The following is a 576,716-nucleotide window of genomic DNA, read 5'->3' as shown; positions in this document are numbered from 1 at the left end:
TTTAGAGCTTGTTTATGGAAAAAAGTTTTTTTCTGTATTTCAATGTTGCAACTTGCTGAAAACTGTCCACAATGGTAATTTCATCTCAAATAGACAGCACAGCAAAAATTGGACATCCAGAGTGCATCAAACATGATTTAGAGCTTGTTTATGGAAAAAAGTTTTTCTGTATTTCAATGTTGCAACTTGCTGAAAACTGTCCACAATGGTAATTTCATCTCAAATAGACAGCACAGCAAAAATTGGACATCCAGAGTGCATCAAACATGATTTAGAGCTTGTTTATGGAAAAAGTTTTTTCTGTATTTCAATGTTGCAACTTGCTGAAAACTGTCCACAATGGTAATTTCATCTCAAATAGACAGCACAGCAAAAATTGGACATCCAGAGTGCATCAAACATGATTTAGAGCTTGTTTATGGAAAAAGTTTTTTCTGTATTTCAATGTTGCAACTTGCTGAAAACTGTCCACAATGTTAATTTCATCTCAAATAGACAGCACAGCAAAAATTGGACATCCAGAGTGCATCAAACATGATTTAGAGCTTGTTTATGGAAGAAGAAAAAATCTGTATTTCAATGTTGCAACTTGCTGAAAACTGTCCACAATGTTAATTTCATCTCAAATAGACAGCACAGCAAAAATTGGACATCCAGAGTGCATCAAACATGATTTAGAGCTTGTTTATGGAAAAAAGTTTTTCTGTATTTCAATGTTGCAACTTGCTGAAAACTGTCCACAATGGTAATTTCATCTCAAATAGACAGCACAGCAAAAATTGGACATCCAGAGTGCATCAAACATGATTTAGAGCTTGTTTATGGAAAAAAAAAATTTCTGTATTTCAATGTTGCAACTTGCTGAAAACTGTCCACAATGTTAATTTCATCTCAAATAGACAGCACAGCAAAAATTGGACATCCAGAGTGCATCAAAACATGATTTAGAGCTTGTTTATGGAAAAGTGCATATTTCTGCATTTCAATGTTGCAACTTGCTGAAAATTGTCAATCTTGTTCATATTGTCTCGAATAAACCTAACACATGTTCTTTTTTATCCAGAGTGCAGCAAACATGATTTTGAGCTTTGTTTATGGAAAAGTGCTTATTTCTGCATTTCAATGTTGCAATTTGCTGAAAACTGTCCACGGTGTTAATTTTAACTCGAATAGACAGCACAGCAAAAATTGGACAACCAGAGTGCATCAAACATGATTTAGAGCTTGTTTATGGAAAAAAAAGTTATTTCTGTATGTTGCAACTTGCTGAAAATTGTCCACCTTGTTCATATTGTCTCGATTAAACAGCACAACAAAAATTGGACATCCAGAGTGCATCAAACATTATTTACAGCTTGTTTATGAGAAAAAAAAAAATTCTGAATGTTGCAACTTGCTGAAAATTTTGCACAATGTTCATTTAATCTCAAACAGACAGCACAGCAAAAATTGGACATCCAGAGTGCATCAAAACATGATTTAGAGCTTGTTTATTGAAAAGTGCTTATTTCTTAATTTCAATGTTGCAACTTGCTGAAAATTGTCCACCTTGTTCATATTGTCTCGAATAAACAGCACAGCAACAATTGGACATCCAGAGTGCATCAAACATGATTTAGAGCTTGTTTATGGATTAAAAAAAAGTTATTTCTGTATGTTGCAACTTGCTGAAAACTGTGCACAATGTTAATTTCATCTCAAACAGACAGCACAGCAAAAATTGGACATCCAGAGTCCATCAAACATGATTTAGAGCTTGTTTATGGAAAAGTGCTTATTTCTGCATTTCAATGTTGCAACTTGCTGAAAATGGTCAACCTTGTTCATATTGTCGCGAATAAACAGCACAGCAACAATTGGACATCCAGAGTGCATCAAACATGATTTAGAGCTTGTTTATGGAAAAGTGCTTATTTCTGCATTTCAATGTTGCAACTTGCTGAAAATTATCCACCTTGTTCATATTGTCTCGAATAAACAGCACAGCAACAATTGGACATCCAGAGTGCATCAAAACATGATTTAGAGCTTGTTTATGGAAAAGTGCTTATTTCTGCATTTCAATGTTGCAACTTGCTGAAAACTGTCCACGGTGTTAATTTCAACTCGAATAGACAGCACAGCAAAAATTGGACAACCAGAGTGCATCAAACATGATTTAGAGCTTGTTTATGGAAAAGTACTTATTTCTGCATTTCAATATTGCAACTTGCTGAAAATTGTCCACCTTGTTCATAGACACAACAAAGGCCTTAAATATGTCCACAATCTTCTCGGCCACATGTCATTAGTACACCTCACCTCAGTTCATATAACAATACACAATTTGCAAGCAACCTCCCTTTTAACTAAAATGTCCACCCAAATACCTCTGGCAGGGCAATAATAGTCCCGCTCTAATGAACTTCAATGGGAAGTTCATTTGAAAAATAGAGAGTCTGTTGCAGGGTAAAGCACTGGAACGATATAGGGAAGAGAAAGAGAGAGAGAAAAAGAGAGATCTTAGCTGTGGTCTTCAGTGCCGGTGTACTGTCTGACTGTCCGATGGTTTGTTGGTTTGTATGTTAAAGCTTCGCAACAATGTTGCTACTAATCCATGCGATCCATAACAGGCGGGGTCCCAAACGAAAACAACCACGACCTAGAGCGATCACACCGATGATTGAGTTAAATACTTTATAAACTTTTATAAACACGTGCTGAAAACAAAACTTCTGCAGCACAGCACACACAATCAAACTGTCGCGCCACCCAAGAGCCCCTCCCCAAAGAGCTGAACGAGCTCTCTTTATCTCCTCCTTCCTTACTGCTCATGCGCTTTTAAAGTGGCAGCGCACGGTGAAGGCTCCGTGCAGATTTCGCCACACTCCTCCCCCCATGAAAAAACAACACCTGTAGAAACAGAGAGGATGCAGGCTTTGACAGGTTCATGTTCCTGCTACACAAAACCAGGGAAGTCCTCATCATCAGAGTCCTCCACGAAGAGGTCCTGCAGGTGTTGCGTTTGCTCTTCTGCCGTAGGGTAGCAGGGCTCTAGGTCAACAACATGCACCGTCCTGACATCTTCCCCAGTGTCCTCCAAACAGACCAAGTAGTTCACTGGTCCCAGCTACTGCACTACACGGTATGGACCTTTCCATCTCGAAGCTAGCTTGGCAGTGAACTTCTTAGACGGCTTTGACAGATGATGTGAACGTACCCAGACTCGAGACTTGGGTGGGAAAAACACGTGTTTGTCATAGTTTCTCAGCTGTCGTTGTTTGGCTTTGGTTTTGCTGGCCTCCACTCTGGCTAGCATGGTGTGGTGGTGTTGTACGGCATCAAACGCTGGGCAGTCAGGTGAAACATTGGAACTTTGCAAGACTCTGTCCATCGGACCTTTTATAGTGGTCGGCGGGAGTGACCCCAGAAGTCTCCTGCACGGCAGAGTTCAGTGCAAAGAAAAATTCAGGGAGATGCTGATCCCACCTTGTGTGCTGATCCCCCACGAATGAAGCAATCATCCCCTTCAGGGTTCGGTTTACCCTCCCGGTCAGGTTGGTCTGAGGATGGTAGGCTGTGGTCAGCTTGGCAATTACACCCCAGTAGGTACAGAGCTCTTTGTATATTCCTGATATGAACACAATCTTCTTTGCGGAGGGGAGACAACTCCACCCAGTGTGTTTAGTAGTCCACTATCACCAATAAAAATTCATTCAGTGTCTCCCGGCTGGAGGAAAAGGTCCCATGAGGTCAATTCCCAACATTTAATTTGGATGGTTCACCACGGTCTGCTGCATTTTCCCGGCAGGTCTGCCAATGTCTGGTTTGTATTTCCGGCAGACTGCTGTACAAACTTCCGGGTATCAACCCACATGCCTGGACAGTAAACCACCTCTTGTAGTCTTCGATAAGTTTTAAAAACCCCAAGATGGCCACTCATGGGATTGGCATGATAAACTTGGATTATCTGGTCACTCAATATAGAGGGAATGAAGACGCGATATTGGGTGCTGTGTATTCCATCTCCTCTTGGAGTTTTTCGATACACTTTATCCTGAATTATGCTATACTTATCATTGAAGCGACTCTTGGAGTCTTCTTCAGACAGACTCTTGCGGATAGCCATGACGGCAGCGTCCTTCTGCTGTGCTCTCCATACACTCTCATCATCCAGAGGAAAGGAAAATCATCCAGACATTTAGCGGTAGTATAAGTGCTGCACAAGGGAGGACAAACATTGGCAGTCTGTAATCCGAGAAAGGGCATCTGGTACAATGTTCAGTTTTCCTTTGCGATACTCAATGATGAAGTCAAAGTTCTGCAGTCTGATAGACCAGCAAATAAGACAGCTGTTGGTCTTGCCTGATGCCAGAACCCACTGCAGAGCAGCGTGGTCTGTGACAACGGTGAAGATCTTTGCCTCCAAGTAGTAGCTCCATTTCTCCAAAGCCCAGACCACAGCGAGGCACTCCTTTTCAGTCGTTGAATAATTCCTCTCGGTGGCATTGGAATTTCACACCTTTCTTCTTAAGGTGGTTGAGGGGTTTGGCGACCTTTGAGAAGTCAGGCACAAACCAGTGGTACCATCCAGCCATACCCAGAAACCGCTGAACAGCCTTGAGGGATGTGGGAATTGGGAATTCCTGCAATGGCTACAACTTTGGCTGTAACTGCATGGATACCTTCAGCATTAACCACATGCCCAAGGAACTTGAGTTCTGGCAGACAGAAACGACACTTTTTCAAGTTCAAGGTCAACCCTGCAGCCTTTATGGCTTGCAGATGATCCGCGACAGAAGAGGAGTAGATAATGATGTCATCCAGATACACAAGACAATTTCTACCCCTCAGATCTCCCAGGACAATCTCCATCAACCTTTGGAAGGTTGCTGGAGCATTCTTCAAACCAAAGGCATGACTTTGAAGGAGTACAAACCAGCAGGGGTGACAAAGGCAGTCTTGTCCTGACTAGCGGGATCCATTGACACCTGCCAATAGCCACTGTTCAGATCCAGATTACTAAAGATGGATGCTACTGCCAGAGATTCCAGTATGTCATTTGTGTTTGGTAGAGGGTAGGCATCGCTTTCGGCTTCCTGTAGTCCACACAGACTCGATATTCACCATCTTTCTTAGGAATCAGGACAACCGGAGAAGCCCATCTGGAAAAAGAAGGTTCCACAATTCCATTCTCCAACATGCTTTTGAGCTGTTCATTGAGAATTGCCAGTTTGGTGGGGGACAGCCTGTAGGGACGTTGCTTAATGGGGACCTCATGCCGGGTATAGATTTTGTGTTTGAGGACAGTTGTACGGCCGAGTGGAAGAGTACAGACCTCACTGTTCATGTCCAACATCTGGGAGAGCTGCCACCTTTCATCAGACAGACATGCCTGTTCCACCGCTTGTTTGATGTAGAAATCAGCATCAGGCTTGCCTTTGCTCTTGGATAGAAGGGGGCAGACATGCCTGTTCCACTGCTCGTCCTCTTTTAGCACCAGACACAGCCTCATTCAATTCAAGGTTGTTCACCGTATCCACTGGGCAGGGGCCAAACTTGGAAGAATATTCTCTGATTTTGATCTTACCTGTGTCAGATGTAAAGTGGAACCAGCCACACTGTTGCATATGTTTTGGGGCTGTCATAAACGGTCAGGTTTCTGGGAATTAATATTTAAATGTTTCTCTGATATATATGACACTGTTATAGATCCGTCTCCCCTTAAAGCCCTTTTTGGAGTACTGCCCATGGGTACCCCCCCTATCAAGAATCCAGTCGGACACTGTTGCTTATACAACTCTTTTAGCTAGACGGCTAATACTACAGAACTGGAAGATGGCAGCTCCCCCATCTTATAAATATTGGGTGAGGGATGTATTGTGCTCTCTGAAACTAGAAAAAAATTCAATTAAATTCACGTGGGAACCCCAAACTGTTGGTACGGTGGTAATCAGCGTGATAGTTGGGTTCTCAGACTTCCCTGGTGGAACATGTTTTTGTCTTTATCTCTTTATATTTTCTCTGTCTCTGACTTGACCTTGTACGGACTCTGCATAATGTAGCAGGCTCCAGCCTGAAATCAGTGCATTACCAGGTTGAAATGGATGCGGCTGAGAATAGTCAGAGTGCAGCCGATAGGAGGGTTCGGACATCGTGATGGTCAGTCCACTGAAGAACAGGAAGTCTAGGCCAATGACTACAGCAAATGCAAGGCTTGAATCTGCAGGAAGAAAGGTTAATAGTCTCACCATGCAGTTGTATTATTATACTAATCCAGCCCAAGGGGGTGGTAAGTTATCCATTGGCCAAGTACAATGGTCCCTCCTCCCATGTTCGTAGCTCCTCATCGGGTAATGCCATGTTCTGCCACATGGCCTCTTGCATCAGGGTGTTAGATGCCCCTGTGTCGATTATGGCCTTCCCTCTCCAGTCAGAGGAACCAATAGTTGTTGCGGAATAGGAATAAGACCGCTAGCTGTGCTGTCTAAAGGCTTCATGGTAGGCATTAAGGCTGACCCGATAGTCTGCAAGCCACCACGCCTGTCTAGACTTTCTTTCTTCTGTCCTTTCTGACCTTTTCCTGAATCCTGACGCTGGACCTAGAGTGGGCAAGAATCTGGAGGATGTTGGATGTTACACCTCCAACACATAACTGGAGTTTTGTCCTGGATCTTGGGTACAAACATCTGAGACGGTTTAGCCCCAGGAGAGTTATGGTTATACTGGGATGAGGGAACAGGGTTTTTAGTTTGGAGGTGGTGCTTCCAGTCCTTTTCAAACTGAGTCAGGATTTGAACAGATGTGATAAATTAGGTTTGGTTAATCGAACAAGAATTATTTACAATTCATTTGAAGTCGCTACGAATTGGCAGGTTGAGCGCTTGATGATGACGTCACTAGCGAGGCACTTTTGTCACCAGGGACTGGAGATAACGGAGCAAATCGTATGGCTGTTAGTGTGTGTATCGAGGTTTCGAGTAACTTTTCAGAAGTTGATATAAATTGCAAAATACATTTTTAACAGTAATTTGAGAGTTGCCAGGATGTCAGGAAAGATGCTAAAAATGATCAGCTGATACCTAGGTAGGCATCAAGGTTTGTGGCGTTGGTTTGGGTTGAACCATGTTAGAGAGGGAGACTGGATGTATGATTCGTAAAACAACCTCTGCTGCACATCTGTCTGATGAGCCTCCACACATTCACTGAGTTTGCGAATGGCATTCTCCTGCATTGTCAAACTATGATTGGTGTGTGTCCATTGATGTTCCATTTGTCCAGTGATCACAGAGACACCTCTCCCAGTCTCTCTGGACAGGGTAACCGGAAGGGTTTGAGGAGAGGGTAATGGGGGAGATGTTATAGGTGAGCCAGAAGCCTGGGGATTAGGGTCAGTGCTATCCAAATCCATTAGTTCATTGAGTCCTTCCACAATGAAAGAATCCCAAACATGATTTCCATCAGGTGTGTCCACATTGACACAGTATGGGGTTCCAACAAAAGACATGATTCAACCTTGTGTGGATGGTGTCGTGAGTGTTTCTCTTCAAGTCCCTATTTGGGCGCCAATTCTGTAGCGGTATTTATTAGAGAGGGGTAAAGAAAGATTTTGTTTGGGCGCCAGGCAGGTATTAACTATGCCGAAAGGAAAAGAGTAGAATAGAGAGAGTACCACTACCAGACCCACACACATCAGCAGAAGAGACTGCCTAGAGTGTAGCCTGTTTACCAGATAGCCAGTGGAGAGAAAAGAGAATAGACACCATATAATACTCACATCACAGCACAGGGGTAACCACAACAATATTTATTTTTTTATTAGGCAAGTCCGTTAAGAACAAATTCTTATTTTCAATGATGGCCTAGGAACAGTGGGTTAATTGCCTGCTCAGGGGAACAAAGACAGATTAGTACATTGTCAGCTCGGGGATTTGAACTTGCAACATTCCGGTTATTAGTCCAACACTCTAACCACTAGGCTACCCTGCCGCCCCAATACCTCACACAATAATACTAATACTAATAATGGCAGAGCAATTTAACAGCAACTTCATACAAGAACGAACCCAGTCATCAACAGATGATTTACAATCATCTGTATTATCTTCCAGTGGATGAGTGCAGAGGGTATGAATGTGTGTGTGGGGGGGGTTCATAGACACAACAAAGGCCTTAAACATGTCCACAATCTTCTCGGCCACATGTAATTAGTACACCTCACCTCAATACAGTTCATATAACAATACACAACTTGCAAGCAACCTCCCTTTTAACTAAAATGTCCACCCAAATACTTCTGGCAGGGCAATAATAGTCCCGCTCTAATGAACTTCAATGGGAAGTTCATTTGAAAAATAGAGAGTCTGTTGCAGGGTAAAGCACTGGAACGATATAGGGAAGAGAAAGAGAGAGAGAAAAAGAGAGATCTTAGCTTGTGGTCTTCAGTGCCGGTGTACTGTCTGACTGTCCGATGGTTTGTTGGTTTGTATGTTAAAGCTTCGCAATAATGTTGCTACTAATCCATGCGATCCATAACAGGCGTGGTCCCAAACGAAAACAACCACGACCTAGAGCGATCACACCGATGATTGAGTTAAATACTTTATAAACTACACGCGCTGAAAACAAAACTTCTGCAGCACAGCACACACAATGCAACATTGAAATACAGAAATAAACATTTTCCCATAAATAACGTCTAAATCATGTTTCATGAGTAAAATAGTTTGCTGAACTGTTTAAACTAGGTGATAGGAACACTGTGGACAATTTTCAGCCATCTGCAACATTGAAATACAGAAATAAACACTTTTCCATAAACAAGGTCTAAATCATGTTTGTTGTACTCTGTAAGTACATTTTTTTTTGCAGTACTGTTAAAACTAGATGATAGGAACACTGTGGACAATTTTCAGCAAGTTGCAACACTGAAATAAAGAAAGAAACACTTTTCCATTAATGGAATCCCCCCCATGTTTTTCGAAGCAGTTCCTTAAAACCTTTTGAAATATGGGGCACTATTTTCATTTTTTGGAAAAAATAACGTTCCCAAAGTAAACGGGCTATTTTGTCAGGACAAGATGCTAGAATATGCATATAATTGACAGTTTAGGATAGAAAACACTCTAAAGTTTCCAAAACTGTAAAAATATTGTCTGTGAGTATAACAGAACTGATATTGCAGGCGAAAGCCTGAGAAAAATACAATCAGAAAGTGACTCATGTTTTGAAAGCTCTTCGTTCCGATGCGTCCCTATTGAGCAGTGAATGGGCTATCAACCAGATTCCTTTTTTTGACGTAGTGTCACGCCTTTATGTTGAAGAATGAGCGTAAACGACTGCATTGCCCTCCGGCTGAGGGCTCTCAGAGTAATTTTTGCGTAATAGACAGAGGTAGCTATATTTCCTCCCGGTCTTACTGAAGATACAGCTGTCCCGGTTGATATATTATTGAATAGATATTTGAAAAACACCTTGAGGATTGATTATAAACAATGTTTGCAATGTTTCTGTCGATATTATGGAGCTAATTTGGAATATTTTTCGGCGTTGTCGTGACTGCAATTTCCGGTCTAATTCTCAGCAAAACGTGAAGAACTAACGGAGTTATTTCGGCTACAAAAATAATATTTTTGGAAAAAAGGAACATTTGCTATCTAACTGGGAGTCTCATGAGTGAAAACATCCGAAGCTCATCAAAGGTAAATGATTTAATTTGATTGCTTTTCTGATTTTCGTGACCAGGTTGCCTGCTGCTAGCTAGGCATAATGCTATGCTAGGCTATCGATAAACTTACACAAATGCTTGTCTTGCTTTGGCTGTAAAGCATAATTTCAAAATCTGAGATGACAGGGTGATTAACAAAAGGCTAACACTGACAGTAGCTCTTAGTCATGATAGGGGGAGATACTCTGAAGAGCTTGGGTTTCAGATGTTTTCGGAAGATGTGCAGGGACACAACTGTTCTAGCTTCAAGGGGCAGCTGGTTCCACCATCTAAAAAAAACATCCATTCAAAATATTTTCTGTATGTGTGCATTGTATAGCATTGGGGCATTGGGGTGGCAGCGTAGCCTAGTGGTTAGTGCATTGGACTAGTAACCAAAAGGTTGCATGATCTAATCCCCAAGCTGACAAGGTACAAATCTGTCATTCTGCCCTTGAACCAAGGCAGGCAGTTAACCCACTGTTCCTAGGCCGTCATTGAAAATAAGAATGTGTTTATAACTGACTTGCCTAGTTCAATAAAGATAAAATAAATAACATTCTGACTATGTTTCTGTGTCTCCCCAGGCCCACACCTGCTTTGTATGGAGCAGCACGGACACACAGAATGTTTCTTCTCTCCTCCTATTGATTTTTCGGGGGCCTTCTGAACATTTACATGAACAAAAGAGACATTACAAGCCTTTTCTAATGATTTTGTCCTCCATGCATTAGAGGTCAGGAGACAGGGGGAGGATGTGAGGAGGTAGATAAGTCAACTATGGGGGGAATCAGAGATAGAAATGGCCCTCAGTGATTCCTCAGTGTCTCCGAAGCTGTTATTGACAACTCTGGATCAGATGGGTATTGTGTTAGGCTAAGGAAGGGGATGTGCAAAGTGCTAGATCAGCTTTTTTTTATAGCTTGATGCTCTTTGGGAAAAAATTGATTATCATAGCTGTATACAGTGGTTAAACTGTATTCAGGGACATGTTGATTGTTGTATTCGGAAATCAACAGATTGGCACTTAAATACTGCAGTAATGATTCCACTGGTATATTTGCTAGGAAATAATGTTGTATCAATTGTGTTAGTTTTGGTAACATTATCAATAACAACTTGGAGATGTTTGTTTTAATCAAGCTCAAAGCAACAGTCATTCATGTGTTATTACAGTATTATTATCATTTAAGTAATTTTGAAATTCTCTGTAATTCTGAGTGCTACCACTAACATAACAATCTAAGGATGCCCTCCTGTGATGCATTTCAGTGCAAGAAATCCCAATAATTCTGTGGCCATACAATACCTGTCTGGAAAGCATGTGGTCAGTTGAGAACAAATTCTCAACAACAACCTGACCAAGGCAATAAAACAGACCCAGAAGACACACTTACATACGTTCAGACAAAACATATTCAGAAAATAACTGTCACGGTACTCTGACAACAGTTTCTATCTAGCTTATAGGCCATTGCCCCTAGACAGTAGTACCTATACTGTACAACTGCAGACACTCTAGTAACACACATGAATGTACAATATGTACAAGACAATGGCCACTGCCCAATGATGCTACAGACAGTTTCAGCCCTCTCCAGTTACTGGTGAAGTACAACCCCAGTCTTTAATGTGTTAGCCAGCGGCACATTGGAGAGGGAGAGCTTAGTATTGAATGGAACTTGCAGGAAATGGGGGGGGCGGAAAACTGATACACTGGTTTACATGATTCCAGCACCATGGATCAGTGCATTGAGTGGGAGATATATATTGAGGAGAGATAGTCTGTGTATTAATGGCTATGGCCATATGCTGGAATGGGAGAGTAGTGAGTCATCCAGGCTGATCCCAATTGATGGGGCCTGGAGGTGTAGCAGGGAGTGTTGCTAGTTTACTTCAACAAGTTAAAATGTAATATATTTATTCATTTTCTACCAGACCTTGGTTCAAAAAGGGCTTGTACGCTTTCAAATACTTACAGATACTTACAAATACTTTAGTTACTTTGAAGGTGACTTCAACTATTGGAATACAGATCTCAGAAAGTTAATACTTTTCAAAACTATTTAAATACAGATTTGAGAAAGCAACTACTTTCAACAAATATTTGAAAACAGATCTCAGGAAGTGACTACTTTTCTGAAACTATTGGATTGGTTACCTAAACTATTGGAAGGGCTGTATCTGGAACTGTATGTTGATGATAGAAATATAATTAATAGCATACACAACCTCCTATACTATTCCAATCTATTTGACAGCCATATTGGATCTACACAATTACATTTCTATTTAACATTTTGTAAATGTCCATGCTCCTGAATATGCATTGCCCCAGGTTGACATAATCAAGTCAAACCAGTTAACCAATTATAACTTGTCCAGATAAGTATAAATAAGATGTGATGCTCAACTACTGTATGACTCTTTCAACATGCTACTGAAAAGGTTGAAAGCTTCAATATATTTTATGATACCTGAAAATACTGCAGAGTAATTCAAAACCATTTACAAACATTGCAAACAGCAAGTTGGATGCTTAGCAAATGCAACTTGCTTTGTCCATCTGAAGGTAAATGTTCTTGTTTCAAACACACACTACACCATCTTTAAAGGGATAGTTTACTTATAACAGAAACTAACATGATTTTCCACCTACCTTGGCTGTAGTTGATTCAAGAAGGCAGTTTGGGATATTTAGTTAACTTTCACAACTTAATAGCCATATTTTCTTACTGTTTGGATTCTCAGAAGCACTTAACATTTAAACTGCTCTTGTGCCTCTGTAATAAAAGTGTAATTACTTTTGGAGCAACATTTAGCATTTGCTTTGGCACGCCAAGAAATTTGATAGAATGTTGAAAATAATTGCATTGATTTTCCATAAAAAGCTACTGCTTTGGACCTCCTACTGTTTGTAGTACAGTATTCCTTAGGCCTACAGTATGTGAAGATAATGTGTCTTGGGTATAATTTTAAATGTTGAGTGTGGCTAGGATGCTCAAGTGCTCTCTCCCGCCAATTCGTGCACATTCATTGTTTCATAACTTCACTGTGTGAATGGTTTGCCCTTTGATAGACACTAACTATCAATTCCCCATATCCATATCCACTCAAAAGTTTTAGAACACCTACTCATTCAAGGGTTTTTCTTTATTTTTACTATTTTCTACAATGTGAATAATAGTGAAGACATCAAAACTATGAAATAACACATATGGAATCATGTAGTAACCAAAAAATGATTAGACATATGAAAATATATTTGAGATTTGAGATTCTTCAAATAGCCACTCTTTGCCTTGATGACAGCTTTGCACACTCTTGGCATTCTCTCAACCAGCTTCATGAGGTAGTCACCTGGAATCCATTTCAATTAACAGGTGTGCCTTCTTAAAAGTTCATTTGTGGAATTTATTTCCTTCTTAATGCGTTTGAGCCAATCAGTTGTGTTGTGACAAGGTAGGGGGTATTCAGAAAATAGCCCTATTTGATGAAAGACCAAGTCCATATTATGGCAAGAACAGCTCAAATAAGCAAAGAGAAACGACAGTCCATCATTACTTTAAGACATGAAGGTCATTATTAAATCTCCAAACTGTTTCCCAAAACCATTGTTATCAACGCTGCACTTGAAAACGCTCGTAATCTAACGCCTGCCTCAGATCACTCATAGAAGAGCTAAGTGCATCGTTAGATGCTTTTTTGACCTCCCTCATCACTTTATACACAGAAGATCTCTGCTAAACATAGAATCTGATGGTTTATTCCATAAAAATAGAATCAGGGGGGACTGTGGCAAGAATTTGGCATTTTAGCCCACATAACTGCCTGCGCCTCCAACTTACACCCCCCCTCCCAGCACCATCCCCACCACCACCACCACCACCACCACCCAAGCTGGCCGCCAACCCATCCCCACACATAGACACTACACCCTGACCCTACTGTGATGTATATCATGTGTAATATGGGGATGCAAACTCAAAATGGAATGCATTTCAACTCTATGGGGCGGCAGGGTAGCCTAGTGGTTAGAGCGTTGGACTAGTAACAAGAAGGTTGTGAGTTCAAACCCCCGAGCTGACAAGGTACAAATCTGTCATTCTGCCCCTGAACAGGCAGTTAACCCACTGTTCCGAGGCCGTCATTGAAAATAAAAATTTGTTCTTAACTGACTTGCCTGGTTAAATAAAGGTAAAATAAAAATATCTGACATGGTGCAGGTGTCTTTTTTTTGGGAGGGGGGGGCAATATCCATGTGTGTGAGGTGTATACTTTTGTTTCAAAGTAGATTTGTTTAAGACTACCAAGAAGCACTCTGTGTGACCTTGATTTAGCCCACTGCAGTAGAAGTTAAATAATTAACCAGCTCGTGTTTTAAAAAATTACAATGTGTAAAAACACACTGGAGTACAACTCTCCACAATAACTGTGCCTCTGCTCCAGCCATTTTGTTTGCCTGCTTGTTGTGCTGTCTTATCTTCTGTCTCAGCATCTTCTCTGATGTCACTCTGTGCTTCTTTTGTTCTCTTCTCTGTCTGCCTGTCTGCTTAAAGGTGCAATAATCAGAAATTGCTCCGCCATTTTCTGGTTTCTAAAAGTCTAATAGTTCGCCTGATTTCAGTTTATTTGACAAAACAAGCATTCATTGTGTAGAGAATCATTGTACCACCTAAACCATTGTGAAATATATTGTATTTTCAGTAGCTTGAAGCTGGTGTACAAAACCGAAAGTAAAAGACGCAAAAACTAAATTTAAGAATGAGAAGTATAGAAAGTGTGCACATAGAACGTGCACATAGATATGTCATAGATGTCGTAGATATGTCATAGATATGTCGTAGATACTGCTTATTAGACTTACTTTCAATGAGAATGACAGTGAAAGATCTATACTTCACATTTCTATGTGAATTTGGTCGGGTCCCAACAAAAAGTCACATATTATAGCTTTAAGCCTCATACGTTATAAAAGCCAAGCTAACAATTTAGGCTATATTGCAAATTAGGGCCTGTCATGTGTTCCCATGAATCAACACCTGCCCTAAACTGTTAATTACAGGGCTATTACAGGGCTCCAGACTAACTTTTACAGTTGGTGGCACCAACCCAAATCACGAGTAATCATCTTATAAAGTAATTCATAGTGCTTTATTAAGAAGTGTAATTCATAGACTACTGAGGTACTCAGGAAAAAAGTTGTTTTATCTAACACATCCGAGCAGGAATGCATGACTCAAGATGTTTTGTGCAACCTTATTCAGAGATGGTCATGAATTTTGAACATTTTTCATCCAAAAATTAAAATAGCGCCCCCTATATCCAAGAAGTTAACTAGGCTAATTAAAAATAAACTAACCACTGCTAGTAGCCATGTATTCATCCAACAGTAAATGTAATGTCATAAAATAAAAAATATGAAAGTTTAGGCCTATAGGCTGGTTGAGAAGAAAAAATTGAGAAGAAAAAATATATATACCTACAGAAAGCTCAAGTTGAAACTTTTATTAGTCCTATGTAAAGGATACACATGGTATACACTGTCCAACGAAATGCTTACTTGCAGGTTCCTTTTCGGCAATGCAACATAAGAAATCAGTAAAATGTTCTACATTTTAGCATATGTATTTTTTATATACTTTTTTTATTTAACCTTTATTTAACCAGGTAAAACCCATTGAGGTTAAAAACCTATTTTCCGAAGGCGACCTGGCATGAAGGCAAAACAGGGAAATAGCAGCGTGTCATAAAATATTACATAAAAAATACAAAATACACACAAAAGACAATGTGTCACAAGTTACAGATACAATTGAAGATTAGAAACAACTGCAGTTATCACAAACAGTGTTGTCAATCAGAGTCTTAATATACATTATACATAATCAGCTCATTGTTATGGGTGTATCAAAATGAATGTTACTAGAAAACAGGTTAAACAAACGCAAATACAGCTACTTTGCTGTTATTCTGTCTGCACTGTTTGACGTGACTGTAAGTTAGCCGTACTTGGCTAGCTAGCAGGCAAGGGATGAGAACAGCCAGTGTGGCAGTGGAACATAGATACAGAACAAAAAGACTTAACGAACCGATAGAACGAACGACCAGCCGGCTTGGGTAGCAACCTTAGATTTGTGTCGGGACTATATCTCGTGGAAGGATGAAATAGTATGAATAAATTCACCAAATTAACGTTTTTTTAAGAAAATATGTCAATCATTATTTGAATATGTTGGTAACCTGTATAAAAGTGATAATGCTCTCGAAGCATTAGATTCATTTGAACTTTTAGATTTGTATAATTTTAATTTAGCATTAGATATAATTTAGATAAACCACATGGCAATGATTTAGAAATACATGAAATGCATATGAAAATCATAACTGGCACGCAGATCAGTAGTAATGGAAGAATAAATAGTAAATTGGCACTCCACATAAAAACGTTTGCCGACCCCTGGTGTAGCCTATAGCCTATTACCGGCAACTTCAGTAGTATAACGGCAGAATCTGCCAGCAGCAGTGGGAGGAGGAGGATCGGGTTGGGAACAGGTTTTTTCTTCTGGTTAATTTGATCTCTGGCTGACTATGTGTCTTAATTATGTGTGTCTTATCTTGTGTGTCTTAATTATTTAATAAAACAGTGTCCTTAAAGCATCAGATGAGCTGATTTTTTTTAAATACACGTTTTAAAATTTAGACCAAACAATTGGTTGTAGAACAGACGACTCTCGGCTGACCAAGATTTTTTTTAGTCGGGGGAAGCCCTAATTAAATTCTAGGCTACAGGCTATATTAAGATTCATATCTAAGAGCCTTCCAAACCATGTGCTTATTGTCATATATTTACACTAATTCAACTAACTGTTGTAGATTTTTGGTTCAAATATTGTGCAGCCATCAAAAAAAACAACGTTTTCAAATAACTTGCATATATTCAAATAGCTGAGAGGTATTCAAAATACTTTCAAACATGATTTGTTTTTCTGAGACCTCTATCTTAATATAAATAAAATCGTTGCCTTTTAATTGAAACTCTATATAAAGTACATTCGACTAACTTGAGTATTTGAAAAGTTGGTATTTTGAAATAAACAACAAAATACAACTATTATCCACCCAGGTCTGATGGAAATTACAATATTTAGAAGCCTTCTTAATTGTGAATCCGTTCAATCTGGTACTCCAGGCAGGCTCAATCGGATGCTTTGTATTTAGAAACAAACAAACACTAGGATATTTCTTAAACCAGGTCTCTCTCGCTCTCACTCCTGATATACAGAAGTTCAAAATCATCAAGGATTGTACGCAGATGGCAGACTGTTACACAGTCCATTGTGGTTCTCCTTTGTGCAAGCAAGCAGGACACACCATGTGTTGTCCAATACATTCAGCTGAGACATTGAAGCCAATCAAAGGTATACATTTCCTGGGCTTAAACACAGGCCCATTGAATTCTAGGAAATGCATTCTAGGAATCAATGGAAATAACAACATCCTGTTTGTGTGTTAGTGTTTGCCCTTGGAATGTTGTCACACTCTTAGCTGCACGATAAACAGGTGAACTGCAAAACAAGTGAAGGGAAGTGCAAAGTAAGAGCGAGGAATTCACTGAATGACACCATCCACTCGACAACTAGTCTCGGAGAAGAACAAGTTTGGGACACTATGCCTATTAAAAGACAAGACAATGCTCAAACTACGACTCATCGTCAAGCACAGTTATCCCAACCATAGCATTGACTCCTAACTACTAACAGTGCATCATGTCAGTCTGACCATTGATGCCGTGACACTGTCCAAAGCATCTTGGTTGCCACAGCAGTTGCTGCAATTTGGCCTGCAATCTGATACAGATCATTTGACAGAAAGAGAGAGAGACTGAGCAAAGAGAGAGGCAGAGAGAGAAGGAGAGAGGCAGAGAGAGAGAGAGCTGAGCAGAAGAGTGAAGATCAATGGAGCCAGACTTCCTCTAATGATTCAATTTAACTCTCCGTATAAAGCAAGGCAACACACTGACTATCCCCTACTGCCTTCATTTCTGTCCTTCTTTCCATCCTTCTGCCCATTGCCGAATGCTTAGTGATAACATCTCCCACACAGAGTCGTATTGATAATAGTAGTGTATGTGAATTCGGAATGGACGTTACATACTGTGGTTAAAACAGACAGATCCCTGATTGTGCGACACTTTACTTAAAGCCTACTGGTTATAATGCATTGTAAGACTTGTATGAACCCCTTATATTGTCCCCCCGATTCATCTACACAGGCGCATCAATTATTTATAGAGGCCGTTGTTATTTGTGCTGTTCATCAGACTCAGATCGAAGCCACTGTAATATGGGGCATATATGAGCCCCTCTGCCCCTGGTCCGGTCCCTGTGCTGTTCTGCCATGATAAACTGTGCCCGCTTAATGGGCATATTAATGAGCATACTGGGTTTCCACTTTCCACACACATCCTGGGCGAAGTTATTGTACCCTGGTGAGTAGATACAGGCTGTGCTATACAAGCCTGGCAAATTGCAATAACACATATGTTGACTTGCACTCAATAGGTCATGAAAAGTGGATACATAATTTAACTATTCAGTTTTGTTATTGTTTTATGTATCCAGGAAATGGTGTACTTTGCACAAATGTTTAGGCATATCAAGCACCTTTTTGGGGACAATCTGGGATTCAAACAACAACAAAACGGTCGAGCTAAATTCATGAGTCATTTATAAGTTATATTCTTCAAGAATCAATCGCTACATGTCATTAATTTAAAAGTTCAAAAATGGACGTACCAATCACAGATTTCCCCTTTAATGATGCTCTCGATTGTGCATCTGTAGAAGTTTGTGAGTGCTTTTGGTGACAAGCTGAATTTCTTCAGCCTCCTGAGGTTGAAGAGGCGCTGCTGCGCCTTCTTCACGATGCTGTCTGTGTGGGTGGACCAATTCAGTTTGTCTGTGATGTGTACGCAGAGGAACTTAAAACTTACTACCCTCTCCACTACTGTTCCATCGATGTGGATAGGGGGGTGTTCCCTCTGCTGTTTCCTGAAGTCCACAATAATCTCCTTAGTTTTGTTGACGTTGAGTGTGAGGTTATTTTCCTGACACCACACTCCGAGGGCCCTCACCTCCTCCCTGTAGGCCGTCTCGTCGTTGTTGGTAATCAAGCCTACCACTGTTGTGTCGTCCGCAAACTTGATGATTGAGTTGGCCACGCAGTCGTGGGTGAACAGGGAGTACAGGAGAGGGCTCAGAACGCACCCTTGTGGGGCCCCAGTGTTGAGGATCAGCGGGGTGGAGATGTTGTTACCTACCCTAACCACCTGGGGGCGGCCCGTCAGGAAGTCCAGTACCCAGTTGCACAGGGCGGGGTCGAGACCCAGGGTCTTGAGCTTGATGACGAGTTGAGGGAACTATGGTGTTAAATGCTGAGCTGTAGTCGATGAACAGGTATTCCTCTTGTCCAGATGGGTTAGGGCAGTGTGCAGTGTGGTTGAGATTGGATCGTCTGTGGACCTATTTGGGCGGTAAGCAAATTGGAGTGGGTCTAGGGTGTCAGGTAGGATGGAGGTGATATGGTCCTTGACTAGTCTCTCAAAGCACTTCATGATGACAGAAAGTGAGTGCTACGGGGCGGTAGTCGTTTAGCTCAGTTATCTTAGCTTTCTTGGGAACAGGAACAATGGTGGCCCTCTTTGAAGCACGTGGGACAGCAAACGGATAGGGATTGATTGAATATGTCCGTAAACACGCCAGCCAGCTGGTCAGCGCATGCTCTGAGGGCGTGGCTGGGGATGCCGTCTGGGCCTGCAGCCTTGCGAGGGTTAACACGTTTAAATGTTTTACTCACCTCGGCTGCAGTGAAGGAGAGTCAAAGCACTTCATGATGACGGAAGTGAGTAGTCGTTTAGCTCAGTTATCTTAGCTTTCTTGGGAACAGGAACAATGGTGGCCCTCTTGAAGCATGTGGGAACAGTAGACTGGGATAGGGACTGATTGAATATGTCCGTAAACACGCCAGCCAGCTGGTCTGCGCATGCTCTGAGGGCACGGCTGGGGATGCCGTCTGGGCCTGCAGCCCTGCGAGGGTTAACACTTTTAAATGTTTTGGTTGCGGGCCGTGTCAGTGGCACTGTATTGTCCTCAAAGCGGGCAAAAAAGTTATTTAGTCTGCCTGGGAGCAAGGCATCCTGGTCCGTGACTGGGATGGTTTTCTTTTTGTAATCCGTGATTGACTGTAGACCCTGCCACATACCTCTTGTGTCTGAGCCGTTGAATTGCGATTCTACTTTGTCTCTATACTGACGCTTAGCTTGTTTGATTGCCTTGCGGAGGGAATAGCTACACTGTTTGTCCATGTTTCCGGTCACCTTGCCCTGATTAAAAGCAGTGGTTCGCGCTTTCAGTTTCACCCGAATGCTGCCATCAATCCACGGTTTCTGGTTTGGGAATGTTTTAATCGTTGATGTGGGAACGACATCTTCAAAGCACGTTCTAATGAACTCGCTCACCGAATCAGCGTATTCGTCAATGTTGTTGTTTGACGCAATACGAAACATATCCCAGTCCACGTGATGGAAGCAGTCTTGGAGCGTGGAATCAGATTGGTCGGACCAGCGTTGAACAGACCTCAGCGTGGGAGCTTCTTGTTTTAGCTTTTGTCTGTAGGCAGGGAGCAACAAAATGGAGTCGTGGTCAGCTTTTCCGAAAGGAGGGCGGGGGAGGGCCTTATATGCGTCGCGGAAGTTAGAATAGCAATGATCCAAGGTTTTGCCAGCCCTGGTTGCGCAATCGATATGCTGATACAATTTAGGGAGTCTTGTTTTCAGATTAGCCTTGTTAAAATCCCCAGCTACAATGAATGCAGCCTCAGGATATATGGATTCCAGTTTGCAAATAGTCAAATAAAGTTCGTTCTGAGCCATCGATGTGTCTGCTTGGGGGGGAATATATACGGCTGTGATTATAATCGAAGAGAATTCCCTTGGTAGATAATGCGGTCGACATTTGATTGTGAGGAATTCTAAATCAGGTGAACAGAAGGACTTGAGTTCCTGTATGTTGCTGTGACCACACCACGTCTCGTTAACCATAAAGTTACCACAAAGATGTTTGTTTCTGTCGGCGCGATGCGTGGAGAAACCAGCTGGCTGCACAGTCTCCGATAGCGTCTCTCCAGTGAGCCATGTTTCCGTGAAGCAAAGAACGTTACAGTCCCTGATGTCCCTCTGGAATGCAGGGTCCTTTGCTGTTGTTCTGGGATTGATTTGCACTTTTCGCAAAAAAATACGATAATCTCTAGGAGACAGAACGTGTCTCTGTCCTGAGCAGTATGACGGCTGCATGGTCCCTTGGTGTTTATACTTGCGTACTATTGTTTGAACAGATGAACGTGGTACCTTCAGGCATTTGGAAATTGCTCTCAAGGATGAACCAGACTTGTGGAGGTCTACAATTTTTTTTTCTGAGGTCTTGGCTGATATCTTTTGATTTTCCCATGATGTCAAGCAAAGAGGCACTGAGTTTGAAGGTAGGCCTTGAAATACATCCCCAGGTACACCACCAATTGACTCAAATTACATCATTTAGCCTATCAGAAGCTTCTAAAGCCATGACATCGTTTTCTGGAATTTTCCAAGCTGTTTAAAGGCACAGTGAACTTAGTGTATGTAAACTTCTGACCCAGTGGAATTGTGATACAGTGCATTATAAGTGAAATAATTTGTCTGTAAACAATTGTTGTGTCATGCACAAAGTAGATGTCCTAACCGACTTGCCAAAACTATAGTTTGTTAACTTCTTGCGGCGAGCCATCCCGGATCCGGTATCTTGACTACAGCCTCAAGCTCATTACCATAACGCAAAATGCAAAAATATTCTTAGAAATATTTAACCTCCACACATTAACAAGTCCAATAGCTCAAATGAAAGATAAACACCTTGTTCATCTACCCAGCAAGTCAGATTTCTAAAATGTTTTACGGCGAAAACATAGCACATATTTATGTCAAACCACCACCAAAGACACAGCTAATATGAATAGCCATGTTGAACAAAATATGCAATCAACAAAAGCAGGATTAAAAGAAAAATAATTCACTAACCCTTTGAAAATCTTCATCAGATGACAGTAATAGGACATATTACACAGTACATTTATGTTTTTTTTCAATAATATGCCATTTATATCCATAAATCTCTGTTTACAATGACAACATTTTCAAAAAATGTTACTCAAATGTCCGGAGAAATGATGATAGCTCCGACAGATAACGTCAGATAACAAGCAATACACATCATAAACTTTGACTAAATATACATGTTCTACATATAGTTACAAAGATACACTTCTTAATGCAACCGCTGTGTTACATTTATTTTTAACGTTACAGAATTTGTTCACTAGGCTATAATATGAGACGGCGCTCAGATATTAGCAGATATGTCTCCTCTACGTTTGGAGTCCACAGAAACCCAAAATAACCACATAAATATTCCCTTACCTTTGATGTTCTTCGATCAGAAGACGTGGAAGGAGTCGTACTTACCCAATACATCGTTTGGTTTCAAGTTGTGTGTCTCTGTATTAGCATATGCTAACAGCTTCAGCTGAAATGCACCCAAAATGACTTCTGGTCCCGCACTTTTGCGAATCAAAACTTCAAAATTACATATTATATGTCGACTAAACTGGTCAAACTAAGTGCAGAATCAAGGTTTAGGATGTTTTAAACGTGTAAAACAATGATCAGCTCGAACAGACAAACCGACATCAATTGGTGAAACCTGGAACAGAAGAGAGCTCCAATTCAGACGCGCGCATGAAAGTGCATGTATTTTCACGTGACCCGAACGTTTTAGCCCGCCAAAGGAGGAGGGCGCGTGCGATTCTCACAATGAACGCCCCATTGAAAGTAGACATCGCGCTGAAGACATAGAAACTGTTCCCACATCCGTAGCTGGTTGGGAAGGGTGGGGGCGATGACGTCAAAGTTGGCCCAACTTTTCTGTTGACAAGAGAGAGTTTGGGAGAATGGCTGCCCTGAGAGTTATGCTTTACATACAGACATAATTTGAACGGTTTTAGAAGCTTTAGAGTGTTTTCTATTCAATAATTATTATTATATGCATATATTAGCAATTTTGGACAGATTTTCTTTCTGTTTACTATGGGCACGCCCTTCCTCCAAAGGGGGCAGTAATTTTAACAATACATTTGTGGAGTGGTTAAAAAACAAGTTTTAATGACTCCAAGCTAAGTATATGTAAACTTCTGACTTCAACTGTAGTTAATGTCCTCATGGTCTCCGGTCCGTGTACTAGAGAATCAAGCCAAACATTTTGATAAAATTACTTTCAGGTCTCTATTCAATCCCATTGCGGATGTCCAGCTTTACAGCGTGACTGAAATTGAACGGTAATGTTCCCACTTTAGCGGAGACTGCATTCACGGTAAATGTCGGCTCAATTGGAAATTACCTTCACATTTCTATTGCAGAATCCGTAACACTTCAGGGTAAAAGATTGAATCCTTAACTAAGTATTTTTCATGTTTTTTTTTTTCATGAGACATGGCAGACCTTTTGAGACTGCTGAAGAATTGTGACACAGACATCTTATTAAGAACAGAGAGAGAGACATTCTCGAATTCCTTGACGGTGATATTCTATTATGTTCTTTGCTTCCTGTTTTATTCACAGGGTCTTCCCGCTCTACCTCATACTCCATTTGTGTTGTGTTCTCTACCAACTTTTACCTTGAGAGGGCTTGTGTGTCTGTGTATGCGTGTGTGTGTGTGCACGCGCATGTATGTGTGTGTATGTGAGTGAAGATGAAGTGAAATGGTTCATTTCAAGTAGTGTGTGGTTCACGCATGCAACACCGGTAGTGCCGCACCCCCCACACACACTATTGACCGGATTCTATTGATGGAAGTCAATACAGGCGACTAAAAGCCTTTCCATGAGTGGGGGCAGGGTCTTAACCAGGGCTTGAGTTTTAGTGAGGTCCAGAAGCCCCCCCCCATTATTTGGCGAACAGCAAAAACAAGCAAACTGAGGTTCACTCAACTCAGTTCAAGCTACAAATGCATAGCATATGAACTATACACTGAGTGTATAACACATTAGGAACACCTGCTCTTTCCATGACATCTGGGTAAATCCAGATGGGTAAATGGGTAAATCCAGATGAAAGCTATGATCCCTTATTAAATCCACTTCAATCAGTCTAGATGAAGAGGAGGAGATGGTTTAAAGAAGGTTTTTCAGCCTTGAGACAATTGAGATATGGACTGTGTGATTTTTTTTAGGGGGGGTGCAACTCAATATTAGGAACGTGTTCCTAATGTTTTGTACACTCAGTATCTAATTGTAATGTTATACAAATGATTCACACCAGCAACAAAATTAACTTTATTGTTTGCATTTTGGTTGCATTTTAATGTAGACCTATAAGGAAGATGGGGCATGTGGAGATGTTCATATTGAAACATATCTTATTTTTTATAGTTCCTACTTGTTTGATTAGATGAGAACAGATTTTCTTAGTGGGCCCCAACCCCAAGTTTGGGAGCCACTGTCCTAACCTCTCTTTTGCTGTCTCCTCTTCTTCCTCCTGCATGCATTGCACTCTGTCAGCATCGTCTCTTGTTGCCTACTTAGGCCGACTGCGAGCTGGGGTAGTTCATTTCACGTCTCAGGCCCTCGGCCTGTGCCGCAAGAGAGAGGAGTTAGTCGTTTGAGAGAGTTGTAAATGTGCTGCTAAAAAGGCAAATCTGGGAGACTGTTTATGATTCCACTCGTTCGCAAAGAGGCAGGTACGATTAGAACTGTCCGATCAAGAAAGAATATAGCCTCAGCGTTCTGAGCTTTGATCAACACTGGGGGCAATATTTAGATTTAAAAACATTTTTTATAATAAAACATTCTAACCTCATTTTCATTATCTTCATCATAATACCAATGTCTACATACTGTATGTGAAAATGGCGCATTTCTACGTTTTGTAGAAAACAATATAAAGTTAAAAGGTTATATCATCAATAATGACATTAAAAGTTCAAACTTTTTTTTTTTAAGTGATTTTCAAAAACGATTAGATTTTCAGTGACATGGGGAGCAACTAGAAACTCATTACAGGATTTGAAAATCAGTTTTTCTTATTTTTAATCTTACCCTGTGATGTCACAGAGAAGCCTTTTTTAGGACCTTGTCTTTTTAAGCACATGCACGCTGTTTTCACATACCTAAACACTGGTTTGGTGCTGAAGTTAACGAATATGAGGTTGAAAAGTGGCGGAATTCTCTTTAAGGTTGTATGAGTGTGGTAAAGGTTGTACGAGTGCGGTTATTTGTGTTTGAGTGCGGTAAAGAGTGTGCAAATTTCTGGTGTCGCTGTGAATGCTATTGAATGCCATGAAGGCCTACCTTTAACTTGACAAAAGCCAGGCATCCTATTGATTGAACCAACTGCTGTGAAAAGACTACCGGGGAATAGCATCATATTCAATAGACTTCCTGAAATGGGACAAAAAGGATGAGTGTGTCCTGGCCATATAAGGGGGACACAAGAGGGAAGGAATGGAGTCATCCTAGTAATTCATGAATCATCACACAAATCATTTGACTCAGGAACAAACTACTAACTGGTTCGATTTCTCATTTGCTCTGTTGGTGGTCGATAAAGCCTATGCCCCAGTGCCTAATTAATTGAACATTTTGTACGAGATGTATTACTCTATTTGGACTTTATGGTGACACTCATCAAATATTAAATTGCTGTTTCATAGGAGTAGTTGTCAGGACCCGGTTACGATCCCAGGTCTCCGGTGTGAGAAACAGTCACTTAGCAAACTGAGCCACGAATAGTCGGCAGAACCCAGAAGATGAGGCAGACACAGCAGTACTTGAGACGGTGTTTTAATAAAGTAAAAGGAAAGTTCTTCAGGCAAAAATATAAATCCACAACGTCAAAAGTAATTCCAAGAGAACAAAGGTAATCTTCCAAGTCAAAAAGGTAAATCCACAAGGTGGTAGGTACAGCAGAAAAAAGCCTCAAAAGATAATCAAAAAATAAATAAACAAGAACAAAAACAGAGTACCACAAGAGAGTCCAACTGGCGCAACAAATGTTCACAGCATCACTGGGGCTGGGTGCTAACATTCAAACAGAGAGCAAAGAACTAAGGAAAACTAAGGGTTTAAATACAATCAAGGGAAACGAGGCACAGGTGCAAATAATAACGGGGAACAAGGGAAAACAAAAGGGTCAAACAGCACAATGGGGGCATCTAGTGACCAAAACCGGAACAACCCTGGCCAAATCCTGACAAGTAGTAGTGTCGCTAAATTACCTGAAGTTTTATAAACTGACTGATTTTCTTTATCTCTCTCACACACACGGACACACACACGCTAAATCCAATTAGATCTCATTGGAACATTGAGTATTTTGGATAAATGTAATGGTCTCACTTAAATGAATAATACATACAGTCAAGATGTCATCATCTGCTTAATTAGGCAAGACATGTTAAACATGGACATGACATCAGCTCATTAATGACAACAAAGGAGGGGCACTTAGGGTGCATTCGTAAATTCACTCGGGCGATTTATTCCAATTTCAGAGCACAGAATAACTGATGAATTTATGAACGCTCAACACCTGTTGAATATGGCAGGTGTCAGTAAAGGTTGGCAAAGAAGTGTAATTAAATTGTTGCCAGCAGCACAGTTACAGTCACCAGCGCTCTGGATAACATGAAAACAGCCTAACCAGCAAAATAAGAGTGATGTGTTCTATCATTTGTGTCTGGAAGTAGCTAGCAAGGTAGCTTTTTTCATTTAACTAGGAACAAATTCGTATTTACAATGACAGGAACAGTTCCTTGTTCAGAAGCAGAACAACAATTTTTAATATTGTCAGTTCAGGGATTTGATCTAGCAACCTTTTGATTATTTTTTATTTTATTTTATTTCACCTTTATTTAACCAGGTAGGCTAGTTGAGAACAAGTTCTCATTTGTAACTGCGACCTTGCCAAGATACAGCATAGCAGTGTGAACAGACAACACAGAGTTACACATGGAGTAAACAATTAACAAGTGAATAACACAGTAGAAAAAAAGGGGAGTCTATATACAATGTGTGCAAAGGGCATGAGGAGGTAGGCGAATAATTACAATTTTGCAGATTAACACTGGAGTGATAAATGATCAGATGGTCATGTACAGGTAGAGATATTGGTGTGCAAAAGAGCAGAAAAGTAAATAAATAAAAACAGTATGGGGATGAGGTAGGTGAAAATAGGTGGGCTATTTACCAATAGACTATGTACAGCTGCAGCAATCGGTTAGCTGCTCAGATAGCTGATGCTTGAAGTTGGTGAGGGAGGTAAAAGTCTCCAACTTTTTGCAATTCGTTCCAGTCACAGGCAGCAGAGTACTGGAACGAAAGGCGGCCAAATGAGGTTTTGGCTTTAGGGATGATCAGTGAGATACACCTGCTGGAGCGCGTGCTACGGATGGGTGTTGCCATCGTGACCAGTGAACTGAGATAAGGCGGAGCTTTACCTAGCATGGACTTGTAGATGACCTAGAGCCAGTGGGTCTGGCGACGAATATGTAGCGAGGGCCAGCCGACTAGAGCATACAAGTCGCAGTGGTGGGTGGTATAAGGTGCTTTAGTGACAAAACGGATGGCACTGTGATAAACTGCATCCAGTTTGCTGAGTAGAGTGTTGGAAGCCATTTTGTAGATGACATCGCCGAAGTCGAGGATCGGTAGGATAGTCAGTTTTACTAGGGTAAGCTTGGCGGCGTGAGTGAAGGAGGCTTTGTTGCGGAATAGAAAGCCGACTCTTGATTTGATTTTCGATTGGAGATGTTTGATATGCGTCTGGAAGGAGAGTTTGCAGTCTAGCCAGACACCTAGGTACTTATAGATGTCCACATATTCAAGGTCGGAACCATCCAGGGTGGTGATGCTAGTCGGGCATGCGGGTGCAGGCAGCGATCGGTTGAAAAGCATGCATTTGGTTTTACTAGCGTTTAAGAGCAGTTGGAGGCCACGGAAGGAGTGTTGTATGGCATTGAAGATAGCACAGTGTCCAATGACGGGCCGAAAGTATATAGAATGGTGTCGTCTGCGTAGAGGTGGATCAGGGAATCGCCCGCAGCAAGAGCAACATCATTGATATATACAGAGAAAAGAGTCGGCCCGAGAATTGAACCCTGTGGCACCCCCATGGAGACTGCCAGAGGACCGGACAGCATGCCCTCCGATTTGACACACTGAACTCTGTCTGCAAAGTAATTGGTGAACCAGGCAAGGCAGTCATCCGAAAAACCGAGGCTACTGAGTCTGCCGATAAGAATATGGTGATTGACAGAGTCGAAAGCCTTGGCAAGGCCGATGAAGACGGCTGCACAGTACTGTCTTTTATCGATGGCGGTTATGATATCGTTTAGTACCTTGAGTGTGGCTGAGGTGCACCCGTGACCAGCTCGGAAACCAGATTGCACAGCGGAGAAGGTACGGTGGGATTCGAGATGGTCAGTGACCTGTTTGTTGACTTGGCTTTCGAAGACCTTAGATAGGCAGGGCAGGATGGATATAGGTCTGAAACCGTTTGGGTCCAGGGTGTCTCCCCTTTTGAAGAGGGGGATGACTGCGGTAGCTTTCAAATCCTTGGGGATCTCAGACGATATGAAAGAGAGGTTGAACAGGCTGGTAATAGGGGCTGCGACAATGGCGGCGGATAGTTTCAGAAATAGAGGGTCCAGATTGTCAAGCCCAGCTGATTTGTACGGGTCCAGGTTTTGCAGCTCTTTCAGAACATCTGCTATCTGGATTTGGGTAAAGGAGAACCTGGAGAGGCTTGGGCAAGGAGCTGCGGGGGGGGCGGAGCTGTTGGCCGAGGTTGGAGTAGCCAGACGGAAGGCATGGCCAGCCGTTGAGAAATGCTTATTGAAGTTTTCGATAATCATGGATTTATCGGTGGTGACCGTGTTATCTAGCCTCAGTGCAGTGGGCAGCTGGGAGGAGGTGCTCTTGTTCTCCATGGACTTCACAGTGTCCCAGAACTTTTTGGAGTTGGAGCTACAGGATGCAAACTTCTGCCTGAAGAAGCTGGCCTTAGCTTTCCTGACTGACTGCGTGTAGGGTTCCTGACTTCCCTGAACAGTTGCATATCGCGGGGACTATTCGATGCTATTGCAGTCCGCCACAAGATGTTTTTGTGCTGGTCGAGGGCAGTCAGGTCTGGGGTGAACCAAGGGCTGTATCTGTTCTTAGTTCTGCATTTTTTGAACGGAGCATGCTTATCTAAAATGGTGAGGAAGTTACTTTTAAAGAATGACCAGGCATCCTCAACTGACGGGATGAGGTCAATGTCCTTCCAGGATACCCGGGCCAGGTCGATTAGAAAGGCCTGCTCACAGAAGTGTTTTAGGGAGCGTTTGACAGTGATGAGGGGTGGTCGTTTGACTGCGGCTCCGTAGCGGATACAGGCAATGAGGCAGTGATCGCTGAGATCCTGGTTGAAGACAGCGGAGGTGTATTTGGAGGGCCAGTTGGTCAGGATGACGTCTATGAGGGTGCCCTTGTTTACAGAGTTAGGGTTGTACCTGGTGGGTTCCTTGATGATTTGTGTGAGATTGAGGGCATCTAGCTTAGATTGTAGGACTGCCGGGGTAAGCATATCCCAGTTTAGGTCACCTAACAGAACAAACTCTGAAGCTAGATGGGGGCGATCAATTCACAAATGGTGTCCAGGGCACAGCTGGGAGCTGAGGGGGTCGGTAGCAGGCGGCAACAGTGAGAGACTTATTTCTGGAGAGAGTAATTTTCTAAATTAGTAGTTCGAACTGTTTGGGTATGGACCTGGAAAGTATGACATTACTTTGCAGGCTATCTCTGCAGTAGACTGCAACTCCTCCCCCTTTGGCAGTTCTATCTTGACAGAAGATGTTATAGTTGGGTATGGAAATCTCTGAATTTTTGGTGGCCTTCCTGAGCCAGGATTCAGACACGGCAAGGACATCTGGGTTAGCAGAGTGTGCTAAAGCAGTGAGTAAAACAAACTTAGGGAGGAGGCTTCTGATGTTGACATGCATGAAACCAAGGCTTTTTCGATCACAGAAGTCAACAAATGAGGGTGCCTGGGGACATGCAGGGCCTGGGTTTACCTCCACATCACCCGCGGAACAGAGAAGGAGTAGTATGAGGGTGCGGCTTAAGGCTATCAAAACTGGTCGCCTAGAGCGTTGGGGACAGAGAATAAGAGGGGCAGGTTTCTGGGCATGGTAGAATATATTCAGGGCATAATGCGCAGACAGGGGTATGGTGGGGTGCGGGTACAGTGGAGGTAAGCCCAGGCACTGGGTGATGATGAGAGAGGTTGTATCTCTGGACATGCTGGTTGTAATGGGTGAGGTCACCGCATGTGTGGGAGGTGGGACAAAAGGAGGTATCAGGGGTATGAAGAGTGGAACTAGGGGCTCCATTGTGAACTAAAACAATGATAACTAACCTGAACAACAGTATACAAGGCATATTGACATTTGAGAGAGACATACAGCGAGGCATACAGTAATCACAGGTGTTGAATTGGGAAAGCTAGCTAAAACAGTAGGTGAGACAACAACAGCTAATCAGCTAGCACAACAACAGCAGGTAAAATGGCGTTGACTAGGCAACGGGGCCGACAGATAAAACAAACACGCAGAATGGAGTACCGTGATTAATGGACAGTCCAGCGTGCATCAGTTATGTAGCCAAGAGATCAGTGTCCAGGGGGCAGCGGTGGATGGGGCAGGGAAGCTGGACTGGCGAGTGTTATCCAGGTTAAAAAAACTAACAATGACTAAATAGCTTGTAGCTAGTTAGCTGGTTAGCTTCTGGAGGTTCTTGAGTGTGTTCTAAAAATTAAAAATAATAGCGATTCCGTATCACATTGGGTGAGGCAGGTTTCCGGAAGGTATAAACAAATAAAAAATCGAAAAGAGATAGAAAGTAAATATGGGTCCAGTGAGTGTTTGGGACGCGGCGATTCAGACGGTTAGCAGGCCTGTGCTAACAAGCTAACAGTTCGTAGGCTGGGACTAGACAAGGTAGCAGTTAGCGGACCGGAGCTAAACAAGAATTAGCAAGCAAGGAGATAGCAAGGGCTAGAGAGTTATCCTTTGGGGGACGTCGCGATGGGGTGAGTCTGTTTATTCCTCTTCATGCGGTGACATCGATAGACCGGTCGTGGGCCCGGGTATTGTAGCCCAGGTGTATGCTACAGTGGTAGCACAGGTGCTCTGGCCGGGCTAGCTTCAAGCTAAGTGGGTGGAAACGCTAGCCAGGAGTAATCATCCGGGGTTGCGGTTTAGCTAGATAGCTAGTTGTGAAGATCCAGCTGAAAAATGTTCCGTTTGCGGTGGGAATCCGGGGATGAAAAATAAATAGGTCCGTTATGCTCTGGTTAGAGTCGCGTTGTTCGAACTGGCGAGAGCTTTCCGAGCTAAAGGTTAGCTGATGACCGGTTAGCTGAAGACCGCTAGCATAGCTGGTGGTTAGCTGGCTAGCTTCAGTTGAGGGGTTCCGGTTCCGAAGTAAATATAAATACTTTAGGAAAAATAGCTACATTGGGTGAGGCGGGTTGCAGGAGAGTATTTGGAAGCTTAGGTTTAGCAAAATGTTTTTAAAGAGATATGCGAAGAAAAATATGTAAAAACGAAAAAGAAACGATATATACAAGGGACACGACACGACAGGACGACTTACTGCTACGCCATCTTGGATGACTGGCCAACACTATAACCACTAGGCTACCTGCCGATCAAATGCTTGACTGCCGTTGTGAGGTCAGAACGCTCAGAGCACTCGGATCAACCCAAGTCCTTGGCCAGAGTGTCCAGTGTGCACTCTGAACACTTCAAGAGCGAAACGCTCTGAATTTACAAGACAATCTCAGAACACTCTGAATTTACAAACGCCCAAGCGCTCTCTGACACTCCAGTATGAATTTACAAATACACCCTTAATTATTGGGTGGCAGGTAGCCTAGTGGTAGAGCGTTGGGTCAGTAACCGAAACGTTGTTATATCGAATCCCCGAGCTGACAAGGTAAAAATCTGTTGTTCTGCCCCTGAACAAGGCAGTTAACCTACTGTTCCCTGGTAGGCTGTCATTGTAAATAAGAATTTGTTCTTAACTGACTTTCCTAAAAGAGATTAGTCCCTTCAAATGCTTCTTTTGATATCTGATACCACAGGTTTTCTAGAGACAATTAGTGGGGAAACTGTGAATGGCATATGGAATACATAGCCTTCCTGCAGTGCCAGATGGACAGTTTTGGGACTTTTCTATTGGTTCCATTGCGAGAGGTAAATTCAATCAAAGTATTTATAATGTTTTCAAATAGTATTTGAACCCATGTATGTGTAGAATCACAGTCAAAATAACCTGTGTTTTTACTTGGAGCAACTTGAAGATACCCTGGAAGCAGACAAACCTGACGGAAGACTCATATTGATTATCCAATCAATAAATCATGTGCTCGATGCGATCTAAAAGCCAGGCCGTTTCCTCTCTAACAAGGTTGAATGGATTAACAGACAGAGGCTATTAATTGTCACCTAATTATATCGAGGAGGTTGTTAATGTGTGGGGAGGCCTACCATCAGGTGGCATTGAGAACAATAATAATATAGGCTACAGTTATTTCTTTAAAAGTACAATTATTGCAATAAAGCAAAGGTGGGGATGGATAAATTAAACCAATATCACATTCATAGACACAGCTAGTCTATATGGACGCAAGGGATGACAGTCAATGTAAAGACAATAATAGCTACATTGTTTTTACTGATGACCACACAAATAGGCCTATAAACAATGGAGTAGGTTAAGTAAGCCTAATATTTTGGGTTACAATAGGATAAGAGACAGTTGTGATTAGCTCATGAGGCATTTATAAGTTATATTCTTCAAGATTCAATGGGAGCCATCATGACCATTGAACAGATTCCCAGATCCCTTATTGCACCTTTAAATATATTAAATGGCATAATAGATGGGGAGCTGACAATGTCACGAAAACAATGTGTGCACTTCCATGGGGCAGAAGTCAGCATGTTGTTGTGATTCTGGATGACCAGATTGCTAGCAAGAATGAAGGCTAAATGACTAGTTTCAGCTCGTTTCATCTTGTTTTTGATACCATGTCTTGTTTGTAGGTGTTTTGACTGATTTCATGTCAATGCTGATATGGTTAGAATTCGCTAGCTTGATAACCAACAACTGTAACGATGTATTTGAGAGACAATAAGTGCTCATTGAGCAAATGTTTTATCACGTAAATCTTGGTGGGGCAAACTCACCCAAATGGTTTTTAGATGCATCCCAGCAAAGCCAGTACACAACACTAAACATTTATTTTATTCTCCCCAATTGGTAGTTACAGTCTTGTCTCATCGCTGCAACTCCAGTACGGACTCGGGAGAGGCGAAGGTCGAGCGCTGTGCGTCCTCCGAAACACAACCCAACCAAGCCTCACTGCTTCTTGACACAATGCTCACTTTTCCTGGAAGCCAGCAGCACCAATGTGTCAGAGGAAACACCGTACACCTGGCTACCGTGTCAGTGTGCACTGCGCCTGGCCCACCACAGGAGTCGCTAGTGCGCAATGGGACAAGGTCATCCCTGCCAGCCAAACCCTCCCCTAACCCGAACGACACTGGGCCACTTGTGCGCCGCCCCATGTGTCTTGCGGTCGCAAACCCAGAATCTCTAGTGGCACAGCTATGACTGTGATGCAGTACCTTAGACCACTGCGCCACTCGGGAGGCCCTAAACAAAACATTAATTGCACTATAACGGCGACAAGCAGTGCCCACAAACGTTTAGAGCCTACACAAAGCCGTCCCAACAGCAGAGCTTTCATTCCAGCACAATGGAGTGAATCCTTACCACCACTACACCTGGCTATCAACGGAGCCTTGTCTGGCAGCGAAACAGTTCATTCAGCCTCGTTTACTGCCTTTTAAAAAAAACATAGCTGATATGGCTGCCCATATCTCTCTGGCATATTACATCATTTATTTAGCAGCATATAATACATTTTTTTAAACTTTTGGACCTTGTTGTCTGCGGCGGTCCTTATTGGCAAATTTTGTCACCAAAGAAAAAGATTTACAATTCCGAGTTGGATGACCATTCAAAACATATTTTCCCAGTCTGACTTCCCAGTTGCAATGCTTGCGGTTAGCCACTGTCACCGATTCCTTCCAAACAACTCATTGTTGAATTTGCGATTTCCAACTTGTTGTGTAATGTTTATGTCCAATGACCGATGAGCACCGGTATGTTTTATTTATATTTTCTCTTTATTATTTGTCTTCATATGACAAAGATTTAAAAGGATTTGCCTGTAGACTTGATTCACGATGATGATTGCTAGCTAAGATTGTGAAAGTAAGACATTGACATGCTCAGTCCAATCAAAGCTACTGTACATAATGTGATTTGACTTAATTTCTGTGGCCAATATCCTTGAGCCTTTTGGGGTGTTTAGCCTTACTTTTAAGGACAGAAGCTAGGCGCTTGCGCAATGTCCCCATAAGTGACAGAATACTGAGCCAATCACGGAGAAATGCTCCTATTTTCTGCTGGCCCGCCCTACCACCACAGAAAGCACTGGCTGAAACACCTGCATTTTGGAGCTGCATTACTCAAGAAAACAAAAAAGAGACCATGGTTGTTTGCGGTTTTATTAACTCAATTATATGTGGGTTTTTTTTTTACATTGTTTGAAAACTGACATGTATTAATGCCAAAATAACATGCAAGCCCCCCAATTTGTATTTATTTATATATATATATATATATATATAGATATATATTTTAAAAAATTGCTCTGACCTACCTGTCCTGAATGACGGGTCACCACTCTGCACACAGACTCTGTTTGCTGAAATAAATAGGCTAGATGAATACAATTCTAGGCAAAATTATATCCCAAAAATATATAATCAGAGGTGTGAAATATACTGTAGGTCTATCATGATAGTTTTAATAAAACAATTAGGCCTAGTCTTTTGGTTGTGAGACCTTACGCTTTGCGCTGTAGCCATTACATGCCTGCGAGGCTACTGAGGAAAGGATGCAGCATTCTCACTCACACATCCATCCCCAACAAATGAGGAAACGATCAAAGAGCGAGGAACTAGTTTACACACTGGAGATGAGGTCTGGACAGAGGACCGAACGCTCGTTCCTCATCTCCAAATGTTGAGATTATAATATAAATTGGAAACGTTTATGTTGACTCTCTAAAACGACTTTGAAAGGTAAGACAGTCTCTAGACAAACGTAATCAACAGTTAAACAATTTAGAAGATTCGGGGGGAAAAAAGGTGTAGGCTACTCGCTATTGAAATTTCTGTAAAAATATATTAAATTAGGTTTTAATTAGGCTACTGTTTTGTGTCTATATCTCTTTTCAGAAAAAAAGACTTTGGTATGTACGGATGCATATTTAAACATTGTAGAACTGTATAGTAAGTGTACTTTTATATAATTGGTTGGATATCATTCTGTGGGGCACTCTCAAACTTCATGAATTGTCTTGCCTCTGAAATTACACTGCCTTTGTCCAGTCCTCCTACATGCCTGGACATGTTTTAGTGAGAAGGCAAGCAGTCTATAACAATACCAATAGTAGGTTTATTTGAGGTTCTGCCCTTCTTATAAACTGTTTTATTAGGATTAAAGATGGCTGTTGGTAAATCATTATACAATTTGCGCATATATTTCTAACATTAAACACATTTGTACATTATAAATAAGACCTGTACAACAGGCTTTATATAATTAAGGGGTTAATAAATTATGTAATAATGTGTATAAGTAGTTTATAAAGATAATTCATTGATTTCTGTTTGTCCTAAACCAGTGATATGAGCTTTTTTACTGAAACTCTCCATGTCAGAGGTCAGCCTACTAATAAAGGAAGTCCACAATTGGGGATAAAATCGATTTTTTTTTTTTAAATAACACAGTTCACTAATGGGTTTCTCCATTAGGCTACAGCACCAGTTTGTCATGACTCACCAGTGATTATGTTAATGAACGCTTTAGTGTTGTTTTTTGGGGACTGTATTTCCATATAGCTAGGGCTGACACTGAGGACTTGTGAAGAGCAGATTTAACCTCTACGGGATGTTTGAGCTAATGTGCGCAAATGTGATTAGCATGATGTTGTTAGTAACACGAATGTTTCCCTGGACATAGGGAATATGGGCAGGAAGCTTAAATTCTTGTTAATCTAACTGCACTTTCCAATTTACAGTATTACAGTGAAAAAATACCATGCTATTGTTTGAGAAGAGTGCACAACAACAAAAAACTAACATTTTTATTTAACTAGGCAAGTCAGTTAAGAACAAATTCTTATTTACAATGACAGCCTAGGAACTGCCTTGTTCAGGGGCAGAATGACAGATTTTTTTTACCTTGTTGGCTTGGGGATTCGATCTAGCAAAGTTTTTGTTCCTTGCCCAACACTAACCACTAGGCTACCAGCCACCCCAGTTATCATGTCAACTGGTTTGATACATTCACCTCTGAAGGTAAATATTGTACTTACATTCAGTAATCTTGCTCTGATTTCTCATCCTGGGGGGCCCAGAGATAAAATGTAGCATAGTTATGTTTGATAAAAATCTATTTTTATATTCAAATGTTGTAACTGGGTTCTACAGTTTTAACCCCTGCTGTCCCCCCCATCTAGATGTGTAAAGGTTTGTGTCGTTTCTGCAGGGAAGCACATTTTCCATCATTTATGACATCCCTGGGAGTGTGTAAACTTAAATGTTTTATTACCATATATATTGTGTATGTTCTCTATAGTTATGTACTTGAAAATGTATCAACATTTTGAACAGTGATTCAAAATGCAATGGTTCATTGGATCAGTCTAAAACTTTGCACATAGACTGCTGTCATCTGGTGGCCAAAATCTAAATTGCGCTTAGACTCCGAAGTGATATAATGGCCTTGCTCTTGTATTTCAAAGATTATAATTGAAAAAAATAATAATTTTAAAGCATGCTTTTTTCTTTGTATTATCTTTCACCAGATCTATTGTGTTATATTCTCCTAAATTAATTTCACATTTCTACAAACTTCAAAGTGTTTCCTTTCAAATGGTATCTTCTTGAATATGCATTTCCTTGCTTCAGGTCCTGAGCTACAGGCTGTGAGATTTGGGTATGTCATTTTAGGCGAAAATTGAAAAAAAGGGTTTGATCCAAGGTTTTAACAACCTCTGCATCATTAGGACAGTTCTTTGTGAGAAGGTGCTAACAATGGAAGTTGTTAACTCATGTTCACAGTTAGCCATTGCTATGTAAATGAAAGCTGAAAAGTACCAGTGGCCTGGGCTTGGTCCCAAGTTAGAGTAGGTCATCCGGGGCCATCACCCGAGAGACACAGGTTCTGGACCTGTGTAGATGGAAACAGAAAAGTCTGAACTTTTTGGGTAAAACACTGGGCTAAGTTCTCAATGGAAATACGCCATACCAGTATTAGCCCACTGGGCAAAAACTGGTTGAATCAACTTTGTTTCCATGTCATTTAAACAAAAACGTTATATGTGATGATGTTGAATCAACATGGAAAAATGATTGGATTTGCAAAAAGTCATCAACGTATGGGAATTTAGCCTTCTTTTAACCCAACTTTTAAACTAAATCCAATGAAAAGGTGACATATTTAGTTGATTTCGTGTTGGATTCACGTTTGTTGATAACTCAACCAAAATTAAATCAAAACTAGACGATTAAATTGCATCTGTGCCCAGTGGGAGCCTAGTATTAGCCTATTAGTATTAGCCTACCTGTGTGTGGAAGCTTTGCTAAAACTAACATGATATGCCATCTACTCGTACTATTTGACATTTTATTTCAAAGCTTTTGTTGATAACAATCCCATTGATTTATCTGTGATATAGTTACTTAATCCAAATATTTACATGTTTATCTCTGTCCATTGATGCAGCACAGAGCTGTATAAAGAGGAGGGAGGACCATGCCTGAGAAGAAATCCTGGAGTTCAGACAGCCGTCCCAAATGTGGCATCCGCAGCTGGAGTGTAGACAGCTACGTGTGGAGCAGCAAGAAACGCTCCCGGAGTTCCCGGAAAACCCCCGGCCTTTGGGGTCCGGAGGGGGAGGGACCGATAGATGAGCAGGGGGTGCGTTCCACCTCGTGTCCGTGGCGACGGCGAGAGAGGAAGTGTAGCTGCACCGTCTTAGGGGAAATCGACACGGACATCCCCTGTCGAAAAGCCCTTTCTCGACGCTCCCTCCGGCAGAAGTTCCAGGATGCGGTGGGTCAGTGTTTCCCTCTCCGCAATGGCCACCATCACCACCACGGCCACTCAACAGGGTCCTCCAGGGGGGCTTTCTCTGTGCTCCTCTGGTCCAAGCGCAAGATCCACATCTCGGAGCTCATGCAGGACAAGTGTCCCTTCTCACCCAAGTCGGAGCTGGCTCACTGCTGGCACCTCATCAAGAAGCACGCCAGCCACCCCAGCACCACCGTGGGCCTAGAGACTGCCCAAGCTGCTCAGGCTTCCCAGGCTGCCAGCAAAGAACAATTCCCTTCCACATCCTCGTCTCCGGCTTCGATGCCTCTTTCCTGGGAGGGCATTTGCTCAAGTAGGCCCCTGAGCCTTGAGGACTGGGACCCGTCCTGTCCACAAGGTGGAGCAGCCCATGGTGACAGCCATACCGACTACATCCTTGTCCCGGACCTCCTCCAGATCAACAACAGCCCGTGTTACTGGGGCGTGCTTGACCGCTTCGAAGCCGAGGAGCTCCTGGAGGGCCAGCCAGAGGGCACCTTCCTCCTGCGCGACTCGGCCCAGGACGAATTCCTCTTCTCAGTCAGCTTCCGCCGCTACAGCCGTTCCCTCCATGCACGCATTGAGCAGAACGGCAAGCGCTTCAGCTTCGACGGACGCGACCCGTGCATGTACCGGGACCCGAGTGTCACGGGCCTGCTCCGGAACTACAGCGACCCGGCCACATGCCTTTTCTTCGAGCCCCTCCTTGCTCTCCCCCTGCCCCGGACTTTCCCCTTCACCCTGCAACACCTGTGCCGCGCCGTGATCTGTAGCTGCACTACGTACCAGGGCATTGATATCCTTCCACTTCCCTATCAGCTCAGGTACTATCTTAGACAGTACCACTACAAGTGCAATGGGGCTTGTGCAGTGTAGAAAAATTATAATTACCTACTATCATTATTGTCCCATAGGTTACTACTCTTCCATATTGACAATGATTTATCAGTTTTCAGAGACCTGTGAAGATCCTTCCTGCAGTCGCAAGATGGGTGCTTTGTAGACTTTTTTATTTCCTTGTGGGACACACAAGAGACTTGAATGGGTGGGGGAGGGAGAGTGAGATGATTTGAATGAATGTCAGAGTGAATGATTGCATTATTACAGACAAATGGACAAATGTAACATCCCAATACAATAATCATTGCCTCCCCTACTGCCTTCTTACAGTAACTTAATGAGCGATAACACTCAGAAACACTTTTAGTATGTACATTTACACATTTAATGCAATATGGGAGGACAGTTTAAAAGTGGTTACATGGCCGTGCAACACATAGTCCTTGTTTTTATACAGAACTTTTTTGGATTTTCAGTCTTGTAACTAGAGGATGCAGAGGGCTGCAGTCTTATCTGAGGCCACAAGATGGCAATATAAATGCACTATTCACACCCATGGTATGTTTACAGATGCATTACAAGTGGGTTTGTCTTGGTTGCCACAACATTTCATTGTTTTTTTCAGTCCCAGAAAAGTACATACAGTGCCTTCAGAAAGTATTCATACCCCTTGACTTTTTCTGCATTTTGTTGTGTTACAAAGTGGGATTAAAATGGATTTAATTGTCAACGATCTACCTGAAATAATCTGGAATGTCAAATGGAAGAGAAATTATATATATTACCGTTCAAAAGTTTGGGGTCACTTAGAAATGTCCTTGTCTTTGAAAGAAAAGCTCATTTTTTGTCCATTAAAATAACATCAAATTGATCAGAAATACAGTGTAGACACTGTTAATGTTGTAAATGACTATTGTAGCTGGAAACAGCTGATTTTTAATGGAATATCTACATAGGCGTACAGAGGCCCATCATCAGCAACCATCACTCCTGTTGTGTTAGCTAATCCACGTTTATCATTTTAAAAGGCTAATTGATCATTAGAAAACCCTTTTGCAATTATGTTAGCACAGCTGAAAACTGTTGTCTGATTAAAGAAGCAATAAAAACTGGCCTTCTTTAGACTAGTTGAGTATTTGGAGCATCAGCATTTGTGGGTTCGATTACAGGCTCAAACTTTCTTCTCAAACTCGTCAGTCTATTCTTGTTCTGAGAAATTAAGGCTATTCTTCAACTGGCAGCTTCATTAAATATAGTGCCAGCAAAACACCAGTCTCAACGTTAACATGCTGGCCTTCTAAGCAGAGTTGCAAAGAAAAAGCCATATCTCAGACTGGCCAATAAAAATAAAAGATTAAGATTGGCAAAAGATTACAGACACTGGACAGAGGAAGATTGGAAAAAAAGTGTTATGGAGAGACAAATCTAAGTTTGAGGTGTTCGGATCACAAAGAAGAACATTTGTGAGGAGCAGAAAAAATGAAAAGATGCTGGAGGAGTGCTTGAAGCCATCTGTCAAGCATGGTGGAGGCAATGTGATGGTCTGGGGGTGCTTTGGTGGTGGTAAAGTGGGAGATTTGGACTTGAAGAATGAAAGCTGTCACACCATTTTGCAACGCCATGCCATACCCTGTGGACGGCGCTTAATTGGAGCCAATTTCCTCCTACAACAGAACAATGACCCAAAGCACAGCTCCAAACTATGCAAGAACTATTTAGGGAAGAAGCAGTCAGCTGGTATTCTGTCTATAATGGAGTGGCCAGCACAGTCACCGGATCTCAACCCTAATTGAGCTGTTGTGGGAGCAGCTTGACCGTATGGTACGTAAGAAGTGCACATCAAGCCAATCCAATTTGTGGGAGTTGCTTCAGGAAGCATGGGGTGAAATCTCTTCAGATTACCTCAACAAATTGACAACTAGAATGCCAAAGGTCTGCAAGGCTGTAATTCCTGCAAATGGAGGATTCTTTGACGAGAGCTAGGACACAATTATTATTTCAATTAAAAATCATTATTTATAACCTTGGCAACATCTTGACTATATGTCCTATTCATTTTGCAACTCATTTCATGTATGTTTTCATGGAAAACAGGACATTTCTAAGTGACCCCAAACTTTTGAACGGTAGTGTGTATATATTTTTATTAATGGGAAATAAAACACTATATCTTGATTAGATAAGTATTCACCCTCTGAGTCAATATATGTTAGAATCACCTTTGGCAGCGATTACAGCTGTGAGTCTTTCTGGGTAAATCTCTAAGAGCTTTGAACACCTTGATTGTACAATATTTGCCAATTAACTTTTAAAACATTCATCAAGCTCTGTCAAGTAGGTTGTTGATCATTGCTAGACAGACATTTTCAAGTCTTGCCATAGATTTCCAAGCCAATATAGGTCAAAACTGTAATCAGGCCACTCAGAAGCAACTCCAGTGTATAGCCTTGTGTTTTAGGTTATTGTCCTGCTGAAAGTTGAATTTGTCTCCCAAGTGTCTGTTGGAAAGCACACTGAACCAGGATTTCCTCTAGCCACTACAACACAACACTAAACAAAACATGAATACATTTTAAATAAAAAACAATTCTCCTCAATTTCGTGGTATCCAATTGGTAGTGACAGTCTTGTCTCATCGCTTCAACTCCTGCACGGACTCGGGAAAGGCGAAAGCCGAGAGCCGTGCGTCCTCTGACACACAACCCAACCAAGCCACAATGCTTCTTGACACAATGCCCACTTTAACCCGGAAGCCAACCGCACCAATGGGTCGGAGGAAACTCCGTACACCTGGCGACCGTGTCTACGTGCACTGCACCTGGGCCACCACAGGAGTCGCTAGAGAACGATGGGACAATGACATCCCTGCAGGCCAAACCCTTCGCTAATCTGAACGATGCTGGGCCAATTGTGCGCCGCCCCATGGGTCTCCCGGTTGCGGCTGGCTGCGACAGAGCCTGGACTCGAATCCAGAATCTCTAGTGGCACAGCTAGCACTGTGATGCAGTGCCTTAGACCACTGCACCGCTCGGGAGGCCTTTAAATGTATTTTTATCCTAAAAAACTCCCCTAGTCCTTGCCGATGACAAGCATACCCTTAACATGATGCAGCCACCACCATTCTTGAAATATAAAGATTGGTATGCAGCGATGTTTTGTGTTAGATTTGCTCCAAATGGAATGCTTTGTATTCAGGACAAAAAGTGTATTTCTTTGCCGAATGTTTTACTGTTTTACTTTAGTGCCTTATTGCAAACAGGATACATGTTTTGGAATATTTTTTATTCTGTACAGGCTTCCTTCTTTTCACGCTGTCATTTATGTTAGTATTGTGGAGTAACTTCAATGTTGCTGATCCATCCTCAGTTATCTCCTGCCACAACCATTCAACTCTGTAACTGTTTTAAAGTCACCATTGGCCTCATAGTGAAATCCCTGAGGGGTTTACTTTCTCTCCAGCAACTGAGTTAGAAAGGAGGCCTGTATCTTTGGATGGTGTATTGATACCCCATCCAATGTGTAATTAATAACTTCCCCATGCTCAAAGGTATATTCAATGTCTGCTTTTTAAACAGGATGGGTGTCCCCTCAATGGGAAGGTTAAGCTAACGTAGACTAATGTGATTACCATGAGGCTTTACGTAACATGAAAAGTTCCTAGGACATAGACATATCTGAAATGGGCAGAAAGCTTAAATTCTTGTTAATCTAACTGCACTGTCCAATTTACAGTAGCAATTACAGTGAAAGAATATCATGCTATTGTTTGAGGAGAGTGCACAATTATGAACTGAAAATGTATGAATAAACCATTAAGGCACATTTGGGCAGTCTTGATACAATATTTTGAACAGATATGCAATGGTTCATTGGATCAGTCTAAAACTTTGCACATACACTCCTGCTATCTATGGGCCAGCATCTAAATTGTCCTCGGGCTGGAATACTACATTATGGCCTTTCTCTTGCATTTCAAAGATGATGCTATAAAAAAAGCATGTTTTTTTCTTTGTATTATCTTTTACCATATCTAATGTGTTATATTCTCCTACATTAATTTCACATTTACACAAACTTCAAAGTGTTTTCTTTCAAATTGTATCAAGAGTATGCATATCCTTGCTTCAGGTCCTGAGCTACAGGCAGTTAGATTTGGGTATGTAATTTTAGGCGAAAATTGATCCATTTACCAATAAGTGCCCTTCTTTGAGAGGCATTGGAATACCTCCTTGGTCTTTGTGGTTGAATCCGTGTGTGAAATGTGCTACTCGACTAAGGGACTGTACAGATAATTTCATGTGTAGGGTACAAAGATAATGTCCAATAATGTTTGTATCATGTTTTGTGCTGCTATCATGTTGTGTTGTTACCATGTTGTTGTCATGTTGTGTTGCTACCATGCTGTGTTGTCATGTGTTGCTGCCTTGCTATGTTGTTGTCTTTAGGTCTCTCTTTATGTAGTGTTGTGTTGTCTCTCTTGTCATGATGTGTGTTTTGTCCTATATTTATATGTTTTTTTTTTATATATATTTTTATCCCAGCCCCCTTCCCCGCAGGAGGTCTTTTGCCTTTTGGTAGGCCGTCATTGTAAATAAGAATTTGTCCTTAACTGACTTGCCTAGTTAAACAAAGGTTTAAAAAAATAAAAATAATAATAATAATAATTAGGTAGTCATTAAAAAATAATGTTAAACACTATTATTGCACAAAGAATCCATGCAACTTATTATGCAACTTATGCAACTTATTACTTATTATTTTACTCCCAAACTTATTTAACCTTGCCATTACAAAAGGGTTGAATACTTATTGACTCAAGACATTTGAGCTTTTCATTTAAAAAAACAACATAATTCCACTTCGACATTATGGGGTATTGTGTGTAGATCAGTGGCACACAATCTCAAGATAACCCATTTCAAATTCAGGCTGTAACACAACAAAATGTGGAAAAAGTCAAGGGGTGTGAATACTTTCTGATGGCACTGTAAAATGGATACTGTTTCATGTTAGCACTTTTTAGAGAGGCCAGATACCTCATTATTCTGATATATTGAATTATGGTCTTCTTAATATTGTTTCCTCAAAATGCTCAAATTTTCAACCACCCAAACAACTTTTAAAATAATAATAATAATAATTCCAATTTCCCTACATGGATACTATATTCTACTTCCAAACACAACCAATAAATGCTCCATTGTCAAACCTCTTTTCTGTGACATTATTTTCTATGTAGAACAGATGGTCAAGAAATATATAATATCTTATTTTTGACTGACTATCTTTGTTTTCTAATCGAGAACCTGTTATCGCATCAGCAAAGCACATATCCTTGCTCTACTAGAAAAGCACTTCTCACATTATACTTAACCATGCCCTTACCACTGCTCAGTAAAATAACTTAATAGTATGGTAATATTTGCCTTTCAAATGTGGGAAAAAAATTCAAAGTGCTCTCTGCAAAGAGCACCTTTGAATGTTATTGCTTTCCAAAAAGTGGGAGAGATAAGAAATAGAAGGCACTTTCTTCCTCTCTATGCAAGACTAATTCAGATTTTGAAATCGTTTGTTAATTTACAAGTAATTTATTTTACACACTCTTAATTATTGCCATTTGGCGATAAGATTGATCCTCACCACCTTCTCAAAATGCATTGGAGAAGAAAGTGCGAGGGGAGGGACCCAATATGGTTGAAAAATAGGTGAGTAGATAGGATGCGAGAAATCATGGAAAGACACATTGAAATTCAGTCAGGGGCAGTGTCCCTATTCTCCTCCCTTATCCATAAGCACAATTCCCATCGTGGATTTAACAATGGTGGAAGCTCCCCCCGGCAATGATAACACCAATCCATGCTTTTAAACCTGAGCATTTTCCTTCCTCTTCAGCAACTGAGTTAGGAAGGACACCTGTATATTTGTAGTGACTGGGTGTATTGGTACACCATCTAAAGTGTAATTAATTATAGCACCATGCTCAAAGGGACATAAGTGTCTACTTTTTAAAATGTTTTAACCATCTACCAATAGAAAATCATGGAAAGACACATTTAAATTCAGTCATGGGCAGCGTTCCTATTCTCCTCCCTTATCCATAAGCACAATTCCCATCATGGATTTAACAATGGCAAAAGCTCCCCCCCCCGGCAATGATAACACCAATCCATTGCTTTTAAACCTGTGACGGGAAGTATGCAAGTGCACACTTTGGGTGAAGTGTGGAGAATCGTGATGCAGACCATGTGTCTAGATGATGGGGAAAATAAATACGGTTTCTCAATGGGCAGAGGCAGGAGCCATACTTTTATTGATCTTCCCATATCACAGAAATTAAATATGAATGTGTCTCAGATTATCCAGTTATCATTGCAGTCAGACCCCATCCAGAGTTTAACATTGTAACACTGTATTAAGGTATCTTATTATATACAGAATTCATTAAATCACAGACGATTCTGTGATGGGATTGTATATGTCTTTGGTTTTAGCTCATTTATAGTAATCAGTCAACATGGGCACACACACAAGCAAGCACACACATTGCACAGGTTACTCACACACAGACACCCACACACATAACTCACAAGCACACAGGCACACACACACAGGCTTTATTGGAGACTATTGGATTTCATTGCAGTAATATTTAGACACAGCTGTCTGCAGCAGCCTATTTCCTGTTGTGCTTATGAAATTACTCCAGCGAGACACCTCTCAGCCAATAGAAAGTATACCAAGATCAGATTGTCTGGGCCACATGGGTTTGTAAAGAGATGACAGGTACTCACCAGTGGAGGCTGCTGAGGGGAGGATAGCTCATAATAATGTCTGGAACTGCGCCAATTGAATGGCATCAAACCATGGGGTTGATGTATTTGATAAGTTCCACTCATTCTGCTCCAGCCATTACCACGAGCCAGTCTTCCCCAATTAAGGTGCTGTGGTCCTGTGGTACTTACATATTGTTGTTTGATACAAATTTTATTTCGTTGCCCAGTCTTGTGTATACAATACTTTTTTTTGTATCATTTTAACTCTTAACAATGATGTGAATAAACATACAACTCTTTGAAAACGAATGCAAGGAGCTTAGACTATACTGGGAGTTAGATTGAGAGGTTGAATTAGTTTTGAGCAGAAGGAAATTATCGATGACTTGATTGGAATTCATTTATCATTTATATTTGAAAAGATACAAAGCCGCATATCTACTGCATAGCTAGCTGCCGCCTGCCTACATGACAAAGTTAGGATGATAGATTTTTGCTGGCGCTCGTCTTTTTTGGGCACATGGGAGGAGCAAAGGAGAAGTCGAGGGAGTGGTGACGCTTGACGTCGCGGGCGGGAATCCTGAAGCTCTTTTGGGTTCCTCGTTTTCAACAGCGCGGGAGTTTCTGCCATCACAGAAAGAGGATTCTACAGTAAGTTTGGTTTTATGATCCCTGTTTCACTCATCTCCTGCAACATGATATATTCAAAGAGACGATTTCAAACGTTTGGAATGATTACGTGGTTTTGTCATGTGGTTTTTAGCCAGTTAGCTATTTTGAACTGTTATTCTGCCCCGGTTAGCTGACGCTAGCTAGTTATGTGGTTCAAAGATCCTCGCACATATAACACACAGGAATACATTTTCAAAGAAAGTGAATTGCACACTTAAAAAAGTAGTAAACTAACTAGATAACTTGACTAAGTCATAGATAGTCAAATGCAGTGTTCGTTATTAAATAAGATGAATGATACTGTAGCTGTGTTATTGATCCCCACGGGGAAATTTGATTGCACTTGCAATAGTAGTTAATAGTAGTTAATCAAACGGGTACCAAGGCAGCCAATAACCTTAGCGACACGACAGTGGACAACAATAAAATAAGTAGACAACAATAAAATAAACAGCACATCAATACTGTTTAGTTAAGTGGCACTCGAGAAGAAGAATTCAGTATTTTAGCTAGTTCATGTGTATGTACAACATAAATGGGAACATGCCACTTCCACATTTGCATCACCTCTCATTCTCTGATAATGCTATCATTTCAGTAGAGCAATGCCCTGTGAAAGGAAACCAATGCGCTACGGCCACTCGGAGGGACACACTGATGTTTGCTTCGATGACGCTGGAAAGTAAGTATAACTGAAGCAGCCATGACAGCTGGAACATATTCACTACCAGCGTTACCTCCCGTCCATAAAGTGGCAGCTGAACATGTCTCATCTGATATTTTGGTTAAAAGACTTGTCAAAAAACATGAAATTAAGCAATATATCACATTACTTATTACTTATACATGTTTTGTTTAAAAAAAACATTAAGCATGGTCATCAGGCCAAAAAGTATTTTGGCTGGTAAAAATCTGAGTGGCTGGTAGATTTTTCCATCTACTTGTACCTGCCACAGTGGCTGGTTGACCAAAACGTAAATGTTAGGGCCTGGTCATCAAATGTAATATACACAACTGAAATATTTGTTTAAAGTAATGTGAATGGATTATGATCAATAAGTGATGAGCACTAATGGCAGTCACTACCATCATGGGACTTTTATTTATTGTTTTATGCTGTGTTAGAGCGTTCAACCCATCATGCATAGTGCATTTAATGTTTAATGTTAAAAGAATAATCAAACCCATTATTTTTTAATAATCGAACTGACCTTAAAAAGCGCTAATCTCTCAGCACTAATAAATATAGTCCAGGTAGTAATATAAGTATAGAGGCAGTCGCTGAAATTATTCTTGCCTGACATTCTCAGGTATATAGTCACTTGTGGAAGTGATGGGGATGTGAGAATATGGGAGAGTCTGGATGACGACGATCCCAAGTCCATCAACGTGGGGGAGAAGGTCTATTCTTTAGCCTTGAAGGTGAGTCTCATACCAGTCTGCCATTGCCAAAGTTACCAATGTGTTTCACAGCAAATATGCAATAAGCCTACTCAATGTGGTTGCCAATGAGGTACTCCTGAGACATGGCTGTAGGCTCTTAGACCCTACAACCACTTAGAGTCTACAACCATATTGCAGGTGGTTGATGTCAATTCTATAACACTTCTTATTTTATTATCTTCCTGGGGTCCACAAGAAACACAACATGACGAGTAAGAACACACTTATACACCATTTAGACAAGGACAGTCACAGAAATGTAAAATGTAACAATATACAAACAATACAACAAAAATAATACAAACTATGTGTTTGTGTGTCCCCTCAATGTCCCTGCTGTACCATGAGATGTTTAATCTGTTTTTTTAAAGATCATTTTGCTGTTTGCTTGAGTAATTTGAGATGGGAGTTCCATGCAATCATGGCTAGGGCTGTGGCGGTCCTGAAATTTTGTCAGCCAGTAATTGACGTTATTTAACATTAACATAAGCATGTTTAGCATCTCCTGCCTTCCACGCATAGTCTACAAGCCACTGATGCAGAACTGTGAACATCTACATTTTAAAAAGTCGAATAAATCCATTTAATATAGCTTACACCATCACAGTAAATCCATAATTTAATTTAGACGGGTCTAAAGAAACATGATATGAAGTAAATGTAGTCCATTTCAGAGGAACAGAAAAGCATACTCTGCTTTACTCTACTCTCACTAGATGAGCCAAGTAAAGCCTCCCCGGCCAAACCCAGAAGGCACAGGGCCAATTGTGCGCCGCCCTATGGGACTCCCGGTCACGGCCGGTTGTGAGACAGCCTGGGATCGAACCCAGTTCTGTAGTGACGCCTCAAGCACTGCGATGCTTGAGTTGCTGCGCCACTCGGGAGGCCCTGCGGAATTTAAAAATATATATTTTATAGTATGAAGAATACAATTGAACACCGCTTCATAAATATTCTGTTTTGACCGTTTAACAAAGAAACTGGTCCTCCTATATTCTTAATTTAGAGTTATTTATGCAATGTGATACAAACGTTGGGCTATATGTTTAGATTTTTTATACATTCTAAAGCTGCATGATGGGACTCTAATGATTTTTAAAAAGCTTCAAGCTGCACACACTTCATCACGCTCTCATTCACAATTTGACAAGCACTTGATAATATTCTCACCAGGCCTCAATTTTCCATGCGGCATCCCCCTTGTGTGGCCGTAATGCCCCCTAAAAAATCCATGCCTTTTGCGGCCAAAGTGGCCGTTGTGCCCTAGGGCTGAATATAATAATTATAATTGCCGTGCTCCGAAGCACATCTCACTCACTCTCAGATGTAGCCAATGTCCGTCACATGATCGATCGAGTCCTTCTCACAGGCATTTTAGTTAAGAAGTAGGCTACAAGTGAAGGAAGAGACACATTGGGACACAACTGTGTGCATCCCTCTAATCGAATTCCGATGCGCATATTAAAGATGACAGAACTGTCCAGAACTGCCTACTTTTCTTCAGCCAACAAGATGAGTAGGCCTAATGAACAGTGAAAGCACTATCCTATGTTATCAAAATGGGCTAGGCTACATGAGGTCTGCGACTATGATTTGAAGTTGCAAAAAAAGGCATGTGCTGTTTCTTCCCTTACTGCACAAGCTGGGCATCATTCACAAGTGATAGGCTAATACTGTCACCTATAAGACTGTTATTCATTTAATGTTTAATTTACATATACTAAATAATATGTGGTGAAATTAGTTTTGATTTAGAATGGACCATTATCATGCACCTGTCTCAGAACAGTGGTATGGGGAAAAAATACACGTCATCTATGCACTGAAATAGCGAATTGAGGACGCTTTTCCCGTGGATAATTTTCATGCCATTCTGGTAGGCTATACTCCTGTTGTAGGCCTAGCCTATAGAAAGCTGATGGGATCCTTGCTCTCATATATTTCCCCTCTATCACTCCAGTGCTTTACACACACCCATTCATATCCCCTGCACTCCTCTCCTGGGAGGTAATACAGATTATTGCAAATCCCCTAATGTTGATGACCTGAGTTCTTTCTTGTCAATTGTTTCTATGAAGTTGCCATTAAATTGCTCTGCCATTATTATTGTACGAGGTATTATTGGTGGGGTTACCCCTGTCCTGTGACGTGTGTGTTATATGGTGTGTCTTATCTTTTCTCTCCTCTGGCAAACCGGCTACACTCTAAGCAGTCTCTTTTGCCGATGTGTGTGTCTGGTAGTGGTACTCCACCTAGCCTACTCTTTTCAATTTCGGCAGGGTTAATACCTGCCTGGTGCCCCAATTTTTAAAAATGTATATTTACCCCTCTAATAATACCGCTACAATCCTCTTTAAGCTTTACAGGAATATGGCTCTGAACGTATACAGCAACACCTCCCCATAGACATTCCTGTTTTTTCTGTAGATGTTAATCCTTCTATTGCTACTGATGTATCATCAAAGGAATTATCTAAGTGAGTTTCAGAGATGGCCGGTAATATGAATGTTATCCGATGTTAGCAAGTTATTGATTTCATGACCCTTGTTTCTAAGGTTACATACTTAGTCAAGTTGTACATACATTATGATAATATTCAAACAGTGCTATTGCTTGATATATCCGCTCCCCCGTTACAAATCTAGGTTTATTTGTCATATTCATGGCATACTAACTTTGTCTTTTCTTCCCATAATATATAGAATGGGAAGCTGGTCACAGCAGCCTCCAACAACACAGTACAAATCCACACGTTCCCTGAGGGTGACCCAGATGGCATCCTCACCCGCTTTACCACCAACGCCACCCACATCACCTACAACAGCAGCGGCTCCAGAGTCGCTGCCGGATCTAGGTACTGTAGACGGACACCCATAGAAATAGAATGACTTAGAATAAAATGTCATTTCTGTGTTACCACCCTGATGTGCAGAGCTCAGAGCAAATTGCTAGAAGCTGAACAAATTATATTCTGAATGCCATTATCCTCCTCAGTTCGGCAATGCAGATATCTACGTTTATTTCCTTGTCATAAAAATGTGTTTCTGGTTTGATGGTTATACTAATGATCCCAATATAGTTATTGTGCCAGATCATAGATTAGATTAACAATCAAGCGTTTTGGGGGATTTGGAAGGACATTGGACTTCTAGTGGGATAATTCCAGTTTAAGAATCAATGGGCAGGGTTTTGAATATAGGATCTTTACACTGTAGAATGACTGCTTGAACACAGCGTGCGCGGATGACTTTTGACCAAATAGTCACGAAACAGCATTCAATTCCTTTCTGATTAGTCTAGACTGTAAGTCAATTGCTGTTTGCTGTTACGCATTGATTCCCTAAACAGGTGTATCACAGAAATGAAGACTCTGACCATATCTCTGGATTGATTAGGCCATTTTCACGTGGCTAATATCCGTTTGAATATTGACTTGATCAACACCGGCATCTGAGGCCTGTTGAGGGTTACAGATGTAGGATCTTAATTTGAGCCAATTTGCTACAGCAGAAAAATTTGAATTATTATGTGGAATATCGTTAATGGACATTTTTGTAGGGGATGATCAATCAAGTCTGAAATTTTAAGGTGAAAATGATATACTTTAGAAGCGTTTTTAAGCCTTGAGTACATTACAAGTTTGCATTTCCTGCTGTGCAATAGGGTGATCAAATGAAGATATGGCATCTGTATGACATCCACCACTGATTTGAGGAAATTAGTTTCTTGCGTCTATTTCCTTCTGCAGATCTAACTGATCTAGATATGTAATACTGTAGGTGTCTGATACAAAGTAAAAGTTGGAAGCAGAGCACTTACTACTCAATTGATTGTTTGCATGATTTATTCATTCATTCCTTAATTCATTCCTTCAATCATTTTATTTCCACACTCATTCATTCACTCACTCACTCCCCAGAGATTAGATTTTTCCTGACTAAACAAGAATTCTTGCTTTAACTTCTTGCGTCGAGCCATCCCAGATCCGGTATCGTGACTACAGCCTCAAGCTCATTACCATAACGCAACGTTAACTATTCATGAAAATCGCAAATGAAATGAAATGAATCTATTTGCTCTCAAGCTTAGCCTTTTGTTAACAACACTGTCATCTCAGATTTTCAAAATATGCTTCTCAACTATTGCAAAACAAGCATTTGTGTAACAGTATTGATGGCTAACGTACCATTTAGCATTAGCATTCAGCATGCAACATTTTCCACAAAAACCATAAAAGCATTCAAATAAAATCATTTACCTTTGAAGAACTTCAGATGTTTTCAATGAGGAGACTCTGTTAGATAGCAAATGTTCCGTTTTTACAAAAAATATTATTTGTGTCGACTAATCGCTCCATTTTGTTCATCGCGTTTGGGTAAGGAAAAAAAATAAATAATAAGTCATTAAAACGCGAACCTTTTTCCAAATTAACTCCATAATATCGACAGAAACATGGCAAACGATGTTTAGAATCAATCCTCAAGGTGTTTTTCACATATCTATCGACGATAAAATCCATCGTGGCAGTTTACTTTCAATTCTGAAGAAATGGAACGCGCATGGACCTACAGATTACGCACACAGGACACCGGGCGGGACACCAGGTAAATGTAGTCTCTTATGGTCAATCTTCCAATGATATGCCTACAAACACGTCACAATGCTGCAGACACCTCGGGGAATAGACAGAAAGCGCGGGCTCATTCCTGGCGCATTCACAGCCATATAAGGAGACATTGGAACACAGCGCCTTCAGAATCCGGGGCATTTCCTGTATGAAACTTCATCTTGGTTTCGCCTGTTGCATTAGTTCTGGGGCACGCACAGATAATATCTTTGCAGTTTTGGAGACGTCAGAGTTGTGTCTTTCCAAGGCTGTCAATTCCATGCATAGTCGAGCATCTTTTCGTGACAAAATATTGCGCTTAAAACGGGCACGTCTTTTTATCCAATAATGACACAGCGCCCCCATGGGTTCAACAGGTTAATGAAATGATCCATTTTATATCATTAAATCGGACATACCCGTAGCCCAAACAATGATTTTCTTTGATTCTTCTGATCGTGTGTGTGCGCCTCCCTCAGTGACTTCATGGTGAAGGTAGTGGAGATGTACGACAGCAGTCAGCAGAAGACCCTGCGGGGACACACTGCACCCATCCTCAGTGTCACCTTTGACCCCAAGGATGAGTTCCTGGTAGGAATCATCTACAACGTTACCCTTACCACCACTAATTTTACAGGTTTTGACATGATACTAATTTGCTAGATACTGTTATTGTGCATTGGGAATAGACTAGAATGCTTTATTCATACAAGAAAAAAGTATTTGTCAAACCTTTCTCGTCTCAGGCCTCTGCTAGTTGTGATGGATCTGTAGCTGTGTGGAAGATTGAGGAACAGGTAACAAGCAATCACCCCACCTCATATTCTACTCTTCTGTTTAGCTCATTGTCATTGAAATCCTTGGGCGGGCTGCCTAAGGGTTTTTTCCGGATGCCTACCTCCAAACAGTGTAAGAAAATATATGTATACAGTACCAATCAAATGTTTGGACACACCTACTCATTCAAGGGTTTTATTTATTTGTACTATTTTCTACATTGTAGAATAATAGTGAAGACATCAACACTATGAAATAACACATATGGAATCATGTAGTAACTAAAATAGTTTAAAAAAATATATATATATTTTATATTTTTTGATTCTTCAAAGTAGCCACCCTTTGCATTGATGACAGCTTTGCACAGTCTTGGCATTCTCTCGACCAGCTTCACCTAGAATGCTTTTCCAACCGTCTTGAATGAGTTCCCACATATGCTGATCTCTTGTTTGCTACTTTTCCTTCACTCTGCAGTCCAACTCATCCCAAACCCTTTCAATTGGGGAGGTCGGGTCGTCTTACGCAGCACTCCATTACTCTCCTTCTTTGTCAAATAGCCCTTACACAGCCTGGAGGTGTGTTGGGTCATTGTCTTGTTGAAAAACAAGTGTTAGTCCTACTAAGTGCAAACCAGATGGGATGGTTTATCTCTGCAGAATGCTGTGGTAGCCATGCTGGTTAAGTCTGCCTTGAATTCTAAATAAATCACAGACCGTGTCACCAGCAAAGCACCATCACACCACCTCCACCATGCATCACATGCGGCGATCATCCGTTCATCTACTCTGCATCTCACAAAGACACAGCGGTTAAAACCAAAAATGTCAAATTTGGACTCATCAGACCAAATGACAGATTTCCACTGATCTAATGTCCATTGCTAGTGTTTCTTGTCCCAAGCAAGTCTCATCTTCTTATTGGTGTCCTTTAGTCGTGTTTTTTTTTTGCAGCAATTGGACCATGAAGGCCTGATTCACGCAGTCTCCTCTGAACAGTTGATGTTGAGATGTGTGTTACTTGAACTCTGAAGCATTTATTTGGGCTGCAATTTCTGAGGCTGGTAATTCTAATGAACTTCTCCTCTGCAACAGAGTAACTCTGGGTCTTCCTTTCCTGTGGTGGTCCTCATGAGAGCCAATTTCATCATAGCGCTTGATGGTTTTTGCAACTGCACTTGAAGAAACTTTCAAAGTCTTAAAGTAGTGATGGACTTTTGTTTCTCTTAGGTTATTTGAGCTATTCTTGCCATAATATGGACTTGGTTTTTTACCAAATAGCACCATCTTATGTATACCACCCATACCTTGTCACAACATAACTTATTGGCTCAAACGCATTAAGAATGAAGAAATTCCACAAATGAACAAGGCAAACCTGTTACTTGAAATGCATTCCAGGTGACTACCTCATGAAACTGGTTGAGAGAATTCTAAGAGTGGGCAAAGCTGTCATCAAGGCAAAGGGTGGCTACTGTGAAGAGTCTCGACTATAAAATATATTGTTTCTGCTCTTGCTCTATCAACTGCCATTTGAAAGCATATTTAAAAAATGATATCTGGGTCGTTTAACACTAAAGTGTTTTGCAATGTTAAATGAAAATGTTTCTTTCTTATTGGATAAGTCCAGGTAGTCCCTCTCCAGTTTCAGTCAGTTTTCTTGCCTAATGAACGTGTTATTGCATTAGAGCAGTGTTTCTCAAACTCTGTCCTGGGGTTCCTTCTGGGTGCACGTTTTGGTTTTTGCCCTAGCGCTACACACATTATTCAAATAATCAACTTATCAAGCTATGGTTATTTGAATCCGCTGTTTAATGCTAGAGGAAAAACCAAAACCCGGGGGAGTTTGGGAAACCCTGCATTAGAGTGATCTGAGAAACTCTGCTTTGGATTCATTCAGACTCAGGTGACCAGCTGGCCGCTGCTGCAGAAGTCCAATGATGTCATCAATGCCAAGTCCCTGTGCCGACTGGCCTGGCAGCCCAAGGCCGCTAAGGTACTAACTCACTTACCTCTACTTTTAGGTTATAGACTTAAAAAGAAAAATGCTATTGCAACCTCTTTCAATAAGGAATTGAGACCCAAAGCTCAAGAGAAGTTGCAAGTGTGTATCACCAAGGATACAGTCAGCTGAGTGCATACATTTAGAAAGTTCACAACACATTTTATACTCTTGTATGCGTCACCTCCCCAGCTATACATTTTATGACACCAATGAGTTTCCCTCCTTTCCCATGTGCAATGGCCATGGTCCTCTTGTTTAGCTAGATGTCAGAATCACACCCCGACCATCCTTGGCCTGACCCTTCTATCTGATCCTAGGCAATTTCCTCTTATCTGATTATGTCAATCTTTCTAAATTAGCATACACACAGTTTCAAGTGCATCTGCTCTCTCTGTTCAGTGCGCTCTTTTCTTAGCAGTGGTCTCAGTTTGGCAGATGCGTGAGGATAAGATGCCCGTGTGCTTCAAGGTTTACCTGATCTTTTTTTCTGCAGTTTACTTGAAGATCACACACAGTTTCAAGTGCATCTGCTCTCTCTGTTCAGTGCGCTCTTTTCTTAGCAGTGGTCTCAGTTTGGCAGATGCGTGAGGATAAGATGCCCGTGTGCTTCAAGGTTTACCTGAAGTTTCTCACACACAATTTTCATTTATTTTATTTTACCTTTATTTAACTAGGCAAATCAGTTAAGAAAAAAAATAATATTATTTTCAATGACGGCCTAGGAACAGTGGGTTAACTGCCTGTTCAGGGGCAGAACGACAGATTTGTACCTTGTCAGCACGGGGGTTTGAACTTGCAACCTTCCGGTTACTAGTCCAACACTAACCACTAGGCTACCCTGTAAGCACTGTCGTTCAAGGCACTGACTTGTTATTCCCACTCGCCATCACTCACCGCTGTCATGAATTGGACTCATGCTAGTCACAAGTTCTGACTGAACTCAATTGTCATGAAACGCATATACATCGATGAGTTTCTCTTCCATACAAACTTATAACAATGTGTGCCCACAATGTATTTTGTGTGGAGAAGTGCTTAGTAATGAGTCTCAACGAACAAATTAATAAATTTGACAAACATCCACAGCATGATGGTAAACCCAGGGAGTTCTTTCAAAACAGGGCAGAATGCTTCAGGAAACAGTGCTCCGACAGTGGAAAAGTCAGCTAGCAAGGAATTGTGATTTTATAACAGATGATGATAAGCAGAAATAAGGGAGTACTAACTAACTCTCATTATAGTAGATGTGAGTTTCTCTTTCAAACAATCCCCTTGCCTTGTAATGTTACACAGCTAATAGCTAACATTCGCCAAGCAAGCTAGCTACTGATAGTGCAACCCTAGTAACAGTACAGATGAAGATGAAAAATGAACAGGCCTACTGTACATCTTACTGTATAAATTGTTGAAAACTTGTCTAGGTTGGAACTGTTGCTGTTTAAAATACAATAATAATTTTCATTCTTAACTGGAATAAACGGATTGAAGCAAGATGCTTTTTGAGGCGAACACACTCGCACAGTCCTGGGTTGCTCATCTACAGCAGGAAGCGGTCTCCTGCCTGACTGAGAAAGCAGTAGATGTTCTGGTCCAGTTTGGCACCACATACCTATGTGAGTCAGGGCTCTCAACTCTGACATACTTTAAAAAAACAGGAACTGTTTCTGTACAAGGCTGAGCTTGACCTCAGTGTTGCACTGTCCAAAACTGAGCCCAGAATAGACATGCTCTCATTAGAACTGTGTGTGTGTTTTCTGGTCTACATATGTGTGATGTGATCAATCACTTTATTCCAGTTCAGAATAAAAAAATATGTATTATATTTTAAACTTCTTATGGCTGCTGTCCCTGTACAGGGATCAACATCAGCGGAAATTTCAGAGTGACAACTAATAGTACTCGATACAACTCAAACTTTCATTAAAACACGCATGCAGGGTACTCAATTAAAGCTACGTTTTTTGCAGTCTGTCAATGAGTACGGTTACATGCACACAATGCGGTTATTGTGGATATAATAGATTAATATATTAGTTTTTACATGCTTTGTAAGAATAACTATTTCCCCTATATTCCTAATTACATGGACACATCTGAAATCATGCTACCTGATGGAACTCTCCAATCAAATAAATGTTCTACCGTGATATTTTTGGGAAGCATATTTGAGTTTGGTCATATAAAGTTTATGCAACAGTTCCAACATAGACTTTCAACAATTTCTACAGTAAGATGTACAGTAGGCCTGATCATTTTTCATCTGTACTGTTACTTAGGATTGCCCTATCAAGAAGCCTGTGTGTTCTGTTATTTATCTGTGTGATGTGATCAATCTGTTTATTCCTGTTCAGAATGTAAATGATTTATTGTATTTTAACAGCAACAGTTCCAACCTAGACCGGTAATGACAGGGTTTTTAATGGGGGAAAATACACATTTATATGGATATTTAATTTCATTGTTATTTGTTTTTGTCTATGCTGCATTTGTTTTAGGCATAAGGGCAATGAAAATGTACTGATATTTATGTGTAGTTGCATATTTTTCTAAGCTTGGATCTCAGGAAAACACAGAATTTCTCAGTTGGGTCCCAGGCTGAAAAGGTTTAAGAACCCCTGCTTTAAGGTGACCTATAGTTTTCACCTGTTCAGTACCTCTCATGTATTCAGTACCTCTTTTATGCACCATTATTATTTTTTCAGTTTAGTCTCATCGAGATGGGATATATTTTTCAAGACCGATCCTGATCCACTTAGTGACACTTAATCCATTATGTCAGTGCGTCCAGTGGTTTCCATAGTGTGTGTGTGTGTGTCTAGCTTCTGGCCGTTCCCGTGGAGACAACGGTGCAGCTGTACCAGAGAGACTCCTGGGCCCAGGTGGGCACACTCTCCGATGACCTTGGCACACAGGTGAGGTCAATGGGTAAAGTGGACACTTGGGGGGCATGTTCAGTAAGGTTACAAAAGGGTTTGAAACGGAAAACAAAATTAAGCGTTCTTCATGGATGGCCTACTCTGTTTCACAATGTTTTCTCCTCTACCTATTAAACAACACCATGCACGGCTCCACTGTAAGCCTGGGCGATATGGGCAAAAAATCATACGCAGCTTGTATTTATAGGCGATTCACAATATATCTAGATTTTGAAAACATGTATATTTTTCTAAATAAGCTTTGTTGTACAATTTCAAAGGTCAAATAAACTTCATTTCAAATGGACAGCAATGATCTAATGAATTCAGGGCTTGGGAAATGACATGTTTTTTGCAGTCTGTCAATGAGTAAGGTTACATGCACACAATGCGGTTATTGTGGATATAATAGATTAATATATTAGTTTGATCAATTTTTACATGCTTTGTAAGAATAACTATTTCCCCTATATTCCTAATTACATGGACACATCTGAAATCATGCTACCTGATGGAACTCACCAATCAAATAAATGTTGTACCGTGATATTTTTGGGAAGCATATTTGAGTTTGGTCATATAAAGTTTATGTAAAACTTACTTCTAAGACTCATGCATTCAGTTATTCCTAACTCACTTCACTCGGGCTATAGAGGGAGTTTCGCTCGGCTGGTGCTAGCACATGTGCAGACCAAATACACAGCTGGAATGACGATTTGGGTTTTTACATGTGCTAATAATTTGAAAGATTACTCAGAAAACCAGGTGTTTTAATCGGTGTGTGCTTGATTCGATTTGAAAAAACCTGACCCAACTATTCTCCTGCTCCTGCTGGCGTTTTGCAGATTCTGCCACTATTCTCCTGAAGTTGCCGGTAATAGGCTACACGAGGAGTCGGCAAACTTTCTCATGTGGAATGGCAATTTATCTTACCATTTCTACGTACCAATCTGTATGCCAGTTATGGTTTTCATATGCAAATATTAGTGAAACAGTTTCATGTCTTCGTATCTCAAAATCATTGTCATGTGGTTAATCAACTTCTATTTCCATTGCCAACTATGTAAAAATAGCCTACATAAAGCCAACAAATAAAAACATTGCAGTTTGCAGGTAGAAAATATAAAAATAAATATCCTATAAATCACATTGGCTACACATGGCCTGTCTGCAATGAACTTGAAACATTGTATAAACTATTTAACTTGGGTCTGGCCCAAAGCTTGTCCCTAGCCAACTACCAACATTGTATAAATTATTCTAGGCTCTGTTTCCTTAGCCAGTGAGCTCGGGACAGACCCAGTTGTAGTCTATTTGTGCAAGGGATGAGAAGCAGTGCTTGACTTGGGCACTACTCACCGGAGCCGAGTTCCGGCACCTCAAATGTTCTGCTTGAGCTCCTGTTCTTATAGAATATTAGCTAAAAAGTATTGTGGAGCTCCTGGACCTAAATATAAACAGTAGCAGCACCCAAAATGGGTACCGGAGCCTATTTCAGTCCAAGTCCAGCACTGATAAGAAGTAATCAGGTAGGCCTATTTCATTACGTTTCAATTGGATCAGAGCATGACATCTTTCCCTCTCACGCAGACTGGTTATCGAAAGGCAGAGGAGCTGGAAAGATTGATTAAATATATTGAGGAAGTATTGTAATTCTCAATGGATGTAAAAACAGACTTTGTTTGCTTTCTGTTTGAGGGGAAGAAAACATTACTTTCAGTAGCTCCACAGGTCATTAATGGTGGTGCCTTAAGCCAATCAGAAATACTATCAGATCCCCATATGGGCACATTTATATGCCTACATTTGTGCGCAGGCCAGGTAGCCTCTAGGCCTACTTCTATGCGTGTCCTTACTCAACATTGCCAGGAGCGCTCCAAACAAAAGACGGATGACTAAATTTACAAAACTCGTAAACTGAATGGTTGTGCACTCTGCAAACAATGTGTCCTGTCTGACATTGAGGGGAGACTGGAATAATAATATTGAATGCATTCAAATAAATTACAGTAACCAAACAGACTAGGAATTACTGGTAAATGTATTACAGGTGATATATGTAATGGGGAATTGATATACACTAACAATCAAACGCAAACAATTCACACAATTGTTATGAAACAATGAATGTGCATTCTGGAGAGGAAAATGCATTGTGCGTCTGGGCGCTTGGTCAATCCGACGTCTGCATTGGCACAGCATGTACAACCCACGCCTACATTCATCAAATCACGTCAATATGGAGCTATACAGAGCCTTCTGCATTGTTACAAAATTTGGGAGGCGCATGGTGTTGCGATACGGAGCTCGATTTGGCCTCTGCATGCCTCTGGAGGCTCTGCGATTGCTTCACGCCCTCCATATGGAGACGTCTACCACATTTTCCAATCAAGCATGAATTGGTTTTTAGTCTAGCCTTCCGCAATGGATTAGTTCACTGAGATGGGCGCAAATATATACTCTGTGTGTGTACAGTACCAGTCAAAAGTTTGGACACACCTACTCATTCAAGGGTTTTTCATTATTTTGACTATTTTCTACATTGTAGAATAATAGTGAGGACATCAAAACGATGAAATAACACATGGAAACATGCAGTAACCAAAAAAGTGTTTAAAAAATTGAATTATATTTAAATATTTGAGGTTCTTCGAAGTAGCCACCCTTTGCCTGACAGCTTTACACAGTCTTGGCATTCTCTCAACCAGTTTCATGAGGTAGTCACTTGGAATGCTTTACCAACAGTCTTGAAGGAGTTCCCACATATGCTGAGCACTTGTTGGCTGCTTTTCCAAACCATCTCAATTTGGTTTAGGTCGGGGGATTGTGGAGGCCTGGTCATCTGATGCAGCACTCATCACTCTCCTTCTTGGTCAAATAGCCCTTACACAGCCTGGAGGTGTGTTTTGCGTCATTGACCTGTTGAAAAACAAATGATTCTCCCACTAAGCGCAAACCAGATGGGATGGCATATCGCTGTAGAAACACTGACAGTGTCACCAGCAAAGCACCATCACACTTCCATGCTTCACAGTGGGAAACACACATTCGGAGATCACCCGTTCACCTTCTCTGTGTCTCACAAAGACACGGCGGTAGGAACCAATAATCTTCAATTTGGACTCATTAGACCAAAAGACCGATTTCCACCGGTCTAATGTCCATTGCTCATGTTTCTTGGCCCAAGCAAGTCCAACCCCTACCTTGTCACAACACAACTGATTGGCTCAAACCTACGAAGGAGGAAATAACTTCCACAAATTAACTTTTAACAAGGCACACCTGTTTGTTGAGAGAATGCCAAGTGTGCAAAGCAAAGGGTAGCTACTTTGAAGAATCTCAACTATAAAATATATTTTGACTTAACACTTTTTTTTGGTTACTACATGATTCCATATGTGTTATTTCAGTTTTTGTCTTCCCTATTGTTCTACAATGTAGAAAATAGTTTTTTATTTTTTATTAAGAAAAACCCTTGAATGAGTAGGTGCGTCCAAACTTTTGTGTCTGTTACTGCTCGACTAAAACAACGTCGGTCGACCAACAGCCTAACGCCAAACAATCGGCCAGTCGACTAATTAGGGTTAGCCCTACACTCCACAAACCTACAGGAACACCATAACCTGAAACATTGATTTTTAACTTAATGCAAGTTTGGCATGAAACATATTATAGGTTTGTTCATCCGTAGCACTAATTGAACTGTAACTTTATTTCACAGCAGTTATTGGAAACTGATGTGTTATTTCATTAGAAAAGCATTGCATGCCCTATAAACCACCTCACCCACACTTCACTTGGTATACATTGGTAACGATATGGAAAATGGTCTGTTGCTCCCATTTAAAAGGGTGGTTTTCCATCTTTAATGAGTCATTTTCTCCATTCCTTGCTCCTTCCACCAGGCAATAAATGTTGTGGCATGGTCGCCCTGTGGGAAGTTCTTGGCTGCAGGGAGCATCGGAGGTTTGCTGACGGTCTGGGACGTGGAGAGCAAGCTGTGTGTGGAAAGGTATGAGACAGAATCACACTGAAACTCCTAGAAAGCAATATTCGATTCGCTCAATTGATTTAATTTAATATTTCACACGGACTGACTACTTGCTTTGGTTGAAGCATTTGAGTGGAACTGTGCAGAGCTGGGTTCAAGATAAGTTCAATAGTGTTTTTTATTTTTCAAATACTTGATTGGGTTCGACTGATCTTGCCTGGCACAATGGAATAACCCAAATTTGCATTTCTAATTGTGACTAATTTTGGTGCCGACTAACCGGTCAACAAACGGTTAACTTTTTCCAAACCGTAATATTACATCTATGCATGCATACAAGGAAAGGACATTTTTCATTAAGAGTTTAAAGCGGAACTGACAGTGACTTATACTAAGTAAAAATAGAAATGCAACATGTAACGTGTTGGTCCCATGTCCCTGAAATGTTAAATTTTTGTGTACACATTTGTTTACAGTGCATTTGGAAAGTGTTCAGACCCCCTGATTTCCCCCCCCCCCCCACGTTTTGCTACGTTACAGCCTTATTCTAAAGTGGATAAAATAGTTTTTCCCCCTCATCAATCTACACACAATACCCCATAATGACAAAGCAAAACAGGTTTTTAGACATTTTTGCAAAGGTATTAACTAAAAAAAACATCACATTTACATAAATATTCAGACAATTTACTCAGTACTTTAAGCACCTTTGGCAGCAATTACAGCTTCAAGTCTTCTTGGGTATGACGCTGCAAGCTTGGCACACCTGTATTTAGGAAGTTTCTCACATTCTTCTCTGCAGATCCTCTCAAGCTCTGTCAGGTTGGATGGGGAGAATCGCTGGACAGCTATTTTCAGGTCTCTCCAGAGATGTTTGATCGAGTTCAAGTCCCGGTTCTAGCTGGGACACTCAAGGACATTCAGAGACTTTTTTCCCGAAGCCACTCCTGCATTGTCTTGGCTCTGTGCTTAGGGTTGTTGCCCTGTTGGAAAGTGAACCTTTGCCCCAGTCTGAGGTCCTGCGCGCTCTGGAGCAGCTTTTCAACAATAATCTCTCTCTACTTTGCTCCATTTGTCTTTCCCTCGATCCTGACTAGTCTCCCAGTCCCTGCTGCTGAAAAATATCCCCACAGCATGATGCTTCCACCACCATGCTTCACTGTAGGGATGGTGGCAGGTTTCTTCCAGATGTGACGCTTGGCATTTATGCCAAATAGTTACATCTTGGTTTCATCAGACCAGAGAATCCTGTTTCTCGTGGGCTGAGAGTCTTTAGGTGCCGTTTGGCAAACTCCAAGTGGGCTGTTGTGCCTTTTACTGAGGAGTGGCTTCCATCTGGCCACAGTACCATAAATGCCTGATTGGTGGAGTGCTGCAGAGATGGTTGTCCTTATGGAAGGTTTTCCCTTCTCCACAGAGGAACTCTGGAGCTCTGTCAGTGTGACCATCAGGTTTTTGGTCACATTCCTGACCAAGGCCCTTAATATCGAGAAGCTGATTAAACAGCGTGATCTTTACACAGGTGCACCTTGTGCTGGGGACAATAAAAGGCCACTCTAAGAAGTGCAGTTTTGTCACACAACACAATGCCACAGATGTCTCAGGTTTTGAGGGAGTGTGCAATTGACATGCTGACTGCAGGAATGTCCACCAGAGCTGTTGCCAGAGATTTGAATGTTAATTTCTCTTCCAACGTCATGTTAGAGAATTTGGCAGTACATCACAACCGCAGACCACATGTAATCACGCCAGCCCAGGACCTCCACATCTGGCTTCTTAACCTGCGGGATCGTCTGAGACCAGCTACCCGGACAGCTGATGAAACTGAGGAGAATTTCTGTCTGTAATAAAGCTTTTTTTGTGGGGAAAAACTCATTCTGATTGGCTGGGCCTGGCTCCCCAGTATGTGGTATAAATGAGTCAACAGTTGAGTCATCTACTTTATGAAATTACAGTCTGATGCGCTCCCATCTTTGAATTCAACTTCAATTGCGCTGCTTTCGTGTGTGCCGTTTACAGCGTGCAGCAGAGGGAAAGTGTACAGACAAATGCCACAGTTCAAACTATGCTACTAAAATGTTGCAGTCTGGCTTTGGTTTTTTAAAGTGTGCAAATGAACAACCAAAAAAAAAACTGCGACAAAACACCATGCAAAGAAGAAACATGTAGGCCTATTACAGCAACGTTTTGCAGTAGCCTAGGCTGGCTGCTCAACTACAATACATTTTGAGCAGTGGAGGCTGCTGAGGGGAGAATTGCCCATAATAAAGCTGGAATGGTATCGAAAACATGGTTTTCATGTGAGCCATGCAATGCAAAATATGTTTAAATGTTACAACAACCTATTTGGAGTTATAAAATTACTTTTTGATTATGGTAGAAGCATATTATACAGACCTGCAAATATTATCTGCTTTTGTTTTAATATGTTAATTCTATATACAGCATCCTGTGGGCATTATAAAGGGCCATATTTTTTGTAATTAAACAATGGCCTGTTTGGGCTGTAGTTTCATGTTTTTTCCTAGGCTCACGAATTCATTGTGCTTTTTCTATATGGCCTGTGCGCTGATTTGAGTTTGACCCATGGGCTAGCATATCTATTTATGTAGCTATTTATTTAGCAAGCTAAAAAACACGGAAGTCTTGTCGTTGGAGGAGTGGGTGAGTGACTTCCCCTCCTATCGTTTTTCGGTGGCTACAGCTAGAGATGCAGTTGTCATTGAATTTTATTGCTAGCAAGAAATGTGACTCAATTTGCTAGCTAGCTATGCTGAACTTGAACAACTGTTATCCACAGTTAGCATATCTCATAGTTGTCAATCAAATGTATTTGGCATCGATCAAATGGGTGGGCCGTCAAGTTCCCGTTACAGTTGTCCAAACGGGCAATCTGCAGAAGACGAGCGGGCTACTATTCCCCATCGTTTATCAGTGCAATTCTGACGGCCAACTAGCCCGGAAAGTTTTGAAAGGGTTTATCTAATGTTCCCTTCTGTTCACCGGTCTGCATAGACTCCGGTCCTGGACAAGATGTTTTATTTACTGCAATGTCTTATTAATTGTCCAAACGCACGGCCACTTTCCCAATTTTTATATTGCTCTGGAATTTTCACAAATGCCTTGCTATATGATGTTCTCAAATAGTCTGTGAATTTATGGGAACATGAAAATGACCATCTATCTAAGTGCTCACTTGTCAGATACTGTGATTCTTCCAGGGGGTAAATAAGAAGATATTTTAATAAGATTTCATGTTGCTAAAACTCTGGTCCACTTTAAAAGGCTTGCTATTGTAGCATGTTTCTATCATCTTACAGTCAAAAGGTTATAGCCAATTATTGAACATTCTCCTGTAATAAAGCAGCTATTGTTGCACAATGGGCAATGACTGGCCTTGTAAAAGCACGTTTCACTCCAGTACCAGCTTTTTGAAGAGGTGCTCTTGTGCTGCCTGATCTGTGATGGGCTATTCCACTCCTCAAACTACGTTCTCTGTATGCTGTGCGCGTCTGATAAGATACATGACGACTAACAAAAATACACAAGTGCAAATTATTTATAGACCGATAAGCATTATCGGTCAAATGTATTTTCCTATTTAAAGGTTAACCGTTAACATCCCTAGTACCAATCGCTCTCCCACCCACACCACACATCTGACACTCCAGGTAGAACTAAATCCGATGCTCAAGTATTTGAAAGTTGAATCCACTGACATGGATTTTTTTGTCCATTTGGTAGGCAGACGCATGAGAAGGGCTACACCGTGTGTGGACTAGTCTGGCATCCCTCGGGCGGTCAAATAGCCTACACCGACACAGAGGGCTGTCTTGGCGTGCTGGATGGGCTCTCCTCTTCTTCCTCCACTACGGCTTCCTCCACTACGACCAAGGTGAGTCTCTGGTCTTACATGGAGGCTTCTCTATCCCACCCAAATGTGCCACTGTTAACTCACTTCTAACCAATATTGGGATCGGTACACTTTAACACTGTCTGTTTGTTTGCCGAATTGACCCCAAACATGGTCTTCTTGGACCCGTTCATGTTCTGCTCGATCTACTTAGTCTACAGAGCTAGGGTCAACGTTGATGCTATTATTATTTGCCATGTTTCTTTGCTTCGTTCACCTCTATTTTAATAGAGATCTTGAGGTCCATTCCACAGTTCTATGTTATTTTTAAACCGTGATTGAACCAGGTTAGTAAGTCATTGAGAACAGGTTGTCTTTCCCAATAACATGCTGACTTTGGGAGTGAGGTTTATTCTACTCTAGCAGGCTCCAGCCAGCTACGATGACCTTTTCGACGACGATGACGACAGACCCATGGACGAGGGTATCAGCGAGGGCGCACGTTCACCCGCCAAGAACCCCGGGGACGATGACGATGACGACGACCTCATACCTGCGACGGGGCGAGCACGGAACAGGAGTGCCTTCCTCGACGACGAGAACTCACTAGGTGAGAAAGCGATGTCCATCGTACATAGCTGATCAAAGTATCATAGCTGGCTCGTCTTCTATAACAGCAATTCTTTGAGCTGATAAATACACCTCCGGGTTTCATTTAGATAAAACCAAACACTGCAGTAAACCATGCATGGCTACAGTATTTCATTCATTAAATATTCTCTTCAGATATGTGGCCCTTTCCAAGACTCTGTCTTGCAAGGGGTTTGCCTCTTCATGAACTCCCAACTGGTGTGCTAATTCCAGTGTCGACCCACTCTTCGCCTGTCTTGGAATACCTGATTGTCAAATGCCGACCCTTCTACTTCCCAAGGGAGTTTTCAGCTGTTATTGTGACTGCTGTATACATTCCACCTCAGGACAATAAAAATAACAAGCTGGCGCTTAACAAACTGTACAAGGCTATAAACAAGCAGGAAACCCTATACCCGGAGGCTACCTTTCTGGTTGCTGGCGATTTTAATTTGATGCCCAACTTCCATCAACACATCTCCAATGCCACTAGGGGTGATAGTCCTAGACCACTGCTAGTCTACCCACAAGCAAGCATACAAGGCCCTCCCTCGTTCGCCATTTGGTAAATCAGATCATGACTCCGTACTCTTGCTTCCTGTTTACAAGCAGAAGCTGAAACAGAAAGTACCTACGATTCGCTCTGTTGAGAAATGGTCACCAGAATCAGAGGGTATGCTACAGGACTGCTTTGCTATGTTTCACCTCCATCACCGGCTTCATTCGAAAAAATGCATCGGCGAAGTTGTACCCATGGTGAGGGTTCGCGCCTTTCCCATTCAAAAGCCCTAGATTAACACTGAGGTTGGCGCTAAACTAAAGGGCAGGGCTACCGCACACAGAGCACCCTGATGCTACGATCGTAGACAGGAATAAGTACAAGAAGGCCTGCTATGACCTCCACAGTCGTCGTCAAATGAGCAAAAGGACAATATAGGAATAAGGTGGAATCATATTACACAGGCTCCGACACCCACCGCATGTGGCAGGGGCTCCAGTCCATTACAGATTACAAAGGAAGACCCAACTGTGCTCTGCCCAACGATTTATTTGTATTTATTTATTTAACCCGGAATGGCTCATTGAGCGTCCTGGCCAAGATGGGCAGCACCAAGTCATTACACAATTAGACGGACATGAAAAACTACAAGTAATCTAGTTAAAAACCTAGAAATCGCAGAAGTATAACAACAACATAAAACAGCAAATTAAAAAACATTGACAGGTCAAGGAATCAGCCTCAAAATCCTTTGTCAATGAGTTTAGTTCTTCAAGTTGAAAACTATTTTGTATGACGTTTCAAGCCGATGGTGCAGAGTACATAAAGCCCTTTTACCAAATTCATTTAGGACGAGTATCCACCACATTAAAATGGTAGTAAACACAAAATGGCTTTGTAAATGAATGTATACCAGTGACTGAGCCTACGAGTGACTAGAGAAGGCCAGCCAGCCCTGGTATATAAAGTGCAGTGGAGCGTAAGGGTTTTACATTTTTAAATAATCTCAATGCGCCATGGTAAAGGGTGTCAATTGTTCTCAAATATCACCATAGTCTAGTATAGGCATAAATGTAGCTGATACTAGCCTCCTGGCTTCAAAAGGAAAAACAGGCCTTATTCCTAAAATAATATCCCTACTTCAGCTTAAATTTGTTTGTAATTTGTTGAATATGCAATTACATATTCAAATTCATATACATATACATATACAAATATACATATACAAATTCAACAATTACGTCATCAATTAAAATTCAAAGATATTTATGAGGTTACAGCCTCAATCTCATTGCCCTGACCGGTAGTAATAGGTGAAAGGTATTTTTCTTGCTTTAGAAAACACCATTTCGCTTTTTGAGGATAAGCTTCAATTGACACAAGGTATGTTGAACAGTACAAAAAGCAGTTTGCAAGTTCTGAAAAGCTTTTGTGAGAGACGAGGCACAACAATAAATAACAGTATCATCAGCATAAAAGGAAGGTTGCGTATTTTGCCAATTTGTCTAAATGATTTATATAAATAGTGAATAAGAGAGGACCAAGTACAAAGCCCAGGGGCACAGCATTAGACAGACAATTTAACAGAGATAAGCCCATCAAATTGAGTGCACTATCAGACAGATAGTTAGCAAACCATGCAACTGCATGCTCAGAAAGACCTATGCTTGACAATCTGCCTCAGTATAGCGTGATCAACTGTATCAAAAGTCTTAGAGATCAATAAAAAGTGAGACACAGTGCCTCTCTGTGGTGGTTAATTACTTTACTATCAAATGAGGAGAGACAAACATATCACAAGTCAGTCATATTTCAACTAAATCTTTATTCACTTATTAATAATCGATTGAGTGATGGCAGGTCGACGAATGATGATTCGTTAAGAGCCCCAAGACAAAGGTATTTTTATAGCAAAGATACACCCCCTTCAGTCTACACGACGAACAACAGATGTATGGAATGGGTCACAAGGTTAAGATTTGTATGAAAGATGCTTATAATTCAACCGTATCTGTCTTAATTTTTTTTCTCATTGTGTAGAAACCAGAGTCTGGCCCTGAGCCAACTCTCCCTGGTACCATATAGAACAGAAACATTAAAAACCTGTTATGGCAAGGTGTTCCCCATCAATCTACCCATCATGTCCGATTTTTAAAATGTTTTACAGCGAAAACACAACATATATTCATGTTAGACCACCACCAAAAGAAAAACACAGCCATTTTTTCCAGCCAAAGATAGTCACAAAAGCTCAATTAGAGATAAAATGAATCACTAACCTTTTGATAATCTTCATCAGATGACACTCATATGACATGTTACCGTAATTTCCGGACTATAAGCCGCTACTTTATTCCCACACTTTGAACCTCGTGGTTTATACAATGACGCGGCTAATTTATGGATTTTTCCCGCTTTCACAAGATTCATGCCGCCAAAAAACTGAGCACCGTCACATAATGTGACGTAAATCGAGCGCGCTCAAACTCCCCATCATTCTGATTACGGTAGTAATTTGTCACCCTCATCATTACAAGACCATGGTGCTTGCCTACGGAGCTGTGAGGGGAACGGCACCTCAGTACCTCCAGGCTCTGATCAGGCCCTACACCCAAACAAGGGCACTGCGTTCATCCACCTCTGGCCTGCTCGCCTCCCTACCACTGAGGAAGTACAGTTCCCGCGCAGCCCAGTCAAAACTGTTCGCTGCTCTGGCCCCCCAATGGTGGAACAAACTCCCTCACGACGCCAGGACAGCGGAGTCAATCACCACCTTCCGGAGACACCTGAAACCCCACCTCTTTCAGGAATACCTAGGATAGGATAAAGTAATCCTTCTCACCCCCCCCTTAAAAGATTTAGATGCACTATTGTAAAGTGGCTGTTCCACTGGATGTCTTAAGGTGAACGCACCAATTTGTAAGTCGCTCTGGATAAGAGCGTCTGCTAAATGACTTAAATGTAAATGTAAATCATGGCAAAGACACGGAGAAATGCATATGGTGCAGCTTTCAAGTTGAAGGCGATAAGTCTGGCTGTTGGAAAAGGAAATAGAGCTGCTGCATGGGAGCTTGGCCTTAATGAGTCGATGATAAGACGTTGGAAACAGCAGCGTGAGGAACTGACTCAGTGCAGAAAGACAACAAAAGCTTTCAGAGGGAAGAAAAGCAGATGGCCCAAAGTATTTGCAGCCACTCGACATCAGTGTAAATCGTGCATTTAAGGTGGCGCTCCTTGTTCAGTGGGAGGCTTGGATGACAAGTGGGGAGAAATCCTTCACTAAAACGCAGGTGAAGAGCATCTTATGGTCAAGTCTGCCAGTGGGTCCTGACAGCGTGGAGCATTGTCAAAAAATCCACTATCATCAACGGGTTTCGAAAGGCTGGACTGCTGCGTGTTGAAGGGGCAGCATGAGCTCAGCGGGGTATTTCCCTCCGGATGAAAGTGACGAGAGCGACAATCAAAACGATCCAACATCGGATGAAGCAATTCTGAGGCTATTCAACTCCGACACCGAAGGAGATGACTTCAGTGGTTTCAGTGCACAGGAGGAGGAAGATTACTGATGACCGATGACTTTCTTGGTAGGCTACTGTTTTAATTTTTGTTACAAGCCGTGTTTCGTTAAAGCCTATTTATTTTTGTTACAAGCCGTGTTTCGTTTAAAGGCTGTGTAAAGTTCATTTGTTTCAATGTACCGGTAGGCACCTGCGGCTTATAGACATGTGCGGCTTATTTATGTACAAAATACTTATTCTTTAATAATTCAGTGGGTGCGGTTTATATTCAGGTGCGCTTAATAGTCCAGCAATTACGGTACACAATACATTCATGTTTTGTTCGATAATATGCATATTTATATCCACAAATCTCGGTTTACATTGACGCCATGTTCAGAAATGCCTCCAAAATATCCAGAGGAATTATAGGTAGCTTCGCCAGATCAGAAATACTCATCATAAACTTTGACGAAAGATACATGTTCTACATATAATTAAAGATACACTGGTTCTTAATGCAACCGCTGTGTCAGATTTTTTTAAAAACGTTACGAAAAAAGCCTACCATGCAATAATCTGAGACGGCGCTCAGACGTAAATATATTTCTCCGCCATGTTGGAGTCAAAAGAAATACGAAATTACATCATAAATATTCCCTTACATATTTGATGATCTTGCACTGCATTCTGATAAAAGGAGTCCTAGTTCCACAATAAATCGTTGTTTTGTTCCATAATGTCCAATACTAGTGTCCAATTAGCTGCATTTGCTAGCTTTTTCAGCTCACGTGCCCAAAAGCTGACGCTGGTCCAGGCAAACTCGGACGAAAACTTCAAAAAGATATATTCCAGGTCGAATAAACTGGTCAAACTAAGTAGAGAATCCATCTTCAGGATGTTATTTTCATATATATCCAATAACGTTCCAACCGGATCATACTTTTTCATCTGCAGCCAAATGGAATGATGGTGACATCAACAGACATGCGCCACAGGGAAATTGTATTCTGCCTGGACAGTGATTCATTCCCCTCCCATTCGGTCAAAGTTCACACCAGAGGCTCCATTCCACGTTCTACTGAATGAGGACATCCAGTGGAAGGCAGATCCATATCTTATTTGGAAGGGAAGGGGCGATGACGTCAAATTTGACCCACATTCAGAATTTCACTTCCTGTTTGGAAGATTGCCTGGCCTATGAGTTCTGTTATACTCAGACATAAATTCAAACAGTTTTAGAAACTTCAGAGTATTTTCTATCCAATAGTAATAATAATATGCATATATTAGCAATCTAGGACAGAGTAGGATGCAGTTCACTATGGGCACACAATTCATCTAAAGTGAAAGTACTGCCCCCTATCCCCAACAAGTTTTAACTCATGCTCTGGAATGTGGTATCACCCAAAGACATCATAAATCTCCGAGGTCCGCTTTCAGTTCACACAGACACAATAGAGTTATAAGAACCCTCTGTTGAAGCTGTTGAACAGCTTCTATTCCCAAGCAATATGACTGATAAATAGTTAACAAAATAGCTACACATACAGAGTTTACTTCGTATCTTCATTGACCTTTTATTTCAATATTTGCACTCTATTCTCTTGTCTCTATTCACACTCACATGTCCCTACACTTTCACACACACTGTCAATCCAACACACACAGTCACTCCATCATTTGCTCACTCACACATAATATGCACATTTATACTGGCTCTACACTTTCGCACACCCGCTCACATGCAAGCTGCTGCTAATCTGTTTATTTTATATCCTTTTGCCTAGTCCCCTTAACCCTATACATATCTACCTCATCAGTCCAGTATCACCGCACATGCAAATATGGTATTGGAACTGAATTTAAATATTTCCTGTATATAGTGCTCTTACTTACTTTATGTATTTCATATTTCTTATGTTTTTTTTCTAGTAATACATTGTTATTTCATTGTTGGGTTTTGAGTTGGCAAGAAAGGCAGATTCACTGTACTTGTGCATGTGACATTGAAACTATCCCATGAGGGCTTTGCCATAGAATTTAAAGGTGGAATCCGCATTAGTGGAAATGTTACCACTGTTCGCTCCCAGCCCTTTTGTTGACAAAACGGAGTTGAGCAGCAGGGAAATAATATTGCAGTACATATTCTGTTCTAATGCAGTCCAATGATGTCTTAGGGTGAAGGAAAGGTGTTTGTTGTTTGCATTAACTTATTTTTTGTTGTTGTAATATCCTAAACGGACGTGGCAGTTTCACCATTAAGGATTCCAGCTTTAATTGTGGGAATGTCACTGAGAAACAATACATCACATCAATTTTACTAAAGTAGTCTTGAATCTTATTAACAAGTACATTAATTTCTCTTTCCTTGTCATCCTAATTCAAGACTGGGATCACTTAAACATTTGAGCATCACTGACCTGTATTGCATGTGTTCCCATTTACCACAGACACAGGCTCGCTCAAACAGGGGCTGGATAAGTTTGTTGATGACGATGACGCGGGCAGCGCCGTAGTACCCCCCGCTGCCGTGGCTGCTCCCCTCCGGCCCGTCTATGACGGGCCAATGCCCACCCCACCACAGAAGGCTTTCCAGCCAGGCTCCACCCCGGCACACCTCATGCACCGCTTCATGGTGAGAGCCAGCCCACACAACTCAGACTTTACTCTTGCCTGAAAGGTTTATATTAATGATGTTCCAGGTTATATTATTTTTAAAGTTGATGGTTTTGTATAAATATAGGAAATAATAAGTTTCATGAATTTTCTAGAGACCTCAAAAACAGTCTAAGTGAGTTATCCACAAAGATAATTTATTCTGTACTCCCTTCGGTCAGATGTGGAACTCTGTGGGAATTGTGCGCGGCTACAATGACGACCAGGACAACGCCATTGATGTGGAGTTCCACGACACAGCCGTGCACCATGCAATGCACCTCACCAACTCCCTGGGCCACACCGTGGCAGACCTCTCCCAGGAGGCCGTGCTGCTTGCCTGCCCCGGCACCGACGAGCTCGCCAGGTAGACCACATATCTATAGGCCGCTACACACTTCAAACAGACAGATCATCTTTTTCACATGTATTTCCACATACTTTTGTGTGGCTTTTAGAACGGACTGCATACGACATTCTGTTTGCGTGAAGTTTTTAATGGCCTTAACTGGGACATTTAGATATTAGCTATTCATGTTTCTGGGGATATTTTCCCACAAAAGCCTTGTCTGAGTTTTATTAGCCAAACTGGTTCTCGACCAACTTTGCATCTTGAAGGACTAAAAAGGGAAATCAATTTCGATATTCCCAAGTCTCTCGTGAAAGACCCCTTCGTATTGGCACCACAATCTAGCGAAGACACTGAAATTGATTACCCATTTTTTTTCAAACGGAACCTAAGCCGCTTCACTGTATCTCCCCTCCCTTCTTCCCCTCCACAGTAAGCTCCAGTGCCTTCACTTCTCATCGTGGGACACCAACAAGGAGTGGATGGTGGATCTGCCCAAGGGGGAGGATGTGCAGGCCCTATGCCTGGGCCAGGGCTGGGTGGCGGCTGCCACCAGTGCCCTCATGCTGCGCCTCTTCTCCATCGGAGGGGTGCAGAGGGAGCTGTTCAGCCTGCCTGGACCCGTGGTCTGCATTGCTGGGCATGGGGAGCAACTGCTCGTTGTCTACCACCGAGGTAGGACACGTGTGCATGTGTGCTGTCACACACAGACGGACCTACACACATACTAATGCACAGAGAAAACAAGCATCAGATGCTAAACAGCGTCCCAATCCTCTTAGAAGCATAATGACTGTATGATGGGCAATATAGCTCTAGAAGGCGTATCTAACCGCTATTGTGTTTGTCTGTCCTCAGGCACAGGGTTTGATGGAGAACAGGCCCTAGGGGTCCAGCTGCTGCAGTTTGGACAGAAGAGGCGGCAGGTCATCCACGGGGAGCCCCTCCCCCTCTCCCGCAAATCTCACCTTTCATGGTTAGGCTTCACAGCCGAGGGTGAGTCCGGCCACACCTCCTCTCAAATGCTAGCTGCTGTTGGGCTGTGTTCAGTAGACACCAAACGGGAAACTCTTTGAAAAGTGATGTGCAAAAGATTGTAGAATGAAGTTGACTCTGTACATTGACCTAAGATCAGTTTGGCGTTTTCCACACTGATGGTTAAGGTAAGGATTAGGGCTTAATATTTTCCCAGAAGTCTACACATTTTCCTTCCCGAGAAAATTACAACAATATCCCGGTATTCCTGTTCAAACCAGAAATGCTTTTAAAAGCAAAGAATACCAGCAAAGAAAATCGGACATAATTACACCACTGTAAATGGAGAAATATGGACAGGAATCTGGTTTATGGTTTCTTGTTGTATTTGTCACAATTTAATCAACTCAAAGTTCTGTCAAAGTCAACACATAATTTGTTGATGTAGCCTAGTTTAAACGTAGACCTACAATATTATGAGGTTATTAGCCTACAGCCTATTGAAAATTACATTTGTTTTAGCTTACCTTTGGCTGAAAGAAGTCAGACCTTTTCTCTCCCCTTGCACCTGGCTATCGGGGAATTCGGAAGGTTGTGGCTGTTTTTACTGCTTAATGTGGTGACTTTGTCACGGGGAACATATCCGATTCTCCGCTTAACAAACCGACAAGCAAATAGGCCTAGTAGCGGAGATATAGCACCATGGATAGCACCGCGGTTGATCAAGTCCCGGGGAATCTGGTGAGTCAAGCCTGTGCCCTCCTTTTTATTATTTTCCCATGATGTTTCAAATGTCTATTTCCTCAAGCGTGTCTGGACACAAAGTACCAGCCATTTTGTTAACAGCGAGTAGCTGCAGCTTACATTTTGAGCCTCTGCCAGTTCCACGAAGATAGTTTGGAGATTTGTGAATGTGACATGGAGATTGCCTACAGTAACTGTGTTGAGAGCACGCGTGTAGCCTATATGATGGTCAGCAATGCAGTTTATAGAAGTCATGCAAGTAAGTTTTCTACTTTCCGTTGGGTCGGCAAAATATGGTAGGTGGCTGACGTTGTGATGACTGGTCTAATGTAGGCTTTGAATATAGCCAGAATGTATATGTCTGGTTCATGCATGCAGCTATTCACACATGCATATTTTGTATTTTTGCGTCCGTTTTTTTAATGATTGGTAGGTTACTTCGGTTTTATAGAGGATCATCAAATTAATATGAGCAGCTAAGAAATAGAAGAACACTTATTTCACTCCACTCATCAACCACTTTTTGAGGAGCATGCTCTCGCTGTGCGACAGGTGACGTTTTGCCCAAACTCTGTATGCCATGGGCTCTCCAACCCTGAACCAACAGCATGGCCTAGGGCTAAACGTTCTCTCCCAGAGTCATGGATAGACATTTTGGAACGTAGCATAAGGTAACCAGTCCATCCAGTATGCATAATAATACAGTCAACCATCAAAGGCTATACCAATTATCTATCATAGACATCATAAATCAGTTTCGTTTTGTTTTTCTACCATGCATAATATGCGGTAGTCTATGTACTGTATAACAGCTCAACCATAATTTTAATTCAGATAATTTTTTCGGGCTTGGGCTCATAAGCCTATGTGTATGCATACTGTAAGCTCTAATATGCATATGGGTATTTTGAATTAATCATCACCTTAGAAAGCTGTCCATTTCATTGTGTTAGGCTTTGAAACATCTACAATGACCATGTTCTACACTCCGTTTCAACCTGCTGTTGAACTGAGTCGTTTGCAAGTTTGGTATTACCAAAGACGAAACATGTCTATGACTGCCGGTGTGGCGGTAATACAATCACCGCAACAGCCCTAGGCACAGATCTAGGATCAGCCTGCTCTCCCCAGACCTTAACCATCAGTGTACAGAGCCATCTTCATTCTAACAATCTCTTGCACATCACTTATTCATCACTTGTTTTCCAGGAACCCCATGCTTCATTGACTCTGAGGGTGTGGTGCGCCTGCTAAACCGCTCCTTGGGAAACATGTGGACACCTGTGTGTAACACCAGAGATAACTGCAAGGGCAAGTCAGACCACTACTGGGTGGTGGGAGTGCATGAGAACCCCCAGCAGCTCAGGTAAAGTGGTTGTTTCTCTTTGCATATTTGAGCTGTTCTTGCTATATAATATGGAATTGGTCTTTTACCAAATAGGGGTATCTTCTGTATACCACCCCTAACTTGTGACAGCACAACTGATTGGCTCAAAGGCATTAATAAGGAAAGACATTCCACAAATAAACTTTTAACAAGACACACCTGTTAATTGAAATGCATTCCAGGTGACTACCTCATGCAGCTGGTTGAGACAATGCCAAGAGTGCAAAGCTGTCATTAAGGCAAAGGGTGGCTACTTTGAAGTATATATATTTTGATTTGTTTAGCACATTTTTGGTTACTACGTAATCCCATATGTGTTTTATAGTTTTGATGTCTTCACTATTATTCTACAATGTAGAAAACAATACAAATAAAGAAAAACCCTTGAATGAGTAGGTGTGTCCAAACTTGACTAGTAATTGTACGTGTGCCAGGGGCAGCACCTTAGACTGGTAGACCACCCTAGGACACATTGTTTTCTTTTCTACCTGGTAGCTAATTAATAAAGGTATGTCACTGATTGCCCTGATGAGATGGAGAGAGAATGAAAAACAGCAGGACTCTGGCCCTTAAAGACCCGGTAATAGAAAATTAAGAGGTTGTGTAAATACTATAATTAATCCATCTCTTCATCTTCTTTCCTCCAGGTGTATCCCATGTAAAGGGTCCCGGTATCCCCCCACGTTGCCCAGGCCTGCTGTGGCCGTCCTTCCCTTCAAGCTACCCCTCTGTCAGACCACCACAGAGAAGGGCCAGATGGAGGTCAGTAAGGCTAAGGGCCCGATGGAGGTCAGTAAAGGCCAACATATACAGTCCATGCTATGCTATGCTATTCCAGTCAGCTCAGCCTTTGGAGAGACACTGCCTACCTAGAGCTTTATAGTTGATCTATTGGGTTGCTTGAGCTACCATTGCAGCTATTTAGAACCTGCAAATAGCCTTTCAACAGAAATGTCCTTGAATATCTCTTTGATATATGACCCTGTATACATACACATGTGGGTAACAAAATAAAGGAAATGCCAACGTAGTGTCTTATTGGGTGTTGGGCCACCAGAACTAGTTCAATGCGCCTTGGTATAGATTCTACAAGTGTCTGGAACTCTATTGGAGGGATGCGACACCATTCTTACTTGTGAAATTCTATCATATTGTGTGTTGTTGATGGTGGTGGAAAACGCTGTCTCAGGCGCCACTCCAGAATCTCCCATAAGTGTTCTATTGGGGTGAGATCTGGTTACTGAGATGGCCAAGGCATATTGTTTACATTGTTTTCGTGCTCATCAAACCATTCCTTACCCTGTGGATGGGGGCTTTGTCATCCTGGAAGAGACCACTCCAATCAGGATAAAAATGATTCACCATAGGTTGAAGTTGATCACTCAGAATGTGTATTTATTGGTGTTTACCTTGCCCACTTAAGGGGTTGAGTGGACCTAAACCATGCCAGGGAAATGCAACCCACACCATAAGAGCCGCCAGAAACTTCATTTACTCAAGTGTTTCCTTTATTTTGGTAGGTACCTGTACATAGCCCCACTCACTGTCTCTGTCCCTCTCTCTCCTTCCAGGAGCAGTACTGGCGCTCGGTGCTCCTCCACAACCACTACGGCTTCCTGTCGTCCAGCGGCTATGAGATTGACGAGGAAGGCCAGAGCCAAGCCCAGAAAGAACAGCAGGAGCTGCTCATGAAGATGTTTGCCGTGAGTACAGTAGCAGCAACTCATGGGTCCACCGAGCCTGGAAACCCTCCTTAGATCCACAGCCTAGTTTGGGATTAGAATTTGGAATTGTTTACATTGGATATCTCATAAACCTTTCCAGAGCAACATAATTTTTATTTATTTTGTTGGGACTTTGGGGTGTTTGGGTCAGCACAAAATTACAGGCATATTCACAGGAAAGGATTATTGAAAATACTTTTCCTCAGCATTGGGTCCTCACATCAAAATAAGTCCTACACACAGGTGTGATGTGAGACATAGTGATAAAGGTTCCAAATTAAAACCAACATTTTGGAATGCATACCAAATGTATGTGTTACCTTAGTTAATACAGTAATTTAACCAAGGTATTTTACTATGATTAGTTATCCATACATTGGGTGTTTCAATCTGCAGCTGTCGTGTAAGCTGGAGAGGGAGTTCCGCTCCGTGGAGCTGGCCGAGCTGATGACCCAGAACGTAGTGACCCTGGCCATCCGCTACGCCTCGCGGTCCCGCCGCATGGCCCTGGCCCAGCGCCTCAGCGATCTGGCCCTGGAGAAGGCCAATCAGCTGCAGGGGGAGGAGCCCCAGGAGGAGGAAGAGGAGGAGCCACTCCAGTATACCAGACGGAACACTGGGTAAGTACATTTGTGTTGGTTTGTGTTATTGTATGTTTGAAAACATACATACCATATGTTGGTGATTGTCACAATGAAAATGACAAAATAACATGGTTGATAGAAGAAGTGATCATAAATCGAAATAATTGTTGGTTTTAAGATGTTGGGATGCGTTGGTTGAAACTGGCTTAGCAGTGTGTGAGGGTTGGTATCCTTGTTTGAACATAGGAACCAATACATTTAAGTGTGTACCTGGGCATGACCAACTGGTCATGTTCAGTAGGGCAAACTGTAGCGAAACGGAAAATGACCATCTGTTCTTATTGGGGAAATTCGTATAGAAACTCAGTTTCACTTTGTTTAAAAATGTTTTCTCCCAACTGAACACTGCCCTAATAATTTGCATGAAGCACCAAAAATCTGTTCTGAGACTAATTTGTATGAGTTGAGATCAAATTCTGTGGAGATAATTCCTAATGTTGGGATTCATGATAATATCTGTTTGTTATTCCAGGTACAGCCAGAGCAGCAGTGAGATGGGTGCAGATCGCCAACACCTCAGCCACAGACAAGCACAGGAGGAAGAGGTGGATGAAGAGCAGGGTCAGGAAGAACATATGGATGAAGGGGATGTAGCAGAGAGCAAAAGACAAGGTAAGTCGAGGGAATCCCTCTCCATTTCCTCTCCCATCTCCTGCATGTCAAAACAATCAACATCCTTCACAGTTTCTTCCATTTGCAGACCTGCCAACCTGCATGCAATTTGAGGTCAAAGTACACGGTATGAAAAACTACCTCAAAATACGCAAAGAATAGGCTTCTAGTTGACACATTGTGGTTTTTGACTCAACTGTCTGAAGTTGAAGCTGAGCCAATCAGAGGACAAAAAATCTCTAGCTCCCGCTCACTCCACGTAGTCGTAGTACTGTTTTCCTCCATCAAGCTGGTTTGCAGTGCACCACTTTGTCTGTTAACAACACCGATGTGAGGAAAATGGAGAACAAACTGTTTGCCAAATACATTTTCCAAAATTGTATGTGTTAAGCACAACCACTATTTCCTAGTTGTCTCCTTAGCTAAGGCATCATTACTACGACGGTAGTTAGGTACAACGTTTGGTCAACTATAACCAAGCAAGAACGCAACGGTAGTAGTCGCGAGTGCATTGATAGGAAACATTTGAGGTGGATGCCTGGATGGAAACAGACATGGCAAAGAGAGTTGTCCCGCTAATACAGTCCTTCACAGAAGGTTATGTTAGACTGTTAAAGATTAGGCATCGGATGAGGACTCTATTGCATTGACAGGCACGAGTGATAAAAGACGTTGCCGTGTGTGCACATTTGGTCATGTTCTTTGCTAGTTAGTAAGTTATTATGTCAAGTTTCCGGTCAGCGATGGGGGAGTGATTGCTTGCTACAAGAGCAGAAAACGTGTAGGCATACATTTCTAGACCTCTTTGAAAAGTGAGTCAGGTAAAGAGCTTTTTTAAAAGGGGCAGTGTTGTATTTTGAGACAGGCTTGAATAAGCTAAGAAGCCAATCGGCAGAGGGTACCATACATTTTTGTCTGATTCTTTGTAATAATAATGGTATGGGAATAAAAAATGTGGTTTCTTGCATCAAACAATACAACATTTTCAGTCACCTCTTGTCAGAAGGACAAGTGACTAAACAGGTTATATCAGGGCTGCATTCCTGCGGATGCCTGTGAGACCTGCGGTTCCCAACAGGGATCATTGCGGTGCGGTCTGCATTTTTCCTGCTGCAAGGTGGGAACGGGCAGTCACGCAGACACCTTTCAGATTCAAATATTTTAACTGTCCTGCACATTATTTGGAAACGGTCATCTTTCTGCTTTGTTCGCGTCAGGCTACCTATTGTATTAAAAGCACATCTTTGTCGCATTATTCACACACACACTCAGAAATCTGCTGCTTCAAATTCAGTATCCCACCTCTCCTCTCCTAGTTAGCACCTTTCCAAGGAAATTAACTTAAATATGATTAAACTATAGTTTTTTTAGTGTCTTTAAATAAATATTGATAATGGAAAGAAGTGGAGGCCGCTCAACCAATGTGAGTCGAGGTATAATCAAAAAATGAGAGGAAAGGAAAAGGCACAACGCGCACACAGGCTACCATGGTGAGCGAGCATTGCGGCCTTTCATTTATAAAAATATTTTTTAAATGATTGATTGCCCGTTTACTTGTCTCTGCATGCAAATTGTCCTCCTAAAAGGTAGGCTATTTCCTATATGTAGCTCAAGAGAAAGTGCAAGTGTTCGCTTTCATCATTCTTGCTGCTTCAAATTGTTGCCACACGTGCGAGATCAGGTGTACGTGTGGTCTCAATTAAATAGAGTAGGCTATAGCCTATGCGTGTGTGGAGAAGCACAGGGCAGTATTATTTCCAAGGAAATGTTCTTCCTAGATATGATTTAGGCTATAGTTTACTACATTGTCAAGAAATAAATATTGATCACCCATATTTGTCTTGTCTAAATATTATTATAATAAAAATGTTTACCCCTTATTTTACCAGGTAAGTTGACTGAGAACACATTCTCATTTGCAGCAATGACCCGGGGGATAGTTACATGGGAGATGAGGGTGGATAAATGAGCCAATTCTAAACTTAAAGGTAGGCTCTAAAACGTAACTCAGGAGAAAGTGTAAGTCTCTCCAACTCTGCTCTCTTTAAACTACATCTAGCATATTGGCTGATATAGCCCAGGAATACCGATAGCCTAATATAATGGGCCATATGAGAATCTCTGGTAATTGAACCTATTTCTTAGGTTATTATTACGCATTTTGAGTTGCGTCACATATGTGTAAAATGCGGTATGAAAAGCTGCGCTTGCGGGTGGAATGAGGAAATCGGTCCATCGCAGACCTCTACCCTGCAGTATCAAGCCCTGCATAATGTTTTCAGAAGTCTCATGGAATGTAGACCTACATTGAACACCACACATGGGCTGCTATTGTAGGCAGTGTCTTGGCTATAATAGCTATTTTATTTGTTTTTGGACTAAGGATTACACACGTGTACATTTTAAACATATATTTCTAGTTAGCTACTGAAGAGCAGCCAATTACCAAGTACCCACAGCAGTCTATAGCCTACCATTTCTACTGAGTCAGTGTTTGGCCAACAGCATTATTAGGCAAAAAAAAGGTGCATTTGTGAGATTTTTTATTTATTTATTTTATTTAACCAGGAAGAGCTCATTGAGGTTTGAAATCTCTTTTTCAAGAGCGTCCTAGCCAAGATAGGCAGCACCAAGTCATTACAAAATTACAGACAAACAACATTTAAATCTACAAGTAATCTAATAAAAAAACAGAATTCACAAGAGTATAACAAAATCATAAAACAGCTAATTAAAAACATTGAAAAGTCAGGGAATCAGTCTCAAGATCATTCATCAGTGATTTAAAAATACCAATCGGGTTCTCCCAGTTTAAAAGTATTTTGCAAGGCACACCAAGATGATGGCGCAGAGTACATAAAGCCCTTTTACCAAATTCAGTTCAGACATTTGGAACAGCTAGCAGGATAAAGTCCAGCGAACGAAGAGTACCCACCACATTTCTGAACAATAAAAATGCCCAAATAAAAAGGTAGTAAACCCAAAATGGCTTTGTAAATAAAAGTATACCAGTGACTGAGCCTACGAGTGACTAGAGAAGGCCAGCCAACCCTGGTATACAAAGTGCAGTAGTGCGTAAGGATTTTGCAGTTTAAAATAAATCTCAAAGCGCCATGGTAAAGGGTGTCAATTGATCTCAAACACTGAGCGAAAGCATTCATATATAAAATATCCCCTTAGTCTAGTAAAGGCAGAAATGTAGCTGATTTACTAGCCTCATTCTGGCTTCAAAAAGAAAAACAGGTCTTATTCCTAAAATAAAATCCCAATTTCAGCTTCAAATCTTTTGTAAGTTGTTGAATGTGCAACTTAAAAGAGAGGCCGTCATCAATTAAAATGCCAAGATATATTTATGAGGTTACAGTCTCAATCTCATTGCCCTGACAGGTAGTAATAGGAGAAAGGTTCAGAGGTCTATTTCTTGATTTAGAAAACACCATTAGTTTAGTTTTGTCAGTATTGAGGATAAGCTTCAATTGACACAAGGTATAGCAGTCTGCAAGTTCTGGAAAACTTTTGTAAGGGACGAGGCACAACAGTAAATAACAGTATCATCAGCATAAAAATGAGCAGTGTGGGTGTCGCACATGTTCTGTCATGGGGTCCAGTGGTGCCGCACTGAAGTGGTAGTCATAAAAAAATATCAAGGTTCGCAGGTCTGCATTGCGTTTTTAAACACTATTTAAGGCAGTAAACTTCAGGCTTGTTTACATAGAGTTTATGTGCATTGTTGTATAAAAATCTCTGACTTTGTCTTTACCCTGTAGGTCTAAATCCCTTCGCTAAAGGGACTGCTGCATCACCTGAGAAACCTTCTCCCAGACCTGGTGAGCACACACATTCATGGAATGCCATTCTGTTCTCCTGGATACACTAGTCAATGGTCCACTGCCATCCTTATGAATCTAAAATCAAGTGTTCCCAATGGGTACATAAACACATAGTTGTATGCTACACACACTCAAGTCTGTTGCACCCCATCTAGACACTTTTCAGTTTAAATGTTGGGGCTTCCAGGAAGTCCCTTTGGGGTGCCCTGAACCTTGCCTAAGACAGAACCTAAGGGAAGCGCTTGTTAACACCAAGAATATACTTGGCAATGACTGTTGTTATACGTGACATTATCACACGTTGTTAAACATTATCCTTCTTTCCTTCCTTACAGTAACCAAAGAAGGACGTGTGAACCCTTTCAAGGTAAGTCACTTGTGCTTTTGGGGCGGGTTAAACCAATATCGAGAGAGACCCCTTACTAGAAAGGAAGTGTCATTTTCTTGCTTAAAAGTATCTATTGAATGTGTTAAATACATAACATGTGACCCATCATACTTGGGTTTTGACCTCAGGTGAGCAGCGGGTTAGGGAGGTCTGGTTCGGCGGTGGGTCAGAACAGGGTGACAAACGTCCTGGACAGCATGATGTCGTCCAGCAAGAAGCCCACTGCTCTGCAGAGCAGCTCCGGCTCCATGGGGACACTGAACAAAACACCTTTCCTTAAGCCTCTGGCTCCCAGACCCAAGACCAAGGTACAACACAATAGTCAGATAGAAGCTTAAGAAATGTTAGGAGAGTGAGTGATCAAATACCACCAACCTTTTGGTTGTGTGGGAATAAATGGATCTGAATCTGAATAAATGGATCTGAGTATTACAGCGTTTACATGTTTGACAGTGTTGACATAAGCATTACGGTGCAATGCATTGGACTGCTGGTGACTTAAACACGCTGTTGTCTTCTGCAGACCCAGTCTACACTGCTGCACATGAACGCTCCCAAAGCAGCCAATAAGAAAGCAGCGGAGGAGCGGGAGCCGGCAGTGTGTAGGCTGAAACAGACCGAGGCACCGCCTCAAGCCTCACCAGCAGAAAATGTTGAGAATAAGAAGTGAGTAATGAGTGCTGTTCAAAATCACAATCCCTGGAGAAGATGTATGCAAATTATAACTGGGGGAAAAGGTCTTCCCATTTATTATTCATTATTAATCAGTGGGGCAGTTGCACTCCTTGAATTATTTTTGCTATATTGAAGAGTGTTGAAAATATGGGGTGAGTGGGCCAGATTTGAACTAATGCCCTCTGGCTTACATGTGTCCAGCGGCTGGAACCGCTGGAACCACACAGGCCACCTTCATTCCATTCTAAATGGAGCGATGGTGCTCCGTTTGCGTCGCGCTCTATGTAGTTCGAGGTACTTTTGTGCGTAGAGTGTATTAAGCCCATAACGGAAACTGGTGCAGAGTGAATGAGAGTAGGTGTACGACAATTAATGTAAGGTGTGTATGTCAGGCACAAGTCGGGTTTCCAGTTGTGGCTGGAGGATAATAGGAGGATCATCCTGGCTGACAACCCCGATCTGGAGGAGACGGATGTCATCAAGGAGGCCATTGGCCGCTTCAGGACCCTGTCTGCAGACGACCGGCTGGTAAGACACCTTACACACCTTGTGTGTGTGTGCTTCCTTAATTAACACGTGGTGCTATGACACTTTTGTCTGTGAGAGAGATTATTTATCTACTTGATTAATGTGGTGTATTCAAATGACCTGGTTCTAATCAAATGTTCAGTAACATCTACTCTGCGCGCGCACAAGAAAATGCCTCCAGACTCATTGTGACCCAAAACACACTTGAAAATGTATGAATGAAAATACACCCAAATCTTTGGTGACATTCTGTTTTTGTGCTTAATATTCAATATTTGATCTCAAATCGAAATTGCTGGAGTATAGAGCCCATCTTTTTTTTTACTGCCCAAATACTTAACAAGCGCACTCTAAAAGTGATGAAGCATCTTTATCCCACAAGAAAGACCCCTTATTCCCATGTGACAAGGCAGAAATGCCCCTTTAGATACTTCTTATTTATCAAACACATACAGTTAATCCAAAATCCCCCTGTATCTATTGAAGACTCCTCTCATCTCCCCCCCACACACACACACTTTTGCCCTCAATTCGTGGGGCATGGACTCTACATGGTGTCGAAAGCGTTCCACAGGAAGGCTGGCCCATGTTGACTCCAATGGCCCACTGGTATGTCAAGTTTGCTGGATGTCCTTTTGGTGGTGACCATTATTGATACACACGGGAAACTGTTGCACGTGAAAAACCCAGCAGCGTTGCAGTTCCTGACATACTAATTCCGGTGCGCCTGGCACCTACTACCATTCCACGTTCAAAGCCACTTAAATCTTTTGTCTTGCCCATTCACTCTGAATAGCACACATACCCAATCCATGTCTCAATTGTCTCTGCCCCTTCATCTACACCACGTGTCAAACTCATTCCATGGAGGGCCGAGTCTCTGCGGGTTTTTGTTCGACCCTTGTACTTGATTGTTGAATTAAGTTCACTAATTAGTAAGGAACTCCTCTCACTTGGTTGTCTAAGTTGAAAGGAAATTCCCAAAACATTGCTAGAAGGCTGGAAGCTGCTTAACCGGCTCACTAGTGGCGCAGCGGTCTAAGGCACATCACTACAGACCCTGTTTCGAGACATGGTTCTGTATCACAACCGGCCGTGATCGGGAGTCCCATAGGGCGGTGCACAATTGGCCCAGCGTCGTCTGGGTTAGGGGAGGGTTTGGTCGGCGTAGGCCTTCATTGTAAATAAGAATTTGTTCTTAACTGACGTGCCTAGTTATATTTAAAATAAAAACCTGTACAACACAAGTAAAATTTTTACTGTAGCATGTACAGTATTGAGATTCCTCAAATACAATTTAAATATTTTTCCAAAAGACCATGCCATTAAATAAAGCCCCTCCATTAACGCGTTGGAATGAGTGATAATTACCATTCCCAGGCTAACGCTCCCTTAACCCCAGGCTATATACAGACTTATGCCCATCTGTGTTGGTGTGGGCTTATACATACACACATACACAACAACACTATTCACTGTGGCGTATCCATCATATATTCCACAAGATTGGTCAATATATTTAGTCTGTTGCGACATATGTCAAATGGAATGGGATTCCAATGGTAACCAAAGTGTTGAAAGCATATGAAACAGTGCTAGAAGGCAGACACTGCATGCTGCAAACAAACTGCTCCTCAATCTGCTGGCTTGGAACCGAATACCTAAATGGTCGTGGACTACAGGAAAAGGAGGGCCGAACAGGCACCTATTATCATCGACGGGGCTGTAGTGGAGCGGGTCGAGAGTTTTAAGCTCCTTTGTGTCCACATCACGAGCAAACTATCATTGTCCAAACACACCAAGACAATCGTGAAGAGGAGACTGAAAAGATTGGCATGGATCCCCAAATCCTCAAAGTTATACAGCTGCACCATCGAGAACATCCTGACCGGTTGCATCACTGCCTGGTATGGCAACTGCTCTGCATCTGACGTAAGGTGCTACAGAGGGTAGTGCTTCCTGCCATCCAGGACCTAAGCTATAAGCCACCCCCAAGCCATAAATAAGACTGCTGAACAATTAATCAAATGGCCACCGGACTATTTACATTGACCCTTGCATTTGTTTTGTACACTGCTGCTACTCGCTGTTTATTATCTATGCATAGTCACTTCACCCCTACCTACATGTACAAATTACCTTGACTAACCTGTACCCCTGCACATTGTCTCGGTACCCCCTGTATATAGCCTCATTTCATTGTTACTTTTTATTATTTTTTACTTTAGCTTGTTTGGTAAATATTTTCTTAACTCTTCTTGAACTGCACTGTTGGTTAAAGGGCTTGTAAACTAAGCATTTCACAGTAAGGTCTAAACCTGTTGTATTCGGCATGTGACAAATAAAGTTTTATTTGGTTTTGCGACCTCACTATGCGAGGTCTTGGTTCAAATGTAATTCACTAGGATATATTTTGTGGTAGATCTGACTGGCTTTTGCTCAGTTTTGTGCTCAATTTGTACTCTGACCTGCACACCTGCCCTCTCCTCTCTAAAAGACAGACAGGTTTTCAATATAATCAAATTTGAAGGGTCACTGTCATGGTTGGACATATTTAGGCAGGTGCTTGGACACCTGTAGCCATCCCGACCTCCCCTCGCCCCCCGTGCACATATCAAGCCCTATTTTAAACCCCAGTCTATTCTATAGTACTATTACTTGCCTTTTACCTTTGTGATAGAGTAACCTGCAAAAACACACACTGCATCTGTATCTGTGTTCCCCTGTGTTGAGGACCTGCTCGTGACCCTGCACACACCAAGCCACTCAGCGGAGGGAGTGGATGACACTCCACATAGCCTAAAGGAGGGGAAAAGGGGATCAGAGAGAGATGGAGGCTTTATATGCCTGTTGCTTGGAAACCCAGTGTGTCTGTGGGTAGTGGGCACAGTGTATTGATCTTATGGTAATGATTCCTAAAGGGTGTGTGTTGGTGTGTATGGTTGTAAATTAGCCAGTAAATATACTGCAGGCGACTGGGGGCACATTTAAGGCTTGTATTTACTATTCAGTGAGTCGGGTGTGAAGAATAGGAGTGGGAGGTTGTGAGAACGCGGAGAGTGGGCCCTGCCCGCCGCCACGCGCTCCGCTTCATGACTCATCACGGCTCCATTTACTTCTAGGGCTGCGTTTCAAATGGCACCCTATTCCCTATATAGTGCACACTGCGCTCTGTTCAAAAGTATTACACTATATAGGGAATTAGGGTGCCATTTGGGATGCTACCCAGGCCTTTTGTCTCTTCCCAGAGAGAAACACAAGGAGAAAAGGCTGCCGGGCTGCTGAACAAGAAGTGTCCCCGTCTGCCAGTAGTGATTACACATAACAGGATGCAATTTAAAACTGCATGGCTGAGTTGGGGACCATGTGTGTGTTCGTGTGCTTTGTTGTCAAGCTGTGTATGATACAAATGTCACATTTGAATTTGGTTTGCAATTGAATTCCAATTGAAGACTCTTGTGAAGAGAAATATTGACTATTACTATTATGATTTTCTCTCTTCTTTTTTGTTCAGACCTGGACAGAGCGGGCAAAAGGACAGTCTGGAGACGCGGCGGATATGAAAAAACGAAAGCGAGGAGAAGAGCGCAGGGGAGACAAGAACGGACAGAGTGAGGCAGACGAGACTAGACAGAGTGAGGCAGACGAGACCAGTGCCAAAAAGAAAAAGCCCTTAGACACCTCAGCCAAGCTCTCAGCATTTGCCTTCAACAAAAATTAAACATAAGATCACATCATGGACTGATTTTTTTATATATATTTGTTTATATATACATATACATTTTGCTCCATATGTCTGTTTACTTAGGGTTATAGGTCACAACTAAATATATAATGCTCATTTGTGGATTGGTGCTGATTGTGAGACCTTTTTTGTATAACATTTCATCAGAATATGTAGTCTGTCTCATAGGTTTCCAGTTTCATTAGCACTGTTTGGTATGCTCGTGATGCAGACCTTTCGATTAATAATTTATTTTCCGATATGTAACTAGGAGTTAGAGGAATTTCATAGATGGCATCAAAGCGAAATATCCTGAGCACTTGAAATAGCTGTGACAAATATAGAACACGAAGAGAGCAACTGATAAGGGCACACGTAAATGGTTATTCTGTTCAGCATCTCAATTTAGGTTTTTCCTGTTTACCAATTTCCTCTTAGCTTGTATTGTTTTTAAAACAATATAGTATATTTACTTTTTTTTTTATTGTACTGTATCCAACTATTGAATAAAAATAAATGTTTTCCATCCAGTCTTTTTATTTTTCTCGTTTTTTTAAATAACTTTTTATAGAAGAACATACAAATAAGCACAACTGTAGCACAATTTGGTCTGCTACTCTATCTGTTTTATTAAGGAAACTGACACCTGTTTAAAAATACCGTAACACATTTTTTTTAACATGTTGAGACTGAATAGACCTATAACAATCACTAGTTGTGATTGTGAATATAACGGTAACAATTTACTTGAAGGGGGTAGACATAAGGCATTTGTAAAACAAGTCAAAACAGACCTTGGAGTGTTGCAGTGTCATTAATAACCTTCATAACACATTCAACATCACTGATAATGAGTTGAAGTTATTTATTCATTGTAGGCTACAACAGATGTGTTACCCTGTCTTTTGTTAGAGTGCAATAGCTGAATTGTGGTAGCCTGTGATTCACTGGGATTTCCTAACTTTTAATTTTTTATGAAAAACTATTGAGGAAAAACACTGAAATTTAGAAGTGGTGTAAAGTACTTAAGTAAAAATACTTAAAAGTACTGAAGTTGTTTTTTGGGGTAACTGCTACTTTACTACATTCCTAAAGAAAATATGTACTTTTTACTACAAACATTTTCCCTGACAACCCAAAGCACTGGTTACATTTTGAATGCTTAGCGGGACAGGAAAAATGTCCAATTCACACACTTTATCAAGAGAACGTCCCTGGTCATCTCTACTGCCTCTGATACGGTGTACTCACTAAAAACAAAATGTTTTGTTTTTAAATGATGTTGGAGTGTGTCCTTGGCTATCCATGAATAAAAAACAAGAACATGGTGCCATCTGGGTTGCTTAATAAGGATATGAAATAATTTATACTTTTACTTTTGATACTTAAGTATATTTAAAACCAAATACTTTCAGACTTTTACTTCAGTAGTTTTCTATTAAGGCCACATGGTGGCATATTACGTAGTAAATTCACTGAATAGTGCATATCCTCCAACTGTTGCATATTCGGATCCATACAGAATTTGAGTGTTCTGGATTGCCTGACGACTCAAACTGAATTCTCCACTGCTTTTTCATTTGCTACATACTTCAGACTGATTGGTGACAGATGTTCATGCGAATATTCTAAATTCTGCATAAAAACATGTTTTTCCATCAGAGATGTTTTTACATCAAATTGACTTGTTGCGGATAAAAGGCTGTGCAGGATGACTTAGTGCACATAAAAATACCTTTAGTGGTTAAATTCCCATGTACTGAATATAAAATACAAGTTAAACATCTCACGAAAAATTTTGTTATACAGGGAGTGTGCACACTGGTATTGGCAGGTGCGCTCCAGCCAACAGCTCACAGATACAGTGTGGATATAGCCTAAAGGAGATTATGGACAAAAGCGGTAGATTATTTTTATTTGTCAAATGAAAGCCAAGCATTGACGAACATGTCACCAGAATAAGACCCTCGATATTTATTGGAAAGGAGCATCAAGCTCATCACCTTGCACTTTCACCACCCTGTGAAGTTCATAATTTATTTAATCTGTAGCCTAATAAACTGTATGCTCTCTTGACAAGTCATAGTGGGAGGACCACACAAAACATGACTCCCATGTTTACTTTGTTGTTATACACATATTTGCTCATAAAAGCGTTTCCACCACATTTCTCGCATAATTAATTTTTACTGCCACAAAAAGATCACCTTGTCAACATTTGGAAAGTTTACTGACAAATGTTCTGTTAACATCAGGCCTTTCATTACATTTTGTTTTATCTGACATGTACTTTGCTAGCATAAAAAGGTTGGATGGAAATCTTGTTAGGAGACTGCCATAATTGAAGTGGTTTATGGTGACCTCAAAATGAGAGGCGTTGGCCAAAACAGTCATCAGTGATTGGATCATCCCTAACCAATCAGAGTACCAAAGCCAATGACGAATTTTCAAAACGCCCAACCCATTGGTTTCTGAGACCAATCAGACGGTCTAGAATACATTTTCATTCTCAAAACCATCAGGGGGGTACTCAGAGCCAGACTCATTCCAGAGAAGAAACTAACATCCGTGGGCGTGGCGTAGCATTTGGCCGGAGAAAGGAGTTTGGGTAAGACAGGCAATGTTCTCCATTGGCTTACATACAACTGACAGAACGTGACGTACACAAAATGCTCGACCAATAGAAATGCACGAGGATTATATTGCATATAAAGCCATGGGGTACCAACGTCTGAGAGTGAGTGCTTCATGTACTTTGATGCATTCAGGTGACGGCAGTGTACTCTGCAGGTGGGGCGTTCAAAAACAAAGCTGCGTCCATTAAGCGAAAAACACTGGAAAGCGCATCCTCTATTAGTGAAAAGACCTTACGTCAATTCTGAACTATGGAGCGCTCAAAACAGTGTCACGATAATGAATCGGACAGTAAACCGACTACGAACGAAAGATCTATTAATGGACACTTGGTAAAAAAAGACAACCAGATCTTGGTAGGCCTAGCTCAAGGGACGGGGACGACCGGTGAGTCGAGTTCGCACACAAGGTCCTCGGTGGTAGAGGGCTGGAAGCATGAGCGCACCCGAAGTATGGAAGACAACGAGATCAACTTGCCTTGTCTTGCGGCTGCCTACACCACTATTCTCCGGGGGCTCGGGGAGGACCCGCAAAGACAGGGACTTCTAAAAACTCCGTGGAGAGCCGCGACTGCCATGCAGTTCTTCACCAAGGGCTACCAGGAGAAAATCATAGGTGAGTCAGCCGGAATGTCCCTTTCCCCAAGTTGTCAACACTTTCCTATGTTGTGACCTTAAAACTAAACATTTTAATTTACCTGAAATATAGACATTTAAATGTGATTTACTTAGGCTACTGAACTCCAATCAAGAAATCTGTTTTGGAAGGAGAAATATGCAATTTATTATGCTGATATAACTGTTATTTTTATATATATATATATTTACTGTACCAGTCAAAAGTTTGGACACACCTACTCATTCAAGGGTGTTTCTTTATTTTTACTCTTTTATACATTGTAGAATAATAGTGAAGACATCAACACTATGAAATAACACATGGAATCATGTAGTAACCAACAAAGTGTTAAACAAATCAAAATATATTTGAGATTCTTCAGTGGCCACCCTTTGCCTTGATGACAACTTTGCACACACTTGGCATTCTCTCAACCAGCTTCACCTGGAATGCTTTTTCAACAGTCTTGAAGGAGTTCCCACATATGCTGAGCACTTTTTGGCTGCTTTTCCTTCACTTTGCGGTCCAATTAATCCCAAACCATCTCAATTGGGTTGTGGTCGGGAGATTGTGGAGGCCAGGTAATCTGATGCGGCACTCAATTACTCATCTTCTTGATCAAGTATCCCTTACACAGCCCGGAAGTGTGTTGGGTCGTTGTTGAAAAACAAATGATAGTCCCACTAAGCGCAAACCAGATGGGCAAAAACCCTTGAATGAGTAGGTGTCCAAACTTTTGATTGATACTGTATGTAATACACACTTCTTACATCTGTAGTCTATGGTCAGGTGTTTCAGAAGATGCTTAACTTAACTCAATTAACTTGATTGTTTTTTTGTAAAACAATGTTCAGTATAAGAGCTACAGATTATTATTTAGAGCTGTGCAGTACAACATTTGAAATCATTATTGGCACTGGAGACAGGCTTCTCTCAAATGACCATAGTATGTGATTTAGAGCAGTTGAGTACAAAATAGTACATCAAGAAAGAAGGATGCACAATGCACTATGTTCAGCGTACATTCATAGACAAGTAACCCTACAATAAATGTTGTTTCTAATATTCTCTGTTTATGCACTTTCCCTCATTTGTCTGTGAAACCCCTCTTTCTACACAATACCGCTATTTCTGTCCATCCTTAGGAAACAGTTACCTTGCATATCCAGGCTCAACAAGTCCCCTGGTCAAGGATGACCAGGGGACTTGTTGAGCCTGGATATGCAAGGTAACTGTTATTGGTTCTGTTCTCCACGGTTGGGACTGTTTTAGTGGTGGAGCTGGGGAGCTGCCCTTCGCAGTATTATTAACTCCGCCCTCCTCCCACCAAAAACCCATCTGGAGTTGGTTTCGCGTGGAGCACTTTGAGGTTCCACGCGGAGAGAATGTGTTAGTGACACTCATCCTCTCTAGCTGAAAAACATGCATCTTGGATAACTTGAGAATGCTTGGACCCTGTCTGGTTTATATGGACTCAATGCTCTTTTCCCACTGTTTGAGGTGTTGTGGGAGTGGTATGGAAACGTGAGGGGCCAACCCTAACAGTAAATCCAGCAAAAAGTGAAGCGTCACGATGAGTCACGGATGTGTGTTCAGGAGCACTGAAGCAAGTAGTATTCTCTCCCTTTTTGGATTAGCTCTTATTCTGCACCACCACATTGTTTAAATGTGTAATGTCATTGAATTTAAGATTTTTGAAGAGCTGACTAACTTCTATGGCCAGTTTCACAAACCCAGACTAAGCCTGGATGAAAAACAAAGGAGAATCTCAAAGAAGAATATTCATTCCAAGTTCTTTTTAGTCCAGGAATAGGTTTAATCAGATTGCGGAAAACCGCAATAGGTGTCATATTCGCCTTGTCACAGTGAGCCAGTGGATATATGGATATACACTACAAAAGTATGTGGACACCCCCTTCAAATGAGTGAATTTGGCTTTTTCACCCATACCCGTTGCTGACAGGTGTGTGCAACACTCACTACCAAGTTCCAAACTGCCTCTGGATGCAACGTCAGCACACTAACTGTTCGTCGGGAGCTTCATGAAATGGGTTGAGCAGTGGAGACATGTTCTCTGGAGTGATGAATCACACTTCACCATCTGGTAGTCCGACGGACAAATCTGGGTTTGGCGGATGTCAGGAGAAGGCTACCTGCCCCAATGCATAGTGCCAACTGTAAAATTTGGTGGAGGAGAAATAATGGTCTGGGGCTGTTTTTCATGGTTCGGGCTAGGCCCCTTAGTTCCTGTGACGGGAAATATTAACGCCACAGCATACAATGACATTCTAGATGATTCTGTGCTTCCAACTTTGTGGCAACAGTTGGAGGGGAAGGCCCTTTCCGTTTCAGCATTACAATGCCCCCATGCACAAAGTGAGGTCCATACAGAAATGGTTTGTCGAGATCGGTGTGGAAGAACTTGACTGGCCTGCACAGAGCCCTGACCTCAACCCCATCGAACACCTTTGGGTTGAATGGGCCTGGCTCGCTGTCGGCGTTCCAAATCACCCAACATCAGTGCCCGACCTCACTAATGTTCTTGTGGCTGAATGAAAGCAAGTCCTCGCAGCAATGTTCCAACATCTAGTGGAAAGCCTTCCCAGAAGAGTGGAAGCTGTTATAGCAGCAAAGGGGGGACCAACTCCATATTAATGCCCATGATTTTGGAATGACATGTTCGACGAGCAGGTGTCCACATACTTTTGTGTGAGTGTGAGACTGTGTGGTTGCTTGCACATGCCATGTGTGTTTTGTGTGTGTGTGCGCATGTGTGTGCGCATGTGTGTGTCTGTTTGTGTGAGCAAATAAGTGACTCGTTTTATGAGTGCCCAGGGCGTACAGGATGTCAGTGTGAATAATGCAGAGCTGAACTGGTAGGTCTTACTTTTATAGGGTCTTCTAACTCCAACAGTGGACAGTCTCTTTCACTCACACACACACTTAGTTTCCACACATTCTCACTTATTCACAGAATTTCCACTAAAATCCCTCGATGCTGACCCAGACTTTGTCATTTCTGTTAATAAAAATAATGACTCGTGTTTGTTGCGCAAGACGGGTTCGTAGTGGAAAGAAATCTAGCCCTATGAGGCTCATTGTCCTTATTATTTTAATATAGTGTATTATAACATTTTGTTCATAGGGCATTATGACTAGGCTGTATAATTCCTTATCTAGTTGCTTATTAAGTGCTTATCTAGATGTTTATGAGCAGTTATTAGCACCTATGTCATGCATTATTATATATTTTGCAATAAATGCATTATGAAGTGGGTTCATGTTACTTCTCATTTATGCATTATGCTATGTGCTTATTATGCATTAGGAAGAAGGTATTCATAGGAAGAGATGCCATTCATGTTTAATGTATGATGCTATCAACACATGAGATTCCAAGAAAAACCTGAATGGCATATCCTTCATAGCTGCATTTGAAGGCAGTAAGCAAAATGCATATGTCCCGTTCGAGCGACTCACTTTTGTCAAGTCGTTGACCATCGTTGGTTACCGCCTTTCAAAGTGCTTTATAGGTATAAATTTGTCAGACTTGCAGTTTTTGATGAAGTCTCCTTCGGGTTGGTGCAGTTGCTTCTCACCAAGTGCACCATGCAGCCGTCACCTGCATTGTGGGATGCACTATTTGTCAACCAATCATTAAGGTGTTTCTTTCTCATTTAGGTGTTGATGCGAAGGGGCAGGGGGAGGACAGCACTGCTACAGGGGATTGAGAGAAGGGTAGTGAGGGAGGAAGGGAGAGAGAAAAAGGGAGATGGGGATAGAAAGCAGGTTGGCCACCAGCGCTTGACATCCTGACAATTTGTAATGTAGCCATAGTGACTGTGTGTGGTTTTTGTCTGAGATGAGTTGATGCTGATTTGATTTCCTGTTCTTTTGCTGTGGCCCAGTCACGTGTGTGTGTGTGGGGGGGGGGGTGTAGGGAACCAGACTGGTGAGGGGCAACTGCTCTCTGAACATCTGCTGCCCTTAGGTTGGTGAGATGAACTGGGGACGGTGCTCGATTTCATCAGTAGAGCTTTACCAAAATAACACATGGGAGGGAGACATTTGGCGTACTGCTTGAGTGGAAAACCCAAATAGTAGCACTGTTCCTTTAAGCACGGTCAAATATTATCATTAATGGACAGAACAATGTTCTTAATGACTTTATTCTAACCTACTGAACGTGTCAGAGAGCAGTGAATCTATGAAAGACTGTTACCTCCAATTGTCAATAAAGAAATCATAATATTCTAACAGTGATGTGAAATCAGCATTTGTTCATTTTGTTTTTTAACCAGTCTAGTGAAACTGCACTTGATATTCTAATAATTCTTATCCTATACATCAGCCATACTCAACTGATGGACCGGGGTCCAGATCCGGACCCAGAGCAGGGTCAGTACAGACTGCGGGTCCCAAAATAATAATTAAAAAATAAAATGTAAAAAAATATATATATTCGTTTTATTAGGAATTCAGTCAAATCTCATTTAATTTGTCACATGCGCCGAATACAACGGGTGTAGACTTTACTATGAAATGCTTGCTTACGAGCCCTTCCCATGGATGCAAAAGCAAGGTTTTTAATTTCCTGGCAGCCTATCTACTGAGGTTGGGTTGGAGTGGGAGGTAAAGTTACCATGGTAACATGGTGAGTGAGCAGAGGGTCTGACTTGTTGCTTTAGGGTCCTGCCTTGTTGTGGTTTTGCAGCTTGTCTGTGATTATTACAAAAATAAAAATAGTAACACGAGGAATAATGTACACAAGAATGAAGCTATATACAGGGAGTATCAGTACCAGATCAATGTATGAAGTAGATATGTACATGAAGGCAGGGTAAAGTGACTAGGCAGGATTGATGATGATGATGATGATATAATAATAAATAAACTGAGTAGCAGCGTGTGTGTGTCGGGTATTTTGGGTGAAAGTGTCAGCGTGGCGTGTGTGTCTATACACACTGTATATAGTCTTGTGAGTGGACATAGGGTCCGTGCAAGATGGGGTCAATGCAGATAGTCCGGCTAACCATCTAATGAACTATTTAGCAGTCCTATGGCTATTTAGCAGTCCTATGGCTATTTAGCAGTCTTATGGCTTGGGGGTAAAAGCTGTCTCGGAGCATGTTGGTCCGAGAGCCGAATGCTACTGTCCGGGAAACGGTACCAGAGCGAGTACCAGAGTGAGTTTGGGTGGCTGGAGTCTTTGGCAATTTTTCGGGCCTTCCTCTGACACCACCAGATATAGAGGTCCTTGGTGGCAGGGAGCTTGGCCCCCGTGATGTATTGGGTTGTCCGCAACACCCTCTGTAGCGCTTTGCGGTCGAGGGTGGTGCATTTGCCATACCAAGCAATGATTCAGCCAGTCAAGATGCTCTCGATGGTGCAGCTGTAGAACTTTTCTTTCAGCCTCCTGAGGGAGAAGACTATGTGGGGGTGTGTGGACTATTTTTAAGTCCTTAGTGATGTGGACTTTCTCATAGTAATTGTGTACCCCTGCTATACATTAACATTTAGTTAATTTAGCAGATGCTCTCATCCAATCAGCATATAGGCCTTGTCTGACTTATCAAACACTATGGCCTATGGTGAAACTACTGTTGTTGTTTAGTTTAGCTAGTGATCTCATCGCCATAGCGCCCAAACCGGCTGCTGCTTGTACAGACAAGTGGCAAAACCACATCAACAAGGCAGGACCCTAGAGCAACAAGTCAGACAGTCCACTCACTCACCATGTTACCATGGAAACTTACCTCCCATTCCAACCCAACCTCTGTAGATAGGCGGCCAGGAAATTAAAAACCTCCGTCAGGGAGAAGGGAGAGCGCATCGTCACAAACAGATAAAAACCCATGGATTTATTTGAACAATGATATGAGCTCCGCTAGGAGAGAAAATGAAATAAAATGACAAACAGGAAGAGCGGTAGGGCTATATGGGAGTCGAGATATAATTACAATGTTTGCCAGATAAAAACAGCAGGCTTATGGAATGGAGGTAGAGTGAATGATTAGGTTGCCGAGGGCTGTCTGGTCTCGTCTGTTGCGCGTCTTGTTAAGTGTCTCGGAGCTGTATGGCGTCGACTCGATGGGCCTTGCATTCATCCGTCTCACTCACTTTTTCTCTTTGCTTCCGCAGACGTGCTGAATGACGCAATCTTTGACGAGGACCACGACGAGATGGTGATCGTAAAGGACATTGACATGTTCTCCATGTGCGAGCACCACCTGGTGCCCATCTTTGGAAGGGTAACCTATTTGCACCCCAGACCCACACCAGTCCATGATGCACAATCTCCAATTATGGGGCATTTCTTCTAGGTTGGATCCTGCAATGAATCAACACAATAAAAATAAGGGTTTATACACATGTTTAACTCAGCGAAAGTGCTTCTCAGACAATCTTGTTCACAACAAGGAGTAGGCCTACTTTCTATATTACCTTGGCTTGCATGGTTGATTTTTATAAATTTTTGTGTGCGAGGTTAAGTTGTAGGCCTAATTCTGTGGCTGAGGTGATGCCACAATTTGAAATAAAATGAATAGGCTACTGTACTCTCACGCCTAATACCCCACTGCTAAACACCCCAAATAAGTGCCCCATGTAGAAACATCCTCAGGGGCACTGATAAGGCCTTTGTCCACTGAGCCTGTAATTGAGCCCAGCTGTGATTAAACTACTGGTAAGAAAAAATGGCAACCGGCACTGACCAAAGTGGCATTCCAAATGGCACCCTATTCCCTGTATAATACACTGTTTGTACTATATTGGCAATAGGATGCCATTTTGGAACACATCCCAAATTAACTGAAATCCTGTCAGTGGGGCTTCAAGTGAGACACGGTTGCCTTTGTAAAGTCTCCTGTTTTGACATTTTAGTACTGTAGACCTAGCATCCTCCCCTCTATTCTCCCCTCATCTTACCCCTCAGGTGTATGCCATTTTAGACCAAAGAGGGAGGCCATTGATCCGTTCATATCCTTTTCATGGTGCAAATGTGCCGTGATGATAGCGGTAGCAAGTGTTATCCACTCTCTCTCTGGACACACACACACGGGTCGTTTTTGTGGTGTGTGTTTGTTTGTCAGCGGCTGGCTGTCAGAAGGCCACATTACTCCCGTCCACCTAATTTCCCCGCTGATAGCTCCCTGTTGTCATCACAAGTGCTAGTCGCCTCTTATCAACACACTTATATATTTCCCCGCGCATCTATCTGAGCCGATCGCTGAGCGCTAATAATGACTCACCGATTTCTCCCCGGGAGCTCAGATCTAGATTAAAAATATTTTTTTAGCGCGTCCAGTCAGTCGTCTTTTAACGCTTTTAGTGTCTCTTATCACCTAACAACAAGGTGGTATTTGTTTTCATTGAGCTATGCTGTTAGGCCTACTTTTACACCACATACCTTTGAAAAACCATGATGCCCATATCTGATCCCAACTTTTAATCAAACGTGAATCCCTTTTTTTCAAAGTGAAGATTTTTCTTCATTTTTTACATTCACCCTGTTCAGAAATGCATTTTATCACCACCTAGCAAAAAGAGAGGGAGAAAAGAGTAGGAGGGGAAATCCTTGCATTCATGCCCTTTCTCTCTCTGCCTGTTTCAGCACATTGCTGCTGACATTTGAGTGGAGGGTGGGTGGGGAATGGGTGGAGGGAGGGGGTATTTAGCCTTCCAGTCATATGCAGTAGCAGGCTCACCAGCTGGATGGGGAGGAGAGTCGAGCTCAATCCTCTTCAGGGCTTTCATCTGCTGCTTATTTATCCATGGTGCAGACGTGACTCCCTTACCTCCCCTTCACTTCTCCGATGGCCTTTAGATAAATGTTGCCTTTTGACTTTGCTTCTTATGATTCTTATCTTTCCCACGCAGCAGCCCATCAAGGTGGAAAGCAAATGTTCAGCTTGCCTTCATCACGTGATGAGAACTTGTTGAGGAGAAATGTGTTCGCTCACTGAGCTAATGCCTAGGCTTTAGCTCAGCGGGCTAACAGTCTTCTTATACACAGAAGACATGGGGTGGAATCCATTGAGTCATATCCAGCCCACTTCAAACACTGAGATATACTGTACATATCATGCCAGTTGGGTCTGTTTGTCAGTGCAGAATTTGGGACAACATGATTTACTGTCTGTTGTTGTGAATATGCTATAATGCGGAAGTTGGCCATCATTAATGGAAGAATTGGTCTCTCTTCTCTCCCCCAGGTCCATATAGGCTACCTCCCCAATAAGAGGGTGCTGGGTCTCAGCAAGCTGGCCAGGTAAGTGTATGGAAAGTGTAATAGTGTATTTGCTATTGTGATATTAAATCAAATGTAATGGATGTCGCAAAAAGCTACTTAATTTTTCAATTGCAGTAAAAATTATTTTGAACAAAGGGGATAGTGTACTGAGACTTTCGACTTTAACAGCCTTCTTCAGTGTGGATATCGTTAGCTATTGATGTTCTTGCCGGTATACCAGGGAACCGCACCAAGGTATGGAATTCCTATGACAAAAAATCCTAACAGTAGGGTTGGATATTGGGAAATTGGAGGGATCGGGATTACCTAGACTCAATCCATGTGTGCAGTATCATGTACAAATATGTAATCTGTTCCTAGACAGTCCTTCAGGCAATACAGTACAATATGGTCACCTATTAGATAATAGGAACTACAACACTGTGATGAACTAAGAGGCTGACTCATGTTGTAGCCCAGAGAGCTGGACCTGGGTTTAGTGGGTTAGCTATACATTAGCTTCTACAGTGTAGCGTTCGTGTAGCATAGCAGTAGTGTTTGCTGTGAGGCTATTTAAGTGGAGAGGCCATTCAGGGTGGAACCTTAAGCTGATTAGGAGTGTGTATGTGACGAGAGGATTCTGATCCCATCTGACCCAATACCTGAGGCTTAGCCCCTTTCACTAATACATACTCTTACTTCCCTTCCCCACCCATGTGGTCATGGTGTCTATGCTACACGCAGCTACGCAGGCACACACGCTGATACACCAGTGCTCACCATACAAAACACAATACCAGCAATACTTTTATTTTTGAAAGAGTAACTTTTATTTTGGAGAGTACACTTCAGGTAATGGCACTGGCATGTATAGCGGTAAACTGTTTTACGGGCTCCTGACCAAAAATATTGTGCTAATCTTAACTTTTTTTTGTACATAATGTTTCCGCCATTGTTTACTATGACCGAAAAGAGCTTCTGGACTTCAGAAATGTGATCACTAACCTCTGATTTGGATGAAGAATTCTACTAATCCCAGACACTCGAAAGAGGAAAAGACGTTCCATATAGAGGCCGACGTGGGGGCACTCTGATGAAAGCAGAGAGTGAATAAACCACCCCTACCGTCTGTTCTATCTGCGAATCACTGTAGAACAAACTAGACGAGCTCTGTTCAAAAGTATCCTATCAACGGGACCTGAAGAACTGTGGCTGAACGAGGACATGGTTATTATAAAGCTAGCTAGTTTTTCTATGCATCGGCAAGACAGAACGGCAACTCAAGGGTGGGTGGGGTGTCTTTTTATTTAAAATTTTAAAAAAATTGTGATATCCAATTGAGTTCCAATTACAAACTTGTCTCATCACTGCAACTCCCCCAACGGTCCATTAACAAAAGCTGGTTCGCGATCTCTAATATCAAGGAGTTATAACTCATGATTAGCTGTAGACCATACTATTTACCCAGAGTTTATTTATATTTTTCGTAGCTGTCTATTTACCACCACAAACCGATGCTAAGCACTAAGACCGCACTCAACGAGCTTATATAGGGCCATAAGTCAACAAGAAAATGCTCATCCAGAGGCAGCGCTCCTAGTTGCCGGTTATTTTAATGCAGGAAAACTCAAATCCATTTGACTTCATTTCTACCATGTCACCTGTGCAACTAGAGGGGGAAAAAACTCCAGATCACCTTTACTCTACAAACAGAGACTCATACAAAACTCATCCTCCATTTGACCCTAACTCTTATCATCCTGATTCCTGCTTACAAGCAAAAACCCAAAAAGGCAGTACCAGTGACACGCTCAATTTGGAAGTGATCTGATTAGGTGAATGCTAAGTTTCAGGACTGTTTTGCTTGCACAGACTGGAATATGCACTGGGATTCATCCGATGGCATTGAGAAGTGCGCCACATCAGTCACTGGCTACATTAATAAGTGCATCGACGATGTCGTCTCCACAATGACGATACGTACATACCCCAACCAGAAGCCATGGATTTCAGGCAACATCCGCCATGAGCTATAGGCTAGAGCTGCCGCTTTCAAGGAGTGGGACACGGACGCTTATAAGAAATCCCACTATCATACTATACCTGACACTCGTCTGATGTGGCAGGGCTTGCAAACTATCACGGATTACTAAGGGAAACCCAGCCATGCGCTTCCCAATGACACACGCCTGACGAGCTAAATGCCTTCTATGCTCGCTTTGAGGCAAGCAACACTGAACCATGCGTGAGCGCACCACCTGTTACGGACGACTGTGTGATCACACTCACCGCAGCCGACGTGAGTAAGACTTTTAAACAGGTTAACATTCTCAAGGCTGCAGACGGATTACCAGGACGCGTACTCGGAGCATGCACTGATCAGTTGGCAAGTGGCTAAACTGACATTTTCAACCCCCAGTCTGTAATACCTACATGTTTCAAGCAGACCACCATAGTGCCTGTGCCCAAGAACGCCAAGGTAACCTGTCTAAACTAATCACCCCATAGCATTATTGCCCCATACCATTAAATACTTTGAAAGGCTGGTCATGGATCACATCAGCAAATGCATCCAATACCAATTTCTGAAAATGTTAAATAGTGAAACATTAAAGTTATCTTTTTTAGATAAATGATTTGGGGACGTGAATATGTTAGTATAATTTTATTAAAACACACTGTTTTGCAATGAAGGTCTACAGTACTTTCTGCGTGTAGCCGGAGGACAGCTCGTTTCTGTCCTGCTCTGGGTAGATTGACTTCAATACAAAACCTTAGGAGGCTCATGGTTCTCACTCCATTCCATAAACTTACACAGTAATTATGACAACTTCCAGAGGACGTTCTCCAACCTATCAGAACTCTTGCAGCATGAACATGACAAGTTGTCCACCCTATCAAAGGCCTACCCCGGTCAAACCCTCCCCTTCTATCATGGGTGATGCTGGGCCAATTGTGAGCCACCCTATGGGTCTCCCGATCACAGCCGGTTGTGTTACAGCCCAGGATCGAACCAGGGTCTGTAGTGACACCTCTAGCACCGCAATGCAGTGCCTTAGATTACTGCGCCACTCTGGAGTCATAACCATGTTATAACAGCTGACAACTTGTCATAACCTGTCATAATATGGTCATACCACTCATAACCCATATTTATCCCTGTTATGACATTTTGCGTGATTGTATGGCTGGTTATGACGCATACATAAGTGTCAAAACCCACATTTATTCAAATATTTTTTTGCCCTGCCAAGAAGTTTCCTTTCGTTTCTTAAATCCTTTGTTATATTCTGCATTTTTTTAAATAACTTTTAGAAAATACACTTTATGACACTGTCATGAAGCATTATGACCATCCTGTGTCACTTTACTTGGACTAAGAAAATGCACTTTATGACACTGTCAAGAAGCATTATGACCATCATTATATAAGCCAGATAGGCCTATCACCTACATACCCTCTTTTTGACTGATATAAGGGCGTCTTGTCCTGCTGCTGAAATCCGCTCCTGCATTCATCCCAGTCATCGGCAACAGAGCATTAGGGTACAGTAGGTGCATGTCTGACATCAATGTGTGCGCAATTGCAATTACTTTCGGAGTACGACAGTAAAAGACAAACAAAACTTCAGAACGGGAAGCAATAGAAATAGCGCTCATAGAACAGCTCTACCCCTTTTTAGACTTGCTTTCAATGATAATGACAGATCTATACTGGGCAAAAATATAAATGCAACATGTAAAGTGTTGGTCCCATGTTTCATGAGTTGAAATAAACGATCCCAGAAATGTTCCATACGCACAAAAAGCTTATTTCTCTAATTTTGTGCACAAATATGTTTACATCCCTGTTATTTCTACTTGGCCAAGATTATCCATCCACCTGACAGGTGTGATATATCAAGAAGCTGATTAAACAGCGTGATAATGCTGGGGATAATAAAAGGCCTCTCTAAAATGTACTGTTTTGTCACACAACACAATGCCACAGATGTTTTGAGGGAGTGTGCAATTGTCATGCTGACTGCAGGAATGTACATCAGAGCTGTTGCCAAGGAATTACATGTTAATTTCTCTACCATAAATCGCCTCAAACATAGTTTTAGAGAATTTGGCAGTACGTCCAATGGGCCTCACAACCGTAGACCATGTCAGTTCCGGTTTCACCTAAGGGATTGTCTAAAACCAGCCACCTGGTCAGCTGATGAAACTGTGGGTTTACACAAACTTTCAGAAACCGTCTCCGGGAAGGTAATCTGCATGCTTGTCCTCACCAGCGTCTTGACCTGACTGAAGTTTAGCGTCGTAACCAACTTCAATGAGCACTGGCACGCTGGAGAAGTGTGCTCTTCACGGATTAAGCCCAGTTTCAACTGTACCGGCAGATGTGGCGTCATGCAGGCGAGGGGTTTGCTGATGTCAATGCTGTGAACAGAGTGCCCCATGGTGGAGTTATGGCAGGCAGAGCATCCTTCGATGTCGGCTCTTCCTATCATTGTGAAGCAGAATTCACCAAGCGTTGGATTGTTCACCCACTAATAGGGAACGTGAGCTGTGTTTAGACCGTCGTGAGACAGGTTAGTTTTACCCTACTGATGATGTGTTGTTGCAAGCTACGGACAACGAACACAATTGCATTTTATCGATGGCAATTTGAATGCACAGAGAAACCGTGTCGAGATCCTGAGTCCCATTGTCGTGCCATTCATCCGCCGTCATCTGTACACAATTCCTGGAAGCTAAAAATGCCCCAGTTCTTCCATGGCCTGCATACTCATCAGACATGTCGACCATTGAGCATATTTTGGGATGCTCTGGATTGACGTGTACGACAGCGTGTTCCAGTTCCTGCCAATATCCAGCAACTTTGCATAGCCATTGAAGAGAAGTGGGACAACATTTCAAGGGACACAATCGACAGCCTGATCAACTCTATTGTGAAGGAGATGTCGCGCTGCATGAGCCAAATGGTGGTCACACCAGATACTGACTGGTTTTCTCATCCACGCCCCTACTTTATTTTTTAAGTATCTGTGACCATCTGATGCATATGTTTATTTCCAGTAATGTGAAATCCATAGATTAGGGCCTAATAAATATATTTCAATTGACCTTTTTATATGTACTAAGTAATTTAGCGTTAATATTTTTGTTCAGTGAATAACACACACTTCTATGTGAATTTGGTTGTCGCCCAAAAAGTTATATTGCAGCTTTAATGTTACTTAGCTAGCGAATGCAGCTATCTAGTTTCACTTGCTCAAACAGATAGGGATGCTATGTTAGCTAGCTACCTATGACTATCCAACACTGGAACTCTTCCAAGTCGAGGTAAGCTTTTGGTTTTATTAATTTATAGCAACCCGGGCTCGCCAGTGTAACTGTTGCTGTACACTATACTGCATGATTGTAGCGGGTTTACTAACACGTTAGTTCTAGTAAATACAGTTAAAGTCGGAAGTTTACATACACCTTAGCTAAATATATTTAAACTCAGTTTCACAAATCCCTTTTTTTAATCCCAGTAAAAATTCCCTGTTTTAGGTCAGTTAGGATCACCACTTTATTTTAAGAATGTGAAATGTCAGAATAATTGTAGAGAGAATGATTTATTTCAGCTTTAATTTATTTCTTCACATTCCCAGTGGGTCAGAAGTTTACATACACAGTCAATTAGTATTTGGTAGCATTGCCTTTAAATGGTTTAATTTGGGTCAAACGTTTCGGGTAGCCTTCCACAAGCTTCCACAAGCTTGGGTGAATTTTGGCCCATTCTTCCTGACAGAGCTGGTGTAAACTGAGTCAATTTGTAGGCCTCCTTTCTCGCACATGCTTTTTCAGTTCTGCCCACAAATCTTCTATGGGATTGAGGTCAGGGCTTTGTGATGGCCACTCCAATACCTTGACTTTGTTGTCCTTAAGCCATTTTCCCCCAACTTTGGAAGTATGCTTGGGGTCATTGTCCATTTGGAAGACCCATTTGCGACCAAGCTTTAACTTCCTGACTGATGTCTTGAGATATTGCCTCCAATATATCCACGTAATTTTCCGCCTCATGATGCCATCTATTTTGTGAAGTGCACCAGCCCCTCTTGCAGCAAAGCACCCCCACAACATGATGTGGCCACCCCAGTGCTTCACGGTTGGGGTGGTGTTCTTCGGCTTGGAAGCCTCCCCCTTTTTTCTTCCAAACATAATGATGTCCATTATGGCCAAACAGTTCTATTTTTGTATCATCAGACCAGAGGACAGTTCTCCAAAAAGTACAATCTCTGTCCCCATGTGCAGTTGCAAACTGTAGTCTGGCTTTTTTTTATGGCGGTTTTGGAGCAGTGGCTTCTTCCTTGCTGAGAGGCCTTTTCAGGTTATGTCGATATAGGACTCGTTTTAGTGTGGATATAGATACTTTTGCACCTGTTTCCTCCAGCATGTTCACAAGGTCCTTTGCTGTTGTTCTTGGATTGATTTGCAATTTTCACACCAAAGTACGTTCATATCTCTAGAAGACAGAACGCGTCTCCTTCCTGAGCGGTATGACAGCTGCGTGGTCCCATGGTGTTTATACTTGCGAAATTGCTCCCGAGGATGAACCAGACTTGTGGAGGTCTACAATTTATTTTCTGAGGTGTTGGCTGATTTCTTTTTGATTTTCCCATGATTTTCCCAGGCCTTGAAATAAATCCACAGGTACACCTCCAATTGACTCAAATTATGTCAATCAGAAGCTTCTAAAGCCATAACATATTTTTCTGGAATTTTCCAAGCTGTTTAAAGGCACAGTCAATTTAGTGTATGTAAATTTCTGGCCCACTGAAAAATGAGTTTTAATGACTCCAACCTAAGTATATGTAAACTTCTGACTTAAACTGTATATTTACTATGATGTTAGCTAATATGGTGAACTATTTAGTGGTTTGGCTTGGATTATTATTATTATTTTTTGCCTGGTCACAGACTAGCGAATAGATGTGAGAAGGAATTATACGACGAGCAAAGTGATCATACTGTTTGTATGTGGCAGCTATTAAAATAGACTATTAGGGGTGTATTCATTCTGCTAATTCTTTTGAAAAACGTTTCTTAAAATGAAGCAAACGGAACGAAACGGGGATAAACACAACTGAATTTTCATCTGTTTGGACTAATGATTACACCCTAGATCAGCTAAATGCAGGTGAGTTTGCATTATTGAATATGTCGTTGTATGTCACCTTGATCACTAAAAGATTTTCTCTTTTGTTGTAAACTTTCATATGTAAGCTAGGTTGTAGCAACCTCATGATGGGTATAGGGAAAATTCAAGTATCATGTAGAAACCTAAACCTATCGCTGTATGAATGGAATATGAATCAGTCATCCAATATTCTGTAATAGAAATAAGGCCAGGTAAAAACATACTGTATATTTTTTTAAATGTTAGGGCCTTAGCTTAGGTGTTAGAAAGGCCCAAAAAATGGTCAGACTCCAGCCACCCAAGCCACAGACTGTTCTTTCTGCTACCGCATGGCAAGCAATACCAATGCACCAAGTATGGAACCAACAGGACCCTGAACCGTTTCTACCCCCAAGCCATAAGACTTCTAAACAAGACTGCTAAATACCTAAACAAATGGCTCCCTGGACTACCTGCATTGACTCTTTTTTTTTTGCACGAACTCTCTTTTGCACTTGATTCTATTCCAGACATTACAATGAGTCCATCCTCCTATAGTTCTCCCCACCAGCCTCCACTGACTCTCACATACTTACACTGACACCCAAACACCTACACTACCGTTCAGAAGTTTGGGGTCACTTAGAAATGTCCTTGTTTTTTAAAGAAAAGCAAAAAATGTTTGCCCATTTTTAAAATAACATCAAATTGATCAGAAATACATTGTTAATGTTGTAAATGACTATAAATTCTTGTTCTGAGAAATTAAGGCTATTCCATATTGCCAAGCAACTGAAGATCTCGTACAACGCTGTGTACTACTCCTTTCACAGAACAGCGCAAATTGGCTCTAACCAGAATAGAATGAGGAGTGGGAGGCCCCGGTTCACAACTGAGCAAGAGGACAAGTACATTACTGTGTCTAGTTTGAGAAACAGACGCCTCACAAGTCCTCAACTGGCAGTTTCATTAAATAGTACCCGCAAAACACCAGTCTCAACGTCAACAGTGAAAAGGCAACTGCGGGATGCTGGCCTTTTGCACATTAACCCTCTGAATGGCAAGCATGCATGCATACATACATACATGCATACCATGTCTCAAGGCTTAAAAATCCGTCTTTAACCTGTCTCCTCCCTTTCATCTGCACTGTTTGAAGTAGATTTAAACAAGTGGCATCAATAAGGGATCATAGCTTTCATCTGGTCAGTCTGGAATGGAAAGATTACGTGTTCCTAATGTTTTGTACACTCAGTGTATAGCCATGTTATTCACTGTATTTATTCCTCGTGTGGCTATATTTTTACAAAAAAAAATATAACTCTGCATTGTTGGATATGGACCTGCAAGAAAGCATGTCACTGTTAGTCTACACCTGTTGTCTACGAAGCATGTGACATATACAATTTTATAAGAATTGAGCTCTGAAAGGCGTTGCACCCAAAATGTGCTTCATTGAGATGGATGCAACAGTTTTATCCCTTCATATCGATGCATCTGCCAATTTGAAAGTCTTCGTAATCCTCTTGTTCTGTGGCATTTTGCTGAGCCAAGTGATGGAACTGCAGGGATAGGAGAGGTCATGTTTGTAAAAGAGCATTGGGTCAAAGGGGAAGGTATGTCAGGCTATGATGAGGCTAGCGTGATCCACTGCTCTGCTACTCAGATTGACTCACTGGAGGTTGGAACTTGCAACTGGTTGTCAGTGTGACTGGCACAGAATACCACACACTCCTTGAAAATCACCAGAATTTGATCTCTCAGCAGGAAATTAAAACTTGTCTATTCAAGGTTTCTAAAGTTTTTAATTTCTACTTTCGACTTGATTTCCTCATGCGAAAAATGTATCAACCACTACAATTTAAAATATATATATAATTCACATTTCCTGCTGTAGTAAACTGGCTAAAATTAAGTTCCTACATCTGTATGCACAGTGGCTTCAGAAAGTATTCACACCCCTTGACTTATTCCACATTTTGTTGTTACAGCCTGAATTTAACATTTATTACATTTAGTAAAAAGTAAAATAAATACAAAATTACATTAATTAAAAATGAAAAGCTGAAACGTCTTGAGTCAACTATTTAACCCCTTTGTTAGGGCAAGCCTAAATAAGTTCAGGAGTAAAAATGTGCTTAACAAGTCACATTTATTTTAACCTTTTAAAAGGCAAGTCAGTTAAGAACAAATTCTTATTTACAATGACGGCGTATCCCTGCCAAACCCAGGCGACGCTGGGCCAATTGTCCGCCACCCTATGGGACTCCCAATCACGGCCGGATGTAATACAGCCGATACATAATAAATTGCTTGGATTGACGCTGTGTGAATAATAGTGTTTAACATGATATTGGAATAACTACCTAATCTCTGTTCCCCACACATACAGTTATCTGTAAGGTCCCTCAGTTGATCAGTGAATTTCAAACACACATTTAACCTCAAAGACCAGGGAGATTTTCCAATGCCTCACAAATAAGGGCACCTATTTAGTAGATACAAAAATAAATAATGAATAGCAGACATTGAATATCCCTTTGAGCATGAGGATGTTATCAATTACACTTTGGATGGGGTATCAAAACACCTAGTCACTACAAAGACACAGGCGTCTTTCCTAACTCCGTTGCCGTAGAGGAAGATAGCTGTATAACAGTATTGCTTCCATTTATCTCCTCGCCCCTACCTGGGCACAAACCAGGGACCCTCTGCACACAACAACAGACACCCACTGTTACCTAATTGCTCCACAAAAGCAGCAGCCCTTGCAGAGCAAGGGAAACAACTACTTCAATGTCTCAGAGTGAGTGACGTCACCGATTGAAATGTTACTAGCGCGCACCCCGCTAACTAGCCAGCCATTTCACACCAGTTACTCACCCTCCTTTTCCGCAGAAACCAGTGATCCGGGTCAACAGCATCAATGTAACAGTTTTGCTTCCGTCCCTCTCCTCGCCCCGAACCAGCACACATAGACAATAAGTCACACTCAAAGCACCATTACCCATCGCGCCACAAAAGTTTCCCTTGGCTTGGCAACTACTTCAAGGTCTCAGCAAGTGACGTCACCGATTTGAAACGCTACTAGCGCGCACCTCACTTACTAGCTAGCCATTTCACACTGGTTTTCAACCGCTCAAGGATTTCACCATGAGGCCAATGGTGACTTTGAAACAGTTACAGCGTTTTAATGGCTGTGATGGGAGAACTGAGGATGCATCAACAACATTGTAGTTACTCCACAATGCTAACCTAATTGACAATGACAAGAAAGAAGCCTGGACATAATGCAAATAGGACACGTTTTGGAATATTTGTAACAAGGCACTAAAGAAATAGTGCAAAAAAATTGGCCAAGCAATTAACTTTTTGTCCTGAATACAAAGTGTTATGTTTGGGGCAAATCCAATATAGCACATTACGGAGTTCCACTCTCCATATTTTCAAGCATAGTGGTGGTTGCATCATGTTATGCATATGCTTGTAATCTTTAAGGACTAGGGAGTTTTTCAGGATAAAAAAGAAATGGAATGGAGCTAAAACCTGGTTGTGTCTGCTTTCCACCAAACACTGGAAGATGAATGAATCTTTCAGCAGGACAATAACCTAAAACACAAGGCCAAACCTACACTGGAGTTGCTTACCAAGAAGACGGTGAACATTACGTAGTGGCCAAATTAGTTTTGAATTAAATCTATGACAAAATCTGAAAAATGGTTGTCTATCAATGATCAACAACCAATGTGACAGAGCTTGAATAATTTTGAAAAGGATCATGGGCAAATGTTGCACTATCCAGGTGTGGGAAGTTCTTAGACATAAAGACACAGCTGTAATCACTGCCAAAGGTGCCTCTACAAAGTATTGACTCAGGGGTGTGAATACTTATGAGATATTTCTATGTTATTTCTAATACATTTGCGAAAACAAATCTACAAACATGTTTTCACTTGGTCATTATGGGGTATTGTGTGTGTGTAGATGGTTGAGGGGGATGTATTTATCCATATAAAAAAATGCATTTATCCATTTTGAATTCAGGCTGTAACACAATATGTGGAATAAGTCAATGGGTGTGAATACTTTCTGAAGGCAAAGTTGGCTTTTTTAAACCAAAGACTCATTGCAGAAGGTACACAATAAAAATAACACTTTTTTTTTTACCCAATATTCATATTAAATCACAACATTTATTATGGGTCCTGAAGAAACACTGTAGCAGATAAATTCCTATTACTGAAAGATTTCCCAGTGTATTGTGTATGCAAAAATTGGATGGATTTGATTGAGTCTGTTCTTTAAACAAACAAATTACAACAGCTCTTAGAAACTTCACCCTGTCCAAACCAATACAAATCAACCTATTTGAGTGACACTGTAAAGTGTGACCTCTGTTGTGAAGAGATGTCTATTTCTAGTTTCCACTCTGTCCCTGAAGAATGTGTAATCCCTCTTTGACAATGTAAGCCTATTTGCCTCACTGTAAATCTTACCACTTGGGTGTTCTCATGTAATGAAAGTTTTTTCCCAATGCCTTTTCCCCTAATCTCTCCCCAGGATTGTTGAAATCTACAGCCGTCGACTGCAAGGTATTTCCAGACATATAACAATCAATTTATACTTTCGAGAGTTGATGGACAATAAAGTGAACTAGAGTTTTTATTCTGTCTCAAAGACAATATTTGTGTAATTTTTTTTTAGGACTTGTCATTCGTGTATTCTTACACTGTAAATACCACAGTAACAACTTATTAATTGCATTCAAATTCAAATCGTGCATTATTTTTATTCCCACATTGTCCTTTTTCGAGATGGTCAGTTGGTTGACAGCCTGGTAAGTGTTGTTACTTAGAACAAACAGTAACCTGCCATGAACCTGCCATGTCATGGTCGATCATGTCAGATATCGTGTTTGACTTTGCTCTCTGACTTGGACCGTGTTTATCTGTCTGTTCTCTTTCAGTTCAAGAGCGGTTGACCAAACAAATTGCTGTGGCGATCACTGAAGCTCTGCAGCCTGCCGGGGTGGGCGTCGTCATTGAGGCAACGTATGTCTCTTTCTCTCTTTTCCCTCACCACTGATATTAAAAGCCCCATACATTAAAGATGCACTATGGAAAAATGTGGCTTGAATGTTAGCTGTATGGTGTATACACATTCATATGAACAAATCCTTAGTTTTAGGAAAACAAATATGCCCTTTCTCTTCCCAATGAGGTAGTTTCTGGGCAATATCTGTCAAGTCTATCCACAGAGGCAAAAGTACCTTATTGCCAATGCAATAATGTCAGTCAAAACACAAACACACATAATTGAAACCAAATATATTGTGCAAGGTCATATCTGGACAATCTTCAATGCGTCACTAACAGGACATTTCTCATACACCCACATCTAATAACTACAGCTAAAAGAAAAAGTGTTTTAACCCTTTGAAATTACCTGGATTTCTGCATAAATTGGTTATCAAATTTGATCGGATCTAAGTCACAACAATAGACCAACAGTGTGCTTAAACTAATAACACACACATTATTGTATTTCATTCAGTGTAGGTTGGAAAAAGTATGTGAACCCCTAGGCTAATAACTTCTCCAAAAGCTAATTGGAGTCAGGAGTCAACTAACCTTATTTCCCTCACCAACTTTAAACATCAACTATCTGAGCAGCTAACCGATCGCTGCAGCTGTACATAGTCCATCTGTAAATAGCCCACCTAATCTATCTACCTCATCCCCATACTGTTTTTATTTTATCTACTTTTATGCTATTTTGCACACCAGTATCTCTACTTGCCCATCATCATCTGCTCATTTATCACTCCAGTGTCAATCTGCTAAATTGTAACTATTCGCTCCTATGGCCTATTATTGCCTACCTCCTCATGCCTTTTGCACACACTGTATATAGACTTTCTTTTTTCTACTGTGTCATTGATTTGTTTGTGTTATTGGCTTGTTTATTGCTTACTCCATGTGTAACTCTGTGTTGTTGTCTGTGTCACACTGCTTTGCTTTCTTGGCCAGGTCACAGTTGCAAATGAGAACTTGTTCTCAACTATCCTACCTGGTTGAATAAAGGTGGAAAAAAAGAAAAGAAAAACCTGGAGTCCAATCAATGAGATGAGATTGGAGATGTTGGTTAGAGCTGCTTTGCCCTATAGAAAACACTCACAACATTTGAGTTTGCTATTCACAGGAAGCATTGCCTGATGTGAACCATGCCTTGAACAAAAGAGATCACAGAAGACCTAAGATGTATTATTGTTGACTTGCATAAAGCAAGAAAGCGTGTTACAAAAGTATCTCTAAAAGCCTTGATGTTCATCTGTCCACGGTAAGACAAATTGTCTAAAAATTGAGAAAGTTCAGCACTGTTGCTACTCTCCCTAGGAGTAGCCGTTCTCTGTGGACAGATTAAACTAAAGTTGCATTGTTTGGAAGGAACACACAACACTGTGTGGAGAAAATCCAGGTATTTCCAAAGGGTTCACATACTTTTTCTTGCCACTGTATAACACCAATGTATAATGATGCATTTTGTCTCTCCTCCATTCTTCCTGCATAGTCACATGTGCATGGTGATGAGGGGGGTGCAGAAGATGAACAGCAAGACTGTGACCAGCACCATGCTGGGGGTGTTCCGGGAGGACCCCAAGACACGGGACGAGTTCCTCACCCTCATCAGGAGCTGAGAGGGACAACCAGCCCACAAACCTGCTGCACAGCCCAACTCGGATCCACTCTCCCTGTCGCCTGGTTGGAGCAGCAGCCGGCACACAGCAATTTCTGTACAAAGCCTAGAGTCCGGGCTTGGTGGGTGTGTGTGCGTTGTGTGTGTGTGTTTTATTCCTCCACCCCCTTCCAAATCATCATATGGTCACATGACATAGCCATGTATGTATTACTTAATGCTGTCTGCCAGGTGGCAGGCTTAACCTAAAAAACACTAATCATTGAGCCAGTGTTTTTATGGTTGCTTAATTTTGTCCTTTATTTTTTTATTTACTTTTAATAAGATTGAACTACCAATTACAGTAAAGATACTTACACCTACATAGGAACATCCTAATATTAAAAACAATTGATCAATCTTCCTTTTTACTTTTATCCTGATATATTTTTGCAATATATTTTTATCCATGTAAGCTAGGACCATAGGGTTTTATTCCAAAACTGACATATCTGTAAAGTGGAAGCATTATAGATTCCGCTATATAAATTAAGGTAATTTTGCGTTTGAGCCGACATACACTGAGTGTAAAAAACAACTTTAAGAACTGCTTTTTCCACGACAGACTGACCCGGTGAATCCAGTTAAGATATGATCCCTTATCGATGTCACTTGTTAAATCTACTTCAATCAGTGTAGATGAAGGGAAGAAGACAATAAATAATTATTTTTAAGCCTTGAGACAATTGAGAATGTGTGCCATTCAGACATTGAATGGGCAAGACAAGATTTAAGTGCCTTTGAACAGGGTATGGCAGTAGGTGCCAGGCACACCGGTTTTGTTGTGTCAAGAACGGCAACGCTGCTGGGCTTTTCACGCTCGACAGTTCTAAGAATGGTCCACCACCCAAAGGACATCCAGACAACTTGACACAACTGTGGGAAGCATTGGAGTCAACATGGGCCAGCATCCCTGTGGAATGCTTTCGACACCTTGTAGAGTCCATGCCCTGACGAATTAAGGCTGTTCTGAGGGAGGGGGGTGCACTCAACTCAACTCGCTCTGCTTGTGCTCACTGCTCATTGACTGTCTGTATTGTAATTGTTTTTAAAAACCTGCCCAGGGACTGCGGTTGAAAATTAGCCAGTTGGCTAAAACCGGCACTTTTACAGAAACGTTGATCAATGTGCACTGTCCCATAAAAATAAACTCAAACTCAATAGGAAGGTGTTCTTAATTTTTTTTACACTCATTGTATGCATTGTTTACCGTGAATGTCGTCTCCGCTAAAGCAGGAACATTGCCTTTAAATGTAAATTTATGGATTACTATAATCATATGTATTTAACCTTGCCTTATACCAAACCTATTCAAGTGTGGTAAGTGCCCTTTTCACATGGCATCATATTCCCGCTCAAGCCAAATGCTTCAAACCCATTCGTCAAACAATTAACTCTTAGGTCTCTGTCAGCCTATCAGAAGGACCAGTCCCGGTGTACTGTACTTGTCATTAACTAATACACAAAGGGGGAGCAACATACACTCATACAAATTTGGTAGCTACTGCTCCAGGTACTGTATACTGCACCCTTCAACTTCAGGAAACCAACAATGATGGGTTAATGAACATGTTAACTGGAGTTCAAATTATGTGATGTAATGTTGCTGTTAGTTTTGATTGGAAACTTTGGTCACAGACAAATACAACAAAGGTGTAGTTACAATGACTAACTGGATAGTGCAATGAAGGATGATTTAGTTGTCAGAGGCTGGCCTAATATGGACACTGTACATTATTCGCCAATAGTCACACTATTGTAGGTATCACAATAGCGCAAAAGGTACAGATTGACAAATGTGGCTCTCTCTGTATCCCCCAAGTGTGCATTTCAGAATTCAGTATTGGGCACCACTAGCTTCGTATCTGTAAGTCGTGTAGGTCTGTGTGCGTTTTTAATTTTGTGTGTTATCTAGAAGTGTATTTTCTAAAATTGTTGAGGGCCAGCCCAGTATATATTCCGCTGACCTCTATCTTGAGAAGCCTTACTTTTTTGGGGGAGGAGAATTCACTTCCACCCGATGAATTCGAAGAGACTAGAGGTAGGAGTCTCACCTCTTGGTAAAGGAACACATCACCTCTGTTAACCTTATAATGTCAACTATGAATATATCTATGTATGTCAGTGTATAAATGTTGCAGATTTCTATTAGACTTTTTAAGTGTCAAAATATGCTGCATTTGAGTACAGTACAATGCTCTTTGCAATGTCACGTATACTGTATGTTGCATTTGCATATCTGTGAGTGCATTCTCTAATATTAGGCTATTCTCTCTTCAGCAGGGATATTAAAATATAGTAACATTTGAAAAATGTTCAGTAGCTAGGTTTCCATCCAATTGGCGAAATATTTTTATGTGAATATTCAAAAATCACAGCAGAGATGTTTCCAAGAAATTTACTTGTAGATTAAAAAAAAATAAAAAGCTGTGCGTGATGACCGTGCACATGAAAATAACTTTGGCGTTTAAATTCCCATTGCATTTGTAACTCTCTACTGATGGTTTTGTCACAAACTGTTGCGTTAATAACCAATATGCGCCTTCTGGTTTTGGCGCATGCTCCAGTGATGCTAGATTGAGCAATTTACCAGACTACCCTGGCAACTTTCTTTCCCAACCAGCACTTAACACATTTAGCTACCTTTAAAAATGTATTTGGAACTTTTGAAAAGTGACTCAAACGCTAAAATGCACGCATTTTCCCTCTAAATGACACAAAAACGATTTTCTCTGTCACACACTTAGTCACAACACACATGCCTGGCTGCAAAAGTGCAGCAGATGCTCAGCTCGTGCACAGGCAGCAGCAGCAATTTCAGCAAATTGCAAATCATTGTTGGCCGACTGCAGCAGCAGTGTAGTACGGGTTCGACGAGCCAAACCCAATTAATATAGTTGGTCACGAATGTTTGATCTTGAACAGAACTTACAACATCAATCAACATGTCTCAATCAAAATTGTACAGCCAGAAGTACAGAAAATAGTCGGACTCTGTAACTGAACAAATCATATTTTTTTGCCGAGATGGCCAGTCAATTTGAGTAACGTTTTTGCGTATTCTACGTAATGACGCAGTTTTACGTTCACGCAATGACTACACAACGTCATTTAGCAACAAATCAACCTGCCTCTAGCCAATTTACCCTGAAATTTAGTTGGCAACACTGGCATGCTCTCCGGTCTAGAAGAGTTCGCTGACAACGTGGACAGGGTAGGTTATATGATGCAATATGGATAAGAGCAATAGCATTTTTATTTGTTAATTGGCAGACAAGTTTTGTTCATGTAGCCAGCATTCAAATAAAACTCTTGATGGGCATGTGCATGAAGCACATCATTGTCCATCCCATCACAACCGTCATGAAAGTTCATCAAAACGATTTAATCTGCCTATAAACTCAAATGTTTTTCCATGTCGTAGTACACCAGATGTCATCGCATGTCTCAAGTTTACTTCGATATGGTTTAAAAAAATAAATATTTGCACATAAAGGCTTTCCACCGCATTTGTCGCATAATAATTTTTTTTATCGACAAAATGATCCCACCATGAACAATTTTTCGACATTAATACCGATACTTTCCATCACACCTGTTGTTATTTTCATACAGTATGACTTTACTCTCAAACGGTGGATGGAAACGTTACGATAAATAGGAATAGTAGCAAGCGGTATAGTTATATATTTATTGGAAATATATAATACTCTGAAATGAATAGGTTTTAACCAATCTGATTTGGCCATTGGGGTTGTATCTGTCAGGGGTGGGTGAAGGTGCGTGCTAGTCAGACAGCTCCTACATTGTCTCTGTGGTCTTCTTTAGGAGGACCTGTTCTTTGGGCTCCTTCTCCACTGTCATTTAGGTTACACTTCTTACTGTGGTCATTTGAAAGTGTTTTAAATAAAATTAAATGTGTAAGACCTATGAACCTGGCTATTGTGCTCTTCTTTGTAAAAGCCTGTTTATACCTGGCACTAACATATGTCCTGTTCTACTTTCTGATTGTGCCCACAGTTAAAGTGTAGATTATTTAAAATACCTGATTGATCGCAGAATGTTGGCACCATATACCAGCATACGACTGGGAAAGACTGGGAAAAATCCGCTTGAACGCACTGCCACCTGGTAATTACTAGCGGTAAACTTGTCTATCATCCCCATGCTTACTTGCCCCTCTAAATTGTCAACAAAAAGAAAGCAGATGGCAGCAGCTTCAGCAGTTGTGGAACAAAATACAAATTATTGATACAAAATTTATTCTGTTCATCTTCCTTTTGATTTAAGGAAAGCAGCTCTGGATATGGGCAAAAGAGCAAAACAATCATTTGCCTTCTTATGACCTCCATGTTTGATGGTATTTCCCAGTTCAAAACAACTTCACAACTGGTAATTAACACCTTCCCGCTTGGTTATGAACCTAGTATTAAGGACACCCAGATCTGCATTTGTCATTTAGCAGACACTCTTATCCAGAGTGACTTAGTGCATTCATCTTAAAATAGTTAGGTGGAACAACCACATATCACAGTAAGTACATTTTCCTCAAAATAGCTATCAAAGTCAGAGTTAGTAAGGGGAAAACCCCCCCCAAAAAACAGAGTGTTAGGCATTATTTATTTAGGGAGGGGCCAGGGTGAGAAGGGGGTGCTGTGGGATTATTTCAGATGCTTTCAGATGATGGGCAAGGGACTCTGCTGTCCTAGCTTCAGGGGGAAGCTGGTGACAGGACAGAGAAGAGCTTGGACTGGGCTGAGCGGGAGCTGCCAAGAGACCAGAGGTGGCAGAACAGAGTGGGTGTTGTCCAGGGTCAAGCCAAGGTTCTTTGTACTCTGGGAGGGGGACACTGGAATTGTCAATAATGATGGAGAGGTCTTTGAGCGGGCAGGCCTTGCCCTGGCGGAAGAGCAGCTCCGTCTTTTTAATTTATTTTTTATTTTACCTTTATTTAACTAGGCAAGTCAGTTAAGAACAAATTCTTATTTTCAATGACGGTCTAGGAACAGTGGGTTAACTGCCTGTTCAGGGGCAGAACGACAGATTTGTACCTTGTCAGCTCGGGGGTTTGAACTTGCAACTTTCCGGTTACTAGTCCAACACTCTAACCACTAGGCTACCCTGCCGCCCCATCTTGTCGAGGCTGAGTTTGAGGTGGTGGGCCGACATCCAAACTGAGATATCTGCCAGGCAAGCAGAGATGCGTGTCGCCACATGGGTGTCAGAATGGGGGAAGGAGAGAAGTAGTTGAGTCTCATCCGCATAGCAATCATGAGAGAGACCTGGTGGGGATATGACTGAGCAGAGTAGCTTTGTGTATAGAGAGAAGGGCCTAGAAACGAGCCCTGGGGGACACCAGTTGTGAGTACAGTACGTGGTGCAGACACAGATCCTCTCTACAATGCCTGGCAGGAGCGGCCTGCCAGGTAGGATGCAATCCAAGAGTGCAGAGGCTGAGACGCCCAGCCCTGAGAGGGTGGAGAGGAGAATCTGACGGTTCACAGTGGTGAAGGAAGCAGATAGATCTAGGAGGATGAGAACAGACGAGAGAGTCAGCTTTGGCAGTGTGGAGAGTCTCCGTGACACAGAGAAAATAAAATGGGGGTTGACAACTTTCTTTTAGCTGGTTTTGTGAAACAAGGCGGTACCCTCCTTGACTGGAGCCTGCCTCTTGGCAACAGGTTTTATGAAAGTGCTTCAGTTCCTCTGATTGGTGTGCTTTTTGGAGGAGTAGCCAGTAGAATCATCTCCTGCTATTGTGTGGCCTCCCAGAATACAAGACATGACCCTTTCATTGGAATTTTTTAAAACTTTTTTTATCCACAGACAAAGTTTTTCTTTAATACATTTTTTGTCTGTGGTTATAATAAAGATGTCAAGCATTTGAACACAGACCCCACAAAACAAAGCATTCAGTCGATTCATTCAGTATCTTTCGCTCACTCACTCGCAGCGCTCCCATTCTGAATAGACAGCAACCACAATCTCTCATAGACAAAAATGAAAATACATACATTTACACAAGAGATCCATAGATCCATTTAGAACAGATGAGCATCCACACTTCCTCTCACAAGCCAGACCCAAACCCTGCCCGAGGCAAGTAGCTACAGGAACACAGAACCTGAGACAGGCTTTTGGCATGGCGTCAGGGCCCGAATTAAAAAAGTAACTCTGGGATCAGGTCCCCCCCCTGTCCATATAATTTTAATCATTATGATCTAGAAGGCATGTAAAAAGCACGACTACTCAGACTCTTTGTAAATACTGGCCCAGTTCTAAATGGCTGGCTCTACAGAGAGACTGATCTATGTAGTGTACAGTGGACCTCAGGTCTCTCTGAATGTCAGCCCTCATGTGTTACTGAACTGTGGGCATAGTGACCATACAATCCCTTGATACTGTATAACACACACATACAGCTGAGAGGCAGTCATCCTCCGATGCCTGAACAAAGGAAGAAAAACTACAGCCTTCTTTTGATTGGGCCATGCCAAGTCGCAGCATTTCTGGTACATTTGAGAATAAGTATTTTACAGTTACAACAAGACACACGTGCAAACACACACAAAACATATACATCTGTTTGTTGTACAGACAGGTATAATTCCTAACTTCATATCAGCATTGAAAAGTACCTACAGAAACAAAAAAAATACACTGACAACACGAGGCCAGAAAGAAGTGTTCCATATTGTTTTTGTCTACAACGTGACGCCAAAAGATACATTTTAAAATGTCCTAGAGGACCTAGTGTGCAGTTTGGAGGATGCCACCATTTTGACTGTCAACATTTACATTTTGGGTAAATGTCGAGTAAAAAAAAAGGCACTGCCATTTGTTATTTTAAATATGACTTCCCAGCCTCGTGCATTTCTATAATATAAATTAACTTTTTTTGGGGAGCTTTTGAGTTTTTTCTTAAACATAGGATAATATTTTTTCAAATATATTTGTAAGCCTGCAGTCAATACAGGACATCGGCTCTTTGATAACAAAAACAAAACAAACAGAGCACAGTAAAGCTGTAGAACTTTTGTTACAGTATGGATGCCTTCGAGTTTACAAAAAAAAAAGAAGAAAAAAAAAGAGTCTCGCCATCGAATAATGATGCGATATTTGACTAATGTGCAGAGTGTCTATGACCAACAAAAATTTCAGTAAAAAAACCCCATTAAATAATAATATATTTGGAATATCAAGGTTATCATCTAACTGTTAATACTGCAGTGTGTACAGAGGATCTCTCTCATCCCAGCCTCATCGGGGTTGGAGGCGCTTTGGAAAATACAAATAAAACCCCCTTTTTTTTGTGTTACATAAGGTGAACAGCTTCCGGAGGAGTCAAAGTCCGATCTACTCGTCATCTGGCTACTTCACACACGCAGTTGCAGTAATATATCAATGACATTCACAGCTCTTCTGTTTACTCCCTCTGCTCCATCGCTCACTACATACTGTAGTGTACACTACATTCACACACACAACCTCATGGGCAGTAGTGAGTGTGTATGTCCCACCCTAGAATGTGCTACCCTCTGCCCTGCAGTTGTTGCCAGTCTTTTGGATAGGCTACATATCTTAGCCATCCACTGTGATGTCATCACTAGCCATGCAGATGGTGGTTAGCTTGGTAAGCACTGGTTACCCATTCCCAAAGGGCTATCCCTGCACCTCCGATGCTCATAGCCGAAGTGGACCAAAGTAGTAAAGGGCCTTATGCCACAGAAATAACCCCAGATGACTCTCCATCTCAGTCTATCAAGGGTTACCGTGGCCTGTTCTATTTGGCAATATTTCAAAAGGGTCGTCGCCCCCTATCCTGTTTGTTCTGCTGGTGGCCACGTTCAGACATTTGGCCAACCAGGATAACAAGCGTTCCCAAACAGTCAGTCAGAAGAAAAAAAACGAATCCAAACAAGACACAGAGTGTCTCTCTACTCCACTATTAAATATAAAAATGTGCGATTATACTGTAGTTCAAAACAAAAATAACTATGTTAATATTTGAGATGTACTTATGGTCACCAGCCATAGCAAGTTAATACATGTGGTACTTTAAATAATACATCTAAATGAATACAATAAATCACCTCTGCAACAATAGAAAAAAAATAATAAATAATTTGAATCTGCTAATAGTATCAATTTATGTGGCAGTGGCAAGTGGATCTAACTACCATGTACTGTATATACACTGATGCATGTTGCATCAGTATACCAATACTGTAATGCTGCCACTAAACCAAACCGTGCCAAAGAGTCCATGCCAATTCATGCTTTATTGAATTTTCTTGTCACCGTCCCATTTAAGGCCATGCGTTTTTAGTGAGCACACTTCCTGAAGCAGTGATATTTGACTGACTATGAAACATTACTACAAGCATCAATGACATTTTGACAATAACAGGTTAAAGGTTTGACTGGGGTCAACCCTACTTTATGACAAGATGGCTCAGTCTGAGAGCTTAAGTTCAATGCGCACTTGGGAGTGGGCTGTAGTTAGTTTGGCAGAGGAAGGGGTGTTCTCGTTCTCCATCGCCGAGCAACGGTGCATTTGGCATGAAGCTGGTTTCATCTCACTACAAGTTCACCTCCACAATAAGTCAAGTCCCTTTTTCTGAACTACAAAACTCTTAACCTTTCCTCTCCAAACCACTTGCCTCTCCCCACTGATGAACGTTTATTGCACATACTTGCCATTTCTATTACTGCACCTATTGGCATTGTTATTGATGGATTAGCTGTAGTAAAAATATCACAACACCAAGTGCAGAACAAGAAAACGAGACACACAAGAATTCAAAAATAAACTAACCCAAAAAGTTGCGCAAAAACCCTCACAAAACACCACACCAAATCAGGATGCCCATTCAGGCACAATACATTAGCGTGATCTTCCATGCACAAAACACCCACTTACAGGATGACAGTGGCTAATAACAACAGAGCCTAATTCAGCTTTAAAGAGCTTATTTTACCATGAACCTACCTTTATAGCATGTCATGCAGACAACAATGAACCAAGGGTTAGGGTTAAGACAAAAAAACGAACAAGAAATTGAAGTATAAAAAGCCTAATTCCATGAACCTACCTAACTGCATTTTGCCACTAGGTGGAGTTAAGTACTAAAAAGAGAGTATTCTTGGGAATTTAAACTAGTTTTAAACCCTTCATGGGTTGGTGTTTCTATGCTGCTTGAGGAAAAGGAAACTTCCTCAGCAACCTTCTCGTTTATATCCGCCAAAGCTACTTCCTGATTCTCCTGTCCTCTGTGTACATCTTTTCTCCTTGATTCAAAACATCTTTGACCATCTCTTACTTCCTAGTAAAATGAGAGCATATAGCATACAACGCTATAGTACCTACCCTGGACTGAAAACACACATGTAATCCTCATTCTATTTCACAATGAGACACATTGAAAATACTACTGACCCACACTGACTAGCCCTAATTAGAGAATAGGTCACACAACATTGTGCACCTGTTAAAGAAACCTCACTCCCAAATCCAGACACAGCCCAAGCAAATTAACAGCATAAACTTTCAATGCATAGTCTGCAGGGACAAAGATTAAAGAATTCTAAAAGATTATATACATTGGCCTGTCTATAACATTTACCCAGAACTTCACCACAACGCTACTACTACACAATTTCTGTTGTTTCAAATCAAAGTCCCTGCCTCTGACATGGATCCATCATCACTAACGTCCTCTTCTCCTTCTAAATCACTTGGCACAGACCATCCTGTGTCTCCCCACTTTTATTTCCCCTCCTCCCATCTCTTCTCATTTCTCTGTTTTTCCTTCTACACACTTCCACTTCATCCCTCTCTCCTTTTAGCGTTTTCATATTCACACAGCTTGGCTGCTGGTAAGCGAAAGAAAGAAACAAAAAGCAAAAAAAACTATGATAATGTTGGATGTAAACTATGATAGCTACTGTGGGACGTTAGTCTATTAAGCGACTAGTACGGTAGTATGCTACTACTTTCCCAAAATGTATTTAAAAAAATAAAATATAAGAGATAACATTCATAGCTGAAATGTATAAATGTTTCGGTACCATAGTAGCATCTTATGTAAACAATACATACATGTAAAAATGCTTTTTTTCTGTCACCTATACAGAAGCATAGGGCTCTTTTGAAAAACTTCCTCCCTAAAACTCTCCCAAACAGTGAGATGAATGCCGAGGCTTCTCTCACAATGTGTCCCACTTTGATTATTTACTTACTTGTCTTGTGTTTGTTTTTGACTCAGTGAGACGTCATATGGCACGACCGGTAGAAATGCTGACTGGTGCGAACTGGTGTGGGAACTCCCTTACTGGTCTGGGGACTGGGGGCGGAGAAGGAAAGTCTACAGTCTTGACTCTTATAGCATGATATACTACAGTACCTATAATGCACAACTCCCCCTTCAACTGGGTCCAGGGTCTGCCAATCGGTTGTTGGCCGATGCTGACCCCCAGCGCTGCTATATCTCCCCCAGCTCAACAGAGGGCACTCCTCCGGCACTGTTGTGGGTAGTTATAACGGGTGGGGAAAGGAGTCTGCACTGCATTTCTCATCCATCACTGAAGCCCAGGTACTTATGAGTGTGCTGGGGGCGTAGCCGTGTTTTGTTGTGATGGTAACATGCCAATGTGCTACTGCGTTAGCCGTTTGTTAGCAGTTTTTGCAGATTGGCTCGCCGTGGCATAATTTGCAGCCCAGCAACCACCCCGGTTGACCTCTCTCATTGGCTGTGGTGTGTGTGTGTGTGTGTGTGTGTGTGTGGGACCAGATGTCCCCGGGTCTCCTTCAGGTCCTACTCTCAGATGGTGGATGTGCGGTCAACTCCATCTAGACACACAGGAGGGAGGGACATAGGACAAACCATCAGATAGGAATAACTGGACAAATACAGACAGAATGTTTCAAAACAAAAAACTGTTGCATCTGGCCTAGCTGGACAAACAAAGAGGACCTGGGTTATGTCCTAAATTACACCCTATTCCCTACATAGTGCACTACCTTTGACCGGAGCCCTATGGACTTAGGTGTCTTTGGACCTTAGAAACAAGCTATATAAATCCTATGTATTGTTATTTTGGTAATTTGTATTTTATTGCAAAAGCAGCAGCTACTCTTCCTGGGGTCCACACAAAACATGAAACATAATACATAATATCAACAGACAAAAACACCAAGGACAGAACTACAAACATTTTTTTTTAAGGCACAAACTATCTAGGTCAAATAATAGGGGAGAGGCGTTGTGCCACGAGGTGTTGCTTTATCTGTTTTTTGAAACAAGGTTTGCCGTTTATTTGAGCAAAATGAGATGGAAGGAAGTTCCATGCAATAAGGGCTCTATATAATACTGTACGCTTTCTTGACTATATTCTGGATTTGGGGACTGTGTGGTGGGATAGGTGTGTGTCAGAACTGCGTAAGTTGACTATACAAACTATTTGGGATTTAATGTCTCTTATAAAAATAAGTGATGCAGTCTGTCTCTCCTCAACTCTTAGCCAAGAGAGACAGGCATGCATATTTATATCAGTCCTCTGATTACAATGAAGAGCAGTACGTGCTGTTCTGGGCCAGCTGCAGCTTTTAACTAGGTCTTTCCTTGCAGCACTGGACCACACGACTAAAACTAGAGCCCGCAGAACTTGCTTTTTGGAGTGTGGTGTCAAAAAAGCAGAGCATCTCTTTATTTTGGGGCGGCAAATGGTTAGAGCGTTGGACTAGTAACCGAAAGGGTGCAAGTTCGAATCCCCGAGCTGACAAGGTACAAATCTGTCGTTCTGCCCCTGAACAGGCAGTTAACCCACTGTTCCTAGGCCGTCATTGAAAATAAGAATTTGTTCTTAACTGACTTGTCTAGTAAAATAAAGGTAATATATATACCATCCTCAGTAAGCTTTCCATCGAAGTTGTCAATGCCAGGTTTGTCAGTATTGATCGATAAATCATTTTCCCACCTCTCCCACACGGACTTTACAAAATTCAAACTTGCAAAATGCTTTTATTTCATCAGTTGTATGTTTATTGTTGGCATTTCCTGCCTAAGTTTGCCCACTTTGCCAATGAAGTAATCATTAAAATAAGTGGCAACATCAAATGGTTGTGTGATGAATAAGCAATCTGATTCGATGAAAGAGTGAGTTGAATTTGTCTTTCTGCCCATAATTCCATTTAAACTACTCAAGTTTTCCATAATTCTTTATATCATTGATCTTGGCTTCATAATACAGTTTATTCTTGTTTTTGTTGAGTTTAGTCACATCATTTCTCAATTTGCAGTAAGTAAGCCAGTCAGATGTGCAGCCAGACATATTAGCCACTCCTTTTGCCCCATCTCTTTCAACAATACAATTGTTAAATTCCTCATCAATCCATGAAGCCTGAACAGGTTTAACAGTCAGTTTCTTAATATGTGCATGTTTAACAATAATTGGAAGAAGCAATTTCATAAATCCATCAAGTGCAGCATCTGGATGCTCCTCATTAAACACATCAGACCAACACCCTTTTTTAACATCATCCACATAAGAGTCACTGCAAAATCTTTTGTATGATCTCTTATACACTATTTTAGGCCCAGCTATTGGAACTTTGGCTTTCCTGGATATAGCCACTACGGATACAGCTTTAGAACATAGTTCTACAGTATTAGTAAAAATGTGATCGATACATGTGGACGATCTTGTTCCTGTAGTGTTTGTAAACATCCTGGTAGGTTGATTAATAACCTGAACCAGATTACAGGCACTGGTTACAGTGAGAAGCTTTCTCTTGAGCGGACATCTTGATGAAAACCAGTCAATATTCCGGTCCCCAAGAAAGCAGACCTCTCTGTTTACATCACATTCACTTATCAAGCATTTCACACAAACTCCGCAAAAAAATAAATATCCTCGCACTGTCAACTGCATTTATTTTCAGCAAACTTAAAATGTGTAAATATTTGTATGAACATAACAAGATTCTACAACAGACATAAACTGAACAAGTTCCACAGACATGTGACTAACAGAAATGGAATAATGTGTCCCTGAACAAAGAGGGGGTCAAAATCAAAGTAACAGTCAGTATCTGATGTGGCCACCAGCTGCATTAAGTACTGCAGTGCATCTCCTCCTCCAGATTTGCCAGTTCTTGCTGTGAGATGTTACCCCACTCTTCCACCAAGGCACCTGCAAGTTCCTGCAGGAAGGGTACCACATGAGGGAGGAGGATGTCTTCCTGTAACGCACAGTGCTGAGATTGCCAGCAATGACAACAAGCTCAGTCCGATGATGCTGTGCCACACTGCCCCAGACCATGACAGACCCTCCACCCCCAAATCAATCCCGCTCCAGAGTACAGGCCTCGGTGTAACGCTCATTCCTTCGAAGATAAACGCAAATCCGACTATCACCCCTGGTGAGACAATACTACGACTCGTCAGCGAAGAGCACTTTTTGCCAGTCCTGTCTGGCCCTGTGATGGTGGATTTGTGCCCATAGGCGACACACTTGCCGCTGAGCACTGATGGAGGGATTGTGCATTCCTGGTGTAACTCGGGCAGTTGTTGTTGTCATCCTGTACCTGTCCTGCAGGTGTGATGCTCGGATGTACAGATCCTGTGCAGGTGTTGTTACACATGGTCTGCCAATACGAGGACGATCAGCTGTCCATCCTGTCTCCCTGTAGCGCTGTCTAAGGCATCTCACATTACAGACATTGCAATTTATTGCCCTGGCCACATCTACAGTCCTCATGCCTCCTTGCAGCATGACCAAGGCACGTTCATGCAGATGAGCAGGGACCCTGGGAATCTTTCCTTTCCTTCAGTGAGTAGAAAGGCCTCTTTAGTGTCATAAGTTTTCAGAACTATGACCATAATTGTGTACCGTCTGTAAGCTGTTAAGTGTCTTAACGACCGTTCCACAGGTGCAAGTTCATTAATTGTTTATGGTTCATTGAACAAGAATGGGAAACAGAGTTTAACCCTTTACAATGAAGACCTGCAAAGTTATTGATTTTTACAAATTATCTTTGAAAGACAGGGTCCTGAAAAAGGGATGTTTCTTTTTTTGCTGAGTTTATTATTTAGATACTGACTTATCACTTGGTGGCCTATAGCAACTCCACAAAAGAAAAGGCTTTAGATATGCCAAGTGAACCTGCAACCACAACACTTCAATAACACTTGACATAAGATATTCTCTAAGTATGACAGGGATATGGCTCTGAATATATACAGCAACACCTCCCCATAAGCATTTATGTGTCTCTTCTATCGATGTTATATCCTTGTATTGCACTGCTGTATCATCAAATGAATTATCTACGCGAGTCTCAGAAAAGGCGAATATATGTTATCTGATGTTAGCAAGTTATTGATTTCATGGACCTTATTTCTAAGGCTACATATTATTATGGGCTATTTTCAGCCCTTTCTTGGGTAGCTTAGAGATAGACATCATTCTGAAGAGCAAACGCACAAAAAAAAAATTCTACATTCAGCAGTCCATTAATCAATTGGTGTGTGTCCTGCAGGGTTGAAGCTACAAACTCATAGGCTTGGCTCTCTCATCCCATCCAGGCTTCTGGGAGGGAGGGTGGACAATGAGCCTGTCCTATGGACCAGGGTGCATTACATACAACAATTTACTATTATTGGAGTTCCTGTGTGTAGTCGAGGGTCTTATGACATTCCAAATGGAACCCTATTCCCTAGAGCTCTATCGGCACTGGTCAAAAGTAGTGGACTATAACTGGAATAGGGTTCCATAAGAGAGTTATGTAGGCCCATGTTAACAATGCACTTACCCCCTGTGGCACTTTCGGAGATCTGGAGGCAATTAGCGATATGCTAATAGTGCCACCTTTCCCTGTCATAGGCTTGATGAAATGTTCACCATAATGGATATCCAATCCTTTCAGATCTACAGAACTGCCTAACAGGGTAACGTCTGGAAGCATGTCAATATTAGGGAAATGACTTGGCAGCTTTCTGTCAAATTGGTTAAAAGAAAAGAGAGTTTGGTCATTTTTAGAGCTGACAGATTTCTATTGGACAGTATTTACTCGATTTGTAAATAAGGGCACGGGGTTATTCCATTCACAATGAGTACTTTGGTTCTAATTTATATTCTGTGGATTCAGTATGTTATAGAGAGAGAGAGAGAAAGGAGGGGCAGAGGGTTACAGTAGAGAGGAAGGGTCCAGTCTGGGACTGGCAATCCTCAGCTAACCACCTCTGCTCTGGGCCTATGTGTGTGTCCACTTACACAAAGCGGTGCTTGTCCATCCTAGCTCTGCGCCGAGCACTGAGGGCCACTGTCTCTGCCTCTGTGCTGGCGAGGCCGGGGAGAGAGAAAACAGCCCCTTTATTTAAAACTAAACTCCACTTCACATGGGAATGGTTACTGCGATTATCCATCTCCCTTCCTCTCCTGTCCACTCCACCCTTCTATCCTCGTGTGGATTAATTGTGGAGACACACCCTGGCTACAGCCAAACATGGGCTCAAATACTATTTGAAATATTTCAAATACTTTGAGCAATTGCTTTAGCCTTCCTGGAGGGCCTGTTCCATTGCAGGTTCAAGCAAGCACAGCTAAAGCATTTGAAATGATTTTGAATAATATATGAACCCAGGTCTGGCTACAGGCAAGCCATCATCTTTGGGGAGTTGAGACTCTGGATGTATTCACTGTATGTTGCTGGCTTCATTAGTATTACGGTTACATTCTGACAAGACATATGAATGTTCCCGAATGTTTTTTTAAACGCATGTTTTTTTCCCTTTGTATTATATTTGACCAGATCTAATGTGTTATATTATCCTACATTAATTTACATTTCCACAAACTTCAAAGTGTTCCTTTTCAAATGGTATCAAGAATATGCATATACTTGCTTCAGGGCCTGAGCTACAGGCAGTTCGATTTGGGTATGTCATTTTAGGCAAAAATTGAAAAGAGGTTGAACAGTTTCTGGGTAGAGGGAATTCCAAATGTTGACACTCCTTTTGTCTGTTTGTTTGTGCGTGTATAGAGGGAATTCCAAAGTTGACACCTTTTGTCTGTTTATTTGCGCATGTATACACTGATTATATAAAACATTAAGAACACCTGCTCTTTCTATGACATAGGCTGACCAGGTGAATCCAGGTAAAAGGTATGATCCCTTATTGATGTCATTTGTTAAATCCACTTCAATCAGTGTAGATGAAGGGAAGCAGACAGGTCAAATAAGGATTTTTAAGCCTTGAGACAAGGATCGTGTATGTGTGCCATTCAGAGGGTGAATGGGCAAGACAAAAGACTTAAGTGCCTTTGAACAAGGTATGGTAGTAGGTGCCAGGCGCGTTTGTAACAAGAACTGCACCGCTGCTGGATTTTTCATGCTCGACAGTTTACCGTATGTATCAAGAATTATCCACCACCCAAAGGACATCCAGCCAACTTGACAACTGTGGGAAGCATTGGCCTCAAAATGAACCAACATCCCTGTGGAATGCTTTTGACACCTTGTAGAGTCCATGCCCCGACGAATTAAGGCTGTTCTGAGGGCAAAGGGTGCGTGTGTGTGAGAGTGAGAGAGAGAGCGTGCGTACAAGTTTCTTTCTGTGCATGTGCGCACGTGTGAATAAACCAGGTGGTACATCAGATACAGTACTGTGTGCATGTGTGTATTGACTAAGAAGTCCAGTATTAACTGGTGTGTGTGAATTCGTATGTGTGTGTTCATGGATGGTTGTGGTGCTCCTACCTCCCAGGGCATGCTCTGTCATACTCAAACACAGAGACTCCAGCCGGTTGTTGATGTCTGGTTCCGTCACTGGCACTTGGAGATCTGGAGAACACCACCACAATGTTACAACAACATACACACAACCAACTACCCGGAGAACAACACTGCAAAATTACAACAACGTACACACAACTAACTACGAGGAGAGCTCTGCAACATGACATCAACGTACACACAATCAACTACCTGGAGAACACCACCACAATGTCACAACAACATACACACAACCAACTACCAGGACAGCACTGCAACATAACGTACCCACAACCAACTACCTGGAGACCAACACCACAATGTTATAACAACGTACACACAACTAACTACCAGGACAGCACTGCGACATTACAATGTATCCACAACCAACTACCTGGAGAACACCACCAATGTTACAACATACCCTCAACCACTGTGAAAGCTCAGCTAAAATAAAAAGCTAAACAAACAACTGAAAGAGTATGATAAATGTGTGTATACCCATACATAAAAAGGCCAGGTAAAGACCCCCAGAACGTTCCAACATCAACATAACCACTGTGAAAATAGCTCAAAGACTTTACAATCAAAATAATGATGCATTTTTTCACAGTCCTCTACAAACCACAAAATACCACATCAGAGTCTACTATTCCCATTGAGCACGAAAAAGAGTTGAAATGAAGTTCATCAAAATGTCTCGATCCCAATACTTTAACCTTTCCTAACACCACCACACCGAAATGGCAGCAGACAAAGGAATTAATTATCATGGGCTCCAAATCACAGTTTTGTGCGGGGCGGGCATCGTAACAATGACCTCCATTCAACCACACCGCGTGTGCCGTGCTTAATCTGATTACACTACACCGCCAATTAACCAACTGTCTACACATTACACCCCTTAAATACAATACCCAGTCATTTGGGTTACTCAAATTGGGGTGGTTTGTTGCGCATGTGTGAGTGAGGTGTGTGTACTTCAAGTTCAAAGTCACCCGTTCCGCCACAAGGGGGACCCATAAACTCACCCACCCCCCCCAAAGAAAAACTTTGTCTGAGACAAGTTGCTAACTTGTTAGCCTAGCAGCCCCCTCAGCTCAGTTGTGAGCTCCTTAGCTAGCTATCACGATGGGATATCTAGGCCATCGGTTAGCCTTAAGCTGCTCCTGCCTGCCTTAAGTGGAGTCAACGCAGCCCGGGCGGCTGTGAAAATCCCTTGTGGGTAGAGAGAAGAGCCGAGTTATGCACTTGCCGTCGCACTGGCTGGACAGACAGAACAGTCAGCCACTGGCTATTTTTAGGCCTCAAATCCTGGCCCCTCCACACACACTCCCCTTACTTCATCCCATCATTCTCCCTGTATAGTCTCTGTTTTAATCAATCATTTAATCTGTCTAGCGTCAGTTTGAGAAATAGGGGAGAGAGAGAGAGACAGAGATTGAGAGAGGGCGAGTCCAGGCCTAGCTTTCCAGGCAGCTACATACTCTGGCCAGGCTCCAACTCCAGCCACCCCCGAGTGCATGTGCAGTGTGTATGACTCTGCAGAGCTGTAGAAGGGAGGGAGAGAACGAAGGAGGGAAAGAGAGAAAGGGTGCCAGGGCTGCTCAGCCACCCAGCACAAAGAGGCTCATTGTAACAGTCCACTGACTCTTCCCTCATTCCCTTCCTCACATACGGCTGCATTCCCTCTTTCCCCCTGAAACCGCCCTCCCTCCTCCTTCCTCTCCATTCTAAAAAAGGGGGAATACTCTTTGGTTCCCTATGAAAGACAGGCCGGAGGAGGAAATCCCCGCTGTCACATTGATGTCCAGTTTATCCCGCGGCTACGGCTGAAAATAGAATTAAGGATCCAGCCATTACAGAGCAGAACATTGGACTTGAATGGGATCTTTACCTCAGGCTGTTGTCCTGCATTGGTATGCAGATGAGAGCAGTGTGTGTAATGCCCTGTGGCATTACAGCATCTGTCTCCAGGCTAACACTGAGGAAGGTAGCACTGAGGATGTTAGGCTGCTGAGAGCTTATAAAAGATTGAGAGATGTCAATATAAAAGGAGAGAGAGAGGGAAAAGAAAAAAAGAGGAGGCAGAGAGAAAGAGAGGCTAAGATAAAGAGAGGAACAGAAAGATAGAAAGGACTACCTTGTACAGTAGAGTAATGTGTGATAAAGTGTGTGTGCGCAGGTGTATGTATCGTGTAACCGAGTGTGTGTGATTTCTTACCAGACTGCTGAAACATGACCATGGTGTGTGGCGTGGTGTGGACAGGCAAGGAGCGGGTCCTCTGCACTGAGCTGTGGGTTCGGCTGGGCATGCTATTACTGCCTCCGGGGTTGGCAAACCATAAACCCTGTTGAACAAACTGATAGTCACACAGACAGCCACAACAGACTGATAGCCCTATGAGCACAAGACGTTTAAAAGACGTTGTGCTTGGTTGAAAATACTTATTTTTTTGTTGAAAAGATGTTGAAACCACGACTTTTCAAAGTTTTGTGCTCACTAGGAGGCTAGAGGTCATATATCTTTGAATCATTAGACCATCTAAACTGGCACAATTCCAAAAATGGGTGCAACAAATCTAACCACTAACAGACAATGTTGGGAAATATATTAATGTCCCTATGACGGCAAAATAATATAATGATATACAGTTCTGCACATTGTTGGCGATACTTGAAATACCCACCCCCCACCTTGGCCCCCTCAAATTGCAGTTTGAGACCCCTACATTAGACAAACTACTGAGAGCACCTCACTCAATAAGTACAATTTAATTTATATTTAAAAATGACATTTCACAATACTTCAGCATGACTTATAGGCCAATAGTCCAACCTTTTGGTTTACAATTTCAATCATGAGCAATATACATTTTGGTTACACTCTGATCAAAATGGACTCACATTAATTTCCGCAAAATTGTATTAATTAGGACTATCACATAACTAAATACACACATGGGGGTGGCTTTATAAAAGTGTGTAAAAACTAGGGGAGGGCACACCAGGTGTTTTCACTCTAGCCTAGAACTACTGAGCCATTATAAAGTCAACATTTTCTTGTTCTCCCCATCTCCTCCCCTATATTTTTCTCTCCCCCCGTTTAACCTCAAACTACTGACACTTTAGCCGTGCGGATACCTCTCTGTAACCTGCCTATTATACATTCAACCTTCTCTTTCTCTCTCCCTCTACTCCCCTCCACCACTCACCACTCTCTCTCTCTCCCCACTCCCTCTCTGTCTCGCTGTCCCCCTTTCCCGGCCCTCCCATACAGAGAGCCAGGGAAAAACAGGAAATGCCTGTGCACTGTTCTCACTGCCTCTGACTAGCTCACTTGCTCTCTCTCCTTCTCCTCCCTTTCCCCTCTGCTCTCAGTCACCCCTCCCCCTACACCACCACCACCGCCCTAACAATGACTCACCCCGGTCTCTCTCCCCCCTCCTCCCCTTCCTACCTCCTTTTAATACGCACATTCCATACTTTTTGATTTAGTCCCAAAAATGGTCGGATGGAGAAAGTGTGTGGACTGTGGAGGAAGCGGTTTGGAATTTCCTCCCATTTTAAGGATGCATAAAGAAATGCAGAATGGGAGCATAGCAGATGTGTGCCAGGTTATCCCTGCTGTGGAGTGGAGAACTGTTCCAATGAGCACTAGTGATGTAGGGTCTGTGGAATGCGGGATCCGCCTACAAGTTCCAGCCACTTCACCCGACACGCCACTGACGCTGCCTTTCTTTCCCTCCGCTGTTGTTGCGTTTTCCCCCTTATGGTTGTATTTGTTTCTATGACTGTCTTTACAACTATGTAATTCACAGGGAATGATAGTTCGGGACAGATCTGAAAGAGGGTATTGTTAGGAGTTTGATTATTTCTCTGTGTGATGATTCCAGAATCCAGACACTTGACCAAGTAGTGGTTTTCTCCCTTTTTCCTTTCTCCCGCTGTATATAGGCATATACGCAGCACCTCTTCAGTATGAGAATACAATAACGTTGTTGTTTCTGCATGTAGGTCCCCTTTGTATCAGTACCCTTTATATCACTACCCATTTTCCACTACTGTAGTGAACCAAATTGTGATTGAAGCTGATAGGGATGTCCTCCCATTAAAAAGGTAGGCTTACTCAGCAATATAACATAACCTTAAAAATCCTTTCAGATCTAAATGAATGGCCAAAATCTGGAAATGTGAGGTTAACTCAGACTTTAGACACTACACATTAATGTTAATCGGACACTTGTGAAAATATTTGAGTTGAGGACGCCGATGTGGGCAGATGCTAGGGGCTAAGATAAGGTTAGATCGGGCGTCCTCATATACCGTCCCTGCCTAAAAGGGAGACTCTGCAATGTAACATCACAAAAGAAGAACTATACATCAATTGCATAGGCTAGGGGTAGTGGCTAAGTGCCTAGGAGAAGTTTACAGTCAGAAGTGTCCCCACCTGTCGTCCCTGCTTGAGACCGGTGGAGGTGCTGCTGGCGCTGCGCGGCGTGGGTCCCAGGAGGCCGGCGGTGCCCAGCAGGCCAAGCCTGGCGCCGGGCAAGCTCCGTGAGGGCATCTGGAACTGGCGCAGGCTCCGGCGGGCCGACATGCTACTGCTGCCCCCCACGCAGCCCGCCGTGGGGAGAGAGTTGGACTGGCCGAAGCCCCGGCTACTGCTGCTGCTGCACGGAGAGAGAAATAGCACTTGGATCATCTTTTTCTTTTTAAGAAATAAAAAGGAGGTAAAGCACTTTGTGACAACTGCTAGTTTAAAAGGGGCTTTATAAAATACATTTGATTGACTGAGGAGATGGGAAAGTTGGAGAAAGCGTGGTTGCAGGGGATGCAGGGAACCCTGATCTCCGGAGTGGAGTTGTATATGAGTCAAGAACAGGGGGAGTAATTGCCACTCGAGAACAGGCTCTGTAGCTACATTATTTGACCTTTTAAACATTTAGCCGAGGAAGTCGTTGAGTACAACTTGGTGGTGGTGATAATAATAAGTGTTGGTAATAAAAAGTGACGCTGAAAACAGACAAACATCCAGAATGATTAAATCCAGATAGAGAGGAAAAAAAGGAGTCAGATGTGGGTGAGACATAACAGATGGTGTCAAGAGCAGGAGGAGAGGTTAGTCCGTCTCTGTGTATTTATATATATATATATATACAGTGGGGCAAAAAAGTATTTAGTCAGCGACCAATTGTGCAAGTTCTCCCACTTAAAAAGATGAGAGAGGCCTGTAATTTTCATCATAGGTACACTTCAACTATGACAGACAAAATGAGAAGAAAAAAAATCCAGAAAATCACATTGTATGATTTTTTATGAATTTATTTGCAAATTATGGTGGAAATAAGTATTTGGTCACCTACAAACAAGCAAGATTTCTGGCTCTCACAGACCTGTAACTTCTTCTTTAAGAGGCTCCTCTGTCCTCCACTCGTTACCTGTATTAATGGCACCTGTTTTAACTTGTTATCAGTATAAAAGACACCTGTCCACAACCTCAAACAGTCACACTCCACTATGGTCAAGACCAAAGATCTGTCAAAGGACCTGCACCAGGCTGGGAAGACTGAATCTGCAATAAGTAAGCAGCTTGGTTTGAAGAAATCAACTGTGGGAGCAATTATTAGGAAATGGAAGACATACAAGACCACTGATAATCTCCCTCGATCTGGGGCTCCACGCAAGATCTCACTCCATGGGGTCAAAATGATCACAAGAACGGTGAGCAAAAATCCCAGAACCACACGGGGGGACCTAGTGAATGACCTGCAGAGAGCTGGGACCAAAGTAACAAAGTCTACCATCAAAAACACCCTTTCGCCAGGGACTCAAATCCTGCAGTGCCAGACGTGTCCCCCTGCTTAAGCCAGTACATGTCCAGGCCCGTCTGAAGTTTGCTAGAGAGCATTTGGATGATCGAGAAGAAGATTGGGAGAATGTCATATGATCAGATGAAACCAAAATATAACTTTTTGGTAAAAACTCAACTCGTCGTGTTTGGAGGACAAAGAATGCTGAGTTGCATCCAAAAAACACCATATCTACTGTGAAGCATGGGGGTGGAAACATCATGCTTTGGGGCTGTTTTTCTGCAAAGGGACCAGGAAGACTGATCCGTGTAAAGGAAAGAATGAATGGGGCCATGTATCTTGAGATTTTGAGTGAAAACCTCCTTCCATCAGCAAGGGCATTGAAGATGAAACGTGGCTGGGTCTTTCAGCATGACAATGATCCCAAATACACCACCCGGGCAACGAAGGAGTGGCTTCGTAAGAAGCATTTCAAGGTCCTGGAGTGGCCTAGCCAGTCTCCAGATCTCAACCCCATAGACAATCTTTGGAGGAAGTTGAAAGTCCGTGTTGCCCAGCAACAGTCCCAAAACATCACTGCTCTAGAGGAGATCTGCATGGAGGAATGGGCCAAAATACCAGCAACAGTGTGTGAAAACCTTGTGAAGACTTACAGAAAACTTTTGACCTCTGTCATTGCCAACAAAGGGTATATAACAAAGTATTGAGGTAAACTTTTGTTATTGACCAAATACGTATTTTCCACCAACATTTGCAAATAAATTCATTAAAAATCCTACAGTGTGATTTTCTAGATTTTTTTCTCATTTTGTCTGTCATAGTTGAAGTGTACCTATGATGAAAATTACAGTGAGAGAACTTGCTGACTAAATATTTTTTTGCCCCACTGTATATATATCATTATACAGTGGCAAGAAAAAGTATGTGAACCCTTTGGAATTACCTGGATTTCTGCATCAATCAAAGTCACAACAATAGACAAACACAGTCTGCTTAAACTAATAACACACAAACAATCATATGTTTTCATGACTGTATTAAACACACAGTGTAAACATTCACAGTGCAGGCTGGAAAAAGTATGTGAATCCTTGGATTTATAACTGGTTGACCCTCCTTTGGTAGCAATAACATTTTAAAAAAAAGATCTGCACAATGGTCAGGAGGAATTTTGGACAATTCCTCTTTACAAAACTGTTTAAGTTCCGCAATATTCATGGGATGTCTGGTGTGAACCACTCAAGGTCATGCCACAGCATCTCAAATCGGGTTTAGGTCAGGACTCTGACTGGGCCACTCCAGAAGGCATATTTTCTTATTTTGAATCGATTATTTTGTTGATTTACTTTTGTATTTTGGGTCGTTGTCCTGTTGCATCATACAACTTCTGTTAAGCTTCAATTGGAGGACAGAGAGCCTTACATTCTCCTGGAAAATGTTTTAATAAACATGGGAATTCATTTTTCTGTCGATGATAGCAAGCTACTTTACTTTACAGTTTGGGAGGAGGTTTTGATGTTGGTGTGCTGTGCCTTTTTTCTCCACACATAGTGTTGTGTTCCTTCCAAACAACTCAACTGTAGTTTAATCTGTCCACAGAATATTTTGCCAGTAGCGCTGTGGAACATCCTGGTGCTCTTTTGCAAACTTCATACGTGCAGCAATGTTTTTTTATTGACAGCAGTTGCTTCTTCTGTTCCCATGAACAGCATTCTAGTTTAGTGTTTTATGTATCGTAGACTTGTCAACAGAGATGCTAGCATGTTCCAGAGATTTCTGTAAGTCTTTAGCTGACACTCTAGGATTCTTCTTAACCTCATTGAACATTCTGCGCTGTGGTCTTTCAGGCATCTTCGTAGGACAACCACTCCTAGGGAGAGTAGCAACAGTGCTGAACTTTCTCCATTTATAGACCATTTGTCTTACCGTAGACTGATGAACATCAAGGCTTTTCGAGACAATTCTGTAACCCTTTCCAGCTTTATGTAAGTCAACAATTCTTCTGAGATCTCTTTTGTTCGGGGGCATGATTCACATCATGCAATGCTTCTTGTGAATAGAAAACTCAAATTATACGAGTGTTTTTTAATAGGGCAGGGCAGCTCTAACCAACAACTCAAATCTCGTCTCATTGATTGGAATCCAGGTTAGGTATCTCCTGACTCCAATTAGCTTTTGGAGAAGTCATTAGCCTAGGGGTTCACATACTTTTTCCAACCTACACTATGAATGTTTAAATGATGCATTCAATATAGACAAGAAATATTTGAAAACCAATTTATGCAGGAATCCAGGTAATTCCAAAGGGTTCACATACTTTTTTTGTATATACACTACCGTTCAAAAGTGAAGAGGAGACTCCGGGATGCTGGCTCTCTAAGCAGAGTTTCTCTGTCCAGTGTCTGTGTACTTTTACCCATCTTAATCTTTTCTTTTTATTGGCCAGTCTGAGATATGGCTTTTTCTTTGCAACTCTGCCTAGAAGGCCAGCATCCCAGAGTCTCCCCTTCACTGTTGAGCCTGGTGTTTTTGCGGGTACTATTTAATGAAGCTGCCAGTCTCAAACTAGACACTCCAATGTACTTGTCCTCTTGCTCAGTTGTGCACCGGGGCCTCCCACTCCTCTTTCTATTCTGGTTAGAGCCCATTTGTGCTGTTCTGTGAAGGGAGTAGTACACAGCATTGTACCAGATCTTCAGTTTCTTGGCAATTTCTCACATAGAATAGCCTTAATTTCTCAGAACAAGAATAGAGTGACGAGTTTCAGAAGAAAGTTATTTGTTTCTGGCCATTTTGAGCCTGTAATCGAACTCATAAATGCTTATGCTCCAGATACTCAACTAGTATCTGCTTTTTTAAAAATCAGGACGACAGTTTTCAGCTGTGCTAACATAATTGCAAAAGGGTTTTCTAATGATCAATTAGCCTGTTAAAATGATAAACTTGGATTAGCTAACACAACGTGCCATTTGGAACACAGGAGTGCCGGTTGCTGATAATGGCCTCTGTATGCCGGTGTAGATATTCCATAAAGGAATCTGCTGTTTCCAGCTACAATCGTCATTTACAACATTAACAATGTATTTCTGATCAATTTTATGTTCTTTTAATGGACAAAAAAAGGTGGTTTTCTTTCAAAAACAATGACCCTAAACTTTTGAACGGTAGTGTATACATATCTCTGTCTATGTGTATCCATTTGTGTGTGTGTGTGTGTGTGTGTGTTGGGATCTAATCTACCTCCTCTGCGCCCGGTAGCCCGCCATGTCCAGGAGAGTCTTCCTGGGAAACGAGCGGAACAGCTTCTGCACCTGCTGTTTCCATGACAACAGCCGCTTCTTCTGTGTCTCAGTGAACGCCTGAGGCAGGAGTGGGGAAAGGAGAGGTTGCAGGGCCAAAGAATAGGAGAAAGACCATGACTTAGGGTTTTGCAGTTCAGCTTTGTTAGTTTATTTTGATTTTTTATGGCCCCACTACACTAGAAATATACTGAACAAAAATATAAACGCAACATGTAGTGTTTGTCCCATGAGCCGAAATAAAACATCCCAGAAATTCTCCATATACACAATACGTTTATTTCTTTAAAATAGAGCACAAATTTGTTACAACCCTGTTAATGAGTATTTCTCCTTTGCCAAGATAATCCATCCACCTGACAGGTGTGGAATATCAAGAAGTTGATTAAACAGCATGATCATTACACAGTACAAACGACATATGGTGACAATAAAAGGCCACTCTAAAATGTGCAGTTTTGTCACACAACACAATGCCACAGATGTCTCAAGTTGAGGGAGCATGCAATGGGGATGCTGATTGCAGGAATGTACACCACAGCTGTTGCCAGAGATTTGAATGTTCATTTCTCTACCATAAGTTGTTTTAGAGAATTTGACAGTACGTCCAACCCGGCCTCATAACCACAGGCCATGTGTAACCATTATTTTTTTATATATTTTTTTACCTTTATTTAACTAGGCAAGTCAGTTAAGAACAGATTCTTATTTTCAATGACGGCCTAGGAACAGTGGGTTAACTGCCTGTTCAGGGGCAGAACGACAGATTTGTACCTTGTCAGCTCGGTGGTTTGAACTTGCAACCTTCTGGTTACTAGTCCAATGCTCTAACCACTAGGCTACCATGCCAACCCAGGACCTCCACATCCAGCTTCTTCACCTGCGGGATCGTATGAGACCAGTCACTCGGACAGCTGATGAAACTGAAGAGTATTTCTGTCTGTAATAAAGCCCTTTTGTGGAGAAAAACACATTCTGATTGTCTGGGCTTGCTCCCGGCGCCCAAGTGGGTGGGTCTATCCCCTCCCAGGCCCACCCATGGCTCTGCCCTTGCCCAGTCATGTGAAATCCATAGATTAGGGCCTAATGAATTTATTTCAATTGACTAATTTCCTTATATGAACTGTAACACAGTAAAAGCGTTGAAATGGCTGCATGTTGCATTTACATTTTTGTTCAGTATACCTTTGTATTTTTTACAATTTCCAATATCCAGCTTTCACACTTGAGCTGATACAGAATGTAATATATGTCTAAAATACTGTGAGGTTATGAACACACACACACAAAAGGCAGAGTCAGTTTCCCCTTGAAATGTAGATGACAACTGCTGCTCTAATGTGAAACATTCACCCATTATAGGTCTGAAGAACTGTATTAAGAAAAGTATTCTCTCTCTCTCTGTCTGTGTGTGTACCTCATGCAGAAGGCACTTGTCAATGAGCTGCATATAGGAGCTGATGTTCTCTTCATCTGGCCTGGACACCAGGAGCTGTGTGCAAACTGGAGAGAGAGGACAGAGAGAAGGGGGAAGGGGAGAACGAAAAAAGAGAGGAGAGAGAGAAGAGGGTAGAAAAAGAAAGAAAAAGAGAGCGGGTGAATTACTTTCCCCAAAGCAGGGGGATTTAAGGACACAGGGTTTGAGCAAGGGGAAACGTGGCCACACTGATTTCCATATTCCATATTTCTCCCAAAATGTCCACTGTTTGTTCAGTACATAGCACTGAGGTGGTTAGGGAGAGGAAGGGAAGACTATGGGAAGTCAAGAAACCAAAACACCCACATACTAGAATTAAGCAATTAGGCCCGATGGTATGGTATATGGCCAATATACAACGGCTAAGGGCTGTCTTACAATTGTTTATTTTAGTATGTTTTTCATTAATCTGTTTTTGATAGTCAAATAAAATGTTGCATGTCCACATTCAGTTAAGTTAAATCGCTTTCAGTCTCCTAATGCCCAAAAACAAGTAAACGCAAAAATCCTTATGAAGTTGTGTTTTGTATCATCATCATGAAACCTTTCCAGAAGTCAACACAGGCTTCCTATTAGGCAAAATTATAATATTTGGGACCATATGGTGGACTAATGAAAAATATGAAAATGGTTTTGAAGTTAAATAGTGACCACATTGTGACACCAGGTGTTTGGTTTCTTTCTGTGCAGTCTATCACACAAATGTAACGTGCGAGTGACAACGTTACGACAACTTAACTTCTTGTGCTTCTACACCTGCATTGCTTGCTGTTTGGGGTTTTAGGCTGGGTTTCTGTACAGCACTTTGAGATATCAGCTGATGTACGAAGGGCTATATAAATACATTTGATTTGATTTGACTTCCCAATCTATGGGACTAGATCCTCTACCTTTGCCCATGACGCGAGTGAACTGGCCGGGGATGTCCCCCTCGGCGATGAGGGTAGCCCCTGTCTCCCCTTCCCCTCCTCCAGGGGCCAGGTGAGAGCCCGGGGCGGTGCTGCTCTTCCCCTCAAGGCTCAACAGGGGTTGCTGTGTGGTCGAGGAGGGCAACGACTCGTCGCTGGCCACAGCCTTGATGGGCGTCAGGATCATCTGGTGGAGCTCGGCAAGAGGGGCGCGCAGGTTACTCCCTTCCAACACGTCCTGGGAAAGGAGAGAGAAAATTAAAGGGAAAGAGAATGTGAGAGAGAAAAGGAAGGAGGAGGAAACAAAGTGATAGAAGGAGAGAGAATTAAGGAATGGGAGCAAGAGAGGGAAGGTCACAAAGGGGTACAGTAAAGATGAAGTGAAAGAGAGGAGAGCAGGGGAGGAGGAGATATAGCAGAGATAAGGGAGAAAGGAAATTAGTCAGCATGATCTATAATTTTATTTTATTTATTTATTTTTATTTCACCTTTATTTAACCAGGTAGGCAAGTTGAGAACAAGTTCTCATTTACAATTGCGACCTGGCCAAGATAAAGCAAAGCAGTTCGACACATACAACGACACAGAGTTACACATGGAGTAAAACAAAACAAACATACAGTATAAACAAGTCTATATACGATGTGAGCAAATGAGGTGAGATAAGAGGTAAAGGCAAAAAAAGGCCATGGTGGCAAAGTAAATACAATATAGCAAGTAAAACACTGGAATGGTAGATTTTCAGTGGAAGAATGTGCAAAGTAGAAATAGAAATAATGGGGTGCAAAGGAGCTAAATTAATTAATTAATTAAATACAGTAGGGAAAGAGGTAGTTGTTTGGGCTAAATTATAGATGGGCTATGTACAGGTGCAGTAATCTGTGAGCTGCTCTGACAGTTGGTGCTTAAAGCTAGTGAGGGAGATAAGTGTTTCCAGTTTCAGAGATTTTTGTAGTTCGTTCCAGTCATTGGCAGCAGAGAACTGGAAGGAGAGGCGGCCAAAGAAAGAATTGGTTTTGGGGGTGACTAGAGAGATATACCTGCTGGAGCGTGTGCTACAGGTGGGAGATGCTATGGTGACCAGCGAGCTGAGATAAGGGGGGACTTTACCTAGCAGGGTATTGTAGATGACATGGAGGCAGTGGGTTTGGCGACGAGTATGAAGCGAGGGCCAGCCAACGAGAGCGTACAGGTCGCAATGGTGGGTAGTATATGGGGCTTTGGTGACAAAACGGATTGACGGATAGACTGCATCCAATTTGTTGAGTAGGGTATTGGAGGCTATTTTGTAAATGACATCGCCAAAGTCGAGGATTGGTAGGATGGTCAGTTTTACAAGGGTATGTTTGGCAGCATGAGTGAAGGATGCTTTGTTGTGAAATAGGAAGCAAATTCTAGATTTAACTTTGGATTGGAGATGTTTGATATGGGTCTGGAAGGAGAGTTTACAGTCTAACCAGACACCTAAGTATTTGTAGTTGTCCACGTATTCTAAGTCAGAGCCGTCCAGAGTAGTGATGTTGGACGGGCGGGCAGGTGCAGGTAGCGATCGGTTGAAGAGTATGCATTTAGTTTTACTTGTATTTAAGAGCAATTGGAGGCCACGGAAGGAGAGTTGTATGCCATTGAAGCTTGCCTGGAGGGTTGTTAACACAGTGTCCAAAGAAGGGCCAGAAGTATACAGAATGGTGTTGTCTGCGTAGAGGTGGATCAGAGACTCACCAGCAGCAAGAGGGACTTCATTGATGTATACAGAGAAGAGAGTCGGTCCAAGAATTGAACCCTGTGGCACCCCCATAGAGACTGCCAGAGGTCCGGACAGCAGACCCTCCGATTTGACACACTGAACTCTATCAGAGAAGTAGTTGGTGAACCAGGCGAGGCAATCATTTGAGAAACCAAGGCTGTCGAGTCTGCCGATGAGGATGTGGTGATTGACAGAGTCGAAAGCCTTGGCCAGATCAATGAATACGGCTGCACAGTAATGTTTCTTATCGATGGCGGTTAAGATATCGTTTAGGATCTTGAGCGTGGCTGAGGTGCACCCATGACCAGCTCTGAAACCAGATTGCATAGCAGAGAAGGTATGGTGAGATTCGAAATGGTCGGTAATCTGTTTGTTGACTTGGCTTTCGAAGACCTTAGAAAGGCATGGTAGGATAGATATAGGTCTGTAGCAGTCTGGGTCAAGAGTGTCCCCCCCTTTGAAGAGGGGGATGACCGCAGCTGCTTTCCAATCTTTGGGAATCTCAGACGACACGAAAGAGAAGTTGAACAGGCTAGTAATAGGGGTGGCAACAATTTCGGCAGATAATTTTTAGAAAGAAAGGGTCCAGATTGTCTAGCCCGGCTGATTTGTAGGGGTCCAGATTTTGCAGCTCTTTCAGAACATCAGCTGAACGGATTTGGGAGAAGGAGAAATGGGGAAGGCTTGGGCGAGTTGCTGTGGGGTGTGCAGTGCTGTTGACCGAGGTAGGAGTAGCCAGGTGGAAAGCATGGCCAGCCGTAGAAAAATGCTTATTGAAATTCTCAATTATGGTGGATTTATCAGTGGTGACAGTGTTTCCTATCTTCAGTGCAGTGGGCAGCTGGGAGGAGGTGTTCTTATTCTCCATGGACTTTACAGTGTCCCAGAACTTTTTTTGAGTTAGTGTTGCAGGAAGCAAATTTCTGCTTGAAAAGGCTAGCCTTGAAAAGGCTATATAATCGTTTCTAGCTTCCCTGAACAGCTGCATATCACGGGGGCTGTTCGATGCTAATGCAGAACGCCATAGGATGTTTTTGTGTTGGTTAAGGGCTGTCAGGTCTGGGGAGAACCAAGGGCTATATCTGTTCCTGGTTCTAAATTTCTTGAATGGGGCATGTTTATTTAAGATGGTTAGAAAGGCATTTAAAAAACATATCCAGGCATCCTCTACTGACGGGATGAATGAGATCAATATCCTTCCAGGATACCCCGGCCAGGTCGATTAGAAAGGCCTGCTCGCTGAAGTGTTTCAGGGAGCGTTTGACAGTGATGAGTGGAGGTTGTTTGACCGCTGACCCATTACGGATGCAGGCAATGAGGCAGTGATCGCTGAGATCTTGGTTGAAGACAGCAGAGGTGTATTTAGAGGGCAAGTTGGTTAGGATGATATCTATCAGTTCACATATGGTGTCCAGAGCACAGCTGGGGGCAGAGGGTGGTCTGTAGCAGGCGGCAACGGTGAGAGACTTGTTTTTAGAGAGGTGGGTTTTTAAAAGTAGAAGTTCAAATTGTTTGGGTACAGACCTGGATAGTAGGACAGAACTCTGCAGGCTATCTTTGCAGTAGATTGCAACACCGCCCCCTTTGGCAGTTCTATCTTGTCTGAAAATGTTGTAGTTTGGGATTAAAATTTCAGAAATGTTGGTGGTCTTCCTAAACCAGGATTCAGACACAGCTAGAACATCCGGGTTGGCAGAGTGTGCTAAAGCAGTGAATAGAACAAACTTAGGGAGGAGGCTTCTAATGTTAACATGCATGAAACCAAGGCTATTACGGTTACAGAAGTCATCAAAAGAGAGCGCCTGGGGAATAGGAGTGGAGCTAGGCACTGCAGGGCCTGGATTCACCTCTACATCGCCAGAGTAACAGAGGAGGAGTAGGATAAGGGTACGGCTAAAAGCAATAAGAATTGGTGGTCTAGAACGTCTGGAACAGAGAATAAAAGGAGGTTTCTGGGGGCGATAAAATAGCTTCACGGTATAATGTACAGACAAAGGTATGGTAGGATGTGAATACAGTGGAGGTAAACCTAGGTATTGAGTGATGAAGAGAGAGATATTGTCTCTAGAAACATCATTGAAACCAGTAGATGTTATCGCATGTGTGGGTGGTGGAACTAATAGTTTGGATAAGGTATAGTGAGCAGGACTAGAGGCTCTACAGTGAAATAAGCCAATAAACACTAACCAGAACAGCAATGGACAAGGCATATTGACATTAAGGAGAGGCATGCTTAGTCGAGTGATCAAAAGGGTCCAGTGAGTAGAGAGGTTGGTTGGGGTCACGGCGATTTAGACAGCTAGTCAGGCCATCGGTAGCAAGCTAGCATAGGATGGAGGTCTGTTATTAGCCACCTCGTGCGTTCCGTCGGTAGATTAGTGGGGTTCTGTGTGGTAGAGGGCATTAATCCAAATCACACAACAAAAAAACAATCGATATAGTTATAGAGGCCCAAGAAAAAAAAGAATAAAAATAAATAAATTGTCCGATAGGTCTATGCAGATAGCAGCCGATAAGACAGCTAACAGTTAGCGGACCGCAGATGGGCGTTCAGGTAACGTCGCGACGGAGGAGCCAGCCGGATAACTCCTTAGGGTAGATAACGTCGGTAGTCCAGTTGTGAAGGCCCGGTGGGGCTCCGTGTTGGCAGTAAAACGGGTCCGGATAGGTGATTGTAGCCCAGGAGTGATTGATGGAACTCTTCAACTGGCTAGCTCCGGAATAATTGATATTTGCTCCGGAATCGACGAAAGCCGACAGTCACACGGATAGCAGCTAGCTAGCTGCGAGATCCAGGTATGAAATGTCCAGAGTTAGCGTTTGAAATCCAGGGACATGGAGAGAAAAATAGGTCCGGTATGTTCCGTTCCGAGCCGCGCCATACAAAACTGGCAATAGACTTTCGAGCTAAAGGATAGCTGATGACCACAAGCCGTGGTTAGCTGAATACTAACGATTAGCCAGTAAAGAAGCTAACTAGCTTCTGATTAGCTTCCTGCTAGCTTCTGGCTAGCTTCTATGGAAGATTACAGATTTGAGGTAAATATTTTTTTATTTTTTTTTTATAAATATAAATTGGTGGGGCGGGTTGCAGGAGAGTGTTTTGAAGATGAGTTTATGGAAAATAAAAATATATATAAAAAGGTATGTGAAAAAAGTTGTAAATATATATACGGGATACGACAAGACGAGGACAAAAGACGTCTGAACTGCTATGCCATCTTGGAACGATATGATATAATGAAGGTGCTTCTTTAACATCAAAGAGACATATGGTACCAAACATTTTCCGGACCGTTACAGTAAGGGAAACAAATACTCATAGCCCAGAGGAGGATCATTCTAGAAGTCTCCGTCAGTCCTTTCTACAACAGCGGCTGTCAGGTGGCGGGATATTTTGGATATGAAAGGGAGGAAACGCTCTCCGACCTCATCAGCAAAAATACACACATTTCACTTACTATCCTGTCCGTTCTGCTTGCATCCCAAATGAAATCCTATTCCCTATATAGTGCACTACTTTTGACAAATTTTGACTCTGGTCAAAAGTAGTTCACTATAGGGAATAGGGTGCCATTTGGATGCATCCTCTGTGTCCCCTGTCCAGTACTGCTGCTGGTAGTCAAATCCATATCTGAGCCCTTAACATGAGTGGCAAGCAAGCGCATAAAAACTTTAAATACCAAGCAACAGGTGTCTTGTTTCACCCCCAAACCATACAAATGTAGCGCAGAAGCACATTTTTGAATGAAGAGCCCCTGGTGAAAAGGTCAGGCTTGAATTTAGAAGGCCCTATAAGAGAAGACACCCCGCTGGGACCTTGACAGCCATTGTCCGAGACCCTTATAGAGACAGGGCTCAGACGTCATCTCAAATCAAATGAAATTTTATTAGACACATACACATGGTTAGCAGATGTTAATGCGAGTGTAGCGAAATGCTTGTGCTTCTAGTTCCGACAATGCAGCAATAACCAACGAGTAATCTAGCTAACAATTCCAAAACTACTACCTTATACACACAAGTGTAAAGGGATAAAGAATATGTACATAAAGATATATGAATGAGTGATGGTACAGAGCGGCATAGGCAAGATGCAGTAGATGATATCGAGTACAGTATATACATATGAGATGAGTATGTAAACAAAGTGGCATAGTTTAAAGTGGCTAGTGATGCATGCATTACATAAAGATGCAGTAGATGATATAGAGTACAGTATATACGTATACATATGAGATAAATAATGTAGGGTATGTAAACATTATATTAAGTAGCATTGTTTAAAGTGGCTAGTGATATATTTTACATCAATTCCCATCAATTCCCATTATTAAAGTGGCTGGAGTTGTGTCAGTGTGTTGGCAGCAGCCACTCAATGTTAGTGGTGGCTGTTTAACAGTCTGATGGCCTTGAGATAGAAGCTGTTTTTCAGTCTCTCGGTCCCAGCTTTGATGCACCTGTACTGACCTCGCCTTCTGGATGATAGCGGGGTGAACAGGCAGTGGCTCGGGTGGTTGTTGTCCTTGATTATCTTTATGGCCTTCCTGTGACATCAGGTGGTGTAGGTGTCCTGGAGGGCAGGTAGTTTGCCCCCGGTGATGCGTTGTGCAGACCTCACTACCCTCTGGAGAGCCTTACGGTTGTGGGCGGAGCAGGTGCCGTACCAGGCGGTGATAAGCCGGACAGGATGCTCTTGATTGTGCATCTGTAGAAGTTTGTGAGTGCTTTTGGTGACAAGCCAAATTTCTTCAGCCTCCTGAGGTTGAAGAGGCACTGCTTGGCTTTTTCACGATGCTGTCTGTGTGGGTGGACCAATTCAGTTAGTCTGTGATGTGTACGCCGAGGAACTTAAAACTTACTACCCTCTCCACTACTGTTCATCGATGTGGATAGGGTGGTGTTCCCTCTGCTGTTTCCTGAAGTCCACAATCATCTCCTTAGTTTTGTTGACGTTGAGTGTGAGGTTATTTTCCTGACACCACACTCCGAGGGCCCTCACCTCCTCCCTGTAGGCCGTCTCGTCGTTGTTGGTAATCAAGCCTACCACTGTTGTGTCGTCCGCAAACTTGATGATTGAGTTGGAGGCGTGCGTGGCCACGCAGTCGTGGGTGAACAGGGAGTACAGGAGAGGGCTCAGAACACACCCTTGTGGGGCCCCACTGTTGAGGATCAGCGGGGTGGAGATGTTGTTACCTACCCTCACCACCTGGGGGCGGCCCGTCAGGAAGTCCAGTACCCAGTTGCACAGGGCGGGGTCGAGACCCAGGGTCTCGAGCTTGATGACGAGGAGAGGGAACTATGGTGTTAAATGCTGAGCTGTAGTCGATGAACAGCATTCTCACATAGGTATTCCTCTTGTCCAGATGGGTTAGGGCAGTGTGGTTGAGATTGCATCGTCTGTGGACCTATTTGGGCGGTAAGCAAATTGGAGTGGGTCTAGGGTGTCAGGTAGGGTGGAGGTGATATGGTCCTTGACTAATCTCTCAAAGTGAGTGCTACGGGGCGGTAGTCGTTTAGCTCAGTTACCTTAGCTTTCTTGGGAACAGGAACAATGGTGGCCCTCTTGAAGCATGTGGGAACAGCAGACGGATAGGGATTGATTGAATATGTCCGTAAACACACCAGCCAGCTGGTCTGCACATGCTCTGAGGGCGCGGCTGGGGATGCCGTCTGGGCCTGCAGCCCTGCGAGGGTTAACACTTTTAAATGTTTTGGTTGCGGGCCGTGTCAGTGGCACTGTATTGTCCTCAAAGCGGGCAAAAAAGTTATTTAGTCTGCCTGGGAGCAAGGCATCCTGGTCCGTGACTGGGCTGGTTTTCTTTTTGTAATCCGTGATTGACTGTAGACCCTGCCACATACCTCTTGTGTCTGAGCCGTTGAATTGCGATTCTACTTTGTCTCTATACTGACGCTTAGCTTGTTTGATTGCCTTGCGGAGGGAATAGCTACACTGTTTGTATTCGGTCATGTTTCCGGTCACCTTGCCCTGATTAAAAGCAGTGGTTCGCGCTTTCAGTTTCACGCGAATGCTGCCATCAATCCACGGTTTCTGGTTTGGGAATGTTTTAATCGTTGCTGTGGGAACGACATCTTCAACGCACGTTCTAATGAACTCGCTCACCGAATCAGCGTATTCGTCAATGTTGTTGTTTGACGCAATACGAAACATATCCCAGTCCACGTGATGGAAGCAGTCTTGGAGCGTGGAATCAGATTGGTCGGACCAGCGTTGAACAGACCTCAGCGTGGGAGCTTCTTGTTTTAGCTTTTGTCTGTAGGCAGGGAGCAACAAAATGGAGTCGTGGTCAGCTTTTCTGAAAGGAGGGCGGGAGAGGGCCTTATATGCGTCGCGGAAGTTAGAATAGCAATGATCCAAGGTTTTGCCAGCCCTGGTTGCGCAATCGATATGCTGATACAATTTAGGGAGTCTTGTTTTCAGATTAGCCTTGTTAAAATCCCCAGCTACAATGAATGCAGCCTCAGGATATATGGATTCCAGTTTGCAAATAGTCAAATAAAGTTTGTTCAGAGCCATCGATGTGTCTGCTTGGGGGGGAATATATACGGCTGTGATTATAATCGAAGAGAATTCCCTTGGTAGATAATGCGGTCGACATTTGATTGTGAGGAATTCTAAATCAGGTGAACAGAAGGACTTTGAGTTCCTGTATGTTGTTGTGACCACACCACGTCTCGTTAACCATAAAGCATACGCCCCCGCCCCTCTTCTTACAAGAAAGATGTTTGTTTCTGTCAGCGCGATGCGTGGAGAAACCAGCTGGCTGCACCGACTCCGATAGAGTCTCTCGAGTGAGCCATGTTTCCGTGAAGCAAAGAACGTTACAGTCCCTGATGTCCCTCTGGAATGCTACCCTTGCTCGGATTTCATCAACCTTGTTGTCAAGAGACTGGACATTGGCGAGTAGTATGCTAGGGAGTGGCGCACGATGTGCCCGTCTCCGGAGCATGACCAGAAGACCGCTTCGTTTGCCTCTTTTACGACGTCGTTGTTTTGGGTCGCAGGTTGGGATCCAGTCAGTTGTCCTGGGTGGAAGGCAGAACACAGGATCCGCTCCGGGAAAGTCATATTCTTGGTCGTACTGATGGTGAGTTGACGCTGCTCTTATATTCAGTAGTTCTTCTCGACTGTATGTAATGAAACCTAAGATGACCTGGGGTACCAATGTAAGAAATAACACGTAAAAAAACAAAAAACTGCATAGTTTCCTAGGAACGCGAAGCGAGGCGGCCATCTCTGTCGGCGCCGGAAGTTAATCCTGGATAAGTGGACTCTCTCTAGTCGAAAAAGTGTATTTTCTCTACCTGTGTCCTCTTCATCTGTACTGATCTAAAATAACTGACAGGTGAGCAAGCCATCAAATGAAGAGCTACCGTGGCTGTGTCTAAAAACATTACTAGCAGTGTAATCTTTGCTTCCTCCAGCCTCGTTTCCTCAATTATTTTACCTCCCTCTCGAAGAGAAATGGAAGGATCCAAGGTCTCTCACTTGGCCCTCTTCCTCATGACTAGACAGCTAGTCAGGTTTTCAGACATACTGTATTGTTTTTACCTGTTAAGTCTTTTCCACTCAGCACAGACGAAGAGAGGAAAAAGAAAAAAAGAGCAACTGCTCAAACTTCAGTTGACCGATCCTTTAGACAGGAAGTGAAACGCTGACCCCAATTGTCTGCCTATTTCACTCAGGCCCAATCCCAAATTGACCCTGACTGTCACAGATCTGAGAGGATTTGACATGTGTAAGCAATATGGTAATATTGCTCACTTAACCATATTACTTATACCTATCAAATGTTCTTAGATTTCAATAAGTGCATAGGGAGAAGGTTTCAGGGGTTGATTTGGGATTGGGCCTCACTTAGCAAAACATTGTAGAAGCTTCGTGACAACTTACTCAACCTAAGAAGTTGACAGCTTGCACCACTGACCTTCTCTAGGCAGCGCAGCATGTTCTGGCGCTCCTTCAGTTTGTGGATGCTGATGACTATCTTGTGGCGCGCCCCTTTGGTGACATTCTGCAGAAAATGAATATAATTTCACTCTTTCAACATTCCTTCACCACAAACACACACCAACGACAAGTTAAAGAAATACATAATGATTAATTAATCAACGTGTTCAACTGAACATTTCTGAATCACTTTACTTAAAGCCTCCCATTAAAAAAAGAATACTACTTTATAACTTGTTATAAGCATGAATGAGCCTTTATAATATCCTGTTACAACTCTTACAATACCGGTTCTTGTCTATCAGCTCTTTGAGGAAGACGACAAAAGTACAGTACTAGAAACTGGAGACACTTTCACTACCGTAACAATTCCTTAAAATTGCCTTTATGCTCCTAGTAAGTTTCCTTAGGTATTCCTTGTTGCTACTGACCTGTGATTCCAGCTGTTGTTCGGTCAGTGACATCATCTCGTCGTACGTCATGGTGGAGAATAGAGCCGCATACTTGTGGAGACGGAGGCTTTTCAGCCAGGCCGGCACATCTGTAGGCACACACATCAGACAAATGTCTTAGGCACAGCTGTAGTAAGTCAATGTAACGACACTGATATGAGTGTCCTTTCTCCTCAGATGTCGGTCGCTAGCTAAGGAGTTTTGGTTCTATCGTTTGCTTTGTATGTTATGTGGTGAGTGTGAATGTCAATTACCTTAGAAGTATTTTATTTTACTGCTTTAAATCACATTTCATTGTCACAGCATAATGTATTGGTAACACAGTACTTTAACGGTGTACGTCACACTTAGATGCAAACACCAGGCTCTAAACAAAGCCTAAAATGGCCTTTCTTTCTACTAGAAAAGGGCAAAAACATTGACCCCAAGCAAAGGCAAACAATACCAGAAACCTCCACTGTTAGCTGGTTGTACCATTCATGCTCGTGTTTACAAAGTTTCGGAGTAGGAGTGCTGATATAGGAGCAGTTTTGCCTTTTAGACTGTAATGAATAAGAGTATATGGATTAGATCGGCACTCCTAGTCAGAGATACAGTCTGTATAGGAGCCCAGATGCTTAGGACTGCTTATGCAAACTTGTGCATATTGGTAATGGTTCAAGGTTATACGGGGTACACTAGGAACCAGATGTCACTGTATCTGTGTCCTGAGACTGCGCATGCAACAGGGTCTTATAGAAAGCCACCCTATATAGGAAACACCAGAGACCGATAAGAGCATGTACGCTCCTGTCCTGACAGTACTCTGTCGTCGCTAGTCAAGCCATATTGGAGCCCTTAACATGAGCGGTGGTGGCGCATAACAACTTAAAATACCAAGCAACGGGGGTCTTGTTTCCTATTGCCCCATTCACTCAAGTGCTTGCACAGACAAGATGCGGGGGCCAACCAAATCAACCAATCAATACTTGGCCCAGAAGTCACCAGGTACAGTATTCGTACCGAACCGTTAGGTATGGGGACCTTGGTTCAGTCTGCACTGTGAACCCGAATGAATACATTTTAAAAAAGGAACAAAATGAAAAACACTAGGTCTATAGGCTATGCCTACGCTGCATTGTAGGCCTATGGTTGTTGAGTAAATCTGAACTGAATTTTTTTTCTTCAGAATATTCCATTAAAACAACTAGAGCCAATGCTCACGTTGTAATCAAAGTTCAAATCTGAATTGGCACATTTCAAACTGTCCATTTGTGAGGTGCAGCAGGGAACTTAGTTCTGTCCAATGGCGATTGGTGGGTTTGATAAAACAGAATTCGATGAGAGTTGTGAGAGTGGCGACATACGTTAACAGTATGTCGCCACGCTCAACGAGAATTATTTTTGCAGTTGCCAACACCTGTACAAAACATTAGGAACAACTTCCTAAAATTGAGTTGCCCCTTGCCCTCAGAACAGCCATGCACTCCACAAGGTGTTGAAAGTGTTCCACAGGGACGCTGGCCCATGTTGACTCCATTGCTTCCCACAGTTGTGTCAAGTTGGCTGGATGTCCTTTGGGTGGTGGACCATTCTTGATTCACACGGGAAACTGTTGAGCGTGAAAACCCCAGCAGCATTGCAGTTCTTGACACACTCAAACCGGTGCGCACCTACTACCAAGTACAAAAATGTATCCACTCATTACTGCAAGTCGCTCTGGATAAGCTAAATAACTAAAATGTAAATCCCCCTTTCAAAAGACAAGTCTTTTGTCTTGCCCATTCATACTCTGAATGATAATAGTCTCAAGGCAATTCCTTCTTTAACCGGTCTCCTGGATGGATTTAACAAGCGACATCAATACAGAATGCAGGTGAAAGTTATGTCCTGGAAAGAGATTTTGAACACTCCGTGTATGTTGACACATTTACGCCGACGTCACCCCAGTATACAAGAGCAAGACAGAAACGCAAAGAAACAACACAACAACGTCTCCCCTCTACATTCAAGCAACCCTTCTGACCGGTCTAAAGAAATTACAAGAGCAGGCTATGTAGGCTATGTTTATATATTTTTGTATCTGAAATGAGAATAGGGTGATTCCGCACCTCGTGAAAGTGATCGAGCCATGTTATGAACTTTACTCTTGCATCCATTTCAGCAAACAAGTAGTACCCACTTTATATAAGCAGGCCAAAGCTTTCAATTAATTGTTGCGCTTTTTTTATTTATTTTTATTTATTTCACCTTTATTTAACCAGGTAGGCGAGTTGAGAACAAGTTCTCATTTGCAACTGCGACCTGGCCAAGATAAAGCATAGCAATGTGAACAGACAACACAGAGTTACACATGGAGTAAACAATTAACAAGTCAATAACACAGTAGAAAAAAAAGGGGGAGTCTATATACAATGTGTGCAAAAGGCATGAGGAGGTAGGTGAATAATTACAATTTTGTAGATTAACACTGGAGTGATAAATGATCAGATGGTCATGTACAGGTAGAGATATTGGTGTGCAAAAGAGCAGAAAAGTAAATGAATAAAAACAGTATAAAAACAGTATGGGAATGAGGTAGGTGAAAATGGGTGGGCTATTTACCAATAGACTATGTACAGCTGCAGCGATCGGTTAGCTGCTCAGATAGCTGATGTTTGAAGTTGGTGAGGGAGATAAAAGTCTCCAACTTCAGCGATTTTTGCAGTTCGTTCCAGTCACAGGCAGCAGAGTACTGGAACGAAAGGCGGCCAAATGAGGTGTTGGCTTTAGGGATGATCAGTGAGATACACCTGCTGGAGCGCGTGCTACGGATGGGTGTTGCCATCATGACCAGTGAACTGAGATAAGGCGGAGCTTTACCTAGCATGGACTTGTAGATGCCCTGGAGCCAGTGGGTCTGGCGACGAATATGTAGCGAGGGCCAGCCGACTAGAGCATACAAGTCGCAGTGGTGGGTGGTATATGGTGCTTTAGTGACAAAACGGATGGCACTGTGATAGCAAACTGGATGCAGTCTGAGTAGAGTGTTGGAAGCCATTTTGTAGATGACATCGCAGAAGTCGAGGATCGGTAGGATAGTCAGTTTTACTAGGGTAAGCTTGGCGGCGTGAGTGAAGGAGGCTTTGTTGCGGAATAGAAAGCCGACTCTTGATTTGATTTTCGATTGGAGATGTTTGATATGAGTCTGGAAGGAGACTTTGCAGTCTAGCCAGACACCTAGGTACTTATAAATGTCCACATATTCAAGGTCAGAACCATCCAGGGTGGTGATGCTAGTCGGGCATGCGGGTGCAGGCAGCGATCGGTTGAAAAGCATGCATTTGGTTTTACTAGCGTTTAAGAGCAGTTGGAGGCCACGGAAGGAGTGCTGTATGGCATTGAAGCTCGTTTGGAGGTTAGATAGCACAGTGTCCAATGACGGGCCGAAAGTATATAGAATGGTGTCGTCTGCGTAGAGGTGGATCAGGGAATCGCCCGCAGCAAGAGCAACATCATTGATATATACAGAGAAAAGAGTCGGCCCGAGAATTGAACCCTGTGGCACCCCCATAGAGACTGCCAGAGGACCGGACAGCATGCCCTCCGATTTGACACACTGAACTCTGTCTGCAAAGTAATTGGTGAACCAGGCAAGGCAGTCATCCGAGAAACCGAGGCTATTGAGTCTGCCGATAAGAATATGGTGATTGACAGAGTCGAAAGCCTTGGCAAGGTCGATGAAGACGGCTGCACAGTACTGTCTTTTATCGATGGCGGTTATGATATCGTTTAGTACCTTGAGTGTGGCTGAGGTGCACCCGTGACCGGCTCGGAAACCAGATTGCACAGCGGAGAAGGTACGGTGGGATTCGAGATGGTCAGTGACCTGTTTGTCAGTGACCTGCTTACTTAACTTGTTGAATCTAGGGGTCTTTTATTTTAATTTTTTTTGAAAACTAACGTTCCCAAAGTAAACGGTTTCAGGACCAGAAAATAGAATATGCATATAATTGACAGCTTATTGACAGAAAACACTCTAAAGTTTCCAAAACTGTAAAGATATTGTCTGTGAGTGCCACAGAACTGATGCTACAGGCGAAACCAAGATGACATTTCAAACAGGAAGTGCCCCAGATTTTGAAGGCGCTGTGTTCCAATGACTCCTTATATGGCTGTGAATGGCTCACGAATGAGCTTACACTTTCTGTAATTTCCCCAAAGTGTATGCAGCATTGTGACGTATTTGTAGGCATATCATTGGTAGATTGACCATAAGACACTACATTTACCAGGTGGTCGCTTGGTGTCCTCCGTCGCAATTATTGCGCAATCTCCAGCTGCAGTACTTTTCCGTTTGCTACTGAGGAGAAACCCAACTGCCACGAATGATTTATCATCGAATAGATATGTGAAAAACACCTTGAGGATTGATTCTAAACAACGTTTGCCATGTTTCTGTCGATATTATGGAGTTAATTTGGAAAAAAGTTTGGCGTTGTAATGACTGAATTTTCGGGTTTTTCTTAGCCAAACGTGATGAACAAAACGGAACGATTTCTCCTACACAAATAATATTTTTGGAAAAACTGAACATTTGCTATCTAACTGAGTCTCCTCATTGAAAACATCCGAAGTTCTTCAAAGGTAAATGATTTTATTTGAATGCTTTTCTTGTTTTTGTGAAAATGTTGCCTGCTGAATGCTAGGCTTAATGCTATGCTAGCTATCAATACTCTTACACAAATGCTTGTGTAGCTATGGTTGAAAAGCATATTTTGAAAATCTGAGATGACAGGCTAAGCTTGTGAGTGAATATATTTCTTTCATTTCATGTGCGATTTTCATGAATAGTTAACGTTGCGTTATGGTAATGAGCTTTGAGGCTATGATTACGCTCCCGGATACGGGATTGCTCGACACAAGAAGTTAAATGCAACAACAAAACATTATTGATAAATAGCAATCTACACTGAACAGAAATATGAATGCAACATGTAAAGTGTTAGTCCCATGTTTCATGAGCTGAAATAAAAAATCTCAGAAATGTTCCATATGCACAAAGCTTATTTCTTTCAAATTTTGTGCACAAATGTGTTTATATCCCTGTTAGTGAGCATTTCTCCTTTGACTAGATAATCCATCCACTGACATGTGTGGCATATCAAGAAGCTGATTAAACAGCATGATCATTACAGAGGTGCACCTTGTGCTGGGGACAATAAACGGCCACTCAAATGTGTAGCTTTGTCACACAATGCCACATAAGTTAAGGGAGCTAGAGAAATGTCCACCAGAGCGGTTGCCAGATAATTTAAATGTTAATTTCTCTACCATAAGCCGCCTCCAACTGTTTTAGAGAATTTGGCAGTACGTCCAACCAGCCTCACAACTGCAGACCACGTGTATTGTGTCGTATGGGCGAACGGTTTCCTGATGTCAACGTTGTGAACAGAGTGCCCCATGGTGGCAGTGGGGTTATGGTATGGAAAGGGATAAGCTACGGACAACAAACACAATTGCATTTCATCGATTGCAATTTCAATGCACAGAGATACCGTGATGAGATCCTGAGGTCTATTGTCGTGCCATTCATCCACTGCAATCACCTCATGTTTCAGCATGATAATGCACAGTCCCATGGCTTGGAAGCTGAACATTTCCCAGTTCTTCCATGGCCTCACTAGACATGTCACCCATTGAGCATGTATGGGATGTTCTGGATCTACGTATACGACAGCGTGTTACAGTTCCCGCCAAAATTCAGCAACTTTGCATAGCCATTGAGGAGTGGGCAACATTACACAGGCCAAAATCAACAGCCTAATCAACTCTACGTGATGGAAATTTGTCACGCTGCATGAGGCAAATGGTGGTCACACCAGACAGATACTGACTGGTTTTCTGATCCACGGGGCCTACCTTTTTTTTAAGGTATCTGTGACCAACAGATTAATATCTGTATTCTCAGTCATGTGTAATCCATAGATTAGGGGGTGCGTGCTCAGTCCCCTCGTATACTCCCTGATCACCCATGACTGCATGGCCAAGCATGACTCCAACACCATCATTAAGTTTGCCGACGACACAACAGTGGTAGGCCTGATCACTGACAACGATGAGACAGCCTATAGGGAGGTCAGAGACCTGGCAGTGTGGTGGCAGGATAACAACCTCTCCCTCAACGTGATCAAGACAACAAAGATGATTGTGGACTACAGGAAAGGATGACCCGAGTGTAGTGCATACGGCCAAGCTTCCCGCAATCCAGGACCTCTATACCAGGTGGTGTCAGAGGAAGGCCCCAAAAAATTGCCAAAGACTCCAGCCACCCTAGTCAGACTGTTCTCTCTGCTACCGCACAGCAAGCGGTACCGGAGCGCCAAGTCTAGGTCCAAAAGGCTCTTAACAGCTTCTACCCCCAAGCCATAAGACTCCTGAACAGCTAACCAACAGCTAAATTAATGGCTACCTGGACTATTTGCATTGTCCCCCTCACCCCCATTTTTACGCTGCTGCTACTCCTTGTTTATCATCTATGCATTGTCACTTTACCTCTACCTACTGTACATATTACCTAAATTACCTCGACTAGCCAGTTCCCCCACACATTGACTCTGTACCGGTACCCCCTCTATTTAGCCTCGCTGTGAACTGTGTGTGCGCCGGTGATCAGGGGTGTATTCATTCGGCTAATTCTGTTGCAAAACATTTCTTAACACGGGAGCAAACGGAAGAAAATGGGCAGGGCCCTATCTGAATTTGTCCAATACCAGAAACTCTTGTTTAAGTTGCAAAACGGAACTGAAACTGTTTGGACTAATGATTGCACACCAGATCAGATGCAGGCAAGAGTGTGCAAGGCAGTATTGAATCTGGTATTGAATGTGTCTGTTACCTTGATTCCTACAATGTGTCTCTCAAACCTGTGCAACTACATTATAAACTTTCATGTGCAGGCCAGGTTGTAGCAACCTCATGATGGGTACAGGGCAAATTCAGGTATCATGTAAACTCAGTAAAAAAAAGAAATGTTCCTTTTTCAGGACCCTGTCTTTCAAAGATAATTGGTAAAAATCCAAATAACTTCACAGGTCTTCATTGTAAAGGTTTTAAACACTGTTTCCCATGCTTGTTCAATGAACCATAAACAATTGATGAACATGCACTTGTGGAACAGTCGTTAAGACTAAGGCTTACAGACGGTAGGCAATTAAGGTCACAGTTATGAAAACTTAGGACACTAAAGATGCCTTTCTACTGACTATGAAAAACAACAAAAGAAAGATTCCCAGGGTCCCTGCTCATCTGTGTGAACGTGCTTTAGGCATGCTGCAAGGAAGCATTAGGACTGCAGATGTGGCCAGGGCAATAAATTGCAATGTCCGTACTGTGAGATGCCCAAGACAGCGCTACAGGGAGACAGGACGGACAGCTGATCGGCCTCGCAGTGACAGACCATGTGTAACAACACCTGCACAGGATCGGTACATCCGAGCATCACACCTGCGGGACAGGTACAGGATGGCAACAACAACTGCCCGAGTTACACCAGGAACGCCCAATCCCTCCATCAGTGCTCAGACTGTCCATCATAGGCCGAGAGAGGCTGGACTGAGGGGTTGTAGGCCTGTTGTAGGGCAGGTCCTCACCAGACATCACCGGTAACAACGTCGCCTATGGGCAGAAACCCACCATTGCAGGACCAGACAGGAATGGCAAAAAGTGCTCTTCACTGACGAGTCACGGTTTTGTCTCACCAGGGGTGATGGTCAGATTTGCGTTTATCGTTGAGGGAATGAGCGTTACACCGAGGCCTGTACTCTGGAGCAGGATCGATCCGGTCCGTCATGGTCTGGGGCGGTGTGTCACAGCATCATCGGACTGAGCTTGTTGTTGTTGCAGGCAATCTCAACGCTGTGCCTTACAGGGAAGACATCCTGCTCCCTCATGTGGTACCCTTCCTGCAGGCTCATCCTGACATGACCCTCCAGCATGACAATGCCACCAGCCATACTGCTCGTTCTGTGCTCGATTTCTTGCAAGACCGGAATATCATTGTTCTGCCAGTCAGCGAAGAGCCTGGATTTCAATCCCATTGAGCACGTCTGGGACCTGTTGGATCGGACGGTGAGGGCTAGGGCCATTCCCCCCCAAAATGTCCGGGAACTTGCAGGTGCCTTGGTGGAAGAGTGGGGTAACATCTCACAGCAAGAACTGGCAAATCTGGTGCAGTCCATGAGGAGGAGATGCACTGCAATACTTAATGCAGCTGGTGGCCACACCAGATACTGACACCAGATACAGTTACTTTGATTTTGACACCCGCTTTGTTCAGGGACACATTATTCCATTTCTGTTAGTCACATGTCTGTGGAACTTGTTCTGTTTATGTCTGTTGTTGGATGTGTTCATACAAATATTTACACATGTTAAGTTTGCTGAAAATAAACACAGTTGACAGTGAGAGGACATTTCTTTTTTTTGCTGAGTTTAGTAGTATAAACCTATCGATGTTTCATTGAGCTGGGTGAATGGAATATGAATGACAGTCATCCAATAATTAACGTCCTCCTTAATCTTAAACAGCACCGACCACAACTGCTGGAGAGGACATTCTAGAAAACACTTTAACCGTCTCAGACCAGGACACAAATCTCTGTTTCAACTGACATTGATAGAAGTGGAATTTTTAATCAATGACTGGATCACTACACTAAATATCTAACGAACTATCAAACACATTTGGGGGCCAGACGCGGTCAACTCAAAAACAGTTGATGAGGGACATCCTGTCTTGAACACCCTCTACCCCCCTAGCCCCCATGGCTTCCTCCTCCATGCTACCCTGTCCGCTACGCATGAGAGCGGTGGAGTACTGAACTCACCCCCCATGCCGCTGCCCTCCTTATGAAATGTTCTCCTGCGGTACAAGCTTCCTCCACAGCATCCTCCTCCTCCTAGACCTGCGTCCTCCAGGTGCTCGCTGCCGCCACTACCTGAAGACGCTACGCTGCTCTGGGGGGAGAGGGGTGCGTGGTGGGGGTCGGTGGGGGCCAGCCCCAGCCCTCCTCCTCCCCGGGGCCCGCGCAGGTCCTCCTGGGAGAGCCAGCCATGACCCAAACCCAAGGAGGAGGAACCGGCCAAGGAGCCATCACTCATCGGGGGGGTAAGGGACACCGAACGCTTCAGGGGACTGTGCTGCCCTCCGCCGCCGCCAAACAGGACTGCAAGACACACACAAGAGACAGGGGGGGTGGGGAGGCCCAGACAGTTAGAAAGGGGCTCAGTTCTGCTAGGATACTACCATGATAACACACTGTGTTAGTTTGAGAGCTAGTAGGGACATGGACAGACAGGCAATAGTGAGGCCCAGACCAGACCTGAGTCTTAGCCCCCAGCTCAACTTTACTACTGTAACCAATTTACTAATGATTATAATGTCCATTCACAACACACTGTTCTCCCAGTCAAAGGCTTCTGTCTTTCTGTACCAGAGGGAAGTAGGGGTGGCAGGTAGCCTAGTGGTTAAAGCATTGGGCCAGTAACCGAAGGTTGCTAGATTGAAGAGGCCTCTGAGCACAGTTGGGTCACAGAAAACACAACTTGTCCTATTTATTTTATTTGTCGGAAAAACAAGCAGGCAAGAGAGAGGGGGAGAGACAGACATTTTCCCCTGCTTTTACACCTACACAACAGGTAAACCTTGTATGGCGTCACAGAACATTCCAGAAGTAGCTGGAGTAGGACCATTCCACAGTAACGGAATTATGCGGATTCAGATGTTTCACTTTAAATTGTATGCCAAACAAAAACCATTGATTTCCAACTCTATGCACAATGACTACTTTGAACAATTTACACTGAAAATGTCACAAAAACACATTTACTGGAAGAACTGTGCAGATGCAATGCTTGGTTAACCTCTTGAACCTCTGGGGGCAGTATTTCATTTTTGGATGAAAAACGTTCCCGTTTTAAACAAGATATTTTGTCACGAAAAGATGCTTGACTATGCATATAATTGACAGCTTTGGAAAGAAAACACTGACGTTTCCAAAACTGCAAAGATATTGTCTGTGAGTGCCACAGAACTAATGCTACAGGTGAAACCAAGATGAAATTTCATACAGGAAGTGAGCCAGATTTTTGAGGCGCTGTGTTCCAATGTCTCCTTATATGGCTGTGAATGCGCAAGGAATGAGCCTACACTTTCTGTCGTTTCCCCAAGGTGTTTGCAGCATTGTGACGTATTTGTAGGCATATCATTGGAAAATTTACCATAAGAGAATACATTTACCAGGTGTCCGCTCGGTGTCCTCCGTCGAAACTATTGCGTAATCTCCAGCTGCATGCATTTTTCCATTTTGAACAGAGGAGAAACCAAACTGCCACGAGTGACTTATCATCGAATAGATATGTGATATATTTTGCTGATCCCTGCCTACAGACAGAAACTAAAACAAGAAGCTCCCACGCTGAGGTCTGTCCAACGCTGGTCCGACCAAGCTGATTCCACACTCCAAGACTGCTTCCATCACGTGGACTGGGATATGTTTCATATTGCGTCAGATAACAACATTGACGAATACGCTGATTCGGTGTGTGAGTTCATTAGAACATGCGTTGAAGATGTCGTTCCCATAGCAACAATTAAAACATTCCCTAACCAGAAACCGTGGATTGATGGCAGCATTCGTGTGAAACTGAAAGCGCGAACCACTGCTTTTAATCAGGGCAAGGTGACTGGTAACATGACCGAATACAAACAGTGCAGATATTCCCTCCGCAAGGCTATCAAAAAAGCTAAGCGTCAGTATAGAGACAAAGTAGAATCTCAATTCAACGGCTCAGACACAAGAGGTATGTGGCAGGGTCTACAGTCAATCACGGACAACAAGAAGAAAACCAGCCCAGTCACCGACCAGGATGTCTTGCTCCCAGGCAGACTAAATAACTTTTTTGCCCGCTTTGAGGACAATACAGCAGCGAAAACATGCGGACTCTCCTTCACTGCAGCCGAGGTGAGTAAAACATTTAAACGTGTTAACCCTCGCAAGGCTGCAGGCCTAGACGGCATCCCCAGCCGCGCCCTCAGAGCATGCGCAGACCAGCTGGCCGGTGTGTTTACGGACATATTCAATCAATCCCTATACCAGTCTGCTGTTCCCACATGCTTCAAGAGGGCCACCATTGTTCCTGTTCCCAAGAAAGCTAAGGTAACTGAGCTAAACGACTACCGCCCCGTAGCACTCACTTCCGTCATCATGAAGTGCTTTGAGAGACTAGTCAAGGACCATATCACCTCCACCCTACCTGACACCCTAGACCCACTCCAATTTGCTTACCGCCCAAATAGGTCCACGGACGATGCAATCTCAACCACACTGCCCTAACCCATCTGGACAAGAGGAATACCTATGTGAGAATGCTGTTCATCGACTACAGCTCGGCATTCAACACCATAGTACCCTCCAAAGCTCGTCATCAAGCTCAAGACCCTGGGTCTCGACCCCGCCCTGTGCAACTGGGTGCAGGACTTCCTGACGGGCCGCCCCCAGGTGGTGAGGGTAGGCAACAACATCTCCACCCCGCTGATCCTCAACACTGGGGCCCCACAAGGGTGCGTTCTGAGCCCTCTCCTGTACTCCCTGTTCACCCACGACTGCGTGGCCACGCACGCCTCCAACTCAATCATCAAGTTTGCGGACGACACAACAGTGGTAGGCTTGATTACCAACAATGACGAGACGGCCTACAGTGAGGGCCCTCGGAGTGTGGTGTCAGGAAAATAACCTGCCCTCCAGGACACCTACACCACCCGATGTCACAGGAAGGCCATAAAGATCATCAAGGACAACAACCACCCGAGCCACTGCCTGTTCACCCCGCTATCATCCAGAAGGCGAGGTCAGTACAGGTGCATCAAAGCTGGGACCGAGAGACTGAAAAACAGCTTCTATCAAGGCCAACAGACTGTTAAACAGCCACCACTAACATTGAGTGGCTGCTGCCAACACACTGACTCAACTCCAGCCACTTTAATAATGGGAATTGATGGGAAATGTAAAATATATCACTAGCCACTTTAAACAATGCTACCTAATATCATGTTTACATACCCTACATTATTCATCTCATATGTATACGTATATACTGTATTCTATATCATCTACTGCATCCTTATGTAATACATGTATCACTAGCCACTTTAACTATGCCACTTTGTTTACATACTCATCTCATATGTATATACTGTACTCGATACCATCTACTGTATCTTGACTATGCTGCTCTGTACCATCACTCATTCATATATCTTTATGTACATATTCTTTATCCCCTTACATTGTGTATAAGACAGTCGTTTTGGAATTGTTAGTTAGATTACTTGTTGGTTATTACTGCATTGTCGGAACTAGAAGCACAAGCATTTCTCTACACTCGCATTAACATCTGCTAACCATGTGTATGTGACAAATAAAATTTGATTTGATTAGATTTTTGATTTGAAAAACACCTTGAGGATTGATTCTAAACAACGTTTGCCATGTTTCTGTCGATATTATGGAGTTAATTTGGAAAAAAGTTTGCGTTGTAATGACTGAATTTTCAGGTTTTTTCTTAGCCAAACGTGATGAACACAACGGAGCGATTTCTCCTACACAAATAATCTTTTTGGAAAAACTGAACATTTGCTATCTAACTGAGTCTCCTCATTGAAAACATCCGAAGTTCTTCAAAGGTAAATGATTTTATTTGAATGCTTTTCTTGTTTTTGTGAAAATGTTGCCTGCTGAATGCTAGGCTTAATGCTATGCTAGCTATCAATACTCTTACACAAATGCTTGTGTAGCTATGGTTGAAAAGCATTTTTTGAAAATCTGAGATGACAGTGTTGTTAACAAAAGGCTAAGCTTGTGAGCCAATATATTTATTTCATTTAATTTGCGATTTTCATGAATAGTTAACGTTGCGTTATGGTAATGAGCTTGAGGCTATAATTACGCTCCCGGATACGGGATTGCTCGTCGCAGGTTAAAGAATTACAGTAAAATCTCCCTCAGTTCTTAAATTTCTGTTATAAAATATCTGCTCCGAATTAAGAATCAAAAAATGTCTGCAGAAAGAATGGGGTGTCAGCTATGACATGAGGCAAGTAGGCTGGTAGTGATGGGGCTCTAGTGAGAGGTAAAAGCATGCTGCATGCTCAAGGATGAAAACATGTATTTTGGATATTGAACTACAGTTGCTGAAGTGGATTTACTTCTGGTGAAGGATTGACGGTAATGGAATTACATCATGCGTCCGTGATCTATACAGAAATGTATAATTATGGATATTAATATAAGTATATTCATGGTGATGTATGCTGAATAGGTACACACATGTAGAAATATGAAATACCCTTCTTTTGCATAATTGGGTACTATTCTACACAGTGGCTATTATGGTAATGAGTTCCACCCCCAAACAAGACCATTATATGGTTGGTCCAGAACAGACCAAATCTGAAACAATCGTTTCGCTTTTCATTAAAAAAAATGTATACAAATGTTCAAATCTTTGACTGAGTATTTTGTGTAGATCGTTGACAAAAAAACAAAAAAAAGACAATTAAATCAATTTTAATCCCACTTTGTAACAACAAAATGTATAAAAAGTCACAAATATAGACTCTTCGCTTTCAGTGAATACCCAATTTGACATGCTCCTATGAACTTCAATTTAGATGGAAATGCCCAGTAGACGGAGCGGGCACGCTGGCTTCGAAGGCAAAAAAAATAAGATGTACTGGAGAGAGCTTTGTGCCCACTGTCCGGCCGGTGTCTGTGTGTGTGTCGCCTGTCAGTCTCTTTCTCCCCCTATATGCGGCACCACTAACTGTGTTAGCCTGGCTATGTATAGGACTTTACGGGCTCGTTTAAAATAGGTGGCCAGCTAACATTACAAGTTCCAGTCCCTAAATATTAGCCATTTTCCTTAAATACAGACTCTCCACAAAGGCTACCTTACATGGGTAAGGGATGGGACGTGGTGCCTGGGATGGCGATAGGGAGGTACGCATGTGGGGTGTGGTGGGGTGAGACGGAGACAGAGACAGACGGAGGGGATTGTGTGTAGAAATATTGCATTGTTGAAAAATATGGAGACTTGACCCATTGAAAGATCATTCTCTAGTACTCTATGGTTGGCAGACCCTATGAATATGCCAATAATAGAGTACTATGGTCCAGTCATAAAAATAGAGAATGATCATTCTATGGGTCAAATTTCCATATTTTTCAACACACAATTTCTATTTTTGCCATAATCAACAATTTCTTGGTTTATAAACTATATTGAACAATAAAATATCATTCCTAAACACTTCCTGAGTAGCCTATAACAGCCCTATGACTTAACTGGTATAAATGATTAAATATACAATCAAAATAGAGAGAATTACTTAATTTGGGCATAAGAAGAAAAACCTTAGCTAGCTCATTTAGCCACTAAATCTCTTCTAACCTAACCACCATAATAAACTGCTCTGGTAGACAGTCAATTAATTTGAAGATTACTAGTGTCACACTCAGTAAGCAAACATTGAGGGAGGTTGCAGATAGAAATGTCCGAATAGAGCTGACATGATTCCTTATTCTACATATCAGAGGCATGTTTGTTCTACATAACATATCTCTATCTGAATATTCCAGAAAGTTGTGCACTGCTGAATGCAACCCCAATTCAAACACATTGAGACAATTTATGCTTGATTCTGAAAATGTGGTCGGAGGCTCCGTTTGGAGGGTGTGATGCAATTCAGAGCCTCCAGAGTCACGCAGAGGCCAAATTGAGCTCAGTACCACATCGTCGTGCGCCTCAGAAATTATGCAACAATGCGGAGGGCTCCGTATAGCTCTGCCTTGACATAATTGGTTGATGGTAGATGGGGTCGGGAGGACCGGTATAAACACAAACTCTCTCCCTTGACAACTTCCTTCACAACAGCTCTGCGCTGCTCCGCACAGCGTAAAGAAGTATGAAATCCCCGACTTCCGTATCACCGTAAATGCTGCATGGCCAATGCAGACGTTGAATTGACCATTAAGTGCCTTAATCCTGTGGTGACTGACCATTGGCTAAAAGGAGGGCAACTCTAGAGTAGAGTTGTAAAATCGCTCATTTGTGCTACGGACTTCTGAAACTCCCAAGCACAGTAAAAAAAATAAGAGGATCTTGCACAGGGCCCAGAGCTTTAAATGTGTCCTTATTTATATCTCCAGCTGTCTTCTTCATCTGAGAAAAAAAAATACCCTTGCATTCTTCAACTGGAAATATCCTGCTCTAGCCACAGATATGTTAAATCTGAATAGCTTTGGAGTGCTGGGCGATAGGGCCTACACACCCACCTACCACTTTAGACTTCAACGCAGCGGGTAGACATTTTCCAGCTATTTGTCAGGTGGCTAGTGGCTGGCTGACTTGGGTTTCTTTGGAGTTTACCTGTGTGACGGGCCTTATAGCATTGGTTCCGGCTGAGGGTGCTCTAGAACAGGGGTTCCAAAACATTTTCACTCAGACCCCCCTTCCAGCACTGGAGAACACCCCCCCCCCCCCTCGTGTCTATTTCTATGGGTATAAGCACAAACTGTTCACACCCCACTTTATTTGCCATTTTAAAGCTAATTTCCTGCAATTCCATTTAGCCATATCTTATATGTGATATTTGAGTGACTCAAACATTACAACAAAACCTATGGGCAAAAAAACCTAGCTGACATGGGCTAGTTGATCTGGACATTCCTTAAAAGTTATAAATAGCTCTCTAAGGTCTGCAATGACAACATGAAAACTGTGTGTGTGTGGGGGGGGCATCTAGACTCTTGAGACTTTGGTGCCACTTTATTTGAAAAGGTTACTAACACATAAACTATAATTTCAGAGTGTCCTGACAAGTCCGTTTAATAAAGACTGTACTCATCAGCATCAGGAACCCTGACTAAGCACATGCAAACTACTGAGTGAGCTGCTAAGAGTGAGTCTTTTAATCCAAAACAACAACAAGAAGTGGAGGAGGCCACATCATAACATAGCTTCCTTTCCTGGCCCCCTTTAATTCACCACAACTGACGGTGAAAGGCCTGGGTAGGTCTTCAAACCTAACCTAACTCTTTACTGGTCCAGGCCAGGTTAATACTGTGACACCCTCAGCGGGGTCAACGACAACCAGATGTATTTGGTTTTCAGGGATACATTACCTTCAACCTAGCTTCCTTTTTCCCTGAAAACCGGATGTGGGGACTGCTCAGGCAGTTTTATGCCCATTTTATGTTAGTTACTACTATGACAACATTGGGACAACTGTTCATGTAAACAGAGCTTAATTAATACATTTGATTGATTGATTGGACTCCTTTCAGATCAGTGCTGCTCCAGATAGAAAGTAAACCAGGAGAGGAAAGGAAGCCATGTCAGACAATTGGGACTTCGCTATAAAAAGCAGGAAGTCGAAAAAGAAGAGCCACTCACTGGTGTTGCTGCTGCCGCCCGTGCCCACCGTGTTGATACTCCCAGGTACAGACGAGGACGGGTAGAGAGCCAGGTGCCCACCATTCTCACACCCTCCCTGCCCCTGCTGCTGCCATCCGCTGCCCAACCCAGAGTCCCTCGACCCCTGCCAGCCGTTGAGCCGATCGTCTGAGCCGTAGCGCTGGTGGTGATACAGGTGACCCAGGTGGCCCACAGAGGAACCCAAACTGGAACCCGACGAGGAGAGCGTTGAGGGGGGCGTCTGATGGTGCGAGGCTGGGGAGGGGGGCAGCCGTTCCAACGAGTCGGCCCGGGCAGCAGCGCGTTCCTCCAGGTGATTGAGCCAGAGGGCAAGGGCGGCTCGGTCGTCCAGTGAGGTGGCCGGGTGGATGAGGGCGTAGGAGAGGAGCTGGCGCGACTCTTCCAGATGGCGGCCGTGCTCGATGGTGTGTGCCAGGATACGGGGGAGGAGGCGCATGTACTCGCCCTTGGCTTCGATGTTGCCCGGCTTGAGCAGGGGCAGGTGGGTGAGGACCAGGGAGATGACGCGCTCCTTGGGCTCACCCTGCCACTGGCTGATCACCACTGGGGGAGGAAGAGAGAGAAGAAAGGGAAAAGAGAGGAACGGTTAATATAGGAATCTACAGTAACACATAACAATGGCTTATTCAGAATGGTGTGACTTTTTGAATTTACAGATAGCAAATGTGCAGTGTTTTCCATTAGTGCTGGCTGTCGCCTATACAGCCGGTTACACACTCATTTTCAGCCAGAAAAAAGTCTGCCGATCCATCTCCCGCTGGAATGAACGATATGATCGTGATAACAAAAGGACATGAGTTCCTGTATGTTCACCCGACCTAGAATACCTCAAATGCCGACCGTATTATCTCCCAAGACAATTATCTTCAGTTATAGTCACAGCCATGTATATCCCCCTTCAAGCCGATACCACGACGGCCCTCAAATAACTTTATGCAAAAACCACATATCCTGAGGCCGCATTTATTGTAACTGGGGATTTTAAAGCAAATTTGAGAAAAAAATCTGCTGAAGATTTTGATCACGCGGACTGGGATATGTTACGGGTAGCTTCCGAGAATAATGTCAACGATTACACTGAGTGACTGAGTTTATCAGGAAGAATCATGCAAGCTAACAGGCGGGCCACAAACAGACAAATAAAGGTGCAGTACAACAGCGGTGTGCAGAATGGCAACACAAAATGCACAACTCGTTGATCCTTGTCACGGATGGGCTGTTGCAGCAGACGACCACACTGGAGGTTCCATTACTATCAGCCAAAAACAAGAAAGAAGCGTGGGCACACGATCAGCAACACTGGACAATTGAGGAGTGGAAAAATATCACCTGGAACATGAGCGCAGTTTACTTGAGTGGCCTACGCAGTCCCAGATCTCAATCCAATAGAGTATCTTTGGGATGAGATGGAACGTTGAATGTTCACATCAAGAATGTACCGCCGTCCAATCTGCAGAACTGTGTGATGCCATCGTGTTTCTGACACCTTGCACAATGCCCCGAATAATAATAAACTTTTGACTGGTACTGTATGTATGTCCTCAGATCCTCAAAAGGTTCTACAGCTGCACCATCGAGAGCATTCTGACTGGTTGCATCACTGCCTGGTATGGCAACTGCTCGGCCTCCGACCGCAAGGCACTACAGAGGGTAGTGCGAACGGCCCAGTACACATCACTGGGGCCAAGCTCCCTGCCATCCAGGACCTCTATACCAGGCAGTGTCAGAGGAAGGCCCTAAAAATTGTCAAAGACTCCAGCCACCCTAGTCATAGACTGTTCTCTCTGCTACCGCACGACAAGCGGTACCATAGCGCCAAGTCTAGGTCCAAGAGGCTTCCAAACAGCTTCTACCCCCAAGCCATACAACTCCTGAACATCTAGTCAAATGGCTACCCAGACTATTTGCATTGCCCCCCTTCCCCCTCCACACCACTGCCACTCTCTGTTGTCATCTATGCATAGTCACTTTAATAACTCTACCTACATGTACATACTACCTCGAATAACCAGTGCCCCAGCACATTGACTCTGTACCGGCACCCCCCCTGTATATATAGTTATTTTTACTGCTGCTCTTTAATTACTTGTTACTTTTCATCTCTTATTCTTATCCATATTTTTTATATATTTTTTAACTGCACTTTTGGTTAGGGGCTCGTAAGTAAGCATTTCACTATAAGGTCTGCACCTGTTGTACTAATAAAATGTGATTTGATGTAGTGGCGTAACAATGTTATATGATGTACTGTTTTATCTTTTGTTTTATGTGTAGTGTAGAAGCTAATGGGGATCCTTAATAAACACAAATATAATGGTGCCCACCCCAGAGCTGTGTCTACTGCCTATGGCTCTGGGCTAAATGCCCAGTTTATTCTCATGACCCACAGTAACACCTTTATCCTAAATTTAGAGCCCTCCATTTGACTTGGACTGAGGCCTGCTCTCTTTCCCTCGCTCTTGCTTTCACTATTCCCCCCACTCTATGGCTGTCCTACTGCCTACAAGGCTCCACACACTCTTTTCTTCCCTCTTTACTCCCTTTAGCCTGCTTTTCACTCACTCCTCCTTCTCACCCCCCCCCCCCCCTCCCCTCAAGGTTCAGTTTTGAATTGGAGCAGCAGGCAGCTTATACAATAGCCTAGTCATCTTTGGGACTCTCTCTTCCTCCTTCCACGTTCCTCTTGCCCCCCTGCTCTATCCCCCTTTACGTCCTCCCTACTTCCAAATATAGGTGAGACAAAAACAGTTTGAGGTGGCAAGTCTTCCACCCTCTGTCTCCGAGTGTCAGTGCCATTCATCCATTCCTTGTCTAGCCGGGAGGGAGAGTGACGTTGATCAAGCTTTATTAACATGTTCCGTGCTTTTTAAAAGGGTATCCAAAGGGAACCACCAGCTTTCATATGTTCTCATGTTCTGAGCGAGGAACTTAAACGTTAGCTTTTTTACATGGCACATATTGCAATTTTACGTTCTTCTCCAACACTTTGTTTTTGCATTATTTAAACCAAATTGAACATGTTTCATTATTTATTTGAGGCTAAATTGATTTTATTGATGTATTATATTAAGATAAAAGAAAAGTGTTCATTCAGTATGGTTGAAATTGTCATTATTACAAATAAATAAATAAATTAAAAATTTGTAAAAAAAAAAACTTTTATATTATTTAAATTGTCCGATTAATCGGCATCTGCTTTTTTTGGTCCTCCAATAGTCGGTATCGGCGTTGAAAAATCATAAATCGGTCGCCCTCTACTACAGAGGGTTGTGCGGACAGCCCAGTTCCTCACTGGGGCCAAGCTCCCTGCCATCCAGGACCTCTATATCAGGTGGTGTGAAAAGAAGGCCCGGAAAATCATTAAAGACTCCAACCACCCAAGTAATTGACTATTTTCTCCCCTGCCGCACGGCAAGAGATACCGGTGCATCAAGTCTGACACCAACAGGCTCTTGAACAGCTTCTATCCCCAACCAATACAACTGATAAATAGCTAACAAAATACAGTAGCTACACAAACTCTCTCTCTCTATGCACACTCACAGGGCCCTACACACTCACACACACTGTCACTCCATCATTTGCTAACTCACACATAATAAACACACATTTATACTGACTCCACACACACGCTCACATACAGTGCCTTGCAAAATAATTCATCCCCCTTGGCGTTTTTCCTATTTTTTGCATTACAACATCACCAATTTGGACTATTTTGTGTAAGTGAAAAAAATTACTTGCTTCAAAAAATTCTAGATGGAAAAGTGGTGCGTGCATATGTATTCACCCCCTTTGCTATGAAGCCCCTAAATAAGATCTGGTGCAAACAATTACCTTCAGAAGTCACATAATTAGTTCAATAAATTCCACCTGTGTGCAATCTAAGTGTCACATGATCTCAGTATATATACACACCTGTTCTGAAAGGCCCCAGTGTCTGAAACACCACTAAGCAAGGGGCACCACCAAGCAAGTGCCACCATCAAGACCAAGGAGCTCTCCAAACAGGTCAGGGACAAAGTTGTGGAGAAGTACAGATCAGGGTTGGGTTATAAAAAATATCAGAAACTTTGAACATCCCACAGAGCACCATTTAATCTGTAATTTTTTTAAAAGAATATGGCACCACAACAAACCTGCCAAGAGAGGGCTGCCCACCAAAACTCACGGACCAGGCAAGGAGGGCATTCATCAGAGGCAACAAAGAGACCAAAGATAACCCTGAAGTAGCTGCATAGCTCCACAGCAGAGAGGTCCATAGGACCACTTTAAGCCGTACACTCCACAGAGCTGGGCTTTACAGAAGTGGCCAGAAAAAAGCCATTGCTTAAAGAAAAAAAATAAGCAAACACATTTGGTGTTTGCCAAGGCATGTGGGAGACTCCCCAAACATATGGAAGGTACTCTGGTCAGATAAGACTAAAATTGAGCTTTTTGGCCATCAAGGAAAACACTATGTCTGGCGCAAATCCAACACCTATCATCACCCCGAGAACCCCATCCCCACAGTGAAGCATGGTGGTGGCAGCATCATGCTGTGGGGATGTTTTTCCCTCGGCAGGGACTGGGAAACTGGTTAGAATTGAAGGAGTGATGGATATCGTTAAATACAGGGAAATTATTGAGGAAAACCTATTTCAGTCTGTTTCAGACAAAGGTTCACCTTCCAGCAGGACAATGACACTAAGCATACTGCTAAAGCAACACTCGAGTGGTTTAAGGGGAAACATTTAAATGTCTTGGAATGGCTTAGTCAAAGCCCAGACCTCAATCCAATTGAGAATCTGTGGTATGACTTAAAGATTGCTGTACATCAGTGGAACCCATCCAACTTGAAGGAGCTGGAGCAGTTTTGCTTTGAATAATGGGCAAAAATTCCAGTGGCTAGATGTGCCATGCTTATAGAGACATACCCCAAGAGACTCGCAGCTGTAATTGCTGCAAAAGGTGGCTCTACAAAGTATTGACTTTGGGGGGGTGAATAGTTATGCACGCTCAAGTTGTTTTTTTGTCTTATTTCTTGTTTGTTTAACAATAAAAAATATTTTGCATCTTCAAAGTGGTAGGCATGTTGTGTAAATCAAATGATACAACCCCCCAAAATCCATTTTAATTCCAGGTTGTAAGGCAACAAAATAGGGAAAAAGCCAAGTTGGATGAATACTTTCGCAAGCCACTGTTCAAGCTGCTGCTACTCTGTTTATTCCCCTTACCCATATCTACCTCCATCACTCCAGTATCCCTGCACATTGTATATATGGTATTGGAACTTACCTTTTTTTGCTGTGCTAACTTTATTGTGTATTTCATAGTGTTTTTTTCTAGTAATAAATTGTTATTGATTATTTAATTGTTGGAGTTTGCAAGAAAGGCATTTCACTCTAGTGGTATCCACTCCTGCATATGACACATCATTACAGTTAGAGTACAACTGTAAGACAAGGAGACGCAACCAAATACTATTGAGACGCACCCCGGGGGTTTTGAAGTACAAGAGTCAACAACAGATGGACGAGTCTCAAAGAGGATGAGAACACTTCCTCTACAACAGAGATGGAAAAAATGCCCAGACTTTGCCTGTCAAGATGTCAGTTCACAGAGTTCAGAGGTCAAAGTGGGGCCGCTAGGCTTGGGAAACACGATGCTAGTGAACCCGGAGGAATGCAGCAATGAAGGAGGAGTTGGGAGAGTTCTGAAGTCTGTGTCCCTCCCTCGCGCCACACCCCCCCACTCTCTCTCACCCCCCCCCTCTATCCCGACCCGCACTGACCCTGAACTTTGCATTGCTCCCCTGCCCAGCAAAAAAAAACACTGTTGCCACCACCAAGGGTGTAGCTTTCTAAGGGTCCTGCATTGGGCCATAGTTTGGTCTATTTCTCTTCACACACACACAACCCCTCCCCTGCAAACAGCCTTCGCTTTTGCCTAAAATATACATTTTTTCCCTCAACAATTAATTATGATTGAGCACAGAGTGAAGAAAGGTATGGGTCAGGACACAGGCAAGCAGGCAGGCAGATGGACATAGTGAGAGCAACAGACCGAAAGAGACAGAGCAGCAGGCAGACAAAATGACAACTTTTACTCAATGCCTTACTGTGACTTGATCAACCACCATAGTTATGTCACTCATCAAAAAGGGTGCTTAAACACGTTTTTTCACACGGGACACTTTGCAAAGACGTGTGGATCTCTCACTCCTGAGCTCAGCCCAACTGTCTCCCAGCGACGGTATACCAACCATAGAAATAAAATCAGGGTTAAAAAGGTACCAAGTCCTTTCTATAGATTATATTTCTATGATACCAAGCCCTCATACAAGGGGTGATCGACTCCAGGATTTTTGACCCGGACTCTTGTCGACTCCCAAAACACGCTGAAATGGCTGCGCATTCACATACACACTACCTCATTATTGCAGAGTCCTACTAGGAATACTAATTGTGTTTTCTAGAGAGGACTGCCCATTTGCTTATCAATTTACAAAAGGCTTATTTTGTTTGAATATAGAAGGTGATGTGTAGGAACTAGAATATTTCCGTGCAATAAACCCATTCTTTGCCATATTATCTAGCCCTATTCAGACAGGACTAGTAATATGGGGGCGGCAGCATAGCCTAGTGGTTAGAGCATTGGACTAGTAACCCGGAAGGTTGCAAGTTCAAACCCCCGAGCTGACAATGTACAAATCTGTCGTTCTGCCCCTGAACAGGCAGTTAACCCACTGTTCCTAGGCCGTCATTGAAAATAAGAATTTGTTCTTAACTGACTTGCCTAGTTAAATAAAGGTAAAAAAATATATATACTAGAGACGTTGGTTATGTCATTATTATCCAAGCATCAGCGTTTTTCCAGAGGACAATTCACACGGGATTAGTTTTTTTCCAAACTGCCCCCTGTAAATTCTTAATTTTTTACTCATTCAGTTGACGGTAGCCTGGAGTAGAGGTTTTTATTTCAACTTCATGTCTAAACGATAATAGGCTACACAAATAACGTGTGCTTTGCTGACAAATGTATAGGTGTCACCATAATATTTAAATTGAGAAAGTGGGATCATAATCCTTGTTTTAGCGATCCATGGTAGACATCCCTCCTAATACAAATGCCCCCCATCCTGCTGATTTGAGCTGCTGAACAGTATTTGCACTTGAGATGTGTTTATGGATGAGAAAGTGAACTTGCCATTGGGAATCGGGGACACCCTGATTTGCTATCTATTGCCTAGGTAAACTACTGTATCAACAGCCAGGGTTTAATTAAGTAAGCTATAGGTGCATATTGGCCTAATTAAACTGACGCATTTGGCAATGTTCACCTTCAATTCGCTGGCACAATGTGGAATAGCTGAGCCATACTAATTAGGAGGACAGTGAGTGTAGCAGAATGAAGCAAATCTGCACAAAATTGTAGGAGAAGATCCTCCCGCAGCGGAGTCGCTTACAGTATTAAAATGTTAGACAGGAGGAGACACTACTTCAAGTCTTAGGGGGATGACATCACAGTGGCTACTAGTACTCACCTGCAGCTCACCTCCGCCCTAGTCACACCACTTTCACCTCATCCTACGCCGCCCACAGTATTACTCAGCCAACGGCTGTATAATCTGAGTCAATGTAGCAGAATTAAATACCAACTAAATGAATTCTGTGGGTGCTAGATTGCTGCTTTGCTGGCTGCTGAGGTTGATGCGGAGAAAGAGTAAGTCAATGAGTGTAGTAGCATATGTGAACTAGTTGACAGGCTCTTAAGTCATCCTTCCTCAATTCAGAGGAAGGGGAGGGCCCTTGTACCTTCTCCAATACAGTTGTGATACAATACAGGAGATAGGAAGAGGATAAGATAGGATGCAAGTATTCAAGGAAAGACTAAGTGAGACAAAGCTCTAGTAGCCATCGTGTGATGTCACCCACCCTGAGACCTAAAGTACAGTTTTCTGAGCCCAACCTACACCATGGTTTAGGTAGGATAATGGACGCTGCTTTGTGGGTATGAAGTGCTGTTGTGGACAGGGGTTGCATCCCAGGTCAGCTATACAGGGATTGTTACTCCCACACCAATGTTCAAGGAGATCCGCTGCAAATCTGTGCAATATCCCTCAAAAATGAGTGACAACCAAATAAAACAGACAAACATGGAATATTCAATGATCGGGATGAGATCAGGGCTCTGTGCAGGCCTGTCAAGTTCTTCCACACTGATGGACAAACCATTTCTGTATGGCTCTCACTTTGTGCGCGAGGGCATTGTCATGCTGAAACAGGAAAGGGCCTTCCCCAAACTGTTGCCACAAAATTGGAAGCACCGAATAGTCCAAAATCTCATTGTATGCGTTAAGATTTCCCATATCATGAAGCTCCTGACAAACAGTTATTGTGCTGATGTTGCTTTCAAAAGGCAGTTTGAAACTCTGTGGTGAGTGTTGCAACCGAGGAAAGGCGATTTTTACGCGCTACGCACTTCATCACTCGGCGGCCCGTTCTGTGAGCTTGTGTGGCCTTCCACTTTGCGGCTGATCCGTTGTTGCTCCTAGACGTTTCCACTTCACAATAACAATAACAGCACAGTTGACTGGGGTAGCTCTAGCAGGGCAGAAATTTGAGAACTGACTTGTTGGAGGAGAGCGAGAGAAAGCGTGCGCGAGAGAGAGACGAGGTGGTCACTGGGTGTGCGCACCAGGCCCATTCTGGACTAGCCAAGTGTCTCCTTTGAATTAAATCAAACTTTGACACACCAAATGACAGTTGGGCTTGGATGCCAATTCAGCAACTTGGGAAGCACGACTTCTTTACAGACCGAAGACAGACAACCACTTCTTCATGTCCATCCTCCCAAAATAGTCTAGGAACAATGTTGAGTCATTGTGGAAAATGAATTACAAAAGTGATTTCTAACTGGCTAAGATGAGAGAGTCACTGTCTTTGCAGACAGAGTTCAGTGTGTCAAATCGGAGGGCATGTTGTCCGGTCCTCTGGCAGTCTCTATGGGGGTGCCACAGGGTTCAATTCTCGGGCCGACTCTTTTCTCTGTATATATCAATGATGTTGCTCTTGCTGCGGGCGATTCCCTGATCCACCTCTATGCAGACGACACCATTCTATACACTTTCGGCCCGTCATTGGACACTGTGCTATCTAACCTCCAATCGAGCTTCAATGCCATACAACACTCCTTCCGTGGCCTCCAACTGCTCTTAAACGCTAGTAAAACCAAATGCATGCTTTTCAACTGATCGCTGCCTGCACCCGCTTGCCCGACTAGCATCACCACACTGGATGGTTCCGACCTTGAATAAGTACCTAGGTGTCTGGCTAGACTGCAAACTCTCCTTCCAGACCCATATCAAACATCTCCAATCGAAAATCAAATCAAGAGTCGGCTTTCTATTCCGCAACAAAGCCTCCTTCACTCACGCTGCCAAGCTTACCCTAGTAAAACTGACTATCCTACCGATCCTCGACTTCGGCGATGTCATCTACAAAATGGCTTCCAACACTCTTCTCAGCAAACTGGATGCAGTTTATCACAGTGCCATCCGTTTTGTCACTAAAGCACCTTATACTACCCACCACTGCGACTTGTATGCTCTAGTCGGCTGGCCCTCGCTACATATTCGTCGCCAGACCCACTGGCTCCAGGTCATCTACAAGGCCATGCTAGGCAAAGCTCCGCCTTATCTCAGCTCACTGGTCACGATGGCAACACCCATCCGTAGCACGCGCTCCAGCAGGTGTATCTCATTGAGCATCCCCAAAGCCAACACCTCATTCGGCCGCCTTTCGTTCCAGTACTCTGCTGCCTGTGACTGGAACGATTTGCAAAAATCGCTGAAGTTGGAGACTTTTATCTCCCTCACCAACTTCAAACATCAGCTATCTGAGCAGCTAACCGATCGCTGCAGCTGTACATAATCTATTGGTAAATAGCCCACCCATTCTCACCTACCTCATCCCCACAGATTTTATTTATTTACCTTTCTGCTCTTTTGCACACAAATATCTCTACCTGTACATGATCATCTGATCATTTATCACTCCAGTGTTAATCTGCAATATTGTAATTATTCGCCTACCTCCTCATGCCTTTTGCACACATTGTATATAGACTCCCCTTTTTTCTCTCTTACTGTGTTATTGACTTGTTAATTGTTTACTCCATGTGTAACTCTGTGTTGTCTGTTCACTCTGCTATGCTTTATCTTGGCCAGGTCGCAGTTGCAAATGAGAACCTGTTCTCAACTAGCCTACCTGGTTAAATAAAGGTGAAATAAAAAATAAACACACACCACCAGTCTCGGCCCCATCCACTCAGCTCTGCCTGTTTTCCATCTGAAGTTTACCTCATGACAGAGCAGAGAGCCGGGTTTATAGGGCCTAAGCCTACTGTCCTGTATTTATCCTGTTAGCAAAACAAACAGGGCCCAGGTGCTACTGGGGGCCTTTTTATAGTGTGTTGAGTCAACACGCGACTCCTTCCGCTCTACACAGTGGGTTTTTGTAATGCTTGCCTTCACAAAGTGAGGGTTAGCCGTTAGGTGCAGTTAGCCCCCGGGGGTGTATGCTAATGTTACTGAATGAATGCCAGTGACCAGTTACGATGATGGCCCAGCTCGTAGAAAAGTGCCACGGGAAGAGTTAGCGGCGGCTAACGCCAGCTCGCTCAAAAGAGCAATGGGAGGGGTTTAAATCCAGCCAATGGACTGAGAGAAGGGGGGAAAGGCAATGAAAAGTAGTCCAGAACAAATGTTCCCCCCCAAAAAAAATTCAGCACTGAGCAAATTTCAGGTCTGCTGGGCGCAAACTTGAACATTCTGTGCAACTTCCAGCGCGTGTTTCCAGTGGCCAAGTAGGCTACTGTGGCTATTTGATCATAATGTAGGCCTACCAGAGTAGCCTACCATCAAAAACAATGGAGAAAATGCATCCCATAACACAGAAATAGCTGCTCTGTCATTCAGTCTACAGAAACAGCACCGTGTGGTGTTCAATGTAAGCCTACATTTTTTATTTAACTAGGCAAGTCAGTTAAAACTTCTTATGGCTGGGGGGCAGTATTGAGTAACTTGGATGAATAAGTTGCCCAAAGTAAACGGCCTACTCCTCAGTCTCAGTTGCTAATATATGTATATTATTAGTATTGGATAGAAAACAAAAGTTTCTAAAACTGTTTGAATGATGTCTGTGAGTATAACAGAACTCATATGGCAAGCAAAATCCAGAGGAGAAATCAAAACAGGAAGTGAGAAATCTGAGCTTTGTATGTATTCACCAGAGTCCCCAATGAAATCCCCTTGAGATATTAATGATGTTGCACTGCCTAGGGGTTCCACTAGATGTCGACCATCAATAGAAATTATAATGAGACTTTATGGTGTTGTGGGAGTGAATGATAGCAGAATCAGTCAGGTGTCTGGCAGGCAGCCATTTTCTGATCATGCTTAATCCTCATGGTAGTCACTTGCGTTCCATGGCTCATGAAGACAAGGAATAGTCCGGTTGGAACTTTATTGAAGGTATATGTTAACGTCAAAATGATTGATTCTGTACATTGTTTGAAATGTTTCTTCGACCCGTATATAACTTTTTGAAGTTTTTGTCCGATATAACGCTGACCAGAATGAGCGTTTGGATATGTATACCAAATGCGCTAACAAAAGAAGGTATTTGGACATAAATAACAGACATCTTCGAACAAAACAAACATTTATTGTGGACCTGGGATTCCTGGAGTGCTTTCTGATGTAGATCATCAAAGGGAATATTTATCATGTAATTTCTTGTTTATGTTGACGTCAACATGGCGGCTATTGTGACAAATGTTTCTGAGCACAGTCTCAGATTATTGCATGGCTGACTTATTCCGTAAAGTTTTTTTGAAATCAGACACAGCGGTTGCATTAAGGAGAGGTATATCTATAATTCCATGTGTATAACTTGTATTATCATCTACATTTATGATGAGTATTTCTGTTGAATGATGTGGCTATGCAAAATCACTGGATGTTTTTGGAACTAGTGAATGTAACGCACCAAATGTAAACTCATATTTTGATAAATATGAACCTTATCAAACAAAACATACATGTATTGTGTAACATGAAGTCCTTTTAGTGTCATCTGATGAAGATCATCAAAGGTTAGTGATTCATTTTATCTCTCTGCTTTTTGAAAAAAATGGCTGTATTATTCTGTGGCGATATGTGGTGACCTAATAATAGTTTGGTGCTTTTGCTGTAAAGCATATTTGAAATTGGACACTGTGGCGGGATTAAAAACGAGAATAGCTTTAAAATGGTATGAGATACATGTTTGAAGAATGTTAATTATGAGATTTTTGATGTTTTGAAAATGGTGCCCTACACTGACTGGCTGTTGTCATATCGCTCCCGTTAACGGGATTGCAGCCATGAGAAATTAAGAACAAATTCTTATTTACAATGACGGACAACGCTGTACCAATTGTGCGCCGCACTATGGGACTCCCAATAGCGTCCGGATGTGATACAGCCTGGATTCGACCCAAGGACTGTAGTGACGCCTCTTGCACTGAGATGCAGTGCCTTAGACAGCTGCGCCACGCGGGAGCCCATGTGCTTTGCATACAAGAATCTCTCGCAGTTGGGTTTTGCATAGTGTGTTTTGTTTCGGTATGTTCCATTGAAAGCGGCTAATATTGCATTGATTTGAGCATAATTCCCACAGTAGAGCGAAGCGTTGATTGTCTTAATTAACTAAAAGGGGAAAACTCTAGAAAGTTGAGTGAAGTTCAATCTCATGTTTCTCTATGCGGGCTGATATTTCATCTGCGCAGCATTCTGAAGGGAGCTGTGCACCCATGCATGCACACAATTTAGAGGGAAAATTGACCCAAAGAGAAAGGGGTTTGTCTGTACTTTTCATGTAACCCCACACCCCCATCAACCACAGACAGAGAAAAAAACAACACTTAACCAGTTTGGAAAAGGCCATTTGGAAACAAAATGTAAGGAAAACGAAGAAGAGGGGGGCGGGTCAAAACATTCTCCAAAAGAAGAAAGAACGACAAGTTCTGGGGGAGAAATAAAAAGGAAAGAAAAACAGAAAAAGGCCCCACACCCATATCCCTTCCTTCCCGAGTGGACTCTAGCTCAGCAGAGTGGAATGCGTTAGCATACCACAGGTCCTATCTCAAGAATGTGCCGTTTCCGAGCCGGGACCAAGACACTGCTGCATCCCCAAACCACCGCTGGTAAGACACATAGTTCCTCGTTGAGATCATATGGTCTAAACTACTGGACTAAAAACAGTCATGCACTACAGGTAACATCCATCGTAAACTTCCAATATATGCATATACAGATGAAACGGCATGAACATTTCATATCACGATTATAGTGACCAAAATTGTCACGGTTATCAGTATTATCGCGTTATTGTTAAAATGCGCTGGAAATGTTCAAATGGCACTGATAGACAAATCATTTCACCAAGTTTTATAGTGAAACCCAACAAACAAATAAAATTAGCAGCACTATGCACTTTGTGTGCATAAACATTCAAATAGGTACCATATGGCCAAGGTAAAAGTGCATGTTAATGAAAACAACCTTAAGCAAATCAAATGTGCATATGAAAGCAACACAAGTAAAGCAATGTGCATGTGTAACAGGGTTAGTTATGTTTCCACTTGCCTCTAAAGAAATGTGTATTTAACGTTCAAGCATTCTTATTGGTTGGTTCAACTCTGACAATAAGGTGTGTTGTGATTGGCCCCACTTTCAGATAGAGGGAGATCGAACGTCAGGTCTTCCCAGTATGAAAATGTGTATGATTTTATATGGTTTTGCTGTACATTACTGATTTATACATGTGTGGGTATATGGTACCTGTTAGGAATTGAGGGGCTTTCTGGGATGTGCTTTGGCATATGATTGCTGTAAATAAGTGTGTTAGCTAGCATACACCGATGTAATGGTCACATAAACCCATTACATCGGTGTATGCCATCAACAGCCATCAATATCGTTAAGCCCTGCACAACTAAATGTGCTGTTTCCCATTTAACAACAGGTATTTACACATGTTATATTTTGTATTGTATTTTTTGTATTTTGTTTGCCCAGTATGAAAATGTGATGCAAGGGATTTTCCCATCGACAGCCATCAACATCATTAAGCCCTGCACAACTAACACGCCGTTTCCCATTTAACAACAGCAACAGAAAAAAATTATGCTCAACTGGGACCACTGGCTGTGATTTATTTGGAGAAGAAAACACAACGCAAGGAGAGTACGATTTACATCTGTTACACATGTAAGAACAATACAACCATATGGAAACAAATCAAATGAACAGCACGGATTTGTATGTCCGTTCTCTCCTTCATAAAGAAATAAAGTGTTGCTGGCCTAACATCCTGTATGTATGGATCTTTGATCACTTGAGATTGAAATGTAAAAATGTCAGCATATTTACTTTGTCTGGTTTAAGTAGTGATCTGCGAGCGGAGACAATGTGGTGTTGGACTGGCGTTGAGGTGGACTACAAAGACAGAAGGAAACGCATATATTTGGAAAGACCTCTACAATTCAAAAATCCCAATTCACAGAAAGAGTTATGATAGCGTGGTTAACAAAAGTTGGAGAGAGGTATTTCAGATCTGCAAAGGCCTTAGTCTATATATTGTTAATGGTAGAACAAGGGGTGACTCATTGGGGAGATTCACATACAGCTCTGTGCTAGGCGACAGTGTGCCAGACTGCTCTATAACTGACATCTGCAGTCATTCCACAACTTGCTCTGTCAGATCACACTTTACCTTAAAAAAAAAAAAAAATCTATGAAGTCAACCAAAATAAAATTACAAATCAGGAACCGTATGCATTCAATCTTCCATATTTGTGTATATATACAAAATAAGAGCAGTGACAAAGCGCATGACAGCATTAAACAGCGAAGAACTGTATAACATGCTGAACCTCTTTCAGCACATCACATTTAGCTTTAGCAAAGAAAACATTAATTTGGCAACATATGAATTCAAAACAACATTTCAAACTGGAAACACAATTATATTTAAAAAATAATAATATGGGTGGAAAAAACAATATTTACAAAAAAAAAATGGTTCGACAGTGAATGCAACACTGTCAGGAAAAACCTGAGGCAACTCTCAAATCAAAAACACAGAAACCCCACAGACCAGGATGGATGTGTAAAATATCACCTGGCCCTAAAACAATGTTAAGGTTGCTACAAGATAATTAAAAAAAAAAAAAAATGTTTACGCCATCTACTTGTCTAATCAGCTTGAGTAAATTGGAGAGGCAAATGAACTCAAACTTGTTTTGGGAACTATGGGGGAAAACTTAATGCCTCACATAAGAAAAACAAATGGCAACACATGGAGAAACATTTTAAACGTTTATGAAAATCCAGAATGTCAGAAATGTACAGAGACAGACCAAATTAGTTGATTTAATATATATATCTTTTTTAAAGGTAGAAACAACCATTAAAAATACCAACAACATCCATTAGGTATACCATCACTATAACAGAGCTGAAAGAGAAAATCAAAGCCCTAAGTGTGGTAAAGCCTGTGGGCCAGACAGTAAAAAATATATTTGTTTCATACAGTGGCGAGATGTCACCCTCAGCAGCAATTTGAGCCCAAACACTTTTTAATATCTATACAAATGAACTTTCGAAACAATCTACAGCTCCTGGCCTCCTCCTTAACAGATTACCTGTTTTTGTTGACTGCCAAAACTGGGCAATGACAGTGAAAATGAGCAAAACAAAAATTATGATTCTCCAAAAGAGAGCCAGATCACAAGGAAATAAATACCACTTTAACCTTGGAGAGGTCAAAATTGAACACACCACTAATTATACATACCTTGCTCTTAACATCAGCGCAGGAGTGTGGTTCGACGTCGCTATCAAAACACTGGCAGAGAAAGCATGGTGAGCAATAAAGAAAACAAAACCGGACCTGCCAAACTTGAAGAATTTTTATAAGTACGACTTCAGCGTGGCAGCAGCACCCCCAGCCCCGCGGAACCGACGACAACACGCGTGCGACACCCCCATTGCTCAAATCATAGACAAATGCACCTTTTTTAACCTAATAAAGATGTTGGCAGAAGATTGACTCAGTAGAAATGGTAGACTATAGATCACGTGTCAAACTCATTCCACGGAGGGCCGAGTGTCTGCTGGTTTTTCGCTCCACCCTTGTACTTTCTTGATGAATTAAGGTCACTAATTAGTATGGAACACCCCTCACCTAGGTCTTAATTGAAAAGAAAAACCAAAAACCTCAACACTCAGCCATCCGTGGAATGAGTTTTGACACCCATGCTATAGACTGTTGTGAGTACTTGGTAATTGGCTCCTCTTCAATAGCTAACTAGAAAAACTTTTAAAAGTACAAATTAGGGGTCTAATCATCAGTCCCAACAGTTAAAAGTCCCTCCCCGTTTTGTTTTCCGTTTGCTTCTGTTTAAGAAAAAATGTAACAGATCGGTAGAATGAATACACCTCAGGGCCAATCACCAATCACCGAGCAAATTTCAGGTCTGCTGAGCGGAAATACGGTGCAACTTCTGGCAAATGTTTACTGTGAACACTGAGGCTGTACCCGCTTTACAGTTTTAACAGTGGCTAAGTAGGCTACTGTGGCTATTTGATCATAATGTAGGCCTACCAGAGTGGCCTACCATCAAAACATTTATAAATGCATACCATTGGGCAGTAATCTATGGATTTCACATGACTGGGCAGGGGCAGAGCCATGGGTGGGCCTGGGAGGGAATAGGCCCAGCCGCCTGGAAGCCAGGCCCAGCAATCAGAATGATTTTTTTTTTCAAAACAAGCACATCTACTCTCGACTGCTCTCTGTCAATGCAAGAGTCCTCCTCCAATGCTCTCTGTGTAAAACAAAATCATGGACTACCGGTAGGTTTTGCATAGATTTGTTTCGGTATGTTGCATTGAAAAGGACTAATATGTTGATTTGATCACAATTCCCACAGTAGTGGGAAATGTTGATAGTGTAAACCAACTAGGAAAACTCTAGTAAAGTTGAGCCAAATTCAAATCTCGTGCATCTCCGCACGGGCTGGTATTTCTTCTGCGCAGCAGTCCTGGGGGAGCTGTGCAGAGGGAACATTGCCCGGGGCTCACCCTAGGATTTTCTGACAAGGTGGTGCTGATGTAGGCCTACGGTTGTTTAGGGAGAGTTCCCGGAAGGAGAAGTATGTAATGTATGTAGTACGTTCTGTGTCGTTGCTGTACCAGTCTACTTCTGTGAGAACCATTTTGGTAGATGGTAGCTAGCTAGCTAGCTTTGCCACTTAGGACAGTGCAGACAGACTGTTGTTCCTTGAATGCGGCGTCAGTGAAAGCATTGCTAAAAGCCCGTTACAGACCTGCCAACCTTAAAGAATTTGTATGAGTACCACTTCAGCGCGGTTTCACCGGCCCCACGACGGTGCTTGTACGACACCCACACTGCTTAAATCCTAGGCAAATGCACCTTTTTAACTTAAAAATCATGTCGGCAGAAGACTGACTCAGAAATGGTAGGCTATAAACTGTTATAGGTAGTTGGTAATAGGCTGCTCATCAGTAGCTAACTAGAAACACATTTAAAATGTACACTCAGGGCCTCCTTAAGATTTTCTGACCTAGGCCTAAGGTTGGGTCGGTGGGAGTTCGAGGGGTCAGGAAGATTTTTAAAAATCTCTGCCATTTCCTGTAACCCAGTGTCTTAAATTATATCAAACAATGTAGCCAAATAAGCCTACACAGAAGTCTCGTGTTTGATCATAAATAAAATTGAGGTGGACTCAAATGACACATTTTTCTAGGTTAAATTTAGGGGTAAAGATTATTCTAATTAATCTTATTTTGGATAGTCTAGTGAAAACGTAAACTGGATTTTTTATTTTGTTTGGTGTGAAAATGTTGAATAATGAAGTTAATGATGCAATGTAGTAGTCTAGTTTACTGTAGGCTATTTGGAATCTGAATCAACTGACTGAACTAGGCCTATACGATCTTATTACAGATCTCCATCCCGACCTAATCCATCAAGTTAGGTCTGACTACTAGGGTACCATTCATTCAACATGCCGATCACATCATTAGCAGCCTACTGTTGACATACAGCTATATCAAGCGGACAGATCGAGAACTGATTAATTAACATAGACTGTTAAAGAGTAGTAGGCCTAACATAACTTTCTGTGAAGGACGGTATTAGCGGAACAGCCCCCTATTCCATCCACTCAGCGGCACGTACTGAACTACTGTGACGCAGCATGTTTCCTTGCTCGTCAAAGCGCTTGCTCCTACTACTACCACCATTGCGTAGATCATAGCATGTGCTATCGCTTATACCTTGATCACACAGACCGCTTTAATGCATTTTGGTACACCAGAAGTACGTTAATTTCCAATTTGAATGCTGCATTGGGTTGCAGAGGCAGTTGCAGTGTGTTCTGTGTGGTGCATGTGTTGGATTTGCCAAACATAAGCATCATATTGTATGAATAGATGGCTTGACCGAAAAGGTAGCAGAAGGTGAATGCTGAACTTTTATTGCACACATATCCAGATGATGATGCATACCATTTTTCGAAATTATACTGTAGGTGTGATCGAGGCGTAGTAGACAAAACGCTGTAGCTAACTACTTTCATCGTAATGACGCTGAAGTGTGTATGTCAGAAATAGTAATAGAAATGGTAGATACTACTGTACCCCTGATAATTTGGTCAGATAACCGCGTTTGTGTACAGTAGGTGACATGTCCATGATAGCTATCTATAACGATAGTTATGCTAGGTAATGGTTTGGCTTATGTTCATGTCTATACAGAAGAAGACTGTAGGAGGAAGTGGAGAGGACTCAGGGACAGGTATCAGTGAAACCCTCTACAACGCCACCACCGGTGCAGCCATGGAGGATAATGAAATGGAGGAAGCACCTCTGGATCTAGGACCACCTGAGATTATTATGAACCTCACTGAGGTCCTCGTTGAACAGGATGTGGCCGTGGAGAGAAACAACGTCACACCAGGCATCATCGGAGGTACCAGCCCCCAGATCCACTCAACTCATTTCAGCAGAGGCTCCTCCAAGCCGTCGAGAGGGATGCAGCTCAACCTGATGCTCATAGGAAGGAGGATGAAGAGACCCTCTGTCATGAGCCTGGTGCCAACACTGAAGAGGCTGCCTCAGCAAAGAAAAGCAGCAGTCAAGGATAAAATGTATCAGCTGCTTTTCGAAGCAGAGTTTAATGGTACGGTTTTTTTTTCTCCACATAACAGGTCGTGTCATAAGTGTTGCAACAGTGATTTTTAGGTCATTTTTTACATGTAGGCTAATTGGTATTTCAGATCAAAGTATTAATGAGGCAAATGTATAGCTGTTTTTGGGTTAGAAAATATCCTAAAACAACAGTTTGCTGTCTAAATATTTGCATGTCATCTTTTTATCTGAAACACACATTCCATGAGTAAACAGCAAGTATTAAACTTTACCACACTGTTCCAATATTTATGCCACTAATATTTAGTTAACATAAATCTCACCTTTTATGGTGTTATATTATGTTAAGCTTGTATGTGTTGTTTTTCTTTTCCCTTTCAGAGATGGAGTCCATTTAGCCGACCAGCTCACAGTAAGGACAGGAATAGGAGAGGAGTTGTCTGGTTGTTGTTTTGACCTCCCTCATTGTACCTTTCTTTTCAATTCCGTTTAAATTCAGTCAATTCATAAAGTAATTTCTTTATAAAGTCTTAGGATAGCATTCATTATTAGTGTTACATAGATTTCTGAATTGAACTCACAGATTCTCTTGTTGGTCTCTCACAAGACTGAAGGTGAATATATTTATTTTATTTAAAACCACTTGAAAACCAGGGTGTTGGAACTGTTTGAAGTTATGTTCCATCGACTGGTCCATGACGTCCAGGGGCCATTTGTTTGTTTAGCTGTGTTATGGCCCCAGAGACAGAGACACACACCACTCCTCTCTGTACCTCAGATCTCCAGTGCCCTGCCCGCTCTCTCTCTATGACCATGTCTGAAGTTTTGGCAATTGTGCCAAAAATACATGCTCTTGTTGTTCTCTTACAGATTACAGGCTACACACATGCACACACCTCTTTCAATAGTTAATTTAAAAATATATATTTTTACAACACACATACACCTGTCATGTTCTTTCCTGTACTTGAATACTTATTAAATTGTTTATTAATATCTCATTTAGACTTACTCTGCTTATTTCTTCCCTACACCTTTGCAGACCTAAGACAAGAAGAAAGTAAAAGTTTTTTTTTTCACCTGTATTTTGTCAGGCCAGTGAACAGGTGGTAAACTGTACTATTTATATGGACCCTACGTTACCCTTTATCATACTAAATGTATGTCGTATAACCTTAATTAGTGCTCCCGCTCATCTGATGTACCATGCCAGGTGTGTATAATACTGACGTTAATGGGAGAGGGAAGGGGTTAAGGTGTGGTCATTACTCCCAAATTTCACTTAAATATAACTTCCAAATGAAGAGAGACAATGATACATAAAGTAATCTCTGGGGGAAAAAATTCAATTTTATGGACAACAGTAGATGGTTCTTTAAATAACCTGTGTGTTACGGGGCTCTTAAAAGAGCAGTTTCACTCCACGGCATAGTGCCATGTGACTTCACCTGCTGGCGATGAGAAGTAGGTGGTCAGCTTCTCCCTCACCTGGAGTGCCTGTCTGGGGGTGTTGTTGGCACCTGCCCTGGTGACATTAGGTAGGTGACCATTTGCCGTGCCCATCTCCATCCAGAGCGGCTCCTGGAATGACCTCCGCAGGTAGTTGTGGAGAACACGTGGCCTTCACACATGCATCGACATTTGAGGGGCTGAGACCAAGCACTCTCCGATACATTCTCCACTGGGCTGCCAGAGTCCCAAAGGCACATTCAACAACTAACCTTGCCCTGGACAGTTGTTTGTTAAAGATCCTTACAGGCTTTGGCAATGGCAACTGGCGTCCAGCCTAGGGCCTCATGAGGTAGGGTCTCAAAGGGAAGGCCACGTCGCCGACAAAGACGAGGGGAACAGGTCCCAGGTCGTCAGCCCCAGGGAGTGATGCAGGTGGTGGAATCTCCAGGGTGCCATCCTGAAGTGCCTGGCCGAAGGCAGAGTCCGGGGGGTCCTGCCATCACTTCCCTTGCCGTAAGCACCAACATTGACAACACGGAAATAGATGGCATCTACTACAGCCAAGAGTACAACTGAATATGTACCCTTATAGTTGTAGAATTGCGAACCTGAGCACGGTGGAGCCTGGATTACTACAGGTTTCCCGTCAATGGAGCCAAGACAATTGGGGAAATTTCACCTCTCCAGGAACTCAGCAGCGATGGCCCTCCAGTCTTCCTCCTTGGGGACAGGCATGTATTCACCAACCAGACAGTCCCAAATGGCTTGTGCCACAGAGGGGACAATGCCTGCCACCGTGGACCGTGCAACTCGGAAGCTGAATCCGATGGTCCTGTAGGAGTCCCGTCACCAAGAATCTAAAATATAATTCAAAATAATTATCAGTATTGTGTTTAACTTGAATTCCACCCACATATTATATCTACTCGTATAGCTACCTCATTACTGTTTATCATTCTCTACTAATTATATTGTAATACTCAACCATCATTAACAGCCTTGAAACAGTACAATTCAGTCTATAACTACATCAGTAAACTGTAGCCCAGGCCAACTCTACTCTTAGAAAGAATGGTACTATCTACTTAAAAAAGCTTCTCCGGCTGTCCCCATAGGAGAACACTTTTTGGTTCCAGGTTGTACCCTTTTGGTTCCAGGTAAAACCCTATTGGGTTCCATGTATAACCTTTTCCCCAAAGGGTTATACCTGGAACCAAAAAGGGTTATCCTATGTGGAAAGCAGAAGGACACTTGGAACCTTTTTCTCTAAGAGTGTATGCCAGTCCAATAATGTAATGACTAACTGTCTTGAACAACAATGGGTCCTGGGGAAGACTTGCCTACCTTCATCAGGGCAGAAGGCACCACAACTTTCTTTTCATTTGGTAACATTGCACAATTAAAAAAGGATTATAAACCAACTTTGGGAAATGGTATAGTCCTAATGAACATTCTGTAAAAGTACATCTGATGTCAAATATGGACTATAAAAGCTAGAGAGCCCTTTAGCTAGCTAGGTTGCACATAAAAACAATGTATCAAATATCATTCAATTACGGTATCAAAGGATTTAAAATGTACTTGAATTTAGCTCACCTGAGACAAATCGCCGGGCTGATGAACTCCCGGTAGTTGGTATCCATCCGGGGGAACCTGGCTCCAACCATCTGCAGCAGGTGATCGAACTGGCTTTGGTCTCCAAACAGTCGATGCGCTTGAATGAGACGGTGGAACTCCCCTGCCTGCTTTCGGGACTTTAACCATCTCTGGACCTACACAGACCTGCGCCGTCGGCGGGGCTGGTCCCGGCCAAACAGCGCGATCAAGACCACCTTCCTCAACATTGGTCTCATTGTTGAAAGAGTCTACTCTACCATCTTGACTATTTATTATTACATTTTGCTCCAAAACTGCATTTGAGGGAAATTATATTTGACTCTCATCGAATAAATAATATACTTGGCAAATAAATGAATAAAACATGTAAATAAATTCTACAGTCAAACTGTTTTTATTGTGTTATCCCACATTTTTTTACTGGATATGTGTATGCAACAAAAATTCAACATCCACATTTAGCTACTTTCTGTCAAGTCTACGTGTACAATTTGATGCATATGTTCGATAAATCCAAGGTATTGTAAAGAAACAGCAGGGGGCAGGACTAGCCCGAAATCCAGCGCGCTATCGACTGTGCCGCAAAAGCATGCTAGCAACAGCAAGCCAGCTAAATAGGACAAATTAGCTAGCAAGTGCAAGCTAGTTAAATATGACAAATTAGCTAGCAACAGCAAGCTAGCTAGCTAAATTGCCATAAATGTTTAATGCTTTTGACCGGTCCCCAAATTAATATAATTGGTTCAGTTTTTTTTTTAAATATTTTAATCTTCCTGTCGTTATCGCGTTTGGTGCGGGGGACAAAATACACTTATGCACGATGGCCGCACACGCGCAGCCGGTTTGTGTTCCGTGTCACACATTAGTGGTGTCAACTGACGGACGAGGAAGTGGAGATCTAGAGTGGTTTGGCTCAGCTCCCAGCTTCAAACAGTTGATTCAAAAACTACAATGTGCCAACTAGAAGTCTATGTTGGTGCATTTTTGGGCCGTTTTTTTGTACCAGTGTAATTTGACCTCAAATTGCGTGCATGGTAAGCAAAATACGTGCAGGTTGGCAGGTCTACAAAATGCAAATGTAACCCCCCTATTAAAATCTGGCTTAAAATATTTGACTCCATTATTCAACCAATCCTTCTGTATGGCAGTGAAATATCAGGTCCACTATTACAGTCAAAATATACATCATGGGACAAAACACCCACAGAAAAACTCCACCAGGAATTTTGCAAAAACGTAAATGTACAAAGAAATTCTAAAAACCACGCATGCAGGGCAGAACTTGGAAGGGTTACTCTTCTACTGCCCACTGAAAAAGGGCATGCAAATTGTGGGTGCACCTGCCCAATCAAATGAAGGGTCATACAAGCACAGAGCATTTTGGTCAGACGTCTCTGCCCAGAGTGACCCCTTAACAAAACTGGCCCCAACACTAGGTTGACATTAACATGAACTATCTGACCCAAAGGGCAAAACTTAGACAGCTGGAGGTGATTAATAAGAATGCATACATCGACAATTGGCAAAGTGAGGTTGAAGGTCAGAGAAAGATGGAATGCTATCGAACATTGGAAAGAGACTGCACTTTAGCAGAATACTTGACTTGTGTAAAAGGCCCCAAAACAAAGGAAAACCTTATACAGAATTAGTCATCATTGTCTGGCAATTGAAACAGGACTCCTTCAAAAAACACAGCTGGCCAGAGAGGACACACTATGTCATAACTGTGGGTCAGGAGAGAGAGAGAGAGTGAAGAACACTTTATAATCTTCTTCCCCAAATTCACAATGAAAATGTCTACACATTTTACAGAACAATAAAACAAAGAAGATGTGTATACTTTTGGGGGAAAGGTTTGTTGTGATAGACTTGGCAGCACAATGTCACAACTTGCCACAAGTTTCTTCATGCATTAACATTACAGTATATAGACTATATACAGTGCATTCGGAAAGTAAATCAGATCCTTTTGACTTTTTCCACATTTTGTTACAGCCTTATTCTAAAATGGATCACATTTTTGTCTCATCAATCTACACACGATACCCCAGAAAGACAAAGCAAAAACTGGTTTAGGAAAAAATTAAAACACATTTACATAAGTATTCAGACCCTTTACTCAGCACTTTGTTGAAGCACATTTGGGCAGCGATTACAGCCTCAAATCCTATTGGGTATGATAATACAAGCTTGGCACACCTGTATTTGGTGAGTATCTCCCATTCTTATCTGCTTATCCTCTCAAGCTCTGTCAGGTTGAATGGGGAGTGTCACTGCACAGCTATTTTCAGGTCTCCCCAGAGATGTTAAACTCTGGTTCAAGTTCAGGCTCTGGCTAGGCCACTCAAGGACATTCAAAGCCTTGTCCCGAAACCACTCCTGTATTGTCTTGGCTATGTGCTTAGGGGCGTTGTCCTGTTGGAAGGTGAACCTTCACCCCAGTCTGAGGTTGAGCGCTCTGGAGCAGGTTTTCATCAAGGATCTCTGTACTTTGATCTGTTCATCTTTCCTTCGATCCTGACTAGTATCCCAGTCCCTGCCTCTGGAAAAACATCCCCACAGCATGATGCTGCCACCACCTTGCTTCACCGTCGGGATGGTGCCTGGTTTCCTCCAAAGGTGACACTTGGCATTCAGGCCAAAGAGTTCAGTCTTTGTTTCATCAGACCATGTACTACCTTTTACCGAGGAGTGCCTTCCCGTCTGGCCACTACCATAAAGGCCTAATTGGTGGAGTGCTGCAGAGATGGTTGTCCTTCTGGAAGGTTCTCTCACCTCCACAGAGGAACTCTGGAGCTCTGTCAGAGTGACCATCAGGTTCTTGGTCACTTCCCTGACCAAGGCCCTTCTTCCTCGATTGATCAGTTTGGCCAGGCGACCAGCTGTAGGAATTGTCTTGGTGTTTCCAAACGTCTTCCATTTAAGAATGATGGAGGCCACTGTGTTCTTGGGGACCTTCAATGCTGGAGCAAAGATCTGTGCCTCGACACAATCCTGTATCAGAGCTTTACAGACAATTCCTTTCACCTCAGTGCATGTTAAAAACCAAGCTATCAACTGTGGGACCTTATATAGACAGGTGTGTGTCTTTTCCAAACCATATCCAATCAATTTTTGCCACAGTACCACAATTTACCACAGGTGGACTCCCATCTACTTGAAGAAACGATCTCAAGGATGATCAATGGAAACAGGATACACCTGAGCTCAATTTCGAGTCTCATAGCAAAGGTGGTCTGAACACTTAAAAAAAAAAACACATACCTCATTTATGTAATACATTTTTGAACATTTCTAAAAACCTGTTTTTGCTTCCTCATTATGGGGATTTTTTTTAATAAGGCGGTAACGTAACTAAATACTTTCCGAATGCACTGTAAATACCACCTATCAATTTCATTTTATAATTGTATTTTTATGAATTAGATTCTGAACGTTGACCATTATTACATTTTTGTATTAGATATACAACTGAGTGTACAAAACATTAAGAACACTTGCCTAATATTGCTTTGGGAAAATTTAGTTATTCATGCCATTAAAGAATATTGAAAGTGTGTGAGGGAGCGCGAGGGAACGAGAGCAAGCGAGCGCGAGACCAGTTCAAACATACTGGGCTGACTCAGTTCCTAAGCATAGCTGCAGCCAGGGTGGTCCTCCCGAAAGTATCATGAGTGAGTGAGTGTGTGTGGGTATGCACACGTGTGCCTTCACTTGTGTGTGTGTGTGTTATATATACACTGCTCAAAAAAATAAAGGGAACACTAAAATAACACATCCTAGATCTGATTGAATGAAATATTCTTAAATACTTTTTTCTTTACATAGTTGAATATGCTGACAACAAAATCACACAAAAATTATCAATGGAAATCAAATTTATCAACCCATGGAGGTCTGGATTTGGAGTCACACTCAAAATTAAAGTGGACAACCACACTACAGGCTGATCCAACTTTGATATGTAATGTCCTTAAAACAAGTCAAAATGAGGCTCAGTAGTGTGTGTGGCCTCCACGTGCCTGTATGACCTCCCTAAAACGCCTGGGCATGCTCCTGATGAGGTGGCGGATGGTCTCCTGAGGGATCTCCTCCCAGACCTGGACTAAAGCATCCGAGACATGTCCCAGATGTGCTCAATTGGAATCAGGTCTGGGGAACGGGCAGGCCAGTCCATAGCATCAATGCCTTCCTCTTGCAGGAACTGCTGACACACTCCAGCCACATGAGGTCTAGCATTGTCTTGCATTAGGAGGAACCCAGGGCCAACCGCACCAGCATATGGTCTCACAAGGGATCTGAGGATCTCATCTCAGTACTTAATGGCAGTCAGGATACCTCTGGCGAGCACATGGAGGGCTGTGCGGCCCCCCAAAGAAATGCCACCCCACGACTGACCCACCGCCAAACCGGTCATGCTGGAGGATGTTGCAGGCAGCAGAACGTTCTCCACGGTGTCTCCAGACATCACGTCTGTCACATGTGCTCAGTGTGAACCTGCTTTCATCTGTGAAGAGCACAGGGCGCCAGTGGCGAATTTGCCAATCTTGGTGTTCTCTGGCAAATGAAAAACGTCCTGCACGGTGTTGGGCTGTAAGCACAACCCCCACCTGTGGACGTCGGGCCCTCATACCACCCTCATGGAGTCTGTTTCTGACCGTTTGAGCAGACACATGCACATTTGTGGCCTGCTGGAGGTCATTTGACAGGGCTCTGGCAGTGCTCCTCCTGATCCTCCTTGCACAAAGGCGGAGGTAGCGGTCCTGCTGCTGGGTTGTTGCCCTCCTACAGCCTCCTCCACGTCTCCTGATGTACTGGCCTGTCTCCTGGTAGTGCCTCCATGCTCTGGACACTACGCTGACAGACACAGCAAACCTTCTTGCCACAGCTCGCATTGAGGTGCCATCCTGGATGAGCTGCACTACCTGAGCCACTTGTGTGGGTTGTAGACTCCGTCTCATGCTACCACTAGAGTGAAAGCACCGCCAGCATTCAAAAGTGACCAAAACATCAGCCAGGAAGCATAGGAACTGAGAAGTGGTCTGTGGTCCCCACCTGCAGAACCACTCCTTTATTGGGGGTGTCTTGCTAATTGCCTATAATTTCCACCTGTTGTCTATTCCATTTGCACAACAGCATGTGAAATTTATTGTCAATCAGTGTTGCTTCCTAAGTGGACAGTTTGATTTCACAGAAGTGTGATTGACTTGGAGTTACATTGTGCTGTTTAAGTGTTCCCTTTATTTTTTTGAGCAGTGTGTGTGTATATATATATTTTCATCATAGGACTCAGACAGCGCCCCCCCCCCGTCCAAAACCAGGGCCTCACATCCAGGTGAGGAAGGAGGGGGTGGGAAAAGGTGATGGAGAGCAAGAAGACATGGGAGAGGGGAAGACATAATGAAAGGGGTTAAAGAGGGACAGGAGAGAGAGAACAAGATAGAGCTGGAGGGACGGAAAGACTACGGTAGAAACGAGAAAGAGTGAACAAAAAAGGGAGAGAAAGGAAGTGAGAAAGAGCAAGAGGAGGAGAACAGAGAGAAGACGAGCAGCCCTGGCCCAGGCAGCTAGGCTGAAGGCCTCAGCCCTGACCAACCCATCTGTCACAAAGGTTATGATTAGCTGGACAGGGCCCTTTCTAGATAACACACACAGAGAGAGGGAGCGAGAAGCGAGAGAGGCCGACCATTTGTGAAATCGAGGTAGAGATTGTGAGAAAGGGGAGCAAAGAGGGAGACCAAGAGAGAGAGAGCGAGAGAGAAACATGACAGCTCTTCAAGCACTGCCTTGCAGCAAGACGCACGTGTCATTCAATCATTCAACAACGGCAACAGGCACGTTGATGGTACGTGCTTGGCTGTGTGGAAGGGCTCATAAGCCAAGCAGGAAGCCATAAGGCATAGCTACCTTAGTCACACAATGGGGACGGGATGCATACCTTTCCACAGCATTATAACCTTCTATATGTTGGCTGCATCCACATAACATAATAAATTATTAGGGTGCTCAAATGAACACGCTAAAAAGTTATTCTCATATATGCATCACTGTTGAGGCTCTTTGTTCCACTGGGAGCTAAAAGGAATAAGTGAAGTAACTTAACTCTTATCCGCCACTTGTTAAGAGAACAGTCGAGCCAAATTAAGAGTGTACGTGTGTTGGCGCCGTCACTGCAAGTGTGTGTTTCCCTTCTTGAAGTTCCATTTATATTTATGACCTCTAATCCTGTTCCGGGTGTCGGAAGTAGTAGCGTCTGGCTATCTATTGAGCTCAGCTGGACATACAACAAAGTGGGAAACACCTGCTTCTGTCAGTAGCCCTTGAGCCGGCAGGCCTGCGTCCTCTCTCTCGCTCTCTGTGTGCAAGTGAGTGAGTGCATTCTCTGTGCGTGTGTCTCCGTGTGTGTGCGTCTCCGTGAGTGTGGTCTCCTATTGTTCATCCAGTCACGATCTACAAACTTTCACGGCGCGCTTTCCACACAGGAAACGGAAACGCGTCATTGCTACGTAAAGGTGTGCTACATCCTTTCCCCTGTAACATTTCTGACTAGAGTGCTTTTCCAGAGAGTGACAATGCATATGATGCTATGCACGTGTCCATTAGTGTGCCTGGAGAAGTGGGTCAATTCAAATTTAGCCAAAAATGTTCCATGAGTTGGGATTACGGTTCATTGTTTACCTAGCTAGCTAGCTACCAGTCTTAACAAAAGACTCCACTATGCAAGTTACCATTTCGGGTGCATTCGTAAATTCAGTCTGGCCATCTACTCCAATTTCAGAGCACTCATTTAAGTGTGCAGAATAACTGATGAATTCACAAATGCTCAACACCCGTTGAATATGGACAGTGCCAGTAAACTTCAGCAAAGAAGCACAATTAAATTCTTGCCAGCAGCAGAGTTACAATCACCAATGCTCTGGATAACCTGAAAACAGCCTAACCAGTCTTGCTTGGGCGAGTAAAATGGTCAGAGTTTGGGTGGGGGCTAAAGCTTAAGAGGGTATGAACGATGCTGAATGGGGGTAGATAAAGAAGAGCTTTCCAGTAGGTACCAAAACATTCAAATGGCTATTTTCTCAAAAGTGAGGTTGCAAGTTTATCAACTTTCAAAGCAGAATTATTTTCCCGTTGTTCCTCAAATGCTATAAAATATACCATTTTATAGCACTCCGTCTATGCTTTTATTCAATGTAAAAAACACAACTTGCTACACAAGACCGAATTAAGGTGGTCAGTCACAATTGGGATGAGGTCGGGTGATCACGTTCCTTCTTGGTCAAATAGCCTTTACACAGTTGGGTCATCGTCCTGTTGAAAAACAAAAAAGGTAGTCCCACTAAGCGCAAACCAGATGGAATGGCGTATCTCTGCAGAATGCTGTGGTAGCAATGCTGGTTAAAGACTCTCGAGTGGCGCAGCGGTCTAGGGCACTGCATCTCAGTGCAAGAGGTGTCACTACAGTCCCTGGCTCGAATCCAGGCTGTATCACACCCAGCCGTGATTGGATGTCCCATAGGGCGGAGCACAATTGGACCAGCATCGTCCAGGTTTGGCCAGGGTAGGCAGTCATTGAAAATAAGAATTTGTTCTTAACTAACTTGCCTAGTTAAATAAAGGTTAAATAAATAAAAAATAAAGTGTGCTTGGAATTCTAAAGAATCACCAGCAAAGCACCCCCACATGGCATTTGGAAACAAAATTCTCAAATTTGGACTCAACAGACCAAAGGACAGATTTCCACCGATCTAATGTCCATTGCTCGTGTTTCTGGGCCCAAACAAGTCTCTTCTTGTTAATGGTGTCCTTAAGTAGTGGTTTCTTTGCAGCACTTCAGCCATGAAAGCCTGATTCACACAGTCTCCTTTGAACAGATGTGTCTTATTTGAACTCTATGAAGCATTTATTTGGGCTGCAATTTCTGAGGCTCGTAACGAGGGAAGCACAATATATCAGAATCGGCCGATATCTAGTTTAACGCCCCGATGTGCAAAACCGATGTAAAAGCTGACGTCCTATATAACGTAGGTACAGTTGAAGTCAGAAGTTTACATACACCTTAGCCAAATACATTTCAACTACATTTTTCACAATTCCTGACATTTAATCCCAGCAAAAATTCCCTGTCAGTTAGGATCACCCCTTTATTTTAAGAATGTGAAATGTCAGAATAATAGTAGAGAATTATTTATTTCAGCTTTTATTTCTTTCATCACATTCCAGTCGGTCAGAAGTTTCCATACACTCAATTAGTATTTGGTAGCATTGCCTTTAAATTGTTTGGGTCAAACTTGGGTCAAACGTTCCAGGTAAACTTCCACAAGCTTCCCACAATAAGTTGGGTGAATTTTGGCCCATTCCTCCAGAGACAGACCTGGTGTAACTGAGTCAGGTTTGTAGGCCTCCTTGCTCACACACGCTTTTTCAGTTCTGCCCCATATTGTCTATAGGATTGAGGTCAGGGCTTTTTGATGGCCACTCCAATACCTTGACTTTGTTGTCCAGAAGCCATTTTGCCACAACTTTGGAAGTATACTTGGGGTCATTGTCCATTTGGAAGACCAAGCTTTAACTTTAACTAACTGATGTCTTGAGATGTTGCTTCAATATATCCACATAATTTTCTATCCTCATGATGCCATCTATTTTATGAAGTGCACAAGTCCCACCTGCAGCAAAGCACCCCCACAACATGATGCTGCCCACCCCCGTGCTTCACAGTTGGGATGGTGTTGTTTGGCTTGCAAGCCTCCCCCTTTTTCCTCCAAACATAACGATGGTCATTATGGCCAAAGAGTTCTATTTTTGTGTCATCAGACCAGAGGACATTTCTCCCAAAAATCCCAATCTTTGTTCCCATGTGAAGTTGCAAACGGTAGTCTGGCTTTTTTATGGCAGTTTTGGAGTATGTGGCTTCTTACTTGCCTGAGTGGCCTTTCAGGTTATGTCGAAGTAGGACTCGTTTGACTTTGGATATTGATGCTGGAGGAAACAGGTACAAAATAAATCTCCACAATGTCCTTTGCTGTTGTTCTGGGATTTATTTGCACTTATCGCACCAAAGTACCTTCATCTCTAGGAGACAGAACGAGTCTCCTTCCTGAGCGGTATGATGGCTGCGTGGTCCCATGGTGTTTATACTTGCGTACTATTGTTTGTACAGATGAACATGGTACCTTCAGATGTTTGGAAATTGCTCCTAAGGATGAACTAGACTTGTGGAGGTCTTGGCTGATTTCTTTTGATTTTCCCATGATGTCAAGCAAAGAAGCACTGAGTTTGAAGGTAGGCCTTGAAAAACATCCACAGGTACACCTCCAATTGACTCGAATGATGTCAATTAGCCTATCAGAAGCTTCAAAGCCATGACATTTTCTGGAATGCATGCATGTATGTATAACTTCAACTGTATATGACGTAATGACACCACATACAGTGGGGAGAACAAGTATTTGATAACCTGCAAAATCGGCAGGTTTTCCTACTTACGAAGCATGTAGAGGTCTGTAATTTTTATCATAGGTACACTTCAACTGTGAGAGACGGAATCCAAAACAAAAATCCAGAAAATCACATTGTATGATTAAGTAATTCATTTGCATTTTATGCAATATGCAATGTGATTACACCAATTTTCACTTAAATATGTTGGGCATTGGTATAGCAGAGGTTATACGCAGGTGTACACTGTATACCCACTTTCTTTCAGTGCACATTGCATTTACTCACTCACCGAATCTTATCAAAGTAGTGTGTTGGAGGTATACACCATATCAATTATGTAGTACAAGAGAAATCATGTACAAAGTAGCCTACACAATTCCCGTGAAATATTTGGCATTATGGGTTTGAAAAGTGCGAGTGAAACCATAGCATTTGCGTATATTATTCAGCACCACACAGGCAGGTAATGCGGCTTGGCCGGTGCTGGCTGAGCACACCAAAGCCGGATCAAAGATTTCAGCACCGGACAGCTCCGCACTCCACTCTGTTCTCCGACTCCTGAATTCACATTCATAACGAGAATTGTACATGTATTCCCAAGTCTCATGAGTTCTACAGTTTAGCCTAGCCGCTTTATTTTGCTTCTCACTAGAAGAGCTTTAGGGCAGGGCCCTGACTCGATCCGGTAGCGATCACCATTTCCCCTATAGACAAAATAGCCTAGGCCTGCAAAGACTTCAGCCTAGTAAAGTCCTACAACAATAGTAATGTGGAAACCATGGTGTATGGAATTTAATGTAGCCTAAACCTGTTCTTGTAAACCATAAATATCCTCTAGCATAACGCACAATACAGAGATGAATCAGCAGCGACTAGCATCCAAGCCTTCAGCTGCTGTGAAGTTAATAACTCCGAGTATCCTGTTCTCAGGTATTGCCCCACCACAAAAAGCGGTGCCTTTTCTTACCGCTGCACTTATCTGGTCCCTTTGGCTAACATATCAACCAAAAGGGCTAGGTCTATTATTTCATTCTGGATACCATGGTGGATGTATTTTGCATTTACATTAATTTTAGGTAACTCACATTTTTCACACACACGGTGCCTTTCATTTGCCAGACAGGTCATTTGGGAAATCTTTGGCCAATGTAGTGTATTACCCACTTCTCCATGCTCCACAACTGCACCACTGATGTCTGGAAAATGTTGTTCCAGTCACTTTTACTCAGGCCCAGCCGCACAGCAATTTCTACCTGCGCCTCTGCTATAACGGTGTTTTTCTTTTTTAGCTCTCCTAGCTATAGCAAGCACACCTGTAGTTGTTTTGTTTGGAACACAGCCCTGCATCCCCACCATCACACAATTACTGTTTACACAATCCAAAAACGTCCCATTATAAAATCGCAATCAGGGTCAGGTGGGCATCATTTGAAAGCTTATTTTATTGCCAACATGACTAGCTACATTATCAAATATGATCTTATTGTGTTAGGCTTTCACAGGGCAATTCAGTGAAACAGATCGTAATTATGGTGCGCATAGAAAGGCGTGCATTCAGGTGCATTCTCCGCAGCGAATTTTCTTCACAATGGACAAAAATAGGCTCATTGTTTTCAGAACAACATACATGATGCCATGTCACCTTGGAACTGTAAATCAAACAGTGATAAATGCTGACAACGTATATAACATGAGTTTTATGATATGAAAATGTGAAGTGTACATTTGGAAATTTGGCTTGCATGAAAGACATCAAAGCGGTATTAATTAGAATCCTCAACGTCTCATCTTTCACAATAGTCCTCTTAATTTACATAATTTCCCACTTAGACAAACATTTTTTTTTGCAAAAGTTGCCTACTTAGCGGTAGGGATGGAGGCAACTTCTTGTCACGTGCTCAAATTCAGTACGGCTTTCAGTCAAAACCCATACAGTGCTGTGAAGCAAAGAGCCTGAGCTCTGTCATTTATAGCATGTTTCTGTACATTTTCAACTCGTATAGGGGTACAAGTGTAAAGGGCTACGACTTCTTCTCCAGTGCGTTTTCAGAAAGGCGGTGAGAGGATGCAAGGAATCAAGAAACAATTTGAAAAAGAGACAGTCAACTCATTTGTATTTATTATGGATCCCCATTAGCTGCTGGCAAAGCAGAGGCTACTCTTCCTGGGGTCCAGCAAAATTAAGACAGTTAATACAATTTTAAAACATTACATTCACAACACACTGTGTGCCCTCAGGCCCCTACTCCACCACTATCTACAGTACCAAATCCATGTGTATGTATAGTGCATATGTTATCGTGTGTGTGTGTGCCAATGTTTGTGTTGCTTCACAGTCCCTGCTGTTCCATAAGGTGTTTATTTTATCTGTTTTTTAAATCAAATTTAACTGCCTGAGTCAGTTACTTGATGTGGAATAGAGTTCCATGTAGTCATGGCTCTATGTAGTACTGTGTGCCTCCCATAGTCTGTTCCGGACTGGACTTTGGGACTGTGAAGAGACTTGTGGCATGTCTTGTGGGGTATCATATCCTCTGCTCTCCCCACTCCTGTCCACCGTCACCACTAAAAGTTGCATAGATCACATCATTACTCCATTTAGTTTACAAAGCTCTGCTGAAAAAAGAAAAAAAACATCCAACCTACCTGACTTCACTGTTAAAATATGACATACCAAGCCCGTTTCACAGGGATGGTTAACTCTCAAGGTTGCAAACCAATCTAGGTAAATCTGCCTTCAGTTTTAGTGTCCCCCATCTTTTGGAATAGACTACAAAACTATATCTTGACTCTCTGGTGGATCTAGGGTAGTTTAGGACTTTAATGTCGAATGTGTTGTATAATTGTATTTGTGGTGTCTAAAGCTGTAGTGTTGATTCTGTAATGTGTAGTTTATTTTATTTTTAGTGATCATTTCAAATTGTTGTATTGCTGTTCAAAGGGCACAATTGTGAATGAGACCCTGGTCTCAACGGGTTCCCCTGAAAAAATACAGTTCAATAAAACATTTAAAAATGAAACCCCCTGGCAATGTGGAGGGTCTAGAGCTGAGCCATAGTAACCAAACAAGTCTGTGCGGTGACTGTAAAATCAATAAGATAGGGGGGAGCCGCACTCCCTGACTGCAATTCTAGTCTACAGTACCTGTTGGAAGCTGCCCCTTTGGCGGACTACATACTTGTGTGGCTCAGAATGTCATAGTCGCAGCTATGCCTGGAATGTGAGCCTGAAGTCTGGGCCAATTGGAGAAGCCCCAGAGCTCTATTTAAGGAAATGGCTGAGGCCCATTCCACCTACACTCTGTACCCCGACCTAGCTCCCTTCCTCAATCATTTGGAGAATAATTATCATTATTTTCCTCTCTGGAAGAAAGCTCGATTTCCGTACCTGCTGAGAACAGAGAAAGTTAAAGTAGTCGGATTCCGCCGCTGAGGTTAGATAACCACGCAGGTCTGTGTGTGTGTGTGTGTGTGTGTGCACACCACAGGAGGTTGGTGGTACCTTAATTGGGGAGGATGGGCTCATGGTAACAGCTGGAGCGGAATCAGTGGAACGGTATCAAATACATGGTTTGATGCCATTCCAATAGCTCCGTTCCAGACATTATTATGAGCAGTCTTTGACAGATGTTCCCTTTCAAGGGCTGGCTACTGTGGCATTACCCAGTGGTTCCCCTATATTATAATTTAGCAGTGTCTGAAAAATTGTTGCCGCCACTCCAAAAAATTATTAACACAATTTCAGTGTAAACTTAAAATAACTAAAACCAGATAGACAGTATGTAGAACATTTTATGGCACTGTATATATATTTTTTATGAGATCATCTTTGTGAACAAACAATCACCAATTAGAGCTAGACAGTCATGGAAAATCTAAAATTCCAAAAATGTCATGGCATGGTGACCCAATTGATGTTGTCACTCAAATAGCATAAGAACACAGCACAAGCCATGGAAAAAATGTGTAGAATTGCAGGAAATTAAATAAATAAAAAGCTGCATAACTCTCTCTACCCATGGCTAAATGTGTACAATTGCAGGAAGCTAGCTTTAAAACTGCGTTTCACGTTCTTAATTTAACCCCATCACATTATTTTTCACACGGCTAAGGGCTCCACATTGCGTCGTGCATAAGAACAGCCCTTAGCCGTAGAGCAGTAAAAATAAAATGTTTTTTTTTTGTCATACCAATCAGCATTCAGGGCTGGAACCACCCAGTTTATAATTACAATTATACAACTGGTGGGTCTAATCCTGAATGCTGATTGGTTAAAACCGCATTCCAGGCGATGTCTATTCCACATGTTACCATCGGCTAAATCTATGACGTTAAAATGCCTATTTACACTGTTCCATCAGACTGCAATCCACGGTCTCATCAGCCCAGCCAGGCAATTTATGAAGATGATCTCCACTATAAAAAGCATCTAGACATTATATCACATATCTTTTAGACTAAAATTTAGTTTTCAACAACGGAAATTTGTATAAACCTTGCCGTCTGAATTTGAATATTGAAACAATGTCGGAGAGACAATCGCATAGTAATGAACGTGTCGTGAGTCGGGATAAGAGACAGGCAGGCAGCTTTCCTTAGCAAGTCGAAATTATCAATCAGGATTTTTATGGATATATACACTAGAGGATATGGATATATACACCTCTATATACACTAGAGGTTGACCGATTAATCGGAATTGCCGATTAATTAGGGCCGATTTCAAGTTTTCATAACAATCGGAAATCTGTATTTTTGAGAGTAGGAGTAGGTGAACGGATAATCTCCGCAAGTGTAGTTCCCACCGTGAAGCATGGAGGAGGTGGTGTGATTGTGTGTGTGGGGGGGGGCTTTGCTGGTGATACTGTGATTTCTTTAACATTCAAGGCACACAACCAGCATAGCTACCACAGCATTCGGCAGCGATACGCCATCCCATCTGGTTTGTGCTTAGTTGGACTATTATTTGTTTTTCAACAGGACAATGAGCCAAAACAAACATACAGGCTGTGTAAGGGCTATTTGACCAAGAAAGAGAGTGGAGTGCTGCATTAGATGACCTGGCCTCCACAATCACCCGACCTCAACCCAATCGAGATGGTTTGGGATGAGTTGGACCGCAGAGTGAAGGAAAAGCAGCCATCAAGTGCTCAGCATATGTGGGAACTCCTTCAAGACTGTTGTAAAAGCATTCCTCATGAAGCTAGATGAGAAAATGCCAAAAGTGTGCAAAGCTGTCAAGAGGCAAAGGGTGGCTAATTTGAAGAATCTAAATACTACATGATTCCATAGGTGTTATTTCATAGCTTCTCTTCACTATTATTATACAATGTAGAAAATAAAAACCCTTGAATGAGTACGTGTCCAAAATGTTGACTGATACTGTATATATATTTATAAATAATTATCTACAGACAATAACCCATAATGACAATGAAAACGTTATTGAAAATGAAATACAGGAATATCTAATTACGTAAGTATTCACACCTCGGAGTCAATTACATGCAAGAATCACCTTTGGCCGAGATTACAGCTGTGAGTTTCTGGGAAGTCTCGAAGAGCTTTGCACACCTGGATTGTACAATATTTGCCCATTATTCTTTCATAAATTCTTCATGCTCTGTCAAATTGGTTGTTGATTAGTGCTACACAACCATTTAAAACTAACTAGGCCACTCAGGAACATTCATGGTCTTTGTGGGAAACAACTACAGTGTATAGTTGGCCTGTGTTTTAGGTTATTGTCATGAACGAACCTTTCAGCAGCATCTCCCAGTGTCTGGTGGAAAGTAGACAACCAGGTTTTCCTCTAGGATTTTGCCTGAGCTTAGCTCCATTACGTTTTTTTTATCCTGAAAAACTCCAGTTCTTAATGATTACAAGCATACCCATAACATGATGCAGCCACCACCATGCTTGAAAATATGGAGCGTGGTACTCAGTAGTGTGTTGTATTGGAAATGCCCCGAACAATTTCTATTCAGGACAAAAATTGAATTGCTTTGCCACATTTTTTTTGTTGCAGTATTACTTTAGTGCCTTATTGCAAACAGGATACATGTTTTAGAATATTTTTATTATGTACAGACTTCCTTCTTTCACTCTGTCATTTACGTTAGATTTGTGGAGTAACTACAATGTTGTTGATCCATCCTCAGTTCTCTTATCACAGCCATAAAACTATGTTTTAAACTCACTATTGGCCTCATGGTGAAATCCCTGTGCTGGGGAAGGATGCCTGTATATTTGTAGTGACTGGGTGTATTGATACACTATCCAAAGTGTAATTATTAACTTCACCATGCTCAAATAGATATTTTATGTCAGAGATGAGGTAGTCATTTAAAAACCATGTAACACTATTATTGCACACAATAATTATATTTGGCAAGCTAAATATTAGTAGCATAACCAAGAGCAAGCCACGTTTAATTAGGTGCTCGTCATTCACGCGACAGTCAAATTTGGCAAAGGTAGCACACATCTAGTTGCAGATGATATATAAACAGTACGAGGTCTTTGCAGCAGTGCTAGTTTCTGTAGAGAGCATACAAACACAGAAAAGGGGTACCTCGATTTTAACTTTGTTTGAACACCTCAAATAGACTAGTCACCAGTCCAGGGCTAGGCAACTTTGATATGAGAAGGGCCACAAAAAAAAAATCTGAACTCATCATGAGGGGCCGCAGTGGCTCGTGGGGCTGCGTACCCACATCCATTGAACTGGCCAGTTGGCCATCCCTGCACTAGACAATCAGACCTTAACACAACAAGTAACCTTTCAGCACAACTCCAGCTCGGATTCGGTAAACCTCCCGAGTTCACCTCTCCTTTTGAGTTTGTAGGACCGCTGAAGGAACAGAGTTTGACAAAGTTTGTCGGGGTTACTTTGACCGAGATGGTGCTCTAATGAGAAAATGGCATTTGGGCAAGACAATTGGCCCAGTGCATCTCAAATTGTTATTCTAGTTACATTTCGACAAGAAATACAGAAGTTGGCTCACGATGGTAGTATGGCAGGCCATTTTGGGGTCAAGAAGACGTATGATCGTATTGTGATTAACTTCTTCAGGCCTGGTCTGAAACAAGATGTTGTGGCTTACTGTAAATCCTTTTGCTGTTTGCCAGTGGACAGATAAACCAAACCAAGCTGTACCGGTTGCACCTTTACAGCCTATTCATGCTTTTGACAAGCAGGGTTCTGGTAGATTGTGTTGGTCCTTTCGCCAAAGCAAAGAGTGGTAACCAATCTCTTGACCATCATGTGCGCTGCCAATTGTTCCACTGACGAAAATCACAGCTCCTAGTATTGTTAAGGCACAGTGGCGTGTGTTCTTGGACACCAAGGGAAGCCAGGCTTCCCCACATTTTAATTACAAATAAGTTATTTTGTCTCGCTATGTTTCATAATTTTCCTTCAATTCGCAAGACGTTGAATGGATCTCACAGGAGAAAGCATCCGAGCAAGCGAAACAGCACCCCTCTGTCTCTCCATGTGTAGGCCATCTACCTGATACTGTCTGGTCCAAACGAGTATGGCATTGCTGCCGCCCATAGCATTGAATGCAAGGGAAGCCAGCAAGCATTTGGCCTCACATGACAAAAAAATATATATTAAAGAAATTGCCAATCAGCTTTGAGAGCATATGTCATTAACAGAAACGACTTGTGGTTTTACTTAATTCTCCGTACTGGCCTATGATTATAACGGCAATTCAGATCCAACCATTAATTCATACATTGTTGTGCCCCTGGCCTGAGAGGATGGAAGTTGAATATGTACAGTAGCTAGATGTAGAAGGCTAATGTTAACTAGCTAACGTTGCCAATTAAATGGAAGTTAGGCAAGCAAGCATTTAGCCAGGTTGCCTAGGGCGCAAACAGAAATCAGAACCATGGACAGCCACATCATATTTAGTTTAAATTGTTTTTGGTATATTTTAATTGTCACTGTATTAGACTAAGCTGTATTGTGGACTTCATCAGACAGAGGTTGCTATCTGATTTTGTGATAAAACAAAGGTGTGGTTGAAATTATTCTGACACGGTCTTCTTATTGTCTCAGCCTTTAGGCGCATACACATACACATCTCAAGGTCGCAAGGCATATGAATTAACAGAAAACAACGGAATTATCACAACACATACACTACCGTTCAAAAGTTTGGGGTCACTTAGAAATGTCCTTGTTTTTTAAAGAAAAGCACATTTTGTCCATTAAAATAACATCAAAATTTAACAGAAATGCAGTGTAGACATTGTTAATGTTGTATATGAAGATCTCGTACAACGCTGTGTACTCCCTTCACAGAACAGCGCAAACTGGCCCTAACCAGAATAAAATGAGTGGAAGGCCCCGGTTCACAACTGAGCAAGAGGACAAGTAAATTAGTGTGTCTGCCTCAACTGGCAGTTTCATTAAATAGTACCCGCAAAACACCAGTCTCAACGTCAACAGTGAAGAGGAGAATCCGGGATGCTGGCTTTCTAGGCAGAGTTTGTGTGTCCAGTGTCTGTTCTTTTGCCCATCTTAATCTTTTATTTTTATTGGCCAGCCTGAGATATGGCTTTTTATTTGCAACTCTGCCTAGAAGGCCAGCATCCCGATGTCGCCCCTTCAAGTTTCTTGGCAATTTCTTGCATGGAATAGCCTTCATTTCTCAAAACAAGAATAGACGGATGAGTTTCAGAAGAAAGGGCTTTGTTTCTGGCATTTTGAGCCTGTAATCGAACCCACAAATGCAGATGCCCCAGATACTCAACTAGTCTTAAAGAAGGCCAGTTTTATTGCTTCTTTAAAATCAGCACAACAGTTTTCAGCTGTGCTAACATAAATTGCAAAAGGGGATTCTAATGATGAATTAGCCTTTTAAAATGATAAACTTGGATTAGCTAACACAACGTACCATTGGAACACAGGAGTGATGGTTGCTGATAATGGGCCTCTGTACGCCGACGTAGATATTCCATAAAACATTTTTTTTTATCTGCCGTTTCCAGCTACAATAGTCATTTACAACATTAACAATGTCTAACATTGTATTTCGGATCCATTTTATGTTATTTTAAATGGACAAAAAAAGTGCTTTTCTTTCAAAAACAAGGACATTTCTAAGTGACCCCACATTTTTGAATGGTAGTGTACATTATTGGTTGTAATGTCTTTTTTGGGGAGGGGGGAGGTTAGCTACACACCGCTACTTTTAAGGCCCAGGTTAAATTATTTTCAACGTTTGGACTTCCGCAGATAGTGCAATCAGACCAAGGTTTGAATTTCATGTCAAAAGTCTTCCAGCAAGTGCTACAGCAATTGGGTGTTAACCATTGCCCCTCTAATGCCTACCACCCAGAGTCTCAAGGTGATTGAGAGATTTTATCAGACTTTAAAGTCTGTTGAGAGCTTACCAAGTTGAGTTTGAGAAAGACTGGGATGAATGGGTCCCTTTTGTGTTGTTTGCAGCGTGGGAAGTTGTTCAATAATCTCTTGGTTTAAGTTCGAATGAGCTCATGTTTGGATATAATGTCAAAGTTCCTTTGAGCTTGCTGAGAGACATTGTTGCAGGACACCACCTTAAACAAAAACAAATCTGTTGGAGCACGTTAGCACGTGGGGTGCACAGATTAGTGTCACCTCGTTAGTCAGTATGTGTTACACCTGTGCTGGTTGTCCATCACGTTAGGCAGAAGGTGTGTCACCTGTGCTGGCCCAGGTGATATTTAACAGTGGCTGGCACAGTGCGCCAGTTGTCTTGAGAGATGTTAACACTTTTAGTTGGCTCTCCCCATTTGATTTCTAGAAAAGCAATCCTTTATCGGACCTTCCCTGTTTGGATTTGCTCTTCTTTGGTGTGGGTTTTTCTTCTGTTTGCATCTTGGCAAATTTAGTGGGCTCTCATGGTGGGTGTCTTTTAGATCCAAGCTGTTGTTGTTATTCAACTTTTAATGGACACCCCATGTGTCTTTCAGAACCCCTCTTAAAATTTGACCTGTTACGTTTTGGTTGTGGTTAGTGACTCTTGTTAGGTCCACCTTTTTGAATGACAAATAGTTTCTCGCTGGGGACACTTTCTGTTGTGTGCAGAGGGTCCCTGGTTCCAGCCCAGGTTGCGGCAAGGAAAGGGACAGAAACAATATTGTTACATTGATGCTGTTGACCCAGATCAGTGGTTGCTAAGGTCAAAGGGGGTGAGTGGAACTGGTGTGAAATGGCTAGCCAGTTACGCTAGTAGCATTTCAATTGGTGGTGTCACTCGCTCAGACCTTGAAGTAGTTGTTTCCTTTGCTCTTCAAGGGTTGCAACTTTTGTGGAGCAATAGGTAACAATGCTTTGATATTGTCTGACGTGTTCAGAGGGGTCCTGGTTCAAACGTAGGCTAGGGCTATGAGGGGGAAGGAAGCAACACTTACTCCTCCTCCAATCTCTGGAAGGAACCACTAGGTCACTAACAAGCTACCGGAATCAAAGTTCCCTCTTGTGCTCATCACACGGGAAACAGCTGCCGTGGGCTTGGACTCGCCTGCTGATGTCATCCTGGCACAGCACAAGAGTGACCCTGTGTCAGCCAATCAGCTCTGTCAGGGAGGAGTCATGGACTATAGGGGCGCTTGGTCTAGGCTGACACCTTTCAGTGAGGGGAGAAGGATGTGGCTGGCAGCGATGCAGTGAGAGACAGATTGTTGTGGGGGTGGGTGTAGTCTGTGACAAGCACGTCTTCCCAAGTGCTAAATCCGCCACTAAAATGGTCTATCCCAGTTTGTCCAATTACATCAAATCGCTTGAATTTACATCGATGGCACTAATGTCTCCATCACATACTGTATAGTGGGCCCCATAAGGCTGTTATACAGTCCTGTCCCTGGCCAACCCCATGTCATGCATGCTGTGCCTAGTGCTTTGTGTTCCCTTGTCTTCTTGATGCCTCAGCAGTGCCTGCACGCAGTTGGGACTGGATGGCGCCCAAGCCTCTGTATACAATGACATGCACTGTTTAATGCCTCCAAAAATGGCCAGCTGCCTCAGGAGGAAGGGAGGGTAGGAACTATATAGGGAAACACCAAATGGTTTGTGGTCTGCGTCTGCTGCCTATTCATCAATGAGGTTAACAATGTGTTTCACCTGTCCAGACAGAGGGTGGAGCCTGAATATTACATGCCGCAGTCTCAGGCACCAAGTGCTGACGGAGCATCCATTCACACCTTTGGTCAAACCACACAACTGCTAAAAAGGGGATAGAGTGACTTGGAAGGTTTCCGAAATCGTAACTTAGTACCCCTCAGTTGTTCCATTAGTCTCAACCTAGAAGCTTTGCGTCAGCAGCTCAAGGTTTAAATCGAAAGGGTTTGGGGCCGAAATATAGTGGGAGGGAGAATCACATAGACCGTCTCTGACAATCTGCTGCAAAATGTAGCTGTGTTGGATTGTGGGTTCTTAACACATCACTCACTGCAGAATGCTGTGTTGAATTCTCAAGAAATTAGGTCTCCCGAAATCCACTGGTGATAACTCATCAAATTAGTCCACAGCACTAAGCACTGCTTCAGTTATAACACTTGGCTGCATAAACCATGCAATACAAAACTCTACATGGCACTCAAAGCCAGGGGTTGGAACCAACAATTTTCAAATCCCAAAAATAAATTCTGAACCGGTTCGAACACCAAAACCCGTGACATCAACAGGTTTTTACATTTAGGTTTTTACATTTACCTCATTAAATTACTTCACCACCATAATGATGCGTGTGTAGGGAGATTAATTTAAATCAATGACCTATTTTGTACTAGAATTAGAAACTATGACGCTCATTCAAAATGTCTGACTTGACGTCGGTACAAGTACCTTAATTCAGCCTCACCTAGTGGAAGTATGGTCCCTAATGAAGTCAGAGGAGTTTCAAAAGCTTCCTCAGTCACTGTTTCTTTCTTTCAGTGAAGTCAAGACTTTGTGTTGCCGTTAGTGTTGGGAAGGGGGAAAAAGTGGCGTTTGATTCCGACTGTTCCGAGGGACACTAGGAGGGATTGTTTTTTTGGCAGGTCCTCAGTCCCACCATTCCTGTGGTTCCGTATGAGTTCACGGAATACGGAGCCGAGTGGCCAGAAATAAACTGTTTGCTCATGCGTGGGTGCAATGAAATAGTTCAACACACAAACGAGAGACAAGGGCTCTTTTCTCTTCTGCTAGACAGGACGAGACAGGACGGGGGGTGAGACTTTTCCTCTTCAGAAAAGCAGCTGGAAGAAGAAGAGGAAGGTTGAGACTGGGGAGACCTGAGCAAATCTGGAGTGTTGGTCACTGAAGAATGGGGGTGTCTGGGAAGGGGTGGTGGTAGTAGTAGTTTCTGAGCAGGGGTGATGAGGTTGGAGGTTCAGCTTCAAATTCCACTTCAGCCACTATTATGTTTTCTACTAATCTATCCCGTATATGTCTATCTTGGATGACATCAAAGTTCATTTTATAAAAAACAATATCCTGTTTGGCCACTGGAACTTTAGGGGTTTGCAGTAGCAATGATTTGAAGCTGTTCACTAGTGCAGTGCAATACACTATTACCCTGGTAAATTGTCCCAGGTAGACAAAAAGGGCACCCCTAAAATACAAGATATTAAAGAGTTCCTAACATAACTTCATATTATTTTCCTTCATCATAATATCCTTTACCATTTCTTTGTTCTTCGTTTGGAAAGCCCTATTATATCCTCTGCTGTTACTTCCCAACTATGTTCCATGCCCACATTCCTAGACAATATCCCCATCATCGGAACCCATTTACGACTACAGCAAGGAATGCCGTTTTCCGTCAATGGTTTTTCATCAGCGGTGAACGCAGGGAAGCATGATGTTTGGCCTGGGCGATGATGATATGGCCTAAAAATCTCTCTTTTTTTCAAGCATGGGAGATTGGCTAGAAATTTTAAAAAATACATCTCCAAATAAGCTTTGTTGCACAACTAAAGGTGACTGCATCTAAAACAGAAATTGGGGCTTATATAAAATTATACCTAGGCTAAATATATACCAAATATTTTCTGCTTTTTTGCAATAAGTAGGTCTATAAAATGCAATTTTTGTTACAAATTTAACCAGAACCATGCACATCCACTAATGACCAATTTCTTATAGCAGATACTATAGAAAATTAACACAGATCTCATAAACAATCTCAAGCACAAGCCCACCTGCTAGTAAGTAGCCAGCTGATCTTTATATTTCAAGTCTAGCCAAATTGGATCTATTTGCTGTTTTGAATACATCATCCAGTCCATTTGAACAACATAGCATGTTCACTTTGTTTAAAATGTGGAAATCAAGTGGCCTACGTGGAAAAGATGCTAATTTATCATATTGAGAACAAATGTAAATTTTTATGCTCATTGCAAATGTATAAAACAGACAGCTAGCGCATAAGTCTGTGGCTAAAATGCTGCTAGAGGTACAGTGCCTTGCGAAAGTATTCGGCCCCCTTGAACTTTGACCTTTTGCCACATTTCAGGCTTCAAACAAAAGATATAAAACTGTATTTTTTTGTGAAGAATCAACAAGTGGGACACAATCATGAAGTGGAATGACATTTATTGGATATTTCAAACTTTTTTAATTAACAAATCAAAAACTGAAAAGTTGGGCGTGCAAAATTATTCAGCCCCCTTAAGTTAATACTTTGTAGCGCCACCTTTTGCTGCGATTACAGCTGTAAGTCGCTTGGGGTATGTCTATCAGTTTTGCACATCGAGAGACTGAAATTTTTCCCCATTCCTCCTTGCAAAACAGCTCGAGCTCAGTGAGGTTGGATGGAGAGCATTTGTGAACAGCAGTTTTCAGTTCTTTCCACAGATTCTCGATTGGATTCAGGTCTGGACTTTGACTTGGCCATTCTAACACCTGGATATGTTTATTTTTGAACCATTCCATTGTAGATTTTGCTTTATGTTTTGGATCATTGTCTTGTTGGAAGACAAATCTCCGTCCCAGTCTCAGGTCTTTTGCAGACTCCATCAGGTTCTCTTCCAGAATGGTCCTGTATTTGGCTCCATCCATCTTCCCATCAATTTTACCCATCTTCCCTGTCCCTGCTGAAGAAAAGCAGGCCCAAACCATGATGCTGCCACCATCATGTTTGACAGTGGGGATGGTGTGTTCAGGGTGATGGGCTGTGTTGCTTTTATGCCAAACATAACGTTTTGCATTGTTGCCAAAAAGTTCAATTTTGGTTTCATCTGACCAGAACACCTTCTTCCACATGTTTGGTGTGTCTCCCAGGTGGCTTGTGGCAAACTTAAACAACACTTTTTATGGATATCTTTAAGAAATGGCTTTCTTCTTGCCACTCTTCCATAAAGGCCAGATTTGTGCAATTATACGACTGATTGTTGTCCTATGGACAGAGTCTCCCATCTCAGCTGTAGATTTCTGCAGTTCATCCAGAGTAATCATGTGCCTCTTGGCTGCATCTCTGATCAGTCTTCTCCTTGTATGAGCTGAAAGTTTAGAGGGACGGCCAGGTCTTGGTAGATTTGCAGTGGTCTGATACTCCTTCCATTTCAATATTATCGCTTGCACAGTGCTCCTTGGGATGTTTAAAGCTTGGGAAATCTTTTTGTATCCAAATCCGGCTTTAAACTTCTTCACAACAGTATCTCGGACCTGCCTGGTGTGTTCCTTGTTCTTCATGATGCTCTCTGTGCTTTTAACGGACCTCTGAGACTATCACAGTGCAGGTGCATTTATACGGAGACTTGATTACACACAGGTGGATTGTATTTATCATCATTAGTCATTTAGGTCAACATTAGATCATTCAGAGATCCTCACTGAACTTCTGGAGAGAGTTTGCTGCACTGAAAGTAAAGGGGCTGAATAATTTTGCACGCCCAATTTTTCAGTTTTTGATTTGTTAAAAAAGTTTGAAATATCCAATAAATGTCGTTCCACTTCATGATTGTGTCCCACTTGTTGATTCTTCACAAAAAAATACAGTTTTATATCTTTATGTTTGAAGCCTGAAATGTGGCAAAAGGTCACAAAGTTCAAGGGGGCTGAATACTTTCGCAAGGCACTGTATGTGGTACGCAATGACGCTCGTGACAGAAACGGAGCATACATTTTCCACAATCATGTTTATTATTACTCACGTTTTAGTAGGGTCTGCTCTGTTCTACATTTTCGGAGTTCAAACATAAAAAGTGTATCATTAGAAAGGTTATGTTCTCTACTATTACAGTAAAAGAATGTCTCAATGCGTTTGTGTCCATATGACCGATTCTGTTGGCTCAAATGCAAATAGTGGGTTTAAACTACTTATTGTCAGAGAGGAAGAAGTGATTATTTTAGGTTTGTTGTGAGTGGCAGAGGGAGGGGCTTGGTGTCTGTGTGCAAGTGGTAAGGTGCACAGTGCACACAGCACAGAAGGAGCGAAGGAGACAAGGCCAAAAAGATAAACACGCATAAAAACCTTAATTCTTGCGATACAGGCATTTGGAAAAATCGCGCTAAAACTTACATTCAAATGGATTTGATATAAATCGCCCAACCCTACATGACATCTGAAATGAGGTGACCAGCAGCAGACTATTATTAGGCTCCAACATCCAGTGAACCAAACTATTGAGAAAGGTGCAAAGAGATGAGCCTGGTCCCAGGTCTGTTTGTGCTGTCTTGCCATTCTGTCGTTGGAATCACAATGACCATAGCATAGGAGTTAACAAGACAGCACATACAGATCTGGAACGAGGCTAGAATAAGATCAGACACGACCAGTTCCTGACAAGTCCTCATGATGCTACTTGACAGCTCCCTGAGGTGGCTATGCCATCATAGCTGTGCCACACTGAATCATCATCCTCGTCTCCCCTACTGTTGAATGAGCAAGCGGCGCTACCAACACTCAACCAATCCAGCTACTCGTCCCCAGAGGTACTAGAATGGTGAAATGACACTGCAGACAATCTCAAATACGACAGCCCTCCATTTTGCCCATAAAAGGTGACTATGGTGTTCTTAGCATTGCTTCTTAGTCCTGACCAACAGAGCACCTGTTCATTTTGAAGTGGATATTCCTTGACATATAGACACTGATATTAGCCTAGATAGTAATAGGCTGAACATGACAGTGGTGGAAAATGGGATAATGGAACGTGTATGTGTTGCATTCTCTTTTTCAATAAAAAAAATAGGTCTGCTGTGCTTATCACACCGGGAGGGAGATTGAGAAAAAGATTGAGCATGAAGGAGGGAGGGAAGAGAGAGGGTTAGGAGAACTAGAAAATAATAGAAAAACACATCAGGACTGAGCAGTGCCACAGCACAGAAAAAAAAAACATTTAGGTAAAATTACTTGAACAGAGGTAACTTCCAGATTCGATCAGCACAACAATAGGTCTGATAATCTTACGTAGAAATTCAATGATGAAATCGCAATGAAATGAAATGTCGGTAAAACTTTATTTGGATTGTTAGTCTGTTGATGCTCTACAGACTATCTGCTAGCCCTAACCTTAAACCTTACCCTAACCCAGGGTTTTCCAAACTCTGTCCTCGGGACCCCAAGAGGTGCACGTTTTGGTTTTTGCCCAAACATTACACAGCTGATTCAAATTATCGAAGCTTGATGATTAGTTGCTTATTTGAATCAGCTGTGTAGAGCTAGGGCAAAAAAACAAAATGCGCACCCCTTGGGGTCCCAAGGACAGAGTTTGGAAAACCCTGTCCTAACTTTAACCCTTACCCTAACTCTTATTGTAAAACTAACAGTTATCTTAGCAAGCAGTTGCTCATCAACAGATGGTCGAACTATCTACAAATGGTTTATCCAAATAAAGTGCGACCTCATCCAGTGACTAAAATTAATCCCCCTCTCCCTTACCCTACTCACACAGTCACACACTGATCATCAGTCTTTTGACTCTTGACTTGCTGTGACAAGCAGCAAATAAGTTGCATCACTTTGTTCAGGGAACAAAGCAGTCTCTTCATGCAGTGAAATAAGTAGGTAATTCTGGATTCCTTTTATTAGTACAGTACATTCCAAATAGCTGCGCCTTTCCACTCAACTTAGATCTTCCAGCTACAAATTAACCCTGTGAGGGCCACATACATCAATTTCTACCACAAATATGCATATTTTTCCAACCTTCTCACAACAATAAAATAGACAAAGACTTGAATTTATACATCTTAAATCTGCCTGAGACTTTTTAAATGTATTTAACCCGCCATCCACACTTCTGCGTCTGAAGAGATTACAATGAACATAACAATGTGACTCAGACAACCATACATGTGATATCAGTGTAGACAGAAAGAAACACCAGGATTGTGGGTTTGATTCCCAGGGCAACCCATACATAAAATATAAGCACGACTATAAGTCGCTTTGGATTTTTTTTTTTTTTTAAAGCATTCTTTGATCTCTGACAGTGGGCTTGGGAATGATTCACCTAAGAACTTTATACAGTCCGTTATTAATGTTTCCAAATTTATATTGAACAATAACAGGGTCTGAACTGCATTAAAACATCCTCAACATAACTGGGAGAACACAGTGCAAAGAGAGGCTGAGAGAGAGAGAGAGAGCCACTGCCCACTAGAAACTGGGAATCCCATGTTGCGGTGTGTGTATGCGTAGGGGAAAATGATAACATATCCATCTTTAGACGGTTTCTCAATGTGTATTAAGGCAGTGCCAACCGACAGATGTGGTCCTGGCTATACAGCTGTAGATATTGGATCAGTACACACACATACACTGTTTTTTCTCATCATCACTAGCCAGAGCTCCACTATTTTTCATGAGCCGGTTTGGTTGCCAAGGTGTTTGTTTCCATGACCACATACCAGCCTGATGCAACAAACCAGACCACCACCACCCCTAACCGATTTAACCCCACAGTAGAACACTGGAATCGTGTATGATCTGGTGTCCTATTCAAAGATGCCAGGCCAGCTAATGCTATGACTTCATCGTTGCCATGCCATATTACACCGACTCTGGCAATGGGCACGGTTAACCCTTCGCTGTCTGTGGAAGGACTAAGGAGGTTAATACCTTCAAATGTGTGTTTGTGTATATGGGAATTGGCACCAGTGCCAAAAGCACCAGCACCAGTGCCAAAAGCACTAATTCTCTCCGGCCAACTTCAACAGAGCATCACCATTATCAACTTAGATGGACAGTCAAGATGGAGATGGTGTGTGTGTCGGTGTGCCTACCTGGGTTATTGGCCTCTCCCTCCAACACGTGAAGCTCGGTGCAATCAGCCAGGCTGTGCTCCAGACACAGCTGCAGGAAACGAGCCTGGGTCTGCGACACCCGCTTCAGCAGCGACAGCAGAGCCACCGTCTGCTCACACTCGTTCCACCCCTTAAACCAGCTTCCCAGGATGCCCACCTGGTCACGAAACATCATGGTCTGGGGCAAAGGCACCAGGCCGAACGTGGAAACTAGTTAGTGACCTTCCTGGTGTCACGAGAGAATTGAGTTAAATTGGTGCTCTAGTGGTTAAACTTTGGTCAAAGCTTGTGTTGGATGTGCTCTTCTTTTGGTCTGTTTTTGTTGTTGATGTTGAGTGGAGCAGAAATATGTACTTTGAGCAGGAGGGATTTGAGCTGTTGTGCTTAGTTCAAGTGGCGTAGCATCATCCAGGCTTTTAGAAAAGCAGGTGTACTGTAGTTTCAGCTTGAGGGGAGTGGTGGCAAGGTGCTCTCCTAGGTGCATCTGCACAAGGGGTTTTTAACATTCAGACAGGAGAGTCGGCTTTCCTCCTGCACTCTGTGCTGTCACACCAGCATTACTTTTGTTGGCATTTTCCACAGGGATCCCATTTATATCTGAAATGATGAAAATAAATGTTTGGGAGACACTGTCACACATGGTCTGTCAGTAACACACACACAGCTTGGCGTCCAAAATCCATCTAGTAAAGTCTTTACCGACGGTGAACTCCAAATGCAGAGGAAATGTGACCAACACTGCTCTCTGCAGACTTGAAATAGACTGTTATTTAAAAAACATTTTACATTGAAACCAGGAGATTAGTGACACCCATTGCCTACTGACACAAAGCCTGTATGCCTCATACTTCTATTTAAAAGTAGCCCTCTCTCAGTAGTAATTGGCGCAACATCCCGACTGGTAGGCTATTTCCAAAGAGAAAAGCGCCTGTCCCTTACGTTATAATGTTACATGCAGCTATGTTCAAAGGGTCCCTGCTGTAAGCTTTATGATAAAGCATAAATTATTGCTTTCCACCACACATTGCTTCGAAAATAGCCTGTAGACTGTATAATCGGTAGACTGCCAACTACGCGAAACTGAAAGTACCCTGAGTGAAAAGACTGCATTATTTTTCAAAATATTGCATTAAAATAGGTCCATGTCAGCACTAACAGGTCTCCAAAACTGTCACTTTGCTTCATCAGCACTGGGGCAAACATTGCCCTACATGAGCACCGAGGATAGGCTAGATCTTTTGTAAAAATGTGGAGGTCGAGGAAAATTAATAGGGATCTACATTAAATAATTGAAGAGTCTCAATGCGCAGTCTAGCACATTCGCAAAATGTGCCCAATGCATAGCTATGTTACACTGTAATGCAATACACATTCAGTGTAGTTTCCATAAACTCCACAGAGCCAGGCCCGAGCGTTAACTATTTCCCCGCAAATTAAACGTCCAGCTGGACACCTATTAAAAAGTTTAAAAAACGGTGATACAGTAGGCTAAGTTAGCATATTTTCTCTATTACCAGTGTAGCCTACTGGACAGACAACTCAGCGAGAGCAGTTCAGACAAAATAATCGACAAAAACATATTCCAGAACTTTGGTTAAAAAAAAAAGTGGCAAAGAAAATGTGTAAAACGTTACTCACTTCCTTGCACAACTGCATCGGTGGTGTGGATCGCAAGACGGGTGCGCAACAAAGTTTGAAACTGTGGGCAGCGGTGCCCCTTCACTCTGCATCTATGCGTTTTGCCATCTTGACTAACTTTTCCTCCGGCAGTTAGGCTCCTCTTGTTTTACCAGAGGAGAGACTCGGCTTTGCTTTCCACATGCGAATAATTAACACGAAGCATTACGTCAGGGGCTTGGCAGCACAAGGAAGCACAAAAATAGATCATGGGGTTAGGGACAGATCACGTAGCCTACCAGCAACCGAGACGACAGAGGCATTAACATGTTTTACAAAGGGGGGGAGGGAGTTTTCCAAAGCAAAGAGGACAAAATCAAAACAAGAGTGAAGTTGTGTGTGTATATGAAACAGGGGCGGGAGTTGCCTCAGTTTGTCCGTTCACTTATCTGTGCAACACTTTCACCTACATTTGCAAAAAGCAGGTCGCTAAAAGATGAATACGTGGTGAAAGATACCTTTTTGTCGGAGTTGATCATTTGGCAGTGTTTACATTACAAATACAGGATGAAGAGAAAGATTCTATCAACGACACCAGTGTGCCTCCCTGTCCCTGAAGTTCTTTATTGTACATTTAGTTCCAATGTGTGCGTTCCATACAGCAGAGGGCCTCAACCACCCTACCGTCTGGTCTGGTTCAATTCAAATGCAAAATAGATATTATTAACATTGTTTCAATGATAGTAACATAAACAGTGATGCATTGTATCATGTTATAGCAATACAGCAGCTGATACAATGTTTCGAGTTACAGTATCAGTGGGCAAAATAAGAATTAAATGCTTCTGTGATGCGTGATGTTACCAATCTTCCCGGATATACAATTTGATATTTAAATTTGATACAATTGGTATTTTATGTTTTTATTGTGTAAACCTTGACGTTTTTTTTTAGCATTGACAGTTTTCTGTTGTATTTTTTAAATTCTCTAATACATCCATGAATGCATCTAAATGTGCACAGATGTTACGTTAGAACAAAAGTATATAATAATAATGATGGGAGGCCACTGGGTCCTTGGGGACCTTCAATACTGCAGACATTTTTTGGTACCCTTCCCCAGATCGGTGCCTCAACACAATCCTATCTCGTAGCTCTATGGACAATTCCTTTGACCTCATGGCTTGCTTTGGGATCTGACATGCACTGTCAACTGTGGGACCTTATATAGACAGATGTGTGCCTTTCCAAATCATGTCCAATCAATTGAATTTGCCACAGGTTGACTCCAATCAAGTTGTAGAAACATCTCAAGGATGATCAATGGAAACAGGATGTGTTCAAGTTAGAGTCTCAGAGCAAGGGGTCTGAATACTTATGAAAATAAGGTATTTCTGTTTTTATTATTTAATACACTTGCAAAAAAAATCAAATAACCAGTTTTGCTTTGTCATTATGGGGTATTGTGTGTAGATTGATGAGGGGGAACAATTATTTAACACATTTCAGAATAAGGCTATACCGTAAATACATTTGGAAAAGGGGAAGGGGTTTGAATACTTTCCAAATGCAATGTATATATAAACTTCATTTTTAGGGGCACTCGGGTCATAAATGACCAGATTCATTTGAATTTAATACTTATAGGATCATGGAATGCATTTGTTCTGGTTGAAATATCAAGGTAATTGTTTCAGGTGGCAATAATAAGTTTTGGGGAAGCTACTCTAAAAAGATAGCACACCAAGCTATCAATTACTTCTCAACAAAATAAGTTAGGCTACATTAAAGTTTCCCCAACAAAAAAGATAGTTAAATAAACTAAAGTTACTTTGAAAAAATAGATCACTACATCCAAACTACTTTGTGAAAAATGATCATACAGTTGAAGTCGGAAGTTTACATACACCTTAGCCAAATACATTTAAATTCAGTTTTTCACAATTCCTGACATTTAATCCTAGTAAAAATTAATTGTCTTAGGTCAGTTAGGATCACCCCTTTATTTTAAGAATGTGAAATGTCAGAATAATAGTAGAGAGAATAATTTATTTCACTTTTATTTCATTCATCACATTCCAGTCAGTCAGAAGTTTCCATTCACTCAATTGGTATTTGGTAGCATTGCCTTAAATTGTTTAACTTGGGTTAAACGTTTCGGGCAGCCTTCCACAAGCATCCCACAATAAGTTGGGAGAATTTTGGTTCATTCCTCCTGACAGAGCTGGTCAGGTTTGTAGGCCTCCTTGCTCGCACACGCTTTTTCAGTTCTGCCCACAAATATTCTATGGGAATGAGGTCAGAGCTTTGTGATGGCCACTCCAATACCTTGACTTTGTTGTCCATAAGCCATTTTGCCACAACTTTAGAAGTATACTTGGGGTCATTGTCCATTTGGAAGACCCATTTGTGACCAAGCTTTAACTTCCTGACTGATGTCTTGAGATGTTGCTTCAATATATCCACATAATTTTCCTCCCTCGTGATGCCATCTATTTTGTGAAGTGCATCAGTCCATCCTGCAGCAAAGCACCCCCACAACATGATGCTGACACCCCCATGCTTCACGGTTTGGATGGTGTTCTTCGGCTTGCAAGCTTCCCCCTTTTTCCTCCAAACATAACAATGGTCATTATGGCCAAACAGTTCTATTTTTGTTTCATCAGACCATAGGACATTTCTCCAAAAAGTACGATCTTTGTCTCCATGTGCAGTTGTAAACCGTAGTCTGGCTTTTTTATGGTTGGTTTTGGAGCAGTGGCTTCTTCCTTGCTGAGCGGCCTTTCAGGTTATGTCGATATAGGACTCGTTTGACTGTGGATATAGATACTTTTGTACCTGTTTCCTCCAGCATCTTCACAAGGTCCTTTGCTGTTGTTCTGGGATTGATTTGCACTTTTCGACCAAAGTACCTTCATCTGTAGAAGACAGAACGCATCTCCTTCCTGAGCGGTATGACGGCTGCGTACTCCCATGGTGTTTATACTTGCGTACTTTTGTTTGACAGATGAACGTGGTACCTTCAGGCATTTGGAAATTGCTCCCAAGGATGAACTAGACTTGTGGAGGTCTACAATTGTTTTCTGACGTCTTGGGTGATTTCTTTTGATTTTCCCATGATATCAAGAAAAGAGGCACTGAGATTGAAGGTAGGCCTTGAAATACATCCACACGTACACCTCCAATTGACTCAAATTATGTCAATTAGCCTATCAGAAGCTTCTAAAGCCATGACATAATTTTCTGGAATTTTCCAAGCTGTTTGAAGGCACAGTCAACTTAGTGTATGTAAACTTCTGACACACTGGAATTGTGATACAGTGAATTATAAGTGAAATAATATGTCTGAAAACAATTGTTGGAAAAATTACTTGTATCATGCACAAAGCAGATGTCCTAACCAACTTGCCAAAACTATAGTTTGCTAAGAGAAATTTGTGGAGTGGTTGAAAAACAAGTTTTAATGACTCCAACCTAAGTGTATGAAAACTTCTGACTTCAACTGTATGTTTTATGAAGGTTTTACTTGATGAATCAATGTATGTAAATCTGAAATGTCAGACTACAAATTGCAAGAGGAGATTAGGTCATATGTTAACAGAATGTGTCATTTAGCCTATTAAAAACAAAATCTATGTTTCAAGTGAGAATTAGGCAGGCCTGAAGCCGAAAAAGAAAGGAAATGATTGCCTACTTCACCCATATTTTATTGTTTTTTTTGCAGAAAAAAGTAGTGTGTTGTTCCAATATCTAGCTACACAACTAGAGGGCAAAAAACATAATTAACTACTAAAAACACTACCTAGATTTGAATTAAGTTGAACTACCACCAAGCTACTCTAAAATGTAGTTAAATTACCAATTGAACTACCTGTACAGTGCCTTCAGAAAGTACTGTACACCCCTTGACTTTTCTACATGTTGCTGTGTTACAGCCTGAGATTTTGTGTCACCGGCCTACCCCATAATGTCATATTGGAATAATATTTTTCGAAATATATACAAATTCATACAAAAATGAAAAGCTGAAATGTCTTGAGTTAATAAATATTCATCCCTTTTGTTATAGCAAGCCTAAATATGTTTTTAAAAAACCCGGATGATGCTGGGCCAATTGTGCTGTAAGTCATTTTGGATAAAAGCATCTGCTAAATGGAATTTATTATTATTATTAATATTATTATTATAATAGTTCACTACTCCCCAACACTGCATATTGGTTGCTGAAAAGTATGTTGGTTCTGAATAATACAATTACAAAAAAAAATCTTGATCAGGCCAACATCAGGCCTATGTTCTGTGATTTTTCCAGTGCAGTTCATTTTGGAAGATATTTTTGGTGCACATCTCTTCCAACCTCCAAACAAGCATGTTTATAATATCCAGTAAAATTGTACTTCTTAATTAAAATAACGACAGTATACTAGTATGCAGTGGACAAAGGCCTACCTCAGTGTTAATTTACCTCAATGGATGAAAACTCCAAAAAGCCTCTGAGGTTTGGTCGCCATCTTGTGGGTATAGAACTTATCAAAGTCCTCTTTACCTGGCAAGTGAAACAGAAGTTTAGTTGGTTACATAGACCTATTTGTGGTGTGATGAGTGGGTCTGAAACTTTAGTTTCAGAAAACATGAGAAATATAATGGCCCAGATAACCACGCGTAAAATCGACGTCGGTGAGACTTGCGTGATATGGAGGTAGGTGACTCACGGGCTGTAGGTGCCCCAACCCCTGGAGCCCCCCCCCTCTCCACAGGTAGGATTTGAACACATCAAGAGTCATGGCATAACAAAAATAGAATTACAGAAAATTAGCTGTAAAACTGAAGAAAAAAATTCTGCCTCATGGCAGAAGACAATAGAGTCTTCCACGGCCCTACTCATCCCAGGCTAGTGGAACCGGGCTCTGATCTGTTCCTGGGTCTTCTCCATTCCCAGGTGTGCCCCCAACAGGTGGGTGTGGGCCAGCTGAAAAACGGTTCCCACATACCGTCGGGGCAGCAACACTACCTCTTGAAGTTCCCCCTGTTGGTGTGACACCTGATACAAAAGGTTATTCTTGATTTGGAAATGGGTTTATCACCAGTCATTCACCCCCGGAAGTAGCTGTCCATCCACCGCTATCACTTGGGCTGTGGCGGCTGTTGGGGAATAATCAGAATTAGTTGGTAACATAGGTAAGATGTTTTATATTCATCATATGTTTATAAGTTACTTCTCATCAGAATGTTTATTTTTGTATAATACTGTGGCGGGGTTGCAGTATCTGTTCTCTGTCAAGACTAAGTTGCTTGGGCCGGGGAGAGGTCAAGCGTGTATCTCTTGGCTCCACAATGTCTGTGTGCCAGTCAATGTGTCTCTGTGATCTTGTCAAGATAGGATGGATTTGATATATGCCTGTTGATGTGAGGATTTGTTTAGGTTCTGTGTTTGAGAAAATAACATAGTTTAGGAGACAAAGCTGAACGATAAATTATGGCCAAAGCTGTCTGGCTATGTGTGTCTTTGCTATAAATTATCTCAGTTGCAAGACTCCGGACTTGTAGATACAGGTTTGTCAACCGCTTGGTTCCGGGCCGCACAGGCGACAGGCCGTATTCGGCCGACTCATACCTTTTTCCTCAGATCATGCCTCCACAGTGCCGCGAACAGCAGGTCAATCTAGTCCCACGAGGAGGGGTACCGGCAACTCCAGTACGGCACCCACTACCATTTGGCAGCACCCTTGTGCGTCACGATATTGGCCCATACGGTTGGATACCGCTGTGTGTCACTGAGGACACAGGAAATGGACATCTCCCTACCATGTTTGGTCCCCTGGTTCAGCAAGCTCGTGGTTATTAGCATTTCTTCCGGAGTCTAATAGAGCTTCCGTGTCGTGTCCATCAACCTTCACCGGGACCATGGGTGCCGTTGATTTGTGGTGCGCCCAACAGGAGGTGACGTAGTTCACTGCGTGGCCAACCTCGCCTTCGGGGCTTGCTGATGGCATCGACTTCTCTTGAGAAGGGCAATTACAGGCAAGGTGCCCCCAGGCGCCACAATCAAAAAACCTCCTTTGGTCTCCATCTACCTGAGGTCATCGGTGGCGGGTCGGCTCTACCCCAGCAGTCTCTCCACGGGTATGCGATCCTTTGGCCCTGCCGACTGTCGGTTCGGGGTACACAGTGGTGGGGCTGTCCTTCCGTCCCTTTGGACGGGTCCCGACTCGGTCATGCTCCCACTTGATTTTTAAGGTTAGGGAGAAGTGCAGTGAATAGTGCCAGTTTTTAGAATGTCAATATAAATTCATGTAATTATGGTTGTTTGTAATTTTGTCTTGCCTTTTAATCATTATATGTGTTATTGTTTTTACCATCGAGGACCACTATGGAAACAAGCGTTTTAATGCTTTCAAGTGATATCCTCTGGGTCCACATTGTACATTTTGTTGTATGTCTGTTACCCCAAATAAATTAAATTCATCGTCAGGACTTTAGGATGACTTTCCGCAACATATCCAGGATAATGGGCTGCATTATGGGCTTCAGGGAAGTCAGGAACCAATACACGCAGTCAGTCAGGAAAGCTAAGGCCAGCTTCTTCAGGCAGAAGTTTGCATCCTGTAGCTCCAACTCCAAAAAGTTCTGGGACACTGTGAAGTCCATGGAGAACAAGAGCACCTCCTCCCAGCTGCCCACTGCACTGAGGCTAGGTAACACGGTCTCCACCGATAAATCCACGATTATCGAAAGCTTCAATAAGCACTTCTCAACGGCTGGTCATGCCTTCCGCCTGGCTACTCCAACCTCGGCCAACAGCTCCGCCCCCCCCGCAGCTCCTCGCCCAAGCCTCTCCAGGTTCTCCTTTACCCAAATCCAGATAGCAGACGTTCTGAAAGAGCTGCAAAACCTAGACCCGTACAAATCAGCTGGGCTTGACAATCTGGACCCTCTATTTCTGAAACTATCTGCCGCCATTGTCGCCACCCCTATTACCAGCCTGTTCAACCTCTCTTTCATATCGTCTGAGATCCCCAAGGATTGGAAAGCTGCCGCAGTCATCCCCCTCTTCAAAGGCGGAGACACCCTGGACCCAAACTGCTATAGACCTATATCCATCCTGCCCTGCCTATCTAAGGTCTTCGAAAGCCAAGTCAACAAACAGGTCACTGACCATCTCGAATCCCACCGTACCTTCTCCGCTGTGCAATCTGGTTTCCGAGCCGGTCACGGGTGCACCTCAGCCACGCTCAAGGTACTAAACGATATCATAACCGCCATCGATAAAAGACAGTACTGTGCAGCCGTCTTCATCGACCTCGCCAAGGCTTTCGACTCTGTCAATCACCATATTCTTATCGGCAGACTCAATAGCCTCGGTTTCTCGGATGACTGCCTTGCCTGGTTCACCAATTACTTTGCAGACAGAGTTCAGTGTGTCAAATCGGAGGGCATGCTGTCCGGTCCTCTGGCAGTCTCTATGGGGGTGCCACAGGGTTCAATTCTCGGGCCGACTCTTTTCTCTGTATATATCAATGATGTTGCTCTTGCTGCGGGCGATTCCCTGATCCACCTCTACGCAGACGACACCATTCTATATACTTTCGGCCCGTCATTGGACACTGTGCTATCTAACCTCCAAACGAGCTTCAATGCCATACAGCACTCCTTCCGTGGCCTCCAACTGCTCTTAAACGCGAGTAAAACCAAATGCATGCTTTTCAACCGATCGCTGCCTGCACCCGCATGCCCGACTAGCATCACCACCCTGGATGGTTCCGACCTTGAATATGTGGACATCTATAAGTACCTAGGTGTCTGGCTAGACTGCAAACTCTCCTTCCAGACTCACATCAAACATCTCCAATCGAAAATCAAATCAAGAGTCGGCTTTCTATTCCGCAACAAAGCCTCCTTCACTCACGCCGCCAAGCTTACCCTAGTAAAACTGACTATCCTACCGATCCTCGATTTCGGCTATGTCATCTACAAAATGGCTTCCAACACTCTACTCAGCAAACTGGATGCAGTCTATCATAGTGCCATCAGTTTTGTCACCAAAGCACCTTATACCACCCACCACTGCGACTTGTATGCTCTAGTCGGCTGGCCCTCGCTACATATTCGTCGCCAGACCCACTGGCTCCAGGTCATCTACAAGTCCATGCTAGGTAAAGCTCCGCCTTATCTCAGTTCACTGGTCACGATGGCAACACCCATCCGTAGCACACGCTCCAGCAGGTGTATCTCACTGATCATCCCTAAAGCCAACACCTCATTTGGCCGCCTTTCGTTCCAGTACTCTGCTGCCTGTGACTGGAACGAACTGCAAAAATCGCTGAAGTTGGAGACTTTTATCTCCCTCACCAACTTCAAACATCAGCTATCCGAGCAGCTAACCGATCGCTGCAGCTGTACATAGTCTATTGGTAAATAGCCCACCCATTTTCACCTACCTCATTCCCATACTGTTTTTATACTGTTTTTTAAAATTTATTTATTTACTTTTCTGCTCTTTTGCACACCAATATCTCTACCTGTACATGACCATCTGATCATTTATCACCCCAGTGTTAATCTGCAAAATTGTATTATTCGCCTACCTCCTCATGCCTTTTGCACACATTGTATATAGACTGCCCATTTTTTTTTCTACTGTGTTATTGACTTGTTAATTGTTTACTCCATGTGTAACTCTGTGTTGTCTGTTCACACTGCTATGCTTTATCTTGGCCAGGTCGCAGTTGCAAATGAGAACTTGTTCTCAACTAGCCTACCTGGTTAAATAAAGGTGAAATAAAAAAATAAAATAAAAAATGGGCTGTGTTAAGTGAGTGAACCGGAAAGTTCCCTTAACTCTGTGTGTGTGTGTGTGTGTTGGGGGAGGGATATTTGACTGCTCAGAAACATATTGTTGTGATACAAAGATCTATTTTAGTTAGTGAGGTAATAGTGTGGTTATACTGTGACCATTGTAGGTGACAGTAGGTCAGTGGAGACTTCTCAGATGAGGAAGGGGAGGACCATTCTCCTCAAACAAAATAAAAATATAATAAAAATATATTCAAGTCACCAAATCATTGATTAAAACTCACTGTTTTGCAATGAAGGCCTACAGTAACCACCACAGCACCGTAGGGTAGCACCATGGTGTAGCCGGAGGACAACTAGTTTCCGTCCTCCAATGTGTACACTGAAATGTGAAAGTCCTGACAAGTGACTTTCAAGGGATGCAACAAAACAAATACAGGAACATGGACCGTAACCAATACCGTTTCAGCTACATGGCACTTTGATACTGTATCAGGGTAAAAAATACTTTGCACCATTTTTCTTGCAATAGCTTTTCATAATCAATTTATTGGTGAATGGTGAATGTTACTCACATGAAATATTTTGTATACACATGTAAAACGTGTTGACCAATCATTGATAGAATGTGTACACTTCTCAGGGCCTTTCGAAGTGCTTATCCAATCTTTCTCAATGGCAGATTGATTGTAAGGTAACTGAATGTAATTTGATGTAGAGATTGTTTTCTATGACTGAAATAAATATAGGTCTGTACACAATCTGTTAAGTAAAACATAAAGAACACACACCCTTTTGGTGAGGTGCAGACTAGCGAAAGATACTATACAAATAAAAAATGAAGTCGCACACTCATCTCTTCTTGCTGTAAGAGTAAATAGCTTGCCCAATCTCCTATTCCTGTAGCATGAGGCTGCTTAATGTACAAGTACACCCCATGGCCAAGAAGCTGGTCTATCGCACGGCCTTATGCTGAGTGCCAAGCAAAGAGGTGTTGAGTCTTCTTTGGTTATGACTCACCCAGGGATTGAACCCCCAACCTTCCAATCTTTAGGCTAATCTCTGAGTGGCGATCAGTTTCACGGTTTCATATAAGTCTCTTAAATCAGGGTGAAATACTCTGATTATAGGCTTTTTAGCCAAAATGTTAGTAAAATAAAGAAGAGATGAATGTGCGGCTATCTTTTCCCTATCAAGGTCAGTAGCCTTTGAAATGATACACATTTATCATTGTCATTTCCAATCCTCCTCCAGCACATCAAGGATTATATACTTTACATGCGCCATCACCAGTACACAAACAACGCTTTCATAATGGATTTCACTGCCTATCTGCTGCTGGTTTCCTCTGCTGGTTTCCTCTGTTCCAAGTGAGGCAAAACACTGGCTTTGATAACTCCTCACACTGACCGTTTTGACCACATGCTTGAGCATCCTCGTGAATATTGGTAAAGGCAGAAGGGTGTTGATTATGGATCAACTGTGAAATCAACATCAGTTGCATGATTTGTAAGTCGCTCTGGATAAGAGCTGCTAAATGACTTAAATGTAAATGTAATTAGATGCAAATCTGTGAAGCCAAATCTTGATCATACATCTTAAAATCAGAGATGAGTGGGAATACAGTGGATTGAACAGTCTTGTCAAAACACACAGGAGCTCAAACCTGATCCGCTTTAAAACACGTATAATTTAATCGTAGTCGAGGGTTCGGCCAAGACACAAAACCCAATTTCGACATCGTCGTTCACAGACCAGAGAAACCTCTGTGAGCTGATAATGTTGGTCAGGACTTAGGAATGCAAACCAACTCTTAACGCACTGGTTATGGTTTGCACCATCAAAGAAAGTGGACGATTCATATTTATGTTTGATTTATCAATTGCAGTCACATTGTTAACCAGAGGGTTCTTGAGCCTTCAGAGAACTGGACTGTGTTCATTGTGTTCAAAACACAACGAAACAGGGAGAGACTACCTGGACATCACATAAGAAATGCAAATGTTCATTTTCTGTTGCAAAACTATTTAAAACGGTGTTCATTGCATGTTTTGATAAACACGCCCCCTCTTTGTTATTTTGCTATGTATAGAGTACCACAATGTGAGTCATAATATCCATAAAACCTCGGGGTCAAACAGGGAAATGGTTCCAATCATTTTCCACCATTTTAGAAACACTTAAAATAAAGTCTGTGTTTCTTGTAGGCTTACCCTGGCATTATGTGTTGATAACTGTGTAAATCTCTTCAGGACAAGGTGACTTTTATCAATAGATTAGTCTGCATTTACCTCCCCAAATAGAAATACTAATTAGCTGCTAATGTGGCTATCCTAAAAAAAACTACAAATGCCATGATGATCTGGATGAGACCGCCAAAATCGAGGCAAAGGTAAGGATATCTGGATTAACTATCTATAGCGGGAGTAGACGTGACACTATCTAATGTTAGCTAAATGTAGTAATGAATAAATTGGGAGTTTGCAGGGATTTGTAGTTTTTCATGATGTCTACTTTGATAGCATTTTCGAATCAGAGTAAATAGAGCCAAATATATTGACGAAAGTCACCTTGTCTGAGAGATTTACATGGTTATAAAAACTTCACGCCAGGGTAAGCCTACATGAAACACAGCCCTTATTTTAAGTGTTTCTAAAAATCCCCTATGGGAAAAATGAAGGGTGGAAAACAAATGGAACCATTTCCCTGTTTGACCGCTAGGTTTTTGGGGTATTATGACATCTCCACAGTGGGGCTCTATCATGCCCTTGAATGCAGCCTCTAGTTCTGCAGAGGACTTTTGTTATACCTTGTGTGTTCAGATGAAAAGCTTTATTTTAACAGGGTAGTGCTTGCAAACATCTTTAGTGATCTATGAAAGATGGGTAAATGTGTTACATTCATTGGCCACCAATAAAGAATTTGAGACAAATTATAATTATTATAAAAGGCTAAACCTGCTCTTTGCTAGACACAAGAGCTTATATAGCAATAGATTTCACAGAAACAAAATCAGCAAAAAAATACAATACTTTCAACTCATACATTTGAACATAAGTTGCTGTTAAACAGATAGTTGAATATTTTTGCAAATAAGCCCTTTATCTACTTCCCCAGAGTCAGATGAACCCATGCATACCATTTTTGTGTCTCTGTGTTCAGTTTGAAGGAAGTTGCCAACTAGCGATAGCGTAATTGCTAACTAGCGTTATAGCAATAGTCTATTGAACTAACGCTAGCTAGCATTGGCTCACAAAAATACCTCTAACTCCCTTCATACTGGACGCAAAGACATACAAAATGTTATCCACGATTTCATCTGACTATCTCTTTAAGCAAGGATAATTTGCAATCATGCCAGAGATGTATGTTCTTGGATATAAGGGTGAAAATATCAACATTTGCCAGTATTTTCCCATTGATTATAGCGGTCTGCTCGCTTTTGCTTACTGACAGAGATTTGCTGCAACCATCACACACGTATGCAACTTAGTTTGAGACTCCAAAGCAAATTAAAGGAAAGACAACCATCTGTTTGTTCCTACACCCAAATCCATTACCCTGCAGAATCCACCTCTAAAATTATTTTTTTAAGGAAAAGGGGGAATAAAATACAATAAAAATCTTTAAAGCAGTTCCCCTGGCTGGCCGAAATTGGCTTATGGCCCTGGGAGGGTGAGAGGAAGTTCAACCTGCGGGTATACTATAGAGATAAATAGAGGACTCATATGTGTATCTGTGCCATTCTAGGGTAATAGACAGCTGCTCCATTAAGGCTATCTTTTAAAATAGTACATTTTCTATTTCTAATCCCTCCTAATGACCCAGTTGGAAATGACTCCAACCGGGTCATCAGGAAGGAGCAGCTAATGAAGATGGTAGTCCCACCCAATTGCCTACATTAAAATGGGGGAAGCCCTCAATGGCAGTGCCCATGCTAAAACAGCCTTTTGGCCACTAGAGGCCTCTATCATTCTCTGTGGGTTATATGTTTTCACTTCCTGTCGAACTGGACATTTCCTGTATGACCACCACAGCACCAAAGGTCAAAAGGTGACATCAGCCATATGATGCAATGACAGTCCCAAACACAGAGATGTTGGGAGAAAATAGCATAGAATATACATACAAAGCCTCCCGAGTGGCACAGCGGTCTAAGGCACTGCATCGCAGTGCTTGAGGTGTCACTACAGACCCAGGTTCGATCCCGGGCTGTGTCACAACCGGCCGTGATCGAGAGTCCCACAGGGCGGCGCACAATTGGCGCAGCATCGTCCGGGTTAGGGGAGGGTTTGGCTGGGGGGGCTTTACTTGGCTCATCGTCCCAGCTCCTTGTGGCGGGCTGGGAGCCTGCAAGCTGACCTCGGTTGGAGTTGGAGCGAAATTGGGGAGAAAAGGGGGGTAAATAAAAATATTTTTAAAAAAAGAACATACTTAAAATATGATTGCATTCGTCAGCAGATATTAATTGACATAACTCGTATAACGTCAACAACGACAACACTTGATCTCAGACATTCATAGAAGAAAGGAAACAAGAAAACAATGGCAAAATAAAACAAAACAAAATATTAAATATGATTAGAAGGCATATCAAATGTGTAGAGAGCAATTCCTCTTGCCCTCTCTGAACAGGTTTTTGCAAACACAAAACTCTGTTCAACAGTAACAAACAAAGGAAAGTGTCACATCTGTGCCCACTACACCCTCTGGTGTTCATCCGGTGTCTTCCTAACCTTCAGTTCTCCCCCTCTATACACTCTCCCTTGGTGTGATTGTGTGGTTGGAAACAGGTGTGCTGGAGTCAGAGCTGATCCCTACCAGCTGCAAATCATCCCATAATCAAGACCTCTACATATACTCATCCCTGCCACCTCCACTCGGCCAGATCGTAATCTCTGCTCAGTCCGTTATCACGCTAGCCTTTTGTCTATTCTCAAGATCCTGTTACTCTGCTTTGCTCGTTTTCCTCCCGTACACCATTTTTTGTCCTCTCCTTGCAGTTACCTCTCTGGCTCCTGTTCCACATCTCACCACCAACCACGTTGCTCTGGATATCACTCACCACTATTACCTTGGATTCCCCTCAGGACCCGTTCTACTCAACCAACTCCAACCTCACTCTACACTCCTGATTTTTGCAACTCATCTGAGCTACCCCGGTTCTGCACTCCCCAATTCTCTGATCAATAAACCTTTTTGTGCATTCATCCCGGCTTCCTCTTCCGAGTCCGCTCTTGGGTTCCCACCCTTCGCTCATCGTAACAGGAAAGGAAAGACGATCAACAGTTTTCTTACCTCCTACCTAAACACTTTCTGTGCATATAAGCATGTTTAGCAAACACATTCACACACATACTCGCCCTGTACACATGGGCCGTACCACTATCTCGACATGGAGTCCAAACTAGTAGCCATGGAGTATAAAAAACAAACATAGAATCCAGTTAAAAATGAAATAAGTATGTGGTCATAAAGCTTATTAATAATTTTCGATATATACAGCATTTTGTGCAAGACGTTTTCCACAAGGAAAAAAAACTAACAGTAACATGTAATGGCACATTTTCTGGTGTCCTTGTATGGTGGTGTAGCCTGGTCTCAGATCTGTCTGTGCTATTTTTGCCAACTCTTATGGCCAATGGGGTGACTATGACCAGAGTTGCTGGCAAGACAAAACAAACAGATCTGGGTCCACGCTAATGATGGTGATCTTGATGCTGTAAACTACCACATGGATACAGCTACTATTATAGTCAAGATATAGAAAGAGAGGGAGGGCGTCTTTAAGCCCATCTATCCCTCTCTGTCACCGGTTAGCCTGGTCCCAGATATGTTTGTGCTGTCTGGTGACAATGACCATTAGAGTTAGAAATTAGAAAACACAAACTGAGCTGGGACCTTGCTAGGGCTTTGCCAGGAGTAGCCTACTGTACTATAAAACTGGACCACAAACATTTTGATCTGATCACTCCGCCGATCCACACTTAGTCCGTACGTCACTTTACTGGGTCCAGATCAGAAAATTCATTCAGAAACGTATTGTTTCCCCACAGTCTATGCTCCATTATGGGCCTCTGGTCGAAACGGAGTTCCCAAGGAGCTAAGAAAGCTGGAGGCTCGAGACTACATTTTACGCCCAACTCTCGATCTGTGCCCTCTTTGGCAAAAGTGGCCTTCCTCTTCCACACAGTCTTTGACAGTGTGAAATATTCAAACACACAAAGTATTAACCCTTCCCACAGTGTCCCAGTGCACATTGGGCTCGAATACTGAGAGCATTGCCCATGATTCTAGCCCCATTTGGTGCTGGTTTAGAAGGACATGGTCATGGATGTCTCATTGCTCAGATAACAACTGGTCTTTACAGGGAAATGAGACATGGTCCAGGGAAGGAACACAAAGTCTGAGATTGTATAAAGATCCAAGTCTACATTAAAGCCAGAGTCTTGTCCTCAGAATGTGAAGTGAGGAGATTTTTTCAAGTGCAAATGTCACCTCCAGACTCATGGAGGGGAGTCTGTGTGCAGGGGGTAGCGGGGAGAACTGCCCACTGGACCAAAGCAAAATAGGAAATTTGGGGTGCTGGTCCATGTACTTGTCTGGTCCTTGAAAGAGATAGGGGACTAACTTTTCTGTTTGATGTCCGACAAACATAGAGTGTGTGTGTGTGGAAAAGCTGAGAAGCACAATCCTTTCCTTACAAACACTTCTTAGGAATAGTACAATGTTCCAGGAAGAGCCCTGCACGGACAAGAGTGTAAAGCCCGAGCCCTACCCATGCCCACAACGTTCAGGCCCTACACTACCCAGGCCCAATTGCTTCTGCCAAATTTAATGCCCTGTCAAAAACCCCAAATCAGAAATAACTTCCTCAGTTTGTAAATCCATTAGCTGCTCCTCCGTCTGTCACTCGCTCTGCATCCGCTCAGCTCATTGTGGCTCTGAGTCTGAGTAACCATAGCAATGGCTCTGCTTGGGCTACTTTTCATCACTCTAAACTCCTAAAAAACTCAAGGAACATTATTATTTTCTGTGAAATAATCTCTCCTGTTTTATATGTAATGTGGTTGAAGAACTTAGTTAAATATGACTGTACTGCGCAGCAGAGAACACACAAATGGTTCAGCTTCAAAATGTTAGTGATCAATCTAGTGATACCCGAGCCCTGCCCGTTCTCTAGTTATTGATGAAAAAAATAGACCCTACCTGGACCTAACCCGATGTATAATGTCGGGGGCCGTTGGGCTCGGGTTGGGTAGCAGACCTCTGTTTCAGGACTGTGGTAATAGACATGTTGGAAAGCTTTTTTAATAAACAGAATATCACTCAGTTGACCATTCCCTAACCACCACTGACCTCAAATGATCTCCCCTCGTCTGGCCCTAGAAATCCCAATGGTAGTCACCATGCCTACAACAAGACGGGTAGTTAAGTAGCCCTGGTGGGGTGGGACCGGGTCGAAAGCTGGAATGAGGGAGGCGTGGCCACACAGCGCCAGTCACAGGATCGCCAGTGTAACCCAGAGGGTCGTAGCCATGTAGCTGAAGGTCAGGAGCGCCCCTTTCCTGAGTGTTTTCTGGATTACTTTCAGGGGTATCTACTGGGGACGGCGGGGGTGGTTAGTTCTGAGGGGTGCAGTAGTGATTCTGGGGGGTAGAATAGTAGTTCTGGGGGGTGGAATAGTAGTTATGGTGCTGGTTGGTCTGGATGTTGCCGTAGGCTAGGAGAAGGGGTGCAGTGGAGGTCTGGGAGCCGGTGGGGAGATGGGGATCCCCGTAAGGCTGCCGTTCCTCTGGGTGGAGCTGTACCAGCTGGGGTCCAACTGGGGCGTCGAGGACAGGAAACTACTGTGGAATGGAAAGGACAGGCTTAAATCAGCATTGTATCTGTATGGGGGATATAAGACGTTAGGTTGACTGGGGGATGTAGAATGTTATATGTGACTGTATGGGCGACTGTGTAAAGGGAATATAGGAAGTTATATGTGACTGTGGTGCATATACAGTGCTTTGAGAAAGTATTCACACCCCTTGACCTTTTCCAGATTTTGTTGTGTTACAGGCTTAATTTTAAATGTATTAAATTGAGGTTCTGTGTCACTCGCTTACACAAAATAGTGGAATTATGTTTCTAGAAATATTTACAAATTAACAAAAAATGAAAGGCTGAAATGTTTTAAGTCAAAAAGTATTCAACCACTTTGTTATGGCAAGCCTAAATAAGTTCAGGAGGAAAAAAATAGCTTAATTCACAAAATAAGTTGTATTGACAATAATAGTGTTTAACATGATTATTGAATCTCTGTACCCCACACATACAATTATATGTAAGGTCCCTCAGTCGAGCAGTGAATTTGAAACAGATTCAATCACAAAGACCAGGAAGTTTTTCCAATGCCCCTATTTGTAGATAGGTAAAAGAAAAGCAGATATTGAATATCCCTTTGAGCATTAATTACACTTTGGATGGTGTATCAATACACCCAGTCACTACAAAGATACAGGCAACCTTTCTAACTCAGTTGCCGGAGAGGAAGGATACCGCTCATGGATTTTACAATGAGGCCAATGGTGACTTTAAAACAGTTACAGACTTGAATAAGTTTAATGGTGGTGATAACTGAGGATGGATCAACAACATTGTAGTTACCATTTTGTTGATCCCTGCCTACAGACAGAAACTAAAACAAGAGGCTCCCACGCTGAGGTCTGTCCAACGCTGGTCCGACCAAGCTGACTCCACACTCCAAGACTGCTTCCATCACGTGGACTGGGATATGTTTCGTATTGCGTCAGATAACAATATTGACGAATACGCTGATTCGGTGTGCGAGTTCATTAGAACGTGCGTTGAAGATGTCGTTCCCATAGCAACGATTAAAACATTCCCTAACCAGAAACCGTGGATTGATGGCAGCATTCGCTTGAAACTGAAAGCGCGAACCACTGCTTTTAATCAGGGCAAGGTGTCTGGTAACATGACCGAATACAAACAGTGCAGCTATTCCCTCAGCAAGGCTATCAAACAAGCTAAGCGTCAGTACAGAGACAAAGTAGAATCTCAATTCAACGGCTCAGACACAAGAGGCATGTGGCAGGGTCTACAGTCAATCACGGACTACAAGAAGAAATCCAGCCCAGTCACGGACCAGGATGTCTTGCTCCCAGGCAGACTAAATAACTTTTTTGCCCGCTTTGAGGACAATACAGTGCCACTGACACGGCCTGCAACGAAAACATGCGGTCTCTCCTTCACTGCAGCCGAGGTGAGTAAGACATTTAAACGTGTTAACCCTCGCAAGGCTGCAGGCCCAGACGGCATCCCCAGCCGCGCCCTCAGAGCATGCGCAGACCAGCTGGCCGGTGTGTTTACGGACATATTCAATCAATCACTATACCAGTCTGCTGTTCCCACATGCTTCAAGAGGGCCACCATTGTTCCTGTTCCCAAGAAAGCTAAGGTAACTGAGCTAAACGACTACCGCCCGTAGCACTCACTTCCGTCATCATGAAGTGCTTTGAGAGACTAGTCAAGGACCATATCACCTCCACCCTACCTGACACCCTAGACCCACTCCAATTTGCTTACCGCCCAAATAGGTCCACAGACGATGCAATCTCAACCACACTGCACACTGCCCTAACCCATCTGGACAAGAGGAATACCTATGTGAGAATGCTGTTCATCGACTACAGCTCGGCATTCAACACCATAGTACCCTCCAAGCTCGTCATCAAGCTCGAGACCCTGGGTCTCGACCCCGCCCTGTGCAACTGGGTACTGGACTTCCTGACGGGCCGCCCCAGGTGGTGAGGGTAGGCAACAACATCTCCTCCCGCTGATCCTCAACACTGGGGCCCCACAAGGGTGCGTTCTGAGCCCTCTCCTGTACTCCCTGTTCACCCACGACTGCGTGGCCACGCACGCCTCAAACTCAATCATCAAGTTTGCGGACGACACAACAGTGGTAGGCTTGATTACCAACAACGACGAGACGGCCTACAGGGAGGAGGTGAGGGCCCTCGGAGTGTGGTGTCAGGAAAATAACCTCACACTCAACGTCAACAAAACTAAGGAGATGATTGTGGACTTCAGGAAACAGCAGAGGGAACACCCCCTATCCACATCGATGGAACAGTAGTGGAGAGGGTAGCAAGTTTTAAGTTCCTCGGCATACACATCACAGACAAACTGAACTGGTCCACTCACACAGACAGCATCGTGAAGAAGGCGCAGCAGCGCCTCTTCAACCTCAGGAGGCTGAAGAAATTCGGCTTGTCACCAAAAGCACTCACAAACTTCTACAGATGCACAATCGAGAGCATCCTGGCGGGCTGTATCACCGCCTGGTACGGCAACTGCTCCGCCCTCAACTGTAAGGCTCTCCAGAGGGTAGTGAGGTCTGCACAACGCATCACCGGGGGCAAACTACCTGCCCTCCAGGACACCTACACCACCCGATGTTACAGGAAGGCCATAAAGATCATCAAGGACATCAACCACCCGAGCCACTGCCTGTTCACCCCGCTATCATCCAGAAGGCGAGGTCAGTACAGGTGCATCAAAGCTGGGACTGAGAGACTGAAAAACAGCTTCTATCTCAAGGCCATCAGACTGTTAAACAGCCACCACTAACATTGAGTGGCTGCTGCCAACACACTGACACTGACACTGACTCAACTCCAGCCACTTTAATAATGGGAATTGATGGGAAATGATGTAAATATATCACTAGCCACTTTAAACAATGCTACCTTATATAATGTTACTTACCCTACATTATTCATCTCATATGCATACGTATATACTGTACCCTATATCATCGACTGCATCCTTATGTAATACATGTATCACTAGCCACTTTAACTATGCCACTTTGTTTACATACTCATCTCATATGTATATACTGTACTCGATACCATCTACTGTATCTGCATCATGTTATGGGTATGTGTGTCATTGGGAAGGACTAGGTATTTTGTTGTTGCTGATCAAATTAAATGGAATAGAGTTAAGTACAGGCAAAATCCTAGAGGAAACCCTGGTTCTGCTTTCCAACAGACACTGGGAGACAAATGAACCTTTCAGCAGGACAAGGCCAGATATACACTGGAGTTGCTAACCAAGAGGACATCGAATGTACCTGAGTGGCCTAGTTACAGTTTTGAATTAATTTGTCTTGAAAATCTATGGCAAGACTTGAAAATGGCTGTCTAGCAATGATCAACAACCAATTTGACAGAGCTTTAAGAGTTTTCAAAGAATAATGTAGAATAATGTGCAAATATTGTACAATCCAGGTGTGCAAAGCTGTAGGATGTTAGCTGTAATCACTGCCAAATATGATTCTAACATGTATTGTACAAACAAATATGAAAATGTATGTACTCACTACTGTAACTCACTCTGAATAAGAGTGTGTGCTAAAACTGTATTAAATGTATTGACTCAGGTGTGAATACTAAAAACATGGTTTTCACTTTGTCATTATGGGGTATTGTGCGTAGATGGCTGAGATTTTTTAAAATTTAATCAATTTTGAATTCAGGCTGTAACACAACAAAAATGTGGAATAAGTCAAGGGGTAGGAATACTTTCTGAAGGCACTGTAGGTTGTTATAGATGACTTTGTACAGGGGAAATATGATGCTATAAGCGACTGTATAGCTGGAATGTAGGATGTTAGCATTGTGTACACGGGATATAGGATGATATCAGTGACTGTGGGGGGTAAATGATGGCAATACAGTATGGTTTTAGGTGACTGTATACGGACAATATAGGAAGCAATATAGGTGACTGTGTACAGGGGATACAGGATGTTATAGGTGACGGAATTTACAATATAGGATGTTATAAGTGATAGAGTATCCTGTTACCCACTTCGGTCGATCTGCTCTGGAGTTGTTGCTCCTGGACAGGTCATCATCGCTGTCGTACCTCCGGGGGTTATCAAAAAAATAGGCCTTGGAACTGAAGCTGTGACTGTTGATCATTCCTCCTGGTGCCTGCAGAAAAGGACACACTCACAACTTAATAAGTAATATATGACACGAAAAACATGCTTAAAGACTTTACATGAACTTATACCATAGTAATAAGACAGGAAATATTCTTGTAAGTACATGTATTGTGCGACCAAATCATTTCCAATGGGTCTCATGTGGCGCTTGCATTGCCAGGGTTGTGGGTTCGATTCCCACGGTGGACCAGTAGGAAAAAGTATCACTGCTAAATGACTAAACTGTCATCCTTTGTGTTTCAAAGTCAGTGTGGTTGTACCTTCCACCTGTCTGATAAATGAATGTCAATTTACAATGAGCAAAAATATAAACGCAACAATTTCAAAGATTGTACTGTGTAACAGTTCATTTAAGGACATCAGTCAATTTAAATTAATTCATTAGGCTCTAATCTATGGATTTCACCTGACTGGTCACAGATACCTTAAAAAAAAGTTAAGGGCGTGGATCAGAAAACCAGTCAGTATCTGGTGTGACCACCATTTCATGCAGCCCTTCACAGAGTTTATCAGGCTGTTGCCTGTGGAATGTTGTCCCACTCCTCTTCAATGGCTGTGTGAAGTTGCTGGATATTGGCAGCAATTGGAACGTGCTGTTGTACACGTAAATCCAGAACATCCCAAAATATGCTCAATGGGTGACATGTCTGGTGAGTATGCAGGCCATGGAAGAACTGGGACATTTTCATCTTTCAGCAATTGCATACAGATCCTTGGGGCATATTTGTGCATTATCATACTGAAACATGAGGTGATGAATGGCATGACAATTGCCCTCAGGATCTCGTCACGGTAGCTCTGTGCATTCAAATTGCCATGGGGCACTCTGACATCAGCAAACCGCACGCCCACATGACACCATACGACGTCTGCCTTCTGCCTGGTACAGTTGAAAACGGGATTCATCCGTAAAAGCACACTTTTCCAGCGTGCCAGTGGCCATTGAAGGTGAGCATTTACCCAAAGAACGCCAAACAGCAGTCAGGTCAAGACCCTGGAGAGGATGACGAGCACACAGATGAGCTTCGCTTTGATGTTTTCTGACAGTTTGTGCAGAAATTATTTGGTTGTGCAAACCCACAGTTTTATCAGCTGTCTAGTCTCAGACGATCCGGCAGGTGAAGAAGCTGGATGAGAAGGTCCTGGGCTGGTGTGATTAAATGTGGTCGGCGGTTGTGAGGCCGGCGGTTGTGAGGCCTGTTGGACAGACTGCCAATTTCTCTAAAACGACATTGGAGGTGGCTTATTGCAGAGAAATGAACATTACATTCTCTGGCAACTGCTCTGGTGGACACTCCTGCAGTCAGCATGTCAATTGCAACAGTCACTCAAAACTTGAGACATCTATGGCATTGTGTTGTGTGACAAAACTGCATATTTTAGAGTGGCCTTTTATTGTTCTCAGCACAAGCTGCAACTGTGTAATGATCATGATGTTTAATCAGCTTCTTGATATGCAACACCTGTCAGGTGGATGGATTATTTTGGCAAATGAGATGCTCATTAACAGGGATGTAAACAAATGTGTGCACAACATTTGAGAGTCATTTCTGGGATCTTTTATTTCAGCTCATGAAACATGGGACCAATACTTTACATGTTGTGTTTATGTATTTGCTCAGTATAGATGTACTGAGGTAGGCAAATATTTGACTAATGTGCATTCAAACACATATGATTCATGTGAGCTCCTTTTAGGGCTGGGCAATATATCCAATTCATTTGAATGTATGTTTTTGCGCGATATTCCAAATGCCTGTCTCGCAGAATCAAGTTTTTGAAAATAATTTTAAATTTTATGAGCGTTTATGTCAGCTTGTTCACATTGTCTTTTTGGTCTCGCTCCTTCTGTACTGTGCACCTTCCCATTTACACCAGAGATCTGTATATAATGATGATATGCTCATGTCTCTGCCCTAACAATGGGAGTCATTGTCCCAAAAGCAGGAAGGCAGACCTTTGGGACAATTCAAAATAAGCGCATTGGGCTTATTATTGACAGATTTTTGCGAGAGTGAAACCTCTCGCTTCGCATCTCCCTGCTGGCCAAACCCTCCCCTAACCCGGATGACGCTGGGCCAATTGTGCGCCGCCCCATGGGTCTCCATGTCGCGGCCGGCTGCGATAGAGCCTGGACTCAAACCAGTGTCTCCAGTGGCACAGCAGGCACTGTGATGCAGTGCCTTCGACCACTGCGCCGCTCGGGAGGCCTCGACAAGCGGTTTTAACTCGCTATTTGCATTTGATCACGTATCACTAGCGGCATTTTAGTCAGATAAAGATATACTAGCTGTTTAGTCTGTGTTTTATAAATGCGCAATAAGCATTAAACAATTATATAAGGAATTGTCAAATAAGGTAGTGATTTCAACATCTGAACACAGAGGACAGGCTAGCATGCTGTTCAAACAGTTGGAGACGGACAGAAGGTTGTTCACAACAATTCAACTGTTTTGCCTTGTTACCTGAATTCAGAGTTTGTGTAATTAAACATAGATCCAAGTTGGCTATCCTTGAAATATAAATATTAGCTGGCTACTCTCTAGCATGTGGGTTTGTGCTTGAGAGATTGTTTATGAGACCGGTGTTCATTTTCTATAATGCCTGCTACATTATTAGTGAATGTGCATTATGTATGGTTCTGATTAAATGTGTAACATAAAGGTCATTTTTATAGACAGACCTGAAAGCCAGATCAGTGATTATTGCAACAACAAAAAAAGCAGGTACAACTATGTTGATGAAATAATTACATCATTATTGGGTCTTATGGTTGTGGAAGGCATACTTTCTTTATTTTTTATTTTTTTAACTAGGCAAGTCAGTTAAGAACAAATTCTAATTTACAATGACTAGCTAGGAACAGTGGGTTAACTGTTCAGGGTCAGTACGACAGATTTGACCTTGTCAGCTCAGGGATTCGGTCTAGCAACCTTTCGGTTACTGGCCCAATGCTCTAACCTAGGCTACCTGCCAACCCCGCATATATTCAGCCTAGGTATAATTTCACAAGCTTTGAATTCATTAGATTATTGCTTGCTGTTTTAAATGCAGTATATTTTACCTTCAATTGTACAACAAAGCTTATTTAGAGAAAACATAAAACAAATCGAGATACAGTATATATCGTGAGTCGCCCATAAGTTTGAAAAAATTTTAGATATTAGTTTTAGGCCTTAGCTCCTTGATTGACTGGTATACAATTGTAGCACGCGCTCCAGCAGGTATATCTCACTGGTCAACCCCAAAGCCAATTCCTCCTTTGGTCGTCTTTCCTTCCAGTTCTCTGCTGCCAATGACTGGAACGAACTGCAAAAATCTCTGAAGCTGGAGACTCATAACTCCCTCACTAGCTTTAAGCACCAGCTGTCAGAGCAGCTCACAGATCACTGCACCTGTACATGGCCCATCTGTAAACAGCCCATGTATCTACCTACCTCATCCCCATACTGTATTTATTCATTTAACTTGCTCCTTTGCACCCCAGTATCGCTACTTGTACTTTCATCTTCTGCACATCTTCCATTCCAGTGTTTAATTGCTATATTGTAATTACTTCACCACCATGGCCTATTTATTGCCTTAACTCCCTTATCTTACCTCATTTGCACTCACTGTAAATAGACTTTGTTTTCTTTTGTTCTACTGTATTATTGACTATGTTTTGTTTATTCCATGTGTAACTCTGTGTTGTTGTATGTGTCAAATTGCTATGCTTTATCTTGGCCAGGTCGCAGTTGCAAATGAGAACTTGTTCTCAATTAGCCTACCTGCTTAAATAAAGGTTAAATAAAAAAAAATAAAAAAAATACCATCAGGAAGTAAATGGTCTTACTAGGTTCTGATTGGGCCTCTGTACCCTAAAGAAGACCACGACCAGACTGGTGGGTAGCAGCTCCCAGAAAAAGAGGATGATCCCAAAGATGATGTAGGCCTCTCCACTGATCTTCTCTATGTCAGCCTGGAGGGAAAACACACACAGATCCAACAATTAGAGAAATGAAACACAGAAAAAATACACACATGGAGACATACACAAGTGCACATAATAGTTTGTAGGCCAGACAGTTCGGAAGCTACAGACGATCGGTGGATGTGGTGGATTGAGATGCATTCCAATGCAAAAAAACATATCTCTAGTTTAAACTATACATATACAGTACCAGTCAAAAGTTTGGACACATCTACTCATTCAAGGGTTTTTATTTTTTACATTGTATAATAGTAGTGAAGACATCAAAACTATGAAATAACACATATGGAATCATGTAGTAAACAAGTGTTTAACAAATCAAAATAAATTTTAGATTTTGGATTCCTCAAAGTAGCCACCCTTTGCCTTGATGACAGCTTTGCACATGCTTGGTATTCTCTCAACCAGCTTCATGAGGTAGTCTGTAATGCATTTCAATTAACAGGTGTGCATTGTTAAAAGTTAATTTGTGGAATTTATTTCCTTCTTAATGTGTTTGAGCCAATCAGTTGTGTTGTGACAAGGTACAGTAGGGGTGGTACACAGAAGATAGCCCTATTTGGGATGATTAGGTCTGTTCAAACTTTTGACTGGTATATACAGTCGTGGCCAAAAGTTTTGAGAATGACACAAATATTAATTTTCACAAAGTCTCCTGGCTCAGTTTGTATGATGGCAATTTGCATATACTCCTGAATGTTATGAAGAGTGATCAGATGAATTGCAATTAATTGCAAAGTCCCTCTTTGCCATGCAAATGAACTGAATCCCGGAAAAACATTTCCACTGCATTTCAGCCCTGCCATAAAAGGACCAGCTGACATCATATCAGTGATTCTCTCGTTAACACAGGCGTGAGTGTTCATGAGGACAAGGCTGGAGATCACTCTGTCATGCTGATTGAGTTTGAATAACAGACTGGAAGCTTCAAAAGGAGGGTGGTGCTTGGAATCATTGTTCTTCCCCTCTTTCATGGTTACCTGCAAGGAAACAGGTGCCGTCATCATTGCTTTGCACAAAAAGGGCTTCACAGGCAAGGATATTGCTGCCAGTAAGATTGCACCTAAATCAACCATTTATCGGATCATCAAGAACTTCAAGGAGAGTGGTTCAATTGTTGTGAAGGCTTCAGGGCGCCCTAAAGTTGATTTACGCTGCGGGATCGGGGCACCACCAGTACAGAGCTTGCTCAGGAATGGCAGCAGGCAGGTGTGAGTGCATCTGCAGGCAGGTGTGAGTGCATCTGCACGCACAGTGAGGCGAAGACTTTGAGGATGGCCTGGTGTGAAGAAGGGCAGCAAAGAAGCCACTTCTCTCTAGGAAAAACATCAGGGGCAGACTGATATTCTGCAAAAGGTACAGGGATTGGACTGCTGAGGACTGGCGTAAAGTAATTTTCTCTGATGAATCCCCTTTCCGATTGTTTGGGGCATCCGGAAAAAAGCTTGTCCGGAGAAGACAAGGTGAGCGCTACCATCAGTCTTGTGTCATGTCAACATTAAAGCATCCTGAGACCATTCATGTGTGGGGTTGCTTCTCAGCCAAGGGAGTGTGCTCACTCACAATTTTGCCTAAGAACACAGCCATGAATAAAGAATGGTACCAACACATCCTCCGAGAGCAACTTCTCCCAACCATCCAGGAACAGTTCGGTGACGAACAATGCCTTTTCCAGCATGATAGAGCACCTTGCCATAAGGCAAAAGTGATAACTAAGTGGCTCGGGGAACAAAACATCGATATTTTGGGTCCATGGCCAGGAAACTCTCCAGACCATTGAGAACTTGTGGTCAATCCTCAAGAGGCGGGTGGACAAACAAAAACACACAAATTCTGACAAACTCCAAGCATTGATTATGCAAGAATGGGCTGACATCAGTCAGGATGTGGCCCAGAAGTTAACTGACAGCATGCCAGAGCGGATTGCAGAGGTCTTGAAAAAGAAGGGTCAACACTGCAAATATTGACTCTTTGCATCAACTTCATGTAATTGTCAATAAAAGCCTTTGACACTTATGAAATGCTTGTAATTATACTTCAGTATTCCATAGTAACATCTGACAAAATATCTAAAAGCACTGAAGCAGCAAACTTTGTGGAAATTAATATTTGTGTCATTCTCAAAAGTTTTAGACACGACTGTAGACTGATGAGGGGGTAAAATAATTGTATCAATTTTAGAAAATAAGGCTGTAGCGTAACAAAATGTGGAAAAAGTCAAGGTGTCTGAATACTTTCCGAATGCTCTGTATATATACTGAACAAATATAAACTCAACATATAAAGTGTTGGTCCTATGAGCTGAAATAAAATATCCCAGAAATGTTTCTCTCAATTTCTGTGCACAAATTTGTTTACATCCCTGTTAGTGAGCATTTCTCATTTGGCAAGATAAACCATCCACCTGATAGGTGTGGTATATCAAGAAGTTGATTCATCATTACACAGGTGCACCTCGTGCTGGGGAAAATAAAATGTGCAGTTTTGCCACACAACACAATGCCACAGATGTCTCAAGTTGAGGGAGTGTGCAATTGGCATGCTGACTGCATGAATGTTCACCACTGCTGTTGCCTGCGAATTTCTCTACCCTAAGCCATAATTAGAGAACTTGGCAGTATGTCCAATGAGCCTCATAACCGCAGATCACGTGTAACCATGCCAGCCAAGGCCCTCCACATCCAGGTTCTTCACCTGCGAGATCGTCTGAGACCAGCAATCCGGACAGCTGATGAAACTGAGGAGTATTTCTGTCTGTATTAAAGCCCTTTTGTGGGGAAAAACTCATTCTGATTGGCTGGGCCTGGCTCCCCATGGCTGCACCCCTGCCAAGTCATGTGAAATCCATAGATTAGGGCCTAATTAATTTATTTCAATTGACTGATTTCCTTATATGAACTGTAACTTAGTAAAATCATTCAAATTGTTGCATGTTGCATTAATATTTTTGTCAGGTATTGTTTGGGACTACTCAACAGAAAAAAATCTTGGCCAACCAACAACCTATCAACCAACCAATCGACCATTCGACTAAATGGGGTCAGCCCTCAACTGAGACAGAAACATACTTTAAGATAATTTCTCAGATAATCCCAAATACAAACACAAACCGACATGGATAGATTAGATAGATAAGATTGTAGACATAGAAACAGAAAAAAAGACACGGGAGTGTGAGTGTGGGTCTGCGAGTGTATGTATTTGTGACACACTTACTCAACAAGACACATTTAAACCAATAAACAAAGATAGACAGTCACCCAAACACACACAGTGGCCCAAGACTAGCCTAGGGAACTAGGAAAACCTCCAGTACAGGGCCGTCTGTCTCAGGGTTTGAGACCAGATCTAGGTCACTAGCATCAGGCAGTCCTTTGCTGTGATCCCCCCCCTCTCCTCGCCTGGCCTAGCCGGGTTATTTATAGACAAATGAAGACCTTTCCCCCACAGAGCCCATATCCTCCCAAATCCCCTCAAATGGATTGTTTCTGCAGAAGCCACATTGCTCTCAGCCACTCAGCAAACATATCTGGATAGAATGGCTCTGTCATCAATGTCTTCTGGACGGATTGAACTCAAGCCAAGTGTCAATTTAGAAGGGAGACTATGGAGAATGGTCGTAAACATGAGATGTATGCACAGATACACACAGAGGGACTCATACACACATACGGTACATATAGTGCTCGTCCTTAAAGATGAAACAACCGGATTTTATGGATAGATGAAAAAGTATGAATTCAGTTATCAAAATGAAATTATAATTGAAAACATGTTATTTCTATCAGTACATGTGTGCTTTAGTGTTGTTTCTTTGGCAACTGTTGTATAAGTGGCATATACACTTAAATATAGAGTCATATAAAAGAGCTTAGTGTTCACAGGCACAAACAACACATGCACACACACAAACACAAACGCTTATCGTACGTGCGCACAGACACACACACAGAGTCATGTAAAAGCAGAACACACACAGACGGGCACATACATATCCACATTGTACACACATTGACACTTAAATTGGGCATACTTGTGTGCACAGTTGAGACAGAGAAAACCCCCAAAAAATGTGTGTGAACTATCATCTATGCAACTAACGCAGAATGGATGTGACTGCGGATTAGTTGCAGACATCATACAGACACACACACACACAGTGTTTGCAGACTGATCAGCCCTATAATAGATGATTAATTATGTCAGACACCCGGGGTGAGTGTTTGGCTGGCAGAACAGCAAGCTTTGAATATCTAGGACAGCAGAGTTCACTGAAGGTTTAACAGGCCTGACCCACACGCCCCTAGTCCTCTCAGTGACTTAACACTAACAATCTTCATGATCATCGTCAACATTTTACGCTTGTGTGTGTGTATTCCTACCCACGGCTATCCTACCTGGTCAGAGACGTTGTACCAGCTGTAGTTAAAGGCGCTGGGACGGTTCTCTGGAGAGAGAGCCACCACCACCAGGTTATAGCTGGCCCTGGACGTGTAGAGCAGGATGACTGCAGCACCTATGACAGTAGCTTGGCACACTGACGTACCCTACAGCGTAGGTAGGGAGAGGGGGAGAGAGATATTGTATTACATTTTTTGGATTTTAGTCATTTAGCAGACACTTGTCCAGAGCGCCTTTCAGGAGCAATTAGGGTAAAGTGCCTTGCTCAAGGGCACAGACAGATTTTTCACCTAGTCGACACAGGATTCAAAACAGCAACCTCTCAGTTACTGGCCCAATGCTCTTACCCGCTAGGCTACCTGCCGTATGGTGCACCTCTAGAGCACTAAGGGATGATATAGATGATTAATCAATTAATTGATTGATTAAGTAACTGATTGGTTAGTTGGCTAATTGGTTAAGTGACTTATTGGCTAATTGATTGATTTAATGCTTGGACCGCCCAGTACCTTGGATTCGAGGTAGACGTTGGACGAGGACATCTTGGCAATCTTGAAAATGCACACAGCCAGCGAGATGGCGCAGAGTACGAAGAGGCTGTCGTTGACCAGCACCCGGGCCAGCACCACCTGCCGCACCTCTGCCTCGCCCGCCTCGGCCCCCATGCCACCCCCTATGCCCCCCTGCACCAGCATGGCGCATGTCAGGTTTACTACGAGGAAGAAAAGGCTGGCAAAGATGAATGCCAGACGCATGGGCAGCCTGCGGAAAAAAAACACAATTATAGGTGGTACAAGAACTAGCTTCCAATACACAACATTACAATAATTCTATACAACAATAAATTAATAAAGCTTAAAACACCCAAAACCTCATTCCATTCTACTGCATTGGCTCAGTCAATCTTCCCAGTTCCCCCTTCTCCACCTGTTTTACTCCTCTCTTCCTTTACTCCCTCCCCCTTGCAGGATGTGCGTATGGGTTGTGTTTGTGAATGTGCGTGTGTGTGCATTTGTGCATGTGTGTGTGCCTATGTGTGTGGTGCTGGGGATTGTAGAGGACTGGGATGGAAAGGGGGGAGGAGGGTGTGGTGGATTTGGGGATTTGAGCTTGAAGCTTTTCATTTCGCATCAGACATTAATCGGCTGGGTGATCAAAGTGTTTATTATTCCAGAAATTCAGACACCACCTTCCCCCGTCCACATCAAACAGTCAAGGGTGGAGACAGCTGAGATGAAGCTCAGAGGCATTATTAGACTTCATCAAGGTTACTGGACAGTCCATTCCACTGTATCTACAATAACACACTCTAGGCATACAGTGAAAGTCAATCATTGATACTGTACAGAGCTTGGCCAACTTGGTTTTGTAACTAGGGCTCTGTGTATCTGAACGAGAGCCATGTTGTCACCAAAGGTTTGATCGATCCCATTCTAGTAAGAACGTACTAGAGTGTCGTTTTCATGTTATGTTATTCCCATTGAGTCATTTGCAATTGGAAGAAATGGTAGCAACTGCAATGCATCAACCCTTTTCACTTAGTAACAGATGACAGTGAAAGTACTGGTACCCCATTAATAATTTCATAGTAATAACACACTATCTTACATGATGGTGCCCAGTGTGAGGAACTCAGTAGTCCATAATAGTTCAGCATTATAGACGGACGGAGAGTAAAAGGATGTTCAACATTGTTCAACATATGACATTAAAACGACACCTCGCTACAGATGACCGGTACATTTCGGAGGTTTGGGGGGGGGGGTTTGACAAGGTCCCACCATAAGACTTTATTGTGTGTCTTTTCAAACAGCCATGGCATTTCAACTCTCATGGCATCGTTTTAAGAAAACACCAGCTTTCATTTGGGTTATTGGCCATTTGATGCCCTCCTGCCCAACATTCTCTCCCCTGCATTGTCCCTTGCCTCACCCCAATCGGTATAAACTCAGTTAGACTAACCCAGACACGGAGTCAGCAAAAATTCCACTAACTTGTATTTGTTGAGCTCCGGAGAATATTTTGCTTTGGCTTTAAACATTACCTGGGGAGACAGAGAAGGGACACATTGTTAATAACAGTTTACTCATCATTAAACATTCACACATTGATATTGCTGAGGAGCACAGAAAAGCATGTGGTGGCAGCAGTGTCACTCAAAACAGATAGAAATAGACGCCAACATGAATCAAAGGTGGGTGCCCTGCTGGTGGGCTACGAAAGGGGGTAAAGCATTGAATACACGCAATCAGTATTAGGTCTTCAAAATACTTTTCACACTACCGAGCTGAACAGAGCCGAGCCCAACCAAGCTGTACTGAGCTGATTACACAGCCACGGTCCACCATAGTTGCTGACATCGACAAAAGAAAATATCCAAGCCAGTACAGTTTGGGACAGCACAATAGTGTGAAAAGGGTACAATTCTGGGGACAAAGGAGACCCCAACCGTTCTGCAACGTCTGTGGACTGACCTTTGGGGGACGCAGACGCCGATGGGGTTAAGGTCTCTAGTGACAGTGCCTTGGCATTCTGCCACAGAGGCTTGTTGAGAAATTATCAGTCAGCGTCTACAACTGAGGCGTGCCCAGATAGGCCTAAAATCTTGGCTAAATTTGTGGGGCTGGCTGGAAGCCAGATGAAGAGAGGGGGAGCAGCGGGGGAGATAGACTCTTCTCCTCTTCCCTCTGCTCTTTACTCTCCTCCACCTCTGAACCGCTGTGTCCCTTCCCTTCTTTCTAATCTTCACTGATGAAGCAGTCCCAGAGCAAAAAGAGTAGAGCACAGAGCCATCATGGGGCCTATTAACACATTCCTCGATACAGCAGTTTACACAACATGAGGATAATGTTAACAAGGCAAGGAAACTGTCCTCTATGTGTATTTCTAGTCGAATGTGGCTGTCTCGGACTGTGCCATGTGACAAAATAGCAGCCTTTAAAATTCTGGCGGTGACATTTTTATAGTTTCATCATTTTTGCGCTATACACAATCATTTTGCATTATGACAATGTTGCCCTGAATCTCTAACAGAGATTCTAACAAAACATCATCAAAAAGGACACTGCCACAGAAAAGGCAGCCATCATGATGAAAGAGATCCAGAAAACATTCTCTCACAGATGCTTCTCCCATATCAATGGTCTTCAAAGCAGGCCATTTCACGCTGTATCACTGGTCACCCTAGCGGAGCTCTGTCTGGGGGATCTTTGATATCTGACTTAGTGGTGAAGTGCCTGTACAATGGGTTCCCAACACTTCTTCCCCTGGCAGAGCTATATCTCTGTGTGTGTGTGTGTGTGTGTGTGTGTGTGTGTGTGTGTGTGTGTGCGCGAGAGCAATATAGAGAGAATGAGAGAGAAAAATCATGTGTGAGCAAAGAAGAGGGAGAGTGCTTGTCATTGACACTATGGACAGTTGAGTGACACGCCTTACTAGATATTTGACACATTTTGAGTGAATCAACGGCCACTGCGAATCAAGAAGCCACACACACAAACACCTTGAAGGCTTCAATATTCACACACTAAGTATAAAACAAACAGGTAACACTTTATTTGGATAGTCCATCTGTACTCTTGTTGACAGCTTTGCAAGCACTCAGCTCTCTTCATTGTGTATACGTTTGTGTTTCTCTAGATTCTCATCCTCTTGCAAGGGACCGTGATTCTAATTAGAATCTACAAACTGACTTCTGTACAAAAAAAGTGCACAAAAATAGTTTGTCTGGCATTTATATTCTAACACTTATAGGGGTGTCCAGTGTCTACATTACTGTCCCGATTTGTTATGGGAATGCCCAGCACAACCAGAAACTGAACTCTTCTTGCAAAGGTACCTCAAATACTCTTTTCACAATACTAAGCCGAGCCAAGCTGTACTTCGCTGGCTTGCACACATCCACCATAGTTACTGAAACCATGCTGGAAAGTATAATATGAAGCAAAAACAGAGTCAGCACAATAGTGCGAACTCGGATCAGCACAATAGTGTGAAAATAGTAAAATAGGGGCACAAAACACCCGTATCCTCAACAGAATTCCCTAAAAATGGAAGCTAGGACCAGGGCTGAAGGAAGTTCCAAAATGTGGAAAGGGTAGAAGAGTGGGTACGTGCTGAGCTAGTCCACTTAGGGAACAACTGTGAAATTCAGTCTGTGTCGAAATTCCCTGACACCTTTGGGAGAGAACGAGAGGGTTCGGATTCCATGGCACTGAACTCTACACATCACCTGATGCTGACAGTTATTTATTGGAGAGGGCATCGTTAAGCGTTTGTGTGTGTGTGTGGACCTAAAATGTTGTGTGCTCTAAAATACATACCTTGCAAATGATCAGGTTCAGAGCTCATGAGCATGCATTGTGTGTTGTGTGTGTGTGTGCAATTTAATAATGTGTTGAAATATTACCCAGTTCAGAGAACGTGTACTAGTTTATGGGTCTGTATCTGAATGTTCCTGTACATGTCTGTGTAAGTGTGTGTGTGTGTGTGTGTGTGTGTGCATCTGAATTTTCCTCTTCATGTCTGTGTCAGTCAGATGTCAGTGTGTTGAGGGGGGTTTGGGGAAGGATTAACACCTGTGTAGTGGAGGTTTCCCAGTCTCTCCAGCCTGCCAGCCAGTCAACAAACCAGGCAGAAAGCCTGAAGCTAATCTGATTGCAGACTAAGGCTGGACTGGGACAGATAGAGAGAGGGCTGATGGGGAGGCAGACAACAGAGCTGGGAAAGGAGGGTTAGTAATCAGGGCGTCATGCACCCTAAAAATCTGTGGGGGCACAAAGTACGTGAGGATGACTCGGCGGGGCTAGGCCCGTGTCCTTAAATTGGCAAAAAAATACTAATGTAAACACCCTTTTCCTGCACGCTAGAGCCATAATCATTATGCTTAAATTCCATGTCAAAAATGTTGATTTTTCTGCATATCTAAGCATACCTTGAGCGGTTTGTGTCCTCCTGACTGGTGTTTATTTTTAAATTTTTAACGAAACTAAATATGCTTCTCTATAACTCTGCTAAAATCTGGGTGAACGATTGAAAGGAATGGGAGTCTTATTCAGTACATTAAACAATGGCTTGCTTCTACCATGTCTACCAACCTTGCCAGCAGGCAGGCATGCTAGCTAAGATAGTTAGACAAGCTTGCCACTCTAACATCATTGGTAACCTGAAATGGCTTACTGGTAGCTAGTTATGAGGTTGGGAGATTGGGAACCTATGTGGGCAAGCTAAAGTCAACTTCATAAAATTGCTAGGTGGCTAGTAGTATTACAGAGAAACCCCCCCAAAAATATATATATTTTTTAACAGGACAAATCTGAACAGGACACATTTTTTAAACATGCTCCCTATGGCATGACACCTTTGTTAGTCATTCCTGCTTGTCCCCTATTCGACTAGCTACCCAGGAATCCACACTGAATTTTGTTCACCACTCCATTTTGAGAGTGAAACAATTGCGAAAAGGAGCAACATTTAGTTTGTATTTCAGCTTGATACTAAATTCTTAGACTCCTGGGCTTGGATTACTTGTCTACAACACTGGGTATTGGTTTGTTAATGTCTGTCAGTCAATCTAAGTCACCTGATTCTTAGCATAGATGGTAGGCAATGTCCCCTCTAAGCTGTGCGCGTGCGCAGAGGAAATATCAGCCCATGGAGAGAAGCATGAGATTGAACTTCACTCAACTTTCTCGAGTTTTCCATGTTAGTCAACACTATCAACATTTCCCTTAACCGTGGACATTGTGATCAAATCAATGCAATATTAGTCACTTTCAATGCAACATACCGAAACAAAAGGCTTAACGCATCGGAGTAGGATTCTATTGTGTATGACTCAGCCCGTAGACCAATTCGGCATAACCAATCAGAGCTGTAGTAAGCCTATATGCAAATGAAAATTGCCATATATGGATCTGTGCCCTTTACTTTGAACTGGACTGTGTTTACAGCTGTGGTTGTTAGTAGATGCACTTGTTTTGAGATCATGTAGCCACCTGTGCACATTTTGTTCATATCCTTTACTAGCTACAACATCCACAGAGTACGACCCTGCCTCACACAGGAAGCAGCGCAGGTCCTAATCCAGGCACTTGTCATCTCCCGTCTGGATTACTGCAACTCGCTGTTGGCTGGGCTCCCTGCCTGTGCCATTAAACCCCTACAACTCATCCAGAACGCCGCAGCCCATCTGGTGTTCAACCTTCCCAAGTTCTCTCACGTCACCCCGCTCCTCCGCTCTCTCCACTGGCTTCCAGTTGAAGCTCGCATCCGCTACAAGACCATGGTGCTTGCCTACGGAGCTGTGAGGGGAACGGCACCTCAGTACCTCCAGGCTCTGATCAGGCCCTACACCCAAACAAGGGCACTGCGTTCATCCACCTCTGGCCTGCTCGCCTCCCTACCACTGAGGAAGTACAGTTCCCGCGCAGCCCAGTCAAAACTGTTCGCTGCTCTGGCCCCCAATGGTGGAACAAACTCCCTCACGACGCCAGGACAGCGGAGTCAATCACCACCTTCCGGAGACACCTGAAACCCCACCTCTTTCAGGAATACCTAGGATAGGATAAAGTAATCCTTCTCACCCCCCTTAAAAGATTTAGATGCACTATTGTAAAGTGGCTGTTCCACTGGATGTCTTAAGGTGAACGCACCAATTTGTAAGTCGCTCTGGATAAGAGCGTCTGCTAAATGACTTAAATGTAAATGTAGTTAAATATTTATTAGCCCTGTTACAGATCATTTGCAGTCAGCAATAGGGGAGTCATTGCTTCCTACAAGAAACATTAATTTCTTTGAAAAGTGAGTCAGGTAAAGATATTGTTTTGTCTTAAAGGGGCAGTGTTGTATTTTGAGACAAGCTTGAATAACCGAAAGGCAGAGGGTAGCATAATTTGTCTGATTTTCTGTAAAATAATTGTATGGGAATAATAATGCATTTTATTTTGTAAAGTGGTTTCTTCCATTAAACAACAACAACATTTTCAGTCACCTCCTTGTCTGAAGGACAAGTGGACAAACAGGTTAATGTCAAGCCCAGCATGTCTCATGGAATGTAGGTCTACTGTACATTGAACACCACACATTGGCTGCTACTGTAGGCTGAATGATAGAATAGCTATTTCCATGTTAAAATGTTATGGGGTGCATTTTCTCCATTGTTTTTGATGGTAGGTGTCACGAGTCCGACCGAGGGAGGCTCCCCTTCCCGATCGGGTGGCGCTCGGCGGTCGTCGTCGCCGGCCTATTAGCTACCACCGATTGTCTTTCCTCCCCATCCTTGTATGTCTATTGTTAGCACCTGTTAGTGAGTCATTAGTTGGGCTTTATTAGACAGCCGGCCCGCCTGTTTCTTTGTGCGGGATTAATTATTGTGACCTTCGGTTATGTAGTAGAGGAACGTGTTTGTTCCTGGTCGTGTATTCTGCTGTACTGTTTTCGTCTTGAGCACCCAGTGAGTGCATTAAAGAGCACAGTATTGCACTCTGTGTTTCCTGCGTCTGACTCCACACCCACGACACCCGGAGCGTTACAGTAGGCCACTCTGGTAGGCCTACATTATGATCAAACAGCTACAGTATCCTACTTGGCAAATGTTAAAATTGCGGGACCTGAAATTTGCTCAATGCCAAAAAAGATTAGAGGGAACATTGGTGGTAGGTTTTTTTTTCTTGGATGTCTCATCGGAAACTAAAACATCCTGCGAAGATCCATGAGAAAGCACCGCTTCTAGGATGGTAGTGAAAAACAGAATTGTAATTGGGTCATAAGAGAATTGGGTGGGTAGAGTGGTCAGTCACTCTTGAAAAACAGATTTTTTTTCTCAATGAGACTAACTCCGATAAACAGAAGTTCAATAGAAAACAGACAGCAGGGAGGTTAGAGAGATGTCAGGATTCAGGAAAGTGTTCTAACTCTAGAACAGTGGTACCCAACCCTTTTTTTGAATCGTGGAACACCTTGATGGATCTATGAGTTTGATAGTTGCCATGGCGCCATAGTAGCAGCCTAGGCAGAGAGCTCCTGTAAATGTGTATTGTTTTTAAGTATTATTACGTCTTTTTTTATTCATTTATTTTGTTAGCTTATTTAGTATTGATTATAAATATAATCGATCCACAGTTTTAAGACTGGCTAGTCAGTTGGTGTGCTAAGATAACTGAGAGGCCAGCTAACTAGCTACTTAGCCATTGTTTTAATTTGAAAAACAGAAGAATTTGCTTGGAGATTGTAAAATCTTGTTGAAATTGTGCAGATCTCCAAAGTGGTTACTCCAAGACTTTTCCAGTAACTGATGTGCAGTGATCCTTTGGCGACCTAGCAGCGCTTAGTTGGCATCACCCAGTTGGGTGCTACACGATGTTGGAGGAATAGTTTACCACAGACCCTACAGAGACTGGGGATGGCAAGGAGGTGCCTTGATCACCGGCTCCAGGCGTGTCTTCCTGACCTCCAACATGATTGGAACTACTTTTATTGATCTCACATACCACAGCTGGTTGGACAGGAGGATGGTACAGTGCTGGTGGAAAGCTATGGCTGGCAACAACACCTGACTCCGTACTTCAGGACGCTGCCACAGATCAAGCAGTACCAGGACCTCAGGTGAATTTCATTTTCATTGAATTGTATGAGGTTATCCTTCTTACTCAGTTTACTCTACTTAAGTTTCTTACAACCACATAAATTCGGCCTTTAACTTGTCATGGTCTCAACTCACTGGGTCTGGATCATGGGATCATTGTCATGGTATAAATCTTGGTCTTGGCATGATCCTGAATATTAAAACCAGTTATGCATTAGGGGGCGCTATAAAAAAAAAAACATTTAAAATTTTTAAATTGGACCTTTATTTAACTAAGCAAGTTTAAGAACAAATTCTTATTTTCAATGATGGCCTAGGAACAGTGGGTAAACTGCCTGTTCAGGGGCAGAACGACAGATTTGTACCTTGTCAGCTCGGGGGTTTGAACTTGCAACCTTCCGGTTGTTAGTCCAATACTCTAACCACTAGGCTACCCTAACAAGATATTTTGTCACGAAAAGATGTATAATTGACAGCTTTGGATAGAAAACACTCTGACGTTTCCAAAACTGCAAAGATATTGTCTGTGAGTGCCACAGAACTGATGTTACAGGCGAAACCCAGATAAAAATCCAACCAGGAAGTGCCGCATTTTTTAAAACCGCCTCATGCCAATGATTCCTTATATGGCTGTGAATGAGCTACGAATGAGCTTACGTTTTCCACGTATTCCCCAAGGTGTCTGCAGCATTGTGACGTCCTTTTACGCATTTCCATTGAAGAATAGCCGTAAGGGACCATATATAGCAAGTGGTCACATGGTGTCTCCCGCAGAAAATCTTGCGTAAAATACTGAGGTAGCCATTTTTCCAATCGCTTCTTATGAGAAAACAATTGCCTCGACGGATATATTATCGAATATATATGTTAAAAACACCTTGAGGATGGATCCTAAACAACGTTTGCCGTGTTTCTGTCGATATCATGGAGCAAATTTTGAAAAAAGTTCAGCGTTATAGTTGTAGCATTTTCCGGTCGATTTCTCAGCCAAGCATGATGAACAAACGGGAGCTATTTCGCCTACAAAAATAATATTTTTGGAAAAAAGGAACATTTGCTATCTAACTGGGAGTCTCTTGAGTGAAAGCATCTGAAGTTCTTCAAAGGTAAATGATTTCATTTGGTTGCTTTTATTTTCGTGAAAATGTTGCCTGCTGCCAGCAGAGCCTAGCATAGCATTATGCCATGATAAACTTACACAAATGCTTGTCTAGCGTTGGCTGTAACGCATATTTTGAAAATCTGAGATGACAGTGTTGTTAACAAAAGGCTAAGCTTGTGTTTGAATATATTTATTTCATTTCATTTGCGATTTTCATGAATAGGAAAAGTTTCTAGGGGTATTTATGTTCGCTGCGTTATGCTAATTCGTTTGAGGCTATGTTTACGATCCCGGATCCGGGATTGCTCGTCGCAAGAGTAGTCAACTGGGTTGTCAGTGAATATTGTTTTCTCCTTCAAATTGGATTGCCTATGGTTTATAAACCAAAGACTTAGTACTTGACTACTCTTGAATGTCCAATGCAGGCATTTGTTTTCTCTCAATTAAGTACCTAATAGTGTTTCTTTTTCACCATTTTGATTGAAAATAATCAGTAAGGTACTTAATTGTTACCTAGAAATTATTTGATATTGAGATAAAAATGGCTAGATTGGGCATCAAAATGATCACTACTGTGCATGGTTCTCCCTTTATTGCAACTTTTTCACTATGTTGCGATATTGACAAATTTAGTGGGGTGGTAAGGAATTCAGGTAAATATTTCAAATATGCAACACAAACTAAGTGTGTGAGTAGTATTTATGTCTACCTGACATATGATGGAAGATGTGTGTGCTGATTTTGTGGGGGAAAAATAGGATAAAAATGTGCATCACTGTAGAATGGCCCATATCTACTGAAATAAAATAATCTTCGATCAATATTGTATAGTAATAGGCCTCCCATGTGGCGCAGCAGTCTAAGGCACTGCAGTGCTTGCTTGAAGCATCACAACAGATCCGGGTTTGATCCCGGGCGGTGTCACAGCCGGCCGCGACCGGGAGACCCATGAGGCGACACACAATTGGCCCGAGTCTGTACGGGAGTTGCAGCAAGACTGTAACTACCAATAGGATATGACAAAATTGGGGAGAAAAAGCGGTAAAAAGTTGAAAAAAAATATATTATATAAAAATGTATATATTGCATAGTAATACAAACACAAAACAGTTACCTACGCCTCGGCAGAAAAATGCCTCCTTTCAGGGTTTCCCAAACTCGATTCTCGGGACCCAAAGGGATGCACATTTTGTTTTAGGCCCTAGCACTACACAGCTGATTCAAATATTCAACTGATTATCAAGCGTTGCCCTATCTTCTATTGTGTCACTAGGCAGGGAGTCTTGGCATAACTTTTATATAACTATGGGTTAACTGTGAGAAAGCCCACATACACACTCTTGGTAAATCGTCCGTCTGATGACTCAGCAAAAAAAAAATAAGCTTCTTCAACTAAATTACCCTCTTTATCCCTGGCAGTCTTGGTGGTTCTCTGGCAGATTTACAGGGGCTTAACACATAATTTCCTGTCGACCTTTTCCCTCTCTATTGAGGATGAACATCCCGTAGCCCTTTACACTCACAGCCCCTGTCATCTTGTACACAGGTTAAAAATGGCAGATTTGGTCATTGAAATGTGCCTCAATTGGAACACAGTGGCTGTACATATGCTGTATATATGATGTCAGAGCTCAGTCTGTCCACTTTACAGGGCTGTATGGGTTTCAACTGAGCCATTCTAAATGTGTGTACCAAGCGCAACAAAAAGATGCCCCCATCCCCATTGTTGCTATCTGAGTGAGTGCAATGCAGTAAATCAAGAGGAGTTGATGTGTTCTGAAAGATGAGACGTTGAGGATTATAATAAATACCGCTTTGATGTCATGCAAGTAAACCAAACACCGGTGAGTACAAATGTGCATTTCACATTTCAACATTTTAACTAATTTAATTTATAGTATAAACATTTATGATCGCTATGAATGATGTACAGTCAATAGAATGACATGCGTCATACCCTGGGTTGTCCTGAACAGAATGAGCCATATTGTGAAGAAAGTTAGTCGCGGAACACGCACTTGAATGCCCTCATGACTCCGTTAAGTACCTTGTGAAAGCCTAACACTGTAAGATCTGTAAAATACCATAAAAAAGATCGTATTCTATAATTTAGCTAGTCATGTTGGCAATAGTTGAAATTATGCCCACCTGACCCAGATTAAGATTTATAATGGAATGTTTTTGCATTGAGTAAACAACAACAGCAATTGTGTTATGGTGGGGATACAGAGCTGTGTTCCCGACAAAAAAACTACAATGTGCTTGTTTCAGTTCCTCAACAGCAAAGCTAGTAAGAGCAAAAAAAAAGCCCCTTATATTTTAAGGTTCTTTCTTTCCTTGAGTCATAAAAGTGCATTACAATTATGTAGGAACTGTGCCACTTGGAGAAACCAAGTGGAGAAACCATAGTTTTTTTCTTATGTTGCAACTACCCCACAATTTCAAGGAATATTCTTATTATATTACTGAATGTATCCAGAGTATTTTCAGATTTTGTTATTGAAAAATGCTTCAATAAGTACAGTGTAAAATGCACATAAAATCAACAGTGTAATCTTTGGTCTAATAATTTTCCCATAATCTCCAAAGTGCATTTTCTATTTATTCTGTTAGAAACATTTAAATTTGGCCTTATCCATATATGCCAATTTCCATGAGTGTAAAGTAATCCTTCAGTCAATCACAGTGGACTGACTCTAGGGTAAAGATCAATGTATACGGAGGTATCAAATCTGGGAGATGTGTCTACACAGATTTCTCAAAAACGTATGTTATTAAAAAAAAGTTATTATGATTGTAGCTTTATAAATAATATTGTTTAATATATGCCATTTAGCTGACACTTTTATCCAAAATGACTTACAGTTATGCGTGAATACATTTTCTGTATGAGTGGCCCCAGCGGGAATCGAACACACAATCCTGAAGTTGCAAGCGCCATGCTCTACCAATTAAGACACAGAGGAACACATCTAAACTTTAGAAGCTTTCAGTTGAGGGCAAAAGTTGAGAGTAGTAGATGAGAAAGAAGTATTTTGAGCATAATGAAGGATACTATGGCACTGATGCAATAGGAAAGGAAGCCCATTGGGTTAATACATCTGGGTTGTGTTCAGTAGGGCACACTGTCACGCAACACTTTGCATTAAAAACAAACAAAAAAGCAGTGTTCTTATTGGAGAAGTTCAGGCACTTCCCCATTTTACTCTGTTTCATAACATTTTGTCCCTAATGACTGCATTGCAGATTTCAGCAAACAGATGTTTATATGGGAGAGTTCGAACCGTAGGTTATATGAGTTCAGTATTGTGAAGATATGCAGGGTCATGACTTCAAGTCAGAGGAATGCACCATTCTATTGTGTCCTCAGGGTCTAGGCGCTGGCTTTGACAACGTCACGACTGGCCTTAACCCAGTTTCATTCATGACTTGGGGTCAGGCTGTAAAAACCATTTGACTGGAACTTGAACACGATAATCTGACAGACAAAAACACTGAGACCTGGAAGGGCCTCTGTTTTCAATGCATGGTCCTCTTGCTACCAAGAAAAACCTGTTTGTCCAACCGGAGGCAGACAAACAGAGACAAACAGACAGGCCCCGTTTCCCAGCCTTCTCTCCATCACTCACAGAGGGGAGAGAGAGAAAAAGAGACACTGGGAGAGAAAGAGCAAGAGAGAGAGAGAGAGAGAGTGAGCGACTAAAAGAGGGAGCGAGAGAAAGAGATCGAGACTGGGAGGGAGAAAACAACAGAGATAGACATTCGAAAGAAAGAAAGGAGATTTAGGTTGAGAGGAACAGGAAACTCATGGTGGAAAGGTTGTTGAGTCAGATGCAGATGACGCTCCACACATGGCCCATACTGTCTGAGTCACAGGTCACATGCACATGACGGGTGTAATGTTACACAAAGGTTTGTGCAACACCAGGCAGTCACATTCATGCCACTCTCGGGAGCATAAGCAGAGGCTACCAAAGAGGTAGCAGAGACATGCACCTATATGGCCGATGTAGCTAGCCTAACTATCCTATCCACATCCTCACGAATTGTAATAAAATTGTAATCAATGCTTTTCATTTGCAATCACGACGGAAGAAAAACCGTAGGACGGACAATTTCTTGATTTCATTGATAACCACATTCAGGCAAGTCCAGGGGAAGAAACAAAACAACATTCCTGAATCCTGGTATTCCGAAAGGAAACAAATGATATTGGAGAATAAGAGCTCTGTTGGACCGGTCTGGTCACCTACTTCCACTGTGTATGTAGGGTGAAGTTGTCCCAATACGCAGATCTTGGGTCCATTTGCGTTTTCCCCAGATTTGGATTGGGGAGGGGAAGCTGATCTTAAAATGTAGGGTAAACTTCACCCCGGAGCGTATCCCACAGTCAGGTCTATAGAATTCATAGGGCTTTGGCTGCCAATACTGTGCCATTGTGCCAACTCTGGCCTAGATAGTTAAACATTACGACACAGTACTACATTCAACACCGCTCCAATCAGTCAATGGTGGTGCAGAAATCTTCATGAGACCACTTGTCTGTGTTGGAGTTAGAGTAGTCTCCTGTTTTTCTTCAATCTTCCACTCTCAGATCATTTATATCCCCAGGGCTTGCATAGCGATATCCAGTCGGAACGCATTATCTTTATCAGGCCACACCAGCTAACTTGTTACACACTTGTTTATTCTCAGGTGTTTGAAAAAGAGTGAATCCACTAAAAGTTGGAATCAATATTTCCCAGTTTGGGCAGAGAATGACACGCCTTTTGATGACAAAGAGTCTTTAGTCAAGATGGTACCATTTTGCTGTCTCTCTCTCGCCTCCCCCTCTCTCTCCCTTGTTTTTTCTCTCTGCTCTTTTCACTGTTGCATAAGTCACATGTCAGTTTAACTGTAATATCACACAGCAGCCAGCCGGGCTCCGGCAATGCATGCATTAGGCCAGACAGCAATTTGCACAGATCACATGCATCGGGGAATGGTTGTTTAATGTAAACAGTTGGTATTCAAGGCACAGCAAGCCATAATGTGTTTCTGCCTCGCAACCAGGAGAGTTGCTGAAAGTGTCATCTGACAAATTAATTGTTTATCACTTCGCCCCCATCTCCTGGGATGAGGTGGGAGGGGAGGAGGGAGAGGGAGTATGGATGGAGGTAGGTAGACTTTTACAAGGGGAATACAAAAGCACATGACACCTCATGCATGGCTGTGTCATCGGAAAAGAGGACAAAAAAGCCTTGACACCTGACTTGTCTGTGAAACAGTCAACACACACACCTTATGGCAACAACTCCAGACCTAGCCTCCCCTTGATGGAATGCCATGTCAGATAGGGCTGTGACGATACCAGTGCTGCAATATTTTTTCCATGGCAAAAAAGAAAACACGAAGCAGACCTAACTCTTTGGTCCTTCAAAACCAGGAAAATAAATAACTGACTCTGGATGAGAACATAATGAAGTGTGTTTCCGACATTAGGGGCTGTTTTCCTAAAGAAGTTAAATACACTTCGTGTTTTGTTTCCTTGTCGCGATACTGATATTGTCCCGGCCCTAATGTCAGAACAAAGAAAAAATGAGCAAATCACCAACTTTACTGAATTACCTAGGTATATTATAGTGTTACCCACAGATGACCTATTTCAATCAGAACTGTCATCATGATGCACCATACAGACTGTAAACACAAATCATCAACTAATTGGGGCATGTGTTATTTGAAAATTGCAACAGCAGGTACCAAGGGATATCCTACTGATTGTCCTCATAAACTCATGACGAACATACATTGAACAGATGATGAAGGTCACTGCCAAAGGTAATGGGATGCTTCCAGGTGCGATCCCCCATCTCCCTCACACAACAACCCCCCCAATACACTATGACCACCCATATCCATCTTTACAAGAAAGGGTCTATATTTGGCAGATACATTTGAGAGACATCAGATGATCTATGCTATATGTGAGGCAGAGGGCTAGAGCGCTTTGCTCCTATACTGCTCGCTGCCTACAAACCCCTTTTTGTCTGACTGGAATAGTACAGGACAAAGAAAGGGGTGATGTTATGCTTCTGATTGGCTACCGTGTTTAAATGCCACCTTGTGGAGGTATCAGTGCACTTGCAGCCTTTCACTCGAGCAAGAGAAGCTTCGCTTTGCTGAGACTTGGGGAGAGAAAAATATTCACACACCCCTCTCTTTGCTCCTCTCCAAGCGATGGACATATGCCACACAGAGGATGCCAGTACTGCTCTGGGACACAGTAGGGATTGTCTTACAGGTTTGAGGGTTGTTGTTGCTGCTGTGCGCAGTGAGTCAGTACACAGTGGAACAAAGACAAGAGAAAGGGTGCATGAGAGTGACTGCTGTAGCCTACAGTGTGAAGAAGAGCTGATTGGAAGCAAGCATCAAACTATTTTCAGATGTGATAAGAGTCAAATTTAGACAAACAAGATAGGTTTTGAGGCGGTGGGAACCAGGTGAATAGTCATGATAGCAGGGTTGGTTTTAGTCTGCAAAGGAGATCTACTCTTTTGAACTGGATTTTCCTGCAAATGACTATAGGTTAGTTTTGAGACTATTTTTCCAGTTGATAGTGATGTATCCTAAATAGGTAGACAACGGTAGAAATATGCAATATACTCCTTTGTATATTTGGGTATTATTCTACACACTTTCTATTATTTTAATGAGCTCCACCACTAAAAAAGTACAGCACAGCAGAGCTCAGTAGAGTACAGCACAGTAGGGTTCAGTACAGGAAGGTCAAGTAAAGTATAGTTCATTAATGTACATTATAGTATACTCAACTCTACTGTACTGAACTCCACTCTATTCTACACTACAGTACTGTACTGAACTATATTCTACTTTTCTTTATGGTACAGTACTGAACTATACTTTTCTTTCATGTGCTCTACTCTACTGTACTTTACTGTCCATACTTGTGAAACATAGACATTAGATGTTGACATAGATGTTTGGGCCAAATGAAGCCCGGTCCAGACGTTCCTTGGATGTTGGAATCAAGGCCAGGGCGGACTGACCAAATTTCAACAACTTTTCAAAATGTATGGACATCCGGTGTTGGTCGGTGCTCAGTGGGTGAGGATGCTGCTTACAGTAAATGGAAAGAGAGGGATCTCATGGGTAGGTGCCTACTTCCTAACTGTTCTACATTTGCACACACTGTACATAGATTTTTCTATTTTTCTTTTCTATTGTGCTATTGACTGTACATTTGTTTGTGTGTAACTCTGTGTTGTTGTTATTGTCACACTGCTTTGCTTTATCTTGGCCAGGTCGCAGTTGTAAATGAGAACTTGTTCTCAACTGGCCTACCTGGTTAAATAAAGGTGAAATAAAAAAAATTAAAAGGTGTTAGTAAGAGCTGGGAGAGGTGGCATTAATTAGAGAGAGGGGCTGTCTAGACTGTTCACACTCTTGCTTTGACCATCAGATGACAGAAAGAGAAAGAAAACGGTTATCAGCTGAACATGACAGTACTATGCCAGTGGAAAGGAGATGGCCCAACTATGGCTTGTGACTTCTATGATTTCCCATTGTAGCTAGCAATTTTTCGGAAATTTTGTTACCGATTTTAATCACTTAATAATTAATAAACAAAGTCGATATTAGTAAAAACACTAGAACTGATTGATAGGTCTACCTTTACTTCTGTGAACTTTCATTATCCTCCCTCCTCATGAGGGAGATAAATGAGACAAATGAGACAATATCTTCAAGATATGTATTGATGTATTTCTAATATCTTTTAAAATTTGTTGTGGTATTTTTTTTACAAGACTCCTTTTCCATCTGTCTGACAAGAATTCAAAACCGTTTCTTATTTGTATTTTCTGGGATGGAAAACAGTTGAAAAATGTATATTTGCCTTAATTTCTCAAAAATACAGACTCAGCTTTCATTTGACACCCAATTTGTCATGCGCCTCTGTGAACTTTACATGTTGGTGCTCATGGGTCCTTTTACATGGAAATGGCCCTATAGGCATATTGTCTGGAGACACACTCTTTACTCATAAATGTAGCATGATAAATTACACGTACAAAAAAATATACACGTACAAAAAAATATGACAAACATGTTTAGTTGATAGGCCTATAATAAAATGACTTATGACAGATTGTGTGTACATGAAAAACATGACTTTGCAACATCAGAAAATGTATCAACATGCACTTACCTGTGCAAAATAAAGATTGAGCAGACACAGAGTGAAAAATTGGAGGCATACTGGAAAACAGTACAACAGCCAGTAAGGCAAAGGCTGCAACTGGTTTGCTTGGACAACGTTCTTGAAGTAGAATGAAAATAATGTAGTCCTTAGCGCCGACCACAGCAAACAGAGAAAAAGAAAGACACTCTGGTAGCTGAAGCGCTTGTGTTCATAACGCAAAATGAGCCAAAGTTGCAAGTAAACAAACACAAAAAGTAACGAATATAGGATGGTATAAACAATGGTGAGTCCGAGCTCCACAGACGGAGGAACCGGAGCTCGAATCGGTTCATCACTTGAGTCCGTTACAGACGTGAAAACACTTAAACTGACCTGGTTTTCTTTCAACAACATAGCGAACGGATAAGTGTAACAACAACGACTTAAATAAGCATATCTAATGTTTTATTCTAATATAGTAGAAGATCCAGTTTTTGATGTATTTTCCACGAATTTGGTGTAATTTATTTTTTTGATGTCCACTCAAAAACAAATGCACGAGTTTGATAACACTACACTAACTAACTAACCACCTACCGACATAAATCCGAGGGTTAACGACAGAACGGATGACTTAACAGCTATAGGTATAAAACAGATAAACAAGAAAACCCTCCAGTCTCTGCAAAGCAGCTCATCTGTGCAAAAAAACAACTCAGGAAAAAAAGGGGACGTGAAGTAGGGAGAGATCAGCTGAGTGAAGCTGCAGTTTAGAGCCCGCCTACTGACCAATAAGCTGCAGCCTTGAACTAGCTCTCCTCCAACGCCATCTTGGCTCCCTTTCCATCACACATTGTGTTGAAATCACTGAAATTGCCTCGCTTTTAGAACCACAATGGTGTCCTTTTCAGTCCGTGTCGCCTTGTAGAGTTTTCTCTCCACCCACTATTTCAACATTGGTCAGTATGGTACCCAACCCTCCAGAATCCTTCTTTGTGATTGGCTTGCAATGATGTCAGCTCTGAAGGCGCAGGCCCCTTAATTTTCGATTGGCTGTCAACTGCTTTTAAAAATCCATCACTCTGATTGGCTAGTTAGGTGGGACACAGGAAGATGAAACAGCAAAAATGTTCTAGCATCCCTCTTTCATTTGGGTAGTTTAGCTACATAATTGAAGTGAAACAAAACTGCTCGTTACCAGGTCGTGTAAGTTGTCTAAAAGCTAGTTATATAAAATGTTTCTGCAATGTATTAAGAGTGCCCATATCGTGGTCATGGAATTTAAAATGGCCTTTGTCTGGCTACTTTAGCTAGGTAACGTTAGCTGAATAACGTAGCCAACGCGTTATGCCATAACAGACCTAGCCAGCTTGCATCGTCGAATGTAACTTAGTCCATTCTTTTCTACTAGATTTTGTCGGTTCAATTGAACTGTTAGGTTCGATCCTTCATCGACCATGGCATGGTTCATATGTGTCGTCATACTTTTGCTCTGCTCAAGAAGTGAGCAATGCACCACTGGAAATGCCTCAAAACTCATTGAGCACACAGCTGCCCATTTTTTCGAGAAAATGCAATCAGGAAAGATGTATTTTATATACTTTGGGAAACAAGGTAAGTGACATTAACAGGTGAGGAAAAATATGAGCCCCCCCAAGATGCCCTGTAGACTTGCTGGTGGACATATTGCACCGAATACTTTAACAATTGCAGTTCACGACCCTTGCTCAGGTAGGGACATTAATCTCCCCAAAGTGTCTGGAAGTCCCGGGTTCAAGACTTGCAAGGGGTGTTGCACTAGCACCATTTGCAAAATTGGTGTCAGGAGTTGGATGGAACCCTTGAGGCCCTCGATAGTGCAACACACTTGCACTTGCTTGTCTCAAACCAGGGTCTCTCAGCCTGCAGGCAAACCTGCTAGCCACTGCTCTAATAGGCTTAACTCGCTCTGAGATTGTAATGAGCCTACCTAGGTATGGGTTAATAAAATACTAAATTGTATTGTAATGACCCTAGTTAATAATTGCCATATACCACCTTCCCCATGGGGATACCTGAAAAAAAAAAATCCTAATTGGGGTTGTGGCTATTGGTTAGGGCATTTGTCATTGGGTTCACTGCTCGCTAGTTACCTCGTGCTATTTCCTTGTTTCATTACAGTATGTTTTCCTTTTTGCAGTGCAGTTGAATAATGTATTTCACACAATTGTTTACTATTAATGTTGGTGCCTTCTAACCCCACAGACTATAATTCAATGTATTTTTATTTTTGATTACAAGTCAATCCAACCATAGGTCTCTTCATTGAACAGCTGGAGAAGTCTGCAGATGTTCTAGAAGATTACGGTATTTCAGTTGCTAAGGTAACCAACACATCTTTATCCCTTGATTTACTCCAAGCACCACTGGCTTTTGCCGAGTTAATGTTGCACAAGGAGAAATTAGATATTGATGGGAACCTTGGGAGGTTGTAGTGGTATTTAGATATATTTTCATATCTGTCTTATAAAGTTTTATTTTGACATCACTGGAGTACTGGATTGTTTGAGAACACAGCATGTTGTTGATTCTACTTGCAAATTGGAGCAACTTTTGTTCATTCCACAAGTAAGACAAATCTTCACTGGCTTATTGTTACTATAAGAAATAGTATGGGTTTTTGAAAGGACTATTGTTGTCGGCTGTACTATATGCATTGCTGGCTGCCAAAGGCCTCCTGTTAGAGAGACCCGGACTTCAGGTATTCTCTTTGACCACTTTTTGATCAACTTTGCACTACAAGTTCACTTATGTGAAGAGCAAAGTAAACAAACATCTGTTTAGAATGAATTGTTTTCATTGTCTATGCATGTTTGCAGGTAAATTGTACTAATGAACACATAGCAAAGTACTGCACTGGAAAGAAGCTGATGAAAAAAGTTTATTTGTTCAGGTGTGTATTGTATATCCATTGTGGATCTTAAGCAGCTTGATTAAATATTGTGCTAACAGTACATGCATATTACACCTAATACAATGTAATTTTAGAATGCATCTTATGGTTTAAGATGTACAGATGTTTCTCACAAAAATGAACACAACTATTATATTATTTGTTGTCTTGCAGGGGTGGCAATGTCCTGAAGAGTTTCGACACAGACACCGTCTTCGACGTGAACGCCATAGTGTCTCACGTTCTCTTGTGAGTAAAGAGTTTGTTAACATTTCCCCTAAACACTGATACAGGGTTAGATATTGTATAACCTCTGTAGTGGTTGAAGGGGCAATCAGCGGTTGCTTGCTACATCCATTTTTGGACATTTGTAAACATTTATGATACAGTATGTACCCATTTGATTCTTATATTCTTGAAGAATATGACTTATAAATGCCTCATGAGCTTAGTTTAACTGTCGTATCCATACGAATCAAAAATAAGCTTCTATTCCAATGTTTGTAAATCAAATTTAAAAAATGCTGTATAGCTTCAAAATATGGTTAAAACAATAATTGTCCTTTCATGACTGAATTTCAGTGACTACATTTCTCCGGACCCATCCCTCAGCTTTTTACTGAAACAGTGACGGGGATAACACTTTGTTTCAACTGCAGGTTGGCCCTTTAAGGGTAGGGTAATCTGATCCTAGATCTGTGGTTAGGGGCGACTTCTACCTTGAGCTGGGAGTACAGTAGCTCACCTAGGGGTCAATCGATGTACAACTCTCACCTTTGGAACTCTTGCAACTCAGTCAGTCGGTGCCTGCCGAGTCAGTGTCTTTGTAGATGGTGTCTCCAATTAACAAATAATGGAGACAACTGATGGGTTATTTAAGCTAATCCATACTTTGAGCTTGGCTTTAGGCAGCTTCTTGCTTCAGCAGAAGTGCTGTAGCCTCACTGTTAGGAAGAGGCTTTGACAGACCTATGACCGACCCGGGGCGGCAGGTAAACTAGTGGTTAGAGCGTTGGGCCAGTAACCAAAAGGTTGTTAGATGGAATCCCTGAGCTGACAAGGTAAAAATCTTGTAGTTCTGCCCCTGAACAAGGCAGTAAACCCGAAGTTAAATAAATAAAATTTGTGTATCAAGAAATGACCGGTCACTTTAAAGGGTGACTGCACTTCTGTATTTGGCCTTGTTTTAGATTTGGTTCATTAACCAAAGGCAACCCAAATTTACCAAACACATTATGATTGGGTCATCTGAATTGATGTTTACTTGTGTACTGACAGCTGTGGGCAGGATTGAAACAAACCCAACCTTCATTTACGTTGTGATGCAGTCACGACCACAATTCTCACAACTGTTTTGGACGAGACTGACTTTATGACCAATATTATCCTATTTACACTTTGTAGTCAATTTTGACAGTATAATAAATGCTTCTGACTCATAGGCTGTTTAAAATATATATATATATATTATAAGTTGGTTTTTAGGGCCAGTTGCTCTTTAATTGAACATGTATGATATAGAGTACACTGACAAATGACATACCATTTTTCATTTGTGTGTACATAATGAATAGATACTCCCACACACTTTGCTTGCAGAGTCTCTTATTGATTGTGCTATTTTGTGACACACAGTCAATAAATAATACCCTTTGAAAGCACTGTATGAAGGGACTTTTAAAAGTAATTTTAACTATTGTAGGGTTGAGTAAATCTTGGATACTGTTGCACAATGGAACATGAACATGTACGAATGCATTTCACTCATTAGTCTACCGTAACCTGCTAGGCGCGGGAATTTATTTATTGAATGGCCATATATGTAATGTAATGGTATGTATGTGACCTGTCCCTCCCTCAGCACTGTGCTTTTTGACGAGGTGAGGTACGTCCATACAATTGCTGAGCTACAGTCGGTGGAGAGGGCAGCTAAAGGCAAGACTGATATTGTGCTAGGCCATGTCCAGGTCTTGGGCTTACCAGGTAAGGTCCAGTCTCCCACACTACATTAAAAGGTTAATAATAAGGAAGGAAACCACAAGAGGTGCATCTCAATTAGTCTCAGGTTTCCTCATCTCAGAGGGCATATTGCTTTCACCCAGCCTGGGTTTTTAGATTTAAGAGAAATCCATTTGACTATTGACTTGTTGCCAAGGATGAAAGTAGTTTTCATATCATACATTTCTTAATATCCAAAGCTATAGAAAATGATTTCGCTATTCAATCCCTTGGTTCCATTTTAGTACAGCCTAACACTTTGTACCAACTTCTCTGAGTTTTGTCATTCGGTGTAACCTTCACGTCCCTGTCATTCTATCCAGAGCACCGAGCGTTGATGGAGACAGCATTTGTGTACGGAGTCAAGTACCAGTTTGTGCTGACCACAGGAGGCCCAGTGCTGACGAACATGGGGTCAGTGTTCTTCCATCCATAGTCTCCTCGGGAACCCCAGGGAGAGGCTACCTCTCCCCAGTCACAAGATAAAGCTGGGTTGTGTTCAGTAGGGAACAGCGTGGCAAAACAATTTTCAAAGGAAAATAGGTTTGTGCAGTAGACCGTGTATTATTTGGAAAAGTGTTTTTATGAATGGGAATATTTTTAAGTGGAACACCTGAACTCTTGCAGTTTTTTAATATATTTTTTCATTATGACCCTCACCGGTAATTCCCAGTCACGTGGTGTTTGTTTACAAGCACACAATGACAAGAGACCTGAGTCAATTACTGTCCGTTTATACTATACAAGCGTCACTCCTCCTAATGTGGGTGCTAGGTAGTTCTACTTAAACTCAGCAAAAAAAGAAACGTCCTCTCACTGCCTCTCACTGTCTGCGTTTATTTTCAGCAAACTGCACGTGTAAATATTTGTATGAACATAACAAGATTCAACAACTGAGACAAACTGAACAAGTAACATAGACATGTGACTAACAGAAATGGAATAATATGTCCTTGAACAAGGGGGGGGGGGGTCAAAATAAAAAATAAGTCCGTTTCTGGTGTGGCCACCAGCTGTATTAAGTACTGCAGTGCATCTCCTCCTCATGGACTGCACCAGATTTGCCAGTTCTTATAGTGAGATGTTACCCCACTCTTCCACCAAGGCACCTGCAAGTTCCCGGATGCTTCTGGGGGGGAATGTCCCTAGCCCTCACCCTCTGATCCAACAGGTCCCAGACGTGCTCAATAGGATTGAGATCTGGATTCTTCACTGGCCATGGCAGAACACTGACATTCCTGTCTTGCAGGAAATCACACACAGAACAAGCAGTATGCCTGGTGGCATTGTCATGCTGGAGGGTCATGTCAGGATGAGCCTGCAGGAAGGGTACCACATGAGGGAGGAGGATGTCTTCTCTGTAACGCACAGTGTTGAGATTGCCAGCAATGACAACAAGCTCAGTCCGATGATGCCATGACACACCGCCCCTGACCATGACGGACCCTCCACCTCCAAATCGATCCCGCTCCAGAGTACAGGCCTCGGTGTAACGCTCATTCCTTTGACGATAAACGCAAATCCGACCATCACCCCTGGTGAGAAAAAAACACTACTTGTCAGTGGAGAGCACTTTTTGCCAGTCCTGTCTGGTCCAGCGACGGTGGGTTTGTGCCCATAGGTGACGTTGTTGCCGGTGATGTCTGGTCTGCCACTGTGAGGACAATCGGCTGTCTCCCTGTAGCGCTGTCTTCGATGTCTCACAGTACAGACATGGCAATTTATTGCACTGGCCACATCTGCAGTCCTCATGCCTCCTTGCAGCATGCCCAAGGCACATTCACGCAGATGAGCAGGGACCCTGGGCATCTTTCTTTTGGTGTTTTTCATAGTCAGTAGAAAGGCCTCTTTAGTGTCCTAAGTTTTCATAACTGTGACCTTAATTGCCTACCTACCGTCTGTAAGCTGTTAGTGTCTTAACGACCGTTCCACAGGTGCAATTTCATTAATTGTTTATGGTTCATTGAACAAGCATGGGAAACTGTTTAAACCATTTACAATGAACATCTGTGAAGTTACTTGGATTTTTACAAATTGTCTTTGAATGACAGGGTCCTGAAAAAGGTACATTTATTTTTTTTGCTGAGTTTATTTACTGGATTAGCTGACAATGCTGTTGAGGTTGGAAGCTATGGTGCGCTTTGATTGGTCACTCGCGTCACATCAGAGGATTTGAATAAACTTTAATCCTGCCCTGTTCAGCTCCCTCGCCTATGCTCTAATTGCTCATCGGTCCCCCAGCTCAGTCTGCTTCTCTCGCTTTCCTTCCATTGAAAATGAATGGATCCAATGTTTCACCATGCTATGCTGCTTCCTAGTGTAAACGCAGAGTCACGGTTGTGCGCCAGGTGATCTACAGTGGTTCATCCTTTAAAAGTTGCAGTGTACTGTGGCGCAGCATGCAGGGTGCCGCAGAATTCTATGGCACGTTATTTAAGTACCACTGGTACCATTAATGCGAGTTAGTGCTAGTTTGACAACCAGAGGGCATCTTTGAGAAGTATTTGATAGCCTTCAATAGTGGCTGTACTAGAGAATTTAAAACTTTTTTAAGCACATAGTATTTGGGACTGATTTTAAGAAATTGTAATATTATGGTGTTTCTAAGAAAAAAAACTCTTTCTTTCCGTATCTGAAAATATGGCGCTGTACAGTGTGACGGTCAGTACTGGGCTATTTAGCTAAAGAATCCCCATACTGGGCACGTGGGAGACCGGGGTTCAATTCCCCGACGGGGAGGAAGGAGTAGGCTGTCCTTGTAAGTAAGAATTTGTTCTTACTAGACTTCTTACTAGAGCTGACAAGGTACAAATCTGTCGTTCTGCCCCTGAACAGGCAGTTAACCCACTATTCCTAGGCTGTTATTGAACATAAGAATTTGTTCCTAACTGACTTGCCTAGTTAAATAAAGGTTAAAAAAATAAAGGTTACACTAAGAGCACAACCATTTTTATTGTATAATTGTAGTCTAATCAATACCCAAACAGAGATCCAGTGAAAAATTGAATTGATCTACGTTGTATTAGTTTGAACGTGCAGACTGGCACTAAGAACAGAACAGGGGGAATGTTTAGTCAGCACCATTATTAGTGCAATGCCCCTCAAAGTGTTGCACGGAACTCAAACCAACTGTGCCCATGCGCCATTGTGCATAACTGTATTTTGTCCCCCCACAACCAACATGTTAAAATATCAAAACAAACTCTGAACCAATTATATTAATTTGGGGACAGGTCAAAAAGCATTAAACATTTATGGCAAGCTAGCTAGCTTGCACTTGCTAGCTAAATTGTCCTATTTAGCTAGCTTCTGTTGCTAGCTAATTTGTCCTGGGATATAAACATTGAGTTGTTATTTTACCTGAAATGCACAAGGTCCTCTACTCCACCAATTAATCCACACATAAAACGGTCAACCGAACCGTTTCTAGTCATCTCTCCTCCTTCCAGGCCTTTTCTTCTCTTGACTTTATATTGCGATTGACAACTTTCATAAATTAGGTAACCGCCACTGACCTATTTTTGTCTTTCAGTCACCCATGTGGGTATAACCAATGAGGAGGCACGTGGGTACCTGCTTCTATAACCCTATGAGGAAATGGGAGAGGCAGGAATTGCAGTGCGATCTGCGTCAGAAATAGAACTAACTTCTATTTTAGCTCTTCAATGCAGATGCTTGTTGGCGCGCGCAAGCATTGTGGGTGCAATAATTGAATAATATAGATTTCAAAATGTATTTTGCGACGCGAGCGGTGTAGTCAACCTGTTACTCTGTGCTACCCGGGGTGGGGGTCCACCCCTCCCTCCTCCCTTCCCTGTGGGCTAGGTCGGTCGTCTGTGCGCAGCTCTGCTGCTCGTCCCATGTCCCCTGTCCCCTCGAACCTTGCGCGCGTTCAGTGGATACAGCTGGAGAACTGCAAGGCAATCCCATTGTGCCCCACTCGGGATCCATGACCAATATATATTGTCCTGCTAATAACAGGGTTATTAAGATATCTGTGAGAATATCCAATGGGCTTTTATAATAATCGCTTTGTTTAAAAAAATTACAATATTTTGGAGTGTTCATTTTCAAATAACCTAAATTGAGCGAGGATAAAGTTAAGGCCGGCACGGTATGCAGTGTCTTAGACAGTTGCGCCACTCAGACACTGTACAATATGACTGGTCGGGAGTGGGTTTAAGAGTAAAATAACCTTAGTAACAACCGTTTTAGTACCGGTAAGTAATTCTGAAATCGTGCACAATTATCAGTTTTTCTATTTAGGTTTGTCGCCCATTCATTGTCAGACACAGTAAGAGCACTGATGATACTTTTCGGTCCAACTCCCCCTTGCGCTGGTCTGGAGCAATGAAGTGGTGACGCAGGGTAAAGTACTAAACCACAAATTACCTCTATAAATCCCGCAGCATAATTGCAAAACTTTTAGTGGAGCAACCATTGTGTATAGTTGCAGTCTGTTTGCCAACTAGATATCTTGTAACTACAAGGGTTAACTGTCTGAAATCTGCTAAATGCTCTGCTGTTGTGCATTTGGTTTGCTGACTTAGTAGTTACATTATTTAGCTGGTTAGCTTCTTTCAAAATCAAGCTTTCCTTAGTAACGGCAGAGAACCCCCTCATGGGTCAAGAGCCTTGCTGTCTATTTATTTTTATGAGTAGCGTTTTTTTAGTTACTTGTATGACTTGATGAGCTGGGATGTCTAACCTGCAAATACACTGCTCAAAAAAATAAAGGGAACACTAAAATAACATATCCTAGATCTGAATCTACGTTGCGTTCTTTTAACGCAACGTAACGTAAATCAACACTGCTAGCTAGCCAGCTAGCCCCGAATAGCAGCACAGTAGAAACCATTACACTCAACGGAACGACTTGATTAGTGTAGTGTCAACAACGCAGACACTGCCAGCTAGCCTACATAGTCAACAACGCAGCCTCTGCCAGCTAGCCTACTTCAGCAGTACTGTATCATTTTAATCATTTTAGTCAATAAGATTCTTGCTACGTAAGCTTAACTTTCTGAACACTCGAGACGTGTAGTCCACTTGTCATTCCAATCTCCTTTGCATTAGCGTAGCCTCTTGTGTAGCCTGTCAACTATGTGTCTGTCTATCCCTGTTCTCTCCTCTCTGCACAGACCATACAAACGCTCCACACCCCGTGGCTGCGGCCACCCTAATCTGGTGGTCCCAGCGCGCACGACCCACGTGGAGTTCCAGGTCTCCGGTAGCCTCTGGAACTGCCGATCTGCGGCCAACAAGGCAGAGTTCATCTCAGCCTATGCCTCCCTCCAGTCCCTCGACTTCTTGGCACTGACGGAAACATGGATCACCACAGACAACACTGCTACTCCTACTGCTCTCTCTTCGTCCGCCCACGTGTTCTCGCACACCCCGAGAGCTTCTGGTCAGCGGGGTGGTGGCACCGGGATCCTCATCTCTCCCAAGTGGTCATTCTCTCTTTCTCCCCTTACCCATCTGTCTATCGCCTCCTTTGAATTCCATGCTGTCACAGTTACCAGCCCTTTCAAGCTTAACATCCTTATCATTTATCGCCCTCCAGGTTCCCTCGGAGAGTTCATCAATGAGCTTGATGCCTTGATAAGCTCCTTTCCTGAGGACGGCTCACCTCTCACAGTTCTGGGCGACTTTAACCTCCCCACGTCTACCTTTGACTCATTCCTCTCTGCCTCCTTCTTTCCACTCCTCTCCTCTTTTGACCTCACCCTCTCACCTTCCCCCCTACTCACAAGGCAGGAAATACGCTCGACCTCATCTTTACTAGATGCTGTTCTTCCACTAACCTCATTGCAACTCCCCTCCAAGTCTCCGACCACTACCTTGTATCCTTCTCCCTCTCGCTCTCATCCAACACTTCCCACACTGCCCCTACAGAACAGGGCTCACAGAACAGGGGTTAGAGGGGGCAGGGAGCCTAGTGGTTAGAGGGGGGGGGCGAGGGAGCCTAGTGGTTAGAGGGGGGCAGGGAGCCTAGTGGTTAGAGGGGGGGCAGGGAGCCTAGTGGTTAGAGGGGGGGGCAGGGAGCCTAGTGGTTAGAGGGGGGGGCAGGGAGCCTAGTGGTTAGAGGGGGGGGGCAACGGTCCCAGAGCAGTCTGACTGGGGGGGGGGGGGAGCAGTCTGACTGTGGTTAGAGGGGGCAGGGGGGGTTAGACCGGTCCCAGAGCAGTCTGACTGGGGGGCAGGGAGCCTAGTGGTTAGAGGGGGGGCAGGGAGCCTAGTGATTAGAGGGGGGGCCTAGTGGTTAGAGGGGGGCCTAGTGGTTAGAGGGGGAGGGCCTAGTGGTTAGAGGGGGAGGGGGAGCCTAGTGGTTAGAGGGGGGCAGAACAGGGCTCCGGGCAGCCGAGCGGAAATGGAGGAAAACTCGCCTCCTGCGGACCTGACATCCTTTCACTCCCTCCTCTCTACATTTTCCTCTTCTCTCTCTGCTGCTAAAGCCACTTTCTACCACTCTAAATTCCAAGCATCTGCCTCTAACCCTAGGAAGCTCTTTGCAACCTTCTCCTCCCTCCTGAATCCCCCCTCCTCCCTCTCTGCAGATGACTTCGTCAACCATTTTGAAAAGAAGGTCGACGACATCCGATCCTCGTTTGTTAAGTCAAACGACACCGCTGGTTCTGCTCACACTGCCCTACCCTGCGCTCTGACTTCTTTCTCCCCCCTCTCTCCAGATGAAATCTTGCGTCTTGTGACGGCCGGCCGCCCAACAACCTGCCCGCTTGACCCTATCCCCTCCTCTCTTCTCCAGACCATTTCCGGAGACCTTCTCCCCTACCTCACCTCGCTCATCAACTCATCCCTGACAGCTGGCTACTACGTCCCTTCCGTCTTCAAGAGAGCGAGAGTTGCACCCCTTCTGAAAAAACCTACACTCGATCCCTCCGATGTCAACAACTACAGACCAGTATCCCTTCTTTCTTTTCTCTCCAAAACTCTTGAACGTGCCGTCCTTGGCCAGCTCTCCCGCTATCTCTCTCAGAATGACCTTCTTGATCCAAATCAGTCAGGTTTCAAGACTAGTCATTCAACTGAGACTGCTCTTCTCTGTATCACGGAGGTGCTCCGCACTGCTAAAGCTAACTCTCTCTCCTCTGCTCTCATCCTTCTAGACCTATCGGCTGCCTTCGATACTGTGAACCATCAGATCCTCCTCTCCACCCTCTCCGAGTTGGGCATCTCCGGCGCGGCCCACGCTTTGATTGCGTCCTACCTGACAGGTCGCTCCTACCAGGGGGCGTGGCGAGAATCCGTCTCCACACCACGTGCTCTCACCACTGGTGTCCCCCAGGGCTCTGTTCTAGGCCCTCTCCTATTCTCGCTATACACCAAGTCACTTGGCTCTGTCATAACCTCACATGGTCTCTCCTATCATTGCTATGCAGACGACACACAATTAATCTTCTCCTTTCCCCCTTCTGATGATCAGGTGGCGAATCGCATCTCTGCATGTCTGGCAGACATATCAGTGTGGATGACGGATCACCACCTCAAGCTGAACCTTGGCAAGACGGAGCTGCTCTTCCTCCCGGGGAAGGACTGCCCGTTCCATGATCTCGCCATCACGGTTGACAACTCCATTGTGTCCTCCTCCCAGAGCGCTAAGAACCTTGGCGTGATCCTGGACAACACCCTGTCGTTCTCAACTAACATCAAGGCGGTGGCCCGTTCCTGTAGGTTCATGCTCTACAACATCCGCAGAGTACGACCCTGCCTCACACAGGAAGCGGCGCAGGTCCTAATCCAGGCACTCGTCATCTCCCGTCTGGATTACTGCAACTCGCTGTTGGCTGGGCTCCCTGCCTGTGCCATTAAACCCCTACAACTCATCCAGAACGCCGCAGCCCGTCTGGTGTTCAACCTTCCCAAGTTCTCTCACGTCACCCCGCTCCTCCGCTCTCTCCACTGGCTTCCAGTTGAAGCTCGCATCCGCTACAGGACCATGGTGCTTGCCTACGGAGCTGTGAGGAGAACGGCACCTCAGTACCTCCAGGCTCTGATCAGGCCCTACACCCAAACAAGGGCACTGCGTTCATCCACCTCTGGCCTGCTCGCCTCCCTACCACTGAGGAAGTACAGTTCCCGCCCAGCCCAGTCAAAACTGTTCAACTCTGGCCCCCAATGGTGGAACAAACTCCCTCACGACGCCAGGACAGCGGAGTCAATCACCACCTTCCGGAGACACCTGAAACCCCACCTCTTTAAGGAATACCTAGGATAGGATAAAGTAATCCCTCTCACCCCCCCTCCCTCCCCTCTTAAAAAAGATTTAGATGCGCTACTGTTCCACTGGATGTCATAAGGTGAATGCACCAATTTGTAAGTCGCTCTGGATAAGAGCGTCTGCTAAATGACTTAAATGTAAATGTAATGAATGAATGAAATATTCTTATGAAATACTTTTTTCTTTACATAGTTGAATGTGCTGACAACAATCACACTACAGGCTGATCCAACTTTGATGTAATGTCCTTAAAACAAATCAAAATAAGTCTCAGTAGTGTGTGTAATGCCACCCCACACCATGACTGACCCACCGCCAAACCGGTCATGCTGGAGGATGTTGCAGGCAGCAGAACGTTCTCCACGGCGTCTCCAGACTGTCACGTCTGTCACATGTGCTCAGTGTGAACCTGCTTTCATCTGTGAAGAGCACAGGGCGCCAGTGGCGAATTTGCCAATCTTGGTGTTCTCTGACAAATGAAAAACGTCCTGCACGGTGTTTGGCTGTAAGCACAAAGCCACTTGTGAGGGTTGTAGACTCCGTCTCATGCTACCACTAGAGTGAAAGCACCGCCAGCATTCAAAAGTGACCAAAACATCAGCCAGGAAGCATAGGAACTGAGAAGTGGTCTGTGGTCCCCACCTGCAGAACCACTCCTTTATTGGTGGTGTCTTGCTAATTGCCTATAATTTCCACCTGTTGTCTATTCCATTTGCACAACGGCATGTGAAATGTATTGTCAATCAGTGTTGCTTCCTAAGTGGACAGTTTGATTTCACAGAAGTGTGATTGACTTAAGAGTTATATTGTTGTTTTAGTGTTCCCTTTTATTTTTTTGAGCAGTGTAGTTTCAGACGGAATAAGATGCTCGCAATGCGCTCAATAGCATTTAGCTATGGAAATTTACGTATACTTGTTAGCATTGCTAACCTTTCAGATTACAGAGCCTCAGTGGAGTTTGAAAATAGTGCCCCTTGTGTTCAGTGTCTGTATTACCAAATATCCTGGGATGGAACAAGGTCGGTATGAAAATCTAGATACCACCCAAGTCTAACGAAAAAGAGAAATATTGGCCAAATACAGGATGTACATCCCCTTTCACTCTAATTTCAAACAGTTTTCTCTCTACTGAACATGACCGTGATGATACGGTGTATAAAAGAATATGCTATTGAAATATCATTCCCTCTTCTGTATGAAATGTGAAAGTCAGATGTCTAGTCCTGGATGATATACGTAGATGCCTGTTTGGTATGCATGGAATGTATGACCAAATGGGTCTACACCATGACCAGGTAACTAGAGTCCTCTTTCTATATATCTATTGCTTAGACTTTTGCTCAACTCCCAAATGACCCCTAGACATTTTGTGTATATCTGAAAGTTTGGATACCTGAGACTTTGATAGCCTTAATATAATTCCAATATTGCTTACACTTACCTTTCTTTCAGATCACACAAAAGGGCACAATTTACAATTCGCCATATTACGACTATTGGTGTCATCTTCCTCTTGTGCTACATTGCAGGGTGGAGGATATTTCATCTCTGACAGCAGGTCTGTGGTTCCTGCACTGTAAGGGTGCATCCCAATCCCAGCACTCAGACCCCTGTCCACACACGGCCCTAAGGAGAGCCCTCACCACCCTCCACATCTACACCTTCCTCCAGCTGATGGAAGCCCCACTGGTGGTGAGAAGCCAGGTTGTCCAGTCTCAAATCAGTCTCTACTCCCTTGCTGGTGGTTGATTTCAGACAGAGTGAATACTGGAGCCACCCTCCTTCTGGCAGTCCCTGCCACAGTGTCTGCGTCCATTGTCAACAATATATTCACTTCAAAGACGACTTCAAAATTCAAAACAAGCAAATAAAACAGCCTTCTTGCTAAGACAACAGTTTGATTAGCGATTCTTAGGCTATAGGCAGAATACATATATCCCTTGTTGGTGGAACTCTTGTGATTTTGCTCCATCTTTTTGTTATTGTTCATGTCTGGGATTAAAAAAGTTTATACAATTTCTCTCCCTATCAGAGTGAGGCCTCAGTGGAGCCCTCAGAGGTGAACATGGTCCACAGCCACCTCCAGGTGCCCCTGCTCTTCCTCTTCTCTCAGCCCCACACGGTGGCCCTTGACCGGGTCACTGCCCAAACTCTAGCCTGGAGGCTGAGAGGCCAGGTGGGCCTGGTGCTCATCCACAGGTCAGTACCAGCGGAGGGCCATGACAACACTGGCTCATCCTACCTTTTGTTGGGATGTGTTAATTTGTTATGAAATGGAAGAAAACAGTCTGAAATTGAGTTAAACAGGTTGGTAGTAGGGGTACTATCTGTGTGTCTTATAAGAAATGCCTGTTTTTGTTTTCTTTTGTATGTTTTACATTTTAGTAATTTAGCAGACTCTCTTATCCAGTGCGACGTTATTCCCTTTTTAAACGGGGGATTTTGAAACGTTTTGCTTCAGTGTTACCTAATTTAACATTACCCTGGTTATAGTCATCATGGGTTGGTAGTTCCTACCTATTGCAATATGGCTTGGTCCATGATCTTTAGCCCCTACCCTCTATGCACTCATAAAGATCTGAAAGGATTTGTAGAGTGAGCAATATGGTAGTAGTTCTGATGAGCTTGGCACTGGACCCCCACCCCCACCCTGTATTGTGTGTACCTATTCAATCCTTTCAGATGTACTTTACATGACCATTGAATTAACATGTAATCTATTCCAACAACACAAGCAAAGAGTAAACTGACTATTCTTTCCGATCTGTGGCAGAGAGAGTCCTGATGTAAAAATCCCACTGGAATACAATGCTGCTTACAGACTACCAGGAGAGGTGAGTCCCTTTTTATTATTTAGCAAGTTACATAAATTGCTTTATAGAAAGCAATCCATTTCTCCCAACAAAATATTATTTGTGATGGCTATACCACCATGCTTAGTTACAGTGAGCGCCAAAAGGATTGGGACAGTGACACTTTTTGTTGTTTTGGCTCTGTACTCCATCCAGCATTTTGGAATTAAATGATACAATGACAATGAGGTAGAAGTGCAGACTGTCCGCTTTAATTTGAGGGGATTTTCATCATATCGGGTGAACCGTTTTAGAAATTACAGCACTTTTTATACATAGTCTACCCCATTTCATGGGACCAAATTCACTTATGTGTATTAAAATAATAAAAAGTGTTGTATATGGTCCCATATTCCTAGCATGCAATGACTACATCAAGGTTGTGACTCTACAAACTTGTTGGATGCACTTACTGTTTGTTTTGGTTGTGTTTCAGATTGTTTTGTGCCCAGTAGAAATTAATGGTAAATTGTGTTGTCATTGGATTCACTTTTGTAAATAATAATAGAATATGTTTCTAAACACTGCTACATTAATGTGGATGCTACCATTACGGATAATCCTGAATGAATTGTGAATAATGATGAGTGCGAAAGCTATGGAAGCACAAATATCATACCCCCCAAAATGCTAATCTCTCCCTGTTATTGTAATGGTGAGATGTCTTGGGGGTATGATAATTGTGCGTCTAATTTTCTTACCCATCGTTATTCACTATTCATTCAGGGTTCTGTAATCAAGGTAGCATCCACATTCATGTAGAAGTGTTTAGAAATTTATTCTATCCTTATTTAAAATAAGTGACTCAAATTGCACAATACATTATTTACAGGGCCCTCCACTAATTGGCACCCGGTGATAAATATCAGCAAAACGGGCTGTGAAAAAGTCTATTTATCCTCTTGGTCTTTTATTCAAAATGTTCACACATCTAACTTTTTTTTAAAGTAAAATAATTTAAAGAAAATTCTTATCATAAACAAATGTGTGCCCCAATTATTGGCACCCCTTCATTTAATACTTTGTGCTACTTCCTTTTTGCCAAGAACAGCTATGAGTCTTCTCTTAAATGCGTTGAGGTTGGAGAACACATGGCAAGGGATCTGAGACCATTCCTCCATACAGAATCTCTTCAGATCTGAGGTCTATGCTTGTGGAGTCTCTTCAGCTCATCCCACAGGTTTACTATGGAGTTTAGGTCAGGGGACTCAGATGGCCATGGCAAAACCTTGATTCTATCGTCGGTGAACTGTTTTCGAGGTGTGCTTTGGATCATTGTCCTGCTGGAAGATCCAACCACGGCCCAGTTTAAGCTTCCTAGCAGAGGCTGTCAGGTTTTGATTTAATATCTGCTGGTACTTGGAGTCCATGATACCATGTGTCCTAACAAGTTCAGTTTGTTTGATGACCGCAAAGGCTTTTTTATGGCAACCCTCCCAAGCAACATGTGGTTATGTAGGTGGCATCTGATTGTAGTTTTGGAGATATTCTGACCACAAGACCCAACTAAGGTCTGCAATTCTCCAGCTGTGATACTTTGTAGATTTTTGGGCCACTGTCCTTGTCCTGCAAATATATATATATATATGTGTATGTATTTTTCTAGAAGTACACTCGGCATTTAGAATTAAATGTGCAGTGCTCTGCGTACCTTCAAAAGCATTCAGCAACCATAATTTATTTGAGAAACACTTTCTATCATTTGTTGCAAAGAAAGTTTGACAAAAGAAAAATCCACCCGTCGAATGGATAAAAATGTTGTCGAGCTTTAGAAAATGTCTGCTATCTGCCGTTTCCATTCCACATGTCGAAATGTTTATGACAAATGCTTTCGACAAATTAATCTCCCATGAAAACCTGCCTACTCTCCCAATACTTTTGGCGCTCACTGTATGTGGTATAAAGAAGTCCTGTTTATTACCACTGTAGTGTACAATCAAAATGGCCTCATTTTCAACAGAAGTATATTGATTGTTGTCCTTCAAGGAGAAATTCTTTCCACAGCTCAAAAGTTACATACACACACTTAGACACTAACAAAATGCTGTGTTTGTCAGGGTTCAGAGGTCAAGTACCTGATTCTAAACAATCTAGAGGAGGTTATCGACCTGTTCAGAGATGAGAGCACTCCGGAGGAGGAAGAGGACGATGATAATTGGGCCACTCTTGGTAAGCAGGGGTCTTGTTGTAGATATATTTTTATCATTTCCTTTTCCTTGTTTCAGGTCAACATCATAAACAAATTGTACATGTATTGTAATGCCAACAAGAAACCAGATCACAGAATTTAAATGGTGACACTAAACATTTTAAAATTTCACTTTCAGATTTCTCTGCGCTCTACAATTTTTCATTAACCCTAAACACTTTTCATTATATTAAATTAGAAGGGGCATTGTAGAAAAGTGTCTAGCCCCTCCCTAGGCAGGTGTGTAGATAGAAGTGGGTTGTTTATGAGTGTGCATTAAATTAAATGTTTATAGCACTCTGCTCCCACTGTACAATTGGTTGACTGCTTCTTTGTCACTAGATGTGCTTGATGATGAGGTGGCGGAGTCTGTGTACAGAGACAGGGGCCAGAGTCTGGACATGGATGCTGTCACAGAACTCACTGCTGACACGTTCCACAGCGCAGTGGCAGAGAGTGACTACACGGTGGTGCTGTTTTACGTGAAATGTGAGCATGTTGCTTTTATATCGTTCTGTATGAGGTTTTAATGTGTAATCTGTTATTTTATTTATCACCTGTGGCCACAGGATGAAATGAGGCTAGAATTAAAGTGTGTGTGTGTGCGTGCGCGTGCACGCACATTCAACGACACTTAAAATATGATTTATTTGTATTATAAAATGGACAACTTAAACTATGGAATCTGACGTGTAAATGTGGCCAGGATATTTGTCGATGTTTAAAAATATCTATCTTGGTGGCCAACTTGATTCTTACACGTACTACTAAAGTTAAAGCATTGGATTGGTTTAAACCAGAGGTGTAAAAATCATTTAAAGTATTACTTAAGTTGTTTTTTGGGGTTCTGTAACTTATTTTACTATTTCATATTTTTGACAACTTTTATTTCATTACATTCCTAAAGAAAATATTGTACTTTTTACTCCATACAATTCCCCTGAGAACCAAAAGTACACTTCGAATGATTAGCAGGACAGTAAAAATGGTCAAATTCACACACTTACCTAGAGAACATTCCTGGTCAATCCTACTGCCTCCGATCTGGCAGACTCACTAATCACAAAGGCTTTGTTTTGTAAATGATGTCTGAGTGTTGGCGTGTGCTCCTGGCTATCCGTACATAAAAAAAAAACTTTAAAAACTGTGCAGTCTGGTTTGCTTAATTATAAGGAATGTGAAAGGATTTTCTCAAGTACATTTTAAAACCAAGTGCTTTTAGACTTTTACTCAAGTCACTGGGTGACTTTAACTTAATAGAGAATGACAGAAGTAATCTTTACTTTTACTATAGAATGATAATTGGGTACTTTTTCCACAACTGGTTTAAACATGGGTGTGAGCGTTTCCTTCCATATATTTTGCACCAGTCTTTTATCTTATTCCCTTTTTTAATTCCAAGTCACATTGAGATTGACTTTTATAATTTCAACTTTAGCTCTCGAACCGAAGGCCATACAGCCATAATGCTCTCATTTGAACAATTGACCACGGCGGGGGCAATGTCCGCAACTGTACCGACACTCTGTCTACGCGTTAATAACCACCGCATGCAATAAGGTTTTGGAACGTCAGAAATTCTACATTCCTAGCACCCCAAAAATGATTTTACAAATACAAAATATACACTTACTGTGCATCGTTATAACACAAATTCCCACGAAGGTGTTGGAGAAACGAATAACTTTCTTCTGAAACTCGTCAGTCTATTCTTGTTTTGAGAAATTAAGGCTATTCCATGCGAGTAATTGCCAAGAAACTGAAGATCTGGTACAACGCTGTGTACTACTCCCTTCACAGAACAGCGCAAACTAGCTCTAACCAGAATAGAAAGAGGAATGGGAGGCCCCGGTGCACAACTGAGCAAGGGGACAAGTACGTTAGTGTCTAGTTTGAGAAACTGACGCCTCACAAGTCCTCAACTGACAACTTCTTTAAATGGTACCTGCAAAACACCAGTCTCAACGTCAACAGTGAAGAGGCAACTCTGGGATGCTGGCCTTCTAGGCAGAGTTGCAAAGAAAAAGCCATATCTCCGACTGGCCGATTTTAAAATAATAATTTTAAAAAATTATAAATACAAAAATAAAGATTAAGATGGGCAAAAGGAACAGACACTGGACGGAGGAACTCTGCCTAGATCTCTTCATTCAAAGACTCAATCATGGACACTCATACTGACAGTGGCTGCATTGTGTGATGTATTGTTGTCTCTACCTTGCCCATTGTGCTGTTATCTGTGTCCAATAATGTTTACCATGTTTTGTGTTGCTACCATGCTATGTTGTCTTAGGTCTCTTTATGTAGTGTTGTCGCTCTCTTGTCATGATGTGTGTTTTTGTCCTATTTTTATTTTTCATCCCAGCCCCTGTCCCAGCAGAAGGCCTTTTGGTAGGAAGTCATCATAAATAAGAATTTGTTCTTAACTGACTTGCCTAGTTAAATAAATAATACAACCCAAATAGCTCCTTTAACGTTACAGCCTTATTCTGAAATTGATTAATTTTTTTTTTTCTTACCTCATCCACACACTACCCCATAATAACAAAGCGAAATGTTAGCAAATGTATAATTTTAACATACCTTTATTTACATAAGTATTCAGACCCTTTGCTATGAGACTTGAAATTGAGCTCCGGTGCATCCTTTATGCATTGATCATCCTTGAGATGTTTTGATAACTTGATTGGAGTCTACCTGTGGTAATGATTTGGAAAGGCACACAGCTGTTTATCTAAGGTCCCACAGTTGACCCTGCACGTCAGAGCTAAAACCAAGCCATGAGGTCGAAGGAGTTGTGCACAGATCTGGGGAAAGTTTCAAAAACATTCCTGTAGCTTTAAAGGTCCCCAAGAACAGTGGCCTCCATTGTTAAATGGATGAAGTTTGGAACCACCAAGAAACTTCCTAGAACTGGCTGCCTGGACAAACCGAGCAATGACCCAATGGTCACTCTGACAGAGCTCCAGAGTTCCTCTGTGGAGATGGGAGAACCTTCCAGAAGGATGACCGTCTCTGCAGCACTTCACCAATCAGGCCTTTATGGTAGAGTGGCCAGACGGAAGCCACTCCTCAGTAAAAGGCACCTAAGGACTCTCAGACCATGAGAAACAATTCTTTGGTCTGATGAAACCAAGATTGAACTCTTTGGTTTGAATACCAAGCTTCACGTCTGGAGGAAACCTGGCACCATCCAGGCTGTAATCTGTGCTAAAGGGTCTGAATACTTATGTAAATGTAATTTTTCTTTTTTTAAATTTGTAATAAATTTGCCCAAAAAAATCAGTTTGTCATTATGGGGTTTTGTGTGTAGATTGAGGAAACATTCATTTAATCAATTTTAGAATAAGGCTGTTGCGTAACAGTGGAAAAAGTCTAAGGGTTTGAATATTTCCCGAATGCACTGTATGTGTAGAAATAGTTTTATGTAACTAAATAAAAAATGAGCACAACCTGTCTGAAAAGTAACACTGAATTTACATTTTTTTGTAGAAATTAAAACTAATATAAAATCCCAAAACTATAATAACCTTGCTCAGACAGGTGTTGGCTATGCCAGCGGACCATGGCTATGTTTCTGAGCTTGTACCTCCCAGTATTGCTCTCATTCTCAAACTCGAGCTGGCCGCCAGCATAGGCTGAGGGGTAGAATGTAAATCGTGATAATTACATTTGAAATAAAGTACAGGCTATAACAGGGCTACACTGAACTCGCTAAACCATCTGGAATTATTACTCCTGCCATGTACAAATGACACATGGCATATGCGAATAGGACTAAAATGACCTATGTGGTGGTTTGTGCTTGTGCACATTTTTGCATAACCCGACCACCCCCAGTAAAACTAATCCCGACCGACTAGGGCTGTTTCCTCGTCTGTTGTTGCCTCTGCTGCATTGTTCTCAATCTCAATATGCCGGTAAATTTTGCTATTATGCACATGGCAACGTAGGGAAAGGCGGCAATTCTTCTGAAGATTGTTTCAGAACCGCAGACAGCGACTATATCCAACGTGGTAGAAAGCACATTTTGTTATAGAATAACATTAGGTTTATTAATGTTGCACCATTTTATTTGTTACTTAATATAACCATATACCTCTTCAGTATCACGTCTTAAAATGGACTGTGCTATCCCCGTGGCCTCCTCAATGGATTAGTCCACCGAGACGGGTGCAAATCATTCGACTAGTTTTCCTTTGATTATAATTTTCAAATGTATTTTATGATTCAGAATTGCCATGGCAAAGAAAGTCTCACACAGTTCTGTATAAGCCAATCAGTGTACAAGTAGCATGGTCTCAGATTTGTTTGTGCTATCATGTCAACTCCTTGCCATACCAAACATTTGTTTGGCATGATGACAGGTGCCCAGGCTAGTGTAAAAGACACCCCTCGGTCCTGTTATTTAAGATAATGTGGAATCCATAACATGTTTATTTTACTACTTTTACAATTCTGTTACGATTACACTACATTTCTGTATTGAAAAGTAAGTCGTTCTATTTTTCTCCACCAGGGGATGCTGTCTCCATGGCTTTCATGCAGTCCTACATAGAGGTGTCAGAATCCCTAGAAGGTAATGCATTAAGACATGCATTTGAATGGTTGATTCAGCAGTTCTCCTTTTCAATGTTATTGTAAATCACTGTACTTGAAGCAAAAGGGGTTAGGTAAGTTCCCTGATAATCTTGACAGTTAATCAATATGACCTTTTTTTTGGCTCTGTCAATAAGACTAGTCCTACAAAGACCTTGTGGTCGATAAGACAATTTAGGCTCGGTCAATAGAACTATTTTCATCTGGTCCGTCAGATCAATATGCCTGACTGTCGGATACTTATGCCATTTGTCTGTGTATCTTTATGTATTTGATATCCAGATCTGTTGATTGTATCTATTTGGCATCTTAAGGAATGTGACAGTGAACTGTATATGTAGCCTATCCATTTGACATCAATGTGTCAGTTGACTTTATGCATGTATCTAACGTGTCCTGTCTATCCGGATGTATCTATAAGACGCTGACATCAGCGACGTGGAGCTGGCTGTGCTGGATTGTGGGGAGTGGACTGACGTGTGCAGCGCTCAGAAAATCCGCTCCTTTCCCACCGTCCGTCTGTACCGCCCACAGGAGCCTAACCAGCCCTACCAAGGCATGCTGGGTACTGAGAGCCTGAACAGGTTCATCATGCTGTGAGTGACACCTCCACTAAAGTAAAATAGAACATATAGAATATTCTATTGCATTTATGGACATCTCCTTCAAACTAGGTATTTGGAGCGAGTTCAGGTGGGTTCAAAGTTGTAGAATGTTCAGCTATAAATGTGTTGTGTACAGTAGATATATTGTTTACCCTCGAAGGAAGGCTCAAACAACTAAAGCTAGAACTTCCTTCATTTACATGTATGTTACTGTAATGCCTTCATTTACATGTTCTATTAAAAGGCCATTATGTAGAGAGAAAAAAGGATGTGAATCGCTGCTGTGAGGTTACAATGGCAGTCGAACTTTGAAGGTGCTCAGAATAAATAAATAAAATTCTAGCTTAATTTACTTGTTACCGTAATGCCTTCATTTACATATTATAATAACAAAGTGACATGGTTGTGTGTTATTACATGTTACCTTAATGCTTTGTTTACATGTTTACTTACCTTTCTCAAATTTCACCCTTTTCTGTACATTTATCCATTTGTTCTTAAAACGGGTGCATTCTTTCCTCATTTGGAAGATGAGTGCTTTGTTGAGTGTGTGTGACATTTTTTTGGGGGGAAACACTGTTCTAAAGGGTGCCCAGCCATGTCTTCTTTCATAAAGATTTTAAAGCATTTTTGTGTGTTAGTCAGACAGCTTAGAAAGAGCGGGGGAGAAAGTTTGGTGGGAAGGGGTGGAGAAAGGGATCAAACCCCTGTCTGAGCGGTTGCGTACATGTGATAAGACCGTCAAACCATGGGGCCTTCACATCACCATGTCTGTGTTTTTCTTTTGGTGTGTGTGTGACCCAGGAGTCGTCTGGTGTCCCCTGTCCTCCTGTCCTCTCCTGATGAGGTGACATCATTCCTGGAGGGGGACCTGTACCAGCGACATGCAGCTATCGCCCCTGTCACAGTACTAGGCCTGTTCAGCTCCACAGCAGACGCAGGTAGCGTATGTGTGGCATTAACAAATAAAACAATCATGAATTAAAATGGAATTCTCTCGTCTCATAGTGTGTGTCTCTCAGGTGTGCCAGTGTTCAAGGAAGCAGCAAAAGCACTCAGAGGAGAGACTATGGTCGGGTTGTTTGCTGACAGACAAGCAGAAATATGGTACAGTGCCAATTTAAAAATCATGTGTGTGCATCATACTGGAGGAATCGATCACACCCAACAAGCTAGTTTGGGTGCAGGAACATAAGGACTAAAAGTAGTATTTATTTATCCAAGTGTGGACTTTTTTTCAGTCTTCTCAAGGTGTATCATACTCCTAGGATTTTTTTTTTCTCCATTGATTTTGCTTAAGTATGTATTGGAGTTTAATACGTGTGCCTTTTGGAATATCCTGTAATTCTACAATAACAGTAACACCACATATTCAACTAATCTGTACACCTAATGTTTGTCCTCTTTAGTAGAGAATGTTTATTAGAAGAGTTTTGAAATGATACAAATAAGGAAGATGTGGGGGTGAAGGAGATGGAAACTGGTTTGGTCAGCAGCGGTCATCTTGGGCAATGTAGATACGTGACTTATTTCTTCACTCTCCACACTCTGGTAAAGACTCCTCAAAGCCCTACCCTTTTCTTCAGCTTTTTCTTCGCTGGGACATTAAACATCCATTTAAACATTTGCCGTATTTAATTTGAGTTGTGACCTAAAGAGTTATCTTGTCAGGTTGACACATTAATGAATGTCACTCACCACAATAGTTTACTTTTACAACCAGCCAAAATATTGAAGATATTGATATTACACTTGGCACTAACAATAAAGTTTGTTATTAGCAGTACATTGAAAGTAATTAATATGGTCATTAAATAGTAATAGTCCTTGGTTGGGGTCTGAGCAGATTATTTGTTGCGATTGCAAGCAATAGATAGTCCAGGGTTGTGGAAACCTTTTAGATCCACTATTTATTCCATGGGACAAAACTAGATCTAGGGTATGACTGTGGCAATGCGTAGGTTCGGAGACATGTTGGACAAAACCCATTGAGTCGATGATTGCTTTGAAAGCCTTTTTGGAGTGGGTCTGTGGACTTTTCCATGTGAATATTGAAGTCACCTAAAATGTGGATATCTGCCATGACTGAGCGGTCCAATCGGAATTCAGACAACTAAATCAGATAAGCTGTATACGGCCCAGGAGGCCTGTCGACGGTAGCTATAAAAATGATTGAGTAAGCTGCATAGATTTCATTACTAAAGACAAATGTAGTCCTTTTTTCGTATTGAAATTTGCTGTCGTTAATTTTAGCAACACTTCTGTCTTTCGAGGGATGCGAGGGGGGGAGATATGGTCACTATTGTAACCAAGAGGAGAGGCCTCATGTAACACAGTAAATATCATCAGGATTGAGCCATGTTTCAGTCATGAGGTTATGATCAGTGATTTTGTTAATTGACTGACTGACTGACTGCCTTGGAAGTGAGGGAACTAACATTAAGTCATACATTAAGGGAACATTTTGACATTCGCCGTATGGTTAGTGAGAAAGTTCATATTGCAAATGTACGGTCCCTTACCAGTCCGAAAACATTTGTAAAATTCGCGGACGGCGTCGGGCCGTGCGGCAGGGCCGGATCTACCGGGAAGTCATCAAACAAACTCTCTCGGACATTCGGTTTCCGTTTTATAAAATAATCCAATTTTGGTCATTTTTCTGCTGTCCGGATAAATCCCACAAGAGGGCGAATGGAATCATATTGCAAATGTACAAAACATCATAAATCACGACGTGGCCTTATCTCCAAAATGGAAAAGACTTTGAAGACAAACTTGGTGAGCATAGGTTTGGCATAATGGGCAGTTGGCCCTGAACAAGATGGCGTCTAGGCCTCAACGGTTTTTGAGTTATGGCCATTTTTTCTGGGATTAAAAGTCCAAAATGAAAATAGAGCAATTTTTCCGCTTCACGTCAAAGTCAAGGAGCCTCCGGTATCAATAAAAAAAGAACCAGCCATTCATCTATCGTCATTTAACCTCTTACCTCTACCTGGGACGCTTGCGTCCCAACTAGAGCTCTGGAAATGCAAATGCGCTACGCTAAATGCTAATAGTATTAGTTAAAACTCAAAAGTTCATTAAAATACACATGCAGGGTATCAAATTAAAGCTACACTCGTTGTGAATCCAGGCAACAAGTCAGATTTTTAAAATGCTTTTCGGCGACAGCATGAGAAGCTATTATCTGATAGCATGCACCAATACACTACAACAGAAAAGCACAGCAGGGGACGTAAACAAAATAATTAGCATTTCGGCGTTACACAAACCGCACAATAAAATAGAAAACAGTCATTACCTTTCACCATCTTCTTTGTTGGCACTCCTAGATGTCCCATAAACACTATTGGGTCTTTATTTCGATTAAATCGGGCCATATAAAGCCAAGATATCGTTATATGTAGACTGTGTGATAAACGAAAAAACAGCGATTTCACAACGTAACGTCATTTTTTAAATTCAAAAAGTAGACGATAAACTTTCACAAAACACTTCGAAATACGTTTGTAATGCTACTTTAGGTATTAGTAAACGTTAATAAGCGATAAAAATCATCCGTAGGCGATGTACATATCAGTAGCTGTCGTCTTGGAAAAAATTTCAGGAGAGAGCTCTTCCGGAATGATCTGGGCGGAGACCGGAGGTACGTCGTGCCCCTCTTTCGGTTCAACCAAGAATCAAAGAGGATTAAATTCACAAGATACTCGACTGCATGGGGATGCTGTGGGAGTTGAATGCTCGGTCTTATCTAATTCGGCTCACTGTTAACAATTGCTGGAAGTGGCGCAAGGATATTTATTTCCATTTTCTGTGATCAGGTTTTCCTGCGCTTTCCGATGTAACGCACGTTATGTAATAGCCACAGTCGTGATTTAACCAGTTTTAAAAACGTCCGAGGGTTTCCTATACACACATTCTAACCATATGAACGTACTATATTCCTGGCATGAGTAGCAGGGCGCTGAAATGTTGCGCGATTTTTAACAAAATGTTCAAAAAAGTAGAGGGTAGGAGCAACTAGTTAAGAGAAATCGTACAATGTCAAATTGGTGATGTTCAAAAATATATATATATATTTTTTAAACAGTTACAGATCCAGTTGCATGGTGTTCGTACGAATCTTTTTAAAGTGTGCTGCGGAGCTCTGAGATTTCTGTGATTTTCTGAAATAACACACACTCACTAAACCAGTTCTTAACGTAAAATCTTAAAACTCAGGATTCTGTAAAGGCATACCCCAATCAGGATATGAGTTTACTTTATATGAAGGGTTAAAAAAAGTCAGCTCTTTCCGAAACTTCATATGTGTGATTAGGCAACCTCCCTGAACTGTAAATCAGTCATTTGTTGTTTTCATTTGGGACCGCGCCCGTTATGGATCGGATGGATTAGTAGCAACATTGTTGCGAAGCTTTAACATACAAACCATCGGACAGTCAGACAGTACACCGGCACGCCTGAAGACCACAGCTAAGATCTCTCTTGTTCTCCTTCTCTTTTTCTCTTCCCTCTATCGTTCCAGTGCTTCACCCTGCAACAGACTCTATTTTTCCAATGCACTTCCCATTGAAGTTCATTAGAGCTGGACTATTATTGCCCTGCCAGAAGTATTTGGACATTTTAGTTAAAAGGGAGGTTGCTTACAAGTTGTGTATTGTTATGTGAACTGTATTGAGGTGTACTAATGACATGTGGCCGAGAAGATCGTGGACATGTTTAAGGCCTTTGTTGTGTCTATGAACACCACCCACATTCATACCCTCTGCACTCCTCCACTGGACGATAATACATATTATTGCAAATCCTCTGTTGATGACTGGGTTCTTTCTTGTATGAAGTTGCTGTTACATTGCTCTGCCATTATTAGTATTACTATTATTGTATGAGGTATTCTTGTTGGGGTTACCCCTGTGCTGTGATGTGTGTGTTCTTTTTTCTCTCCACTGGCTATCTGGTAAACAGGCTACACTCTAGGCAGTCTCTTCTGCTGATGAGTGTGGGTCTGGTAGTGGTACTCTCTCTATTCTACACTTTTCCTTTCGGCATGGTTAATACCTGCCTGGCGCCCGAACAAAATCATTCTTTACCCCTCTAATAAATACCGCTACAACACAGCTTGGCAGGAGGGACCCATTGGGGTGCGTAGAGACAGACAGTGCCTGCAATAGTTAGCTTTGTTCGAGCTAAAAAAGAACCGTCAGACCTAGAGTTCTGAAACTTTAGAAACCTGTTCTAGACCTCAGGTCGATAGTGCATGGTGAGTTAGGTGGCTCTAGAAGGTTCTCGGACCGAGAAACAGCCTCGTACATTTGCAATGACTTCAATTCATTTGGACCATTATGAAAATGACGACATTTAGAAAAGTCTCAGACGCAAGACTAGGTGCATTGAAACCGGCTCGGCCCATAGAGACGGACCCCAACGTTTCTGTCCGATAGCTCATTCAAGGACCCCGTAGCAAGGCATGGAAAAAAGTGGATTTTCAGCACCAATTAGGGTTTCGCTCGGGGACTGAAGGACCTATCGAGCCGAAACTCGGGATTCGGGGTCGCCTCACATAGGCCTACACGGAGTGTGGTGTCAGGAAAATAACCTCACACTCAACGTCAACAAAACTAAGGAGATGATTGTGGACTTCAGGAAACAGCAGAGGGAACACCCCCCTATCCACATCGATGGAACAGTAGTGGAGAGGGTAGCAAGTTTTAAGTTCCTCGGCATACACATCACAGACAAACTGAACTGGTCCACTCACACAGACAGCATCGTGAAGAAGGCGCAGCAGCGCCTCTTCAACCTCAGGAGGCTGAAGAAATTCGGCTTGTCACCAAAAGCACTCACAAACTTCTACAGATGCACAATCGAGAGCATCCTGGCGGGCTGTATCACCGCCTGGTACGGCAACTGCTCCGCCCTCAACCGTAAGGCTCTCCAGAGGGTAGTGAGGTCTGCACAACGCATCACCGAAGGCAAACTACCTGCCCTCCAGGACACCTACACCACTCGATGTTACAGGAAGGCCATAAAGATCATCAAGGACATCAACCACCCGAGCCACTGCCTGTTCACCCCGCTATCATCCAGAAGGCGAGGTCAGTACAGGTGCATCAAAGCTGGGACCGAGAGACTGAAAAACAGCTTCTATCTCAAGGCCATCAGACTGTTAAACAGCCACCACTAACATTGAGTGGCTGCTGCCAACACACTGACATTGACACTGACTCTACTCCAGCCACTTTAATAATGGGAATTGATGGGAAATTATGTAAATATATCACTAGCCACTTTAAACAATGCTACCTTATATAATGTTACTTACCCTACATTATTCATCTCATATGCATACGTATATACTGTACTCTATATCATTGACTGCATCCTTATGTAATACATGTATCACTAGCCACTTTAACTATGCCACTTTGTTTACATACTCATCTCATATGGATATACTGTACTCGATACCATCTACTGTATCTTGCCTATGCTGCCCTGTACCATCACTCATTCATATATCCTTATGTACATATTCTTTATCCCCTTACACTGTGTATAAGGCAGTAGTTTTGGAATTGTTAGTTAGATTACTTGTTGGTTGTTACTGCATTGTCGGAACTAGAAGCACAAGCATTTCGCTACACTCGCATTAACATCTGCTAACCATGTGTATGTGACAAATAAAATTTGATTTGATTTACACAATGTCTGAACTGGACCCGCAGCTAGAACGTAACTATGTGTTTTACGTTTTTATTATGTTTTAAACTGAAGGCGCTGTGAGTTATGGGCCTGCTCTGACATATGTGATAGTTGGCTTCTAAATGAGTTGGAAAAAGTGGGTTTGGTGTCAATTGGTATCAGTTTGGTGTCAGAATGACATCTAATTGACTGATGGACACTGACTTGCTAGTTGACTTTTGTACATTTGCAATACGTTTAAACAGAGAGGGACCATCACCAAAATGGCATTCTGAAATCAACACAAAAAAGGGCATCACCATAGTCTCCAGACTGTGCCGAGTTCAACGAGACTCCCCGATTGACCGTAGCTCGCTCTGAGTGCAGCAACCTTGAAAAACAGAAGGCCCAAAATGAAGCTTGGCCCTAAATGTAATTTGCTTTTGGGTGACAGTGAGAGAACCGTTAGGATGAGAAGGACAATTCGACCTCTGGTATATTCCTGAGGTCCTCCCGATCCGTGCAAGCCTAACCTTGACCGTGTGGCATTAACCCTTAACAGTAAAACAGTTTTTTTTTGTTCTCACAGATTACAATGACTTATCTCCCCATAGGAATACATTGCCTGCACCCTTAAATTCAACCTGAAGCCTATGTGGGTTATGAATGCCGTATGAACCCGTCTTCGATGACAATCCATCAGGCCACTATGAGGTCTACCTGTGTTGATTCTAAGCTTCCTGGAGCAACCGGAAGTGATTAAATTCACCCTATAAGTAAACACACGTCTTGATTGAGATAGCCTCTTACAGAATCCATCTCAATCAAGACGTGTGTTTACTTATAGCTTCCTGAGAGTTGTGAGATTGAGTTGTGAGACTCTGCTGTAGAGCTGATCACTCTAACTGTGAGGGGGCAAAAGACAATTACTTGAGGCTAACATCTTTCTCTGACATGGTGAGTTTGGACCCAGGTACAGAGAAGAGATCAGATGAGGAATCAGTGGTTAGGGATAAACAATACGTTACTGAGAAACTGTAACGGAGGGAAGAGTGGGAAAACAACAAACACTAAGTCTCAAACTCAGGAGACAAACGCACACGGCACATAATTCAAACTTCAGCAAAGGACAACCAAAAACACCTTTTTAACAGGGAAATCATAACTACTAAGTAGGACTCACCTGAATGTCGTTAATGGCCCTAGGACGGCCTATGCCGCTCTCTGGTGACAGGTGGAACCATGACAGGACAGTACCTCCCCCTTCTAGGAGCGGCTCCAGCCTTGGAGCCAGAGCGACTACCACGTAGTTGGTTGGAGTCCCAGATCCAGGATGTCCCGAGTAGGCAGCCATGCTTCTTTAACACAGCGCGCATCCAACCCGGAAGCCAGCTGCACCAATGTGTCAGAGGAAACACCGTACACCTAGCGACCTGATCAGTGTGCACTGCGCCTGGCCCGCCACAGGAGTCGCTAGTGCGCGATGAGACAAGGATGTCACAGCTAGCACTGCGATGCAGTGCCTTAGACCACTGCGCCACCCGGGAGGCCCGAGTCCTACTTTTAAGGGAAGATCACCGGTGGACAGCCACACTCGTTGACCCGGTCGGAGGAGCCGAAGAGGCCTTCGGTGGCGGTTTGCGTGTTGGGCAGATGATCGGAGAAAGGTTGATCGCCCTCTGATCCATGTGAGGCGACATCGTCGAATGAACACCTCGGATGATGACACCCCCTCTTCGGCATCTTGTTCAGAAAACGGTGGGCGAACCAGAACTGACACTCAATCGGCGACAGTCCATTGGACGAGTTCAGCAATGTGTTGTGAGCGTACAGACGAGTAACTTGCACCAGGAGACAAAACAGGGGAGGAACTTCTCCAGCTCCTGGTTGGCCTGCTCTGTTTGCCCATTCGACTGTGGGTGGAACCCTGGGGGGCTTTCCAATACTGTGTGATGGACTGGGTCCCACGATCACAATGACAATGTCCTGAGAAAGTCTGTATAGTCTCAAGACTCCTTCGTTGAGGGCAACTTTGGTAAGGCAATGGGCTGCCTTGGAGAACTGAACAACGACCACGAGGATAGTGGTAAGCCTTTGGGATGGAGGTAACCCTGTGATAGTCTACGGACAGGTGGGACCAGGGCTGGCTGGGGATGGGCAGAGGTTGGACCAATCCAGCCGGGGCTCTGTTTTTACGACTTGCTTTGGCCACGTGCAACAAAGTCTGTTAGTGGGACCCCCGCCAGGGTCAGGTTCTCGGGTCTGGGCTTGTCGTACCATGGTTTCTATATTCCATAACAAGTGGAGACACAAATTCGGGAGCTGGGGATGATGGGCTCTGAGTCCCTCCTTGAAAGGGCATCTGCTTTCTGATTCTTGGATCCCGGGCGATTAGGCTGGAGTGAAGTTGACCCTGTAAAACGGAGCCTGCCTGGCGAGCATTCAACCTCTTGGCTTCTTGAATGGAGACCAAGTTCTTATGGTCTGTCCAGATCATGAAAGGATGAGGTGCCTCCTCCAACCAGTGTCTCCACCCCTCAAGGGCCCACTTGACTGCCAAGAGCTCTGTTGCCCACATCGTAGTTGCATTCCGCTGGCGAGAAACGCTTGGAAAATGTCCAAGGCATCCACCTCTACCACAAAGGGACGAGTAGGATCAGGATGAACGAGGATGGGTCTGGAGGTGAAATGTCCCTTGAACTCCATGAATGGCCTGTCAGCTTCGGGGGTCCAGCCGAAACAGGTCTGGGACTTGCAGGGTAGGGCTGTGAGAGGCACTGCCACGGCACCAAAGTTCTGTAAAACGCCTGTAAAAATGGCCAAACCCAAGGAACTGCTGGACTTGGCGGGCTTGCAGGATGTGTTCCGGAAGGGTCTTGGAGAAGATCAGGATGTCATTGAGCTAAACAAAGACGAACCGATTCAACGGTTGACAAATGCTTGGAAGACTGCCATTGAGTTAGATCATCTGAATGGCATGCTAAATACGCATAGTGGACACTAGGGGTGTTAACTTCGTGGTTTCTGGGGGGGCGGGGGGGCAGTATTGAGTAGCTTGGAAGAATAAGGTGCCCAGAGTAAACTGCCTGCTACTCGGCCATAAAATCTAGAATATGCATATAATTAGTATATTTGGATAGAAAACACTCTAAAGTTTCTAAAACTGTTTGAATGATGTCTGTGAGGAGAACAGAACTCATGGCAGGCGAAAACCTGAGAAAAAAATCCAAGTCATGTTGCAATTCCTAAGGCTTCCACTAGATGTCAACAGTCTTTAGACTGTAAAGGAGGGGCTCATAAGGGTTCTTTGAGTCAGTGGTCTGGCAGAGAGCCACGGGCTCGTGACGCGGTCATGAGAGTTAGCTCGCGTTCCATTGCTTTTCTACAGACAAAGGAATTGTCCGGTTGGAACATTATTGAAGATTTATGTTAACATCCTAAAGATTGATTCTATACATCGTTTGACATGTTACTACGGACTGTAACGGAACTTTTGGACATTTCGTCTGCTCCTAGTGAACGCGCTTCGTGTCTTTGGATTTGTTTACAAAACGTGCTATTTGGACATAAATGATGGACATTATCGAACAAATCAAACATTTATTGTGGAACTGGGATTCCTGGGAGTGCATTCTGATGAAGATCATCAAAGGTAAGTGAATATTTATAATGCTATTTCTGACTAATGTAGACTACACAACACGCTGAATATTTCTTTGGCTGATTTGGGCTCTGAGTGCCGTAGATTATTGCATGGTGTGCTTTTTCCGTAAAAAATATATATTTTAATTGATTTATTTCACCTTTTTATTTAAACAAGTTCTCATTTTACAATTGCGACATGGCCAAGATAAAGCAAAGCAGTTCGACACATACAACAGAGTTACATATGGAGTAAAACAAACATACAGTAGAAAAATAAGTCTATTATACAATGTGAGCAAATGAGGTGAGATAAGGGAGATAATGGCAAAAAAGGCCATGGTTGGGAAGTAAATACAATCTTGCAAGTGAAAGACTGGAATGGTAGATGTGCAGTGGGAGAATGTGAAGTAGAAATAATGGGGTGCAAAATAAATAAATACAGTAGGGGAGGGGGTAGTTGTTTGGGCTAAATTATAGATGTGCAGTAATCTGTGAGCTGCTCTGACAGCTGGTGCTTAAAGCTAGTGAGGGAGATAAGTGTTTCCAGTTTCAGAGATTTTTGTAGTTCGTTCCAGTCATTGGCAACGGAGAACTGTAAAGAGAGGCAGCCAAAGGAGGAATTGGCTTTTGGGGTGACTAGAGAGAGATACCTGCTGGAGCGCGTGCTACAGGTGGGTGCTGCTATGGTGACCAGCGAACTGAGATAAGTGGGGACTTTACCTAGCAGGGTCTTGTAGATGACCTGGAGCCAGTGGGTTTGGCGATGAGTATGAAGCGAGGGCCAGCCAACGAAAGCGTACAGGTTGCAGTGGTGGGTAGTATATGGGGCTTTGGTAACAAAACGTATGGCACTGTGATAGACTGCATCCAATTTGAGTGGGGTATTGGAGGCTATTTTGTAAATGACATCGCCAAAGTCAAAGATCGGTAGTATAGTCAGTTTTACGAGGGTATGTTTGGCAGCATGAGTGAAGGCTGCTTTGTTGCGAAATAGGAAGCCAATTCTAGATTTAATTTTGGATTGGAGATGTTTAATGTGAGTCTGGAAGGAGAGTTTACCGTCTAACCAGACACCTAGGTATTTGTAGTTGTCCACATATTCTAAGTCAGAACCGTCCAGAGTAGTGATGCTGGACAGGTGGGCAGGTGCAGGAAGCGATCGGTTGAAGAGCATGCATTTAGTTTTACTTACATTTAAGAGCAATTGGAGGCCACGGAAGGAGAGTTGTATGGCAGTGAAGCTCGTCTGGAGGGTTGTTAAGTGTCCAAAGAAGGGCCAGAAGTATACAGAATGGTGTCGTCTGCGTAGAGGTGGACCAGAGACTCACCAGCAGCAAGCGCGACATCATTGATGTATACAGAGAAAAGAGTCAGCCCAAGAATTTAACCCTGTGGCACCCCCATAGAGACTGCCAGAGGCCCGGACAACAGGCCCTTTGATTTGACACACGGAGCTCTATCAGATAAGTAGTTGGTGAACCAGGTGAGGCAATCATTTGAGAAACCAAGGCTATCGAGTCTGCCGATGTGGTGATGAATACGGCTGCACAGTAATGTTTCTTATCGATGGCGGTTAAGATATCGTTTAGGACTGAAAACTGCTGTTCACAAATTCTCCATCCAACCTCACTGAGCTCGAGCTGTTTTGGAAGGAGGAATGGGGAACAATTTCAGTCTCTCGATGTGCAAAACTGATAGACATACCCCAAGCGACTTACAGCTGTAATCGCAGCAAAAGGTGGCGCTACAAAGTATTAACTTAAGGGGGCTGAATAATTTTGCACGCCCAATTTTTCAGTTTTTGATTTGTTAAAAAAGTTTGAAATATACAATAAATGTCGTTCCACTTCATGATTGTGTCCCACTTGTTGTTGATTCTTCACAAAATACAGTTTTATATCTTTGTTTGAAGCCTGAAATGTGGCAAAAGGTCGCAAAGTTCAAGGGGGCCGAATACTTTCGCAAGGCACTGTAATTGTTTGTGGTGCTTTTGCTGTAAAGCCTTTTTGAAATCACACTGTGGCTGGATTAATGGGAACTGTATCTTTTTAAAATGGTGTAAAATACTTGTATGCTTGAGGAATTTTAATTTAGATTTTTGTTGTTTTGAATTTGGCCCCCTGCACTTTCACTGGCTGTTGGCGGGGTGGGACGCTACCGTCCAGAATATTCCAGAGAGGTTAAAGGAAGTCTCCCACTCATCTCCCTCCCTGATTTTCACCAGATTGTAAGCGTTGCGGAGGTCCAATTTGGTAAAGAGTTCAGCCCCCTCGATCAGCTCCAAGGCGGCAGACATCGGGTAGGGGGTAACGGTTCTTAATTGTGATCCTGTTCAACCCTCGGTAGTCGATGCAAAGACACAGACCTCCAAACCTGCACCATCTTGGGATGTTGAGGAGTGAATGAAACCTGCCTCCAGCAACTCGTGAATGTAATTGTCCATTATTGCAGCTTCAGGGATCAAGAGGGAGTAAATACGGGCCCGGGGAGGGGTGGAGCCGGTAGGAGTTCTATGGTGCAGTCATATGGACAATGAGGAGCGAGGGTGTCCGCTTGCCTCTTACTGAAGGCCTTCCAGAGGTCGACTTATTCGGGGGGGGGGGGGAGGAGATGTCTTGGACTTCAATGGATGCAGGGGGACGCGGCGAGGCTCTAGGCGGGGGTCTTAGACATTTAGTCTGGCAGTTTTTACCCCAGTCTAGTAGGTGTCTTGTGGACCAGGAGAGTCGTGGCCAAAAGTTTTGAATGACACACATATTAATTTTCACAGGCTACCTCAGTTTGTATGATGGCAATTTGCATATACTCCAGAATGTTATGCTATGTTTTCCATGCAAACATTTCCACTGCATTTCAGCCCTGCCACAAAAGGACCAGCTGTCATCAGCTGATTCTTTAACACAGGTGTGAGTGTTGACGAGGACAAGGTTGGAGATCATTCTGTCATTTTGATTGAGTTTGAGTAACAGACTGGAAGCTTCAAAAGGAGGGTGGTGCTTGGAATCATTGTTCTTCCCCTCTTTCATGGTTACCTGCAAGGAAACGTGCCATCATCATTGCTTTGCACAAAAAGGGCTTGCTGCCAGTAAGATTTGACCTAAATCAACCATTTATCAGATTATCAAGAACTTCAAGGAGAGCAGTTCAATTGTTGTGAAGAAGGCTTCAGGGCGCCCAAGAAAGTCCAGCAAGCGCCATGATCGTCACCTAAAGTTGATTTAAGCTGCGGGATTGGGGCACCACCAGTACAGAGCTTGCTCAGGAATGGCAGCAGGCAGGTGTGGGTGCATCTGCACGCACAGTGAGGTGAAGATTTTTGGAGGATGGCCTGGTTTCAAGAAGGGCAGCAAAGAAGCCACTTCTCTCCAGGAAAAACATCAGGTACAGACTGATATTCTGCAAAAGCTACAGGGATTGGACTGCTGAGGACTTGGGTAAAGTCATTTTCTCTGAATCCCCTTTCCGATTGTTTAGGGCATCCGAAAAAAACTTGTCCGGAGAAGACAAGATGAGCTCTACCATCAGTCCTGTGTCATGCTAACAATAAAGCATCCTGAGACCGTTCGTGTGGGGTTGCTTCTCAGCCAAGGGAGTGGGCTCACTCAATTTTTCATAAGAACACAGCCATGAATAAAGAATGGTACCAACACATCCTCCGAGAGCAACTTCTCCCAACCATCCAGGAACAGTTTGGTGATGAACAATGCCTTTCCAGCATGATGGAGCACCTTGCCATAAGGCAAAAGTGATAACTAAGTGGCTCGGGGAACAAAACATTGATATTTTGGGTACATGGCCAGGAAATTCCCCAGACCTTAATCTCATTGAGAACTTGTGGTCAATGCTCAAGAGGCGGGTGGACAAACAAAAACCCACAGATTCTGACAAACTCCAAGCATTGATTATGCAAGAATGGGCTGCCATCAGTCAGGATGTGGCCCAGAAGTTAATTGACAGCATGCCAGGGCGGATTGCAGAGGTCTTGAAAAAGAAGGGTCAACACTGCAAATATTGACTCTGCATGACAATGTAATTGTCAGTAAAAGACTTTGACACTTGTGACATGCTTGTAATTATACTTCAGTATTCCATAGTAACATCTGACAAAAATATCTAAAGACACTGAAGCAGCAAACATTGTGGGAATTAATATTTGTGTCATTCTCAACTTTTGGTCACAGCCACTACTGTATCAACATTTAATTTTCCTTATTTTATTTTTAAGATTAGCCTTTGTCGGTAGCCCTTTCCCCTGGTAAACAATGTATGATTGCGAGATTATTTTTAAGTCTAATATTGTGGGTAATGGAGTCTCCAATGACTTGTTTTCAGACCCCACTAGCAGAGGTGGGTAATTCCAATCCTCAGGGGCCTGATTTGGTGTACCACTTTTTCTTTCTCCATCCCTAGCAAACACAGCTGATTTTAATCAAGTTTCATTCTAAAATGAAGATCATGATTAGGTGATTGGAGTCAGGTGTGTTAGCTGGGGCAAAGCTGTGACACCACTCAGGCCCCCCCCTGGAATTGCCCACCCCTGCGCTTAACACAGACCTGAGAAGGCTGGCTCTGGCTAGTTGCTTAGTGGGGGAAACCGGTTGAATGTGTCTATCGTCTGAATGAGCGACACCTGTTGAGCATGCCGACCAGCATGTCTTTCCAGGAGTCATGGAAATATGGTCCAGCTGCGGGGACTGTGCAGAGGAATTAACACTACCTGTATTTATTTGTGGCACAGATGCTGGATCCTTCTTTCCTACACTTAAATTGCCCTTGCCTAATAATTTGTATCTGCAGCGGAGCTTGCAACACGTCTATCCTCACCACAAGGCGATAGTTCTCATGTGTACAGTGCATTCGGAAAGTATTCGGACTCCTTTTCCCACATTTTTACGTTACAGCCTTATTTTAAAATGGATTAACCCCCCCATCAATCTACACACAATACCCCTTTTTTTTCTTTTTTTCTTTCTTGCAAATGTATTAACAATAATCTGAAATATAAAATTTACATCAGTATTAAGACCCTTTACTCAGTACTTTGTTAAAGCACCTTTGGCAGCGTTCACTGTCTTGGGTATGATGCTACAAGCTTGGCACACCTGTATTTGGAGTTTCTCCCATTCCTCTCTGCAGATCCTCTCAAGCTCTGTCAGTTTGGATGAGGAGTGTTGCTGCACAGCTATTTTCAGGTCTCTCCACAGATGTTTGATCAGGTTCAAGTCCGGGCTCTGGCTGGGCCACTCAAGGACATTCAGACGCTTGTCTCGAAGCTACTCCTGCATTATCTTGGCTGTGTGCTTTGGGTCGTTGTCCTGTTGGGGTGAAGATTCACCTTCCAGTCTGAGGTCCTGAGTGCTCTGGAGCATGTTTTCATCAAGGATCTGTATCATTTGCTCTGTTCATCTTTCCCTCGATCCTGACTAGTCTCTCAGTCCCTGCTCCTGAAAAACATGGTGCCAGGTTTCCTCCAGACATTTCCTGGCATTCAGGTCAGAGAGTTCAAACTTGGTTTCATCAGACCAGAGAATCTTGTTTCTCATGGTCTGAGAGTGTTCAGGTGACTTTTGGCAAACACCAAGCGGGCTGTCGTGCCTTTCGCTGAGGACCAGCTTCCGTCTGGCCACTCTACCGTAAAGGCCTGATTTGGTGGAGTGCTGCAGAGATGGTTGTCCTTCTGGAAGATTCTCCCAGCTCCACAGAGGAACTGGAGCTCTGTCAGTGACCTTCTGGTTATTGGTAATTTCCCTGACCAAGGCCCTTCTTCCCCGATTGCTCAGTTTGGCCGGGCAGCCAGCTCTAGGAAGGGTCTTCTCCATTTAAGATTGATGGAATCCACTGTGTTCTAGGGGACCTTCAATGCTGCATAAATGTTTTGGTACCCTTCCCCAGATCTGTGCCTCGACAGTCTTGGAGCTCTTACTGACAATTACTTTGACATAATGGCTTTGATTTTGCTCTAACATGCACTGTCAACTGTGGGACCTTTTTATATAGACAGGTGTGTGCCTTTCCAAATCATGCCCAATCAATTGAATTTACCACCGGTGGACTCTAATCAAGTTGTCGACGCAGCTCAAGGATGTTCAATAAAAACAAGATGCACCTGAGCTCAATTTCAAGTATCATAGTAAAGGGTCTGAAAACCTATGTAAATAAGATTTAAGTTTTGTTTTTAAATGTGCAAACATTTCTAAAAACCTGTTTCGCTTTGTTATTTGGGGAGGGGGTGTGTGGATTTGCTAAGAAAAAATAAATACATTTTAGAATAAGGCTGTAATCTGAATACTTTCTGAAGGCACTGTATTACGAGTACAGCAACTGCAATCAGAAGGCATAATGTTACTTAGCTTTTATTTTTTGGTCCAGAGGAGGCCCTGCAGATCTAAGGCATTGAATTAAAAAGACAAAATTAGGACCTTGGTAAGCGTGTTAAATACAGAGTTTGATTAAATAAGTTATTCGGAGTTGAAAAGTGAAAAAGTTGAGCAGGTAGCCAAGTCACAACAAGCAGTACGGAGATAGAACGTGGAAATGCTTTTGGGTCACCAGTCAAAAGATCCAACTAGACTGCAAATATCTGATGTCATGACAAAAATGTATGTACTAGTCTCACTTTGACTCATGGCGCTCATACGGCGACTGTGGCAAGAGACTACAATGAATGTAAAATAGATATGCCAACCTCACCAAATATGTATCTGTAATAGGGTGCTTATTTGGGTATAGGCATATATCCTCGGTATTCTAAGGGCCATTGCAAATTTAGGATGTGTGGGCTCCTCTGGAAATTGCAAAAGATATCCAACCACATCTCTCGGTCTTCTGGAGGGAAGATACTGTATGTACCAGAAATGGCTTGATGTCTGTACCACAGTATTTATTTATACCTTTTATTTAACTAGGCAAGTCAGTTAAGAACAAATTTCTTATTTTCAATGACTGCCTAGGAACAGTTGGTTAACTGCCTGTTCGGGGGCAGAACGACAGATTTGTACCTTGTCAGTTTTGGGGTTTGAACTTGCAACCTTCCGGTTACTAGTCCAATGCTCTAACCACTAGGTGTGTGTGTGTGATTTTCTTTTTTTGTAATACAATGAAAATTGATGTTCCTTCTGGGAGGGAAAAAGTTATTCTAATGCATTTCTGTTCTCAGGGCTGTGGAGTATTCTGTGACGCTGCCTGCCATTCTGGTGTCACGAGGACCTACAGGCCAAACTGAGGCTCATTCTCTCAACCTCTCCATGCCGGACCAACTGGTTACACACATCCAGAGAGCATTACTGGATACATTTGTAAGTCTGTGTTTCTATCACAGGTTGATAGAAATTCCATCCCCCAAAAATAATCCATCAAACATTTGAATGGATATAGTTAAAAAAGCCTATTTGAAAAACCTATTCCTGTGTGTGTGTGTGCTGTGTGTATGTAACAGTAACTTTAGACTGTCCCTATACCCGGGCGTGAACCAGGGACCCTCTGCACACATCAACAACTGACACCCACGAAGCATCGTTACCCATCGCTCCACAAAAAAAGAGCAAGGGGAACCACTACTTCAAGGTCTCAGAGCAAGTGACGTCACCGATTGAAACGCCACTAGCGCGCACTGCTAACTAGCTAGCCATTTCACATCCGTTACATGTACACATACTGTATGTGCAGACAGAGAAAGAGAGGGGCTATATATGGCCTGATTCAAAGATGTTATTAGTGGAATCAAGTGTGTAGTTCAAAAATGTATACCCCTTTGGGTCCCCAGGACCAGGATTTAAGAAACACGGACCTAAAAAATGAAGGGGTACGCCAGTGTTTTCATACTACGGTGTCTGTCTGTCCGTCTATACGTGTGTTCATCTGTACAGCGTCCTTCTAAAATATAATATTTTTGGTCATTGTAATAATTTGAATTGTTGAACCAGGATGATAACATCTTCCTCTGAACAAAACAGAAACCGCTACTGTGTAAATATTTATTTGATTTTATTAAAAACGTAGAAACACTTTGATTACAATTTGCCACCACATATTCGTAAGAAATAACAATTTCTCACTACCAGATATGAGACCCATCACAGAAAATGTTTTGACACACACAAACCATTTGTTAAGATTACAAAAGCGTTCCCAGTATGGCATCTCATTTACGAGTACTTAACAGAGTATTTCCGGCCATCCTACAGTGGTTGCTCAACTAAAAGATTATGCTGTGAGATTTAGAGGTAATTTGCAGGTGTCTCTCCCTCTAAAAGCAGAATAACAAACTGGCTTTATTTACAAATTAGTAAATAACCCCATGTTCAAGAATGGCCTTTTTCTCATTCACTTCAGGTTATTTGAAAACAAAATATTGTTTTAAACAAGCCATAGAAAGTTGGTTACAATTTCAGTTTAATCCACCAGAAAAGACAGAACAAATAATACAGCACATATTGTGGTTAAACTCAAATATACTAATTGATTAAAAAAATACTTTATTAGCTGTAATAGATTTTCCGTTCCTCCTGAAAGCCCTAATCTGCTCACTTAAATGAATAGAAATCCTGGTCATGGTGCAACACTGTTACAGCATAGTCAAAGTGAGGAGAATTGGCGATCTTCTGTATACTTATGGCCTATAAAAGTCACACCTTTCCAGTACTCCTCACCCCGGCCCCAACTCCACCCTTAACACAGTTACTATTCAAAAATGAGCTGTTTATTTAAAAAAAAGTGACTTTGTGAGCAAAGAGAACAGACATTGTTTTCATCAAACCAGCTCTTTTTATGGTGCTACCCGTTCCAGGGTTAGGACCGTACCACAGTAGGAAATGAGCCGGCCCTGAGAGGATCACCAAAACGAAAGGTATTTTGCTTTCAGTGCATTTTCTTAATAATATTTTTTATATATATCATTGTGTAGGCATACTGTGTAATAAAATAGTTTAATGAAGGTTAAATAAAAAAATAATTGTGTACTAAAAACGTGAATGTTTTTGCAGAGCATACAACCATCCATTGAGAAATGTGGACAAAGACATTTTACATTTACATTTAAGTCATTTAGCAGACGCCCTTATCCAGAGCGACTTACAAATTGGTGACATCCAGTGGAACAGCCACTATACAATAGTGCATCTAAATCTTTTAAGGGGGGGTGAGAAGGGATTACTTTATCCTATCCTAGGTATTCCTTAAAGAGGTGGGGTTTCAGGTGTCTCCGGAAGGTGGTGATTGACTCCGCTGTCCTGGCGTCGTGAGGGAGTTTGTTCCACCATTGGGGGCCAGAGCAGCGAACAGTTTTGACTGGGCTGAGGCGGGAACTGTACTTCCTCAGTGGTAGGGAGCGAGCAGGCCAGAGGTGGATGAACGCAGTGCCCTTGTTTGGGTGTAGGGCCTGATCAGAGCCTGGAGGTACTGAGGTGCCGTTCCCCTCACAGCTCCGTAGGCAAGCACCATGGTCTTGTAGCGGATGCGAGCTTCAACTGGAAGCCAGTGGAGAGAGCGGAGGAGCGGGGTGACGTGAGAGAACTTGGGAAGGTTGAACACCAGACGGGCTGCGGCGTTCTGGATGAGTTGTAGGGTTTAATGGCACAGGCAGGGAGCCCAGCCAACAGCGAGTTGCAGTAATCCAGACGGGAGATGACAAGTGCCTGGATTAGGACCTGCGCCGCTTCCTGTGTGAGGCAGGGTCGTACTCTGCGGATGTTGTAGAGCATGAACCTACAGGAACGGGCCACCGCCTTGATGTTAGTTGAGAACGATAGGGTGTTGTCCAGGATCACGCCAAGGTTCTTAGCGCTCTGGGAGGAGGACACAATGGAGTTGTCAACCGTGATGGCGAGATCATGGAACGGGCAGTCCTTCCCGGGAGGAAGAGCAGCTCCGTCTTGCCGAGGTTCAGCTTGAGGTGGTGATCCGTCATCCACACTGATATGTCTGCCAGACATGCAGAGATGCGATTCGCCACCTGGTCATCAGAAGGGGGAAAGGAGAAGATTAATTGTGTGTCGTCTGCATAGCAATGATAGGAGAGACCATGTGAGGTTATGACAGAGCCAAGTGACTTGGTGTATAGCGAGAATAGGAGAGGGCCTAGAACAGAGCCCTGGGGGACACCAGTGGTGAGAGCACGTGGTGAGGAGACAGATTCTCGCCACGCCACCTGGTAGGAGCGACCTGTCAGGTAGGACGCAATCCAAGCGTGGGCCGCGCCGGAGATGCCCAACTCGGAGAGGGTGGAGAGGAGGATCTGATGGTTCACAGTATCGAAGGCAGCCGATAGGTCTAGAAGGATGAGAGCAGAGGAGAGAGAGTTAGCTTTAGCAGTGCGGAGCGCCTCCGTGATACAGAGAAGAGCAGTCTCAGTTGAATGACTAGTCTTGAAACCTGACTGATTTGGATCAAGAAGGTAATTCTGAGAGAGATAGCGGGAGAGCTGGCCAAGGACGGCACGTTCAAGAGTTTGAGAGAAAAGAAAGAAGGGATACTGGTCTGTAGTTGTTGACATCGGAGGGATCGAGTGTAGGTTTTTTCAGAAGGGTGCAACTCTCGCTCTCTTGAAGACGGAAGGGGCGTAGCCAGCGGTCAGGGATGAGTTGATGAGCGAGGTGAGGTAAGGGAGAAGGTCTCCGGAAATGGTCTGGAGGAGGGGATAGGGTCAAGCGGGCAGGTTGATGGGCGGCCGGCCGTCACAAGACGCGAGATTTCATCTGGAGAGAGGGGAGAAAGAGGTCAGAGCACAGGGTAGGGCAGTGTGAGCAGAACCAGCGGTGTCGTTTGACTTAGCAAGCGAGGATCGGATGTCGTCGACCTTCTTTTCAAAATGGTTGACGAAGTCATCTGCAGAGAGGGAGGAGGGGGGAGGAGGATTCAGGAGGGAGGAGAAGGTGGCAAAGAGCTTCCTAGGGTTAGAGGCAGATGCTTGGAATTTAGAGTGGTAGAAAGTGGCTTTAGCAGCAGAGACAGAAGAGGAAAATGTAGAGAGGAGGGAGTGAAAGGATGCCAGGTCCGCAGGGAGGCGAGTTTTCCTCCATTTCCGCTCGGCTGCCCGGAGCCCTGTTCTGTGAGCTCGCAATGAGTCGTCGAGCCACGGAGCGGGAGGGGAGGACCGAGCCGGCCTGGAGGATAGGGGACATAGAGAGTCAAAGGATGCAGAAAGGGAGGAGAGGAGGGTTGAGGAGGCAGAATCAGGAGATAGGTTGGAGAAGGTTTGAGCAGAGGGAAGAGATGATAGGATGGAAGAGGAGAGAGTAGCGGGGGAGAGAGAGCGAAGGTTGGGACGGCGCGATACCATCCGAGTAGGGGCAGTGTGGGAAGTGTTGGATGAGAGCGAGAGGGAGAATGATACAAGGTAGTGGTCGGAGACTTGGAGGAGTTGCAATGAGGTTAGTGGAAGAACAGCATCTAGTAAAGATGAGGTCGGCGTATTTCCTGCCTTGTGAGTAGGGGGAAGGTGAGAGGGTGAGGTCAAAAGAGGAGAGGAGTGGAAAGAAGGAGGCAGAGAGGAATGAGTCAAAGGTAGACGTGGGGAGGTTAAAGTCGCCCAGAACTGTGAGAGGTGAGCCGTCCTCAGGAAAGGAGCTTATCAAGGCATCAAGCTCATTGATGAACTCTCCGAGGGAACCTGGAGGGCGATAAATGATAAGGATGTTAAGCTTGAAAGGGCTGGTAACTGTGACAGCATGGAATTCAAAGGAGGCGATAGACAGATGGGTAAGGGGAGAAAGAGAATGACCACTTGGGAGAGATGAGGATCCCGGTGCCACCACCCCGCTGACCAGAAGCTCTCGGGGTGTGCGAGAACACGTGGGCGGACGAAGAGAGAGCAGTAGGAGTAGCAGTGTTATCTGTGGTGATCCATGTTTCCGTCAGTGCCAAGAAGTCGAGGACTGGAGGAGGCATAGGCTGAGATGAACTCTGCCTTGTTGGCCGCAGATCGGCAGTTCCAGAGGCTACCGGAGACCTGGAACTCCACGTGGGTCGTGCGCGCTGGGACCACCAGATTAGGGTGGCGCGGCCACGCGGTGTGGAGCGTTTGTATGGTCTGTGCAGAGAGGAGAGAACAGGGATAGACCGACACATAGTTGACAGGCTACAGAAGAGGCTACGCTAATGCAAAGGAGATTGGAATGACAAGTGGACTACACGTCTCGAATGTTCAGAAAGTTAAGCTTACGTAGCAAGAATCTTATTGACTAAAATGATTAAAATGATACAGTACTGCTGAAGTAGGCTAGCTGGCAGTGGCTGCGTTGTTGACTTTGTAGGCTAGCTGGCAGTGGCTGCGTTGTTGACACTACACTAATCAAGTCGTTCCGTTGAGTGTAATAGTTTCTACAGTGCTGCTATTCGGGAGCTAGCTGGCTAGCTAGCAGTGTTGATTACGTTACGTTGCGTTAAAAGAACGACAATAGCTGGCTAGCTAACCTAGAAAATCGCTCTAGACTACACAATTATCTTTGATACAAAGACGGCTATGTAGCTAGCTATGTAGCTAGCTACGATCAAACAAATCAAACCGTTGTACTGTAATGAAATGAAATGAAAATGTGATACTACCTGTGGAGCGAGCGGAATGCGACCCGGGTTGTTGAGTGCCGAAGTTCTATTCGGTAGACGTTGGCTAGCTGTTGGCTAGCTAGCAGTGTCTCCTACGTTAAGGACGACAAATAGCTGGCTAGCTAACCTCGGTAAATTAAGATAATCACTCTAAAACTACACACTCTAAACTACACAATTATCTTGGATACGAAGACAGCAAAGACAACTATGTAGCTAGCTAACACTACACTAATCAAGTCGTTCAGTTGAGTGTAATAGTTTCTACATTGCTGCTATTCGGTAGACGGTGGACGTTTGCTAGCTGGCTAGCTGCTGGGCAGATAGCAGTGTAGACTACGTTAGGACGACGAAATACGATAATTACGCAATTATCTTTGATACAAAGACTGCTATGTAGCTAGCTAAGAAGAAATTGCTAAGATTAGACAAATCAAACCGTTGTACTATAATGAAATGTAATGAAATGTAATGAAAAGTTATACTACCTGCGGACCGAAGTGCGGATGCGACCGCTCGCTCCAACCCGGAAGTTAGGGTTGGATAACAGGCCGCATCGGAAAAATGCATGATTGCCAAGAAAGCAGTTAGTTTTGCTAGATTCCTAAAATGTGTGCACAGCATTTGTGTTGGAGTCTCTTTTAGTCTCTCTACCGTTTCTATCATAGGCCACTGTAATTGATGGGGGCCATTCTGCTCATCTGATGAAGGTGCACATGGATCAGATTCAAACTTTGAAGACCGAGATCGAGTCATTGAAGGCACACCAGCAGAAAGCGAAACATTATCTGAGGGCAGAGATACGGACGACAGCTGATGCATTGGTCCAGAGCCAGGCGGCATTGATGGAGAGTTGGGCGGTGAATGACACAGTTGAAGAGGGCGAGGAACGAGATGGAGTCACAATCCATGCCAGGCACACCTGTGAGCTCTGGAACACCTCCGACAGGCAGACTCAACATACACTACCGTTCAAATGTTTGGGGTCACTTAGAAATGTCCTGTCCTTGTGTACAGAGGACCATTATCACCAACCATCACTCCTATGTTCCAATGGCACGTTGTGTTAGCCTTTTAAAATGATAAACTTGATTAGCTAATTGATCATTAGAAAACCCTTTTGAAGTGATAGCACAGCCGAAAATTTTAATTTAACCTGTTGCGACGAGCAATCCCGTATCCGGGATCGTAATTATAGCCTCAAGCTCATTACCATAACGCAACGTTAACTATTCATGAAAATCGCAAATGAAATGAAATAAATATATTGGCTCTCAAGCTTAGCCTTTTGTTAACACTGTCATCTCAGATTTTCAAAATATGCTTTTCAACCATAGCAAAACAAGCATTTGTGTAAGAGTATTGATAGCTAGCATAGCATTAAGCCTAGCATTCAGCAGGTAACATTTTCACAAAAACAAGAAAAGCATTCAAATAAAATCATTTACCTTTTGAAGAACTTCGGATGTTTTCAATGAGGAGACTCAGATAGCAAATGTTCAGTTTTTCCAAAAATATGATTTGTGTAGGAGAAATCGCTCTGTTTTGTTCATCACGTTTGGCTGAGAAAACCCCCCGAAAATTCAGTCATCAAAACGCCGAACTTTTTTCCAAATTAACTCCATAATATCGACAAACATGGCAGACATAGTTTAGAATCAATCCTCAAGGTGTTTTTCACATATCTATTCAATGATAAGTCATTCGTGGCAGTTTTGTTTCTCCTCTGAATCGCATGGGAAAATACATGCAGAAATACATGCAGCTGGAGCTTACGCACCAATTTCGACAGAGGACACCAGGCGGACACCTGGTAAATGTAGTCTCTTATGGTCAATCTTCCAATGATATGCCTACAAATATGTCACAATGCTGCAGACACCTTGGGGAAACGACAGAAAGTGTGTAGGCTCGTTCCTGGCGCATTCACAGCCATATAAGGAGACATTGGAACACAGCGCCTCAAATCTGGCTCACTTCCTGTTTGAAGTGTCATCTTGGTTTCGCCTGTAGCATTAGTTCTGTGGCACTCACAGACAATATCTTTGCAGGTTTGGAAACGTCAGAGTTTTCATTCCAAAGCTGTCAATTATATGCATAGTCGAGCATCTTTTCGTGACAAAATATCTTGTTTAAAATGAACGTTTTTTTATCCATAAATTAAAAGAGCGCCCCCTATATCCAAGAAGTTAAAGAAGCAATAAAACTGGCCTTCTTTAGAGTAATTGAGTGTGAGCATTTGTGGGTTTGATTACAGGCTCAAGATGGCCACAAACAAAGAACTTTCTTCTGAAACTCGTCACTATTCTTGTTCTGAGAAATGAAGGCGATTCCATGTGAGAAATTGCCAAGATCCCGAAGATCTTGTACAACGCTGTGTACTACTCCCTTCACAGAACAGTGCAAACTGGCTCTAACTAGATTAGAAAGAGGAGTGGCATGCCCCGGTGCACAACTGAGCAAGGGGACAAGTGAGGCGTCCGTTTCTCAAACTAGACACTAATGTACAAGTCCTCAACTGGCAACTTCATTAAATAGTACCCGTAAAACACCCGTCTCAACGTCAACAGTGAAGAGGCAATTCCGGGATGTTGGCCTTCTAGGCAGAGTTTCTCTGTCCAGTGTCTGTGTTCTTTTAGCCATATTAATCTTTTTTTTTTTTGGCCAGTCTGAGATATGGCCTTTTCTTTGTAACTCTGCCTAGAAGGCCTAGCATCCCAGAGTCGACTCTCAATTTTCAATTTCTCAATTTTCAAGTCTATTTAATTCAAAACTGTAACTAGGTATTTTTTTAAAGCTCTTTGAAGATGTTGGATTGTGGCTTGATGGCAATTTTCAAGTCTTTCCATTTTCCAGCAGATTTAAGTCAAAACTAACTTGGAAAATGCAATGTCTTCCTGGCAGTGGTGGAAAAAGTACTCAATTGTTATACTTGAGTAAAAGTGAGTCACCCAGTAAAATAGTACTAGAGTAAAAGTATTTGGTATTAAATGTACTTAAGTATTGTTAGGGTCTGTTGAGTTTGTACTCTGAAAATTAGAACCTAAGAAAGCTTTAAACAAAGTTTATTCTGCCCAGAGGGTCAATACAGCTGCATTAGACAAAAACATGGTTTTACTCGTGGTAGTATACATACCACACTTTGGGTGGAGTCTCCTCCTTATCACTAAACATTGCATCATTATTGCAGAGAGCTGAGTGATATGGGCCTTACACGGTTCCTCCCCTTATCAGTACTGCTACTTGTGATTGTTTTCCCTGCACTCAGCCCTTCCCAAGCTTACCGATGGCTCCCTTCATGTCTCTATTAAACCTAATGATTAATAATATATAAAGCTCAGAAACCAAACCTATCAGTATCAAAAGTAAATGTAATTTATTAAATATACTTAAGCATCAAAAGTAAAAGTAATAAATCATTACAAATTCCTTATCTTAAGCAAACCAGACAGCATAAGTTTCTTTTTCTTTTCGGATAGCCAGGGGCACACTATCATTTACAAATGAAGCATTTGTGTTTTGAGTATGTCAGATCAGAGACCTTAGGGATGTTCCCTTGAGAAGTGTGTGAATTGGACCATTTTCCTGTCCTGCTAAGCATTCAAAATGTAACGAGTACTTTTGGGTTCCAGGGAAAATGTATGGAGTAAAAAGTACATTACATTCTTTAGGAATGTAGTGAAGTAAAAGTTGTCAAATATAAATTAAGTACAGATACAAACAAAAAAGGTCGTATTTTTACTTAAGTACATTACACCATTGCTTCTTGGTAAACAATTCCAGTGTAGATTTGGCCTTCTGTTGCAGGTTATTGTCCGGCGGAGGTGAATTCCTCTCCCAGTGTCTAGTGTAAGTGAGACTGAAGCAGGTTTTCCTCTAGGATTTTGCCTTTGCTTAGTGCCACCCCGTTTCTTTTTATCCTGGATATGCTGATGTCAAGAATACCCATCCCATTGAAGCAGCCACCAACATGCTTGAAAATAAGGCTGCAGTTACTCAGTGATGTGTTGGATTTGCCCCAACCATAAGGCTTTGCATTTAGGCCAGAAAGTGTATTCCTTTGATGTTTTTTTTTGTAATATTACTTTAGTGCCTTGTTGCTTACAAGATGCATGTCCTGTATATTTGTATTCTTCCTTTCACTCTGTCATGGGTAGGCAGGTAGCCTAGTGGTTAGAGCGTTGGACTAGTAACCGGAAGGTTGCAAGATCATATCCCCGAGCTGACATGGTAAAAATCTAAAACCTCTGAACAAGGCAGTTAACCCACTGTTCCTAGGCTGTCATTGAAAATAAGAATTTGTTCTAGTTACATTTTTATTTATTTATGTACTTATTGTGAAGTAAATGCAATGTTGATCCATCCACAGTTTTCTGCCATTGAACTCTGTTTTAAAATCACCCATGGCCTCATTGTAACATCCCTGAGCAGTTTCCTTCCTATCCTACAGCTCAGTGAAGAAGGACGGCTATCTTTGTCTGGGTAGTTTAAAACATAATCCACAGCACAATTATTAACTTGACCATGCTTAAAGAGACATTCAGGGCCTCCTGAGTGGCGCAGTGGTCTAAGGCCACTAGAGATTCTTGGTTCGAGTCCAGGCTCTGTCGCAGCCGGCCGCGACCTGGAGACCCATGAGACGGTACACAATTGGCCCAGCATCGTCCGGGTTAGGGGAGGGTTTGGCTGGCAGGGATGTCCTTGTCCCATCGTGCACTAGTGACTCCCGTGGCGGGCTGGGCGCAGTGCACGCTGCCACGGTCACCAGGTGTACAGTGTTTCCTCCGACACGTTGGTGCAGCTGGCTTCCGGGTTCAGTGGGCATTGTGTCTTGAAGTAGTGCAGCTTGGTTGGGTTGTGTTTCGGATGACGTACGGCTCTCAGCCTTCGGCTCTCCCTAGTCCGTACCGGAGTTGCAGCGATGGGACAAGACTGTAACTACCAATTGGATACCATGAAATTGGGGAGTAAAAAAAAGTGATATTCAATGTCTGATTTGTTATTGTTGTTACCCATCTACCAATGGCTGACCTTTGAGGCTTTCGAAATGCTCTCAGTCATTCAAAAATAATTTCAACCCCTATCATTTTCCATATGAACCCGATTTGTGATTTAAGCCAAAATTTAGGCCTAAACAAAAGAGCTGAATACTTGTGCAACGACTAATATGTGTGTGTGTGTACAGTTGAAGTCAGAAGTTTACATACACTTAGGTTGGTGTCATTAAAATTCATTTTTCCACCACTTCACAAATTTCTTGTTAATTAACAAATGATAGTTTTGGCAAGTCTGTTAGGTCATCTACTTTGTGCATGACACAAGCCATTTTTCCAACAATTGTTTACAGACAGATTATTTCACTTAATTACAATTCCAGTGGGTCAGGAGTTTACATACACTTAGTTGACTGTGCCTTTAAAAACAGCTTGGAAAATTCCAGAAAATGTCATGGCTTTAGAAGCTTCTGATTGACACCATTTGAGTCAATTGGAGGTGTACCTGTGGATGTATTTCAAGGTCTACCTTCAAACTCAGTGCCTCTTTGCTTGACATCATGGGAAAATAAAAAGTAATCAGCCAAGACCTCAGAAACAAAATTGTAGACCTCCACAAGTCTGGTTCATCCTTGGGAGCAATTTTCAAACGCTTCAAGGTACCACGTTCATCTGCACAAACAATAGTACGCAAGTATAAACACCATGGGACCACGCAGCCGTCATACCGCTCAGGAAGGACCTAAAACGGAATATTTACTAGGATTAAATGTCAGGAATGGTGAAAAACTGAGTTTAAATGTATTTGGCTAAGGTGTATGTAAACTTCCGATATCAACTGTATGTGTGTGTGTGATATAGTTTTTTATTAATATTTAAAAATGTTCTATTTCGTGTAGATTGTGGACAAAACAATGACACATACATTTTAATCCCACTTTGTAACAAAATAAAATCCAAGGAGGATGAATACTTTTGCAACACACTGTATTTATCATTGATCACCTTTTTTTTCCCTCTCTGTACCCCTTCCAGCCAGAATTGACAGTGGAGAACCTGCCCCTGTATCTGGAGGTTAAAAAAAAACTTCTGCTGCTCTTTGTGGGAGAAGAGGAGAGTGGGAGGAAAGGGAACAAGAGAATATTGGATGATATGAGGAGTCTGCTGAACACAGGACTGCTCAACCCCTACCTGCCCTGCTGGATCCATCTGTATGTACCGGAGTATTACGTGTCCCACGTCAATGAAGGGTTGCAGTAGGTTTCAGAGTGTCGGGAACATACAGTTCAGGGCAAAGCAGCCATAGGCCAATTATGTAACATAAAGGTTTAATGCATTAGCATTAAATGTTCATCATTTTCTTTATCTTGTCGTCCACTTGGGAGGAACATTTCAATATACTGTTTCAAGGCAAAGTATGATTCAGAATTGAGGTTTTATAACTCCATTGTCTTTTCAACTCTGTTATTTTCTGCCAATGACCCACTATTTTCAACACGGATTGTGTTTTACTTTTGTCTTTGAATTGAATCTCAGCTCATTGACTGAGTCATGGTTGGATGGAAAAACCAGTGAATCCAGGGTGTATTTTTGTGTTGAGGGGTATCTTGTGTGTTCCAGGGGTCGTACCCCTGCAGGTAAGGCTGTCCTGGAGGCATACCTGGGTTTCCTGCCCCTGCTTCCTGCCCTGGTGGTCTCCCAGCTGGCCACAGGAGGAGAGGTCTTCCACTACCCCACTGGCAGACCCTTAATGGTACAGCCCATTCTGCAGTGGCTGCAGAGAGTGGAGGATGGTGAAGAACCACCTGCAGGTATTGGGGGGGGGGTTGTTAATGTACTTTTGGTTGGTCCAGTGTTTCCTTGATTTACACATTGATTTACACAGTGACTAAAATGACCACTGTTAGAAATAAGTTTATCAGCAAAGAACAATTAAAGAAAAATTACTTTAAACTTGTATACTTCCACATATGGAAGTGCACTCTATGATGATTGACGAATGCTGCATTTGCACCTGCAGTTTCTGGCCTTTAAGGGGGGCACAGCCCTGCTGCCATGGCTGAAAGTTGAAGGCTCTGACTACCATCTCCTATTTGCACATTCCCAACATCAGTTATTTAATTCACCACTGCCCATATGTATTACTTGTGTATAGAAGTGTTGTGCTACATATGCAAATCTAGGCATATCTGGTTGTGTTGAGATGAGATGGTACTTTGTCTTCATGCACAGAAGTGTGCATTGCATCACATGCTCCAGATCACACACATAATCTATGTAATCATGTCAACAAAACCTATTAATCAACATAATCACATACATTTCCCATTCTCTACTGTATGGGTCAGTGAATAATGGAGTAGGCCGATCTTATGGTCTTTTTCCTGATTGTGTCATTCAAGCCATTCTGTGTACGTACTGTATGTGCTTTTTTGTCAATTGAGTCTTTGCCAAGAGTCTGTAATCTCAGGTGGCGGTGTCCTGTCTGAGTATTGTACCACACAGCTCCATCTGTCACCACCATTCATGAGATCACCTCTATTTATTCATTCATTCAAACCTCTTTCTCCAGTGCCTTTTTGCGCTAATCCAATCGCTTTTGTTTTGTGGGCAGATTAGTATTGTATATGTGTATGACAGACTGATGCCTTGCTGGTTTCTACCCAAAATGCACACTCATCGACAAACCTCCAAAGACTAGGCGTCAGGTTTTTCTTTCAGTTATTCCACTTCTAGTGGCAGGGAGCTGAAATGAAGGAAGTACAGTAGAGGAAGGAGGGTGTTTTCCTGAGACGCTTCCAATCCACTTCCTCTGTCTCTGGAGGGAACTGTATCTCTTAATTGTGTCTGATGGTTGCCAGTTATAGTCCTGTCATCATACAGCACTCACCATAGATTGGGGTTCTTTTCAGGCTAATGCCCCCTCTTTCTGGTTTGTGTTCATTAGGCATCCAATGGAAGAAAACGGACTGAAACAGGGATGGTCTACCTAGAGTTGTCCAATAAACGCTTGTTTTTTGTTTACTGTTGCAAAATGTTAATGTTTTGCATTGCGTGCACTAATGAACACCTGCACTTTCTCTGTCTGGAGAAGCACATCATTCGTCAACTTGAAGTGTTCGACGTTTAGACCGTGTTGATGTTTTTTATTTTCTGGAGCTGACTCGAGTTTTTATTCATCTATCATAATCAGAAACCCTATAGACATCAATTACAGTGGTTCAGTAATACGGTTGTTAAACTTTGACGGAAAGGTACATTTACTGTTAGGACATCTTATGATACTCGTGTTTCTATACCAAGCTTACTGTATCTTACATTTTGATTTGGGGTTTGATCCATATTAACATTTTGTTCAGTTACGAAATGTGGAAATATAGTTTAGAGAAAATCTATACACCGAAGTTCTGTACACCGTTGCAGATAGCGCTGCAATGTCTAGAGCTGACACTACTCCCAATTCCACAGACAGTGAACCAGTCTGCTCTATACAATACATTTATGTCTGGACGTTTGGTAACATTTCACCCTCCCGAACAAATCCCGAGGTCTTTCCCACCAAACTGCTTGCATTTACCAGAGGGATCCAAACCCATTGAGAGTATGGCAGATGACTCCTTTCAAGCTCAACCAGGTGATAATGCACACAACCTGTGCATGTATCTTGGCTTCTCCTCATTTATGTGTAATTCAAACAGACCCATTGTCTCAGTCTGAGTATATGACATTTACAGTTGCTTTCAAAGGTAAGCCCAATCCCACTAAAGCCTGAATTGACAGTAGAGTGGGTCATTGGCTCACATTTCTCTCCTCTCTATGCATTGATGGCTAATGCCATATCATATGGAAATGTCTTGTTTTATTTCAACCCCTTCTAGACACACTCACATTTGAGAGTTTGGAGCACAGGGTCAGTCATGGTAAGGAGACCATGGAGCAGTTTAGGTTAAATGCCTTGCTCAAGGGAACAACAGTAGGAGATGGCCTTCAGGATTTGATACCAGCTACCCCTACCAGTAGATTTTTTCACTACCTCTTGTTGCTGGCACCCCTATTTAACCTCTAGGATCTACACCCATTGGCAGGTTGACAAAGTGGCTTGTATCAATTCCGACTGTAAATTTGACCTTTCAGTCGAACAGGCAATAATGCACAAAACCTGCATCATTACTCTGTGTAATTCAAGCATTGACTCATTGTCTAAGTACATGACATTTTACAGTTACTTTCAAAGATGAGCTCAATCCCACCAAAGCCTGATTTGACAGTAGTGTGTTGGCTCATGTTTCTCCCCTCTCTCGCTACGCATTAACTGCTAATGCATTCAACTCTCCACACGATGATCATTGTCCATTTTATCACAGAGCTGAAAATTTGACTCTGCTTCATCCCAACTCTTTGAAAAACACACACACACAGTGAGAAGAGTTTTGAGCCCAGGGTCAGCCATAGTAAAGCCTGGAGCAGGGCACAAATGCAGGAGATTGCATCTAGGATTTGATACCAGCAACCAACACATTTTTCAGACAGACCTGTGATTTGAAACGGGAACCCTCTGGTTGATGGCACGCCTCTCACGTCTAGGATCTGCACCCATTGGCAAGGTGACAAAATGACTCCTTTCATGGTCGACCAGGTGATAATGTACACAACCTGACTTTATTGTGTAATTCAAGCATTGTATTGTTGTAAATGTCATGTGCTCAGACGGTTACTGTCAAAGACCAGCCCACTAATCCCACTGAAATGACAGTAGAGTGGATTTTTGGCTCATGTTTACCCCTCTCTACACATTGACGGCTTATGCATTCCACTCACCACACAATGAAGATGATTACTTTATTGTCCATTTCCTTGAGACAGCCACAAAGTCTCTTAGTCACGCTCTGTAATCATGAAAATGGAAGATGGAATTGGCCCCATATTAAGTAACTGCTGTAAAAGCATAAGTTGTATATAATGCAATATTCCTGTCTGGAGAGACAAAGCTACTGTCTGGTTCAAAATGATTGGCACCCTTGATAAAGATGAGCAAAAATACAAAAATAAATAACACTGAACTATATTGTATGCAACAACAAAAAAAAGTGAATATTTTATACTAATGCAAATTGCTTAGATTTTGGTTTAACAAATAATAAAACAAATCTCAAAGATGGGCACCACAATTATTGGCTCACCTGTTTTCAATACTCCAACACCCTCCCTTTGCAAGGATAACGACACTGAGCTTTTTTTCTAAAATGTTTGAAATTGGAGAATATTTGAGGGATCTTAGACCATTCCTCCATACAGAATCTTTCCTGGTCATTGATATCCTTTGTGTGCACTTCTGAACTGCTCTCTTCAATTCAAACCACAGGTTGTCAATGTGGTTCAAGTCCGGAGACTGAGATGACCATTGCAAAACGTAGATTTTTGTGGTCAGGTAAGCATTTGATGTGCTTGGGGTTATTGTTAGACCGTTGCGACACTCGGGAGCCTTAAGGCACTGCATTTCAGTGCAAGAGGCGTCACTATTGTCCCTGGTTCAAATCCAGGCTGTGATTGGGAGTCCCATAGGGCGGCTCACAATTGGCCCAGCGTCGTCCGGGGTAGGCCGTCATTGTAAATAAGAATTTGTTCTTAACTGACTTGCCCTGTTAAGTAAAGTTTTTTTTTTTTTTTTTTTAATAGAAGGTTTTTGGCTAAAATGTCCTGGTACTTGGTAATGTTCATGATGCCGTTGATCTTAACAAGGGCCTCAAGACCAGTGGAGGCAAGATGGTCCCATAACATCAAAGATCCATCACCAAATTTTACAGTAGATATGAGGTATTTTTTTGATATGCTGATATGGTCAGATGACATGAAAATCGAGCTCTTAGGCCACGCAGTTGTTGGTTTCATTTGAAATAATGTACATTCAGAACTATTTTCATGTACCAAGTATTATTTTAAAAAATGTCTTTCAAATACTTCCAACGATACTGTATGTATTTGAAGTAATTGTAAATACATGGCATTTTATTTTCAAATGCATTTCAATATTCAACTGCTTGTTTGTTTTTTCATATAAAGGTTATCTGAATACTTGTTTTGACATTTTAATGAAAGGTAATTGAGGTGCCTGGTAGTATTTGAACCCAGGTCTGTTATCTGAGCTGACACTGTTCCCCGGGCCCCAAAGACGTTGTCGATTTAAGGCAGCCCGCACCTCTCTGATTCATGCGGAAGACACATTTCAGTTGATGGCATTCAGTTGTACAACTGACTGACTAGGTATCCCCCCTTCCCTTATCCGCAAGGGGAGGGTTATAGATGATTGAAAACTGGTGCCAATATATTTTCTAGATTAAAAAAATACATTTTGTTGAACAAAATCTCTCTGAGCAATTTAATTAGTATAAAATATAATGTTCCCATGTTTTTGAACATACAATCAATATAGCTCAGTATTTGTATTTATTTTGAACAGTATTTTTTGCTCCTCTTTATCAAGGGTGCCAATAATTTTGGATCTGACTGTATATATAGATCATGAGTATTATCTGTGAAGGGTCAAGCCCTTACTTTAGTGCTACAAAAGTGTACAGGCTATCACATAACACATATCACATGTCTTTGGGTGTATATAGCACTTTTCTAGAACACAATGTGGTGGTGTTATTATTAACATGAATTGTACCCTTCTCTCTTAAAGGTATAGGTCACTCAAAGACGATTTTAGTATTTGTTGTTAATACAACCCTAAAAAAGTGTGCATGTCAGTAGTCAAGTTTTAAAGATGGAGAACTTTCAGTACAGAGCAAAAACTGTGATGTAATTTGCATGTTAAGTGAACTATTCCTTTAACTGTGCACTACAGATCTGGGGTTTGATCCTGCTAGTCATTTTAGACTTTTTCTTCTGCTGTATCTTTTTCGGAGCGCCAGTGGAAAATCTAATTCTAAATTGAAGTTCCACATGTTGTCACGGAATTATTCCTTATGTTCAGCAACCTATCCGTGACCTTGCACTAAAATCCAGCTGCATATTTGGTATTTTATTAGGATGCCCATCAGCTGTCACAAAAGCACCAGCTACTCTTCCTGGGGTCCACACAAAACCTGAGACATGACATAATACAGAACAACACAGAAGGACAGAACTACATTAAAAAATGTTTTGTCAAAGGCACACACGTAGCCTACATATCAATACATACACACAAACTATCTAGACCAAATAGGGGAGAGGTGTTGTGCCGTGAGGTTTTGCTTCGTTTAAAAAAAAACAGGTTTGCTGTTTATTTGAGCAATATGAGATGGAACAGAGTTCCATGCAATAATGGCTCTATGTAATACTGTATGCTTTCTTGAATTTGTTCTGGATTTGGGGACTGTGAAAAGACTCCTGGTGGCATGTCTGGTGTGTGTTTGTGTGTCAGAGCTGTGTGTAAGTTGACTATGCAAACAATTTTGGATTTTCAACACAATGTTTCTTTATAAAAATTAGTGATGCAGTCACTCTCTCCTCCACTCTTAGCCAAGAGAGACTGGCATGCATAGTATTTATATCAGCCCTCTGATTACAATGAAGAGCAAGACTGCTCTGTTCTGGGGCAGCTGCAGCTTAAATAGGTCTTTCCTTGGAGCACTCGACTACATGACTGGACAATAATCAAGATTAGACAAAACTAGAGCCTGCAGAACTTGGTTATTGTAGTGTGGTGTCAAAAAAACATATCTTTATCACAGACAGACCTCTCCCCATCTCTGCAACCACTGAATCTATATGTTTTGATCATGACAGTTTTTAAATTACTTGGCGTTACCTTAGATTTTAGTCTCCTCAACTTGTTCAACAGCCACACTATTCATTACCAGATTCAGTTGAGGTCTAGAACTTAGAATGATTTGTACCAAATACAATGCTCTTAGTTTTAGAGATGTTCAGGACTAGTTTATTACTGGCCACCCATTCCAAAATGGACTGAAACTATTTGTTAAAGGTTTGTGACATCATTAGCTGTGGTTGCTGATGCGTATATGGTTGACTCATCAGCATACAAGGACACACATTTTTTGTTTAATGCAAGTGGCAGGTCATTGGTAAAAATAGAAAAGAGTAGAGGGCCTAGAGAGCTGCCCTGCGGTACACCACACTTTACAGATTTGACATTAGAGAAGCTTCCATTAACGAAAACCCTTTGAGTTCTATTAGATAGCGCTGCCATATCATGGATTCAGAGGTTGAAAAGCCATAACACAAGTTTCATTTCAACAAATTACTTCAAAGGCTGCACTGAAATCTAACAGTACAGCTCCCACAAATCTTCTTATCAATTTCTTTCAACCAATCATCAGCCATCTGTACAGTACATGTTGGGTGCCCTTCTCTAATAAGCATGCTGAAAGTCTGTTAAAATTTGTCAAACACAATTTATTTCCAACAGTTTGCTAAGAGCTGGCAGCAGGCTTATAAGTCTGCTGATAGAGCCAGTAAAGGCCGCTTTACCACCCTTGGGTAGCAGAATTACTTTGGCTTCCCTCCAGGCCTGAGGACAAAGACTTTCTTCTAGGCTCAGATTAAAGATATGACAAAGGACTGGCAATAGTCAGCTACCATCCTCAGTTGCTTTCCATCTAAGTTGTCAATGCCAGCAGGTTTGTCATTGTTGATCGATAAATCATTGTTCCACCTCTCCCACTAACTTCACAAAATTCAAACTTGTAATGCTTTTCTTTCATTATTAGTTTTTTTATGCATGATGGCTCACTGCTCATTGTTGGCATTTCCTGCCTAAGTTTGCCCACTTTGCCAATGAAGTAATCATTAAAATAAGTGGCAACATCAAATGGTTGTGTGATGAATAAGCAATCTGATTTGATGAAAGAGTGAGTTGAATGTCTTTCTGCCCATAATTCAATTTAAACTACTCAAGTTGTTTTCCATAATTCTTTATATCATTGATCTTGGCTTCATAACACAGTTTATTCTTGTTTTTGTTGAGTTTAGTCACATAATCTCTCAATTTGCAGTAGGTAAGCCAGTCAGATGTACATCCAGACTTATTAGCCACTCCTTTTGCCCCATCTCTTTGAACCATACAGTTTTTCAATTCCTCATCAATCCATGGAGCCTTAACAGTTCTAACAGGCGGATTCTTAACAGGTGCATTTTTATCAATATTTGAAGAAGTAATTTCATAAATTCATCAAGTGCAGCGTCGGCATGCTCCTTGTTAATCACATCAGACCAATAAATATTTTTAACATCATCCACATAAGTCACAGCTAAATATTTTATTTGAGCTCTTATACACTATTGAATGATGAGATTGCCAAAAGGCCAGACTATTTGGCATGACAATTCCATAAGTAGTTCACAGGAGGGCAGAAACCGACTGGTACCCAGGCTAGAACCGTTCCCCTTCTCACAGGTGTTCCTTCTCCATCTATTTAGTGAAAAAAGGTACTTAAGTATTCTACATACAGTACCAGTCAAGTTTGGACACACCTACTCATTCAAGTTTGTTTTTTTTCACTGTTTTCTACATTGTAAATAATAGTGAAGATATCAAAACTATGAGATAACACATGGAATCATGTAGTAACCAAAAAAGTGGATCCACCCCTTTTTTTCTATTTTCGTCTAAAATGACATACCCACATCTAACAGGCCGTGAAACTAGGATATGCATATTCTTGGTACCATTTGAAAGGAAACACTTTGAAGTTTGTGGAAATGTGAATGGAATGTTGGAGAATATAACACAATAGATATGGTGAAAGATAATACAAAGAGAGAAAAAAAGTTTTGTTTTTGTACCATCTTTGAAATGCAAGAGAAAGGCCATAATGTATTATTCCAGCCCAGCAGCAAATTACATTTTGCCCACTAGATGGCAGCAGTGCATGTGCAAAGTTTTAGACTGATGAAACATTGCATTTATGTTCAAAACATTGTATCAAGACTGCCCAAATGTGCCTAATTTTTCATGTTCAAAACTGCACACTCTCAAACAATAGCATGGTATTATTTCACTTGAAAAAAAATCTAAATATATTTTAGATTCTTCAAAGTAGCCACCCCTTGCCTTTGACAGCTTTGCACACTCTTGGCATTCTCTCAACCAGCTTCGTGAGGAATGTTTTTCCAACAGTCTTAAAGGAGTTCCCACATATGCTGAGCACTTGTTGGCTGATTTTCCTTCACTCTGCGGACCAACTTATCCCAAACCATCTCAATTGGGTTGAGGTTGGGTGATTGTGGAGGCCAGATAATTTGATGCAGTACTCCCTCACGCATCTCCTTGGTCAAAAATCACTTACACAGCCTGGAGGTGTGTTTGGTCATTGTCCTGTTGAAAAATAAATTATAGTTCCATTGAGCACAAACCAGATGGGATGGCGTAGCGCTGCAGAATGCTGTGGTGGCCATGCTGGTGAAGTGTGCCTTGAATTCAAAAGAAATCACTGACCATGTCACCAGCAAAGCATCCCCACGTCATCACACCTACTCCTCCATGCTTCACATTGGGAACCATACATGCAGAGATCATTCATTCACCTACTCTGTGTCTCAAAGACACAGCGGTTGGAACCAAAAGTCCCCAAAATCTCAGATTTCCACCAGTCTATCCATTGCTCGTGTCTCTTGGCCAAGCAAGTCTCTTCTTATTGTTGGTGTCCTTTCTTTGCAGCAATTTGACGAAGAAAGCCTGATTCACGCAGTCTCCTCTGAACAGCTGATGTTGATGTGTCTGTTACTTGAACTCCGTGATGCATTTATTTGGGCTGCAATTTGAGGCTGGTAACTCTGCAGCAGAGGATCTGGGTCTTCATTTCCTGTGGTGGTCCTCGTGATAGCCAGTTTCATCATAGTGCTTGATGGTTTTTGCGACTTGAAGAAACATTGAAAGTTCGTGAAATTTCTTAAAGTAATGATGGACTGTCATTTCTCTTTGCTTATTTGAGCTGTTCTTGCCATAATATGGACTTGTTTTTTTTAACCAAATTGGGCTATCTTCTGTATACCACCCTACCTTGTCACAACACAACTGATTGGCTCAAACGCATTAAGAATGACAGAAATTCCACAAATGAACTTTTAAGAAGACATCTGTTAATTTAAATGCATTCCAGGTGACTATCTCATGAAGCTGGTTGAGAGAATGCCAAGAATGTGCAATGCTGTCATCAAGGAAAAGGGTGGATACTTTGAAGTTTAAAATAAATGTATAAAACACTTTTTGGGTTACTACATGATTCCATGTGTTATTTGATAGTTGATGTCTTCACTGTTATTCTACAATGTAGAAAGTAGTAAAATTAAAGAGAAACCCTGGAATGAGTAGGTATGTCAACTTTTGATTGGTACTGTATGTGTGAACAAACATTCACTCTCCCCAAATAGGGGCCTTCATCTGTATATTCTTATACACAGATAATGGGGTTCATCATACTTTTCACCCATACTTGTGTCCTAAATAGTAGGCCGTTTGACTGTGGAAAAGTAGTATGCGACATTTCGAAAATATATGTGGGGAAACAATACAATCGTGCATGACGCATTCTCAGTATGTGAAAATAGAATAGTATGTGCATTTTCAAAAATGGAGTATGGTTTAAATGCCAGGATGTTATACTAATTTCAGCTCTTCATCAAATAGTAGAATTCGGTGCATACTTTTCCACTGCATTGGAAGAGGTGGGCTGTGAATGATGGGCCATAGTTATTTTCAAGTAGCCAAACAAAACTAGGCTACTTAATTGGGAAGACATCGAATAGCGACACCAGAGGACATTTCTCCAAAAAGTATGATCTATGTGCAGTTCCAAACCGTATTCCTGCTTTTTTTTATGGCGGTTTTGGAGCAGTGGCTTCTTCCTTGCTGAGCGACCTTTCAGGTTATGTCGATTTAAGACTCATTTTACTGTGGATATAGATACTTTTGTACCTTTTTTCTTCCACCATGTTCACAAGGTCCTTTGCAGTTGATTTGCACTTTTCGCACCAAAGTACATTAATCTCTTGGAGACCGAACATGTCTCCTTCCTGAGCGGTATGACAACTGCGTGGTCCCATGGTGTTTATACTTGCGTACTGTTGTTTTTACAGATGAACGTGGTACCTTCAGGCCTTTGGAAATTGCTCCCAATGATGAACCATATTTGTGGAGGTCTACCCATTTTTATATGAAGTCTTGGCTGATTTATTTTGATTTTCCCATGATGTCAAGCAAAGAGGCACTGAGTTTGAACATAGGCCTTGAAATACATCCACAGGTACACCTCCAATTGACTCAAATGGTTTAAATCAGAAGCTTCTAAAGCCATGACATTTTCTGGAATTTTCCAAGCTGTTTAAAGGCACAGTCAACTTAGTGTATGTAAACTTCTGACCCACTGGAATTGCGACCAAGACTGATGTCTTGAGATGTTGCTTCGGTATATCCACATAAGTTTCCTGCCTCTGATGCCATCTATTTTGTGATGTGCACCAGCCCCTCCTGCAGCAAAGCACCCCCACAACATGATGCTGCCTCCACCGTGCTTCACGGTTAGGATGGTGTTCTTCGGCTTGCAAGCCTTCCCCTTTTTTCTCCAAACATAACGATGGCCATTATGGCCAAACATTCATATAAAAAGTACAATCTTTGTCCCCATGTGCAGTTGCAAACCATAGTCTGGCTTTTTTATGGCGGCTTTGGAGCTGTGGCTTCTTCCTTGCTGAGCGGTCTTTCAGATTATGTCGATATAGGACTCGTTTTACTGTGGATATAGATACTTTTGTACCTGTTTCCTCCAGCATCTTCACAAGGTCCTTTGCTATTGTTCTGGGATTGATTTGCACTTTTCTCACCAAAATTCATCTCTAGGAGACAGAACGCATCTCCTTCCTGAGCGGTATGACGGCTGCGTGGTCCTATGGTGTTTATACTTACGTACTATTGTTTGTACAGATGAACGTGGTACCTTCAGGTGTTTGTAAATTGCTCCCAAAGATGAACCAGACATGTAGAGGTCTACAATTTTGGCTTGTGGAGGTCTTGGCTGATTTATTTTTATTTCCCCATGATGTCAAGCAAAGAGGCACTGAGTTTGTAGGTAGGCCTTGAAATACATCCACAGGTACACCTCCAATTGACTCAAATGATGTCAATTAGCCTAATTTTCTGGAATTTTCCAAGCTATTTCAAATTAAGGTCAACTTTGTGTTTGTAAACTTCTGACCCACTGGAATTGTGATTAAGTGAAATAATCTGTAAACTATTGTTGGAAAAATTACTTGTCATGCACTAAGATGTCCTAACCGACTTGCCAAAACTATTGTTTAACAAGAAATTTGTGAAGTGGTTGAAAACTAGTTTTAATAACTCCAACCTAAGTGTATGTAAACTTCCGACTTAAACTGTATGTAGATAGGTAGAAATGGAACCAAATTATCTGTTTGTATTCAGTCCTTTTTTAAATAGGATATATGGGCTACTGTATAGGTGGAATGTGATAGTCTGCCTATACCAGCCTGAATAAGTTTGTTCTATTATAAGGTTACTGTATGCTCTGTCAAAAAACAACCCCTAGCACATCTTTTCATGGGTTAGTTTACCGTTTTACAGATTTGTCTTGTTTTTCTTGAGCTTTTTCTTGTTTCTGTTCCTTCAGGTTTTTCTGTTATTCTACTATTTGAGTATGGTACTTTCTAAACAGGTTCTGCTTCTGTTCTTCTCTCTCTCCCCAACCCAGGTGTTATTGTGGATGATAAATGGATGCCCTCCATGCCCTTCTACGACTTCCTGTCCGTCATGGACCAGGAAGTACCGGGCTATGCCTCCCAGAGGAGCGCTAAGACAAAAACAAACCGGATTGAGAGAGCAGAGGGAGAGAAAGAGAAGAGCAGCAGTGGTGGTGGTGAAAGACAAGCCCGAACTGGAGCACACAACCCCCAAGGGTCACCCACCACCAAGCCTCCACAGACATCTCACCACCACTCTGAGCTATGAGGGGGGATAGAGCAGCAGCCCTGACCTCTGAAAGCTGGAGGAAACCAATGACTGCTTTGATCAAAATCACCTCTAACAGATAAGCTACACTGAAGCTATTAGATAGTGATGGCTTTATGGGCTGTGAGATCCACTGAGCCTCCTAGTATGTGGTTTAGCTGTTTTACAGTGCATTGGGAAAGTATTCACACCCCTTGTCTTTTTCCATATTTTGTTATATTACAGCCTTATTCCTCATCAATCTACACACAATACCCCATAATGACAAAGCAAAAACAGGTTTTTAGACATTATAGCCACACACAAAAAATACATTAGCATAAATATTTAGACCCTTTACTCAGTACTTTGTTGAAGCACCTTTTGCAGCGATTACAGCCTCCAGTCTTCTTGGTACAGTATGACACTACAAGCTTGGCACACCTGCATTTTGGGGAGTTTCTCCCATTCTTCTCTGCAGATCCTGTCAAGCTCTTTCAGGTTGGAAGGGGAGTGTCGCTGCACAGCTATTTTCAGGTCTCTCCAGAGATGTTAAAGTCTGGGCTGTGGCTGGGCCACTCAAGGACATTCAAAGACTTGTCCTGAAGCCACTGTAACTATTCCCCAGGTCGTTGCTGTAAATGAGAACGTGTTCTCAGTCAACTTACCTGGTAACGAGTACTTTTGGGTGTCAGGGAAAATGTATGGAGTAAAAAGTACATTATTTTATTTCGGAATGTAGTGAAGGAAAGTTCACTGCTCAAAAAAATAAAGGGAACACTAAAATAACACATCCTAGATCTGAATGAATGAAATATTCTTATTAAATACTTTTTTCTTTACATAGTTGAATGTGACAACAAAATCACCCAAATTTATCAACCCATGGAGGTCTGGATTTGGAGTCACACTCAAAATTAAAGTGGACAACCACACTACAGGCTGATCCAACTTTGATGTAATGTCCTTAAAACAAGTCAAAATGAGGCTCAGTAGTATGTGTGGCCTCCACGTGCCTGTATGACCTCCCTACATGCCTGGGCATGCTTCTGATGAGGTGGCGGACAGTCTGTGGTGCAACGTGGCGGATGGAGCGAGACATGATGTCCCAGATGTGCTCAATTGGATTCAGGTCTGGGGAACGGGCGGGCCAGTCCATAGCATCAATGCCTTCCTCTTGCAGGAACTGCTGACATACTCCAGCCACATAAGGTCTAGCATTGTCTTGCATTAGGAGGAACCCAGGGCCAACCGCACCAGCATATGGTCTCACAAGGGGTCTGAGGATCTCAGACCTAATGGCAGTCAGGCTACCTCTGGCGAGCACATGGAGGGCTGTGCGGCCCCCCAAAGAAATGCCAGACTGTCACGTCTGTCACATGTGCTCAGTGTGAACCTGCTTTCATCTGTGAAGAGCACAGGGCGCCAGTGGCGAATTTGCCAATCTTGGTGTTCTCTGGCAACACCTGCACGGTGTTGGGCTGTAAAGCACAACCCCCACCTGTGGACGTCAGGCCCTCATACCACCCTCATGGAGTCTGTTTCTGACCGTTTGAGCAGACACATGCACATTTGTGGCCTGCTGGAGGTCATTTTGCAGGGCTCTGGCAGTGCTCCTCCTGCTCCTCCTTGCACAAAGGCGGAGGAAGCGGTCCTGCTGCTGGGTTGTTGCCCTCCTACGGCCTCCTCCACGTCTCCTGATGTACTGGCCTGTCTCCTGGTAGCGCCTCCATGCTCTGGACACTACGCTTACAGACACAGCAAACCTTCTTGTCACAGCTCGCATTGATGTGCCATCCTGGATGAGCTGCACTACCTGAGCCACTTGTGAGGGTTGTAGACTCCGTCTCATGCTACCACTAGAGTGAAAGCATTCAAAAGTGACCAAAACATCAGCCAGGAAGCATAGGAACTGAGAAGTGGTCTGCTCACCACCTGCAGAACCACTCCTTTATTGGGGGTGTCTTGCTAAATGCCTATAATTTCCACCTTGTCTATTCCATTTGCACAACAGCATGTGAAATGTATTGTCAATCAGTGTTGCTTCCTAAGTGGAAAGTTTGATTTCACAGAAGTGTGATTGACTTGGAGTTACATTGTGTTGTTTAAGTTTTCCCTTTATTTTTTTGAGCAGTGTATATTCTAACATTTTTTTGGTGTATATCTATCCATCTATGTCCTTAATCAGTATAAAGGAGGAAATGTTGCTTACTTGTTGAGCAAAATCAAAGCTGTAATGCTTGCTGGTTCAGTAGGGCCCCCCAGAGACAACTGCAGGTTGGTGATCTTGCAGTCAACAAACATATTCTGGTAGACAGACCTTGCACTCTTAACAAGCAGGAGATGCTGCTCTTGCTTCTTCAGCTTGGCTGATTCAACAGCTTCCGGCAGATCTGAAGACCTGATAGTTGTTCCTCTGGCACTGCCAGCACAGGTCTGTCCTGGGCTTAGTGCTTGACATGCAGGGCAGCAATTTTCTCCACAGATTCTTGAAGGAAGACAGCCCGACTACAAGTAGCTCTGGAAAACACAGAAATAATGTGAGATTAATAAAAGTAGTGCCAATCATGTTGGAGATCAATTAAATAATCAAAACATGTTTATGCTTTACATACCAAGTGTTGCCATCGATTCCTTGTGGAGACGCCACACTGCTGCTATTGTCACATGGGATGGCAGCAGCTTTCCACCAAAGTGTTTGTGTCCTGGGTGGCGTCCTGGTAATATGACTGGTGGAGGAGAGTCAGGCGTGTTCTACTGATGCTGAAAGACAAATTCCATATACAAATATTTTAGCATTATTATACAATTGATGCAAAATGGCATTCTGAGAACATCCCTACACACAGTTCATACACGTAATGTTAGCTAGCAAGCCAGCCAGCCATCTAATGTCAGCTAGCTAGCTAACAGCAAATGATATAATCAATTTTAGAGTAAGGCTGTAACTTAACAAAATGTTAAAGTCAAGGGGTCTGAATACTTTCCGAATACATACATACATACATACATACATACATACATACATACATACTGTACAAACAGAAATACTCTTCAGTTTCAGCTGTCCGGGTGGCTGGTCTTAAACGAATCAGCAGGTGAATAAGCTAGATGTGGATGTCCTGGGCTGGCGTGGTTACACGTGGTCTGCGATTATGAGGCCGGTTGGACATACTGCCAAATTCTCTAAAACGAAGTTGGAGGTGGCTTATGGTAGAGAAGAAAAACATTTAAATTATCTGCCATAGGCTCTGGTGGCCATTCCTGCAGTCACCATGCCAATTGCATGCTCACTCAAAATTTGAGACATCTGTGGCATTGTGTTGTGACAAACGGCACATTTTAGATTGGCCTTTTATTGGCCCCAGTCCAAGGTGAACCTGTGTAATGATCAAGCTGTTAAAAAAACTTTAGAGAAATAAGCATTTTGTGCATATGGAACTTTTCTGGGGTATTTTATTTCAGGTCATGAAACATGGGACCAACACTTTACATGTTGCATTTATATTTTTGTTCAGTATAGTATGTTCTGTGGATGGTATTAAACTGCAGTAAATTATGTCTGAGATTTAAGAGCATGACTTGGCATTCAAACACATCTGTATCCATTAATCCTTGTCTCCCAGGTCGAACTCACATTTTTGTTTTGACATGTTTTGTGTCATCAGGAAAAGCCTCTATCAAACCTTGATACAGTTTGGAAATACATTTTTAGAGGTTTGTCAGACTGCCTTAAAATAGTTTCAATCTTTGAAGCTTCTGGCTTTCCTGTGTTTACTGCACAGAGAGAATAAACTGTTGCATCTGCAAAAGTTTACCTCAGCGCTCTCACAGACTGGCCTTCCCTGGTTTCCTGACCCTGCTGAGACCCCTGTCACCATCGGATCCTGCTCAGATGAGGCATGACAAAGAATTACCTTGGTGTTTATTTATACATTATATTATCCAATAATATAATCAATGGTTCAATAATTGTAATGACCATTATTCCCACATCCCAGACTGTAGCCTACCATCAACTCAAGGTGGAACTTTGTATCCATTCATATACTGCAAAATTCACCTGAGCTCTGTATACTGGTCTTCCCTGGCTGTCTGACCCTGCTGGGACACCTGTCACCATCTGATCCTCTTAAGATCCTCTTATGATGGGCATAGTGTTGTGTACTGACTGTGCACCATGACAGTGAAGCCTGTAGAGCTGTTTATAAACCGTGTCAGTGTGAAAAGTAGGGAATTACCAAGGGAAACTGACAGATCATTAACGTTACAGCGCTATACTGACTCTAATAAAAACTTACATTGCGTTGTCAAAAGACGTCAGAATATCGGTTTTCAATGTTTGGCCGCTGCTTTCATTATTTGATTCAGGTCTAGTGTGATTGAGGTACAAAATAATAGCTCAAGATTGTGAGCTAGCTAGCTAGCTCTAATGGTAGCTACATCAACTGGTGAAAACTAGCCAAGTTAATTTACTTCTGTTGAAATGGGAACAAAGGCTGCAAAACATTTCCACACAAGAGATGAACTGGCTGTGGTAGCTACTTGCTAGCTAAATAGTTTATTCACTTCAGTCGAGATGTCAGTTACACTACTGGCTTAGCACTGGAAATAAATACTTTAAGTCAAACAGTAGTTTTTTTTAACTAGGCAAGTCAGTTAAGAACAAATTCTTATTTTCAATGACTGCGGGTTAAATACCTGTTCAGGGGCAGAATGACAGATTTGTGCCTTGTCAGCTCGGGGGGTTGAACTTGCAACCTTCCGGTTACTAGTCCAATGCTCTAACCACTAGGCTACCCTGCCACCCCAAGTTACTTTGCAAGCTACATCAGTCAAATAATGAGTAGACAGTTTCTGCTCTGCTTCCTTTTACAGCTCGGAGAAAAAGCATAAAACACACAGACAACAGTTGCCTCTGTTCACACACCCTTTGGTGTCTGTGTAGTCCTAAATCCAGCCGGTTGAAACTGTCAAACAGCCTACCCAACCGCTCTGAGGTGTCTGCATGGTCCTAAAGTACACTGTTGACACTTTTTATATAACAGTGCAATGATAAAACTGGGGGAGACAAAAATGCATATTCAGAATGTGTGGGGGTCATGTCCCCCCTGTCCCCAGTGAAAGTTGTGCCCCTGCCTCTAGATATTACTGTGCTGTTGGAGCTAGAATCATAAACATTTTGCTGCACCTGCGATGACATCTGCAAATCTATGTACGTGACTAATATACTTTTTGATTTGAAATTTGGTTGGATGCTACTTAAAGGTTATTTGGCCATTAAAAATAACATGCACACACCCCATTCACTTCAAATTGATTGTTACCTAATGTAGGTAACTAAAGTTAGCTGAAGTTTGTAGCAGCTGTTTAAAGAACCAAACCATGGATGAATGTTTCTTCAGGCCCAGGAGACTACTTTCAGAGTGAGAAAACATCAAGTTGCAAAATCCTGAACTTCCTCTTTAATTTCTCCTGTGTTTAGTGTCTTTCCAAAACCTCATGCATTTTCTTTTAAGTACGTATATAGACTACTCAGTGAGTAAAAAATAATGATAGATCATCAAACAGAATATAAAACAAATGGTGAGTACTGGTGAGTACACATTCCTCACATTTGTTTTGTACTCTATTTAATGATCAAAAGTATCAATCCATTCTGAGATTTTGTGTCATAAATGTCCTCTTATTGGTTCTGGCTGTTTTCCCCACCATTCTCCTTTCCATTCCAGAGTGTCTGTGCTATGGAAAGGATATGTAAGGGTCGGGCCAATTACCAGCAGGAAAATGACCTATGTATTTGGTTATTCACATTAACTTTAACAATCACCGTCACATTAAAGTGTGTGTGTACAAAACACAGTTGCCATTTAAACCACAATCCGTAAGATTCCCATTCCTTTCAAGGGTTTTGAAAACACAATTCCACAACATGTGGATAAAATGTATTCAAAATCATTGAGGTTAACAAAGTTTTAAATTTTATTTCCATTGGGGCAATGAAGGGTCATTTTAATTCCTGATAATCTTATTGACTCTTGAAGAACTGAAATGTATGGTTCAACAATCTTCACCTATCATAACCCCAAATTTAGGGTTGTATAACTCTATAATGTTTTTGGTGTTGGGTCTTTGTATGCAATCCAGATGTACCTTCAACATATGTTAAGAACTTTTATATAGATCTCATGGACTGTCTGTCCTTTCTTGCATCCATAGTTCAGTCTAAACATTTAAGAGGGTTTTCCACCAATTTTTCAAGACCCCATCCCTCAAACCAAGTTGCAGCCAGGGCTGCCGCTGTGCTGAAAACACAAACTCCTGATTGTGGCTTTAAAGAAACCTGGCCTCGTCCAGTAGACTCACTGGTTGTTCTGTGATATTACGCAGTCAGTTTCTGAGATTAATGAAGACTAAAACCGCCTGCATGTGATTGTGGGATTTGGACATGTGAACACAATCATGGTTCAAGGTAACAGCTTTTTGACAGTCTTACCTCAGAGCTACACCAAGTATAGAGAAGTAGAAGTGCCGAGTGGTCATTATTGAGTATTCATGCCTCCACTCTCGGTTCCTCTCTCACACTTACACGCACACACTTGTGGTATTAATCCTCTTATGAGATGTTAGATTAATAAAATCCTCTTTTTCCTCCAAACATTGAATCTATATTGTTACATGGCTGACTGGTTCAGCATGGTCAGCCTTTACTGACATGCGGCCTTCACAGAAGTCAGAGTATTCATGTTTCGGGGAGCTTTCATACGCATCCAATAAATTGGTCTGCACCTCACCACTCGTAGTGATTCAGGGCTAATCTCTATAGCCATCCAGCTATTTACAAGCAACTGGCTAAACAAAAAAGACAAGACCTTACCTCTTCTGAGATGTTGGAGTCCGTTTCCCGGTGTTTGACATAGGAGCTCAGCCAAGATAGCATGAAATAAATAGGCTGCAAGCATTTAGATAGGCTTTCTCTGCCCTACTCTGAATCATTTCACAGATTAAGTCAAGGTTTTTAGTCCACGAGCATGCTTAGTCTGGGAAAGCAGCCCATAAAGTTATGAGTGTTAACCTAGGAGCCTGTAAAACCAGAGGAGGTGTTGAGTGGATACAACATGACACATTACCCACCCTGTTGAGTGCGCTCTAGGGGAAAGTTTCCCTTAGATCTAAGACCAGCTTCCTCTTCTTCAATCATAACCATAACCAATAGTGGGGAAAATACAAAAGTGACCCAAGATCAGCGTCTATCACACAACATTGTCTGTCCTCTCTTTGCTGGGGCACTGGGTCTGAAATGCTGTCTGGGTCGGAAATGCTATCTGAAATACAATTTTCTTGATACTGTTTTTAGGCTCTGTCTGACAGGCAGCAACCCTCTGTCTTCCAGACGTTTTACAGTGCTCCTATGGGCACATTGTTGCTTCTCCTAATGGAATACGCCTCTGCTCTGATAGTATTTGCCTTTTCAAAGGAATGGAAAAATAGCAAATAAGTTGTCCTTTTGGTTTGTATGCTCAGATCAAGGACCTCCATTTTCAGCCATTGTTTTGATAGGTAACATTGCTTATGATCCTTTTACTCCAATCGGTGTTCGTTAAAGAGTCGGTCAATGCCTGGATTCTATTGTAATTTTGTTGCAATGCCCTCATTTAGTGAATTGTTTTCAAAGACTGTGTGTGTGTGTTTTTTTCTCTCTCCAGGCCCCTTTTGTCTAATCCAAACCTTCTGGATGGTTCTGTGTGGAGGCTAGTCTGATATGAGAGATGACAGCCAGATCAGACACTGGCAAGACTGAGTGTTGGACAGAATTGCAGGAAAACAGTCTGCTCTGACAAGGTAAGATTGTGTTACACACACACACACACACACACACACACACACACACACACACACACACACACACACTTTCATGTATTGTACGTAGTCTGACTCCCATTTACACACTCTCTTTTTCTTTCTCTCTCTCTCTCGTTCATACTGTACATGTGCTCAAAGTCTGACTCTATTTTCACACACACACTGTCATATACTATGCATGGCCACATAGTCTAACACCCATTTCCAGGACATCTCATTTCCACCCGGACCCGCCCAATGAAGACCAGATGAGCGGTGATTTGATGCCGGGTCTCTGTGACAGACTACATCAGTGTTATGTATATCTCTCTATCATATAATGATCATATGAAATTGAGTAATAGCGCTTGTCTGTGTGATTTGATCTATAGTTTGAGGGAAGCATCTCTATGAGCACAAGAAATACGTGCTCTGGGATAGAGGTACTTGAACATTTGAGGCTAATGGATAACACTTAATTTCACACGTAAGGTCTATGAAATGATGAACGATTGGGAGGGGTGAACTATGCTTTAAAATGGACCATTACATTTGTGGTGGAGTTTGAGGGGAGCAATCCATTTGCAATGGGATTATTTCATCAGTCAAATTGAGGTGGCTGCTGTACTTACAGAAAGATCGCATCAATGCTGAGTAGTGTCTGCGTCATCTGGTCAAATGAAAGCTAACCATAGGGACTGGGAAGAGTATGGGTATATTAAATCGTAATGCGAAGGCAACTTTGGGGGGAGTTCACTAACCAAGGCATCACATAATTGAAGTTGAAGGAGGTTTTCACTTAAAATCTCACGATACATGGCCCCATTCATTCTTTCCTTTACACGGATCAGTCGTCCTGGTCCCTTTGCAGAAAAACAGCCCCAAAGCATGATGTTTCCACCCCCATGCTTCACAGTAGGTATGATGTTCTTTGGATGCAACTCAGCATTCATTGTCCTCCAAACACGACGAGTTGAGTTTTTACCAAAACATTCTATTTTGGTTTCATCTGACCATATGACATTCTCCCAATCTTCTTCTGGATCATCCAAATGGTCTCTAGCAAACTTCAGACGGGCCTGGACATGTACTGGCTTAAGCAGGGGGACACGTCTGGTACTGCAGGATTTGAGTCCCTGGCGGCGTAGTGTGTTACTGATGGTAGGCGTTGTTACTTTGGTCCCAGCTCTCTGCAGGTCATTCACTAGGCCCCCCCATGTGGTTCTGGGATTTTTGCTCACCGTTCTTGTGATCATTTTGACCCCACGGGGTGAGATCTTGCGTGGAGCCCCAGATCAAGGGAGATTATAAGTGGTCTTGTATGTCTTCCATTTCCTAATAATTGCTCCCACAGTTGATTTCTTCAAACCAAGCTGCTTACCTATTGCAGATTCAGTCTTCCCAGCCTGGTGCAGGTCTACAATTTTGTTTCTTGTGTCCTTTGACAGCTCTTTGGTCTTGGCCATAGTGGAGTTTGGAGTGTGACTGTATGAGGTTGTGGACAGGTGTCTTTTATACTGATAACAAGATCAAACAGGTGCCATTAATACAGGTGATGAGTGGAGGACAGAGGAGCCTCTTAAAGAAGAAGTTACAGGTCTGTGAGAGCCAGAAATCTTGCTTGTTTGTAGGTGACCAAATACTTATTTTCCACCATAATTTGCAAATAAATTCATTAAAAATCCTACAATGTGATTTTCTGGATTTTTTTTTCTTATTTTGTCTGTCACAATTGAAGTGTACCTATTACAGGCCTCTCTCATCTTTTTAAGTGGGAGAACTTGCACAATTGGTGGCTGACTAAATACTTTTTTGCCCCACTGTACTTCAGACACCTGACAAGGCCCAAATCCCTGTAATTTGCATGAGAAAGAGACGGAGAGATCAAGGAAGTAGTTTGGGTGCCTTGTAAGGATCCGACTCCGACTGGGTAATCTGCCTCTACCATCAGTCCTATTAGCCAATGTACAATCATTTGATAACAAAATAGACAAGCTACTGTCACGAATATCCTACCAACGGGACATTAAAAACTGTAATATCTTATGTTTCAGTCGTGGCTGAACAACAACATGGATAACATACAGCTGGTGGGTTTTACGCTGCATCGGCAAGATAGAACAGCTGTCTCCGGTAAGACAAGGGGTGGTGTATTTGTAAACAACAGCTGGTGCACGAAATCTAATATTAAGGAAGTCTTGAGGTTTTGCCCGCCTGAGGTAGAGTATCTCATGATAAGCAGTAGACCACACTATTTACCAAGAAAGTTTTCATCTGTATATTTCGTAGCGATCTATTTACCACCACAAACCAATGTTGGCACTAAGACCGCACTCAATGAGTTGTATAAGGTCATAAGCAAATAGGAATACGCTCATCCAGAGGCGGCACTCCTAGTGGCCGGGAAATCTAATGCAGGGAAACTTAAATAAGGAGGCTTTTGGACCTAGACTTGGCGCTCCAGTACCGCTTGCCATGCGGTAGCAGAGAGAACAGTCTATGACTTGGGAGACTGGAGTCTTTGACAATTTTGGGGGCCTTCCTCTGACACTGCCTAGTATATAAATTCTGGATTGCAGGAAGCTTGGACCCAGTGATGTACTGGGCCGTACGCACTACCCTCGCTAGTGCCTTTACAGTCAGATGCCGAGCAATTGCCATACCAGATGGTTATTCAACCGGTCAGGATGCTCTCGATTGTGCAGCTGTAGAACTTTTTGAGGATCTGGGGACCCATGCCAAATGTTTTTAGTCTCCTGAGGGGGGAAAAGGTATTGTCGTGCCCTCTAAACGACGTGTTTGGACCATGATAGTTTGTTGGTGATGTCGTGTCTTTACTATCATTAAATTGAAGACTTCGTTTTTATCAAAGATTCTCTGTAATTAGTATTACGCGATCAAACTGATTAATCATGTAACTGTAATTAACTAGGAAGTCGGGGCACCAAGGAAAATATTCAGATTACAAAGTTATCATTTCCTAAAATAACTTTTCAGATATTTTATATCTGATCAAATAAGTCTTCTGATTAATTAATTATTTACTTTACCTCACGTTAGTCTCATTCTACGTTAGTCTCATTCCAAATTGTTGGTTATCTACACGAACCCAGTCTTCACTATGAGTCATCCATACATCAATTGTCTTAAACCATTTATGTATTACTAACTAAGTAATTCACAGAAATGCATAAACAAACAAACAAAGTCAATATGGTTACAAGAAATGATAAGGGAATGTGCCCTAGTGGGCTAAACCGGCATTGCGGCTTGGTGGACAAAACGGGGAATGGAGGTCAGCTGAGAAGTCACTACAGAGTTGATAATTCTAACAATTGAAATGCTAATCCTTTACACATGAACGCTCACTCATTCGGGAACAATTGCAATCAATCAATATATTTACGCTCAGTGTGTCTTCATCGCTGTTGAAAAGTTTGTTTCTTTTGTAGAATTGTCTGTCTCTCTCTCTCTCTGTCGTCTGTTGTGGTTAGAGTGGTTTGTTCAGAGTGACGTTCATTCATTCGTTATAGAATGGATGTTTCGGCGGTTGTCGTTCTTCGCGTTCAATGATACCGAATTCCTAGCTGCAGACTAGTAATTAATATCAAAGACTTGTTCTTATTCTGTCGGTATCGGTAGTCTAATAGTTTAACCACGTGGTATGGTTAAAATATTCAGCAATGGTCTGCAACCTTTGTACTACCATGATTGAGAGAAACACGGTCTGGTGATAATTTCTCAAAGTTGGGTTTTATTCGGAATTGCAGAAAAGGGGCTGTCCCAGGATGCCTGACCCTAACTGGGCTCAGGGGCGGTCCTCTGATTTAGTTCAACTCAAAAGGGAATTGGAGTTTCCTTCATTAAACAGTCCAAAATCATATTGTAAAATTGTGTAAACAGTATCATACTCACTTATTATCTTATACAACAATTAGATGTAAACCTCATATCTGAGGCTATTATATAAACAGCGTTATGGTAATGTGGCCACACTGTCTCCCATGAGCTTCCCCAAGTTGTAACAAACGGACCAGTTCGTAATTGGATTCTTCACCAATCTTTCATACATTTTCTGGAACATGAAATTTGTTTGGACCTCAAGTTCTGTGATGTGGAAGAAATTCCTTTGTTCTCTATGAAAATTCACTCTGTCTCTTATATGTGTGGCCATGAGGCAGGGTCTTCTCCTCAGGAATTTACGACCTCTCTCTGACCACAGCAGCCTAGTTGAAGGAGGCAGGGGGAGGCAGCGAGAGGGGGATGGGGCTTGCTGTACCCAAAGAGGGCAACATCATGACAGTGATGTGGACACCAAAGGAACTTGAAACTCTTGACCCGCTCCACTACAGCCCCGTCGATGTGAATGGGGGCGTGTTCGGTCCTCCTTTTCCTGTAGTCCACGTTCATCTCCTTTGACTTGCTCACGTTGATGGAGAGGTTGTTGTCCTGGCACCACAGGTCTCTGACCTCCTCCCTAAAGTCTGTCTCATTGTTGTCGATGATCAGGCCTACCACCATTGTGTCATCGGCAAACTTAATGATGGTGTTGGAGACGTGCTTGGCCACGCAGTTGTGGGTGAACAGGGAGTACAGGAGGGGGCTGAGCACGCACCCCTGAGGGGCCAGTCAGGAAGTACAGGATCCAGTTGCAGGAGGTGGTTAGTCCTAGGGTCCATAGCTTAGTGATGAGCTTTGTGTGCACTATGGTGTTGAACACTGAGCTGTAGTCAATTAACAGAATTCTCACATAGGGGTTCCTTTTTGTCCAGGTGTGAAAGGGCAGTGTGGAGTGTGATTCATTTTACGTCATCTATGGATCTTCCGGTGGCGATATGCGAATTGGAGTGGGTGTAGAGTTTGGTGGTCCGCTTGAAACATGTAGGCATTACAGACTCTGAGAGGTTGAAAATGTCTGTGAAAACACTTGCCAGTTGGTTTGTGCATGTTCTGAGTACACGTCCTGGTAATCCATCTGGCCCTGGGGCCTTGTAAATGTTGACTTGTTTTAAGGTTTTGCTCACATCGGCTACGGAGAGCGCGATCACACAGTTGTCCAGAACAGCTGGTACTCTCATGCGTGCTTCAGTGTTGCTTGCCTCGATGCGGTCATAAAAGGCATTTAGCCTGTCTGATAGGCTCACGTCACTGGGCAGCTCCCGGCTGGGTTTCCCTTTTGTAGTCTGTAATAGTTCACAAGCTCTGCTACATCCGACGAGCGTCAGAGCCAGTGTAGTAGGATTAAATCTTAGTCCTTTATTGATGCTTTGCCTATTTGATGGTTCGTCTGAGGGCATAGCGGATTTCTTATAAACGTCCGGATTAGTGTCCCGCTCCTTGAAAACGTCAGCTCTAGCCTTTAGCTTGGTGCGGGTGTTGCCTGTAATCCATGGCTTTTGGTTGGTATATGTATGTACGGTCACTGTGGGGACGACGTTGTTGATGCACTTATTGATGAAGCCGGTGACTGAGGTGGTATACTCCTAAATGCCATTGGATGAATCCCGGAACATATTTCAGTCTGTGCTAGCAAAACAGTCCTCTAGCGTAGCATCTGCGTCATCTGACCACTTCCATATTGAGCGAGTCACTGGTGCTTTCTGCTTTAGTTTCTGCTTGTAAGTAAGTTTCTGGTTCTTTGACCAGTTCGAGCTGAGTAATCATTGTTCTGATATCCATAAGCTCTTTTCGGTCACAAGAGACAGTAGCATCAACATTATGTACAAAATAATTTTAACAATGCGAAAAAACACACAAAATAGCACAATTGGTTAGGAACTTGTAAAAAGAGCCTGCGATGAATCGGTTCAATGGGCATTTTATGGTAAATTTGATGGTCCATTATGATATTTAGAGAAACATACTGGACATGTAAGTAGTATTAGGGCTCTATTTAATCCATATCGCGGAAGGTCAGTGTTACAGCGAGATTGAGACTGCAGTCAAGGTAAACACTGCATTTGTCGGCTCAATTGGAAATTACCTTTAAATTACACAAAATTAGCACAATCTGTAATGCTTCAGCGATACGGATTGAATAGAGCTCTTAGTCAGGCTATGACACCCCAGTTTCTTTGTTTTCTCTCAGGCCATCCTACAGTATGTCACCTCGGAGATCATAGGGCTTTTTATAGGTCTGTGGTTCAAACTCAGGAATGAGGATTGAGAGGACATTCTTAGGCCCAGTTGTGTGTGCACTTGTGTGTCTAATAGCACATATTTTATTGGGTAAGCAGCACACAATTGTGGGAAAGAGAACACAATACCTAGGGATCAGTGGAGGTTCCTCAGAGGAGGAAGGGGAGGGCTATCCTCCTCAGTGAATTTCATAAAAATAGAAATATTAAAGAAACATTAAGGTTATCCTTTTTAGATAAAATTATACTAAATATATTTACAAATAATTGCGTAAAACACACTGTTTTGCAATGGTCTACAGTAGCCTCAACAGCACTCTGTAGAGTAGCACCATAGTGTAGCCGGAGGACAGCTAGCTTCTGTTCTCCTCTGGGTACATTGACTTCAGTACAAAAACTAGGAGGCTCATGGTTCTCACGGCCTTCCATAGACTTCCGCTGATTCTGTTGAAAAATGTTTCTTAAACCGAAGCAAACGGAATGAAACAGAGAAACATACCTACATTTGTCCAATAAAACTCTTTTGCAACTGTTGGACTGATGATTACACCCTAGATGGCCTAGATGCAGACAAGAGTGTGCAAGGCGGTATTGGAAGTGTCACTGTCTGCCACCTTGAGTACTCCAATGTTTTTCTTGACATGTGCACCTACGTTGTAAACTTTCAATCATAGGCTAGTATGTACAAACCTTATGATGGGTATAGTAGCCTAAACCTATCAATGTTACATTAAGCTGGGTGAATGGAATATGAATGACAGTCATCCAATATGCTGTAATAGAAATAAGTCCATGCTCTTCATTTTTTTTGCCCTCCCTCATCTTAAACGTCACCGACCCCCACTTCTAGGGATGCAGGTGGGTACCTAGTGAGAAGCCTTGCTTCGAGACTTAGGGGCTGTGTGGGTACAGTAAATGGAAATCTGGACATTATTTTAGTGAGCTCATAGGGGACAAGTGCAAATAGACATAAATATGATGTCACTTCCTGTCCGTGTGGTCAGTGTGGCTTAATCACAGAGGATTTGAGCTCTGAAAACATTACTAACTGTCAAATCCTTGCTTTCTCCATTCTTTTTTCCTCAATTCCTCCCAAGCTCCTGTCCGAGGGAGGGACCTTGGATCCTCTCCTCCAATGCGCTTTGAAATCAATAGAGGAAACAAGGATGTAGGAAGACAGGATTTGACAGCAAGCAAATCCTGGACAGGCTAGATGCAGTTTCCATACACCAGTTATTTCCTTTCAAATCAATCAAGGCAACTGAACAAGTGCACATTTTGGGAGAAAGTAGAGATTATTGGGATGCAACCAATGTCTCCCTCTAGACCAGAGGTGCACAATTGGCAGACCTCGGTCCGGATTCGGACCGAGTGAAGGTTCTATCTGGACCTCGACACATTTCTCATAAATAATTGATAAATTAAATACTGATGAAACAACCCTTTTTTTCAATGTACACATATGCGCTGGCTCAGCGCAGCTGGGAAGGTCCCAGACAACGCCCCATACTGTCCAATCACGTGCATTATTTAAATCACTTCATGAAACTCAGCCAATCAAGCGAATGTTTACAATGCCTGTTAGGAGACTGATGTCTGGGGCGGCAGGTAGCCTAGTTGTTGGAGTGTTGGATAAGTTACCGAAAGGTTGCAAGATCAAATCCCGGAGCTGACAAGGTAAAAATCTGTCGTTCTGCCCCTGAACAAGGCAGTTAACACACTGTTCTTAGGCAGTCAATTGAAAATAAGAATTTGTTCTTAACTGACTTGCCTTGTTAAATAAAGGTAATAAATAAATAAAATGTCAGAGAGAGAGACAGCGAGAGAAGTAAAGGCGGAAGTGAGAGGATAAATTATAGAATGGTGTGGTCAAAAGTCAGGGAAGTCGATACAGAAAATCAAGCTTTCAAAGAGGAGTGGACAGACATGTGCTTTTATCCTTTCTGCAGCGAGTGTCAAACCACTCTGCTTGATATGTTGAGAGACTGTGGCTCTGATAAAAAGTGCCAATGTGAAGCGCCACTACGAGACAAAGCACAGATCTTTTGAGCAAACATACCCACAGCAGTCTGAGGTGAGGGTACGCAAAATAAACAAACTCAAAGCCTAGTATAATTGGTCCACCAGAGTCCTCTCCCATGCATTCACTGCCCAACAATATGCAAACGAATGTTCACTAAATATAGCGTGGATTTTGGGTCAACACCAAAAGCCATTTACTGACGGGGGAGTGGTGATGGAGTGCATGAATGCTGTTGCTGAATCTTTACTTGACGGTAAACAAAAAGACGAGCTGTGTGAAGAGATCAAGCAAATCCCAATGTCACATACAACAAGAAAGAGTGAAATACTAATAGAGGATGTATTAACACAGCGTGATGAAGCTATATGGAATGCACCATGCATAGCATTAGCTGTTGATGAATCTACTAATGTGAGTGATAATGCCTAGCTTGTGGTGAATGTTCGATTTTACCACACAGGGAAGAAGGAATTATGTGAAGACCTGTTAGGTACCACTCGAGACACATACAAGAGGAATGGACATATTCATGGCCATAAAGGAGATGCTGAGAAAGAGGGGGATAGGTCTAAAACAAGTGGTCTCTCCCACCTCAGACGGGGCACTTGCCATGATGGGAAGTGAGCGAGGAGCTGCGGTACGGCTGAAAGAGGACAACCCTGATCTCACAGCGTAACACTGCATCATTCATCAGTCTGTCATGTGCACCAATCTGTCAGAAGAGTATGCTGAAGTGATGAATACAATGATGAAACTCATCAACTTCCTCAGGGCGTCCTCATCTCATCAACATCGCCTGCTGAGAGAATTCCTGAAAGAAGTTGAGGCAAATGCAAATGACCTACTGCTGCACAAAGATGCACGTAAGATGGCTCAGTAAATGTAGGGTGTTGGAACGCTTTTGGTCCATTCAAAAGGAAATAACAGCTTTCCTAGTACAGCTCAAGAGTATTGGATATTGTTGCTTTTTTGGTAAACATCACACCTTAATGAGCACAACGTGAAACTACAGGGCAAGAACAATTCAGTTTGTGATTTGATGACATCTGTTCTCTCCTTCCAGAAGAAACTGGAAGTGTTCGATGAAGATCTTCAAGGAGACTGTGCACACTTCCCAAAATTGCAGGAACAGATTCAGGGTGAGAGAGATGTTTCTCCTCATGTTGACTTCATTGATAAGCTGATTGGAAACTTCAGTAATCTCTTTGACAGCTTCAGCCTTGGACAGCAGCTCCTTCTTCTAATTGAGAATCCATTCCTCGTCACAGATGTCAGGGGATTTTCAAAGGAGGTGACACAGACCTTCAAGTGGGCACATGCTGGATCTCTACAGATGGAACTGATTGATCTGCAAGCAAATGTTGCACTAAGAGAGCACTTTCAACTAACTGATCATGACCCTTTCTGGCTGCAGGCTGTGTCTGAGACTGTTTTCCCTGGTCTAACCAAAGTAGAACTACACACCTTGACCATGTTTGGCTCCACATACAGTTGTGAGTCTTCTTTCTCCACTATGGACATCATTAAAAATAAGTACTGTTCTAGACTCACCACATATGTGCATGAAAATGGCACTGACTGACTCCATTCCAGCCAAGGTTCAAATTACTGGCAGGGCAAGCAACAGCCCATTTCTCTCACTAAAGAAGAGAGATGGAGAAGTGAAGTGGGAGAGAGTCGTAAAGATAAATATTAGACCTGTGGTTTCTTATTTGTAAAAAATTTTTTTCAGAAACAGGCACTTGTTATTTTTTGGGGGAAGATGCTGTCTTGTTTTGCTTGAAATACTTTCACTTACGATTAGGCTGCATATTTATTTTACCTCATGTTTAATGTGTCTGCATTAAAAATGTGCAATGAATATTGTTGAAATGTTATTGAAATGTAGTACTTTGTTTATTAGCTACACATATACAAGAACACATATGCCCCCAAATCATAGCGCACATTAGACATTTTAATGGTTTGGGCCTTTTGGGGAAGAAAATGTTAGTCACTGGACCTCTTTAAATTCTAACTGTGCACCCCTGCTCTAGACAGCCATGTTGACTCACTGTGATGATGAATATTGGACTGGAGAATCCCTGTCACTTCCAGAACGAGACATTAGTACTGTTATTCTTCCTGTGGCTAACCTCACTTTAGCCTGGGAAAACCACGTTTTCCAGCTGCTGTCCTCCCTTCGTCTTCCAAAATGTAATGTCAGAGATATTAACGGCTAAAGCAGTCTGGAGACTGTACAAATGCTACTATAAATCCCCAAGGAGTAGTCAATGACTATTCATAATTTACACTGTGACTTATTTCCCACCTCTACTCTCCTATAATTGTCCCAAACCCTGTAATTTCAGGCCCAATTAGATGATTTACAGGCTTTTTAGAGAGGCAAACTGTGATGAAGAGGCTTTTCTGCGACATCACACTGTGACTATTTCCTTTAAAACCCACGCCTACAGGCATGCACACATACACAAACACTGGGCACGTTCCTCTGACCAGGCGTTGCTGATGCATGCCAGATCTTACTACACCTGGATAGGTATTTTACGTACCAGCTAACCACGTAACATATTATGTTATGGCAATCTGGTGCCTGACGGCACAGTCGATGACGTGGCACTCAACCATTGGTTGATTCATGCAACGTCTGAGCAAGGGAATGCGACCACTGTCATTCATTAATTCACGCCATTCCTTAACCTAGACTCAAACGCCTGTATACTTACCTGAGGGATGGCCGTCAGCTCCATTCTGTGTGCTCGTAGTAACATTGCTACATTTTACTTTAGCTTTACGAACCACACTAGCTCCGTTCATCATAGTTTGTCAACATTGGTACATCCTACTCATATTACTGGTCACAGTCACAAAATCACACAGACACAATTACAGGTTTAGTCCAAATGTGTTATTTTGTTAAAGTTTACAGCCAATGTATTTCACTATAGTAAACATATACACTACCGTTCAAAAGTTTGGGGTCACTTAAAAATGTCCTTGTTTTCCATGAAAACATACATAAAATGGGTTGCAAAATGAATAGGGAATATAGTCAAGACTTATAGTCAAGGTTATAAATAATTATTTTTCATTTAAATAATAATTGTTTCCTTCAAACTTTGCTTTCGTCAAAGAATCCTCCATTTGCAGCAATTACAGCCTTGCAGACCTTTGGCATTCTAGTTGTCAATTTGTTGAGGTAATCTGAAGAGATTTCACCCCATGCTTCCTGAAGCACCTCCCACAAATTGGATTGGCTTGATGGGCACTTCTTACGTACCACACGGTCAAGCTGCTCCCATAACAGCTCAATAGGGTTGAGATCCGGTGACCGTGCTGGCCACTCCATTATAGACAGAATACCAGCTGACTGCTTCTACCCTAAATAGTTCTTGCATAGTTTGGAGCTGTGCTTTGGGTCATTGTCCTGTTGTAGGAGGAAATTGGCTCCAATTAAGCGCCATCCCAAGATCCCTTTCACCCTGTACAAATCTCCCACTTTTACCACCACCTTGGTGTCAAGCACTCCTCCAGCATCTTTTCATTTTTTCTGCATCTCACGAATGTTCTTCTTTGTGATCCAAACACCTTAAAATTAGATTTGTCTGTCCATAATAACACTTTTTTCCAATCTTGCTCTGTCCAGTGTTTGTGTTCTTTTGCCCATCTTAATCTTTTTATTTTTATTGGCCAGACTGAGATATGGCTTTTTCTTTGTAATTCTGCCTAGAAGGCCAGCAGCCCGGAGTCGCCTCTTCACTGAGACTGAGACTGGTGTTTTGCGGGTACTAATGAAACCGCCAGTTGAGTACTTGTGAGGCATCTGTTTCTCAAACTAGACTGTCCTCTTGCTCAGTTGTGCACCGGGGCCTCCCACTCCTCTTTCTATTCTGGTTCGAGCCAGAATGTTCTATGGAGGGAGTAGTTGTACGAGATCTTCAGTTTATTGGCAATTTCTCACATGGAATAGCCTTCATTTCTCAGAACAAGAATAGACTGACGAGTTTCAGAAGAAAGTGCTTTGTTTCTGGACATTTTGATCCTGTAATCGAGCCCACAAATTCTGATGCTGCAGGTACTCAACTAGTCTAAAGAAGGCCAGTTTTATTGCTTCTTTAATCAGAACAACAGTTTTCAGTTGTGCTAACACAATTGCAAAAGGGTTTTCTAATGATCAATTGGCCTTTTAAATTGATAAACTTGGATTAGCTAACACAATGTGCCATTGGAACACAGGATTATTGGTTGCTGATAATGGCCCTCTGTACGCCTATGTAGATATTCCATTCAAAATCAGCCGTTTTGAGCTACAATAGTCATTTACAACATTAACAATGTCTACACTGTATTTCTGATCAATTCGATGTAAAAAAACAAGGACATTTCTAAGTGACACCAAATGGTACTGTACTTCCTGGTAGCCTCCACTGTGAATATTAAATGCATGGCCGCCGGTCTGATGCAGGGTTTTGTCTAGAAGGTTTTGTCAAAATGTACTTTACGTAACAGGTTTAGGAGAACTTACACAGCAGGTTAGGAAAATTAATTTAGCAGGTTAGGAGATTAGGTTATGGTTATGAAAAGGGTTAGGGTTAACTAAAATGCTAAATAAATCAACATTTGATGTCAATTTGACAAAAGCTGTATCCCATCTAGACATGACCTAGATGACGTGGTTATAGGGAAGGTGACATCATCACTTTCTGTAAAACGTCATTAATTATGCCAACTAAAGGTATTTTCATAATTATTAGTCTGGAAATGTTGGATATGCTTACCTGAATGTCAATTATTATTGTATTGATTATGTGTAATTGTGTTGAACTTACCTGTTTACTACTGTAGGGGAAGTTGAGTCCTCTGCTGTTTGAGACTGCATAGTCCCAAGGAGGGAAAGCCTCACTCTGTTATTTAACCAGTTAATTTCAGACCTCCAGGACGTTGAGCAGCACAATGTTGTTGAAGCTCTGTCCCAACTCAAAGCTAACTCATGAGCTAGATTCAAATGTGCTGTGTAAACTATACATGTTTTCAGGCTGACTTGGTAAAGTTATTCTTTATTGTTTTTCATTTTTCCATTGTGCGAGTTTTCACTGTAAATATTTTTTAAACTGATTATTTCACCTGGTACGAAAAATGGCAAACTAAGAACATTGTTGTCCTGCGTTTCCCTGACATCTCCCTAGGCTCTCAACATTATACTTTTCTACACAAACAAAGAAGAATTGTGTTAATAATTACCTCCAGGGAGAATCCGGCACCGCTTTAGACAGAGAGGAAGTTGGCGAATGTTATTGTCCTGTTACCGCACTACTGTCTGACGTGAGGTCATAGCCACGAGGCGATAGCAAAGATTATGTATTATATTGACAAGATAGTCAAGGGACCACTCAAACAATGGAAATACATGTCCTCAAAGATGGAAGGCATGCAGGAGGAGATGAGATTAGGTGGGATCATTCTAGCCAATGAAGAGGGCAGATATGCGTGTGACCAACAGGCACAACTCTGATATAAAGTCGGATTTTTCAAAGTTGCCGAAAGGCCACGAGCCTGTACTTACATGAGTGCATTCATAACAACTTAACTATTAAAAAACTTATATTAGATCAAATAAGCCTCACGTAGCAAATTAGCAATTACATTTTTTGTTGACCAAATTCAACACTCTCATTGATCTCCATTCAAAAATTCCTCACTTCGTGATCTTATTTTCATGGCCAGATATGGAGTAAACTCTCTCTCTTTCCCCTTCTTCTCTCTGGTGATAGGGACTGAAGGGTCAAATGTCAATATGTCAGTTGATTTACCCAGGGGGGAAATCAAGAGTCCTGTGTGGGAGTACGTTCTTTAATTATGAAGTGTTTGCGTTTCTGGTAATCATGTGAATAAACCATTAGTCATGATGTATGATGACATGGGTGAGTCAATAGCATCTTAACCAGTGACATCATTTTACACGAGAGACATTCTGGGCATGTTGAGAAAATACGAGCAGTGTGGGTGCAATGATTGAATAACATGTATGTGTACATTTATTTTTCAACGCCCGCGCACACGATGTGAGCAGTGTGGTCAGCATGTAACATGCGATGCGAGCGGTGTGGTCAGCCTGTTAAATGTACACATACTATACATGTTATTCAATCATTACACCTACACTGCTCGTGGGTGTCAACGAGCGCCTGCGTAGCCAGGTGCTAAAATAGAACTTGGTTCTATTTGTGACGCTTGATATGCTGCAAATCACGCCTCTCCCATCTCCTTATTGGTTTTTAGGAGCATATACCCACGTGGGTGATTGAAAGATGAACTGAGGTCCACACTCCAGTCCAGTTGGTGGTGGTATTGCACCTTAAATTTTGTTGCCAACTGTCATGTAAAGTTCAAAGAAGAAGAAGTAGCCTGAAGGAGGAGAGATTACTAGAACCGAAATCGATTTAACCTTTTCTGTGTGGATTAATTGTAGAGAGTAGAGGACATTGTGCATTTCAGGTAAAAAAACAACCCATGTAACGCGATTCGTCCTCCTCCGACGAGAAGTATGAGAGATCGGACCAATGTGCAGCGTGGTAAGTGTTCATCATTTTTTATGAAAAATCACTGAACACGAAAATACAAAATAACAAAGTGAAAGACAGAAATGAAAAACAAAACAGTTCTGTATGGAGGAAACACAGACACAGAAAACAATCACCCACCACTAAAATGGGGAAAACAGGCTACCTAAGTATGATTCTCAATCAGAGACCACGAACGGCACCTGCCTCTGATTGAGAACCATAATAGGTCAAACACATAAACACAACATAGAAAAAAGAACATAGACTACCCACCCCAACTCACGCCCTGACCAAACTAACACAAAGACATAATAAGGGAACTAAGGTCAGAACGTGACAACCCAACATTTACATCCCAGGACAAATTATCTTAACAACAGCAAGCTAGCTAGCTAAATTGCCATACATGTTTAATGCTTTTCGACATGTCCCTAAAATAATATAGTTGGTTCAGAGTTCATTTTGATATTTCAACCTGTGTGTCCTGATCGCGTCTGGTGTGGGTGGACAAAATCAACATGCGCGGGATGGTGCACACGGACTGTCTGGTGAGCATGTGAGGTATGGTACGGACAAAAGCAGAAGCCAAGCCCGCACGTCTGTTGCATGTTTACGGCCGTCTCTAACAAGCAGAAGCGGATGGGTTTCAGTGGGAGTTTTGTGTTAACATTTTTCCACCCCTCGAAATAACAGAAACTGAGAGGAGGGTTGTTTAGACAGGGTCATTTAATAAAATGAAACCTCAAGCTCTGGCAGTTAATGAATTCCTTGCTCAACACCCTGTAATCAACAAGCCTTTATTCGTAAATGTAATGCAAGTACCCTGAGACTAACCTCCCTGTGTTATAGAATGACTGAGACTGGAGAGAGGGTTATAAGGTCATATTCGCTGGAATCCTCCTGTGAACTTTGTTTGGTAACACTTTATTAACTGTAAGTGTAATTAGGCTTTGGGCCCCCTTTCCTGATAGGAATGGAATTTAGGCTTATGAGTGCTTTAACAATGCGTCTTTCCTACAACAGCCAAATATGTGGCATGTGTTTCCCAAAACACCACGCAGAGAGAACGTTGTTAACTCTTTAGAACACATAGCGGACGTTGATGGCCATTCTTTGAATTACTATAGGGCTGCGAATGGCCTTGTTATTCTAACAATAATATCTGTGTCAATATCGCAAAATGAACTTAACAAACGTTGTTGTATTTGTATGGACAAGACAGAAATGTCAGATCTGAACAGCCATTCAGTGGTCCTGGTAGTCTGGGTAGAATAACAGCAGAAGAGAACATGAGCAAAATTGAAAAAAACGGACAATAGTATATGTGAAATACTTAACATAATAAAGAAATCAGATGCTGATGAGATTGGTAACTACATAACATACTTATACCAACCTAATCTGTATATTTCTCAGAAGAATGTATTTTCTTCAGGATTGCTCTGTCTTTGGCCAGCTTCTCCATGAACTCCTGGCAGGGGATGTTTAAGCTTGTCTTCACAATAAGCATGGCCTTGATGGTAGGAGCAGTGAACCTATTTCTTGCTGCTGTCCATAGAGCATTCATTTGGGAGAACACTCTCTCGACTGGTGCATTACTTCCAGGTAAGCACATGACAACAGACACTAATCTAGCCAGGTTAGTGTGTGGGATGTCATTCTCTTTGAAGTCGGTAACCACCATGCTCCATCTTTGACTGAGTGGTGTCTCAGATGTTTTCCATTCTTCAAGTGATCCCCCCTTTAGGAACTCTTGCAGGCCAGTAACCTCATCACACAATGCATTCTCATTGATGGTCACATTGGGTGTGCCTGCTGCCTTCACGCAGAGGTTGCCTTTTTAAAAGGAGACAATGTAAATCTTTTAGATTATCTGTGTGCTTTCCCCATGCTTGCAAGTAGTTCACAGCCATAGTGAAGAATGATTGGGATGTTTTGAGAAAGCTCTCTTTAGACATGGCTCCATTTTCCTCTAGCTTCCTCAGAAGTCCTCTGACCAAAACTGGAATGAAGTTTCATCAGTCAATTTTGCAGTCAATTTTGCAGTCAATTTTGCCTTAACGTTTCTCAGAATTGCAGTGGACTCCACAGCACAGTGGTCCTGGCCTCCAAGCATCTTGATTGTGTCACTGAATACAGTCAAGTTTCCATGGACAAAGGCCAGCCAAAGTTCAGTCAGTGGATCTTCGAACATTGTTCACAGGACAACAAGGCTTTTGTCTTCAGAAATATAAAAGGATTTCAATGGCACATTTTCAGCACTCTTTCTAGAGCAGGGAGCATGGACATCCAGTGAACATTGCTGTGTCCTAAAATGTTATGGTAATCCTGGGCAACAAACTCACAAAAGCCCTTCAGTCTTTCTACTCTGACGGTGAAAATATGAACATATTCCAAATATCTTTGTGAGCAGGTACTCACATCATATCCAAAGCTGTTCTGGCCGTGCTATGAATGACATGAGCAGGACAACCTAAGCTAATCACCTCCCCCTGCAGAGCATTTTTTACTTTGGTATGGACATTGACCCTCCTCAGCCTATTCAGTCCTCCAAAGTTGGTATTTGTTGTCGACTTGAGAATGTTTTCCAGGTTACATTTTTGGATGACCACCAGGACCTCAGCTGCAATTTTCTCTGCTGTTTCTCCATTCAATTCAACAAAATCAAGAATATTTTGTTTCCACAGATGTGCTGCCATCATATATCTTACATATCTGACTACTATTGGCAGCAGCTTTACATGATTTCTGTATTTTATCTCAGAAATATTGTTTGGAATAATAAATTGGCAGGCTCTGTAATCATATCTTTACCTTTCCTACTCTGTCTCCTTCACTCTTCTTCCTATCCAGTATTCCTCCTCTCCTTCCTCTCCACTGCTTGTCATGCCCTGACCTTAGTATTCTTTGTTTTCTTTATTGTTTTGGTTAGGTCAGGGAGTGACATGGGTGATGTATGTGTTTTTGTACTGTCTAGGGGTTTTGTAGGTTTATAGGGTCGTTTACTATATAGGTGTTTATATATGTCTATCGTTGCCGAGATTGGTTCTTAATTAGAGGTTGCTGTTTATCGTTGTCTCTAATTGGGAACCATATTCTTTGGATATTTTGTGGGTTATTGTCTATGCCTAGTTGCCTGTGTCTGCACATTTAGATTATATAGCGTCATGTTCGTTTGTTTTGTAAGTTTGTTTCAGTGTTCTTTCTTCATTAAATATAGAACATGTATTCATATCACGCTGCGCCTTGGTCTCCTCACTACGACGATCGTGACACTGCTAATGTTATCAATGAACATTTCTAACAATATTTTCACACTACTTATTATAATGCCAAACCATTAAGATTGTAATCTACAAAAATATTCTCAAAATTAATTGTGCATTCGTTTAATACAATCAAATTTTGAAAATAGCCCGTCCACTGCATGTTTACATGTGAACGTTTTTTTAACCTAGCTATAACAGTAGCTAGCTAACTTAGTCTACATAGCTAACATTAGCTAGCATAATCTATTTAAAACCTTAGAGCAGATCATCTATCTATATAATAAATTGTGACATAACATCACTAGCTAGTATCTCAAACGATTGTAACTTACCTGGCTTGAAAAGATGTTTGTGGTGATGTTGTGCATTCACTTGACACTTGCTAGCTTTGGGCTGAGTTTTCCACAGCAGTTTTCTCTAAAACTATCATGAGCAACTAGTTAGTAGAAGAAGAGTGAATGAAGCTGCTATAGCGAGCAGCCCCCTCTGCTGGACAAAACAAGCACAACGTGATTGAGACGTCAACCAGTAGGCTCTGCTGCCCGGTCTTTCTTGCCAAGTAAAATATTTCACTTTGCGGTCTGTTTTTAATGCACAGTTAAAAATGGGGACGTTTCCGGGGACAGCTCCAGCCGGGGACAGGCCACCAAATACGGGGACTGTCCCCGGAAATCGGGGACATCTCGTCATCCTATGCTACAGACAACCAGCTAACTAGCCATCGAAATTAAGGCCAGAGTAATTTGTGTTTATCTGTTGGGCTTAGATTATGGTTTGTAAAGTTTGCTAGGTGAAAACATAGGCTATATATTGCCTCGTGTTCCTATTTATTTGAAAGCTTAGCTGTTGTGTTAGGGTAGCTGCCTGTGGAGTTAATATGAGTTGATATTTTTTTTACATAGCCAGCTAACAAGTTGCTTGTTTTGTCCTGTTTCTACCGATTGCCCAGCCTCGTAACTAATCAGCTAACATTGGTGAACTCTGTAGTTAGTCTGTCAGGCAAGAAAGAAAGAGTTGAGGAGAGCGGGTGTGTGTGTGGAATGGGAGGTGGGTAACTGTATCACACAATTTATTATGGAAACCTGTTATTAGGAAGAGTGTATATAGTTGAGAAAAAGAAAGACAGGAAAGAAGACACAGACAGTGTGCGAGGGAGAGAGAGAGATTATCTTCCTGACCACAATTACATCCTATTTATTGCTCCTCTCCTCTCCCTCTTATTCTGTTCCTCTAAGGTCAGTGAAATTGAAGGAAGTGATGTGGACAGTCAGGGTTCAGCAACAAAGGGCAGGGAATAAGAGGAGTTAGAGATGATTGGAGGGATAGAAATGTGGAGTGAGAGAGGAAGAGGAGAGTGAAGAGGAGGGAGAGGAACATAGAGAGGAGGAGGAAGCAGAGGGAGAGGAGGAGGGAGGGAAAATGGGAGAGCACACCTGAGAGGGGAGCTTACGTTTCCATGGAGTGTGTCTGCACCAAGTCCCACCATTCACCCTTGTACCACACAACCTAGGCCTAAAGTGACAAGGAGTTCTTTTTAAAAGTGGGAGAAACTTATATCTGTTCCAGAGCTTGTAATGGATTACAACAAGACAATGGCTGGGTTGACCATCTTGACCAATTGTGGAGCTATTATAATGTTGGACACACAGGTAGAAAATGGAAAATGGTGGAAGCATGTGTTTTGGGGGATGCTCAACATTGCCATCATAAATGCGTACATTGGCTATACATACATTGGTTATCTACATTTTAAAGTCTAATTTTTACAGAAGTAAGAATCATTGTCAATCAAATCAAACCTACTTTATGTGGGTTTTGAAATACTTTGAATGTTGTCCTCTGGTCAAATTATTTTTTGATCATTTTGAAATATTTATATATAAATAATATAAGTATAATATATTATACTTGGTACATTTTGAGTGAGTAATTTAGTCAAATTTACTACAATTGAAATACTCTAGGGTTTTTTGTTGTTGAGTGTTAATTCTTTCATAGTGTTTTTACACAATGGAAGACAACATGAGTGTCATTCTTATTGACATGAATGTGGTGCTATACTAAAACTAAGTTAATTATTAAATGTTAAATGTTAAATGTTAATTATCATTTGTTCTTTGTTTTTGAGCTATGCTTGTTTGTTTGTTTGTTTTGAAATGTGTGAGAAAATGAGATGAGCTTTATCTTGAACATTTTCAGTAATCTACATCAGCATTCTAGAAGTCTATTGGGGTCTAAAGAGTCTGTCATTGGAGCATATGTGGATACTGATAGGATCGAAAGAAAGGGAGCGCTGCTCTCGGATCAGCTTTCTCTTTTAAAATCTTTATAATTATTTCACAATACTGACAACGGATCAGCTCCTAGAGAGATGTTACCACCTACGGCTGCAAATATTGAGGCAGCCTATTCTAATGCTTACCCAATAACAAATGCACTAAACCACCAATTTGGCACATCATTGCACACGTTAGGCTACACATCATAAAATACATACATAAATAAATACATACATACAAACCAGTCAAACGTTTGCACACACCTACTCATTCAAAACTATGAATTAACACATATGGAATCATGTAGTAACCAAAAAAGTGTTAAACAAATCCAAATATATTTTAGATTTTAGATTCTTCAAAGTAGCCACCCTTCGCCTTGATGACAGCCGATCAATTGTGTTGTGACAAGGTAGGGGTGATATACAGGAGATAGCCCTAATGTAGTAAAAGACCAAGACCATATAATGGCAAGAACAGCTCAAATAAGCAAAGAGAAATGACAGTCCATAATTTCTTTAAGACATGAATGTCAGACCATACGGAACATTTCAGGAACTTTGGAAGTTTCTTTAACCTCTAGCGACGAGCAATCCCGTATCCGGGAGCGTAATCATAGCCTCAAGCTCATTACCATAACGCAACGTTTCCTATTCATGAAAATCGCAAATGAAATGAAATAAATATATTCAAAGACAAGCTTAGCCTTTTGTTAACAACACTGTCATCTCAGATTTTCAAAATATGCTTTTCAACCAAAGCTACACAAGCATTTGTGTAAGAGTATTGATAGCCTAGCATAGCATTAAGCCTAGCATTCAGCAGGCAACATTTTCACAAAAACAAGAAAAGCATTCAAGTGAAATAATTGAGCTTTGAAGAACTTCGGATGTTTTGAATGATGAGACTCTTAGTTAGATAGCAAATGTTCATTTTTTCCCAAAATATTATTTGTGTAGACGAAATAGCTCCGTTTTGTTCATCACGTTTGGCTAAGAAAAAGACCGGAAAATGCAGTTACTTACAACGCCAAACTTTTTTCAAAATTAGCTCCATAATATCGACAGAAACATGGCAAACGTTGTTTAGAATCAATCCTCAAGGTGTTTTTCACATATCTATTCGACAATCTATCAGTGGTGGAAGTTCAAATCAAATCAAATCAAATTGTATTTGTCACATACACATGGTTAGCAGATGTTAATGCGAGTGTAGCGAAATGCTTGTGCTTCTAGTTCCGACAATGCAGTGATAACCAACAAGTAATCTAACTAACAATTCCAAAACTACTGTCTTATACACAGTGTAAGGGGATAAAGAATATGTACATAAGGATATATGAATGAGTGATGGTACAGAGCAGCATACAGTAGATGGTATCGAGTACAGTATATACATATGAGATGAGAATATAGACAAAGTAAACAAAGTGGCATAGTTAAAGTGGCTAGTGATACATGTATTACATAAGGATGCAGTCGATGATGTAGAGTACAGTATATACGTATGCATATGAGATGAATAATGTAGGGTAAGTAACATTATATAAGGTAGCATTGTTTAAAGTGGCTAGTGATATATTTACAACATTTCCCATCAATTCCCATTATTAAAGTGGCTGGAGTTGGGTCAGTGTCAATGACAGTGTGTTGGCAGCAGCCACTCAATGTTAGTGGTGGCTGTTTAACAGTCTGATGGCCTTGAGATAGAAGCTGTTTTTCAGTCTCTCGGTATAAGCTTTGATGCACCTGTACTGACCTCGCCTTCTGGATGATAGCGGGGTGAACAGGCAGTTTGCCCCCGGTGATGCGTTGTGCAGACCTCACTACCCTCTGGAGAGCCTTACGGTTGAGGGCGGAGCAGTTGCCGTACCAGGCGGTGATACAGCCCGCCAGGATGCTCTCGATTGTGCATCTGTAGAAGTTTGTGAGTGCTTTTGGTGACAAGCCGAATTTCTTCAGCCTCCTGAGGTTGAAGAGGCGCTGCTGCGCTTCTTCACGACGCTGTCAGTGTGAGTGGACCAATTCAGTTTGTCTGTGATGTGTATGCCGAGGAACTTAAAACTTGCTACCCTCTCCACTACTGTTCCATCGATGTGGATAGGGGGTGTTCCTCTGCTGTTTCCTGAAGTCAACAATCATCTCCTTAGTTTTGTTGACGTTGAGTGTGAGGTTATTTTCCTGACACCACACTCCGAGGGCCCTCACCTCCTCCCTGTAGGCCGTCTCGTCGTTGTTGGTAATCAAGCCTACCACTGTTGTGTCGTCCGCAAACTTGATGATTGAGTTGGAGGCGTGCGTGGCCACGCAGTCGTGGGTGAACAGGGAGTACAGGAGAGGGCTCAGAACGCACCCTTGTGGGGCCCCCGTGTTGAGGATCAGCGGGGAGGAGATGTTGTTGCCTACCCTCACCACCTGGGGGCGGCCCGTCAGGAAGTCCAGTACCCAGTTGCACAGGGCGGGGTCGAGACCCAGGGTCTCGAGCTTGATGACGAGCTTGGAGGGTACTATGGTGTTGAATGCTGAGCTGTAGTCGATGAACAGCATTCTCACATAGGTATTCCTCTTGTCCAGGTGGGTTAGGGCAGTGTGCAGTGTGGTTGAGATTGCATCGTCTGTGGACCTATTTGGGCGGTAAGCAAATTGGAGTGGGTCTAGGGTGTCTGGTAGGGTGGAGGTGATATGGTCCTTGACTAGTCTCTCAAATCACTTCATGATGACGGAAGTGAGTGCTATGGGGCGGTAGTCGTTTAGCTCAGTTACCTTAGCTTTCTTGGGAACAGGAACAATGGTGGCCCTCTTGAAGCATGTGGGAACAGCAGACTGGTATAGGGATTGATTGAATATGTCCGTAAACACACCGGCCAGCTGGTCTGCGCATGCTCTGAGGGCGCGGCTGGGGATGCCGTCTGGGCCTGCAGCCTTGCGAGGGTTAACACGTTTAAATGTCTTACTCACCTCGGCTGCAGTGAAGGAGAGACCGCATGTTTTCGTTGCAGGCCGTGTCAGTGGCATTGTATTGTCCTCAAAGCGGGCAAAAAAGTTATTTAGTCTGCCTGGGAGCAAGACATCCTGGTCCGTGACTGGGCTGGGTTTCTTCTTGTAGTCCGTGATTGACTGTAGACCCTGCCACATGCCTCTTGTGTCTGAGCCGTTGAATTGAGATTCTACTTTGTCTCTGTACTGACGCTTAGCTTGTTTAAAAAAATGCGGCACTTCCTGATTGGATTTTTATCTGTTTTTTTTCTGTAACATCAGTTCTGTGGCACTCACAGACAATATCTTTGCAGTTTTGGAAACGTCAGAGTGTTTTCTTTCCAAAGCTGTCAATTATATGCATAGTCGAGCATCTTTTCGTGACAAAATATCTTGTTTAAAACGGGAACGTTTTTCATCCAAAAATTAAAATAGCGCCCCCTATATCCAAGAAGTTAAGTGCAGTCGCAAAAACCATCAACCACTATGATTTTTACCAGGATTTTAGAAATTCTCCCACGACCCCATTTTCAAATCAGTGACCCCTAGTTTGGGAACCGCTGAGCTAGACTCATCCTTTTCATAAGCCGTATCGCAATCGAGCTCGACAGTGTCATGACATTGGCCTGTTGGGGGCGGTTTATGACCCCCATAAATACCTTTCCCCCTTTTTCCCTCTCTACTCTACCGATATGGATATTGAAAGTCCCTTTGTTAACATAGAGAGTCTGGGAACATCAAAAGGTGGGAAACGGAACCGTATTTCGGTAATCCAACCAGTTGAAAATATGCGTCGGTACTTCATGAATATGATGTCATAGAACAACCCTCCTCAAATCAGATCAGTCTGAGACATTATTACTGATGATAGGACAACATAAACTGTATATTGGAAAGTCTACACATTCTAGTTATCAGATTCACATGGAATTGTTGTGCAATTTAAATGTTTAAATATGAAACTATTTGTGAAAAGATTAAATGTAATTTTAGCTTCTAAATGAGAGAATTGGTTTTCGTGAGTGAACTATGCTCAACTCAGTGGCCCCGCCACATGTGAACAGACATCGGTTGTAAACTATGAAACACGGCCCTCTCTCCCAACCCTATATAAACCCCTTTACGAAAATGTAACTTCCTGTTCCATGGACGTGAGGACTTGCAGTCCCCACGTTGAAAGGATAAAGACCACCTACAGAACTAAGCCAACCTCAGCAAGAACCTAACAAAATTAGCATCGAATTTCAATGTGAAGGTGACGACCTACACGCCGGAAGGATGAATTTCGACTATACCAGCCAGAATATAGCATGAGCATATAGCATGGCAACTTGGTATGAATTTTGAACCCTTATTCACTAAAGAAGTGATACCTCCTAGCCATTGCGTTAGCGCAGCAACTGTAGACTTGGGCTAGGAGAAGACGGCCTACCGCATGACGACGGTACTACCAAGTATCCAGTTTACCACCAGAGACATTCTTCAAAGGACAAGAGATCCCTGCTGGGCAACCCGGCCTACTATCTATGACCAATCTACAGAAGCGCAGCTCAGAGTAAATATTTTTGCATTTTCCTTTTTCAAATGGCCGGTAATTTAGAATGCATTACAAATGCAATTTGTAATCAATGTATGATCCATTCTGTGTAGATGTAATTCTGTGTGATTATTTAGTAAATAAATCATATTTTGTATTGCTGATTCAACTTGTTAGCCAGGGTTCGTGAAGATAACCCAAGAATTTACAACTTTCAGATGAGACTAAATAAAGTGACGATTAAATATTGACTGCTACTGATGTAAAAGATTACTAGGTCTTTAAGAGTTTATTCGGAAGATAACAGCTCTATAAACATTATTTCGTGGTGTCCCAACTTTCTAGCTTAATCAGGTAATATTAATTACAGAGAAATGATTTTATAGAAGAGCATGTCATATCACTTAAGACACGACAACAGTCAGGACAAATCTATCCTTTGTCTGGATAGGCCAGAAAAATGTGACTTGTTGTTCTCCATGAAAATGAGGTGCTAGATTTCATTTCACAGATTTCATACACTGCATCTCATAGCAGGGGACACACTGGGTGCGTTTCTCTGCACAGGTGTTGCTGATGCCTGCCAGACCTATAGCAATCTCTCAGTCAATGACACAGTCGATTAAGTGGCACGCAACCATTTGTTGATGCATGCAATTTCTGAGCAGAGGTATGCGACCACTCTTTTCACATGATTTGGTACGGTGGCCAGTGCTATACATCAGGGTGGGTTTCAAAGTGCAAGGACTGTCCCATGCATGACCACGTTCAACCGAAAATCTTCTGCCTGGGACCTCGTTCAGAAATGAAGGTTTATACTTAATTTATACTTATTAAGGTTCATCAACAATGGCTATGGCGAAAAATACTCGTCAACTACAATAACGAGACAAGATACCCTGTTTAAAAAACGCTAACTATTAGAAATTACTGACAATTACTGTCACAAGACGCAAATTTCACATGAGACTAATATACATTAATTTGACTTGAAGCTCCTTTTGACCAGTTTTGCCCAATCCTAAGCATGCATGCAGAGTACTGTATTTCATTCGGTCCTCACTTTGGCAGAATTGGCATCTTTCAGTTGCATGGTCTGAATGAACTGATCTGCCTGGCTCTCCCACTCAGCTCCCAGGCAGTCACTTCAGTGATTTGTCAATATTTTGAACTGATGGGAAGCCAAGACACTTGACTTGTAAGTAACCTCAACTAGAAACAAACACGTTTACTCTCTCTCTTACTTTTATGTTTTTTTTGCTTTGATCCCATCAGAAGCTCTTTTCCCATGTGCAATGTTATTCAGTCATCTGTGTTGCTGCTCTCGCACAACGGTCGGCAAATGCGAGTGCTATTGAATATTAGGAGTACAATAGTACTTTTAGCATTTTTGGAAAGCTCATTCTCCTCTTTTCAAGGAAGCCACTTTTATTTACTCTCCTTGATGGTTATGATGGGGGAGAAAAATAGAGCTGTATATTGTTTAACCTGTAGCCAAGGCTTCATAGCCTATATAGTTAACAATGGCTGGCATTGGTTACTATCTGCCACAATATCACTTTTGCCAGCTAAGGTATACGAGGGGATAGTAGACCTAGTTGGACAAGGCTATTTGAATGTGCACATGATGGAAGTTAGAGGTAGCCTAGCTATTCATTATTTACTCATTTAAAAAAGCACGGGCTATTATGTGACTTAAATGGCTGTGGAAGCCACAAGAGCATTAGTGAGTTTGGGCACTGATGTTGGGCGATTACATCACGTTCTGACCTTAGTTCCTTTGTTTTGTCTTTTGTTTTAGTATGGTCAGGGCGTGAGTTGGGTGGGTTGTCTATGTTAGTTTGTCTATGATTTTCTATGTCTGTGTTAGGCCAGGTCACTGACCATCTCGAATCCCACCGTACCTTCTCCGCTGTGCAATCTGGTTTCCGAGCCGGTCACGGGTGCACCTCAGCCACGCTCAAGGTACTAAACGATATCATAACCGCCATCGATAAAAGACAGTACTGTGCAGCCGTCTTCATCAACCTTGCCAAGGCTTTCGACTCTGTCAATCACCATATTCTTATCGGCAGACTCAGTAGCCTCGGTTTTTCGGATGACTGCCTTGCCTGGTTCACCAATTACTTTGCAGACAGAGTTCAGTGTGGCAGTCTCTATGGGGGTGCCACAGTGTTCAATCCTCGGGCTGACTATTTTCTCTGTATATATCAATGATGTTGCTCTTGCTGCGGGCGATTCCCTGATCCACCTCTACGCAGACGACACCATTCTATATACTTCCGGCCCGTCCTTGGACACTGTGCTATCTAACCTCCAAACGAGCTTCAATGCCATACAACACTCCTTCCGTGGCCTCCAACTGCTCTTAAATGCTAGTAAAACCAAATGCATGCTTTTCAACCGTTCGCTGCCTGCACCCGCACGCCTGACCAGCATCACCACCCTGGATGGTTCCGACCTTGAATATGTAGACATCTATAAGTACCTAGGTGTCTGGCTAGACTGTAAACTCTCCTTCCAGACTCATATCAAACATCTTCAATCGAAAATCAAATCAAGAGTCGGCTTTCTATTCCGCAACAAAGCCTCCTTCACTCACGCCGCCAAACTTACCCTAGTAAAACTGACTATCCTACCGATCCTCGACTTCGGCGATGTCATCTACAAAATTGCTTCCAACACTCTACTCAGCAAACTGGATGCAGTTTATCACAGTCGCATCCGTTTTGTCACTAAAGCACCTTATACCACCCACCACTGCGACTTGTATGCTCTAGTCGGCTGGCCCTCGCTACATATTCGTCGCCAGACCCACTGGCTCCAGGTCATCTACAAGTCCATGCTAGGTAAAGCTTCGCCTTATCTCAGTTCACTGGTCACGATGGCAACACCCATCCGTAGCACGCGCTCCAGCAGGTGTATCTCACTGATCATCCCTAAAGCCAACACCTCATTTGGCCGCCTTCGTTCCAGTTCTCTGCTGCCTGTGACTGGAACGAATTGCAAAATCGCTGAAGTTGGAGACTTTTATCTCCCTCACCAACTTCAAACATCTGCTATCTGAGCAGCTAACCGATCGCTGCAGCTGTACATAGTCTATCGGTAAATAGCCCACCCATTTTTACCTACCTCATCCCCATACTGTTTTTATTTATTTACTTTTCTGCTCTTTTGCACACCAATATCTCTACCTGTACATGACCATCTGATCATTTATCACTCCAGTGTTAATTTGCAAAATTGTAATTATTCGCCTACCTCCTCATGCCTTTTGCACACAATGTATATAGACTCCCCTTTTTTTTCTACTGTGTTATTGACTTGTTAATTGTTTACTCCATGTGTAACTCTGTGTTGTCTGTTCACACTGCTATGCTTTATCTTGGCCAGGTCGCAGTTGCAAATGAGAACTTGTTCTCAACTAGCCTACCTGGTTAAATAAAGGTGAAAAAAAAAAAAACATATTTAGCTAGCCTGTTTTCCATTGTCTTTTGTGGGTGGTTATTTTCTGTCTTTGTATGTCGGCAGACAGGACTGTTTCGGTTTTAGTTTATTCACGTTTACTGATTTGTTCCAGTGTTCTGTTCAGTTTGATTCATTAAATATTACATCATGAACACTTACCAAGCTGCAAATTGGTCCTCTGATCCTTCTCGCTACTCCTCCTCAGAAGAGGAGGACGATATCCATTACAGATTAGGCCTGGCTTATCCATGCATAGTCACTTTACCTCTACCTACAGTTGAAGTCGAAAGTTTACACTTAGGTTGGAGTCATTAAAACTAGTTTTTCAACCACTCCACAAGCTATAGTTTTGGCAAGTCGGTTAGGACATCTACTTTGTGCATGACGCAAGTAATTTTCCCAACAATTGTTTACAGACAGATTATTTCACTTAATCACAATTCCAGTGGGTCAGAAGTTTACAAACACAAAGTTGACCTTAATTTTAAATAGCTTGGAAAATTCCAGAAAATTAGGCTAATTGACATCATTTGAGTCAATTGGAGGTGTACCTGTGGATGTATTTCAAGGCCTACCTACAAACTCAGTGCCTCTTTGCTTGACATCATGGGGAAATAAAAATAAATCAGCCAAGACCTCCACAAGCCAAAATTGTAGACCTCTACATGTCTGGTTCATCTTTGGGAGCAATTTACAAACACCTGAAGGTACCACGTTCATCTGTACAAACAATAGTACGTAAGTATAAACACCATAGGACCACGCAGCCGTCATACCGCTCAGGAAGGAGATGCGTTCTGTCTCCTAGAGATGAATTTTGGTGAGAAAAGTGCAAATCAATCCCAGAACAATAGCAAAGGACCTTGTGAAGATGCTGGAGGAAACAGGTACAAAAGTATCTATATCCACAGTAAAACGAGTCCTATATCGACATAATCTGAAAGACCGCTCAGCAAGGAAGAAGCCACAGCTCCAAAGCCGCCATAAAAAAGCCAGACTATGGTTTGCAACTGCACATGGGGACAAAGATTGTACTTTTTATATGAATGTTTGGCCATAATGGCCATCGTTATGTTTGGAGAAAAAAGGGGAAGGCTTGCAAGCCGAAGAACACCATCCTAACCGTGAAGCACGGTGGAGGCAGCATCATGTTGTGGGGGTGCTTTGCTGCAGGAGGGGCTGGTGCACATCACAAAATAGATGGCATCAGAGGCAGGAAACTTATGTGGATATACCGAAGCAACATCTCAAGACATCAGTCTTGGTCGCAAATGGGTCTTCCAAATGGACAATGACCCCAAGTATACTTCCAAAGTTGTGGCAAAATAGCTTAAGAACAACAAAGTCAAGGTATTGGAGTCGCCATCACAAAGTCAACATTTGTGGGCAGAACTGAAAAGTGTGTGCGAGCAAGGAGACCTACAAACCTGACTCAGTTACACCATCTCTGTAAGGAGGAATGGGCCAAAATTCACCCAGCTTATTGTGGGAAGCTTGTGGAAGGCTACCCAAAACGTTTGACCCAAGTCTAGGTCCAAAATGCTTCTAAAACAGCTTCTACCCCCAAGCCATAAGAATCCTGAACATCTAGTCAAATGGCTACCCAGACTATTCACATTGCCCCCACTCCCTTCTCCATACCACTGCCACTCTCTGTTGTCATCTATTAATTAACTCTACCTACATGTACATACTACCTCAACTAACCGGTGCCCCTGCACATTGACTCTGTACTGGCACCCTACTATATATATTGTTATTTTTTACTGCTCCTCTTTAACTACTTGTTAAAGTAGCTGCACTGTCGGTTAGGGGCTTGTAAGCATTTCACTGTAAGGTTGTATCCTGTTGTGTTCGACGCATGTGATTAATACAATTGGATTTGATTAAACAGTGTGCAACTGGTGAAGGTGTCCGCATGCATGCACCTGGCCCGCCACAGGAGTTGCTAGACAAGGACATCCCGGCCGGCCAAACCCTCCCCTAACCCGGACAGCGCTGGGCCAATTGTGTGTCGCCTCATGGTTCTCCCGATCGCGGCCTGCTACGACACAGCCCGGGATCGAACCTGGATCTGTAGTGACGCCTCAAGCTCTGCAGTACCTTAGACCGCTGTGCCACTCAGGGGGCCTCACTCAGGTCTTCCGACACTGGTAGTTGTTCCGAAGGCCGTAACCAAAACAGCACAAAATGAAAAGAAACACGAGATAAGACAAATAGGCAAAAAAATAACAATGCCCCCCAAATGAATATTTAATTATTAGTTTGCATGTAAACATACTCATTGATGACGAAAAATAAATTAATATATGAATAAAAACTCCACCGTTCATCATTCTAGATTAGTTGGAAAGACAACAAAGCCTATTTAAAAATATTTGTGTTCCATCCCAAATGGCACCACAATGCCTGTATAGTGTCGGAGTCACGATGATAGATAGCAGAAGGCATGGGATCAAGTTTTGATGTCAAAGCTGTTCGACTCATCTCTCACCCATCCTTAATTCAATGAGCCACTACAGTCCTTTGAATTTCATCCACTCCCCTCTAAAAAAAATCATTTCTGGCATAGAATTGCCACATGTCTTTACCTGTGCAGTCTTGGATGAGGCAAACATGATTTAATCCATCACACGCAGAATGCGCAATCTGTGTATTTTCACATGCCTGTTAATCTTCCGACAAGGGTATAGAGGGTACGTGTTCCCTCGATCTCGCTATCTTCCTCCCTGACTACAGTGCTGTTTTATGTGTGCCCCCTCTCTCAATAGCGTCCTCCCATTTAAAAAAATGCTGTAGTTTATTCCTAGCATTATCCCTGTATTTACCCCCACCCTATAGCCCACCCAATTCTAGGATTGGAGGAATGCGCATAAAAGCAAATCCGTTATCTTATTCGGTCAGTAATATATTTTTTTGTTACACAGTGGTTTTGGCAAACCATACATCAAATCTAACGACTAACGAGTGCTGTCATGTTACCTGGTGGAATGTTGTCCTATGGGTTTGTTGTGTATTCCTTAAAGAGAGCGTGAGCTACTTAAGATTTCTCTGATCATAAATCAGATGTCAAATTCAGGACATGTTTTGTCTTGGGACGTATAAGATTCTAAATTAGTACTGTCTCTTGAGGGGAGGTTGAACTGTCCTACAGAATACAGTTGAGAGGTCTATCCGGACAGACAAACAAACTGTCTCACGTCCCAAGAAAACACTGGAGCACTGGGTAAAGAATTATAACCTCCTGAGGAAGTGGTACTGTCACACTTATTACTGTCTGTAATAAGGAATCAATTATGTTAACGTGAGTAGGAATTAATTCATTAATCATCATACATTTACTCATTCATCATGACTATATCTTTATGTATCATAATGCATGAACAACATGTTAAAAATATCTGTTTACTTTAGCCATTAATAAGGCAACTGGACCACTGGGTGAAGAGTGACATCCTCTCAGGAGGAAAAGAGGAGACTGAAAGGGGACAAGAGGGGAGGAGAGGTTACAATTCAGGCTATTCCCACATTAATACACAGCATCTCCTCCCCTCTAACCCACATTAGTTCCCTTGCCACTTCCTCTGTTGTCTATTGAGATGCTTTGAAGCCACCGGTCGGCCATATTGGCACTCCCCAGTAGGAGCAGTCCTCCATAGGAATGAATGGAATTCTACAGTATTTCAAATAAATGTTTCAAGGACAAAATAACATGTATTTATTAAGTATGTTTTTGTTGTACTGGGGACAGTAACATTAGTAATCGGTTATATATATTTTAAATGTGTATGTTTAGCTCACATAATATAATTTAAAAGTAGGCATTAAGGTGTCTGTAATAGAATACATATGGCAAACACTAATGTAGACATTAATAAATGCATTTCTATAGATTCCAAAATATTTTTTACTCTGAGGAGTACCAAGATGGAGGCGTGTTTAGCTTCAGCACAGCGCCCCCTATCAGTCATCTAGTATACATTATTGCGTAAACCTGACGCTATCAAAAGGAGAGAGAAGTATGGGAGCTAGGGTAGTTCTGTCCTGACATGAGCCTGATCTTATCTCAGACTCAAGAGTCCTCCCTAAAGCTTGTTCCCTGTTTAATTAGGAGTCAAAAGCATTCCATTGAGGAGGTACTGGGGTGTAAACGAATGAAATTCACCTCCATGTTAGATGCATCTATATTCAACATGAGAAAGACGGGTGATACGTCACCAATGTAAATTCCATTGCACATGTTAAATTCCGTCATCATGACTGGACATGTGACATGCCCTCTAAGCATGTACTTGCTTAGTTGTTGGAATTACTCTTGTGAACTCCATGAGTGGACATGCAATTCATTTCTCTCTTGTCTTACTGGTTTCAAAAATGGATTTCAGATTTAAACATGGTGGTCATTGACTACTAACTACCACACTGTCTAGAGAGTCAGTGGCTGTGAAGCTTGTGGACTTGTTAAATGTCCCTCTAAATGTATTAACTTGTTGGCTGATTAGTTAGTAGAACTAATACAGCAAACATGGAATTGTTCTAAGATGATCATACCATGGATCATTTAGCTATTTAATTTAGAATTTTAGGACCCCTAAAATGTAGTTTGATGTATTTGATGAAACATTGACTCTGACCTTGCTGCTATTAGCCCATAGAAACACATTCATGCATAGCAAAATGAGTCAAAAAATGTATAAAAAGAAGGTATGTTTTGAAGTGTCTGTTCTATATGCAATATAAGAAAAACATGTTTTTTTCAGTGGAAGGACCCATATACCTCTGGAAATGCACAATTCAGTTCCATAAAAATGTTCATCCAAGTTCCGGGTTAACTTGAGATGATTCGTGTAAAGCTTGTGGGCATCGTAGAGCAACACTGAATGTCTGACACGCCTGTCTACTGCATAGGCGAAGGGCTATACCAGTGGAATCAGGGGACTGTGCCTCAGCCAATGCAAAAAACAGGAAGTCTCTAGTGTAAACGCACAATTTTAGTCAATAAAACGTGATGACATCATTAGTTTCCCCTCGGGTGGAACAACGCTCGCAAACAACAATCACAAGGTCAACTCTCAATACTTCTTTAGCAAGTAAGCATCCATTAAACTGACCAATTTACCCCTTATGGGCCCTGGTTAAAAGTAGTGCACTACATAGGGAATAGGGTACCATTTGGGACACAGCCCAATCTTTTGGACACAGACCCAATCTTTGGGACATAGATCCAATCTTTGGGATACAGACCCAATCTTTGGGACACAGACCCAATCTTTGGGACACAGACCCAATCTTTGGGACATAGACCCAATCTTTGGGACATAGACATGTTTGAATTCCAGACTTTGAAACCTAACCATAACCATGTGCCAGCTCTTTCATAGCAGTTTCCTAACCCATGGTCCAGTTTCATCCCACTGTAGAAATGTCAAAGACTGAAATAACACCAGGGGACTGATATTAAAAGCAGACGTGGCTGTTTCACGCTTGCTTGTTGTCTAGCCTTCATTTCGTTAAAATCTCACCAAAGGTTCTGCTAAAATCCTTCAAAAACAGTGAATAATTTGTTTTCACCTACTGACTCAGCGTGTCGCTGATAATACCCTCATTAGCAGGTTGGAGTTAATGGTCCCCATTACATCTGTGGCAGGAATGCTGTTTTCCATGTTAGGAAATGTGGGTATGTGTGTGCTTGTGCTGAATTTATTTTGGGCTGCTCTAAATAGGTCCTGTAATAAAGGACTAGTAAAGGTCCAGTGCACTATTTTTGTGAGAAAAAAAAATATATATATTTATACATTTGTATCATTTTTTATTCCGATTTTTCAGGGGGTGCAGCACCCTTACTTCTATGCCACCGTTACGCATGATGAAACTATGATTAAGGTTTAGCGAACCTGCCGGTTCTAAGTGGAAAAAGCATCGGCTTAATTTTTTTTCCCATAGAAAAAACAGCATTCTCCATGCACTGTAATTCATACGGGCTAGGTGAATGAGTCATCAGTTTGGAGAAGTGGATTGTAAATACACAGCAATTGTTTTAGATGATTTTTCCTTATGATCCCTGGAGACAAGTGTAAAAAGCAGCCATATGGAAACAGGCTGAAAATCATATCAACATGACATATATTGCCTCCTCTTTTCCACAGTGAAATTGGTACGATATAAATAGCTGTGCAGTTATTTCGAATTTGCTATGTGTGGATGAAATTTGGAGACCCAAAAGCTATAGGCTTCTGTAAACTGAACCTGCCGAGTTGATGTGTGCGCTTTAGAATTTTTTTATTATATGCCTGGGCTTTTCATGTTAAATATTAGCCGCTATCGGGAGCCACAGCCAGTAATACCCACCTTTATTTTTCAATCATTACATTCACCTTGGTCATGTCCTTGTAATTTGTTCCCGAGGGTCGCTATCATTGTGCAATAATTTGGGACATGTAGCCTATTTGAATCATTATGGAACTCAGACAACACAAAGCAGTTTAAACCTGGAGTCTGGCGCTTGTTTCACGATGGCTGGACCGTTGTCATACAGTTCCATGATTAGTTACAATTAAGGTATATTTATAGGATTATTGTTCATTCTCTATTGCACACTTTTTCCCACCTTCCAATCTTTTATGTGTTGAACTTCAACATGGCAACTTTCAGGATGAATCAAACCACTGTATTTCTTATTGGTCAATATATTTTGTGCGTAAAGGCTCTCCTAACCATTTTTCTTATATTTATATACTTTCCTAACCCTAAAATGTGTCTAAATAATGTACAAGTTGGTGCTAAAACTGAGACGAATGTGCATTGATGGCTTTCTTTCATTGATCCTTTATTCTGACACAGTTCTCTCGATGTACAGTGGGGCAAAAAAGTATTTAGTCAGCCACCAATTGTGCAAGTTCTCCCACTTAAAAAGATAAGAGAGGCCTGTAATTTTCATCATAGGTACACTTCAACTATGACAGACAAAATGAGAAAAATAAATCCAGAAAATCACATTGTAGGATTTTTAATGAATTTATTTGCAAATTAGGGTGGAAAATAAGTATTTGGTCAATAACAAAAGTTTATCACAATACTTTGGTATATACCCTTTGTTGGCAATGACAGAGGTCAAACATTTTCTGTAAGTCTTCACAAGGTTTTCACACACTGTTGCTGGTATTTTGGCCCATTCCTCCATGCAGATCTCCTCTAGAGCAGTGATGTTTTGGGACTGTTGCTGGGCAACACGGACTTTCAACTTCCTCCAAAGATTTTCTATGGGGTTGAGATCTGGAGACTGGCTAGGCCACTCCAGGACCTTGAAATGCTTCTTACGAAGCCACTCCTTCATTGCCCGGGTGGTGTGTTTGGGATCATTGTCATGCTGAAAGACCCAGGCACGTTTCATCTTCAATGCCCTTGCTGATGGAAGGAGGTTTTCACTCAAAATCTCACGATATATGGCCCCATTCATTCTTTCCTTTACACAGATCAGTCGTCCTGGTCCCTTTGCAGAAAAACAGCCCCAAAGCATGATGTTTCCACCCCCAGCTTCACAGTAGGTATGGTGTTCTTTGGATGCAACTCAGAATTCTTTGTCCTCCAAACACGACGGGTTGAGTTTTTTTGCTCACCGTTCTTGTGATCATTTTGACCCCACGGGGTGAGATCTTGCGTGGAGCCCCAGATCGAGGGAGATTATCAGTGGTCTTGTATGTCTTCCATTTCCTAATAATTGCTCCCACAGTTGATTTCTTCAAACCAAGCTGCTTACCTATTGCAGATTCAGTCTTCCCAGCCTGGTGCAGGTCTACAATTTTGTTTCTGGTGTCCTTTGACAGATCTTTGGTCTTGACCATAGTGGAGTGTGACTGTTTGAGGTTGTGGACAGGTGTCTTTTATACTGATAACAAGTTCAAACCGGTGCCATTAATACAGGTAACGAGTGGAGGACAGAGGAGCCTCTTAAAGAAGAAGTTACAGGTCTGTGAGAGCCAGAAATCTTGCTTGTTTGTAGATGACCAAATACTTATTTTCCACCATAATTTGCAAATAAATTCATTAAAAATCCTACAATGTGATTTTCTGGGGGGAAAAAAATCTAATTTTGTCTGTCATAGTTGAAGTGTACGTATGATGAAAATTACAGGCCTCTCTCTTTTTAAGTGGGAGAACCTACACAATTGGTGGCTGACTAAATACTTTTTTGCCCCACTGTATTCTATTGAATCTGTCAACAAAATACAAATTATAGGTACATGCTGCTCACTGCATCAAGCTACCGTTGAACTGCACATAATTACTGCCCTATACTGGAATTGCACTCGATTCATCTGTACAAAACACTACATACACTGTACATAGGCACCTATCATTATACGTTACGGAGCATCCCTACCTCTGCATATAGATGTATTTATACTGTAAATTTGTATATCCCACCTATGTTCACTTTATCTATTTTGTATATAATGTACTATATATAAACTTGGTGTAAATCCCTCTGTCTGTATGTGTCTAAATGTTATCTATCACTAGCAGCGCCATATCCCCATATACAATTCTGAGTATGTTTAAATGGTGATTCTGAATCGTATAGAATATTGGTTTAAAAATATGATGAGTACAGACACCTAAAGATGAAGAGTACCGGTGTTGTGCCCAAAATCTCTCCCCTGCCAGAATTCCCCCCCCCCCCTTCGCGTTCTTCATTGCCCGGGACTTGCTTGCTAGTTGAGAGTTCTGCTCTTCACTCCGTTGCCAGTTAAGCCTATATTTCACTGCTCCATTTTTGTCTGCAGTTTTCAGTTTGGCTATTTGTTTCAAGTGTATGTGGCAGTTCTAGCTTGTATGGCGCCCTGGGCGCCCGCTCCCTCCCGCACCCTGGAGTACCCGGAGCCGCCCCCGGCAAGATGCCGCCCTGGGCGGCTGCCCATGTCGCCCGCCCATGTCGCCAGTAACTAAATCCGCTACTGACTTTGTATTAGTCTATAAATGAATCTCTTTGCCAATATTCGTCATCTCTCCCATGTCTTTTTCAAATTGTATTTTTGAATGTGTAAGGATAATAGTTCAGCCATAGTTGTTCTGAAATGTTTATTGCTTGTCAACATTTTACTCCATCTATGTTTAATATAACACAAATACATTAATTATTAATTTCAGTTGCCTATCCTGACGTGAAATTTGTTCTATAGAAACTATTTGACTCTGATGTGTGTCACAGAAAGTATTTGACTCTAGCCACAAGACTAAGGCAATTAGAAGGGGGGGGGGCGGTTCTGGCAGGGGGAAGATTTTCGGCACAACAGCGGAACCCAAAATGTGTATGGCACCTATTTCAGTCCACTTCAAGCAGTGGGTACAACACGTCAATTCAAGCACCGGTAAAACTTTATAATAAAGTTCAGTAATAAACCATTTATAATGTATTTACAAACAATTCCTCATGATGCCATGTATTTTGTGAAATGCATCAGTCCCTCCTGCAGTAAAGCACCCGCACAACATGATGCTGCTCTCCGGCTTACAACCTTCCCCCTTTTCCTCCAAACATAATGATGTTATGGCCAAACAGTTCTATTTTTGTTTCATCAGACCAGAGGGCATTTCTCCAAAAAGTACGATCTTTGTGCATGTGCATTTGCAAACCGTAGTCTGGATTTTTTTATGGTGGTTTTGGAGCAGTGGCTTCTTCCTTGTTGAGTGACCTTTCAGGTTATGTCGATATAGGACTTGTTTTACTGTGGATATAGATACGTTTGTACCTGTTTCCTCCAGCATCTTCATAAGGTCCTTTGCTGTTGTTCTGGGATTGATTTGCACTTTTCGCACCAAAGTATGTCCATCTCTAGGAGACAGAACACGTCTCCTTCCTGAGCGGTATGACGGCTGCATGGTTCCATGGTGTTTATACTTGCGTACTATTGTTTCTACAGATGAACGTGGTACCTTCAGGCGTTTGGAAATTGCTCCCATGGATGAAACAGACTTGTGGAGGTCTACTGATTGATTTATTTTGATTTTCCCATGTTGTCAAGCAAAGAGGCACTGAGTTTGAAGGTAGGCCTTGAAATACATCCACAGGTACACATCCAATTGACTCAAATGATGTCAATTATCAGAAGCTTCTAAAGCCATGCCATTGTTTTCTGGAATTTTCCAAGGTGTTTAAAGGCACAGTCAACTTAGTGTATGTATACTTCTGACCCACTGGAATTGTGATACAGTCAAATAATCTGTCTGTAAACAATTGTTGGAAAAATGACTTGTGTCATGCACAAAGTAGATGTCCTAACCGACTTGCCAAAATTATAGTTTGTTAACAAGAAATGTGTGGAGTGGTTGAAAAACAAGTTTTAATGACTCCAACCTAAGTGTATGTAAACTTCCTACTTCAACTGTAGGTAGAGGTAAAGTGACTATGCATGGATAATAAACAGAGAGTAGCAGCAGCGAAAAATATGGGTCTGGGTAGCGCTTTGATTAGCAGGGAAACTCAAATCTGTTCTACCTAATCTCTACTAGCATGTTAAATGTGCAACACATCCACCACGCTGATCCTGAAGGTTGGCCCCTCAGGGGTGCGTGCTCAGTCCCCTCCTGTACTCCCTGTTCACTCATGACTGCACTGCCAGGCACGACTCCAACACCAGGGTAGTGTGTACTGCCCAGTACATCACCGGGGCCAAACTTCCTGCCATCCAGGTCCTTTATATCAGGCAGTGTCAGAGGAAGGCTCTAAAAATGGTCAAAGACTCCAGCCACCCTAGTCATAGACACAGCAAGCGGTACCGGAACGCCAAGTCTAGGTCCAAGAGGCTTCTAAACAGCTTCTACCCCCAAGCCATAAGACTCCTGAACATCTAATCAAATGGCTACCCAGACTATTCGCATTGCCCCCTCTTTTCTACGCTGCTGCTACTCTCTATTATTGTATATGCATAGTCACTTTAATAACTCTTCCTAAATGTACATATTACCTCAATTACCTCAACACCGGTGCCCCCGCACATACTCATCTCATATGTATATAGTGTACTCAATACCATCTACTGTATCTTGCTTATGCCGCTCTGTACCATCACTCATTCATATATCTTTATGTACATATTCTTTATCCCCCTACACTTGTGTGTATAAGACAGTAGTTTTGGAATTGTTAGTTAGACTACTTGTTGGTTATTACTGCATTGTCGGAACTAGAAGCACAAGCATTTCGCTACCCTCGCATTAACATCTGCTAACCATGTGTATGTGACAAATAAAATTTGATTTGATTTGATTTGACATTGACTCTGTCCCGTAATCCCCTGCATATAGCCTCGCTATTGTTATTTTACTGCTGCTTCTAATTATTTGTTACTTTTATCTCTTACTTTCTTTAGGTATTTTCTTAAAACTGTATTGTTGGTTAAGGGCTTGTAAGTAAGCATTTCAATGTAAGGTCTACACCTGTTGTATTCGGCACATGTGACAAATATGATTTGATTTGAACTTGACAGAGCTTGAAGAATTTAAAAATAATAATTTGCAAATCTCTTAGAGACTTACCCAGAAAGATCTGTGATTCAAACATGTATTAACTCAGTTATGTGAAAACTTATGTAATAAAATAATTTCTACAAACATGTTTTCACTATGTCATTATGGGGTATTGTGTGTAGATGGGTGAGAGAACATACAAAATAATACATTTTGAATTCAGGCTGTAACACAACAAAATGTGGAATAAGTCATGGCGTATGAATACTTTCTGAAGGTACTGTATCCATTTTTAAGCTGGAATGGAATGCTTGTATCTTTTATATTTTACTGTGATATGTGGTTGTCTTAACTAGCTGTCTTAATTAAGATTATGCACTTACTGTAAGTCGCTCTGGATAAGAGCATCTGCTAAATTTCTAAAATGTCAAATGTAAATGTTTTACATACAAATCTCATATAACTGAATCCTTTGTCATATTGATGTCACAAATGTATATCTTTTTTTATAGTTTTCTATTAAAATGTAGTTCTCAGAGTGAGGTGGATATAATAAGGGCCCCGAACCTCGAGACTTCCTTAGATATCGTTCACCAGCTGTTGTTTACAAATTTACATAGTCTGCCACCCCGTGTCTTACCAGAGGCTGCTGTTTTATCCTGCCGATATATTATCCTGCCGTGTATAACCCGCCAGCTGTATGTTAATGTCGTCGTTCAGCCACGACTCGGTGAAACATAAGATATTATCGTTTTTAATGTCCCGTTGGTAGGATATACTTGCTTTTAGTTTGTGCCAGTTATTTTCCAGCGATTGAACGTTGGCTAACAGTACGAATGGCAAAGGCAGATTAGCCACTCGTCGCCTGATCCTCACAAAGCACCACGATCTCCTTCCGCGAAATGTCTGTTTTTTCTCCTGCGATCGACAGGGATGAGGGCCTGTTTGGAGTATATCCTTCCCATCTGACTCATTAAAGAAATATTCTTCGTCCAATTCGAGGTGAGTAATCGCTGTCCAGAATCTATTTTTGGTCATAAGAGACTTTAGCAGCAATATTATGTACAGAATAGGTTACAAACAAGGCAGCCATCCTCTCCGGTGCCATCATACAAGTCTTGCCATATATTTTCAAGCGATTAAAGTCAAATCTGTAACTAGGCCACTCAGGAACATTCAATGTCATATTGATAAGCAACTCCAGTGTATATTTAGCCTTGTGTTTTAGGTTATTGTCCTGCTGAATGGTGAATTTGTCTTTCATTGTCTGTTGGAAAGCTTTTCCTCCAGGATTTTGTCTGTGCTTAACTATTTTGTTTATTTTTATCCTAAAAACCTCCCTAGACCTTGCCGATGACAAGCATACCAATAGCATGAGCCACCACCATGTTTGAAAATATGAATACTGGTACTCGGTGATGTGTTGAATTTGCCCCAAACATAAAGTTCATTTCTTTGCCACATTTTTAGCAGTTTTACTTATTGCAAACAGGATGCATGTTTTGGAATATTTGTATTCTGTACAGGCTTCCTTCTTTTCACTTTGTCATTTAGGTTAGTATTGTGGAGTAACTACAAGGTATTTGCTTCATCCTCAGTTTTCTCCTATCACAGCCATTAAACTCTGTAAATGTTTTAAAGTCACTATTGGCCTCATGGTGAAATCCCTGAGGGGTTTCCTTCCTCTCCGGCAACTGAGTTAGGAAGGACGCCTGTATCTTTATAGGGACTGGGTGTATTGATTGATCACCATCCAAAGTGTAATTAATAACTTCACAATGCTCAAAGGGATATTCACTGTCTGCTTTTAAAAATGTTAACCATTTTTACAGGGCACCTATAGCAATAGGTGCACTTCTTTGCGAGGCATTGGAAAACCTCCCTGGTCTTTCTGGTTGAATCTGTGTTTGAAATCACTGCTCGACTGAGGGACCTTACAGATAATTGGATGTGTGGGGTACAGAGATGAGGTAGTTATTCCGAAATCATGGTAAACACTATTATTGCACACAGAGTCCATTCAACTTATTATGTGACTTGTTTAGCAAATCTTTACTCCTGAACTTTAGGCTTGCCATAACAAAGGGGTTGAATATTTAAAGACTCATTTAATTTTGTATTAATTTGTAAAAACCTCTAAAAGCATAATTCCACTTTGACATTATCGGGTATTGCGTGTAGGCCAGTGACACAACATCTCAAATTAATACATATTAAATTCAGGCTGTAACACAACAAAATGTTTAAAAAGTTTGATACCCCGCCAGCTTTTCTCTGAACTGCACCCGTGGGTGTCACATCAATATCGGTCCCCTGATACCTTTTGGCGTCAAAAGACAAACGCCTGATTCACTGTCCATAACTGTGGATACGCAGTTGCACTTCCTGTTTGATGAGACAACCAAAAATGCTCATGACAAGTTCTGACACGTTCCCTTCCATGACACACTCTTCCACTAAAGATTGAGGGTTGCGGTTGATTAACACCCACCTAAAGTACCTTTACTCCACTGTCAGAACCATTTATGTAGGAGAAGGGCGGGAGAGGTATGCCTAGGCAAGGATCTAAGAAGCTGAGAGATACCAACTATGAATAGTGTGAAGCTCAGAACGTGTTGAGACAAGGCTCTAGTGATACTCTAGTAAAAGGTCTTGGTGAGTAAGGAGTGACATCTGTTCAAATAATACATTTTTTAACTGCTCTGCCATTGAGCTGACCTCGTGTTCCATTACTCAATATCTAAGCTATTCTGTAAAAGGATTTAACATTTTTAAAGTATTTCTTATAAATAATTTCCCGAAAACGCTAAAAAAAGATCATAAGACTGTAGACTGGTACTGTCAACATCTATGAATTCAACATTACATATGGCAGTCATATGTCATGTCTTTTTAATCATTTGCTGCCCAACATTTCTAGAAATGTTTCATTAACCTAATCAGTCTTAGCCATTCTTCATGAGACACAGAAACAGAAAAATATGATATAGAAACGATACCAAATCTCATATTTCTGTAACATACCTTCCATTTCTGTTCCCATTGTTTTGTCATTGGGAATGCCCAGCCTGCTGTGTATAACACTGCAGACTATCAGCTGACTCAATGGGCTATATTGATTTGTAATGGTCCCAGTGGTCTTTGGAGAGGGGTTGTTCTCAGACCCATTTTGTGGTTCAGTAGAGGGAGCTTGGAACATTTTTTGAAAGTTATGACACTGGGCATTGACTCAACGAAATGTAGTTTCAGTCACGTAATAATACATAACTAGGAGTAATACAGAGAGTGACTTTCTTTTGTGTGTCTCCAGTTCAGTAAAAGAAGAAGCCATATTGTCTGTCTGAAGAAATTAACAAATTTGCTACATTGGTGTCAGAATTGGGACGGGGTCTCCCTGCTCGTATGGTTCCCATGGGGACGAACACAAAGCTAGTCTCAGCCTCATGAGGTCACAGTGCTGTAATGTTGGGTATTTGTGAAATGGACAACTGTATGTTATTTATTTTATTTTTTCCTGATGGGAACTTCCTTTCTCTGTGAACGAAATAAGGAGGAGTGGGTTGGTTTTGAGCGGTTTGGTAAACAGGGGTGGTTTGGTCAAAGGAATTGGTTTGGTGAATAATAAATGGTGAAAGGAGTGGGTTGGTTTAAGTATCTTTTGAATGTTTTGGTGGTTGTAGCATGGTGTTGAATTCACAACCATGGTGTTACCAACTCCCTCATTTGTCACTTACATTATGTACAGTAACTTTAACTAACCTGCTATAGACACGGTCTAGTACATTACCATGTTACTGTTTTAGATGAATGCCAAACACTCCTTTCTCTGCCTCATATGCATCCAATGTTTTCACTTTCTGTAATTTGCCTTCAGCACCTTTTGGTGGTGGAATGTTGTTTTAGCTTCGATTAGTAGTACTCTAATTGAAAACAGATGCCACACACATCTGGTATTTAATTCACCCCTCTGTTCACATGAGCTGGGCCCGTATTCATAGTGTCTCAGAGTAGGAATGCAGATCTCCCCTGCCCATGTAATGTTATTCATTAAGACCTAAAAGTCAAAACTGATCCTGGATCTGCACTCCTACTCTGAGACGCTTTATGAATATGAGCCCCAAAGTGGTTGGCCTTTCTTCAGCCTTGATTGACAAAAGCCAGTCAAACCATCTCTCTCACATGTTTTCTCTGTTATGATACGATGTTAAAGTGTTGGAGCAAAAGGGAGAATGTTTGGATGTGAGAGATTGTGCGTGGGAGGAGTGAAGATATGGGAGTACCTTTATTTAACAACTTCTTAGGGATCCAGGGCAGTGTTCGGAAGTTCGGATAGTCTGACTTGCCCAAAGTAAACGGCCTGTTACTCAGGCCCAGAAGCTAAGATATGCATATAATTGGTAGCATTGGATAGGAAACACTCTAAAGTTTCTACAACTGTTAAAATAATGCCTGTGAGTATAACATAACTGATATAGCAGGCAAAAACCTGAGGAAAATCCATCTGGAAAATGTTTTTTTTTGAGCTCCCAGGCCATTCCTTTGTTGGCCTATTGAATTTACAACCAAAAAGCACCCGGATTGCAGTACCTATGGCTTCCATTGGATGTCAACAGTCTTTATAAAATGTTTCAGGCTTGTTTTTTGAAAAATGAACAAGTAGTTGTAGTTTTTCCAGGGTGTACCTCATTAGAAAAGTAGTCTTGATGCACGCGTGAATGAGGTGCGCGCTCTTCGTTATTTATCTTCCCTATTGAACATACTATTCTCCGTCTTAAATTTGATCATTTATTTAGATATGAGAGTACGTGAAGATTAATTAGAAACATCATTTGACTTGTTTGGACGAACTTTACCGGTAACTTTTTGGATTCGTTTGCATGCGAGTGGATTAGTAAAGTCAATGGCGCCAACTAAACTGACTTTTTTGGATATAAAGGACTTTATCAAACAAAATGACCATTCGTTGTGCAGCTGGGACCCTTGGGATTGCAAACAGAGGAAGATCTTCAAAGGTAAGTGATTTATTTAATCACTATTTGTGATTTTGTGATCCCTGTGCTGGTTGAAAAAGTATTTTGATGTGGGGCGCTGTCCTCAGATAATTGCATGGTATGCTTTCACCGTAAAGCCTTTTTGAAATCTGACAATGCGGTTGGATTAACAAGAAGTTAAGCTTTTAAATGATGTCAGACACTTATATGTTCATGAATGTTTAATATTACTATTTTTGTATTTTGAATTTCGCGTTCTGCAATTTCACCGGATGTTGTCGTAGGTGTCCCTTTAGCAGTTCATGCGCCCTAAGATTAACTAGGCAAGTCAGTTAAGAACACATTTTTACTTATAATGACGGCCTACCCCGGCCAAACACGGACGGCGCTGGGCCAATTTTGCGCCACGCTATGGGACTCCCAATCACGGCTGGATGTGATACAGCCTGGATTCGAACCAGGGACTGTAGTGACGCCTCTTGCACTGAGATCTTGTGGTCATCTCGTGAGCTAAATTAACATTGAGCCTCGTCCAAATAATTTGGATTTCATATTTTGGGGGATTTAAAAAAAAATTTAATGACATAGCCCGTCAGTTTACATGCTGACTAGACTTGTCCATTCACACCAGACGCGATCAGGACACGCAGGTTGAATTATCAAAGCGAACTCTGAACCAACTATGTTAATTGAGTACACGTCAAAACGCATGAAACATTCATGGCCATTTTGCTAGCTTTTTGTTACTCACTAATTTGTCCTGGGAAATAAACATTGAGTTGTTATTTTGCCTGATATGCACAAGGTCCTCCACTCTGACAATTAATCCACAGATAAAATGGTAAGTGTGGACCTCAGTTCAGCTTTCGATCACCCACATGGGTATATGCTCCTAAAAACCAATGACGAGATGGGAGAGGTGGGACTTGCAGTGTGTCAAGCGTCAAAAGTATAACCAAGTTTAGCACTTGGCTATGCAGATGCTCGTTGACATGAGCACAGTTTGGATGACATTATTGGATAACATGAATGTGTACATTTATTTTGCAATGCTCCTACACCTAACTTGAGCGGTGTGGTCAGCATGTTAATCTCATAGATATGACGTCACTACCATCTTGTAATTAAGCTCTGAGAAACTTAATTGTTTATAATGTTGGAAAATAAAAACATTTTAACTTCAAAAAGTTTGTTTCGATTGAGGAAGTACAGTGCATTCGGAAAGTATTCTTGACGTTTTCCACATTTTGTTACGTTACAGCCTTATTCCAAAATGTATTGAATTGTTTTCCCCCCCCCCACATCAATCAACACACAATAACCCATAATGAAAAAGCAAAACCAGTTTTTTAGAAATTTGTGCAAATTTATTTTAAAAAAAAAATGGAAATATCACATTTACATAAGTATTTAGACCTTTTACTTAGTACTTTTTTGAAGCACCTTTGGCAGCGATTACAGGCTTGAGTCTTCCTGGGTATGACGCTCCAAGCTTGGCACGCCTGTATTTGGGAAGTTTCTCCAGTTCTTCTCTGCAGATCCACTAAAGCTCTGTCAGGTTGGATGGGGAGCGTCACTGGATAGCTATTTTCAGGTCTTTCCAGAGATGATAGATCGGGTTCAAGTCCGGGATCTGGCTGGGCCACTCAAGGACATTCAGAGACTTGTCGCGAAGCCACACGTGCGTTGTCTTGGCTGTGTGCTTAGGGTCGTTGTCCTGTTGGAAGGTGATTCTTTGACCCAGTCTGAGGTCCTGAGCGCTCTGGAGCAGGTTTTCATCAATGATCTCTCTGTACTTTGCTCCATTCAACTTTCTCTCGTTCCTGACTAATCTCCCAGTCTCTGCCTCTGAAAAAGATCCCCACAGCATGATGCTGCCACCACCATGCTTCACAGTAGGGATTGTGTCAGGTTTCCTCCAGGTTTCCTCCAGACATTTTCTGGCATTCAGGCCAGAGAGTTCAAACAACCGGGCTTTCATGTGCCTTTTACCGAGGAGTGGCTTCCGTCTGTCCACTCTACCATAAAGGCATGATTGGTGGAGTGCTGCATTGATGGTCGTCCTTCTGAAAGGTTCTCCAATCTCCACAGAGTAACTCTAGAGCTCTGTCAGTGACAATCGGGTTTTTGGTCACGTCCCTGACCAAGGCCCTTCTCCCCCGATTGCTCAGTTTGGCCAGGCGGCCAGAACCTTTGTGGTTACAAACTTCTTCCATTTAAGAATTATGGAGGCCAATGTGTTCTTGGGGACCTTCAGTGCTGCAGAAATTTTTTGGTACCCTTCCCCAGATCGGAGCTCTACGGACAATTCCTTTGACCTCATGGCTTGGTATTTGCTCTGACATGCACTGTCAATCGTGGGACCTTACATAGACAGATGTGTGCATTTCCAAATCATGTCCAATCAATTGAATTTACCACAGAATTTTTGTGCCTACATTGATTGCATTCCTTCACAAGTAACAAAACAAGTGAGAGATGTCTTTATATGGCATATCTTAAAAGGGATGGATCATGGGAGACTGAATGAAACAAAGTATTCCTTGACTGTATAACGCTAAATTAAATGAGTTAGTTTGGAGTGTGTATTACTCATATGCTTAAGCGCCCATACCAGTAGAAATCCACTTTTTATTTGATAGGTGTATACAATCAAGCACACCCCCATGCAATCTCCATAGAAAAACAATGCAGTAGAGCCTTACTAAAAATTGTTTGTCCTCAGTTGCAACACTCACTACCGAGTTCCAATATGTCTCTGGAAGCAAAGTCAGCACAAGAACTGTTCATCTGGAGCTTCACGTAATGGGTTTCTGTGGCCGAGCAGCTTCATCCTACGCAATGCCAAGCGTCGGCTGGAGTGGTGTAAAGCTCGCCACCATAGGACACTGGTGCAGTGGAAACGTGTCATCTGGAGTGATGAATCACGCTTCACCCTCTGGCAGTCCGACGGACGAATCTGGGATTGGCGGATGCCAGGAGAATGCTACCTGCCCAAATGCATAGAGCCAACTGTAAAGTTTGGCGGAGGAGGAATGATAGTCTGGGGCTGTTTTTCATGGTCCGGGCTAGGCCTCTTAGTTCCAGTGAAAGGAAATCTTAATGCTACAGCATACAATGACATTCTAGACGATTCTGTGCTTCCAACTTTGTGGCTACAGTTTGGAGAAGGCCTTTTCCTGTTTCAGCATGACAATGTCCCCGTGCACAAAGAGAGGTCGCTACAGAAATGGTTTGTCGAGACAGAGTCCTGACCTCACCCCCATCGAACACCTTTGGGATGAATTGGAACACAGACTGCGAGCCAGGCCTAATTTCCCAACATCAGTGCCCGACCTCAATAATGCTCTTGTGGCTGAATGGAAGCAAGTCCCCGCAGCAATGTTCCAACATCTCGTGGAAAGCCTTCCCAGAAGAGTGGAGGCAGTTATAGCAGCAAAAGGGGGGCCAACTCTGTATTAATGCCTAAGATTTTGGAGTGAGATGTTAGACGAGCAGGTGTTCCACATACTTTTGTGTATTTGGGCTTGAAGTGCCAAACCTGAATGTGTGACTTCTGATGTTTTCGTGAGTCTTATGTGTCTATTCTTATAACATAATGTGTATATTATTTTCAGCCTACGTTTCGTTTAGGGCTGGGATTTATTTAAAAGTTGCCGCCCACCAGCATGGCAATGTTAATTAGTCAGAAACACCTAATGCAAAGTTCTTCCTTTTCGCGAATTGGCTGAGAGCCAAATACATTTTCTCTGTAGCCTACACTTGGGTTTCCACTAGATAAAACAGCCACAAAGTCAGAATTGGCTCTATCTTACAAATGCATGAAAACAACTTGAGCTTTTTGGTCTTAATTTAAGCTAAGCGTTAAACTAAGATTAGCAGTATGGTTAAGGTTAGGGTTAAGGTGAGATTTAGATTTAAAATCCGATTAAATGAAGAGAAAAAGTAGAAATAGACAAGGTTCATGACTTTGTGGCGGTGTTAACTAGTGACGGCCTTATACTTGGGCACCTTGTCATGGAGCAAATTAAAATAGAGAGAGCAAACTAATGTTTTTGCACCTCCCCTTTTTTACCAGCAAATGATCATAATCCATTTTAATAATCCATATTGCGTGATATCAAATCAAATCAAATCAGATTGTATTTTAGAACTCTGCTCCCCCAGTCGCCTCAAGATGAATGGTTTTGACCACTAACGTTTAAGGCAAATTTGTTTTGCATGGCCCTGTGCCCTGGGTTTGCTCATTTTTGACCATTCCATTGTTCCTAAAGAGAAATCTCCACCCAACCGGGGCACCAGGCCATGCAAAATGGCCCATTGCTCCAAACCGTTCAATAGATAAGCTTCATGTCCACCAGATGTGTCAAACTCTTTGTGTTCTGGCGGAAGTCATCATACATAGAACAGTCCGTAAGTTCACAAAAGTTCCCCATGGTGGGGGTGGCACCATACAGAGAGTAAATGATAATGGCTATTGTGTAGTTAGAGACGAGAAGATACGACTGGAAATATGTCTCCAGTAAGAAGAACACTGTGACAATTCATCATTACTACACTTGGGATGTGCGCCCTGTTGGCTAGTTTTCACAAAACCAGCCAACAGAATGGTGTGCAAAATACATATGCACAGAACTGTTCTGTGCGTAATTCAGCATGCCATCATGCACGGCAAGTTAGTGATTTGAAATCAGTACTCAATATGGAAACAACCAGTTAAATGTATTCATGTTGCTAGAGATGTGTGACAGAGGAATCGACACAAACTATATTTATTGTTCTAATGTGCCCTTGTGCACCAGTCTGTTGGTAGCACAGCCAGCCAGTAGGTCAATAGGAGAATAACTAATCTTTTTCTAATTATTAGCTTTGGTCAAACAGGGCAAAAATGATATTTTCTATGATGCAAACCACATGTGCATCAAGTACGGAAAATGCAGGCTAGACATTTCGCAAAAACAAAATATTGTCACGCCCTGACCTTAGAGAGGTTTTTATGTCTCTATTTTGGTTTGGTCAGCGTGTGATTTGGGTGGGCATTCTATGTTCTATTTTCTATGTTTTTGTATTTCTTTGTTTTGGCCGGGTATGGTTCTCAATCAGAGACAGCTGTCTATCGTTCTCTCTGATTAGGAATCATACTTAGGCAGCCTTTTCCCTTTTGTGTTTGTGGGAAGTTAACTTTGTTAGAGGTATCATAGCCCTGTTAAGCGTCACGGTCGTTTTGTATTGTTTATTGTTTTGTTGGCGACATTCAAATAAAAGGAATATGTACGCTCACCACGCTGCACCTTGGTCCGCTTCTTACAATGACTGTGACACATACGGCAAAACGCATGTGGATCTGGTGGACATATGGCACTAGGCTATACATATTACCGGAGCTTATATTCTTTCTATTTCTATGGCGGATTCGCAGCCTCAATTTAGATTGTGCATTGATATGAAGCTTCGCAGTTTACATAATGCATTGATATACAGTGCATTTGGAAAGTATTGGCTTTTTACACGTTACGTTACAGCCTCATTCTAAAATTGTTTAAAAACATTTTTCTCATCAATCTATACACAATACCCCATAAAGTGAAAACAGGTTTTTTACCACATTTATAAAAAATAAAAAACAGAAATACCTTATTTATGTAAGAATTCAGACCCTTTTGCTATGAGACTCGAAATTGAGCTCAGGTGCATCCTGTTTCCATTGATTATCCTTGAGATGTTTCTAGAACTTGATTGGAGTCCACCTGTGGTAAATTCAATTGATTGGACATGATTTGGAAAGGCACACACCTGTTTATGTAAGGTCCCACAGTTGACTGCATGTCAGAGCAAAAACCAAGCCATGAGATCGAAGGAGTTGTATCGAGGCACAGATCTGGGGAAGGGTACCAAAACATTTCTGCAGCATTGAAGTTCCCAAGAACACAGTGGCCTCAATAATCCTTAGATGGAAGAAGTTTGGAACTACCAAAACTCTTCCTAGAGCTGGCTGCCCGGACAAATTGAGCAACTGGGGGAGAAGTATCTTGGTCAGGGAGGAGACCAAGAACCCGATGGTCACTCTGTCAGAGTTCCACAGTTCCTTTGTTTAGATGGGAGAACCTTGATGTAGACAAAGAGATCCTTGATGAAAGGCTGTAATCTCCGCTAAATGTGTACTGAGTAAAAGGTCTGAATAATTATGTAAATGTGATATTTCAGCTTTACATTTTTTATAAATTTGTTAACATTTCTAAAAACCTGTTTTTGCTTTGTCATTATAGGGTATTGTGTGCCAATTGAGGAACAAAAACTATTTAATCCATATTAGAATAAGGCTGTGACATAACAAAATGTGAAAAGTCAAGGGTACTGAATACTTCCTAAATGCACTGTATAGCTAGCTAGCTTGCTGAAATGATGGGAGAACAAAGAATATAGCTTAGAATAACTTTATCTATTTACCATGTCTTCATTCATGAACAATATAGCTATCTTTGTGTAGGAACTGTATATTTTTAAAGTGTGTGTCACTTTTGAGTTGAGTTGTTTGGCCTTTGGGATTGGCCTCTCTCATTAGCCCTCCCCTATCTCACTTGTGTATGTTTGTGTAACTCTACACACCATCTCTGAACATGCCACATAGCAGCTGTTTTCCTGGCTATGCCTTTCTCGATAAATGAATTTCCTCCCTCCTCGCCTATTAAACTCATGGCTGCCAATGGATAATTCTATTAACAAGGACATCGTAAATAAAGTGAGATTGAATTGGATTATCGATGAAGGACGGAACAGTGCTGACATTTTGGTCATGACTCGTGATGAGGTCCTTGGGTTTAGGTGATAACCATCACAGAGGAAATGGTAGAGCTGCTGATGATAGCGGGGAAAAAGGAACATGGCACAGCAATAATCTTTAGTGGTACCAGCTTTATTACAACACGTTACTAAAACATTGTTAATTTTGACAGAAAATTCACAAGAACCAGCAATTGAGACACAATTAGGTAGCATATAGTACCTGCTGCAAGCGACAAGACAAAAAAAGCACATACAATGACTATTTTCAAAGCTGCCTTGCTTGAAATAGTCATAGACCCCAATGGTACGTAGGTACAAGTGCCTGGAATGTGTCATGTTGGGTTTACGTCAAGCCAACCACGTGTACATTTGAAATGTGCAAAATGTACTAGTCAGCTAAACCCAAATGGAACCAGACAGGTAAGTGAGTCGAATGGAACAATCACGTCTGGGAGGATGTCAGTTCTTGGCGACGCGGGTCAGTTTGGCAGACAAGACATTGCAGTTGTTTGATAAACACGTTTCTCTCCAATGGGTGTCTGGCATTCTCTGTCTCTTGTCAGAGCCTGTGACTTAATCACATTCCCTCAAATTAACCCGCTGTGTGTGTGTGTGTGTTTCTGTTTGTATGTTCAGGTGAGGGACAAGGAGGAGGCCTTTTGAAATGTGACCAAGAAGTCTAAGGTGAGGGGAGAATGAACAAGGTAGTGAGAGAAAAAAAGGAGGGAGAGGGACTAAGAGAGAGTGGGTGACAGAGAAATAAAATAGAGTGTAGATAACTGGCTTGTGATTGAACTCCACATGGGCAATGTTAATAGCAATCATAAAACTTCAGTTCATTTGATGCCTTAAAAATCAACATTGAACTACATAATTTATCTAAATTGGCATTTGTACTAATATCATAGGCATGGCTGTGTATTAGCCTTGAGAGAGGAAGGCTGTGTCCCAAATGGCACCCTATTCTCTATATATTGCACTACTTTTGACCAGAGAGGTTTGTGCCTCTGTACTCTCACGCTTCTTTGCAGGAACTTGATTATATGAAAACAAACATCCTCCCACCACAAGGCAGGGGGCCTTAGGCCATCTTACCAGCCCAGACTTTAGCTACGGCATCGCCAACCTTAAAGCCTAGAAAACTTATTTGGGTGATGTTCATTAGGGCATGCAATGGAAAACGTTTTGCAACAAAAAACGAAATTGAGAAAAGTTAATGTTCATGTTGTCCCTCCCTGTTTCAGTTGGTTTTCTTATATTTGGTGCCTAATCAACACGACCCAGGACAGACACGAGACACGATATGTTTCAACAAAGTAATTTCCCTCTGACTAACCACCTTCATTAAATCAATTGCAAGAGTAAACAGAATTAATCACGTTTGTAATCAAAATCGCATGCCTGTTCCTGTGGAGCCATCTCCAATGTAATTAATGCTATATAATTGTGTTTATTTCGTTAGTATTTGTGACTAGTGATCAATTTAAAGGGTCTGCATGTTGTTAATTCAATATGCTCTCCCAAAGGCAACTTGAGTGTCTGATTTGCTTGTGTAAGTTATATTGCTGGAGCGAGAGAGAGTAATATTTTTTTTTAAAGGGCTGGTTGGGAGTCTAACTTTGTTAACATACACATCTGGATGTCATCCATGACGTGGGTCTATGACAGGAAGCAGGGCTCCAGAACAGGTTTGATGGATAAAGGGCTAGATGGATACGCCAGGTGCATACTAACAGAAGCGTTAACACACACATCCACACACACGCACACAGGCATACACATGTACATAATTACACATGCCTGACAAAGTTTAAAAGCTCAGTGCAATCAGGATCTTTCACAGGGTCTGACATGTAAATGAGAATTTATTCTCAGTCAATTTACCACGGAATCCCAATTTATCTGCTAAAATCAGGGTTAAATAAATAAACATTAACAACAGGTATAGGTACAGTTGAAGTTGGAAGTTTACATACACTTAGGTTGGAGTCAAACTCATTTTTCAACCACTCCACAAATTTCTTGTTAAGAAACTATGGTTTTGGCAAGTCGGTTAGGACATCTACTTTGCGCATGACACAAGTAATTTTTACAACAATTGTTTACAGACAGATTATTTAACTTATAATTCATTGTATCACAATTCCAGTGGGTCAGAAGTTTACATACACTAAGTTGACTGTCATTGCTTTAGAAGCTTCTGATGGGCTAATTGACGTCAATTGGAGGTGTACCTGTGGATGTATTTCAAGGCCTACCTTCAAACTCAGTGCCTCTTTGCTTGACATCATGGGAAAATCAAATTGTTGACCTCCAAGTCAGGTTCATTTTTGGGAGCAATTTCCAAATGCCTGAAGGTACCACATTCATCTGTACAAATAATAGTACGCAATTATAAACACCATGGGACCACGCAGCCGTCATACAGCTCAGGAAGGAGAAGCGTTCTGTCTCCTAGAGATGAACGTACAGCGAAGGACCTTGTGAAGATGCTGGAGGAAACAGGTACAAAAGTATCTATATCCACAGTAAAACGAGTCCTATATCAACATAACCTGAAAGGCCACTCAGCAAGGAAGAAGCCACTGCTCCAAGACCGCCATAAAAAAAGCCAGACTACGGTTTGCAACTGCACATGGGGACAAAGACTGTACTTTTTGGAGAAATTTCCTCTGGTGGAACATGGAACAAAAATAGAACTGTTTGGCCATCGTTATGTCTGGAGGAAAAAGGGGGAGGCTTGCAAGCCGAAGAACACCATCCTAACCGTGAAGCACGGGGGTGGCAGCATCATGTTGTGGGGGTGCTTTGCTGCAGGAGGGACTGGTGCACTTCACAAAATAGATGGCATCATGAGGAATTAAAATTATGTGGATATATTGAAGCAACATCTGAAGACATCAGTCAGGAAGTTATAGGTTGGTCACAAAAGGGTCTTCCAAATGGACAATGACCCCAAGCACACTTTCAAAGTTGTGGCAAAATGGCTTAAGGACAACAACGTCAAGGTATTGGAGTTGCCATCAAAAAGCCCTGACCCTATCGAACATTTGTGGGCAGAACTGAAAAAGCGTGTGTGAGCAAGGAGGCCTACAAACCTGATTCAGTTACACCATCTCTGTCAGGAGGAATGGGCCAAAAATTCCCCCAATATATTGTGGGAAGCTTGTGGAAGGCTACCCGAAACATTTGACCCAAGTTAAACAATTTAAAGACAATGCTACCAAATACTAATTGAGTACAGTATATGTAAACTTCTGACCCACTTAGAATGTGATGAAAGAAATGAAAGCTGAAATAAATAATTCTCTACTATTATTCTGACATTTCATATTCTTAAAATAAAGTGGTGATCCTAACTGACCTAAAACAGGGAATGTTTACTAGGATTAAATGTCAGGTATTGTGAAAAACTGAGTTTGTATGTATTTGGCTAAGGTGTATGTAAACTTCCGACTTCAACTTTAGAGGTAGGATTTCTTGCTGTTATCATGTTTTTTTCAGTGCCATCTCTTTGACATTAGCTAGGTTTCCATCCAATTGGCGACAGATTTTCATGCAAATAATCTAAAATCCATATGAAAACAACATGCACATTTCCCCACCAGAGAGTTGTTTCCATCAAATTGACATGTTACAGATAAAACATTGTGTGTATTCCCATGTCCTGAATAAAAGGTTAAATGGGTTTCCATCACATTTTCAACTCTACTGATGGTCTTGTCACAAAAAAGTTGCGTTTTATAGCGAATGTGTCCACTCTGGTCTTGGCACGTGCAAACTAGCAAATAGCTCGCACTCGCAGATGCAGTGCGGCTATAGCCTAAATTATGACATTATTATGGACAAAATAGCAAGATTATTTTTATTTGTCAAACAACAGCCAAGCATGAATCATCATGTCACCAGAATAAGACCCTCGATATGTATTGGAAATGAAAAAAGCGTTTCCACCACCATTTCATGCATAATAAATGTTACCGACACAAAAAAATCCCACATTGTCTGGCATATTGTCTTGTGGACATTTTAAATGTTTACCAACAAATGTTATTTTTCCATCAGGCCTGTCGTGACATTTTTTATACGACATTTACTTTCGTCACATAAAAAGGTTTACTGACACACACACACGAACTACACATTTACAACTGCGCACTGAACATTCATGAGTACCTTGTCACCAGGTACACTAACACATCAATGAGATCTGAGGTCTGGGACACATAATAAATACTCAATCTGTCCTTTCAACTGGCCTACCTGGTTAAATAAAGATGAAATAAAATAAAACACTGAGGTACCTCATAAGGGTACAGACGAAACCTCCTCTCATATCACAATTCTCATAACATAACCACATGAATTTGTTTGATAAAAAATTTAAATGTTCCAAAAAGAAATGTCACTCTCGAGCTATTACCCTTTGACCGTTTGAGGTGAGTACCCAGTGGGGTGACAGGGGAAAGGTCAACGGGTCATAGCTGCAGGGAGAGGGGACAGTGTATGTGTGTGTCAGACCTGGGCTCAAATACATGTATTTGATTTTTTGTTATTTTCTGTGTACCGTATTTTAGTACTTTTTACTCAAATACAGTATAAATACCGTACAAATATTTTAATGTGTCCCGAATCAACTACTTCTACTATAAATAGCCTACATTTTGAAAGTATTTCCAACTACATTATTTCAAATACCAAACAGACCTGGTTGAAATGCATGGTAGTATTTAAATATTTATTTACGAAATACATGCAAATACTTTCCAAGGTTATTTCCAAATACATTCCAATATTAAACTACTTGTGTTTTCGGAATAAAATTACCAAATGCTTACATCCAAATGTATTTGAAATACCCTAAATAGTATTTGAACATAGGTTTGGAGTGTGTGAATCTTGCTTGGATTACATGCATGACTCTGACTTTTCTGATAACAATTCCCCAAACCACAAGGATTCCATTTGATGGCTGAAGGAACATCTCAATAGAAAGAATTCATGTAAACTTCCCTGGGAGTCCCAGGGTGTGGTAACAGGGCACGGTGGCAACAATGCATGCATCTGGAGCATGATCAACTCACATAGAATAAACAGTCCTTATCTGATTTAGTTCCTTCAGTGATGTGAATCCTGGTTTGCTGTCCTTGTAGTGGCCTCTGATCTGAGAGTCCAGGCTGTAAAAACAAATAATGGGTAGTACTTTTAAGAACGTGACCCTGTACTGCAACTCCATTCTCCTCAGAGTTGGAGTCTAACTGCCCGTCAAATGTCTGTTGCTGGCCTCCGGAGGCTTCCAAAATGAGCCTCAGAGCTTGTTCCAAAACAAGCAAGCAGCAGCCTACGTTTGCAGGAATGTGTAGGTTGCCGCTCCACTTGTCCAGAAGTTGCCCCTAAGTAGCTACACACACACCCCACATCCTTGCAATATAACCAAACCACTAGGCAGGCAGCACATTTGGGCAGTGGCACTATTCTGAGTGGCTTCTCCCTTCAGAGACAACATACAAGGCCCCAATTAGGTCCAGTACATCAGGGTCAAACCATATGCGTGGACATCGGAGAGTGGGTGAACTCGGAGACAGCACTGGGATGGCACAGCTCCAGCTGGGCGTGCGTCTGCTTCCCCAGGGAGGACTTGAAGAAAGACTCCCTGGACCGCAGGAGGGGCGTCTTGCACAGGGCTCCCCAGAAGAAGCGCAGCACTGATGGGCTGAGGAAGATGAACACCCAGGGGTCCACGATGGAGTTGGTTGAGAGAAAGAGGAGGGCGATGAGGTCCATCTTGTGGCTCTCCTTCCTCTGCCCCGTGGAGTTGATATAAACACGGATCTAAGATACAAGAGAGGAAGAGAAGACACTGAATAACGAGTCCTGATCAAATGACTTACTGAGGAATCCCACCGCTGCCATCTACATCCAAAACAAAGGTAATGTGGTTTGGTAAGAAGAATGCCCCTCTCTCCACCTGTGTGATTACTACCTTTGCGGGTTTAGAGCTTGAGGTAGTCACCTCATATAAGCACTTGGGAGTACGGCTAGACAGTACACTGTTCTTCTCTCAGCACATATCAAAGTTGCAGGCTAAGGTTAAATTTAGACCTGGATTCGTAATCTCTCCTCTTTCACCCCAGCTGCCAAACTAACCCTGATTCAGATGACCATCCTACCCATGCTAGATTACGGAGATGTAATTCATAGATCAGTAGGTAAGGGTGCTCTCGAGCAGCTAGATGTTCTTTACCATTCAGCCATCAGATTTGCCACCAATGCTCCTTATAGGACACATCACTGTACTCTATCCTCCTCTGTAAAACTGGTCATCTCTGTATACGTGTCGCAAGACCCACTGGTTGATGCTTATTTATAAAACCCTCTTAGGCCTCACTACCCCCTATCTGAGATACCTACTGCAGCCCTCATCCTCCACATACAACACCTGTTCTGCCAGTCACATTCTGGTAAAGGTCCCCAAAGCACACACATCCCTGGGTTGCTCCTCTTTTCAGTTCGCTGCAGCTAGCGACTGGAATGAGCTACAAAAAACACTCAATCATGGACACTCTTATTGACAGTTGTCTGCTTCGCGTGATGTATTGCCTTTACCTTCTTGCATTTGTGCTGTTGTCTGTCCCCAAAAAGTTTTGCACCATGTTTTGTTGCTACCATGTTGTTGTCATGTGGTGTTGCGACCAAGCTGTGTTTTCATGTGTTGCTGCCATGCTGTTGTTGTTGTCTTTGGTCTCTTTATGTAGGGTTGTGGTGTCTCTCTTGTTATGATGTGTGTTTTGTCCTAGATTTTTAATCCCAGCCCCTGTCCCCGCAGGAGGCCTTTTACCTTTTGGTAGACCGTGTGTATGTGTGTGTGTATAATAAAAATGTACAACAAAAAGGAATTAATAACCCTTTGAGCGTGGTGAAGTTATTATTTACACTTTGGATGGTGTATCAATACAACCAGTCACTACAAAGATACAAGCGTCCTTCCTAACTCAGTTGCCAAAGAGGAAAGAAATCAGGCCAATAGTGACTTTAAAACAGTTACTGGGTTTAATGGCTGTGATAAGAGAAAATAGAGTACGGATCGACAACATTGTGGTTACTCCTCAATACTAACCTAAAAGAAGGAAGCATGTACAGAATACAAATATTCATAAACATGCATCCTGTTTGCAATAAGACGATAAAGTAAAACTGCAAGAAACGTGGCAAAGAAATGTACTTTATGTCCTGAAATCAAAGCGTTATGTTTGGGTAAATCCAACTCAACACATCACTGATTACCATTCTTCATATTTTCTAGAATGGTGGTGGCTGGATCATGTTATGGGTATGCTTGTCATCGGAAAGGACTAGGGAGTTTGGGGAGGGGGACAAAAATAAGGGAATTAGAGCTAAAACAGGCAAAATCCTAGAGGAAAACCTGGTTCAGTCTGCTTTCCAACAGACACTAGGGTAGTCTAGTGGTTAGAGCGTTGCAAGTTCAAACCCCCGAGCTGACAAGGTACAAATCTGTCGTTCTGCCCCTGAACAGGCAGTTAACCCACTGTTCCTAGGCTGTCATTGAAAATAAGAATTTGTTCTTAACTGACTTGCCTAGTTAAATAAAGGTAAAACAAAATAAATAAATATACAAACTTTCACACATCTAGATGGCCAGATGGGATGGCTGTAGAGACAGCAGGGGTTCAAACTGTAGAACCCAGTTCTTATATTTGATTTTAAAAATAGATTTTATCATACAAAACTATGCTACATTTTATCTCTGGGACCCTCAGGATGACAAATCGGAGCAAAATTACTGAAGTATATTATTTACCTTCAGAGGTCAATGTATCAAACCAGTTGCCGTGAGAAAAGTTTTGTTGTTGTGCACTCTCCTCAAACAATAGCATGGTATTTATTCACTGTAATAGCTATTGTAAATTGGACAGTGCAGTTAGATTAACAATAATTAATGCTTTCTGCCCATATAAGACATGTATAAGTCTATGTCCTGGAAAGTTTGCTGTTACTTACAACGTCATACTAATCACATTAGTGCGCACGTTAGCTCAACCGTCCCGGTATGGCGACATGTTAAACCGTCTTGAGAATCTAGCAAGAAAATGGCAGTAGCAAAATCTACAGTAGCAATGATCAACAACCAACTTCAGAGCTTGAATAATTTAAAAAATAAAATTACATTTTGAATTCAGGCTGTAACAACAAATTGTAGAATAAGTCAAGTTTCTGAAGGCACTGTAGCTATTCCACATGCTAAATGGCACAGAGGCGAAAAGGTATTTGCGGGAATGAAACAAGATTTGGTAAGGTACAAATTTCCTTATAACAGTTGCTATTTTCTAAATTGAAGTCAAATAAAGTATATTATTTTTGGAGAAAATGACATCAATTTCCCTCTTATGTAATTCCACAATAATGATCGGAAAATGTAACCAACCATCTCACAGGTTTTTATTACTCTTGGTATTAGTGAAAGAGTGGAGATGCACATTCCTCGACCGAGCACACACACACAAACTGTATGCTGCTAAGCTGTGTGTACTGTTGGGGTTTCCCGGTGTGACTCAAGAGTGCTGTGTCCAGTAAAAGTGAAAGTACTCTAGACTCTTTCGGGCCAATTTCCTGAAACATCTATCATTACGACAATATCCTGTGGGTGGAACTAGCAGTGTGAAGAACCCTGAGTAGAGTGGAAAAACACCACAGCCATGCCTGTAGATTACACAAATTACAATGGGGCAACATAATGAGCTGAACTCTTGTGTGAATTGTTGACACAGAGTTATTTCGTGTTTTAAATGCATTCTAGTATCAGTCTGCATTATGCAAATGCAGTAACAGCTTCATAAGTACCTCCAGATGAACACTTTGTGTTGAACTTGTTGATTCTCCAAGACTCTTTCTCAATAGTCTTCCCTTGTGTCCTTTCTCCATGCCCTCTCAGAACACATTGGAGAAGAACATCCATGGTTCCTCCCTTCTGACCTCCTACAATGCATTTTGAGTAGGAAGCCATGAGATAGGACTTGAGAAATCGAGCAAAGATCATTGAGAAATAGCTTACATGTAAATTTGGTATTTCCCCCCCTCCCCCAACCGAGCTGCCACCACCTTAATCACAGGGTTTAATACTAAATACAAATATTTCAGGGAGCTCCTTTAAATTCTCTACTAATTATGTTTGTCAGAACCTTTATGTGCCCTCGATCTGGAACAAACTGTCTGGATTGTGTAATTATTGATTAGTTAGAGAACACTTTGGGCAGATATTGAGGAGACATGCAGAAACCTGTATTCTCAGACAGTGTCTTATTGCAACAGCGAAACGCTGTTTAATTATTAATAATTTCATCGGTGCCTGAGGGCACAGTAACGAGGGAAAGTCGAGCAAGCAGTGCTCACAGGCAGGATCCGGTTTCATCGACAGCAGGCAGACGTAGAGGAAAGGCGCCAATCCCACAGGGGGAGGGGGGGGTCTGACTGTTTGCATTACCATAGAGTGCCCTATATTGCCTATAAGACTACCTCTGAGTGATAAGCTAGACATTAACCAAAAAGTGGGAAATAAGTTTTTAAAAAGCCTAAGATTCTCATTTATCCCCTTTTACCACCTTCAACGTATTGGTTGTTATCAATAAGTGTCACAATAGGGTGTCCGAACTAAATGGTATGTTTGAAATGGAAGAAATTATGACGTCATTGATGACAACCTATACAAGTTGCGTGGTTAACAAGCATACTTTTATGTGGGATCCTATGTTTTGCCTGATAAGCCAGGCCAATGTTCCGCTTGATATATGTACGGGGGTTGGAGCGTCATTGGGCATCCATGTGTTTGTGTCTAGGGCTGTTTTTGCTTTGTACATTCCCTAGGGGCAGGCACCTTGTCAATTTAGCAGTAGAGCATTTCTTGGTAACAAGACTATTTAAAAAATCGATGCATCTCTTCCGTCATATGAAGCAGGGGTGGTTGAGATGGAAACTTGGTCCCACTGTTAGTTCACTGGCCTCTATGTGACCCTGATGAAGCTCGAATTGAAGATGAGCATTCTAGATAGTATCTTCATTGATGTTGTGCATTCATAGGTATAATGCATTATGATATGGTAATAATGTATTCACTTGTAATAATGTATGACCCCATCGGCCATGTTTGAATACCCTCACTTACATTCTAAATAGTACCAAAAATATAAAGTTTTATATTATGAGAAATTTAGCATGCTTTAAATGCCAGACTATTTTATGGGTTTAATCTAGTAGAATTGGCTGCATAGTATGTGGGATGATTAGTACACAGTATGTCGTTTTAGTTAGCAAAGTAAGGCAAGACAGATTTAGGAAACACCAATAATAAAAAAAGTACAAAGTCAACTTTTTTTTACAAAAGTGTTTAGGTTTTGTGAGGGACTGGTGGGTGACATTTGATTTCCTGCCTACATGATGCATAAGGTGACCTACTAGAGGATTAATTTCTCTCCTATTAAAGTGTATTTCAATACACTTCTTCATGTAAGTGTTGAACTACATACACTTGTGTAATGTGTTTATCATAGCACAACTGGGTCCCTATAGGAATAGCGTAAGTTGGTGAAGAAACTGACATGAAGAGCACATGTTCAACTTAATAATAAAAAACATGTTTTCCCCATCTCAAGGAGGTTAAATAAAAAAAATACAATAGTAAGTTGAAAATCTAATCAAATTTCACGTGCTGAATACAACCTTACAGTGAAATGCTTACTTACAACCCCTTAACCAACAAATAGACTTTAATAGGAGAGAAATTAAGTAGACAGCAATGAGGTGGGTGGAGTGGTATTCTCTAGTAGGCTAATTTAGGAATAGGCCCCTTTTTTCTCCATTTCATGTCTGAATGATGTGCCCAAAGTAAACTGCCTGTAGCTCAGGCCCTGAAGCCAGGATATGCATATAATTGGTACCATTGGAAAGAAAACACTTTTTGTAGTGTTTGTAGAAATGTTAAAATAATGTAGGAGAATAACACAATAGTTATGGTAGGAGAAAATCCAAAGAAAAACCAACCAGAATTGAGAGAGACCACCCTCTTAGAAATGCAAGAGAAAGGTCATATTGTAAATTAGCTCCCTGGATGCAATTCCTATTGCTTCCATAGGGTGTCAGCAGTCTATGTTCAAAGTTGTAGGCTTGTAACTTCAAACATGAATAAGAAATAACAGTTTTAGTAGAAGGACACAATCTTGGAAATTTGTGTTTGAGCACGTCATGAAGAAATTACGCACCTGCTAAAATCGGCTTCCTATTGAACATACTTCTTTCCGAAATAAATATTATATTTTGATTACATTTTAGGATATCTGAGGAGTAAATAGAAACATATTTTGACTGGTTGAAACAAAATTTAGGGGTAGATTTTCAGATTCCTTTAACGGCAAGTTGAACGAGTGGATTACTCAAATCAATGGCGCCAACTAAACAGACTTTTTGGGATATAAAGAAGGATTTTATCTAATAAAACGACACTACATGTTATAGCTGGGCCCCTTTGGATGACAAATCAGAGGAAGATTTTCAAAAAGTAAGTGAATATTTAATCGTTATATGTGAATGTATGAAACCTGTGCCGGTGGAAAAATATTTAGTTAAGTAATTTAAAATAAAAGAAAGAGAAAAAAGTAACAAAGAATTAAACAGCAGCAGTAAAATAATAATAGCAAGGCTATATACAGGGGGTACCGGTACAGAGTCCATGTGCGGTTGCACCGGTTGGTCGAGGTAATATGTACATGTAGGTAGAGTTAAAGTGACTATGCATAGATAATAAATAGAGAGTAGTAGCAGCGTAAAAGAGGGGTCTGGGTAGACCTTTGATTAGCTGTTCAGGAGTCTTATGGCTTGGGAGTAGAAGATATTAAGAAGCCTTTTAGACCTAGACTTGGTGCTCAGGTAGAGGAGAACAGTTCATGACTAGGGTGGCTGGAGTCTTTGACAATTTTTAGGGCCTTCCTCTGACACCGCCTGGTATAGAGTTCCTGGATGAAAGGAAGCTTGGTCCCCGTGATGAAATTGGCCGTATGCACTTCCCTCTGTAGTCCCTTGCGGTCGGAGGCCGAGCTGCTGCCATACCAGGCAGTGATGCAACCAGGATGCTCTCAATGGTGCAGGTGTAGAACCATTTGAGGATCTGAGGACGATGTCAAATGTTTTTTTGTCTCTTGAGGGGGAATAGGCTTTGTAGTGCTCTCTTCACGACTGTCTTAGTGTATTTGGACCATGTTAGTTGAGAATGGGGTTGTGCTAGGTCCTCCTTTTTCTGTAGTCACAATCATGTGTCTTGATCATGTTGAGGGAGAAGTTATTGTCCTTGCACCACACAGCCACATCTCTCACCTCCTCCCTATAGGCTGTCTTATCGTTGTTGGTGATCAGGCCAACGACTGTTGTGTCAACGGCAAACTTGATGATGGTGTTGGAGTCGTGCCTGGCCATGCAGTCATGAGTGAACAGGGAGTACAGGAGAGGACTGAGCATGCATCCCTGAGGGTCCCCCGTGTTGAGGATCAGCGTGGCGGATGTGTTGTTACCTACCTTTATCACCTTGGGGCGGCCCGTCAGGATGTCCAGGATCCAGTTGCAAAGGGAGGTGTTTAGTCCCAGGGTCCTTAGCTTAGTGATGAGCTTTGAGGGCACTATGGTGTTGAACCCTGAGCTGTAGTCAATGAATAGCATTCTCACATAGGTGTTCCTTTTGTCCAGGTGGGAAAGGGCAGTGTGGAGTGCAATAGAGACTGCATCATCTGTGGATCTGTTGGAGCGGTATGCAAATTGGAGTGGGTCTCTGGGATAATGGTTTCATGACCAGCAATTCAAAGCACTTCATGGCTACAGACATGAGTGCTATGAGTCGGTAGTCATTTAGGAAGGTTATCTTCGTGTTCTTGGGCACACGGACTATGGTGGTCTGCTTGAAACATGTTGGTAATACAGACAGGTTGAAAATGTCAGTAAAGACACTTGCCAGTTGGTCAGCGCATGCTCAGAGTACACGTCCTGGTAATCTGTCTGGCCTTGCGGCCTTGTGAATATGGACCTGTATAAAGGTCTTACTCACATTGGCTACGGATAACATTAATGCTGAAACTAAGGAATAGATAGATAGAGGAGGCAATCAATAAAGTGATGGAGTCCAGGTGAGTCCAATGAAGCGCTAATGCGCGTAATGATGGTGACAGGTGTGCGTATGATGGGCAGCCTGGCGCCCTCAAGCGCCAGAGAGGGAGAGCGGGAGCAGGCGTGACAGTACCCTCCCCCCTCTAGGCGCACCACCCGGCGTCCCACCTCAGCGAGCCTGACAGAGGCCAGCAGAGGCGTGGGAGCCTGATGAGCCGGCTGAGGCATGACGTGGGATGGGAGCCTGCCGAGCCAACCGAGGCAAGAAAAGCTCTCGAACCAGCTAAGGTATGGAAGCCTGACAAGCCAGCTGAGGCATCCCTGGTTCCTTTGGCAGCGGCACCAGAAACCGACACACCAACCAAAACAAAAAACTCCCCGATTCCAATATTGGTGTCAGCATTCTGTGAGGACAGACGCTGGGAGACGAGAAGCAAGTACATGGAGTGAATATTTAATAAATAACACATTAAACAAAACACGGACAGCGTCTGGACAAGGGAAACATAACGACATTAATGCTGAAACGGGATCAAACTGGGGAATAGACAGATATAGAGGAGGCAATCAATAAAGTGATGAGTCCAGGTAAGTCCAATGAAGCGCTGATGCCGCGTAATGGTGGTGACAGGTGTGCGTAAAGATGGGCAGCCTGGTGCCCTTAAGCCCTAGAGAGCGGGAGCAGGCGTGACACATTAACTCTTTAGAACCCATTGTGGCAGTCAACAGCTTTTCTTTAAATTACTATAGCGGCCGGGATTGGCCTTGTTTTCCGAACAATAATATCTTTGTCAAAATCGCTAAATTAACTTGCTAACAACCTGTCGTCGTATTCGCGTGGCTGTTGTCATCAACCAGAAACAGGTTATGCTGTTATTTTAATTTTTAACGTTTTTGTCACTTCAGTACTCAAAATGAACGTGCTGAAGCGGACACGATTTTTCACTGTGAAAGAGGTTGTATCTCTATGTTGGTTGGCGATACGGATTCAGACACATCCTTGCACTTTGAAAAGCGATGTGAAGGTGAGTGAAATAAGTAAACAGCAGATATACTGTATGTTTGGTGTTGTCGATGTTTGATGGCGTGAAACTTGGGGAATAGCTCTAAGATTAGCAAGTCCTGTCATGTCATGTCATGTTGGTATAGGCGAGCACATCATTGGTGGAGCTCGAATGATTGCGCTGTCTCATGGAAATAGTTTCAGTGTTCAGCTGTATATAGTCAGCTAACTAATATGGAAATGGCCTGCTGCTAACAAGATAGTTAGTCCGTCAGACAAGAAAAGCTGTATGTAGTGGTAAATTTGAGCTGCGCTCACGAAACGTCACCTCAGCTGTCACACAGACAAACAGCTAACTAGCCACCGAAATGAAGGCCGGAGTAATTTGTGTTTTCTGTTGTGTTTAGGTTATGGTTTGTCATGTTTGCTAGGTGCAAATATTCAAAGGCTATATATTGCCTCGTTTTCATATTATTTGACAGTGTAGCTGTCGTGTTAGGGTAGATGCCCATGAAGTGGAGCTCATATGATGAGTTGGATATATGTTTACATAGCCAGCTGACAAGTTGGGGGAATTGGAAGGTGTGTAACTGTATCACACAATTTATTATGGAAACCCCTAATTAGGAAGAGTGTCTATGGTTGATTAAAAGACAGGAAGGGAGACAGACAGTGTGAGAGAGCAAGATTATGTGTTATTTGTTGATCCTCTCCTCTCCCTCTGTTCCTCTAAGTCAGTGAAAGCAAATGAAAGGCTATGGAGAGTAAGGGCTCAGGAGCAAAAGGCAGGGAGGATGAGGAGTTAGAGATGATTGGAGGGATAGAGATGTGGAGTGAGGAGGGGAGCGAGAGGAGAGTGGAGGGAGAGGAACATGGAGAGAAAGAGAGGGGGTACACCCAAGAGAGGAGCCTACGTTTCCATGGACTGTGTCTGCCCCAAGTCCCACCATTCACCCTTGTACCATACTGCCTGGGCCTGAAGTGACAGTGGCAGGGGTTTTGAAGTTGTTTTTAAAAATGGTACAAATTCTATTTGTAACTGTGCTATTTCCCAAAAGTTCCGAACCTATATACATTTTACAGATCCCGTATGTTTTACATTGTTTATCTTGTTATTAGTGCCACCCTTCAGCTCCATTCAACCCCTCCCATCTATCTCTCAACATCATCCATTTCGGATTTCTATTTGCCATATATTTTTCAACTGTACTGTGATGGTTCACAAAATAATTGAACCTTCCTATTCTCATAGCTTCTACAGATTGTAAATTAAAAATATATTTTTTTGCTAAAATAATTATTATATTATTGATTGATTGATTATGTCTTTTCAAATCACCCAGTATTGCTATCTGTAGCGTTAGTTCTAGGCAAATGTTGCAATTCTTCAGCCATTCCTGGACCAATACCAAAATAAATTATCTAATGACTCTGCATCCTCACAGCAGAATCTGCAGAGCTGGGAAGATTGTATCCCCCATATATATAACATTCTATTAGTTGCAAGAATTTTGTATAGTAATTTAAATTGAAAAAAGTTTCCCCCCTTTGCTGCTATAACATCCTCCCCTCTTCTGGGAAGGCTTTCCACTAGATGTTGGAACATTGATCCGGGGACTTGTTTCCATTCAGCCACAAGAGCATTAGTGAGGTCGGCCACTGATGTTGGGTGATTAGGGCTGCCAAACCCAGATTGGTCCGTTGGACTACCAGATGGTGAAGCGTGATTCATCATTCCAGAGAACGCGTTTCTACTGCTCCAGAGTCCAATGGCGGCGAGCTTTACACCACTCCAGCCGACACTTGGCATTGTGCATGGTGAATCTTAGGCTTGTGTGCGGCTGCTCGGCCATGGAAACCCATTTCATGAAGCTACCGACGAACAGTTCTTGTGCTGACGTTGCTTCCAGAGGCAGTTTGGAACTCTGTAGTGAGGGTTGCAACCAAGGAAAGACGATTTGTATGTGCTACACACTTCAGCAGTTGACGGTCGAATTCTGTGAGCTTGTGTGGCCTATCAGTTCGTGGCTGAGCCGTTGTTGCTCCTAGATGTTTCCAATTCACAATAACAGCACTTACATTTGACCGGAGCAGCTCTAGTAAAGCAGAAATTTGACGAACTGACTTGTTGGAAAGGTGGCATCCTATGACGGTGCCACGTTGACAGTCACTGAACTCTTCAGTATGGCCAATCTACTGCTAACGTTTGTCTATTGAGATTGCATGGCTTAGTGCTCGATTGTATACACCCGTCAGCAACAGAATCCACTAATTTGAAGGGGTGTCCACAGGGTAGCCTAGTGGTTAGAGCGTTGGACTAATAACCGAAAGGTTGCAAGTTCGAATCCCCGAGCTGACAAGGTACAAATCTGTCGTTCTGCCCCTGAACAGGCAGTTAACCCACTGTTCCTAGGCCGTCATTGAAAATAAGAATTTGCTCTTAACTGACTTGCCTAGTAAAATAAAGGTTAAAAAATATATATATATAGTGTGTATCTGTTCCAGAGCTTGTAATGGATTTTAAAAGAAGAAGAAAAAGCTTGTAAAGAAAATGGGCTGGGTTTTCCATCTCAACCAACTGAGGATCTATTACAATGTTGGATGCACAGGCAGAAAATGGTGGAAGTATGTGTTTTGGAAGGATGCTCAATATTGCCATCATAACATATAGCATGTAGCAAACAGTTACAGTTGAAGTCGGAAGTTTTACATACACCTTAGCCAAATACATTTAAACTCAGTTTTTCCACAATTCCTGACATTTAATCCTAGTAAAAATTCCCTGTCTTAGATCAGTTAGGATCACCACTTTATTTTAAGAATGTGAAATAGAGAGATTTATTTATTTCAGCTTTTATTTCTTTCATCACATTCTCAGTGGGTGAGAAGTTTACATAGACTAAATTATTATTTGGTAGCATTGCCTTTAAATTGGTTAACTTGGGTCAAACGTTTCGGGGTAGCCTTCCACAAGCTTCCCACAATAAGTTGGGTGAATTTTGGCCCATTCCTCCTGACAGAGCTGGTGTAACTGGGTTAGGTTTGTAGGCCTCCTTGCTCACACACGCTTTTTCAGTTCTGCCCACAAATTTTCTATAGGTTTGAGGTCAGGGATTTGTGATGGCCACTCCAATACCTTGACTTTGTTGTCCTTAAGCCATTTTGCCACAACTTTGGATGTATGCTTGGGGTCATTGTCCATTTGGAAGACCCATTTGCGACCAAGCTTTAACTTCCTGACTGACGTCTTGAGATGTTGCTTCAATATACACTATCCACATAATTGTCATGATGCCATATATTTTGTAAAGTGCACCAGTCCCTCCTGCAGCAAAGCACCCCCACAACATGACGCTGCCACCCCCGTGCTTCACGGTTGGGACGGTGTTGTTCGGCTTGCAAGCCTCCCCCTTTTTACTCCAAACATAATGATGGTCATTATGGCCAAACAGTTATATTTTTGTTTCATCAGACCAGAGGACATTTCTCCAAAAAGTACAATCTTTGTCCCCATGTGCAGTTGCAAACCGTAGTCTGGCTTTTTTTGCTGCACTGAAAGTAAAGGGGCTGAATAATTTTGCACGCCCAATTTTTCAGTTTTTGATATGTTAAAAAAGTTTGAAATATCCAATAAATGTCGTTCCACTTCATGATTGTGTACCACTTGTTGTTGATTCTTCACAAAAAAATACAGTTTTATATCTTTATGTTTGAAGCCTGAAATGTGGCAAAAGGTCGCAAAGTTCAAGGGGGCCGAATACTTTCGCAAGGCACTGTACATCCACAGGTACACCTCCAATTGACTCAAATGATGTCAATTAGTCAATCAGAAGCTTCAAAGCCATGACACCATTTTCTGGAATTGTCCAAACTGTTTAAAGGCACAGTCAACTCAGTGTATGTAAACTTCTGACCCACTGGAATAGTGATACAGTGAAAAAATCTGTCTGTAAACGGTTTTTGGAAAAGTGACTTGTCATGCACAAAGTAGATGTCCTAACCGACTTGCCGAAACTATAATTTGTTTACAAGAAATTTGTGGAGTGGTTGAAAAACAAGTTTTAATGACTCCAACCTAAGTGTATATAAACTTCCGACTTCAACTGTACATGACCCACAGCATGGTCAAACAAGGTTATGTTTCCAACATTTTCAGAATACTAAACAACTATTGATTTAGAACCACAGCGAGTTACCGCAAGTCGCAAAGAAAACAGGAGCTGCCTTCACTAATCAACGTCATCTAATCACCTATGATTGGTATAAAACAGTGACAACTAAAAGATACCAAAAACGATTTAGTCCAATCAGCATAAGCTAAATATGATGTGGCTGTCCATGGTACTGATTTGTGTGATTGTGTGCGTGCAAGTAGAAAAAACATGTTGACTCACCCTGCCAATGCCATCCTCCTCTTTCATGTTGCCTAAACAGTCTATGACTCTGTTATACAGTAAACATTTTTAGTTTTTGTTGTCCTAGGGTACTTGGCTAAACTACTTGCTCGCTAGCCTAACTTCCTTTCATGTGCAACGATACGCCACGTTAACATTAGCCTACTACATCTTGTGGTTGTTGATCTTCATCCTCTCAGGCCAGGGGCAGAAAGGCCACATCACAACGACATGCAACAATTAAAAAATGCTGTCAATAATGATATTTGGCTTGTGATGTGATTGGTCTGAAGCCAAATCCAAACTGGCTTCCCTTGACAATTTTTTTTTTATCAAGGGAAGCCAAATGCTTGCTGGCTTCCCTTGCATTCGATGCTACAGGTGGCAACAATGTCATACTCTTTTTGATCAGACAGCATCAGATGCTAAGACAGAGGGGCACTGTTTCGTTCACTCGGATGGATGCTTTCTCCACTGAGATACATTTCCTTCAATTTGCAGACTGAATGTATGAAAGGCTGAATGTATGAAACAAAACACATTGTGTTTTTTTCTTGGTATAGTTTCTTGGTAAATTCTTCCTTTGCCATCTATGAATATACGCCACTGATAGAAACGCATTGCGCGTATTTTTGACAGATATTCTTAAGAATATTACAAGGTTAAATAAGGAACCTTAAACCTCTTAGATGTAAAGTCCCCTGTTTTGGGGACATGTGGGTTCTGGTACTGGTTTCAACTGACATTTTTCAGTTTCGACCGACGCCCGAGATTGAAATGGCTTGCATTGAGCGGTAGCCATGATTCTCATGGACACAGGAGTATGTCTGACACCAGGATGTGAAATCTGACACCACATGAAGCTGGGATGTCCCTCCAACCATTTAATTCGCTCTTCCGACTGTCCATCAACTCCTGGCTGAACTTTATGTCACAGCCACTAACAACAATATGCCTGGTAACCCAGCAGGAGATTGCGGTTTCGTCGCTGTAATACATTCAGAGATCGATTCATAGCCATTCATATAAAATAATTCATAGACTTTAAATGAACACCACTTTCTGTTTGTCATAGACGGAAATTATTAATATGAAAGACGGGTTCCTAACAAGTTCAGGAAGCCAAGCTAGAGCTCTGTGATATGTTCACAGCGATGGGGGCAGATGGTTTGATCAAGAGAGACCTTTAGAAAATATGGACATTTTCTCTAACACTCAATACACAAATATGTCTTTTTTTTCCTCAAAAGTAACTACACTTCAGCAATTTATAACTATTTTTACCAGAGAGGTGAGATTTGATCCTTTCTTGGAGTATTTAGCATTACTAGTTATTTTTTATGGTCCTCATGATAAATAATTACGTTTGGGGAGTACGTAGATTATATTTTTGATTACATTTAAGAGGTTTTAAGGTTAATTTAAGAACCCATACTCTGCCATCAGTTTGTTTTTAAACATTTGTAGACTTAAGGTGTGCTTTTGAGAACCCTTTTCAAAAGAGTGGTTCGCTTTGGAACCAGCAGTGCGCTCATGATTAAAGGGCGCTTGTATGTATAATTAGAATGGAGACCGTTGGTTCAAAGACGCACTGGAGGCGGGAAGTGCACGGATGGTTGGAGGCAAGACAGGTGAGAGACGACTTCCAACGGATCGATGTGAAAGGTGGGTAAATGTTAACTATTCATTAGCTAACAATAATAATTCAAATTATTATCAAAAAACAGTACAATCAAATTAAATGTTATTTGTCACAATGCACATGCACCGAATACAACAGGTATTACCTTACAGTGAAATGCTTACTTATACAAGCCCTTAACCGGCAATGCAGTTAAGAAAAATAAGTGTTAAGTAAAGAATAAAATAGAAAAACAATAAATAATTAAAGAGCAACAATAAAATAATAGTAATGAGTCTATATAGAGGGGGTACCGGTACCCCCGCACAGGTTAGTCGAGGTAATACGTAGATAATAAACAGAGTAGCAGCAGAGTAAAAATGGGGGTGAGGGGGGTTAATGCAAATAGTCCAGATAATCAAAAGGCTAACTGCTCAGGAGTCTTATGGCTTGGGGGTAGAAGCTGTTTAGAAGCCTCTTGGAACTAGACTTGGCGCTCCAGGTACCGCTTGCCGTGTGGTAGCAGAGAGAACAGTCTGACTAGCGTGGCTGGAGTCTTTGGCAATTTTCAGGGTCTTCCTCTGACACCACCTGGTATAGAGGTCCTGGATGGCAGGAAGATTGGCCCCAGTGATATACTCGGCCATACGTTTTGCCACATAAACTGAAATTAGGAAAACGTATTAGAAGTTTAGCAAGCAGGAAATGGAAGTGCGATTTCTGCATAGTCTAAGTTGTTGAGAGTTTGGGTGCTGTGAGAAACTCAGCCTCCATAAACAGGTAAGACACACACACACACAGATGACCCAATCTAGGTTATGTTAAACTTGCAACACAGGATACTGAGTTGTAAACTTGACTAAATATTTTAAACCCATGATAGACTCTCTCACCATCTCTTTCCATCCTCCTCCCTTTAGTCCTTGTCTTATCCTGCCCCTGTTCAGTTAAGTTGTAGAGAGTTTAGGAGCTGTGATAGAGAAATGTATCAACCTCCACAAACAGGTAAGACACACACAGAGAGCGTGGGATGACCCAATGTAGGTAATGTTAAACTTGACAAAAAGGAGAATAAATAAATCACATTAGTGAGATGCATTTAATATTGAATACTCATGTTGTGTTTGTGTCTAATTTACTGGATGGTGCATTGGGGTGGCCTGTTCGGTCCTCAGTATTTCAGACCAAAGCAAGACGATGTTTAAAGCTCACTATGGATTTACAAACATATAAGGTATTTGGATGTATTTGCACTGTGATTGTGTGTTCTGTACATGGAGAATATGTGTCTTTTCCAATACTAACTAAATGTCGCTCATTCAAATGTACTACTCATTGAAAGACCAGACGGGGAAGGGATATGTATAAATTCTTCAATTTTCCTACTCACATGAATTCACACACTAATAACCTTTTAACACCATTGTTCATACCCAGATCATAATGTGCTGGCTTGGGTATTTTCCTCTCACATTGTAAATTCCATCACATTTCCAGCAGCATAACAAGACCAGTAAATCATCTCCAATTGATTTTAATTTTGGAAATATGTTCCGAAGTATTCCCATGCATTATAGAGAGACACATGATCTTATAAAAACACAAGCAAGGTTTGAAATGATTAGGTTAAATATTCTATCTGTTTGGCCTTCTTGCGGTCAATTTGCAATCTACAAATGATTTGTAATCATGTTCCCGCCCCCCAACCATCCACTTAAGAGAAGAAGAAAAAAAAAGAAAAAAAGATGAATTACATTTAAAAATCGTCCTGCGGTGAATCTTGTTGATTATCCCTGCTTCATAATATTCTAATCCTGCCTTTTTTATTACACACCCTCCAATTTAAGGTATCAAGGTCAATGCAGCCATTTTGTTCCTCCCCTACCTCCTCAAAGAAGATAAAAGTGGGCTGTATATCACAGACAGGGTATGTATTTGCCAGCAGATTAATAAATAGATGCAAGGTTGGTAGTACTGTGTAATACTGTGTAAGGTGTGATCAGTTGTTAACTTACTGTTTGAAATATGACCTGAGTAAGCTTAATCTTTTTTGCTTTGTTTCTTTTCTTTGTTTTCTTCTTAGAGTGTGTACAATTCCCCATACATAAGAATAGAATCCCTTTGCCGGATGAGAGCCATGTACAGCTCTTCCTGGATGGAGAGCAGGTACTAACTGAAGAGCCTAACCCTAATCCTTGGAATTTATGAGGGGGGTAAATTACCAACAAATGTTGAATGGCAAACTTTTTGCTGTAGAGAGGGATAGGGAAACCAGACTTCAAAGTAACGCAAGGTCAGTTGTAACAGCTAAATTACTCAAATTAGAAACCACTTAGAAAGCTCTTATTCGATGTGCTAATGCTTTGTTAGTGGCTCTACATGCCTATGAGTTTTATTATTGACCTGTGAAATATTCTCCATGTACAGTGAGGGAGAAAAAGTATTTGATCCCCTGCTGATTTTGTACATTTGCCCACTGATAAAGAAATGATCAGTCTATAATTTTAATGGTAGGTTTATTTGAACAGTGAGAGACAGAATAAGAACAAAAAAATCCAGAAAAACACATGTTAAAAATGCTACAAATTGATTTGCATTTTAATGAGGGAAATAAGTATTTGACCCCTCTGCAAAACATGACTTAGTACTTGGTGGCAAAACCCTTGTTGGCAATCACAGAGGTCAGACGTTTCTTGTAGTTGGCCACCAGGTTTGCACACATCTCAGGAGGGATTTCATCCCACTCCTCTGTGCAGATATTCTCCAAGTCATTAAGGTTTCAAGGCTGACGTTTGGCAACTCAAACCTTCAACTCCCTCCACAGATTTTCTATGGGATTAGGGTCTGGAGACTGGATAGGCCACTCCAGGACCTTAATGTGCTTCTTTTTGAGCCACTCCTTTGTTGCCTTGGCCGTGTGTTTTGGGTCATTGTCATGCTGGAATACCCATCGACGACCCATTTTCAATGCCATGGATGAGGGAAGGAGGTTCTCACCCAAGATTTGACGGTACATGGCCCCGTCCATCGTCCCTTTGATGCGGTGAAGTTATCCTGTCCCCTTAGCAGAAAAACACCCCCAAACATAATGTTTCTACCTCCATGTTTGAAGGTGGGGATGGTGTTCTTGGGGTCATGGGCAGCATTCCTCCTCCTCCAAACACAGCGAGTTGAGTTGATGCCAAAGAGCTACATTTTGGTCTCATCTGACCACAACACTTTCACCCAGTTGTCCTCTGAATCATTCAGATGTTCATTGGCAAACTTCAGACGGGCATGTATATATGCTTTCTTGAGCAGGGGGACCTTGCTGGCGCTGCAGGATTTCAGTCCTTCACGGCGTAGTGTGTTACCAATTGTTTTCTTGGTGACTATGGTCCCAGCTGCCTTGAGATCATTGACAAGATCCTCCCGTGTAGTTCTGGGCTGATTCCTCACCGTTCTCATGATCATTGCAACTCCACGAGGTGAGATCTTGCATGGGGCCCAAGGCGAGGGAGATTGACAGTTCTTTTGTGTTTCTTCCATTTGCGAATAATCGCACCAACTTTTGTCACCTTCTCACCAAGCTGCTTGGCTTGTAGCCCATTCCAGCCTTGTGTAGGTCTACAATCTTGTCCCTGACATCCTTGGAGAGCTCTTTGGTATTGGCCATGGTGGAGAGTTTGGAATCTGATTGATTGATTGCTTCTGTGGACAGGTGTCTTTTATACAGGTAACAAACTGAGATTAAGAGTGTGCTCCTAATCTCAGCTCGTTACCTGTATAAAATACATCTGGGAGCCAGAAATCTTTCTGATTGAGAGGGGTCAAATACTTATTTCCCTCATTAAACTGCAAATCAATTTATAACATTTTTGACATGCGGTTTTCTGGATTATTTTGTTGTTATTCTGTCTCTCACTGTTCAAATAAGCCTACCATTAAAATTATAGACTGATCATTTCTTTGTCAGTGGGCAAACATATAAAATCAGCAGGGGATTAAATACTTTTTTCCCTCAATGTATCTAAACAAATCATTTTTATCAGTAAGATTAGTATTGTGATTGGTATGGTAGATAACAATAACTATTATTGTAATTTGTAGTATAGGTTCCTATCTTGTTGTTGATACATGATCAAATATGAATGTTCATCAACGGTTGACATTGTATCAGGGATGCAAACTGGTGAGGGTCCAAAAAGGTAACAAAAAATGTAGGCTGTAGGCTGTTTTGGTTATTTGGATCTCCATTTGTTTACTGCTTTTTGTTTTACTGTTAATTGATGAGAAAGCCAGAGTTCCCTCCCCTCTGACATTCTCCAATGGGTTTTGAGAAGGGGCGAGAAGAGGACATGAGGAGCATGCAACTGAAATTCTTCCAGGGAGAATATCTGTCTGCGCCTCGCTTTTATAGCTAAATGGGTGATATACTCTGCGTCTGGATACTTTTCGTCAGACCCCCCCCCAAAACGTTTTTATTTTTTTATTTTATACAAATCTACACAATTCACATGGATGACCTATTTTGAGATCAAAATGTTGAATATCATTGAACAATGACAGGTTTGTATCCCTGAGTACTTAATTGACTAACACTGATATTTTTTTTGCACAATTGAATCAAGCAACATTTTATTTCTCAATTGATAGGCGATAGTTACACTTTAAAAAAATGTTCCTGGAGGCACCTTTAGGGGTTCTTCAGATTGAAACACCAGCAGAACACCTAAAGGACCTTTTCCCAGAGGAACCTTTTAAAAAGGTTACTCAAAGAACGTCTAGGGTAATAAAGTTTCTGTAGGAACCTTTTATGTTGCATGTATTCTATTATGAATAATAGTAGTAATAATCATAACAAGAATAATAATCAAATAACATGGCAAACCTGTAAAGTCACAGATTAATTTTAATGACTTTGAGAAGGTAATAGAAATACAAATATGCAATCAATACATTTAAGGCCCCCCCCGGGAGGAAAACAGACGAATAGTATAACTTAGAAAAACAATTGTTTAACTTACCACCAGAGGAAGGGAGCAAATCACGAATATCACCGTCATGAACACCAGTACTATAAGATGTTCGACCTCTTCGGCCATGGAGAGGACTCTCCGGTCCTTCTTACTCCGAGTTGTCACGGATCCCCCGTTTAGTTTGCGCCTCCGGTACATCAAAACCAGGTGGTATACGACAAAGGCGTTACAAGCCGCTATAGCGAGGACTAGGATGAGCATAACGGTTGCGTAAAGGACTGGATAAACTCGGTCTTCCGGCATTAACGGATTCATGTCAATGAAGCACCACGTCCCCGGGCAATACTGCACGTAGTCCCCAAAACCCAAAAAGGGCATGAGGCAAAACACCCCGCAAACTAAATAGATGAATGGAATGGTGATGTATCCACAACGTTTGGTGACGTGCCGCCCGTAGAAGTATGGACACCCAATGGAGAGGCATCGCTCAAGCGCCATTGCGAAGAGGACAGATAACGTGGCCAAGCTGAAAAAAGTCATACAGAATCCAAAATACTCACACATTGCGGGAGGGTTACTGTCAATCATAGAAATAATGGTGGTGTTAAAGGAGTAGGCTGCCAGGACGAAAGGACTGACCAGACAGGTGCCCATCAAGTCAGTGACAACCAGCGTGGTGACCAGGACGTGGAAGAGCGACAGTCGCTGCCGGCTCTTGTCCTTCCTGCGACGGATCTCCAGAAGGATCAAAGCGGCCAAGTTCCCTATCACTCCGGCAGAGAACATTATCGCGCTGATGCGCGGGTTCCCATTGTCGATGTGCAGGTTGCTGTGGCATGGGTCCTTCTCGGTGTCGTTTGCCATAGGAAGACTTCAGTGCTGATTGGGTGAGATTCCAAAACGATTCACTGTTCCTGAGAATAAAACAGTGCTTTTGTTTCACCACTTCAAAAATAAAAAGCACAAAGTGAAGTATGCCAATTTCTAATCCTCTTATGAAATAAAGTTTGTGCCTTTGTTTTACTTTGCTGTGATCCGGAGCTTGTGATGCGAGATCATGCTACAAGTTGATCGAGTATGGAGCCGCGCGCTTTCTCTCTCCACCTTTTCTTCATACAGTCTTGATTCACAAAATATAGGCACCCTTTGCCCTGCTTCTATATTGTTTCCTGTCCAGAGAAAAAAATGACAAAAAAAGTCCGAACCAGCCTATGTGTAGTCATTCCGTACATTATTTAAGGGTCTATGTTTTGCCGGCGTTTGTTTTTCTTTGGTAAGGATAACGCGGATGTTCTGCGTCTGTGAGCCATGGGTTCCTCTCCCTGAATGAGCTGTTTGAGCGAAGTAATGCAGGGACGTCACCGATATGTCGACACACCCTCTCCTCCAATACAGAGGTGGAAAGATTTTATTCAGAAGAGTGGCACACTCAAGCACAGTTGGCGCTGATTGAGCTGAATGTCATGGTAATGTGAATGACTCTTATTCAATGCATTTTAACATGGTCTGTATGTTTTGGAAGTTCTTATTTCTATTTCATTGATGACTAGCCTAGTTCTATTTTATAGCCAATAGAGGGGATTAAATTAGATTAAGTAAAAGGCTTCAAGGGTAATTTAATTAATCAAAGTATGACTATAACCTAATCTATATAGCCTCATAATTAAGCGAAAAGTCCTGAACTGCTTGGTTTACAAAACTGCAAATCAGAAGTCATGTGCAAAGGGAAACATAATAAATTGTTTTGACTTGAGTCATCATTTGACTTCTGAGAGAACAGAGAATAGTATTTTTTACTTTTAATGATGCCCAAGCGACCATATTCCCTCCATTGTGCCCCTTTCCTGCTCATCTCACCTTTTCCTCTCCCTTTCTTTGTCCTATCCCCTACCCAGCTCCCTCTTAAACTGATAGACCACACTCACTGCATGTTACCCACTCCATGACTTGAGCCAGAGGATAAGGGGATTCCTCCCTCACTGAACCTCTCCTATGCTATTAAGTCTACATCTTCTATTTGCCCATTTCAGAGACACACTACATATCCCTATCTTTAGCCAATGGAATGGCCAGTTTATCCAGGCACAGATAGAATGTATGTCTTTGATTAAAATGTATAGATCTGTGATGTGACGTCTATACTGGAGGGGACAGACACATGGTCTCCTTGACAAGGTGTCAGGGTTGTGACAGTTATTGGACCCCCGAGCTGACAAGGTACAAATCTATCGTTCTGTCCCTGAACAGGCAGTTAACCCACCCGAGCTGACAAGGTACAAATCTGTCGTTCTGTCCCTGAACAGGCAGTTAACCCACTGTTCCCAGGCCGTCATTGAAAATAAGAATGTGTTCTTAACTGACTTGCCTGGTTAAATAAAGGTAAAATTAAAATAAAAAAATCCCCCTATGATTAGTAACATGGATAATGTGTTCTTCTCCCTCCTCCCCACCTGCTTCCCCATCCGTCTGTCTGTATCACTGTCTGTCTGCCGGTCTCTCGACTCGGCACAAACAAGCTGTCAATGTGTGGGTGTTTTTTGTCATGAGAAGTGTTTCATTGCTAGGTGCTGACACAATTCACACAGGGTCATTGCATTGCCCTTGTGGCCATGTGACAATGAAAGACAATGAGAGACGTAGTCCTGACCGCTGACACCAATGCTATGTTCCAACAGGATGTCTGACTAAGAGTTTAAACACATCTTCTGAAGTACCTTGATGGGATCAATCATATATGGCCTGATGTACAGTGACTCCCATTCATAATTAATCGTGAGTGAACCGGTCAGATTGGCTTTCAACACGGAGACTAATACCTTAACAGAAAGCATTCCGGACATTTACCCTCATCCCTTTCACTGTAATTCGATTTCAAGGCACTTACCATGGTGAATAATGCAGATTATTGTCAGAGCCAAATAAAACTGTCACACTAATGAGAAACAAAATGGATCATATAAATCACAAGTCGCTATTTTATTTGGATTTGCAGAAACTCCATGGAAAGCATTTTAATGGAAATATAAAACCCATATTAATACAAATGGCCTTATTCAATTAAAATGGTCTGGGTAAGACAAGAACATTTTTATTTTTCGATTCTTATCAACAAACAGGATGTTTATTGTAACAGACAAAAAGGCACCTACAGTAACCGCGTGTTCATTCAATATGTTTTGTGGCAACACTGGAAGATGTTCATTTTTGTACATTGGAAACGTCGTTATGCCCCAAACCAAAGAAAACTGACAGAAATAGGGACGGACCTGGACTTGTCCAATAAGAAACACAAATTTTTGTTTTCAGATTCAAAAGGTTTCACTATGGTTTGCCCTACTGAACACGACCCTGGTCATGCTGCTTTTTGTTTTTCATTTCAAAACGCTTTGCCGTTATGAACATAACAGGTTACTGGCTTTAACTGAAAAGGCCTGGTGTTATAGAAAACTGCGCTTCTGAAAAACTTGTGATCTTTTTCAAAAGGTCCCATAGAATGTGATCAGGGGAACTGAGCTCTACACAAGGGCCAAAATAGGAATAAGGGTTGTATAAAACGTGCCTGTGTAAAACGTAACGTTATGACTATAACTACTGTTCCCTGAAGGAGGGAAACAAGGTACAACATTACTATGTGGAGTCACACTTCCGTGACTTCGGTTGAAGGATCTACAATCACGCCTGACAAGGCCAATGAAATCTGTACCTTGCTGGAAGCCCCATCTCCCACAGGTGATAAGCGCGAGGCTCAGATTCATTCCGGATTCACCGCTCTTCACTGAGCACAGGAACAATCGGTGCGGGGCCAAACAGGTGTTGTACCTCATTTCCCTCCTTCAGGAAACAGTAGTTATAGTCACTTTCCCTTTGAGTCAGTCAACTTCGGTACAACATACAATAGGGAAATATAATCACGCCCCAAGACGACCCCAACAGATACTAAATGAAACGGCCCATGGCAGACCACCCAGACCTGACCGTGCCAGATGTGACAGTCTGGGTATTGCACACTGCCTAGTGACTTTCCCCTACCCAACCATAAGCACGCTGTGGGCTAGACTGGGAGCAGTGACATCCAAACGATAAAACCTCACAAAAGTGTGTGGTGATGCCCAACTAGCCAAAACACCATAAAAAAAGTATGTAGACACCCCTTCAAATTTGTGGATTCGGCTATTTCAGCCACACCCATTGCTGACAGGTGTATAAAATAGAGCACACAGCCATGCAATCTCCATAGACAAATACTGGTAGTAGAATGGCCTTACTGAAGAGTTCCAACAAGTCAGTTCATAAAATGTCTACCCAGCAGGGCAGTAGAGCTCCTCTGGTCAACTGTAGGTGCTGTTATTGTGAAATGGAAACTTCTAGGAGCAACAACGACTCAGCCGCAAAGTGGTATGCCACACAAGCTCACAGAATGGGACAGTCGAGTGCTGATGCGCGTAGTGCTTAAAAATCGTCTTTCCTCGGTTGCAACACTCATTACCGAGTTCCAAACTGCCTCGGTCTGGAAACGTCAGCACAATAACTGTTCGTCTGGAGCTTCATGAAATGGGGTTCCATGGCCGAGCAGCCGAACACAAGCCTAAGATCACCAAGCGTTGGGTGGAGTGGTGTAAAGCTCACTGCCATTGGACTCTGGAGCAGTGGAAAAAATATTCTCGGCCCACTTAGAAGGCCCTCGTAGAGAGCCCCGGACTGAAGGGCGCCTCTGGACTGAGGGGCTGCGACTCTGGCAGTCTCTCCGGAAAGAAACCCTTGCCCTGATCTCATCAACCTTGTTATCCAGGGACTGAACATTAGCGAGTAATATACTCAAGTTTGGTTTTAAAAACACATTCTACAGCTCTTTTAAACAGAAATACAAGAGGGGGGTGGCAATCTTTATTCCAAACTCAGTTCATTTTGAAAGTATTAAGGAAATTAATGACAAAGAGGGGAGATTTACGGTGGTAAATTGGAAAATAGAACATAAAGAGATAACATTCGTTAATGTTCATGCCCCTCCAGAGAGTGACAAGTTATTTTTTACACATTCAGTTGAAACCATTGCATCAGAAGCAGAGGGGATTGTGCGGGTGATCTGAACGTTGTGTTAAATCATAATCTGGACACGACAGTACTAAGATAATCAACTTTGTAAGGTGCATTTTATTTAACACCTCATTGATAGAATTGGGACTAATTGATATCTGGAGGGACCTCCACCCATTGGAAAGGGATTATACCCATTACTCTGGCCCTCACTCAGTCTCGCACACCAAGACAGTTGTGAAGAGGGCACAACAAAACCTATTCCCCCTCAGGAGACTGAAAAGATTTGGCATGGGTCCTCAAATCCTCAAAAGGTTTTACAGCTGCACCATCAAGAGCATCCTGACGGGTTGCATCACTGCCTGGTATAGCAACTGCACGGCCTACCGACCGCAAGGCACTACAGAGGGTAGTGCGTACGGCCCAGTACATCACTGGGGCCATTCTTCCTGCCATCCAGGACCTCTATACCAGGCGGTGTCAGAGGAAAGCCCTAAAAATTGCAAAGACTCCAGCCACCCTAGTCATGAACTGTTCTCTCTGCTACCGCACGGCAAGCGGTACCGGAGCGCCAAGTCTAGACCCCCCCCCCTCAATTTTTACCCTGCTGCATTTTTTACTTCAGTTTATTTTAGTAAATACTTTAACACAATACTTTAAATACTTTAACACATTTTGTTTACCTGCATTGTTGGTTAATTAAGGGCTTGTAGTAAGTAAGCATTTAACTGTAAGGTTGAATTCGGCGCATGTGACAATTTGATTTGTTTGAAAAGGCATGGATTTCTTTGGGGTGCATTACGGCCACACAAAGGGGATACCGCCGGAGAATTTGAGTCATTATCAAGTGATTGTCAAATTGTGAATGAGGGACTTATAAAGTCAGCCTGCTCAAAAAAAACAAAGCAGAGCTCATGCCTTTCAAGCAACTTTTTTCAAATCATCATTAGTCGCATCATGCAGCCTTACAATGTATAAAAAAATCTGTGCTACCTGTCCCAGACCTATTATTTGACCATGCTGGTCATTTATGAACATTTGAACATCTTGGCCATGTTCTGTTATAATCTCCACCCGGCACAGCCAGAAGAGGACTGGCCACCCCTCATAGCCTGGTTCCTCTCTAGGTTTCTTCCTAGGTTTTGGCCTTTCTAGGGAGATTTTCCTAGCCAACGTGCTTGCTTGCTGTTTGGGGTTTTAGGCTGGGTTTCTGTACAGCACTTTGAGATATCAGCTGATGTACGAAGGGCTATATAAATACATTTGATTTGATCTGATAATGTGGCAAGTAGCATCGCAAGAGACCCAGGGGGTACTTTGTGTGTGTAAATTTGTGCAGGATTTCTTCACACCTCTCGGGCTTACACAAAAATACAATGCTGTTGCGTTTACCGTGAATGCATTCTTACCGTGAACATTGTCTTTACATTTCAATTACGCTGTATGCTGAGCTTCCGCAATGCAGATTGAATACAGCCCTATGTAGGTATTGACAATGACAATACATTTAAGCGTTGGACAGGTTTTTCTCATGGCTCAAATTTTTATATGGTCATTTAGGTAGAAAGTAGAAACTTTTAACACGGATATGAACTGTATGTCCCAGGACTACCTGACATGATGACTCCTTGCTGTCCCCAGTCCACCTGGCCATGCTGCTGCTCCAGTTTCAACTGTTCTGCCTTACTATTATTCGACCATGCTGGTCATTTATGAACATTTGAACATCTTGGCCATGTTCTGTTATAATCTCCACCCGGCACAGCCAGAAGAGGACTGGCCACCCCACATAGCCTGGTTCCTCTCTAGGTTTCTTCCTAGGTTTTGGCCTTTCTAGGGAGTTTTTCCTAGCCACCGTGCTTTTACACCTGCATTTCTTGCTGTTTGGGGTTTTAGGCTGCGTTTCTGTACAGCACTTTGAGATATCAGCTGATGTACGAAGGGCTATATAAATAAATTTGATTTGAATTTGATTTATGAGGGAATTGAACCTACAACCTTGGTGTGTAGAGAAGGGGATTTGGAAGCATGCTCGTGATTCGGTTGCACTCCCTGCCGGAGAGTTGTTGGGAAGGGCCCATAAGTAAGCATTTCACTTGTTGTTTACAAAGCATATAACAAATACAAATTGATTAGAGTTAAAAACCCAAAATGTCTCCCTTTGAGATTTGGTCTTCTTGGACTTGGTTAAAACGTTGGGTTGGAGAGCGGGAGACCCGGGTTCGATTCCTACTAGTTACAGCATTTACGAACCAACTGAGCCACCGTCAACACCACCATGATTGCCCTGTCTGCTTTGACACAGCCACGAGACAAGTGTGCTGGGCGGACACAGGTATGAATCCCCTGCCTCCTCTAGGAGCTTGGTGTGTAAAGAACCACACTTAAGGGGTCTGAAGGCCTATAACTACAACCAGCTTACTCTCCCCAAATCCTCACTTTCATCTTAAGGGAAAAATGCTAAACAGTTGCTATGTCTCTGTGATATACAAGTCTCTCTATGTATCCTACCGTTTTTAGGTTCTTCTATTCTCATTATAAAGTTGAGCTATACCTATACTGTAATCATGACTATTTTATGATACTAAAATGGTATGCTATTAAATGTATGGTAAGCTATTCAAAAAATTTGCCACTGTCACTTTTCAGTACCGTAAGAAGTGGGGATGGGGCCAAGTTGTTCTGGAGCAGTCAAAGAGGTGGTACACAGTTCAGATGCATACAGCCTGGATACTACTCTACATACTAAGATAGGAACCTATACTGTTATCAACCAAATGAAACCTATAACCTCTCTCTCACATACACACTCTCTTTCTCACTCTCAGGGACCAAGCGTTTGGAGTGCATTGCATCCTATGGGATGGGAAGAAGGGTGATCCACAGCAACTTGAACAACCCCTTCAGTATGGTGTTTTATGCCAACCACTTCTACTTCACAGACTGGAGGAGGTAAGACAGGGACAGATCTGGTTTCAAATAGAATTTGTTTTCTGTCAAATACTTAAGCTGCATTTGAGGTTGCTGGGTGCAACGGAACTGACATAATAGTCCCAAAAGTGCAAACCCTGTGAATGATGTTATAGTGTTTTTTTTAATGTTCAGTGTGATGGTAGTTGAGTTGATTTGTTTTTTTCTCTGTGGTGTTCATAGGGACAGGGTCATTGCTGAGTCGGGACAGCAGCTAGTTCACAGAAGAGTACCTACCTGACCCAAGGTCTCACCTGTACGGCATCACCATAGCAACCACCCACTGTCTATAAGGTAATACTGTAATCTTTCTAGCGTCCTGTCCAAGGGGTGAACTTGTACATCAAGCTGCCTCACTCTACAGAAACATAATTTTGCATGCGCACAAACAAACAACTCTTGACTTGTGTTTGGTGACGTTCCAGGTTGTCTTTTTTTGCAGCCGTGCGGCGCATCTCAAATCAAATTTTATTTGTAACATACACATGGTTAGCAGATGTTAATGCGAGTGTAGTGAAATGCTTGAGCTTCTAGTTCCGACAATTCTGTAATAACCAACGAGTAATCTAACCTAACAATTCAACAACTACCTTATACACACAAATCAAAATTATTTGTCACATACAAGTGTAAAGGGATAAAGAATATGTACATAATGATATGACTGAGTGATGGTACAGAAACGGCAAAGGCAAGATGCAGTAGATGGTATTGAGTACAGTATATACATATGAGAAGAGTAATGTAGGGTATGTAAACATTATATTAAGTGGCATTGTTTAAAGTGGCTATAATCGCTATCATCCAGAAGGTGAGGTCAGTACAGGTACATCAAAGCAGGGACCGAGAGACCGAAGCAGTTTTTCAATCTCAAGGCCATCAGACTGTTAAACAGCCACCACTAACATTGAGTGGCTGCTGCCAACATACTGACTCAACTCCAGCCACTTTAATAATGGAAAATTGATGTGGTCAGCTTTTCCGAAAGGAGGGCGGGGGAGGGCCTTATATGTGTCGCAGAAGTTAGAATAACAATGATCCAGGGTTTTACCGGTCCTGGTTGCACAATCGATATGCTGATAGAATTTAGGGAGTCTTGTTTTCAGATTAGCCTTGTTAAAATCCCAAGCTACAATGAATGCAGCCTCAGGATATGTGGTTTTCAGTTTACATTGTCAAATAAAGTTCGTTCAGGACCATCGATGTGTCTGCTTGGCGGGGAATATAATCGAAGAGAATTCTCTTGGTAGATAATGCGGTCGACATTTGATTGTGAGGAATTCTAAGTCAGGTGAACAGAAGGACTTGAGTTCCTGTATGTTGTTATGATCACACCACGTCTCGTTAATCATAAGGCATAACCCCCCTTCTTCCCAGAAAGATGCTTGTTTCTGTCGGCGCGATGCGTGAAGAAACCAGCTGGCTGTACCGACTCCGATAGTGTGTCTCGAGTGAGCCATGTTTCCGTAAAGCAAAGAACGTTACAGTTTCTGATGTCTCTTTGAAGTTTGCTATATGAAGTGGTAACAAGACACCTCCTTAGACGTCTGTTCAGCGTGCCTGCTGAAAAAGCCAATCTGGAATGCCGTCAATATTACCCTTAACCTTCACGTGGGAGGGATAGCAATAGCATCCACTGTCGCCAGTGGTTTTGGTGGAAATAAATCAGATGAACTCTCCAACTTGAATTGGACTGTATGGCTTATGTGAGAGAGAAATGATGTATTCACCTTTTTTATTTGATTTATTTTACCTTTATTTTACTAGGCAAGTCAGTTAAAGAACAAATTCTTATTTTCAATGACGGCCTATGAACAGTGGGTTAACTGCCTGTTCAGGGGCAGAACGACAGATTTGTACCTTGTCAGCTCGGGGATTCGAACTTGCAACCTTTACGGTTGCTAGTCCAACTCTCTAACCACTAGGCTACCCTGCCGCCCCGTATTCATCTTATTTGTTGGCTATGTGACAATTATTTACTTAACGAACATTAAGATATTTCTGTCCTGCTAATGCTGTGGTTTATGGTCTCCACTCTAGCACCTGCTGTTGAGGACATGGGTTCTACTAGAGATAGCTTGAAGCTGACAATTGATGTGTTGGTGATAAAAACCTAAAAGCTAGCATTTTATAGATGTGGTGTGTGTGTGTGTGACTCGAGATAGAGAGAGCCTGGAAGAGTTAAGAACAATGCCGCATCGTCTCATCTTCCTGGCATCTGGGAAACTAAGTAACAGACCATCCTGTGTAGATAACCAAGGTGGCTTATGGGAAGGTTAGAAGTGACTGACTACGCAATCTTGCTATCAGCTATATAAAAACTGCATCTTCTATAAAAGGCTAGACTCTCAGCCTAACGGTCTCATTATTGTAATAATTAATTGATATTAAATAAAGATTGTTTGAAGAAATTACCAAGACCAAGTCTCTCTCAGTACTGAATTTCCACAACACTTATGCCTTTTGCGGGTCATGTAGGATAAAAGCAGTTCATGTAGCCTGAAACACAATTTTCTTTTGCAGATTTAGCTTGTGCGAAAGCAGGGAACCTCAATACAGTGCATTCGGAAAGTATTCAGACCCCTTCCCCTTATTCTAAAATTGATTTAAAAAATTCTCAATCTACAGACAATACCTCAATGACAAAGGGAAAACAGGTTTAGAAACATTTGAAAAAAAACATGAATACCTTATTTACATAAGTATTCAGATCCTTTGCTATGAGACTAGAAATTGAGCTCAGGTGCATCATGTTTCCATTGATCACCCTTGTGATGTTTCTACAACATGATTGGAGTCCACCTGTGGTAAATTCAATTGATTGGACATGATTTGGAAAGGCACACACCTGTCTATAAAAGGTCCCACAGTTGACAGTGCATGTCAGAGCAAAAACCAAGCCATGAGGTCAAAGGAATTGTCTGTAGATATCCGAGACAGGATTGTGTGGGCGAAGGTTCACATTCCAACAGGACAACGCAGGAGTGGCTTCGGGATAAGTCTCTCTGAATGTCCTTGAGTGGCACAGCCAGAGCACGGACTTGAACCCGATGGAACATCTCTGGAGAGACCGGAACATAGCTGTGCAGCAATGCTCTCCATCCAACCTGACAGAGCTTGAGAGGATCTGCAGAGAATGGGAGACTCCCCAAATACAGGTGTGCCAAGCTTGTAGCGTCATACCCAAGGCTGTAACCACTGCCAAAGGTGCTTCAAAAAAGTACTGAGTAAAAGGTCTGAATACTGATGTAAATGTAATATTCCAGTTTTGTGCAAACATTTCTAAAAAAACAGTTTTTGCTTTGTCATTATGGGGTGTTTAGATTTATGAGGGGGAAAACATTACTTAATCCATTTTAGAACAAGGTTGTAACATAATACAATGTAGAAAAAGTCAAGGGGTAGGAATACTTTCTGAATGCACTGTACTGGGGGACATACTTCATTTTGATGTTACGTATCAGAGCGGACACCTTCAACAAACAAAAAGACGCCAAATGACTGAGGCTGTACAAAGAGCCTTAGCATAGAACCTGCCAACTAGCAAGTTCCTCAAGTAGAAGGCAACTGCTGCCAAATCACTGTACTAAAGGCCCAGGTGACGAAATGTGACCGGTCTTCGCCGCAACATCAAAGCCATAGAAACCTAGTGGCCGACTGAGCTCAGTCTTGCATTATATGATTGGACAAAGCCATTGATCACGTGGTACCATTCATTCCTATATGAAGCATTGAAACAAAATGCACCACCAAAGTAAATTTCCAAACGTCAACTGTGACTTCCCTCCCCCGCAAATAAAGTTTTGTAAATTTGTTTACCTCATTTTCATACTTTGGCTTTCTATAAAAAATAAAACTAGATCTTTGAGCCACAAGTCCAGTTATATCTATCCATGTGTATTGAATGAACACACAGCAATGCAGTATTTGGGTATTCGGTGCACTAATCATTTTGTATTTCACCACATTGTCGCCAAATATTTGTTCTTCCAGTTTTTTTATCCTTTATCTTTCCTAAGATGTAATTCCTGACTTTTATCGCTGATTCCATCTCCAAGGGTAATTTCAGCACAGAATCTGATAGCACTTCCAATTTCTTATGAACACAAACCAAAGTTTCTTCCCCCCCAATGTATTTCATACATTCTCATTCCAACACTCATGCGACGAAAATGCATTTCTTTCTCAAAAACAAAAAAAACTAGTCCATTTCATTCCAACTGTCCCAAATCCTTAAAAAAAAAAAAAAAAAATGAAAACTCAAAGGCTTAGTCCTAGTTGTTGGACTAAAATAAAATAAGGACAAGGTCTTGGACCAATATCCATGTATAGTTTGTGTGGTACTTCTTTTTCACAGACTGTATGTTGGGGGTTAAAGGCAGAGGTCAAGGGGTCAGGCAAGACAGGTCATCTTCCGACCTTGCCCAGGCGGTGGTCTGTCTTCGGGTCTGCAATTATGGCCTGGACGGCTACGATGGCCTCATTGATCCGGGTCTGCAGGTCACGTAGCTCCTCGATGTGGAGCAGACGTAGGATCTGAGCCGCTTCGTTCAGGGTGGCGTCTGCAGAGAAAGGAGGCACACACCGTTAGAGGCCATATTACAGAGGAAGAGATTATGCTCAGTCGGTGATCAGTGGAGGACTTAAATGAGCCGGAGCTGAGAGGATCACCAAAACTAAAAAGAGGAGTGTTTTTGCAGAGCACACAACGATGCCGACAACCATCCATTGAGATCAGTGGACAAAGGGCTGCACCGAAAAAACTCATGAATACCAACTAGGATGGATCCCGAGGCAAATGTGGCTTCTTCATCAACATCTTTATGCTTTAGTTAATAATAAAACATACTCTCGTCAACTTTGATCCATGTCTGGGCCCGAAGGACGCAAAGTTATGTTTGTCAGACGAATCATTGGATCGAAACTGCACAGTGCAAAAAGAGAGAACACACATGGTTAATGTTCTGAAAAACATATGTCATGGCTCCCGAGTGGCGCAGTGGTCTCAGTGCAATTGGCATTACTACAGTCCCTGGCTCGAATCCAGGGTGTATCACAGCCGGCCGTGATAGGGAGTCCCATAGGGCGGCTCACAATTGGCCATGCGTCGTCCGAGTTTGGCTGTCATTGTAAATAAGAGTTTGTTCTTAACTGACTTGCCTAGTTACAGTGCCTATTCATCCCCCTTGGCGTTTTTTCTATTTTGTTGCATTACAACCTGTAATTTAAATGGATTTTTATTTGAATTTCATGTAATGGACATACACAAAATAGTCCAAATTGGTGAAGTTGAATAAAAACTTGTTTCAAAAAATTATAAAAAAACAGAAAAGTGGTGCATGCATATGTATTCACCCCCCCTTTGCTATGAAGCCCTTAAATAAGATCTGGTGCAACAAATTACCTTCAGAAGTCACAATTAATTAAAGTCCACCTGTGAGCAATCTAAGTGTCACATGATCTGTCTCATTATCTCAGTATATATACACACACCTGTTCTGAAAGGCCCCTGAGTCTGCAACACCACCAAGCAAGCGGCAGCACCAAGCAAGCGGCAGCACCAAGCAAGCGGCAGCACCAAGCAAGCAGCAGCACCAAGACCAAGGAACTCTCCAAACAGGTCACGGACATTGTTGTGGAGAAGTACAGATCAGGGTTGGGTTTAAAAAAATATCAGAAACTTTGAACATCCCACAGAGCACCATTAAATCCATTATTTAAAAAAATGGAAAGAATTTGGCACCACAACAAACCTGCCAAGAGAGGGCTGCCCACCAAAACTCACAGACCAGGCAAGGAGGGCATGAACTCTTTTGGGATAGGGGGCAGCATTTTCACTTTTGGATGAATAGCGTGCCCAGAGTGAACTGCCTCCTACTCTTTCCCAGATGCTAATATATGCATATTATTATTAGCATTGGATAGAAAACACTCTGAAGTTTCTAAAACTGTTTGAATGATGTTTGAGTATAACAGAACTCATGACGGGCGGAAACCTGAGAAAAATCCAACCAGGAAGTGGGACATCTGATGTTTGAAGTTTTTCAAAGCTTGGCCTACCGAATACACAGTGGGATATGGATAAAGATGCACTTCCTACGGCTTCCACTAGATGTCAACCGTCTTTAGAAACTTGAATGAGGATTCTACTATAAAGGAGGGGCTCATGAGAACTGTTTAAGTCAGTGGTCTGGCATCGTGCCTTGGGCTCATGACGCGCGCTCCCGACAGAGTTAACTCTCGTTCCAGTGCTTTTCTTCAGACATAGGAATTCTCCGGTTGGAACATTGATGTTTTATGTTAAAAACATCCTAACGATTGATTCCATACATCAGGACTGTAATGGAACTTTGAGTTTTTGTCTGGACGAAATGCCTGCGCCTCATGAAGATGGATTACTGGGCTGAACACGCTAACAACAAGTGGCCATTTGGACATAAATGATGGACTTTATGGAACAAATCAGTCATTTATTGTCGAACTGGGATTCCTGAGAGTGCCTTCTGATGAAGATCATCAAAGCTAAGTGAATACATGGTGTTATTTCTAACTTCTGTTGAGTCAAATGGCGGATATTTTTCTGTCTGTTTTGGGCTCTGAGTGCCGTTCTCAGATTATGCTTTTTCCGTAAAGTTTTTGAAATCTGACACAGCGGTTGCATTAAGGAGAAGTCTAACTTTAATTCTGTGAATAACAGTTGTATCTTTAATCAATATTATTATGAGTATTTCTGCAAAATCACCGGATGTTTTGGAATCAAAACATTACTGCATGTAACGCGCCAATGTAAAATTAGATTTTTGGATATAAATATGCACATTATCGAACAAAACATACATGCATTGTGTAACATGATGTCCTATCAGTGTCATCTGATGAAGATCATCAAAGGTTAGTGATGAATTTTATCTACAGTGGGGCCAAAAAGTATTTAGTCAGCCACCAATTGTGCAAGTTCTCCCACTTAAAAAGATGAGAGGCCTCATCATAGGTACACTTACACTATGACAGACAAAATGAGAAAAATAAATCCAGAAAATCACATTGTAGGATTTTTAATGAATTTATTCGCAAATTTTATGGTGGAAAATAAGTATTTGGTCAATAACAAAAGTTTCTCAATACTTTGTCTTCACAAGGTATTCACACACTGTTGCTGGTATTTTGGCCCATTCCTCCATGCAGATCTCTAGAGCAGTGATGTTTTGGGGCTGTTGCTGGGCAACAGACTTTCAACTCCCTCCAAAGATTTTCTATGGGGTTGAGATGTGGAGACTGGCTAGGCCACTCCAGGACCTTGAAATGCTTCTTACGAAGCCACTCCTTCGTTGCCCGGGCGGTGTGTTTGGGATCATTGTCATGCTGAAAGACCCAACCACGTTTCATCTTCAATGCCCTTGCTGATGGAATGAGGTTTTCACTCAATCTCACGATACATGGCCCCATTCATTCTTTCCTTTCCACGGATCAGTCGTCCTGGTCCCTTTGCAGAAAAACAGTCCCAAAGCATGATGTTTCCACCCCCATGCTTCACAGTAGTCACACTCAAAATTAAAGTGGAAAACCACACTACAGGCTGATCCAACTTTGATGTAATGTCCTTAAAACAAGTCAAAATGAGGCTCAGTAGTGTGTGTGGCCTCCACGTGCCTGTATGACCTCCCTACAACGCCTGGGCATGCTCCTGATGAGGTGGCGGATGGTCTCCTGAGGGATCTCCTCCCAGACCTGGACTAATGCATCCGCCAACTCCTGGACAATCTGTGGTGCAATGTGGCGTTGGTGGATGGAGCGAGACATGATGTCCCAGATGTGCTCAATTGGATTCAGGTCTGGGGAACGGGCGGGCCAGTCCATAGCATCAATGCCTTCCTCTTGCAGGAACTGCTGACACACTCCAGCCACATGAGGTCTAGCATTGTCTTGCATTAGGAGGAACCCAGGGCCAACCGCACCAGCATATGGTCTCACAAGGGGTCTGAGGATCTGATCTCGGTACCTAATGGCAGTCAGGCTACCTCTGGCGAGCACATGGAGGGCTTTGCGGCCCCCCAAAGAAATGCCACCCCACACCATGACTGGCCCACCGCCAAACCGGTTATGCTGGAGGATGTTGCAGGCAGCAGAACATTCTCCAAGGCGTCTCCAGACTGTCACATGTGCTCAGTGTGAACCTGCTTTCATCTGTGAAGAGCACAGGGCGCCAGTGGCGAATTTGCCAATCTTGGTGTTCTCTGGCAAATGCCAAACGTCCTGCACGGTGTTGGGCTGTAAGCACAACCCCCACATGTGGACGTCGGGCACTCATACCACCCTCATGGAGTCTGTTTCTGACCGTTTGAGCAGACACATGCACATTTGTGGCCTGCTCGAGGTAATTGTGCAGGGCTCTGGCAGTGCTCCTCCTACTCTTCCTTGCACAAAGGCGGAGGTAGCGGGTCCTGCTGCTGAGTTGTTGCCCTCCTACGGCCTCCTCCACGTCTCCTGATATACTGGCCTGTCTCCTGGTAGCACCTCCATGCTCTGGACACTACGCTGACAGACACATCAAACCTTCTTGCCACAGCTCGCATTGATGTGCCATCCTGGATGAGCTGCACTACCTGAGCCACTTGTGTGGGTTGTAGACTCCGTCTCATGCTACCACTAGAGTGAAAGCACCGCCAGCATTCAAAAGTGACCAAAACATCAGCCAGGAAGCATAGGAACTGAGAAGTGGTCTGTGGTCAGCACCTGCAGAACCACTCCTTTATTGGGTGTCTTGCTAATTGCCTATAATTTCCACCTGTTGTCTATTCCATTTGCACAACAGCATGTGAAATTTGTCAATCAGTGTTGCTTCCTAAGTGTGATTGACTTGGAGTTACATTGTGTTTAAGTGTTCCCTTTTATTTTTTTGAGCAGTGTATTTTGGTTTCATCTGACCATATGACATTCTCCCAGTCTTCTTCTGGATCATCCAAATGCTCTCTAGCAAACTTCAGACGGGCCTGGACATGTACTGGCTTAAGCAGGGGGACACGTCTGGCACTGCAGGATTTGAGTCCCTGGCGGCGTAGTGTGTTACTGATGGTAGGCTTTGTTACTTTGGTCCCAGCTCTCTGCAGGTCATTCACTAAGTCCCCCCGTGTGGTTCTGGGATTTTTGCTCACCGTTCGTGTGATCATTTTGACCCCTCGGGGTGAGAACTTGCGTGGAGCCCCAGATCGAGATTATCAGTGGTCTTGTATGTCTTCCATTTCCTAATAATTGCTCCCACAGTTGATTTCTTCAAACCAAGCTGCTTACCTATTGCAGATTCAGTCTTCCCAGCCTGGTGCAGGTCTACAATTTTGTTTCTGGTGTCCTTTGACAGCTCTTTGGTCTTGGCCATAGTGGAGTTTGGAGTGTGACTGTATAAGGTTGTGGACAGGTGTCTTTTATACTGATAACAAGATCAAACAGGTGCCATTAATACAGGTAATGAGTGGAGGACAGAGGAGCCTCTTAAAGAAGAAGTTACAAGTCTGTGAGAGCCAGAAATCTTGCTTGTTTGTAGGTGACCAAATACTTATTTTCCACCATAATTTGCAAATAAATTCATAAAAAATCCTACGTGATTTTCTTTCTCATTTTGTCTGTCATAGTTGAAGTGTACCTATGATGAAAATTACAGGCCCCTCATCTTTTTAAGAGGGAGAACTTGCACAATACTAAATATTTTTTTGCCCCACTGTATATCTCTGCTTTTTGTGACTCCCATCTTTGGCTGGAAAAATGGCTGTGTTTTTTTGACTTGGCTATGACCTAACATAATCATATGTTGTGCTTTCGCTGTAAAGCATTTTTTGAAATAGACACAATGGGTGGATTAACAAGATGTTTATCTTTCATTTGCTGTATTGGACTTGTTAATGTGTGAAAGTAACATATTTCCCCCCAAAATATTAGAATTTAGCACACTGCCTTTTCAGCGGAATGTTGTCGAGGGGTTCCGCTAGCGGAACTTCTGCCCTAGAAAGGTTAATCAGAGAGTTAACAAAGAACCCAAAGATAACCCTGAAGGAGCTGCAAAGCTCCACAGTGGAGATTGGAGTATTTGTCCATAGGACCACTTTAAGCCGTACACTCCACAGAGCTGGGATTTATGGAAGAGTGGCCAGAAAAAAAGACATTGCTTAAAGAAAAAAAATAAGCAAACATGTTTGGTGTTCGCCAAAAGGCATGTGGGAGACCCAAAAGAAAGTACTCTGGTCAGTTTAGAGCTTTTTGGTCAAATCAAGGAAAACGCTATGTCTGGCGCAAACCCAACACCTCATCACCCCGAGAACACTATCCCCACAGTGAAGCATGGTGGTGGAAGCATCATGCTGTGTGGATGTTTTTCATCAGTAGGGACTAGGAAACTAATCAGAATTGAAGGAATGATGATGGCGCTAAATACTGGGAAATTCTTGAGGGAAACCAGTTTGTCTCCCAGAGATTTGACTCTGTGACCGAGGTTCACCTTCCAGCAGGACAATGACCCTAAGCATACAGCTAAAGCAACACTCGAGTGGTTAAAGGGGAAACATTTAAATGTCTTAGAATGGCCTATCAAGGCCCAACCTCATTCCAAATGAGAATCTGTGGTATGACCTACAGATTGCTGTACACCAGCGGAACAATCCCAGTGGCTAGATGTGCCAAGCTTATAGAGACATACCAAGAGACTGTAATTGCTGCAAAAGGTGGATCTACAAAGTATAGACTTTGGGGCACGCTCAAGGTCTGTTTTTTTGTGTGTAATATTTCTTGTTTGTTTCACAAAAATTATTTTGCATTTTGAAAGTGGTAGACATGTTGTCTAAATCAAAGGATACAACAACCCCCCCTCCAGGTTGTAAGACAACAAAACAGGAAAAATGCCAAGGGGGGTGAATACTTTCGCAGCCACTGTAAATAAAGGTTCAATAAAATAAAATATACTTTTAAAATAAATCGCTTTAGCCGACATGTTGCGGTTCATCTAATGAAGGATTGACGTGATCTATAAGCCCAGGACGATAGTAAAACGGGAAATAAGATACACTACAAGGGAACACACAAAAAACGTAGAAAACGATTGCAGGTCGGAGGGCCATCAAGCGAAACAGACCAATGAAACACGGTTAACAAGAAGTTAAGCTTTATTTTTATGTTATACACTTGTGATTTTATGAAAGTTAAATATTTAAAATACTGTAGCTTGATGTTGGCCAGGTGGGACACCCATAAGAAGTTAATAAGCAGTGCAGATCCCCTCCTATTATCCTTCTCAGAGTTAAGAATTGTGTGTTCAATTATTTGTGACATTGTAGCATTTAAAGCATTTTGAAGATAGAAGCAATAGGATTTGAAGCAAAAGCCTACCCGCGTGGTCAACTATTTCAGCATGCTCGACAACAAGCATGGTCTTGATAAATCAATTAGATTTTTAATTTTCACTGAATCTTTTTTTGGTTATTGGTTAGACTACAATGAGGGTGTGGAAATGTTAGGATAATTTTAGTCTTAGTACTGTAACCTACTCCCGACCAATCACGTTGTACAGCACCATTTTCCCAGCACCATTTTCCCTGACTGTCAAATGCTTCTCAAAGAAGCCCCCTGGTGGTCAAACTAACACTAACTAGCATTAATGCAACAATGGTTGACACTTAAATAACGTGCCACAGAATTCTGCGGCAGCCCGCAAGGTGTACTGCAACTTTTACAGGAAGAACCACTGTAGTCTCCACAATGACACGTTCCATGCCTTGTTTCCTTTGCGCAGATGTGTCTCCAACTGATCTGGAACAGATCTTGACACAATGTGATGGCCATACCCACCCAAGCAATCCTACAGAGTATTACATCAACAGTACAGTCAAGATAAATGCCATGTCTATCATATCAATAGGACAGAATGTTTGGAGACAATTTAGATTATTATAATTGCCTTGGGCACAAGAAGATGGGAGAATGAAGTGTTTAAAATGTAATCTAGTCAAGTTCATTTATGAGGAAATTAAGGATGACAAGGCACATGGTTTAAAAATGAGTGTGTGTGTATTACTTCAAAAACTTGACTGTGAGCACTCACCTCCGGTATCAAAGCCGAGGATGTGCTTGTCCAAGGCCACAGGGAGACCCTTGAGGAGACAAGGCAAAAACAGGAAGAAATACATCACGGCAATTAAAAGCAAATCCGGACACATTAAGTGCCAATATACTGTATATCCGGCCACTTAAAATACCATAGCCACCTAGACAACTCCAAGACCACTCAACACAGGCCTTACCTAATCATACTATGGGGCCGTATGTATCAAGCATCTCAGAGTAGGAGTGCTGATCTAGGATCAGGTCCACGTTCAATCCTATTCATTGTGATTCAAAAAGCAAAATTGATCCTGAATTAGTACTCAGATGCTTGATACATACGGGCCGGGCCCTGAGCAGTAACGTGTGCTGAGAGTTCCCATGTATTATCATGTCAGATTGAGAGAATAGAAGTGTCAGACCTGGGATCAAATTACATTTGTTTTCTTTCAAATACACACTGCGCTTAACTTCTTCGATATAGGGGGCGCTCTTAATTTTTGGATAAAAAAACGTTCCCGTTTTAAACAAGATATTTTGTCACGAAAAGATGCTCGACTATGCATATAATTGACAGATTTGGAAAGAAAACACTGACTTTTCCAAAACTGCAAAGATATTATCTGTGAGTGCCACAGAACTGATGCTACAGGCGAAACCAAGATGAAATTTCAAACAGGAAATGCCCCAGATTTTGAAGGCGCTGTGTTCCAATGTCTCCTTATATGGCTGTGAATGCGCCAGGAATGAGCTTACTTTGTCGTTTCCCCAAGGTGTCTGCAGCATTGTGACGTATTTGTAGGCATATCATTGGAAGATTGACCATTTTACACTACATCTACCAGGTGCTCGCTTGGTGTCCTCCGTCACAATTATTGCGTAATCTCCAGCTGTATTTTTCCATTTGCTTCCGAGGAGAAACCCAACTGCCACGAATGATTTATCATCGAATAGATATGTGAAAAACACCTTGAGGATTGATTCTAAACAACGTTTGCCATGTTTCTGTCGATATTATGGAGTTAATTTGGAAAAAAGTTTGGCGTTGTAATGACTGAATTTTCTGGGTTTTTTTCTTTGCCAAACATGATGAATAAAACGGAGCGATTTCTCCTACACAAATAATCTTTTTGGAAAAACTGAACATTTGCTATCTAACTGAGAGTCTCCTCATTGAAAACATCCGAAGTTCTTCAAAGGTAAATTATTTTATTTGAATGCTTTTCTTGTTTTTGTGAAAATGTTGCCTGCTGAATGCTAGGCTTAATGCTATGCTAGCTATCAATACTCTTACACAAATGCTTGTGTAGCTATGGTTGAAAAGCATATTTTGAAAATCTGAGATGACAGTGTTGTTAACAAAAGGCTAAGCTTGTGAGTGAATATATTTCTTTCATTTCATTTGCGATTTTCATGAATAGTTAACGGTGCGTTATGGTAGAGCTTGAGGCTATGATTACGCTCCCGGATACGGGATTGCTCGACGCAAGAAGTTAATTGAGCTTTCCCAGTGCAAAACCTGTCCATCTGGCACACCAGGCAGGCTCAATTCAACGTAAATGAAAACAAATACTGTTTGGACCCAGGTATGAAATATTGGGGAACTCTTTTGAATCACATTTCAAAACAACACATTTTGATGAAGCCTAAATGTGTAGGTGGATCTCAGTCAGGCAAAGACTCAATCTTCAAAAGTAAATCACCTCTTTAGACTGGCTGGCCTTGGCTATGGCTTCTGGAGTCAGCCTCTCTTGGATAAGGATCCTTATAGCCTGTTAGACAAGGGAAATGACCACACCATTGTTATCAAATCTGAAATCAGCACAAGTTCGTCATTTATACCCTGTTCATAAGAAATTAGTAAAAGTGCCGATCTGAACTGTACTGGCTCAGATATTTTGGGTGAGTAACCAGGTTCTCGCACTACAGCTAGGCTTGGCTCAGTAGTGTGAAAAGGATATGAGTACGTCTGATATGGGTCTCGGTTGCCGCGGGTTCTCACCTTCAGCATGACCAGGTAGTCGTCGTGACGCTGGATCTTCAGCAGGCTAGCCAGGCCTAAGACACCAGCCTTAAAGTCTGGGTTGCTGCCTTGAGGAGCACACACACTTATTGTCAACACAACATGGAGGCTGTTGACCCAGTTACATTCATGAAGTCAGCTGGAGTCACAACTGTCCCCGTTGGTGCGATTCTATGTATGTGCGTAATATACAGTATATCACAAAAGTGAGTTCACCCCTCACATTTTTGTAAATATTTGAGTATATCTTTTCATGTGACAACACTGAAGAAATGACACTTTGCTACAATGTAAAGTAGTGAGTGTACAGCTTGTATAAGTGTAAGTTTGCTGTCCCCTCAAAATAACTCACACAGCCATTAACCTCTTGCTCCTACCTGGCACGCAAGCGTCCCATCCAGAGCTCTGGAAATGCAAATGTGCTACGCTAAATGCTAATAGTATTAGTTAAAACTCAAACGTTCATTAAAATACACATGCAGGGTATTGAATTAAAGCTACACTCGTTGTGAATCCAGGCAACAAGTCAGATTTTTAAAATGCTTTTCGGCGAAAGCATGAGAAGCTATTATCTGATAGCATGTAACACCACAAAAGACCCGCAGGGGACGTAAACAAAATAATTAGCATATTCGGCGCTACACAAACCGCACAATAAAATAGAAAACATTCATTACCTTTGACCATCTTCTTTGTTGGCACTCCTAGATGTCCCAAAATCACTATTGGGTCTTTTTTTCGATTAAAATCGGTCCATATATATATAGCCTAGATATCGTTCTATGTAGACTGTGTGATAAATGAAAAAAAATAGTGTTTCATAACGTAACGTCATTTTTTTTAATTCAAAAAGTCGACGATAAACTTTCACAAAACACTTCGAAATACTTTTGTAATGCAACTTTAGGTATTAGTACACGTTAATAAGCGATAAAATTCATCAGGAGGCGATGTAAAATCTTTAGCTGTCGTCTGGAAAAAAATGTCCAGAGAGAGCTCGACCAAAATATCTGGGCGGAGACCGGAGGGAAGTGGTTCCCTTGATTCGGTTCAACCAAGAATCAAAGCTGAATCAAATGACAAGACTCTAGACAACGTGTGGAAGCTGTAGGTGCTGAAACCTCGGTCTTATGTAATTCGGTTCACTTTGAACAATTGCTGGAAGTAGCGCAAGGATATTTATTTCCAGTTTCAGTGATCAGGTTTTCCTGCGCTTTTCGATGGAACTCACGTTCTGTTAAAGCCACAGCCGTGATTTAACCAGTTTTATAAACGTCTGAGTGTTTTCTATCCACACATACTAATCATATGCATATACTATTCCTGGCATGAGTAGCAGGGCGCTGAAATGTTGCGCGATTTTTAACAGAATGTTCAAAAAAGTAGAGGGTCGACTTAAGAGGTTAATGTCTAAACCGCTGGCAACAAAAGTGAGTACACCCCTAAGTGAAAATGTCCAAATTGGGCCCAAAGTGTCAATATTTTGTGTGGCCACCATTTTCCAGCACTGCCTTAACCCTCTTGGGCATAGAGTTCACCAGAGCTTCACATGTTGCCACTGGAGTCCTCTTCCACTCCTCCATGACAACATCACGGAGCTGGTGGATGTTAGAGACCTTGCACTCCACCTATCCTTTTGAGGATGCCCCACAGATGCTCAATAGGGTTTAGGTCTGGAGACCTGCTTGGCCAGTCCATCACCTTTACCCTCAGCTTCTTTAGCAAGGCAGTGGTCGTCTTGGAGGTGTGTTTGGGGTCGTTATCATGTTGGAATACTGCCCTGCGGCCCAGTCTCCGAAGGGAGGGGATCATGCTCTGCTTCAGTATGGCACAGTACATGTTGGCATTCAAATCAAATCACATTTTATTTGTCACATACACATGGTTAGCAGATGTTAATGCGAGTGTAGCGAAATGCTTGTACTTCTAGTTCCGACAATGCAGTAATAACCAACAAGTAATCTAGCTAACAATACCAAAACTACTACCTTATAGACACAAGTGTAAGGGGATAAGAATATGTACATAAAGATATGAGTGAGTGATGGTACAGAGCGGCATAGGCAAGATACAGTAGATGGTATTGAGTGCAGTATATACATATGAGACGAGTATGTAAACAAAGTGGCATAGTTACAGTGGCTAGTGATACATGTATTACATAAAGATGCAGTAGATGATAGAGTACAGTATATACATATACATATGAGATGAATAATGTAGGGTATGTAAACATTATATTAGGTAGCATTGTTGAAAGTGACTAGTGATATACTTTACATAATTTCCCATCATTAAAGTGGCTGGAGTTGAGTCAGTGTGTTGGCAGCAGCCACTCAATGTTAGTGGTGGCTGTTTAACAGTCTGATGGCCTTGAGATAGAAGCTGTTTTTCAGTCGCTCGGTCCCAGCTTTGATGCACCTGTACTGACCTTGCCTTCTGGATGATAGCGGGGTGAACAGGCAGTGGCTCGGGTGGTTGTTGTCCTTGATGATCTTTATGGCCTTCCTGTGACATCGGGTGGTGTAGGTGTCCTGGAGGGTAGGTAGTTTGCCCCCGGTGATGCGTTGTGCAGACCTCACTACCCTCTGGAGAGCCTTACGGTTGTTGGCGGAGCAGGTGCCGTACCAGGCGGTGATACAGCCCGACAGGATGCTCTTGATTGTGCATCTTTAGAAGTTTGAGTGCTTTTGGTGACAAGCCGAATTTCTTCAGCCTCCTGAGGTTGAAGAGGCGCTGCTTGGCTTTTTCACGATGCTGTCTGTGTGGGTGGACCAATTTAGTTAGTCTGTGATGTGTACGCCGAGGAACTTAAAACGTACTACCCTCCACTACTGTTCCATCGATGTGGATAGGGGGGTGTTCCCTCTGCTGTTTCCTGAAGTCCACAATCATCTCCTTAGTTTTGTTGACGTTGAGTGTGAGGTTATTTTCCTGACACCACACTCCGAGGGCCCTCACCTCCTCCCTGTAGGCCGTCTCGTCGTTGTTGGTAATCAAGCCTACCACTGTTGTGTCGTCCGCAAACTTGATGATTGAGTTGGAGGCGTGCGTGGCCACGCAGTCGTGGGTGAACAGGGAGTACAGGAGAAGGCTCAGAACGCACCATTGTGGGGCCCCAGTGTTGAGGATCAGTGGGGTGGAAATGTTGTTGCCTACCCTCACCACCTGGGGGCGGCCCGTCAGGAAGTCCAGTACCCAGTTGCACAGGGCGGGGTCGAGACCCAGGGTCTCGAGCTTGATGACGAGCTTGGAGGGCACTATGGTGTTATATGCCGAGCTGTAGTCGATGAACAGCATTCTCACATAGGTATTCCTCTTGTCCAGATGGGTTAGGGCAGTGTGCAGTGTGGTTGAGATTGCATCGTCTGTGGACCTATTTGGACGGTAAGCAAATTGGAGTGGGTCTAGGGTGTCAGGTAGGGTGGAGGTGATATGGTCCTTGGACTAGTCTTTCAAAGCACTTCATGATGACGGAAGTGAGGGGGCGGTAGTCGTTTAGCTCAGTTACCTTAGCTTTCTTGGGAACAGGAACAATGGTGGCCCTCTTGAAGCATGTGGGAACAACAGACTGGGATAGGGATTGATTGAATATGTCCGTAAACACACCAGCCAGCTGGTCTGCGCATGCTCTGAGGGCGCGGCTGGGGATGCCGTCTGGGCCTGCAGCCTTGTGAGGGTTGACACGTTTAAATGTTTTCCTCACGTCGGCTGCAGTGAAGGAGAGTCCGCATGTTTTCGTTGCAGGCCGTGTCAGTGGCACTGTATTGTCCTCAAAGCGGGCAAAAAAGTTATTTAGTCTGCCTGGTAGCAAGACATCCTGGTCCGTGACTGGGCTGGTTTTCTTTTTGTAATCCGTGATTGACTGTAGACCCTGCCACATACCTCGTGTCTGAGCCGTTGAATTGAGATTCTACTTTGTCTCTATACTGACGCTTAGCTTGTTTGATTGCCTTGCGGAGGGAAGAGTTACACTGTTTGTATTCGGTCATGTTTCCGGTCACCTTGCCCTGATTAAAAGCAGTGGTTCAGGCTTTCAGTTTCACGCGAATGCTGCCATCAATCCACGGTTTCTGTTTTGGGAATGTTTTAATCGTTGCTATGGGAACGACATCTTCAACGCACGTTCTAATGAACTCGCTCACCGAATCGGCGTATTCGCCAATGTTGTTGTCTGACGCAATACGAAACATATCCCAGTCCACGTGATGGAAGCAGTCTTGGAGTGTGGAATCAGATTGGTCGGACCAGCGTTGAACAGACCTCAGCGCGGGAGCTTCTTGTTTTAGTTTGTAGGCAGGGATCAACAAAATGGAGTCGTGGTCAGCTTTCCCAAAGGAGGGCGGGGCAGGGCCTTATATGCGTCGCGGAAGTTAGAATAGCAGTGATCCAAGGTTTTTCCAGCCCTGGTTGCGCAATCGATATGCTGATAAAATTTAGCGAGTCTTGTTTTCAGATTAGCCTTGTTAAAATCCCCAGATACAATGAATGCAGCCTCCGGATAAATGGATTCCAGTTTGCAAAGAGTCAAATAAAGTTAGTTCAGAGCCATCGATGTGTCTGCTTGGGGGGGAATATATACGGCTGTGATTATAATCGAAGAGAATTCTCTTGGTAGAGAATGCGGTCGACATTTGATTGTGAGGAATTCTAAATCGGGTGAACAGAAGGACTTGATTACCTGTATGTTGTTGTGATCACACCACGTCACGTTAACCATGAAGCATACGCCCCCGCCCCTCTTCTTACCAGAAAGATGTTTGTTTCTGTCGGCACGATGCGTGGAGAAACCAGCTGGCAGCACCGATTCCGATAGAGTCTCTCCAGTGAGCCATGTTTCCGTGAAGCAAAGAACGTTACAGCCTCTGATGTCCCTCTGGAATGCTACCCTTGCTCGGATTTCATCAACCTTGTTGTCAAGAGACTGGACATTAGCGAGAAGAATGCTAGGGAGTGGTGCACGATGTGCCCGTCTCCGGAGTCTGACCAGAAGACCGCTCCGTTTCCCCCTTTTACGAAGTCGTTTTTTGGGGTCGCCGGCTGGGATCCATTCCGTTGTCCTGGGTGAAAGGCAGAACACAGGATCCGCTTCGCGAAAGTCATATTCTTGGTCGTACTGATTGTGAGTTGACGCTGCTCTTATGTTCAGTAGTTATTCTCGACTGTATGTAATGAAACCTAAGATGACCTGGGGTACTAAATGTAAGAAAGAACACGTAAAAAAACAAAAAACTGCATAGTTTCCTAGGAACGCGAAGCGAGGCGGCCATCTATGTCGGCGCCGGAAGTAATAATTCATGGTTCCCTCAATGAACTGTAGCTCCCCAGTGCCGGCAGCACTCATGCAGCCCCAGACCATGACACTCCCACCACCATGCTTGACTGTAGGCAAGACACACTTGTCTTTGTACTCCTCACCTGGTTGCCGCCACACACGCTTGACACCATCTGAACCAAATAGGTTTATCTTGGTCTCATCAGACCACAGGACATGGTTCCAGTAATCCATGTTCTTAGTCTGTTTGTCTTCAGCAAACTGTTTGCGGGCTTTCTTGTGCATCATCTTTAGAAGAGGCTTCCTTCTGGGACGACAGCCATGCAGACCAATTTGATGCAGTGTACGGTGTATGGTCTGAGCACTGACAGGCTGCCCCCCCGGCCCTTCAACCTCTGCAGCAATGCTGGCAGCACTCATACGTCTATTTCCCAAAGACAACCTCTGGACATGACGCTGAGCACGTGCACTCAACTTCTTTGGTCGACCATGGCGAGGCCTGTTCTGAGTGGAACCTGTCCAGTTAAACCTCTGTATGGTCTTGGCCACTGTGCTGTAGCTCAGTTTCAGGGTCTTGGCAATCTTCTTATAGCCCAGGCCATCTTTATGTAGAGCAACAATTATTTTTTTCAGATCCTCAGAGAGTTCTTTGCCATGAGGTTCCATGTTGAGCTTCCAGTGACCAGTCAGTATGAGAGCGATGACACCAAATTTAACACACCTGCTCCCCATTCACACCTGAGACCTTAACAACACTAACGAGTCACATGACACCGGGGATGGAAAATGGCTTATTAGGCCCAATTTGGACATTTTCACTTAGGGGTGTACTCACTTTTGTTGCCAGCGGTTTAGACATTAATGGCTGTGTGTTGAGTTATTGAGGGGACAGCAAATTTACACAAGTGTCATTTCTTCAGTGTTGTCACATGAAAATATATACTCAAATATTTACAAAAATGTGAGGGGTGTACTCACTTTTGTGATGTACTGTATAAGTTATTAAACACACACGTCAAACGTTTGAATACACATACTCATTCAAGGGTTTTTATTTGAACTTATTTCTACATTGTAGACATCAAAACTACGAAATAAGGTATGTCGGGTCATTGTCCCGTTGAAAAACAAAATGATAGTCCCGCTAAGTGAAAACCAGATGGGATGGCACAGAATGCTGTGGTAGCCATGCTGGTTAAGTGAGCCTTGAATTCTAAATAAATCACTGAGTGTCACCAGCAAAGCACCTTCTTCCATCACATGTACAGCTGATTCTCAAGATCTTGCACACTAATGAGACGCTATTGAGCCCACACTACTACACTGTCTGAGCCAAGGACTACAGTTGAAGTTGGAAGTTTACATACACTTAGGTTGGAGTCATTAAAACTCGTTTTTCAACCACTCCACAAATTTCTTGTTAACAAACTATAGTTTTGGCAAGTCGGTTAGGACATCTACTTTGTGCATGACAAGTCATTTTCCCAACAACTGTTTACAAAGACAGATTGTTTCACTTAATCACAATTCCAGTGGGTCACATACACCAAGTTGACTGGGCCTTTAAACAGCTTGGAAAATTACAGAAAATTAAGTCATGGCTTTAGAGGCTTCTGATTGACATAATTTGAGTCAATTGGAGGTGTACCCGTGGATGTATTTCAAGGACTACCTTCAAACTCAGTGACTTTTTGCTTGACATCATGGGAAAATCAATCATCCAAACCCTCAGAAACAAAATTGTAGACCTCCACAAGTCTGGTTCATCCTTGGGAGCAATTTCCAAATGCCTGAAGGTACCACGTTCAACTGTACAAACAATAGTATGCAAGTCTAAACACCATGGGACCACGCAGCCGTCATACCGCTCAGGAAGGAGACGCGTTCCGTCTCCTAGAAATGAACGTATTTTGGTGCGAAAAGTGCAAATCAATCCCAGAACAACAGCAAAGGACCTTGTGAAGGTGCTGGAGGAAACAGGTACAAAAGTACCTATAAACTCTATAAAACTAGTCCTATATCGACATAACCTGAAAGGCAGCTCAGCAAGGAAGAAGCCCCTGCTCCAAACCGCCATAAAAAAGCCAGACTACGGTTTGCAACTGCACATGGGGACATAGATGTTACTTTTTGGAGAAATGTCCTCTGGTCTGACGAAACAAAAATAGAACTGTTTGGCCATAATGACCATCGTCATGTTTTGGAGGAAAATGGGAGAGGCTTGCAAGCCGAAGAACTCCATCCCAACCATGAAGCACAGGGGTGGCAGCATCATGTTGTGGGGGTGCTTTGCTGCAGGAGAGACTGGTGCACTTCACAAAATAGATGGCATCATTAGCAAGGAAAAATGTGTGGATATATTGAAGCAACATTTCAAGAAATCAGTCATGAAGTTGGGTCTTCCAAATGGAAAATGACCCAAGCATACCTCCAAAGTTGTGGCAAAACTGCTTAAGGACAACAAAGTCAAGCTATTGGAGTGGCCATCACAAACCCCTGACCTCAATCCTATAGAAAATGTGTGGGCAGAACTGAAAAAGCGTTAATCTAACTGCTTAACTATTTATCTGTACATGAAATTTAATTTGTTTTTTTCCCTATTTTTTTTTTTATAGGAAAATGCCACAGGCACTATCCGTAGAAAAAAAAGCTGTGTACATTTGCAAATACTGTGTCCAATAATCATGTGTCAAGAATGCAACAAAGATGCAGAATCATCTGGCCAAGTGCATACAGTTCCCTCAGCGCTCACAACAAGCAACCTCTGACAAAAGTTCCTCTACTTCTATTCGAGGTGAAAATGATGAATCAGACACCTTATCGATAGCAACAGCTCATGGTCCTCCTGGATCAGATTTTTTTTTGTGACTCAATGGAGGGACGAAGTCATAAATGCTGATGAATGTCTTGCTCGAGCTGAGTATGCAACTGGTTCACCTCTGATGCTCACAGGCAATGTGTATTGGAAGAGATTTCTGAATGTTTTTCGCCCAGCTTACACCTCTCCAACCAGACATGCTTTATCTACTTATTTGCTGGATGCAGAGTTCAAGTGAAGGTCAAGCAAATCATAAAGAAAGCAGACTATTGCAATCATTCTGATGGGTGGTCGAATGTTCATGGGCAAGGAATAATTAACTACATCATATCCACCCTTCAACCAGTATTCTACAAGAGCACACAAGGGACAACAGACACACCGGTCTCTACATTGCAGTCAGCGACCAGTCATCAATGACCAAATACAGAAGGTATTTGCACTGGTGACAGACAATGCTGCGAACATGAAAGCTGCTTGGTCTAAAGTGGAGGAGTCCTACATTGAATCTGCTCCTCAAGGACATCATGGCATTGAAAACAATGGATACACTCTACAAGAAAGCCAAGGAAACGGTTAGGTATGTGAAGGTTCATCAAGTTATAGCAGCAATCTACTTCACCAAGCTAAGTGAGAAGAAGCTTGAAGCTGCCCAGCAACACCCGTTGGGGTGGTGTTGTCATTATGTTTGACAGTTTCCTGGAGGGGAAGAAGTCTCCATATCACAGTCTGCCGATGTGGACAGCCCCATCAAGAGGATCCTCCTGGATTATGTATTTTGGGAGAGAGTGGTAAGCAGCTTGAAACCTATAGCAGTAGCCATTGAACAGATTGAGGGAGACAATGCCATCCTGTCTGATGTTCAGACTCTGCTTGAGGATGTAAGAGAAGAAATCCGTACTGCCCTGCCCACTTCACTGTTGCTCCAAGCAGAGGAAACTGCAGTTCTGAAATGCCTGAAGCCCATAGACGCAGCAGCATACATGTTGGACCTCAAGTATGCTGGCAAGAGCATCCTGTCTGGTGCAGAGATCAACAAGGCCTATGGTGTTATCACTACAGTGTCTTGCCACCTTGACCTGGATGAAGGTTCTTGGCAGTCTGGAAAAGTACACTTCCAAGCAAGGGCTTTGGGATGGAGATGCAATATGGCAGTCATACCAACATATCTCATCAGCCACCTGGTGGAAGAGACTTTGTGGATCTGAGGCTCTTTCCCCCATTGCCTCCATCATCCTCCAAATCCCACCAACATCAGCCACCTCAGAGAGCAACTGGTGCTTGTTTGGGAACACCCACACCAAAGTACACAACATGCTGACCAATACAAGGGTTGAAAAATTGGTGGCCATCCGAGCAAATTTGAGGCCTTTTGAGCCTGACAACATGCCATCCTCAACAAGGTTAGAAAGGAACAGTGAAGATGAGGCCTCAGTCTAATGTTCAGGAGGTGGACATTGAGAAGGTCCAGGGAAAAGACATGGAAGCCTGAGAGGAAGACAACCAAAGCTTTAGTTTATAGACTATCATTTTACAGATGTATGTTGAAAACGTTTTTGGGAGATGCGATGGTTCATTGGGGATCATTCAATATTCCCTTTCTTTTGTTGTTCTGTGAAATCATCCCATGTGAAGTCAACTCATTTAATTAAAGTTCAAATCATAACTAAATTGTTTTTTCAATTTTCTATTGGAAGGATTTAAATCATTTGCAATTATGTCTACTTATTACAAGGTAAAAAAGGTTTGTTTCTGTCTCCATATGATATGGTAAATATATCCAATGCAAAAAAAAAAAATCTACATTTAAATGGTATTAATTTTAATTTGCATATATTTCCATTAATTCCCACGGAAGGTTTCCACCGCTGAATATTCTCCAAATGTGCAACCCACATCACCTCCATGCTTCATGGTGGGAACCACACATGCGGAGATCATCCGTTCACCTACTCTACATCTCACAAAGACACGGCGGTTGGAACCAAAAATCTCAAATTTGGACTCATCAGACCAAAGGACAGATTTCTACCGGTCTAATGACCATCGCTCGTGTTTCTTGGCCCAAGCAAATCTTCTTACTATTGGTGTCCTTTAGTAGTGGTTTATTTTTAGCAATTCGACCATAAAGGCCTGATTCACGCAGTCTCACAGTTGGTGTTGGGATGTGTCTGTTGCTTGAACTCTGAGAATAATTTATTTGGGCCGCAATCTGAGGTGCAGTTAACTAACTTTTCCTCTACAGCAGAGGAAACTCTGGGTCTTCCTTTCCTGTGGCGGTCCTCATGAGAGCCAGTTTCCTCATAACCTTCATGTCTTAAAGTAATGGACTGTCGTTTCCATTTTGCTTATTTGAGATGTTCAAGCCATAATATGGACTTGGTATTTTACAAAATATGGCTATCTTCTGTATACCACCCCTACAACTGATTGGCTCAAACGCATTACGGAAAGAAATTCCACAAATATACTTTTAACAAGGCACACCTGTTAATTGAAATGGATTCCAGGTGACAACCCCATGAAGCTGGTTGAGAGAATGCCAAGAGTGTGCAAAGCTGTCATCAAGGCAAAGGGTGGCTACTTTCAACACTCAAATATAACATTTTGATTTAACATTTTTTTGGTTACTACATGATTCCATGTGTTATTTCATAGTTTTGATGTCTTCACTATTATTATACAATGTAGAAAATATAAAAAATAAAGAAACTCTTGAACGAGTAGGTGTTCGAACTTTTGACTGGTACCACACACACACAACTGTTTAAAGGTTTGAGGTCACTTAGAAATGTCCTTGTTTCTGAAAGAAAAGCACATTTTTTGTCCATTAAAATAACAACATTGATCAGAAACACAGTGTAGTGTAGACATGGTTAATGTTGTAAATTACTATTGTACAACATTAAAAATGGAATGGAATATCTAGATAGGCCAATTATCAGCAACCATCACTCCTGTGTTCCAATGGCACGTTGTATTAGCTAATCCAAGTTTATAATTTTAAAGGGCTAATTGATCATTAGAAAACCCTTTTGCAATTATGTTAGCACAATTGAAAACGGTTCTGATTAAAGAAGCAATACAACTGCATTCTACAGACTAGTTGAGTATCTGGAGCATCAGCATTTGTGAGTTCGATTACAGGCTCAAAATGGCCAGAAACAAGTCATTCTCTTCTGAAATTCATCAGTCTATTCTCGTTCTGAGAAATGAAGGCTATTCCATGCAAGAAATTGCCAAGAAACTGAAGATCTCATACAACGCTGTGTACTACTGCCTTCACAGAACAGCACAAACTGTCTAACCAGAATAGAAAGAGTGGGAAGCCCTGATGCACAACTAGGCAAAAGGACAAGTACATTAGAGTGTCTAATAAGTCTGGTGGTCTGGCCCAGACACAGTTGAGCTAACCCACTTTAGTACTACGTTTTTCACTGGTTTCTATAATCAAACGATTCTATCACAGAACATCAGGGACAGAGAAAGGAGTAAAGAGGATGAGAGAGGAGAGAAGTAATGGGAGAGGGGGATAGACATTTAGAGGAAGGAGTGGTTATGCTCACTGTCCAGATGGATGAGGGGATCCGAGGGTTTCGCCGCCTCGGTGGCTGTGGCTAGCGGGCAATTCTTGTACTTCTCAACTGGGGAGCCAGTAGGACACACAACATCCAGACAGTGACCACTTAGTCCATGCCCCCCAATAACTACATACTACTACCATCAAACTGTTTTTACAACAAAGACTTGCTTTAGTAGTGTATAAGCACATATATTTAACATTCCTGAACGATGACAATACAGTGTATAGCAAGAGAGGGTGGAACCACAACTAGATTATCCCTTATGGTAGAGCAGCCCAAGATGCCACTGTTAAGACAATGCTGCCATCTAGTGGCTAAAGGACGCATGACCACCACCACAACAATACTATACAGTACAGCCCTCTAACTCAACTCCGGACCTCGAAGCCAGTTCCACTGCTTAAAAAAAAGAAAAAAAGAAGTTGGGACTGATTTAGACCTGGCACAACAGGTGGAACAGAAAACTAGCAGGCTCCGGACCTCATTGGGTAAGAGTTGAGTTCCCCTGCTACACGGTATCTCCAAGTAAAGGTTGGTTGAAAATATACTGTATTGTCATCTTCAATGGACTACAATAGTTACTAGTAATATGCCACAACAAGTAGCCCAAGTACAAACAATGGGCACATTTTTTTGAATAAAGCAAAAGAGAGAAAATACTGTACCATTGTCGCCATATTCCAACCGAACGGCTAGACCCAGCAACCAGTCCACTGACTCCTGTCTCTCTTCGACAGTGAATGGGCAATTCACATCTTGAAGATACTGCATAGGAAACAGAGTCAGGCTCATGTTCCGTAGGGAGAAAACTTGCCCCAGTGTGCCCTCCTGAATAGGTGTACCGTGTATACCAGGTGCCTGAGATCATAGCTGTGATACACGCTTCTTCAGCGGTTCACATCCATCGGAATGTTGCTGTTACTAGCTGTTACCTGGTAGCTCTTTTTTTCAGAGCACTTGGGGCCAGGGGTTTATTCATCAGCGCACACCGTAGAAAACATTTTGCACTGGAAAAACTAAAACAAGCGCTGCAAAAATGGCAGTTGGAACGAGGATTCGAGGACAGAGGGCGCTTTCTGGTCAGGGAACAGGGATGGTAAACTTCACAACCCCAATGGAGGTTCTTCAATGAAGAAGAGTGTATCACAGCTATGGAGACCAGTGATGAGCGTGGTAAATCAGCTTACTATGAGCATTTAAGCATGTTTAGGCCTACTGACTGATCTTGGGGCACGTTGAACACGGACACAACGTTTTGGAATGTTCAGATAGATGTAGGCTAACGTAGGACAAACATGCCTTTCCAACATTTAGAATAACTAATTAAGTCAGTTCTATTCATGGAATTTTAATCTGCAGCATTCGACAACTGAACTGGCTTGATTGTTTTGCTCATGATGTAAACAGTTAGGGAAGGGGTTGAGAGAACACATTGATAATTGATATGGTGATAAAGTGGGAAAAGAGCCCCACCATGGTTCAGTAAGGAGAAAATGTTATAACACATGGAGATACTACATAAACTTCTCCAATAAGAAAGGACACAGATACATTGCAAAATGTATTGCTTACAGTGCACCCTACTGAACACAATCCATGTCGTGTTACTTGGATGTAATATGAACAACACTTTTTCTGACCCAAGGGTTGATTCCAGTATAGTAACTGTAACTAGCCTTGCTGCTCACCTGCTCAAAGGACTTGGGCCATCCCGAGCTGGGGATATTCCTCAGGTTGCCCCGTTCTTCAATTTTGTAGTGCCTGATTTTCTGGTCCTCCAGCCACACAATGAAATTCCTGAACTCTGTCTCATCTGTGCAAAACAGAATATTAGCTAAATCAGTGACACATAGCTAGATTCACTCTGCAAAGCTAACTGACCTGCACAAATGTGCCAGTGTTAGTAGATTTTCCTTTAATATGAAATTATAGTTTGTATATACAACCGGCTGAAATTCACATACGACTAGTCACAATACAAAGAAACAAGGCATTGATACTGTATCAATTTCCGATGCCACCCCTAACCTAGTTAGGTTCTCGGCCTCCACTGCCTGTTTGGCACTACTGTTTGTAAGCTCCCAAAAAGCTAGTTAAATTAGCTAACGTTACCTGAGCTAATGCACAAAAGTACAAAACCTGACCACCTAACACGAATCACATGTTAATAATTTTTTATGACATAAACGCAGCCAATATAAACAAAGCCTAAATACATAATACAGGCGTGGCTGTATTGAAATGTTTTAGACAGAGTAATAGCTTGTTAGTTAAAAGGTAACGTTAGATGCTAACTAACATATTTGAGCATGGCCATGGCTAGCTCTGAAAATGTACGTCATTCATTAGCAGATAACTCGTTTGTCGTGGTTTTATAGCTACCTTTACAGTCAAACCCAGAGGGGTTATGGTAATCCAAAGCTGTCAGTTTTCTTCGAAACATGTTGACAAGTTGTTCTAGCTAGCTTTATAACTAACGTTAGAGAAACTTTTAGCCCGAAAGCGAGACACCTCTTTACTGTGGCTAAACCTGCAGACTTCTTCTGTGGGGTTTAACGGCGGTTGGCATCAAGTGTTTATGGTGCATCACCGCCACCAACTGTACAGGGGTCGAACAATAAAGAAAAGGCGGAGGGGTTGCTTAATCCACACAAACTAAAACATATCCCATAGCGCCACGGGCTCCCGGGCATGAGATGGTGGTACTGCTTGTGCCAGTAGCTCAAGTAAATCCTTTGCCGTAAAATGGAAACGCTCTGCTGCATCCTGGCCCGGGTACCTGGCCCAGGTATCCTGGAAGGATATTGACCTCATTCTGTCAGTAGAGGATGCCTGGTTGTTCTTTAAAAGTGCTTTCCTCACCATTTTAAATAAGCATGCCCCGTTCAAAAAATGTAGGACCAGGAACAGATATAGCCCTTGGTTCACTCCAGACCTGACTACCAGCACAAAAACATCCTGTGGCACACTGCATTAGCATTGAATAGACCCCGCGATATACAACTTTTCAGAGAAGTTAGGAGCCAATATACACAGGCAGTTAGGAAAGCAAAGGCTAGCTTTTTCAAACAGAAATTTGCATCCTGTAGCACAAACTCCAAAAGGTTTTGAGACACTGTAAAGTCCATGGAGAATAAGAGCACCTCCTCCCAGCTGCCCACTGCACCGAGGCTAGGAAACACTGTCACCACCGATAAATCCACAATAGAGAATTTCAATAAGCATTTTTCTACGGCTGGCCATGCTTTCCACCTGGCTACCCCTACCCCAGTCACCAGCCCTACACCCCCCACAGCAACTTGCCCAAGCCTCCCTCATTTCTCCTTCACCCAAATCCAGATAGCTGATGTTCTGAAAGAGCTGCAAAATCTGGAAAATCAGCCGGGCTAGACAATCTGGTACCTTTTCCGCTATGCAATCGGGTTTCAGAGCTGGTCATGGGTGCACCTCAGCCACGCTCAAGGTCCTAAACGATATCATAACCACCATCGATGAGAGACAATACTGTGCAGCTGTATTCATCGACCTGGCCAAGGCTTCCGACATTCATACATTATATTATCCAAGAATAGAATCAATGGTCCAATAGTTGAAATTACCATTATTCCCAGATCCCGGACTGTAGCTTTAAACTTAAGCTGCTGTCCTGTTCAAAATGGAACTTGGTGTCATTCACTGATATTGTTAATGTAGGCCTACTGCAAAATTCACCTGAGCTCCGTAGACTGGTCTTCCCTGGCTGTCTGACACTGCTGGGAGCCCTATCACCATTTGATCCTGCTAAGACATGATGAGCATGTGTACTGACTGCACTATTCTTGCGGGATCATTGCTGCGTGGTCAGATTTTTTTATGTGGCTGGGAGTGGGCGGTCAGACAGACGACTTTGGGATGACATTTTTTGGGGGGTTCGACAGATTATTTGGAAACGATCCTCTTTCCGCTTTGTGTGCGTTAGTCAACCTATTGTATTAAAAACACATTTTTTGCATCATTCAAAGAGTCACTTCACTGCTTCTACTTCAGTAGCCTACCTCTCCTAGTTGGGCGTGAGAGTTCAAGTGTGACTAGTATGTGTGGTCTCATTGGAATAGAGTTGAAAGAACTGACGCTGGAGTAGAGAAGCAGGTAGGGAGAGTGAACATTTAAAATTGCACAGACATGGAACAGGTCAGGAACAGCGTAATAACAGGTGATTGAGTCCAGTTGAGTCCAATGAATCGCTGATGCACGTGACGAGGGAAGCAGGTGTGCATAATAATTGTGGCAGGAGTGTGTAGTGCAGGGCAGCCTGGCGCCCTCGAGCGCCCAGGAGGGAGAGCGGGCGCCACTGTAGGGGCGCCACTTGGCTACCCACCTGGGTGAGCCTGACGGGCCGGCTGAGGCACGGGCTCTGGACACTCCGGCTGGGTGTAACATGCCGACGAACCGACGTGGTGTGGGAGCCTGGCAATCCGGCGGAGGTGTGAAATCCTGTCGGTCCCGCTGAGGCGTGGGAGCCTGATGAGCTGTAAAAACCTGATGATCCGGCTGAGGCCTGATGTGGGATGGGCGCCTGCCGAGCCAGCTAGGGTGTGGAAGCCCGACGAGCCAGCTGAGGCGCCCTCGGTTCAATCGGCGGGGGCCTCCGGACCCGGCGTTACCACCAACCGAAAAGCCAGCACTCCCCGATGCTTCATTTGGTGGCTTCAGCATTCTGTAAGAACTGACACTGGAGTAGAGAAGCAGGTATGGAGAGTGAACATTTAATATAGCACAAACATGGAACAGGACAGGAACAGTATCAGAACCGGGTAACAAAACAACAAACGACAATTAATGCTGAAGCTGGGAACAGAGCTTGGGGAACAGACAGATATAGAGGAGATAATAGCACAGGTCATTGAGTCCAGGTGAGTCCAATGAATTGCTGATGCGCGCGATGATTGAAGCAGGTGTGCGTAATGATGGTGGCAGGTGTGCTTAGGGCAGGGCAGCCTGGAGAGCGGGGACGAGAGTTGGAATGCCTACATGGGCGGAGAATCAAGTGGCAGTTAACTTGAATATGATATTAACTTAAATATGATTACACTGTTGTTTACTATAGTGTCTGTAAATGAATATTGATAATGGAAAAAAGTGGAGTGCGCTCAACCAATGTGAGTCGAAGTGCAATCAACAAATGTAATCATTAAAAGAAAAAGGCACAACGCGCACATAGGTTAGGCTACTATGGTGAGAGAGTTTTGCGCCTTTTAATTTTCATTAAATATTGATTACCCATTTATTTGTCTCTGCTTGTAAATCCTCCTCCTAAAAGGAAGGCGATAGCCTATAGCCCTATGTAAAACTTAGCAAGTGTTGCTGTCTTCATTCTTGCTGCTTCCAGTTCAGTAGCCATACCCGTGATCAGGTGCGAGTGTGGTCTCAATTAAATAGAATAGGCTATAGCCTAGGCATGGGCGGAGAAGCCCGGGGCAGTTATCGTTCCAAGGAAATGTACTTCCTAAATAGGCCTGTGATGAGGCTATAGTTTACAACATGACAAATAAGCTTAAATATTGATCACCCATATTTCTCAGTCTGAAAACCTTCCCACTCCTAAAAGGGAGGCTATAAAAAATAGCTCAAGGGAAAGTGCATGTCTCTCCAACTCTGCTCTCTTCAAACTATATCTAGCATATTGGCAGATATAGCCCAGTAATACAATATACGGGCCAATCTCTGGTAATTTAACCTATATTTTTTTTGTTATTTGTGCGAGTTTGATATTGCCTGTAGGGTGCAACATTTCTGGGACCATGTCTGGCAAGTGAGCTGCGTCACATACACCTAAAATAACATTGCGGGACCAGTTCATGTGCTAGCGGGTGGGAGTCGAACAGAAAGCTAGCTGGTGCAGGCGGGATGAAGAAATCGGCCTGTGCAGACCTCAGTCTGTGCACCATGATAGTGACGCCTGTAACGTTAGAGCTGTTTATTACTGTGTCAGTGTGAAAAGTAGGGAATTAGCTAGGGAAACTGACAGATCAATAACGGTACACGGTAAATAACGGTAAAGCTACAGATCTGGGAATAATGGTAATTTGAATTATTGAACCATTGATTCTATTATTGGATTATATAATGAATTAATGTATACACCAAGGTAATTCGTTGTCATGCCTGCCTCATCTTAGCAGGATCAGATGGTAACAGGCGTCTGTACATATGTGCCAATGAGAGAGACATGTTGGTCCTCAATGGATAGTGGTAAAATACAGAAAATGTACAATTATGGAAAAGGCAGGGCAAGCATATTACAACTGCAGAAGATCCAGTTGTATGCTTGCGCTGGCTTTTCCATTGTAGCTACCCTACCAATTCATTATGTAGTGGAAACCTGACCCACCCATTTGATTTTTTAGATGTATCAACAAAGTTACAGGTTATTAGAAAGGTTCAGAATGTATGTGAAACATCACAGCACAGTTAAAAATATATATGTCGGATGGAAATCATAAGAGGGCGGTACACAGAGATAGTTGGGATGGACAGAGTAGCTGAGGGGTGGGTTTAAAAGCTAATGTTCTATAATATAAAAAAATATATGTAATGTTAAAGTACTATCTTTTCAGATGTAATTTATATTAAAATAACTATATTCTTGCTACGTAATTACTGTACATGCCATGTACAGTGCCTTCAGAAAGTAATTCCATTGTAATTCCACATTTTGTTGCGTTATATTCTGAATTCAAAATGGATTAAATAAAAACATTTCTCACCCATCTCCACACAATACACCCTAATGACAAAGTGAAAAAGTGTTTTTAGAAATGTTAGCAAATTTATTGGAAATTAAATACAAGAGTATCTCATTTACATAAGTATTCACACCCCTGAGTCAATACATGTTAGCGTCACCTCTGGCAGTGATTACAGCTTCAGCTGTATGAGTCTTTCTGGTTAAGTCTCTAAGAGGTTTGCACATCTGGTTGTACAATATTTGCAGCTTAATATGTTTGTGTTCATTCTGGGGCGGCAGGGTAGCCTAGTGGTTAGAGCGTTGGACTAGTAACCGAAAGGTTGCAAGTTCAAATCCCTGAGCTGACAAGGTACATATCTGTCGTTCTGCACCTGAACAGGCAGTTAACCCACTGTTCCTAGGCCGTCATTGAAAATAAGAATTTGTTCTTAACTGACTTGCCTAGTTAAATAAAGGTAAAAAAAATAAAAAATTCTAGGGAAGCCAGCAGCAGGCAGTAGTCAGTGCCAGGGATACCCAGACCCAATAAAATCAGGGAGGAAATGGATGCACAATGTAGACAAAATGAGCATAAATTTGAACAGCAGATCAGCCCAGGAGAGGTTGATGAAGTACATTCCCCAGGGGAAGTTAAAGAAATGGATCCCACAGGAGAGGCGGAGGAAGTAGACTTCAATATCCACGTCACACCATATCAGCCAAAGCCAAAACTAGTGGTAGAGCAGAAGCTGTCAAACTTCAGTTTCAGGAAAGGTGGTACAAAGAATTCCAGTGGCTCCACTATAGTCCCAGTATCAAAGAAGTCATGTGCTTTTCCTGCACAAAAGCTTTTAAAAGCAAGAAATCACCTCTTGCAAAAAATGCAGATCCTGCATTTGTGCACTCTGGATTTTGAAACTGGAAAAAGGCACTGGATAAGTTTTCTTCACATGCATGCAGCCATGCACACAAGGTTGCCATTACCACTCGCTGTCAGCAATCAAAGCCCGTGGATACCCAACGTTCTACAGTGAGAGCTATAAAGCAGAGTGAAGCAAAGTCTTGATTTAGGAAAGTAGTGGTTTCTGTCCATCTTCTAGCATTTCAGGAATCATCTCTCAGGGGCCATGAAGCTACCGAAGATAATCTGTACCAGCCACTGAAAGTTAGAGCTGAAGAATTTCCTGTACTCACTACATGGCTGAAAGGCAGTCAGGATTATATAAGCTCACAAATCCAAAATTAAATCCGGAGTTTAATGGCCAACACCATTGTGAGAGACATCACAAAGATAATCCACAATCTGCCACTGCTCCAGTATTCCATAGTTATTGATGGTACACAAGGGGGAACAGAACAAGAGCCATTCTGTATCCATTATGTGGATCAAAATCTGGTTTCTCTTGAGGACTTTGTAGGTTTTTATTAAGTCTCGCTATCAACTGGAGAGAACCTGTCAGAAGTTGCCACAAATGTGCTACTCCACTTGAATTTACCTCTTTCAGGTCTGAGTGCACAAACATAAGATGGTGCGGCAAACATGTCTGGGGAAATCAAAGGAACACAGGGTAGGGTGAGAGCAGTGCAGCCATTGGCTCTGTATGTGCATTGTGGCCCTCTAGTCACTCAGGCTGCCTGCACATCTTCCTCTGTGACATGTGATGCACTGAAGTGGCTCCACAAGCTCGGCTGCCTGTACAACCAGTCAGGAAAATACAAAACAACATTCAAGGAAATAGTGGGGGTCATTCACAAGCCTAAAGCCCCTGTGTCCAACAAGGTAGACTGTTAGGACTCCAACACTGAGGTCTGTGTTGGGTCGATACGAGTCTGTGCTGCTCAGCCTGGAGGAAATTAGCACATCTGATTAATCCGACACAGCAACAACAGCAAGAGGGTTGCTGGATAGGTTTGAGAAGGGGATCACATTCCTATGGCTCCTTGCAGCCTTTGAGGTAATGGAAGAGTTGGAATGCCTCAATCGCACCTTACAAAAACAAACAGGAAAGTTGATGGGATGCTTGCTGCAGTGGACTGTGTTAAGACTACAATGAAGGCAAAGAGATCAGAGGTGTAATTTCAACAGATCTACAGCAGAGTGACAGAGTTGATTGCCAATATAAAAATCCAGTTTATTCAGATGCCCCACATCTGTAATCCACCAAAGAGCTTCTCTGACAATGCTGCTTCATACTCACCGACATCCCCAGAGGATTTCTACAGGGCTAAGTTATGCAATGTGGTCGACATAGTTGATGTGCAGCTATCGGAGAGGTTCAAACAGGGTGGCCTGGAAACTCTGGCTAAGCTGGAGGAAGTTCTTCTCTCTGAGGAGATGGATGCTGCAGTGGTGGACCAGTATCCAGAGTTGAACAGGAGATCACTTGAGGTGCAGCTGGCCATGTTCAAGATGTAATACCAGTACAAAACAAGTACAGAAGCTGCATCTGTTCTCAGGAATCAGCTGCCTGAAGTCTGCAGTGTATTTGATCAGGTAGAAGCCCTCATACTAATGGTTGACCCTGCATCCTCTTCTGAAGCCAAGAGGAGTTTCAGTAGTCTAAGGCTGAAGACCTGGCTCAGAAGTGCATTGGTGCAAAGCAGTTTGAACCATGTGGCAGTCTGTCACATTCATTGGGACAGACTGGATGAACTAGACGTGGAGAAAGTCTGCCAGCTGTTTGTCTTTGCAAATGACCACTGGCAACATGTGTTTGGTGCTTTTGATTAGATTGAAAAGATAGAAGTAAGAACAGACAGGGTGAATACCTAACCCTGAGTTTTATTCTTCAGTGGGACAATACACACATTTCAATGCCAAAGACACCAGAATGGCTTTCCAAGAGATGTTGAGTGTTCCTAAGGGGTCTAGTCCTGAAACAAGGTTTGAATAATCCTGCCAAGTAATGGTTCCCAACCAAATTTACTGAGCTTGAGCAATTCTGACAAAAACGAAATATGTTTCCCTAAGAGTTGCACAGAATGATTTACAGCTATAATTGCAGCCAAAGGTTCTGCCAACACTTTTTAAATGTTTTTATTTAACCAGGCAAGTCAGTGGCCTACACTGGCCAATTGCAAATGATCAGGAAACACCTGATGGGGGTGGAGACAAGCACAAAGACAGGTGAAACAGATCAGGGTGTGACAAGGGAGTCATCCGTTGATGATTGTCTGACAAAATATGCACAAATGGTCCGTCTTTTGACGGACAAACCCATCTGAAAATAGTTGACTTGAGTTGTGCTTTTGAAGAAACAGAAACAGACAATGATGTATGTGTTCACGTGTCTGAATGTGGCCATAGCCTAAGGATATTTTCTTCTTTGTTATCACTAGTATTACACTTATATTACCTGTGTATAGTCCAGCTATATGATTAAGGGAATGTTTGGAATGAATATAAGGCCAAATATCTGACTTGATTACATGATTATATCTTGAAAATATAGTATGACTTATTGAGACGAATGCTGCCTCTCAGTCAACAACATTCTCCTTCATATAATATCTATTGACTGTGTATTGGATATAGATAACATGTCCTGAGAAAATTACCCAGTACGCTATGGAAATAAACCACTGGAGTCATAGCCTTATCTCAAGCATGCACAGTATATTTGACTGACTTTTGTGTATATATGATTTCCTTGAGCTGCTGTACACCCTCTCTTCCCCTAGTCTACTCATGTGCTTCCATGACTTCAACAGATTTGTTGATGATACACCCAGTAACATTGTTAATAAGTGTGCGTGTGTGTAAAGATGAAAGATAAACAGGATATCTGTCAGCATCCCACCCAGCCACACAAAGATTCCAGCCCCCCCCCCCTTCAAAACAGGGTCACACAACATTTGCCCTGTGCCCCTTAAAATGTCCTTTTGGAACCTACAGTATGAGTAAAGGTGATCCGTGACGAAGAGAATTGCTTTCGGATCTTGTGTTGCTTTCAGGCCTTTATGTTCACTTTGCCTTACTACTGAGCTAAACAGTGTTACTTCGACCGCCTGCATCTGGGTCTTACCGTGATTCCTGATATAAACCAGCAGCTCAGGCCCTTCCAGGTTCTCTCAATCCAACCGGAGGAGACAATCCGGCATCGGAACGGCAGGTTTTGGATGTCAAAACCTGAGCTCATTACACAGATAAAGGACAGCGGAAATCTAATGAAGAAGAAGAAAGAAAAAGGGGGGAAAACATGGATAAAGTTGTATTCCCTGGAGTCTGTTCCTCCTTCCATCTCTTTGTCTAGACATCCAGAACTTGACGAAGTCCCATCCCAGCTCGACGCAGGCGAAACGAAAGGGTACTTTGTTCATCATAAATTAGACATCTGTGTCTGTTGATGGACAGCTGTGAGATGTTATTCTTTCCATTAATTTATAGGGAGATCTCCAATGACTCTCTCTTTTTGGCTTGCAGACTGGAAAATGGCAAGGCTCTACACTTTTTCTTTCTCAGCCTTTACAGCACGGGCCAAGAGAGACGCAAAATGTCATGTTTATTAATGTGCAGGAATAAAAATGTATCAAACATTTTGACTTAAGTTCCAAATGGCCTAATAAGTCAAATGGAAAATTCTTCCAGATACTGAAATACTTGATTCCGTACGATATACTGTATTTAATAAATCACAGCAATCACACAAGAGCAAAGAAACCAAGAGGTCTGCTCAAACTACACAGATCACAAAACATGACATCGTCACCTTTCTCACTCCTTTCCCACTAGATTAGAGTCATAACCCTCTGAGCAGCGAGTAAATCCGAAACTCCTATGGAGAGGGCAGGGCTGTGTAAAATGTAATATCTTTATTTGAACCACATGTGTCGCAAAATCACAAATTCAAGGTAACAGGTTGGACTATAGGGAGGAGTTGTAAAAAGAAGATCTTAAATACCTAGCATTGCTTTCATTGGCATATGGTATAACTAGTTATTCATGACTTACTTCATAGACTGAGTAAACCGATTCCTTTAGCAATAACAGGCACGGAGGTCAGATAGGAGCAAGCACTTTGTGACATCGGCTGATGTAAAAAGGGCTTTATAAATACATTTGTTTGATTGAAGTGGATAAATACTCAAAGGCACAGGGGAGCAATATTGCAACTTCTCAACTAAATACAGCGTCTTCCAATAGTGATATAAAAATATTTAAAAAAACTCCATGTATTTGATTGTAATGGTGTACATCTCTGCGAAACATGTTGGTATCCATTTGATCCAGTTTTGGGTTCAAATAATATTTCAAATACTATTTCACATACATTTCAAAGTAAGTATTCAGATATGTTTTATTTGAAAGGAAGTAGTTGAATATTGGAAGGTATTTGGAAATACACTTGGAAAGTTTTGACATGTATTTGAAAATTCTCAGATACACTGGCTGTGTCTGAATACCCATACTAGTGTACTACATACTTAAACTGCATACTATTTAGCACGTACCGTTTAGTAAAAAGTATGCCACGGCCGCAACGCTGGCTGAGAAGGTAGGGCGGAGCCAAATGAGGGTGGATTTTTTTCAATAGACGTATCGCATTTCAAGCCTGATAATAGCTTATTTCCAATTTTATTAATTTCTCTAAACTCTGAATAAAATAGGAATGGAGTTATAGGCCTACTCAGGCTATCACATTCAACCTATATCGTAGCCCATATCGCCCATCTATCCTATTTAAAAAAGACTGAAGACTGGTTCCATTTCAACATATTTAGTAGTGAAACCAAAGTGCTGTAACATATATAAATTAAATCAAATAGCCTAGTGCACACACCAAAACTCTTCAGATGTTCAAATCAAAAGACTATTGCACAGAAAAATGTGGACAGTCGGGTGCATCACAAATTCTGAACCGCTGGACAGCAACATATTAAACTAAAACACTGATCATTGGGAATGAGATAAGAATGACTGCAAAGGCTTGACCCATAAATTAAATAATACAATCGGTAAACTAGTCTACAAAACTAAAACAATCCATATGTTGAAATCAAAAGGCCAGATTAACATGACATCAATAACGCAGCCACATCCCGAGTCCCCGGTTCCCACACATTCAGAAATAAGAAACCCTTAAGAAATAAGAAACCCTTTTGAATACGAAAACAGAAATCTACAAAAAACATATAATTTGAACACCACCGCAGAAACTTCGCTATTCTGCATCTGCCCAATTAAGAAGTCTAGTTTTGTTATTTGGCTACTTGAAGGGAACGAGAGCCTATCATTCGCAACCCACCTCTTCCAATGCATTGTGGAAAAGTGTGCATCGAATTCTACTAGATGAAGAGACAAAATTAGTATAACATCCTGGCATTTAAACAATACGTGATTTTCGAAATGTCGCATAATATTAAAGCATTTTTTTTCACATACTCAAACGGCCTACAATTTAGGACTCAGGAATGGATATTCGGACACAGTCAGTGACTCAAATATACTCCGATGCATTTAACCCAGGTATTTGAAAATAGTATTTGAAAGTACTTTCAAATAGTAGGCTATTTTTTGGAAAATACCTTCAAATACTTGCAATATAAGTAGTTGATTCAGGCCACATTATTAGAAAATACTCAAATACACAGATTTTTTATTTTATTTGAATCCAGGTCTGATTTGATCATCTGTAAGCTGAATTTCCAAGTAAAGAACACATATGCTCCAATAGCCTACCAACCTAATGCACTGGTTAATAACGTCCTGATGCTGTTCTGATATCGTTGCCTGCTACATTGCATCTGGTATGGGTAAGGTTGAAGTGAAATGTGTTGTCATTTGTTGTCATTTGTTGAAAAAAACTCCAAAAAATCCTGGTTAGAAGATTCCTGGAATCAGGAGAGGACAAGAAGGTCATCTGGTATCCTCCAACCAGGATTCCTGGAAAACCTGGGAATTTGGGGAAATGTTGCAGATTTTTGCAACCCTACTGATGTAATAAAGGGGCTATAGCCCATTTGGTCCTACTGTACTGTGGTGTAAGGCAGCGTTTCCCTCTGGTTGAGGTAAATTCCTACTTGGTTGTGGCTTAAGGCTGGGCTTTGAGTTAGGAACATTCTTTCATTCATCTGGAAGTATCACAGACATTTCGGAAGGCTTTAGGTAAGTGACGGACGGCGCAGAAAACGCTTTGGAACCTGCCAGTATAAGGTACTGAAGCTTTAAAATAATATCCACACAGGCAAACTTTGGATTCACTGGGCCAAAGGCATTACAGGGTATAAAGACCAGAACACACATACAAGGAGATAGAAAAGGGCACGGTAATATCAAAACAATCACAAAATGTGTGAATTCATCTCATAGAAAACAGTAGAACAATAGAAAACAGCTAGAGAAAATCCAGAAATTGATTTCTCATTCCTGGTTTTTAAGGTTAAAACTACTTAAGGTTAACCTCAGACCTTGACTGTGGGTCTGGCTCCATGGCAGGGAAACACTTTGCAGCAAAGGGGTACGTGGGATGTTAAGGAGACCTTATGGCCGGTATTGGTGCATGAAGGACTACTGTACTCCGAGCCCCATGCCTGGAGTGAGTAATAAGGAGACGGAGACACCAATAACCGTATACAAATCCTGCAGTAGTACAAATTCGTTGTGAAAACACTTCTCCAAATGCTGGGCAAGCTAAACATCACGTCTGCTGCTGCGCAGTCTACAGTATATCCTATGTTTTTTCAAGCAGTTCATCAGGTCTCACAACACCAGAGGGCCAGGAATGACACGCGGAGGAAAAAACACAACACTTTTCTGTCATTGTCGTCATCTCCTAGTTCTCTTTCATTCCCATGTTTCACGAGTCGATATAAAGTCAGTCTAACCTCATTCTCTGGACTGATCATTTTGCTTTCAAAAGCAGTTGTCAAATAAAACTGTGAGACTAAATGGCTCCGGAGCGTACAAACCCCAACCCCTCTCTTCTTTCTCACTTTCCTCTTCCCTCCCTCCCTTCCTCTCCCTCTCTCGTGTTCCAGCTTGAGAGCCTAGGGGATGCTGTCCCGTTGGCTCACATCTGTTCGTACAGCAGCATTCCATTGAAAATGGTGAGAGGCTCTACGGAGTGGGCCAGCTTGCCCATGACGAGGTCAATGCAGACCGTGTCTCCAACCTGGAGGGGAAGGATGATGTTGAACACGGCCAGGGAGCCGGGGTTGATCTTGGCCTCAGCCACTGGCTTGTTCTCCAGGCCCTCTGGCTGGTATCCCCCGGAGTCTACCCGGGCCATTCCGTAGTTGGACTTGGACAGCACCGCCTCAATCTTCTCGTTCTTGTGGCCCGTCAGGATGGCGCTGAAGAAGTAGCGTCCATCAATGGGCGCTGTGAAGATGCCTGGGGAACACAGAAACAGAGAGGAAAAGGTTAGAGTTAGCTTAGCATACTCCACTGATGTTGAAGGCAATAACAGTTGCCTGTTCAGGCTTATAACTTGGTTTGAAAGTTAGCTCATTCTACATGAACTAAAACAATGGTGTAACTAACTAGCTAATTACTGTACATTGTGAGTAGAAGGTTCATTTACGGTCAGTGCCGATTCAGATTAGGGAGGACGATTTTTCTTATTTCTATTACAGCATATTTGATGACTGTCATTCATATTTCATTCACCCAGCTCAATGTAACTTTGATAGGTTTAGGCTACTACGTGATACTCAAATTTGCCCTATATCCATCATGAGGTTACTACAACCTAGCCTACAAATGAATGTTTATAAAGTAGGTGCACAGGTCGAGAGACAAATTGAAATAATCAAGGTGTCCAGTGACACATTTAATACCACCTTGCACACACGTGCCGGCATCCAGCTGATCTGGGGTGTAATCATTAGTCCAAACAGTTGCAAAACGGGAACATTTTGCAACTAATACGAGAGTTGCTGCTGGACAAATTCAGGTATATCCCTCCCCATTCCATTCCGTTTGCTTCCATTTAAGACTTTTTGCAACAGAATTGGTGGAATGAATACACCCCTGATCACCTGCACACACAGTTCACTTTCATAGCAGCCACATACAGCATAATCACTTTGCTTGTTGTATAATTCCTTCTCGCATCTACCCACTCTCCTCCTCTCACCTTTTAATTTTGCTTGTTGACCTCAGTGCGCAACACAACAACTGTCTGTGACCAGGTGCAAAAACCTCTCCAAGCAAAACCTTCATACCATAACCGCTATAGAGCCTACATCGTTGTCAGCGAACTAGAACTAACACGTTAGTGAACGCACAATCCAATCCATGTGTACATTCATGCAGTACAGTGTGCAGCAAGAAGTTTAGCAGTTACACCGGCGATCCCAGGTGGCAATCAATTTAGAAAACCTAAAGCTGACTTTGACTTTGAAGAGTTGCAGTATTGGATAGCCTTAGCTAGCTAGCTAGTATACAGTGGGGAGAACAAGTATTTGATACACTGCCGATTTTACAGGTTTTCCTACTTACAAAGCATGTGGAGGTCTGTAATTCTTATCATAGGTACTGTGCTGCCATCCTGTTAGAAGGTAACAGATTATTTTATTACAATGGTTAAATTGGATTTTCATTGTGTTAAATTGTGTTATTTGCCCCCTAGTGGCGCTTTCTGGTACTTAGAAAGACGACGCAAACAGGAAGTACAGAATTTGTTTTGCACGCATAGAAGCAGCTACAAACAACGCTACAGTGCAGGTCTTTCAATGTAGTTATTTCTTGTCACGCTTCAGCCTTGGAAAAATATTTGTTTGTAAGTTCGATTCAAGCATTTAGCTAATGATGATAATCTTGTTATTGATAGAGTTGCTTACATATCAATGTTGGTTGCATTTACTCACAAATTGCAATGCCTTTAATGTATGTCGTTAGCTGTATTACTTTGCTCATGCGTCATGCAAACGAATTGTAAAATATACAATACTGTAGTTTTGTTACTGTTTCTAGTGTAATATGCTTTGTTATTCTACATAGATACATTATTAGAGTAATGAAAGGAGCCAATTACCATATGGTTAACAATTAGCTATATGGTTTGGCATCATGCCAGATGCATGGTACCTTAGCGCGTGCTTTGTATTTATGCAACTTCAAATGTTTAATGTACAGCTACAGTATGTCGGTGTGAATTGAATACTAAAGTATATTCTTTTCTGTATTTTGCAGTTTCACAACATAAACGTTTTCAATATATTCATTCAAGAAAAGTCACGCCTTGGGAGTTTTATTGAAGACTTAGTTGTTAGCTATCTGTCTAGTTTTGCATGGGAACGCAACTCAAGGGCAGAATAGTGAAAAAACATCATCACATCGTGCTCAAAAGCTCAAGAATAACCACACACGGTGGTTTTGTTTCTACGTTCATCAGCAAACAAAGCCTCTCTTCCTAGGGAAGACCAGCAGTCTATGATGCAACAACCAGAGCCAGGTGTTCAACAGAGAGAGATGGAAGAGCCTCTTCAGTACATTGGGACCAAGTCTCAATCTACAAGATCAAGGTCATCAAAACAGTCAAGCAGATCCTCAACGGCGAGTTCTGCAGCCATCAAAGCACGCGCCAAGGCGGACGCAGCACGCGCACAAGTCTCTTATGCTGAGAAGGAAGCTTCTGTGATGAAACAAAAGGCAGAAATAGAGGCCAGCTTGTTGAAGCAAAAAGCTGACCTCGAGGCAAGTTTATATGTTCTCCAAGTTGAGAGAGCAGCTGCTGCTGCATTGGCTGAAGCTGCAGCCTTTGAAGAAGTTGTAGGATCAGAACGCAGAGAGCTTCGCAAAGAACTAGACACAGGGACACAGCCCTTAAGTCCAGTCCAACGTACATGTGAGTATGTGCAACAACAGGGTGAGGCCCTACTTTGCTGAACTTCCATTTGAAGTGGAGAAACAAGAGCTTAGTGTTGACCCAGCTACTACATGCCATAATCCAGAAAGTAGCAAAGAACAGAACATGAGCAGAGACTCTCCGTTCAAAAGAAATGAACAGCAGCATGGTGGAAATGGAAAGCAAGCCCACTTCCAGTCACACACACACAACTTCCCTGAGTCACAAGTGGCACCAGACCTCACCAAGTACCTCCTACGACGTGAGATGGTGAGTTCCGGACTCCTGAAGTTTGATGATCGCCCTGAAAATGATTGGGCATGGAAAGCATCCTTTCTCAATGCGATCAGAGACTTGAATTTATCAGCCAGGGAAGAGTTAGATCTAATTACCAAGTGGCTAGGGGCAGAGTCATATGAGCAAGCAAACAGAATTAGATCTGTCCATATTTTCAACGCAACAGCAGGGCTTAACATGGTCTGGCAACGACTAGAAGAGTGCTTCGGGTGTACCACCCGAAGTGATCGAGAATGCACTGTTGAAGAAAATTGATGATTTTCCAAAACTGGCTAACAAAGACAATCACAAACTAAGAGAACTAGGTGACATTCTTCTCGAACTGGAGTGTGCTAAAGTAGAAGGGTACCTTCCAGGCCTCGCTTATCTGGACACATCTCGGGGGGTAAACCCTATTGTAGAGAAACTTCCATTCAGTTTACAAGAAAAATGGATAGCACAGGGATCCAAATATAAGGAGGACTATCGGGTAGCATTCCCACCATTCTCGTTCTTCTCGAGATTCATCAGGAACCAGGCGAAAATTAGAAATGACCCCAGCTTCACCCTCTACACCTCAACTAACCAGGTGTCCATGAAAAGTGAGAAACCTGCCAGGTACAGCAGCAAGACACCTGTGACTGTATACAAGACAGATGTGTCATCTGAGGCCTCAGACCACCAAACCAAACCCAGTAAGACAAAGGTTGAAAACCCTGACCGTCACTGCCCAATACATAACAAGCCTCATCCTCTTAAAAAGTGTCGTGGGCTTAGATACAAAACTCTAGATGAGCGCAAATCATATCTCAAAGACAATGGCATTTGTTTCCGATGTTGTGGGTCAACTCAGCACAGAGCTAAAGACTGTAAGGTTTCAATCAAGTGCTCTGAGTGCGACAGCGACAGGCATCTTGCTGCTCTGCATCCAGGCCCAGCCCTACAAATACAGACACCGCTACAGCAGAGACAGAGCATGGCGGGGAGCAAGGTGACGATGCTCTTCTATCTGTCACCTCAAAGTGTACAGAGATATGTGGTGAGGCAGTCAATCCAAGATCATGTTCAAAAATATGCCTAGTCAAAGCTTATCCGGCTGGGAAAAGAGAGAAAGCTGTCAAAATGTATGTAGTGCTTGATGAACAGAGTAACAAATCTCTGGCCAAGACAGAGTTTTCAGTCTCTTCAACATCAATGACAACTCTGCTCCATACACCATGAAGACGTGTTCTGGGGTAACAGAGACTTCAGGCAGGAGCGCCGTCAACTTCATGGTGGAGTCTATAGATGGACACATGCAGCTCACTCTCCCTACTCTGATAGAGTGTGATATGATGCCAGACGATAGGATGGAGATTCACTCCCCCGACATTGCGTATCATCATCCCCATCTGCAACCAGTTATGGACAGAATTCCAGCTGTGGACCCAGACGCTCCCATCCTCCTGCTCTTAGGACAAGACATCTTAAGGGTACACAAGGTACGAGAGCAAATCAATGGGCCCCACGACACTCCTTATGCACAGCGACTCGACCTCGGGTGGGTCATTGCGGGTGAGGTCTGTCTGGGAACGGCTCACCGACCAGCCAATGTTAACGTGTTCAGGACAAACATACTTCAAAATGGTCGCACATCCTATCTGAGCCCTTGCCCTGACATCATCCAGGTAAAAGAGAACTACAACAGCGTAGCTCAGAAACACATCTCTCCGTCTACAGTGCACTCGAGAGATCCAAGCACAACTGTAAACACAGACAGCCTGGGATGTTCCGTGTTCGACAAAACACAAGACGATGATAAACCAGCACCATCAGTGGAGGACAAAGCCTTCTTGGACATTATGGACAAACAGGTTTTCCAGGGTGATGGAAACAACTGGGTGGCTCCACTACCCTTTCGCCCCACTAGACGTCGCCTTCCTAATAACAGGGAGCAGGCCATGAACCGTCTCACATCACTTCGCAGGACTTTAGACAAAAAGCCTGACATGAAGCGTCATTTTATTGACTTCATGCAAAAGATGCTGGATAACGACCAAGCCGAACCTTCACAGCCACTAGAGGGAGACAAAGAACGTTGGTATCTGCCCATATTTGGTGTTTACCATCCACAAAAGCCTGAACAAATACGAGTAGTATTTGACTCCAGTGCTAAGTGTCAAGGCGTGTCACTTAACTATGTTCTGCTCAGTGGTCCAGTCTTAAACAACACACTCTTGGGTGTCCTAATGCGTTTACGCAAGGATTGCATTGCACTAACAGCAGATGTGCAACAAATGTTTTACTGTTTTGGTGTACGTGAGGATCACAGAGATTACTTAAGGTTTCTCTGGTATGAAGACAACAACCCAGATAGAAACATAACTGAGTACAGGATGAAAGTGCATGTATTTGGGAACAGCCCTTCACCAGCCGTAGCCATCTACTGCTTGAGACGAGCAGCGCTACAGGGTGAGAAGGAACATGGGTCAGAACCCAAGCAATATGTAGTGAGGAACTTCTACGTCGATGATGGTCTGACATCAGTAGCTACTACAGAAGAAGCTGTCAACATTCTAAGAAAAACACAAGCAATGTTGGCGGAGTCCAACATGAAACTACACAAGATTGCATCCAATAGCAAAACAGTTATGGAAGCCTTCCCTATGGAGGACCGTGCGAAAGACTTAAAAGATCTGGACCTAGGAGTGGATCCTCTCCCCTTTCAACGGAGTCTGGGACTTTCCTGGAACCTGGAAACAGACAGCTTCTCATTCCAGGTGTCCCACAATGAGAAGCCTTTTACGCGGAGAGGCATCCTGTCCACAGTGAATAGTCTTTATGACTCCCTTGGGTTCGTGGCTCCAATAACAATGCAAGGTAAAGCCTTAATCAGAGAACTCTCTTCTGATCAGAGTGAGTGGGGTGCCCCTCTTCCCACAGAAAAAGAAGAGGAATGGAAAATGTGGAAGGAATCTTTGATGGAGTTGGAACATATGAATATTCAGCGGACCTACATCCCAGTCTCCTTGTCTACCACTCAAAGAAGAGAGCTACACATCTTCTCGGATGCCTCTACAGTAGCCATAGGAGCGGTAGCCTACCTGAGAGTTATTGACTAGGAAGGTCAATGCCATGTTGGATTTGTCATGGGGAAATCCAAATTGGCCCCTCGTCCGGCCCACACTATCCCACGCCTAGAACTGTGTGCGGCTTTGCTAGCTGTTGAGATGTATGAACTGATCAAAGACGAAATTGACATTGATATACATGCAGCCAAGTTCTACACAGACAGTAAGATAGTTCTCGATTACATCCACAATGTCACCAAAAGATTCTATGTTTATGTTGCCAATAGGATAACTCGCATCAGGAAGTTTACCCATCCAGATCAGTGGTGCTATATAAACACTGACAGCAATCCAGCAGACCATGCAACCAGGCCCATACTTGCTGCGCTCTTAAAACACACTAGTTGGTTCTCAGGTCCACCGTTCCTGACCCAAACAAACCCGAGTAAGCCTGAGAACATCAATTTTGACCTTGTAGAGCACATATGTCAGAGTCAAGGCCCGCGGGCCACATCCGGCCCGCAAGAAGGTTTTTTACGGCCCCTGGGATGATCTTGATTTATTATTAGAACCGGCCCGCAGCAAGCCGGCAGCCCGCAGATCTTTTACACGCACCAATACTACATTTCCCACAATGCAAAGGTGACGCACCGAGCAGTAGGCTGCTTCATTTCAATATTTATTGGCACAGCAGTCGTCAGCATCACAGTAAAATTAACTTTCAGATACCCATCAAAAATGGCAAAACGGAAGGTGGATACTGAGAACCGGGGGTTTCAAACAAGGTGGGAGTCGGAGTATATGTTCACGAAGGTAGCTGGAAAACCTGTGTGTCTTCTGTGTGGAGAAAGTGTGGCGGTACTGAAAGAGTATAATCTGAGACGACATTATGAAACGAAACACGCGGACAAAAACAAGAATATGGACATGGAACAAAGGCTACAAAAGGCAGAGGAATTAAAACGAGGCCTCAAATCTCGACAGGCTCTGTTCAAAAAAGCCAAATCACAAGGCCAGGCTGCTGTCAAGGCCAGTTTTATTTTGGCAGAAGAGATCGCTAAATCAGCCCGGCCATTTACGGAGGGGGATTTCATCAAAAACTGCATGATTAAAGTTTGTGACGAAGTTTGCCCAGAAAAAAGGCAACTCTTTTTAAATGTGAGTCTGAGCAGAAACACCATTGCCGAGAGAGTAGACCAGTTGTCCATCAATCTAAAAGAGCAGCTTGTGAAAAAGGGAAAAGATTTTATTGCATATTCCTTGGCTGTGGATGAGAGCACCGACATTTCTGACATTGCCCAGTTGTCAATTTTCATCCGCGGAGTGGACTCCAACCTAAGCGTGACAGAGGAGTTTTTGGCTTTACGTCCTATGCATGGCACAACTACGGGGCATGATTTGTATGAAGAGGTGTCAAGATGTGTAAATGAGATGGAGCTGCCTTGGGAAAAACTTGTGGGTTTGACAACCGACGGAGCACCTGCGATGTGTGGACACAGGAGCGGACTGGTGGCGAAGATACGGAAAAGATGCAAGAGGAAAACGCGACAGGTGAGCTGACAGCTTATCATTGTATCATACACCAGGAAGCGTTGTAGCGGTAAAGCCTTGAAAATGGAGCATGTAATGAGCATCATCACGCGCACAGTTAACTTTATCAGAGCCAAAGGTTTGAATCACCGCCAGTTCAAGGCATTTCTGACGGAGTTAGAAACGGAGCATGGTGATTTGCCTTATCACACAGAGGTGCGATGGCTAAGCCAGGGAAAGGTGCTTCAAAGATGTTTCGAGCATCTGTGAGGAGATTTGTCTGTTCTTGGACAGCAAAGGGAAAGACACAACACAACTCCGAGACGAAATGTTTCTGTGTGAAATGGCTTTTCTGTGTGACATTACGAGTCATCTGAATGCAATAAACTTGCAGCTGCAGGGTCGGGATCGTGTCATCTCTGATATGTACAGTACAGTGAAGGCATTTAAAACCAAACTGACTCTGTGGGAGACGCAGATGCGGAAAGAAAATTTGAGCCACTTTCCCAGCTGCCAGACCATGAAAGAGAAGCTCTCTACCAGTGCGTTCCCGAGCACACAGTTGGCTGATAAAATAGGTATGCTTGCCGCTGACTTTCGACGCCGATTTGCTGACTTTGAAGCACAAAAAGCAGGTTGGAACTGCTCGGTGCTGTTGACGTGGAAAGCTCACCACCAAACCTCCAAATGGAGTTGATTGACCTCCAATGCAATGATGCACTGAGGGCAAAATATGCGGCAGTGGGTGCTGGGAGTTCGCCCGAGGGGCACAATGCCCCAGCTGCATCCAGGCTGCTCAAACGTTGTCTATGTTTGGCAGCACATACCTGTGTGAACAACTGTTTTCTTTGGATGAACCTGAACAAAACATCACACAGAAGTCGACTTACTGCTGAACACCTCCACTCAATTCTGAGGATTTCTTCAGCTCAGAGCCTTACCCCGAACATTGATGAACTTGTGGAAAAGATGGGAGACCAAGTATCACCCTCAACCTCAAACAAGTGAACATTACTGTGCAATCACATATTTAGAGTTTTTACTCAGTTCAAGTTTAAAAGTTAAAATTTAATATTTGTTTTCACTGCATGTTACTTCTCCTTAAACAAAGTGTTGTTTTTGATTAATAGATTTTTGCACTTTATTTTTTGTATTTCAATCCAATTATATTTTAAAAATATTTCAGTTGAGTGGATGATAGAAAATTGCTATTATTGTTTTTTCTTTGAAGTAAATTTAGCCCACTTTTGCTAAAATAGAAAATATAGTCTACTGATGGTGCCTTGAATACCGGTTTCTTTCATTTAATGTTCATGTTATGGGGATATTTATATAAAGGAAATTTGTCTTTTGTGTCTGTTGAAAATTAAAGATTACTGACAGAGCCATAAGAAAATATTGCTTTATTTATCTGATCATATTGTAATATATTTGTTAGGTTTTCAGTAGGTTCAATTAGGTTCACTAGACTATATGCGTCATTTAAAAATTTTTCAATGAACATTCGAACAGTCCGGCCCTCGTCTTGTAGCTGATTTTTTTATTTGGCCCTCCGTCCATTTGACTTTGACACCCCTGTTGTAGAGCCTCACACAGACGCAGAGATTCGACCAGACGTCACTGTCTTTGCCTCTAAAGTTTCTGGAGCTCAACTCGGCTCTCATCGCTTTGAGAGGTTCTCAAGCTGGAAAACTCTCAATCGAGCCACAGCACGACTCATTCATGTTGCAAGATCCTTCCATGAAGGTGCAGACAACACCAGCTGCAGAGGCTGGCATGACTGTAATAAACCATGCGGTACAAGTGAGTTGTCACAAGCCAAAACAGCAATCATTCACTGTGTGCAACATGAAGCCTTCAGAGAGGAATTCAAATGCATTGAAAAAGGAAAAGAGTTCCCAAAGCAAAGTACACTCAAAAAGCTGAACCCAGTGATTGATGAGGATGGGTTGCTGAGGGTGGAGGCCGCTTATCCTCCGCCGACATGTTACAAGACAAAAAAACATCCTCTCATCATCCCACGGACACATCATGTTGCCACTCTGCTGGTAAGACATTATCACGAGCAAGTGGCTCACCAAGGCCGTCATTTTTCAGATGGAGCTATTCGAGCAGCAGGCTTCTGGATTATTGGGAGCAAACGTCTGGTCTCTGGTATCATTCACAAAATGTGTCACCTGCCGCAAGGTTAGAGGGAGGTTAGTTGACCAAAAATGGCTGACTTGCCTGCAGACAGACTCACATCTGAACCACCATTCACCAGCGTTGGACTTGATGTGTTTGGACCATGGAATGTCATAACTCGTCGTACTAGAGGTGGTAGTGCAGACTCCAAGCGCTGGGCGGTGCTCTTTACATGTATGTCTACTAGAGCAGTCCATATCGAGCTTATCGAATCCATGTCCACATCCAGCTTCATCAACGCACTGAGGCGTTTTTTCGCTATCCGTGGTCCAGCAAAAGTGCTACGGTCTGATCGAGGTACAAACTTTATAGGTGCCTGCAGGGAACTGGGTATCGACACAAATGACTCAGAACTGCCTAAATACCTCTCAGATAAGGGATGTACTTGGATATTTAATCCTCCACACTCGTCTCATATGGGTGGTTCTTGGGAGAGACTCATTGGGGTTGCCAGACGTATTCTTGATGCTATGCTGTTTCAGACGGGCTCCACTCGTCACACACATGAGGTCTTGAGCACTCTTATGTCTGAAGTTATGGCAATAATCAATGCGAGATCCTTAGTGTCAGTATCAACCGACCCTGACATGCCTACCATTCTCACACCCTCAATGTTACTTACACAAAAGACCAGCGCTACCTCAGCCCCTTCTGGATACTTCAGCATGAACGACCTTCATGGAAAACAGTGGAAGCAAGTCCAGTGTCTCGCTGACACCTTTTGGAAAAGGTGGAGACAGGAGTACCTGGCGACGCTGCAGAGACGCAGAAAATGGACAGCAGAAAAGCCAAATGTAAAAGTGGGAGATGTCGTCTTATTGAAAGACAGTCAGGCACACAGAAATGACTGGCCAGTCGGGCTTGTGGTGAAAACCTTTCCCAGTACTGACAAAAAGGTTAGGAAAGTAGAACTAAAAATTGTCAAGCAAGGAGCTGCTAAGGTGTTTCTGAGACCAATCTCAGAGATTGTTGTTCTTCTTTCTGAAGCATCCTAGAGACAAAAGATAAAAATAGAAAGGACATTATTTGTTTCTTGATATGTTTTATTTCATAGCGGCACAATTTCATTATACCAGGTGGGGAGTGTGCTGCCATCCTGTTAGAAGGTAACAGATTATTTTATTACAATGGTTAAATTGGATTTTCATTGTGTTCAATGGTGTTATTTGCCCCCTAGTGGCGCTTTCTGGTACTTAGAAAGACGACACAAACAGGAAGTACAGAATTTGTTTTACACACATAGAAGCAGCTACAAACAGCGTTATGGTGCAGGTCTTTCAATGTAGTTATTTCTTGTCACGCTTCAGCCTTGGAAAAATATTTGTTTGTAAGTTCGATTCAAGCATTTAGCTAATGATGATAATCTTGTTATTGATAGAGTTGCTTACATATCAATGTTGGTTGCATTTACTCACAAATTGCAATGCCTTTAATGTATGTCGATAGCTGTATTACTTTGCTCATGCGTCATGCAAACGAATTGTAAAATATACAATACTGTAGTTTTGTTACTGTTTCTAGTGTAATATGCTTTGTTATTCTACATAGATACATTATTAGAGTAATGAAAGGAGCCAATTACCATATGGTTAACAATTAGCTATATGGTTTGGCATCATGCCAGATGCATGGTACCTTAGCACGTGCTTTGTATTTATGCAACTTCAAATGTTTAATGTACAGCTACAGTATGTCGGTGTGAATTGAATACTAAAGTATATTCTTTTCTGTATTTTGCAGTTTCACAACATAAACGTTTTCAATATATTCATTCAAGAAAAGTCACGCCTTGGGAGTTTTATTGAAGACTTAGTTGTTAGCTATCTGTCTAGTTTTGCATGGGAACGCAACTCAAGGGCAGAATAGGTACGCTTCAACTGTGAGAGACGGAATCTAAAACAAAAATCCAGAAATCACATTGTATGATTTTTAAGTAATTCATTTGCATTTTATTGCATGACAGAAGTATTTGATTCATCAGAAAAGCAGAACTTAATATTTGGTACAGAAACCTTTGTTTGCAATTACAGAGATCATACGTTTCCTGTAGTTCTTGACCAGGTTTGCACACACTGCAGCAGGGATTTTGGCCCACTCCTCCATACAGACCTCCAGATCCTTCAGGTTTCGGCTCTGTCGCTGGGCAAAACAGACTTTCAGCTCCCTCCAAAGATTTTCTATTGGGTTCAGGTCTGGAGACTGGCTAGGCCACTCCAGAACATCCGGTGATTTTGCAGAAATACTCATAATAAACATTGATATAAGATACAACTGTTATTCACAGAATTAAAGTTAGACTTCTCCTTAATGTGTGTCAGATTTCCAAAAAAACAGAAAAAGCATAATCTGAGAACGGCGCTTAGAACCTAAAACAGCCAGAGGAATATCCACCATTTTGGAATCAACAAAGTTAGAAACAACACCATAAATATTCACTTACCTTTGATGATCTTCATCAGAAGGCACTCCCAGGAATCCCAGTTCGACAATAAATTACTGATTTGTTCCATAAAGTTCCATCATTTATGTCCAAATAGCCACTTGTTGTTAGCGTGTTCAGCCCAGTAATCCATCTTCATGAGGTGCAGGCACTTCATCCAGACAAAAACTCGAAATGTTCCATTACAGTCCTTTAGAAACATGTCAAACGATGTACGGAATCAATCTTTAGGATGTTTTTAACATAAAACATCAATAATGTTCCAACCGGAGAATTCCTTTGTCTTCAGAAATGCACTGGAACGAGAGGTAACTCTGTTGGGAGCACGTGTCATGAGACCAAGGCACTATGCCAGACCACTGATTCAGAGGTTTCATGAGCCCCTCCTTTATAGTAGAATCCTCATTTAAGTTTCTAAACATGGGTGACATCCAGTGGAAGCCTTAGGAAGTGTAACTTTATCCATATCTCAATGTGTATTCGGTAGGCCAAGCTTTGAGAAACTACAAACCTCAGATGTCCCACTTCCTGGTTGGATTTTTCTCAGGTTTTCGCCTGCCATTTGAGTTCTGTTATATTCACAGACATCATTCAAAAAGTGAAAAGAAAATGCTGCCCCCTATCCCAAAAAGGTTAAGGAACAGCGGGGATTGTGAAGTAACACAAACATAGGCACAGACACAAGCATACAAACACATGATAACATACACACTATACAAACATGTAGACATGGATTTTGCATTGTAGATATGTGGTAGTGGAGTATGGGCCTGAGGGCACACACTTAGTGTGTTGTGTATTCTGTAATGAATGTTATGTAAAGTTTTACTGTCTTAATTTTGCCGGACCCCAGGAAGAGTAGCCTTGGCAGCAGCTAATGGGGATCAAAAATAAATACAAATACAAATTCAGTACCTGTCCGCGGGTCATAGAACTCTCCCTCGTTGACAAAGATCTTGTCGAAGACGATGGTGCCAGCGTTGAGCACGGGGTAGGTGAGAGCTGCAGAGAAGGAGAGCTTGGGCACGTTGGCATCAACACCTGGCATACCTGCGGGCAAAATCACATCAAGTCTCAGAAAATAACCCAGCAGGAGTAGAGGGAGAACATGATTTTTATCTACACCATATGTGTTTTTTCATTGTTCTGACATGAGGAAATCTATTTTCATGGTTCATTACAGACAAAATGGCAAGGTAAATAAAGTGTAGGGAACATAGTGAGAAAGATGTTTTCCTGTAATAGGCTAATCTTCTGTAGATCAGACGCAGCTATACTGCCTTTGTGATGGGAATGCTACAGAATGCTACATTTTAGTAAATACTTCAACACTTTTTTTTCTTCTTAAAACTGCATAAACATTTCACTGTAAAATAAATCAAATCAAATCAGATTTTATTTGTCACAAACACATGGTTAGCAGATGTTAATGCGAGTGTAGCGAAATGCTTATGCTTCTAGTTCCGACAATGCAGTAATAACCAACAAGTAATCTAACTAACAATTCCAAAACTACTGTCTTATACACAGTGTAAGGGGATAAAGAATATGTACATAAGGATATATGAATGAGTGATGGTACAGGGCAGCATACAGTAGATGGTAACGAGTACAGTATATACATATGAGATGAGTATGTAGACAAAGTAAAAAAAAATGGCATAGTTAAAGTGGCTAGTGATACATGTATTACATAAGGATGCAGTCGATGATATAGAGTACAGTATATACGTATGCATATGAGATGAATAATGTAGGGTAAGTAACATTATATAACGTAGCATTGTTTAAAGTGGCTAGTGATATATTTACATCATTTCCCGTCAATTCCCATTATTAAAGTGGCTGGAGTTGGGTCAGTGTCAATGTCAGTGTGTTGGCAGCAGCCACTCAATGTTAGTGGTGGCTGTTTAACAGTCTGATGGCCTTGAGATAGAAGCTGTTTTTCAGTCTCTCGGTCCCAGCTTTGATGCACCTGTACTGACCTCGCCTTCTGGATGATAGCGGGGTGAACAGGCAGTGGCTCGGGTCGTTGATGTCCTTGATGATCTTTATGGCCTTCCTGTAACATCGGGTGGTGTAGGTGTCCTGGAGGGCAGGTAGTTTGCCCCCGGTGATGCGTTGTGCAGACCTCACTACCCTCTGGAGAGCCTTACGGTTGAGGGCGGAGCAGTTGCCGTACCAGGCGGTGATACAGCCCGCCAGGATGCTCTCGATTGTGCATCTGTAGAAGTTTGTGAGTGCTTTTGGTGACAAGCCGAATTTCTTCAGCCTCCTGAGGTTGAAGAGGCGCTGCTGCGCCTTCTTCACAATGCTGTCTGTGTGAGTGGACCAATTCAGTTTGTCTGTGATGTGTATGCCGAGGAACTTAAAACTTGCTACCCTCTCCACTACTGTTCCATCGATGTGGATAGGGGGGTGTTCCCTCTGCTGTTTCCTGAAGTCCACAATCATCTCCTTAGTTTTGTTGACGTTGAGTGTTAGGTTATTTTCCTGACACCACACTCCGAGGGTACTCACCTCCTCCCTGTAGGCCGTCTCGTCGTTGTTGGTAATCAAGCCTACCACTGTTGTGTCGTCCGCAAACTTGATGATTGAGTTGGAGGCGTCCGTGGCCACGCAGTCGTGGGTGAACAGGGAGTACAGGAGAGGGCTCAGAATGCACCCTTGTGGGGCCCCCGTGTTGATAATGTGATTATAATCGAAGAGAATTCTCTTGGTAGATAATCCGGTCTACATTTGATTGTGAGGAATTCTAAATCAGGTGAACAGAAGGATTTGAGTTCCTGTTGTATTTGGCGCATGTGACAAATAACATTTTATTTTGATGTAATGGGGTGAAACACACATCACTGTTGAGGGCATTAGCACATTGCAACAGTAGGACTCAAATGCAATGATAAAACAAACATGAACATACCTTGTTCACCTTTGAGACCTGGAATGAAGAAGACAGGAAGAGATGAGTTCAGTAGTTGGACCAATTCAAACTGTTCAACCATGTTTGTTTTTAAGTATTCATTACTATTTTTATTATTTTTTCTTTCTGTAAAGTGTGTTGTGACTTTGCACTTGAAATAAATTGTGATTTGATGTCAAACATCAACATATAGCAAAACAACACTTCCTGAAGCATTAACACGTATTATGAAGGGTTTATATGGTTCCTGTTACCTGGTGGTCCTCTGGGCCCGTTCTCTCCCTGCCTGCCCACAGGTCCGTCCCTACCTTGAGACCCCTTGGGGCCGGGCAAGCCTGGGAACCCTCTTTCCCCAGAGGGACCTTGAGGACCAGGCAGGCCTGGGTTGGTGGGAGGCAATGACAACAATATTAATACATGTAACTTTCTTAATTTACATATATTTAACTGAAATAATCAGTGTTGACCCAAAGACTGCCTGTTATTGGGCACAGGACATAGAACAAATTCCAGACTGTGTTAACAATACAGTGGAGGAGTTTTCTCGTTCAAATATATAATTGAATTCCACCCACATAAACAGAGGACTCATCTTTGTATCTGTGCCATTCAGTGTTAATTTTGTCAACAGTAACTATGATGAAAAATACTTGTTAGAAGTTAGAGGTAGCCTAAATAGTCATTATTTTACGGAAAAAAATGCAGACTATTATGTGACTAAAATGGCTGTGACTAAAACTAGACTAGAGTTTAAGTCCACTTATAGTTTTAGTTATTAACAAATTATTAAATGACAAAAATGTGATTAAACCAAAATTCACTCTGGTGCCATTTTAAAATAGTCAAGTGTCTTCTTCTTTTGTGTTTGAAAAAAAAGCATAAAGTTTATATTGGTGATTTACTGCCACATGCAGTGCTGGATCCAGAACCAAATATTGTGTGTCTGTCACGCCTTGGTCTTAGTATTTTGTGTTTTCTTTAGTTATTTGGTCAGGCCAGGGTGTGACATGGGTTTATTGTGTTGTCGTATTGGGGTTTTAGTAGGCATTGGGATTGTGGCTGAGTAGGGGTGTCTAGCATAGCCTGAGGCGGTTCTCAATCAGAGTCAGGTGATTCTCGTTGTCTCTGATTGGGAACCATATTTAGGTAGCCTGGGTTTCACTGTGTGCTTTGTGGGTGATTGTTCCTGTCTCAGTGTGTTTGTATTTCACCAGATAGGCTGTATAGGTTTTCACGTTGCGTTTCTTGTTTTTGTATTTATCGTGTTTACTCATTCATTAAACATGTATCGAACTAACCACGCTGCATTTTGGTCCGACTCTCATTCGACGGAAGAAAGCCGTTACAGAATCACCCACCACACCGGGACCAAGCAGCGTGGTAACAGGCAGCGGCAGCAGGAGCAACCAAGATTGGAATATACGACGTGGGAGGAAATAGACAGGTGGGCGGTCGACCCTGAGAGAGTGCCGGAGCCCACCTGGGATTCGCTGGAGCAGTGCGAAGCAGGTTACCGGAGAATGGAGTTGGCGAAGCAGGCATGGCGGCGCGGACGGAAGACCGAGAGTCAGCCCCAAAAATGTATTGGGGGGAGGCTCAGGGAGAGTATGGCAGAGTCAGGGTTCAGACCTGAGCCAACTGCCCCTGTTTACCGTAAGGAGCCATGGATGTTATCGGAGCTATCGGCGAAGCTGAGGGCTGAGTCTGAGAGGGTCGAGGAATTATTGGACAGAATGGAGGAGAGTGAACAGATGGGAGATGAGGAGACACTCGAGGAGTTGTTAATAGAATTGGAGGAGAGCGAAGAGAGAGAGCAGTTGATTTGGCGTAGTATGCAAGATAGTCGCCCGACGGAGCGTGTCGGGGATTTGATGGCACCTGGGTTAGCGCTCCATACTCGTCCTGAGGTGCGTGTTAGACGGCTGGTGAAGATTGTGCCAGTCTCACGCATCAGGCCTCCTGTGCACCTCCCTAGCCTTGCACGTCCTGTGCCAGTCCTGCTCTCAGGCTCTCCAGTACGCCTTCACGGTTTGGTCCATCCTGTGCCACCTTCACACACCAGTCCTCCGGTGGCAGCTCTCCGCACCAGGCTTCCTGTGCGGGTCCTCGGTCCAGTACCACCAGTACCAGCACCACGCACCAGGCCTTCAGTGCGTCCTGCCTGTTCAGCGCTGTCGGAGCCTTTCTCCTCTCCTGCGCTGCCGGAGCCTCCTGCCTGTTCAGCGCAGCCAGAGCTGTCAGCCTGCATGGAACAGCCTGAGCTGCCAGTCTGCATGGAGCAGCCAGAGCTGTCAGCCTGCATGGAGCAGCCAGAGCTGTCAGCCTGCATGGAGCAGCCAGAGCTGCCAGTTTGCATGGCGCAGCCAGAGCTGCCAGTCTGCATAGAGCTGCCAGTCTGCATGGAGCAGCCAGAGCTGCCAGTCTGCATAGAGCTGTCAGTCTGCATGGAGCTGCCAGTCTGCATAGAGCAGCCAGAGATGTCAGTCTGCATGGAGCAGCCAGAGCTGTCAGTCTGCATGGAGCAGCCAGAGGTGCCAGTCGGCATGGAGTAGCCAGAGCTGCCAGTTTAATATGAAAAAAACTGAACACTACAAAATACAAAATAACAACGTGAAACAAACAAAAGAGTCCTGTGTGGCACAAACACGGAAAATATCCACCCACAAAACACAATAGAACACCGGCTACCTAAACATGGTTCTCAATCAGGGACAACGATTGACAGCTGCCTCTGATTGAGAACCATACCAGGCCAAACACAGAAATAGAAAATCATAGAAAAACTAACATAGACAACCCACCCAACTCACGCCCAGACCATACCAAAGACAAAACCAAAGACAAAACAAAGGAACTAAGGTCAGAACGTGACAGGTAGTTCCATTCTACCCTGTCAAAAGCTTTTTCTGCATCTAATGAAGCCTCCACTACAGGTTCTTGGTCATTATTTTTGGATTCGGGGTAAACTTCTTGTTAACAAACTATAGTTTTGGCAAGTCGGTTAGGACATCTACTTTGTGCATGACACAAGTCATTTTTCCAACAATTGTTTACAGACAGATTATTTCACTTATAATTCACTGTATCACAATTCCAGTGGGTCAGAAGTTTACATACACTAAGTTGACTGTGCCTTCAAACAGCTTGGAAAATGTCAGAAAATCATGTCATGGCTTTAGACGCTTCTGATAGGCTAATTGACATAATTTGAGTCAATTGGAGGTGTAACTGTGGATGTCTTTCAAGGTCTACCTTCAAACTCAGTGCCTCTTTGCTTGACATCATGGGAAATCAAAAAATAAAATCAGCCAAGACCTCAGAAAAATAATTGTAGACCTTCACAAGTCTGGTTCATTCTTGGGAGCAATTTGAAGGTCATCTGAAGGAACCACGTTCATCTGTACAAGAAATAGTACGCAAGCATAAACACCATGGGACCACACAGCCTACATACCGCTCAGGAAGGAGATGGGTTCTGTCTCCTAGAGATGAACGTACTTTGGTACGAAAAGTACAAATCAATCCCAGAACAACAGCAAAGGACCTTGTGAAGATGCTGGAGGAAACAGGTACAAAAGTATCTATATCCACAGTAAAACGAGTCCTATATCGACATAACCTGAAAGGCCGCTCAGCAAGGAAGAAGCCACTGCTCCAAAACCGACATAAAACAGCCAGACTATGGTTTGCAACTGCACATGGGGACTTAGACCGTGCTTTTTGGAGAAATGTCTTCTGGTCTGATGAAACAAAAATAGAACAGTTTGGCCATAATGACCATTGTTATGTTTGGAGGAAAAAGGGGGATGCTTGCAAGCCGAGGAACCCCATCCAAACCGTGAAGCACTGGGGTGGCAGCATCATGTTGTGGGGGTGCTTTGCTGCAGGAGGGACTGGTGCACTTCACAAAATAGATGGTATCATGAGGTAAGAAATGTGGATATATTGAAGCAACATCTCAAGACATTAGTCAGGAAGTTAAAGCTTGGTCGCAAATGACAATGACCCCAAGCATACTTCCAAAGTTACTTCCAAAGTTGAGGCAAAATGGCTTAAGGACAACAAAGTCAAAGTATTAGAATGGCCATCACAAAGCTCTGATCTCAATCCTATAGAACATTTGTGAGCAGAACTGAAAAGGTGTGTGCAAGCAAGGAGGCCTACAAACCTGACTCAGTTACACCAGCTCTGTCAGGAAGAATGGGTCAAAATTCACCCAACTTATTGTGGGAAGCTTGTGGAAGGCTACCTGAAACCTTTTACCCAAGTTAAACAATTTAAAGGCAATGCTACCAAATACTAATTGAGGGTTTGTAAACTTCTGACCGACTGGGAATGTGATGAAAGAAATACAAGCGTAAGTAAATCATTCTCTCTACTGTTATTCTGACATTTCACATTCTTAAAATAAAGTGGTGATCCTAACTGACCTAAAACAGGGAATTGTAACCAGGATTAAATGTCAGGAATTGTGAAAAACTGAGTTTAAATGTATTTGGCTAAGGTGTATGTAAACTTCCGACTTCAATTGTAGTTAGGCTTCAAACCAGTCTAAAGCCAGTCTAAAGCCACATAACTGTTTAACTAAACCCGACTGGACCTCTGTGCGTAAAGTAAAAGTATACAGAAAAAATTTAACTACCTGGATTAGTGTTGCTATCGCTAGAGTCACAGCCTAAACTTAGCGAGCTGGCTAAATAGCACAGCCAACATTAGCTTTGATCCAATGTTACCTCGCCAGTCATTATCAAGCTAGCCATCTAGCCAGCCAGATGTGCCAGCCAGTCGATCCTATAAGTCATTTTGCTGTATCCTCATGTTCTAACAGGTCACTATCAACTATATCTATATCTACTACAAGTTCAAAGACAGTAAATCATGATGTAGTAGGAGTGAACAAGTCAGGGAGTTCTTTCCTCGTGTATGTTTCAGCCATCTTCACAGAGTCAAATATGCGCTCACCATTCTTGGTTTCGATCCACAAAGTCGCCGGGTAGCGCAGGCTGCATGCCGGGTAGGCCAGCTGCAGGAGCCTCATCTGTGGGGAGAAAGCCCTCCTCCTCTGATGTAGTATGGGAGAAAGATCCGGAAAAATTATGATTCTGGCATCTCCGTACTTGAGCTCTCCCTTTGCTCGGGTAGGAGAGAGGATGCGGACAGTGTCCTGCCACCGTAGAAATTTCATGACAAATGCCCTATGTGCAACCGGGCCAGGTAGTCACCTCCATAGAGTGTGATGGGCCCTCTCAATTTCCAGTGGGTGCACGGAAGGGGGTAGGTTCAGAATTTTGGGAATCCATTTCTGTAGAAAGGAGATGGCGTCTCTTCCCTCCACAGCCCCCAGGGAACCTGGAAATCTCAAATTCAAGCGCTTTTGGACATTTTCGGACATATCGAATTTCTCCTCGAGTTTAGAGATGGCGTCTTCCAATTTCTTGTACTTTGGCTCCATATCCTCGCGGACGTCCAGGATGGCAGCCTAGTGGTCAGAATGGTATTTTTCTAACTTTGTCACTCGTCCCTTTGTGACTTTCTGGTCTTCATGGAGTTTATCGACCAGCATATCAATTTTGATGAGGTGTTCAGAAAGCGTCTCTTGGATTTTTGTTATACCTTTGTCAATCTCCATTCTGAATCATGCTGGTGATTCTTCCGAGCTAGCATCCGCCGAGGCCCAAGAAGGGCTATCAGAGGAGGGCACTAATTACATGCCTCGTCTGAGTCTCTGCAAGATTGGCATTTTTTGTTTTGGTGATAAGAGATGTTTTAACTTCCAACTCACTTGTTAGAGCTTTGCCATTGCCGGAAGTCTATAAGGTGCTGTTTTGAGCTCTCCTACCTTTGCCATTGATTAACTGAAGCAACATACTCATAGTTTTTTGTTTGCGTCCCCACCGGCACAGAATTTTTGTTGTTTAAGCAATCCAAAAACATTCCATTATAAAACACAATCTGGGTCAAGTGGGCATAATTTGAACACTTATTCTATAAAATATGATCTTACAAACATTGTAATTTTGGCACACATAGAATGGAGTCATAAGTGCATTCAAGTGTGGGTTCCACGGCTAATTATCTTCACAATCTGACAAAAATTGTGGTCAGGACAACCCAGGGTATAATGTATGTCATCTTTGTAACAGTAGCTCAAACATAGCGATCATAGATGTTGACACAATTACATGACTTTTAAAATATAGAAATATGAAGTGCCCATTTGGACTCACGGGTGTGTGGTTTGCTTGTATGACATGAAAGCGGTACATATAATAATTCTCAATGGCTCATCTTTCAGAAAACATCAACTTGATTTACAGCATTTCCCCTCACTCAGACAACAAGTGGAGAACCTGAGCTCTGACGTCATGTATAGCAATGTTACTGTAAATTTAGGTGATTATCAATGATAAAAATCTGCCATTTTCAACCCTTATACGGGATTACAGGGGGTGTGAGTGGATAGGGCTACTGGCAATGTCCATGATAAAATTAATTATATCCATCTAAAGTCCTCTTTATATTTCTATGTTCCCACCAGACACAGAATAATTTAATTATTTTAACACTAAGACCTAAGACCGAGAAGCTTCAAGGAGAGTTATGAAAGACTACATAACACTAACAGACATACACATACTAATAGCAGGCCACCATTGAATGTGTGAGACTCACATATTACAAACATTTGTTTAAATGACTGGATTATTAATGTTTTTGTAATCATCTTTGTTGGTTTTTGATAGGTCTCTGTGTGTATTGTAGCTAGCATCGATTTGTATGTTGACACTTCGTTGCAAATGTGTCAATTTAAACTTTACAGACCATTGTTCATTGTGTTCGTATATCCACTGGTTGTGCTGTGTCCCATATACTTGTCTAGTATAGACAGTACAAGGTTAGCCTGGCGTTTTTAAGACACATTATGGTTTTTGTACAGTTCTACCAAAAGCAATGTATCATTCAAACCTCTAACCAACTGCACCAACTGCACACAAAGCAAAACATGTGTGAGTGAGGATAGGTTTCATTAACAGATCACTATATTGAATCAGTATGAACTCAACAAATTCTCAAACATTGTCAATGTAAATCATGTCTAAATGAACATGCTCTGTATGTCCAAACCATGCACTGTTTAGTTTCTGAAGTTACCTACATTAGATCAAGGGAATGGCAACCCCAGTCCTGCTAATACACCTGGCTCCAATAATCAAATTATCATGGTCTTCAGTTTAGATTGCAATTAGTTTATTCAGGTGTGTTAGCTATAGGGCTGGAGGGAAAGTGTGTCACCAATCAGGCACCCGAGGACTGGAGTTGCTCATCCCTGATCTAGATCATATCTTTTGAAACAGCTGGGAGAAAGGGAAGGAATATAGTGTCAAGTCAACACACTCACCGGTCAGGTCCTGTTCCGAGAGGTTCTGGAACTCCTTGAGGATATTGCTGATGGACGAATTGAGGTTCTTGATTTTCCCGTGGATCCCGTCCAGCTGAGTGGTCTGGATGTTCTTGATGACCCCTCCGTGGGAAATGACCGTGGCGTTCAGGCCGTTCACACAGTTCCACAGGCCCGACACATGCTTGTTCAGCCCCTCCTTGATCTTCTGGAGCGAGTCCGAGATGCCGTCCAGCCGTCCACACACACCCTCCATCTTGGACAGCCTCTTCTCCAGGCCGTCACCAGAGCGCTTGCAGTCACCCATCTCCACCACCAGGGTGTTCTCGAAACGGCGCACATCACGATCCACCCCGTCGAGGTGGTTGCGACTCTCCTCAATGTGCTCGGTCACGTCCTGCTGGATCTTGTCCAGCTCCGAGATTATCTTGTTCTTTGTGTTGCCCAGGTCGGTGATGATGCTGCCGTGTTTCTGCACTGTGTGCTCCAGGCCCCTCAGTGTGTCATTAATGGAGCTGAAGGTCAGGATGACCTCGGACAGCTCGCCCTGCAGGGACTTGAGGTGGCCGTTGTTAGATGTTCCTCCAATCACACTGTGGCCATCCAGAGGCTTCTGGGGGTCATCCAGGCCTCCTCCAGTTCCGCCACCTGTTGTTGGGGTCACAAGGCGGATCTTACACTGGCCACTACACTTGTCCACCTCCTCCTGGAGTTTTCCCACCTCCTCCTGCAGGGTGGAGCACACCTGCGAACAGGAGCTCTGGTCTGAGTCCACCCGTGTCCGGATGGCGTTGATGTCCTTCTCCCAGCGGCTCAGAGTGTGCTGCGTGTGGTTCTTCAGCTTCTTCAACTCGTCTTCCACTCTTCCGCAGATGTCGCAGTCGTCCACGCAACGACCCAGTGTCTCGATCTCTGTGACAATGCGGTTGAAGTGCTCGCCATTGTCTCCGGTCAGGGCTTTGATTTTACGGATGTCGTGGCTGAGGTCCACCACCTTGTCCATTAGCGAGTCGCCTGAGACGGACAGGTCCTTGATACGTGTGTCGAAGCGGCGGATCTCGTCCTCATTTGCCACCACCCTCCACGTGATAGACTTCACAGAGTCTCCGTTGTAATCATTTCCTCTGTCTCCTCCAGCTCCACCCCATCGATCTCTGGTTCCCCCTGTTCCTCCTCTTCCGCCATCTCCAACTCCTCCAGTTCCGGTTTCCTCTGCTCCCCCTGCTCCTCCCCATCCTTCTCCAGTTCCTTTATTTCCTCCTCCATCTCCTTTTCCTCCTCCCCCTGCTCCTCCTCCAGCTCCTCCCCATCCTCCTCCATCTCCTCTCCCTCTTGTTCCCCATGTTCCTCCACTTCCTCCTCTTCCTCCTCCATCTCCTCCTCCTAATCCTCCACAGCCACAGTCAGTCAGACTCTTGTCTAGGAGTGCCGTAGAGTTCTCCAGGCGGGTCAGCTTCTTGTCGTGGTCCGACACTCTGTCCTTTAAGGTGCCCACGTCCAGCTCTATGTCTTCGATGCGGTAGCCCTGGGCATCGAAGCGGTCCAGGAACATGGTCCGGAGATCACCGAGCTCACGGTGGAAGTAGTCCTTCAAGTCGTTCTCTATTAAGGTGCAGCTCTCTTCTGTGTGCTGCACTGTGCTGTTCAACCGCCTTTCCAGGTCGTTCAGACGGCTATCCAGCCTGTCCTCTATAACCTTGGGTAAGCCACTGCCAGCATTTGGTCCAAAGCCACCTCCTCCGAAACCTCCACCGCCATGACTACCACCACTTCCCAACTCCTTATCCAGGCGGTTCTGGATGACATTGTAGTTCTCCGACGCAGAGCTGATCTTTCTCTCTGCATCTGTGACCCTGTTCTTGAGGTCGGTGACAGTGTTGCAGCAGCCCTGGGAGCGTGTGACCTCCCGGCGTAGGCCGTCCAGGCTCTGGCGGTAGTGTCCGTCCACTGCGTTCAGCTGCTTTTCCATTGCCTGGATCCTCTCCCTGATCTCCTGCTGCTGCATTCGCAGGTCCTCCACCCCAGACTGGCAGGAGGAGCAGGACAGAGACACCCTCCTCTCCAGCTCTCTCAGGATCTCCTCTTTCAGCGTGTTGAGCGTCCCGCCACTAAACCCACCGGTGCCTCCAGAGGAGCCGCCAGTGCCACCCCCGAGATCATTCCCACTGCCAGCATTCCCATTGACCAGGTGGTTATTGATGCTGACCAGGGTCTTGTCATGGGCCTGGGTCCGGTTGTCCAGCTGGTCCAGTTTGGTCTGGATGCTGTGGATGGTCTCTTTCATCTCGGGCTGGGCTGAGTCTGCAGGGGTCTTGGTGCCGCCACCGGTGAAACCCGGTTTGTGCATCTCCTCCTGGAAACGTTCATTCATGCCCCTCAGGGTGGACTGCAGGTCATGGAGGTCCTTGGTCAGGCTCTGGATCTTGTCCTCCAGCTGCCGCATCTTGTCACCGTCTCCTCGCCCTGGAACACAAACACATTATATTACAGTATATAATCTACTGTATATAGTTATAGATTCATCATGTATACCATTTGAGGAGTGACATGGGGACATAGAGGAGGACAGAAGTAGGAAGAAGAAGAAGAGGGAGACATAGAGGAGGAGCAGAACAAACACCCACCGTCTCCCCCATTCTGTCCTCCGTGACCTGTGCCGGTTCCAGTCTGTCCCGGTCGGGAGGGTTTCGGCCGGGGTCTGGCTGTAGCAATCTGGGTCCCAGAACCTCCGCTCGGCCCCTCGCTACATTCGTCCCCAGTGTAACCATGGCAACACTTCCACTCCATGTCCGTCACCATCTTGTAGGCCACCTTGTACCGCGGCTTCATATATGTTCGATACCTGTTGAGAATCAGCGACAACAACGACAACAATGGTGAAGTGGTTCGCAATGAGGTTGTCTCACCTATCTAAATTGAATGCACGAATTTGGGTCACACTAGACAGGAGTGTCTGCTAAACGCTTATGTAACTGATGCTATGCAATCATAAATGGTCGCATGTGTTAATTTTCAACTTATTGTCCATCTGCCTTTTGCCCCATAACACCATTAGTCATTGGCAGAACATAACATTACACATTAAATGAAGAGCCTTGGACTACTTCACTCATTTTGTTTGTACAATATCCGTAATTACCCTTACAAGTTGAGTAAGGGAAATTACCATTGAGTTTCAATGGGCCTGTCTGCAATTCTGAACTCTTGAAACTTACTCTCAGTCAAAGGCCTCAGTTTGGAGAATGTTTATGTGTCAATCCAAACTCAGTCATTACAGGCCACAAAGCCAGAGGCCAGGCATTTTCTGCCTAATTACGTTTTCTATTTAATTTGGGGTTTTAATTTCGTTCCCGGGCTTGGAGGCATGAACACAAAGCTTAAACAGCAGACGCTGGTTTCTGCCCTGACAGGCACTTTGAGGTAACTCTAAACCCCGGTATTCACCGGATACCAACGTTGATTAAATCATTTACAGGGAAACTATTCAGACCTTAACATGTTTGTAATTATTCCACCAGCTCCTTTCCACATAGTATCAGAAATGCCTGTCACTCTGAAAGACTTAAGCATGGTAGGTATGCGCAGCATTCTCCTTTTACCCAATTATGTAATCTGGAAAAAGTAACACGAATTTCAGGATTGGGGAAACAGATTGCACTGCATTTGATAGCACACATTTGTGATAACTGCCGAAACATACTTAATTACTGTATGAACAAACTTAATACCCACGTCAAGTGGCCCAATATTTACATGAACCTAATTCAAACTCAAGCTGACCACCACCCTTAGTTTTCGTTGGTCAGATAACCATAGTTCATAGGAGACCCCTCCCCTCTCTGATGGATGAGAATACTCCACTGTATGCAAATTCCTGAATTAAGTCCTCAGGCTGTAGCAAATGTACTGTATGTTGCAATGGAGAGTAGAAGCCAAACTCCAAAATTAGATCCTAAAGCATTGTCAAACAATTAGAAAAGATAAACAAACACACATGCACACACACGCTCCACACACATGCGCTCGACACACACACACACTGATTTCTAAATTTTGCTTGGACCACGTTCAGAAGAAACTGCTTTTTATTTTCCTCTTTAAACTGATAAGGAAATAAATGTTTCACAATTAATCCCCCTGTGCGTGAAAAGGCATATATTGTTTCCTTTCCTGTATATGTTCTGTATGGTTCAGGCTCATACACAGTCATCTGTTACCCAGCAGTGAGGGAGCGTCAGAGAGAGAGACAGAGGCTCTGGCAGTAGTGGGCCTTCAATCAACAGGACTCACCTTGTACAGCCACGGCATTGTCCATCACACAAATGTCAATTACAGTATGACAGCTCTTTCCCTACCACTGCCATGCTTAGAATCATTCAAGAGAATGATAGAGAAAGACAAGAGAGAAGGGAGATGAAGAGAAAAAGAAAGAGAGGGATGCTGTATAGTATGGGCTTCAGATTAGTCAAAGAGTTCCTGATTTCCCAGAAATATTGTTCATTCCATAAGCAGCGTGTGTGAGTGTGTGTTGGCAGACATTAGGGGCATTAGGTCCAAAAGGTCCTTCTTACACAATTCCCCTCAGCCTTGGCATTCTTTCATCACAATATCCTCTGTCTGTCTACAGTAGATGGGCAAAGACTGATTCATGCAGTGGGTATCTGGGTATACATGTTTAAATGAAATGTGTATGAGTAAGTATACGGCACCAGGTGGTAGTGCGTGTGTTTGTGTGTTAGGAGCATACTCACGTCACCATGCGAGAGCACTGTGTGCCCCAGGAGCATGGGTGGTAGTCAGGTTTGACGTAGGTCTCCACTCCATCCTCCACCACACAGGTCACTGTCTTTGTCACCACATACGCACACCAGTTTCTACAGGGCGAGAGAAGGAGAAGGTTAGATTGAGATTGATTAATGCACATACTGTACGCACATAGGCTTAGAGATCAGAGACTGCATACAAATCAAGGGAATACACTAAGTATTCAAAGCTGAGATGAGAAATTAGTGAAAGAGAGGGAGTGTACAGTTTAATCATGTATAAGTTAGGTACCGCTAAGTGAATTATTGCTGGGAATACTCCAGTATCTCCAGTATGAGTAACTATCATGGTCTTGTCAAGCGTAGGAACAAAAATATATGGCGAGGCAAATATAGTAGTGCACATTTGACTACGATCTCAAGTATTGGTTTCTCTAACAACAAATCAGGACTCCAACAGAGAGCTTGCCTCTTCTGTCTTAACTAACATGCAGTAGGGGCTTAGTAGAATTACAGCTATGTACAGTAAAAATTGCACTAGATTTGACCAGTTTCCATAGGAAATATAGTGCCATTTGGGACTCAACCAGAGGGAGACAGCACTGAGCTGACTGCAGAGGGAGTGGCAGCAAGATTTAGGGCAGCTGGTCTGTCACTTTTTCCATAGCAGCCCCAGGGCCACTGTTGATTTAGGGCTGGTCTTTTCTGCAGCCGCTATGGCCTGGTAAAAGACTAGGTTCTGCAGAGAAAGGAGCTGTGTAGCCAGTGTGTAGTCACTGTGCTGTAGTTGGGGTCCCCTGCAGAGCAAACCAACTCTCTCTGTGGTCACAGCAGCTGGACTCTGGACGCTCAGTCACATTAATCTGGCAGAGTTTAACACAGATAGAACACTGCATGGGATGTAAACACTGGGATAGAACAGTAGACTTGCAGGCATTAAAAAGTTGTGCTCTGCTATTGGTTGTACATCATGATGCTTTATCATGTCCTAGTGCTAGTTGGTTACAAAAACCTGTACCACTGTACTGTAGAAGAATGGTACAGAGCACTGAGACCGACCACTGGCAGAGAACAGTAGGAATAAACTAGGAACTGTTCCGAACAAAACACAAATGCTCAGGCATTCAATGATGGTACTGGGCCACTTCTAACCATTCCATTTCTTAATGTGGAACAGATAGACCAAACAGCAGGTTGGCGTTTATTGTAATGAGTCTTTTCCTGGAGGCAGAGCTGAGCAATTTCCCCTTAGATAGTCTAGCTGCAAAGTCAAAATGAGCTATATTGTTCAAATTTATGAAATGTCCTTTTTGGTCTTAATCTAAGGTTAGGGTTAGGCATTAGGGTTAGCATTGTGGTTAAGGTTAGGGTTAAGTTTAAATCAGATTTTATGACTTCGTGGCTGTGCCAGCTAGTGACCCCTCTGCAGAGCTGCCTCCAGAACCAGATTCATGACAAAAAATGCTAACCTGCAACCAGTGTGACACTAGAACACCAGACCAAATTCAGACCATTAACTCCCTCCTGGAAAAACAGGTTTGGTTTTAGTCTGCCAGGCAAGATCAACAAACAGACCACATTGTGGGGGAGAGGAGAGGAAAGGGGGAGGAGATGATCAGCTGTCTGACTGTCACTGGCCTGACACAGTGATCCTCCATCAGACTATTGGCTGTGGTCTGTCTGCCACTGAGGCTTTACATTCTGGATTCATCATCATTGCATCACTTTTCAAACGCTTGGATTTAAGACACATGGGAAAGACACAGTATCATGCAATAAATTTCTTAGCATACCAAACTAACCAGACCAGGCATTTGTATTACTCATATTCTCAAGCTTGAGCTTACTGCTTCTAGTGCCTGTGAGAAGCCCTGTTTCTCCCCACATCTGACATCTGTCCTGTGTTTGAGCAGATAAGCCAGTGTGCAGCTTTATAGGGACAAACACAGAGGGTTCTAACTAGCCTAACCATCCGGCATGGCTCTTGATTGAGATTTCTTCGAGCAGCTACATTCCTCCATGATGCGCTTTTGGCACTGGGACAAAGGCTTTGGTGTGTCTATGTTGCAACCCTCATTTGGAAATGATAACACATGGCAATAATGTAATCTCTTCCCAAAACCGTCCCTTCCTCTCTTTCTCTTTTTCTCCCCTGCTTCTCTTTCTCAGTACGGCATGCTCTCACTCCCCAGATAGCAAAAAATATCCTCCCACTTGCTGTTTGCTGCCTTCCTTACACCCAAGGCTATAAATTCCTACCGCCAGGGGGCGAATGGACTTTGCTGTTCAAGATGTGATTTCCATCTCTGGCAGGTAGCCCCTACTCAGAGGACTGCTAGAAACCCTTGGCAGGCCACTTTTGCGTCTCTAGCATTTTGCCTCCACTCAGAGGACAGCTATCAAGCCAAGGTAAGCCATCTAGCCATGAGCTAATTTGAAAGACAATAGCAAGGAATTTTTCTCGTCTAAAATTGGGCCTGACACCTTCCAGCTAACCACAGCCCGAGGCTGCAAGCTGTTTTTGTTGTTTCTATAAATACCTTACATTTGTTGTGATTTGAATTTTATTAGATGTGCCAATTTAAAAACACAATACAGCCACAGATGTGGGCAAAAAACATTTACAATAATTGAGGATGAAACACAAAAGTGATACACCTAATAATTGACAGTTTAAGTAGATCAATTATTATGATAAGTGTACAATATTACGTATTGAATCCTTCAAAAATACAACTTTTACATTACCTTGCAGTTTACCTATAAAATGGGTTGATGGTGAAGTAGACTCTGTATTCATATCATAAAATATATAAATAAGCTCTCCGCAATGAATTTCAATAGAAAAATAGACAAGATCCTGCAACCATGGAGAGGTAAATACCTGTCTATTTATGGGAAAATTGCCCTGATTAACTCCTTAGTCATATCTCAGTTAACTCACTTACTTATGGCGCTGCCTACTCCTGATGATTCGTTTTTCAAATGATATGAGAAAAAAAATATTTCGCTCTATCTGGGATGCTAAACCAGACTAAATAAAACGTGCCTATCTATATAATGAATATGAATTGGGTGGGTTGAGATAATTAAAAATAAAAGCACTAAAACCTCTCTCTAAAAGGTTCACTCATTCAAAAGTTTTATTTGAACCCTAAATGGTTCTCAAGTAGATTAATAAGAAAAGCTCATCCATTGTTTAAAAATGGCCTCTTTGCCTTTGTGCTGATTGCCATGTCTCATTTTTGATTAACTGCAAATGATACTTTTTTCAAAATATCTTTCTTTTTCAAACAAGCATTGCAGAGCTGACTACAATTTCAATTTCATCCCTATGAAAATATAGAACAAATATTACAACAAATATTATGGCTGAACTCAAATGTGCTGGTTGATAAAATACCTGTATTTTTGGAAAATATGTTTGATAAGGGTATTTTGTTCTTAAATGATATTGTTAATTGGAATGGTTGAGTTATGTCCTTCATGGAGTTATCAGAATTGTACGGAAAGGTCTGATCAATCCAAGAGTACAACCAACTGATTACAACATTACGCCAAAAATGGAGGAGGCGGGTGTCAGCGGGAGGAGGTAGGGAACTGGTCTGTCTGCCCAATATAAAGGATCAAAACTGTCAGAGGAATGAAAATATCATAAATAGGAACGCATACCAGTTTCATTTGACGACCAGGACTTTGACAACTGTGCCATATAGATTGCAAACTAGTTGGGAAGAGATGTTTGATGTACTGATTCCATGGTACAGGGTGTATGAGTTGATATATAAAACAAAGCAAGATTCAAGACTTCGTGCTTTTAAGCTAAAAGTATAAAATAGAATTCTTGCCACCAACAAAATGTTGAATATTTGGGGCATAAAATCATTGAAGCTCTGCAGATTTTATTGTGAGGATACAGAATCAATAGACCATTTATTTTGGTATTGCCCTCAGGTAGCCTGTTTCTGGTCCCAGGTTCAGGAATGGCTGAAAGTGCATAGCATTGATCTAAAATTGACCCAATAAATAGTCCTGTTAGGAGATCTGGAGAGACTGGGTCAGTCAATTACTAATACTCTTAGTAAAAGTATTCATCTTCAACTCGCAATCTGTGGATTCTATTCGATTAGATAGATTGAAATTGTACGTTAAACATCACAGCATAGTTGAAAGATATGTGTTGCGTAGAAACCTGAAGTGGGTGGCCAGCAGAGATTGATGGGATGGGCTGAGGGAAGCTGAGGGTTGGGATGTGGAATTGGAGACCAAGTGGGAATGGAGTTGCTGTGTGAGTGATAGAATGATGGTCAAAGATAAAAGTCCCCAAAAAAGTCCAAATATAACATAAGAAAAAGTACATTTGAATGACACTAAGTGGCAGTGTTTTTACAACTAATGCCGGTTTGCCTGAGGCTGATGCCGTGCAGGTGTTTGTACACATGCATATATACACACTCTCATTTAAATAAACACATAAAAGAACACACACATGTAATAGTGCCAGACATGCACACAAACATATACAAATTGCATTGCTGTTATGATTTTAGTTGTCCTTGATGTGCTTTGTTTTAAATGTATTATATATTTATTTTTTTGCATTGTTGTTTGCTGTTTTCTTCCGTCTTTTCCTTTTTTCTCTTTAGTTCTCTCGGTTGTTGGTGCATTGGGGGATTCTTGGGGGTGGGGAATGGAATTGATTGTATTTTTTATTTTTCTTCCTGTGGGGGGACTGTGGGAGGGGTCTCAAATGGTTGAGGGACAGCTATTGGGGAACTGTGGAGAATCTTGGAGGGTTCGGGTTCACGTTTTTTGGCCTGGTGGTAGATCGGTCAACATGCCCTTGAGCAGGGCAATGACCCTGGATGCTTCTGTGTGTCGCCTTGAATGGGAGTCTGTTGGAGGACTGGTATGATGTAGTTATTGAGCGGCTTCACTGCAAGTATATTGTATGTTTCGAATATTCAATAAATAAAAAAGGAAAAAAAAGAACACCTGCTCTTTCCATTACATAGACTGACCATGTGAATACAGGTAAAAGCTATGATCCATTATTGATGTGACATGTTAAATTAACTTCAATCGGTGGAGATGAAGGGGAGGGGTAAGGTTAAAGAAGGATTTTTAAGCCTTGCGACAATTGAGACATAGGTTGTGTATGTGTCATTCAGAGGGTGAATGGGCAAGACAAAATACTGAAGTGCCTTTGAACGGCGTATGGTGGTAGGTGCCAGGCGCACCAGTTTGTGTCAAGAATGGTAACGCTGCTGGGTTTATCACGCTCAACAGTTTCACGTATTTTTCTAGAATGGTCCACCACCCAACTGCGGGAAGCATTTGAGTCAACATGTGCCAGCATTCCTGTGGAACACGTTCGATACCTTGTAGAGTCTGTGCCCCGGCGAATTGAGACTGTTCTGAGCGCAAAAGTGGGTGCAACTCAATATTAGGAAGGTGTTCCTAATGTTGGATGTACTCAGTGTAGATAGATGGAGCACCAATAGAAAGAGTGAGACACTACAACAGGACAACAGTGCCAAGTTTGGGCCCAATCATGAAGGTAGCTAAGAACATAGCTGTTACCAACTTGAATGTAAATACTTCTGTTGCCAGAAGGTACCGACCCTACCGTTAAAATGTTTACACTGAGCTGCACTGGGGTCGGAACGCAACCATGGTTACAATTAAGACACTGTGGCGCCGACAAGAGACATGAGTCGGAAAACGTACACACTACCGTTCAAAAATTTGGGGTCACTTAGAAATGTCATTCTTTTTTGTCAATTAAAATAACATAACATTGATCAGAAATACAGTTCAGAAATTGTTAATGTTGTAAATGACGATTGTAGCTGGGAGTGACTGATTTTTAAATTGGAATATCTACATAGGAGTACAGAGGCCAATTATCAGCAACCATCACTCCTGTGTTCCAATGTCATGTTGTATTAGCTAATCCAAGTTAATCATTTTAAAAGGCTAATTGATCATTAGAAAACCCTTTTGCAATTATGTTAGCACAGCTGAAAATAGTTGTTCTGATTAAAGAAGCAATACAACTTATTTTAGACTAGTTGAATATCTGGAGCATCTGCTGGCCTTCTAGGCAGATTTCCTCTGTCCACTGTCTGTGTTCTTTTGCCCATCTTAATCTTTTCTTTTTATTGGCCAGTCTGAAATATGGCTTTTTCTTTGCAACTCTGCCTGGAGGAGTCGCCTCTTCTCTGTTGACGTTGAGACTGGTGTTTTGCGGGTACTATTTAATGAAGCTGGCAGTTGAGGACTTGTGAGGCGTCTGTTTCTCATGTCGAACATATCTGGAGATTCTTGAAAATAGCTTTTGCAGCAACGCTCCCCATCCAACCTGACAGAGCTTGAGAGGATCTGCAGAGAAGAATGGGAGAAACTCCCCGAATACAGGTGTGCCAAGCTTGTAGTCTTCTCATACCCACGAAGACTCGAGGCTGTAATCGCTGACAAAGGTGCTTCAACAAAGTATTGAGTAAAGGGTCTAAATACCTGTTTTTGCTTTGTCATTATGGGGTATTGTCTGTAGATTAATGAGTAAAAAAAAACAATTTACTCAATTTTAGAATAAGGCTGTAAAGTAACAAAATGTGGAAAAAGTCAAGGGGTCTGAATACTTTCCGAATGCACTATGTAATGGGGAATTGATATACCCTAACAATCAAACGCCAACAATTCACACAATTAAGTTTTGAAACAATGAATGTGCAGAAATTGGCTGGAGAGAGCTCAGTCTGGAGAGAGAAGTGCATTGTGCATCTGGGCACATGGTCAATCCGACATCTACATTGGCCATGCAGCATTTACGATGATACAGCCTCTGCAGAAGTCAGGGCATTCATATTTCTTACACTTCGCAGAGCAGTGCAGAGCTTTTGTCAAGGAAGTGAGTTTGTGTTTTCTACAGGATGTACCACCCCCACCTACCATCAATTAATCATGTCAATGCGGAGCTACACAGAGCCCTCCGCATTGTTACAAAATTTGGGAGGCGCATGGCGATGCAGTACATATCTGGATTTGGTCTCTGGAGACACTGCAATTGCGTCACACCCTCCATATGGAGCCTCTGACCACATTTTTCAGATTAAGCATGAATTGGCTTTTAGTCTAGGCCTCCGCAATGGATTAGTTCACTGAGATGGGCGCAAATATATACATACATATATACAGTGGGGCAAAAAAGTATTTAGTCAGCCACCAATTGTGCAAGTTCTCCCACTTAAAAAGATGAGAGAGGTCTGTAATATTCATCATAGGTACACTTCAACTATGACAGACAAAATGAGAAGAAAAAATCCAGAAAATCACATTGTAGGATTTTTAATGATTTTATTTGCAAATTATGGTGGAAAATAAGTATTTGGTCAATAACAAAAGTTTATCTCAATACTTTGTTATATACCCTTTGTTGGCAATGACAGAGGTCAAACGTTTTCTGTAAGTCTTCACAAGGTTTTCACACAATGTATTTTGGCCCATTCCTCCATGCAGATCTCCTCAAGAACTGTGATGTTTTGGGCTGCTGCTGGGCAACACGGACTTTCAACTCCCTCCAAAGATTTTCTATGGGGTTGAGACCTGGAGACTGGCTAGGCCACTCCAGGACCTTGAAATGCTTCTTACGAAGCCACTCCTTCATTGCCCGGGCGGTGTGTTTGGGATCATTGTCATGCTGAAAGACCCAGCCACGTTTCATCTTCAATGCCCTTGCTGATGAAAGGAGGTTTTCACTCCAAAATCTGACGATACATCGCCCAATTGATTCTTTCTTTTACACGGATCAGTCGTCCTGGTCCCTTTGCAGAAAAACAGCCCCAAAGCATGATGTTTCCACCCCCATGCTTCACAGTAGGTATGGTGTTCTTTGGGTGCAACTCAGCATTCTTTGTCCTCCAAGTACGACGAGTTGAGTTTTTACCAAAAGGTTTTGGTTTCATCTGACCACATTACATTCTCCCAATCTTCTTCTGGATCATCCAAATGCTCTCTATAGCAAACTTCAGACGGGCTTGGACATGTACTGGCTTAAGCAGGGGGACACGTCTGGCAATGCAGGATTTGAGTCCCTGGCGGCGTAGTGTGTTACTGATGGTAGGCTTTGTTACTTTGGTCCCAGCTCTCTGCAGGTCATTCACTAGGTCCCCCCGTGTGGTTCTGGGATTTTTGCTCACCGTTCTTGTGATCATTTTGACCCCATGGGGTGAGATCTTGCGTGGAGCCCCAGATCGAGGGAGATTATCAGTGGTCTTCCATTTCCTAATAATTGCTCCCACAGTTGATTTCTTCAAACCAAGCTGCTTACCTATTGCAGATTCTGTCTTCCCAGCCTGGTGCAGGTCTACAATTTTGTTTCTGGTGTCCTTTGACAGCTCTTTGGTCTTGGCCATAGTGGAGTTTGGAGTGTAACTGTTTGAGGTTGTGGACAGTTGTCTTTTATACTGATAACAAGTTCAAACAGGTGCCATTAATACAGGTAACGAGTGGAGGACAGAGGAGCCTCTTAAAGAAGAAGTTACAGGTCTGTGAGAGCCAGAAATCTTGCTTGTTTGTAGGTGACCAAATACTTATTTTCCACCATAATTTGCAAATAAATTCATTAAAAATCCTACAATGTGATTTTCTGGATTTTTTTTCTCATTTTGTCTGTCAGAGTTGAACTGAACCTATGATGAAAATTACAGGCCTCTCTCATCTTTTTAAGTGGGAGAACTTGCACAATTGGTGGCTGACTAAATACTTTTTTGCCCCACTGTACATACATAAGGTTTGAAGGTAAGACCCAGGTGCAGACAGTGTCGACGTAACAAAAGTTTATTAAATCGAACAAGTGCAGGCAAAGGTATGGCAAAGGTATAGGACAGCAGACAGGCTCAGTGTCAGTTCAGGCAGAGGTCGGTAATCCAGAGTAGTGGGGCAAAGGTACAGGACGGCAGGCAGGCTCAGAGCAGGGGATAAGGCCTGTTTCAATGACTTGTTTTTTGTGAAGACCATTCTTCACAGTAAGTTTTGATATTATTAAAATGTGTTACTTTTAAGTAATTTTGAAAAACTTGTTGTGTGAGACATTGTGCAATTGAACTGTAACTCGATGTACTTTCTTTGTGTATAGGAACCATTTGGAATAACCCTGCAACCCGAGAGGCCACTGAGGCAGTCCAGATTCAGGTCACCCTTTATCTGAAAGGGTTCTTCGATTGTGAAGGTGGCGCACAGGGGAGAAGGATCCGCTGCAATGAGGGTTAACATCAAGTCTCAGACCACCTATCTCAAAGCCAGCCCTACCCCCAAGCCACAAGACTGATCTAGCAGCTGAACCCTGGGATAACTACTGCACCCTACCACAGACATACCATTTATTCACATTCGGTACACACTTAAATCACTTTAGTCTACCGGAACAGTGCAATAGTTATGTCACCTAAGTGCATTATGTAGAAATACAGTACTTTCATTGTAATTCCATGCTGCTAGTGCACTGTAGCTATTCCATACTATATGAATATACACTATAAGTCTTTAAAGATACACTAAACAAAAATATAAACGCAACATGTATAAAGTGTTGGTCCCATGTTTCATAAGTTGAAATAAAATATGCCAGAAATTGCCCGTAAGCATAAAAAGCGTATTTCTCTCAAATTTTGTTACATCCCTGTAAGTGAGCATTTCTCTTTTGCCAAGATAATCCATCCATCTATCCATCCATCCATCCACCTGACAGGTGTGGCATAGTAAAGAAGCTGAATAAACAACTTGGCCATTACACAGGTGCACCTTGTGCTGGGGACAATAAAAGGCCACTCTAAAATGTGTAGTTTTGTCACAACACAATGCCACAGAAGATGTCTCAAGTTTTGAGGGAGCGTGCCAATTGGCATGTTGACTGCAGGAATGTCCACCAAGGATGTTGCCAGAGAATGTAATGTTAATTTCTCTACCATAAGCCACCTCCAATGTCATTTTAGAGAATTTGTCAGTATGTCCAACTAGCATCAGAACCACAGACCATGTGTATGGTGTCATGTGGTCGAGCGTTTTGCTGATGTCAACGTTGTGAATAGAGTGCTCCAAGCTACGGACAAAAAACACAATTGCATTTTATCAATGGCAATTTGAACGTACAGAGATATCGTGACGAGATTCTGAGGCCCATTGTCGTGTCATTTATATGCCGCCATCACCTCATGTCATGCCCCATGTCGCAATGATCTGTACACAATTCCTGGAAGCTGAAAATGTCCCATTTCTTCCATGGCCTGCATACTCATCAGACATGTCACCTATTGAGCATGTTTGAGATGCTCTGGAGCGAAGTGTACGCCATTGAAGAGGAGTGGGACAACATTACACAGGTCACAATCAACAGCCTGATCAACTCTATGCGAAGGAGATGAAGCAAATGGTAAACTGAAGCAAATGGCAAACTCCAGATAATCAGGCAGGCAATTTCAAGGCTGTGCGTTACAGGGAAGACATCCTCCTCCCTCATGTGGTACCCTTCCTGCAGGCTCGTTCTGTGCGTGATTTCCTGCAAGACAGGAATGTCAGTGTTCTGCCATGGCCAGCGAAGAGCCCGGATCTCAATCTCATTGAGCACGTCTGGGACCTGTTGGGTGAGGGCTAGGGACCCAGAAATGTCCGGGAACTTGCAGGTGCCTTGGTGGAAGAGTGGGGTAACATCTCACAGAAAGAATGCACTGCAGTACTTAATGCAGCTGGTGGCTACACCAGATACTGACTGTTATTTTGATTTTGATCCTCCCCCCTTTTTTCAGGGACACATTATTCCATTTCTGTTAGTCACATGTCTGTGGAACGTGTTCAGTTTATGTCTCAGTTGTTGAATCTAAAATTTACACATGTTAAGTTTGCTGAAAATAAACGCAGTTGAAAGTGAGAGGACGTTTATTTTTTTATTTTTTGAGTTTATCTATAAATATATAAAAAATAAATGGCAAAAGGGAGTGGGCACACCACTGGCTTGTCGCTGAAACCAACTGGCATTTGTAGTGTCGTCGGTTGGGAGAAGGGCGATTGGGCTGTGTGAGGAAAATGGCATGTGAACGGCAGGAGCACGGCTGCTACTTGACAAAGTGGCCTATTGCGGGTGCCCTGTGAATGAGGCAATGGGCAAAAAAGCTGTCACATAGCGCTCAACCTCTCTGGAGGGAGACCGGCCTCTCCTTGTGCTCATTGCTAACTGGGTCAGACCACTAAATTGCGTGCTGTTTGGCAGTGTGCTGACTCAGTGTCACAACAACCACATGAAAAAATACTACAATTTCTGTAAGGGATAATCAACGAGGGCTATGCGGAGAGTACCTAACCTTCCACGGAGTTGCATCATTTTCCAGAGAACGCATAGAGCCCTGAGTTGATTATCCTTTTTATACCATGGCTATAACTTAATAGTTTTGCTGCAAGAAATGTGTTCATTTGCAGGTAGAAATGTGTTCAACATTCATTGAAGTAGCTAGCAAGTTTACTAGATAGCTACAGTAGTTGCCTTGGTATCCACTTGCTAGTTTAGCTAACCAAACCAAAGTAGTCCTAGCTTGCTTTAATGAAAATCGATTTCAACAATGCCAATAATGTTTTCAATTCGACTTGTGCTTTCAAAAGCAGAACATTTAAGAATGAACTGTAGCCATTGAATTCTACCGTGCTGATTTACCATGCATTATAGGGAGTCATGCTCTAGAATGCCCTTAAAGCCAATCAGAATTAAGAATTCTAAAATGACATGGCCGAGGTGGTGTGGCATATGGACAATATACCACGGTTAATGGCTGTTCTTATGCACGATGCAAAGCAGCCATATACCACATACCCCAGAGGTGTCCTATTGCTATTATAAACTGGTTACCAACGTAATTAGAGCAATAAATATTTTGTCATTCACATGGTATACGGTTTGATATACCACGATTGTCAGCCAATCAGCATTCACTGCTCGATTCACCCAGTTTATAATATACACTGAGTATATGTAGCAGACATGAGTCGGTCATGGTTATGTGGTGAAGTAACCCTGCCTACGAACTTCAAAACCAGTGTTTGCCCTCAACCAAAAAGTGAACATTCGAAATGTCTAAGATGTTGTTTGCTCCCATAGGAAACATGTTACATATACCAAACACTAGGAACACCTTCCTAATATTGAGTTGCACCCCCAATTTCGCCCAGAACTGCCTTAACTCGTCAGGGCATACAACAGGTATCATCAAATAGATTCAGCCACAGGCCGATTTTTTGGGGAGCGGATGGTCGGGGGGGCAGAACATAATTACAAATCATTTGTAGATGACAAATTGACCTCAATAAGCCCAAACAGATACAGTATGTTTGACTAAAACATAATAATATTAAACCTTGCTTACATTTGTATACGATCACATTTCTCTCTATTATGGGTGGGAATACTTGGAACCATTTCTTAAACAAAATCACTTGGAGCTGATTTCCTGGTGTTTTTAGTCTTTTATGTCCTTTAAAAAAAAATATTAAACATGTTTTTGCTCTGAAAAATTGGGGGGCCAAATGAAACCAGCCAAATTCGAGCCGCGGGACACCAGTTGGATAACCCTGTTCTACAAGGTGTCAAATTGTAGTTCGTAACATATCATGCTGTCATGCCCTGACCACAGAAAGCTGTTTATTGGGGCGTGATAGTGTCTAGGGTGAGTCATCTAGGTGAATTGTATTTCTATGGTGGCCTGATATGGTTCCCAATCAGAGGCAGCTGTTTATTGTTGTCTATGATTGGGGATCATATTTAGGTAGCCATTTTCCCCATTGTGTTTGTGGAATCTTGTCTGCAGATAGTTGCATGTGTGCACAACAGTAGCGACATGTTTCGGTTGCGCTTTATTGTTTTTGTTTGGTGAGTTTCGATTTATTAAAATATATGGAACTCTATGTGCGCTGCGCCTTGGTCTAATCATTACGACGAGCGTGACACATACGAAATAGATGGATATCCACAAATTAATACATACCATACCAAATGTAACATATCTTACTAATTTCAGTGTCCCGGATTTTCCTTTATTATGTTACGTCAACCCCTGAGTCTAGGTTGATCAACTAACTACAGTAGTGTAAAGTACTGAAGTAAAAATACTTTAAAGTAGTACTTAAGTCATTTTTGTGGTACCTGTACTTTATTATTTATATTATAAAAGTACTTGTTAGATTTTTAATGCTTAGCAGGACAGGAAAATGGTCCAATTTGTGCACCATCCCTACTGCCTAAATTATGTCTGTTGGAGTGTCCCCCTGGCTATCGATAATAAAATAAAATGTGCCATCTGGTTTGCTTAATATAAGGAATTAGAAATTATTTAAATGTTTTACTTTTGATAATTAAGTATACTTTAAACCAAATACTGTTAGACTTTTACTCAAGTAGTATTTTACTTGGTGACTTTCACTTTTACTTGAGAGTCATTTTCTATTTAGGTATCTTTACTTTTACTCAAGTATGACAATTTTTCCTTTTTACACCACTGACTAACTACTAATCTTCTAGTCTAAGCCTAAAGGTTGGTTTTTGGGCCAGGCTTAGAGCTGTGTGGTCTGCTACAGTATGTGTGGTCTGCAGTTGCAGCCAGCCATGTCATATGGTCCAGGTCTGTTTTCAAACCCCCCACATTTCCTATCTTTATGACCCAGAATCACTTCCACAGAGGCACTGTGCCCCTGTGCCCCAGCTTACAGCCTCAAGGCCAGGGCGGTGGCCTTACATCAGCAACGACCGTTGACCTATTTCCTCTGTCCCACAGCTGCAGACCATGCAAGGGAGTCCCATGACAAAGCCATGTCACGTTCCTACAACGCACACACACACACGCAAACACAGCAAACACAGATGGTCCCAGAGTACACCCCAATTAACTGAGAGGATGTTTCTCATTAATCATAAAGGGTTTGGCTACATGTTTACTGTTTTGGCATCCTCAAAACAGTCTCTCTCTGTCCAATACATGACACGAGGTCTCCATCCGCTTCCACCATAACCACTCCCAGTAACTGCCTGCATCCCCCTCCCTTGGCATTCTCCCATACAGTATGACTAGAGATGGGAGAAAACCCATGTTGCTGTCGCCCTACGATGATGATGATGTGAGGGGCCTCCACCCCAATCAGTTAATCCAGCAGACATTGTAAACAGGCACCTCACCCAGACCCTATTGGTTTACGTCACCAACATTCATCACCATGCAGTCTCAGCCTCCCAGGGGATCAGGACCTCATCAATCTAAGTGCATCCTGTGAAGTCTGAACATAAAGTATAACCACACGGCCCACCCTCCTGGGCCCAATGGGGAGTAGTGTGTTTGTTTGTATGTGTGTACGTTTGGTTTTACTATCTTTGTAGGGTATAGAAGTACTCATAGTAAAACAAGGAACATTTTGACAAATGGGGACATTTTGCCAGTTCCCACAATAAAAAATGCTATTTTAGGCTTAGGGGTTAGGTTTAGGGTTAGTGTGTGTGTGTGTGTTAGGTTTTACTATCCTTGTAGGGAACAGAAGTACTCATAGTAAAACAAGGAACATTTTGACAAGTGGGGACATTTTGCCAGTTCCCAAAAGAAAAAAGTAATTTTAGGCTTAGGGGTTAGGTTTAGGTTTAGGGTTACAATTAAGGGATACATTTAGGTAAATTCAAACATTACGGAGATGTAAGGTACAGAGCATAGCGCAGTGTTGCAATGTCGTTTTTTGTCACAAAAAACCTTGTAATACGCTCTGGCATTTGACAGTTTTTTTCTACTTGGAAATTGATTTTTTTTTACTCAGCAACTCAGTTAAGAACAAATTCTTATTTTCAATGACGGCCTAGGAACAGTGGATTAACTGCCTGTTCAGGGACAGAATGACAGATTCGTACCTTGTCAGCTCAGGGATTTGAACTTGCAACCTTTCGGTTACGAATCCAAAGCTCTAACCACTAGGCTACCCTGCCGCCCCAATTGTAATATCCCTTGGGAAGACTCATTCCTCCCGACCCCTCCTGTCTCAGCCTCTAGTATTTATGATGCAATAGTTTGTGTCGGGGGGCTAGGGTCAGTCTGTTATATCTGGAGTATTTCTCCTGTCTTATTCAGTGTCTAAGTATGCTCTCTCTAATTCTCTCTCACTTTTTCTCTATCTATCTTTCTTTCTCTCTCCCAGAGGACCTGAGCCCTAGGACCATGCCCCATGTCCACCTGTTTGTGCTGCTGACCCAGTTTCAACTGTTCTGCCTGCGGCTATGGAACCCTGACCTGTACACTGGACATGCTACCTGTCCCAGACCTGCTGTTTTCAACTCTCTAGAGACAGCAGGAGTGGTAGAGATACTCTGAATGATCGGCTATGAAAAGCCAACTGACATTTACTCCTGAGGTGCTGACCTGTTGCACCCACTACAACCACTGTGATTATTATTTGACCCTGCTGATCATCTATGAACATTTTAACATCTTGGCCATGATCTATTATAATCTCTACCCGGCACAGCCAGAATAGGACTGGCCACCCCTCAGAGTCTGGTTCCTCTCTAGGTTTCATCTTAGGTTCCTGCTTCTATACCTGCATTGCTTGCTGTTTGGGGATTCTGGGTTTCTGTACAGCACTTTGTGACATCAGCTGATGTAAGAAGGGTTTTATAAATACATTTGATTGATTGATTGACTTGAGGGGCAGTATTGGGTGAGTTTTACAACGGATGTCCCACCCCTGTGTCTACATCACATATTTTCCGATATCACTTCTGGTATAAACACAGAAGAGATAGACGTGCTGCTACTTCGCTCGCAAGCGTCCTTTTTTGTGCTTTTATTTCAATATTTGCTACACGTAATTATGTCTCTGTCAAGTTTTGAGGAGCGTCTGTGCAAGGAGGTGAAACGATTCGATAACCTCTACAATCCTTATGCAGTTGTATTCGAACACAAAAGATGGAGGGAGACATCACAACATTTCAACACTGATACCGATGTCCAAAGAAAAATAGAGAACGATCAGGTTTGTTCACAATCTGAAAAAAGTAAAGAAGATGAGGAGTGGGGCTGCTGCCGATTGTCTGACAACTGGGTTGGCTTCGTCAGTGTCACGACTTCCGCTGAAGTCGGTCCCTCTCCTTGTTTCGGGTGGCGTTCGGTGGTCGACGTCACCGGCCTTCTAGCCATCGCCGATCCACTTTTAGTTTTCCATTTGTTTTGTCTTTGTTTTACACACCTGGTGTCAATCCCCCAATTATATGTTCATTATTTAACCCTCTGTTCCCCCATGAGTGATTGTTTGTATGTATACGGTCTGTTATTGTGGGCTAGTTTATTGTGTTGTATGTTTGAATTCTTGAGTAAAGTACTTTCATTACTCATATCTGCTGTCCTGCGCCTGACTTCCAAACCAGCTACACACAGACTGCTTACAGAATCACTGACCCGAAGAAGGGTGTCAGCAGGAGCAGATGCCCTCCCGGTTGCAGTGGAGGAGCGCATTCAGCAGCACGCAACCATGTTGCAACGTCTGGGCACCGCCATGGATCGCGTGCTGCAGACGATGGATCATATGGAGATAGGTTTCCCAGCGCCTCCACCAGCCCCACTACAGCAGGTCCCACTGTCCACCTCTCCTTCACCCGGTCCCAGCGGGATTCGACTCGCGCTCCCGAGGGAGTATGATGGGATGGCTGCCGGATGCCAGGAGTTTCTACTACAGCTGGAGTTCTACCTGGCGACCGTCCACCCTGCCCTTGTCTCCTGACTCTCAGGCAAAGCCCTGGAGTGGGCCAACGCCGTATGGTGTGAAGGAGACGCTGTGTTGGACCATTACGCAGAGTTCACCCTGAACGTCTGTTCCACCTGAGGCAGGGGACGAGGAGCGAGCATGATTTCGCCTTGGACTCCCGGACCCTGGCCACCAGTGCGGGATGGAACGACAGGGCCCTGATCGATCACTGCCGGTGCAGTCTGAGCAAGGATGTCTGTCGGGAGTTGGCCTGCCGAGACACCACCCTCACATTGGACCAGCTGGTGGACCATTCCCTGCACCATCTGTGGCTGCAGAGGGCACACTGCTGGTCGGTGCTGAGGGGGTTCCTCAGGGAGTCGAGGCAGCAGGCAGGGCACAATCGTGTCACCCCAGGTGAGTCGGCACCAGGCTCACCCAGAGCCCCTGTTTGCTCACATGTATGTGTTTATTTCATTTCCTGAGTTTTCTCAGGGGTTTCCATCGGTGCGACTACGGTGGAAAGTCCAGACCAGGTCTCCACCGTGCGCATCCCCTCAGAAAATGCCGATTTGGCTCTCTGGATCTCAGGAGAGCTTACAACCTGGTGCGTATCCAGGAAGGGGACGAGTGGAAGACAGCATTTAGTACCACCTCAGGGCACTATGAGTACCTCGTCATGCCATACGGGTTGATGAATGCTCCATCAGTCTTCCAGGTCTTTGTTGATGAGATTTTCCGGGCAGGGTGTAGTGTTGGCAATCAACGACATTCTGATATACTCCGCTACACGCGCCGAGCATGTGTCCCTGATGTGCAGGGTACTTGGTCGACTGTTGGAGCATGACCTGTTTGTCAAGGCTGAAAAATGTCTGTTCTTCCAACAGTCCGTCTCCTTCCTAGGGCACCGCATTTCCACGTCAGGGGTGGAGATGGAGAGTGATCGCATTTCAGCCGTGCGTAATTGGCCGACTCCCACCACAGTAAAGGAAGTGCAGCGCCAACTACTACCGGAGGTTTATCCAGGGTTTTGGTGAGGTAGCAGCTCCCATTACCTCACTGCTGAAGGGGGGACCGGTGCAGCTGCAGTGGTCGGCTGAGGCGGACAGGGCTTTTGGTCACCTGAAGGCTCTGTTTACCTCGGCTCCCGTGCTGGCTCATCCGGATCCCTTTTTGGAGTTCATAGTGGAGGTGGACGAGTCCGAGGCCACGATAGGAGCCATGCTCTCTCAGCGCTCGGGCATGCCACTGAATTTCCGCCCCTGTGCTTTCTTTTCGAAGAAGCTCAGCCCGACGGAGCGAAACTATGATGTGGGGGACGGGGAGCTGTTGGCTGTTGTCAAGGCGCTGAAGGTGTGGAGACATTGGCTTGAGGGGGCTAAACACCCTTTTCTCATCTGGACTGATGTCACGCCCTGGTCTTAGTATTTTGTGTTTTCTTTATTATTTTGGTCAGGCCAGGGTGTGACATGGGTTTATTTATGTGGTGTGTTTTGTCTTGGGGTTTTAGTAGGTATTGGGATTGTGGCTTAGTAGGGTTATCTAGAAAAGTCTATGGTTGCCTGAAGTGGTTCTCAATCAGAGGCAGGTGATTATCGTTGTCTCTGATTGGGAACCATATTTAGGCAGCCATATTCTTTGAGTGTTTGGTGGGTGATTGTTCCTGTCTCTGTGTTTGTTTGCACCAGATTAGGCTCAGTCACTTTGGTTTTTATTTTTTCCTTGTTTTGGAAGAGAAGAGAACGAGCGCCATTCTCTTTGCGGAGATGGTGCTAAATACATCAACACGGTCGGTCCCTGGGATTGGGCTGGCCAAAACGATTTGGTTTGCTTGGAAGGAAAAGGAGTTGGAGCCTTTAGGACGGGAAACTTTTGAAAGGATAATATTGATGGGGACTCTAAAGCTGACGGTGAAGGACGTGTTTTGTTTCCAAGGTAACTCGTTGGAGGGAGCATACGACGTGGCACTATATACAGAGGAGAAACACGATGATATCCTGAGAAGGGCAAGAGCAGTGAGAGGTGAGAGGCCGATGAGCCACTATGAAATAACAAGCCTGGCGAAGAACAACTTTAGGGTTGTAACTGTTAAAATTTACAACCCATACGTTAAGGACGAAGAGGTGAGGGCCTTTTTGGGGAGATACATGGATAACGTCTCCTCAGCAAGGCACCTCAAAGACTCCCTTGGGTTTTGGAATGGGAGGAGAGGCTTCCAGGCCCTCCTCAGAGAGGACCCAAAGGGACATGGTGGCTACCTCCATCCTCCTGCTATGTTCTTCCTAGGGGCTGACAGGGGGACGTTGTATTATGCACGTCAGCCCCCATTTTGCAGGCGCTGTATGGCCTACGGACACATATTCGCCTCGTGCAGCACAAGAAAATGCAGATTTTGTGGATCTGAGGAACACGAGGCGAGGGATTGTGACAAGCCTAAGACGTGCCACGGGTGTGGCTCGTCAGCACACCTGTGGCGGGGGTGCCCGGCTCGTCAGAGGTCATATGCGTCTGCGGCTGGGGGGAGCAGGAGCGGGGGATGGGGGAAGAAGAGGAGGGGAAGGAAGCACACCTCATGACCAGAGTACAGGTCCAGAGGGGAAGGCCGCAAGGAAGGAGGAGGAGCAAGAAGCGGCGGATGGAAGAGAAAAGGAAACTGAAGGCAAGGGAGTAGGAGAAACAGGAAAAGCGGCGGAAGAAGACAACCGAGTGGAGGAGCATGAGAGAGAAGAAAGCGAGGGAGGAGTGTTGGAGAAGGAGACGGTGGAAGAGCAAGTGGACTGGGGGGAAAGTGCCCTGGTGGAAGAGATGAGGGGTATGGTGGAGGAGCTGGCGGGGGGGAGGGTGGTATCTCTCCACTGCCGACATCACCAAAGAAGAGAATGAAGAGGAGGGTGCGATTGGCCGACAGTAAGAGGGAAGGGATGGCCAAGAGAGTGATGGGGGTGGGAGAAACATCTGGGCTGCTGCTGGTTTCCCCAGGCCCTCAACTTCTGTTGGGTGGGGACACATCTAACAAGACTCAGGACTGGGTACAGGAGGAGGTGGGGAGTTTTTGTTTGGGGACTCAGCCTCCCCAAATTTTTTCCAATCCAGCTGCAGCACTGGGGAGGGGGAGGATTGTGGGGGTAGACCCAGGGTGCAGGGCACCCCGGAGCCAAACACTAATCCTGCATCCTGGGTTGGTGAGATGGAGGAAGAGGGGGGAATGTCGGGAGTACGGATGGTGTTCTCACCGGTAGATATGGAGCAGGGGAGCATCGGGTGAGTCTCCTGTTTTTTTTTTTCTGTCTGGGTTTAGAATGAGTGTATTACATGTTTTTATTTTATTCTTTCATGGGGTCTAATTTTACTTTTGTTAGTTTAAATGTAAGGGGTTTAAGGGATTGTGTTAAGAGGAGGGTGGTTTTTAGTTATTTGGAGGGTGTGGGGTTTGATTTTTGTTTTTTACAGGAGGTTCACCTGAGGGATGGAGGGGATGTTAATAGGTTTAAGAGGGAGTGGGACAAGGGGGAGTCGGTTTGGGGTATTGGGGGTGCACTCATCGGGGTAGGGATTTTGTGTGGGCACAGGAGGTAAAAGTGGAGGATTCTTTTGTGGTAATGCAGGGAGGGTTATAGGGGTGGATGTCACGATAAGGGATTGTAAATTTAGATTAGTGGTGGTGTATGGGCCACAGGTGGTGGCAGACAGGAGGAAATGGTGGACTGTCTGACGCCCCTGTGTGTCACAAATAGGAAATTAGTGATAGGGGGATTTTAATACAGATTTAGGAATGGGGGGGGATAGCAGTGCAGGCGCCATTGCCGGGCTAATGGCTTGCCATGGTCTGGTAGATGGTGGTCTGCACACTACTCCGAAAATAGACGGTCCTACATGGCGCAACTCCAGGGGGGTTGAGCGGAGGCTCGACTATATTTTTGTACCCAGGTCTTTGGGTAAGTTGTCTGGGCGGCTGTTGCCTGTTTTCTTTTCGGATCACGACGGGGTGCTCCTGCAGGTGGGGTCGCCAGTCTGCCTCTTTGGTAGGGGGTACTGGAAGTTAGATCGGGATGTGCTGGAGGAGCAGGCTTTTGTTGACAGGTTTTATGGTTTCTTTTGGAGGCTTTAAGGCCTCCCATGTGCCAGGGGGTGTTAGAGTGGTGGGAATTAGTTAAGGTGAGGATTAGGGCTTTTATTATAGGGTATTGCAAGAGGAAAAAAAGGGAGGAGAGGAGGGAGGTGGATCGTATCCAAAGGTTAATTGAACTCGAATACGAGGCAGGCAACCTCGGCGGGTCGTTTGACTGGGAGAGATCCGCAACCCTAAAGGCGCAGCTCAGAGAGTTGCAGGAGCGGAAGGCTCGAGCTTTCCTGGAGCGTGCGCATAGTGGCTTTCTAGAACATAATGAGACTTGTTCTGCTATGTTCTTTAAGTCGGATAGGGCCAGACAGAGTAGGAAGGTAATGCATGGCGTTAGGGAAGAAAATGGTAGTATAGTTAGAGGATATGGTCAGGGTGACAACTGATCATTTCCAAGGTTTATTTAAGGAAAGGGAAATAGATGTAGAGCAGGGAAATGTGTTTTTAGAACACTTGTCCAGGCAGTTGCCGGAGGACATTAGAGAAGTGATGGAGGCCCAGATTTCACTATAGAAGAGGTTGAGAGCGCTCTTAGAAGGATGGGAAAAGGGAAGGTGCCTGGGATGGATGGGCTGCCGGCTGAGTTTTATCTCAAGTTTTGGGGTATACTTGGACCAGTGGTCCTCGAAGTCTTGAAGGCCATCCTTGAGACGGGGTCCCGGGGATCAATGGCTGTTGGTGTGCTGTCACTTTTATATAAGAAGGGGGAAGTAACAGACCTTGGCAACTGGCGGCCGTTGACCATGCTGTGTGTAGATTACAAGCTACTTGCAAAGGTTTTAGCAGACCGGTTGCGCACAGCCCTTCCCTACGTCGTCCATGAGGATCAGACGTGCGGGGTAGAGGGCCGCTCTATTAGATGGAACCTACAGTTAATCAGGGACTCCATCGCTTGGGTTGAAGATAGAGGACTGCCTTTAATGGTAGCAGCGCTAGATCAGGCGAAAGCCTTTGATCACGTGAATGGATCCTTTTTATTCAGAGTGTTAGGTCGATTAGGATTTGGGGAGAAGTTCATAGGATGGATTCGTACATTATATGTCGGAGCGGGGTGCCGAGTTAGTGTAAATAGTCACTTGGGTGACGTTTTGACCTCTCGTCTGGGGTCAGGCAGGGTGCCCACTCTCGGCTCTCCTCTTCGTTCTGTACATGGAGCCTCTGGGGGCTGCCATTAGGGCAGACACAGGGGTGGAAGGATTGTTGATCCCTGGAAGTGGTGGGCTGCGTGTTAAGATGACGCAGTACGCCGACGACACTTCCTTGCTGCTGTGCAAGGACTCGTGCCTGACAAAGTCCCTTGCCATCTTTGGGGATTTCACCCGAGCGTCGGGAGCAGTTCTGAACCATGCAAAGTCTTCCGTCAAGTTTTTCGGAAGATGGCGCGGTAGAACGGATGTGCCTGGGGGTTATCTCTCTGTGAGGGGGCCCTGAGGATTCTCGGGTCCATTTTGAGACCTCCGGCTCAGCGACGCTAAACTGGAACATGCGTATCGCAGTGGTACAGAGGAAGCTAGCAATGTGGAAGGCTAGGTATTTGTCTTTTATGGGCAAAGTCCTGGTCCTAAAGGTGGATGTGTTGCCGTCTCTTTTGTATTTGGCGTACATCTACCCATTGCCGGCTTGTCTGAGGAGGCCTCTAGTGAGGCTTGTGTTTCAGTTTATGTGGAGTGGCAGGTGCGAGTGGGTCGCCAGGGCACGCATGATCTGTCCCATCGGGGAGGGAGGTAGGGGGGTACCACATTTCCCCCTCAAGCTGGACACAATTTTTGTTTCTTTCTTGTTAACGGAGCTTGCTCATCCAGTGATACACCCGTCCGGTTACCTCCTGCGGATGTTCTTCTCATATCAGGCGAGAAGCGTAATGGTGTGGTCTAACACGGGTCCTCGGGCGGAACAGCTGCCGTGGCACTTTGGTCATGCGGCCAAGTGGCTGCGTGCGCACCCTGAGGTTGAAGTTGCCCGAGTAGGTTTAGATCACAGGCACCTGTACGAGGAGGTCAGAAAGGCAGGGAGTCCGGCACCTGTAGTGGGCATCTCGGAAGTGGTCTGGGAGGGAGTGCAGGTGCGGGGTCTGGACAACAGGCTCAAGGACCTGAATTGGTTGAGCCTCCATAAGTGCTTGCCGGTACGTTCCATCATGTACCGGTATAGTTTGGTGCAATCCCCCACCTGTCCAAGATCCTCTTGTGGCAGGGAGGAGACTGTGCACCATGTCTTTTGGGACTGTGCCTTTGCCGGAGTAGTATGGGCTAGGGCACGGGTGTTGTTAGGTTTGGTAAGGGGGGATTTTGTATTGACGTGGGCCAGGTTAGAGAGAGGTGTAGGGAGAGCGAGAGGGACGGATAGGGACAGGTTTCTGCTCTGGCTTCTCATGAGTCTCTTTAAACGGGGGCTGTGGGAAGCCAGGCAGAACATGGTGAAGACAGGGAAAGATTGGGGGTGGAAGGGATAGTGAGGAGGGTGGAAGGAGATTTGAGGGGGAGGATGAAGAGGGAGGAGAGGAAGTGGGGCAGCATGCTGCTCGGGAGAGGTGGAAGGGGGTTTAGGGCTGGGTGTCATTTAGATTTGTAAGGGGATAGATTAGGGACGGGGAGATAGGGAAAGGTATTTTGTAGTGTGACGGGGAGGGAAGATGCTCCCCTGAGGTTTTGTTTGGGGTTTATGTTTAGTTAAATTAGTTTAATTAAAATACCATTATTTGAGTATGTATGAAAATTATGAGTTGTAAAGAATGAATGGTATTGAAGATAATAAATTATTTTTTATTAAAAAAAAAAATAGGCTGTTAGGTTTTCGTGTTACGTTTGTTGTTTTTGTATTGTTCGTTTTTTCTTCGTCATTAAAGATGTATCAAGAATACCACGCTGCATTTTGGTCCGTTTTCTTGCGACTTCACCGCAAGAAAACCGTAACAACTGACCACCGCAATCTGGAGTACATCTGGGCGGCGGGGTAACTGAACCCTCGCCAGGCAAGACGGGGCCATGTTCTTTACCCATTTTGTTTTCACTCTGTCCTACAGACCAGGTTCCCAGAACACTAAGGCAGACGCACTGTCCCGGACGTAAGGCACAGGAGCGGACCATGGATCACACTCCCATAGTTCCGGCCTCTTGCCTGGTGGCACCGGTGGTGTGGGAGCTGGACGCGGACATCGAGCGGGCGTTACACACAGAGCCCACTTCCCCCCCGTGTCCAGCTGTCCGCGACCTGTTGATCTATTGGGCCCACATGTCACTCTCCTCTGGTCATCCTGGCATCGGGCGGACGGTGCATTGCCTTAGTGGGAAGTACTGGTGGTCCACCTTGGCCAAGGATGTGAGGGTTTATGTTTCCTCCTGCTCGGTGTGCGCCCAGTGCAAGGCTCCCAGGCACCTGCCCAGAGGGAAGTTACAACCCCGACCCGTTCCACAATGGCCGCATGGTCGCACCTGTCGGTGGACTTCCTGACAGATCTTCCTCCCTCACAGGGCAACACCACGATCCTGGTCATTGTGGATCGGTTTTCTAAGTCCTGCCATCTCCTCCTTTGCCTGGTCTCCCTACGGCCCTACAGACTGCGGAGGCCCTGTTCACTCACGTCTTCCGGCACTACGGGGTGCCTGAGGATATAGTCTCTGATCGGGGTCCCCAGTTCACGTCCAGGGTCTGGAGAGCGTTCATGGAACGTCTGGGGGTCTTGGTCAACCTCACCTCAGGTTTTCACCCAGAGTGTAACAGCAGGTGGAGAGAGTAAACCAGGATGTGGGTAGGTTTCTGCGGTCATATTGCCTGGACCGGCCGGGGGAGTGGGCGGCGTTCATCCCCTGGGCAGAGATGGCCCAAAACTCACTCCGCCACTCCTCCACTAACCTCTCTCCCTTCCAATGCGTGTTGGGGTATCAGCCAGTTCTGGCACCTTGGCATCAGAGCCAGATGGAAGCTCCTGCGGTGTACGAATGGTTTAAGCACTCGGAGGAGACCTGGGATGCCGCCCATGTGCTCCTGCAACGGGCTGTTATGCGGCAGAAGGCGAGCGCCGACCGTCACCGCAGTGTTCGCACCAGGGGACCGGGTCTGGCTTTCGACCTGCCCCTCCACCTGCCCTGCCGGAAGCTGGGTCCAAGGTATGTGGGGCCATTCAAAGTCCTGAGGAGACTGAACGAGGTATGCTACAGGTTACAGCTTCCCCTAGATTACCGTATTAATCCCTCGTTCCATGTGTCTCTCCTCAGGCCGGTGGTGGCTGGTCCACTCCAGGAATCTGAGGTGTGGGAGGTTCCTCCACCCCCTCTGGACATCGAGGGGGACCCGGCGTATGCTGTTCGAGCCATCCTGGACTAGAGGCGTCGGGCGAGGGGCCTTCAGTACCTTGTGGAGTGGAAGGGGTATGGTCTGGAGGAGAGATGCTGGGTGCCGGTGGAGGATGTCCTGGACCCTTCATTGCTGCAGGACTTCCACCGTCTCCACCCGGATCGCCATGCGCCTCGTCCTCCGGGTCATCCCCGAGGTCGGTGTCGGCGCGCTGCTGGAGCTACACGTCAAGCGAGGGGGGGGGGGGGGTACTGTCACGACTTCCGCCGAAGTTGGTCCCTCTCCTCGTTTGGGCGGCGTTCGGCGGTCGACGTCACCGGCCTTCTAGCCAATCCACTTTTCATTTTCCATTTTTTTTGTCTTTGTTTTACACTCCTGGTTTCAATCCCCCAATTACTTGTTCATTATTTAACCCTCTGATCCCCCATGGTGATTGTTTGTATGTATACGGTCTGTTACTGTGGGCTAGTTTATTGTGTTGTATATATTTTGAATTCTTGAGTAAAGTACGTTCATTACTCATATCTGCTTTCCTGCGCCTGACTCTTCCACACCAGCTACACACAGGCCACTTACAGTTAGACAGACACCAATATGTGAGAGACAGTATGTAGTCTTGTAAGGATAGGCATTTTCACATTTTTACTGTTTGAGTACTCGCATGTAAAAAAACACAAGGCCAACCCCTGAAAAAAAATGTGCATTTATCTATATGCCAACAGTGCGCAACAATGCCTAATTTATCATAACCATTACAGATAACAAATTCTAATTATTTCTATAGACCTAACGGAAGCTTGTGTGGCCGTACGGGAGCTTGTATTGTATATTTTCTTGTCTTGTTTGTAGAAATGTATAGCACCAGTGGATTTGTTCTTTATTTACCATGTAGATCTCTTCTCTTCTCTCTATTCAAATATGCAAGAGGAATTACTGGTTATAATTTTTTATAGGAAAGTAGCTCCAGGAGACTTAAATAACTCAATTATTTATTTACAGTGTAAATGTAATCTATATTATACATTACAGCTACTATATGCAAATATGCAGGATGCAACACTTGTGTATCAACAGGCAGGCAATAAGTTCTTTATTTACAGTGAATATCTAATATTTTACTCTTACAGTTAATATGCAACTACACACAATATAATACTTTTTATGTTTCTTTCTAGAATGTGTGAACATGTTAGAGTCCACATGAATCCTAGAGAGTTTAATCTTAGAGAGTTAAACTGAACTATTTTCTGTTTCTCCTCTGCATTCTTTTGCGACTCATTTCACTATTTCACAGGAGAGCCATTTGAACCTAAACTTTTTTATTTATCATAATGCATTTTTGGGAGGAAATGGCTCTGGAACATGTGCACTTTCATGTGCCTTCATAATAAACTTGAATGCCATCCGTAAATACGAATAAAATTGTTTAAATTACAAGCCTAGTTGGTTTAGCCAAAGAAAAAGTCAGGAACCTTCCTGCTAGCTATGATTGGCTGAGATAATGGTTGGGCTGCAGAGGAAATGCAGAGAGATGAGTCTGCCATGTAGCGCGCTTCTGTCTATAACATGAGCTGGTCAGTATGTGTAGGTAATCCTTTCTAAGGAGGCTTTTTTGAAAGATATCCTGTAGTAGAACTGCAAAGGTGTTGCTCTCCACAAAATTTGCTCTTTTAGGGCCAAATCTCTGTCAGGTCACCGTTCACCCCCTTCTCTTTTTCCACCACATCTTTCACTAGAGCTGTCCAGAAAAACATCAGGCAGCCATGATGGTGTAGGTTTGGAAACGGCCCTTCAGAACTTACTCTCAGAGAGAAAGGGACAGAGAGCGAGCGACAATGGAGGGAGGGAGGGAGAGAGAGAGAGAGAGAAAGAGAGAGAGAGAGAGAGAGAGAGGGGAGAGAGAAATACGGGAAGATCGAGAGATAATGTAAAAAGAGGGAGTGTGTGTGAAAGGAGGAGACATAGTCAAAGAGAGAGGAACAAATAGAGGTGGACAAACAACAAACAGCTTCTCATGTTAGAATGTCATAGGCTGGCAGAGTGGCTGTTGGGAGACAAGTTAATCCAAGAGAGAGTGTGCCAGGGAAAATGTTACACACACAGTTTAAACCTCCCAAAGGATGGATAACTTCTACCATAGAGCTGCCATAGAACAAGCTACAGTACTTATCAGAGAGTCAAAAATAACCCCGGAATAACAGAAGCATTAAAAGTGGGCTCCTGAGTGGCACAGCGGTCTTAAGGCACTGCATCTTTAAAAAAAAAAATGTTTACCTTTATTTTACTAGGCAAGTCAGTTAAGAACAAATTCTTATTTTCAATGACGGCCTAGGAACATTGGGTTAACTGCCTGTTCAGGGGCTTGTCAGCTTGGGAATTTGAACTTGCAACCTTTCGGTTATTAGTCCAACGCTCTAACCACTAGGCTACCCTGCTAGAGGCATCACTGCAGACCCTGGTTTGATTCCAGGCTGTATCACAACCGGCTGTGGGAATCCCATAGGGCGGCGCAGAATTGGTCCAGTGTCATCCGGGTTAGGGTTTGGACAGGGTAGGCCGTCATTGTAAATAATAATTTGTTCTTAACTGACTTGCCTAGTTAAAGTGTGGGGGTGGAACGTACAAGTGAAAGATTATGGAGTGTGTGACACTATAATAATCAATACATCAAATGCAATCAGCACCTGCAGCATAGACATGCAGAAAGTGAATAGGCACAGCCTGTTCTGTGTGGAATGGCACAACACATGCACAAACACAGCACACCCATTAACTCTCACATATGCCTATACACCCACACAGCAACCCACCCTGACACAACGCACAGTCATGCCATTGTCCACAAATACACACAACTTTAGACCCCACCACACACACACATCCCATTCTTCCCTCTCTTGCCAGTCACCCTGCTTCAATGCATATATCTGACAATATATCCCTGGCATGCAGCTCCCTGGCCTCCAATTACCTCCCAATTACCCCCCATTAACCACAGTGGGCTCATATAAAACACTGCAAATGACTGTCAATAGTACAGTACATGTCATTATTCATTCAAGGAGCTGTACAGTACAGGGATCTCAAAGCAGCACCAGATTCACTGTTTTTTTTTCCTCATCCAATTGCTCAATCAGCATGTCTCTCCGTGACCTCTGACACCATCCACTTCCTGTGTCTGCCCAGATTCTATCCTTCCTGTTCGCGCGTCCTCCTTCCCAAACATCTGTGCCATCCTTCCCAGCCCTGCACCTCCTCAGCCCCGCTCTGCTCTGTAGAGACCCACAGCCCCCAGGAAGAGGAGAGGGGATTGGGATTTGGAATGCTGTAGCAGTGCTGTATGCACGTCCCAAAAGTGTCATGGTTTTGTGGTTTTCCAATATCTCCAATTTCTCTCAGTTTATAATATATCAGCTTGGTACAGTATCTACTTATGAAATGAACTGAATATAATAGAACTGAATAATTGTGTGTGTGTGTGTGTCAATGTATACATCCTTCCACATGCTTGTGATGTTTGTACTGTGTGAGATTGCGCACACAAGTGTATGTTCACACATACCCTGGAAGTATGTCAGTGTGGTTGTGTGTTCAATCAACCATCTAATAAAGACAACAACCCTAAAGTTGACCATGCAGGAAACTGCTATGTTCTATGATCACGTTCTCTACACACAGAGAACAGCCAACAGCATGTCCATATTAATTAACGCACATGGTCAAATGGTTCTAGGGAACCTATACTGGAGAAATTTAGGAACCCAGCCAGAACTCATCCAACAACAATTACATGATCATAAACACTCTCTGAAGAATGCATTGTTGGGTACAGAAATGTGTGACATATCTAGATTTAGTTTTAATAACAGAGCAGCTGCACCCTTTGGCATTGATGTTGCTGCTATAGCTTCTTGATCTAGAATACACTGAAATGTTGGGAACTGGGTGACTAAACTCCTGCAGGAGATGGGATAGTACTGACAAACATTACATTACACTTGGAATACAGAGAAATGCTGAACCAAGGTGTCAAATAACTTTCCATAACTTTTGCCAACACAGTTATTCTCCCAATCAATTATAAAATGTGCTTTCGTAGCAACAATTCATAATGCTTTCGTAGCAGCAATAGTCCTTGTGTTTTACTTGTTACAAACTTTGCAAGTCCCTCCCTCCCTATCAGTAGAAAGCTATGGTGTTTCTCTTTGTGTTTGGGAGTTTGATTAATGCTGATAGTAACCTGACGTCATAGACCACCAGAGGCAGTGTGCCATGAGCATGAGTACAGACCAGTGTGCGCACACTCACACTCTGCCTTTCTACCATGGGAAAGCGTTTGGACTAGAGGTCGATACCGATACCGATTATTGGAGGACCAAAAAAAACTATACCGATTAATCGGGCGATTTTTTATATTTTTTAAATTTGTAATAATGACAATTACAACAATACTGAATGAACACTTATTTTAATGTTCAATTTGGTTTAAATAATGCAAAAACCAAGTGTTGGAGAAGAAAGTAATATGTGCCATGTATGTGCCATGTAAAAATGTGTGCCATGTAAAATATGTGCCATGTAAAAAAGCTAACGTTTAAGTTCCTTGCTCAGAACATGAGAACATATGAAAGTTGGTGGTTCCTTTTAACATGAGACTTCAATATTTCAAGGTAAGAGGTTTTAGGTTGTAGTTAATATAGTATTCATAGGACTATTTCTCTCTATACCATTTGTATTTCATATACCTTTGACTATTGGATGTTCTTATAGGCACTATAGTATTGCCAGTGTAACAGTATAGCTTCCGTCCCTCTCCTCGCTCCTACCTGGGCTCAAACCAGGAACACATCGACAACAGCCACACTCAAAGCAGCGTTACCCATCGCACCACAAAATCCGCGGCCCTTGCAGCGCAAGGGGAATAACTACTCCAAATCTAAAAGCGAGTGACGTTTGAAACGGTATTAGCGCACACCCAGCTAACTAGCTAGACATTTCACATTGGTTACACCAGCCATTAGGCTGATAGGCTTGAAGTCATAAACAGCGCTGTTGTAATACTCCGGGTGTCGTGGTGTGGAGTCAAACGCAGGAGACAGAGAGTACAATGCTGTGCTCTTTAATTGCACCAACGCACCACAGGGTGCTCACAATAATAACGGCCCCAAAACACAGGGAACGAAAAATGACTACTGAAAAAATGCACGACCAGGAACTAACACGTTCCTCTACTACAGAGCCGAAGGTTACAATGAATAATCCCGCACAACAACCAGGCTGTCTAATAAAGACAAACTAATCATTCACCAACAGGTGCTACCAATAAACATTACAAGATGGGGAGGAAAGACAATCAGTGGCAGCTAATAGGCCGGTGACGACGACCGCAGAGCGCCACCCGACCGGGAAGGGAAACCACCGGACTCGTGACAGCTGTGCTTGCGAAAAGCTGCTGGCAAAACGCATGAAAGTGCTGTTTGAATGAATGATTACGGGCCTGCTGCTGCTCAGTCAGACTGCTCTATCAAATCAGACTTAATTATAACATAATAACACAGAATTACGAGCCTTTGGTCATTAATATGTCGAATCCGGAAAGATCATTTCGAAAACAAAACGTTTATTATTTCAGTGAAATACGGGACCGTTCGGTATGGCATCCCTAAGTCTAAATATTCTTGTTACATTGCACAACCTTCAATGTTATGTCATAATTACATAAAATTCTGGCAAATTAGTTCGCATTGAGCCAGGCAGCCCAAACTGTTGCATATACCCTGACTCTGCGTGCAATGAACGCAAGAGAAATGACACAACTTCACCTGGTTAATATTGCCTGCTAAACTGGATTAGTAGTTATAACTAGTGATTATGATTGATTGTTTTTTATAAGATGAGTTTAATGCTAGCGAGCAATTTACCTTGGCTTCTACTGCATTCGCGTAACAGGCAGGCTCCTCGTGGAGGTCAATGGTTAGAGCGTTGGACTAGTTAACTGCACGGTTGCAAGATTGGATCCCCCGAGCTGACAAGGTGAAAATCTGTCGTTCTGCCCCTGAACAAGGCAGTTAACCCACCGTTCCTAGGCCGTCATTGAAAATAAGAATGTGTTCTTAACTGACTTGCCTAGTTAAATAAAGGTATTAAAAAATAAAATAAAAAATATTTTTGAAATCGGCGCCCAAAAATACCGATTTCCGATTGTTATGAAAACTTGAAATCGGCCCTAATTAATCGGCCATTCCGATTAATCGGTCGACCTCTAGTTTGGACCCTCATTTACAAACGTTCGCTGTGCTGTTGACATCACGGTGCTGAGGCTGCCAAGGGGAGCTTGTGTTTCGAGAAAATGTCTCTTGGGCTTCTGGACGATGTCAGTGAGCAAAAATCCCTCACACACGCTTACACACACACACACACACACACATAAAAAAACACACACACATCTGACCATCCATCCTCCCACTCTCTTAACCACTTAGTCAGACACATTGTCACAATGACCTCTTCCTTTTCCATACCCTTTTCCCTCCTCCTTTTTACGCTCCTCACCAGTCACCTTTCCCTCGCCTTGAACCCAACTCACCGCTCGACCAAGCAGGTCGTTGCCGCAGAGCTTGACCTCTCTGTGATGTGAGAAACAGGAAGTGTTCCCCCACATGTAGCTACTAATGAAATGGCAATGCTTCAGAGGAGCCACTAATCTCAATGGCTTATTTCTGCTTTCTTCAGTACAGATGCAACAGTGAAACAGACGGTAATAATCACAGCGTTACATATGGAATGAGAATATCTCTGTAATTACATGAGCTGATTTTAAGATGATCCTCATGGATAGTCCTCTGGAGCCACCGGCCTACAGCTGTACTTACAGCAAACAGACCAAAGCACGCACGCACGCACGCACACACACACACACACACACACACACACACACACACACACACACACACACACACACACACACACACACACACTGGACAGTGTGTGTAATGAAAAGTACAGTAAAGTCTGCTTTACACAGAAGACCTATACTTAGCGCTTCTAGGTAGAGGCATGCACAGGTAATTGTATGACCATAAAAGGTAGTTTAAGGTAGTATAATATCTCTCCAGCCTCTCTACTATAGAGTATGATGTTGTAAAATAACCAAATGCTATAGAGATATTGGTGGAATAGGAAGGTGCACAGGTAATCTTACTTCCAATTCAAGTTGTAAAATGTCTGGCCAACTTGTCCATGACACACATGCACATGCAGGCATGTACGTACACACACACACACACTTTACAGCTGGCTCGTTCACAGTTCCTTCTTCAGGAGTGGTGCTTTGAGGAGAAGGGAGGAGAAGGGTAGAATTAAGTCAGGGAGGGAGGGGAGACCACAAACTAGCCGCACTGTGCCATTACCTCCTCCCTGATTACACTGCAGTTAGCCAGCCAGACCATCTTTCAATTTGTCCTGGTAACCCTGACACATCCGCCCTATTCTCCACAAAGTGCATTAAATATAGTGCACTAAAGGGGGAATTTGGTATTATTGACACACTGCCAGAGCCTTAGATATAGTCATACAGTTTGCTTCCTTAAAAGTTGTGCACTACACACTGGAGAATAGGGTGTCATCTGAGCCTTAGATAGTTTGATGAAATCCCTGTTTTAATGTCCTATGTCACCGTGAGAAAACCCTAACGCAAGATTTTTAAAAACTCCATTGTCACCATCACATGACTCTCATGAAAGCATCGCGATTGTGTATAGTCTTCTTTGCATGAAAGCCCAATCTATTATAGTTTATGAGTGTATAGTCTTTATGTGAAATCCCAGCCGGTGTATTATGAATGCATGGAGATATACTGGAGGGCAATAAAGAATTCTACTGGCAGCAGAGAAGACGGTCCTTTCTTAATTTTAGTGCTTAAATTTGTGATGAAGTCTCAGGACTCTCTGGTTCCACAACAACAACCATCACCTGGATAACACAACTGTTAGTATTGAAGACAAAGATCCATAACATAATGAACCCTTCACCATATGGCTTTGTCCCTTTTGGACAAGTGCTATCAAAAATATATACAATGGCTATATACAAAGTATTCACCCCCCCTTGCCATTTTTCCTATTTTGTTGCCTTACAACTTGGAATTAAAATCGATTTGGGGGGTTTGTATCATTTAATTTGCACAACATGCCTACCACTTTGAAGATGCAAAATATGTTTTACTGTGAAGCAAACAAGGAATAAGACAAAAAAAACAGAACACTTGAGCGTGCATAACTATTCACCCCCCCAAAGTCAATACATGCTATTGCAGCAATTACAGCTGCAAGTCTCTTAGGACATGTCTCTATAAGCTTGGTCATTGTCAATGTCATTGACCTGCTGGAAGATGAACCTCGGTCCCAGTCTCAATTCTCTGGAAGACTGAAACAGATTTCCCTCAAGAATTTACCTGTATTTAGCGCCATCCATCATTCCTTCAATTCTGACCAGTTTCCCAGTCCCTGCCGATGAAAAAGATCCCCAAAGCATGATGCTGCCACCACCATAATTCACTGTGGGGATGGTATTCTTGGGGGATGAGAGGTGTTGGGTTTGCGCCAGACATAGCGTTTTCCTAGAAGGCCAAAAAGCTCAATTTTAGTCTCTGACCAGAGTAACCTTCTCTGATCAGACTACCTTCTTCCATATGTTTGGGGAGTCTGCCACATGCCTTTTGGCGAACACCAAACGTGTTTGCTTATTTTCTTCTTCAATAAATGGCTTTTTTCTGGCCACTCTTCCATAAAGCCAAGCTCTGTGGAGTGTACGACTTAAAGTGGTCCTATGTACCGATACTACAATCTCGGCTGTGTAGCTTTGCAACTCCTTCAGGGTTATCTTTGGTCTCTTTGTTGGCTCTCTGATTAATGCCCTCCTTGCCTGGTCTGTGAGTTTTGGTGGACGGCCCTCTCTTGGCAGGTTTGTTGTGGTGCTATATTCTTTCCATTTTTTCCCAAGTTTCTGATACTTTTTTATAACCCAAACCTGATCTGTAATTCTCCACAACTTTGTCCCTGACCTGCTTGGAGAGGTCCTTGGTCTTCATGGTGTCTCTTGCTTGGTGGTGCCACTTGCCCCATGGTGCCACTTCCCAGTAGACAACCTAAAACAATGGCGCCGCAGAAAGGGCAGACAGAGCGGTCTTCTGGTCAGGCTCCGTAAACGGACACAACGCTCACCGCTCCCGAGTATACTACTCGCCAATGTCCAGTCTCTTGACAACAAGGTAGACTAAATTTGAGCAAGGGTTGCCTTCCAGAGAGACATCAGAGATTGTAACATTCTCTGATTCACGGAAACATGGCTCTCTCAGGATACGTTATCAGAGTTGGTACAGCCCGGTTTCTTCAAGCATCGCGCCAACAGAAAAAAACATCTCTTTGGTAAGAAGAAGGGCAGGGTGTATTCCTTGCGAGTCATGGTGTGATCAAAGCAACATACAGGAATTCCAGTCCTTTTGTTCACCTGACCCAGAATTCCTTACAAACAAATGCTGACCGCATTATCTACCAAGAGAATTCTCTTCGATTATAATCACAGCCCCCAAGCAGACACGGTGAAGGCCCTGAAAGAACTTAATTGGACAAGCTAATCTGAAAACAAGGCTCCCCAAATTTGATCAGCATATCAAATGCGCGACCTGGGCTGGCAGCATTCTGGATCATTGCTACTCTAACTTTTGCGACGCATATCAAATCAAATCATCAAATCAAATGTTATTGGTCACATACACATGGTTAGCAGATGTTAATGCGAATGTAGCAAAATGCTTGTGCTTCTAGTTCCGACCATGTAGTTATATCTAACAAGTAATATAACAATTTCACAACAACTATCTTTTACACACAAGTGTAAAGGAATTAATAAGAATATGTACATATAAATACATGGATGAGCGATGGCCGAATGGCATAGGAAAGATACAGTAGATGGTGTAGAGTACATTATATACATATGAGATGAATAATGTAGGGTATGTAAACATTATATAAAGTGGCATTGCTTAAAGTGACTAGTGACACATTTATTACATCCCATTTTTAATTATTAAAGTGGCTAGAGATTTGAGTCAGTTGGTAGCAGCCACTCAGTGTTATTGATTGCTGTTTAACAGTCTGATGGCCTTGAGATAGAAGCTGTTTTCAGTCTCTCGGTCCCAGCTTTGATGCACCTGTACTGACCTCGCCTTCTGGATGATAGCAGGGTGAACAGGCAGTGGCTCGGGTGGTTGTTGTCCTTGATGATATTTCATAGCAATTTTTTTAAACAAGTTATTTTTTTCATTTCACTTCACCAATTTGGACTATTTTGTATATGTCCATTAGATGAAATCCAAATAAAAATCCATTAAAATTACAGGTTGTAATGCAACAAAATAGGAAAAATGCCAAAGGGGATGAATACTTTTGCAAGGCTATGTATATAGAAAAGTGCTAAATAAATAGAGAGCCAAGCGGGACACACAGAGGGATCTGTTGATCCAAATTGATTTCACATGCTGATCTGTAGATAAGACTCCATGTTGTTGTCATCCTTATCAGTTATCCCCAAACCCATGTCAGGGTTAGAGAGAGAGAGAGAGAAAGAGAGAGAGAGATGCATGGGAAAGCAGATCCAATGGTGAGAGAGGGAACGGGGATGGAAAAATATAGATAAAGAGACAGACAGACAGACAGATAGAGGGAGAAAAGGGCAGGGGGGGTCAGTGAGCCTGTCACATTCTTCATCTGTGGGATCTGTGTCCTTTCAAACCAGGACCTCCATCAGGAGAAGAGATCGGCAGAGGACAAACACTACATATGAAGGAGAGAGGAGGTGAAAGGGGGAGGAAGAGAGAAGGGAAGAAGGTGAAAGAAAAACAGGACCAATGTGTCTTACTTGCACTTGGAACACAAATCCTTCGATCTTTGGTCACATCCAACCCACAGACTCTTGAGCCCAAACCAGGGCTTCACATACCGACTAGACATACTAGTGAGACAATTCCTACTGGGTCATGGGTTTGTGGTTAGAAACATGTGTTTTTATTTGAAGAGCTAAAAGAAAATAGGATACAATTTTAGGTGGGTCACCGCCCAGAGAAGTTTAGGAAGCCCTGTTTTTCCTGTGGTTTATATCATATTTTACAACAGCTAATGAATCTAACACTATAAAAATTGGAACGTTTTCGATCAGTGTTATGCCGTGATAGTTGCTGATTGGAAATACAGTCTACACAGGACCTTCTAATCAGCAAGTTCGCATGGGCGGGAGTTTTGGCTTTCCATGGTGACATCAGCATGTGGTAAATTTGTTAATAGAGATATTTTCTAAAGCAAGAGACTGTCAAACCTCTGCCAATACCAGATCATTTTCAGTTTTACCCTGTGTGGCATTTCCGGTATGGTTGATGAGGATCTCCATATTGTAAATGTACGGTCCCTTACTAGAAGTCCGTGGGTGTTATTAAAATAGGCCGATGGCATCAGTTCATTTCCCAGGGCCCGGTCTTCCGGGAAGTCATCAAATAAAGTCTCTCAGACATCTGGCATTATAAAATGTTACATTTTGGGATATTTTTCTGCTGTACCAGAAAATTCCACCAGATGGCGACTGGCTCCTTATTGCAAATGGACAAAACGTCACCAACTGGACATTTCTCGTAAACAGAAAAGACTTCGAAGATGAAACTTGGTGAGCACAGGTTTGACCAAATGTACTTTTAGCCCAGAAACAAGATGGCATTGAGGCCTCAACGCTCTTTGAGTTAATGCCCATTTCCTGTGATTAAAGGTCGAAAACGGTAATACAGCGCTAATTTGACTACTTCATGTCAAAGTACATAAACCTAAGGTGTAAGGAAAAATAGAACCAGCCATTTATTTATCGTAATTTACAAGAAATTGTACAACATCCATTTGATGATGGTTAAACAAATGTTTTTTTATAGATTCAGTTGCAGCGTGTTAAGGCAAATCCGTTAAGGTGGGTTTCGGAGCTCTATGTGATTTATGTGATTTTCTGTTCTCACACACACTATTAATGTGGAGTGACACAGTGTGGGGCTTACAGAAACACCGAGCCTGCAATAGTTACTGTAGTGGCCAATCAGTTCAAAAACATGACACGACCAGAGAACTTTTGAATTCAATGATAGACTTTTAATACACCCTCGTATCAGAAAGCCGGAGAGCTCCGCAGGACCCAAAGGGACCCACAGAACACCCTTTTCCAGAGCCCTCGCACCAGTATTTATCCACATTGTATATGAGCCCATCCCACATGTCAAATAAGTTTACATTCCAATCTGTGCATCGTGCTTGTTCAGCTCAATAATGCTCATACCTGCTTTCCGTCAGATTATAAATGATGACAAGACCTTTGCTTTGTTCCTGCACTTAACTAAATGCATTCTTTTGTTTGTGTATTATCTAAGATCAGCAGACTATGTGTCTCCTCAGTTTCTAGCGTGTCCAGCTATACTAAAAATACTATACATTCCTCTTATTTTACAACCCTATGCTTTGGCTCTGTAATTAACTCTATGTGTCCCTCTGCATGTGTGTCTTTACCTCAGAGCAACAGACTATGTGTCTTCTCTGTCATTCCTTCTGCATCTCTACGTCCTAAAAATATGCAAACTATGTCTATTGGTCATCAGTTAGTCATTTGACTGACCCCCTCCTTTGTTATATCCCTCTGGCCTTGGTATGTCCAGCTATCCTGGCAGCTATGTCACCTCTCCTTCATGTAGTCTGTTTTTAGTGTTCAACTATTCCATATATCTTATGCATTTGTCTATGTGTTACATCTGCAACCACATTACCTGCGTTCGAGCCATCAAAGAACAATCAGACCTAGAGCTCTGAAACTTCATAAACCTGTTCTAGAGCTTAAGTCAGTAATGCATGGTGAGGTATATGGCTCTAGAAGGTTCTCAGGCCGAGAAACAGCCTCGTCCACTTGCAATAACTTCAAATCATTTTTAATGTCTCAAAAATGACAACATTTAGAAAAGTCCCAGAATCACAAGCCTAGGTGCATTGAAACCGCCTCGGCCCATAGAGACTGACCCTACATGTTTCTGGCAGATAGCTTGTCCAGGGAACCCATAGCAACCCCCGAAATAAGTGCATTTTCATCACTAATTAAGGTCGCTGCTCGGGCTCTGAATGACCTATTGACTTGAAACTAGGGATTCTGGGTCACCTCAGCTAGGCCTACACATAATATCAGAATATCATCTCAAATGTAACTGTTTCTTTTCAAGTTTTTAAAATGGTTTTAACAGAAGGCGCTATGAATTGTGGGCCGGCTCTGAAATATGTAATAGTTGGCTTTTCAAAGAGTTGGACAAAGTGAGTTTGGTGTCAGTATGTATAAGTTTGGTGTCAGTATGATATCTTATTGACTGATGGCTGACTTGATGGCAGTATAATATATTGGCATTGTACATTTTATATTGCTAATGGACAGTGTACATTTCCAATGTATTTAATGGGGGATTTATCATCACCAAATGGACAGGCTGAAATCAACACAAACGAGCGATGGAGAGGAACCACTATCACTGCTCGGCCATCCTGAGTTCAACAAGCCAGTCAATTGGGCATTTCAGCAGTAGTCTGAAATTCCAGATTGGTGTTGGTAAGTCCCCATTATAAGACATTGCAAATGGACAGTTAACATTTGTCCATTTCCAATGTATTTAATGAGGGATTTGCCATCGCCAAATGGAGAGGCTAAACTCAACACTAACGGTGTTGGACAGTGTTCATCACACATATGCTATATCGTCAGTGTGAACATGCTCTTCTGCAAGTTGACAGTGTCCATTGCCAATGTAAACTCAACAAAAAAAGAAACATCCTCTCACTGTCAACTGAGTTTATTTTCAGCAAACTTCACGTGTATATTTGAAGGAACATAACAAGATTCAACAACTGAGACATAAACTGAACAAGTTCCACAGACATGTGACTAACAGAAATTGAATAATGTGTCCCTGAACAAAGGGGGGGGGGGTCAAAATCAAAAGTAAGACTCAGTATCTGGTGTGGCCACCAGCTGCATTAAGTACTGCAGTGCATCTCTTCCTCATGGACTGCACAAGATTTGTCAGTTATTGCTGTGAGATATTACCCCACTCTTCCACCAAGGCACCTGCAAATTCCCAGACATTTCTGAGAAGAATGGCCCTAGCCCTCACCCTCCGATCCAACAGGTCCCAGACGTGCTCAATGGGATTGAGATCCGGTCTCTTTCCTTGCCATGGCAGAACACTGACATTCCTGTCCTGCAGAAAATCAAGCACAGAACGAGCAATATGGCTGGTGGCATTGTCATGCTGGAGGTTCATGTCAAGATTAACTTGCAGGAAGGGTAGCACATGAGGGAGGATGATATCTTCCCGGTAACATTGAGATTGCCTGTAATGACAAGAAGCTCAGTCCGGTGATGCTGTGACACACCGCCCCAGACCATGACGGACCTTCCACTTTCAAATCAGTCCCGCTCCAGAGTACAGGCCTCTGTGTATGGTCATTCCTTCGATGATAAACGCAAGTCCGACCATTGCTCCTGGTGAGACAAAACTGTGACTCATCAGTGAAGAACACTTTTTGCCATTCCTGTCTGGTCCAGCGCTGGTGGGTTTGTGCCCATAGGCGACGTTGTTGCCGTTGATGTCTGGTGAGGACCTGCCTTACAGCAGGCCTACAAGCCCTCAGTCCAGCCTCTCTCAGCCTATTGCGGACAGTCTGAGCACTGATAGAGGGAATGTGCGTTCCTGGTGTAACTCGGGCAGTTGTTGTTGCCATCCTGCACGTGTCCCGCAGGTGTAATGTTTGGATGTACCGAACCTGTGTAGGTGTTGTTACATGTGTTCTGCCACAATCAGTTGTCTGTCCTGTCTCCCTGTAGTGCCTTCTTAGGCGTCTCACCGTACGGACATTGCATTTTATTGCCCTGGACACATCTGCAGTCCTCATGCCTCCTTGCAGCATGCCTAAGGCACATTCACGCAAATGAGCAGGGACCCTGGGCATCTTTGTTTTCTTTTGGTGTTTTTCAGAAGTCAGTAGAAAGGCCTCTTTAGTGTCCCAAGTTTTCATAACTGTAACCTTAATTGCCTACCGTCTGTAAGCTGTTAGTGTCTTAATGACCGTTCCACAGGGGCAGGTTCAATAATTGTTTATGGTTCATTGAACAAGCATGGCCAGTGTTTAAACCCTTTACAATGAAGATCTGTGAAGTCATTTGGATTTATACAAATTATCTTTGAAATACAGGGTACTGAAAAAAGGACGTTACTTTTTTTGCTGAGTTTCCATCCATAAGGACTTCCTATTGCGAAATGGACATGCTGAATTAACATCAATGAGAAATTCTTGCTTCCTATGAACAAACATGACAAATATACCTTATAGGTTGATTCAGGGCTTAACATATATCATTTGGTCAGTATATATGCCATTTGGACATTTCTTATGCCATTTGGACATAGTTCACTGACTTTTGGGTTCAGAAGCCAACTTCCTATGATCATATATGGCAAGTTGACATAATATTCTGATTTGGTACATTCAGTACTTGCATATGCCATTTGGACATTTCTTATGCCATTTGGACATATTTCAATGGCGTTTGAAGATCTAACTTCAAATGATCCTTGAAGCCAATTAGCATTTTAAACTCAGTTTTTCACAATTCTTGACATTTAATCCTGGTAAAAATCCCCTGTTTTAGGTCAGTTAGGATCAAAACTTTATAGTAAGAATGTGAAATGTCAGAATAATAGTAGGGAGAATGATTTATTTCAGCTTTTATTTATTTCATCACATTCCAAGGGGGTCAGAAGTTTACTGTGGACGGACCACTAGAGGGCAGGCTGGGCTCATGGATAGTTGCCCAACAGAGCCTGGGAGACAAGGTAACCAGAGTCAATTAAGCACAGCTGACGGTACTAATGAGATACTCTCCTTCCCCTATAAAAGAGAGAATGGAACCAGAAGAGAGAGGGGAAACTATCTCTGGAAGATGGCCACCGAGAGAGAGAAGCTGTGCTGAAAGAACCACTAAGACGGTGACAAAACCGTGATTTATGTTTGTTGTAGTTTAAAGATTATCCTATTGTGTTCTTGTTTCATCTGGAGAAGAAGATGTGTGTTTTTCCTTGGAAGATTTTTCATTGATTATGTTTGAATGTTTTTGTTGACAAAATACTCTCAATAGAGAACCGTGTTCAATCAGAAAAACCTTTTTCCTGACTCGTTTATTCCACCTTCCCGCTTTAGAGTGACGCCTAATTACTTGGTACGCTCACATTGGTGGAGGATGCTGGCATTAGGTGGACGAGTGACACAAGGATAAGTGAGTAAATCAAGATTCTTCCAGTAGACCCGGAGGAACCATTCAAGAACAATGGATAACGCCCTACTACAACAATTGATCACGGCACAGCGGACAACCATAGAACTCCTGCAACAACAGCTGAACTGACTAGAAGAACCTAGAGTTAAGCCAAGAGCGGCTGCTCACGCCATCTTACCTCGTCTCTCCAAGGAGGATGATATTGAGGCCTTCCTCATGACCTTCGAAAGGACGGCCACCTTGGAAGAGTGGCCGCCCACAGAATGGGCGAGCGCATTAGCCCCTCTTTTGACCGGGGTGGCTCAGGAAGCCTATTTTGACCTGGATTCCCACGAAGCTGCGGACTATGGGCGACTAAAAACCGAGATCCTGTCCCGGTACCAGCTGACTGCCAGAGATAGGGCTGTAAAGTTCCATCAATGGACCTATACAGCTGATCAACCCGTCCGTGCCCAGATCTTCGCCTTAATACGACTGACGAAACAGTGGCTAGAACCTGGAAAGGGAGTAGGACATGTGATAGAGACTCTCGTAGTGGACAAGATATTGAGAGAATTACCCAGTGACTTAAAAGGGTTGTGGGGCAAGCCAACCCGTTGTCAGCCGACGACATAGCCCAGGCGGTGGAAACATATCGGTCTACAGGGGAGTTGTTAAAAAGTGACAAGGAGGAACGGAAGGAGTCTTGCAATCCCGCACCACGACTCACCCCGGCGCGCCGCCACCGAAACGTCCAAGCCCCTCCCGGAGGTGGGAGAAGTCAGCCACCACACAGCAGGGTCGGTGTTATAAATGTCAGTCTCCCAACCATTATGCCCCACAATGTCCTAGCAAGGATGAGCCCATGGTCACGGAGTCATCACTGCCTACCCCCACACATCCCGTTTTGAGGGGGCAGGATCAACACTGTTGGTTAGCAGAGATAGCCCCAGCATCAGAGATTCCGGTGCAAGTCGAAGGACAAGATGTGGTAGCTATTCTCGACTCGGGAAGTATGGTTACGTTAGTAGAGGAGCGGATGGTGACCTCCGCAACACTGCTACCAGACAAAGTAGCCGTATCCTGTATCCATGGAGACACCCACTATTACCCCACTGTGAATCTGCCTATTCTCACTCCAAAAGGAAGGTGTACAGTCAGGGCCGGGAAAGTGCCGCAGCTGAAGGTGCCATTATTGATCGGGAGAGACTGTCCCTTATATAAGGAGCTTCGGCAGATGACGTTATGCACGGGAAGAAGGGGGACAGGAAAGAAGAGAAAATCCAAGCCCGAGGTAGTAGTCCTACAAGGAGACGTAGCCGCGTCCTCGTCCTCTGCAGCAGAGGAAGAAATAGCGACCCAACGTTTACGACAGATATTCCAAGAAACCACCGATGAAGACACATGTGAAGGGCTATACACAACGCAGGAAGGAAGGAGCAACCAGGCGTTAAGGGATATATTTGAAGCTCCATCCGAGGAGGGAACCTGGAAGGGATTCTCCTCGGTCACCCCTGATGGGGATGTGGAACAACCTCCACATCCCTCTACCGAGGTCGACCTGCCCCAGGAATTAAAGGGACAGTTCGGCACCTCGCAGCATAGAGACCCAGACCTAAGGGAGGCCATGAGGAAGGTGAAGGTGATCGACGGGAGGAACGTCGATGGATCAGGTGAGCCCCTCTTCCTTACTATGCAATCAGGCGGGGTCTCTTATACTGGGTCGTACGACGAAGGGGGAAAACCAGGAATTACTAATGGTGCCTAGGCCATACAGAGATACAGTTCTACAGTTAGCCCATTCCCACGTCCTAGGAGGACACCTGGCACGAGACAAGACTATTGACAGAATCATGCAGAGATTCTATTGGCCCGGGTCACCCGGGATGTGGCCAGGTATTGTAGGACGTGTGATCAATGTCAACGTACAGCCCCACGGCCACACCTACGTAACCCTTTGATTCCTCTCCCCATCATAGAGACTCCCTTTGAACGCATAGCTATGGACCTCGTAGGACCCCTCCCAAAATCCGCCAGAGGACACGAGTACATCCTAGTGGTTATAGATTACGCTACCAAGTTCCCGGAGGCCATACCCCTGCGTAACATGTCGTCAAAGGAATTGCCAAGGAGTTATTCCTGATGTTCTCTCGTGTGGGCCTCCCAAGACTATCTTGACTGATCAAGGAACCCCGTTCATGTCCCGGTTGATGAAGGACTTGTGTCGGTTATATCAGGTTCAACAGATACGTACAAGCATATTCCACCCTCAAACAGACGGGTTGTGTGAACGCTTGAACAAAACGATAAAAAGCATGTTGAGAAGGGTGGTGTCCCGAGATGGGAAAAACTGGGACATGCTTCTCCCACACTTAATGTTTGCCCTGCGAGAAGTACCCCAGGCATCCACTGGATTCTCTCCGTTTGAATTGCTCTATGGCAGACCCTGTCGAGGAATCCTCGACTTAGCCAAGGAGACCTGGGAGACCCAACCATGCCCCTTTCGATCCACAATAGAACACGTTACCCTGATGAGAGACCGCCTGTCAGCAGTGTGGCCCATAGTCAAGGAGCATATGGAGAAGGCCCAAAGGACCCAAGGCCGGGCCTATGATAAGTCTGCGACCCCCCGTGAGTTCACCGTGGGAGAGAAAGTGATGGTGCTTGTGCCCACGGCCGAACATCGCTTGCTGGCGCAGTGGAGGGGGCCCTACGAGGTAATGAAAAGGGTCTCACCGGTCAATTACCTCATCAAGCAACCTGACAGGAGGAAGAAGGTCCAAATCTATCACATAAACCTGCTGAAGACATACCATGGACGAGAGGAGGAGGTGGCTTTGATGGCCCTGGAGGGCAAAGGAAAAGAGGAGGCTCTACCACAGGTGCGCCGTAGACAGCTAGACAAGCTGATTATGAACTTCGGTCGAATATTCTCTCCATTCCCAGGACAAACAGATGTCCTGTTCCACCATATCCACACTGAACCCGGCAAGAAGGTGCATATCCGCCCTTACAGGATTCCTGAGGCTCGCAGAGTCATCGCTAAGAAAGAGGTGAGGGAGATGTTGAGGATGGGCGTGATCGAGCCTCGACGAGTGAGTGGTCCAGTCCCATAGTCCTGGTCCCCAAATCCGATGGTAGTATGAGACTCTGCAACGACTTTAGGGGCGTGAATGCCATCTCTACATTCGATGCGTATCCCATGCCCCGCGTGGATGAACTCTTGGAGCGCTTAGGAAAGGCCAAGTTCATCACTACCCTGGATTTGACGAAGGGATATTGGCAAGTGCCGGTGGCTCCGGAGGATCGCCCAAAGACTGCCTTCGCCACTCCAGAGGGGCTTTTCCAGTATGTGAGGATGCCCTTCGGACTGCACGGTGCCGCTGCAACCTTCCAACGCCTCATGGATGCCATTCTACGGCCCCATCAAGAGTATGCAGCGGCGTACATAGACGATGTGGTCATCCACAGCGAGGACTGGGATAGTCACCTCCTGCGATTACGGGCGGTGCTCGTGAGTTTGGAAGCCACAGGGTTGACAGCCAATCCAAATAAATGCTGCCTGGGTTTGTCCGGCGAAATACCTGGGGTACACCGTGGGAATGGGAAAATACGCCCACAGGCAGAGAAGACCAGGGCAATTCGTGACTGGCCTCGACCCCGGACCAAGCGAGACGTTCGGGCCTTCTTAGGGATAACAGGATATTATCGCCGTTTTATCCCGGGATATGCAACCATTGCCAACCCCCTCACAAACCTCATCAGGAAAAACCTGCCAAACCAGGTAGAGTGGAAAGACGAGACGGAAGAGGCCTTTCAATTGTTAAAAGATGGCCTGTGTTCTGATCCCGTTCTACAGGCTCCGGACTTCTCACAAGAGTTCATTGTGCAGGTCGACGCCTCGGATACAGGGCTCGGGGCCGTACTAGCTCAGGGTAAAGGTGAAGCAGAGAAGCCGATTCTCTTCATTAGTAGGAAACTCAGCGATCGGGAACAGAGGTATGCGACCGTAGAGAAAGAGGCCTTAGCCATCAAGTGGGCCCTCGATTATCTCCGGTACTACCTACTGGGTCGGAGGTTTGCATTAGTTACTGACCATGCGCCCCTCACGTGGATGGCTGGTAAGAGAAACAATAACAACAGAATAGCCAGATGGTTTTTGTCTTTACAACCATTCTCTTTCCATGTCATCCACAGGGCCGGATCGAGGAACGGGAATGCAGACGCGCTGTCCCGACGCGACCAAGACGGTGCGTCTGGCGCCCGACCCTCCGGTTCGGTCCTGGGGGAAGGTATGTGGACGGACCACTAGAGGGCAGGCTGGGCTCATGGATAGTTGCCCAACAGAGCCTGGGAGACAAGGTAACCAGAGTCAATTAAGCACAGCTGACGGTACTAATGAGATACTCTCCTTCCCCTATAAAAGAGAGAATGGAACCAGAAGAGAGAGGGGAAACTATCTCTGGAAGATGGCCACCGAGAGAGAGAAGCTGTGCTGAAAGAACCACTAAGACGGTGACAAAACCGTGATTTATGTTTGTTGTAGTTTAAAGATTATCCTATTGTGTTCTTGTTTCATCTGGAGAAGAAGATGTGTGTTTTTCCTTGGAAGATTTTTCATTGATTATGTTTGAATGTTTTTGTTGACAAAATACTCTCAATAGAGAACCGTGTTCAATCAGAAAAACCTTTTTCCTGACTCGTTTATTCCACCTTCCCGCTTTAGAGTGACGCCTAATTACTTGGTACGCTCACATTGGTGGAGGATGCTGGCATTAGGTGGACGAGTGACACAAGGATAAGTGAGTAAATCAAGATTCTTCCAGTAGACCCGGAGGAACCATTCAAGAACAATGGATAACGCCCTACTACAACAATTGATCACGGCACAGCGGACAACCATAGAACTCCTGCAACAACAGCTGAACCGACTAGAAGAACCTAGAGTTAAGCCAAGAGCGGCTGCTCACGCCATCTTACCTCGTCTCTCAAGGAGGATGATATTGAGGCCTTCCTCATGACCTTGAAAGGACGGCCACCTTGGAAGAGTGGCCGCCCACAGAATGGGCGAGCGCATTAGCCCCTCTTTTGACCGGGGTGGCTCAGGAAGCCTATTTTGACCTGGATTCCCACGAAGCTGCGGACTATGGGCGACTAAAAACCGAGATCCTGTCCCGGTACCAGCTGACTGCCAGAGATAGGGCTGTAAAGTTCCATCAATGGACCTATACAGCTGATCAACCCGTCCGTGCCCAGATCTTCGCCTTAATACGACTGACGAAACAGTGGCTAGAACCTGGAAAGGAGTAGGACATGTGATAGAGACTCTCGTAGTGGACAAGATATTGAGAGAATTACCCAGTGACTTAAAAGGGTTGTGGGGCAAGCCAACCCGTTGTCAGCCGACTGACATAGCCCAGGCGGTGGAAACATATCGGTCTACAGGGGAGTTGTTAAAAAGTGACAAGGAGGAACGGAAGGAGTCTTGCAATCCCGTACCACGACTCACCCCGCGCGCTCGCCACCGAAACGTCCAAGCCCTCCCGGAGGTGGGAGAAGTCAGCCACCACACAGCAGGGTCGGTGTTATAAATGTCAGTCTCCCAACCATTATGCCCCACAATGTCCTAGCAAGGATGAGCCCATGGTCACGGAGTCATCACTGCCTACCCCACACATCCCGTTTTGAGGGGGCAGGATCAACACTGTTGGTTAGCAGAGATAGCCCCAGCATCAGAGATTCCGGTGCAAGTCGAAGGACAAGATGTGGTAGCTATTCTCGACTCGGGAAGTATGGTTACGTTAGTAGAGGAGCGGATGGTGACCTCCGCAACACTGCTACCAGACAAAGTAGCCGATCCTGTATCCATGGAGACACCCACTATTACCCCACTGTGAATCTGCCTATTCTCACTCCAAAAGGAAGGTGTACAGTCAGGGCCGGAAAGTGCCGCAGCTGAAGGTGCCATTATTGATCGGGAGAGACTGTCCCTTATATAGGAGCTTCGGCAGATGACGTTATGCACGGGAAGAAGGGGACAGGAAAGAAGAGAAAATCCAAGCCCGAGGTAGTAGTCCTACAAGGAGACGTGAGCCGTCCTCGTCCTCTGCAGCAGAGGAAGAAATAGCGACCAACGTTTACGACAGATATTCCAAGAAACCACCGATGAAGACACATGTGAAGGGCTATACACAACGCAGGAAGGAAGGAGCAACCAGGCGTTAAGGGATATATTTGAAGCTCCATCCGAGGAGGGAACCTGGACCTCAATCAGAAAAACCTTTTTCCTGACTCGTTTATTCCACCTTCCCGCTTTAGAGTGACGCCTAATTACTTGGTACGCTCACATTACATACACTCAATTAGTATTCAATTAGTATTGACCTAAGTTGTTTAACTTAGGTCAAACGTTTCGGGAAGCTTTCCTCAAGCATCTCACAATAAGTTGGGTGAATTTTGGCCCATTCCTCCTGACAGAGCTGGTGTAACTGAGTCAGGTTGGTAGGCCTCCTTGCTCGCACACGCTTTTTCAGTTCTGCTAACAATTTTTTTATAGGATTGAGGTCAGGGCTTTGTGATGGCCACTCCAATACCTTGACTTTGTTGTCCTTAAGCCATTTTGTCACAACTTTGGAAGTATGCTTGGGGTCATTGTCCATTTGGAAGACCCAATTACGACCAAGCTTTAACTTCCTGACTGATGTCTTGAGATGTTGCTTCAATATATCCACATAATTTTCTGTCCTCATGATGCCATCTGTTTTGTGAAGTGCACCAGTCCCTCCTGCAGCAAAGCACCCCCACAACATGAGGCTGCCACCCCATGCTTCATGGTTGGGATGGTGTTTTTCAGCTTGCAAGCCTCCCCCTTTTTCCTTCATAAATAACAATGGTTATTAGGGCCAAACAGTTCTATTTTTGTTTCATCAGACCAGAGGACATTTCTCCAAAAAGTACGATATTTGTCCCCATGTGCAGTTGCAAACCGTAGTCTGGCTTTTTTATGGCGGTTTTGGAACAGGGGCTTCTTCCTTCAAGCAAAGAGGCACTGAGTTTGAAGGTAGGCCTTGAAATACATCCACAGGTACACCTCCAATTGACTCAAATGATGTCAATCAGCCTAACAGAAGCTTCTAAAGCCATGACATAATTTCCTGGAATTGTCCAAGCTGTTTAAAGGCCCAGTCAACTTAGTGTATGTAAACTTCTGACCTACTGGAATTGTGATACAGTGAATTATAAGTGAAATAATCCGTCTGAAAAATTACTTGTGTCATACACAAAGTAGATGTCCTAACCGACTTGCCAAAACGAAAATTTGTTAACAAGATATTTGTGGAGTGGTTGAAAAACAAGTTTTAATGACTCCATCCTAAGTGTATGTAAACTTCCGACTTCAATTGTATATGGACAAAACATTGGCCTTATGGACAAACTCAATAAAATAAGACAAATGTATGTCCATATGGTTACTTCATATGTATAATTGACAAAAACAAAACAAACAAAAAAACATTAAGAAAAACTGTCCAAAAAGCACTTTTTATGAGGTTTTAAAATGTCATCCTTGGGACCATTTCCCATATGAAAATCTACGGTGGAGCGCACTCACCCCCTATGGGATTTTTGGTTAATGACACTTGGCATTTGCAATGTTCCGGTTGCAATATGGTTTTGATGAACTACCGGCCATTTGTGTGGTATTTGTGATTGTGTACATGGTTCACCCAATGCCAATAAGTTGCCATTAATTTTTGTCCATTTCATCGGGGTCTTCCATTACCCACTGACACCACACCCAGGCAGTCCTAGCAAATTTCTTGCTTGAGAAATAGTTGTCTAAAAAGCCATTTTTGCCCATTTTATGGCTGCACGCACACACAAACACTCTCTGTAAATCTGTGTACAGGCCCATATTGCATGTAAACTGAGCCTTGAGGAATACACAATGATTTAAACACACAGTCAACACAGTAACTGTGACCACAAACAGAGCCAAGCCCTACACACTGCAGATCTTTCACGATGTAAAAGAGGACATACCAACCTTCATTATCTGTCCTTTATCAAAATGCCTATAGAATGTGCTGTGTATAAGTCTGTGCAGATTCCCTATTCAGCCACACCCAAAATGTAAGTGGGACTTTGGGGAAAAATATAGAGGCTGTATTTTAATCTAATTCGTCAATTACTGTTTAGAGTGCTAAACTTTCCCTGAGTGTATTTAAAGCATAGATAAAGAAGGTACGACTCCTCGACTACCAACTCATCTAAAGCCTCCATTAATTTAATCCTCAAGTGATTCACACACAGATCACTGAGTGTGTATGTGTGTGTGAGTGTGCATGTGCGTGTGTATTGCAATGACACTACCACATCGAGGCCCTGTACCCTGGGTATCCTAACCACAACACTAATACCCACTCAAAAGCACCATTGACCCAGACAACTGCACATTACTAACCTAGAAACGAGAGCCCTTCTCTGGAGCAAGGGCGCTTAACACAAGGCCCTGTCTCCTAGACCCAGACGGAAAGCTTTGCTGCATTGTGAGGGGTCCCCTAGGCTTCCTCACAGTCACAACAAACAGACAGACAAGGGGGAGACAGGAGGCAGAGGGAAAATAGGGGGAGAGGCAGGGGGAACGCGGGTGGAGAATGGCCAGGACATGCTGTGTGTCACCAATAGAACCAGACAGAGTGGAAAGAGGAGTCTTCTTCTCAGACAACTGAGAATAGAGCGATAAAGAGGAGAGGGTTACTCTAAGTACACAATAATGAATTAACTGAGCGAAAAGAGAGGTATTGAATGTCATAAAGTGATACAGCTGTGAAGAGAGAGAGAAGGCGGGTTAAAAAGCCTTAGAATCCCAGGAAAAGGGGAATGGGTCACGAGTATCACATTACTCATAATCTGATTGTGTACTGTGAACACAAAAGTATTATTATTCCTTTTACTTTTTTTTAACTAACCTTTATTTAACTAGGCAAGTCAGTTAAGAACACATATTTATTTACAATGACGGCCTACCAAAAGGCCTCCTGCGGAGACGGGGGCTGGGATTTAAAATAAAAAATAAAAATATACATTTTAAACAAGACACATATCACGACAAGAGAGACAACACTACATAAAGCGAGACCTATAAGACAACAACATAGCAAGGCAGCAACAAATGACAACATAGCATGGTAGCAACACAACATGACAACAACATGGTAGCAACGCAACATGGTAGCAGTATAAAACATGGTAGAAACATTACTTGGGCACAGACAACAGCACAAAGGGAAAGAAGGTAGAGAAAACAATACATCACGCAAAGCAGCCACAACTGTCAGTAAGAGTGTCCATGATTGAGTCTTTGAATGAAGAGATTGAGAGAAAACTGTCCAGTTTGAGTGTTTGTTGCAGCTCGTTCCAGTCACTAGCTGCAGCTAACTGAAAAGAGGAGCGGCCCAGAGATGTGTGTGTTTTTTGGGGACCTTTAACAGAATGTGACTGGCAGAATGGGTGTTGTATGTGGAGGATGAGGGCTGCAGTAGATATCTCAGATGGGGGGAGTGAGGCCTAAGAGGATTTTATAAATAATCATCAATCAGTGGGTATTGCGACGGGTATATAGAAATGATCAGTTTACAGAGGATTATAGAGTGCAGTGATGTGTCCTATAAGGAGCATTGGTGGCAAATCTGATGGCCGAATGGTAAAGAACATCTATCCGCTTGAGAGCACCCTTACCTACCGATCTATAAATTATGTCTCCGTAATCTAACAACAATCTAACATGATTCCCAGGATGGGGAATCAGGGATAGTTTAGCAGCTGGGGTGAAAGAGGAGCGATTACAAAAGAGGAAACCAAGTCTAGATTTAACTTTAGCCTGCAGTTGTGATATGTGCTAAGAGAAGGACAGTGTACTGTCTAGCCATACTCCCAAGTACTTGTATTAGGTGACTACCTCAAGCTCTAAACCCTCAGAGGTAGTAATCACACCTGTGGGGAGAGGGGCATTCTTCTTACCAAACCACATTACCCTTGTTTTGGGGGTGTTCAGAACAAGGTTAATGGTAGAAAAAGCTTGTTGGACACTAAGAAAGCTTTGTGTAGAGCATTTAACACAAAATCTGCATATAAATTGATGACTGAGCTTCCTACTGCCTAAGCTATGCTGTTGATGTAAATTGAGAAGAGCGTGGGGCCTAGGATAGAGACTTGGGGTACTCCCTTGGTGACAGGCAGTGGCTGAGACAGCAGATTTTCTGACTTTATACACTGTACTCTTTCAGAGTGGTAGTTAGCAAACCAGGCCAAAGACCCCCCAGAGACACCAATACTCCTTAATCGTTCCACAAGAATGGAATGGTCTACCGTATCAAAAGCTTTGGCCAAGTCAATAAAAATAGCAGCACAACATTGCTTAGAATGAAGGGCAATGGTGACATCATTGAGGACCTTTAAGGTTGCAGTGACACATCCATAACCTGAGCGGAAACCAGATTGCATACCAGTGAGAATACTATAGACATCAAGAAAGCCAGTCAGTTGATTATTGACAAGTTTTTCCAACACTTTTGATAAACAGGGCAAACTAGAAATAGGCTTTTTACAGTTGGGATCAGCTTGATCTCCCTCTTTAAATAAAGGACAAACCATGGCTGCCTTCCAGGCAGGTAGCCTAGTGGAACCTCCCCAGAAAGGAGAGACAGGTAAAAAATGTTGGAGATAGGCTTGGCGATGATAAGGTCAGCAAACATAAAGAAGAAAGGGTCTAAACCATCTGACCCAGATAGTATCTTGGGGTCAAGTTTCAGGAGCTCCTGTAGCACCTTGGACTCAGTGACTGCCTGCATGGAGAAACTTTGTAGCGGGGAAATGAAAAAGAGGGAGAAGCATCAGGGATAGTTTCATTAATCAATAATTGATTGTTTAAACAAACATAGATAGAAACCAATCGAGACAGGTCTCATCATCTTATCATCCAGTGGAACTCACAACATATAGAAGGAGACTGACTGACTGGGGTGTGAATGGAAGGCTTTGACAGAGGAGCTTCAACATGAGGAGGCTCAATGATTGACCAAAATCTGTGGGTGTGTGTGTGTGTGTGTGTGTGTATGTGTGTGTATGTGTGTGTGTGTGTGTGTGTGTGTGTGTGTGTGTGTGTGTGTGTGTGTGTGTGTGTGTGTGTGTGTGTGTGTGTGAATGAGTCCCTGGGTGCGTACTGTTGATTAAGTCAAGGATCTGACTGAACAAAACAGCAGTGTCCCACGAATACCTATCACTACTGCTGGCACCACTTTAGAGTAGAACTGCAGCCAGCGTTTAGACTGGCACCAAGATAACAGCCACTGACACATTCAAGAGAGACTGACAGAGGGGGAGGGGAGGAGAGAGAGAGAGAGAGAGAGAGAGAGAGAGAGAGAGAGAGAGAGAGAGAGAGATTGATAGACAGAGAAACTGAAAGAGATAGCGATTTTGGTTGCAATTTCTAAAAAAAAATCTGTCCCAATGTTGCGGGGATAAATGCTTCAATAGCCCATATAAGGAGAGTGTCAGAGTTCCCTGGGTGGTTGAAACAGCTTGTTCTCCACAGTGGAATGTGAAGACCTTGTCCTGCCTTATCCCCGTGTGAGATGAGAGGCAGCAGCATGTTTTATATTACCATAATTGTGGATGTAGAATATGCCTGGGTGCCTCGAGGGTGTAATAATGTGAGAACCAGCAAGGGGTGGGGGTGGGGGTGGGGGGGCATAGGTAGGAGAGGGGAGAGAGAGAGAGCAAAAAAGGAGATGGGGGAAATGGAAAGTGAAAGATGGGGGTTAAGGGAGGGATGAGAGAAAGAGAAGAAAGCGAGTTAAAGAGAAAGAGACGTAGGATAAAAAGGGGAAGACAAGGTCATCAAATTCTATCACTAACAACCTAACTAGCTGAGAATAACTAATTATATGTACTAAAAGACCCTAAAAGACAGGTAATATACTACAGGCCTATAAAGAGGATAAAACACACTAGACAGCAGGTAGCCTAGTGGTTAGAGCGTTGGGCCAGTAAGCAGTAGGTTGCTGGATTGAATCCCTGAGCTGACAAGGTTAAAAAATCTGTCGTTGTGCTCCTGAGCAAGGCAGTTAACCTACTGTTCCCCGGGTGCTGTAAATGTCGATTAAGGCAGCCCCCCGCACCACTCTGATTCAGAGGGTTTGGGTTAAATGCAGAAGACACATTTCAGTTGAATTACATTCAGTTTGCCAACTGACTAGGTATTCCCCATTCCCAAAACCTAACACTGATGGACTGTAATAAACATTGGTCTAAAGGTAGCTCCCACCCCTGCCATCAGGGCCTGAATACACACTAAGAGGTGATACAATACACACTAAACTAACACAATGCCACACAAACAATATTAACAACTATACACACTGACAAAGACAGGGATCTCCCTCGCACAGACTCATGCAAAACACACACACACACACACACACACAGGGAAAATAAACTGTCCACCAACCACATCATCTGAATGAGCCTGACCAGAATTCCAGAATTACATAGGGTATGACACATTCCAAAGAAAACTTGGAGAACCTGAGACAGAGAGGAAATTAAAGTGGAACTGACAGCTTTTTAACTACTTTGCAGATATGAATCAGTCAAAAATATAAAATTCCCAGTTTATGCTTCAAAACAAACTTCATAAAAGGTTTTAAAAATAGGTTATATTTCACTCAAAATTCCATGACGTACAATAAGGCATTGTTGGCAGAATAGATATCACTTGAGAGGCAGTTCAATGCATGATTAATATAATTCACCAACACATTTCTTTGTAGTCCAAACAATATTGCTATCAGGTTGTAAATCACAGCTGGCTTGGGACATTGTTTGCTGCCTCCACCTATTCGGGAAGCACTGTTTCAGTTTCAATATTTTGAACAGAAACGGACGAATGTAACTAAGGCTGGGAATGTCAATACAATCAAACTAGCAAGGGCAATGATCACAAGTCAGTCATTACATGGTTAATAGGCTAGCGCACATGTTTCAAAAACAAGACCCGCGGGCTGAATAGGACACACAAGCAAGTCTAAATGACCCAACAGTAGAACTTTATGAAATTACAGAGTGATGTACTCAGCGAATTCACCTTCAATTACGCTGCTTTCGTGTGTCCTGTTTACAGTGTTTGTGTACAGACACATGCCACAGTCTTAGCTAGCCTACTAAAATGCTGCTGTCTGGCTTCGGTTTTTAAAGCTTGACAATGAATAACCAAAAAACAAAACACCATGCAAAAGAGAAAAGTGTAGGCCTATTACAGCAGTAGCCTAGGTAGGCTATTCAACTAAATTACATTTTGAGTGCACCATACAACAAGACGGCATTCAACTCCACCGGTGATCCAAGCAGTGCAAAAAAACAAAGAAAACATGTTTAAAAGTTTAAATGTTACAACAACCTATAGCTACGTTTTTGTTATTTGGAGTTATTAAATTAGGGTCGCAGCATATTATGCACATCTGCAAGCATAGCAGAAAAAGCTGGACATATTACTGATCTATTTTGTTTTAATATGTTAAATGCTATATACAGCATCATAAGTGGACATTAAAAAGTGCCATATTTTTCTAATAAAACAATGGACAGTTAGGGTCACAGTTACCGTTTTTTGTCAAATCAAATAGGCTAAGTCTGGCCTGCGATTTCGTTGTGTTTTTTAAAATATTGGCCCGTGCGCTGATTGAGTTTAACACCCCTGAGTTAGCATATCTTTTTGTGACCCACCAACTGGATTCGGTCCTATGTAGCAAAATTTGAAATGGTGTTTTTTACATAAATGTAAAGACTCCGAGCTAGAAATTGGTATATCATACAATGAGAAAGTAATTATGCTTTGAATTTATAACCCCACTCCTAAACCTTAGTCCCACCCATCTCTTTAAGGATTCACAGTGTAGTAAACAACCAAAGATTTCAAGACTAAAAGTGGTGAAAGTACGGCAAAAATACACTTGATTGTAGCAAAAATACACTTGATCTAGTCCTTGGTTTATATCCTAATCTAACTTTGGTGCAGGTCATGTTGTTCTTCACTTTACCGTCTCTGGTAAACACACTATATCAAATCAAATCTAAGTTTATTTGTCAAATGCACAGGATACAGAAAGTGTAAATGTTACAGTGAAATGGTTACTTGCATAGTGGAGTCTTTTGTTTAGACATGTAGTTAGCTATCAAAAACATTAACCATAATCCCAACTCTACTGCCACGTTCAAAACAACTGGGCCTCTTTCTAGAGCTCCTACACAGATCATACACATAACATTAGCTAGCGAGCCAGTCAGCTAACTTTAGCTATCTAGCTAGCTAACAATATGCTTTAGCTCGCAATGAAAATTAATTTGACAAAATTAGAAATGTATAATATCTGAAAACGTAGCTGTATACATGGATGAGGGCTTCTCCCTCTATCATGGATGCCATGGTTTCCCTTAGTTTGAAGATCCAGAGACATACGTTTTATACAACAGCCTTCTTTCTGTGTTCTCTTTTTGGATTCTCTCCCCATTTGGCGTATTTGGCGATCACCTCTCTGCTGCTCTCTGCTTCCACTGGGCATTCTACGGATTTCAAAACTCTGTTAACTTCTTCTGTGACAATGACACTGTTTTTTCCCCACCATTTTCAACAGCAAACTCTAAAATGTCTGGTTCAATTGAAATGTTTTTACTTAAATCAGAGATTTCCTCATTGTCTGATTCATTTTCAGAGTCAGAGAGAGTCAGCATCACAATGTTTTCCCACTGAGCTTTGTCAATAGTGCTATTAACTTCAGGGCAGCAATGTTAAGAGCAGTATTAAAACTTTTTCATTTCTTCATGATATCTTTCAAAAAAAGCTGTGGTAGACAGAATTATCCTCACATACTTAACAAATCATGTAATAGACAGAAGTATGCTACATGGCAGACCAACCCGAATTAATCTCTCGTCATGTCCAGTCCATCCATTATCTCAGCTAATCACGGCTAGCGGGAAGGTTCCTGTATGTTTCAGTAGCTTAACAATTTTACTTGTATTTACAGATGACATACAAGTTTGTTACTAAGGTGTTCCAGAAGGCATTTCTGCCCAAAAAAACGTATTTTGATTAAAAATGAATAAAAAGGTAACATGCCTCTCCTCTGAAGTAGCGACGTGCAACATATGACTAGTTTCTTAAAACGGGTCACATTGTGTAACTAGCTTTTTATTTAGCAACCTAAAAACACAAAACCTAACATTAGCTAGCTAGCTGCTGGGAGGATGTCCTATCATTGGAGGAGTGGGTGAGTGACTGACTTTTTCCACAGTCATTTAAATTCTCGTTGGCTAGATTTTGGTTAGCTAGCTAGAAATGTGAATCACTTTGCTAGCTAGCTTCACTGAACTTGAACGACTGTTGTCCACAGATAAAATATCTCTTAGTTGTCAATCAAATGCATTTGGCATCGATCAAATGGGCGGGCAGGCAAGCAAGTTCCCATTCAGTTGTCAAAATGTGGGTAGGGACAAGCATGCATTGGCAGGCAAGCTGCAGCAGGACGAGCAGGCTACTATTCCCCAATGTTTATCAGTGCAATTTTGACGGCCAACTAGCTGAAAAGGTTTGAGAGGGTTTGTCTGATGTTTCCTCGTTAGATTTTAGCTCACCTCACTCTGGCTAGCATTAGTTGTTGATTTTGTTGTTGTTTATGTGGATAGGCAACTGAGGGAGAAAAGCATAACTTTTCATGGTTGTTTGGATCAATAGGATTGTGAAGTTTCCAATGACATTTACATATTTGCAGAATTCCATTGAGTGTATTTTAGTGGCTTTTGGCGAATGCCTTCTAATGATCTAAAGTTGCGCTGTTGCTACTCCCTGTAAACACACAGTCCAGTTCAAAGTGAATAATGGCAGGGCCCGTGTGGCAAATGGCTTATTTAGGCCTACTGTAGCTCTGATTGTCTATGGTGCACCGGTCTGCGTAGACTCCGGTTCTGGACAGGACAGATGTTTTTGTTAGATTTGTATTTACGGCAGTAAATTGTCCAAACACAAGGCCGCTTTCCCACTATATATTGCTATAGAATTTTCACAAATTGTAACGAGTGCGCTGAGAGACGGGAAGCAAGTTCAGGGAGTGAGTGTTTTAATAAATAAAAGAAACAATGAATACAAAACACAAACATCTCACCGACATTAAAACTGAGTCAATAACACCTGAGGAAAGAACCAAGTGGAGTGAAAGGTATAGGGAGGATAATCAAGGAGATGATGGAGTTCAGGTGAGTGTCATGAGGCACTGGCGCGCTTGACGATGGTGACAGGTGTGCAGGATAATCAGCAGCCTGATGATCTAGAGGCCGGAGAGGGAGAATATGTGACATAAATGTCTTATAAATGACTCACTAGCACACATACCAACCTGAAACGGCACCATTTTGCTTCTCTCCATAGCTTAGACACTTTCAATATTTAAATAACAAATCATTTGATTTTTCCACTATTTTATTGATGGTGGATTGATTAATTTCCACGCTTTTAGTATCCGTTTTTTCAAGATGAGTGATTAGAAGAAAATCGGCCAAGCCATCGGGTATATCACTACCACGTCATATGCCATGTCTTGACATATGCAGACAGACAGATTAAACGTACATTTACATTGTAATGCCTGAATGTAGCCAGTTGAATGACAAATCAGTTATTAACTCATATAAGAACACACAACCCAAACACAGACACCATTTTTATGTCTAGTGTGTCCCACTATAACTCTTGGCCTGAGATCAAATAACTCAAATAACTGTCTAAACCGTTGAATTGGTAATATCTTTTTACCGACTCCCCTTGCCAGGTTTCAATATGGCTGGCAATATGTTGTTAAATCAGGGGTGACCAACTATAACCCTCATGAGCCAGAGTCCTGCTGGTGACCCATTCTCCAGAGAATGTCATTGATCAACTAGAAACTCCACACATGTTGTCTGCGTATGAGGTAATCAGTCTCAGATTTGAAAGCAAAGATGAAAAACCAGCAGACACTGCAACCTTCAAGGTGTTGTGCACCCCAGCTCCAAAGAAGATAGGATTAGGCGAGGGTTAGCTGATCCTACATTTGTGTCAACAAAGAACTTCTACCTGCCCTCCAAGTACTGTGTCCAGGTGGACATTATAATTTTAAAAGGACACCTGTGTTTTGACCATTGTCCCTTGACCTCTGACCTCTGGTCACCTCCTCTGGTGACCCTTCACAAATCTGTGGACCAGTCAAGCCCTTGGGCCACTGTGTCTGGCCATTATTAACCATTAGAAACCTGTCAGCAGCATGGTGTAGGGGCTGGACTGGTGTCATCCATACCTGTGTCTCTTCAAAGGATTTTTAATCAATTATTATTTTCCTTCTTCAAAGTAAGTAATTTGCCTACAATTTTAAGTACGGTGATTCATATTTTGGAAAAACACTCATGGCACATCAGCTCGTGGGAAATGTAAAGTGTACATTTACAGTTCATAGTTTGTAAAGTGGACAGAAAATCGTACACCCTGGGAAAGTTCCAAGACTTACACCTTATTATCAGCAAGTGTTGCCTGCCCACACAGTTGAGATGAGAGCTGACATGAATGAGAGTATTAAATATTTAAAATATTTGGCAGAGCAGAACATGAGAGTTTAGCAGAGGGCCCTGCGAGGTTCATCTTTCATTATCCCTCAGCATAAAATCCCTGTTTCATCTGACTGCTGCATTCTTTGATAAATTTGATTATGGTTTGTGGCTTTCCTTTAAAATGTATATTTGATGCATGCATCACGAGTCGAACCCCATTGACCATTCAGTCATTCAGAAGACAAGAAAATGAAATAATGGCAATAGGAACAATAAAAAGAGTAACTCACAAACTACAGAAATCCTTTAAGTGGACCACAGAAAATATGAAATACTTAGGATGTTTAATAAGTGACAACAAACAACAAATATATAAAGATAACTGTATTCCATTACTCAACAATATATATAAAATATATATCGGTAATATTTTCGGTAATAAAAATCATAGAATAAAAAGGGACGTTTTCTATCTCCCTAAGTCTGTGGGTGATTTTAACCTACCAGACTTGGAATTGTATCAATTCGCTACCCAAGGCTTTTACTTACGACATATAGTTAAATGTCTAAAGAGAAACAATAGGTACATAATGAAGATGTGCATGCTCATTCCCCGAATTTTCAAAGGATAAAGCTAAGAACATTAACAACTTCATAGTTATGAACACTATAACAATATGGAAAAAAATGAAACGTATTCTACAAGAACCAATATCACTCCCTAAAAACACAACCCTGTGGAACAATCCTTGGAAAGCTTTACATAATTCACCGATAAATTGGTCAACATGGAAAGCTAAAGGCATATAACCGTAAATTAATTGGTAAGAGGAAATTACAGAATTAAAAAGCAATTTTGAACTGACCAATGTAGATATTTTCAAATACACGCAACTGAAAAAGTTATATATTTCGAAATTTCGATTTCAAACAACCTTGAGGGAATCTTATATGAGTCAGAAAAATTGATGTTCATATGATAGGTAAGATATACAACACTTTGCAGAGAGCTGTCACGCCCTGACCGTAGATTGCTTTGTATGTTTTTATTTTTGTTTGGTCAGGGTGTGATTTGGGTGGGCATTCTATGTTTGTATGTCTAGGTTTTTGTATTTCTATGTTTCGGCCGGGTATGGTTCTCAATCAGGGACAGCTGTCTATCGTTGTCTCTGATTGGGAATCATACTTAGGTAGCCTGTTTTTTCACTTTTAGTTGTGGGTAGTTGTATTTCTGTTTCGGGTTTTCCTTTTGTTATTTTTGTGTTCAGTTCCTTATAATAAAGATGAACACATATCCCGCTGCATTTTGGTCTGACGATTCCTCTTCTTCCGATGAAAGCCGTTACAAGTGCATATCTCTTTTTCTTACATGTAGGTATTACAGAGTGGGTCAGGGAGAGGTTGAACATGTCAGTGAAAACACCTTGCCAGCTGGTCAGCGCATGGTCTGAGTACACGTCCTGGTAATCTGTCTGGCCCTGCGACCTTGTGAATGTTAACCTGTTAAAGGTCTTACTCACATGGGCTACAGAGAGCGTGATCACACACTTGTACCGAACAGCTGGTGCTCTCACGCATGGTTCAGTGTTGCCGTCCTCGCGAGCATAGAAGGTATTTAGCTCGTCTGGTAGGCTCGAGTCACTGGACAGCTCGTGGCTGTGTTTCCCTTTGCAATCCATGATGTTTGCAAACCCTGCCACATCCAACGAGCATCAGAGCTGGTGTAGAAGGATTCATAGCTTTTAGCCATACCCTTATCCTACTCCTCCTCTGTTCCTCTGGTGATGTAGAGGTGAATCCAGGGCCTGCAGTGCCTAGCTCCACTCCTATTCCCAAGGCGCTCTCTTTTGATGACTTCTGTAACTGTAATAGCCTTGGTTTCATGCATGTTAACATTAGAAGCCTCCTCCCTAAGTTTGTTTTATTCACTGCTTTCACACACTCTGCCAACCCGGATGTTCTAGCCGTGTCTGAATCCTGGCTTAGGAAGACCACCAAAAAATCAGAAATCTCCATCCCTAACTACAACATTTTCAGACAAGATAGAACGGCCAAAGGGAGCGGTGTTGCAATCTACTGCAGAGATAGCCTGCAGAGTTCTGTCCTACTATCCAGGTCTGTACCCAAACAATTTGAACTTCTACTTTAAAAAATCCACCTCTCTAAAAACAAGTCTCTCACCGTTGCCGCCTGCTATAGACCAGCCTCTGCCCCCAGCTGTGCTCTGGACACCATATGTGAACTGATTGCCCCCTATCTATCTTCAGAGCTTGTGCTGCTAGGCGATCTAAACTAGAACATGCTTAACACCCCAGCCATCCTACAATCTAAGCTTGATGCCCTCAATCTCACACAAATGACCAATGAACCTACCAGGTACCACCCCAAAGCCGTAAACACAGGCACCCTCATAGATATCATCCTAACCAACTTGCCCTCTAAATACACCTCTGCTGTTTTCAACCAAGATCTCAGCAATCACTGCCTCATTGCCTGCATCTGTAATGGGTCAGCGGTCAAACGACCTCCACTCATCACTGTAAAACGCTCCCTGAAACACTTCAGCGAGCAGGACTTTCTAATCGACCTGGCCGGGGTATCCTGGAAGGATACTGACCTCATCCCATCAGTAGATGCCTGGTTATTGTTTTTTAAATGCCTTCCTCACCATCCTAACCTCTTGAAGCTAGGCACTATTTTTATTTTTGGAAAAATAACGTTCCCAAAGTAAACGGCCTATTTCTCAGGACCAGATGCTAGAATATGCATATAATTGACAGCTTAGGATAGAAAACACTCTAAAGTTTCCAAAACTGTAAAAATATTGTCTGTGAGTATAATAGAACTGATATTGCAGGCGAAAGCCTGAGAAAAATCCAATCAGGAAGTGACTCTTATTTTGAAAGCTCTGTGTTCCTATGCATCCCTATTGACCATTGAAAGGGATATCAACCAGATTCCTTTTTCTATGGCTTCCCTAAGGTGTCTACAGCCTTTAGACGTTGTTTCAGGCCTTTATTTTGAAGAATGAGCGTGAACGACCACATTGCGTAAGTGGATAGGTGGGGGCTCTCAGAGTGATTCTTGCACAAAAGAGAGAGGCAGCCATTGTTCCTCCCGGTCCTAGTGAAAAGCCAACTGTCCCGGTTGATATATTATCGAATAGATATTTGAAAAACACCTTGAGGATTGATAATAAAAAACGTGTGCCATGTTTCTGTCGACATTATGGATATAATTTAGATACAATTTGGAATTTTTGTCTGCGTTGTCGTGACCGCTATTTCCGGTAGATTCCTGGGAATAAACGCACCAAACTAACGGAGGTATTTGGATATAAAAAATATCTTTATGGAACAAAAGGAACATTTGCTGTCTAACTGGGAGTCTCGTGAGTGAAAACATCTGAAGATCATCAAAGGTAAATGGTTCATTTGATAGCTTTTCTGATTTTCGTGACCAAGCTTCCTGATGCTAAGTGCAAATAATGCTATGCTAGGCTATCGATAAACTTACACAAACATTTACATTACATTACATTTAAGTCATTTAGCAGACGCTCTTATCCAGAGCGACTTACAAATTGGTGCGTTCACCTTAAGACATCCAGTGGAACAGCCACTTTACAATAGTGCATCTAAATCTTTTAAGGGGGGTGAGAAGGATTACTTTATCCTATCCTAGGTATTCCTGAAAGAGGTGGGGTTTCAGGTGTCTCCGGAAGGTGGTGATTGACTCCGCTGTCCTGGCGTCGTGAGGGAGTTTGTTCCACCATTGGGGGGCCAGAGCAGCGAACAGTTTTGACTGGGCTGCGCGGGAACTGTACTTCCTCAGTGGTAGGGAGGCGAGCAGGCCAGAGGTGGATGAACGCAGTGCCCTTGTTTGGGTGTAGGGCCTGATCAGAGCCTGGAGGTACTGAGGTGCCGTTCCCCTCACAGCTCCGTAGGCAAGCACCATGGTCTTGTAGCGGATGCGAGCTTCAACTGGAAGCCAGTGGAGAGAGCGGAGGAGCGGGGTGACGTGAGAGAACTTGGGAAGGTTGAACACCAGACGGGCTGCGGCGTTCTGGATGAGTTGTAGGGGTTTAATGGCACAGGCAGGGAGCCCAGCCAACAGCGAGTTGCAGTAATCCAGACGGGAGATGACAAGTGCCTGGATTAGGACCTGCGCTGCTTCCTGTGTGAGGCAGGGTCGTACTCTGCGGATGTTGTAGAGCATGAACCTACAAGAACGGGCCACCGCCTTGATGTTAGTTGAGAACGACAGGGTGTTGTCCAGGATCACGCCAAGGTTCTTAGCGCTCTGGGAGGAGGACACAATGGAGTTGTCAACCGTGATGGCGAGATCATGGAATGGGCAGTCCTTCCCCGGGAGGAAGAGCAGCTCCGTCTTGCCGAGGTTCAGATTGAGGTGGTGATCCGTCATCCACACTGATATTTCAATAAGCATTTTTCTACGGCTGGCCATGCTTTCCACCTGGCTACCCCTACCCCGGTCAACAGCACTGCACCCCCCACAGCAACTCACCCAAGCCTTCCCCATTTCTCCTTCTCCCAAATCCAGTCAGCTGATGTTCTGAAAGAGCTGCAAAATCTGGACCCCTACAAATCAGCCGGGCTAGACAATCTGGACCCTTTCTTTCTAAAATTATCTGCCAAAATTGTTGCAACCCCTATTACTAGCCTGTTCAACCTCTCTTTCGTGTCGTCTGAGATTCCCAAAGATTGGAAAGCAGCTGCGGTCATCCCCCTCTTCAAAGGGGTGGATACTCTTGATCCAAACTGCTTACAGACCTATATCTATCATATTCTGCCTTTCTAAGGTCTTCGAAAGCCAAGTCAACAAACAGATTACCGACCTTCTCCGCTATGCAATCTGGTTTCAGAGCTGGTCATGGCTGCACCTCAGCCACGCTCAAGGTCCTAAACGATATCTTAACCGCCATCGATAAGAAACAATACTGTGCAGCCGTATTCATTGACCTGCATGCTCTTCAACCGATCGCTGCCTGCACCTGCCCGCCCGTCCAACATCACTACTCTGGACGGCTCTGACTTGTGGACAACTACAAATACCTAGGTGGCTGGTTAGACGGTAAACTTCCAGACTCACATCAAACATCTCCAATCCAAGGTTAAATCTAGAATTGGCTTCCTATTTTGCAACAAAGCATCCTTCACTCATGCTGCCAAACATACCCTTGTAAAACTGACCATCCTACCGATCCTCGACTTCCGCGATGTCATTTACAAAATAGCCTCCAATAGCCTACTCAAATAAATTGGATGCAGTCTATCACAGTGCCATCCATTTAGTTACCAAAGCCCAATATACTACCCACCACTGCGACCTGTACGCTCTCGAGGGCATCGCTTCATACTCATCGCCAAACCCACTGGCTCCAGGTCATCTACAAGACCCTGCTAGGTAAAGTCCCCCCTTATCTCAGCTCGTTGGTCACCATAGCAGCACCCATCTGTAGTATGCGCTCCAGCAGGTACAGTGGGGCAAAAAAGTATTTAGTCAGCCACCAATTGTGCAAGTTCTCCCACTTAAAAAGATGAGAGAGGCCTGTAATTTTCATCATAGGTACACTTCAACTATGACAGACAAAATTAGAAAAGAATCCAGAAAATCACATTGTAGAATTTTTTATGAATTTATTTGCAAATTATGGTGGAAAATAAGTATTTGGTCAATAACAAAAGTTTATCTCAATACTTTGTTATATACCCTTTGTTGGCAATGACAGAGGTCAAACGTTTTCTGTAAGTCTTCACAAGTTTTTCACACACTGTTGCTGGTATTTTGGCCCATTCCTCCATGCAGATCTCCTCTAGAGCAGTGATGTTTTGGGGCTGTTGCTGGGCAACAATGACTTTCAACTCCCTCCAAAGATTGTCTATGGGGTTGAGACCTGGAGACTGGCTAGGCCACTCCAGGACTTTGAAATGCTTCCTACGAAGCCACTCCTTCGTTGCCCGGGCGATGTGTTTGGGATCATTGTCATGCTGAAAGACCCAGCCACGTTTCATCTTCAATGCCCTTGCTGATGGAAAGAGGTTTTCACTCAACATCTCACGATACATGGCCCCATTCATTCTTTCTTTTACACGGATCAGTCGTCCTGGTCCCTCTGCATAAAAACAGCCCCAAAGCATGATGTTTCCACCCCCATGCTTCACAGTGGGTATGGTGTTCTTTGGATGCAACTCAGAATTCTTTGTCCTCCAAACACGACGAGTTGAGTTTTTACCAAAAAGTTATATTTTGGTTTCATCTGACCATATGACATTCTCCCAATCTTCTTCTGGATCATCCAAATGCTCTCTAGCAAACTTCAGACGGGCCTGGACATGTACTGGCTTAAGCAGGGGGACACGTCTGGCACTGCATGATTTGAGTCCCTGGCGGCATAGTGTGTTACTGATGGTAGGCTTTGTTACTTTGGTCCCAGCTCTCTGCAGGTCATTCACTAGGTCCCCCCGTGTGGTTCTGGGATTTTTGCTCACCGTTCTTGTGATCATTTTGACCCCACGGGGTGAGATCTTGTGTGGAGCCCCAGATCGAGGGAGATTATAAGTGGTCTTGTATGTCTTCCATTTCCTAATAATTGCTCCCACAGTTGATTTCTTCAAACCAAGCTGCTTACCTATTGCAGATTCAGTCTTCCCAGTCTGGTGCAGGTCTACAATTTTGTTTCGGGTGTCCTTTGACAGCTCTTTGGTCTTGGCCATAGTGGAGTTTGGAGTGTGACTGTTTGAGGTTGTGGACAGGTGACTTTTATACTGATAACAAGTTCAAACAGGTGCCATTAATACAGGTAACAAGTGGAGGACAGAGGAGCCTCTTAAAGAAGAAGTTACAGGTCTGTGAGAGGCAGAAATCTTGCTTGTTTGTAGGTGACCAAATACTTATTTTCCACCATAATTTGTAAATAAATTCATTAAAAATCCTACAATGTGATTTTCTGGATTTTTTTTCTAATTTTGTCTGTCATAGTTGAAGTGTACCTATGATGCAAATTACAGGCCTCTCTCATCTTTTTAAGTGGGTGAACTTGCACAATTGGTGGCTGACTAAATACTTTTTTGCCCCACTGTATATCTCTCTAGTGTCACTGTCGTCCTCCTCTTCATCTGAAGAGGAGAGGCGAGAAGGATCGGAGGACCAAAATGCAGCGTGATATGTGTTCATGTTGAATGTTTAATTAAAGAAAGAACTGAACACTGAAACACTATACAAAAACAGTAAACAAAATAACAACCGTGAAGCTAATGCGAGCTGCGCTGAAACAAGCCATCAACATAGACAATCACCCACAAACAAACAGTGCAACCCAGGCTACCTAAGTATGATTCTCAATCAGAGACAACTAATGACACCTGCCTCTGATTGAGAACCATACTAGGCCGAAACATAGAAATACCCAAATCATAGAAAAACAAACATATACTGCCCACCCAACTCACGCCCTGACCATACTAAATAAATACAAAACAAAGGAAATAAAGGTCAGAACGTGACATCTAGTCTCCCCCAAAACCAATTCTTCCTTTGGCCGCCTCTCCTTCCAGTTCTCTGCTGCCAATGACTGGAACGAACTACAAAAATCTCTGAAACTGGAAACACTTATCTCCCTCACTAGCTTTAAGCACCAGCTGTCAGAGCAGCTCACAGATCACTGCACCTGTACATAGCCCATCTATAATTTAGCCCAAACAACTACCTCTCCTCCTACTGTATTTATTTATTTATTTTGCTCCTTTGCACCCCATTATTTCTATCTCTACTTCGCACATTCTTCCACTGCAAATCTACCATTCCAGTGTTTTACTTGCTATATTGTATTTACTTCGCCACCATGGCATTTTTTTGCCTTTACCTCCCTTATCTCACCCCATTTGCTCACATTGTATATAGACTTATTTTTCTACTGTATTATTGACTGTATGTTTGTTTTACTCCATGTGTAACTCTCTGTTGTTGTACGTGTCGAACTGCTTTGCTTTATCTTGGCCAGGTCGCAATTGTAAACGAGAACATGTTCTCAACTTGCCTACCTGGTTAAATAAAGGTGAAATAAAATCAATTTAAAAAATGCCCTCTGAACCGGGGTCAGAGTCACTTTACTATCTCTCTCTCTCTCTCTCTCTCTCTCTCTCTTTCTCTCACACACACACACACACACACACACACACACACACACACACACACACACACACACACACACACACACACACACACACACACACACACACACACACACACACACACACACGGGTTGATTCATAACTCGTAGTCCCTGCGGTTACATGTGCGGGATGGGTCAGGTTTAGCTTCAGAAAATATTGTGTGGATGAATGGAGGTTTTGTGGCATGTAGGTTGAATAAAGTAAAAACAATGCATACAAAAATTCCATAAATGTAGAATTATTGTGCAATTCATATTTATAGGCTACATTAAGTTTTTTTTTAAAGTTTTTTTTATCTGGCATTAGTGTGGAAGCTTTTTCATGAATGCATACGCAAGGTGTAATTTATTGTTAAACTTTTTTTTAACAAAAGAATGCGCAAGGTGTCAATTTAGGGAATTGTTTGACTATTTATTTTTTGCAAAACCTTAGGCTACTCTTCAATAGGCCTAAATGTTCAATAAATAAATGAAGAAATGTTGAAGTAAAAATAATTGTTCAATAAAAAAGGGAACTGTGCAGCACATTTTCTATTTTTGCGCGTCGGGTGCAGGCCTCAGATTTTCCCTTCATCACATATAGTCAGTTGTAGATGGGTTATTAGAAATTGTGTGTGGGTGCAGGCGAAAAATCTGCTGATCTGCGCATGACTAATACATACTCCGAAGTGACTGCACCAGTCATCATCTTTGAAACCGACAGAGAGAGTATGTGCATACACACACTTACATGTAAACACGTGCTCATGCGCACGCAGGTGCTCCAGCACAAACACACACACTACACATCCAATGGTTTTTGAGAAAGAGGCGAGGAGAGAGGATGTGCAGAATCAAGGAAATGCAATTGAGATTCCCCTGTATGTGTCCTGGGTCCTCGCTGACATGGTCGTCTACAGTATATCTGGCCTGCGAACCCAGCTCCTGGGACAGTGTTGTGTCACCGTTGACGATGGGTAACCCATACAGTACATCACACGTCACGCTTGGGAGAAACTCCCTTCTCCTCCTTACTCCTCACCACAAGCAACACTCCACTGCCAATAACCCAGACATGTCTGTAGGTTGGTGTGTGTGTGTGTGTGTGTGTGTGTGTGTGTGTGTGTGTGTGTGTGTGTGCCTGTGTGTTTGTGTGGGACAAAGAGAGAGAGAGAAAAAAAAGGGATAGAGAGGGAGAGGGAGAGAGAGGGGTATGAGGAGGGAGAGAGAGGGAGGGAGGGATACATAGAGAGGTACAGTGAAAGAGAGAAAACATAACAAAGCAAGTGTATCTCTGTCCATTTGTGACTGTGAGTACTGCTCTGATGAGGGCAGAAAATCATAAATATAGCTGAAGACAGTCTTTTTAGCATTGTAGCAATACCTATATTGTCGCATCTATAGCAACACCTATATTGTCACATCTATAGCAACACCAGGCCGGATTAATTTTCGCTGGGGTTATTAGACACTGTGGCTCCTCCATAGAGCTCCTTTCAGATCTGCTCAGTGAGGGGGGAAAGAGACTGTTTTCATGGAACATTTGGATGAGAGAAGGACTGCTCATCTGTGTTACATTTACTCTCACACTCAGCCACACACACAGAGAGAGAGAGAGAGAGCAGAGAGAGAGCAGAGAGAGAGAGGGAGAGACTACTCTAGCTGACAATCTTTGATGTTTAGAGTTTAGACTACATGGGAGAAAAAGAAAAAAGCACTTTGGTCTTAAAACATCTAATAGTTCAGTTTCTTATAGAGAATAATGGCTGTGGGTCATTTAAACACTATCTTTTGTTTTCTTTACTGCTAAATTCCTTTATCATGCTCCTTCCAGATGTCTGGTACCCTTTGAGTGAGAGTGAGTGCGATGGGAGTGAGTGTTTGGTACCCTTTGACATGAGAGTGGGTGTGATGAGAGAGAGAGAGAGAGAGAGAGAGAGAGAGAGAGAGAGAGAGAGAGAGAGAGAGAGAGAGAGAGAGTGTGTGTGTTACCTGTGTCTGCTCGCTGCCCGTGCGCCGTTCTGTGGCTGCGCCTGGGTCTGTCCCGAATAGAGATTATACCGCTGCGGGTACGAAGCACACCGAACCTCCCCGGACCATGTGAAGACCCACAGCACAAGAAACAGAACTGGTCCCGCCATGCCTTCGCAAGAAACAACAAAAAAAGTGATGCGGCAGAATCCTCTCGTTTGTCAATGAACTTTTATTCCACACGAATAGTGTGGACGTAAATTCCTATCAGCCGTGACGCACTCTTCCTCTCCAGAATCGGATAAGTCCATACTATCGACCCATAGTTAGGCTACAGCGGGATGTGAGACGGTATCTCAAACCGTCACTTCAACATCTATAGTATTAGTCCCCTGATTGATAGCACTTCAAATATGTCCAAAAGCAGCTGCTATTCCCTTAATTATTCTTGTAAATGCGATAAGACACTTCCAGGCGCATCCACGAGCCTGCCGTTATTTTCCAGACGTTGAAATGGGTTACAGTTTTGCCAAGAAAAAGTTTTAATTTCAGTCAGTTAGTAAGAAGTTATTGCGATGCAAAACTGCGAGGAAGGTGGCTTGCGTTTCAAGCGCAGCAGAATCTGAATGGCTGTTCTCCCCCTACCCAAGTCTCCTCTCTCTCTTCCTTTTTACCTCCCTTCCTTCGTGCGCTTTCTGACCCCTCCCACCTGTAGGCTTCCTATCAAACACATACGCACAGATCTAGGACCAGCTTAAACTCCCCAAATGAAGGTCAGGGGAAACTCAAAACTTACCTTAGATCAGTGTCTAGGAAAACTCCCGAATGACAACATATACTGTATTTACACACCCACTTGATGCTTTTGGAAAATTGCTCACGCAGTTGACGCTTATCTGGCCGAAGCATCGCTATTAGGAAAATCCCCTCTATCTGATCCGGGGAAAACGGAAGAGTGTGCTTGCAAAAGAACGGAGGAGTATTTAGATAAGCATGTTTATGAAAAAAATCTGACAGTGGAGAGACTGAGAAGATGGATACAAGTGGCCTATACTTTCCCATTGCAATCCTACTTTTTGGACTGAATTTAACTCCTCATCCGAGGACACGCGTGAATTCGATCAGGTTACAATGAAGCTGCTTCTCTCAAACTCTGTAACCAAGTAGCATCACACAAGTAGTGGCACAAACCCAGTAAGCCTACATCATCATAGATTAAGCAATATTTGAGTGACGTCCAAAGGAATTGACAGATAGCCAGGGGCACACTCGAAGACTCAGACATAATTTACAAACAAAGCATTTGTGTTTAGTGAGTCCGCCAGATCAGAGGCAGTAGGGATGACCAGGGATGTTCTCCTGATAAGGGTGTGAATTGGACCATTTTCCTGTCAAAATGTGACAAGTACTTTTAGCAATTCCATTTACTTTTGATACTTAAGTACTTAAAAATATTTTCTTGAGGAATGTAGTGAAGTCAAATTTAAAGTTGTTAAAAAATATAAATAGTGAAGTACAGATACCCCCAAAAACTACTTAAGTATTACTTTAAAGTGTTTTTACTTACACCACTGCTTAAGTACTTTACACCACTTTATACCACTGCTGGTTATATCTCTATTAAATTAATAATAGCATATATTCTCTAAATCCATTCATTCATACATCCGTCATTCATTCATACATCTGTTCATATTATCTACTCATTAGTTTAATCTAAATCATTACATTCATTCATGTTTGGGGGTTTAATTTGATGACTTCTTGAGGGAATGGGGTGATAAGTGATTTGTTCTTTCCTCTGTACTCTTATCTCTGCAGATGTGCTTGTCTTCCCCAGGATGTGTCCTCCTCTCCTCTCCATTCAGACCTCCCTAACTTCCTGCCTCTGGGCTCAGCTGTTGGGGGATGGGACATCTCCTAGGCTTGAGGGAAGTCCAGTTAACTCTACTGTCTCTTTAGTTTAATATATATCCCAGGGCAGCGAGATGAGAGAGATAGAGGCAGACCTTGGGGTATAGGTGAAAGAATATGGGGTATGCAGGGCATGCTCAAAGGTAGGGATTTCATATTTTCTTAATCGTTCAATTTAATCCAAACCTCCTCCTCTGTTCCACCATTCTGACAGGAGTTGTTAGGCTATCACGCGGAGGGGTGCGTGAATGTTTCTGCACATGTGTCTGTTTGTGTTTTAGGGGATTTCGTCACCTCAGACATAGGTTGAGAGGTCACAGGTGAGAGAGGGGTGGTGTTTCATTGGAAATTTCGGTAATGTCATACTGCTCTGCATCTGACTACCAGCTGCAATTAGAGACTGGGGAGGGATAAATTAATGAAATCACTTACACTGATCTTAAACACCTGCCAGCCCAGTCACTCATCAATGATTATTGGTCCTCTGATAAAGGCATTTACTATTTATTATAAAGGGTTTAGTTTTTCTCTGTGTGTGTGTCTCTCTCTGTGTGTGTGTATGTATACTTGCATGCATGCGTGCATGTGTGAACTGTATATTGTGCTGGACTTCATACAACCCCATTTGATCATATGATTTAATAGAAGAGGATTGACAGCCTGTTTATAAGCGCCTCTCTGGGTGGAGGTGGAGGCTGTCACTTGTCACTATTGAGGCCCACACACACCCCTATCGCCTGGGGTTCATAGAGTCCCTGGAGAGACTTCCACCCTCCAACACTCCAACTCCCTGCTGGGTCAATGGACATGCTTCCCACCACATCAGAGGCCTCTAATGAATGAAAGGATTTGATTTATATAGTGCTTTCTACCTACTGAGGTACTCAAAGCGCTTTACATAGTAAATAGAGCTCTATGGTGTTTAGCCTGACTGTGGTCAGTGTAGTGACAGCTCTAAAGCACCACAGGAGTTCAGTTCACTTAACTTCAGAGGAAGGAAGCTGATGTTTAGGGGTGAAAGATAGGTTTTTGTCAACGCAGGACCATGGCCTATTGGTCCTGCGTTGACAAAAGATTGCAAAAAATGGACAGTCAAAAGTAATTTAGAATTGTATCTGTTTAACTCTTTCTATTTCTATGGTCAACCGATCGGCCTATTTAGTTGTGATGTTGTGTTTGTGGCAGGGATGAAGTTCCCGGCTGTAGTTATGCTGACGTTAGCAGAATAGTCACATGGTGTGGTTTTATTGGGAAAAAGCTTTAAATCAAAAGCTTTTGATTTAACTCGTAAAAATCTAATAGCTGTGTGTACTTAACTAAAAACAAATGCTGTTGTTTTTTGAAAGCTGAATCTGTGGGGGGCATTGTTGTTGTGTTTAAAGAGAAAAAAATACCTTCAAAGACAACATGCCACGTCAATTTAGAGCTAATATTAATGGTGAACTCTACCTTGCGATCAGTGTTATGTGGTACAGGTTATAATAGGAATAGAACACACTGGATAGGTCACAAGCGCTGTACTGTATTCTTAACCTTGCATTATATTTTAGTTATTCTTATAGTACCTAACGCGGTAGCACTTAAATAAATTACAACTAGTTTCCATCTTTATTACCATGTTATTACCCATTTTTCCATGCTGTAAGTGTTAAGCTTAAATTCAAACATATACTCACATTTAGAGGTATCTTTATTGATAGAAGTTACATAGGTAAAAACCTGATTAAAAAGTTGTAACATTGGTTGAGTTGATACCAAGTTACAAATGTTAACACACACTACACACTGAGCCTTGTGCACTAAGCACCAGAGGTGCGAGATCAGCCCTGTGTGGTGGACGCGATGGTAGTCACTCAGCTGTGGTTGTTTTGATTCATGTTTTAATAAATCACTTCACATGAACAAACTAACAAAAACAAGAAACGTGAAACCTCAAAACAGCCCTATCTGGTGCAAAACACAGAGACAGGAACAATCACCCACAAACACACAGTGAAACCCAGGCTACCTAAGTATGATTCTCAATCAGAGACAACTAATGACACCTGCCTCTGATTGAGAACCATACTAGGCCGAAACATAGAAATACCCCAAAACATAGAAAAACAAACATAGACTGCCCACCCAACTCACGCCCTGACCATACTAAATAAATACAAAACAAAGGAAATAAAGGTCAGAATGTGACAGTACCCCCCCAAAGGTGCGGACTCCAGCCGCAAAACCTTAACCTATAGGGGAGGGTCTGGGTGGGCGTCTGTCCGCTGTGGCGGCTCTGGCGCGGGACGCGGACCCCACTTCACCATTGTCTTAGTCCGCTTTATTGTCCGCCTCCGTGGCTTTCTAACCATGGCCACCCTTCTCAATGACCCCACTGGACAGAGGGGCAGGGGCTCTGGCGCCTCTGGGCTGAGGGGCTCTGGCGCCTCTGGGCTGAGGGGCTCTGGCGCCTCTGGGCTGAGGGGCTTTGGCGCCTCTGGGCTGAGGGGCTCTGGCGCCTCTGGGCTGAGGGGCTCTGGCGCCTCTGGGCTGAGGGGCTCTGGCGCCGGAGACTCCGGCAGCAGCGCCGGACAGGCGGGAGACTCCGGCAGCAGCGCAGGACAGGCGAGAGACTCCGCGGATGATCTCCGCATGTGTGGTTCCCACCGTGAAGCATGGAGGAGGAGGTGTGATGGTGTGTGGGTGCGTTCCTGATGACTCTGTTGGTGATTTATTTAGAATTCAAGACACACTTAACCAGCAGGGTTGACAGAATGCAAATCTAAAATATATTTTGATATGTTTAACACTTTTTTGGTTACTACATAATTCCATGTGTTATTTCATAGTTTTGACCATGTAGAAAATAGTAAAAATAAAGAAAAACCCTTGAATGAGTAGGTGTGTCCAAACCTTTGACTGGTACTGTATATATATATTTCTTTTTTCTATTTGTATGTTATATTATGAATCCAATTTCTAGTATATGTTACGAATTTGTTGTGCTTAAGATCCTGGAGTGCATCTTTAAGGGGGTCCCACTCAGATCCACACTAGGCACCAACCACCGCCACCACCACCCCCTGGCTCCTCTCTCTCTCTTCCCCAGAGAGGAGGCTCTTTCATGGGCTACTGACCTCTGGGTTTCCCTGCTCAGATATGCACCTGAGTGCCTGTGGTGGGAGGGGAGAGAGAAAGAGAAAGAGAGCGAGGAGAGAAGGGGAAAGAAAGAAGAGGGAGGCAGGAAGGGAGAAAGAGAGAGCAAGCGAGAGAAACAGAGAGAAAGAGAAAGAGGGAGGCAGGCAGCGAGAAAGTAGAGAGAGGGAGGGACGGATGGGTATGCCCACATCAGAACAATCCTTCTTCCATTCAGCCGCTACATCATCATTTTGGAGCCATGCTTCACACCAGAATCACAAACCACACATGACCACAACCAGCGGTAATTGGTGTGTACGACGTCCATGTATGTGTGTGTGAGTGTGCGTATGCACACTCCTTTAGCTGAAATAAATAGTTTTGGGGAAACACATCCCACAAAAGTGGGATGCCAAGCCCTGTGGAGTGTTCTGTGGAGACCCTTGTTAGATTGTAGAGCAGGGAAACACAACCATAGGTCATTGGGTCATTAGCCCACTACTAACTCCTATAGATCACATTACCAAGACCTTAGCTTGGGGGTGTGAGTTTATGTTCATTGCTAAGGGTTAGACCATATTCCTGTGGTTCTCCACAGAGTTGGATACCATGACCCCAAATCAAACCATTACCATTACCATTAGAACAGAAGTAAGTGGAAGTCATCAAAATGGTTGTTTTTTATACAGTCGACTAGGGAGTGGCCATAGCCTGTGAGAGCTAGCTTTACTACTGTAAAGAATGGCAAATATAATGGACAATGCTCTCTATTTTGGCTAAAATTTTAATTATGCGAGCTCTGTTTCTGCATGAATGCAATCCATGTCTCCAGCTCTAATAATGGTGTTTTGTTGATGTATTGATTTGGTACCATGAGAACAATCATCAAGGAGATTTGTAAATATTTGTAAATATTTTAACAACAGGTCAGCTCTTTAACTGTCCAACCAGTCTCAAACCTATCAAATCTACATCCTCCATTTTAGGAGAACTGGTCAGGCAGCGGAAGTCCCTTTTGCTCAGTCATGACCTCCTCAGAAACCAGATGATTCATCTGAGTTTATCAAGTGAGGATGACAGGACTAATAGTGTGCTGCTCAGTGCAGGGTTGGTTAAAACTTATATAGCAGTGACCTTCATGTCTAGTTGATCAAGACTTTTAAAGCTATAAAAAACAGTATATACTGCGTACACTATTCTGGGCTGGTTTTCAATACAGTTCATTAGAACACTTTTAACTTGAATAACTACGTGGTGGTGGTGGTGGACGTTCACTGGGTGTGCTACCTTGTCCCAGAGCTGCTGTTATGGACTCTCTCTCTACTGCACCTGCTGTCTCTAACTCTGAATGATCGGCTATGAAAAGCCAACTGACATTTACTCCTGAGGTGCTGACCTGTTGCACCCTCTACAACCACTGTGATTATTATTATCTGACCCATCTATGGGTCATCTATGAACGTTTGAACATCTTGGCCATGTTCTGTTATAATCTCCACCCGGCACAGCCAGAAGAGGACTGGCCACCCCTCAGAGTCTGGTTCCTCTCTAGGTTTGCTAATAGGTTCTGGCCTTTCTAGGGAGTTTTTCCTAGCCACCGTGCTTATACACCTGCATTGATTGCTGTTTTTTTTAGGCTGTCTTTCTGTACAGCACTTTGTGAAATCGGCTGATGTAAAACAGACTTTATAAATACATTGATTTATTGATGGTGGTGGTTTGATTATTTGATTATTTTCAAAATGTTCATCATCACCACCGCCACCACCCCCACCAGGTAGTTAAAGTTAAAGTGTCAAGCCTACAGCTGGGTGGAGGTGATGAGTTCCCTTCTGAAATACCCTTCTCAGACTGACCAATCAGATCTCTGACAACAGGGCCAGTTTCCTGCGTAAGCACCTGTTTTTTGTTGTAACCCACAGTTCCATGACACTGTTAAAGCCAGCCAGCCTGCCTGCTGTGGACAGATAGTTTGAATGCAGAGGGTTAATTCTGATTCACGGATTAGAAGGACACTAAAACCTCCCCAAACCTTTTCACACCTGATTGTTATACACCTCATGGTATCACTATGGACCCACCAGCTGTTCAAGAGGCACAAACAACTAACTCACAAATCTCACAGTGATACTAGAGAAGCATTTCTATGGAAACAACCAGGCAGATACACTATATATACAAAAGGATGTGGATACCCCTTCATATTAGTGGATTCGGCTATTTCAGCTACACCCGTTGCTGACAGGTGTATAAAATCGATCACACAGCCATCTAATCCCCATAGACAAACATTGGCAGTAGAATGGCTGTACTGATGAGCTCAGTCACTTTTAACGTGACACCTTCATAGGATGCCACATTTCCAACAAGTCAGTTCGTAAAATTTCTGCCCCGCTAGAGCTTCCCCGGTCAACTGTAAGTGCTGTTATTGTAAAGTGGAAAGGTCTAGGAGCAGCAACGGCTCAGCCATGAAGTGGTAGGCCGCACAAGCTCACAGAATGGGACCCCCGAGTGCTGAAGCGCATAGCTCATAAAAATCATCTGTCCTTAGTTGCAACAATCACTACTGAGTTTCAAACTGCCTCTGGAAGCGACATCAGCACAATAACTATTCGTCGGGAGCCTAATGCACAATGCCAAGTGTCAGATGAAGTGTTGTAAGCACTGTAGTCTGGAGCACTGGAAACACGTTCTCTGGCAGGCCGACGGACAAATCTGGGTTTAGCAGATGCCTGGAGAACGCAACTTGCCTGAATGCATAGTGCCAACTGTAAAGTTTGGTGGAGGAGGAATAATGGTCTGGGGCTTTTTTTCATGGTTTGGGCTAGGCCCCTTAGCTCCAGTGGAGGGAAATCTTAACGCTACAGCATATAATGACATTCTAGACAAGGTATTCTCAAACTGGGGTACCACAATACCGTCGGGGGTACGCCAAATAAAAATGAGATTCAAATAAAATATAAATATATATATAATTTGTTTTCCTTCACATTTTCAAACAGTATTTTCCAATGGGGCTATAGATTTGGGTGAGTTTTTTTTCTTGCATGAGTAGCCTCGTTTCACAGCCCAAAATAAAATTACCTTTGGGATGTAAGAGCGAAATAACAACACAATGTCAAATACAGATGATGTGTTTATATGTAAGATGGTTAATTAAATAAAGAGCCAATGTATTGATTATTATAATATTATTATTTGTGCCCTGGTCCTATAAGAGCTCTTTGTCACTTTCCACGAGCTGGGTTGTGACAAAAACTCACTCATTCTTATGTTTAATAAATGTATCGTATAGTGTGTGTGTGGCAGGCTTATAATGATGGCAAAAAACAACATTTGAGAATGCGCTGACCCTGGTGCTAACTGGAGGTTGAATGTTTGAAGGGGTACGGGACTATAAAAAGTTTGGGAACCACTGTTCTAGACGATTCTCTGCTTCCAACTTTGTGGCAACAATTTGGGGAAGGCTGTTTCTTGTTTCAGAATGACAATGCCCCTGTACACAAAAAGAGGTCTTGATCTCAACCCCATCGCACACCTTTGGGATGAATTAGAACTCTGACTGCAAAACAGGCCTAATCGCCCAACATCAGTGCCCGACCCCTCAAAATGCTCTTGTGGCTGATTGAAAGCAAGTCCCCACAGTAATGTTCCAACTACAAGTGGAAAGCCTTTCCAGAAGAGTGGAGTCTTTTATAGCAGCAAAGGGGGGACCAACTCCACATTAATACCCATGATTTTGTAATGAGAAGTTTGACGAGCAGGTGTCCACATACTTTTAGTCATGCCGTGTAAATCCCACATGATTTCAATTAAAAGCTAAGAGTGAAGGAATCCGAAATGTCTGATTTACAAAACAGGCTCGTTAATTCCCAAAATAAAAATATAAATTTGTCTCTAACAGAGATGTGGGACAGACACAGAAGTTGACCTTCCCCTGGCAGCTGCAGTCAATCAAACCTGACCTGAGCTTGGACCTGGAACATTGTCCCAGGCTTCTTCCCTCAGAACTGATAATAGCAAGTAGCTGGACATTGTCTGTGTGTGTGTTTGTGTGTGTGTGTCAGGTAACACGGCACGGCGTGTAGAAGCACACATACACAGGGGCTAGGCTGTGGTAATTTTAGGACACATGAGGCTTCTCTCCGGTGCAGAATAATTTCCCCCTCCCTCTGTTTTTGTTGTTGTTGAATCATTATTAGTGGTAGCTGAAGCTGAGACCACCCACACATTGTAATTACAAATAACCAGTGTTTCACAACCCAGCTATTAAACTCTGGCTACACAGTTAACAGTGTGTCACTTCCATCCATCTCAAATCCACTGGGTTGGGTCCCAGGTAATATACAGTACAGAGTCGGATATACAATGTAGCTAATCAGAAACTACAGTCTGCAAAACATAAAAAAGTACTCTGATGATAACATTTTGATGATACCTCAAGATAAAGGGTTGTATTGTTTCTTTATGACTAATGCCAAACCACAATAAATGGAAACATTTGTAGGGAGTGTATAAAGTTAGATGTTTTATTTGTTTTATTTTACTCTCCTGACTTCCTCACTGTAGTTAAACCCTGTCATCTGCAGTGGTGTAGTGGAGGGTAAATGTGAGTAAACACAATTTACCCACTTTTTTGTTGTTGCTGCACAGTCTTCTCATCTTTTGTGGACAAATGCATTAAGTATTGGAAGCATTACTTTTTTCACCACAACCAGCGAGCAGAGTTTACCTACCTATTTATTTGGCCACTACATCACTAGTCATCTGGCTTGGGGGCTTAAAGGGGGAGGGGAGGGGGGGGGCAAGCACCCTAACGCCCCATAGGGGACTGCACCTGACTTCACGACCCCAACTAGTCTGAGGTCAGAGGTCAATGGTCCCTACCTCAGAGAGAGAGTGTTCAGATGTTACAGGTTAACAGTGGAGCTACATTGGGTCCTCTCAGAGCCGTTACTGACCACTGATGTAGTTCTCTCTTTATGACCGTCGACCGCACTGATAACCAACATGGTCCAGTGGCCATGAATCATGGATTAACCGGTTGAACTTGCCCTTTTAAGACTACTGCCTGCAGCACACACTAAGAATATATATATAGGCCAGGATTCAAACAAACCGCAATGCGCTAACATTGCACTGCACTTGAGGTTTAAAGGTATTTTGAATGTGATTTGCTCCAACGTCAGGAAAATTGCCTTTGTCTGAATCCCAGTTTGTTTGAATCCCAGCCAGAGTCTCATTTCATTACCCTGGACTTAAATTCCAATATTTTTCTTAGGCCCCTTTGTCCTTTCAGGTGATGCTGAGTGGACTTTCTCCTCAGTCATTGTAACCCTTTTCTGTTCGCTAATCCTACAAATTGCAACCAGAACTGTCGCAGGAATGCAGCTTTCTCTGTGTGTGTGTATTTGTGTGTGTGCGTCTTTGACAGAGGGAGAGAAACAGGAGAGGCTTTAATTACGGAGCCAGATTATGTGATGGGTTTTCCTGCAGCAGCCATGGAGCACCCAGCCCTTTGACTGCCCAAACACTTCCACCCACCGTCCAACCCCATGTTATGACGACACCTCCAATTATCCTCTACTGTAGGTGTAAATATCAGATTGAAAAGAAAGAGAGAGGAAGTGAGGGAGGGAGGAGAAGGAGAGAAAGAGAGCAGGAATGTGTGTCCTACTGATAACCTGCAGATGTGTGCAGCGATGGAAAGAATCTGTGAAACCACAGTGTGGAAAAGTAGCCACTGGGCAAAAACTGGTTGAATCAACGTTGTTTCCATGTAATTTCAACCCCCAAAAATCAATGTGATGACGGTTAAATCAATGTGGAAAACGAATTGGATTTGTAAAAAACTAATCAGCGTAAATGCATTCCAATTAAATTTTTCCCCCACATTGAATTCACATGTTGACAACTCAACCAAATATAAATCAAAACTTGACGTTGAACTGAAGTCTGTGCCCAGAGCACCCTGTCTCGTGCTCTGTGGTGTTGGCTGTTTGGTTGGTGGCAGGGTCAGGGGGGAGGTGTGTAGGTGTTGGGATATGGGTTGGGTTTCTTCTCTATGTTTTTGTAATTTTGTCAGGCACTGTGTTCTGTTGTTATCCTCTGCTTGGGTAACACATTGATACACAAATTCAAGTTTCTATTGCGGAACAAGGCTCGACTCTAGGGATTGATTTCTCGCAGATGGAAGAATAAGTAGAAGTGAGCAGCAGTGACTATGGTAGAACACATATGAAACACATATACAACACATCCCTGAATAAAATATTCTCCATTGAGCTTGTGTTCGAGAAACAACTCTCAATAAAATGTCTTCTTTCTTTTGTTTTTCTTTATTTTTCTGGCCAAAAGTGTGATGAAGAGTAATGAGGTCACTATTTACATTCCGACGCCTAAAATAAATACACTTAATCAAAGTAGAATGACAAACCTGGGAAGGATACCGAAAAAATGCACAACAGGGCAGAATTAATCACCCTTTATGGGAACAAAGTTTTACAAAGTTGATTCTAATTATAGTGCAACCAAATGTTTTCACAAGGTCGTTCAAAACATGTCGAGTCTCACTAGAATGACTTTGGAGTATGCCGGGATTATTTGGTTGACATGGAAAAATGTAATTGGTTATCTTTGCCATAAAGTTTTTAACTCGTTAAAAGCCATTTAAGAGTGAACTGAAATTGAAATTGCTTCATGAGTTTCTTGGCTTGTGTTAGTGAGCTATTTATTGAGCTATTTATAGTCCTATGTGCTGTAGCCCTCTCACCTGTCCTCAGCCACCTGCCCTGAGGAAATGACACAATGCACCACCCCTACAGACAATGGCCCTCACTCAACACATTCCACACAGAGCTATGTGTAACTCTTTCAAGCACTGCTGGCATGTCATGCCATTGCTGCACAAACTGATTGATGCCATCAGAATTAGGACTGCTAACTCCGTCTGTTCCGTGGAATTCAGGAATGGAACACTGTCTGAGAATACAACTGTTGGAAAATAGCTCATTTCTCATTCGGAAAACAACTCATTAAAAGGGTTAAGGAATTCCAAAGAGGCGAATTCCATGGAGCCAACGACTGACTTAGCCATAGATTTTTTTTCTCCAAGGGGTACAGCTCTGCATTACTCTCCATAGGGCTTTTACCTGGCTCTAGGGCAGTCAGGTGTAGCAGCCATGGACTCGAGTGGAGATGTCCTTTAATGTTTAAGGGGTTTACATTAACCAGGTTTCGATCCAACCATTTAATGCAGATTAATTACCTGACGCATGAAAAAAGTAATGACTGGGCTGATGGAAACAGGATGTGCAGGTACAATTTTATAAATGCAGCCAATTTGTTTGTCATAATTTTGGATATTTTTGTGTCTGTAAAATTCATTATGCAGAAATTGCGGTGGACATGCCTTTATGCAGAATTATTGATATAATAACCAGCATATCGAAGTAAACTTGGAGTCACACAATGATATGCTGTGTGGTCCTCCCACTACGATTTGGGAAACGACTCAGTTTATTAGGCTACAGATTAAATAAATTAAGATGAACTGCACAGGTGGTGAAAGTGCACGTGATGGGCTTGATGCTCCTTTCCAATAAATATTGAGGGTCTTATTCTGGTGACATGAGGATTGATGCTTGCCTGCCTTTTGACAAATAAAAATATATTATCCATAATAATCTCATAATGTAAGTAACCTACCCGCACTGTATCTGCCAGCTCTTGGCTAGAGCACACGTGCCAAGACCAGAGTGTGCGCAACAGTTTTTGTGACAAAACCATCAGTAGAGTTGAAATCCAATGGAAACCCATTTAACTTGTAACATTATTTGTATGTGCACTACGTCATAACGCTCAGACTTTTATCCTCAATAAATCATTTTGGTGGAAACACATCTCTATTTTAGGCAGATTTGAGAATATTTGCATGAAACTCTGTCGCAAATTGGATGGATATATAGATAATGTCATATGATCTATTAAAATGGAGCCGGAGAAAAAGGCAGTCATTTTACTTGTCCCCAACCGATCGTGTTTTTTTGTTCATTTATTAGATTTTTTTTGTAACATATATTGGCACTTATTTTGTACATAATGTTGCCACTGACTGAAAACAACTTCTGGACATCAGGACTGCAATCACTCAACAGGAACTGGCAGAATCCTTTTTTTCTTTTAACGTGTCTGACGAGCCCGACGCAAACGATATACTGCCTTCTCGGGAACAGGCCCAGATCCCTGTGATTTGCGTGAAGAGGAGGGGGAGGAAAAGGGGCCAGAGGGCGGGCTGCCTTCTGAGAATTTGTAGGCGATCGAATAAACCCCCCACTTCCTTCCATTCTGCTAGCAAACGTGCAATCTTTAGAGGATAAAATCGCTGACCTACGTTCAAGATTAAACTACCAAAGGGACTACTATAGTTCAGCAATGGAGCCATGGCTGAACGATGACCCTATCAACATACAGCTGGCTGGTAATACGCTGTACCGGCAGGATAGAACAGCGGCATCTGGTAAGACAAAGGGTGGCGGACTATGTATTTTTGTAAATAACAGCTAGTGCACGATATCTAAGGAAGTCTCAAGCTCTTGTTCGTCTGAGGCAGAGTATCTCATGATAAGCTGTTGATTTTAGCAGACGCTCTTATCCAGAGCGACTTACAAATTGGTGCTTTCACCTTATGACATCCAGTGGAACAGCCACTTTACAATAGTGCATCTAGGTCTTTTAAGGGGGGTGAGAAGGATTACTTTATCCTATCCTAGGTATTCCTTAAAGAGGTGGGGTTTCAGGTGTCTCCGGAAGGTGGTGATTGACTCCGTTGATCACACTACCTACCTAGAGAGTTTCCATCTGTATTTTTCGTAGCTGTTTACATACTACCACAGTCAGAGGCTGGCACTAAGACAGCATTGAATGAGTTGTATTCCGCCATAAGCAAACAAGAAAACGCTCACCCAGAGGCGGCGCTCCTAATAGCCGGAGACTTTAACG

The 576,716-nt window shown here is 42.7% G+C and overlaps 8 protein-coding genes, 1 long non-coding RNA gene and 1 pseudogene across 24 annotated transcripts; 4 read left to right on the top strand and 6 right to left on the bottom strand.

Annotated features, from left to right (window-relative positions):
- Nucleotides 1-37,755: 37,755 nt before the first annotated feature.
- Nucleotides 37,756-44,138, top strand: socs4 (suppressor of cytokine signaling 4). The gene has a single exon (XM_029688660.2). It carries the CDS (start codon nt 37,773-37,775, stop codon nt 38,964-38,966), a length of 1,194 nt encoding a protein of 397 aa, XP_029544520.1. The 5' UTR covers nt 37,756-37,772; the 3' UTR covers nt 38,967-44,138.
- Nucleotides 44,139-46,253: 2,115 nt separating this feature from the next.
- wdhd1 (WD repeat and HMG-box DNA binding protein 1) lies at nt 46,254-89,358 on the top strand. 5 transcript variants are annotated; one of them, XM_065004124.1, is made up of 26 exons: nt 46,254-46,354; nt 46,974-47,057; nt 47,686-47,797; nt 50,521-50,672; nt 52,904-53,015; nt 53,171-53,221; nt 55,101-55,196; nt 58,025-58,117; nt 62,026-62,132; nt 65,856-66,006; nt 66,391-66,574; nt 73,044-73,228; nt 73,431-73,615; nt 74,031-74,272; nt 74,456-74,593; nt 76,526-76,682; nt 77,351-77,465; nt 78,275-78,406; nt 78,824-79,047; nt 79,544-79,683; nt 83,451-83,510; nt 83,849-83,880; nt 84,030-84,209; nt 84,425-84,567; nt 84,969-85,104; nt 88,619-89,358. In XM_065004124.1, the coding sequence occupies exons 2-26, from the start codon at nt 46,981-46,983 to the stop codon at nt 88,823-88,825; spliced, it is 3,411 nt and encodes a 1,136-aa protein (XP_064860196.1). In that variant the 5' UTR covers nt 46,254-46,354; nt 46,974-46,980; the 3' UTR covers nt 88,826-89,358. The 5 variants fall into 5 exon arrangements, with proteins under 5 accessions (XP_064860196.1, XP_029543321.2, XP_029543322.2 ...); XM_029687461.2 differs by having other exon boundaries at nt 77,351-77,492; XM_029687462.2 differs by having other exon boundaries at nt 66,388-66,574.
- Nucleotides 89,359-91,558: 2,200 nt separating this feature from the next.
- Nucleotides 91,559-114,562, top strand: LOC115145869 (GTP cyclohydrolase 1). 2 transcript variants are annotated; one of them, XM_029687463.2, is made up of 6 exons: nt 91,559-92,077; nt 98,222-98,331; nt 100,294-100,349; nt 112,024-112,055; nt 112,430-112,514; nt 114,034-114,562. In XM_029687463.2, the coding sequence occupies exons 1-6, from the start codon at nt 91,714-91,716 to the stop codon at nt 114,158-114,160; spliced, it is 774 nt and encodes a 257-aa protein (XP_029543323.1). In that variant the 5' UTR covers nt 91,559-91,713; the 3' UTR covers nt 114,161-114,562. The 2 variants fall into 2 exon arrangements, with proteins under 2 accessions (XP_029543323.1, XP_064860195.1); XM_065004123.1 differs by lacking the exon at nt 114,034-114,562 and adding an exon at nt 113,665-114,025.
- Nucleotides 114,563-117,229: 2,667 nt separating this feature from the next.
- samd4a (sterile alpha motif domain containing 4A) lies at nt 117,230-220,997 on the bottom strand. Of its 2 annotated transcripts, XM_029687464.2 has the most exons (13): nt 220,799-220,997; nt 219,140-219,757; nt 169,117-169,701; nt 161,490-161,828; nt 152,623-152,732; nt 152,169-152,255; nt 142,455-142,710; nt 141,505-141,590; nt 140,029-140,147; nt 135,426-135,648; nt 133,200-133,326; nt 130,961-131,044; nt 117,230-125,050 (listed from the first exon to the last, which is right to left on the bottom strand). In XM_029687464.2, exons 2-13 carry the CDS (start codon nt 219,333-219,335, stop codon nt 125,022-125,024), a joined length of 2,241 nt encoding a protein of 746 aa, XP_029543324.1. In that variant the 5' UTR covers nt 219,336-219,757; nt 220,799-220,997; the 3' UTR covers nt 117,230-125,021. The 2 variants fall into 2 exon arrangements, with proteins under 2 accessions (XP_029543324.1, XP_029543325.1); XM_029687465.2 differs by lacking the exon at nt 161,490-161,828.
- A 9,102-nt stretch (nt 220,998-230,099) lies between these two features.
- Nucleotides 230,100-268,559, bottom strand: LOC115145873 (G protein-coupled receptor 137Ba-like; annotated as a pseudogene).
- Nucleotides 268,560-268,924: 365 nt separating this feature from the next.
- On the top strand, nt 268,925-336,622 carry txndc16 (thioredoxin domain containing 16). Of its 5 annotated transcripts, XM_029687467.2 has the most exons (20): nt 268,926-269,043; nt 269,249-269,451; nt 270,118-270,200; nt 270,696-270,769; nt 270,944-271,018; nt 272,631-272,752; nt 273,091-273,181; nt 282,539-282,713; nt 283,042-283,208; nt 283,783-283,843; nt 285,919-286,030; nt 286,392-286,538; nt 290,569-290,628; nt 291,070-291,244; nt 292,058-292,194; nt 292,276-292,360; nt 308,736-308,874; nt 320,149-320,324; nt 320,734-320,924; nt 332,826-336,622. In XM_029687467.2, exons 2-20 carry the CDS (start codon nt 269,295-269,297, stop codon nt 333,080-333,082), a joined length of 2,484 nt encoding a protein of 827 aa, XP_029543327.2. In that variant the 5' UTR covers nt 268,926-269,043; nt 269,249-269,294; the 3' UTR covers nt 333,083-336,622. The 5 variants fall into 5 exon arrangements, with proteins under 5 accessions (XP_064860193.1, XP_029543327.2, XP_029543328.2 ...); XM_029687468.2 differs by having other exon boundaries at nt 268,926-269,451; nt 282,539-282,701; XM_029687466.2 differs by having other exon boundaries at nt 268,926-269,451.
- On the bottom strand, nt 333,610-338,526 carry LOC115146580 (uncharacterized). The gene is made up of 4 exons (XR_003866173.2): nt 337,763-338,526; nt 335,677-336,948; nt 335,274-335,581; nt 333,610-333,696 (listed from the first exon to the last, which is right to left on the bottom strand). It is a non-coding gene; the product is annotated as an uncharacterized LOC115146580 (long non-coding RNA).
- Nucleotides 338,527-392,503: 53,977 nt separating this feature from the next.
- LOC115145874 (prostaglandin E2 receptor EP2 subtype-like) lies at nt 392,504-419,617 on the bottom strand. Of its 2 annotated transcripts, none has more exons than XM_029687472.2 (2): nt 417,577-419,612; nt 392,504-398,226 (listed from the first exon to the last, which is right to left on the bottom strand). In XM_029687472.2, exons 1-2 carry the CDS (start codon nt 418,390-418,392, stop codon nt 397,933-397,935), a joined length of 1,110 nt encoding a protein of 369 aa, XP_029543332.1. In that variant the 5' UTR covers nt 418,393-419,612; the 3' UTR covers nt 392,504-397,932. The 2 variants fall into 2 exon arrangements, with proteins under 2 accessions (XP_029543332.1, XP_064860192.1); XM_065004120.1 differs by lacking the exon at nt 392,504-398,226 and adding an exon at nt 412,677-413,234 and having other exon boundaries at nt 417,577-419,617.
- Nucleotides 419,618-420,480: 863 nt separating this feature from the next.
- On the bottom strand, nt 420,481-453,876 carry LOC115145875 (RNA transcription, translation and transport factor protein-like). Of its 5 annotated transcripts, none has more exons than XM_029687476.2 (8): nt 453,696-453,875; nt 453,002-453,126; nt 451,979-452,078; nt 451,296-451,373; nt 439,616-439,704; nt 439,317-439,385; nt 437,615-437,663; nt 420,481-430,094 (listed from the first exon to the last, which is right to left on the bottom strand). In XM_029687476.2, the coding sequence occupies exons 1-8, from the start codon at nt 453,754-453,756 to the stop codon at nt 429,940-429,942; spliced, it is 726 nt and encodes a 241-aa protein (XP_029543336.1). In that variant the 5' UTR covers nt 453,757-453,875; the 3' UTR covers nt 420,481-429,939. The 5 variants fall into 5 exon arrangements, with proteins under 5 accessions (XP_029543336.1, XP_064860190.1, XP_029543334.1 ...); XM_065004118.1 differs by having other exon boundaries at nt 451,296-451,384; nt 451,981-452,078; XM_029687474.2 differs by lacking the exon at nt 420,481-430,094 and adding an exon at nt 436,657-437,371 and having other exon boundaries at nt 453,696-453,876.
- An 8,936-nt stretch (nt 453,877-462,812) lies between these two features.
- LOC115145876 (EMILIN-1-A) lies at nt 462,813-563,337 on the bottom strand. Its single transcript, XM_065004116.1, has 8 exons — nt 562,707-563,337; nt 493,360-493,482; nt 491,233-491,450; nt 488,609-491,071; nt 481,464-481,589; nt 481,210-481,227; nt 479,205-479,339; nt 462,813-466,351 (listed from the first exon to the last, which is right to left on the bottom strand). The coding sequence occupies exons 1-8, from the start codon at nt 562,853-562,855 to the stop codon at nt 466,029-466,031; spliced, it is 3,555 nt and encodes a 1,184-aa protein (XP_064860188.1). The 5' UTR covers nt 562,856-563,337; the 3' UTR covers nt 462,813-466,028.
- Between the last annotated feature and the right edge of the window lie 13,379 nt (nt 563,338-576,716).

Source organism: Oncorhynchus nerka, linkage group LG18 (genome assembly GCF_034236695.1).
Source record: "Oncorhynchus nerka isolate Pitt River linkage group LG18, Oner_Uvic_2.0, whole genome shotgun sequence".
Taxonomy (NCBI): Eukaryota; Metazoa; Chordata; class Actinopteri; order Salmoniformes; family Salmonidae; genus Oncorhynchus; species Oncorhynchus nerka.
Note: the sequence above shows the minus strand (reverse complement) of the source record. Positions and strands in the feature narration are given on the sequence as shown.

Excerpts from the sequence above, each read along its gene's own strand:
- samd4a (XM_029687464.2), bottom strand. The coding sequence starts at position 219,335 with ATGATGTTTCGTGACCAGGTGGGCATCCTGGGAAGCTGGTTTAAGGGG. Across the intron at positions 161,829-169,116 it reads GGGCGGCAGCAGCAACACCA|TCCTGTTTGGCGGCGGCGGA; the intron begins GTGAGTGGCTCT and ends TGTGTCTTGCAG. Across the intron at positions 133,327-135,425 it reads GTCTCAAGCAGGGACGACAG|GGTTTATGGTTTGCCAACCC; the intron begins GTGGGGACACTT and ends TTTGTTCAACAG.
- socs4 (XM_029688660.2), top strand. The coding sequence starts at position 37,773 with ATGCCTGAGAAGAAATCCTGGAGTTCAGACAGCCGTCCCAAATGTGGC.
- txndc16 (XM_029687467.2), top strand. The coding sequence starts at position 269,295 with ATGGCATGGTTCATATGTGTCGTCATACTTTTGCTCTGCTCAAGAAGT. Across the intron at positions 270,770-270,943 it reads AAAAAAGTTTATTTGTTCAG|GGGTGGCAATGTCCTGAAGA; the intron begins GTGTGTATTGTA and ends GTTGTCTTGCAG. Across the intron at positions 292,361-308,735 it reads GACAGACAAGCAGAAATATG|GGCTGTGGAGTATTCTGTGA; the intron begins GTACAGTGCCAA and ends TTCTGTTCTCAG.
- wdhd1 (XM_029687459.2), top strand. The coding sequence starts at position 46,981 with ATGCCCTGTGAAAGGAAACCAATGCGCTACGGCCACTCGGAGGGACAC. Across the intron at positions 74,273-74,455 it reads GCTCGTTGTCTACCACCGAG|GCACAGGGTTTGATGGAGAA; the intron begins GTAGGACACGTG and ends GTCTGTCCTCAG. Across the intron at positions 84,568-84,968 it reads GAAAATGTTGAGAATAAGAA|GCACAAGTCGGGTTTCCAGT; the intron begins GTGAGTAATGAG and ends TGTGTATGTCAG.
- LOC115145869 (XM_029687463.2), top strand. The coding sequence starts at position 91,714 with ATGGAGCGCTCAAAACAGTGTCACGATAATGAATCGGACAGTAAACCG. Across the intron at positions 100,350-112,023 it reads GGTCTCAGCAAGCTGGCCAG|GATTGTTGAAATCTACAGCC; the intron begins GTAAGTGTATGG and ends ATCTCTCCCCAG. Across the intron at positions 112,515-114,033 it reads GGCGTCGTCATTGAGGCAAC|TCACATGTGCATGGTGATGA; the intron begins GTATGTCTCTTT and ends CTTCCTGCATAG.
- LOC115145876 (XM_065004116.1), bottom strand. The coding sequence starts at position 562,855 with ATGGCGGGACCAGTTCTGTTTCTTGTGCTGTGGGTCTTCACATGGTCC. Across the intron at positions 491,451-493,359 it reads CAGTGCTCTCGCATGGTGAC|GTATCGAACATATATGAAGC; the intron begins GTGAGTATGCTC and ends GATTCTCAACAG. Across the intron at positions 466,352-479,204 it reads GTTCTATGACCCGCGGACAG|GCATCTTCACAGCGCCCATT; the intron begins GTACTGAATTTG and ends TGTGTTCCCCAG.
- LOC115145874 (XM_029687472.2), bottom strand. The coding sequence starts at position 418,392 with ATGGCAAACGACACCGAGAAGGACCCATGCCACAGCAACCTGCACATC. Across the intron at positions 398,227-417,576 it reads TTTGCTCCCTTCCTCTGGTG|ATCCGTGTTTATATCAACTC; the intron begins GTAAGTTAAACA and ends CTTGTATCTTAG.
- LOC115145875 (XM_065004117.1), bottom strand. The coding sequence starts at position 453,756 with ATGTTTCGAAGAAAACTGACAGCTTTGGATTACCATAACCCCTCTGGG. Across the intron at positions 452,079-453,001 it reads GGCCCAAGTCCTTTGAGCAG|TATCTTCAAGATGTGAATTG; the intron begins GTGAGCAGCAAG and ends TTTCCTATGCAG. Across the intron at positions 451,385-451,980 it reads CGGTTGGAATATGGCGACAA|TGGCTCCCCAGTTGAGAAGT; the intron begins TGGTACAGTATT and ends TGTGTGTCCTAC.